Source organism: Cavia porcellus, unplaced genomic scaffold, assembly GCF_034190915.1.
Source record: "Cavia porcellus strain 051 isolate PalLab524CR breed Dunkin Hartley unplaced genomic scaffold, mCavPor4.1 scaffold_16, whole genome shotgun sequence".
Classification (NCBI taxonomy): Eukaryota; Metazoa; Chordata; class Mammalia; order Rodentia; family Caviidae; genus Cavia; species Cavia porcellus.
This window is the reverse complement of record NW_026947499.1, coordinates 5815060-6377677: the sequence shown is the minus strand read 5'-3', so window position 1 is coordinate 6377677 and position 562618 is coordinate 5815060. Positions and strand designations below refer to the sequence as shown.

General features: G+C 54.5%; 7 protein-coding genes, 2 long non-coding RNA genes and 6 other non-coding genes across 51 annotated transcripts; 5 read left to right on the top strand and 10 right to left on the bottom strand.

Annotated features, from left to right (window-relative positions):
• Nucleotides 1-29550: 29550 nt before the first annotated feature.
• Nucleotides 29551-64387, bottom strand: Scarb1 (scavenger receptor class B member 1). 6 transcript variants are annotated; one of them, XM_003461625.5, is made up of 13 exons: nt 64123-64386; nt 49719-49876; nt 49401-49542; nt 47686-47889; nt 46692-46787; nt 45707-45822; nt 43858-44024; nt 39677-39795; nt 37739-37812; nt 36127-36178; nt 35084-35230; nt 32522-32650; nt 30009-30198 (listed from the first exon to the last, which is right to left on the bottom strand). In XM_003461625.5, exons 1-12 carry the CDS (start codon nt 64246-64248, stop codon nt 32522-32524), a joined length of 1530 nt encoding a protein of 509 aa, XP_003461673.1. In that variant the 5' UTR covers nt 64249-64386; the 3' UTR covers nt 30009-30198. The 6 variants fall into 6 exon arrangements, 4 of the variants coding, with proteins under 4 accessions (XP_004999821.1, XP_063081556.1, XP_003461673.1 ...); XM_013154546.3 differs by having other exon boundaries at nt 30034-30198; nt 32511-32650; nt 64123-64383; XM_004999764.4 differs by lacking the exon at nt 32522-32650 and having other exon boundaries at nt 29551-30198; nt 64123-64383.
• A 19159-nt stretch (nt 64388-83546) lies between these two features.
• On the bottom strand, nt 83547-84730 carry LOC100718808 (high mobility group protein B1-like). Its single transcript, XM_063225485.1, has one exon. The coding sequence runs from the start codon at nt 84644-84646 to the stop codon at nt 84005-84007; it is 642 nt and encodes a 213-aa protein (XP_063081555.1). The 5' UTR covers nt 84647-84730; the 3' UTR covers nt 83547-84004.
• Nucleotides 84731-104847: 20117 nt separating this feature from the next.
• On the bottom strand, nt 104848-106778 carry Ubc (ubiquitin C). The gene is made up of 2 exons (NM_001173065.1): nt 106736-106778; nt 104848-105832 (listed from the first exon to the last, which is right to left on the bottom strand). The coding sequence occupies exon 2, from the start codon at nt 105827-105829 to the stop codon at nt 104894-104896; it is 936 nt and encodes a 311-aa protein (NP_001166536.1). The 5' UTR covers nt 105830-105832; nt 106736-106778; the 3' UTR covers nt 104848-104893.
• Nucleotides 106779-111833: 5055 nt separating this feature from the next.
• On the bottom strand, nt 111834-111905 carry Trnaa-ugc (transfer RNA alanine (anticodon UGC)). The gene has a single exon. It is a non-coding gene; the product is annotated as a tRNA-Ala (tRNA).
• Nucleotides 111906-112800: 895 nt separating this feature from the next.
• On the bottom strand, nt 112801-112872 carry Trnad-guc (transfer RNA aspartic acid (anticodon GUC)). Its single transcript has one exon. It is a non-coding gene; the product is annotated as a tRNA-Asp (tRNA).
• A 535-nt stretch (nt 112873-113407) lies between these two features.
• Trnaf-gaa (transfer RNA phenylalanine (anticodon GAA)) lies at nt 113408-113480 on the bottom strand. Its single transcript has one exon. It is a non-coding gene; the product is annotated as a tRNA-Phe (tRNA).
• Nucleotides 113481-115115: 1635 nt separating this feature from the next.
• On the bottom strand, nt 115116-115187 carry Trnad-guc (transfer RNA aspartic acid (anticodon GUC)). The gene has a single exon. It is a non-coding gene; the product is annotated as a tRNA-Asp (tRNA).
• A 198-nt stretch (nt 115188-115385) lies between these two features.
• Nucleotides 115386-115457, top strand: Trnaa-ugc (transfer RNA alanine (anticodon UGC)). Its single transcript has one exon. It is a non-coding gene; the product is annotated as a tRNA-Ala (tRNA).
• Nucleotides 115458-116769: 1312 nt separating this feature from the next.
• On the bottom strand, nt 116770-133656 carry Dhx37 (DEAH-box helicase 37). Its single transcript, XM_003461627.4, has 27 exons — nt 133453-133656; nt 132035-132204; nt 131096-131208; nt 129611-129971; nt 129003-129151; nt 127782-127874; nt 127107-127203; nt 126358-126471; nt 125864-125965; nt 125654-125765; nt 125282-125377; nt 125075-125157; nt 124691-124841; nt 123939-124015; nt 123500-123732; nt 122116-122227; nt 121697-121803; nt 121428-121616; nt 119750-119874; nt 119551-119667; nt 119304-119476; nt 118658-118772; nt 118439-118576; nt 118276-118370; nt 118123-118196; nt 117867-117964; nt 116770-117744 (listed from the first exon to the last, which is right to left on the bottom strand). Exons 1-27 carry the CDS (start codon nt 133556-133558, stop codon nt 117659-117661), a joined length of 3486 nt encoding a protein of 1161 aa, XP_003461675.2. The 5' UTR covers nt 133559-133656; the 3' UTR covers nt 116770-117658.
• Nucleotides 133657-141514: 7858 nt separating this feature from the next.
• Bri3bp (BRI3 binding protein) lies at nt 141515-155233 on the top strand. Its single transcript, XM_003461623.5, has 3 exons — nt 141515-141849; nt 148268-148370; nt 151318-155233. The coding sequence occupies exons 1-3, from the start codon at nt 141646-141648 to the stop codon at nt 151749-151751; spliced, it is 741 nt and encodes a 246-aa protein (XP_003461671.2). The 5' UTR covers nt 141515-141645; the 3' UTR covers nt 151752-155233.
• An 11101-nt stretch (nt 155234-166334) lies between these two features.
• Aacs (acetoacetyl-CoA synthetase) lies at nt 166335-192623 on the top strand. 3 transcript variants are annotated; one of them, XM_003461622.5, is made up of 18 exons: nt 166335-166737; nt 172849-172952; nt 173828-173948; nt 177099-177212; nt 177315-177412; nt 180173-180287; nt 180381-180462; nt 182812-182959; nt 184579-184659; nt 185505-185629; nt 185721-185785; nt 185861-185983; nt 187310-187423; nt 188178-188303; nt 189147-189216; nt 189595-189653; nt 190108-190310; nt 191889-192623. In XM_003461622.5, exons 1-18 carry the CDS (start codon nt 166350-166352, stop codon nt 192024-192026), a joined length of 2274 nt encoding a protein of 757 aa, XP_003461670.2. In that variant the 5' UTR covers nt 166335-166349; the 3' UTR covers nt 192027-192623. The 3 variants fall into 3 exon arrangements, with proteins under 3 accessions (XP_003461670.2, XP_063081554.1, XP_063081553.1); XM_063225483.1 differs by lacking the exons at nt 166335-166737; nt 172849-172952; nt 173828-173948 and adding an exon at nt 175443-175620; XM_063225484.1 differs by lacking the exons at nt 185505-185629; nt 185721-185785; nt 185861-185983; nt 190108-190310.
• Nucleotides 192624-202253: 9630 nt separating this feature from the next.
• On the top strand, nt 202254-481368 carry Tmem132b (transmembrane protein 132B). Of its 4 annotated transcripts, XM_063225481.1 has the most exons (10): nt 202285-202455; nt 203285-203405; nt 279018-279906; nt 307868-308014; nt 380460-380646; nt 433786-433929; nt 460434-460639; nt 473397-473667; nt 475100-475291; nt 476140-481368. In XM_063225481.1, the coding sequence occupies exons 2-10, from the start codon at nt 203342-203344 to the stop codon at nt 477286-477288; spliced, it is 3249 nt and encodes a 1082-aa protein (XP_063081551.1). In that variant the 5' UTR covers nt 202285-202455; nt 203285-203341; the 3' UTR covers nt 477289-481368. The 4 variants fall into 4 exon arrangements, with proteins under 4 accessions (XP_063081550.1, XP_063081551.1, XP_013009945.2 ...); XM_063225480.1 differs by lacking the exon at nt 203285-203405 and having other exon boundaries at nt 202254-202455; XM_013154491.3 differs by lacking the exons at nt 202285-202455; nt 203285-203405; nt 279018-279906; nt 307868-308014 and adding an exon at nt 372835-373020.
• Nucleotides 385304-391431, top strand: LOC134470606 (uncharacterized). Its single transcript, XR_010039598.1, has 2 exons — nt 385304-388526; nt 388936-391431. It is a non-coding gene; the product is annotated as an uncharacterized LOC134470606 (long non-coding RNA).
• On the bottom strand, nt 455546-455671 carry LOC111757312 (U6atac minor spliceosomal RNA). The gene has a single exon (XR_002791693.1). It is a non-coding gene; the product is annotated as a U6atac minor spliceosomal RNA (small nuclear RNA).
• A 14291-nt stretch (nt 481369-495659) lies between the features above and the next one.
• Nucleotides 495660-557205, bottom strand: LOC101788242 (uncharacterized). 27 transcript variants are annotated; one of them, XR_010039579.1, is made up of 18 exons: nt 556935-557205; nt 555328-555479; nt 553859-553928; nt 522351-522532; nt 521429-521875; nt 517998-519910; nt 517063-517177; nt 506814-506996; nt 505625-505857; nt 504239-505489; nt 502094-502755; nt 500863-501182; nt 500574-500691; nt 500224-500253; nt 499821-500039; nt 499235-499424; nt 498669-498789; nt 495660-496232 (listed from the first exon to the last, which is right to left on the bottom strand). It is a non-coding gene; the product is annotated as an uncharacterized LOC101788242 (long non-coding RNA). The 27 variants fall into 27 exon arrangements; XR_010039580.1 differs by having other exon boundaries at nt 499821-500253; nt 502094-502272; nt 502617-502755; XR_010039585.1 differs by having other exon boundaries at nt 499821-500253; nt 502094-502269; nt 502617-502755.
• Nucleotides 557206-562618: the final 5413 nt, after the last annotated feature.

Genomic DNA, 562618 nt, shown 5'->3' with positions numbered 1-562618 from the left:
CTACCCCCACCCCGGCACCTCCCGCCCAGAGCTGCTTCCGCACAGCTGAGCTGCGGGGACTTGACACTGTCCTGGGTCCCCACAGGACCTCAGAGTCCCATCCTGTGTCCCACCTAAACTCCAGCCCTGTGCTTCCGTGGGGCCCACTGCTGGGCTTGGTGAAACTGTACCTCACACGATGGGGAGGCCTCCCCCAGTGGGGACACGGGACACATATCCACGTGTGCATCCCACTCATGGGACACAGGCGCCTGTGGGTCTCTAGGTGTCACCTCTGCTCCCTGTGCAGAAGGGACAGCTCCTGGATCTCTCCAGGTCACTTGTCCTTCCCAACACGATTTCTTTATTGAGCACTTATTTGGCGCCAGGCAGCTGGATACGGTTGACAGGTTTCTGCCCTCTTGGATAAAGCTAGAAGTCAAGGAGGAAAAAAGCACAGCCAGCGAGCTGCGGGGGTGGCAAACCCCTGAGCACCCAGACAGAAGCCGTCAGGACCAGGGCAGGCGGCATCCACGGAGGGGCCACAGGTAGGCGGGGAGCAGCTGGGGCGAGAGACATGGAGAAACTTCCAGCAGGAAGGGCAGACCGTACCCAGACCCCAAAGCCGGAAGGAGCACAGTGATTCCGGAGGCCCCTGTGGGGCTGGCTTCCCCACCCCCGCCCCCCTTTCCCAGTCTCTCCTGATGGCAGAGGCTAGAAACCCGGGAGTGCGGGTTCTCCAGTGCCCGTGGAGCTCAGACCCTTATGAGGAGTGGCCGGGGCCTCTGATGGGGCTTCTACGCAGAAGCCTGACAGATAGGACAGGTGTTGCTGGTTGTCCCAGGTAGGGTCCCTCAGAACCAGCTCTGAGGAGGGAGGTTTCCTGGAAAGCTGGTCTCAGGAACAGTAATAGAGCGGGAAATGACACAAGGAAGAAAGTCAGGAAGAGGGAACTCCCGCCGGCAGGTGGGGCAGCCGGTAACCCATAACCCGGGAGGCCGCGGCAGGAGGATCAGGAGTTTGAGTCCGACCTCAGCTACACAGTGAGGCCCCATCACAAAACAAGAACAAAAAGACAAAAGAAAGGAAAAAAGAGCCAGAAGCGAGGCAGGGAGGGAGTTCAGGGGTGTCACCTGGAGATCAGCTCTGGGGAGCCCCAACAGGCCCTGTGGAGGACCTCAGCTTTTATCCACCCGACCCCCAGCTAAGATGGTGGGCCGAGAGTCGGGGCTCCTGCCGGACTAGGTGAGTGCCCACAGCATGGACGCAGCTGCCACCCACACCCAGGAGTTGCCTCTGTGTCACGGGAGCCCCCCAGCTTCTCACCACCCAGGAGCAGGGCCAGGGCCCCGTGAGGCCGACGCAGGCCATCGGATCACATGTTTTTTGTTCTTTGCCAAAATGCAGAAGAGCACTGGGCTTCCGTGTATTCACCGTGTATCCTGTGACCCTGCCATGCCCGCTTACCCCATCAGGGATTCTGAGAGACTTCTGTTGTGTTTTCTTTCTCTTTCTCTTGTTATTGTTTTTGGTATTCTTTTTGTCTCTGCTGTGAACCGTTTGGAATTTTCTATGATAAGAATCACGTCATTGTCATAAAGTGCGACAGACCAGGTGGCTTCAGTAACAGAGGTGTCCTCTCTCACGGAAGGCAGAGATCAAGGCGGGCAGGGCCAGCCCCTTCTGGGGAAATCTGTACCAGCACCTCCTGCTTTCTGGGGCTCATGGGTCAGCAATGGTGCCCCGAGGCTTGGAGGCGTCTGCTCCAACCACTGTGTCCGTGCAGGCACAGGGCTTGCCTCGCAGGTGGGACCTGGACAGAAGGATGTGGGGTGTGGGTCAGGCCCTGCTCCTCCAGCGTGAGGCTCCATTCCGGGTCAAATCATAGTCTGAAGCAGCAGGATTAGACGTGGACCTGTGCGCAGGGCAGGGTCACCAGCAGGGCACAGACATCGGGAGGGGGACATTTTTCTTTGCTGGGATGGACAGCATGATGGGTTAGGGTGGCTGCAGCCACACAGGACCCGGTGCGTGCTCCGGTGAGGACCCACGGCGTAGGCTGTTCACAGCAGTTCTTCCAGAGTGGCCTGAACTGTGCTGGGTGTGTGTGTATCCATCCGTCCGCCAAGGATGGCGAGCTCAGTCTCCCTACCAACTGCTGGCCCGAGCCCTGTCCACACCTCCATCATCCAAGAGGGTGCCAAGCACTGGCCCCCACCGACACAGGGTGAGCCCCGTGCAGCAGCTCGGGGACAGAGGAGGGTGAACAGGTGCTGCAAAAATGTTTCATAATCAGACGTTTTGTTCACGGGAGAGAATTCAGTCAGTAACCTTATCTGTCCCATCAACGCCATTGCAGGTGGCCTCCCTTACAACAAGATGACAGCTACTGAAATGTTAAAAGGGGCTAACGAGACCACCTGTGGGTCCATCAGATGGAGAGCAGGTCAGGAATGTGCCCTCCGGGAACCCCTTCCTGCTGTGGACAGCAGCAGAGGACCAGGTCGCAGGGGAAGGGTGAGGTGGGGTGGGGTGGGGTGGGGTGGGATGTGGTGAGATCCCAGGGCTTTCATAGGGAGCCACAGCCTCTATCTCTTTTTTAATGTATTTTTTTACAACAGTCTGGCCAAGTCACTAAATTGACCGGTGGTACACACCTGTAATTCCAGCTAATGGGGAGGCTGAGGCAGGAAGAGTAAAGGTTGAAACCAGCCTGGGCAACTTATGTTAGTGATGACCATGTCAAATTTTTTGAAAAAAGGTCTAGGGCTGTAACTCATTGTGAAGCCCCTCCTCCCCATGTCCCAATATCACAGGAAAAAAATTTAAAATTTTCCCAGGCTGGGCTCTAACTTGTGATCCTCCTGCTTCAGCCTTCCCATTAGTGGAACACAACTGTAGTTTCCATCTGCATTTTTTTATATGAAGGCAAAGCTGAAATGCCTCTTAGTTACTTTCTCTCATTGCTGAGACAGAATACCTGACAGCCAAAGCTAAAGGAGGAAAGGTTTATTTGGCTCACAGTTTGTGGAGGTTTCAGTCCATAACTGGCTGGCCCCAAGGCAGGGCGGCATTGCAGAGGAGAAACAACAGCCCATGGTGGACAGAAGGTAGGAAAGCAAACCAAGGGAGGAGACAGGCCTCTTTCCGACCCTTAAATTGTATCCAGGTGGCTGGGATTAGGGCAGCGCCAGACCAACGGGGGGACAGATTTAGTAATCACCCATACTTAATCCCAGCACCCTTAACCCTTGCTTTGTGCCATGAATCAATCCCACACTCTAGATCCCGCCACCTCTGAAAAAGCCTTGTCTGTGATGGCATGAGGGGATGCTTAAACTCTGCTATAGCCACTTCTCTTGAGCCGCTGTGACCTGGGCCCCTGCTCTCAGGGCCTGCTTGGCCTGGCTGCCCATGGCCAGGAAGTCCCTTTTGAGAAGCACCAGGCCACAGGCCACAGGCGACACAGCCCTCCAGCGGGCTCCGGGGAGACCGGTGAGCTCATAGGATGGGCACGCTGCTGTGGATCTGGGCCCAGGCACTGGGTAGGACTGGGGAAACGACAGGTGACAGAGAACGCGGCGTCCAGTCTTGAGTAGGGCTGGGTTCAGATTCCTTCTTTGGCTTCTGTAAGGGTGAGGAGTCCAGCTGCCCTAGAAAGCCCCAGTTCAAACTGGCTTGAGCTCTGAAGAAAAGTAACCGGCTCTTGTCAGAACAAACCCCACGGGGAGGCAGGTCCAGTCTCAGGCGTGGCTGGATCCAGGGGCTGGAGCAATGTCCCCAAAACTCGTGTCTGGGCTATCTTGGCTGCTTGCGACTCTGCTGACTTCATTCTTGGGCAGGTCCCGCCCTCAACATGGAAAAGACGGACAGACTGGACCAATCAGATCATCTGATGAGCCCTACCCAATTGCTGAGGCCGGCCGAGGCTTGGAAAATTCTGATTGGCCAGGCGCCAGTCACATGTCCACCTCTAGACCAATGGATGGAGCCCGCCCCTTACCAGAACCAGGAAGTTGAAGGTGAGGGAAGGAGTCTAGCAGCTGTGACTGAACAGTCATCACATCGAGGTCCACTGGGCAGCTGGGCTCCCCGGGGCCGTCAGAGGACAGGTTTTTTTTTTTTTTTTTAAATCGGTACCAGGGATCGAACTGCCGCCTGCTTGCAAGGCAGGTGCTTATGCCGCTGAGCTAAATCCTCAGCCCCTCAGAGGACAGTTTTGATGCATAGGTGTCATGAGGAAGCCAGACCACATGTGGAGTCCTCGCCCTGTGGAAGTTCCAGCTGACACAGGTCACAGTCGCTCCAGGCATAGTGACCCTGTGACCATGTGCGTGACCGCTCTGCCCCAGAGCCCGACAGCCAACTCCTGCGGCACGGACACCTGGAAAGGGGGCAGCGACTCGTGGCCAGGTCACACTCCAGAGACTGACCCAGAGCTCACTGGCTCACATGTCCGGAGGGGAAGAGGCCAGGCTGTGCTGTGTCCCCACGTCCCCAGCCCTGCTGACCAGCCTCACTGTCCCTTCCTGCTGTGATCAGCTGGAGGTCCCTGCGGAGCTCCTGCCAGGCCCATCTCAGGGAACTTGCCATCTTTGAAGGTGGCTCTTGCCTGGCTCCTGGCCTTCTGTCCCAAGCCACCTGTCCCAACCCCGCGGCCAGCTGCCCGGTGCCCAGTGGGGATCTCACTTGGTGGCGTCTATGCAGATCAGCAGAGGCTCCTGTTAATGGACTCCTTTGAAGTACATCCCGGTGCCTGTCTGCACCGAAGTTGGGGTCTTGCCCAGCACCAGACACTCAGGAGGGAAGGATTCAGGAACCCTGTCCTGCCACCTCTGCGGCCACCCAGGAGAGGAGGTGACAGCTGCAAGTTACAGTGACAGCAGAGGCCTACTGGGTTCCAGGATGATGCCAAGGCCCCACAGGCACCAGCTCATTCATCTCCGGGCAGCCTGTGAGGGCCCAGAGAGGGCAGACAGCTCCTTGAGGTCACACAGCTGGTCAGCCATGATGCAGGGATTTGCTGTGGGAGCCTGGACAGTGTGACTTGGGGATACCCAGGGGGCCCACACTGCCAGGTCTGGCAACTGCCCAGTCCTCCAACGGGAGTCAATAGTGCCCCCCAACAAATCTGAATCCTGTGGGTACCTGTGTGTGTAGCCTTTGGAGTCAAGTCCAGGGGACAGGAGATGGCCTAGGTGGCCCTGACCCTGGGGAGGGAAATTTGGGTTCAGAGTCACACACAGGAATGGCTGTGTGAGGACAGAGGCAGAAGGCAGAGCACTGCAGCCATGAGCCCAGGGATGCCAGGGACCCAGATTACCAGCAGGAGCTGGGGAGAGACAGATCATTCTAGAACCTTCCAGAACCTTCTGGGAAGACATGGCTGCTGACACTGCTGATATGAGCTTTGGCCTCCAGAGCTGTGTTGAAGGTGCTGAGCACTGTCATGGCAGTGACGAGAGGAAGGCCTTGGCCTGTGTCGGGGAGGTGTCCCCTCCCCTGAGGAGGTGACCTGGCGTTGGCCTTGGCTCCCTCCTCGCTTACATGGCTGCCTCTCCTTTTGGGCTGTGTGACTCCAGGAAGGTGACCTCCCCTCTCTGTGCCCGCAATTTTCATAGTGAGTAGCAGTTCTACCCCGGAGCCCACGCCTCTTTGCCAAGTCGGGGCCATGTGACTGGGCTGGTGCTGGTCGATGGGTTCCCTGTGGGGACGTGTGGCCGCTGAGGACCACTTGGTCCTCATGGCTGTGGCCACCCTCACTGGTGTCCTGTTGCTAAGACCTCGGTGCCAGGTCCAGGGTCAGTGCACTCCTGCGCCTGGGTCCACCTCCCACCTACCAGGGCATCCAGGCGCCTGCAGCCAGCTGGGCCATCTTGCACACACAGCCCTGGGTGTGCACGCATGGACACAGCACAGGGCACATGCACACATACACGCGCGTCCTCACAGGCACAGGCACAGGCACAGTGCCCTCCCGGACTGAGGTGTGGACAGAGCCCCAGGCCCCGGGGCCACAGCTGGTGATCAGGAGGGGCAGGGCCTGGGAAGGGACGAGGGTGGGGAAGGGACAGAGTAACCTGGGGACAGGAAGCGCCAGACCCCAACCTGCTTCCCTTCCTCCTGGGACTCCAGGGCTCAGCTCTGTCTGCAGGGTCCCGGCGGCACAAGGCTGAGGCTGAGGTCGCCTCCTGGGCCTGCGCTGTCCCCGCGTCCCCAGCCGACCCAACAGGCTGCTGCTGCCTGGAGCTGTCAGCCGTGATTCCTGGCGGGCTTAGTCACACAAGTGACATTTATTTATGCCCTTGCCGGGAACGTGGTGGGAATTAATTATTTAGCACTGAGGAAGCACTTTGAACATGAAAAGTGCCAGGAGGAACTGACATTCTGAGGGTGATGTCACCCACCACCCGTGGCTCCCAGTGGCCGCACTATGGCCTGGGGTCCCAGCCTGCAATGGGGGACAAGGTGGGGACAAGGTGGGGAGGGGAGGGAGGGCAGGGAAGGGGAGGGCGAGGGGGGGATGGGGGAAGGGGAGGGAGAGGACGGGAGGTACATGGGGGAGGGGGAGGGAAGGTAGGGGAGGGGAGGGGAGGGGAGGGCGAGGGGGGATAGGGAAGGGGAAACACACAAAGGGTCGCACTGTCACCCTGTGCTGGGGCCAGCCAGGGAGGGCACAGCGGGAGTTGGGGGGACAGCTGTCAGTTCTAAAGCATCTTCCCTGTTGTGTCCCAGGCTCCTCAGGACAGGGGACCATCAGAGGGGACCCCAATTTACAGGTGAGGAGACTGAGGCTCCGAGAGGAACGGTGTCCCCTGTGTGTGTTACTGTGCACGTGTGTCTGCTGATGAGCACACGTGTGGTGTGTGTTCATACATGTGTGAGCAGATCTGTATGTGTACCTTGGGCTGCCCCGGGGGCCGCAGCCCGTGGTCTCCTCTCCCGGGCAGGGTCCTGGTGCCAGGTGCAGGGCTGGGGGGCAGCAGAGGGCCCGGCAGCTGTGAGTTGGCCCTGAAGTTGTCCTACGGACTAGTGGCCTCCACAGGGGGCCTGGGGCCAGCTGTGAGCCGCAGTGAAAACCCAGTGGAATCAGCCTCCACCCCAGCCGCGCAGGGCCCGGGACCTGGCAGAGGAGGGACGGGATCTTACTAAGTCATCACTAAATGGCTCAGGCCGGGCTGGAGCTTGAGGTCCCTGCTTCAGCCCCCAGGCCTGGGATGACAGCCATGTGGCACCCCCAGCCCCATCCCTCCTCTTCACCACACAAAGCTGCCCCCCGAGAGGTGAACCACCAGGCCCAAGGCCACCCAGCTAGAATACAGACACAGAGACAGATGGCACAGGGCGGAGGTGTCCCCGATGGCTGGGGCTGGCGGCTGACCGGGCCGGGGCTCCCAGCGTGACCCCCCATCACCCCCGCCTGCCGTGTGCTGTGACCCAGAAGCAGCGCTGGCTGTGAATCAGGCTGCCCTTGGCGGCTTGGGGACAGCTTGCAGGCCCCTGGAGGCTGTTGCCATGGTGACGTGCCAGCCACCCTTGTCCTGGGCACTGCGTGGGCTGGGGCTGAGTGCCAGCCTCCCTTCCTCCTTCTCGGGGTCACGGCGGGGTCCCGGCAGCTCCCCACCAACGCATAGCCCTGAGACACCCGGCTCTTCCAACTCAGCTTCCCCCACAGGAAGGGGGGTGCCCAGGCAATGCCCAGGGCCAGCCCCTCTCCCAACCCCCAAGGTGCAGGGCATGGCCTGCCTGGGCCTCATCCTGCCCCTGGGCCGGGGCCACACCCAGCCTCCCTGTGTGGTCCTCTAGGGCTGTCCCACAGGGCGACATCCAGAGCCACAGAGCAGGCGACAGCCGGACAGCTGCTCTGGTGTGTACCCGCTGTGTCATGTATCTGTGCACACCTGTACCCTGCACGCGTCCCAGCCCAGCCCCCGAGGCAGAAGTGCCTTGCTCTCCCCTCAGAGCCAGGCCAGGCTCCCAGGCCCCGGTCAGAGCAGGAAGCCAGATGCTGCAGGATTCTCCGTAAGACTCCAGACCAGGCTCAGGCCAGGAGAAGCCAGTGCTGAGTCCGGCAGGGGCCTAGACACAACCCCGAGGCTCCGGGCACCTGGAGCAGGTGGGACTGGTCAGGGTGCTTCGGGAACAAGGGAGAGAGAACCCTAATCCCACAGCCTGAGTGTGAGGATCTGGGGATCACTGTGGCGAGCAGTTCCAAGGCAGAGGAGCCCCGGCTGGTCTGACTCAGCGGCTCACAGCGCTTTGAGTGGCCGGTTCTTTCCTTTTCTCATCCCTGACACTCTGAGTGTTGGAAATCCCCTGGAGGTCCCAAGATGGCTGCAACAGATCCGGTCATCACATCCCCTCAGGACAAAGGGTAGCCTTATCTTCCTTGTTTCTCTTTTAAGAAGAGGCAGAACATTCTCCAAGTTCCTCCAGAGCTCCCTCACAGGTGGGGCCTAGGCCACATGAATAGCTGGTAGCAGACTACTGCTCAGGAGCCAGAGGGTCCCAAACCTGGCTTTGGAAACACAGATTATTGGGAGCTTGGTATAGTGGCACACACCTGTCATCCCAGGGGAACATGACAGTCCCCAGTGAGGGGGCAGCAGACAGGAAGGAAGTCTGTCTCTGAGGTCACACCAATGCATTCCTCTGCCCTCTGCAGTGGCCTCAGGGCCTTTGCACCCACTGCCTGCTGCTGGAAGTCTCTGCCACAGACACACAAGGGTGGCTCCCTCCTCTTGCCAGGTTTCTATGTGAGGTCACTGCTCAGGGCCAGAACCCTACCTGCACCCCACCTTGCCCCACTCACACTGGCATTGATTTACTGTCCCAGCCCAGAGCTATCAAAGCTGCCATACGGCAGGACAGGAGCTGTGGACCAGCAGCCTGGTGCCCCAAGGGTAGCTTCTGTGGAACTAATGTGCCTTTCTCCTCGAGTGGCCCCACCTGCTGGCTGGAGAATTCCCAGGCCACTAGCAGGTGGCGGGAGAGGCCCCAGCCTGGTGTGTCCCTGTCCCCCCCCCACGGATGGCACAGTGACGGGGCCAGTGCAGGCTATTCCAGGGAGGGTGACGGCGTCCCTCTCCAGTTGCCACTGTCACTGTTCCTGTCTGACAGACCACACACTGAGGCCCAGGGGACAGCGCTGCAAAGGTGTCAAGGCTCAGCCCCAGGTGGCTTTGGTCACGGTGTGGGAGATCACTCTACCACACCACCTCCCAGCAGAGCAGGGCTGCAGTTCCCCGAGAAGCCTTCGGGCTTCTACTGTGCCGTCAGTAAACTGCCACGTGACTCCTCTAACTTCACACATTTTGTCCTGGACACACACACTCACAGTGCACTACTGTGTCCCCAGCCCTCGGGCCTAGGACAGAGCTGCTGTGACATCCTGCAATGGGGGGTTCCCAGCTCTCTACTCGGTGAGCCTGAGTGAGTCACCTCCAAAAGAGGGCAGTGTGGCCGATGTCATTTTCCAGCCGAGGTGGAGAGGGGCGAGGAGGCCACTGGGGGACCCAGAGCTTCCCAGGGTCATATGAAGACCCGAGAGCTCCACCTGGGCAGCACAGATCCCCACCAGGCATGGGAGGGAGACTAAGACACAGAGTGGCTAAGAAACCCACCCGGGTCACACAATGAGAGGGGCACAGTGGCCACAGTATAATCCAGACTACTCCAGAAGCTGAGGAAGGAGGACCATAACCCAAGGCCAGCCTGGGCAACTCAGCAAGACACTGTCTCAAGCCGGGCGTGATGGCGCACACCTGTTATCCCAGCACTCAGGAGGCTGAGGCAGGAGGACAGCAGTGCATTCTGGGTCAGCCTGGGTTACATAGTGAGGTCTGTCTTAAACAAACTGTTTCAAAATAAAAGAGAAAAATTTTAAAGGGCTCAGTGGTGGCTGAATCTTCGGTAATGCACATGCACAGTGCACATTCAGACACACTGACACATCGCACAGCTAGTGAAAGGCCAATCTGGAATCTTCAGGGCTGCGAAACAACCGCGGGATGGCGGCAGGCGGTTAAATGACAGCTCGCGTGGTGCTGGGCGTGCAATAGGGAAGTGGAGAGAGGCCCCAGGCCGAGGGCCCCGGGCTCTTAAGTCCTCCCCGAGACCATTGCAGCAGATGCCAGCGTGGGACACGGAGAAGCCAGCATACAGCTGGTGCTCAATGAATTTAGTTCGGACCACGACGGGCACACGGGGGTTAAATCACCATGGCCTCGCAGTGCGGCAGGCAGCTGGACCGCTGGCTTCTTCCTTCCTCCGTCCCCACACAGCTGGGTCCTGATTGGACCAAGATGGCCACACCCCATCCAGCGATTGGTTCAGTTACGATCATGTGACACAATCCAGCCAACCACTGGCAAGCTCCTCTATGGAGCTGCCCTAGCGGCCAGGGACCAGCACAGGTGACCGCAGCCCTGCGTGGCCGTTTCCTAGGAGGATGATGCAGCCTGAGTCCACATAAGGAATCTGTGGTCTTCTGGCTGGCCCGGCTCAGGGTCTGTCCTGTGGCCTCCAGCCTGCCCGGGCTGTCCCTGCCCACTCGTGACCACCACCTGTCCCCACTAGTCATGGGGTGGGGGTGGGGGACTGCACCCCGCTGTTGGCCATGTGGGCCCCTTTTCCACTTTGGGGTCTCCCAGTTCCCCACCTGCAACATACCCTACCAGGCACCGAGTTCTCCCTTCTTACCTTCTGGATTTCCCGGTGAATCTGGGGGCTGCTGAGGGGTAGGGGCTCAGTCAAGCGCGTGTCCAAGCGAATGCGGCCACACGGAACGACCATGGGGCCCTGAGCCATGAGTCCTGCAGGGCCACAGGGCTGACAGTGTTGGGTCTGCCTCCCCTCTGGCAGCCTTCCCTCCCTCTCCTCCCATCTCTGTCTGTGCCCGCTTCACCCTCTCGGCCTCCCTCCCCCAGTGTCACCTCCTCTCGTGTGACCTCAGAGGGTCACATCCCTGTCAGGAGCCTCGGTTTCCCTATCTGCACAATAGGGCCATGAGGCCACCACAAGTCACATGAACAGGACAGGCCCTTGGGGCTGGGCACCTGTGCTGAGCACCCCTGTGTGTGCTTGCACTTTTGGGTGTGGCCTCGAAGGTCCCTGTCATGCCTGGAGGGGGCACAATGGCTGCAGGGATGGCCTGGCCCGAAGCCCCCAGCACAGAGCACTCTTGAAGGTTCTCAAGGGCCTTCCCTTCCCCCCATACTGGGGATCAAACCCAGGGCCTTTACCCTATATCCTCTGCCCTTTTTTATTTTGAGTCCGGGTCTTACAAAGTTAAGTTGCCCAGGCTGGGCTTGAACTTGAGATCCTCCTGTCTCAGCCTCCCAGAGTTCTGGGCGGACAGGCACAGGCCCCCAGCGGCTGCATAACTGACTTCTTCTCACCTCTGCTCCAGCTGCCGGGTGCCTCGGCTCCCTCCCTGCCTGTTGCAGGAGTGGCGCTTGGTAACCCCCCCACTCCCCCCAGGAAGAGCAAGAATGCGACCCACAGAGGAACGAGCAGACACAAAGGGCCGTGGCTTCCTGCATTGCGGGGACAGGCCCAGCTCCCACGCTTTGTCACACACACCACTGTCACACCGACACTTCCCAGCACCACCCTGCTTCCTCCCAGCCGTGCATTCTATTTGGGGGTGCCCAGATGTGTGGCACTGCAGAGAACCGGTCCTCCCTGACATACTGGTAAGCACTATACACCTCATGGAGGAGGGACGGGAATTCCTGTACTGTCCACCTGGAGAGGGACAGCTGGAATAAAGGGTGGCAGGGCCACTGCCATGGCCAGGCCAGTTCTGAGCGGCTTATGTAAAATCACTCAGCAAATCTTCAGGGAAGCCCTGAGGAGAAGGCATCCATTACCTTTTACCCCATTGACAGCTAGGTTACAAGGACAGCCAGGGCACAGAGAGGGGAAGTGACCTCCCTGAGGTCACACAGCCTCCAAGGGGTGTTCTGAGGAAAATTAAAAAGAAAAGATGCAAACAGATGTAAAGCATAAGAAGAACCTGACAGCCTCTGATCGCTGGAATCCTGCAGGATGCAGAGCAGAACTTTTAGGGGGGCAGCAGCCAGAGCAAAAGGCCTCAAGAGGAGGAGCAGGGGAGATAAAGCTGGACCCCAGGCCTAAGGTGCACAGACTGCACCCAGGGGGCTGAGGGCAAACTGGGGATGCCCCCCTGACAGAGATGCCACAGCTCCACAAAGTCCAGGAGCCGCACAGCCCAGCACAGGACAACCAGAAACACAGCTCACGGTTCACACATTCATGCATGCAGGGCGCCTGCGAGTTCCAGGCACTGGCCCGAGGGCCCAGGACTGAGGAGGGACAGTGGTGCCCTTGGTGGGGACAGCTCCCTGCATGGTGAACTCTGGTGCCTGGGACGCCACTGACATACAGCCAGGACTCCGTGCCTGTGTGTCACACGCCCTCGGGGCTCCCGCTCACCAGACTGTGACTCTGTGTGTGAAAGTCCCAGTCGCTGCTGGGGCTCCGCAGGTCATGATAATTCTGTGCCCAAAGAGGAGCTGGGGACGGGCAAAGGGACCTGGCCTAGATCAAGACAAATGTCCTTTCAAAGCCCAGGGGAGCTGGGAGCCCCAGCCCATGTAGTGGCCAGCCACCTTGTGCGGGTGTGATCCTGAAGGCAGACAGAACTCATGACCACAATTTCACCCACCTTATGTCCCGGCTCCAGGCCACCTCACCCTCCTGAAATGTCCTGGTTCGAGCTCCAGTAAGGGGATAACAGCGCAGGCGCGGTAATGGATTCAGCTAACCCCCTCGTTCACTGCTCTTGACAAGGTCGATAAAACTAACTTCTGGCCGAATCAGGGACTGGCAGCAGGGCCCAGACTCTCCTAGGGGTCAGGTGGGCCGTAGGCACAGTGACAGTGGGGACAGTTGTCCGAGACAAGCCAAAGCACGACACGCAGGTGAGCGCAGTGTTCTCCCCTCCTGCACATGGCCCTGGCTCTCCCAGGTCCCTTCCTCCCAACGTGAGTGAGCAGGACTTCCGTGTTCAGTGTCTTTGCCCCTCTGCTATTGAAAGGGACAGCTGTCTCTGAGCAACCCCATCTGCGTTCCAGATCGAAGGGGACACTGGGCCCCCCAAGCTCTCCCATCCCAGATGAGAGTCTGCCTTCAACCGGGACCAAACTCCACTCTAGAGGTGGGGGATGAGATGCAGGAAAAATGTCAGGATGAGAACAGTTTTGTTCCAACAACGCTCATATGACAAGGAATGAAGCGTTTCCGGCAGGACCAGGGTGGCTCCAGTACTGTCCCCAAGGTCTCCAGCATGGACGGGTCTACAGGGCCTGAGATCCACTCTGTCGTGGTTACTTTGCTGTGGCTGACACCCAGACTTAAAGGATGAGAGGCTTATTGTTAGTGAGGCTCATGTTTCAGCCAGTGATTCACTGGCCCCCAGGCAGGGCGGGGTGGCAGAGGGGCCTGGGGGAGGACGACGCTCACTTTGGGCACAGGAGGCCAAGAGAGGGAGGAACCCGAGGGAGGTGGCCACGCCCAGGCCACTCCCATTCTGACCAGACCCCCACCCCACCCCTGCCCAGTTGCAAGTCAGTTTTGAGTCCCATAACCCAGTCACCTCCAGAAGGTGCTGCCCCTAAGCACTTGAGGCCCTTGGGGGCCAACTAGGTATAAAGCATCACACACGCCACGTCCCTTTAGTTTAGCCAGCCCCACCACCTGGAGCAATGTGGATTTTAGCTGCCCGCTTAGATCTCACTAGGACTTATGCTGGCCGCGTGGGGAATCAGACACCGCGTCCAGCCCAGCACAGGGCAGCGTCAAGCTCAGTCCCCAGAACCCACCAACGCGCTGAGATTGGACACAAGAGGCCCTGCAGCTCCCCTGCGTCTGCAACAACCTGCCTTCTTGTCAATTTCCCTGGCGGGAACTACCCCTCCGCCCTCACTTGGTCACATGACCTGGACAGGCCAATCATGGCATCACATCACCCCAGACACTTATGATTGGTTCTTGCTTAGGCACGTGACTCAGACTGAGCCAATAACTGTCAGGCTCAGAGTTTTTACTATAACAGCCTGTAAACTGGATCAAGCATCTCCTGAAACTGGTCTGTGGAATATTTAGTTTCATGAGTCAGCAAATGTATTGGTCACTTTCTGTGGCTGGAACAAAATTCTTGACACCCATTACTTAACGAAATGATACTTCCAGCACTCGGGAAGCTGACACAAGAGGATCATTGTGAGTTCCAGACCAGGCCTGGGCTACAAAGTGAGCTCAAGGCCAGCCTAAACTACATAGTGAGCCCTTGTCTCAAAAAGACAGAAAAACAGGACTGGGGATTTAGTTCAGCAGCATAAGGCCCTGCCTTGCAAGCAGGCTGTAGTCAGTGCGATCCCCGGTTCCGATTTTAAAAAAAGAAGCTTTACTCACTCACGGTTTTAGAGTTCTGGCTCCAATGGCTACACCGTGTCACCCTTCTCGTCCCCTCCTCTGCCATCCTCCCCCCACACCCCGCCACCAGCCCCGCCCAGCTCATCTGCCCCCACCTATCTGCAGTACCCACGAGGCCTGCAGCCCATAGCTCTAGGTGTGTGGCCTATCACATGGCTGCTCGCCTCCCCCAGGCTGAGAACCGTTCCATGTGTGAGTGCCACGCTGCACATGTCCACCCACCCTTAGGGGTCATGCCTGTCTCTGGGGCTGGTGCCATCTGTGACATCTGCAAGTCGCTTGGTGACGAGGTTTCCGGGCCGTCCCCAGTGTCCGCCATGCCTTCCCCTCACCCTGTGCCCATCCTGCAGGGGCCTCTCTGACCTGTGGGCTGTGCATACAGTCAACACTCAATAGAAGCACACCTGCCGAGTGTGGTGGTGAACACCTGTAATTCCAGAACTCAGAAGGCTGAGGCAGGAGGATCGCCAGAAGTCTGAGAACTGGGCTACAGGACTAGGTACCAAACCCAGTCTCAAAAAAAAAAAGGAAAAACAAAAGTAAACAGATAAATGCACACCCTAGGAGGGGCTTTCTGAAGAGGACCAGGGCGATGCAGGCTCTCCCGGCCTCCTGGCCTGCGGCGGCCCCAGGAAGGAGCAATATTAATATGTTTAACCCTAATCAAATCTGGGTAATTTCACTAGAAACCTTTCCATAATTTCATCAGCGTTAAAGGATTACAATAGCAACAAATTAAACCAACAGGCACGAATTCAGTTGCTCAAGAGGAAAATGTAGCTTGATTTAGAAACAGATGTTACAGTTTATTAACCAATCTAAATTAATTCGATTTCAAGCCACTGTTAAATATACATTAGGATGTATCTCCCACTAGCGTAGCTGCAGCGGGAACAGCACAGAACGAAGATGGGAGGTGAGGCTGAGGAGCATGAGGTGCCTGCCTGGCCGGTGGTTCTTTCTGGGCAGGAGATGAGACCAGGAGGGTGCAGAATCCCAAACTGCATCTGAGCAGGCTTAAACCCGAAGCTACCGTCTGGGTATCTGAGCAGGGCAGGGTCTATGCAGCTTCAGGAACAGTGGGATCCAGGCGCTCTTGGCCGGCAGAAACAGGCTCTTACTCTGCTCCTCGGTCTGCCTGCTTCCATATGGGCTCCACTCGCAGGCAGGGGCTTCCCAAGGAGGCCGGCTGACTCTGGAGGCACCTGGCTTCCTTCTGGGCTTGGCTGCCTTCTTGGAAGATGCCTCTCTGCCCAGCCCTGGTCCCACATATGCCCTGGCAGAGCTCTCAGGGTCAGGCGCCCCTCTTCTGGGCCTGCTCAGTCCTCGTGTGGAGAGCAGGGGGTGGTCAGGCCTTCCTGGCAACGGGCCTGGAGGGGATCGACTCACCTACTGAATAGGAGCCTGGGAGAGAGGTGATGGCTGAGTCCTGGCCCCAAAGCCGCTTCCGTCCCAGCCCGCAAGCTCTGGGCACACACTGCCTTGTGTGGCAGTCAGTGCCCTGCCTGTCTGAGCTCACCACACGTGTGGGTCACAATGGCCCTGGAACCACGGATTGAAAGCTCCCTGCAGGATGAGCTGCAGAGCAGCCAGGCTGAGTGTGGTCAAGATCAGCCCGGCTGTGTGTTTGCACAGTGTGCTTGTGTAGTGCACAACACACACACTGTGCAGTGCGGGCTGTGTCTCCATGTGGGGGGATTCTGGGACACTGCGCCCTGACCCCTCTTTCTGGTGGGCCCTGGATTTCCTCCCCTGCCACTCCCCACCCAGACCATCTTACCTCCCACCCACCCCACATCCACCACAGCTGTCTCACCAACTTGCTGTGTGCCCTTGGTCCAGCCCCTGCCCCTCTCTGAGCCTGGAAACCAGGAGGACAAACAGGTACCCATCCCAGCCAGGGGCCTCTGGCTCTGCCGCTCGCTGGCACCTGGCCGGCTAGAGTGGGTCTTGGCCTTGCAAGGTTGCTACATGGCCTGGACTGGGCAAAAAACTGCTATCCTCCTGCCTCACTCTCCCAGAGAGGGGGGAAACGCTGGCAGAGATGCACTAGGGAGGACCATGTGTGACCACTGTGACAGAGGTGGAGATGGAGGGACTGTCCAGAAGCCAAGGGATGTGAGGACTGCAGCCCAGCCCCAGGCCCAGAGGTGCTGGGAACGGTCCCCCTCAGGGTCCACCATTTCTTTATTTTCCAGAAGGGACCTGGAGGCCCAGAGAGGGAGAGCAGCGGGCATGAGGCTGCACAGCCACTGTGATTTCTGTTTTCCTTCTGCTGCCCAAAATGCACAACTGTTTGAAGCCAAAGGGCAAAGGTGGAGCTGGAGGCAGCTGATGTGGCCCTGGCGGCCGTCACTCCCACAATCCCCTCACAGGGAGACTAAGCCTCTGCCTGCTCCGTGAGGTCACCCTCAGGCCCCTCCCCCCGTGCTTGGGAGAGAAACAGTCATCCTCAGATGTCCTTAAGTCGCTTCGAGGTCGTGGGTGGACCCTGTGTGTGAACCAGTGCAGTCCCGTGTCCTGCAGTGGTCCTCACCACAGCCGAGTCTGGCACTGTCAATCATTCGGCTCCCACTGAGGACAGCCAATGAGAGGCCTTGATGACTGGTGGGGGCGGGCAGCCAGGGTGGGACCCCCATTCCTCAGGCATTATTCAAAATGTCAGGGTTTCAACAGGTGAATTGAAGGCTCACACATTTGACCTCTAGCACATGCATCAAAAATCCACAACCTCCAAGGCAATTCTGGCCTCCTTAGGCCCTGCAAGCTCCAGTCTGGCCACAGGGCCTTTGCACATGTGCTTCGAGGCCCTCCCGCAGTAGCCCTACTTCCTTCCCTACTGGAGTTTCTGGCTTAGAGATGGCTGGGGGTCCAGATGCTCACAGGAAGGAGGTGAGGGACAGATTGGAAAGGGGGCACCCTTTATCTTGCCTGTTATCAAAACCACTGCTGTCAGGGTGACCTCAAATCCCAGCACCCAATGGCAGGAGGGTGGCACAGCTCTGTGAGGGTCCCCCACACCTGACAGCACACTGGGAACTGGGTAAAGCAGTAGCCATGGAGCACACATGAGGAGGCGAAATCGTGTGCAGAGACCAGGCGGGGGACACAGGGACGCCCATCTCCTGTCCCCGCCTCTGCCACGTCAGGCTCTGGCTGGCCTGGTCTGAGCCACAGTTGCCCTTCGGAGCAAGCTGGAGCAGGTAGCTGGGACCCTCGGGCAGGGACACGGCCCAGCACTCTGACCTCGCAGCTGGGGCGCGGGACGAGGGTGGAGCAGTCGGGGCCTCGCAGTGCAGGGGAAGAGAGGAGGGGAGACCCAGCTGCTCTTTATTACTGCAGCGCTGGGGCTGGAACCCAGGGCCTTCCACTGCGCTGCGCCCTCAGATCTCTGAGCCAGGCTGAGCTTGAACTTGCAGTCCTCCTGCCTCAGCCTCCCAGAGTGCTGGGATGACAGGTGTCGGCCACTGCCCCCCGCAGCAGGTCTGCGCACTGCCCATGCTGCACAGCACCAGGGTGAGGAGCTGCAAGGGACATGACGGCCCCCCTGGCGTCTCGGGGCCTCCTGGTGACCGAGGGCTGGGCAGGCGCAGAGGACCTGTGGGAAGAGGCCAAGGAGACGGGGAGGTTGAAGACACCCACAGGCAGGCGGGGCAGAGTGGGGGCGCCGTCCCTGATGGGAAGCCTCCAGCTACCGCCATCACGAGGGCTGCAGTGGTGACCAAAGCCCAGAACAGGGGCCCTGCTCCCCCCAGATAGAAAAGATCACGGCAAAATCAAGAGGCCTGGCGCTTGCTTGGTGGCACCAGACCGCAGGTGCCGTCAGCAAGTCCCCAAGAGTCCTGGTGACTCTGAGAGGAACTCAAGGCGGCACCACCAGGCCCAGGGACAATGCACAGAATACCTCCTGCCACCCCATTCTGGCCCAGGCTCGCAGCACCAGGCTGTGCCACCCAGAGGCCAGGGGACCCTGCAGTGTGGCCCTGGCCCCCCAGTGACATCCTGGAGGCATCTGCCACCTTCCGTCCCTGTCCCAGGCCGCACCAGCCCTGCTGTCCCCCCGTGACTGTGACCCCCTACCACATGTGAGCTCTGTGGCAGGCGCTGGGCTGCGGCCGTGTGAGGAGGATGGGGACCCTGTCCTCCGGAGCTGGCAGCAAAGGGGTCACGCGCCGTGAATGTACATGGCGCACATGGACCCGAGCCAGGACAAAAGATAAAGCCGGGCCAGGGGCCGGATGTGGGAGGTGCAGTTTGGAACCGGCTGAGGCGCAGTTATGAGGAGCTGACAAGTGGCACACGCCGTTGGTTTGGTTGTGCTGGCCCAAGTGGCCCCGGCCAGATGACACCCTAAGTGTCAAACCCCACGCTGGCCCAGAGCCCAGCCTTAGGGACACAGGCCACAAACACTGCCATGCGGGCCGCTGTAGGAGAGCAGGCTGGCCCTAGGCACCCTGGGAGGGCAGCCCCGTGCCTTCGGGTGTCCCTGCTCCATGGAACTGAGGTGCAGGGCAGAGGGGTGGCACAGGCTAGTAGCCAGAGTGGAGCCAGCAGAGAGGACAGCAGACCCGGAACGGCGACTCCACAGTGGCTTGGATGTCAAACTGTGCCAGGCCTGGGGCAGCAGGCCACTTGTCCTCACACCAGAGAGAGGGATCCTGTGTCCTCCTCTTCAGCACTTCACAAAGCAGGGATTTCATCCCGCTGGCCTGCTTTATGAAAGGAAGGCCAGAAAGGTGCATTGATCGCTCAAGGCTCTTGGCTGCAACGATGGAAATCCCAATGCAAGCGGGCTGAAGCAATAGCGTACTTACTGACTCAAGTCAGCAAAAGACCCAGGAGGTGTACCAGTTTCAGGCACAGCTCGTTCCAGGAGCTCAACACGGCATCACCAGGACTTAGCTTCTTCATTTTCTCCTGGGTTGGTTTTGTTCTCAGGAAGATGGACTAGAAACCCAGAGCCACAACCCACCCCTTTGTCACCACCAACAAAACCAGCTGTCCTTCCGCAGTTCCCAAAATTCAGAGAGCACTTCCTAGGTCTTACGCCCACTCTGGAGTGCCATGATCTGATTGGCCAATTTTGGTCATGAGCTACACCTGACTGGCAGATACTCAAAGGTGGATGATCTGATTGGCCAGGCTGGGTCATGTGCTTCAGTGAGTGGGCGGGGCCCAGAGGAATGAGGGGCTCCTTTGCCAACAACTGGGAAGAACAGAAGTGGCGCCTTAGGCACTCACAGCTGTGCCCTCAGACTGCCGCTATAGCTCAGGGTCCTTTCCACATCTCTTGCACTTGAGCACAGCGCCGCTGAGGAGAAGCCAGTCCCTCAGGCACACTCGGCTGTCCAAGCCTGACCCGGATCGGGATCACGATGCAGCCTGAGCTAGGGACCTGCACGCAGCCGGGCCTCTAGCCACTGCCCTGCGGGACCCTACGCATCCCCAGCACACAGTAGGTGCTTCACGAAGGAACCATGTGTCTCCGAGAGGCCGGGGACTATTCACAGGAGCTCCACGGGGGAGGGCAGCGGGAATACCCGAATGAATAATTGAAACCCTGCCTAGAGCCAAGCTCACTTTACAGAGCTGTATCCTGGCTCTTTTCATTAGCTGGTTTTTTGTTTTGTTTTGTTTTTTTTAATCGGGAATCAAACTCACAGCCCCGAGCTTGCCGGGTAGATGCTGTGCCCTGAGCCATACTCGGTCCCTTTTCTTTACATTTTCAGATAAGGTTGCTAAGTTATGCGGGCTGGATTTGAATTTGCGAACCTCCTGCCTCAGCCTCCCAGATCGCAGGAACTGCAGGCTTGCATCACTACCACCCGTCTGGCTGGCCTGAGGTCCTTGACAGAGAGGCATCGCGGTTGTTTGGAGAGAGGAACAGTGGGGGAGGGACGCTGCACCCCCGCCACGGCCACCACCCTGACCTTGCCACCACACAATAGAGCCTCCATTGTGCTCCTAATTGAGTTCCGGCAGGGCCCCTCCCCGCGGGGGTGGCAGCAGCGGGAAACACAATCTGTTTTCTATTTGTCACAGATGCCCCCGAGCCGCCCTCCGCCCTCTGTGGCACCAGGCCCGCAGCACCACTGTGACGTTCCTGGCCTGGTTGGGCAAGATTTGCACCTCTGCTGAGCCAGGAGTCCAAGGCCACCGCTGGCCCTGGGGGCTGCCCTGGGAGGTGTCCCCTTCAGGGACCTGTGCTTCCTTCTGGTCTACACACAGGTGACAGGGACCAGGGTCGGCCGGAGTGCGGGACCCAGCAGGTCGTGTGGGGTCTGAGGCCTGCACAGTTCCCAGGGCTGCTGCTGTGGCCCTGAGGACCACACTTGGGGAGCCGCCCCCACAGAGCACACTGCTCTTCTGGAGTGGGGTCCAACTCCTTCTCGAGGACGCCCCTTGCATGGGTTCCCCGGGATTAGGGTCTTCAGTGTGACCTCAGTGACTGTTACCAGCAGCAGGTTAGCTTCTTAGAGCAGAAGGACCTGCCTGACCATCCGCAGCCAAAGAGAAGTGCGGCCGTATCCCCACAGGACCTGTGTGTCCCTGGTCACAACGGATTTATGCTTGCCAAGAAGTGGGAATGACCTGAATGTCTGTCCACTGACCAAAAGTGAACCAGATGGGATTTGTTCACATACTGGAATATTATGTGCCTAAAAGGGAACAGTTCTGAAAAATGCCACCAGCTGCTGGACCTTGCAAAAAGCCAGGTGCAAAGGCCCAGCTGCACTGTGGATGCAGGCAAAGGAGCCGGATGCCCACGGGGAGTAGCCTGGAGTTCTCACCAGGCTGCACAACTGGCCAGGGTAGGAGGGGACAGGGTGACCATTTGGGAAAAAAACAGAAAATGTACCTTTCCTAGGAGGCTTTCCAGAACTTTCTAGAATGTTCTTGGGAATGGGCCTCTGGAACGTTCTAGAAGAGCTGGCATCCTGTGTCACAGTCATCAGGACTTCTTCTCCAACCCCAACTCCTTCCTGCTGTGTCCAAACTCAGGCCGGCTGGGACTGACCCGTGGGGTCACAAGGTCCCCAATCAGTGGCTCCTGGGGACCAGAGCCACGTGGCCCCTTCGAGGTGACAGTCTCAGAGGACAGGGTCCCCCACCCTGTGCCAGGCCTGCTTTGCTCAGGTGCCCCCTGCACAGCACCAACCCTGTCATGTGCCAGTGGGGACCAAGGTCACAGGCCCGGCGCCAGCTGCTCCAGAGCCAGGCCTGGTCTCTGCACAGGGGACACCAGTGCCCTGCACCACGGGAGGACCCACCTGTTCCTGTCCCTGGACTGAGACCCCGGCTGTGCTGTGGTGCCACCTGCTGGCAAGGCCCATGTCCAGGGTGGCAGAACCCGAAGTCTCCTGGCTTTACCCAGCCACACTGATAGTGAAGGGGACCCCCTCTGGCTTTCATCAGGACTTCCTGTCTACCCCGGCTCTGCTGGGAGCTGCTGTGGCCATGGCCTGCCTGGGCCAGTGAGGGGCACATAGAGGTGACCTCATTTCAGCACTCTGGGAAGCTGAGGTAGGAGGGTCACAGGTCCAAGGCCAACCTGGCCAGTGGAGAGAGCCCCTCTCTCAAAACTGAAGAGCATGGGGCATAGCGCAGGGGCAGGCACTGACCTAGCGAGCTGCAGCCCCTGGGTCCGTGCAAAACACTGCAAGGAGAAAACACCCACACCAAAGGGGCACGATCTGCCTACACCAGTGATGGCCTATGTGGTGGACACTGTCCACCTGGGTCCTGGAGAGAGGGACAGGGACAAAACCAGCACAGACCCTGGCAAGTGGCGGGAGAGATGGCCCCGGGCTAGTGGCCAAGAGGTCAGGGTGGTGGGCACTGTGTGCCCTACGCGGCACCAACTTGCCGTCTCCAGTCCAGGCTGGGGAGGACGTGGACGAGCCAAGGCCCCACCCACAGACAGGCAGCCCTGATGTCAGTGCAGCTCCTCTCGCCGTCACCGGTGGGGTTCAGCTTTTTGGGCTGCAAAGGACTCTGCCCATTACAGCCCACTTCGAGGCCTCCCGGGTGCTAAGTGGCCAGGGCTGCCCTCCGTACTGGCCCGGCTCCCTGGACACTGTTTTATCAGAAGCCACGTGCGAGGTGAGCGGGCCTGCTGTGGAGCCCCGCGCAGCACAAGCCCTGGAATAAGACCCTTAATGGTGGCAGAGCCACTTGTCACTGGGTTGTCACTGCCTCCCAGGCCAATCACAGCCACTCAGAGGTGCTCAGCAAAACATGCTGACCCAGTGAATCAGCAAGCTGGAGCCAGCACAGATGGGTTCTTGTCTTGATTCTGTTCCTTAAGGTGGTCTCGTCACTGCTGTGGGTCATGGTTTTGCCTACAGAATGAGGTGGTTAATAGCACTTACCAATACCTGATTGCATCAGTCAGCCTTTGCCAGCCATGTGCTTCGTAACAAATAGCCCCCACCTTCCACAGTTCAGAACAAGAACCCTTCATGACCACATCCAGCTCTGCCTGTGACCCAGCCCAGGGACAGGGATACAGCTGAGTAATGGTTGAGGGGTGAGACGTTGCCAGTCGCACCCCATGTCCTACGAGTTCTGGGCTGGTCGGGGTGTGATGCTTATAATCCCTGGCCTCTGCCTCCCTGGTCCCTGGGATCTCTGAGGCGTGGTGTCCCTCCTGGGGCTGACTGCTATCCCTGGTTGTGTCTCTGTGTCACCCCTGTGCCTGGCCCTGTGCTCCCGAGACACACAGCTGGCAGTTTCCCCACAGCTGGCAGGGAAGGTGCGGTGTGGACCCCGTGTGGCCTGGAGGCTGCGGGGTGTGGGAGGTGCACACCTGAGACCCGACTACTCAGGAGGCTGAGGCAGGAGGATGACAGAGATGGTGCCGGGGGGCGGTGGGACCAGGTCCATGGCTGCGCCTGCCCCAAACACCGCCACCACTGCCACCATCAGAACTGCTGTCCTGGCTCAACACTCTGGGCACAGGTGTGGGGGCGAGAGAGTGGCATGAGCTCCTGAGGGCTGTGTGACGCCCTGTCCCTGCGCCCTACTCTGTGAGTAACTGTTGCAGGGCCAGGTTGACTGCCCTGGCCTGGGCTGAACCAGCCTCGGGGCTGATGTTGGCCAACAACAGCAATGGCCCCTCCCAGTTCACTGCCAGGAACCTGTGCCCCCTTCCCATGGGCCCTCCTGAGGGGGTCCCCAAGCCGCCTGCTGTTGGAGGGATGTGTGAGTGGGCCCAGGAGGCAAAGAACCACCCAGCACCACCCAGCCTCCACCCCGGCCAACGAAATTTACTGTCCAAAAGTCTGGGCTTTGGTGCGGTTTGTTACACAGCACTATCTGCAGTGGTGCCTGATGCACACTGCCACACAGGCCTGTGTCTGCGCCCACCTCTCAGCTGTCCCAGGGAGCACAGGAAACCTGGCTCCGTGGCCAGGGAAAGGGCAATCCGGGGACCTCCCTGGAGGAGAGGCTGGGACAAGGCCGCCTGTAGAGGAGGAGGAAGATGCTGGTGTGGCAGCAGTGATGTGGGGGCACTTACCATGGCCGCCCAGGTCCCTGTCACAGCAGTTGCTGGTGCTGCCTCCTGCCTCCCAGGCACAATGTGGGCGCTGAGGTCAGTCAAGGTGCTGCTGCCACCGCCGTCATTAGCCCTGCTCTCTTCTGGGGACGTGTGGTGGCAGGAGGTGGCCTCTGACAGTGCCACCCGTCCCCACAGATCAGCAGGCAGCCAGCAGCTGCTGCAGTCTCCCGCCCAGTGTGGAACCAGCCACGCTGGGCCTCTGCCATGCATGGAGGAGGATGCATGCGGGCGCCGCTGCCCGCAACAACCATCCCCGCTGTGCAAGCGGATGTCACGTCTGCCCCCGCTGTTCATTTTTGATAATGCTGCGACTCGGCCTTGACATTTCAGCGTCAGCGGGAGCCGTGCCGTGGTGACAGCGCTCGGTCCCCAGCCCTATAATCTGAGTATGGGAGAGGAGCTGTCGGCTCACGGGACGCGCAGTGCCTGCAGATGGGGGAGACACGGGGGGCCTGGGCCCGCCCTGCCTCCCAGATGACAAGGCGCGTGGGGGGAAGCAGGGAGGGGGCAGAGGGGAGGCCAGGCCTGGCCCACCCGAGCGGCTCCAAGGTGTCCAGGGCCTGGGGTCTGGACGGTCCCGCAGGCTCACTCCCGAGCAGGGTGGTGACGTCACTCAGGGATGAGCAGAGTCACTGTCAGCCATTTCCCACGCTGTGACACACGATCACAAGCCTGGTGGCTTTGAAGCAAAGGAGTACCTCGCTCTCCAGTACTGAGGAGTGGATGCTTCAGAGCTGGGGTGCAGACGGGGCTTGGGGACCCTGCCTTCCCGCAGCAGCCCTTTCTGCCACTTCAAGGTGCCTCCTGGTCTCCACAGATTTCTCACTGCCCACTCGGTGAGCCCAGGGTCACCTCCATCCTACGGGCAGGGCAGGCAGCATGGTACATCCCGGGGAGGGATGGGACATCTCTGGGAGCTGCGACTCAGCCATGTCCTTCACCCTGTCTCCACTGTCCCAACAGCAGTATAGAGTCAGGGACCTGGACAGTCAGGGTCAGACCCACCGATCTTCAGTGTGCTGTGTTGAGTGTGATGGCGTACACCTTTGATCCTAGCACTCGGGGAGGCTGAGGCAGGAGGACCCCAAGTTTGGCTCCAGCTTGGGCACCTAAATGACTTAGCGAGACCCTGTCTCAAAATAAAGCAAGAGTGAGGGATAGAGCTGAGTGTGAGGGCCCTGAGTTCATCCCCAGCATCATAAAAGAGGGACAGGGAAGAGAAGAATCTGCCGGGGCTTTGGTGTTTGTGCTCACTGGCTCCCTGCAGTGCTCCAAGAGGTACAATGCATCAGTCAACAGCTGGGGCCAGGCTGTGCTTCGTAACAAAGAGTCCCTCAGGTCCCAGCAGCTTAAGACAAGGCAATGCTCTCCGACTCAAAGGCTGAGGCCCAGAGAGGCCTTGCACAAGGTCCCACAGCTACAAACTGAACTGGGTTTCAAATCTAGTTCAGCTAACTCTGGGAGCTGGAGCGTTGCCATACGAAACCCCAAGCCCCAGACAGGAGCTGTTCACCCCGTGGGAGGGTGAGATGGACGTGCCCAGCTCCCTAGGCTGCCGGGGGACTGCACGGCTCAAGTGCTGCATGGACCCAGCCGAGCCCTGGCCCAGACGCTCGCTGCATTCTGTTTGATGACAGAGGATTCATCGGAACTCAGGGCCAGTAATTAAAATTCAGGAGATTTTAAAAACCATCTTCTCATGAGCTGGGCGTGGTGGTGGACCCCTGTAATCCCAGCACTCGGGAGGCTGAGGCAGGAGGATCATTGCAAATTCAAGACCAGCCTGAACTGCATAGGGAGACCCTGTCTCAAAAAGACCAGACAGACAGACAGACAGACAGACATAGAGACAGCGAGCATCTTCTGTATGTGAACCTGTGAAAGCAGTGAAGAGTCGCCACATTGGGAGGCAAAGAATCAGTGTCTCCACACGGCCCATCAGTCTGGCCCAGCGTTTGGACCAAGCGTGCCCTCCCCTGGCCTGGACGCAGAAAACAAGCCCGTCTACACTGCCTGCCGGGTTCCGCAAGCACCTGCACCGCCCCCACTACGCGCTCCCGCGGCGGTGCAGAGGTGAATTGGGGACACCAGCGCCTCGCGGTTCGGAGAAAAGCCCGGGGCAGCGGCACCTGCTGGCGGCGCGTGGTATTGCAGCTCAGCTCCTCGGGACCGGCGAGCCCTGGACGGAGGAGGTCACTGTTGGTTGGAGCGGACTTGAGGTCACACGTGAGGCTCCTCCCAGGCCGAGGTGACATCGCGGGGAGCCTGGTCCTGTGATGTCGCTTCTGAGTGTCCTGACTGCCCGTGGTCTGGAGCCCTGAGAGGCGCGGAGTGGCTGCGCCCAGGAACACCTGGCCCTCGCGCTCCCCGAGCCTGCTGCCCGCCCTGGGCACCGGCTGCCCATTTCCAGTCGCCTTTGTTTCCCGGGCTCCTGCCGCTCCCTGCAGCCTCTCTGGAGACCCCTCCGCTGGGGCTCTTCCGGAGTGGCTGGCACAGCTGGGCACGCGGGGCCCCTTGACCATGCTGTCAGTGGTCAGCGGTCAGCGGTCAGCGGTGGCCCCAAAGAGCAGTCTGCGAGCCCCCGCCCTAACAGCTGGGAGTCTCCATGCGGGGCCGCCTTGGTCATCGAAGCTGAGGTCCCCAACACCAGCAGATGGAGCGGGATGCAGTGGCACGCTCACTGCCACGCTGACCCTGACTGCTGGGCGACTCGGGTCCATTACCTCCTCCCTCTGTGCCTCAGTTTCCTCATCTGTAAAGTGGGGACAACAGTATGACCCTGTCTCAGTGCAAACTCCCGGCCTCCGAGGCTGGAGGCTGTCTGCATCCGCAGAAAAGCAGACATGGGGCCCACGCCGCCCCGTGGGGCCGGACACGGACAGTGTCCCCTGGGCCCTGGTTTCCCTCGGGATCGTGTGCACCCCAGGCCTGGGCTCAGCCTTGGAGACAGCCTTGACAGTCCGGTCCTGTCCGGGGCCACAGCGGCCCCTGTGGCCGTGCCCCGCACCTGCACCCCGCTCGCTCGCCGCCGCCTGGCGCCCACCCGGATCCTGGCGCACGCAGGAGCGAGGCAGACAGCGGGGATCCGGCTACGCGGGCCGTCCGAGGTCCCGGTACTGCAGGCCAGAGGCGCGCCCACGGCTCCCTAGCGTCCCACATCCTAGGGGCGCAGGGTAGGCGCGAGACGCGCAGAGCCCGCTCCTCGGGAGCAGGTGGCAGGCAGCGTGGGAAGGGGACAGAGGACTGGACATGGACGCCCCCGCATCTTCCCGCCCCTGACCGGTCCACTGACCGGTCCACTGACGGCCCTGCTGCACACGGCTGGGCCGAGGCTGTCAGGGTCCCAAGCACCCGCTTCCGCTCCTGGCCCCGGTCTCAGAAGCCTGGGACTGGCCCTTCGGGCGCCCTCCGCCCGGCTCCGGGATGAGGGTCACTGGTGGCTCCGGAGGCAGGCGAGGCTGCAGTTAGGCGAGTGGTTCCCTGCTCTCCCCAGAGAGCCAGGCTTCGGGCCGCTGTGAAGCGACGAACACTGTTCAGGGAAAGCGCCCAGAGACACACACACCATTCCTAGTGCCCACGCGCTGCCGCACGCCTGTGACCCCAGCTCTCAGGAGGCTGAGGCAGGAGGATCGCTACGAATTTGAGGTCAGCAGCTAGAGAACTCAAGGCCAGCTTGAACTGCTTCAAAAACAAAACAAAACAATAAAGACGGACAAAACAAAAATACCATCCTAGAGGGGCAGCTCCCAAGCCAAGCTGTGGATCTGGAGGCCCGATCCCCTAAATCGGACCCGAGCTACAGCGCCGGGTCACGTCGCCCCCAGCAACATGCGTGCAGCGCTCGCCCCTCAGTGGCCACTCCCGGAACTGCCCGAGCGCCGCCCTCCGGACCGAGAGGAGGGACCCCACGGGGCTTGGTCCCCAAATGCAACAGGCAAGGTTGCACCAAATCACGGGGTGGGGCGTGGCGGCCCAGGCCTGTCCCCCCAGCATTCTGGGTGGCTGAAACAGGAGGGTCGCAGGCTGCGCCTGGGCGAGTTAGTGACTCAACGAGCCCCTTCCTGTCTGAGAGGGCGGGCTGGGGATTTTGCTCAGCGGCATAAGCGCCTGCCTTGCAAGCGCGTGGTCGTGAGTTCGATCCCCGGTATCGATTAAAAAAAAAAAATAGGGTCCCGGCTGGAGCGCGATGCTGCGCCCTCCACACGGGCGCACACGCACGCGGTGCACACCCGCAGGGCACCCGGCTGCCTGGCAAGCTTTCCCCTCCCGCGAGGCGTCATGGCCGTGTGCACGCTGAGAGCCGCCAGGGCCGGGCTCCTCCACAGAGGGCTGCCCTGCCTAACCAAGAAGGCTCGAATGGGTAGGGCCGACGCCCGGGTGTCACGGATGGTATCACTGGGCGCTCTGCTGGGGCAAACCATCCGTGGGGCACTCAGACCCCACCACTCTGGTCACTGCTCGCGGACGCACATCCTGCGCGATGGCCAGGACTGGTTCTGCCATCTACGATGGCCAGGACTGCTTCTGCCATCTACGACTCCCCCTGTGGTGACACGAGGCCAAAGGCAGGACACTGGGCCAAGATATGACAGCCATTACCTCACATGCCCAGCAACCCACGTGGGAAGCTGAGGCAGGAGGATCTTTCAAGCCCAGGAATTCAAGGCCAGGGTGAATTTGAGCAAGACCTGTCTCAAGAATAAAATAAATAAATAGACACTCAGGAGGCTGAGGCAGGAGGATCACTGTGAGTTTGAGGCCAGCCTGGACTACATAGCAAGATCCTGTCTCAAAACAAAAAGCCAGGAATATAGTTCAGTGGCACAGTGCCTGCCTTGTAAGTGTGAGGTCATGAGTTTGACTCCCAGTAGAAGTGTGTGTGTGTGTGTGTGTGTGTATATATATATATATATATATATATATATATATATTCTATCTCCTTAAAAATTACAAGAAATAATAAAAATGTTCACTGAACCTTAGCTATTTAGGTTGCCAAGAAAGCAATCAGAGATTAATAAAATGCACTAAAGCACCCAATACAAATCCTTTAGCTATATCCTGGGGCGAGAAGGAAGGGGACACAGGTTAAGAGGTGACAGCTGGCTGGGCAGGGGTGTTGTGCAGATTTTCAGGGCGGGTTTCTTCTGATACATTCAGCAGGGGCAGTGTCAGCCTTTACAACTATTTGAACTTCAGGGGAAAAGAAAATTTAGACAATCCTGGAGACAGGCCCCAGGGCCTTTGCACTGAGCAGCACCCCAGTCCCCTTTTTATTTTGGAGTCAGGGTCTATCCAGTTGCTAAACTGCCCAAGCTGTGCTCAAATTTGCAGTCCTCCTGCTTCAGCCTCCAAGAGTACTGGAAATACCACATGGCCAGGTCCGTTCTCCTGACCTCCCGTCCTCTGGGAAAGGCGTCCATACAGACCCGTGCCCAGACCTCGTGGGACCAGCTCAGAGGGCCACAGCTTGAGTGACAACCCCCCTGCCCCCTACAGGCAGCTGACCCAGGAGGTGGAGGTCGGAGAACATGCCAGATGCTCTGCGCTCCGTTTTGTAAAAGGTTTATTGCTTTCCCAGTGAGCTCACTACTGTGTGGTGAAGCTCACTTCTCTTCCAGTAGAAAAGGGCCGGGCTAGTCCAGTTTCGGGAGGGTCCATATGTCCCCAGGGAGGCCAGGCCCTGAGAGCTGGTGTCCGGCCTGCTGGGTACACAGGATATCGCTGGTTTTGGTGGCCAGGGAGAAGCACTGACCAGCACGGGGTGGGGACAGGACAGTTGCCACGGGCACCCAACCCCCTCGGTCCCGAGCCCCACAGCCTGGCCCTGGGTGGTGGCCTGTCCCATGCAGGCGGGTTGCATGTGTCCTGGGGGACGGGAAGGGACCTGGGGCAGCGAGGAGAGCTGTCAAGAGCCGGTGATGCAGGCCAGGCAGGTCCCAGAGAAGGGGACTGGTGTCCAGGCCGCTGTGGTCACTTGGAGAGAAGCTTCTGGAACAGCCCAGGTCGCCAAGCCTCTTCCAGTCCCGGGTGCAGCTCCGTTCCTGAGTGGCCCGGGGCGGGCAGGCGCAGGCTCAGGCCGAGGGCCCCGCCAGCTGCTCCTGCAGCAGGGGCATGTGGGGGCTGGGTGGCTGCTCCGACCAGGGGGGCTGGTCTGGCTGGCTCGGGTCTGGCTGGCTCGGGGTGTCCGTGGGACCCTGTGTGGGGAAAGAGCCGGGTCACTGCCATCAGGGCCACCTGCCCACGTCCCTCCTGTCCCGTTGGAGCAGTGACTGGCAGCTGTCACGACAGCCTCCCCAGCTCACTAGGCATCACCTGAGCCCCTCCCCACCCCGTCTGGACACGGGGAAACTGAGGCCCAGACAGGCTCAATGACCTAGTGAGCAGAACCCAGCCAGGAGCCCAGGCTGGCGGGGAAGAGGCGTTCTGGCTCCATCAGGAAAGGACCTCAGTGTCCACAGGGAAGTGACACTTCTTGTTTTGTTTCGGTTTTTGAGACAGGGCCTCGCTATGCAGTTCAGGCTGGCTTTGAACTCACAATGGAGTCCAGGCTGGTCTGGAACTCACAGCGACCCTCCTGCCTCAGCCTCCTGAGGGCTGGGATCACAGGCTGTGCTGCCACGCCCTGCAGTGGTGTGTCCTCGGACCACAGTCAGGGAGCGGGGCAGAGCGGGGACCAATGTCCCCAGGAAAACACAGGGAGGCCCCGGGACCACTGTGCGCAGGCCAGCCACCAGCTGTGGCCATCTCCTGTCACGGGCAGGCGGCGGTGGCCCCAGAGACACAGGGAAGGATGGACGGGCTTGTAGTTTGACACTTTCAAAACTTCTCAGCTGAAAACAATGAGGAAGCAGACTGCAGGGAATGGGGCAGCTCCTGGCTCCCACCCCACGCTGTCACCAGAACCCCAAACCCAGGGAGGAGGCGGGAAACATCAGGGGACAGACCAGGGGGCTCCCCACGCTGTCACCGCCCGCCCTGCAGCCCCCACAGGAGCCCTCGTGAGAAAGTCACTCCCAAGGAAAAAGGGAAACGAATCCCCACACATGTGACAGAGCCACAACAGAGACCAATTTCTCCTCCACCCTCTTCCTCTTCTGCCTGACTGACACAGCGGGCTTGGACTAAAGGAAAACTCAGAGGACCCCTGTAGGGTCGCCCTGTATGGCTGCCCAGGCTGCTCACTGCACAAGGACAGCCAGCAGACACCTGCCTGCTAGGTGTCCTGCCCTCGGCAACCCTGCCCTGCCCAGAGGGTGCTGCCACTCTCATTCATAGAGGAATCCTGCTCTGAGCTGGCAGCAGCCTGTTCTCCCCTCCTCCCGGGCAAAGCCACCAGAGCCAGCCCCTCGAACAGGTGCAGAACAAAGGGGGGCCTCCTTGGGGCTGGACCACCTGCAGGGTCAGCTGCCAGGTGCTCGGCCCTGCCCGAGCTGAAGCTGTCTGTCAAGGACACTGTGTCCTCCCCATTCCACAGGACTAGAGCTGGGGTGACCCCTGGCCACCTCCGAACTGGACAGTCAAGAGGGGCTCTGTTCTGATTCAGGAATACAGGCCAGATCCAGTTACGTCCACGGAGGGGCAGCTGCGGCCCTGACCTCCCACCCGCAGGCTCCATCTGGAGTCAGAGCCCCACAGCCGCCATGTGCCCGGGACAGGTGCCCGGGCAGGCTGGAGCACCTCTCGCCCCAGGGCCCACGGCCCACAGACAGTACCTCGATTGTTTACGCTCAATCCAGAAACCCGGCCCCAGCCCCCGGCCTGGACCACCAGTCCGAGCTCAGCTACACCTGTGCCCTGGGCTGGACCAGCCCTCCTGGACCTCAGCTGAAGTTTCTCAAACAGTGCTCTCAGACATCTTGTTTGTTTTTCTTTCTACTTGTTTTGAGACAGAGTTTTGAATGACTGTGTGTGTGTGTGTGTGTACCAGGAATCTAACTCACGACCTCCCCCTTGCCAGAGACAGGGTAACTTGCTATGTGGTTCAGGCTGGCCTTGAACTCCCCCTGCAGCCCAGGCTGGCTCAAACTCACAGCAATCCTCCTGCCTCAGCCTCCCCATTGCTGGGATTATGTGTGCACCCCGCCATGCCCGGCTCCCTGGACCTTTTGTTCCAGAATTCCCAGGGACCCGTGAACAAGCATGCTGCTACTGGAAAGGCTGAGTCGAGAGGATTGCTGAGTTTGGAACCCAGTTTGGGCAAATTAGTGAGACCCTGCCTCAAAAGCAAAACACAGAGTGCCGGGTGGAGCTCCCTGGCAGGCCGGGTGCACCCTCAGTACTGTGCCCATCGGCCAGTCCCCAGCAGCTCCAGGGCCCCGAAGGAGTCGGGCCAGCAGCCCTGCTTCCTGCAGGGTCCACCTCGCAGGCCTGAGGTCCGACCTGACCTTGCAGGCGGACAAAGCCCGAAAGTCCTGAGTGGCCCCAGAAATCAGAGACACGGCCACGCCTTGGGAACCGAGGCCGGGGAGCCCCAGGCGCCCGGCGGACGGACGGGAGGGGCAGTTACCTGGTACCCACCTACAGCCGGGCCTCCTGCAGCACGGCGCCCTTGGGAGCCGACGTCATCAGGGACTCAGAGTGGGCCTGCATGGCCTCCTTAGCGCCTGGGCCCTTTTTATTACCTCTCCAAAATAAATAGCACTTCTCCTAGAAGACAACCAAGCCCGTCAGGGTACTGGGCGGGCACGGGGTGCAGCAGGGGCCCCATTTCCAGAGCAGAAAGGACACAGCGGGGTACAGGTCCCATAGCCCCTCGGGCCGGAGCTGCTGAGATGGGGAGCCAGGCCAGGGGACAGGACCCTCGGGCCGGGGCCCAGCCTGAGATGGCCCTGTGGCCTCGCCAGGGCTGCTGTGAGGCAGGGCCGTGGGGACAGCGGTGGACAGTGTGGAGCTGGGGACAGAGCCAGGGCGCAGTCGTGCTGGGTTTGTGCTCTACCACTGAGACCCGGCCCGCAGCGGGATCGTAACTGGGCCTGGGTGCCCCCTTAAAATACTTCTGAGTTTCCTGAAGAACTTGGAATAAAAATATCTTTGAAAAGAAACTAGTGGGAGGGCGCCTCCCAGTGGCTGGAGGACCCTGAGGTCGGGATCTGGGGGAGGTGGTGCATCTTCCACGTGTCCCCAGCCAGCTTCTGACGAGGCTGGGGCAGGAAGGAAGGAGCCACAGGCCAAGGATTTGCTTCCACTCGAGCCAGCCCTGGCTGGGAGCCTGGCCTGTTCCCTTGGTTTTAGGTCTTTCTTTTCCCCTGAGACAGGGTCTCACCAAATCACTAGGTAGCCCAGGCTGGGCTTGAACTTGTGATCCTCCTGCCTCAGCCTCCCAGAGCGCTGGATTACAGGTGTGCACCGCCACGGCTCGCTTTTGTCCTGCGTGCCCATGCCAGTCGAGACAGCCCGGAGCTGGTGGAGGTGTCACACGCCTGAAATCTTAGTTCCAGGAGGCTGAGGTAGGGCAGGTTTGAGGTGGGCCCGGGCAACACAGCACGACCTTGTCTCCAAGTAGAATTTTTACCAGGCTGGGGGCGGAGCCGAGTCGTACAGGGCACCAAAGGAGACCCCGTGGGCGCGTCCCCTGCAGCCCATGGCTCCCTGCCCAGCAGCTAAAAGCATTAGGACCAGCGCATCCGTGTTCAGAGCCATCGGCAGCGAAGTGACCAGAGCTGGGGGCCCCGCGGCAGATGCAGAGAGGTTTGCCAGCCCGCAGCAGCGCGCACGCGCACAAGCGTGCTCAGAGGGAGAGTGGGGAAAGCAGGAGAGACGGGGTCCCCAGAGCAGCGGGCAGGGGCAGCCCGGCCCAGGAAGGCCTCGGCCCCTTCCGTGGGGCCCTGTGCAGTGGCTCCCAGCACACCCTTCCAGGGTGGCCTCTCCGGACTGCGCCCTGGCATGGCGCTCCTGCCTCCTCGTCCTGGGCCCTGTGAGCACTGCCCCCTGGTCACCCTGTGACCGCAGTGACCTGCGCCATGCAGGATCCTGGTCTCGACCCCACCGCCTGCTCGTTCTGGTACTGCAGACAAACGGCCCAGAGAAAGGCAGGTCTGTGGCCGCCCCTCTGGTCCCTGCTTCTACAGCCGGAAACCCAGGGCCTGCTCACTGCACTGCCTCCTGGTGTGAGCTGCCACCCCTGTCCCCAGACATCTCCCTTGCTCCCTAAAATCCCTGCCTCCACCTCTTCCAACCCGGGTCCCAAGTGCCACACAGCGATCTAGTGACTCCTCCCTTTAAGGCCTCCTGCAGCCTCTGGTCACTGTGGAAATCGGTCCCACACTGCTTACCTTGCCTCGTGGGGCTGCACGGCTTTGCCTCCTCAGCCACCCTGATCCTCACAGCCCCAGCCCCAGGGCCTTTGCATAGGCAGGTGCCTCTCTCCTAACAACCACAGCTAAGCTGGATTCACAGAGGCCTCCATAACTTGTTTGTACTTGTCCCCAAGGTCCCTGGACAGGTGCTGTCCAGTCTGGATGCCACAGGGCCACGAAGCCCCTGACACAGCGTGAGTCTGTGTGGGCCCCGGCTGGGAGGGTAACATGCACAATTTCAAAGGCCTGATTTGAAAGAAAAACACTGCAAAAATAGTATATATTTTATATTGATTACATGCTGCAATTATAATATTTTGGATATATTTGCATTAAATAAAGTTAGTCATTAAAATTAACTTCAGGAGAATTTTTTTTGGTACCAGGGATTGAACTCACGACCTAGCGCTTGCCAGGCAGGCGCTGTGCTGCTGAGCTAAATCCCCAGGGTCACCAGAAAACTGAAGGTTCCACACTGGGCGCGCACGCAGCGCTGGCTCCAGCCCACCGAGTTTCCTACCGGCTTTACTTTGGATGAAATCACCTCCTGCCTCCGGCCCTGGATTTCGTGGCCGCCTACGCGCTCCCGCCGGCAGGGTCCTCGCGTCTGCAGCTCTGCAGCGCTACCTGATGACCTCTGGCACCCAAACCCCCTGCACATCCCGGAGTGCCCCCCCCCCCAGACCTTCCGGGACAGGCAGCCGTAGAAACGCAGATGAGACAGGTGCGAAGCTGCAGGAGGAAAGTGCGAGCCCGAGCCCGCCCGTCCCGGGCGGCCACCTACCTGCCTGCAGACCAGGTGGACGACGGCGACGAGCAGCAGCGCGCAGCCCAGCGTCAGCAGCGCATACTGCACGTAGCACAGGATGTTGGGAACCAGCACCAACTGCTTGTAGAACTTGCTGAGTGGCTCGCCCCCCATGACTCCACTCTGGGGAGGCGGAACGACAAAGAGCTGGGACCTGTACACAGCTGCCACGCCCCTCCGTACCCATCTCATCCCCGGCTCCCTCGCAGGGACTACATTTCCCAGATCCCCTTACAGTTGTACGTGGTTCTAGCCAATGAGCGGTGGACCTGGGCCACCCAACCTCCCCACGTGACCCCCGTCCATTTTTCTCAATCAATGAATGGAAGCTGAGCCTTAACTTCCGGGGGCGGGGCCAAGGAACGGCAAGCGCATAGGGCCATGAAGGATTGAGTGCAGCAGGATTCCGCCTCCCGCGAACTCTCCGACCTGACCTTAGCAGATACTGGTTTGAATCTAGGTAGAGAGCCGGGAATAGAGCTCAGCGGCACAGACCACGAGTTCGATGCCCGGTAACAAGAAAAACAAAAGGGGGTGCTGGGGATTTAGCTCAACGGTATAAGCACCTGCCTCCCAAGCAGGTGGTCGTTGAGTTCGATCCCTGGTACCAATAAAAAAAAAAAATTAAAAAAATTAAAAAATAAAAACTAAAGAAAAACAACCACATGAATCTAGGTAGACTAGAAGCAACAACATAGTCAAAGAAAATACAAAAAAATAAAAAAGTAGGCCCTGACAGGCGTAGTGGTGCATGCCTGTAATCCCAGCACTCTGGGAGGCTGAGGCAGGAAGGTGACAAGTTCAAATCCCACCCGGACAATATAGCAAGATCCAGTCTCAAACAAACAAACAAACAAACAAAAAAAAAAAGCGAGGCCAGAAGGAAAACTTCTGCAGGGGGTGGATAGGCTGGAAGGAACAATGGACTCTTGAAAACCAGCTCCCCTGGACTTTCTCTGGAAACGAAACCATTTCTGAGGGCCCTGCCTCGGTGGCACCCGTACCCATCCCGGGCTCACCTGCGCAAACCACAATAGCGGCAGGACCACCGGCTGGATCTGCCCCGTTTGCCTGCAAGTAAGCCAGACACCCTCGGTGAGAGCTGGGCCGGCCGCAGTGCATGAGCCGTTGCTGGCTCCGGGCAGCCGCGGCTCTGAAGCCGCGAGGCTGTGGGGCCAGGGGCTGGGGCCCACGGGGGTGTGCACAGGGTCAGCTCACCAAATGCCAGCAGGGCATATGTAGGACAGGCAGGGGTAAACAATGTTTCCTTTCCTGTTGTTTTTGTTTCTGGAGACAGGGTCTCCTCCTATGTAGTCCAGGCTGGTCCTAAAATTGTGGCAGCCCTCCTGCATCAGCCTCCTACATGCTGGGATTACAGGTGTGTAGCACAATGTGTAGCACTCTTTTTCTTTTCTCCTTTTCAATTGCCTGGGATGCTGATGCAATATCTGGACCTCTGGCAGCCATTTAAGCCAGAAAAGACATTCAGCATAGCAATCTTGTTGCTAGGAAAACGGGTGGACTGGGGGAACCTGGATCATAAATATCCTATGGGAGGGGCTGTGCTCCCCTGGGCCTGTCTGCCCCTAACATCCTCTCAAAGATTCAAAACCCACTTCTACTAGTGACACTTGTGAGCTGGGGTTACTGCAGGGCCTCCAGAGGGGGTGGGGGCCCCAGCCCTGATCCCCAGGCATGAATGTGGTTCAGCGGCTGTCACTGCTAAGACAGGACTGGCTGACCCACAGTCACTCTCCTCACCACAGGCAGGGAAACGAGCACCCGTGTCCACCCCAGTATGAGAAAGGCCACAACAGCACAGGTCACCATCGGAAAAAAGCAGCGCTGAACCAAATCCATCCCCAGATAAGGTGTGGTGGGCCTCCACGGCAGAGTATCACACAGCCATGAAAAATGCCCATCCCTGCTGCAACTCAGATGGTTGAAGCCAGCCGGGACACAGTGATTGGCATCAGATATAAAAGGTCAGTAGTGTGCCAGGCATCTGTATGACGTGTCCAGAATGAGCACATACCTGAGAACAGCAGGTGGACCAGAGGTCGCCTGAGCCTTAGGGGCAGGAAGAGGCCTGCTGGGGCCCAGGGTTTCATTTAGGGTAAGGAAAATATTCCTAGCTGGCTTCCCCACTCTGATGAAAGAGTATAAATCACTGAACTGTACGTTTGAAAAAGGACGAATTTCATGGTCTACGGACCGAATCTCCAGAAAGCTGAATTTTTGATTTGTTACTGAGACAGGGAGGGTCTCACTTCGTAGTCGGATGGCCTGAGCATCACTGAGCTCACGATGCAGCCCAGGCTGGCCTCAGACTCCCAGCAATTCTCGTGTCTCAGCCTCCGGAGTGCTGGGATCCCAGGCACGCACCACCATGCCTGTTTTAACCCTGTCATTTTAGAAATTAAAAAGTAGAGCAAGAGAAAACCAGGTACTTAAAAAAAAATTGTTCTAGAAAGTGAACAATTGAATTTAAGAACACATGCTTGCCCCGTCAGGCCTTAGTTCTCCCGCAGGGCAGGGCAGGGCAGGGCAGGAGAGTTTGCCTAAGCCGGGGTGGGGAGGGGCGGGCGGCCATGGGAGAGCGCCCGGGGGGGTCCGGGCCGCGCCACTCACCCGATGCCCCGGATGGCTTTCATGTAGAGGCTGAGCTGCAGCTTCACGGAGCAGTTCATGGGGATCCCGGTGACCTGCGGCAGCGGGCGGTGAGCGGCGGGCCGGCGGGGTCTGCCCGGGCTGGGCGCCGGCTCCGCGCTCTGCGGCCGGCGGTGCTGCGCTCCTCCGAGGGCGGCGGGGCGGGGATCCCGCAGCCCAAGCGGAGCCTCCCCTGCGCCCCAGGCCAGGGGTCGCGGTTCTCAGGCGCCCCCTCCTGTCCGCCGCGCCAAGCCACGCCGCGCCTACTTAAAGGCCCGGCGGAGGGGCGCGGACCTTGAGACTGAACCAAGTTACATCTCCACCTCCTCCTTTTTTTTTTTTTTTTTTTTTTTTAATTTTATTTTGAGACTAAATCTAGGTTAACTGAGTTGACCAGGCTGGTCTCGAACTCACAACGATCCTCCTGCCTCAGCCTTCCGAGTGCTGGGATTACAGGCATGAGCCACCACGCCCGGGTTAGAAATATTTTTAAATGAGAGACTTTTTCTTACTAAGTACGTAACAGAAGAAATGACGTACGTATGTCATCAGGGTTGGAAAAGACAGTGAGCAGGAGTCCAGGATGGAGGCCGCAGCGCTAGCAGGTGCACCCTGTCGGAGGAGCCCCTCCTTATCTGTAAAGTGGGGTTCACTGTGCCCAGCTCACAGGATTTTTGCAGGGCAAATGAAGGTGGATGCACCGCCACCCTCAGGGCCACGACACCCTGGGAAGGGTGGCACAAGGCCTCAGCCTGTACCCAGGAGGCATGGATTGCAGACCAGGATGGATGCAGGTGAGATGGCCTCATATTCAGAGGTCACCACGGCCCGGATCTTGGGACAGTGCCCACCAGCCCTCACCAAGGAGCAGCCAAGCCGTCTGCACCAACCACACGTGTGACGCCAGCACCTGCCCTGCTCCTGGCACCTCCTGACGAAGTGTCCATGTCCCTCTCAGCTCAGCTCACTGTCCCTGCTGGGGACAGGCCACTTCCTAGGGGCAGAGTCCTTCCCGCTCTATAGCCACCATGTCCAAATCAGGGGTGCTGGCTCCTCACAGGGAAATGGCTAGGACTGGGCATCTCCAGCACTCAGCCCTAAACACCGGGGCGCGGTGAGCTCAGCCGAGCGATTTCACAGCAAAGGCATCAGGCTGAGACCGTGTCGCATGCCATGAACACAGGTGCTTTCTACTGTGCCATTCCAAAAACTATTGTTGTTTTTACAAAGGGAGGGCACGTGGGAGCCAGCACACAGTTGTCCTCCGGCATCTGGGGGAGGCTGAGGCAGCGGATTTCAAGTCTGGGCTTGGCCTGGGCAACCCTTAGCAAGAGACACCCTGTCTCGGAATAAAAATAAACAGGACTGGACGAAAGCTCGGCGTGAAGGCCCTGGGCCCGGCGGACCAGGAAACCTGAGAAGACCAGTGTCCTGGAGAACAGAAATAGGACCCCCTAGCACGCCCATGGCCCCAAGGCCTGCTGGGGGCGCCCCGAGGCGAGCAGGGGTGTGGATGGGGGCTGAGGCCCAGGAGCTGGTCCCCCGGGAGAGAGGACTTCCCACGGGACAAATTCCTCGAGCGCCTGACTCACGGCAAGGCTGCCTGCTGCCTACTCCCCGTCTTTATAGCGTCCCGCCGAGGCCCGAAGGTGCCTGGCTAATTAGCAGGAGCCTGACAATTCCTAATTAATTTACGGCCTTATGGCCCTTTTATAGATGCTCATAAAGGGTTTATGATAAAACCCCTGGACTATGGAGTTGGGGTAAAGTGACAACCTTGGCCCACTTGATATTCCAGCAGCTGTCACTGTCCAAAGCGCCAGCTGCCACCACCAGCCCCAGGCACCACTCGGTGTGAGCAGAGCAGAGGTGGCCATCACTGCCCACCCTCCCCGGCCTCAGTGCCATCGCAGGGCTCACCGGGTGGATGTCCAGGAAGAGGGCATGCTCCTCCGCATTGGGGTGCAGGCCGAGCACCCTTTCCGCCAGGACCGGGTCCGCATTGTAGAAATGCGGGTGGGAGAGGAAGAGGGGGGCACCTGCAAGGCAGAGGGACGGGGTGTTAGGGCCGGTGGGCGCCTCGGACACCGGAGGCTCTGTGTAGCCCAAGCAGGTGCCAGGGAGGCACAGACAGGGACATGGCACAGGGTGCAGTGACACACACACACAGCTAAGAGCACGCCTGTGATCCCAGCACACGGAGGCTGAGGCAGGAGGATCACAGCGAGTTCAAAGCCAGCCTGGGCAACACAGTGAATTCATGCAGAGCAGTCACCAGTAACCAGAAAAGCCCGTGGCTCATTTCATAAAGGTCTCGGACAAAGCAAACTCGAGCTCATTCTGGTGGGAGAGGGGACAGGAAGGAAGGGAGGCCTCTGACAGCCACCAGGCAGCAAGGCCAAGGGACAGTGCTGCAGGCAGAGGGGCAGCAGAGGCTGGCACAGGGTGAGGGACCTGCATCTCAGGTGGGGACAGAAGGGTGAGCTAGGCGGCTGGAAGCTCGGGCTGAGGGGGGGTGCCCTGAGTGCCGGCCACATGGCACGGACCTGGCCACGTCCCTGACATCTTAGGTCACGTCCACGACGTCACAGGATGGTGCTGTGCTGAGGCCGGACACCAAGCCTACAGGACAGCCAGCCAGCTCAGTGACACATCTGTGACAGAAGTGGCCCCATGGCTACCAGCAGCAGCCAGGATTCCACGGATCCTGGGCCTGCCAGCCTTCCACGGTGACCGCTGCCCTTTCCCAGCGACAAACACTGACTGATGAGCCCCTGAGCCCTGAGTCCTCCCTGCACTGGCACTTGAGGTGTTGGGAAGATGGACAGAGTGGCAGCCGGGTCTGGGGGGCTGAGGCAGGAGCATCACAAGTTTGAGCCCAGCCTGGGGAATTTAGTAACTTTAGCAAGACACTATCTCACAAGTTTAAAGGGCTGGGGATGTAGCTAGTGTGAAGGCCCTGGGTTCAATCCCCAGTGCCGCCCCCAGCCCCCCAACACACACAACGAGCAGCAGACGTCTTGTGGATCACTGCCTCCTTGCATGCTGGGGGCGTCACGTCAAGCACTCTCAGGGAAAAGTCCTGTGTTTTGCACAGCCTGTCTCCCACCCTCCTGTCAGAACCGGGAGCGGGGCCCCACAGCAGGCACAGAGACCCCTTTCCACTGTGTGACACCTCAGGAAAGGCCCTGGACTGGAGACCGAGTACACGGCCCAGCCCCGCTGGCAGCTGAGCTGGGATTTGAACAGTGCCCTGCATGTTGCAAACACCCCAAAGGAGGCCGCCCAGGCAATAAGGATAATTGGTTTACAGCTGCTTGGCACATCTGAGCAGACCTAATCACCAGGGCTGCAGGCTGCCAAGGAGCCCGCCAGACAAGTCAGCACTTGGGGAGCCAGAGACCGGTGTGGGGCTTGGGCCTGGCAGGGGACTCATGTGGAGTTTTTTGTTTTGTTCTGTTTTGCTTTTTGTCTTTTTGACAAAAAAAGAGTTTCACTGCAGTTCAGGCTGGCCTTGAGCTTGCAAAAATCCTCCTGCCTCAGCCTCCTGAGTGCTAGGATTGCAGACATGCGTCACCACACCCGACCAAAGCGTGTGGAGGTTTTTAACTGGGAGATAAAACACCCTGCCCACGCACACCAGGACACCAAACAGCATGTCAGGAATGTTCCAGAAGCACCCAGGAAGAGAGGGGTGAGGGGGCTGCGGTGTGTGCCTCGCCTAACACCCAGCCACCCTCCTGTCACAAGACCAGAACTGGGCAGAGCCAGTGTCCCAGATCTGTGCGGGGAGTCAGGGGCCAAGAGGCGTCAGACACCATCACCGGCTATGGGACCTGCGGCCTGGCTAAGTGGCAGATGTGGGTCCCCTGCACTGCTGTGTGCCTGGAGATTCCGCGTAAGATAAGAAGGCTCTGCAAGGAACAGGGATGGGGAAAGGAAGGAAGGGGAAAAAAAGACTAAAGGGAAAAATGCAACGAAGCTTTTGTAACTGAGGGGAAGGGGTGGGAGGAGAGGGGATGGGGAGATGTGTCATGTGTGGGTACAAACTCCCTATGCTGAGTGTGGTCATCATGTACCTCTAAAGTGCACCAGTAAAATTAAATTTACAAGAAAATAAAGAGCTTCTAGCCATGGTGCATGCCTGTCACCTGGGAGGCCGAGGCAGGAGGATCATATGTTCAAGCCCTTTAGCGAGACCCTGTCTCAAAATAAAACATAAAGACAGGACAGGGCGTGCCTGTGACCACTTGGGAGGCTGAGGCAGAATGACGGCCTCATGTCCGAGGCCAGCCTGGGCCTGGTGAGACCTTGTCTCAAACTAACAAGCCAACAAAAAGGGGCTGCCCTGTACCCCAGGACCTCAGCGAAGAAAACTTCTTTCCAATAAACACGTCTAAAAGTATCTAACCTCCCTTGCACTTTTGAGATTCCTTGCGGCAGGTGCGCTAAGAGAAAGCAGCATGCGCCCTCTGCAGAAGTTGGGGCGTCACTCCCGCTCCTCAGCTGTACCCCACTGACCCGCTCTCCCGGACTCTGCTTTGAGCGACGCGGGCTCCATCCACTGAGGCTGAGCATGTGGCTCAGCCTGGCCAATTAGCATAGCCTAGCTTGGGCTGCACACCATGATTGGTTCAGTGCTGAGGGCGGGCCGCCGGGCAACCAATCAGAGTGAACCCTGGGACTCGCCAGGTGCACCGGAGGCTGGACCTCCACCAGCTACCTGGGGTTGGCGCTGGCCTGCGGCTGTGCTGGCTGTGCCGGCGGCTGGGAAACCGAGCTGGAGCGTGCGCGGCAAGAGGCGGCTTCCAGACCACAACTCGCGCCGGGCAAGGACCCGCCCGGGAGTTTTAGTTCCACCACCCAAGCGGTGTCCTTTAGGCCTGGCATCTGCCATTTGCCCAGAAGCTGTTCTGGCGCTGTGACCCCGCGGCTTCCGCACTGAGAGCGGACACTTCTGCAGACCCCAGTGAGGTAGAGGGGACAATGCCAGGGCCCTGACAGGCTGACACCGAAACATTCACCCTGGAGGGCCCTGTGCCTCCTGCACCGGGGTACACCATCCTGGCCCTCGAGCATCTCCCTCACGGTCCTGATTCCCCAAGACTCCAGGAGGCACGAGTGCGCTCAAGGCTGCCTGCGGAGCCGCTGTGCACAGCACAGGCCGGAAGCTGAGGGGACACACGGGAGAACACGGGCCCGGTCCATGAAGCACAGTCTCCCGGAGGAGACCGGAGACCCGTGCGCAGTGGGAAGACAGAAAGGATAAAGTAATGGGCCGCGGGTGGTGGCTGTCATCCGGGCACTCTGGGAGGCTGAGTCAAGAGGACCGCAGGTTCAAATCCAGCCCAGGCAACTTAAGAACAGTGAAACCCTGTCTCAAAAGAAAAAGTTTAAAAAACAACAAGGGCTGGGGATGTAGCTCAGTGGAAAGGCCCTGGGTTCAATCCCCAGTACCAAAAAGGAAAAGAAAAAGTTTAAAGACGATTAAGTAACAGAGGGCAACTGGCGGGGGAGCTGGGAGCACCACCAGGATGGGGTGCCCGGGGTGTCTCCAAAGAGGGGACGCAGGGGCCACGCGGAAACATCTGGTCCCTGCCATCTCCAGGGTGAGGTCACTGCACATGCGTGGCTGTCAAGCATCTGAAAGGTGTCCAGTGAGGGGACCTGGGAGTTTATGTGGCTCAGGGAGGCCAAGGCTTCGGGTCAGTGTCGCCGATCCTGTGTTACCATGCAGGCCCCCCCGCCGTATGTTCCCAGGGGTCCCCCAAACAGCGGGGACGCAGCAGGAGAGGGATGTCCTTGGAGGGACACGGTGCGCTGGCACCAGGGACAGAGACAGAGCCAAGGCCCAGGTCACTACCGGCTGGAGGAATCTGCCGGCCCCAGCTCCAGGCTCACACGGCTGCGCCTGGACCTTAGCCCAGAGCAGCGGACTCCAGACTCCAAGATAGTGGCTGATGCTCCCGGGAAGTGGGGTGTGCATCACACAGCGGGGTGTCTCCCTTGCGCCTTACCTCTGTGCCACCCTCCTTATCTTCAGCCTAATGGGATTATCAAGAGGGCAGAGGCCACAGGCCCCCGCCCCGGGTGACACATACCGAACCTGCAGGTGCTGACGTTCTGGACGCCGGACTCCAGGCATGGGCAGAAGCCCTCGTTGGGAGGGTAGACAGAGCCGTTGGCAAACAGGGTGTTGGGGGCCACGAAGCGGTAGGTGGGGATGCCCTGGAACACGCCCTGCTTCTGGTAGACCAGCTTCATGGACCTGCGGAGGGAGGCAGACAGGTGAGGGGACCCAGATGTGCCCAGCTGCCCAGTTCTGCATGCGCTGGCGTTTCCGGCTCACTATTCCCCCGAACACCAGCGGTTTCCGGCACGTGCATGCGCCCTGGGTCTGTACTGCACGTCATCTAGAAAGGAATCAATGCAGGCAGAGGGACGCGCACAGGTTATGTGAAAACACCCCTCCGCTTGATAAAGGCAAGTCAAACATCTGGGAATTTGGGCACTCATGGGGTCCTCGAACCAAACCCATGGCCTGAAGGAGCAACTGCACAGGGTTCCCTTTGGGATGTGCTGTCCTAAGCATGCATGGCCTCATCCTTGTCCACCCTTCCCCATCTCCCTGAACCCACAAACCTGCTCATTGCTGCCCCAGGACCTTTGTATATGCTGCAGCCTGGCCAGGGCCAGTGGCAAGAACACTGTCCCTTCGCAGCCTCACAAAGTAGATTCAGCTCTTCCTCTCCACCGCACTGTCCCTGAACCTGCTTTCCGACCCCAAAACGGAGACCCAGGATGTGTGGGCCTGTAGTGTCCAGGGGAGCCACAGATCATAGGTGACACTCAGAGTGTCACAGCAGAGGTGGGTGGCTAGTGTCTGACACACCTGGGTCTCTCAGAAACCGAAAACCTCTCCATAATGTTTGAAATAAGAATACTGTCACTACAGTGCATCAAATCAAATATGTCGTTTTACCACTGATACTGGAACGCTGTACAGAGCCAGGTGCAGCTGGCACACCTGCAGTCCTAGCCACTTGGGGAGGCTGAGGCAGGGGGAACTCCTGAGAAAAGCTTGGGCAACCTGGCAAGAGCCATCTTAAAAACAAAAACATACACGTGCCCTGCAATGCACTCGTGTTGACAGCAGCGAGACAGTGGTGCCGTGTCACTGTGAAACGCCCTCATTTTAACCCGTGATTGTGTAAGACAGCGCCTTCGTTCTTACACAGCACCCACAGCGGAGGGCTGGGGATGCAGCTCTGAGGTGGAGCGCCTGCTCCTATGTGCAAGGCTCTGAGTTCAATCCCCGGCGCCACACACTCGACAAAACCCGACAGCCACCCACGGAAGTAGGTAGGCATAAAGGGCGCCCTCTCTCGCAGTGGCTCTCACGGGGCCAGGAAGGTACTCCGAGGCACGCGTGGGCAGAAGGGAAGCCAGGCGACACGCTGATGCTCGGACAAGGCGTGGGTAGCGCTGGGGGTGAGTGGGTGCGGACCCTTTAAGAGGCGGGCCCGGAGGTCATAGGTCATGGGGCGTGCCCATGGGCGGGGTCTGTTGGATGGGGCACTCTGGGCTCGGAGCCCAGGAAGAGGAACCCCCACTTCTCCAGAGTGGCCCGTGCAGAGCCCGCAGGCTCCCTCTGACTCCCCTGAGCGCTGGGGGACTTTGCTCATCGCTCATCGCTGCGCCTGGCCCAGCGCAGGGCTCCCTGGGCGTGCAGGGAGGCCGAGGGTCAAGGATCACGCCGGGAGTCCCCCACAAAGGATGCTCCGAGTGGCCAGGGGGCTCCAGGAGACCCCCCTCCCGCGCCGGTGGCCAGGGCCGCCTCTGTGCCCCTCAGCACCCCACGGTGCCCCGCGGCTCGCGGTGCCCCACGGCGTAGCCAGAGCGAATCCGACGTGGCACTGACTGGCTGGGAGGCCGAGTCAGGGCGGTTACCTGCAGGCGTCCGGGCTGTAGAACTCCAGCGAGGTCTCGGGGGTCATGAAGGGCGGCCACATCTGCCCGGAGGTGCCGTTGATCATGTTGCACTGGTCAGACTGCCAGTACTTGACCTGCGGAAGGAAGCGCTGGGACTTGGAGCCGCGTGGCCCAGTCCTGGTGGGGCGGGGCGGGCCGCGGAGACACAATGCCCAGGGCAGCCCCCGCAGGAGCCCCAAGCGTGTAACTGTGACCTCGATTGTTCAGAGGGGCTGTGTCCACCCCCCGCCGCCCCCCCCCCCCATCGCCTGGCCTCTGAGGAAGTCAAGAGCCGCTGCCAAAAACCAGATACAACAGGAACTGGCAGATGGACAGGGCGCCACACGAGGAGCGCCTGCCAGGAAACCTCGGAACAGCAGGCCTGGGCTGTCCCCTGGCAGGGTGAGACCCGGATCCAGAGCACGTTTCCCTCTTCTGTATTCTGAGACAGGGTCTCACTATGGAGCCCAGGCTGGCATCCAACTTGTGGCGATCCTCCTGCCTCAGCCTCCCGAGTGCTGGAATCACAGGCAGGTGCCGCCACACGGGCTACCGAGGCTCCTTTTCTAGCTAAAGTGCACGGAGAGCTTTCTAAGCACAGGGATGCTGGCAGCTTCCCTGGAGGTGACTGTGGCTGTGGGCGGTGGCCTTGCCTGGGGGGGGACAGCACTGCGCAGTGGTGGCCACGGGTCTTGGGGACAGGCCACTGGCTGAATGGCGCATGAAATGCGATGCCCTGACACCTGGCGAAGTCCGGGTCGTCTGGGGTGTGCAGGGGAGGGACATGCCTGGGCCCGGCCCCACTTGTCCTCTAAGACCAGAGCAGGGTGGCCGGCAGGGTCAGCACACCAAGTGCCCAGATCCTGGCCCCACTGTTACTCCCATCATGGAGGACTCGGAGGAGGAAAGGGCTGTGCCCCAGGGGACAGCGGGTGAGGTCCCCAGCCGGACACCCCCTCCTCACCTGGCTCATCCCGTTCCACTTGTCCACCATGTGGATGCGGCTGAGGTTCTTCACCCCTGTGAACACCGTGAAGAGCCCGGAGTCCGAGTTGTTCAACTGGGGACGGCGGGGGATATTGGGTCTGAGTTCAGGGGCAGGAGCAGGGGACATGGATCATCTGCCCAGGGTGCCGTCACAGCGCTGCCCATCCCTGGGCACCAGGGGGCTCAGGACTACTGCCTCACTCGAGGCCTGTCCCTTCCCAACTCAAGAGAGGTGGCTGACCCCACACCCACACTTAAACCCAGCATGCTGTCAGCCCAGCTCTCCGGGAGGCTGGGGCAGGAGGTTCCAGAACACTAACAGCGAGAGCACAGCGCCCCAAAGGCCAATCTGCTGTCACACGGGGATGTGAATGACCAGAGCACAGACAGCACGCTGAACCGCGGGAGACCCTGTCCACCTCAGTGGCTGTGTCCCAGCCTCCCCTGCAGCTGGGGCAACACATGAAATCCTGCATTAGGGAGCCGAGGTTGGGGTCAGAGGTCAGGGGTCCAACCACAGGCAGACCAGATCTCGGCCTAGGCACCCATCAGGACCCTCCCAGTTACAGGTGCCAGCCTCAGCACCCCTGGGGGTGGTTTTGTGATCGGCAGCCTCCCTCTGCCCAGCCCCTTCTGAGGGGCCTGGGTCAGCTGCCCTCGCCGGTCCAGTTCTGCTGACCCAGAACTCCCATGGCCAGCTCTGATCTACAGGACCTCGGACTGAGCCAGGGCCGCGCGTGTGCCAGGCTCTAGCTCCAGCCCTGTCCGTTTTGTTTTCCTTCAGGCTCTCACTATGTCACTGTGGCCCCAAACGTGGCGATCCTCCAGCCTCAGCCTCCAGAGGAGCTGGGATTACAAGCGGGCAGCCCACGCCTGGCTTCTGATACTCTGTTTTGCTCTCAGGGCCCGGCCCACCCCCCACCAGTTCCCACGCTACTCCAACGCCAAGGAGGCGCCCCGGGGCTACTCACCTGCGAGAACAGCCCGAACTTGCCCTTGAAGGGCAACGCGCCAGGGAAGTACTTGTCCATGAGGTCCAGCAGTGGGTCATCATAACCCCACAGGACTTCGCCCACGGTGCGGTTCATGAAGGCGCGCTGACCCATGGTGGTGAACATCAAGGTCATGAGCAGCTTCAGGCTCATGGGCCGGTGCTCCATCATGGCAGAGGCAGCCTGCGGGGTGGACAGTGTCAGGGACCACTGCCCCTCCCTGACCCCGGGACCACCCTCCCACACTTGCCTGAGCAGGTGCAGGCAAGTTAGCTCTGTAACCAGAGGCAGACTTGAGGCTCTGCCCTGGCTCAGCAAAACCTGCCTCCTCGGGCCTTGGGACTGGCTGGATGTGAGCCACGGGGCCACCCAGAGACATTCTGCAGGGGCCATATGCTCTGCAGCCTGGATCAAGCCACACCTGAAGCCGACCAACCCTAGCCTGCTCAGTTACATGAACCCACAAGGTCTCTGTTCCCTGGAGGAAATTTGGGGTGCAGTGAGAGAAGAGAATTTTTTTTCTTTCAAACTCATGACCTTGTGCTTACCAGGCAAGCGCTTAAGCCACTGAGCTAAATCCCCAGCCCGACAAGAGAGTCTTAAGGGGGTCCACTTCTGTATTCTCTCTGTCCTGTCTAAACGCCGGGCTCCCCGGGTGCCTGAGATGCAGATGGGTTTACTGGGGCACCCACCTCTGGAGACACTGTCTTGACTGTTGGTTGATTTTTTTTAAGCATCCCCACAACAAAAATTTGCCACTGCCCTGTCTCCCTTATCTTCCGATACTCTTTTAAGACACTGAGTACACAGCAGGGCTGTTTTGTTTGTTTTCAGGACTACAGGTTGGGCCCAGGGACTCTGCACTGAGCTGCACCCCCAACCCTCTCTAGATTTTTTTCTGAGACAGGGTCTTGGTAAATTGCCCAGGCTGGGCTGGAACTTGTGATCCTCCTGTCTCAGCCTCCCAAGTGCTGGGATTTCAGGAGTGAGCAACCAGGCTCACCAACACAGTTTTAAGAAACCATAAAAGGACCTAAAATAAAATGTATGTCCCTCCCTATGCTGGGAGGCCAGCGGGGCAGGCTGTGGCCAGCGACACTGCTGTTTTTGCTCTGACTGAGGACAGGTTTTTGTTTTGTTGCATTTTTAAACCATCAGCCCGAGACTCTCCCGAGACACAAGGCGCCCAGCCCTAACCCCAGCCCTGCACGGGTTTATGGTGACTCAGCCATGCTGGTCACTGTGTCTGCCCTGGTGGCTCCTGGTAGGCCTAAGACAGAGGGCAGCGTGGGCAGATGTGGCCCACGACCTGGAGACGTGGACACCAGCGGGTGTGGCCGTTCCCTTCAGGGGGACACATGGCAGTGCCACCACCCGGTCCCCTCCTCTGGGCTCTTGGCACCTGTGCCCACCCCAGGGGAGCCCTGAGCACTGCTCACAGGCCTGACAGTGGCACGGCTCTGCTGGTGGACGAGGACCCTGCAGGGCCACTGGGCCTCGCTGATCTGTGCTCTCCCAGGATCCATCCTGCTGTGGGTACCACTGCCCGCACGCGGCAGCCCCACAGCGCCCGGCTGGGAGACCCCAAAGCTGTCACTGGAGACAGGGACTTTGGAGGCTGGGACCGGCCCTGGGCGGGGGACACCGGGCACCCAGGTCTGACTGCCGCTGGGGACCAGGCGGGGTCGCCTCACCATGACCAAGATGTTGGGCAGCATGACGTAGTCGCCCTCGGAGCCTTGGGACTTCTCAGGCTGGAACTGGAGGACGCACCTCTCTCGGAAGGACACCGTGTCATTGTTGTGGAAGGAGATGTTTGTCTTGACCCTGAACTGCCTGGGACGGGGGGCGACGGTCAGTGGCCGAGGACACGCAGGGCCCCCTGGCCAGCAGCCAGGCTAGTGGGTCCCAACGCCACCTGTCTTTCCGCCGCCCCCAGGCCCCTCCGCCGGCCTCCTGTCCAGCAGGGTGGTCGGGGACAGGCCAGGCCTCAGTGCCCCCAGCTGGCTCACCTGTACACGTAGGGCCCACGCTCGCGCACCTCGGGCATCCTGCCCTGCAGGACCTCGTCAGGATTGAGGACATCAAAGAAGTAGACAGACATGTAGAAGGGCACCGGGATCTCCCGCCACATGCTGAAGGACAGGCTGCTGGGGTCGATGCGCACGTTCTGCAGGGGCAGGTAAGGGTTAGGGACTGGCGCTGGGGTGGGGGATTGCGGGCACCTCTGCAACAGCGCCCCGGGAAACCAAGAAGGAAGGGGGCTGGGTGTGCGAGGCTCCAACTCTTCCTATGGAAAAACCCAAACGCAAACCCAAATAAACACACCAAGGCGAGTAATACAGTAAGGGAGTGATCCGGGAACACCTGGCCAGTGCAAAGGCCCTGTGGCAGTAGCTGCTCCAGGAGGCTGTGGGCAGGCAGTGAGAACAGTATCTTCCCCACTGTCCCCACTGTATTGCAAGGCTGGGTGACCAGGGCAGCTGGCATGACCTTCTGCTGTCACTGAACACAGCCTTCCAGGACAATGAGGTCACCCCACTGTCCCCAACCAACCAGGAGCCACAGGCTCAGGCCCCAGCGGAGATGGGAGGCTGGGGCTATGTGCCTCAGCCCCCGGCAGGCGGGGCTGGTGACGCTGCTCCACACATGAGCTGCACAACAATGTGCCGGAAGTCGGGCTCGGTGCCCCAGTGCCCCCAGCTGTCTGGTGCCAGGTCCCCTCCTGGCCCATACCTCGGCCTCCAGGGAGTGGATGGGGAAACTGAAGCATGGTGGAGACTGCTGAGAGGCGCTGAGACATCTGAGGGTGGTGAGGGGATCCAGGGCTTCCCGGAGGAGGCGCGTGAGCTGGAGCCCGACTGTCCCCCAAACCACTCCCCACCCCTGCCAACCCCAGCCACACGGAGGCTCTCCCGGGTCCCTGGACACAGCTGGCCCTTCCTGTCCCCGACGCCATGTGGAAAAACCTCCCGGCTGCCCTGCCTGAGACACCCGCCCTTCCTGACATGGTCCCTCTGCAGTGACAGCTTCCTCAGACACAAGCCAGGCCCTGAGCTGCGGACAGAACCCGGCCAGGGCTCGAGCGCTGCTGCCCTGGTGCCTGGAACAGCACGGGGCTGGGCTGTAGACAAGTGGGGTGGGGTGGGGCGGGTGGTGGCCGTGTGAACCGGTGGATATAGCTGGAGGACAGAGCTCCCCAGGGATGACCAGGAGGACAAGGGACAGGACTGATACACTGCACCCGCCCAACTCGAGCCTCCTAGGGGAGCCCACCAGCGTTTTCTGCCTCCAGGGTAGATGTGGCATCCAGCCTGGCCTCTTGCTGGCCACAAGGGTCCAGAACCAGGGCAGGCGCAAAGCCCACATAGTCTTCCCGGAGTCTCAGAGACGCTCATTGACAGGAGGCCCCAAGGTCCTGGCCTTCTGCAGACGGCCATGAGAGCGCATGAGAGATAAGCAACAGGGCTCCCCACTTGCTCTGTGGGGTCCGGCTGCATGGAAACCGCCTCTCCACACAGAGGGGGAACGCCAGGCTGGACTCTGAGCCCCAAGGCCCAGGATCGAATGCACCTATAACCGGTGTCCTCCTCACGGCCAGGGCTGACCCTCCCAGCTCAGCTGCCACAGCCGGAAGTTGAGGGCAGAGCCCGGCTGCAGGGAGGTGCACCTCTCGGGGAGGTGTGCAAGCGACACCTCACTAAAGCTGTTAAAATTCAGACAAGGGGCTGGGGATTTAGCTCAGCAGCATAAGCACCTGCCTTGCAAGCAGGCGGTCATGAGTTCGATCCCTGGTACCGATAAAAATGAAAAAGACCAAAAAAAAAAAACACAGACAAGCCAGGCGCCCATCACCCCAACTACTCTGGAGGCTGAGGCAGGAAGATCCCAAGTCCGAGCCCACCCTGGGCCCCCTAGCAAGCCTCCTGTCACACACAGGAGGCTGGGCCCCGAGACACCGTCGACCCCTGCCCTGCGCCCGCTCACCCTGGCTCTGGGGGCAAATGGGGTCAACACAGTGGGTGACAGGGAGGGGACAGGCCAGGCACCAGCCCTGCTCCATCAGAGGCCACAGCCGAGCTCAGGCAAGGACAGCAGCCCCTGCACAGGGAGGTGACCCGTGGTGGCCACCTGGCAGGAGGTGAGCCTGCCCCACCCCCAGCCGGCAGGGCAGACTCTGCCTGTCCTTGACCCAGGGGTCACCGCTGACCAGGGGCAGTGATTAGATAACAGTACCATAGGGCAGTGCGGCCTTCAGCCGCTGGAGCTGAGGCTGTGGCTGTCCCCCTCCAAGGACAGAGAGCACAGCCCGGGGATGCAGGGTGGGAGCGGGTGCTGGGCTCAGCTCTGCCAGGCAGGAGGGCAACGGCGGGCACATGGCATCCTCGGAGCCCCTCTGGCACCCCAGGCCACAAATGCACAGGTCCCCCTCATGGGACAGGGCACCTTGGGGCCTGAGGCAGCCTACACCCCCCTGGGACACCGGAGCTTTCCTCCCCAGCCCCTGCAGCCCGGGGACCTCAGCAGCAGATCAGGGTGACATCCGCCGCGGGGCACCCCCTTTCTCCCAGCAGAGGGTCCTGCAGGGCACAGATGGCCCCTGCCACCCCAGGAGGCCATGCCCAGGATGCAGCCCCACCTCTCAAATCCTGTTGTTTAGACTCAAGAAGAAACAGGACAGACCTGCAGGGAGGTGGACCCTTTGTTCCCAGCCAGTTCCTTCCTCCACCACCGCTGCCCCCTCTGACCTCCGACATGGTCCCTCCAGGCCGCATCAGGCCAGAGCAGCTCAGGCGTACAGGCCCCAAGGACAGGGCTGGGGAGCGGGGCCGCTGGCCCGGGGGACCCCTGCTTCCCAGGAAGTGCTGGTGGAGTCAGACTAGGCCACGGACACCACTGTGCCACACTCCAGCCAAGCCTGGAGCTCAGCGCCCTCACGGCTCCGTCCCCCTCTGTGTCAGACACTGGCCTGGCCACCTGATGCTGCCCTGTTCACGAGTGTGGGAAACCCTTCGGAATAAATCCCTAAAAGTCAGGCCTGGTGGTGTACGCCTGTCGTCCCAGCACGGGGAGGCTGAGGCAGGTGGATTGCCATGTGTTCGAGGCCAGTGCGGGCACCTAACAAGACCATGTCTCAAATAAAAACACTTTAAATCCCCAATGTCTCCTCCACCAGAAGGTAACCATCAGACTGGGCTTTCCCCTTTCTTCAGGTGGACGGCAGACTCCGCCACGGGCCAAGGTGGCCCCCCGATATTGACTTTGCTGACCGAGCAGTCCACCCAGCAGACAGTTCGACATCTCGTACAGGGCCGAGGGCGGCGTGCCCTCCTCCCCTCCTCTCCTTCATTCCTGTGTTCCCAGCTGCTGCTCACTGGCTCAAGTGCCAGAGAAAATCCCACGGCGGGCATAGGCTAAGCAGCCCTCACGGCCCCCAGCGTCACTGCCCACACAGGGCCATCGCTGCCCCTACTCCCACCAAGACAGCACAACTTGGTTATGAATCGGATCGGGCAGAAAGCCCTGCATTCTTCAGCGGCTTAGGATCGCGCAGGCCTTGGACCCCTGCCTGCCAATGGGAAGGAAGGCAGGTCTGCCAGCCACATCTGCGGGCGGAAAGGTCCTCTTCCAGTAAAAATGTCTCCTCGGAGCCCTCACTGCGATTCCCCTCCCTTCTGACTTTGAATGATGTTGTATGAGGGTGCGAGGATGGGAGGTGCTGTGGCAACCACCATGAGACCATGAGGAGGAGGCCAGCAGTCCCACAGAGCCAGGCCCAGTGCCCTACAAATCCAGAAGCAAACACTTCCCAGGTCATGATTAGCGCTCGGCAGGAGGCACCTGTGGGTCTTTTGTTTCCCTTGTCATTTTGTTTGTGATACTGGGCACTGAGCTCCATCCCCTAAGGCAATAAACTTCCTCCTGCCTCAGCCTCCCACAGTGATGGGGTGACAGATGTGGGACACCATGCCTGGCATAACACCTGCCTCCATGAGCTGCCTGGGAGCCGGCAGCAACAGCTCCCCACGGGGGACTGTGAAGCTGCTCCGCGGCTGAGCCCTGAGCCGCACCCCACTCCTCAGGAGGCTGCGGTGGGAGATTCGAGTTTGAGCCAAGCCTGAAGCTCAAACCTGGGTCTCACCCTAAAGCCCCGACTCTGCTCTCTGCCTGGCAGACAGGCAGCTCCCACAGCTTTGTTTTTGTTATTTATTTTCTTAGGCAAGGTCTCACGTCAGAGTTCAGCCTGGCCTCAAACTCAGCAATCCTCCTGCCTCGGCCTCCTGAGGCCTTACATCATCAAACGGTTACACTGGACACTGGGCATTTGCTGTGTCCCTTCAGGCAGTGCCAAGCTCAGGGCCTAGGGAGGGCTGTGCCTGGCCGGGCCAGCCCCCACCTGCAGCAGGGCCTTGGCCACGGGCAGGAAGCAGCGATCCCTGACCCTGGGCTGCCCTCTGGCCCATCCCTGCCACAAGGACCCTGAGACCTCCCCGTCCCCAGGCACCCCCCGAGCGCTGGGATGGTGGCAGCTGTCCCTCACCTGGCTCCTTCCCCATTTTCATGGTGGTAAAACCCCACAAACTCCCCACTCGAGGCAGCCAGGGCTTTGCAATGTCGTGCTGCCGCCGCCCCAGCCCTGCGCCCACCCTCAGGGGCTCGGGCAAGAGCATGAACAGAACTGGCGTGAGTCCCTGAGTGACAGCTGCGTCCCTCAGCGCTGGCTGGGTCCCCAGGCCTGCTTGGCAGCTGGTCTGGTTTACAGCTCACCCCTCGGGTCCGGACGCCCCAGGGCTGTGACGGCGGCCACCAGCCAGCGTGCGGTGTGCAGCGGGCCCTCTGCTTGTCCCGCCTCTGACGGTGACAGGAGTGTCCTCCGCCTGCCTGCTGCCCCACCCGCGGCTGTCCGGCCCCTCACACCGCGCCATGCCATGCCTGCGGGTCACTTCCTGCCCGCCATCCACTGCCGTGTCCGTCCCTGAACAGGACACTCTGTGCCCAGAGGGCGAGGGCAGAAGGGCCCTCAGAACAAGGCCTCCGGTCACCTGCCTGCCTGGCTGCTTCTCCTCCAGCGCCCCTGCCCTTCCATCCACCCGCTGTGAAGTGGGGGTCCCTGCCCCTGCAGGGGTGACCCGGTCATGGCTGCACACAACACGAAGCACCAGTATCACTGTGGCCTGCGGTGACAGGCCCCTCGCCCCCACGTCCATCAGTCCTGTCCAGGTGACACAGGCACCTGCAGCCTCCAAAGCTGAGCCAGACCTGTGCCACCCCATGGCCCTGACCACGGGCAGCACAGCACTGACCTGCACACACCGGACACGTGGCGTGAGCCCTGGCAAGGGGTCATACACCAGTCCCATGCCACGCAGGACCGGTGGCCATGAAGAGTCTGAAGGCCGAGCCTGTCTCAGCACTGGGCGGCTGAGGCAGGAGGACTGCCTCAACTTCAGACCAGCCTGAGCCACACAGGGGAGACTCTGTCTCCCCACCACAAAAAAGTCCCAAAGTTGACATCATGGAGGCCTGGGCTGCGGCAGAGACCCCAAGACCCCTGGGACACAACCCCGGCGCCCCAGGGCACCGGACATGGCACCTGGGTCATGAGCAGACGGGCAGGAAGTGGGTTCTGCTGTCCCTCTGTGGTCACAAACATGTTTGCCACAGGAAGGAACAGGCGCCATGAACCAGAGTCACCTTTGCCCGGGACGTTGGGGAGGGTGTCAGCCACCTTCGCCCTCCAGCCCAGTGCCCCGTGGAAGTGGACTTCCGGGAAAACCCAGCTCCCCCTGGGGAACTGGACTTGAGTGAACCCCAAGTTCTGCAGGGCCTGGTTCACAGTGTCCCCTGACTTCACAGCCATGGGGAGCTCAGTATGTGGCCTTGTTGGACAGCAGGGTCCCCATGAACGTGGCCACGGGAGGGGTCCTCAGACACCATCTGTCCGGATTCAGGGAGCCCCAAGCCCAGCGATGCACAGGGAGTAGTGGCCGTAAGCCAGGGACCCCAGCCACCCCAGAAGCAGGACAGAGGCCTGGACCGAGGCTCCCCGCGGCCACGGGCATCCCTGAATCTGGGGCTCTGCAGACCAGCCACGCGGGGCACAGTTGAAGCACGGAGGGGAGAACAGGGCAGTACCTGGTGCCAGCTGCCCCTTGGGGACCGGGCCAGGGGACCCCTCAGCTGGCCGCTGTGTACGGAGAGGACTGTGCTTGGCTGCCATCATGGCTATGAAGTCCACATCCTCGCCCCCAGGAGACGGTGACCACCAGGGCCTGAGGGACCCCAGCTTGCTGAGTGACCACTGAGTCCCCAGCCCCGCAGACCTGCACTGGCCACATCTGCTCCCCCCACAGCCCAGAGGGTCTGGACTCTCCGGCCTGGGGTCCCGCAGGGATGAACTAGCGCCCCGATACTCGAGAATGAACAAAATGGGCTGAGCATTGAAGAGCAGGCTGGGGGAGGAGCACATGCCTAGAACCCAGCACTCCCGAGGCTGAGGCAGGAGGGTCTCCAGGACTTCCAGACCAGGCTGAGTTACACAGCGACAGGCCGGCAGGGAGGACCCACATCCACGCAGCTGGTTCCCCGACACAAAGAGCAGCTATGGGCATACAGAGGGGCCCCAAGTGGGCACCGTAAAGGCAGCTGCCTGAGATGCCAGCCTGTTCCTGGGCTTCTGCCTGTGGCCTGCAGCCCCCCCACTGACCTGGGGCCCAGCCAGGCCTGGAGGCTTGGGCAACTTCCCAGGTCACACAGCTCGGGGAAGCAGGGCCGGCCCTGGCCTAAATGCTGTGCTGGGGCCAAGCGTCGGTGTCACCTCGAGCTCTGCAGGTGACAGACCTTACAGGAGCATCTGGAAGGGCAGTGCAGGCGAGGGGCTGAGGAACGTAGCGGGGGCAGGTGTCCATCCACTCTCCACCCCGCTCAGGACAGAGGGGACACAGCTCAGACCCCTGCGGCAATGTGGCTGAGCCTAAGGACACCTGAGAGGGGAGCCAGGTCATCAGGGACACAGGTGGACGTGTGTGACCATCCTCACTGTCACAGAACAGTCCACCTGGGGCAACGTGGTCCACCTGTGGCGTGGCTGTCACCAGGATGAACCAGGAAATAAAGTATGAACCAACAGTGACAGCCAGGTGTCTTCCCGCTAGGAGTCTGTGCTGCCTGGCAAAGCCCCGGACCCGCCAGCCACAGCCAGCTCTCCGGCTGACTTCAGGGCAACAGGGGCCCAATCTCGAACTCAGAGCCCGGGGTGGAGGTGCACCGGGGAGGCTGAGGCAGGAGGGTCCCACCTCGGTCCCACGTGGGCAGCTGAGAGACTCAGGAGACCCCGTGTGGGGGTAAAATGTGGAAATGTGGTGGGGATGCAGCTCCGCAGGCACAGCGGGGCCCAGTCTCGGGACCACAGAGAGAAAAACCCCATCCCCTGTGGCTCTGCTCAAGTAAACTGCAACTCAGAGCCGCGGGCCAGCCCCAGGCGGATGCAGGCGCCATGGGGACAAAGCAAGCCCAGGGCCCAGCATTTCACGTTCCACAGTGCACAGAAATCCCGTCCCCTGCAGAGGCGGGAAGCCAGGGGAGCGGCCTGGAGGTGCAGCCCCCAGCCACCAGCAGAGCCGAAGCAGGGAGCACAGCCCCCAGGTCAGGCCCTGCCAGCCTGGAGCCGCAGGCAGTGGTGGGGGACATCGGCTCTCCAAGACGGAGCCTGCTGGACCCCTGCGGCCCAGGAGCCAGCTCCTCTGGGCAGCGGGAGGAGGGCGTGCAGCCCAGGCTGGCTCCCGGCCAGGGAGGAAACCAGCCAGGGGGCAGAGGCCGCAGGACAGCAGGACACTGCCCGGTCCCCTCCCACGTGGCCTCTGTGCCAGTCTGCAGGATGGCACGTGTGTAAAGGAGGCCACCAGGGAGACAGTGACAGAGAGAGACAGAGACAGAGACAGACAGAGACAGTCAGACAGAGACAGACAGAGACAGGGAGACAGAGAGAGAGAGAGGGAGACAGAGAGAGAGAGACAGAGACAGAGAGACAGAGGGAGAGACAGAGACACAGAGACAGAGAGACAGAGATAGAGACAGAGACAGAGACAGACACAGAAAGACAGATAGAGATAGAGAGACAGAGAGGGAGAAAAGCAGCCCAGAGCCAACACCTGGCCGCGCCCCCACCCCACACCTGCCTGCAGAGCGCCCGCAGCTCTGGCCGGGAGCCACCACCCACAACCTGCCCTGCTGACATCTCCGCATGCTGTGTCCCTTCCTGCTGGTCACTCTGGCCTCAGTGGGGGCCAGAAGAGGCTGGGACAAAGCCGCAGACTGGCAGAGAAGGGGGCAGCAGCCACCGGAGCACAAAGACGGCGCTGGAGCCAGGACCCACGCGTGGGCAGGCCAGGGACCGGCTGCACGGCGGAGTGAGGGGCTCGCTGCCCTCACATAACCCGGGAGCAGCCGCACTGGAACCGGGTCACCAGGGTCCTCTCCCTGCCTCCGCGCCAGGGTGGCCCCAGCCTGGTTTCTGCCCGGGACCAGACATGAGGCCTCAGGCAGGCGGACAGCATATTTCAGGGCCTGCAGGGCTCCTGCACAGACAGCTGGGAAGTGGTCAGGAAGGGCCGCCTCCCCGAAATTACAGGGAGGGCTGGGGTGCGGCTCCATGGTGAGCACTTGCCTAGCATGCTGGGCTCCGCAGCCAGCAACCACGAAATAAAAATAAATGCATCTACCCTGAAACCCATGAGGAAGCCATCCTCAGGGTCAGGGCAGTGGTGGAGAGGTGATCATGTATATGTAAGGGCCCTGGGGCAGCCCCAGGAGCCGCCAGGAGCCTGGAGAGGAAAGGCAGGAAGGTGTGAGGAGTCAATAGTGGAGGTGGACAGGCCAGGTCCAGGGTGACAACCTGACATGACCCCCAGGTACAGGGCGGAGTCTCCACAGGCAGGTGCAGCTTACCAGGCTCCCTCTGGCTACACACTGAGTAAAGCCCACTGAGACAGCCAGGAGCCCTGGGAGGGCAGATGGCCCAAAGGAGTTTTAAGGGTCAATCATCAAACCTCCCAGTAGGTTAAGTATGGGAGGCAGAGAGATCAGCAGAGGCTGAGTCGGAGGTAGGGACAGGGACATGGCAGAGCCCAGCTGGGCAGGGAACGGTCAGCCACAGCAAGTGTGAGCTGCTCACCTGGGGTGAGACTCACAGCTGGCTGGGTGACACGTGTGACAGGCCACAGTGGCAGGGCTGAGCAAGCACAGAGGTGACCAGCCTGAGCCCCAGAAACCCACAGGGAGAGGCTGGGGAGTGAGGGGTCCCTCACAGGGAACCAAGCAGCCAGCCAGGGATGGGAGGAAACAAACCAACAGCCAAGCGTGGCAGCACATGCTGTGATCCCAGCACGCCGGAGGCTGAGGCAGGAAGATCTCTGTGAGTTCAAGGCCAGCCTGAACTGCACAGTGAGATCCTGTCTCAAAAAACAAACAAAGGTAAATAAACAAAGTGGTTCAAAAGCCCTCCTAGAAGCTTTCCGGGAAGGCAGAAGGACCTCATTCAAAATGCCAGGAAGTGAACAAGGGTCATGCAGCCCTGCCCCTCCACCCCGGTAGGGAGGGATGGTGAGTGGGGCCAGGGGAAGAGGATTTGGGGAGCTCAGGACAGGGTGGGCCAAGGACAGAGGACAGAGACAGGCCACCAGGCTGTGGCAGCAGCCTGGACCCTGAGGTTGTTTAGGCCCGGCCAGCCTGGCCGCTGCTGGGGTCAGGGGAGGCCACGCTGCAGCTGATCGGATGGAGGAGGAGACACGGAGTACATTCCTTCTTCTAAACACAGCAGGGCCTGCCCTTGTCCTCGGGCTAAGCCGGTGCCGACCCTGGCCTCTCCCCTGCCGCCACGCACACGAGAGCGCCCTGGATGCCTGGTGTCATCAGAGCAGGCGCCACCCATGCCACCCACATGGGCACCCAGATGCACCCAGGAGAGGATGGAAGGCCCCGATCCTGAGCCACTTCTGCCCCACGGGCTCGAGTCCAAGGTGGGCCGGGGGTTCCAGGTAGCTGAGCCCAGATTCTCAGCAGGGGAGCAGGGACGCAAAGCACCGCCCCCACCAGGAAGCAGGGGCCAGGCTTCCTGGAACCTGAAGATCCACGCAGGTGGCGCACAGCTCCGGCCAAGCGGCTTCAGAAGGGACGCGCACACCTGGGTCCTAACAAGCCCAGCCTGCATCAACACACACGGGACTCCTGGCATGTGCAGGCAGGCACACGCACCAACATGCATGCCCTCAGAAACTGTGTGTGCACAACCCACTGTGGAGCCCAGGCTGGCCACGGCACGTGTACACGCCCCTCTGCACACCCACGCGTGTACACACATACACACAAGCAAATCCACAGAAGCCAAGCAGGAAACCAGAAGAAACCACTCAGGGAAACTAAAAATAACCGCAGCCTGCGGAGGCCACCCAGGAGGAACAGGAAGCTGCCAGCAGGAGACGGGGGACAAGGAACAATCGGGGTACACCTGCGCCCCAGTGCCCCTGCTATGGGAAGCAGCCTGATGTTCCAACATGGTGACAAGAGGGACAGAGGTGACCCTGCCGGACACAGGGGGCTCAGGCCCCAGGTTCACGGAGTCCCCAAGCCCACAAGAGGCCGCCTCACTGAGTGTCTGGCTGCTCCCCGAGTCTGCAGCTGTGACACAGTGGAGGAGGTGGCACCTGGGCCCTGGGGCAATCACAGGAGAGGCCTGATGCAGTCACCGCCCGCTGGCCCTGGCCACAGAGACAGCTGTGTCCCTGTCCCCCCTACTCCCGATGATGACACTGAGGCCAGAGACAAGGTGGCGGGGACACGGGTGGCCGGAGCCAGCCTCGGAGTCTGCTGCCTGCAGGGGACCCTGTCCTGTCAGAGCCTTGAGGGTGCAATGTGTACTTCATGCTCGCTTCCCTCAGAGGCCGCAGTAGCTATTTAGGGTCCACATAAAATGCATAAAACCACACAAAGCACACCCTGCCATCTGTGACAGCCACAGAACACATGCGCCTGGGGGCCGTTATCCGCCAACATCCCTGGGGACTGGCCCAGGTCACAGAGCATAACTGTGCCAGGCTCCCCAGGGTCCGGCACGGCCCCCGCCCAGCCAGGAGAGGATGAAACAGAACCTGAGGTCCCAGTGCCGGGCAGAGGCAGGGAGGGACAACCTGCCCCAGTCCCTCAGCCACTGAGGCATTCGGGGGCCACTGTGAGCCCAGCCACTGGGGACACCCAGATGAACCTCCCCCAGCAGACCTGCGTTCAGAGGGAGAAGGAGAACATGGCGTTTAGGGGAGGGGGACAGCGTGGGACCAGCTTCCCAGCAGGGGGGGAAGGACTGAAGAGACGGCATGGCCAAGTGAGCAGGGGACAGTGACGGGCTGAGGGGACAGGGAGGCCTTGAAGCTTCCGATTCCAACCCTGAGTCCCACCCAGGGGAAAGCAGAGGGGGCTCGGCCTCCGAGGTGTGTGGTGGCGCACACCCGTAATCCTAGCACTCGGGAGGCTGAGGCAGGAGGATCGCCAAAACTTCAAGGCCAGTCTGGACTGCATAGCAAGACTGTTCCAAAACAAGACAGAAAAACAGCCACGCATGGGGCACACCTGTGATCCCAGCACTCGGAGGCTGAGGCAGGAGGATGGCTGTGAGTTAAAGCCCAGCCTGGCTACGAAGCGAGTTCAAGGCCAGCTGAATTAGAGTGAGACTCTGTCTCAAAAAGAACTTTAAAAAAGACAGAAAAGTAGATAAGCGAAATAAAAAGCCACAGCACAGTGGACAAGGCGTTAGCTTTGTTTTTTTTGCCAACCTCTGGTCTAGTTTCTTTCCTGTGCCTTTTGTCGTCTGGTGCACATCCCCACAGAGCTTTGTCTGAATTTTTATGTCCACGACTACGAACCTGTTGAACTAGCGTCTGATAGTTTTTGTTTTATTCAGTTCTCGATGTGCTTCTACAACCCGGCCACGCATCTCTAGCTCCTTCTTGCTGACTAACATTCGCCTAGAAATCCACTGGACAAGGAGCTCCCCCACCTTCTCCCTCGTGGAAGGGCAGGCAGGGCCTTCAGCATTCCTGATCCCTGTCTGCCCCAGCTGTGACCGTGGCCTCCAGCCGCCGACCTTGCCCCAGCCTGGATCCTTCCTCCTTAGGAAGCAGGGATTCCACCGCCGGTGTGGGAACGGATGAGACACAAACTACACGCAGGGCATTTTCACACCCTTGTAATCGCCTTTGTCTGTTTAATCCCGCTGGGAGGCCAACCGGGCCTGACCCACAGGACAGCCAAGGAGGCCTGGCTTGGAGGCTGAGGCCCCAGCCCCTCTGGTAGAGGAAGCCCGCCCCAGGGCCTTGAGGCAGGTTTCAGGGTGCATCAGGCCCCGTTCCTCTTCAATGCAACCTGAGAAACACAAATCACAGCCAGGCGAGGGACGGAAGGAGTGGGGTGCTGGTGCCAGGGAAAGTGCCAGGGGGCTCTGGGCACCCAGGTCTGGAGGATATGGTCAGTCAACAGTGACAGGGAAAGGAGAGCTCTCTCATCCCACATGCCTCAGGGCACAGAGGCAGCCGCTTAACACACTGGCAAGCCCCAAGCTGTGGTACCGGGAGACACACACACAAACACACACACACACAGATAAAAAATATACAGCCACGTTGGGGCTGGGTGCAGAGTGCTCGCCTGGCAGCATTGGGCCCTGGGCCTTGTGAGTGAGCCCCAACAACACCTGTAAGACAAACATGTGTGGGCAAGCTGTGGGCATGGTGGTTCACACCTGCCATCCCAGTACTCTGGGAGGCCGAGGCAGGAGGACTTCAAGTTTGAGCGCATCTCTACAAAGGCCGGAATGGCAAGGCATATCTAAAGAGGGAATAAAACACAAGCAACTTTCTCCTTTTCCCTCTGTTTGAATTTGTTACAAGCCAATATTCATGGCTTTTATGACCTTCTTTAAGCCAAAAGAAGCATATAAAATAAAAATCAAAGCACAAGGCCTCCATTCAGCAGCCCCCAGTACCAGCAGCCAAGGCGGGCACCAGCGGGCACCACATCCCACGCGCTCCACCCCCAGGGCGCCTCCTTGGCTTGGAAGGCGCCAGGCTAAGCATGGCTGGGTGTGACTTCCTATCTCTCACGCTCGCCCCATGCAGTCCTACAGCAACCCCCCATCTCCTGCAAAGGGTGTCACTCGGTGGAAGCCCTGAGCTCAGAGGCTCCCAGAGCCATGAGGAACTGGGTGAGGGGTGGCTGTGCGCTCCAGCCTCCGCACACCCACAGGTAACATCGCAGCTAGACAACAGCCAGGGGGAGAGGACAGCCCGTGAAAAGCCCAGGAGTGGGCGGGCCAGGTTGGCACCTCGGTGGAGCCCAGCAGACTGAGCGCTCCCTGCATGGTCATGTGCTATCCCGCGCTAGGCGGGCCTTCTGGGGAGAGGCACCCCGCGCCCGCTGGGTGCGCACTGTGTACACACGGGGTGGGGGGAGGTCAGGAGGCCCTGGAGCAGAGATAAAACTCGCACCGCTACTTGGAGAAGGATCACAGCAACCCCGGCAGCCCTGCAGGAGGAAGGGGCAGCTTGGTCCCCTCCCCTGGGCTCCTCTAGGCTGCCTCGGAGGATTTACTGGGACAAGCCTTAGACCTTCAAGACACAGAAAGGGAACAGTGGCTTTCCTGGGGACCTGCATAGGGGAAGAGGGTAAACGCGACAGAGCCAGATGGAAACCACCAGACCCTCCATTCACCACCTCTGGGTCCAGGGCAGAGGGGCAAAGGGAGGAAAAGTCCCCAATCTTAAGAAGCTCAGCTGAGGAAGAGCCATCAACTCATGACAACAGCCACATCTACACCCCAGCTCTGACCTTAGCTGGAATTTCGCCAAGGCCGACCTCAGTTTCCCTCCCGTCAGGTCCTTCCCGCGTGGTGCTCTGCGGAGCCCCAGGCTTGGAGAACCCAGGCCGGCCGCCCAGCTGCCCAGGCCACTGAGGGCAGAGTCTGGTGGCCCGAAGGCCCCGGTGCGGCTCCCCGGCTAACAGGGCGAGGGTGAGCAAGGCCAGCATGGGGACGGGGAGCAGCGCCCGCGTCTCTGGGCCAGACCGCGCCGCGAGAAAAGCGGCTTAGCCTCTCCGCCCACGCGCAGGAGGCAGAGCGGGGGTGCACGGCTGGCTGCTGCCGCCTCGGAGCAGGGCTCCCGGGCAGACCCTGGCTCGGAGGGTCCCTGCTGAGCCCCCGTTTGGGGAGGCCCCGGAGGACCCCCAGGACCCCCAGAAGCACGCTCCCAGCCTCACTGGCGCGCGGGACACGAGTCGAACACGCAGCCCTCCCGGGGCCTGCGCCGCCCCCCGCCCCAGCCTGGCACCCAGGGGTCGGCGACGGCCCGGCGTCCCCAGCCCGGCCAGACCCACCTTGGCGACCTGCTGCCGGATGAGCGAGGGCACCAGGATGATCATCACGACGCCCAGCGCCGCGCACAGCAGCCCTGCGACGCCCAGCGCCGCGGCCGCCCTGCGCCCTCGGGATCGGCCGCCCATGTCTGCGCGCCCTGGCGCACGGGGGGCTCGGCACGGCGAGCCCGGGTCGGTGGAGCGCGGAGCAGCAGCCCTGCCCGCGGCCCGCGGCTTTATGCGCCATGGCCTGCGCCGCGCGCCGCCCCCCGACAGCCGGGGCGCGGGGGCCGGAGGGCAGGGAGCGGGGATGGGGCGGGGACTGGGCGGGGCGAGGCCGGGATGGGCGGGACGAGGAGCGCGATACGGAGTGGTGATTGGTGATAGGGTATGGGGGACGGGCCAGATCATTCCCGCCCACTTCCCTCCCTAGCCCCGCCCCGGCCCGGGTTTGGGCGGGAGCCGGGTGTACAGAGCTCTCAGTGTGGCCCGCGAGCCTGCTCCCCCGGCCATCGGCAGCAACTCACCTCCTGACTCTGGAGGCGTTGGTCAGCTCCCCCCGGCCCCCAGAGCCTGGTCAGTGGCCACTACTCAGACCCCCACCTCCTTGCTTGGTGCCCACGTCCTCCACACGGGCCTACCGGACCACGGGAGCACACTCCTGCCACTCGCTCAGCCCTGGGTCCCTTATCAGAGAGGCCACCCCGGCCTCAGCCTTAACACCCAACACCACCTCGCATGTTACCTCCTTGACCCTGGGCCTTTGCACTGAGCTGCATCTCTAGGGTTGGTTTTATTTTTCTTTTTAAAACAGGGTCTCCCGGAGTTGCCATGGTGCCCAGCCTGGGCTCAACATTGCAGTTTAGCTCCGAGGCCTGGCCAACCCAGGGCCTCCACATGGCTGGGCCCTGGCGTCAGCAGGGTCAGCACAGGGAATCAAAAACCCCCCACACATACCCCAGAGCAGGACTGCCTGGAGACTCCAGGCTTAGTGGGGATTAGAAGGCTGTTTCCCGTGGCTGTGGTGAGGACTGATGTGCTGGGGACACGTGGCCAGCTCGGTACAGTGCCCGGAATGTGTTGTGCCCTGACCCTTCTCCTGGTTCACAGCAGTGCCCCCACCTTCTCCCTGCTCCTGAGACAGTTCTCACCCCACGGCCTTTGCACTTGCTGTTCTCACTTCTAAAATGCTCTCTCCCTAGGTCGTGGGTGGCTGACTCCTCTCCCAGGGGACCTCCCACCTGCTGCAAGTCACTGCCTCTGTTTATGTGCTTTCTGGAGGAAGGCACCCACTCTGTCCCTATGCTTCCATATGTAATGCTCGGCATATGCAGGGCGCATCAGTTAGTCCTGCAGGAATCCTGTGACAAAGCACTGATTAATACACCTTTACTGAATTCCCGGAGTTTTCATCAGCCTTGTGCTGGGAGGTTCCTGGAAAGGAGCCACTTAGCTGCCACCCAGCCCCTCCCTCAGTCCCTGCCCGCCCTGAGCATCTCACCCGCCGGCCTCCACCAGTGGCTCCTGAGCCACTTGGTCCTCAAGGTCCAGATGTGCGTGGTGCTGACCTAAAAGAGCTCAAGGGCAGGCCCGGCCGTGGTGCCAATGCCATGCGGTTGCCTGACGAGAGCCGTGGGCAGAGATGAAAGAAGGCTGACACACGGAACCAGCCTTGTGACCTTGAATTTGGTGCCAGGGATGGCAGCAGAGAAAGAGAGATAAAGGGTGCTGACCCCTGGGGAGAGGTGGGCGCAGGAGAAAGGACAGAGTGACCAGGCTGGGTGCCGAGGGTCCTGTGAAAACCACCGTGACAGGGGCTGGGGATTTAGCTCAGCAGCATAAGCGCCTGCCTTGCAAGCAGGCAGTCATGAGTTCGATCCCTGGTACCGATAAAAAGAAAAAAAAAAAAAAAAAAAAAAACCACCGTGACCGGTAGCTACCCAAGAGGCTGAGGCAGGAGAATTGCAAGTTGGAGGCCAGCCTGGGGAATTTAGCGAGATCTTGTCTCAAAATAAAATTTTTGAAAAAATATTGGGAGCCAGGTATGGTGGAGCACACCTGTAATCTCGGCACTCAGGAGGCTGAGGCAGGAGGATCGTTGCAAATTTGAGAGGCTGCCTGCATCAGAGTCCCTATCCCTTGGGGCTGGCAGTCGAAGCTGATCTTTGTCCCGGCCCAGGACCCGTGCTATCACCACTGGGCGCGGCCAGGACAAAGGTCCTGGCCCTGGCAAGGCCCTGGGCAGCCTCAGAGCTGCGCCTGCCTCCCCAGACGTGTCGAAGTGTCACGGGGGAGGATGGTGAGGGAGGAGCGCAGCCCCGATGTCAGCGGCCTCCTGGGGAAGCACTGCCACCACCTGCCCACCCCCTCATCCGTCCCCGGGCAAGCATCTCCTGGGCGCCTCCTGCACGCCAGGCCCACCGTGTGAGGGCGCTGCGGGGAGAGCTTGAGGGGCTCAGCAGGTCCCCTGTCCTGGCTGCCTGTGAGTGGGAAGAAATGACCCTAAGACCAAGACCAAGGCTCGCCCAGCACGGCCGAGGCCCTGGGTCCTGTCCCAGCACCGCAGGAGCAGCAGACCAGGCTTCCAGGCTGCGTCGGCACACTCGGGAGGCTGAGGCAGGAGGGTGGAAGGTTTGAGGCTGGCCTGGGAATCTCCAAAGGACACCCAGGAAGGGCAGGGCTGGGGTGTGGCTCGTGTAGAGCACCCTGGCTTCAATCCCCTGGGACACAAGAGGAGCAGGATGACAGGACTTTCCCTGCGGCTGAATTTCCTGTCTTTTCGGTGCTGGTGGTTGAACCCTTTTTATTTTGAGAGTGGGTCTCACTAAATTGCTTGCACTGGCCTGGGACATGCGGTCCTCCCAGAGAGCTGGGACACATCCCGGCCGCAGACCCCTAGCAGCCCTTCTCCCAGGATGCTCCTGCCCGGCAGCAGACACCCCAGACTGCACCCTCTGGAAATTGTGAGCCCAAACAAACCTTCGGCCTTCCAGTTAACTGTCTGGGACACCGTGTCCCATTGGTGGGCAGCGGACCACCCTGGGTCACACCGGGAAAGGCTCACTCACTGGACAAGATTCCCGGGGCACACACCATGTGCTGGGCAGGGCACGGGACAGTGCAGGCCCCACAGTGGTGAAGCAGCTAGATCTCGGCAGCCCTGGAGCTCTTGGTTCTGAAAGCCGGACCGGCCAGGAAGTCTCGGAGGTCATGGTGACGAGGGAGAAGGAGCCCAGAAGGCAGCCAGGAGGCTGAGCGTCAATCACCACCTCTGCCTTGCACCGCAGATGGCGGGTGCCACACGCCTTGGGGCCCTGCCGCTGAGCACTTGCTGCCTCTGCACTGACTGATTCTGCCAAGCACTGCGGTGGAAATAAGCCAGGCGTGGCAGCACACACCTGACACCATAGCCACTCTGGAGGCTGAGGCAGGAGGATTACAAGGCACAAGCCAAACTTAGTCTGCAAACTTAGGACCCTGTCTCGAAATAAAATAAAATAAAATAAACAAGGGGTGCAGCGCCCTGGACTCAATCCCCAGGATGGGGAGGAGGAGGAGGAAGAGACAGAGGCAGGGACGGAGCCACCGCCTGACCCTCGGTGACAGAGCCTGGGGTGCAAAGAGAAGGGGCACAGCCCTTGCCCGCCTCAGCGTGGTCACAGGAGACACAGTTCCCGGGTACCGAAGGACGGGGTCCCCAAGACAATGTTCCCCTACCTCCTCCTGCCGGGGCCCACTCATACCTGCTGTGTCCCTGCACCTGTGACAACCACCCTCTCACCTCTGGCTCCACGCCACTCCTGGGGAGCCAGCGTGTGTGGAGGGGACCTAGGAAGGGCAGCCCGCGGGAAGGGCAGCAGCGGAAATAGGGCTGACAGTGTGGCTCGGAGAGCTGGCAGTGGGCATTTACAGTGTCATCCCAGCACTCGGGAGGCTGAGGCAGGAGAATCTCTGCAGGCTCAAGGCCAGCCTGAATACCTAACTCCAAAAAAATTAAAAATAAAACAAAAATTAAAGAAAAGAAGGCAGAGGGCAGGGCGGAATGCTACCGGACTAGGTGAGGAGGAGGTGGAAGGAGGCTGGGCCCAGGGGACTGAAAGCCCACAGGGTTGGCGCTCTGGGGCAGAAGAGGCCCCTGGCCCGCCCACCAGCTGGGCTGCTGAGCACTCCCCATGAGCCCAGTGCCACGGCAAGGTGTCGGCTTCCCTGCTCCCGGGTCACGGCTGGGAAAGGGACGCCCAAGACAGCAGTCCTGAGCCCCGTCCTCGGCCTGCCTGGCCAGCGCGTGGAGAGGGGCTCGACCTCGTCTGCAGGGAAGCACAAAGCAGAGCTTTCCATGCCCTAGGACAACTGCTGAGGAACCGGAAGGGACAGGAATTTGGGAGGACGGGGAAATGTGAGCTCAGGGGAAACTTTGCTGATGAGACACCGGGCAGTGTGTGTGCCGGGGCAGCTCAGTGGCAGCTTTTCACAACCTTACTGGAATAAGCATGACACACAGAACCCCTTTCTGAGTGTGGACTGCCAAGGATCAAGAGGAGATCAGAAACAGGTATTTGTGTCCCTGATTAGTGAGGGCCCAAGGCAGAGGCAGCTCAGCGTTTCTGGACAGAGGAATATTGTACAGCCCAGAAGAGGAAGGAAGTTCTCACACCTGCTACAACATAGATGAATCCAGAGAACATTTGCGCAGGGAGATACTGAGTCACTGAAGGACAAACACTGAAAGACTCCATTTATGTGAGGTCACTGGAGTCAGATTCTTGGGGACAGGGTGGGGGGAAGCCAGGGATGGGAAACTGGGGTCTAAGGGGGTCTGTGGTTCATCTTTTGCAAGGTGAGGAGTTCTGGGATGGACAATGGTCCTGGATACACAAGACCACACTTTCTGCCCCTGAACTGTGCACTTCAAAATGGTAGATGTAAAACCCAACAACAGGACAGAGGATCCCTCTGTGGCCACAACTTCGGGAGAGGAAGCCTGGGGAAGCAGAAGCAGCTGGGTCTCTCTCAAGGACAAGAATGGACAGGCAGGAGATTTAGCAGTGGAGCTAAGGACTGAGCATCCCTAGACTGTCCCAGGCCCAAGAGAAGAACTGGCCAGAGTGACAGAGGAGCCACACGACTCAGGTTAAGAGTCTTGGTCTCCGCTGCACGGGGACCACAGAGCACACTGGCTTCCTATGTCATCAGAAATGGGGCCTAGCTTCTGCACGAGTGCTTAATTCCTTAAGGCCCTGGGCTCCGCTCCCCCAAGTCCTGGGTGTCCCTGCAGAGCCATGGAGCTCCCAGGTGGGTGCAGAGGCAGCCCCCATGGTGTGACAAGTGGGTAACTCAATGCTAAGCCCCACTTGCCATCAGTGACTCTGTGGACCTCCAGGAATCAGTGATGCCCCAAACAATATCTCTACCAGTCTAAGATCTAAAGCCAGAGTCAGCAAAACACACCCGAAGTGCTAACTGGCGCCTGGCCTGTTGTTTAAATAAAGTTTTATTGGGTTTGGTGTGATGCTGGCCACCCCTCACCTAGCATTCTAGGAAGCCCAAGCAGGAGGGTGTCTAATTCCAGGCCAGCCTGGGCTGTACAGCCAATTTCCCTGGCACACGGCCTTTAGATAGCAGAGCTGAGTGTCTGCTACAGAGACCTCACCGCCCCAAATCTTGGCACGGCAAGGAGAAAACTGTAGATACTGCCGAGTTCTGGGGATCACTTTGGCTTCACGGCACTGGATCTTGCTAACTTGCGATAAATACAACCTTTTACATGGGTGCAGCTGGGGACTGCACACGTGTGCATGTGAAAGCCTTTTTTACTGAACTTAATTAAATATCGTTGGTTTATTTCTTTTTTTTGAGACAGGGTCTTCCTGTACATAGTTCAGATTGGACTTGAACTCAAAGCAATCTCGAGCCCCAGTCTAAGTGCTGGGATTACAGGCATGAGCCACCACACCCAGCTACAAATACTTTTAAAACAGAAATGTGTTCCTCTTTTTGTTTAAATACTAGACAGGAGCTGGGGATATAGTTCAGTGGCACAGCGCCTGCCTGGAAAGCACGAGGTCTTGAGCTTGACTCTCGGTACCGAAGAAAACTCCAAACAGATCGAACTGAGCAAATAGTGATTACAAATTATCACAATTATTTTATTGCTATAAATTGTTATCTTGAAGGAGTGTTAAAAATTATCCTTGCAGGAACTAAATACTGGATTTTTGCTGATGAAAACAATGCCTTAGGGGTTTTCTCAGGAACTAATTTGGGGGGGACTGGGGATTAAACTCATCACCTCGTGCTTGCCAGGCACGCCCTTGTGCCGCTGAGCTAAATCCCCGGCCCAGAATTTTTTTTTTAAAACGTGGGGCTGCGTAATGATGGCACACAACTCTGATCCCCAATACTTGGAAGCTGACGGGGATCACTGTGAATCTGTGACCAACCTGGGCTACACAGTGAGTTCAAGGCCAGTGAGAGGCTGTCTCAAAAAAATGTTTAAGTTAAAACAAAAGGTAAATGATAAACACCATCTGCTACTTTCCCAAAATTCTTTCTTTTCTCTACATTCTTAAGAGCCAAGGACCCACCTTCCCCCAGCAGGCAGAGGCTCAAAACAGGAACGTGCAACCCAGCTTAAGGAAATTCTAGCCAGGGGTGGGGGGTGGGGGGTGGGGTGTGGGTCAGGAACACAGCACGCTGAGGGCCGAGACTGCGAAGCTTAGCTCGGCCTGTGAAGACCCAGGGCTCTGTCCCTAACAGAGACAGACAGACAGACGGACGGACACAGAGAGAGACACGAGAGACAGACAGACAGAAACACAGACAGAGACAGAGAAAGACAGAGAGGGGAGAACAAGACAGAAAAAAACGAAAGAAAAGAAGAGTCACTCCTGCCTGACCTAACCCAGTCTTGGGAACATGTTCCTCTCACCGTGATTGGCTGATGGTTGGACATGTGACTAAATTCTGACCAATTAGACATGCGAGTACTTGCAGGGGGAATTCTGGGAGAGCTTTCTGGTAATAAGATGCAGCAGGAGGCCGAGGTGCCCTGTGTTCCGGGCTGCCAGGCTCCTGCACAGGGTGTCCGTTGGAGGGCCACCGTGTGCCCAGGGGAGGCGGGAAGTGCCTGGGCCCTGAGCCATCCTGTGCCTGGAGGAGGCGGGAAGTGCCTGAGGCCTGGACCTGAGGCCCTGGAGCTGCCCCGTCAGGGGACTCCCTGGGACTTGGGATTTATAATCCTCTTCCGTGTCCGGCCCCGGGCAAGAGCATCTGAAAACAGACCCAAATCCACGTCCCCACCAGCAGCTTTACTGAGCTGTCCCAGTCCCCAGGACAGAATCCTAGGCTCTGGAGGGAGGGAGGGAGGGATCCCAGGGCTGACAGACGCAGAATGAAGCTTCCAGCCAGCTAACGCAGGATATATATATATATATATATATATATATATATTTTTTTTTTTTTTTTTTTTTTTTTTTTTTGTACCGGGAATTGAACACAACTCATGCCCTAGCACTTGGCAGGCAGGCCTTACACCCCTGAGCTAAATCCCCGGCCCAGTATGTATATATTTTTTGTTTATTTGGTGCCAGGAATTGAAACCAGGGCCCAGCACGTGCTGAACACGTGAGCCACCACGGGCCAAGACCCGCCCGCAGCAGACTGATTCCAGACACGTGGAAAGCCACAGCCCATTTGCCTCCGATCAAGGCCACTCTCCCTTCAAACCCTTTCTAGGTGACTTGCGACACAAATTCTAAGCAAGTAATTCTTCCACCCCGAAGTTTAGAGAATCAGGACAAGAAAAAAGCCTGCACATGCTCAGTACAAATGTCACTTTTTAAAAAAGAAGTGTATTTCAGCTACCATTGTGAAATCTGCAGACACAGAGCCAAAAGTAAGGCAGAACCCTGAAAAACAAACAGAGTGAGAGTGATCGAAAAGGGGGGAAGGGTGGGGCTCCCCTGGGCCCGTGACATCTGAGGACGTCTGAGAGCTGATGGACAAGGAGCTGGCCCCGGGGGACAGAGGGATCTGCAGCAGCAGGCCTGGCCTGTGCAAAGGCCCTACAGGACTTGAGCTTGCCGCAATGGAGAGGCTGCACCGCGGGTGTGACAGAGGTCTGACAGGCAGCAGCCTGGAGGGAGAGTGGACTCGCCGACGCCCTGCCCCTTTGGGCTTCTGTGTCCAGGCCGGGCTTTCTGAGCTCCGTTGCAGATGCTGACTCCACTTCCCCTCCCCACGCACACGCGATGTCTTCTCAGGCGCAAGCCACGGTCGGTGCCCCCCCTTCCCCCCAAGCTGCTGTCTGCTGGGCTGCACTTCCTCCCGCAGCGACGCCGTCCTCATGTCCCGGGCGCCCACCGTGTTACCTACGCCCTCCTGCTCTGCTGGGGACCGGGGCCAGGGACCCTGCGGGCTCAGTGCCGGATCGCCGTGCGGGGGACCCTGTGGGGGAAGGGGGAGACCTCGCGCTTTGATACACGTGACACTGGCACGGAGCCCCACTGCCCACGCCTTTCCTGTGGGGGACCCCGTGCTGGCATCCTGGCCACGTGAGCACTTCGGGGATGGGAGGAGCCTGAGTTATTCCAAAGATATTTGCTTTGATTTGATTTGATTTGGTTTGGTTTGATTTGGGGACAGGCTCTCGCTGTGTAGCCCAGGCTGGCCTTGATCTCACAGGGATCTTCCTGCCTCAGCCTCCCGAAGTGCTGGGATGACAGGTGTGTGCTACTACCATCAAAGGCAGCGGATGGTGGCCGCTTCCGAGGGGCTGTCAGGGGCCTGGCACGGTGCACACTAGCCCTGGCTCAAGATATTACTGTTACCCCAAGGTCAGGTAACCACACCTGAGGAGGACGTCCGGGGAGGGGTCACCTGGAGGCCACTGTGCTGCGTGGACCTCAGTCAGAGCCAACCGGATGAGGATCGCTTTGCCTCCGCTCCCCCCCCCCACCTTCCCCACACCTTTCCTGGCGCCCCTCCCCCTCCCAGGTCCCTGAAGCCCTGGGAGCTGAGGAACAGGGGTCTGGGGACAGAAGGATGGAGGGAGAGAGGATGCTCGCTATTTATGGCCCATCAGTGTCTCTGGTCACACAGCAGCAACGGATGCCCCCTCCTCGAGGGCACTGAGCCCCTAAAAGGAACAAGGAAGGTTTTGTTTCTTGTTTTTGAGAAATCAACATTCTGAGGTAACCCCTGAGGATACTTGTAATTCCAGCACTCAGGAAGCTGAGGCAGGAGGATCTCTGTGAGTTTGAAGCCTGCTCAGGATTCATAGTAAGACTCTGGAGAGACAGAGAAAGAGAGACAGAGAGAGAGACTATCTCAACTCATCCTCTCTGAGAAAAGAGCAAATTTCAAAACTGAAAATACTGCACAATTTCTATTGAATGTGCGTTACTTTTATAGCACCACAAAGTAGAAAATTTCAGGTCAAACCTTTGATAAAATGGATTTATTTGCTGGTATTGAAGGCAGAACCCAGGCCCTTCGCACTGAGCTGCCTCCCCTACATTTCTTAGGAAGTTTAGCTGCTAAGCATTTTATTATTCTGGTTGCTTGGAAACGGGATCTTCCCCTCCGGAGGCTAAGCAAAGTCACATGCGTACAGCTGGGACCAAAGGCTGAGGCACAGACCTGGGCTGAGCCCCTGGGGTCCTCGGCCCCCACCACCTGCAGGAACTGGGCTAGAGCTGTAAGCAGCAAGACCCCATTCCTGTTCCCAAGGAACCCTGCATCAGTAAAAACCACTGTCCAAAAGGCAAGAGATGCCGGGCCTCCCTCAGGCCTTGGGGTCCCTGGTACCCACCCTGGTGGGCAGCAGCATGGCCCTTCCTGCCACCTCCTTCCACCGCCTGTGGCATCTGTGAAAATCAAGGACTGAAAAGACAGCTTTGCCCTGCAGGGAGCTGGCAGATGAACTGGGTTCTCACTGAACTGAAACCAAGGGAGACTCTCCTGCCCCCAGGAGCAGCCCCCTGAGGCGCTCAGTGTGCTCCCTTGGGAAAGATCTTTCCTCCCGGGTGGCACAGCGTGGAGCCCGTGCTCAGCATGGGGACAGGGTGCCATCACTCCACCCACAGTGCCAAAAATAGCCATCATCTTTAAAGAGTGGTGCACACCTGCGACCCCAGCACACTGGGAGGCTGAGGCAGGAAGGTCCCAAGTTCGAGCCCACTCCAGGGAACTTGGTGACTTGGGGAGAACCTGTCTCAAAATAAAAACCAGAGAGGGCTTGAGGTACAGCTCAGTGCAAAGGCCCCGCCTGGGTTCAGTCCCCAGTATGAAAGAACAAAAAAGCAAAATAATCTTTCAGGTGCAGACGACAGACCCAAGATTGTGCAGGGAAATTCAGAATGGGGTCCGGAGAGCCTGCACTCCAAGTGCCTTGGGGGCTCCTGAGGCCCCAAGGGCCAGGCAGAGCTAAGTTTCACTTGCCAGTTCATTTTGCACAAAACAAACTGGGCGCAGTTTCTAGGCAGAGTTAAAGCCCGAGGCAGCAGGAGATGACAGTGGGAGAGGCTGCTGCACCCCGGTGGGCAAGGGTTCTGTTTCAAAAGCCTTTCATCCTCCTTCAAACCCCTGGGTTCCTCTCCGTGAGAAGGCAGAGCCTGTGCAGAAGGAGGGCCCTCGGGGCAGGAGGAAGGGGACATCATGGCCTCCCTGGGGAGGGTTAACACCCAGTGTACAAAAAGAACTCCTACAAGGAGAGAAGGGCAGCCACAAGGGGCAGGAATGTGAACCCCCAAAATGTGAAACCAGGATAGGCGGAAGCCAGGGTGCTGGCCCGGGGATGATCAGAGCTTGTTTTGTGTATAAAGGAATCTGCCAGACTGAGACCCCATTAACCTGTGTATTTACTAATTTTAAAATGGGAAGGGGACAAAATAAATGTGAAAAGAAAGCACTTCTGTCACTCAACAAAAACAAGTAACTTAGTTTTTAAAATGAGCAAAGTGCCCGCCCAGCTTGCAGGAGGCCCTGAGTTCAATCTCAGCATGGCAAACAAATAAAAATGTAAAATGGGAAGGTTTGAATACACAGTCCTTCCAGGGTGACACACAAATGCCCAAGGCAAATGAGAAGGAGCTCTGCACCCGCAACAACAACAGCAAAAAAAAACCACAAATCAAAACCGCAGGGGTGGCCACGTTAGAAAAAAAAAAAGCCAGGCAGGGGGGGCACATCCCTAATCCAGTCACCCAAAGAGGCTGAGGCAGGAGGATTGCCTGGAGCCCAAGGCCAGTCTGGGCTACACAGTGAGATCCTGTCTACCCCAAAAATAAACCAAAATGAAAAGAGGAAGCATTTGCAAAGATGGGTTCACATGATCTCATTCTTATCCCCCCTCTGGATGACTTGGGACATCTAATACAGTTTTACTGCCATCCAAATAGCTGTTGCTGCAGTGTGGTGTTTGGGGATAAGGTAAGAAAAATTCTGTAATTTTTTTTAAAAATATTTTTTGATCCAAGGACAGGGAGGGCCAGCTATGTGTCCAAAAGAACATAAAATGAAATCTCAAAATTATCCATTGGGGGCTGGAAATTTAGCTCAGTGGTGTAAGCGTCTGCCTGGCAAGCTCGAGGCTGCAAGTTTGATCCTGGTACCAAAAAAGAAAAGAAATTATCTATGCACTGATGTTCATAGCCCTGTTATTCACAAAGCCACAACTTAGAGCAGTGATGGTGAACCTCTCATGCTTCCAGCGACACAAACAGCCTGCGGCAGCCCACATGCCACAGGTTCATCACTGCTGATAGACACAGCTCAAGCATCTGCCAATGGGCAACAGATTAAGTAAGATACAGTCTTTTTGCATCATGGAAAATTATTCAGTTTTGAAAAGGAGGGAAACCCTGTGTTCAGGTAGTCCCTGAGCACAGTGGCTCTCAGGCCTCATGCGTTTGCATTGTGCATTTGTGATTGGTTTATTGTCTAGCGCTGGGACTGATGGTGTCAGTGCTACACCCACCTAGGGGTGGAGCCAGCATACAATGTAATGGGTGGAAAAAGGTCTCTCTCTCTCTCTCTCTCTCTCTCTCTCTCTCTCTTTCTCTCTCTTGCTGGTTTTCACCTTGCTGTTTGCAGCCGCCATGAACTGCGGCCCCGCCATGCCACCCTGCTGTGGAGCCAACCAAAACCCCCAAAATCTGTAAGAAATAAAACTTTCCTCTAGGGTCTGGGGATTTAGCTCAGCAGCATAAGTCCCTGCCTTGCAAGCAGGCAGTCATGAGTTCGATCCCTGGTACCGATAAAAAGGAAAAAGACCAAAAAAAAATAATAAAAAAAAAAACTTTCCTTTCTTAGCTTTGGTTATCAGGTATTTTCTCTCAGCGACGAATAAAAAGTAACTAAGACAGAATTTAGTACCAGGAGTGGGGTCGTCACTGTGACGATACCTGACCATGTTTTCGAGAAGCTTTAGAAATGGCTTATGGGCAGAGTTTGGAAAGGTTTGGACATGTCACCTGGATGCATAGAGCTGGAGCAGCTTCAGCTGTTCTGCAGAGGAGATTCTGGTCAGAGCTCAGGAGACCAGAAGGCTGATAGAAAGCTCGATGGTAAAGACCAGGCTTGGGAGGTTTCTGCTGGGAAGAAGGACTGCATTGGTTGTTGGACCTCCCATAATGTGTTATGGCTTAGCAAAAAGTTAGTCTGCATTTTTCTCATGCCCAGAAACTTTGCCTGAGACTGAGACAAAGGGCAATGGACTGATTAATCTGGCAAAGGAAATTTCAAGGCAGTCAAATGTTGAGGCTGTGGCATGGCTATTATCGGGGCTTTTAGCCAGCTTTATGTTACAAACCAAGAGCAAAGAGCCCAGCAGGATAATTTAAAATGCTAGCAGTTTGGCCAGAAGGAAAACTCCAGTAGAGCTGTGGATTGTAAAGACAGAGCTGAGACTTCGATTATTGAAAAGGAACAAAGAGACAAGAAAGAGGGAAGCAGCGAGTCTCCACCCTTTGCAGCCTCAAGGCTGCAAAAGTGAAAGGATTTGCTCAGAGGAGAAAGCTGCAGAGTGCCATGCTCCAGAATGGCAGCAGCCACAGGAAGATTTTCCTCAGGTAAGCAGAGCCCAGTGATCCACAGGCACTGGATCCCTACAGCCAAGAGAGAGAAAAGCCTGGCTACTGCTCCAGCTGGCAACAAACCTTGGTGGCATCCATATGGTGCTGATTTTAGGTGCAAGGAAATGCACAAATTTTGAGGGTAAGATGGCTTCCACCTCAACTGCAAACAGCCTGGCTGGCCAAGCAGTGTGCCCCAGGGAGGGCATTTTGTAAAGATGTAAGGGTGAAGCCAAAGGTGCAGTGGAGAACCCAGAAGTTTGAAAAAGCCAAGAACGTGGATCATCCAAGGAAAGCTGCCAAAAGTGAGCAGACAGGGTTTAAGAGAGAAGCTGTGGGAGCTGAAATCCCTGGAAGTGCCATGGGGGTGGAACCATCCAAGCCTTTTGGAGTTTGCAACCAGATTGCTTCAGATGCTGAGCATGGAACTCTAGGACTTAATGTTCATCCTGCTGGATGTTGGACTTGCTTTGTTTCCAATGCTTTATATTCCCCTGTTTGTAACTTTTGGAATGGCAAAGTGTATCTTGTGCCTTTGCATTTCAGAAATATTTAACCTTGTTTCATTTGTACAGGGGGTTACAGTTCAGAGTTGGCCATAGATATCGGAGGAGACTTAGGACTTCGACTTCTCAGCAATGCTGAAAATGTTAAGATTTTGCTAATTCTTGGAGGTGGACTAAATGTCTTTTGTATAAAGGATGTGCATAAGTCTTTGGGGGCCAGGGGTGGAATGTCATGGTTTATGTCGGTGGCCCCCAGGCCTCATGCATTTGCATTGTGCACTTGTGATTGGTTCATTGTCTAGAGCTTGGATTGGTGGTGTCAGGGCTACACCTGCCTAGGGGTGGAGCCAGCATACGGTGTAATGGCAGGAAGATGTGTCTCTCTCTCTTGCTGGTTTCCTCCTTGCTGTTTGCTGCTGCCATGAACTGTGGCCCTGCCATGCCACCCTGCCTTGGAGCCAACTAGTATGGATTGAAATCTCCAAAATCTGTAAGAAATAAACCTTTCCTTTCCTAGCTTTGAGCATCAGGTATTTTGTCTCAGTGACGAGTAAAAAGTAACTAAGACAGGTATCATATGAATAAATCTCTGACAGTATGCTATGCAAAAATAGCCAGTATAAAAGGACAAATATGGTAGGTGTAGGTAAGGTATCTGGGGCGCTTAAATTATAGAGAGTAGAAAAGTCCTCCTTACCCCCCCGGGGGGAATTAAGATATGGACATCTTTTGGGATGAGCTGTAATCCAGCCTGCCTTAGAGGGCCTCTCTGAGTAGAATCTGAGCCCACACTAAAGAACTCAATGAAGCAGGCCATGAAAGTGGAGCATTCTGGGTAGGGAAGCAGAGCATTCTGGGTAGGAAAACAGCATTCTGGGTAGGGAAGTGGCAGGTGCAAAGTAGCTTCAGTGAGGGAGCTGAACTCTATCTGAACATCAATCAGTGAGAGCCAGGAATCAAGGGATTGCTTTATTTTTTGTTGGGTTTTAGCTTTGGTTTGGGGACAAGGTCTTGCTCTGCAGACCATGCTGGCCTTGAATGCCCTGTGTGGATCCTGAACTCATAGCAATCCTCTTGGCTCAGCTTCCAAGTGCCAGGATCACAGGCGTGCAACACTACGCCCAGCTACAGCATTTTAGTACAAAATAAAGTGTCCCCGCCCCATCACAGTGAACGGGATCATGAAAGAAGGGCTGCTTAGGCATCTAAGGGAGGTTATGCACACTGCGCTACCCTGGGCAACATAGCAGGTTCCAGCTGGGTGGGGGAGGTAGTGCACACCTGTGACCCCAGCAGCCACTCAGGAGGCTGAGGCAGGAGGAGCACTGAGGAGAGTCTGAGGCCAGCCTGGGCTACATAGATGGTCTCCAAAAAAACACCAAAACCAAACACTAAGTAACTAGAAAAGAAGAACAAAGCTGCAGGGACAGGTCTTCCTGCTTCTTTCTGGGAAGGCTGGGTGGAGCCAGCCTGCTGCACCTGCTGGCGGCTGTCCCTGGAGAGACATGAGGATGGAGATACCCCAAAGCCTGGCAGTGGCCTGAGCTTCACCGGCCAGGAGGTCCTGCAGGTCACGTCCCTTGATGACTGACTCATTCCGCTCCGTTACAGTGTCCACGAGGCCCACTCATATTGCAAACATTCGGGAGGCTGAGGCAGGACGATGCCAGGGAGCTCCAGGCCAGCCTGGACACACAGGGAAACTGTCTCCAAAAGCTGAAAGAGGAGGAGGACGGAGGGGCAGGCGAAGAAGAGCCCTGTCCCTCCTGTTCCGGAACACACCACCCCAGCGAAGCTGCAGGACGTTTCCAAAGTGGCAGCTGGGGCCCTGGCAGGGCGTCACAGCGCTGGGCCATCCTCAGGCCCCTGTGGCACCTCTGCGGCCACTGCAGCCAATGACTGGTGACAGGAGTCCAGCTGGTGCGGGAGTCCCCATCGAGACCCACACCGAGGGACACGCTGTTCCCACCCCAGAGTAACCATGCTGGGAGGAACAGTCAGGAGGAGGGCATGCATGGGAGGGCACTTTAGGTCAGTTTTCACAGGACGCTGTCACGAGGGCCCACTTCCCCCTCCAGGGTAGCGAAGCCCAGAGTCCCTGGAGCCCTCAGGCTGGCGGGGATGGGACACTTTGGGGGAGAATTTCACAGTCTGTCTATATTTAAAACATACATGGCCTTCAATCCAGCCAGTTCACTGCAAAAAGTTTATCTTGCTGGGTACAGAGGTATACACCTGAGATCCCAGCACATGAGAGGCTGAGACAGGAAGATCTGAGGTTCAAGACCAGTCTGGGCTACTTATCAAAGCGCTGACTCAAGATAAAATTTACCAGGTCCTGAGAATGTGGCCTGATGTAGATATTGGTCTGTTTTGGGTTTTTTTTTTGGGGGGGGTTGGATTTTTGAGACAGAGTCTCACTGTATAAATACAGGCTGTCCTGAATTCACCGTGTAGCCCAGGCTGGTTTTGAACTCCCAGTGATCCTCCTGCCTCAGCCTCCTGAGTGCTGGAATCACAGGCGAGCACCACCACACCCATTTTCTAATTCTAATTTAAATTATAATGATATGCTGGTGAATAAGGGTCAGACAGTACAGACCTCCACATGGAATATTACAAGACAGATCTACAGGGAAGTGCAAATTATTCTCAAAACGGATTCTTTTTACTTTTTCTTTGCAGTGCTGGGGAGGGATCCCAAGGCTCGTGCTCACTAAGCAGCTGTCTGCTGTGGAGCCCCTGCCAGGCTTCCAACTCTACTCAGGCGGAGAAGGGGGCAGGAAGAATGGGCCTCCTGGGCTTCTGTTCAGGCCGGGAGAGGGACCCTGTGCACCCAACACTCAGGCCACCTAGAAGGGCACAGAGATGCTGCACATCTCCCTCTCTGGTGTGTTTCAGTTTTCACCTGTACCTGCTTTACTCTAAATGAGCTTGGTTAGCTGGGTGCGATGGAGCACCCTGGAGGCTGAGTCAGACGGATCCCCTCAAGCAGGAGCCTGTCTCAAAACAGCAGCAAGACGTACACACACGTATGGACGCGCAGATTAACTTGTCGGATACTGGGGTCTCCCATGGCATCATCATACACTCACCTCGCCCTCCTCTGGTCTAAGGGTCTCCAAGCTGGGTCTCTTACATTCTAACACGGCGGAGCTATGCATTCAGCTCCCCACATGGGACTGCATTAGAAGCCCCGGACTCACTTCCCACCCACAGCCCCAAACCAGGCGTCGGGTCCACCGTGAGCCCCTTGAGCTGGCAGTGTGAAGGCCGTGTGGTCCTGGTGTCCTGACCCTCACCAGGGGTCAGGTGAAACGGCGGGGGGCCTTGAGGGTCTCAAATTTTAACCCAAGGGTGGCGCACCCTTGTAGTCCCAGCACTCAGGAGGCTGAGGCAGGAGGACTGCCATGAGTTTGAGGCCAGCTTGCACTGCATAGACTCAAAAAAAAAAAAAAAAAAAAAAAAAAAAAAAAAAAAAAAATATATATATATATATATATATATATATATATATATATATATAAAATGTTTTAGCCCAGCATGGGCAACTCCGTGACTTAGTAAAACCTTCTCTCCAAATAAAAACTGCCAGGGATGTCACTCAGGGGGTAGGCCCTGGGTTTAATCCCCACTATTGAAAAAAATAAAAAAAGAACCCTCATGAAATAAGAGCTCCCAGGCAGCCAGGTGTGGTGGCCAACGGCTGTAATTAGAGCATTCAGGAAGCTAAAGCCAGAGGACCAAGTGTGAGGCCAGCCTGGGCTATATAAATAGACTTTGACTAAAAAAAGAAAGAAAAAAAATATATATATATATATATATATTCGGAGTTGATGTGGTTACCAATTTGTATGCTCTTTTGTTGATATTAAAATATTTAAATTCAATTCTGTAACTTTTCCATGTTGATCTGATCTCGAGTTATTCCGACAGCCTTTGAAATCACTGTGCTACACAATCCGAGATGTAAGAAGGAAGAAACATGAATCCTGCAGGGCACCGTGGTGAACACCTATTACCCCACCTACTGCTACTCGGGAGGCTGAGGCAGGAAGATCACAAGTTCAAGCCCAGCCTCTGTAACTTGGTAAAACCGTGTTTTTAAACTGAAAAAGTAATACATGCACGGGGATTGGGTACTATAAACATTAATTCACCAACAGAGCCCCGAGGTTTAGTCGCCAATGCCAAGAAACTAAATCCGATCGTGGCCAGAGGAGAAGATGAATCAGAAACACTTTTACTTTGTTTTTTAAATATTGCATTACATAAACTAAATCTGTATTGGGTATGGAACAAGGCTTTTTTAAACACGAGCACAGTTGGTGGAAGTCCGTGATGACTCTGAAAGAAACTGCTAGAAGCCAGACGATAGGCAACTGACCTCCCTGGTTTGGAACAAGGTCAAATAATAGTTGATGGCCGGCCATGGTGGCACACGCCTGTCATCCCAGCACTCTGGGAGGCTGAGGCAGGAGGATCACTGCGAGTTCGAGACCAGCCTGGGCTACAAAGTGAGCCCAAGGCCAGCCTGAACTGCATAGGGAGACAGAAAAGACACAAAAAAGAAGAACGAACGAAGGACAGCGGGGAGTAAATGGGGTAAGAGGAAAACCGGCTCTGCAGACTAAAGCTGGACCCAAAGAGGAAAGTTACGCCCTGCCACTGGGGTGCCAGGCTGGCGGGCACCCGGAGCGCCTGTCTTTTATGCCGCCCCTGTCTCGTGGGAGCCCGCGAGAAGTTCCACATCCGGGGCCCTGGGAGTTATTTGGCGCTGCTCCGGGTTCCCATGATTGACAGCCCAGCCAGCTTTACCAGGCCCTGCGCTGCTACCTCACTTCTCCCGGCGCTACCCCAGTCCTGTGCAACTTCGTGGGCAGCCGGGCGCGGAGGGCTCTGTCTTCCCTGGCTCCTTCGAGCTGGAAGGCGCTGCAGAGGCCTCCTCCCAACTGCCTGGGGCTGCTGTGGCTCCTGCCTGGTGGAAGGAATCAGAAATTCATGGCAAAAAGAAGGGGCAGGTCCAGCTTCCAGGCTTCCTGGAGACAGCCCGGTGGGTCGGTGGGTCGGATGAGCTGTCAAAACCCTGGGGCCTTGGCCTGCGCCAGGCCTGGCTTTCTTATCTGTAGCAGCCTGGAGCTTTGCAGTTTAAAGAGAAATTTCAGTCTTCGGAGGAGGCTCACGGAGTAGCCTTTTCCTTTGGATGGTTACCTTCCTCAGACAGCTCAGGTGGGGCTGGCAAGGGTCACGGAGAAGGGCCCTTTCCATTTCGGCTCTGACTGGTCAGCAGGTGTCCCCGCTCTCCAGGTTTTCAGGTTTTCACTGGGTGGACGCTAGGCAGTGGCCCTGGGCCAGGAACCTACAGGACTCTGTTGCCGTCCATTCGGATGAGGGTTGCCCTGGCCCCATATTGATGAGGTGTTGTAAGAGCCTTGTGGTCTTGGGTCTGTCATGGTATCGGAGGACACAAATGGCCTTCCATGTAATGAGCTCCAACTTGGCCAGGTTCGGGAGGTTACAAATCCTCCTTCATGCCATCAGTGGTACTCAGAACCAGGACTCAGGCATTTCTTGGCAGTTTTGCCAAAGCTCACTGAGGGCCTGGTACTTCGCAGAACACTGAGGCCGCCAGGGAGAATGAGAGTAGTACCTTATCCCCAAAGCCTTTGCCCGGGCTGCAAACTTGCAAACTCTCAAACTTAAACGATCCTCCTGCCTCAGCCTCCCAAGTCCTGGGATTACAGGGTTGTGCCTTCACGCCAGAGAACTCCCTGAATTATTTGAGAGGTAAATAAGGTCACTCTGGACAGAGGGAATGGTCCGCTCTGAGGTTGATTTCTTTTTTTTTTTTTTTTTTTTTTTTAACTAATAAAAAAAATTGTATTTACTTAGAAGCATTCAGAATGTCAACAAAACAGCTGCAACTTTTTTTTGCAATTACAGAGTGGTATTCGGTTAACAGAACAACAATTATTTCGTATAAGCTGCATCAGAGACAACTGAAGATGAAAAACTACCGTCCCCATATATAACTAATTTGTGCTGTGCACCAACAAGAACCTGCTTTAAATTTCCATGCCAATTTACAACCCCCATACTGTACCAGGCAAGGTTAGTGGCTATTGAAAATACCACCAGGACAGGGCTATCTAAAGACACATTCGGTAGTGTGTTAACTATACAAAAAAAAAGACACTGTACAGTTTAAAAACAAATCTTACACAGCCTTACATTTCAATTTTTTTTCTTCAAAAGGAGTGAGTTGTGTACAGGGGGGTTAAATGCTTTATAGACAAAGGAAAAAAAAACTGCGCTAGAACCAACTTATTCATCATCATCATCTTCTTCATCTTCATCCTCTTCATCTTCCTCCTCCTCCTCATCTTCGTCTTCCTCATCTTCCTCCTCTTCCTTCTTTTTCTTGCTTTTTTCAGCCTTGACAACTCCCTTTTTCGCTGCATCAGGCTTTCCTTTAGCTCGGTAGGCAGCGATGTCCTTTTCGTACTTCTCCTTCAGCTTAGCAGCCTTCTTCTCATAAGGCTGCTTGTCATCTGCCGCAGTGTTATTCCACATTTCTCCCAGTTTCTTTGCGACATCACCAATAGAAAGGCCAGGATGTTCTCCTTTGATTTTTGGACGATACTCAGAACAGAACAAGAAGAAGGCCGAAGGAGGCCTCTTGGGTGCATTGGGATCCTTGAACTTCTTTTTTGTTTCTCCCTTAGGAGGAATATAAGTTTTCATTTCTCTTTCATAACGAGCCTTGTCCGCCTTTGCCATGTCTTCAAATTTTCCTTTCTCTTTAGCAGACATGGTCTTCCACCTCTCTGAGCACTTCTTAGAAAACTCTGAGAAGTTAACGGAAGCATCTGGGTGCTTCTTCTTATGCTCCTCTCGGCAAGTTTGCACAAAGAATGCATATGATGACATTTTGCCTCTTGGCTTCTTAGGATCTCCTTTGCCCATGTTTACTTGTTTTCCTCAGCGAGGCACAGAGTCGCCCAGTGCCCGTCCGGCTCTCACTTGCCCCTGCGCTGTCTCTATGGGGGTTGATTTCTTTAAGCAGCACCCCAACTACCCCAGCAGCCTTTCTGAAACACGTAGGAGAGCTTCAGTCCTGCTGTAAAGGTGGCCACCAGAACCCACATCTGTTTAAGCCCCGAGTGGTGCATATGGGTAGCGTCTAACTGCCCCCCCCCCGTCTGTCCCTGTCCTCCGTACAGGTACAGGTCCTTGGAGAGGAGGAGGTTCCACAGCCTTGCACTGCGTCCCCTGGGGAAGGACCCATTTGTTTCCTAAGTGGCACCAGGGTCTCTTCAATTCCTCCTTGTGCTAAGGCCCACTTATCTTCTTGGAGGGTACAGACTGATTCTGATGGTCCCTCAGGAACTGGGGATAAAGCTAGGGGCCCTGGGGGGTTGGGCTGCCCTTCTGGTGTCCCTGTCAGCCAATTTCCCAAGGAGACTTGGGACAGGTCCCTCTGATGTCCCCTACAGTGCATGACTGCGACCTGCCTAGGAAGGCGGCCTACCTCCCGCAGATGTGGAAGAGCCTGCGGGGGTGGGGGTGGGAGTGGTTTACAGAGATTACTCAGCAGCAAGGCCCTTTCCTTCCAGGGGAAGGTGGACCTGGAGTCCGTGTGGATGTTTAAAGCTCTGTCCTTTCCTAATACTGAGGCCCAGGATGAGCAGAGGTGCCTGGGGGCAGAGGCGCAGCTTCAGCGGCCTGCTGTGAGCCCAGCTGCCTTCCCACATGCTGGAGGGAGCTCCTGCCCCGTGCACCAAGCCGCCTCGGGACCCGCAGCCCCAGGTCACCAGTGTCCCATTTGCTCACCAGGTCCAGGACAACGCTGGTTTACAGGCGTGGCCAATGCCTGGGCAGAGGAGAGGATCTCTGACCAGAGGATCCTTTGGCGCTAACTGTGGCTATGGACGCAGAGGCAAGGTTCCAGGAAGGAAGTGGAGTCTGAATTGGCCCACCCCGGACCTTCGGGGTAACCAGGCTCCTCTGATTAGACAGCAATGTCTGTGGACAGGGCCCTGCCGCTTCCCCCGGCCTCTTTAGCTCATGAAGGTCCTGGTCGGCCTCACGGCGCTCTGGGAACAGGGACAGCCAACCCTCCAGGGCTGCAAGGTGGGTGCATCAGCGGCCTCCTGTGCAGAGCACGGCCCGGTGGAAGCCCCGTCTATCTTGCACTTGGGGTCCAGTCCTCTCTCACCTGGGACAGGAGCTCATTTCCCAACTGTCCCTGGCTTTCTCTTTAAGGGACCCGGGTGAGTTTAGAGCATCACCGATTACAGCAGCTGTCTCTTCCTGTCTCCCCTCTGGGCCCCCGGTGTTGGGCACAGCAGTGGGCCACAGGTGTCTGCGAGGTTTGTGCAGCCCATGCCAAATACCTGGGACCGGAACCTAGTCAGGGACAGACTGGAAAACACAGGCTGCCCATCTTTAGAAAGCTACAAAGCTAACAAAGCTTAACATTCCAAATGCCAAATGTACAGAGGGTAAATTCTGCCTAGCAACAGATGACGAGCAAGGTGTAGCCAACCGTAACATGCCGTGTTATCGCCTTCTATGCTGCCTTTTGAAAATCTGTATCAGTAACTTCCTTATCCCAAGGCAGGGCTGGTGAGTGGGAATGAGAGTCCCCCGGTGCTCTGGTGCAATCAGCCTGAACACCTTGCAGAGCTCCTCTGGGGCTGTGTCTTCTGTCTGGTCTGCATCTGAATTCCAAAGCATTTAATTGGGGGCCTGCCTGGGGACACTGTGCTAACCGTTTTGGTCATTGTTGGAGGCCTGCACCCACTGACCTCTGAATCACAGATGAGAAGGCACATCCTCCAGCTCTTTTCTCAGAATCAACTCAGAGGTTGGTCAAGGAGCGAGAGCCCACGTGGCAGCAGTGACCGAATAGGACCCTAAGAGGAATGCAGTGAAGCCGGCCGGCCAACAGACAAGGTGGGGCTGCCGCGGGGACATCCCCCAGCTGGCCACGCATCCCCACGGGCTGGGGACAGAATGCATCTAACCTCTGAGCACCTGTGGGTAAGTGCAGAGATTGAGAGTGGGGAGCATCCGAGTAGGCAGTCCCATCCCTGAGCCCCGGGGAGGCCCCCCTGGGGAGACCTATGGAGCTCCATGGGGTCAGATCTCTGCGGTTCTGTACCTCGTATGTGGTAGGCTGAATGGGGGTTTGACTCTGTGCCACCATGCACAGGGAACTGACCTGGCACAGGAGAGCATGTGTGCCACTACTGCCTGGACAGACCAGTGTCCCTGAGAGGGGAACGGCCACAGCCAACAAGCATGTGACTTCTCGCTCTGAGAAAGTCACCCCAGCTTTTTTGTTTGTTTTTTGGTATCAGGAATCGAACCCAGGACCTTGCACTTGCCAGGCAGGCATGTGTGCTACTGAGCTGTCACCCAGGCCAGGCACCCCATCTTTCGTCTGCTGTGACTCCATGCAAGGGCACCCTACACACTATAAAGAGATGGCCAGTGTGGGTGCTAGCCAGAGCAAGCTGACCTCTGGCGTGCGTAAGGAAAACGTTCAAGAAAGGCTTTGTAGAAGACGGGGAGCCAGAAGGCCCTGCATGGTTTGCAACACTGAACGGCCACGTCTTTGTCCCGCTTGGCCGCCAGGGGGCACTCTGTAAACATCGTTAGCCGAGTTTGGAACCAGACCTGGGAAAACAGCCCCGACCAGTTCCCCTATGTTGATTGCTGGCTGAACTGTCAGAATCCACCGCTGTGGCTTCCAGCTTGTGCTGGCCAGGAGAGGGGAGCCCTTGTGGTAGTAAAAGCAGAGCACAAATCCCTTACACAGAGACCCGAAGACTGAAAGACTTATCCTGTCCTGCCTGAAAGTCCTGATGAGGACTTTTCGTCACCGTCTATGGGGACTACCGCACTCTGCCAAATCCCTGCCACGTCCTGAAGCGGCCCCCAGCAGCCACGCAGGCTCTGGGGCAGGCACCAAAGAGCCACCCCCGGCCACTCCTCCAGACTGTACAGCTCTGTCCCCGTCACCAGCACTTCTGGGGCCACACCCGCCCTGTCCCCGCTGCTGGCACCCTCTGCACAGCCGTCAGCTCCGCCTCAGCCATCTCCGCCTCCCACATCGCAGCCTCTGTGTCCCTGTCATCTCCACCCCACTCCATCTCTACAGCCTGCACCGCCCCCAGCTCAGCCCAGCCCCCCAGAGTCCCCTGAACTAAGCCTCTGCTCTGCTCAGCACATCTCAGACGCCCCTTTGAGGATGTCCCAGTGGCCAGAGGGGACTGAACCAGCAGCCTGCATCATACCACCAGCTCCACTGATCTCAGCTGCAAACATCACATCCCCTTCCTCAGAAAAGCCCAGGCCAGTGGTCCCGACTTCCACCCCTAGGACACACCAGCCCCCCTGGGGAGTCTGCCAGCGAACTCTCTCAGCACTGAAGAGTGCTCTTTTCATGAGGGGGCTGGACTCGGACAGAGACTAGGACCCCAGCCTCTGCTCCCAGTGAATCAGGACGGTGATTATCAGCTAGTGCAGAATGCCTGGCTCGTCATCGCGACCGCGAACCCACACGCTCCCCGGGACTGCTCCCCCGGCGCTGCCTGGCTCACCCTCCTGGCCTGGGGAGACGCTTCCATCTGTGCGTGGCCCCCACTGGCGAGCCTCTGTCTGCCTCTGCATGGGAGGACCCTCCCCGGGGCGAAGGGGACGGTACGTGGACTCGTTTACACAGGGCTTTACGAGTTCTCCCACGCTGTGTGGGGAAGGCAGGTTCCCCGTGGGAAACCTAACTGTGTGGTCCTGCGGGACGCAGACCAGGGTCTAAGTGCAGAACTGCTGGGTGGGAACTAAGGGTCTCCTCCGCCCCCTGCTGGCCGCCAGCTGTAAGGGTTCCTGGGGAAGGCTCCTGTGTAAACAGCCGGGCAGCGTGGTTTGACTCTGGAGCCGGGTCAGGAGGCTCCAGAGGAAAGGAGTTTCTTGCTCCATCCCGTTGCCTGATTGCAGAAGGGAACTTAAAGAACACCTTGGAGCAGGCGAGTTTGCAGGATAAGGATACCGGGATTTGCTGAAAAGACAAGGTCACTCTACAACACGCTAAAGTCACCCTCTGCAGCCAGGGCAGTAATGAAGTGGACTTCGGAAGAAACCGAAGCCTCCAAGCAGGTAGGAAGGGCTGTGGCCTCGGCCGGCCTTGGGAATCCCCGGTGACTCGTCCTCGCAGCCTGTTTACGGGAAAAGCATCGGATTGCTTCAGGAGCCCCAACACTGGTGGTGGGCCCTGGGAAGGCGACACTTACCTGATCCAGACCCCAGACTCGGGGTGAAAAGGACGGCCTCCTTGTTTGTGGGTGCTGGCTGCTGCCCCCTTCTTGGTCAGCTGACTTTTGGACAGAACCCGATGTTCTTGAGCTCAACAGGAGAGGATGCTGGTGGCTGTCAAACAGCTGCGACGCCCAGCATCAGGGACTGCTCACCAGAAACCCCTGGCTCACTTTCCAGTGAGCGCTCTGAACCCAGCCGCCCCAGAGCTCGGCCGGCCAGGCCTGGACTGCCTTACAATGACCCATGGGCTGGCCTGCTGTGCAAGCCGAACTCTGGGCACTCATACGAGCCCTCGATGGGGCAAGAGACAGAAAGGCCACGATCCCAGGTACGCATTCGCCACAATTCATGTTCACTGGACGCTGCACTGGGAGCACAGCCTTCTGACAGCTGAACAAAAGCAAATGAAGAACAGGGATCACTCTTGCAGCTTCTGGCTGTTACACGGAAACCCAAAGAGGAGGCTGTCATGCACCACAGGGGACCTCAAAAGGTAAAAGACACCATCGTCCTTGGAGACCAAAAGGCAGAGGAGACTGCCAAGCTGGCCACTGAAGGCCCAACACAGGGAGACAATGATTCGGTTCAAAACTTAGAGGCGCAATGTCAGATACCCCAAAACCATTCTCAGCCTGCACCAAAGCCGCCTCAATTACACTTTTTAGTTTAGAAATAAAATGGGCACAATAGGAAAACTGTAGATCCACATGGAGTCTGGGCTCTGCGAGGGGACTAAATGACCATAGCGAAGGAGTCAGCCTTCTGCTGGGTAAAACGACATCTTGACGTCACCCAGGGCCGAGCCTGCCGGGCCCAGCCTCGTTACAGCCCAAGACTGAGGTCCATCTGTGCAGCTGTCAGCCAAAGCTGCCAAACCTGTGCAGAGCCTGAGGCCTCCACGCACAGGACTGTCCTCTGAGCACCCGCAGGGAGACTTTGCCACACTGAGCCACACCAGGGAGACCAGTGCTTAGGGGTCTCGCCTGTACTTATGCCAGGGCCGGAAGCTCCTGATCTGCAGGGTGTTACTGAGGGCAGTTATCCCGAGATATGGGCTCCTCCGACTACCGGCAGTGACAGTGGGCCACCATTTGTAGCAGAGGTGACCCAGATGCTGGCAAAAGAACCGAAATCCAGTGGAACCTTCATATTGGCTACAGGCCGCAGAGCTCTGGCGGGGCAGAGTGAATGAGCCAAACCACTAAGACGGTACTGACTGTCATCAAGAGACTGGATTTGCCACCCCTGGGTCTCCAGAGTCAGCCAGCATCTGGGCCCCTTCTGAAGTCCTGCTTGGAAGGTGCCAGCCTTGATAAAGGGTCTGTGTGGAGACCTGCGTCAGCTGGGGAATACCGCCCCCTGGGAACAGCTTGTTCAGTGGGGGAGGCACAGAAAGGAAACAGGAAGAGCTCCTCTTCCCACTGACCACCCGCTCACACCCATAACTCAGGGGACAGGATGTGGCTAAAGACTAGACAAAGGGCCCGTTATCTCCTAGGTAGGGGCCCACAAGCCCATTATGTGACTGTCCCAAGCAGTAGAAATGGCAGAGACGGGTGCATCACTCAGGGATCAAGAAGACCCATCTTTTTGTTTTTTGTCTTTTTGAGACAGGGTTTTGCTATGTGGTTCAAGCATGGCAAAGTGGCTTTGGGCTCACTTTGTGGCCCAGACTGGGATTGAACTTGCAATGATCCTCCTGCCTCAGCCTCCCGAGTTCTAGGATTACAGGAATGTGCCACCTCGCTGGGCTCAAGAAGGCCCATTCTGATGATTGTTGGAAGGCCTAGCCCACAAGTCCACCCTCTTGGGTTTGTTGTTTCTTCCTTTTTGGTACCTGGGACTGAACTCACAACCTCGTGCTTACCAGGCAGGTGCTTATGCTGCAGCGCTAAGTCCCCAGCCCCGAGTCAGCCCTCTGGAAGAGCGAACACACCCAAAGCCCTCCCAAAGCACTCCCAGCACCCCGGGAGGCTGACATCAGTGCACAGCTGACCCCTGAGCAGACCCTGCGCCCTGAACACCTGCGCCCTGATGCTCGGCTTTGCTGTTGAGTTCTTGGTCTTTTTCCTCCAGCCAGTCTTGATGTTTGCTCCTGCAGCCTGGACCGCGTCCCAGAGGACTGGCGAGTGCCGGGAAAGGCTGCTTGTGTTCTTTTCTATCTTGCTGTAGGCACTGGTCTCAGTAACCTCGGTTGTTTAAAATGACTCTCCTTGTGAGTTCGAGACCAGCCTGGGTTACAAAGTGAGCTCAAAGCCAGCCTGAGCTGCATGGCAAGACGTTGTCCCCAAAAAGACAAAAAAAACTACATATTAAAAATCGTTCGCCTGTGGCTACGTGCCTAAACAACTAGGAATTACAACTGTAACTCAGGACAGTGCGAATTTTGGACTCCAATTTCTGTTTTAGGTTCCACCATAAACCTTTCCAGCCCAAAGCACACACCGTTGTTTGATGCACGCCCAGTGCAGCCTCACCCCCAAATTGGGGAACCATCACTACCCCTCGGGACAGGGAGGATTAAATTGGAAACCAGAATATCGCTCTAATAATGTCTGTCCAGATGGCAGCAAACCAAAAAGTCCCGTAAACCCCCTTTTCTGTGTTCTGTCCAAGATGGGACTGTGGCATGGGGGGCGGGGCACTGAAAACGGTCTCATGGGGGGCTGAGGATTTAGCTCAGCGGCATAAGCGCTTGCCTTGCCAGTGTGTAGTCGAGAATTTGATCCCTGGTACCGATAAAAAAGAAAAAGACAAAAACAAAACAAAACAAAGACAGTCTTGTGGCTCAGCTCCCCTCTAGTCTGACCTGTCTACGGGGAACCCATAACCCCTTATGTACTCTACTCCAGATCCTCCCCATCGAGCCTGGTCGTCAGGTCCCCAGATGGTGGGCCAGGACAAACCCACAGCTGTTTTAAAAATCTCAAGGCCTGGGCGCCCCCATCGCCCCACCCTGCATGGTTCCTTCCCCAAGACCTCTGCTGTCCCACAGGCCTGCGCCCGCCCGTGACCCATCAGCCTGGGCCTCCGGCTCCTGCCCTCCTATGCCTGGTCAGAGGTCCCTTCAGGTCCTCCCAGCTGTAAACCCACAGCGGGGTAATGACTGCTGGCTCCTATTCAGTCCTCCCCTACCGAGCCCTAGGCCTAGGCCTAACCCGGAAGGTTACTCCACGGGTGCCTGATCACCTCCTCCGCCCTCCCCAGGGCAGCAGGGGAAACACCTCCTGCTTCTCAGGCTCCTCCAAAGGCCCAAATGTCTCTGCGGGCTGTCACTTCAGGTTCCCTAGTGGCTCCCCAGGGAAGTTTGTTTGCTCCGATGGGGTTCGCCAGTGTGTAACAGGGCTACCCCAGCCTCTGAGCACTTTTCTGGCCCCTGACCTCTCCGTTCACTCAGGCCAGCGAAGCCCTACACACACCCACCAGTCACCCCAAAGTGTGACCCTGTTATTTGCTCATTCCAGTGGGCACAGCAGTGGCAGGGAGCTGAAGCCTCAGGATGCAGCGTGGGTGCAGGCCACCAGCAGTATTCACAGTGGGCAGCGGGAGACGCTGCCAGCATACAAGCCTCTACACGACCAGGCAGACGGTTGGCTGCAGCTGCCCTCTGAAACAGAAGGGCCCTAGACCCCCTGACAGCCCCGAAGGGAGGACCTGCCTTTTCCCGGCAGGCAGAATGATGCTGTTACCATGCCAACAAGTCAGGATAGAGAGAGGACACTCCCCTCAGCACCAGAAGCCTCTGGAGCGGCTCTCTGCGGGCGGGATAGGATGCTCTGCCTTCCTGGGCAGCAGCTTTATTTAAGCCGACAGGGTCAGGTCTTCTTTTAGGCCTCTGTGTAAATCAGTTTCTGACCCAATTTCTGTCTGAACTATTTAAAGCCACACATCAGCAGTTTCTCTTACAGGCTGCTTCCCCCATCAGCTTCGTGAAACGGGGGAAAATGAATTTTCCCTGTGAGAAACAAACAAACAAAAAAAAAAGGTGGACGGGAATGTAGAGACAATTTGAAATGGAAAGGAAATTTTAAACCTTGTATTTCTAATGCTGACATATTTCTAACACTAGTCAAGGACAGGCTGGAAAACATAGCCTGGTCCCATCTTTAGAAAGCTACAAAGTTTAAGAAAGCTTAACATTCCAAACGCCAGCTGCAGGGTATGTGGATGTCAGGCAGACAGTGCGGTTTATTCTGTTTTGCTCACTTTCAGGTTTCCAGAGGCATCACTTTCAGGATAGCTCGGCCCCGCCTCAGACAGTGACTGTTACACATGGGACGGGAGCCCCAGTTAGCTTCCAGACAGTAAATTCTGCCTAGCAACAGATGACGAGCCAGGTGTAGCCAACGTAACATGCCGTGTCATCGCCTTCTATGCTGCCTTTTGAAAACCTGCATCAATAACTGCCTTACCCCAAGGCAGGGCTGGTGAGTGGGAAAGAGAGTCCCCCCGTGCCCTGGTGCAAATGGACAGACCTGCGGAGTGAATGCAAAAAGCAGCTAGAATAAAAAACAAAAGTCTGCATTGCCTTCTGCCATTCCCCACAGCTAGAAAAGCAGCAGACAGCTCCCTGCACACTTTCCAAGACCCCTGCATTCCCTGCCTGGGGAGTGAAGGACAGGAGAGAGAAAGCCTTGTGACACTCCGGAGAGAAACACAAAGCACACCCACTCGGCCTTTCCTTGCCTCCTCAGTACCCGAGCTTTATTCTCTGGGCTGGCTACTCCAAAAATGTTACTGGGTAAATCCTTTAGAAATAGCTCACCAATTAAAAGTACTCCAGGTCCTTCTTGCCTCCAATAAAGAATTGGATGCGATGGGCCAAAACCAGGCCGAAAGTGTATTTGAAAAGTTAGGGGTAGAAGACGGGAAGGTGGTGGAACAGTAGGCAGCAGAGAACAAGCCTGTCTGAGGCACTGACCAGAGGCTGGTACAGAGCGGCATGAGGAAGACAAGAGGAGGGAAGTGGGTTCCCAGACCCAGGGAGGATCTGAAGTGCAAACTGGAGCCCACAGAGTGTGAAAAGAAACCCTCAACAAAGAAGGCGGCTCCCCCTGAGCCGGGCGCACTGCATGACAGGAGCAATTTGAACCTGGGCACTCACAGTCACGGTCACAGTGATGGCCGGCGACCCCCGAGGCCTCTGCAGAGACACACAGCAGTGAAGGAGAGGAGCGGTGGACTCCAGCACTGGCTGGCGAAGTGCAGAGGACTCAGTCCTCCTAGGAGAGAGAGCAACTGGCCAGAGCCAGTTTGGAGATGGGCCGGATCAGCCCGGAACCAGAGCTGCTGCCGGCTTCCTCTTGCGGCCCCTGGCTGGGCGCAGAGCTGTGGAAACTGCTTGGACTGCAGCGCGCTCGATGAGCCTGGTCTCTGGCAGCCCGCTGGGATTACCCAGCACTCCACCACGCAGCGACCGCTGGCCTGCTGGGATCCGTCGGCAGGATCTGGGACTCCGCCTCTGTCGGTCTACTAGAAATGAGACAATCCTGGAAGTGGACCATTTGCTTTTCATTGTTGATTGTTTTTCATTTCTTTTTTCTCTTTCTGTCTATATGAGTGTGAAAGTGGCTCCCCGCACGGTGTGGTTCTGCTCTGTCCCCCCTTTATCTCTTCCCTTCAGCCGTCTGCACCAGTTTCCCCAAGTCGGTGGGACCCATCTTTGTCCCCAGCCTTACTTATAATACCTTTCTTTTTCCCACTTCTCTATTTTCTCCTTAATCCATTTTAAATTTTAACCCCAAGGACAAAATTGACACATTATGGACTTAGATATTGCTTATAATTATCTGGTTTATCTTATGTCTTGCTATACAATCACAAATCTATTTCACAGGGTTAAAAGTTACAAATTAAGGGTTAGCTCAGCTTGTTTATTTATTTATTTATTTTGGCAGTACCAGGGATTGAACTCACAGCTTTGTGCTTGCCAGGCAGGCGCTTACGCCACTGAGCTAAATCCCCAGCCCCTCAAAGGCCAGCTTGTTATTTTATAAGCTCTGTTGGTACCACTGTAGCCAAAACTGACATAACTGTTCTAAACAGCTGTTGGTCCTGATACTCCATGAGTGAGATTGACTAAGGGTCACAGAAAATACTGTGGCACAGCCAAAGAACCAGGGACTGGGCCAAACGAGCAACAACAACTCATCTCCAACAAACTGAAGAGGTCGGATCCTCCAACAGACTCAAAACTCCAAAACCAGCTACACCTGGAAGACACCTAGGAGAAATCGTCATCACCTAAGAGCATTACATTCTACCAATAAAGCAGCCCACCCCAGGCACTTACAAACATCGCCCCAGCAATTAAACTAAAAAGAGAAAATACAATAAGAAGACACAAGCAAAATGCAGGCCCAGACATCCAGGTCACCAAAGGCAAACCCAGGGGCAGTGAGGGGACGGTCTGAAAGCCCCCGCCGGGTCTCTCTGAAGTGCAGACAACAAAGCAATTGAAGAAGGCTCTGGAAAGATGAAATCAGAAACAATCTCTCAGATAACTACAGAGATTACCAAAATATACGCCATGCTGGGCAACGTTAGACATAAAAAAGAAAATAGACGAGCTTAAGCAGTTCATGAAAGTGCATCACAGAAAAGAAAAGGAGCCCATGCAGCAGAGTCACGCAGCTATCCAGGGGAACAAGGACTCCCTGCAAATCTTCAAAGCAGATCAGGCCAGTGTGAGGGCAGGACCTCAGATAGTGAAGACAGGCTTGCAGTTAGCAACCCGGAAAAGAAAGATTTCTCAAAACTAGCAAGGGACAGGGCCAGGGATTTGGCTCAGTGGTATAAGCACCTGCCTGACAAGTGCAACATTGTGAGTTTGATCTCCAGGACCAAAAAAAATTTAAAAATAGCAAGGGCCATAAGAAATCAATCCAGCAGCTGCTAGATGAGACAAAGAATAACTTAAGATTAATTGGAGTCAATGAACAAGCAGGAAATACCAAAAATGACATTAAAAAAAAAGTTTACAGACCTCATGTCAGACAACTTTCCTGGTAGAAAAAAAAAAAGAATTTGACATACAAAAAAAAAAAAAAAAAAGAATTTGACATACAGATAAACAAGGCATAAACATTCCATTAGCAATGATCAAAAAATCTACAGCCAGGCATATCACAGTCATGATTCTGAAAATTCAACACAATAGAATCCTGAAAGCTATTAGAGAAAAAAAATCAAATCACCTATAAAGGAAAGCCCATTAGAATTACAGCTGACTTCTCAGCAAAAAAATTTCAAGTCAAAGAGAGCTTGGAGTCAAGTCCTCCAAGCTCCAAACCCAGGTTGACGTACCCCGCAAAACTATCTGATGGAGAAATAAGGTGTTTCCATGACACAGAACGTCTGAGGGAATTTATAACCACCCATTCTAGAAAGAGATGCTAAGGACTACAACTCCACAAACCTCAGCCAAAGGAATCCACCAGGGAAGGCAAACAATTAGAAAGGGGGGAGGCAGAGCCAACAGTACATATGGGTTATAACCATCAGTGTTAATGGTCTCAGTGCACCAGTCAAGAGACAGAGCACGGACTGGCAGAGTGGATCAAGAAGCATAACCCAACAATATTCTGCATTCAACAAACACATTTAACTCAAAAAGAAATTCATAGATGAAAAATCAAAGGATGAAAAACAATACTCCATGCAACAGGAACCCAGAGAAAAGCAGGGGTAGCTATTCTGTTTGCAGACTAAGAGAGAAAAAGAAGGTCATTACATCCTCATAAAAGGAACAATGCAAGAGGAAGACATAACAATCATAAATATATACGCAACAAATACCAGTACACCCAACTATAAAAGACAAATACTAATAGACATGAAAAATCAAATAAGCCCTAATACAATTGTATTGGGAGATCTCAATACCCAACTGTCCCAGAAAGACAGATCAACCAGACAAAAAATCAAAAATGAAATATTAGAACTGAACCAAACTTTGGAACAAATGCACTCAGTAGATGTCTGTAGAATGTTCCAGGCTACAACATCAGAATACACACTCTTCTCAGCTGCCCCTGGGCCTTCTCCAGAACAGACCCTGTACAGCCCACAGAACACACTTCAGTAAAAGCAAAGGGACTGAAATCATCCCATGCACACCATCAAACCACAGGGCAATGAAACTGGAAATCCATGACAAAAAAGCCACAAGAACGTCATAAACACGTGGGAATTAAATAGCACCCTGCTGAACACCAGCGGGTCACAGATGAAATTAAAGAGGAAATGAGACAGTTTTTACAGCTGAATGATAACTGCAGTACAACACACCAGAACTTAGGGGACACAGTGAGAGCAGTCTTGAGAGGGAAATTTATAGCGGTAAGCACCCACATCAGGAAAACAGCAAGAGCATACGAACCACTTAATGGTGAACCTCAAACTTGTAGAAAAAGAAGAGCAGGCTAAGCCAAAAGCTCACACTAGGGAGGAAACGATAAAGATTGGAGCAGAAATTAACACACTGGAGACTAAAAGCAATACAAAGAATCAGTTTATCAAAGAGTTGGTTCTTTGAAAGACTAAGTAAAATTGACAGGGCTGGGGATTCAGCTCAGTGGCATAAGCACCTGCCCGGCAAGCACGAGGCTGTGAGTTCGATCCCCCGTACTCAGTAAATAAATAAATAACAACAAACCCTCAGCAAACCTTATTGAAAAAGGGAAAGACTCAAATCCTCGCAATTAGGAATAAAAAAGGCAAAATCACAACAGACTCTACAGAACTCCAGAAAATTATCTCTACCTACTTTGAAAACTTGTATGGTAAAAAGGTGAAAAATTTTGATCCCTAGTACCGATAAAAAGGAAAAAAGACCAAAAAAAAAAAAAAAAAAAAAAAAAAAAGAAAGAAATCAGAATAGAGGGTCTTTACCTCAATGTGATAAAGGCCATCTACGACAACAGCCAACGTCATACTAAATGCACAAAAACTGACAGGTCTCACTCTAAAATGAGGAACAAGACAAGGATGTCCACTGTCTCCGCTCTTTTTCAACATAGTCCTGGAAAGTTAGCCCGAGCAATTAGACAAGAGAAAGAAATAAAAGGAATGAAGATAAGAAAGGAAGAAGCTAAATTGTCACTATTTTCAGATGACAAGATATTCTACTAAGAAGACCCCAAAAACCCCATCAAAAGACTTCTAGATTTAATAAGCAAATTCAGTAATGTACCTGGTTACAAAATCAATACTAAAAAATCAACAGGCTTCCTGTATAAATAACAAACTCACTGAGAGAAACATCTGGGAAGTGGTACCTTTTACAATAGCATCCAAAAAAGAAATGAAATACCTAGCAATCAGTCTAACAAACAATGTAAAAGACCTCTGCAGTGAAAACTACAGTACTCTGGAAAATGAGATTGAAGAGGATATTAGGAAATGGAGAGCTGTCCCGCGCTCTTCAGGAGGAAGAACCAATCGAGTGAAAATGGCCAACTTCCAAACTGTTACACAGACTCAGTGCCATCCCACTCAGAACTCCGATAGCTCATCTCACAGAATTAGAGAAAAGAAACCTAAAATTCATCTGGAACCAGAAGAGACCTGGAACAGCAGAGGCGATCCTGGGCCAAAAGGCAAGACGGGGCATCACAATTCCTGACCAGAAAATATGCTAGAAAGCTACTGTGACTTAAAAAAAAAACAGTGTGGCACTGGCAAAAAACAAACAGACCTAAAGATCAATGAAATAGATTAGAAGATGCAGAGACAACTTCAGACACACGCAGCCGCCTTATCTTTGACAAAGGTGCCAAACACATTCACTGGCAAATAGACAGCCTCTTTAATAAATGGTGCTGGAAAAACTGGCTCTACACATGCCCAAGATTAAAACATGTCTTTCAACATGTACCAAGCTAAAATCAGAATGGATCAAAGATCTTAGTATTAAAACAGAAACGTTAAATCTGCTGGAAGATACAGTAGGTAGAACTCTTGAAGACACTGGTGTAGGCAAAGACTTTATGAATAAAACCCAATTGCACAGAACTCTCACAAAAATCAACCACTGGGATCTCACCCTACTGAAAAGCTTTTGCACAGCAAAGAAAACCACCAACAGAGTGAAGAGACAACCCACAATGTGGGAGAAAGTGTTTGCCAGCTGTTCCTCAGCCAAAGGATTACTATCGAGAACATATAAAGAACTCAAAAAAATCAGTCCCCCAGATTTAAAGACCCAATCCAAAAATGGGCATCTGAGATAAATACTCACTTCTCAGATGAAGACACACAAACAGCAAATAAACATGAAAAATGTTCAGCAGCACTGGTCATTTTAGAGATGCCAATTAAAACAGCATTGAGATTCTACCTCACCCCAGAAAGAATGGCTACCATCAAAAATTCAAGCAGTAACACTCTGGAGGGGCTGTGGGGGAAAGGAGCCCTTCTGCACTGTTGGTGGGAGTGTAGACTGGTGCAGGCACTGTGGAAATCAGCGTGGCAATTTCTCAAAAAACTAGGACTAGAGGTCCCAGTGATGTATGTGCACCATGTTTACCCAGCACAACTTGCAACAGCCAGATCTTGGAAACAACCTAGATGCCCAACTGAGGAATGGATAAAAACATGTGGTATTTTTATCCTACTCAGTATAAAGTTCTACTCAGCGTAAAGGAGGATACACTGGAGACTTTTATAGGTAAATGGGTACATCTGAAGAACATACTTGGGCCAGGGATTTAGCACAGTGGCATAAGCACCTGCCTGGCAAGCGCGAGGTCCTGAGTTCGACCCCAGTCCCCCCCCGCAAAAAAAGAGCATAGTGAGATAAATAAGACACACATGTGTAAACATCATATCATCATACTAATGCTAGAAACGGAAAGAAACAACATGTGTATGTATATATGTAAGAATAGTGAAGGTAGTTATATCACTGATCTCTCCGAGTTCCGAAGAGAAAGATTTGTGCTGGTATTGTTCGGACAAAATGAAGGCAGCTGTCTTGTGCTCTGGGTGAAGGATTTGAAGGTGACAATGCACAACATATGTACCATTTTTGTCCCAATTGATATGTTTTGAAACTTTGTTCCATTTTAAAAAAATTTTTTATCTTTGAAAATGGATTTTGGAAAAAAGGAGGGTAGCCAAGCATGGTGGTGCATGCCAATAATCCCAGAACTTGGGAGGCTGAGGCAGGAGGATCACGGTGAGTTTGCGACCAGGCTGGGCTACACAGTTCAAGGCTGGCCTGAACTATAGCCTAGCCTGTCTTGAAAAGAAAGAAAAGAAAAAGCAAGGGGTAAAGGAGATACTGGCTCTGCAGAGCAAAGCTGAGCCAAAGAAAAGAGAGGGAAGGATAAAAGCAAAAAGTACGCCTGGTCTAGAAGACACGGAGCAGGATACCATGAAGAGTCACAGCGGCGGGCTCCTTGTGGCCTCCCATCCCCTTTATGCTGTCTACATCTTGGTGAACCTGCGAGGAGTTCCATATATGGGGCCGTGAGAATTACCTGGTGCTGTCTGGGTCTTCTTGTTTGCGTTTTGAGACAGGGTCTTACTATGTAGCTCAGGCTGGTCTCTAACTTGCAGAGATTCTCCTGCTTCAGCCTCCTGAGTACTGGAAGTACAGGTATGCACCACCATGCCTGGCCAACGGCTGTTAAATTCACCTTTTGGGGAAAAACAATTCTTATTCTGAGAAGAAAAAAAAATGTTGCAAAGGGTTTCTTCCCAAAGGAAAGGTAAAATTCCATCCTGAAGGCCTCTGGAAGAATGAAGGTAAAACCAGTGACACCGCTGCTGGCATTATTGTCACTGTGGGAGGAGTGGCATCCCAGGCGGCTCTGGGGTGCTGCGTGTTAGACCTGAGTCACCGTGGGCCCAGGAAGGCGCTGAGGAAGGGTGTCAGGCCAGAGCCAGGAGCAGCTCTCCCAGTGGAGTCCCACAGGGCGACAGGCAGCACGGCATGTCCCTGTGTCACAGTACTTGTCCCCTGCAAAATCTGGGTGTTAAGGAGGATGGCACGTGGGGTCTTCCCTGTCAAGAGGTCCTGAGCGGACTCCTGGGTCAGAGGCTGGCTGTGTGGCAAGTGTTACCATCTTCTGTGCAGTGCAGTAACGATGCTGATGCTCTGGCCTTCGAGCTTGGACAGATGAGGCCCCGAGCTGTCCACGCCCAGCAGACTCTGTGTCAGCTGTGCTCACTTCTCGATGCCTTGGTCTCCCCACGGCTTCAGGAGACACTGTCCCTGAACACCTGGCGGGAGCTAAGGTGGCTGGGAAGCAGGGGAGGGGACTGTGCCCCATCAGGCCCTTCCAAGAGGCAGCCACATGCAGCACAGAGCAGATGGCCACCCTTGGGGCTTTGCAGGGAAAGTCATGGAGACAAGGGGGGAGCCCTGTCACTCCACACCCCTGCCACCATCTGTCCCCACACTCCCCCTGCCCACTCAGCAGTGCCCGCCTGGGTCTCTGCACGACCACCTTGAGGCCAGTGTGCAACGTGTCCTCACCTTCATTTCCTGTAAGAATTTCTGTTCTACATACGAGGCTAAAAAACATAACAAACAAAACACTTAAAAAAGATTCCGGGGCCAGGGATTTGGCTCAGTGGAATAAGCGCATACCTGTCAAGCACGAGGTCATGAGTTCAATCCCTGGTACCAAACAAGTAAGTAAAAAAGGCAGATTCCGTAGTTTCAACCATAGGGAAAAGCACCGCCACGCATCCCTCCAGCCGGGAAGGCACGCCAGCCGGAGCACTGCCGCCGGGGAGTTTCCTGTTCCTAATCACAGAGAAGAGAGGTTGCTGCTTGGCATGGTGGTGCATGCCTGCAATCCCAGCCTCAGGAGGCTGAGGCAGGAGGATTGCTCAAGTTCGAGGCTAACCTGAGCTATACGGTGAGTTCCAGGCCAGCCAGGACTACAGCCAGACCCTGTCTCAGAGACAGACAAAAAAAAAGTCCCCAACAGGTCCTGTTCATGATGAAACTTTGTATTTCTTTACAAATAATCTACTCTCCCTCAAGCCAAGTATCTCCCCACTGGATGCCAGCAACTCTTTAAACCAGGGAGACAGTCTTACGGAATCTTTCCAGCTTTTTGGTACTGGGGATCAAACTCACCCCCTCAAACTTGCTGGGCAAGCAATAGCACCGCTGAGCTCCAGCCCCAGCCCACATTGTGGGGTCTTTAAACCAGGACATGCGTGTGGTCAGGATTCATTTGTTGGGGTGGGAGTAGTGGCATTTCAGAGTACCTGGTCAGCCAGCGGTAAAGGGAAGGAGGGTCTGCCGCTGGGGATTGCCCAAGCCAGGCAAGTGCTCTGCTGCTGACCTACAACGGAGCCCTTAAATTTCTGTAACCGGATCTCACTAAACTGCCAAGCCAGTCTGGAAGTTGTGATCCTCCTGCCCCAGCTTCCCCCAGTACTGAGCAGACAGGCATTTGTCCCCACACCCAGCTCCAGGGGAGCATTCTAAGGACTCTTCTGATGTGACTTAGTAGGACAGAGGATTTAGCGGTGATGGCCAAACTGAAAGCCAGAACCCACTGATCTATCGCAAAGCACCAACACTGCCACCAAGTCTGACCGTGTGTCAGGCAGCACACTGGCCGGCCACAGGAAAGCCTGGACCAGGTTTATGAATCTCAGCGTGGGAGGTCGTCATCTGGTGCCAGCAGCTACTCCCAGGACACCTGTGGCCCGCCTGTGTGGGCCACTCGGCTCACACCCCAACACAGGCCTGTGTCCCTGCCTGGCATATGCACCTAGCTTTGCCACACTGACCTAATGAGCCAAGGGCTGCTCAGGGTATCACGGAGCCTCACCCCAGCGGGGAAGGACAGCTGCAGGGCTACGAGCAGGTCACTGCAGACAGAGGAAAGGCACTCTTGAGACACTAGCACACCAATGAGCGACCAGAAGCTCTGAGTGGGTAAGAAGTCCAAGTTGCTTAGGCAGCAATGACCACTGGGGGACACTGCAGGTTTCCCTGCTAACCTGTGTCCACCTAGTACCTCCCTTTGCCGATGGAAGTGAGCACCGCACCCCAGAAGGCTGAGCTGAGAGCCTGCTAACCCTGGCAGTCTCCATGAGGATTCTGGACGCCTTCAGGAAAATAAAAAGGACGCTTTTATATAAACCACGCATTTCTCTCCCACGCAGCCACATCTACATAAGTGAACCCTTTAATGGTATCAAGCAGGAAGCTACTCTGGGGGTGTTGTGAGAACGATGACCCAGTGAGACCATCCAAGCCAAGGACCCTCAGTGGAACGCACCCTTGCTCAGCCGAGTTCTGGCTGGACATAGGGGCCCGTCTGCGGGCTGAACCACCCCACTGCCGGGGACGGAGAGAATGACCAGTCTGCCTTTGCACACAACCAGTGGTGTAGGGACTGCTACAGGCGGTTTTGACAAGACAGCTGCCCCACAGGGAGGGATACTGGCTTAATGGCAGAAAACAGCACTGATGTTTTAAAAACATACTCGGAACACAGACGTGTCATCCCCGAAACCATACTGAAATGTGAAGACCGGCATGGGTCAGGCATGTGTTGGGTGCACCAGGCCCAGGGTTTAATGCCTAGTACTGCAAAATGAGGGGCATCATCCCAAGTTACAAAGTACTACCACCAGGTATGGAAGTCACTGCAGGGGCGCCAGGGCCTATTTGTTATCTCAGGGACCACCGCCTTAAAAAAGCTATTTTCAGAGGAGATTGACCCGAAAGCCTGGTAATGTAGCTCAGGGGAGCCCTCAGTTCCATCCCTAGTACCGCAGACCTGGAGCGATTGTTTTGCAGCTGTGACCAGCACCTTCCCAATCCTCACCCCAGGATCCTCCACCTAGCTGCACAGGGCCTCCTGAGGCCAAAGTCCTGATGCCCCTACACAAGGACAGCAATCCAGCTTGTTTTCGATGTAACAGTGAAGTGTTCCCACCAAGAGCCCACAGAAACCCCTTTGTAACCCCTAACGCCCAGAGGCAACCTTGAGATAGCAGGTGGCACCTAACAGGGTGCACGCAACCTGTGCTGGTAGCAGCCTGTGGAGGTCTACAGCACCTTGGGGCAGGAGTCACCTTCAAGAGTCCGCACTGCACACACTGATGAAACCAGCGGACACCATGGGTAGGTCACAAGTCCCCAGAAATACCATGGCAACCTAATTTGTAAAACTAGGGTCAGGTTTTGTACTGGGGCTGGAACTCAACTCTGGCTTGCCAGGCAGCTGGGACCATTTTACTGTTCACTCAGCTTCGAATTAGGAAAAGCACAAACTTTGCACTCAAGATGTCATCTGAAAACAGTGCATGCAGCGTGGCAGGCGGCTTTTTGAGGAAACAATTTTGCTTCAATTTGCTTGTTTCAGACCAGCCAGCTAAGGGTCACCTTATGATCATTTAAGGTGAGACTCTCACACATCCACCTCATCCTGGTTTGACACCCAATCCCAACTCCTTACCATGACCAAGTTCTTGCTGGTCAAACATGAACTCACACACTCAACACAAGCTCATTTATCTTCCCATTTAACACAAACCCAACCATTGAGTGGTCCCCTTTTCAATCCCGAAGACATCCGTCAATAGCTTTATTTAGGCCTGTGTTCAAAGTTCTCCCACCACCTTACGATTCCAGAAACATACACCAAACACCTATTTCCGACTACATGTAAATAAATCCACTGGTTACTTCCCAACACCCTAGTACCCGTCTGCAGCCACCTACAACATGCGTCTAAAGACCTGTACAAGATATGCTAACCTCATCGACACCATAAACCACAGATACACCCAACTCTTGACACTTCACCCCCATTCTAAATCCCTTAGTACTATTACCACCACCAAAATAAAACACTCATTTTGGAATGCAAGAACTTTATTCAAAGTGCAATGGAACTTGTTGAAGGCTTAAAAGATAGGGGAAGCATAAACACCTCCCCTCAGGCGCAGGACCAGGTGCAGGGTGGACTCCTTCTGGATGTTGTAGTCGGAGAGGGTGCGCCCGTCTTCCAGCTGCTTGCCAGCGAAGATCAGCCTCTGCTGGTCAGGGGGGATGCCCTCCTTGTCTTGGATCTTGGCCTTGACATTCTCAATGGTGTCACTGGGCTCCACCTCGAGGGTGATGGTCTTGCCAGTGAGGGTCTTCACGAAGATCTGCATCCCACCTCTCAGGCGCAGCACCAGGTGCAGGGTGGACTCCTTCTGGATGTTGTAGTCAGAGAGGGTGCGCCCATCTTCCAGCTGCTTGCCAGCGAAGATCAGCCTCTGCTGGTCAGGGGGGATGCCCTCCTTGTCTTGGATCTTGGCCTTGACATTCTCAATGGTGTCACTGGGCTCCACCTCGAGGGTGATGGTCTTGCCAGTGAGGGTCTTCACGAAGATCTGCATGCCACCTCTCAGGCGCAGGACCAGGTGCAGGGTGGACTCCTTCTGGATGTTGTAGTCAGAGAGGGTGCGCCCGTCTTCCAGCTGCTTGCCAGCGAAGATCAGCCTCTGCTGGTCAGGGGGGATGCCCTCCTTGTCTTGGATCTTGGCCTTGACATTCTCAATGGTGTCACTGGGCTCTACCTCGAGGGTGATGGTCTTGCCAGTGAGGGTCTTCACGAAGATCTGCATGCCACCTCTCAGGCGCAGGACCAGGTGCAGGGTGGACTCCTTCTGGATGTTGTAGTCAGAGAGGGTGCGCCCGTCTTCCAGCTGCTTGCCAGCGAAGATCAGCCTCTGCTGGTCAGGGGGGATGCCCTCCTTGTCTTGGATCTTGGCCTTGACATTCTCAATGGTGTCACTGGGCTCTACCTCGAGGGTGATGGTCTTGCCAGTGAGGGTCTTTACGAAGATCTGCATTGTCTGTGTAACAAAAAAAAAAAAAAAAAAAAAGACTTAAAACGTTTAGTTAAATTACTAATACTAAAATTTTAAGCACTTATATTGACCCATACAATTAAACCTAAAAATCTCCCTCGAGAACAGGATACCAAAAAAAAAAAAAAAAAAAAAAAATTCAGGAAAACAAAACCCCTACTTTAGAAAAACCTGAGGCCTCACCAAGTCAAATAGAGAGCCTTGCTTTACCTTCTCCCCCTCCAGCAGTCAGGTTCTTGTCAACTGAGCCGAGTCCACCCCAGCCCCAAACCCTGTGTCCAGTAACTGAAAAGCCCAGCACTCCAAGAGGTCGGGGCCCCACCCTCCACTGTGCACTAACGGCAGGGATGACGTCACCAAAGGAGCCGTCACGTGGCCGGAAGCGCGCTCGCACCGCCCCCGCGGGAGTGGGCGCTGTAAGTGGCGTCCGCCACATTCCCAGAGGTTCCGCCAAGCTGCGGGGCTGCTGCCCGCCAACCCGCGAATGCTCGCCCCAGCCTCCGGAGCGCAGGTTTTACACGCCTGCGCCGGACGCTTTTCTGTTAATAAAAACCAAAGCGAACAAAACCCAGCGCTCGTAACAGCCAAGTTCCCCAACCCCACCGGTCTTCAGCAAACCCCTAAGCCCGCCTGAACAGCGCGGCCGCCCGTACTCCGCTAACGACCTCAGGAGCCTCGGCCCAGCGGCCCCTCATCCCCGTCCCTCCGGCTTCACCGCCCGCCCCACCACGGCCGCCATCTTGCGAGGCCTTCTTCCCCTCATGGCCGCCGCCCTTCACGGCCCCCGGGAGAGAAGCATCTCGCAGTCTCGGTGTCCCGCCACATCCGCCCCTCGCGGGTGGGCAGCCAGTGAACACCCTCGGCAGCCCAGCTACCTTCGCTCCTTACCAAGCGTCGACGGCGGCAGCACACGTACAAGAACCGAAAGTGGACAGCGACCTCGGCGGAACTAACCGCCGCCGGCCCAGCGCCACTTTATATAGTCGCCGCCGGGGCCGCGCCCCCGCAGATCCCTCCGCAGAAACGCCGAGAAGGGGACTACTTTTCTAGAATGTTCCGCCCCCCTAGATAAACGACAAGGGGCGGAGTCCCGCGACTTTCTCTGGAATGTTCTTCTGTGGTGATCCAGATGGCGGCAGGGGGAGGATGGCGGGGGGGGGGGCGGCGCAGTCCCGCCCCGCGTGGCCCGGCGGAGGGATCAGCGCGAGCGCTGCGCACGGTGACCAACCGCAGCCGCCAGGCGGGCGCGCGCGCTGGGGGAGGGGGCGGGAGCGAAAGCCCGGCGCGGATCGGCGGCCGGAGCGGAGTGGAGCTGGGCAGCCGGGGGTCCCCATGCCTCCCGCCCCGCCGAGGCCTGCGGGGTCTGCGCTGCAGGTCACGCGTAGGGCCGCGGCGGTGATCTGGCTGTGCCGAGTCCCCCTCCCGGTCCGACTTCCGCCGGCCCAGCCCCCGCCGTGCGGGCAGGGTGACAAGGAGGATGACTGCGCAAATCTCAGGCCGGGCGGGCGGGGCGGCCCCGGCGGTGCCGCCCGGTCCCGGAGCAGTGGCGCCCCCCGGGTGGGGAGGGAAGACCGTGCCGCCGCGGGGGCAGGGGCCGGCGTTCAGGGCGACCTTGGAAAAGAAAATCAAGCCGGCGTCGAAAAAGCACGGGAGCCAGGCGCGGCCTGCGGGGGATCTGCGCGGCCTTCCGGGGTGCCCAGGCCCGGCGCCCCGGGGTCACACGGGGTTGTCCCCCTCCTTGGCATTACTCAACTTGATCTTTAGCTCTGAAATCGAAGCCCTTGGAGCCTTGAGATTTGTTTTTAATTAAAAATTCGTCTCACTGATCTATGCCCAGGCCGGAAATTCAGTTTATTTTTATTTTTTTTTATTTTTTTTTTCAGTTTTTTTTTTTTTTCAGTTTATTTTTAACTGAGAAATAAAAACAGTGTCCGTGTTTGTAGGGAACCGGGAAGTGTGTACTGTGAGGCTTAAACCGTGTTAATCCTGGTTCCTCAAACAGCGTCTCTAGGGAGTGAGGTATTGGCAATCCTTTCAGAGTTTTGAATTAGAAGGGTTGAGATGTTTAAACTCGACCATCGAACCTCAGTCCTGCATATTTCTGGAAAAATGTATTTTTGGGTTTGTTTTTGTTTTTCTGAGCCGGCCTTACTCTGCCTAGGCGGGTTCCAACTCTCCTTGGCCCAGCTTCTCAGCCTCCTGAGTGCTGGGATTACAGGCTGTGCCGCCTGGTCTGCGGCCAAAACGCACTTAAAATTTACAGTGGGGAAAAAAATGTACAGTGTGGGCTCCTAATTCCCTGGTTACTTTTCCTTCTAGACTGTTCTAGAAATATCCTTAGTCTATGAGTGGGGCAGGGGTATTTGAATTTCTACCTTTAAAGCTTTCAAAGAAAAAAACTACTAAACTGAAAAATGTTCTGCCATTAGAAAGTGATTCTTCTAGCTACAAATCTTGATTAAACACTGAAAATGCCAGCCTTGGGGCTGGGGATTTAGCTCAGTGGCATAAGCACCTTCCTTGCAAGCAGGAGGTTGTGAGTTCGATCCCTGGTACCGATAAAAATGAAAAAGACAAAAAAAAAAAAAAAAAAAAAAAGTTTCCCATGAAAATGCCAGCCTTGTATGGTGTCGCCCACCTGTAATTCCAGCACTCAGGGAAGCTGAGGCAGGAAGGCAGCTGCCAGTTCAAAGCCAGTGCAGACTACATAGTGAGACCCTGTCTCAAAACAAAACCCAAACGTCATCAATTAATTCTAACTTCCATTCTCCTTTTTCAAGGAGAATGAAAGGGTTCATGTGGGCCTGGGAAATGAAAAGTCAAACTTAAATGTCTTTTTCCAGGGTGGAGAGGAGACCCCCACGATTTCTGAGACAGATCTCTGTGGTTGCCCAGAGACATTTGAAAGAAACAAGCTGGGATCTGTTTGAAGGGGTCAGCCTCAGCGGCTTGCAGGCTGCTGTGACTCCACCAGAGCCTCTCGAGTGGGGTGCCGGGCTGAGTCACAGCTCTGGGATCTGAGCTTCGGGAGTGGGGTGCCGGGCTGAGTCACAGCTCTGGGATCTGAGCTGTGGCGTCCACAAGTACTTGGAGGTGCGGCCAGGCACACACAAGCTAGCATTTCCCAAGGCCCCAAAGAAGGTGGCTGCTGCTAAGGGGAGGTGCCCCAACTTTGAGAGATTTACCCCGCCAGGGCCAGGTTTATTTTCACGTTTGGTTGGATTAAAGTTTTTGAGACGGTCTCAATCTATAGCCCAGGCTGGCTTTGTGATCCTCCTGCGTCAGCCTCCTAGTGCTGGGATTACAGCCCCCCACTGTTACTCAGGGCTCAAGGGGACTCAATTTATTTTTTATTTTTTATTTTTTATTTTTTAGGGGCTGGAGATTTAGCTCAGTGGCAAAAGTGCCTGCCTTGCAAGCAGGCAGTCTTGAGTTCAATCCCCAGTAACGATAAAAAGGAAAAAGACAAAAAAATTTATTTTTTGGTCTTTATGTCTCTTAAAGACAGCAGTTCCCTGTGCAGTTCAGGGTGGCCTTGAGCTGCTTGGTAGCCCACGCTGGCCCTGAATTTGCAGTGACCCTCCCTGATGCTGGGATGACAGGTGTGCGTCACCACATCTGGCGAAGGGGACCTTTTTATTTGTGGCTGCTGTGGGGCACAGGTGAGTAGTGGCACCAGTGACAGAGGTCTAGAGACTGAGGGTACTGCTGGATGTCCCCCAGTGCGCTGCCCCTCTCCACAAGGACTTCTGTGACCCCAGAGCTGAGGTCAGGAGCCCGCCCAGCCTTCAGGAGACTCTGATCTGTGTGACCCACTTGGCCCCAGAGACGGGGACATCAGGACTGCTCCTGAAACCTGACCCCTGACCTAGACCGTGGCTGAGGACAGCTGTATACCGTGTCACAGGCATCTGAGTCACCAGCTCCAGTGTCCTTCCTGGTGCCCAGGGCTTGCGCCTTTGCAGACGGCCCAGGTGACAGGCCGGGTTGGCTGGGGCAGTGTGTGAGGGGCCACACACACAAGAGGAGGGTGACCCTGTGCCCTGAAGTCCCCTGCCTGCTCCCTCTAAGGTCACCCTGCCTGTGGCCGGGTCCCCAAGACAAGAGGTGTGGGCAGAGAGCTGGGCCTTCCCTGTGGCTGGTTATGTGGCCATAAAAGTCACCAAGGGCATCACACAGGGAAGAGTGAAGCCCAAGAAGCTTCCTGCCCCTGTGTGTGCCGGCCCAGGCTCCCTGAGCACTGGGGGCCCCTTGCCTGGTGCTGCCAGCACCAGTTCGGGCCTGGGATTTGCCTTGTGCAGGAATTTACAATCTATCCAGGCTTCCTTTGTGTTTTTAAATTGTGTCAACTGTGACCTAACATTTTTTTGATGGTGCCAGGTTATTATTGCTGAGTAAACCAATGCTTTACCCCTGAGCTCCACCTTCAGCCCTTAGTTGTCACCGTACTTTTGTATTACTCACATTTTTCTTTGAGACAAGGAGTGTCTGTAGTTCAGGCTGGATGTGAACTCAACAGTCTTCCTGCCTCAGCCTCCCATGTGTTGGAATCACAGGCATGCGCCACCACACCTGGCTCTTTTTAAGTGTGCGTGTTAGTGGTGTTAAATTCATCTGTGTTTTTGTGCAGCAGCCACCAGCCCCACCTCCAAAACTGCATCTTGGGAAATGAAGCCGTCCCCACCTAACCTGGACCCTAACCCTGGCCCTGGCCCTAAGTCACCTGCTGGTTCTGTCTCGCTGAATTCTCCCCGCTACCTCTATAATGGACTGCTGGCCTTTGCTTTCTTTGTTGTTCTGGTTGTTTGTCTGTTGAGATTGGATCCTGCTATCCTGTCTGTGGTGCAAACTGGCTTTGGCCTCATTATGTAGCCCAGGCTGGCCTTGTGATCCTCTTGCCTCAGCCTCCATACTGCTGAGTCTACAGGCTCGGGCACCACGCCCCTTACCCACAGTGTTAAATAACAACAACAGTATTTTTTTAAAAGGACTTTTTAAAAGGATTCACAATGTTTCCAGGAAGCTGTCATCCCATCATAAGCCTTTAACCCCCAACAATGCCTCTGGTATTTTCCCGGGGCTCCCAGAGGCAGGCGTAAGGATGTGATTAAAGATATAACGCAAAACAGAAGCCAGGATCCGTTTCCCGTCGGGCTGGATTCCCTTAGCAGTGGCCCTCTGCTGTTTCCTGATCCCTGCGGTGACAGGCAGGGAGGGTCACCTTGCCTCCTCAGAAACAGGAGCTCCCCGCCTCACAAGCCAGTGAGTCAGTCAGGAGCTCAGTTTCCTGTTCTCAAAAACAAAAACTTTGCCAAGTCCCATGTCCCTGCAAGACTAGAAAAAGACCCATTTATCCTTAGAGGTGTGAGGTGGAATGACAGGGGAAGGTGGGTGAGGACAGGTGGCAAAGCTCTGGGTCCCCTCGAAGGAACAGGTGGGTAGCTGTGTGGATACAGTGTGTCCGGAGAGGGACGGGGTGTTGACGGGGACACAGTGTGTCTGGAGTGGGACCCGGTGGTGCCGGGGACACAGTGTGTCTCTGGAGAGGGACCGGGCGGTGAAGGGGACATGAGGTCCCCAGAGAGGGACCCGGTGGTGCCGGGGACACAGCGTGTCCGGAGAGGGACCGGGTTGTGCTGGGGACATGGTGTGTCTGGATTGGGACAGCTGGCGCTGGCTCTGGGAGGAGCTCCCAGCTGACAGCAGAGAATGCACCTGGAGAGTTTCAGCACCCAGCCACTGTCGAGTCCCAGGTGACCCTACTGCAATAGAAGTGTAGAGGGGGACTCCAGGTTTGGGTCTGCCTCAGTTTACCCCCCCACTCAGGTCATCGGAGTCCTCAATAGGAAGTCACAGGCCGGGGAAAACCCAGATCCCGCAGGAGGCCAAGGAGTTGCCCTGTGATGCTCACTATATCCCTAAGCCCCTCCTGCTCATAGTGACAGAGAAACAGGGACAGCAGTAAAAACTCGAGAGAAAAACCAAGTGGAGATGCCGGGGATCGAACCCGGGGCCTCATACATGCAAAGCATGCGCTCTACCACTGAGCTACATCCCCACAGTGACTGATGTATGGGCAGCCACAGGCTGCACTTGAATGCGAGTTTTCTTCCCGAATTACAAGTTTGTGGGTGTGCTTTTTAAAGGGGCCGCGGGCTCAGCAGGAGCGAAGTAAACGGATTCTCCCCCCACACCCTGTGGGCCCGGCCCTGGGAGCCCTGCGGCTGTGACCCCGGCTGGTGCAGGGACTGGGGACAGGAGGGGAATATTTCTTCGTAGTGAATAAGGCCCGATGGGGTCGCCACCCGGAAATCAGTCTCTGCCTTCAAACCGCGCCACCTGGGCGTGGGGGCGCAGGCCTGTCGGCCCAGCACTCCGGAGGCTGAGGCAGGAGGGTCCCAAATTCACGGGCAGCCAGGGCACATCAGCCATGTGGCAAGAGCCAAACTCAAAAATAAAAATAAAAGAGGGTGAGGGTGAAGTTCAGCGCGAAGGCGCTGGGCCGATCCTCCACACACGTGCACCCCAAAAAGAGAAAGGAAAGGAAACCGGCGTCCCCCCCTCAGTGTCAGGGTCCAAATGGAGACAGGAAACCACGTCATTTGCTTTCCTGGGGTCACCTCGCACAGGACACCCCGCCACCTGTCCTCATGGAGGGTCCCTGCCTCTGCAGAGGTGCGGGCCGCGACGATGGGGGGACGGCCCTGTCCCCGTCCGAGCCGCGCCTCGGCCCAGGAGAAGCCGCAGGGGGTCCGGGTCCGGGTCCGGGGGAGGCGAGGCCACCGCTGGCCCTGCCCGCGTCGCCGTGACGACCCCGCTCGCGGGCACCTGTCCCCGCCCTGCGGAGCTGCCGACGGACGGGGCTTGGGAACCGCTGCGGACTTCCAGGAAGGGGTCCTCTCACCGGAGGTCCAGCGACAGTACTTAAAAAGTCCAGCGACAAAACCTGCAGCCTCCCCGTCGGGGAATCGAACCCCGGTCTCCCGCGTGACAGGCGGGGATACTCACCACTATACTAACGAGGACCGGCGCTGGAAGAAGACCTCCGGTGGCTCCTTTAAAGCAGGTGCGCCGTCCACGTGCGCCCGGGATCCGGCGCTTTGCTGCATTTTCTTATAAAACAGGGAGGGAGAGGACGGAGGAGGAGTCCAGGTGTGCCGTGCGCCTTCCCCAGCCCCGCAGGCGGAGGGACGCGATTACGGCGCCCCGCAGAGGTGCAGCGCTAAAAAATAAATTTTAAAAAATGTACAATCTTTAAAAAACAAGTGCAATTCTATGAATAACATCAGAGGCGCCCACTTCCTGCTCGGACCCTGACTCGACCGCGACAGTTCCGAAAGCAGTCGAACAGAAAGCAGAAATCACGAGCAGACATCAACAAATACGGCAGAGCCGAGTGTGGGTTTAAGAAGAGAATCTGGTAGCGATTTGGGCTTGTTGGCAAGTTGGCTTCCAAAGAAACACTAAAGTAACAAATTTAAAAATTAAAAAGCAGGCGCCTCCTCGACAGAAAGATCGGCTTCGCTCACTTCCGCCTCTGGGTGCGGACGGAAAAGAAGCTGCCGAAACCCGGGATCGAACCAGGGACCTTTAGATCTTCAGTCTAACGCTCTCCCAACTGAGCTATTTCGGCGGCCGACTCTGGGCCGACTGCTCTCGGTCCTGCCTGTCATTTCTGCGCTCGGGCCTCCGCCCCGACCCCCCCCTTCCGTGCGTTCCCCGCCCCTGCGCGCGGCCCGTCCTTTCTCGGCGTTCAAGGCCGCGCCTCCCGCCGGGTCTCGGCGCGACGGCTCACTAGGCACTTGGCGCTTCGTCCTACGCCCCTTGACTGTGTCCACCCAGCTACAACGACGGCGCAGGAGGGACGGAGACCAGCGCCTTGACGCCTAGAGCGGTGCCTGGTGCAGAGGAGGCGCTTCATTCATGTGTGTTGAATGAACAACAGAACGAAAGAATGAGTGCCTGACGCCCGCCTGGCTCGGCGCTCGCTTTCTAAGACCCCCTTCTCTGCCTGAAGGAAGGGGGTCGACCCCGTGTGCGAGGGGTCGGGATGCTTGATCCCGGCCGGCGCGGGGGAGCTTCCACCCAACTGGGCTGATGTGTGATTCACACCCGTCTCCACGCGTGGGCGCCACACCTGTGACCTGCGCAGCTTCGCAGAGAAGTCCCAGGTGCGCGCCCAGCTGGCACTGCGCGGCCCTCCCGTCGGCGGCGGTGGGTGGGCGGGTGGGGAGGGAAGTGAGGAGTGGGGCGGGGTCTTTCCTAGTGTGAGTTTAGGGTTCACCCACACACAACCGAGTGATGGCGTGGAGTAGCCAGTGTGGGGACGGACACCGGGACGGTGAGACTCGGGCGCCAGCCACGCTGGGACTGGGGCGACGCACGGGGCGGGGGCGTGAACTCCTTGTGCAGAGGAAGGTCCTGAGGCTGGAAGATCAGAAAGTCAGCGCGGAGGAGGCCGGGGCTGGGGTGGAACCCGGGCTTCTGCTCTGGGTTTAAGATGTGAGAGCGAGTCTCACTCAATCGCCCAGGATGGGCTGCAGCTCGTGGTCCTCCTGCCTCAGCCTCCCACAGCGCTGAGCGTCCAGGCCTGCGCCACTCCGCCAGGCTCTGGTGTACTTTTTCGTTTTTTGTATTAAGATGACACCCGGCCTCACCCGCGCGGACAGTTCCGTGGGCCTGAGTGGCTTCACAGTGCGCCGACCCCTGCACTACCAGTCCGCTTCCTGCCCCCGAAGGTTCGCCCGGGACCCCCGATCCTTGCCCTGGAGTCTGCCAACCCCAGATACTCCCTGCCGTAACACGCACGCATGCACACTCGCACACGCACACGCGCACGTGCACACGGGCGCCACACGCGGCTGCTGCCCCAGGCCGGCCGCTGCAGAAGCCCCCGCCTCCGCTGGGTGGCCGCCACCTGCCGGCCGCGATCTCCCGGCATTGTGGGGCTTCTCCGCGGGATCCGGTGACGCCCACAGCGCGGACCCCATGGAGGGCGGGGACGGAGCCCGCGGCGTCTCCCACCGGCCGGGGCCGGAGCGCGACGCGGCGGCGGGAGGGGCACAGGTGGCTTTTTCAAAACCAAGCGCAGGCGCCTTTCGGGAAAACCCAATGTGGGGGGGGGAGGGGAGGAGGGAGAAGGAGGGGGAACATAAGGGGCTCGGGAATAAAAGGGCAGCGTGCGTGCAAGACGCGGGCACGCGCACCGCGGTCCTGGCTCCTCGCGGGCGCCCCGAAACCCAACCACGGGTGCAAAAGGGCACACAGCCTCCCCGTCGGGGAATCGAACCCCGGTCTCCCGCGTGACAGGCGGGGATACTTACCACTATACTAACGAGGACGAGCTACATATTGCCTCCTGCCAACTCCAACCCTAAGCACTCGGCCGCTCTGTGCCCGGAGCCCCGAGTGTCCCCGGGCGTGCCGCACCGCCTGCCCGCTCCAGGCGCAGGGCTGAGGCGGCGCGCGGGAACCCCGGGCGGAGGAACCGGGGCTGGGAAAGCCATATCAGTTCTTCTGGAACTCTTTTGGAAGACCAGGGGATGTAGCTCAGTGGTAGAGCGCATGCTTTGCATGTATGAGGCCCCGGGTTCAATCCCCGGCATCTCCACTTTTTATTAACCCTTCTCACCCCGCATCGGTCCCCGCCACCCGTTGTGCGTGCAGTCCCGGGTGGGCGTGGCAGCCTGCGATTTCATTCCTGCGCATGCGTCCCAGCTCCGTCACCCGGCAGTTTTGGAAAAACTTGATTCAATAACCACCTCACGCGTGGGGTCGGGGAGCTTTCGCTGAAGGCTCGGCAGCGGGCCTTGCGTGGAGCTGAGGCCGGGGTGTGCGCCCACCGGGTGCCCGATTGCAGGCCGAGCACCCGCGACTCCCGTGCAGTCCCGGCCCTGAGACTGGCAGTGTGAAGCGGCGGAGCGCGCGGTCGTGCCAAGGCACCTCGAGCCGCTGTCCCACCCGAAGCAACGCCAGCCTCACCGAGCTTGTCACCGACCGCCCTGGAACCCGGGCCAGGTCCCCACGGATGCGCTCGAAGCCCGCACTATGGGACCCAGGGCTGTGGGTGCTTTGGTTTTAATTTTGCTGCTTTGGGAATTGAACCCAGGGCCTCCACACCGAGCTGTGTCCCAGCCTTTTTTTTTTTTTTTTTTGAGAAGCTCTCATATCACTAAGCCGCCCAGACCGGACTCTGGTGTGCGATTCTCCTCGGGTCACGCTAAACCACTTTCTGAACAGGCGCCCAAGGCCACTGTGTGGCCCCCACACACCGCTGCCCATCCCTACATCAGCCCTGGCAAGGGTCTGGAGGCCCGGGACTTTGCACTGAACCGCACCCCAGCTTCGTGCTGGGAGCGGGGTGACCGGGTGGGGGCGCTGCTGGGAAGCTCACAGGGGGCTGGAGTGTGGCCAAGCCCTTGCCTAGCACAAGAGGCCTTGGTTCCAGCTGTGTGCATGGACACTGGCACACACGTCTGTGCATCTGCCAGGTGTGGGGATGCACGTCTGTTCATTGCAGCACTCTGGGAGGCTGAGGCAGGAGGATTTTTGAATTGGGAGCCAGCCTGGGCAACTAAGAGTCTCAATTTAGACAGGGAGGCAGGATCAGTCATGTAGAGCAGTGGGAAGGGCCTGGGGTCCTCTTCACCTTCTTACAGCTGAGAATGAAGGCCTTCTGTCCACAGGAGACGCACACGCATGCTTGCACCAGTGCAAGGGGCCCTAGACGAATGGACCAGCAGAGTGGCCCACTTCTCCACTTGTGACAGGGTCCTACCATGGGGCCCAGGCTGATCAGCTCACAGCAATCCTCCTGCCTCGGCCTCCTGCCTGATCCATGACCAGCACAGTCAGGCCCCTTTCCATTTGCAGAGTGAGCATGTGGGGTGCACCCTGAGAACCGCAGGATGTGACAGCACAGGTTACAAATCACATGACTTTATCCAAAACGTCCAGAAGGGGCAAAGATAAACAGATGGCAGGTGGGCGGGGAGGGCTCCAGCCAGGAGCTGGGGAGACGGGGTGAGGCTGTGGGCACCAGGGAGAGAGGTGCCCTGCACCGGGTGGGAGTAACAGTAAACCAGGAAGTCCACAAGCCACAGCGTCTCGGAGGGCTCGGCACACAGCTCCGGCTCAGACCGCGAGTGAGGGCCGAGAGCTGCAGGCTGAGAGCCCGGCTGGCTCCCACGGCCACCCTGAACAGCAGCACCAGGCCCAGCTCCGCTCAGGGCGAGGGCTGAGGGGTTGCTGCTCAGGCCACAGAGCAGCTGCCCCAACCTGGGCCTCTCCAGGCTCGAGAGTAGCCGGGAGGCAACAGCATCAGTGTGGCGAGGTTGCCACCGGGGTCCAGAGCTGTGGGGCGACGCTGGAGGTGTCGGCTGAGCTCTGGGGGCCGTGTGGGGTTCCCGGTGCCCTCCAGAGTCCCGGCAGAAGTCTTTGTGTGAAGCTCTGCCTCCATGGCCACTGGAGACCAGCCCCAATCCTGACTGTACAGTTGGCCTCTCAGGACACAGAACACAGGACAGGGCCCTGGTCCCCATCTCCCTGGGGACTGTCCTCTGCGTCCTCTCCACATTGGCCCCCAGAACGAGGACGGGGGCCACCCCAACTCAGAGCACACCTGGGTCCTGCTGAGCTTCCACAGAAAGCCCAGGCAGAGAGGAGCCCTGAGGTGGGGCTTGGGGCCCCCCACTAAGGGAGGCCTGCAGACCCCCACCCTCAGGTTCCAGAGGCTGATGCGGCCCAAACCACACTGGCCCGGGCCACATACTCCGGGGCAGAGCTGTCTTTCGGGGGCTCAGCCAGGGCTGGTCAGGGCTGCGAGGTGGGGGGCCAGGCTTTCTGGACTTCGGGGTGCGTGGCTTGTGGGAGCCACTCCAAGTATTCAGCCAGCAAGTCTGTGGGGGAGGCCCCAAGTTAGCTGCCCGGCCCCACTCCCCCAACCCCACCCCCCACCAGGCTGCGGCCAGCCCATAGCACCTGCCCCGCCCTGGCCCTGGCCCTCGCCAGGTCCACTCACACTCTGGATTTTGCTTCCAAGCGGCCAGCAGGGCGTCTCGGCAGTCAGCCTTCTCAGCCACCAGGGCCTTCAGCAGCGTCTCCGTCCTGGGCTGCAGCCTAGAGGGAAACGGGGTGGCAGCCAGGCATGGGGAGCTGGGGAGCTCACGGAGGGTGAGGGGACAAACGCAGATGGAAGAAGGGCATGGGAGGACAGAAACAGGCACTTGGCAGCCACAGGGAGCCGAGAGGCACAGGGTCCCAGTGGGAGGCCGTACCTGGCCCAGGTCTTAAGCATCGTGCTGGGGCTGGACAGCAGGCAGTCCCGGAAGGCAGCCAGTTTGCGGAAGACCTGCAGAGGGACCATGAGGGTGAGCCCAGCCTGCTGCCCATGGAGCCCAGGACTGGCCTTGAGGCTGCCGGCCACCTACCTGCCCTTCCAGCAGGAAGCGGGCAAAGTGCTTATAGCGGTCGATGCCTTCGGGGAAATCCACCTGGATGGCGGGCAGCGGCCAGCCCACGCGGTCTGTGGGACAGAGCTGGTGAGCGAGGCACAGGAGGGACTCGGAGGACATCGGGCAGGACGGCACTCACAGAACACGCTGGCACGGTGGCACTGCACACGGCCACGCTCGGGGCAGTAGGTAGGCGCGGGCTCCTCCAGGGGCGCCTGGAACTGGCAGAAGGTGGGCAGCAGGGCCGGGATCCACTGCTCCTCCACCTCGGAGACGCCTGGCGGGCGGGAAGCGCCGTGAGCCGGTGCCGACGGGTGGGGGTGGTGGGGGTGCTGCCCCAGGGCCCCGCCGTCCGTACCTTTCATGTACAGCTTGGTGGTCTCCACAATCTCCTGGTAGACCACAAACTCGGGGAGCTCACGGAAGAGCACGGAGCTGGGGTGGATGAAGACAGGGTCGTCCAGCAGCGGGGTCTGTGGAGGGAGGGCCGGTGGCTCGAGGCAGGAAGACCCCAGGACCCCTGAAAGGATCTGATCCCATTCCACCTTCGGGGCTGAGGACCGCGTCCACCCTGACCCCAATTCCTTGGCCACTGAGAGAGACGGGGCAGTGACCCAGGCTGCAGAACGGCAGAGTGGGAGACAGGAAGCTGACGGGGCAGGAGGGGGAACGGGTTTTTCTCTGGTGGGGGACAACATCCTGACACGGTGGTGATGGCTTTGGGCTCTGAACACACTGAGCCCGTGGAGCATGCGCTTGCAGTGCTGGCTTCACAGTAGCCAGTTACACTGCACTGAAGCCGCTATAAAGTGCATGCCTGTAATCCCAGCACGAAGGAGGCTGAGGCAGGAGGATCCCAGCAAGTCCCAGGCCAGCCAGGGCTACACAGAGTCCAAGGCTGGCTTGAACACAGGCTGAGACTGTCTTAAAAAGGCGAGAGGCATCGATTCCACCAGCCAGGTTCACCCTGCTGGGGTCCCCAGGGCTGGGAGCCTGCACCCCACCTTGTAGGCGTTTCTCCATGAGTCATCCAGGAGCTCCTCGCTCTGCACCCTGCGGGCCAGGTGGTCACCCAGGCCGGCCGTGACGATCTGCCGCAGGAAGGTCACCTGGCTCTCGCTGGGCGGGTCCATCTTGGGATCCACGAAGACCCTGGCCTCGGGGCACACGGCGTTGACTGGGGGGAAGAGGGCGAGGGTAGGCTGCTGGGCCATGGTGGCATCTGCCTCCCCTGGGCAGCTGCTCACGTACCTGAGGTGGTGAGCTGGCCACGCAGACGTCGCACCTCCAGCATGGCCTTGAGGCGTAGCCCATTGGCCTCGCAGAACTCGCGGGAGCAGCCGGAGTAGTCACAAGCCCCCACTGCACCTGCAGGACAGCAGGGCCAGGCTCACACCCCACCCGGGACCCCAGGGCACCCCACAGGACCCCACCTCCTGCCGGCACCCACCCAGCAGCACCATGACGTCGCCCAGCTTCAGACAGGCCCCCTGGCCCGCCCAGGTCCTCTTCATCTGGGCCACCCGGGCGCGCCGGCCCCTCAATGCAGTGAGCTCCTCCTCGCTGGCGGCAGGTCTGTACACAGACAGACAGAGGTAACCTGACTGCAGCCTCGGGGCAGGTCAGGCTCAGGTACTCCTGCCCACCCGCGGCTGTTGGGGCTGAGGATGTGGGTGAGGTCAGCTGCGGACGCCCACACCTGCAGTCCCAGTTACTCCAGAGGCTGAGGCAGGAGGAACACCTTCAGCTGGAGGCCAGCCTGAACGACCCTGTCTCTACATAAATAGAGACAGAGGCGAAGCGAAGCGCAAGCTGTGGGCAGAGCTGCTCGCACCAGGCCGGAGGGTGAACCCCGCCAGTGGCTCCAGGTGGGGTGCGGGGGGCTCCTTGTGGGAATTAACCCACGCAGCGCTGTCCCGGCCGCACCCCACTGGAGACACGGAGGCTGAGTGGTACGGTCACCGCTGAGGCCATGCAGGGAGATGTGCCCCGGGCCCCAGGGCTGCACAGCCCCTGCATCTCCTTAGAGGCGCACACTGGACACTCTGGGGACTACAGGAGAAAACCACAGTTCCGGTCACTGCAGCCTCTGTGGGGCTCCAGCTGCACGGGCTCGCGGCTGCTGTGGGAACAGCCCGGGGGCTGCAGGGTGACCTTAGGGAGGACTCCCAGAGGAGTCCTGGTGAGTCCCCCGACTCAAGGGCTCGGCCAAGGGACTGCACGGGACCCAGGGGGTGCTGCACATAGGCCACCAACCACACCGCTGGGACAGGTGTGCTGCCGATCAGGCGGAGACCGAAGCTATGGATGCCTCAGAAGAAGGAGGGGGCGGTGTGTTCAGTCAGGAGTTTTTTTTTTTGTGCTGGGGATCAAACTCACAGCCTTGCATTTGCCAAACAGGCACTTATGCCACTGAGCTAAACCCCCGGGCCCAGGAGTGCTTTTTCTCCCATTTTGGAAATTTTTTTTTCAACTGTCTTTTTGTTGTTTTTTGAGACAGGGTCTTATACTCCAACAGATTTTGAAGAGACAATACTCCTGCCTCAGCCTTAACCCTAACCTGACCTGGTTTTTTGTGTGTGGAAGGGCTCCTGCAATCCATCTCAGGACCCTGCACTTGCCAGGAAAGTGCTGAGCTGCTGTGTTATATCCCCGGCCCCTGGGCTGGCTTTTACTTTTGCACAACAGGAATGGCACGCAGGTCCTTCACACTGAGCTAGGTCTTCAGCCCCTCTCTAAGGTTACTTTTTTTTTTTTTGTCTTTTTTTCATTTTTATTGGTACCAGGGATCGAACTCACGACCGCCTGCTTGCAAGGCAGGTGCTTATGCCGCTGAGCTAAATCCCCAGCCCCTCTCTAAGGTTACTTTTGAGACAGGTTCACACCGAATAGCCCAGCTGGGCTTGTACTCTGGATCCTCCTGCATCAGCCTTCCAGTGTGGGGATGGTAGGTGGGTGCCACGACACCCCGCTAGGTGGCCCCAAAGTGACCCTTTCCTGGAATCAGTGGCCCTGGACACCAGGGATGCCCTCACCCCAAGCCTCAGGACACCCCAAATCTTGCAGAGGACAGAGAACTGGGGTGGTCACTGTTGCTGTGAAGCTCGGGGGCCATGCGGGCCACGCACCTGTCCAGCTCCTCGAAGAGCTCGCGTACCGTCATGGCGGCCACGATGGCGATGGCGTAGGGCAGGCAGCCGTGCTGGCGGCTAAGCGCCAGCATCTTGGCACAGCGGGGTGCCACAGGGAAGGTGGCCATGGTCCTGCCCAGGGCCGTGATAGGGCAGCTCAGCCTCGACCTCTGCAGCTGCTTGACCCTGGGGACAGAGGCCACAATGGCTGGGCACCCAGGGATGGGGCAGTGCCCGGCCCTCCCGCTCTGCCCAAGCCCTCCTACCTCTGTGTTTTTGAAGGCTCCTGCAGGGCACCCAACGCGATCAGCAGCTCCTCTGCTGCCACCAAGGCCTCCATGGAGGGTGGCGTGGGGAAGGGGAAGTTGACTACCTGGGTCCCAGGAGCGGACGAGGCTGCATGAGCACCCGGCCACCCAGCCACCGTCCCCACCCAGGCATGGGGTCGGCACCCAGAAAACAGGTGCCAGCCCTGGGTGCGCAGCAAGCCCAGGGCTTCCGGCCTGCACCCCACTGCCCACACCTGGCACTCACTGCCTGGCTGAGCAGCACGGGGGACCTCGCCGCTGTGCTGGTTCGGCTAAGCCTCCCTGACACTGAGTCATGTGGCCCACGGCCCTTCCCTCCCCCGTGCACCGGGAGCCTGGCAGAGACCCCCCCAGGAGGGGGGCCACGGGGCACCCACCTTCTCAATGTTGAGCGCCTTCATCTGCAGGATCAGGTCCTCCACAGGCCGCCGCGTGATCTCAGGAGCAGGAAACTGCTCAAAGTCCCCGAAGACGGCAGATGAGTACAGCCTGGGCAGAGGCGAGCACCCTGAGCGGGAGCGGCCAGGGCTGTACAGTGCCCCCCGGCCTGCCTCGACCTCCCCAGCTGCCTCCTGTACTCTGCTGTGCGCTACTTAAATGGCATAGAAAGAATGGCAACGGGGCTGGGGATTCAGCTCAGCGGTGTGACTGCCTGCCTGCAAGTGCGGGTCGTAAGCTCGATCTAGGTGCCAAAAAAACAAATAGCAACGAAGCCGGCAAAGAGAAAGCCGGCCCCGGGCAGGAGCGGGGACTGTGGTGGCCGCTGAAGCGGCCCTGGCGCCCGGGCAACAAGCAGCAAGGAAAAGCATCCCTCACTCTCTGGGGGCTGGGGTGAAGCCCCACCTGGGCAAGTCAGGGGACTCAGCACGACCCTGACTCAAGAAACCGCAGCGCTGCGGAGGTCGGGAACCGGATCTCCAGCACCGCTGAGGGGAGCAGTGACCACGCTGCCCGGAACCACCCTGCGGCCTGGCACCCGCTCCTGGACCCACGCCTACACGGCTGCCTGCTCGATTATGCAGCAGTGCAGAGGGGCGCCGTGGGGAACCGGAACTCGGAGCCACCTGCTCTGGGGCGCTACGCAGCCAACTACGGAGCGTAGCACAGTATAAGCTGGGATATGATGGCCTGAAAATCTGCAGTGACAGCAGCTGAACACTCGAGGACATGTGTGTCCAGATGGACTGCCCCTGATGGGGTTTTGTGGGGTGGTGAGAAGTTCTGACGCTGGTTTTAGAGGACGCACCATGACTGCGCCGTCATGCACCCCTGCCATCCCAGGGCTCTGAGAGGATAAGGCGGGAGGACTGCAGGGATGACCTCAGCATGGGCAGTGCAGGAGGCCTCAAGAGGGCAAAGTTAAAAAAGGCTGGAGATAGAACTTGGCGCCAAGGTCTCAGGGTCAACCCCAGTACCACAAAACAATTAAAAAACTTTGAAAATGAGGAAGACAGGATTGTGAACGTGGAGATGGTGGGTTAGTTTTTTGGTCTTTTTTGAGACAGGGTCTCTCTACGCAGCTCAGGCTGGCCTTGAGCTCACTTTGTAGCCCAAGCTGGTCTCAAAGTCACAACGACCTTCCTGCCTCAGCCTCCCCAGGAGTGCTGGGAGGACAGGCGTGTGTGTCCATGCCCGGCTTAAGTTAGCTCTCAATGAAGCAGCATGGGAGCCCAGGGTCTGCCTCTGAGGTACGCCATGGGCATCCACACTGCCCGAGCACACAGGCACCCTGCACCCGGGACAGGGGAGCCAGGGACCCACCTGTAGCAGTGGCCCGGCTCTGTCCGGCCTGCCCGGCCCGCCCGCTGGTCAGCAGATGCCTGAGAGACCCAGGTGACGCGGAAGGAGGACACCCCGGTGACACGGTCGTAGTAACGCTTCTTGACTTTCCCGCAGTCCACCACGTACTTGATGCCAGGGATGGTGAGGGATGTCTCGGCCACGTTGGTGGCCACGACACACAGCCTGGTCCCCTCTGGCGGAGGCCTGAAGACCTGGGGTTGGGAGAGGAAGCGACACTGAGCCAAGAGCCCACTCAGGGCTGAGCAAGGGCAGGGGAGCCCCACGGGTTGGCGATGTGGGCAGGGTGGCTCGGCTGGCACCCCCCAGCGCAGTCCCGGGCGCACACATGGACACTCCTCTACTCTGCAGATCCCAGCCCCCACCCAAGCACCGGGTCCAGCGGCACCGTGAGCTGTACCTGCGCCTGCTTCTCCGGGGCCAGCAGAGAGTAGAGCGGCAGCACGTGCATGGGCAGGGAGGCGTCCGGCTGCTCTCCTGGGGGCAGAGGGCAGGCGCTGGCACTGGAGACACCCGGGCAGGAGCTACCTCGGGCTGCCAGGGTCAGGGCACCACCCTGCTGCAGGCACCTCACTGTGCCCGAGGCAGGTGCTGTGACCACGGCCCTGTCCAGGCCCACATGCCCACACCGCACGGCCAGCTGCAGTCCCGGCCACATCTGCACAGCAGAAGCCCTGGCTGCCACACGGCTCTGGGATGGACGCAAAGATCACAGGATTCCCTTCTGCTGCTGTTCCCCACAGGGCCTCGCTATGGTCCCCAAACTGGCCTCAAATTCCTGGGCTCAAGCGCTCTTCCTGCTTCAGCCTCCTGAGCACCGAGGCTCCAGGTGCCAGCACCAGCGTGCCGGCCTCAGGTGCTGGGATTGCCCACATACACAGGTCCCCCACACCAAACTGCCTTCCTGCACAGGCAGCCCCGTAACCCTCACACAGCACCTCTGGGGTCCCCACCAGGCAGTGAGAGGGGCGAGGGGAGCCCAGTGAGAAGACAGCCAGAGCCCCCTCTGCAGCAAGGAGCTGGGCCGGGCAGTGCCCATTCTCAGGCAGGCCCTGGGCCCTCCTGCTGTCTCCAGGTGGCAGGACAACAGCAGACGCCTGGGGAAGAAGGGCCCCAGGGGCACGTGGGGCACCAGGCTGCATCCGGGCCCACCTCCAGCCAACCCGCCCTCGTCGTCCCCTAGGTCAAGGTCCAGGTCCGAGCCCAGGGCGGCCTCCTCGTCATCCATCTCCGCCTCTCTGTCCTCGTCAGCCTCGCCCGCCGGCAGCACGGAGTAGCTGTCCAGGCTGATCTGTGGCAGCGTCTGGGGGTGACAGGACAGCAACACAGGGGTCCACTCAGGGGCTGGGGACCCAGCCTTCCAGAAGCTTCCTCCAAATGCGCCGTGGGCCACAGCCCTGTCCAGGGAAGGCGTGGGCCCTGGGGTGCCTCCTGCTGTCCCCCGCAGCCCTGGTGGCCTGTCCTGACTGAGGACCTGGTTCCCATCTCGTTTCTCCCAGACGCAACTGCCACCCAAGCCCCCACCACCACCGGTACCGTGGCTCGAGCCTTCTTTGCCCTGGAGCGAGGTTTCTTAAACCTCCGCATGTCCGGGGCCGAGTCCTGCTCCTCCTCCTCTCCTGCAAAGCGAGGGGTGAAAGAAGAGTCCCGTGGGCAGTGTGGGGACTGCACCCCGATCCACGCCAGAGCCAGGCCAGAGGTGCCAACTGTCCCGGGGGGGGGGCGTGGCCAGGGAACCTTTACCTGAAGGACGTGACCTGGAGGCCGGGAAGGCCCGCCGGAGCCTGCGGCACAGTGCATGCACCTCTGCCTGGCCCGTCAGGAACACCAGGATGCCTCCTGGAGAAAGAACCACCCGGCTGTGATCCAGCAGTCACTCAGCAAACACTTAGGCAAGAGCAACTGCCAGGAGACAGGATGGCGCAGACATGGGTGTGGCAGGAGGCTCCTCCTGGCACCACGAGGAGCAGGGGACAAAGCCTCAGTGCGCCTGGCTGTGCCACCCTCCCCAAAGTGCCAGCTGGCTGCAAGTCTGTTGTGCTTGGAGCCTGGAGGCCGAGCAGGGATGGGGAAGCAGGGCCGGGCCTCGGGCAGCGGGGGCAGCTCCGGCCTCACCTGCGGGCAGCATGCGGTGGATTTTGCACACCTTCCGGAAGCACTCGCCACTGTAGTCCTCCGGCGTGCGCTTGTTGAAGTGCACAGTGACTGGGAACTGCCGAGACTCCACCTGTGGGGTGCCCCCAGTGTGGCTCAGCCCGGCCTGGTGAGCCCTCCCGGGCCCCCGACCCTCCGCTCCCCAGCGCTGAGCTCCCCACCAGGCCTCACCCTGATGACGGGCGGCGGCGAGGCGAAGAGCCGCGGGTTCTGGGTGAAGTCCTCCACACGCAGCGTGGCCGACATCACCAGCAGCTTCAGCGGCCGCTGCCTCTGGGGGAGACAGCCACACAGCCTCAGGCCTGGCCATGGAGGGGACCATCCTGCCCCACCTGACTCGGGACGCCATGTGGGGCTCAGGGGCACCCCACGAACATGGCAGGAAACCCCAGGATCAGGGGGATGGAAGCCAGGCCAGGGTCCCGTGTTACTTCCCTGGAAGCCTCCCCAGCCTGCCCTGGCTCCTCACTGTCCCCCCACGGAAGAATGGGACGCAACCCCGGGAGGATGGTGCAGGCAGGGATGTGGGGATGGACAGGCACTGGCTGGGATGTGCCAAGAGGGAGGCCCAGGACCGCCAGGGGTGATGGGGGCTCTGACAGCGTCCAGGGCCCCAGCCACAGTGCACGGGGAACCCCGGGCTCCAGCCGGCTCCCCACCCCCACCTTGGCGCGCAGGGCCACGATGCGGGACAGCAGGCCGATGAGGATGTCGGTGTAGACACTGCGCTCGTGGGCCTCGTCCACGATGATCACCTTGTACCTTAGCAGCAGGAAGTCCTGCCGGAAGGGCGCACAAGGCCTGAGCACCTGGGGGCCGCTCGAACCACCCATCCCTCCCCGAGCCTCCCTGAGGGAGCTGCACGGTGGCCTCTGCAAGCCAGTTGCAGGGTCTGGGCGGCTGAGGCCTGCAGCTGCACCATGGGAGAGGGCGCTGTGGACCTCTGGGCCCCGAGGCTCAGGCGCCTCCCGCTACGCCGTGCGGCCGGACAGCCTCCAGCCAGGCCCTGCATGCTCTGGGGACACAGGTGTACCCCACATGACCGGCTGGCCCGGCCCCAAACCCTCAGGAGCTCTGGGAGGCAGGAAGGGGGCTGACAGGGGAGGCAGGGCTTGCAGGGCAGGGCAGGGCAGGGCAGGGGGCTGAGGCCAGGACCCGGGGCCTGTCGGTGCCCGGGCAACACAGGGTGTCAGGGCTTACCCGAGGGCCACGAGAACGGCACCCAGGCGCACACTGAAGGGGCCTGCTGTGTGCCAGCGGCTCACACGCAATGCATGACGCCCGCTCCAACACGAGGGGAGGCGGGGGCACCAGGGGACACAAGCTCCGGGAGCCCTCGCCTGCCCGGGGTCACGGCGGCACCCGCTCCCACCGTGCTCCCCACTGTGCTGGCGGGTGCCGGGCTGGCACCCACCTTCTGGATTTCCTTGAGCAGCACGCCGTCCGTCATGAACTTGATCCTGGTTTCCTCGCTCACGTTGCCTTCGTAGCGGATCTGGTAGGAGACGACCCTGTGGGGACAGACGCAGGCTCAGGGCTGGGACCCTGGGCAACTCCAGGGCCCAGGGAGGAGGCCAGGCCTGGAGGGCCCTGGGGACCGAGGCACAGCCCTTCCTCCAGAGCCACGCACAACCCAGGGCAGGGCCCGAGGGTCAGGCTAGTCACACGTGACAGCCAGGGGCCCAGGCTCGTCCGCTGCTCTTTCTACTTCCCCGGGGGGAGCCTAGGGGTTTTCATTCCTGGCACCTTGTGTGCACATGAGCGCGCGCACACACACACACACACACACACACACACACAGTGTGCACATGAGCGCGCACACACACACATGCAGGCAGGTCACCCACTGGGGCTGCCTGCACCGGGCCACCTGCTCAATCCTTGTTTTGCCACAGTGTGATGTGAGCTCCTGCCCGGGGGGCCAGAGGTGTGACACACAGGAAACCCCCGCACAGGGCGCTCCTGGGCCCCCAGCCAAGAGGACAACACCAGCCTGGGACCCAGGCACAGCCTGGCCCTGCCCCTCCCACAAGCCCCAGGGGAACGGAGCCACAGGGCGGCCCGTGACCCTCCCAGTCAGGGGCCTCACCGCTGTGACAGGTTCATCTCCTTGGCCACTCGCTGGGACATGGCCACAGCGGCCACACGGCGAGGCTCGGTGACACCGATGATGCTATTGTTACTGGGGAAGAAAAGGACGTGTCAACTGCGTGGCTGTGTCTCGTGTCCTGGGCCACCTGGAGGTTCAAGTGACAGACACAGTCCACACGGGGTCGAGACAGGAAGTGGACAGCGCAAGGCAGGGTGGTCATGATAGTGGGGGGGTCACATGGGGACGACAGGGCAGCAGGGTCCAGGGAAATCCCCAAGGACTGAAGGCTGCGAGTCCACGCTCACTCAGGGACATGCCCAGTCAAATTTAAAAACCTGTGTTTCTCCGGGCCTGGTGTACAAGCCTGTGACCTCAGCACTCCGGAGGCTGAGGCAGGAGGATCACAGAGCGTTCAAGGCCAGCCTGAACCGCATAGGGAGGAACGGTCTCAAAAACTAAACCAGTGAAGTTTGAAAGCCAGTGCTGAGTGTGCCGAGACCGCACACCCCTACCCTGCAGAGCAAGAAGTGGGGTTCAGAGGGTAACACCACCCTGCAGCCTTTGGGTGGACTGGCAGCGGCCTCCCCTGGATCTCCGGGGATGGGGACTGGGTGAGTGACAGGTGGGCTGAAGGACCCGACATGCAGAACAACACAGTCCACTGCAGACAAGAGGACCTGCTGGGCGGGTGGCCACCTCAGCCTACTGTCACCTCACCCACCCTCCCATGGCCAGCTGGGTACCTCAGCCTTCCATGCCAACTGGGAGGGGGTCCTGCTTCCCTGCAGGCATCAGCGGCCACGGTTCCCCACAGGCAGGGTGAGCCCCGAGCCCCCAAAACCACTGAGTGGGGAGGACGTGGTCAAAGCCATACTAGCAGCTGGCACTGGAGGCTGGGCCTGGCCGGGTGACTGCCCGTCCCCCTGCCACCCCAGCCTCTTCCTGCAGACCACACTGTACCCTTCCACCGTGGCCCTAGGGATGGCCTTGGGAACTGTACAGGGGACACACGGTGACATCAGTAAATGTCACCCCACAGACAGTGGCCAGCCAGGGGCCTCAGCGCTGCATGCATATCTGCCTGTTGCACCGAGGTGACACTCTGGCGTGACCAGCACCACGGCCACGACGTCAAGGCCCAGAGCAGCTCCCCTGGGCTCCCGGCACTAAGCGGCTCAGCCAGGCTGTGGGCAACCTCCCAGGACGGCCACCCCTCACCTGCTGTAGCCGGCCTCATAGAGGAACTGGGGCACCTGCGTGGTCTTCCCGCTGCCCGTCTCGCCGCACACGATGACAATGGGGTGCTCAGCCACCGCCTCCATGATCACCTGCTCCTCGGACAGGATCGGGAGCTGGAGACGCTCGGCCTGGTGGGAAGGACACGGGGCTCAGGACCTGGGCTGGCCGGGCACGTGTGCGTGAGTGCGTGCGTGTGCAGAGGGCAGGGGACAGGAGGGAACTCAGACACAAAACCGTGCGTGGCATGTGGAAGGTGGCAGCCGGCATGTGGGCGGTCACCAGGTGACCACAGCTGGGGGCCACCCTGCTGCCGTCCATGAGGAGGGACAGTCACTGGGAGCCCATGGGTGGGCGAGGGGTAGCCATCCATGTCCAGGGTGTGCGTTCCTCCTGACACACCTGTTTTCTGGTGCTGGGAGGGATGCAGGGCCGCATGCGTTTTGCAGAGACGGGGTCCTGCTAAGGTGCCCCGGGTGGCCTCAACCTTGAGGTCCTCCTGCCCCAGCCTCTGCAGCGGCTGGGCTCACAGGCTCACACTACCGCCTGCAGAGCTGAGGTATGCTCTTCTCCACCCCAGAGGGACACACCTGCATCTCAGGGGTTCGGTTCACGGGGACGAACACTGCAGGCCTGGCGGGGCGCCTGGGCGGGGCAGAGGCTGCAGCTTTCCCAGGAGCTGGGCTGGAGGCTGCAGGGGGCTTTGTGCCGGCTGCTGGGCTCGTGTCCACGGTGGACCCAGGAGGTCCTGCCAGAGGCTGCTCTGTGGTTGCCGTGGCACCAGCCCCAGCCTGGTCCACAGTGGGGGCCTCATCAGGCTCGGAATCTTCAGAGGACTCGGACTGAGACTCAGACTCCTCCTCTGTAGATGGCTGGCGATGGCGCTTGCGGTGGGCTCCGCTCAGGCTGTTGACCCTCTGCTGACCTGGGGCGGACAGCTTATTGGGCCTCCTGTCAGGAAAGCAAGGCCTTGGGACGCCTGCAGTGGCTCTGGGTTGTCCCACTGCAGAGGCCAGGACCTAAAGCCACGCCCCTTCCACCCCAGGGCCTTGACACTTCCTGCCCCAGCCTCCCCACAGCTCAGTTCCCTCAAATGTTCCTGCCACAGGACTATCCCTGACCTCACAGCATGAATCCCCCCTTTCTTCCCTGAACCTGCAGGTCCTAGGAATTCAAATACATGTGCCCGTAAGGGGATGGCACGCCAGTCCCTGAGCCCGAGCTTCTAAACAGAGGGCAGTGACCAGGGCCCCACTCTGTCCCAGAACCCCACACAGCCTGGGTGTCATCTGCCTCTGCTAACAGCTGCCACAGAGACCAAAGAGGTTTCTGCTCACGTGGAAAACTTGCATTTTGTTTGCACTGTGCTCGAACCCAGGCCTTGCACTAGGCAGACAAGCACTCTACTACAGAGCTACAGCCCCAGGCATTTTTGCTTTTATCTTATGGTCCTCCTAAGACACTAAGGAGCCTAGGCTGGGCTTGAACTCACAGCCCTCCTGCTCCACCTCCGAGATGGATGGGATCACAGCCGTGTGCCTCTACATCTTGCTGAAAACTGATTTTTTATTTTTTGAGACAGGGTCTCATTATGCAGTTCAGGTTGCTCTTGAACTCACAGTGATCCTCCTGCATCAGTCTCCCAAGTGCTTGGATTAAAGGTATGTGCCACCAGGCCATCTGAAATATCCTGATTCTTAAATGCTGTCTGGCCAGGCATGGTGGCACATGCCTGTCATCCCAGCATTCAGGAGGCTGAGGTAGGAGGAATGTTGCAAGTTTGAGACCAGCCTGAGCTACAAAGTGAGCTCAAGGCCAGCCTGAATTGCATGGGGAGCTCCTGTCTCAAAAAGACAAAAGTAATTAAACAAAACACTCTCTGTCCTGGGTTAAATGGTGTCCCCACAAATGCATGCGCACCCAGAACCCCAGAAGCTGACTGGACTTGCTAATGGCCCTTGCAGCTGGAGTTCAGATGAAGTTCAGAGGTGCCCACAGCCACCTAGACCACCAGATGTCTGATCCCAACGCGCACACCCTGGTCACTGGTGGGCACTCGGACAAGCGGCACTCACTCTTTGGCCTGGTACATGCGGGTCCCGGTGCCCAGCTTGGACGTCGTATAGAACAGCCGCATCTCGGCCTCGGTCACCTGGACCTCGCCCAGCTTCTGCAGCAGCTCCGCTCTCTGGGAGAGGAAGTGGGGACATGGGCATGTGGTGCTGCGACTCTCCCACGCAGGGGCGTCACACTCGGACCCCAGGAGCCCCCTAAACACACGATCCAGTGGCAACCCCGCCGCTGTGCGTCCTGAGGCCCATGGCCCTCACAGGGCTCTGCACACCCCATGCTGGAAGAGGCTGCAGGGTGGTCCAGGGCCCTGGATTCAGGCCTGCCTGTCCTGCTTTTTTTGTTTTAAGACAGGGTATCACTATGTAGTCTAGGCTGGCCTTGAACTCATGGTGATCCTCCTGGCTCAGCCTCCCCAGTGCTGGGATTATAGGCATGCACCACCGTGCCTGGGCACCAGCTGTCCTATGGAAGTAAACAGCTGCATGTGTGCCCATGTGACTGTCCCCAAGCTATCAATGAAGGATGTAGGCCATGAGCTGGGCCACTGTCTTCTTTTCCGGGGCTACGGGTTAAACCCAGGGCCTTTGCCCTGAGCTATATCACCAGCCCTTTCTTTTCTTTTTTTCAGTTTTGAGACAGGTGCTTGCTATTGGTTCAAGCTGGCCTTGAACTCACTATGTAGCCCAGGCTGGCTTTGACCCTGCGCTGATCTTCCTGCCTCAGCCTCCAGAGTGCTGGGCTTATAAAGGTGCACCACCCCACACTACCGTTCTCATTTGAGACTGGGTCTTGCTAAATTGCTCAGCTTGGGCACAAATTTGAGATCTTTCTCTCTCAGTCTCGCAGAGGCCTGGGATTACAGGTGAGCACCAACACCCCCAGCCCCAGCTCCACCCCTGCTCCCGCTCAGGGAGCTGCACGGCCCGACAGGGACGGCCTACCTGGCTCTTTTTCTCCTTCTGTTCCAAGATCTTCTGCAGCGCCTTCCTCTCCTTCTTGGTCAGCGGCTTCTTCTCCTTCTTGGATGGGGGCGGCGCCTTGCTCTTCTTTTTCTTCTTGCCAGGCAGGACAAGCGCGTTGCTGGCATCCACCCCTTTCAGCACGTCCTCACCTGCAAAGACGCACTGCCTAGCCCTGGATCCCAAAGCCGCAGGTGGGCAGCGGGAAGCTCTCGGCCCCGGGGCCCCTGGGCCCCTGGCTCTGACCCCCTCCTGGCTGCACTCCTAGCTTGGGACCAGGAGACAGAACTATCCTCAGGGCCATCTGTGACGACCGCTGTGCAGAGAGTGTCACAGCCGGGGAGGAGGGAGCTGAGTGTGCAGAGAGAACGGTGCTACGGATCCATAGCACGGGACTTTTAAACGCAGAGGTTGGAAGGCCGGCCACCAGGTTCTGCTTCGGCTCCTCAGACAGGGCTAGCGCTGCCTCAGAGCAGACACCCTGGCCTCCTCTGCAACATTCCCGTGTGAGTGCTGTCGCTTTCTGCAGTAACTGCTCAGCTGTGTGTCATTATTTATGTTACCCACAGCAGAAGGAGCTCGGACCCTAATTAAGTTCCATGCATTTGGGAGGCTGAGGCAGGAGGATCACTGCAAGTTTGAGCCCAGCCTGGGCTACACAGTGAGTGCAAGGCCAGCCTGAACTACTCAGCAAGGCTGTCTCCAAAAAAAGAACCTGTCCATTCTCTGACTCTCAAGTAGCAACCACCAAGTAGTGGTGTAAGACAACTTTCCCCACCTCTCTGGGTCCAAGAACCCTCGGTCCCTCTGCCCTGGCAGCCCCAGTTCGTCCTCAGGGCCCCTGTTCTGAGCCGGGCTGCTGTAACCAGGGCCACTGCCCCCAAGCAGCCCCCAATCTGCTCTGCGATTTCAAGGCATTCTTGTTGGTCAGACACAGCTCCCTCCTCCCCGGCTGTGACAGCAGGCTCCTGCCATGGGTCTCACTTCATAGACGGGCACCCTGAGGCATAAGGACGAGGCGATGCGCCACATTCTCAGCCTAGGCGTGCAGCTCTAAAGGAGGGCACTGACTTCCGAATTCCCGAGCCCGGACACAACAGGTGTTCGACAGACAAGGGTCGGACACGATTGGCGGGCAGACCGGCTCGAGCAGCCAGGCCAGGGCCGAAATTGCAGATGCAGGGGTCAGGCGATGGCAGGGTCTCATCTTCTTCTCCAGATTCCACGCCAGGGGCACCCGGTCGCTGCCCAGTGCTCGGTGTCAACACTAGGCTAACACGGCCCCTCTCCCGGGCTCACCCGAAACGGGGGCGGGGGGATCCGCTCCCGGAACCCGTCCCGCCCGCTGCCAGCCCCGGGCTGCGCCTCCCCGACACTCAGTCCCATCCCGGGCGCTTTACCCTCGAGCTCCAGCCGCACGGGGGGCGGCTCGGGGCCCCCCTTGGAGGGGCCGGGGCCCGCCTGCAGGCGCCCCTTGATGTTGTACCGCCGGCGCAGCTTTCCCATGGCACCTGCGTCCCGCGGTCCCAGGGGGCAGGGCCAGCAGCGCTGCCCGAAGTTCGGCCCACGTGGGTACCCGACCACCACAAGCCGCGAGACTTCCGGGTCGAGCTCTCGCGAGAGCTGGGAATCACCGTAAACCTGGAGGCGTGGCCTAACGCTACGTGGGGGCGGGGAGAACAAGCCTGGGGGCGGGGCCTATTTCATGAAGCGGAGTCCTGCAGTGCAATCAGTTCTAACGCTTATGAATTGAGTTTCCAAATCTGACTTTTGCTGGGCTGGACGCTTGGAATAGAGTGTTTCATTTGCTTTTAAAGCCTTGGGGCTGGGGATTTAGCTCAGCGGCGTAAGCGCCTGCCTTGCAAGCAGGCGGTCGTGAGTTCGATCCCTGGTACCGATAAAAAGGAAAAAGACAAAAAAAAGAAAGAAAGAAATCTTATAAAATAAAGCCTTGCCGGGCGTGGTGGGGTGAACTACATGGCGAGACCCTGTCTCAAAGAGACTAAGTAAATAAAATAAAACCCGTGGTGGTCCATGTGGTCCATGCCTGTCATCCCAGCACTCAGGAGGCTGCTGAGGCAGGAGGGTCACTGGGCATTCAAGACCATCTTGGACTACATAGTGAGTTCTAGGCCAGTCTGAGCTACGTGGAGAGACCCTATCTCCAAATAATAATAATAATATAATAAATAACCTATAAAAATATAAAATATATATGACCCCAATACAAACTTCCCCATCCTCATTCTGATTTTCTGGTATTGCTGCAAATACGTGTTTGCATAGATACAAATGTATTAGTTGTGTGTAAAGGCACCAGAAGGCAGCTACTAGGTTAAAACTCTCATTAAGGCATTATGTTGAGAATAGAAGGGTTACATTGTAGCACATTTTCCAGCAACTGCATTAGTTAGTTGAGGGCAAACTTTTTTGGGGAGGGGGGGAGATACAGTCTCACTGTATAGCTCAAGCTAGCTCTGAACTCATGGTTATCCTCCTGCCTCAGCCTCCCAAGTACCCATGAGCCACCATAAATAAAGATTTATTTTTAAATCTTTTCCATTTTTTATTTTCTATTAATACCTGTTGCAGTACATACTGATCACATTCGTGAAGGAATCAATACATGAACGCAACACGTCTTCATTCTGTTTTTATCTCCTCTCTGGGGGGGAGGGGTGACATGCTGGGCTCATGCCTGCAATCCCAGCATTCTGGAGACTGAGGCAGGTGGATTCTCATAAGTCTAAGACCATTTTGTACTATATAGTGAGACCATTTGAAAAAAAAAAAAAAGAAAGAAAAGAAAGATTTTTGTTTCACTTTCATTTTTTGAAATAAAGTCTCACTCTGTAGTTTCGTCTGACCTTGAAGGAGCAACCCTTTGTCTCTGCCTCCAGAGTACTAGGATTACAGGTGTCCACCACCACCACACTGCACGGAAGAGCTCAGTTTATTTACTTATTTATTCTTATCAGTACCGGGGAATCGAACTCACGGCCATGCGCTTTGCAAAGCAGGCGCTTATGCCTGCTGAGCTAAATCCCCAGCCCCTACTTATTTATTTTAAGTCAGAGTCTTGCTATGTAGTTCAGCCTTGGACTCACTGTGTAGCCCAAGCTGGGCACAAACTCACGGAGATCCTCCGGCATCATCCTCCTGAGTGCTGGGATTACAGGTGTACACCACCACGCGGGCAGCTGGCCCTCCCGTCCCCTCCGTGGCTCTCAGCTGGCGGCCCTTGACCCCTCCCCACCAGCTGTCCCACTCTCCCCAGCTGACCCGCCCCACTTGCACCCATGAGCCACAGGCCCTGCAGCCCAGAGAGCAGGTCCCGCGTGAGAACTCACCTCTGAGGAGCGAAAGTCCGTAATGGCTACATTTTTGATGACAGGGTGGCTGGTGCCAAGCCACTGTGCAACACACCCGCTTCACCAGTGCTGAGCTCTGGGAGAGAGAGGAGCCCTAGTACCAGACCCTGGAGTCAGGGGTACAGCTGGGCCTCGCACCCCCTGGTGGTGGTCCACAGGCCCTCCTTGCCCGGGTCCCGGGAGACAGGAACGCTGCTGGGTCCAGGACGCCAGGACAGGCTCTTTTCCTACTCCTGGGGACCCCAGAGCTCAGTACTGGACTCACTTGCCTTTGAATGGGGGGGGGGGCAGGAGGGGTCCCCGAGCTTGCCTCTGCCATCGGTATACTTGGAGCATCTTGCCTCATAGTTTAGAGGTGTCCCCACCATGGGCCTCAGGCAACACTTGAGAGACCAGAAGCCTGAGAAGGGAGGACTGTCACAGCCCGCAGATGACCCCCATCTCAGCTCCAGGGAGGGACTATCCGACCAAAGTGCTTTTACTTTGTCATGTGTGTGTTAAGACAGGGTCTCAGTACGCAGTTCAAGCTGGCCTTGAACTCACTTTGTAGATCAGGCTGGTCTCAAACTCTCAACGATCCTCCCGCCTCAGCCTCCCACTGCTGGGAGGACAGGTGTGCACCACCACGCCTGGCCCTAAGTACTGTTAAAACTCTCGGTTGTTTAGCAAAGAGGCGTTGTGGAGTGTCCCAAGGTAAGGCCTAGATTCCTCAACAAAGGTGACCTCGCTGGGGCTCTTTCTAACATGGGGACAGAGATACCTGTTATGGCTGTGTCTAGATGGCCCCTCAAAGCCTCAGGTGGTCATAGGTGGGGCTTTCCAGAGGTGACTAGACGTGAGTGTGTACGCTGGGATTAAGGTTGTGTGATCAAGGGTGTCAGGCAAGGGGCTTCGTTCCCCAGGAGAGCACAGCTTGGGGGTCTCCCACAGTCCTGTGAGGCTCCAGGGGCACTTGTGAAGGACTGGAGAAAGGCTCCCTAAACACCAGGCCACCCGTATGGAAACCCAGACAACTCTTCTCAGGCTTCCACAGCTCTGACCCTGGCCTCTCTCCTCCCAGCTCACCGGTGGGGAGCAGAACCCTGCAAGCCCACTGCTGCCTGTGAGGGACCGGCCATTGATGGGGACGGCCAGCAGGAAGTCCGGCATAGCAGCAATTTCATAAAGGGGGGCATGGGGAGGGCAGGGTATGCCACGACTGCCCTGCCCAGGTCACTGAAGTGAGGTTCCCCCTCCCCGACTTCCCCCCAAAACATAGACTGGGTGGCCCTAGCCCAGGCTGCCGACCTGCCGGGGATAAGAAGGTCCACAGAGGAAAGAGAAACCCTCCCCCCAGCCTCGGGCTTCTCCATCACCGCTCACCGTGGGCATGCTGGCCACACGTTCCAGTGTGACCTCTCCCCTCTGGGTCTTGTCTTTTCAGGTGGGTCCCCTTGGGCAGCTCCAGGATCATGCTCAGGGAGATGATGGTCACCTCCGTGGCTGCCCTGTGGGATTCCCTGAACCCCAGCCTGGCCAGGGACTGCTGGCCATGGCTTCCCCCACTTTCCACCCCAGCTCGACTCTGAATTATTATTTTTTTTTATTGGTACCGGGGATCGAACTCACGACTGCCTGCTTGCAAGGCAGGTGCTTATACCCTGAGCTAAATCCCCAGCCCCCCAGCTCAACTTTGAACCACTGATAGGTGCCCTCCCACTGCACACGTCAAGGCTACCATCCTTGTCAATGTCCCTGACAGCTGCTGTGATCCTCCTGTCCCTGAAAAGGCCAGAACATCTGATCAGGGAGGGTTTCTTCCCTCCCAGGATCCCATCCCAGTGACACTCTGGGGTTTCTTCTGAAAGGGTTTTGGCCCAGGCCAGACACTGCAGCCGGTAAAGCCAGGGAGCTCCTATCTCCCCTCCCTTAGGAATGTACCTCTGGCGCCAAACTAAGACCAATGGGTTACCTGTGCATCCCTAATGCCCCCTTGGGTTTCACCCCAGGCCGAGGCTACTTATGTGCCTCACTCCATGTGTTCCACGGAGAGATCGCCAACCCTGGGGTGGAGATGCCACACCCCATGGGGTCGGGGTGTCTCTCCCCGCATTCTCAAAATAAAGGTCATTTATATTTCATACTTCTTATCTTTTCAGCCGCCGCCGGTCCCCCACAGTTCTATCATCTTCCACAAAGCCCCCCACTTGAAGTTCCTGGTCCTCCCAGGGTAAAGAGGACTCAAGGTGGGGCTGGCAGCTGGGGACTTAGCTCAGTGCCAAAAGCACCTGCCTGGCATGTACAAGGTTATGAGCTCCATCCCTGGTACAAAAAAATTAAAGGATAACAAGACAGGGTTGGAGTTAAGATTTGGGGACATCACAATTCCCTCTGCGAACACAGCCTCAGAATATCACCTCCAGCCAGGCAGGGTCCGGGGAGGCCGGGCCTCACCCTGCAGAGTGCTGTGGTTCCTGCCTCTGCACCCACAGCGGGGACAGTGGCCTCCAGGTGAGTTTCCGGGTCCTCAGGTGGATCACGCTCAGCTCCCCACCGGCAACTGTGTGCTGGTGCCTGGTGATGGAAACTGGAAAAGTGTTGGTGGGAACGAGAGCTCCGGAGCCTTGCACACTTGTTCTGGGCCCCTTCAGCCTCTGCGGGCAGCTGCACCGCCAGGGACTCCATCCGGCCTGGAGAATGAAACCAGTCAGCTCACCGTTTAACCCGTGGAGAATGATCTCCGCATGGAGCCTGGAGACTTTCTTCCTGCGTGGCACTGATTCCCCCTTGCCCAGCAAACCGGGCAGGAACCTGCACTCTCCTTGATCTGGCCCTGGAGATCAACCTAGCACCAAGTACCCGACTCCCTCTGGTTCCTTTAGCCACTGAGACAAGGAGCCAGCAAGCCACAGAGCTCAGTCCTCTCCTGTGGGTCTCAAGGCGCCCGAAGGGGAGGCTCACCGCTCCCTCCCCTCGGTGGCAGCAGCCTCTGAGGACCTGACAAAAGCCGGGGTGCAGGGCCCTGGGCCTCCAGACTTGCACATTTGCTGGCACGGTGGCCCTAGGAATCCCCAGGGGACTGGGACTCCAGACGCTGAAATCGGGGGCTGAGAAGAACTTGGGTTCCATGCGGAGCAGCCAGGGATGGTGAGGAGCGGGCCTGCGGGGGCTGGGTCGCCTGCTGCTCGAGCTTGGAATGGGCACCTTGGTCACGGCCCTCATGAGAGCCCCTCATAGCCTACGAGGACCACACCCTACCAAGTTAGCTTCTTCTTGTTAACGGCCATCAAACTGTAGCTGAGGATGACCCAGGCGCCCAAACCGTCTGCATCCCTGGAGCGCACCACGGAGGCCTCCCAGCAGACCAGGAGGACCAGGGCTCCGGGGTCCCCACCCCGACTCAGCAGGCAGCGGCTGGAGAAGAGGACAGGGAGGGGGCCCCTCAGCACCCCGGGGGAGTGATACAGACAGTGGAACTGAGGCTCCTGCCCCCTCCTCTCCATTCACCTGGACCTGGGCGGCGGCCCACAACCAACTCTTACCCGCAGGTTTGGTACGCAGGGGCAGAGCTAAGAAAAGCCCGCCCTGGAAAATTCCCAAACGCCAGCCCAGGACGCATGCGTGCTGGCCCTGGCGGCGTGCCCTACAGTGACCTCTCCTCACCGGAGTCGCTGAAGGTCAGGCACCCCTGCCGTCAGGGGCTTCGCGGGAAGGGACTTGGGGAGAGGAGCAGGTGGAGGAGTCCTCGGCCTTGGATCACACTGTCAATCACGCTCTAAAGCCCCGCCCCCAGGTTCCTGGAACCCGAGCCTACAGTTTAAGCCACGTAGCTTTTGCAGCTGCGAGCTGGCTCTCTCCGGCTGGCTGTCTATCGCCTTGGTAACCTTTGCTGGTTTTACCGACCTTCGTGTGCGCTGCCGCTCTCCGTTGATTGTGCACGAGAATCTAGGACCCTGTCGCCAATCCCATGATCCACGTCAAGGCCGAGCACACCTTGGTCCTAATTTAACTGTTTTTCAGTAGCAGGGATTGGTCCCAGGACCTTCACACTGAGCCTCATCTCCAGCCCTTTTTAGTTTATTTAGTTTTTTGAGACTGTGTCTGGCTAAGTCACTAAGTTATCTGGGTTGGGCTTGAACTTGGAATCCTCTTGCCTCAGCTTCCCAGTGTGTCCATGTTATGGTGCATGCCACCACGGACACGTCTGAACTTAACTTTTTTTGAGACAGGGCCTTGCTGTGCAGTGCAGGCTGGTTTAAACTCACTCTGTATCCCGGGCTGGGCTCTAATTTCAGCGATCTTCTGGCTCAGCCTCCTAAGTGCTGGGTTTCCAGGCCTGTGCCACCACACCTGGCTTGATCCTAATATTTTAAAAATGAAAACCTTGTTTTAGAGGACAGGCATGATGGCATGTGGCTGTAATTCCAACACTCCTGGAGGCTGAGGCAGGAAGATTGCAAATTCAAGTCCCACCTACACCACTTATTGAGACTTTCTCTCAGAATAAAAAATATAAAGCTGGGTATGTGGCTGAGTGTTCCCTGGGTTCCCTCCCCACGACCACACACACACACACACACACGTGCGTGTGCGCGCACACACTCATTGAAATTAATGTGTAAGTTTTTAAAACCTTCATATGTCTCCTGCTTGCATCCTGACCTGTACCATGTGCAAGTCTGTGTTTTGTGTTTGCTCCTTGGGTTTTTCTGCAGAGGAGAAAGGAGCTGATCTGAATTCATTCTCAGTCTCCCTTGGTTCATCCATTCATTATTCTAGGTTCTGCATACACTTTTTTTTTTTTTAGAGAATTGTAATGTTTTTAGGAAATTATTTATTTGAGACAGGACCTCGATGTGTAGTCCAGGCGGCCTCAACCTGATGCAATCCTCCTGCTTCAGCCTGTCGATGGCTGGGATTGCAGGCCAGCTTGGACTACACAGGAAGGCCTATCTAGCCGGGTCCCTGTCCCCAGATAATCTTTTCCATTGTTTGGAGTAGCAAAATCTAGGCTTTGTTTTGTTTGTCTGCCTTACTTGGTTTGCTTCCCGGTGTGTAGGGGAGACAAACATTTCTGGTTCCCATCCGAAGTTTCTGTCATCCGGTCTGTGGCATAAACTGACCGTGGACAGAAAGGTGTGTAATTCCTGCCTGAGCAAAGGCGTCCCACAGCGAGGGCGGGATCGCAGAGTGAAAGGTCGCCTTAGCTGTCCAGGAGGAAGGGAAGCCCGTGGCCAGGCCCAGCAGGACTGCAGAGGCCCCCCAGATAAGGAGCTTGCCCAAAGCCCTTCCCTGTCCCCCGCCCCCGTAGCGGTAATCAGCCAACCAAAGTAGCAAATTTTGGGGCGCTATTTCTGGGAGTTTCTCTGATGCAAACAAGGAACTCGCATGGGCTGCGGCCACGGGGATCTGAGGTCCCCAAAGCCGATCGCCTCCTCTTGCTCCGCCTGTGCACCGCCGGCAGGGTGCAAGCTTCCTGGGTTCGCGTTTTCCCTCCACCCCCACACGGAGTGCAAACTTGGGGCCCGCGCGGCACCAGGTGACGCTGGTCCTTCCCGACCCGGCTCCCGCCTGCTCTTCGGACTCCCCGGATCCCCCACAGGGAATGACTTTCCAACTCTCTCAGCCCCTGCCGAGTATTAGCTGAAGTTCTGTCCATTCCGTGGCTCCGAGGTGCCGTGAGCTTGAAGGGGGGCAGGAGGATGGGATGGCCGAGCTCGGGGTACCCTACTAAGTTTCGGGTATCCTACTAAGAACCCGGCAGAGTAGGCCCCCTGTGTTTCACGTCGCCCCATAAATTGCGGTTATTGACCTTGCCAAGGCTGTTGCAAGTTTTACAGGCAAGGGTTGTTTTTTGCGGTAAGGTTAAAAATAAACCTATTTTGCGAAAAACGAGGGGAGAAAGCTCCTGCGAGCCGGGGACAGCTTCCGGGGGGCGGAACGCAAGGGGCGTGCCGTGGGCGGGGCATAGACGCGCCAGGCGTGGGGCGGGAGTGGGCGGTGCGCGCCGCGAGGGGGCGGGGAAGGGGCGGGGACTACCCGAGGTACGGGGTGGAGCTCGTCCCTGCGGGGCGGTCCGGGGGCGGGGACAGGGCTGCGCGGGGCGGGGCCGGGCGCGGCGGCGGCGGCGGCGGCGAGGACAGAGGCGGGCACATCTCCGCGAGCGGTTGCAACGCGCCAACCTGGTCCCGGCCCGAGCCCTCGGCGTCCTCACCCCGCGCGGCGATCGCACCTCTGGCGAGCATGGGCGCGTGCACCTCGGGCGGGCCGGAGACCCGGGCCAGGCTCCTGCTGCTGCTCCTGCTGCTGGGGCTGCTGGCTCCGGGCGCGCGGAGCGCGCGGGGCCGCGGCGGCACGGAGAAGAACAGCTACCGCCGCGCGGCCAACACCTTCTCGCAGAGCGTCAGCAGCCTCTTCGGCGAGGACAACGTGCGCGCCGCCCAGAAGGTGGGCGCCGGGCCGCGCTCGCCCGCTGGCCCTCCTGCGGTCACCTTGCCCGGCCGCCCGCACCTGCGCCTGGGCCGGCTGGGCCGTGCGCGGCCTCGGGGCGGCGGGGACGAGCGGGGCCGATCGGGGACGGGTCCGGGCTGGGGGACGGCGGGGGGCCGCGGTGGGGGAGTCCGGGGTCCGCGGGGACTGGGGTACAGGGCCGGGTACCCGCGCGCGCGCGCGCGCTCATTCATTCTCGCGCCTGAATGGCCCACTGTGCGCCAGGCGCCCTAGGCCGCAGCGCCTGCCGGGGACGCGGGCTGCTCCGGCTGGGCTCAGGGGAGGAAAGGAGGGCCTCTCCTCCTGCGCGGTGGCCATGGACCCCGGCGCTTGCTGTGTGCGTGTCCTCGAAGCCGCAGCCAGCGGTGTACTCGGCGTGGAACTGCCGGTGGAGCGCGGAAGCCCCTGCCACCCCCACCCCCACCCTGGAGCGAAACGGGTAGGTGCGCCACTCCGGGCCAAAGCTCACGTCCAGGTCCCGATAAAGGGGAAGTAGATGGGCACAGGCAGGTTGCCAGCGGTAATTCATGCCCACGCCGTTCCAGCCCCTGTTGATTCCTTTGCTCTGCTCGCCTTGGGGTTCTGGAGTGGAGAAGTTGGGGGTCAGGTCGGGGTTCTCCCGTTGAAGCAGGGTGGCACGTGGTTTCATTTTTTTAAAGCCTCAGTTTGTTTACCTGTTAAATGGGCATGGTAGTAATGCCTCATTCATGCTGCGTTGTGATTATGACTAATTGGTCCTTCCTGTCTACAATTATGTCTAGATTGGTGTCTGCTCTTGGAATTTCCTAGCCAGGGTGCAAATTCATATGGCTTAGGCCCTGAGGGAGGACTCCAGGGGTTAAGAAGAAAAAAGTTTTTTGGCCCTTGGGATGGAGAGGGGAGAGAATGTTAAAATCCTAAATCAGGCCAGGCTTGGTGGTGCACACCTGTAATCTCAGCCACTTGGGAGGCTGAGGCAAGAGGATCAAAAGTTGGAGTCCAGCCTGGCCACTTAGAAAGGTCCTGTCTCAAAATTAAGAAGTAGAAAAAAATCGGACTGGGGATGTAGCTGGGTCTTAGAGCAGTGTACCCGGGGCCTGGGATTCAGTCCCCAGCACTGCAGAAAGACAAACCAAACCAACCTGAAAAAACCCAGAACCAATCAGATTGGCTCAATAGTTTTATTGGGATAAATAAAGACAGTAAAGTTGTCAGGAAAACCAGCTTCTGCCCACCATCTCCTGGGAGTGCGGACTGGGCCTGAGATGTCCTTCTGACATTAGGAAATGTCAGGGGAGGTCTTTGTAGGTGACCAAGGGGCCAGGACGCAGTGTGGCTTGAGGGCCCTGTGTGCCCCGACCTCAGTGTCCCCTGTCCCAGCCCTAGGAAGGAAGGAAGTGAAGTCTGCCCTTTGCACCGGGTGCCCTTGAGGGGCCCAGCTCCCCACTGTGGGCTCCAGCTGAGACCCAGGTCTAGGGCCTGAGGACAAAAGGGTCAGTCCAGGCTTTGACCTCTGGCGGTGTCAGTGCAGCTGCTGTATTCCAGGGTTTATGTCTTCAGCGGAGATCATGGTACATTGGCTGAAAAGCTGCCAAGTGTTTTGGGGTTTTTTGTTTTTTGTTTTTCTGAGACAGGATCGTTGTGTTGCCCATCCTGGCTGTACTCTTGGCAGTCCTCCTGCCTCGGCCTCCAGAGTGCTGGTATCATAGATGTGTGCCAAGAGGCCTGGATAGTTTTTTAGTAATGTAATGAAAGGGGACATGAGGCCCAGCAGCTGTGGTTTGTGTGGGTCTGGTTTCACTGAGTGGAGCTTGACAAACCTGTGGATCGTGACCTTTGAGTGTGTTTGGAGAAACCCCCAGTGTGACCCAGGGCTTGTCCAGCGCCTGCCTGTGTCTGTATGCAGCTCGGGCCTTGCAGGCTGAGGACTGGGGTCTGCCTCTCCTGAGCGCTGTGACCTTGGAGACTTCAGTGGGATTAGTGGGTGTGTGGTGCTAGGCGCCCAGAGTTTGTGCAGAGGAGGGCAGGAAATGCTTGTACCTGGAAGGCATTTTTTCGTGGAGAGTGTTTTGTTCAATCGTTGGAAAATTATTATGGGCTGGGTTGTGTGTGGCTTTGTGAGAGCAAACACCCAGCTTACTGTAGGAGTCTCTGCATTCAATCCCTCGCACCCAAAAAATAAAGTAAAAATTCTTACCCCAGCATGGTAGTGCACACTTGTGATCCGAGCACTTGGGAGGCTGAGGCAGGAGTATCTCTCCACAGAGAGTTCAAGGCCAACCTGGACTACCTAGCTAGACTGTCTCAGAAGTCAAAAAAGTAAAATAAAATAAACAAGTAGTTGGTAGAGGACTGTCCACAGCAGCACCAGAAAACAGATGGAGGAGGGAAGGGCGGAATGTGATCGCCTGAGTAATGGGACGCCATTGGAGCCTTGAACCCAGACTTCTGGTCCCCCTGGCTCAGGGCAGGCTCAGGGGTGCCTCGAGGGGCTGGCCTTGGCTGGTGAGGCCGGGAAACTGTTCCCGGGGTCAGCCCAGTGCTGTAATACTTGGCTGCATCCCTTGCCCATCTCCCTCCCTGGCCAGAGCAGGACTTGAACTTGACTCTCCTGCCTCAGCCTCCCGCAGTGCTAGGATTCCAGGCAGGTAGCACCATAGCCGGCTGAACTGTGCGCGCCTTAAAACGGTGAATTCATAAACATTGGGGTGTATTTCACAGTTAAAAACAACTGAACACACCCAGCAATAATTAAACACAAGCCAGACTGGGGCTCAGGCTCTGGAGTGGGAAATCAATTGGAAATCAAAGACGAGCTCATGTCCCGGCCCCCTGAGGGAGTGACGGTTGGTGACGTGGGCAGTTTGCTCTGTTCTGAGGCAGTGTCTTCTGCCATGCATTTCAGGCTGGCTTTGAATTCTACATAACCCAGGCTGACCTCGAACTCGCGGCGATCCTCCTGCCTCAGCCTCCTGAAGGTGGGATGGGCCTTGCTTCAGCTTAGCATACTGAATGCTGTGGTGAGAGGCTCTAGTGTTATGGTTTCCATTGCAGATGAGGAAGTTGAGGGGCAGGAAAGTTGCCTCTCTCCCCGGGGCTTGGCGGACCCCATCCAGACCACCAGGCTGAAGCACAGCCACGCTCTGCCTGTTTCTTTGGCCACACTTGTGTGGAATCCGATTCCATAATTCGGCTGTTTACAGATCTGGCCCGGTGCTGTGGTGCACGCCTGTAACCCCTGCACTTGGGAGGCTGAGGCAGGAGGATCCTTTTGAGTTTGAGGCCAGCCTGGGCTACATATGGAGATCCTATCTCAAAATAGCTAAAAAAAAAAGCAAAAAAATCTTCCCACCCCGCCCCGTCTCCCACCCACTGCCCTGGTGTAGGAACTGTCACAGCGGACGGACGCGCACCTGGGAGAGATCTGGAGCCGGGCGGGTCTGTGCCCCAGAAGTCCCTCAGGGCTCCCCAAGGTCGCTGGCACCTCAAGGTCACCCTCTGCTGACTGCTGGGCACAGGACATTGCCGGCTCCCTGGACTTGAAACCCAGCCCGGCTCCACCCATGGCAGTGCCCGCAGCTACTCCAGCGTCCCCGCCCCCTGGGGCTGCCCTGGGACCCACCCACGCAGACTCGGGTGGGGATCTTCTCTGGCTGCCCCCCTTTTGTGTCCTTGGTCATTTGTTTTTCAAAAAGCTTGCCTTTCGTGCCCCTCGCCAGAAAATGCTTTGTGCAAAATGGCTCAGCCGGACCTCTGGCCGCAACCTGTTCCCCAGGCTCCCCAGGTCTCCCGGGCACCCCAAGTTCATCCAGGGCCGACGTTGCTGCGGCAGGAGGAACCAGGCTGCTTCCTTTTTTTTTTTTTTTTTGCAAAGTTTTGAAACACCTGCAAGTTGAAAGCTTAGAACAAGAGCAGCTGCAGACCTGTCCTCCGTACTCAGAAGTGTTCTCAGCAGGCCACCAACGCTCTTAAAAAAACTTCCCTGAGCTCCTGGAAAGTCAGCGCAAAGGGTGTGTGTGCATTCCTTCGAGCCCAGCACTCTGGAGACTGAGGCAGGAGGATTGCTGGGAGTTCAAGGCCAGCCTGAACCACATCCCTCGAGGCCCTTTGCTGGGCTCAAACTCACGGTGATCCTCCTGCCTCAGCCTCCTGCTGTGATCACAGGCGTGCGCCACCTCTTCTAACAATGATCATTTCTAATATGTGTTCCGTGTTCGAATTTCAAAATCTAACACCTGACCGAAGAGAAGAGTGCAGGTTGCTTTTGGCTTTCAGTTTTTCTGTTTTCACGCTCGGCTACCTCCCCGCCCTTTCTGCTTTTTAGTTTTGAGACAGGGTCTCGGTGATTGCCCACACTGGACTTGAACTTGGCAGTCCTCCTGCCTCAGCCTCCAGACTGCTGGGGTTACAAGCCTGCACTACATGCCTGGCTGCATGCCAGCCTTTCCTGTGTTGTATTGGAGATAGGGTGTCACCAAGTTGCCTAGGTTGGCCTGGAACCTGCAGTCCTCCTGCCTCAGCCTCCCAAGGACCTGAGGTCACATTTGATTTTTATTATCTCTTTGGTGTGACAGAACCCTGCTTTGGGACGTGGGCATTTTGTGGGGCCACCCCAGGTGTTTGTCCTGAGGTTGGGGTGGCCGCTTTATTGAACGGTGATGGCTCAGGGGCCACGCAGCTCGTGGTGGCTTTTCCTATAGTCCTGCCCGGATCCAGCCAGTCCCTGTGAACTTTAGAACATTTTCCTCACCCCATGGGGAACCCTCTCCCCTTTCACCCGCATCCCAGCCTCAGGCGAGCCCCGGTTGGCATCACCGCGTGTGTGCATAGGATTGTGTAACGTGCTTCTCCGTGGCTGCCCTGTCACCTGGTGTGGAGTTTGAGGCTCATCCGTGTTGTGCATGGAGAGTTTTCTTTTTGAGACAGGGTCTCTCTATGCAGCCCAGGCTGGCCTCAAGCTCACAGCCACCCTCCGCCTCAGCCTCCCAAGACTGGGATTACAGGAGTGCACCACCAGTGGGCCTGTGGGCGCGGCCTACCTCACTGGCCTACAGTTGACACAGTCACCCCTGTGAGACCTGTCAGTTCTGGGGTGCAGGGTCCACTCTGCACTCTGGGGACGCACCCAGCCCATGTCACTCCCTGGAGTGACTGACTGCATGAGGCCAGGTGCCTGCTGCTGTGTCCAAGGGGACAGCAGATTTCCCAGTGAGCAGCTAGCAGGGCAGAGGCCGCCAGCTTGCACCAGTGTTGGAGCCCACGGGGCAGCTTAGTGACTAGTGAGACCTTGGCTCAAAAGACACGGCCTGGTGGGAAGGCCCCGGGTTCAGGGTTCAGGCCCCAGCGCTAGAATCAGAAACAGAAACCCCAGCAGGGCGTCGGGCGCTCCCTGCCGTTTTCTGGTCCTGGGCTGGGTTCACTCTGGGCCCTGTCTTCCTGCCAGGAAGACGGAGGCTGAGCTGCTGGAGCAGCTGTGTGGACGCAGCCCTGCAGTGGCCGCCTGTGTCCCCTGGGCGGTGACCTCGCTGCCCTTCCCTCTTTGGGGCCTCTGGCTCTCCTTCGCTGGCACGAAGTGTCACACTCACAGTGCAAGTGTGTGCAAGGTACACAGACATCCAGGATGCGCTGGACCTGACAGTGTGATGCACACTTGTAATCCTCGAACCCTGGGAGGCTGAGGCGGGAGGGTCCCAAATTCAAGTCCATCCTGGGCAACTTAAGCAAGATCCTGTCTTCCAACAAACAAAATAGAAGGCGCAGGGGGTGCAGCTCAGAAGCAGTACTCTTGCCTCACTGCAAAACCCTGTGTCCAATCTCCAACACTAGGGAGGAAAAAAGCAGAATCAGAACATTGGTTCCAGCCGGGCATGGTGGTGCACGCCTGTATCCCAGCACTCAGGAGGCTGAGGCAGGAGGATCACCATGAGTTCAAGGCCAGCCTGAACACTGGGAAGGCTAGGGGAACCCGCAGAGGCCCGGAATAGGGCACTTGTCCCCTAGAGGTCAGTCTCCATGGAGCTGGGAGAACCCTGGTTTTAGACCTCAGCCCTTTCCCTTAAAGGAAAGAGAGCCACCTCCAGGGGCAACTGGTTGGGGGCAGAAACTTGTTTAAAAATGTGAAGCTGGGTAGAGGAAAGCAGAGACCCTGAGCAAGAGCAGCACATGGGACGGTTTGGGAGATGGCAAGCGTCATGCAGCCACTTTGCAGGTTGTACCTGCTTGGAGATGCTGCCTGGTCTGTGGCATCCTTAGCCAAGCTCACCTTCCTCCCCTGGCCTGCTGGACCCCTCCTGTGGCCCCCAGACACACACTGCCCTTCCTCCCCCTGGAGAAGTTCGGGGACCGGGACGGGCAGGTGGCTGGTGGCTCTGGAGTGACCATCTCCTCACCCCTGCAGTTCCTGGGCAGGCTGACCGAGCGGTTCGTGCTGGGTGTGGATCTGTTCTTGGAGGCTGTGTGGAAGGTGTGGACAGAGCTCTTGGACGTCCTTGGCCTTGACGGTAGGTGCCAGACACTGGCGCGAGGAGGCGCCTCTCCTAGGCCACTCGGGATATGGGAGGGCTCGGGGTCGGGCCTGGGGACCCATGAGCTTGTCTGTTAGTTTGGTGCTGGGCATCGAACCCAGGGCCACTATATGGACCTACTTCCCCAGCCCGCTTTAAACACTTTAAAATCTTTGCTGCAGACTCTTAGCAAGACGCTCGGTTCCCCAGGCCGGGCTCACACTCCTGAGTCTCCTGCCTCGGCCTCCCGGAGTGCTGGTGTGGCAGGTGTGCGGCGCCTGTGCCCAGCTCTTTTATTCTAGTGAGTGGCTGCGGAAGCTGCTATTTCAGACCGGGCATGGCGTGTGTGCCCACAGTCCCTGCCTGGGAGGCTGAAGCAGGAGGATCACGGAGCTGGGCCCTGTGGACCATGTAGTGAGTGAGGCCCTGTCTCAAAAAAACAAAAGATGTGAATTTGTTTTGCTTATACTACCCAGCTTCCCTTTGCCACTAAAAAGAAACCGATCCTTTCACTGGCTTGTTTCTTCTTGGTGAGAGAGCGGCTCTTTTGTCCGTGATTTTGGCCCTTTTAGGACTGTGGCGCACAGGGAGTTGGTTCTGTTACACCCTAATTATCCTGGGATGAAATTTTGTTTGTGTTTCAGTTCAAAGAGGAAGAGTATTACTTGCATTTTCTGTGTTAATAACTCATATGACATTAAAATAAAAAATGTTAAAAAAGTAACCACCCCACCCGTCCCCAAACCCAGAAAAAAACTGAGCCGGGTGTGGTGGTGCACTCTGTGATCCCAGCACTCGGGAGGCTGAAGCAGGAGGATCTATGTGCGTTTGAGGCCAGCCTGGGCCACACAGCAAAACGAAAACAGGAAAAGTGGGAGGTTGGGGCACAGGGATGGAGACGCACTGTCAGGGACAGAGTTGGACCCTGGGGCCACCGAAGTAGGATGGCTGAAGGTCCCTCCTACAGTTATAAACAGCCCCGATTTATACCTGGGCCTCCAAGACTTGGGCCGCGTGCCTGTCAGAGGCTAGCCGGGGGGCTGGTTTATTTATTTGTTTCTTTGTTTTGAGGCAGGGTCCCGGTGTGTAGGTTTGTAGCCCGGGCTGGCCTGGCACTCACCACCACACCGGCAGGTGGGGTGGGTAAAGCAGACGGGAATTAGCAGAGCCCTGGTCTCGGGTCCCCTGCGGAGCAGAGGCCGGGCACGGGTGCACTTGCCTGCTGATGGCATCACTGTCACCCGGGAGCCGCGGCCTGAGGCTCAGCCCCAGGAACACCAGCCCTCAGGGACGAGGCTGAGTCAACACGCCGCCCGGATTTGCCAACTGTGTGCAGCTGAGCCCGGCAGGCCCTCCTGACCCACGAGCCCGAGGCACCGCCAGTGCCTGGGAGAACAGAGCGGCCCCGTGGGCTCCCCAGGTCCCAGCAGTCACATCCCGGACAGAGTGGGGCTGCGGATTGTGACGAGCCTGCAGCAAACGTTTATCCTTTCAGTTTTGGTCTTCCTAAGGCAGGGTCTCTATGCAGACGAGGCGGCCTTAACCTCCTTTGTAGCCCAGGCTGGTCTCGAACTCACAGCCATCCTCTTGCCTCAGCCTCCCGGGTGCTGGACTCACCCCGGCTTTCGAAGAGCACTAAGGGCCCCACGTTTCTGCTCAGCGCTCTACACGGAGCTGAGTTGGTCCCCCGAATGAGGCGATGATCTGATCCATTGATGGCTCTGGGCTGGTCCCGTCTGTCCCCAAGGGGTTGAGGTTGGGCTCACCGCAGGGCAGGGCCTTGGGGCTGTGGTGGCAGCCATTCCTGAAGCTCCAGGGTGTCCCGGCGTGACCTGCGGTGACCTGGGGCACTTTGGCCACCTGCGCCGGATGCTGAGAGCTGCTGGCCTCAGCAGGGCACACGAGGCAGTGACTCCCTGGGGACAGCCGGGCAGAGCTGGCCCTGGGAGGCTGAGGCCGGAGGGTCAAAAGTAAGAAAAAAGGCCAGGACCCAGGTCACCGTGCAGGACCTGGACTCCGGGGTGCTGGAGCCCGGGCGTTTCCTGAACAGAGACAGAAGCCATCCAAAGACAGCTCAGAGCTGCCCCTGGGTGCTGGGCACACGGACACCTCTGAGCGTGTTCCTGGACACCTGGGAATGCGGGCGATGTCCTGGACCTGGGGCGGCTGCACGGCTCCCCACAGCCTCTGCTCTGCACAGCCCCGAGATAAAATAAAGATCTAAGCATTTGTGACATAACTCGGCCCAGAAAAGCAGGTAGAGCAGTACGGGCCAGTGTGGCGGGTTTTAATCACGGTTTGGCAGCGATGGCTCCAAGGAGCTTCCCCTACCCTCCTTCGCTCTCTGCAACGTCCTTAGCTTTGTGGGTGGACACCCCTTCCCCTTCCCTCCATTTTCAGTATGGGATCCAGCTGTGGCTGAGACCTGAGGCTGAGCCAAGAGGGCCGCTAGCAGTGACAGTTCACACAGCGCTGGGGGACCCGGTAACGGCTCTGCTGCTCACTGGCCTGAGCACAGAGAACGCCCCCCCCCACACACACACACACGTAGGTGACATCCCTTCCTTCACGGCCCAAGGCGGCTGCTGCAGCTGTAGCCATTGCATCCACAGTCCAGGGGGTAAACAGAAGGAGGGAAAAGGCCATTGCCACTGCTTTTAATTTATTTTTCCCCCCACTATTTTTACAGAAAACACCTCAAAACTACTGCAGAACACTTTGGTCACCTCTACTTGGGCTTAAAGTTAGATATACAGCTGCAAGGGAGTCTGGGAAATTTTTTTCACCTACAGGGCTGTGCAGAGGCCCACCTGGAGTATTCCGATGGTGGAAATGGAGGGCAGGTGGCTCCGGGGAGGGCGTTTGACCCTGGTGACCGGCAGCTGGTCTCGCCGGGGACCTTGCATGCAGGGAGCTGACCACCGTCCTCTGCTCTGCCCCACAGTGTCCAACCTGCTGCAGTATCTGAGCCCCGCCGCGGTGTCCAGCAGCCCGGCACGGGCGCTGCTGCTGGTCGGCGTCGTCCTCCTGGCCTACTGGTTCCTGTCCCTGACCCTGGGCTTCACCTTCAGTTTCCTGCACCTGGTGTTCGGCCGCTTCTTCTGGGTGGTGCGCGTGGTGCTCTTCTCCATGTCCTGCATGTACATTCTGCACAAATACGAGGGCGAGCCGGAGAGCGCCGTGGTGCCCCTGTGCCTGGTGGTCGCCATCTACTTCATGACGGGACCCATGGGCTTCTACTGGCGCAGCAGCAGCCCCGGTGCACCCAGCAACCCTAACGTGGAGGAGAAGCTCGAGCACCTGGAGACCCAGGTCCGGCTGCTCAACATCCGCCTCAACAGGGTGCTGGAGACCTTGGACCGCCCCAAGGACAAATGAAGGTCAGCCAGCCGGCTGGAGCCACCCGCACCCACACGCGCGCCCAGAAAGCAGAAGAAAAAGAAGAAGCCGCCAACGCCAAACCCCAAGCGATCTTAATAAACAGCAGCCAGTGAGCCGGGCGCCTGGTGAGGGTGTTTCCAGCCGCGCGGGACCCGCAGCACCCACCCACCCTCCCTCGGGACTCCGCGCTGGCGGCGCAGTACCGCGCCACGCCACCAGGGGGCGGCCCTGGGCGGAATATTTTTTAAAGACTACAACTGTTTATGGGCTGTACAGTCAGAGTTTATCTGTGCATAGAACATAAAAAGTTAATTTTTCAAACATTTAAGTACACCTTTTGTAAGGTTTTTAAATAAAGGCAGATGGGGTCGGGTTGATTAGAGTTTTCCGTCGGGGACGAGCACACTGGTGGGCGCACTGAGGAAAGCCAGGTGGCGGGGTTGGGCCCGCGTGGCCAGGCTGTGGCTCGGTGGAGACTCAGTGAGTGAATGCTGGCACCGCTAGGCGTGGACGGTTGGTGCAGGGTGTGGTGGCGCAGGCCTGTGGTCCCAGCACTGGGGAGGCTGAGGCAGGAGGATCACCTGAGTTCAGGGTCAGCCCGAATGCCAGCAAGACCCTGGCTGAAAAAACAAAGGAAATTAAAAAATAAAGTGGACCGCTGGGCTTGGGAGGCGCAGCCAGTCTCTTGGACCCTAGAGTCCTCCGAGCCCTGGCCACTGTGGTTTGGTGTAGGGTTTGTTCTGGCTTGGGGCTTTGGCTCTCTTTGCTTTATTTTACCGTACTGGGGTTGAAGCCAGGCCCTTCCCACCGGGCCGCTTCCCCAGTCCCTTGGGTTTTTATTTTGAGGCAGAGTCTTGCTAGGTTGCCCAGGACTGGGCTTGAATTTGAGATACCCCCCCCCCTCAGCCTCCCAGGGTGCTGAGACTAAGGCCTTTGCCTTGCCCCTGGCTTGCTTTGGCGTATTTTAACCTTGGCATTTCCAGGAGGCACGTGCAGGGGCAGGACTGAGCTGTGTCTTGGGGTTTGGTGCCAAGAGCTGCCAGGGTCAGCCTTAGGTAGGTCACTGAGGAATTGAGCTGGGGTCCAGCTTCAGTGATTGCCAGCCAGGCCAGCCAGGGTGGGAAAGCCGGACCCTGGAGGGTTTGAGTGTGTGTTTCCTCTTGTTTGCTGGGGTTTTGAGGCAGGGTCTCACTGGGTGGCCCAGGCTGGCTTTGAGTGCTCAGCAATCCCCCTGCCTCAGCCTCCTGAGGGCTGGGATCACAGGGCTGTGCTACCAGGCCCGGCTGTTTTTTCCATTTTGTTAGTTGACCTAGGACCACAAAGCAGGCAGCTGGTCCCACCTGCAAACCCATTGCTGGGTGTGGTGGCCCATGCCCGTGACCCCGGCTTTTAGGAGGCTGAAGCAGGAAGTGCTGCTTCCACAACTGTCCTTGGGGGCAGCAAGCCGAGGAGGAGGCTGCGTGGTCGTGGGCTTTCTACAGAGGCTCCGGCGGGTGCTGGTCGTCTGATAGCGAGTCAGGGTGGGAGGGACCCGTTGGGGGGCCCAGCTTCTCCAGGGCCAGGTGCTGAGGGCTGCCGCGGTGTGCGGCCCCAGGCCACTGCCAGTCAGGACCCTGTGTGTCCCTCTGTCAGGACCAGCCGTGGGTTCCTCCTCTGCTGGCCTGGGGGGACTCTGTAGCCAGCGCCCCCGAGTGGTGTGGTTTGAAGCTGTCTTTGGCTGCAGCAGTGGGGAGCAGGGGGAGGTTGGGGGCTGCTCACTTCAGGAGCTTCCATTTTTAGGGTGTCCATGGGGGACTCTAATAAGAGATTTCCAGATTGGACCCACTGTGGGTTCTGTGTGACAGGTGAATCTTGTTTGTTTGAGTCAGGGTCTCACTATGCCATTCAGGCTGGCCGAGAACTCACTCTGTAGCCCAGGTTGGCCTCAATCTCGAAGGAATCCTCCTGTCTCAGCCTCCCAAGTGCTGGGATTGCAGGTGGGCACACCATGCCCCAGCAAGATGCCTTCATTGTAAGTAGCACTTCAGGATGGAACACTGTTTGAAGTTCTGGTGGAAATCCCAGATTCTGGGTTCAAATGTTTTTCTGAATGGTTTTTAATGTGTATGTTTCACTGAACCCTGAATAGTGAAGGATTCTGTCTTCTCTCATTCCACAGAAGCTCGTAGGTATCTGGCCTACCCCATCTCTTTCTTTGTTATTTTGTACGTGGAAAAATGTATTTTTGTACCATAGCCCACCTTGAAGAGCACCCTTTTCTGTCTTCAGGGCTGTATAATATTTCAGTGTAAATTATTTACCTCCTGAGGGTGACATTGTGACACTCGGGGCCAGCTCCTGCAACTAGTTAAGGACCAGTTTTTAACATCTCTTACTCAGTGTTAAAGTCCAGTGTTTTTGTCTCCGGGTCTACACTCCTTCCACCAACTGCCGGAAACAGCCCGAATAGGCCAGACACTTCCAGGCTGCCCATGGTGCCCTTGGCATCCAGAGGCCCCCGGGCCCTCTCTGTGGTCTGCATGGGGCTCAGGCTGCAGGGTGGGTGCTGGGGACCAGGAGGAAAGAGGAGGTGGCCGAGGGGATGGGACGGGGGTCACTGGGTCCTGCCCCCCTCCGGGACTTGTGTTCAGCTTGCACAGGGCCAGCGGGGGTCTAAGGACACAGGTGACACCGTACGCGTCCCTGCCCCAGTCCTGCCACCCCAGCTGATGGGTGACAGCTGCCTCGGGTGACACACAGGGACTTCTGGGGGGTTGGAGTCTGCTGACAACTCGGAAGCCAGCTTCTGCACCCCAGCCTCTCTCTTGCAGCCAGGGTCTCCCCGCTGAGCTCCACCCCCAGCCCTTTTTAGCTTCTCATTTTGAGACACTCGGGTCTGGCCGAGTGTCCCCGTCCCAGGCGTCGCCTGGTACCCTCCTGCCTCAGCCTCCCAAGTGCTGGGATCACCGGTGAGCACCGGCCCCGCCATCCCTTTAAGGCTGGGGTTTGAAGCCCAGAGGCGGAGCCCAGCTCTGCACCCCGTGTCCCTGCTGCCCTGCTGTGGACTAAGCGGGAGGACTCAGGCCCCAGGTGGGACCCGAGCGACACGGGCTGAGTCATGCGCAAAGCTCCCCTACGCGTGTCCGTCCCCGATACCAGCAGTGTGTCCCCGACTCGGCCCTTATTTTGTGTCTAGTTATAAATTTTATATAGCGGTAGATTTGACACAATCTAAAGCCATTGTGCGTAGTGGGGTGCGTGCGTGCGTGTGTGTGCGTGCGTGCGTGTGCGTGCACTTTAGCCCCGAGCGCCTAGGGAAACTGGTCCCACAAATACATAGATATAAATGTATCGGGCTTATTTTTTTTTGCAAAGTGATATATACATTCCTCCTATTTATTAAATCACTGGCTTTGGTGTTCTGTAGAGAAGTTTGTAGATTGACTTCAGAACAGAATTAAACTATTGTGAGATTATCGCTTAATAAATGTTTATTGTAATTTTGCTGTGTGGACTTCTTTTAATTTACTTATTTTTGTTTTATAGTCTATGAATTTCTCTAATCTAGGGATTTCCCCAAATTTAAACAGGTAATGGTGATTTCTATGATTTTGTTCCCCAACCTGAGGACCCTCTAGGGTTTGTTCTAGGGTTTTTTTTTTTTTTTTGAGACAGGGGTCTCACTCTAATTCAGGCTGGCCTTGAACTCACTGTATAGCCCAGTCTGGCCTGAAAGTCTCAGCAATCCTCCTGCCTCAGCATCCAGAGTGCTGGGATTACAGGTGTGCACTAGCATGCTGGCTGGCACCTTATTTTTAACCAATGTGGTTGCTCATTAAATACCGGCGTGCGCCACTGTACCCACAGCACTTAGGTCTGTTCTTCACCCCTATTATTTATACTTTGAGACAAGATCTCATGAAATTGCCCAGGCTGGGCTCAAAGTTGGGAGGAATATCCTGCCTCAGCCTCCTAGAAGTGCTAGGGTCTCAGGCTGGTCTGTTTCAAAAATGTGGTCACTAGAGGGCGCGCTATGCACAGAGGCTCTTGGGAGGTTCCTGCAGGGCCAGGGTCACAGCGGGGACCTCAGTCACAGTTGGTTAACTGCAGTGGCTGCGGACACTCGGTCCTGTGCTGTCCCCGGGAGGGTCGGGACCCGGGGACAAGTGACCCCTGTGGGCACTCGTTTGCTCTGAACTGTCCCCTGTGTCCCGGACCCTGCGGCCTCCAGTTCTTGGCCATGGTCCCCACGACCCCAGGCAGGAGAGGTCAGAGCCCTTCCGGTCCCTGGCTGCAGAGGGCTAGCTCGGTGGGCTAAGGGGAGAGGAAGGGAAGAGACCTGTGCTCGGAATGGCCGTATGGCTCCCCCTCGGCTCTGCCTCCCTGTCTTGATAGAGCTGCCCAATCGCTCCTGGGAAGGCACGGTCCCATGGGGCAGCAGCCAGATGCCTCGGGCTGCAGAGGTGTTGGGAAATTCACGCTCAGGGTCAGTCGTCTCCAGGGCACCCAGGCTTCCCCACGCCCCTAAAAGCCAGAACAAATGGCACCTAGCTTTGGAGGCGTACTTTTGTTTGGGACTTGGTGTTGTTGTATAGTCCAGGCTGGCTTCAAACACAGAGATATTCCTGTCTCAGCCTCCAGAGTTCATAGTTTGCCACCACATCTGGTTTAGCCCTACTTTTGTAAGCGTAAGTTAAAAAGATGAGGAATTGGAGGTTGAGAGATACTACCTGGAATCCTAGCACTCTGGAGGCTGAGGCAGGAGGATCTGGGAGTGAGGCCAGCCTGCGCTACATAGTGGGTTAAGACCAGCTATATAAAATAAAGTATGTGTAAGCCTCAGTGCTGCATGGGAGTCATGAATTGATCCTGTTTAGATAAGGGGTTTATGAAATTCAAGGCCACAGATTGGTGTCCAGAGAACACAACAGTCTCCTGTCTGGTCCGGGAGCCACCGGCACCAGCTCCTGTGGCTGCTCTGGGGACCCCTTGTGACAGCACCCAGCACGTACACCTGCACGCCTCCCTGGACTTGGCCTGTGGTTGGTGTTTTCCATGCCGCTGCTTCACGCTGCTCCCTATCGAAGGCTGTTGCAGACATTGGAGGCCGCCTGCACCGCTTCCTCCAGACCCAGGCGGGCTCTACGGTACCTACACCAGTGTTCGGGGTCTGTGCACTGTGCCGTAGGAGATGCTCCCGTTTCGCCCCTGTTTGGAGCCTGGTTATTTATTTTGTCTCCATCTTTTTACCAGAAAATTTGAGACCAACTTTACAGCCACTAAATGAACATGCATGCGTGGTTTTAGGGTCACATAGAAGCTTGGCTGTTTGTGTTTGTAGTGCTGAGGGTTGAACTCGGGCTTCACGCAGCGAGCTACATTCTCAGCCCCCCCCCCCCCCAAGACCAGGGTTTTGCTCCTGGCTGGCCTTGCACTTGATGACGCTCTGTCTTGGTTACTTTTCTCTCCTTGCTGGGACAAAACACCCGACACCCAGCCGGGCGTAGTGGCACACGTCTGTAATCCCAGCATTCGGGAGGCTGAGGCAGGAGGATCAATGCGAGTTGGAGAACAGCCTAGGTTATAAGGTGAGCTCAAAGCCAACCTCAACTGCACAGAGATCCTGTCGCAAAAAAGCCAAAACCAAACCAAAACAAAAAACAACCAAATCAAAACAAAAAAAATACCAAATAAACAAACTAACAAGACTAGGACACACTAGAGCGACACGACGCGGTGCTCCCTAGCAGGCCGCCCAATAGTGCCTGCAGGGCTCAGTCGTGCCTTGGGACCGGACCAGTCGGTCCTCATCCCTGGCCGGGAGCTGTCCGTGCGGCCTCTGATTAGGATCTCCGGGCACCTAATTTGTCTTACTGGTTTGTCCCTTCCTCCCGTTACTTCCCCTTTGACTCCCAGTGCATGGCTCAGACTGCGAGCTCCAGGAACGCGTCTAGATGCGTAAACGAAACAAGGACTAGCTTCCAAGCACTCCAGGCACAGACCCCGCCCTCTCCCCTGCACCAGGACTCGAGCCAGAGCTCAAGGTGAGCGCTTCCGGGTTCGCAGACGCCTGGTGCTGTGGGGCTGAATCGCTCTTGGGTCGTCAAGGTGACGGTGCCCAGCCCTCCGGGGAGAAAGGTGACGCTAGCCCATTGCCTCGCTCCCATTGGGCACGCCCTTCTCAGTATCGCCTTTCGGATTGGTTGAGGGGCGAAACCCATGCACCGGAACGTAATGCGATTGGTTGGCGCTTAGGCCCGCCCTCCACGGGTCTGAGGCTGGGCTGATGTGGGGCCAGCTCTCCAGCAGCCAATCACAGCGCGAGTAACGTGTGGCGCGTCCATGTGCCGCGGATCACTCCGCCGTCACCGCCCAGATGCGCGAGGTTCGAATCCCTGGTGGGACTGGCGGGATGGGGCAGGGCGGGGCTGAGCGGGGGCCGGGCGGGGCCGGGCGGGGCCACGCAGCTTCATTCAGCGGAATTTCCTCCTCCTGCTAAGGGCTCTGCACACAATTTCGACTCGTGCAACATTATAAGGAGTGAACTAAATTTACCTAAAAAAGTAAAAAACGACACTATTGCCGGGTGGGGTGGCACAGCCCGTGATCCTAGGTCTGGATAAGCTGAGGCAGGAGGATTACCAAATTCAAAACCAGCCCGGGGAATTTAGGGAGACCCAAAGACAGAAAGTAAACCCACCACTGGTGGCAGGCGCCTGTAATCCCAGCACTTGTGGAGGCCAAGGCAGGGGGACTGAAGTGTGCGATGTAGCCACTTTGTTTCCCTGGCTCAGGAGGAGACAGGGCTGAGGATGTATGAGGCTTGGTACAGACTTTCAGGTTTCAGTGCCTCGAAGAGCAAGAAATACACATAATTAAGACAGAAAAGCCTGGGGATGTGGCGCAGTGGCAGGTGTTTGCCAGTGGGCAGGAGGACCAGGTCTGACGCCTGAGGGCCGGAGAAAGGGCTGGGAACCAAAAAAACCAGCAAACCAATCATGACAAAAGGAAATTAAGGGCTTCCATTGCCCAAGATGTTAAAAGAAACACCCAGAGCAGACACTCCTCAACCTCATGGCCCACGGATGAGGACAACTGTGCCTGGCTGGGGGCCCCGGCAGGAAGTTTCCTGGGGACGGCACAGTGGGTGACCAGGGTGGTCTCCTGCCTTCCCCGGGGCCCGGGCTCTGCAGAGCAGGGGCCACCTGTTGCCTGATGAGCGCAGGCACCTAGAGATCACAACTCTTGGGGCTGGGTGCCTGACACCACAGCCCTGTGAACCTCGAGGGCCTCAAGCTTCCGGAAGGAGGGCTGGGTCTATGCTTCGGATACCAGGAGCACCCTTGTGACCCGATCACCCTTTGCTTTGCGAGTTCTTCCCCTAGATGCCTGGCCTGCACCCCCACCTCACTTGCCCAGCGTGGTGGTGGGGAGCTGGGCCACACACGGGCAAGGTGTGGCATGTGGGGGACAGCATTTGGTCCACTGCCTGCAGTGAAAGGAGTGTGTTGGGCTTCCTAGGCACCGTGACCAAGGTGATGGACACAGGACAGAGCCCGGGGGCGTGGTGGGGCCAAACCAAGGTGTGGGCAGTGCTGCACCCCGGGGCCTAGGGGAGTCCTCCCTCCTCCTCAGCCCCACTTCCCGCAGAGCGAGTCCTGTCTATCCCTACAGCTGCACACAGGAGGTGCAGCTCGCTGGTCTCCTGGTCTCCTGCCTGCAGCCTTTGGGCCCCTACTGCTTGTGACTGGGCCGCAGGGCTGCCCTGTGCTCTGTGACACTCTCTCCTCTTCACCGGTACCGGGAATCAAACTCACGACTGCCTGCTTGCAAGGCAGGCCCTTATGCCGCTGAGCTAAATCCCCAGCCCCTAGGCCCTGTTTTGATTCAGCTTTGTGCCTTGTGAACTCTCTGGGGCATTGGGGACGGAGTAGAAGAAACCTGGCGTGGTGGTGCATGCTTGGAATCCGGGGTTCTGTGAGGCTGAGACAGGAGGGTCACAATTTGAAGTCCAGTGTGGGTAATTTAGTGAGATTAAGTCACTAACTTGTCTCAGATTTAAAAAAAAAAAAAAAAAAAAAGGGCTGGGAGTATAGCTCAGTGCAGAGGTCTTGTGGGATTCAATTCCCAGTAGTGAAGTAAAACAAAACAAAACAAACCAAGCCCTAAAAGACTATGTGGATACAGCACGTGTGTGCTTACAAAACGGTACATGTGCACTGTGCACTCAGTTCCCAGCTTAATAAGCCAGGGCCAGGACTGGCCCTGAAACTACTTCTCTCCTTTTGTTTGGGACAAATCAGTGTGGAGTACACTCACTTAGCAGGTGCAAAGGTCCTGGGTTCGGTCCCAGTCCCTGAGAAGCCAAGTCCCACATGTAGCCTTTGGCGCTGCTAAGCGCTTTCCTCACCTCTCACTGGCATGTCCCTGGCGAGCACCTCGGCTGTGGCTTCTCTGTACTGGGCACTGGTACTCTCTGTACAGGACACTGCTCCTGCACCCCTGTGGCCCACTTGCTGTCATCGCTGCCTCCTCTCTTCCGTGGGGACATTACCTGTGGTCACATGGCTGCTGTTGGGGAGGAGAGGAGGCAGAACTCTGCCATACACCCAGTGCACCTGGCCGTGGGAAGCTGGCAGCCACTTGATTTCTGGGGTGCAGGGGAAAGGGCTGAGGCAACCGCACCACGGAGAAAAATCCTTTATCCTCGGCAGCTCAGGGTCCGGGGCTGAGCCTCTGGCTCCAGGGAGCCTTTGATCTTTGGTTTGAGACAAAGGTGGCCTGAAGATTGCAAAGATCCTCCTGCCTCAGCCTGCAGGGTGCTGGGATGGCAGGATGCCCCCCCCCCAGACTTTACCTGGGGAAGCTGGGAGTCCTTGGCTGCCAGCCTCTGCTCCTCGGTTGCCCCGTCTGCCCGACCCCGTGGCCTTCTCTGCTGTCCTGTCCTGTGTGTAGGGAAAGTGGGTGGGGGCTGGGACTCGACCTCCCCAGCCTGGACATGGGGACTCGACCTCCCCAGCTCCCTGTTTAGACAGTTGCATGCGTAGGGAAGTGGGTGGGAACTAGGACTGACGTCCCAAGCCTGGGTGTGGGTCCTCCCCGTTTGGACAGCTGCACAGCCACTGCCGTCGCCTGGAGCGCCCCGAGGCGGTTGCGTGGCCCAGATTCGCGCATGCGCCGGAGGCACGCAGCCCTGCAGGAGGATATAGATTCCTTCCTGCCGCACTCCCCTTCCGCTCGCCCACACCACCGTGACTCCCTACGCGGATTTATTTTATTTATTGGCAGTACTGGGGGTTGAGTCCGGAGCCATTACCCCTCCCCAGCCCACCCCTCCTTTTTTTGGTACCTGAGATCAAATTCACCACCTCATGTTTATCAGGCAGGCACTTCAGCCGCTGAGCTGAACCCCCAGCCCCCAACCCTTTTTTTTTCTGAAACAGGGCCCTGCTAAGTCACTGAGTCGCCTGTGATGTGCTGAAGCTTGTCACCGTCCTGCCTCAGCCTCCCAGAGTACCCCGATGACAGGTGTGGGCCATCCTCACCCCCAAAATCCAGCTGCATTCCACGGCTGCACAGAAGCCAGAATAATCCTTTGAAAATGTCAGATTGTGGGGTCCACGTGGACAGTGGGCTTCAGCAGGGCGGGAGCTGGAGATGTGCCTTCCACAGTGACTTGAAGGACACTGGCCTAAGTAGGTCTTGGACACCTTGGTTTAAGTTTCTGGTCAGTCTCGGGCCCTTCCGTGGCCGCACTGTTTCCTGGTCTGCAGGCTCTGGCCTCAGCCTCTACCGACCTGATGTATCTGTAAAGGGCTGAAAGGAAAGGGGGCGCCCACCCTGGCTCCTAGGGGCCCTCAGAGATGGGCTCCGTCTGGCCTGGCTGAGAGGAGGCACTGGAAAGTGTCGGCATTGGAGGTCCCGGCTCTGGCGGGAGTCCCTCTGGCTGCTTGGTGACAATCTTGTCTTAGTCTATTTACTGCTAGAGTTGAATACCTGTGCCTGTGTGGTGGGGCAGGCCTGTAGTCCCAGCACTGGAGAGGCTGAGGTAGGAGGATCCACGTGAGTTCAAGGCCAGCCTGTACTGCATAGTAAAAAATAAAAATCTCGGATGCCTGAGCCTGGGTAACTTACAAACAACAGATTTCTTTTTTATTGCAAGATGTTGTATCAGTAGGGAACTGGGATATTGTGACCTTAAGGTGGCCCATGGCAGGTTTTTATGTATGCATGACGTAATTAATCACTTCCCCAGTGACCCCGGTTTCAATGCATCTGGGTCACATTCATCCCCTTCCCTCCCTCCTTCCTGTCCAACCCTGAGGTTTATTTCTTCCAGGAAGTGGCGAGTCCCGGGAGAGCAGGTGGGTTAGGGAGCCGGCTCCTCCGTCCTCTTCCCCCACTGTCATCATGGGGAGCTTCCTTGAACTGTCGTGGAGTTTTGGGGACACATCTGAACAACAGCAAGTCTTCTGGAGGTGAAGTTAGTACAGACAGATGACCACAGTGGCCAGGACAGGGGCAGCGTCCTTCAGAGAGACAAAATGGGCCCTGAGGAGCACACTTTGTTCCTTAGTTTTTTGTAGACAGGGTCTCCCTATGTAGCTCAGGCTGGCCTCGAACTCGTGGCCATGCTCCTGCCTCAGCCTCCCGAGTGCTAGGATGACAGGTGTGTACTACCATGCCCAGGTCCCAGCTGTGTTTCCAGGCTTCAGAATAAACAAAGCTTGACCTTTAAACCGGGGCGCCTCCGGACACACAAGCACAGTTGCCGGGGTGACTGCTTGCCTGACCCCCAGCTCTGAGTCCCCTGGGAGTCCCTGTCCACGCTGAGGGAGGCCTCTTTGGAAAACCCACTAGGATGTTCACCCAGCGCACACTTACAGGGCAGAATCTCGGCTGGACCGGGAGGAGGGGTCAGGATGGTCACGGCAACCTCAGGGGGCGTGGAATCCAGTGGATCCAGCGTGGAGGCCTCATGGGTAGGGGATGTGGGGTTCATGTTGCCCAGGCCACCCAAGTCACTCTGCATCGTCTGCCCAGCCCACCTGGCCTCTGCAGGGAAAGGTTGGTAGCCGTCAAGTTTGCTGAGGGCTCCGCACCCTTCTGGACGACGCGTTCAACACACGTGGCCCACTGGGCCACTTTCTCGGCCCGCCTTCCCTGGCCCATACCCTCCTTCACAAGAGTGAAGAGGGGAGGGGGAGAGGGGAGGGGAGGAATAGAGGAAGGGATGGAGGGGGAGGAAGGAGCCCGGGGATGCACAGCACTAGTCCAGGGGTCAGGAGGCCCTGGGTGCCCGCCCAGCTGCATGCACGCATGCCCAGGAGCCCTGAAAGAGTGCTTAGTCCGAGCGGTAAACCGTTTCCCTAGCTGAACCCCGTCTGCAGTCTGCACATTACTCACAGCCTCACATTTCTTTTGTACCTGCTGTTTTTAGGAATTCAGTTTTTAAATGGGCATGGTAGCTCACACCTGCAATCCCAGCACTCCAGAGGCTGAGGCAGCAGGATCATTGCAAGCTGGAGACCAGCCTGGGCTACAAAGTGAGCTCAAGGCCAGTCTGAACTGCATAGGGAGATCCTGTTCCAAAAAGACAACAAAAAAATTGTTTTAAAATGGGCGTGGTAGCACATGCCGGGGGTCCCAGCGCTCTGGTGGAGGCTGAGGCAGGATTGGAAGTTTGACCCAGTCTTGGCACTTTATAAACTTACTGAAACCCTGTTTCAAATAAACTAAAATAAAAACTTAAAAGTGGCCAGGATGTGCTGGCTTCGGCAGCACTTATACTAAAAGGGGCAGGGATGCAGCTCAGGGTAAAGGCCTTGGGTTTATTCCCAGTACAAATGTTTGATTGCCCAGTGATAAAAAATATAGTGAATGGGGTGGCTGAGGGCTATTGGGGAAACCCTGGCTTGTAGAAACATTACAGGGTGCCCTCACCCCTCACCCACCCCCCTGGTACCTGCAGCTTCTCCTGAGGTTGGACTGACCATGAACGGGAAATGTTTTGAATCCATTCAGGACATAGAGGCAGCCAGGCAGGCGCAAATTTTTTTTTTTTTTTTCTGGCTTTTTTTTTTTTTTTTTGTCTTTTTCTTTTTTATCAATACCGGGGATCGAACTCACGAATGCCTGCTTGCAAGACAGGCTTTTTGAGAAAGGGCCTCACTATGCAGTTCAGGCTGGCCTTGAGCTCACTTTGTAGCCCAGGCGGTTTTGAACTCGCAACCATCCTCCTGCCTCAGCCTCCTGAGTGCTGAGATTACACCCAGCTTAGGCAGGCACAAATTAAAGACACTCAGGAAAGAGGACTCCAGAGTGCCGCAGAAAGTATCTGGACTGACTGGAGGAGTGTGTTTGAAGCCAGCGGGGAGCACTGTGAGGGGAATGGGAATGTGTCCTTTACTGTAAATTTTTTTTTTGAGACAGGGCCTCACTCTGTAGTTCAAGTTGGCCTTAAGCAGTATGTAGCCAGGCTGCATAGTGAATTCCAGGTATCCTCCTGCCTCAGCCTCCTGAGTGCTGAGATCACAGGCATGTGCCACTATGCCTGGCTATAATTTATTTTTGTTAATTATTCTGGCACAATAGAGAAGTAAAAGTACAAAATGAACAGATTTATTGAGTTGAGGACCTGGGAAGGAGCACACAACTCATGGGGGCTGGGCTGTCTCCTTCAACTGGAACATGGGGTATGGGACATATGTAACCCTTGACCTGGGGTGGTGCTTAGGGCAGGCATTGATGATGCTGGAGGAGCTGATTGGAATTCTCTGTGCATGCAAATAGGAAGGGGAGCTGCATTTAGGGCTGAAGAAGCAGGACATGGTAGGCGTTTCTGCTTTGGCTTTCCGCCACATTAGACCATCCATCCCATAACTGTACAGTAATGTATTCTAGGGCAAGAACCTTTCAATTTTTGTCTTTTTGAGACAAGGTCTTGCTATGCAGCTCAGATTGGCCTTGGACTCACTTTGTGGCCTGGGCTGGTCTCAAACTTGCAAGGATCCTCCTGCCTCAGCCACCCAAGTGCTGGAGGGCTGGGATTACAGGAAAGCACTACCAGGCATTTTTTTTAAACTGAAGCGTTCACCATGTTTCTGGTCACACCTCTACAAGCAAGACCAGCTAGTGGGGCACACAGAAGGCTTTGGGGGCCAGGGATACAGCTCACTGTGGTTGCAACGGTCAGCTCTTTAAGTCACGGAAGGACAGCTGACATTAGTGACACCACCCTGACCAGTTTAAACAGCAGGATGGGCTCTGGACCAAGTGTAGTACAATGCAGGGTTTCTCTTCTTTCTTGGGACATTTGTGTGCATTCTAAAGAACTCGCCTGCCTGGGTAGGGACCCAGCCCTCTAAACCAATCAAGATGCTCCTTTTTTGTCCTGGGCCAATAATTAGCCCAGAGGTGGGCATGTGACTGGGTCCTGACCAATGAGACCCCAGTATACCGTCTGGGCCTTAAGCCACTGGAAGTGGTGAGGTAAAATTTGCTGGCAGGGTCTATACCTGCAGCTGAGGTCATTCCAACTTTCCCTTGGACATCACCAGCCACATGGTGTCAAGGCCCAGGCCACATGATCTGAAGTCATGAAGCCACCACTAGGAACTAGGGACGGCCAGATCCCTATACAGGTCCCTGTCCTGGCTCCTGTGGCCCAGTCCCAGCACGCAGGGCAGAGGGGAAGCTTCCAGCGCCCAGCTTGGTGCTGAGTGGGAAAAAGAGCATAGCGCAGTTCTCAAAGCCAAACGGCTTCTCCCAGTGTCAGCTAGACGCTGCCTGTGTGAGCTCTGGCTCATGCTGTTTAAACTGTTAACGTCTTCTTAGATTTCACGTTGGAATCTGGATCCGGGGCTTTGCTTGGAAACTCAGAAGTAACAGCAACCTCAGGCATGGTCGTACCTAGCCCATGTGTGTCCTCCGGGCCACCTGACTTCCTTTGCAGCATGTGTGGTCATCTCACTGTCCAGGTCAACACCGGCAGGGCCTCCTGGATGACACGGGTGGGCGCATGGCCGCCTCCTCTTCCTGCTTCTGCTCATTCTTTTTTAATCAGTCCATGTTGGCAGTACACAATGATTACATTTGTCCGAGGCGCGGACACAGGGACACGATGCATCCTTTTTCACAGGCGCGTGCCAACTACACCCGCCTCCCGACTTTATACTTTTTTTTTAGTTTGAGGCAGGACTGTGGGGTCTGGCTGAGTGGCTGGGCTGGGCGGGACCTCTCGAGCCTCCTGCCCGAGGCTCGAGCATTTGCACGCCCGCAGGACGCTTTTCCTGGAGCTAATGAGTGACACTAATTTCCGGGCTGGGAATCCGATTTGCGCCTCACGGCGCCGAGCAAGTGCAGTCAGGGGTCACCCTGAGCTGCGGCCAGGTTTTCGCTTTGCAGTGATCACCCCTGCCTTACACGCACCGCCACGTCCCTGTTGCATGGGTACATACGCGACGTGCGTGTCACTGGGCGCCACTCCTCCCCAAACCTGACTCACAGGTCGCCGGCGTCCGCCCCGCCGCGGGTACTGGGAATCCAGAGGGAAAGCACGCACTAGCGCAAGGGAGCTGGAGGCGCTCAACCCAGTGCGCAGGCGCACGCAGGCGCATGCGGAGGGCACTCCTTTCTCCGACACCGCCGGCGGAGGGTTACATAGGGGCGTGGCTACTAGCAGGCGTGGTCTCGGGCGTGGCTTCGGATAGGGGGCGTGGCCAGAAGTATGTCAGCGGGAGGTGGGGGCGCCCTCCCAGTCTCGCGCTCTCGGCCGTCCGCGCCGCGTCCTTTCCGCCTGTGCGTCGCCCCCGTCGCCGGTCCCCTGTCCCGATCTCGGCTCGATCTCGGTCCCCAGCGCTCGCCACAGCCATGTCGGAGCGGACGCCGTCCGGACGCGAAGAGATCCTGGAGTGCCAGGTGATGTGGGAGCCGGACAGCAAGCGCGACACGCAGATGGACCGCTTCCGCGCGGCCGTGGGTGCCTCCTACGGCCTGGCGCTGGGTGAGTGCGGGTCCCAGGCCCCCGAGGCGCAGCCCCTCTCCCCGTCGCCGCTGCCGCCTCCTCGGTGCCCTCCATCCGGTTTCCGGGTACCTGGGAGGGTGAACAGGTAGGCGCCACCTCGGGGCTTCGGAGGGAGCGCCATCTCCTCCCGCTGAATCTCGGACCCGATCGAGCCTCCTACCGCCCCCGGCTTTCGGAAGCCTCCTGTTCCGCTTGTTGAGCAGGGCCTCTGGTGGGGATTCTCTCCTGCGGCGTGGCCACCTGGCATCGGTGTCCCTCCCTCATGCCCTCGGCGATTTCCCATCTCCCTTCGCCTCCTGGCCTCCTGTCACCTCCACCGGCTGCAGGGACGCCTGCGTTTCTGCTGGGGGCATCACCACTCTTGCCGGCCTCGCAGAAACTGCGCGAGGCCTCCCTCCGCCCCTCTCCTGCCTCCCTGCCCGACGTGCTTAGATCACCTGGAAGCACGGCCTCGCTCTGCGCTTCCTTGGTGGGCTCCTTGCTGGCTAGAAGTCCCGGGCTGCCCCTTGGCTGTCCGCGCACAGGCCCTTCGCCTTAAAGTCGCTCTGCTCCTCCCTCGCTGTCACCTGGAGACAGGTGACTTCTCACTTTGCCGTGTGGGGCTGGAGGAGAAAGTCGTGGACGCCCAGGAGGAGCGGGAGCCAGTATTGAGGACTTCCTTTTTCTCTCTCACCCTCCATCCGGTCTCTCTCCTCTGCTAGCCACAGGGTAATACTGATCTCTGGCACTTGTGTCGTCCTGCCGCTTTACAAAGCCATTTCTGGAACCAGAGCGACCGTTGCTGGGGAGGAGAAGGGGTCTGGACTGCTCCACACTCCGAAGGAAGAAACCACTGAGTTGCCTGAGCCTTAGTTTCCTCCTCTGGGAGAGGAGGGTGTGACTAGCCCTGAGGCAGGCTGCTGAGTTGCCCAGCCTTGGTGGCTCCCTGTGTCCTCAGTCCTGTGATGCTGGTCTGGGGCCTGCAGGTGTCTTGTGCATGGACAGCACTTTCCAATTCTATGGCCTGGGGCCTTGGATGCCAGCTGTGCCCAGCACTGGGCCCAGGTGCTCCCTGTGGTTGGACGGGGCTGAGCTCAGGTTTGCCTTTTTTCCTCTTGTGCTCTCCAGGGTGCAGTCCAGTCTGCTTCTCCCCCTCCACCTGCTGGGCCGGAGCTTTTGGGCTTCGAGTTGAGGCCTCACTCAGAGGCCACCTTTGCTTTGCATATGTTCTCCTCTGCCATTTGGGCTTTGGGCCTGGAGGGTGCTGGGAGACCCCAAGAGGGAGGGTCCACTCCTGGGTCTGTCTCGCAGGCCAGGTGGGTGGGCAGGTCTTTCCCCGCAGTCCTGGAGGCTCGGGTGCAGGAACTGCAGATTCCCTTTCTGCTGCCAGAGTCAGGGGCCCCTTTTTCTCTGCCCCTGTTTCCAAGAAGACTGCCAGGGACTTTTGAAGCCAGGCAGGCTCAGCTGGTCTCTTGTCCCCTGGGAGGGGCTGCAGGTCTCTAGTTAGAGCACAGAATCATCGATAAAGCTATGAGGACGGTGCTGAGCAGGCTTCTAAATACTGCAGGCTGGAAGAGACCTCCCTGCTGGGGCAGCTGGACAGTCTGCCCAAGTGGAAGGTGTGCTGGCTGGTGTGGCAGGGAACGGTGCTTTCAAGGCCCAACCCCTGACCCTACGCCAATGGTACTGGCAGAGGTGGTGAAGAGAAAGGGCACCAAAGCCTGGCCACTCCAGACTGGGCAGGCAGCCCCTTCCAGCTCCGGGCACTTTTGATTCCCATTCCCTTGATGCCTGCTGTCCTGTCCACCACCAAGGCAGGTGGACTGGTGCTTATCGCACAGCTGAGGGACACAGTCGCAGTGACCACTTGGCAACTACAGGTGGGGACTGTGTGTGCCCTCAGCCACGGCTCCCATCTGTCGCCTCTTGCATTTGGATGGTGACAGAGGTGGGGACAGCTGTCCCATCCTAGCTCATTGTGGGGTTGGTACTGTGTTAGTTATCTGTTGCTGACCTCAGATCACCCTGAAACCCAGCGGGGTGCTTCCAGCTCAGGCCTAGGGCTGCAGGCATTGGAAAGCTGGATGGGGTGGACAAGGCCTAGCCAGGTGGTCACTCAGGCGGCAGCAGCATAGGTCTGCGTGAGGCTGACCACTTTGCTGTCATCTCTCATGGCCCTGCAGGTGCCGTGACCACCTGACGATGAGCTGGCCACGTCTCCTCTGATCAGCTGTGCTGTTTGTGGGGGAACATCTATGGCAGCCCCAGAGGTCTTTACTGGGGGCCTGGATCAGGGCTCTGGTGTCTCGGTCTCTCTGTCTCTTTGTCTGTCTGTCTGTCTGTCTGTCTCTCTTAATCTCTTTTGTTTTGAGGTCCAGGTTGGCCTCGATTTCACTATGTCCCACAGGTTGGCTTTGAGCTGGTGGCGATCTTCCTGCCTCAGCCTCATGAATGCTGGAATTACAGGTGTGTGTCTCCATGCCTGTCTTGACCCATCTGTTACTTACTTATTTTTAAAATTTCTTTGTGGCACTGGGGATTGAGCCCATGGCCTTGTGCATGCCAGGCTAGCACTCTACCCCTGAGCTACAACCCCAGTCCTGGCCCATACTCTGTATCAGGAGGTTTGGGGCTGGAGGTAGTTTGTAGCCTGAATGCTACTATTTTTTTTTTTTTTTTTGAATGCTGCTATTTTTAAGCACCGAGATGACCCACCCCCCAAAAAAGCAAAATGCAACCAACGGTGTGTGTCTGTCATCCCAGTACTCTAGGAGGCCGAGGCAGAAGGATTGAAAGTTTGGGGATAGCCTGGGCGGTTCAGAGACAGAGTGAGACCCTGCGTGTGAGTCAGTTGGTGTTTGCTGGGGAAGCAGACGTGAAGAACCACATAGACGATCAGGAATTGCAAGATCATCTTACAGAGGCCGCACAGAGCCGGTGGAGGCACGTGCAGAGGGTCTGCGCACTGTGGGTGGCAGGATCTGGTCACAGGCCTGGAGCTTCTCGGGAGATCAGAAGTGGCCCTGTCTTTCCTCGTTTGCCCAGGGGCGTGCAGTCTCTGAGCCGGTTCAGCTGGGCCTCTCATACTCACGTTGATTTCTCGGTCAAGCCAGGCCCTGTCTCCCCTGCCCCCAGAGCAGCTCATTATGAGGTCCCCGGTTCAAACCCAGCACCAGAGGGAAGGAAGCTGCCCTCACCAGCTGCCAGCTCTGGGGCCTGCTGGTCCAGCGCTGTTCCCTACAGGTGCAGGTGCCAGCTGTCCCAGACTCGCTGCTCCCCTGGGTGCCCACCCGGCTGGCCTCCTCTGCTGTTTATCCTTCCCTTGCTGGCCTGTGCTGTTGTTGGTGATCTGTGGATGGCGAGGGCTGACACTGCGGCCTAGGCAGTCCTCAGCTGATCCTTGGTATGTCCCTGCTACACACACACACACACACACACACACACACACAGGGAGAAGCTGGAGTATGGGGAGAGATCGAGTCTGAGGTCACCCCAACAGTACTGGGCTACAGCCAGGGACCGGTGTTCTTCCTGAGAAGCTTAAGTTGTAGAATTCCACTGAAAACCAAATTTTTAAGAGTCAGCCACTAGGTGGCTCAGAGTGGCAGGGCTGGGGTGCAAAAGCTGAACTGAGGGCCCCTGCTCTTAGGCAGTGGTGGCCCACGGTCACCACCCCTGTTTGTTTTGGTTATTTTTTTTTTTTTGTACCAGGGATTGAACTCATGACCTTGTGCTTGCCAGACAGGTGTTTGTGCTACCGAGCTAAATCCCTGACCCAGTTGTTTTTTTGAGACATGGTCTAACTACGTAGCCCAGGGCAGCCTGGAACTTGCAGTGATCCTCCTGTCTCAGCCTCTGGAGTGCTGGGTTTGCGAGTGTGGACTGCCACACCCACTGGTTTAGAGGACCCGTCCTGGGTGGAGGCCTTGTGTGCCTGGTGCTCCACGCTGCACTCGAGGAGGTGTGGGCCTCCTTGCTCAGAATCAGATCCCTTCCTGCACGACTCAGATCTTCCCAGAGCTTCGGCACCCTCCAGCGTTAGAGGAGTGTTATGGATTAAAAACTGGTGGTCAACTTAGCACCAGCTGAATTAAATCAGCAGGGTGCTGAGCGTAAAGGTTCCACCTGAGGGATGTTGGCAGCATAAATAGAGACTTGGAGAAGGAGAAGGTAGACGTGGGTTTCTCTGCGTGTTGCTGTTTGAGCCGTTGGTTCTCCTGGAGGAGCTCCTCATGCTGGCTTCCCCAGTATAGTTTCGACTATTGTGGAGAGGAGCTCGGGACCTTGTTGGTGAGAGTGTCTGTGGTTCACTTTGCGGGGGCTCTGGTTGAGCGTTGCTTCCTGGCTCCGGAGGGGAGGACGTGTACTGTTTAATCTCCATGACAAACTGGTCATGCTGGCTTTCTGGCATGTACCCGAATGTGCTTCTTGTTGGAGGAGCTCATCGGGGCCTCCATCTCGCTGAGGCTGGCTGTGGTACTTTTCAGGGAGCCCTGGTCCTTATTTTGAGCATTGCCTCCTGGCTCCAGTGCAGAACCCTCAGCCTGCTGGCACAGCTCCTTCACCCCGCTGGCACAGACTTTCTAGCTTCTACTGCTGACCTCTGGGCCTTCCCAATGCAGATCTGTGAAACAGACTGGCGTGGGGCCTCGTGGGCTGTAGACCTCCAGTTGGGCTCGTGGGAAGCATTGTCTTGAGCTCTGGGTCTTCATCTGGACTCATGCAGGACATTGCTGTGGGATCCATGCCCTTGGCTGAATATCCTATGTTTTTAGCATTACGGACAGATTTCCTGCACTTTCTTGGGTTAACTCTGGGTGACCATCATAAATATTAGTACAAGTTCTGTGTCCTGAGCCTAATTGTTCTCCTTACAACCTTGACTACAACAAGGGACCCTCCTGGCCGCTCTGGCTTACCACCCCTGGGCTCCTGGCATTTCTGCAGCCCTTAGGGCTGAGGGCCCACACTGCCTGGTGGTGACTGTTCTCTAGATCCAGTGTGACAGAAGACCGTGCCCAGACACTGCTGCAGGGCTGGGCCCAGGCCCCTCTGTGCTGCACTCAGGCCTGGAGCTAGGGCTGGGGCCCCTGCCGCTGTCTGTGAGGGTGCTGGCAGCTGCTGTGTGGTGCTAGGGTCCCTCATCCTCCGGCTGTCACCGTGTCCCTTCGGTGCCTGCCTGTGGCAGCATCAGGCTGTGCATTGGGACAAGCCTTGAGCTCCACTGGACCACCTTGACCTCTGAAGCTGTTTTTGTGATCATCAGCTGATCTCGTCCTCTTTAAAATTCTGCAAATTGGTCTCAGAAGACTGTATCACCCTCAGTGGGTGCCTCAAACAATAGTGCTGGGCTGAGGTGTGCGCAGTCCCCAGGGGGCTGGACTAGGCAGACATTACCCGGGCCACTCAGCTGCTTATGCAAGACCTCAAAGCACCTCTGCATCTGCCTACCATCCATCATCCATCCACCCATGCATCCATCCACCCATCTATCCATCCATCCACCCACCCACCCATCTATCTATCACCCGTCCTTCCATCTGTCCACCCACCTATCCAGCCAGCCACCCATCTGTCCACCTACCCATGCATCCACCCATCCATCACCCACCTACCCACCCACCCATCCATCCATTCATCCATCCATCCATCCATCCATTCATCCACCCATCCACCCACCCATCCATCCATCCATCCATCCACCCATCCACTCACCCATCCACTCACCCATCCATCCACCCACCCATGCATCCATGGATCCATCCACCCATTCAGCCATCCATCCAGCCTTCCTTGTCTTTGTGGTAGTAAGGACTGAACCCAGGGACCCAGAGCCCGCCCTGTGAGCCACATCCCCAGCCCTCTTTTTAGTTTTTTTCAAGATGGAGGTCTTACTGTGTCACTGAGGGTTGGCTCCAGCTTGTGATCCTCCTGCCTCAGCCTCCCAGGTTACTGGAATTGAAGGCTTGTTCTACCACATGTGGCTTGGATCGCTGCCCCTGTCCCTCTCAGGAGGGTTGGTGACCGAGCTCCACCTTAGGCCCCCTCCCTGGGTGGCGGGGACCTCATGCTGAACCTGCTCTGAGCCTGCGCTCTGCTTTCTGTTTTCAGAGAACTACAATGACTTGTACCACTGGTCGGTGGCGTCCTACTCGGACTTCTGGGCCGAGTTCTGGAGGTTCAGCGGACTCATCTTCTCACGCATGTATGACGAGGTGAGCGGGGGCTGCCTTGCACCTGCTGTGCTGTGTCTGAGTGCAGTATGAGTCTTGGGGTGCAGTGGGCCCCATCTTTTTTGAAGGCCTCTTATTGGTGGGAAAATCCCTCGTCCTGACACCTGGCTGGAGTTAGCACGGCCCAGGACTCTGCCAGCCGCAGACGCCCCATCACAGGGGACCAGGCCCTGCCTGGGGTCCTGAGCCAGCCCGAGCCAGCCAGCAGGCATTGGGGTTCTCTTTCTTTACGTTCACTAAAACATTTTAATGGTTGTGCAGTGCATGCATTTGAAAGGCACATCTTTCCCAGTGTGCAGGCTGAAGATGTTAAGTGCACACAATCTGTAGTTCTGTTCTTTTTGCAACCTGGGTTTTAGAGAATTTAACCCCTTGCCCTCTGTATCAGGAAACATCTGGAGAAGGGGTCTGTGCTGGGGGCAGACCATTGTAGAAGGTTGCTGTGTCGGCTGTTTAGGAGGAAACCAAGCCTGGTGTGGTGGCGCACGCCTGTCCTCCCATCCCTGAGGAGGCTGAGGCAGGAGGAGCACCAGGGGTTCAGGCCAGCCTGCACTACCTAGTGGACCTTATGTGAAAATACCCCCAAACCGAGAGACAAAACAAAATTAAAAAAGCAAACCAACGTCACCACATCCCGAGGAAGCACGCAAAAGGCCGTGTGGGCTTCAGAGAGCGGTGGGGGCAGCAGGTCTGGGGCTTCTGTGTCTGGGTGAAGGTTGAGTTGGTTCCTGGAGAGCTGATCCCAGCGTCCTGTGCCAGCCCACAGGTGGCTCAGGCTGGGTGTCTGAGGCCCATTCATGGGCAGCGGGGGCCCGGCTGCTCCTCTTCAGGCAGGTGCTGTCCACCCTGCCCAGCAGGTGGTGGACACTTCCAAAGGGATCGCGGACGTCCCCGAGTGGTTCCGCGGCAGCCGGCTGAACTTCGCGGAGAACCTGCTGAGGCACCGGGAGAATGACAAGGTGGCCCTGTATGTCGCAAGTGAGTCCAGAGGGGCACGGTGCGGCGACAGCCAGGTCAGTGCTGGACTCTGCTTTCCCTGCGGAGGGCAGGACCGGCCGTGTGGCCTTTGCAGGAGAAAAGGAGATGCCTCACACTGAGTGACCAGCATGGGGCACCAGGGAACCAGGGACAGGACCATGGCTGGGGTTCCTGCTCCCCACTGAGGTACTGGGGATGGGGTACAGGGCCATCCCAGGAAGCTGCACCCCCAGCCCTTTTTAATTTTAATTTTCAGTCTCCCTAAGTCACTAAGTTGCCCTTGAAGCTTGAACTTGTGATCCTCCTGCCTCAGCCTCCCAGAGTGCTGAGATTATAGATGTGTACCCCATGCCCGGGTAGCTTCTCTTCTTAAAAATGAAGTTTAAAAAATATTCCCAAGTTATGTGCTAAAAAGCAGCCTCAAGAAGCACTGGAATGAAGGAATTTTGTGGGGTTTTTAGGCAGGGTCTTGTGTATTCTTGGCCTGGGTCTTACAGTGATCCTCCTGCCTCGGCCTCCTGAGTGCTGGGATCACAGCTGTGCCCTGGTGTGCCCAGGCTGGAGCCCCTTCAGTTAGTGAGCACCCCTTCATTGTGCTCGGGCCCAAGCCAGAGATCACATTTAGTTTATTTATGTGTTTTGGAATCAGAAAGTGAACTCAGGATCTTGTGCTTGCCAGGCAGGTGCTGGGCTGCCAAGCTCTATCCCCGCCCCATTTCCCACTTCGGTTTATGCAGAAGGTCTTGTTTTTCCTGTTCCCTGATGGGGCGGAACTTTGGGACCCACGTGTGCTAAGCCGGGGGAGGGGGAGACTGCACCCCTGGGCCACGCCTCAGCCCCACACCACATATCTTTTGTGTGTCCCTGTGTGGTGCTGGGTGTGGAACTGGGGCCTGGCAGGTGGTACCCAGGGGCTCCTTCGGACCTGCCCCCGGCCTGACTTAACCACTGGTTGCGTTGCTGGGATGAAGTGTATGAGCACTGTGTCAGGAGCTGAGGATGTGAGCTCCCAGTGTGCGAGCTTCCCTCGCAGTGGGCTGGGCCCCAAGCAGGCTGCAGTGCAACGGCAGGGGTCAGCGGAGATCAAGGGTGGGGACCCACCTCCTCTGAGCAGGCTGGTGTTCCAGAGGACTAAGCCACAGAGTACTGAGCCCCACAGCCCAGTCACCTCCCCAAAACCCTGCCTGTGAGCACGTGAGGCTTTGGGGGGCCTCCGGATACAAATTCTGTCACAGCCCCAGTCAGAGGTCCTGCTTAAGCCGGGCGTACTGGCTCACACCTGTAATCCCAGCACTCCGGAGGCTGAGGGAGGAGGTATGTTGAGAGTTCGAGACCAGCCTGGGCCACAAAGTGAGCTCAAGGCTAGTTTGAACTGCATAGTGAGACCCTGTCTCAAAAAGACAAACAAAACAAAAAAAACCATGCTTAAGGGTCCGGAACTGGCCAGTGCCCAGGCCTCTGCACACCAGACTGAGGGCACGTGACTCCTTGCAGGCACCAGAGGGCACGCAGGCCACACAGGCCGTCCCAGCACCTGCATGGAGCTCGCCTGCATGGAGCTCCGTTCTCCGCCTCCTCCACCAGCCCAGGGTGCAAACAGTGGAGATTGGCTTTCAAGGGTGGATCCGGTTACCTGGACAGGAAACCTGGACAGGAAAGGAAGTCACCATCTGTGAGCTTGGAGGCGGGGTCCCTGCTGGGAACATCGAGGGGTGTGTGGTTGCCTTGGAAAGAGATGCTTCAGGTTCCAGGACTGCAAAGCAGACTGTGATGGGCAGTTAAATACCTCAAGGGAGAGCTGAGCCCCGTGGGAGCGGCGCTCCTCCCCAAGTTCAAAAGTAATGTTCAGCCAGGTGGTGCAGGCCTGTAATCCCAGCGTTCAGGAGGCTGAAGCAGGATGACTGCTGTAAATTTGAGGCCAACCTGAGCTACTTGGTGAGACACTGTCTCAAAAAACTAGGCCCCGGGCTGGGAATTTAGCTCAGTGGCATAAACACCTGCCTGGCGTGGTGCTTATGCCACTGAGCTAAATCACTGAGCTAAAACGTGAGGTCGTGAGTTCAGTCCCCGGTATCAAAACAAAACAAAACTAGGCCCTCCCACAAAAAAAACAAGCCTACAAAAAAACATGACGGTTAAAGACTTAACATGTTTTTTCTACAAAATTGTTCTGTGTTTTCAGTTTGTTCTCTTGCTGCAGGACCAATTAGCTGGAAGCCGCTGAGGTTTCTCTGGGTGACACCAGGAGCACTGGCTGCTGCCCCCGGGGAGGTGCAGAACTGCCCCTCTGCCCGAACCTCAAGGCAGGCGCAGCAAGCTGTAGGGAGGCTCTGGGGTGTCTGAGGTGACCCTGTGGTTCCACCCGGCCCAAGGCTCACCTGGCTGGACCTGATCTGTGTGGCGGTGCCCCTGAGAAGGCACAGGCCAGGGCTGTGTTGTTGGGGTCTGGATCTCCACCTCCCACTGTCCTGTCCGTTAGCTCACTGGTGTGTGTTGGTTCATTTGTTTGAGATAAGGCCTCAAACTGGCCCTGAACTCAAAATGTGGCTCAGGCTTGCCTTGAACGCACAGAGATCCTCCTGCCTCAGCTTCTTGAGTACTGAGATTGCAGGCACACACTACCTTTTCCAAACCAGTGATAGCCCTGGCTCGGGGATGGAGTTGGCACTGCCCAGGGTTCTGGTGGCAGCCTGGGGGTGTGGCTAAGAAGAAAGGGGAAGCACAGCAGGTGGTGCTGCCCAGTGCTGGGCTGAGGAAGCGCTGCAGGCTGAGGGCTGCACCCCCGGCCTGGCCGGGCCTGTGTGGTTTCCTGGCTTCCTGTGGCACTGTCCTCAGGGAAAATGTCACCGCCTGGCAATCGGAGTGGGGCCGAGGGGACTGGACCTCCCCATCTGACCCCGTGGTTCTCTCTGGTGGTGGCAGTGGCGGGTGGTCTGTGCCATAGGCCCCAGAGGTCCCAGCTGATGCCCGCAGCCCGGGAATCTGGTCACCTGCCTGTCACCTCACGTTCCCCCTCTGCACGGTGTTCTGGGGCATGAATTGGCGACCACGGCTGCTCAGGCGAGGTTTCTCCCTCTGTGCCCGCGACGTGGCCCTGTCCCTGCGTGATGGCTGGAACCGGGTTTGGGTTTTTCCTCCTCCTCCTCCCAGGGGAAGGCAGAGAGGAGATCGTGAAGGTGACCTTTGAGGAGCTGCGGCAGCAGGTGGCTCTGTTCGCAGCAGCCATGCGGAAGATGGGCGTGCAGAAGGGGGACCGCGTGGTAGGTGAGTGCTCCCCTCAGAGGTCTCTGCGGTGGGGTCCCGGGAACTGTGTGAGTCTGCTGCCTCAGTTTACCTGAGTTTATGGCTTCTCCCGTCCCCCGCCAGGTTATCTGCCCAACGGCGTGCACGCTGTGGAGGCCATGCTGGCCACAGCGAGCATTGGCGCCATCTGGAGCGCCACGTCCCCGGACTTCGGCGTGAACGTGAGTTGGGGCCTGGGCAGTGGGTGGGTTCCTGGGCGCTTTGTGGTGGTCATCTCCAATGCCCCTGCGGCCTGGTCCTCTTGGTCGGGGCTGTGGATCCAGCTGAGCCAGGAGCTTGGGAAAGTGCCACCCGGCAGCCCCTGAGCCATGTGGGGAGGTGTGGGGAGCCAGGCTTTGATTTCCTGCTGGCGGCTGACCTATGGCCTTGGCAGAGTTGCATGCTTGCGGCCGGCGGAGTCGCTCGGACCCCTGTGCGATCGCCATCCTCTGGCCTGTGATTTTGGGTCATCACAGGGCCTCCTGGCCGGGCAGGGGGTGTCTCCCGCTGTGCTCCCTGCTGTAGGGGTGTGGGCTGCCCTGTCTGGCCTCCTGGCTGCAGTGCTCCCCGCAGGACGAGACAGGCACAGTCAGTGTGTCCCTCTGTCCCTGCCCATCCCCCTGTGTCTTTTTGTCCCTGAGCTGGGGACAGTGGTCGGAGACAGGGATGGGGTTTGTGCACACTGAGCACTCAGGCCCTTTGGAGCTTGGGGACCCACAGGCACCCGAGAAGCTGCTGATACCCTTGGAGCTCAGCACGGGGACCCTGGGCCTGGTGTCCCTGCAGCTCTGGGGGTGTGCACAGGAGCTCCTGTGCTTGGAGGCGGCCTCTTGGGTAAAGCATGTCCTCTTTTTCCTGTTTTTTGTCATTTTTGTAGTCCGGGGGATTGGGCCAGGGCCTTTGCAGGGACGTGTGTGTGTGTGTGTGTGTGTGTGTGTGTGTGTGTGTGTTTTCCCCAAATCTATTTTATTTCAAGGAGAAAAAGAAGGAAAAAAGGAAAAAAGAACTAAAAGTTACTCTTTTCTTTTATTTTTTGGTACTGGGGAATGAACTCACGACCTTGCACTTGCGAGGCAGGTGCTAGTGCCACTGAGCTAAATCCCTGGCCCTCATTTTTTGAGACAAGGTCTTACTAGGCTGCTAAATCACCCATTCTGGGCTTGGATTTGGGACCCTCCTGCCTCAGCCTCCCAGAGTGCAAGGATTTTTAATCCTTGGTGTGCCTGGTAAAGGCTTTAGGGTGGCTGTGCCGTCCTGACCCCAAAGGCCTGGCGGAGTGAGGGGCTGCCCAGGGCCCACTCCACAGGAGTCTGCGGCTGCTGGGCTAGGTTCACCCCACTCCCCTCAGGTGGCTGCTTGGGGCTGGCACGGTCCTGGGGGTGGCCTAGCAGGGCACACAGAGCAGTGATGAGTCACGGGGTGCAAAGCTGGGGAGCTGGGAACTGGAAGCATTCGAGTCCTTCGGAGCTTTTTACCTGGGAGAACCAGAGGCAGGGACCGAGGCCCAGGTAGCACTGACTCAACTGGAGGCCTTGCCGAAAGGGAGCCCTGTAGTCTCCTCGGTGGGGTTGGGGCCTGGGGTGGAGCGGGGCAGGGTTCTGCTCCCCAGCTCCAGAAAGTTCTGGTCAGCTTGGGCCCCAAGCAGGGACTGCGGGGCAGGCAGGGCTGTGGGTGACTGTGTCAAGCTCTGTGCATGGCGAGGGGCCCAGGAAGATGCTCTGAGCCGCTGGACTGCAGGCTCAGGACCAGGCAGGAGCTGTCCCTGGAGGGCGTTGGACACGGGGTGCTCTGGAGACAGGCAGAACCTGCCGGACTGGAGACCAGTGACTCTGGTGGTGAGGCTGCAGGGTGGTGGCTTCGGGGGCTCAGTGGGGCTGGCATGGCTATAACTGACACTCATCCTCCTCGGTTCCTGCCCCCTCCGGGTCCTGCCCCTGCTGACAGATCCCTGATGCCCTTGGTCTGAGGGAGGAGAAATTTCTTCTGCTTATGTTTAGAAGTTCCAGGCCTTATGTGGCTCCTGGCAGAAGTGTTGTGGAGGAAGGGCCTGCCAGGGGCCAGCTGCTCACCACACGGTGGCCAGGAAGCCCAGAGAGGGGGCAGAGCGGGGAGGGAGGTGTTCACTTCTGGTCAGCGCCATAGTGACCGCCTCTTCTGACCGGGCTCCACCTCCTAACATCACATCAGCCAGAGTCCCCCCAGTCCCGGAAGTCCCTTTTGTGAGCACATAGGCTTTGGGGGACTCCACCCTTCCTAATTCCTGCAGGGTCCCTCCCTGCTGGGGTCACCTGGGCAGCTCTGTAAATACAGCCTGGCTTCACTGGCCCGTGGCTGGTCAGTCCGCCCAGCCACAGTAGCCAGACAGTCCCTCTGCAGATGGCACCGAGGTCCATCCAGGTGCAGCCCTGCTCTCCTGGAGCAGCCCCGGTGGGTCTGGAGCCCAGGAAGGCCTCTGTTCCAGGCAGGGACAGCAGAGTAACCGGGTACTTCCTGCTCTTCGGGTGGCTGGGGTGGGGACAGCAGGCGGGGTTGCCCAGGGCACTTTGACCTGTGGCCCTGGGGACCTGCAGGCTGGGGGCCGGGGTCATGGTGAGGCATGCTTAACAGTTGAGCCCGTCCTGGACGCAGCCCTGATCCCTGAGAGGTCGCTGTGAGGGACCCAGATGGTACACGTGGCAAACACGCGTGGCACAGTCAGTGTTGGGCAGTGGGTTCCTCTTCAGCTGAGGGTCAGGGCTGTGGGAGCAGGCGCCTCGGCACAGGTGGTGCAGGCTGTGCTGAGCTAGACTCTTCTGGCCGGGCAGCAGGACTCGGGGTGCAGGCCCTCTCAGATGTGAGCTGTGTCTCCATCGCTTCCGGTGTCAGCCACAGGTGCCGGGCATGGGAGTGTGGCTGCTGTACCCTGGCTTCAGGTGACCCCGGCACTGTCCCCTCCCGCGCAGGGTGTCCTGGACCGCTTCTCACAGATCCAGCCGAAGCTGCTGTTCTCGGTGGAGGCCGTGGTGTACAACAGCAAGGAGCACAGCCACATGGAGAAGCTGCAGCAGGTGACGAAAGGTGCGTGGGTGCAGAGGCCCTGGCCACGCTGCACTGCTGCAGAGACCTGCCCACAGCCCCGGCCCGTGACCTGGTGTTCTCTCTCTCCTCCAGGACTCCCGGACCTGAGGAAGGTGGTGGTGATCCCCTACATCAACTCCAGGGACAAGATAGACCTCACCAAGATCCCCAACAGGTGACAGCGCTGCCTTCCGGTCCCCGGGCCGGGGGTCCTGTGCGCCACCCCTTCAGGCAGGTGCCCTTCGGGGTCTCTCCACGGGCACTTGGTCATAGCCCTTCAGAAGGCAGGAGGGTTTAGTACTCTAGAGCCAGCCAGGGGGTGCAGGCCGGCCTCACACTCGAGGTGATCCTCCCGCCTCAGCCTCCTGAGTGCTGGCTAGTGTGACAGGAGGGCACCCCCACGCTGGCACTGTTCATGGTGCCGTTTCATTGAAGGCACTTGACTGATTGCAGATCGGGTGCCCGTGGGTATCCTGGTCCTGCCCCAGGGAGCCCCTGGTGCTCGGCTCCCTTTAGAGCCTGGGTGGGTCCTTGTCACTGACCTTCCCGCCATCTGCCTTCTGACATGTGTAAACCCGCAGAGGTCCCGTCCCAAGTCCCTGGCAGAAGAGCAGGGGCCTGGATTTTGAGCAGAGAGGAAGCGAGTGGGTGTGGCTTGGTCCCCGCCCTCTCTGGGGACCCAGGGCGGGCTTAGGAGAGGGCAGTCCTCCTCACGGGGCCCTGTCCCCTGGCCACCAGCTCAGGCCATGCCCTAGGAGGACAGCAGCGTGGCGGGGCCTCCTCCTTCCTGTGGACAGATGCTCGGCTCTGTGGTGTGGAGCCCGTGTCTGTCCTGAGCTCAGAGCCCTGTGGGAGATTGCTCGTGGGCTTGTGTCCCGGCTGGGTACCCTGGGCAAGTGTCTGGCTTCCTTGTGCCTTGGTTCTCCGTCCACAGTGGGGCCATCCCTGCCACGGAGGGAGGAGGGCAGCCAGCCAGGCTCTGCCAGTGCCGGCACCTGGCTTGGGGTTGTGACGTGTTTGTGCTGATCTGTCAAAAGCAGCAGCCGGCAACCAGGGCCTTTAGCGCCCATGAAGCCCCATCCAAGCTGCCTGTGGCTGTGCCCCTTTGACCTCTGGATGACAAGGATTGCCCGTCTCAGGGAGCCCAGGGAAGATATCCCCTGCCCTCCAGGATGTTCTGTTTTTAGAAGGGCAAGGGAAGTCCTCACTGTTGATGGTTCCCCTGTGTGCAGCATCCAGTGAGGTCGGCACTTTCCATGGTTGGGGTCCCAGAAGAAGGGACCAGAACTGGCCGGAAGGTACCTCTGCAGCTTTCCCCACCCGAGGGAGCAGGCAGTGTCTGTCCCCGCTCAGGGGGTGCCAGGCCTGAGGAGTCCCTCATCTGCCGGTGCTGCCTCAGTGCCTTTGCCCAAGACGATCGTCCTTAGTGTGGTGGTTTCTGTCCCCTTATGGGAGGGAGGCCGTGCCAGGTGTCCGGGAGCAGGGCTTCTCAACTGCCACGATGGGAAATAGAAGGCCACCTACCAAGGCTGCTGTGCGCCAGCCCAGGCCTCTCCTTGGTGGCTCCCGGACACCCACCTCTGGTGCTTTCTCTTGGCCAGCGTTGGGCTGGCAGGCTTCTTAGGGTCAGTAGCGCAGATTGCCCTCGATCCGCTTTGGCATTTTTGTTTTGCTGTGAGACAGGATCTCACTGCGTGGTTCAGGCTGGCCTTGAATTTTCTGTAGCCCTGGCTGGTCTCAACCTCTTAAACCCTCTTGTGATCCTCCCACTGCTCAGCCTCCCAGTGCTGTGATTACTGTGTGTGTCACCCTCAGAGTACATAAATGACCTTGCCATTGACACCTTGGCCACCTGTGTGTGGGTGGGAAAGGCTCTTAAACTGCTCCCCACCACCACCACTACTGTGTCCCCCACCGCAGGGCTCAGTGCGTAATCAGGCCATTGCTGCACAGAGGAAGTGAAGCCTTAGCTGCTTTCTGAGTTTGCATACAAACAGCGCTGTGCTAATTGGGAGTTCCCTGGCGGCAGTGGGTCTCTAAAGAGGCACAGACAGCCCCATTTGCAGTTAAGAAACCAACTTGAAGCCAGGCATGGCAGGGGGGTGGCTCTGTGGTCCTGGTGCTGGGGGAGGCTGAGGCAGGAGGATCTCCATGAGTCTGTGGCCAGCTGGGCTACGTAATGGTACAAGGCCATCCTGAACTGTAAAGTGTGGCTCCGTCTGTCTCAAAAACAAGTGAAGGAACCAACTTGGAACCCTCTCTGTCACTCGCCCTCCATGTAGGTAGAATTGGTAGGTTCGGTTTATCCTGTCCCTGAAAGCAGCGGGGCTGAGCCTGTGGTGCAGCCCGCTGTGTGACTGAAAGCTCTGAGAGGTCCCTGTCACTGTCCAGATGCTCCCAAGCCAGGGCCCGGCCCTTGGGAACCGGCTTTCCAGTGCTAGAGTGGAGGGGAGGGGAGGGGTGCAGCAGGGGCCCGAGCTGGGCTGCACCCCTTGTCCTGTGTTCACCGAGCGCCTCTTCGCAGTGTGTTCCTGGAGGACTTCCTGGCCGGCGGCCCTGGCGAGCACCCCCCGCAGCTGGAGTTTGAGCAGCTGCCTTTCAACCACCCGCTCTTCATCATGTTCTCCTCGGGCACCACCGGGGCTCCCAAGTGCATGGTGCACTCCGCCGGGGTAGGTCCCTGCCTGTCCCCATCCCTGTCCCTTACCTGGTTGGCCACGGCAGCAGCACTGTAGTGGTGCCCTGGAACCCCAGGTGAGCTGCTTCTCTGTGAGTGGCTGTGGCCAGGATCCGATGTGTCCTGAGCTACAGTGACACCCTTGGGGTCCCCAGCCTGGCGGGCACTGTGTGTGAGCTGTGGGGATGCAGGGGCTGGGGGGGCCCCAGGGGATCGGGCACTGCGGGGGACGGTGGTGGTGCTGGCAGCCCTCGTGAAAGCCAGACTCATCCAAGAGGGGGAGCAGAGGTCCTCAGTGAGCAGGAAGAGCCGTGGCATTGTTCTGAGACATCCTTGTGTGTCCACGGCTGTGTGCAGGGCCGGGGCACCGCACAGCGTAGCTCACAGCTGAGCACGTGAAGCCACCCCTCTGGTGTTCAGAACCGGGGCTGGGCGAGGGCTCATGGGCCGGAGCTGTTTTCTTTTGTGCGTGTGTGTGTGCGTGTGTGTGTGTCTTTTTGAGACAGTCTCACTATGCAGTTCAGGCTGGCCTGGAACTTGTAACAATCCTCCTGCCTCAGCCTCCTGAGTGCCGGGATCACAGATGTGTGCCTGGCTCAGAGCCGTTTTCTCAATTCTGGAGGCTGAAGTCCGAGATCTGGCTGTGGCGGGGCAGGACCGCTTCCTGCCGGGTCCTCCTGAGGCTTCTCATCCCGTCTTGGTTTCGCTGGGGAGTTTAGAGATAAAGGCTCCCCCATTCACAGTCCCTGGGGGTGGGGTGCAGGTCCAGGCTGAGGGGCCGAGGGGATTTTGCTGCTGGGGCCCCTCCACAGAGTCCCAGCCAGGGGTGGGGTCTCTCACAAAGCCGTGACTGCTTCCTGATGTGCAGCCCCAGCTGGTTCTGAGCCAGCGCCCCGCCCCGAACACCCATGACTGTGGGGATGAGGGTTCTTTGGCCCTTGGAGGGGGCACAGTAGACTTGGCACCCCTGGTGCTGCTCTGTGTGCCCACTTTTCTTCTAAGGTTGCCTCACATAGCTGGGTGTGGTGGTGCACACCTGTGACCCCAGCACTGGGGAGGCTGAGGCAGGAGGATACCTGGAAGTTGAAGGCCAGCCTGGGCTGCATAGTGAGATTGGCTCAGAAACCAAACAGCAACAGGAAGCCTGGCAGCCTGGTGAGAGGGTGTCCAATCAGAAGCGGGCGCCCTGCCTCCCCTGAAAGGGAAAGGCTGTATAAGAAAAGCTGTTCTTTTTTTTTATTTTTTTATTTTTGTCTTTTTCCTTTTTATCGGTACTGGGGATCGAACTCATGACTGCCTGCTTGCGAGGCATAACGCTGAGCTAAATCCCCAGCCCCAATTTTAAAACTGCTCCTTTTGAAACCGCCTAGCTCCGAAACTGCTTCCGGGCTCCGTAGTTCCTTCGCCCCTGTAACCCGGGCTGAGACCCAGCGCGCAGGCTGCCTGACTGCCCCTGTCCTCCAGCAGGGAGCGCCCTGGGCTGGGCGCCTGGCCCGTAGCTGTGAGGTGTGGGCTTCAGGAGTTCTGGGTCCTCCGGGCAGGCGGGGCACCAGGGCAGTGATCAGGGAGGTCGCCGCCCCTACCACGGCCTAGCTGAACCCCTGTGCCCCACAGGGCACCCTCATCCAGCATCTGAAGGAGCACATGCTGCACGGGAACCTGACCTCCAGCGACGTCCTGCTGTACTATACCACGGTGAGGCTGGGCCCTCGTGCTTCCCCTATCCTGTGGGCAGGGGTCGAGTCATACCGCCTCGAGCTGGGGGGGGGCCTGGGAGGGGGCGAGGGCTGGGCAGGGGCCTGTGTCTCACCACCCCGTAGCCCAGGCTGGCTTCGAACTGTCGATCCTCCTGCCTCAGCCTCCTGCGCCTCCATGCCCAGCTCCTCATGGGCCCTGTCTGAGCACACGCAGCTGTCCAGGGGTTCTGGAACCATTCGGCTCCATTTCCCGGGTTGCAGTGCTGTGCTGAGGTTTTAATGGATCAGTGCTGGAGGCAGATTCTTGCCCACAGGCTTGGCACCAGGAATCCCTCTGTGGCCTTGTGACAGGCCCTGGGTCCGTGCTGACCCCGGGGTTCCTGTGGGGTGAGCACGGGTTGTCACATGGCTGGGTTTTTCCTGCCCTGTAACTTGATTCCCAGTGCTCGGCTGCAGAGCAGCTTCCCAGAGCACAGGCTCTTGCTTCCCTGTCCCCTCTCAGCCCTGCGGGGCAGTTGGGGAGCCCAGCACCCCGAGGAGGGCACTAGGGTTTCACAGAGGCCCTGGTGAGAGCGATACAGCATTGAGATGGATCGCTGTGTGCTGGGGGCTCCCAGGAGCGGATCTTCACAGGTCCACCTTCCGGAGCAGGGTCCCCCCACGGAGCCCCTCTTATGCCACCTCAGTGGTAGCAGCAGCCTGTGGGGCGGTGGTGGTGGGATCCTGGCCTTGGTGGCCCAACTCATCGTCCTTTCTGGATCTCGGGGGCCTTTGGTCAGTGCGTGGCAGTTTTCTGGGGACCCCACCTGGACCCCCACAGAGCCAGCTTCTTGCCCCACGCAGGTCGGCTGGATGATGTGGAACTGGATGGTGTCCGCGCTGGCCACCGGGGCGTCCCTGGTCCTGTACGACGGCTCCCCGCTGGTGCCCACGCCCAACGTGCTGTGGGACCTGGTGGACAGGGTCGGGTAGGCGCTTGGGGTGCCGGGCAGCGGGCCCCATCTGGGCAGGTGAGGGGGCCACAGCGCTGAGGCCTCTGGTTTTCTCCCCCGCCCGTAGCATCACCGTGCTGGGGACGGGTGCCAAGTGGCTGGCAGTGCTGGAGGAGAAAGGCCTGAAGCCGGGTGAGTTCGCAGGGACCCCGAGCCCTGTGTCCAGAGGGCGGGCCTGGTGCTGAGCGCCCGGCTCGTCCTCTGCAGTGGAGACCCACAGCCTGCAGACGCTGCACACCATCCTGTCCACCGGCTCCCCGCTGAAAGCCCAGAGCTACGAGTACGTGTACCAATGTGTGAAGAGCAACGTGCTGCTGGCTTCCATCTCAGGTGCGCCCACCCCGCCCCGCCCCACCCCCTCGAACTCAGCCCCCAACCTTGCCAAACCCCGCCCCCGTGTCCTCCTCCCTCTGAGCACCCAGGAGACTGAGCTAGCAAATGCCGCCCCCTGAGGGCGGTCCTGGGGAAATGCACAGGAAACTCAGGTGCCTTGTCGTCCACACCTGCTGCAGCTCTGTGCTCAGGGGTAGGGTGGGACGTGGTAGGGTGGGACGTGGGCGGTACACACAGCCAGGTGGCTCGCATGGCGTATGCGTGTCCCGGACAATGACTTAAAGTTACAGACGAGCAGCTAAGTTGTAGCAAGTTCCTGAATTCACTGGCACTGGCTCTGTACAGGAGGCCTGCAGCAGGCGAGAAGGAGCCATATAAGGTTACATTAGTGGGAAAGGCTGTCACGGTGGCAGTGAGGAGCTACACTGACACTGAATAACGTGGCACTGCTCAGTTTAAGCAGCCAGCAGATTGCCTCTTCCTGCCTCAGCCTCCTGAGTAGCTGGGATTTCGGCGGGCACCACGGCTCCAGCTTTGGTCTGTCTTCCTAAAGAGGGCCACTCTCCTTGCCCGTGTCCCTGAAGCCCGTCACAGGGTGCCCACCTCTTGGGGTCTGGGGGGAGGAGACCTTGGTGGTGGCTGAGATCTTGACCTGAGCTTTTCTGGGGAGCCAGAGAGTAGAAGGCACAGGTGGATTCTCACAAATCCTGCTGACTTCTGAAGACAGAGTCTTTTTATACAGGTCTTAAAATCATGCAGTCACTCCCTAGTTTGTATACGCAGAACAGGGTTAAGGAAAACACTGCTCTAATGAGAAATCCGTTTTCTCAGGTATCCAGACAAGTGGAAGCATGCCAGGCGGTGCACACCTGTCATCCCAGCCCTCCAGGAGGCTGAGGCAGGAAGGTTGCAGGATGGAACCCAGCCTGGGCACCTTAGACCCTGTCTCAGAAAAATTTTAAAAAAATTTTAAAAGAGGCTGGGAATGTAGGTCAGTATCAGATGGGCTGAGGTTCAATTTCCAGTATATTTTGTTTGCTTTGAGACAAGGTCTCAATCTATAGTTCAGGTCTTGAGTCCGTGGCCACCTGCCTGACTCAGCCTCCTGAGGGCTAGGATCACAGGTGTGGGCCACCGCGCCCAGCAATCCCAGTGTTTAGGAAGAAAGTCCATCTCAGGGCTCAGTCCAGCTCCTGAGTCTCCCGGCCTGAGAAGCCGGCTGCTGCATCTGTCTGCAGAGCTGTCATGCTGTCCCCTGGGCTGCGCTGTGCCTGACTTGGGGAAGCAGGCACCATCTGGGTCCTGAGCATGCGTTCCCTGCAGGGGGCACCGACATCATCTCCTGCTTCGTGGGCCACAACACGTCGGTCCCAGTGTACAAGGGCGAGGTCCAGGCCCGGAACCTGGCCATGGCCGTGGAGGCCTGGGACGAGGACGGTAACAGCTCCTGTGGCTTCCAGGGGTGGTGGGGGACGCTGACCGCCTGAAGCGCAGGGCCCCTCCCCGACCTGGCCTGGTGCTCCCAGGGGCCCCTGAGCAGGTGTGGGCTGGCCTAGGACTAGAGGCTGCCCAAGGTGGGGTCCCCTGCTTCCCTGGGAGGGCTCTGCAGTGGGGGGTGGGGTGGGTGTGGACGATGCAGTCTCCCAAGCCTCTGCTCTGTGTCCCCATAGGCCACTTGCTAGGAAGAGCAAAGCCTAAGCTGGTCGTGGTGGCACACGCCTGTCATCCCAGCACTTGGGAGGCTGAGGCAGGAGAGTCTTAAGAGTTTGAGACCAGCCTGGGCTACAAAGTGAGCTCAAGGCCAGTCTAAACTGCATAGTCAGACCCTGTGTCAAAAAGACAAGAAAAAAGCAAAGCCTGTTTGCGCCCTTAGCACCAGACAGGGACTGGGGCATGCACTGAACAAATTCAGAGACCACAGTTGCCCCAGCCGTTTGTGACCCCTGGGGAAGTACACACAGGGTGTGTTGGGGTGTCCCGGGCGGAGTCCCACCTGCGCCCAAGGTCCTCCTTCGCTCCCTCCCCGTCTCTCCAGGTCTCTTAGACCTGAGTCTGGTGTCGGACTTGGGGCTCGGGGGGCAGCTTCCCGGTGCTCTCTCGGTCCGGACTCCCACCGGGCGGTGAGCGGGGCATCACCCGCCCCTCGTGTCCTGTCCCTGCCCGCGCCCTGACCGCTTCCTCTCCTGGCCAGGCCAGGCCGTGTGGGGCGAGAGCGGGGAGCTGGTGTGCACGCGGCCGGTCCCCTGCCAGCCCACGCACTTCTGGAACGACGAGACCGGCAGCAAGTACCGGAAGGCGTATTTCTCCAAGTTCCCCGGTAGGCGGCGCCCGAGGCCCGGCTGGTGTGGGCGCGGGGCTCCCGCGGGTCGGAGGCGGCCGCTGGGGGTGGGGCGGGGAGCGGCGGTGGCCAGGGCCTGGCTCAGCCGTCCCTTTCTGTGCCCTGCATACTGTCCAGTCCCCTAGAGGACGGTTCGCAGCCGGGTCCCCCTCGGGCTGCACCGCCTGAGCCTGCGGCCTGGCCGTCTCCGTGCAGAGCTGTGGTTCCCGGTCCCCTCCCCCACCGCTGTCACGTGGTTCAGGAGCCTTCAGTCCCGCAGTGACTTGCACGAGGTCCTGCTGCCCTGGGGGTGATGCACTTTTGCACGGACCACGTGTGCAGAGTCGGGAAGCGCGGGGGGGGGGGGGCAGCGTAGGGTCACACCCACACGCTGTTGTGCCCTCGGGTGGGCAGGCGTCTTGGAGCCGGAGTCAGAGTCTCCCAGCCAGGTAGGGCGGCCCCAGGAGGCCCTCGTGGCCCTGCTGAGGCTGCAGCAGCAGAGATCAGTGCCAGGCCTGGACTGGCACTGGCGCCGCCCCCAGCTGGGTGGATGGGTCGCCCCGGGTCACCTGCTGGCGGCTGTGTGTCCCTGTGCTGAGGCTTCTGCTGGGCCTGGCGCTGCTTTTGTCCTGGTCCAGCACCTGGTTCTGGTCCCCACCCCAGCCGCCTCGCCACACCCATCCCACTCCTTCCCGAGACCTGGTGTCCCCTTCTGTGGGAGCCCTGCCATCATCCTATGACATCTGCTGGCCGTGTCCCGTGGCTGTCTGGCCTGTCTGTAGGTTGTCAGGCAGCCCATCCCCACCGAACCTCAGGGGTAACAGTATCCGGGCCTCTTGGTAGGAATCTGGACGCACGGTGACTACTGCAAGATCAACCCCAAGACGGGCGGCATCATCATGCTGGGCCGCAGGTGAGGCCGGGGCACTGCCTGTCCTCCGGGGCACCTGCCTGCCACTGCTGGGCTCCCCAGTTCCTGCCCTGCTGGGCTCCCCAGGACCTGCTTCCTGGCCCATGCCAGCCCTGTGTCCACGCTCTCCCCACTGTGCCTTGGGCTCTGTCTGAAGACCCCGCCTGGCGCTGTCCCCTCTCCTGGGTGGGAACAGCTGTGTCTGTCCCTGTGCACGGCCTCGTCTCCAGCAGGGAGGCCTGGGAGTGGGCGTGGGGGCCCTGTGTGGGGCAGCAGGTGACCACGGGGGGACCTGGATGTCAGGGCTGGGCTGGAGTTGGGCAGGTGTGGTCCCCGTGGGGAAGGGACCTGGACTCAGTGCTCCCAACTCTGTCCCCACAGCGATGGCACCCTCAACCCCAACGGGGTGCGCTTCGGCAGCTCAGAGATCTACAACATTGGTAGGCGCCCCTCCCCTCGAGGCCCCCACACCCCATGGTGAGCTCTTTCCCAGAAGGCACCTGAGGGCCGCCCCGGGGTTCTTGCACCGCCCTTCCTGCCAGCTCACTGGGTCTGGGTTCCGGATGAGGAAGAAAAGCAGGGAGAGGCGGCACCGTGCCGAGGGGCCCCAGTGCCATGCAGGCGTGGGTGTGGGATGCAGGCCTGTGGTCTTGGCTGCCTGGCCGTCACCGGGCTCCCTGGGGCCTGCCCTGTCCTCCGTCCACTCTTTCCTTGTCACTGAGTCCAGCCTGCAGGTGGCCTCGGTTCCAGGCCGGCAGGTGCTCTTGCAGTGCCCAGCACAGGACGGGGCTTCCCTGTTCAGCCCAGTGCCCCTACGCTGGGCCCTGTCCCACTGACTGAGCACTGCCAGCTCCGGGGCCTCCTGTGACCCAGCGCATCCTCCTGTCCCTGCAGTGGAGGCCTTCGAGGAGGTGGAGGACAGCTTGTGCGTGCCCCAGTACAACAGGGACGGCGCGGAGCGGGTGGTCCTTTTCCTGAAGATGGCTTCTGGCCACAGCTTCCGGCCAGACCTGGTCAAGCGGATCCGCGATGCCATCCGTCTGGGGTTGTCTGCACGCCATGTGCCCAGCGTTATCCTGGAGACTCGGGGCATCCCGGTACGCCGGGCGCTGTGCGGGTGGGGCCTGTGCTCCGAGAGTCCCCTTTCTATGTCCACGTTGCTTAGTGATGCTGCTGTCACCTCCCCTTCCACGGGTGCTGGCTGTGGGCCGGGCTGCAGGGCCACCTGCCTCACCTGAGTGTCTGTGTCCTCCAGGCTCGGGTGGAGAAAGGGTTTCTGGGGCCCCATGGCAGCAGCAAGGGGTTTGTCAGGCTTCCTGCCCAGCTGGGCCTCCGAGGGCCCCGGTGTCTGTCTTCTGCAGCCTTTAGAAGCCCCTGTGGCCTGCTGTGTGAGCAGGGCCCTCCTCACATCCTGTGTGTAATGTGGTGAAGGACCCAAACCCCTGCCATGCCCAGGAGGGAATGGGGCGCAGGCAAAATGAGGGGACCCTGGAGGAGCCAGGCAGCACACAGCGGTGACCCCACCCTCAGGTGGCTGAGGCAGGAGGATCTCCCTGAGCTCAAGGCCAGCCTGGGTGACCCAGCAAGACACTGGCTCCGAGGCCTGCTGTGCCCGCAAAGCGTCGCCCCCTCAGTCTCTGGACTCTGAGAGGGCAGAGGCCGCGCTGGCTGCAGTGCAGTGCACGGAGCACCTGGGCTCCCCTGCGGGGCTGGAACTACAGGGCTCCACTCTCACCACGGTGTGGGGTGGGGTGTCCTGGACCCCTTACTGCTCCCCCGTCCCTGGGCACCTGCAGGGTCCCTGGGGCGCTTCGAGCTCTCAGGCCACCCTCAGGAGCTGGGAGGTACACGGCGATGATGCTGGGGACATCTGTGTCCCGGGGAGGGCACCAGTGACAAGCACCAAGGATGACAGGCTGTCCCTGGAAGCCGGTGCTTAGAACCTTAATTAGCTCACACGTCAACTGAATTTCTCAAATGAGTGAATTTAATTACCTCTCAGGTAAAAAAAGAAGCCACTGTGTGAGGAGCGCCCAGGGAAGGGCAGGTGCCGGAGAGGACCCCTGGCTGGGGGAGCCGGGGTGGGGACTCTGACTCGGGGTCCCATCCCCAGGGAGCCCCACGGAGTTGCTGGGGCTCTGGGCCTGGCTGCTTCTGCAGGGGCTCACCCGCAGCCCTGTCTATGGTTCAGGAAATAAACACAGAAGTGAGGCTGCAGCCGCAGGAGCAGGGGCTGGCCCGCTGGCCCTGTGAGGGACTCCCCCGCCCCGGGCATGGTGGCAGGTGGACCCACCTCTAGGGGATCCTACCTTGGGGTTCCTGTGGGCTCAGGCCTGCACCCTGAGGAGGCACCGAGCTCTTGTCCTGCGGTCAGGGCCTGAGGGACCTCGATGACTCTGCAGCTGGCCTCAGGCGAGTGGAACCACTCATCTGCTCGCTCGGTCACACCGTGCGGGGCCCCGGTGGTGGGTGCTGGGGTGTCCAGGCTGCGGCCCCCAGTGTGAGGCGGGCTGCTGTCCATCCGGGCCCTGCCCCGCGGTGCCTGCCCATCACCAGGTTCAGCTCGTGGACCGGGGTCCTCTGAGGGTGCGGGGCAGGGTGTGGGCCGGGGTGTGGGTGTCGCTCTCTGTGGGGGACCGGTCTGAACCACACTTGCCCCCTCCTTCCCCCCGCAGTACACACTCAACGGCAAGAAGGTGGAGGTGGCGGTGAAGGAGATCCTGTCGGGGAAGGCGGTGGAGCACCGCGGGGCCTTCTCCAACCCCGAGACGCTGGACCTCTACCGGGACCTCCCCGAGCTGCAGGGCTTCTGAGGCCGCTCCGGAGAAGAGGAGAGAAGACAGGAGAGGAGAGGAGAGGAGAGGCTCGGAGCCTTCCCCGGGCAGCGCTGGTGGAGCAGGTCCCTGCCTGCTGGAGGATGGGGCGCTCCTGGACACAGCCCCTGAGGGGCACTCGGCCTGGCCGGCCCCAGTCTGTTTGGCTTCCCGACGCAGTGCCTGGCCCCTCCCTCCAGCCCCCACCCCACCTTGCACTGTTGGGGCTCCGCTGGCACTGCGGCTGCCGGGCTGACTTCATCACTCGGGGTTCTGGACAGCTGGTGTCGCACCCCTCCTGTGCCCGCCTGGCCATGGGTCACGGCTGGGAGCCTCTGAAGCACTCCATGACCGTCATGTCACTCGCTCTCGGGGTGAGGGGACCCTGGGGGCCAGCAGGCAGCACTTTCTGGGTCACGGCGGTGATCGTCCTCAGCCCAGTTTGTTCAAGGCTCCGATATCCGGGTTCATTTCTATGTTCCCCAGGACTCAGCCCAGCGAGTCACCTCCTGAATTGTTTCCTGGGTTCTGCTTACGCGGGAAAAGTGCTGAGAAGCATTTCATGCAATAAATGTGTGTCGTGTGCACACGTGTGCAGGCGCCGTGTGCTCGCCAGTGTTGTGGGTGGAGGTGGCCGGGCCGCTACGCCCGCCCCGTGTCCCTGCTGCGCGTCTTCCCTGCGTGGGGTGGGCGCATCGTCCCTGAGGCCCCGGCCTGAGGCCGGCTTTGCTGAGCTGGAATCGGGGTCCGCTGTGGGGAGACGCCTGCCCTTGCTTTGTTGTTCTCACTGTGTCGCCAGAGGGGCCGTGGAGCCCCTCACACTGCAGCCCGGACCCTGCTGTTCCCAGGAGGGCCCCAGGTTCCCCTGAGCCCTCCCCCGATACCAGCCCACTGCCCCAGCCAGTCCCCTCACCCCCTCCTTCCGCTCTGCGAATGCCCAGCCTACCGTCTGGCCCAGGGCCCCTTGTGCCCCTGATACTGGCACCAGCCTTCAGGGGAGTCACCCACAGATCTGGGGTGCAGCTGGTGGCTGTGACGGGCACCCCATCGGATTCCAAGGGTGTTTGCAGAGCAGGGGTCTGGGCGGGGCCTCCCTGGGGACCTGGCTTTCTCTGCCCCACGTGGTCTTGGCCTTGGGTCCGAGCACAGAGGGCCTGCTCACAGAGGACACAGCTGTCACACAGCAGCACTCAGCCATGTGGGCGCTGGGAGGTGGGTCTAGCAGGGTGGCTGGTGCCCTCCCTGGCCCTGGCAGTGGGTGGGCAGGGTCTGAGGTGGTCACAGGCTCCTGGAGTGGGGATCCTTTCCACAGGCTGGCCCTGTGCTGGAGGGTCACCTGTGCACGGGGTGTTTGTGTGTGTACATGAGAATGTTCCTGTGTGTTTTTTGAACGTGAATGCACGTATGAGTGGGCATTTGCGTGTGTTTTGCCCACACGTCTTGGAGGAGAGGCTGAGTGGCTCTGGTTTTGGGGAATTCTGGTTTGCTGGTGGTCAGCATGGCAGAATACCCAGTGGGAAGAGCAGCTTACCTCCTGACAACCAGGAAGCAGAAAGGGAGAGCCTGGGAGGGTACCCCAGGGGTGGTCCTGCCCCGGGGTCACCTCCGGCCGGGCCCTGACCCTTGACAGCACAGTTGGGCAAGAATTCATCCCTCACTTAACCCACCGTTGAGTGAGCCCATGGCTGAGGCCGGCGGGAGCCAGGTATCACCCAGAAGGGTGCTTCATATCCCTAGCTTCTTCCCTCCTCCACCGTGCCTGCCACCCTGCTGTTCCCACCTGGGCACACGCAGGCCACCCATGGACAGCACCCTGTGAAGCCAGGAGCAGGGTAAACCTCTGCTCAGTCAACGTGTTCTTAGAATTTTATCAGTGACAAAAAGCTGGCCACACAGAGGGACAGAGGTCCCAAGAAGGGGGCAGAGTGGCCTGGAGGAGCAACACAAAGGCTGTTTGGAGTCCCTGAGGACAGGAGAGGCGGGCACTGCCAGGGGAGAGCTGTGGTCCAGGTCTTTGGAGCTAGACAGGGGCAGTGGGACCGCCAAGATCTGATGGTGCGGGCTGCCGGGTGTGGCCTGGCCCGGCCTGCAGCTGTCCTGCCTCCCCTCAGTCCCCCTCAGCTTGTCCCCAAGGTGGACTGGGACAACTTGGTTTGTGTCTCCTGGTTATGCGGTGACCGTCCACCTCCAGGACTCAGGACTGCAAGCCCCTGGTTTAGTCCCTGCCAGTGGAAAAGACATCAAACACAGGACACGTCGCCTGGAAGCCGCCAGCCTGGGGGAGCTAGGTGGGACAGTCCCTCAACTCCCCACAGCCTGGTCCTGCCGGGCCCAGGTCCCTCTTGGGCCTGTTTTCAGTGGTCCTCTCCCTGGGCAGTTTCTGAATGTCCCGACTGACTTTAAAAAAATCCCTTCCCAGAGTGGGGTGTGGTGGCTCATGCCTGTAATCCCAGCACTCGGGAGGCTGAGGCAGGAGGATCGTTGGGAGTTCGAGACCAGCCTGGGCTACAAAGTGAGCTCAAGGCCAGCCTGAACTGCATAGGGAGATCCTGTCTCAAAAAGACAAAAAAAAAAAAAAAAAAAAAAAAAAAAAAATCCCATCCCAGCGAACCAGACCGATGTCCACCCATCATTACCAGCAGGTCGAATCAGGCTTCGTGTCCTGAAAATTTAAGCCAGTATCGGTGGGGCTCAGCCTGGTACTGCAGCCCCCCGCAAAGGCGGAGCTCAGAGGTGCTGTTTACACCCCATCCCACTCTGCATCTTCACACTGGACTCCCCAGAGGTGGGAATTTTTACATTTTCCTGGTGAATGGATCTCAGTGACCCCTGGAACGTCTCATGGGCAGGAGAGGAGGTCTCACGATGTAACTCAGGTTGGACTCAGACTCGTGGCGGTCCTTCTGTCTCAGCTTCCTGAGTGCTGGGGTCACAGGTCCCTGCCACTGCTTCCCTCTTTTATTTAAATTAGCCCACTGGGCTGTGCCTCCCTCCCCTCGATGAAGACTGCAGGAACTTGTAAAGTCCGTGTCACATAATTGCTTTCATGTTTGAGCTGGCGAGGGCGTATTGTAAGTGACCACAATGCACTGTGACAGTTCCATTAGCCTGGTGCGCTTCCTGGCCGCCCCTGCAGATTGGGTTCAGGGAGGTCGGTCCTCTGCCTGGCCGCTACGTTCTGTGTTTGCAGTTTGGGGTAAGGCTCAGACAGAAAATGTCAGGGTCCCTTGCATGGGGGGCTGGTCCAGCTCACCCCACACTCCTTCCTCCCGGCTGGGGTCTCTGCTCCCGTGGTCCACGGCTTCTGGGCCACAGTGGCCGCTCCATCAAGGTGACGGTGCCATTTTTAACCTTCCGTCTGCAGACCCGAGGAATATTTAGGTTGTGACTGGCCTCCTCCGAGGTGGGACCACGGGAAGCTGCGGCCCAGGTGCCTGGGCAGTTAACACTCTAGGCAGACTCCTGGGCTGCAGGAAAGGATGCTGCTTTTTCCGTGCTTCGGTTCCTTGAGTTTGTATGGAGAACAGTGGGCTCTGCTGGGACAGTGGAGGGACTGGGACGGAAAATGTGCCAGCTGCCATGGAGTGGTACAGTGGCTCCCCCAAAGGTAGATATGAAAGATTGTGGGTGGTCTGATGCCAGGAGGCGGGGTGGCAGCCACGGCGGGGGCGGGGAGCTGTCACCTGGACAGCCTCCGTTCTCTTGGAGGGAGCTCTCAGCAATCCTCCTGCCTCAGCCTCCGGAGTGCTGGCTGCACCACCACGCCCAGCTATGTGTGTATTTCAACGAACTGGCCAGATCCCAGCATTCGGGAGGCTGAGGCAGGGGAGTCCCCATGGGTTTAAGACCAGTTTGGACTACATAGTGAGCCCTGTCTCAAAAGAAAAAAAGTAAATAACCCGCTTTTGCCTTTGAAAGCCTTCGTGGCAGGCGTGAGGGGCACAGAGGGGAGGGTCGCTGTGTTGAGGACTCACACTGTCCCCAGCGGGATCGCTGCTGTCTCTCGCTCACTGGAATCTCTCTCTCTCCTGTAATTTTTAGCAGGAACTCTCCCAGCAACCCTGGCTTTGGCCTCCTCTCAGGACGTCCGGAATGTGACACACATTGTCATTAAACAGATGCAGCCTTGCTGGGGTGATTTTCTACCAAGTTTCACAGCATGTCCCGCAGTTTACACACCGTGCTGGGGCCTGTGCGGTGAGGGTTCCTCTGTGACCTCTCGGTGTCGGAGTGAGAGGCACAGGGTGACCATGACCACACCACCCACTGCGGGCCGCCCTCCTTTGTGCTTCTGAGAAACATCGCTGGCCGGGGCTTCAGCTCGGCAGCATGGCACCTGCCTGGCAAGCACAAGGTCCTGAGTGTGGCTCCTGGTTACAAAGAAATAAAAAATAAAAGGTAGAAAGGTTTGCTGGCTCCCTGTCTGTCTACGGGCACCACCGGTGTGCGCCAAGTGTGCCCACCCTCGGTCCCTCGTGATGATGGCCAGGCCCCCGCCTCACTCTCCACTTGCCCTCCCTAGTGCCCACCACCCCACACTGTACGCACCCCACCTGGGCCCTGCCCTGGAGGTGCCAGCGGCCCACAGCTGATGGGCGGACTGGAGCCGGTTCCCTGCGGTGCTGGGTCCCAGTGCTGATGAAGTGCAGTCGGCACTCATCTGAGCTGAGTGGGCTGGTGGTGCGGGCCTGAGATCCACGCGCTGGAAGGCTGATGCAGGAGGATCTAGAGTTTGAGCCAACCTGGGTTTATATCATGAGATCCTGCCTCAAACGAAAACACAAACAAAAGCAAAGACAAAACCAAAAACAACCTCCCCGAAGCTAAAGCCCCACCTGGGTCGGTCCAAGCTTCTCGGCTGGCTGGTGCTCTGTGCTGGTCACTGTGCTCAGTGCCCCGCGCAGGTGCAGATGTGGAGAGCCGGGAGCCCCACTCAGCCTCAGCGCGCAGCCTCTGGGCCCAGGCCGGCATCTTTACAGGGTGTGGCCACAAATCTGGGGCTCGATGCTGCCGGTGCCACCCAGCGGAAGGGCAGCTCACAAGGCCAAGGCGCCGGAGCCCAGTCCACCTCCGGCACTGGACCTGGCACTGTGTGACTGCTGGGTCCTCCAACCTCAGTGACCCCGAGGGAGACTCTTTGAATCCATCTGGACCCGGGGCAGCAAAGGGCGCTCTCCGGGGACCGGTGAAGTCTACCTGTGCCACCCCCGCCCTCGAGCCTCCAATTTCAGAGCACCCAGATCCCACAGCCAAGACAAACCTTCTGTCATTCTGACCCAGAGGCCCCAGGCATTTTGTGACAGTCACAGGAAGCTGCCGGATACCTCGGCAGGGATGCGCAGTGTAAAGGGTGCTCCTGCTGTCCTGTGGCTTTGTGGGGTCAGCCCTGCCTGCTGTTGATGCAGCCTGACCCGTATACACAGGGCTCAAGACACGCTGGACTGTGTAGCAAGCCCCTGTCTTGAAACACTTTTGAAAATTAGCTATCTATCTATCTAATCTACCTACCTGGTTTTTTGAGACACAGGCTGGCCTTGAACTCATAGTGATCCTCCTGCCTCAGCCTTGGCCTCTGGACTGCTCAGATGACAAGTGTGGTGCTCTTCCACGCTTGGCTTTATCAGGAGTTACTGCTTCTCTCTTTTCTCTGTACGGTGGAGCGGGAGTTGGGACCTGCAGGTTTTGGTGGTAAATTCCACTGCCCGGGCTGTGTCACTTAACCTTTCTGCCTTGTCAGTAACAAACATCCTTGCTTTCAGACAACAGGATACCTCACCACTGTGACTAAAAAGGCTTTCTTTTTATGTTTCAAGAATCCTAGAACTGGTTATCCTTCAGTGGTGATGGGAGGGTCTGAAAAATCTTCATGGGGCTCTTGGCCTCCTCATGTTCACAGGACGACTGCTGCAAGTCCAGCCATCAAGATTATGCTCAAAGCAAGAAATGATAGATCTGGTCAGACACCTGTGCTCTTTGCTCCTGTAGACAAAGAGCTGCCGGAGTGACCTCAGGACCTCTTCCACCGAGTCTCACAGGACAGAAGTGGGTCTGCAGAAGGGTGTCGAGCTTTCTCGCTCCAGAGAAGAGGCAGGGGAGAAGGGTGCTGGGAATGGGTGTCAGGCCACCGGTGCTGGGGCTGGGGACTCCTGAAGGGCCTGACCCCCCCTCCTCACGCCCCAGCTTCCGGGCCCTGGCTGCATTTGCATAGCGAACGCCTCCCTTCGGAGGTGGAATGGTATTAAGAGTCAGATGTTTGTCATTATGCAAATGCGTGCCCGCTCTTGCTGGATTTCCATTTTTCTCTGAATTATTCCCGCTCACCGCTTTGATTCCCCGCCCCGGCGGGTCGGATCCGGGGAATTTTCCAATCATCCTGTCATGGTTATGGATCGAGCTGTGTCTCTGGGCTGAGAGCCACAGAGGCGAGGTTGTGGGGTGCAGGGCCCTGGCCCAGGCACTGGTCAGAGACAGCCAGTCCTAGTGGCCATCGAAGCTCCAGAGGAGGCCACGTCCCTGGGGGACCCCTGGTGAAGGTGTCAGGCGAGGGGAGCACGTGGCCTCCTTAACCTGCTGCTCTCCCCACCCCATCTCCTCCTTGGACCGAGAGCCACACGGCGCGGGAAAGAGTGGCCCAGGAGGATGCACGCTGTGGAATCACTTCACTACACAGTGTGGCGCCTGCCTGCGATGACGGTGCTCTGGGAGGCTGAGGCAGGAAGGTTGCAAGTTCAAATCCAGCCTGGGGGACTTAGGGAGAGCGTTTGCCAAATTAAAAAATGAAGAAGGCGCTGGGGTGCAGCTCAGTGCGAAGGCCCTGGCTCAAGGGTCTAGTGTCCGGGAGGCCAACGAGGGGGTTCTTTGGGGACATGGAGGGTTCAGACCTAAGCAGACCCTCCGGGGACGTGGGGCCCACTAGTGCCCTCACCAGTCAAATGGGGACAGCACACCCCGCCCAGACTGGCTGTCCTGGGCAGGCCGCAGGACACGCTGGCACTGCGGGCCTGTAGCAGAGGGGACAGCGCTCGAGTGACCGCCTCTCCCGGCACCTGGGGCCCAAAGGGCTTCCCGCTAATTAGCATATGACAGCCCCATGCGCGTGGTGATTGGTCCGGGGACAGACACGTGATCTCACCTTGGCCAATGATATCTCTTTCCTGCTGAGAGACCCGCCTGCCAAGCCTGTAGCCCTGTGCTGGGATTGTGTGAGCCCCTAAATCCTTTTTTGGTTTTGTTTTTCAGTCCTGGAGATGGAATGTAGGGCATTGCAAATGCTCGGCAGAGCTACCCGCCAGGCCTTTTAATGGGATTTTGAAACAGTGGCAAAAGTTGCCCTAAACTGCCCTGATTGCCCTAGGTTGGCTTCAAACCTTGTCATCCTACTGCCTCAGCCTCCTGAGCGGCTGGGATTAGGCATGCCTGGACGAGAAGCCCTCGGTGGCCGCAGTGCAGTGTCCGGGGTTCTGACCCCAGCACTTCTGAGCCCTGCGGCTCTGCTCTCTGTGCTAAAAGGGGTGCTAAAAGAGGCTGAGGTAGGAGGATCTCAAGTTCACACCCAGCCTAGGCATCAGGGCGACTTACTGAACTCGTCTCAAAATTTAAAAAAAAGAAATAAAACAAATACAAAGGGCCGGGGATGCAGCGAGTGTGAGGGCCTGAGGTTCAGTCCAGTTCTGAGAAAAATTTTGAGAACGAGCCACAATAAGTCTGCAAATCCAGCGATTGCACTGTTTCTTTTGTCCTTTTTTCAGGGCTGCTGGGGATCGCACCCCGGGTCTGGTTCCTGCAAGGTAAGGTCTCCACGCTGAGCCCATCTCGTCTCCACACTGTGGTTTTCTTTTGGCGACAGGGTCTGGCTTTATAGTTTGGCCTGGCCTCCAACTCACTGTGGATCCCATGGCCTCGAATTCTCCGAGAGCCTTCCGCCTCAGCCTCCCGGGGCAGCGCGGGCCACCGCGGCCTTCTTGTGCCGGGGCTCCCCTCCCCCATCGGCTCTGAGTCAGCGCTGGGCTCCAGGAGGCGACACCGCGCGGAGCATCAGGTTTGCATTGGAAAACAAAGTCCCGGTTTTTGCAAAGAACCTGGCATCCGATGGCCGAGACGCGGACAGCTGCCTGCTGTCGCCCAATGCTGGCAATGCAAAGGCTGAGGGGTTCCTTAAGGTCGCCGTGAGGTAGTGGCCGGGTCCCCGGTGCACAGCTGCAGGCCCACCGAGGCCTCGGCAAGGCGGCGCGGCCCGCCTGCAATACCGCTCGTGGCCACTTGATGGCAATGTGGCTCTTCAGTACAAGCAGTGGCCGCGCTGTTGCCCCTCCCCCACTTACAGAACCCGGAGAGCGGAAGCACGCCCGGCCTCGGTTTCCCCAGCCGCACACCAGGTTGGGGGGCGGGCAGATCTCGGGCTTTGCACAGGTTGGGTGACAGTCTGGGCTTTCGGGGCGGGGTTTCTAGGGGCAGCTGCTGCACCCCCCTTCCCGGATCCCCAGAGCAAACTCAGAGGACCCCAGCGGGGCGCAGGGCCCTGGAGCCCGGAGAGGGCACCGAGAGCCACACGGCGCGGGAAAGAGTGGCCCTCTGCCGCCTCTCCAGTGTCACCGCTCCGGCCCAGCCAGCGGGGAAGGAGGGCTGAGGCCGCCGGGGCCTGGGACACCCCTGGCACCCATGTCCAGGGCTGTGGGCTCAGGAATGTCACGGTCCCCTCCCAGGTCAGGGCGGACCTGGCCCCCGTCAGAAGGGCTGCCCTGTGGCCCGGTGCAGAGCGCTGGCCTCACGCCTGCCCGGCTTTCCCCACACCGGCCGCCTTGGAATCCGCAAACACTGACCGTGGGGAGCTGGGCAGCCGGGGGCCAGGCCTGGATCCCAGGAGAGACAGGGCCGCGGTCACAGAGCCGCTGGGAGGCCCCATTGTCCAGTCACCGAGGACCCTGCCAGGGACCCCAGAGAGGCTACAGGAAGGCCCGCGCGGTCCTGGAACCAACCTGGGTGAGCGACACCACCTGCTTGGCGCTCTGTCCCTCTCTCCCTGGCAGGGCTGAGCCTCGGGGCTGCACTGAGAAGCCGACCTGGTGGTGGCTGCCCTGAAGCCAGGGTGGTCACGCCTCCCGGTGAGCCCCTGGCCCAGGGAGGAGCCAGTGTGCCCCTGGGGGACAGTGTGCCCCGTGGACAACTCCAGATTGACTCGTGTGTCTTAGGCCAGGGGCTTTGGGGCTTTGTGGGTGGCTGCACAGAGGCTTCCATTTCTCAGGTGGGGAAACTGAGGCAAGACAGCAGGTGGAGCAGCGGGCAGGACTCTGGAGTCCTCCTAGCCTGGTGCGCAGTTCCCGGGCTGTCTGTTTTGAAGTCTGACCCACTTTTTCGTGGGGGACCGGGGCACAGTTGAGAGGCTGGGGTGAGGGGAGCCTCAGGCCGCTGTGGGCGCACCGGCGTTCAGGCCTGGTCCCTCATCTGTGGCCACCACGGGGCACAAGCTCGGGAGGCCAAGGGTCTCTGACTCTCTCCGCGCCCCACTGATTCGGGCCAGGATCTCGTCCGTGGACCTCGGGCTGGATCCCAGGAGAAAGAACTCGGGGCCTCGGCCTCCAGGGCCTGCGGGAACCGGAAGGTGCGTTCTGCGCGGGGGGTCCCTGAGGCTCCCCGCCTCGCACCCTGTAAACATTTCCAAGATGCCCTTTCTTGCCTCAGCCTCCTGGCCGCACCCAGCCGGGCTCTGGGGCTTGGATTCCCTTGGCTTGGAGCCCGGGTCATGGGGGCGCCCCCTCCCCGAGCAGTGCCAGCTGTGTCACGGGACCGCGCTCTGCGCCCCACGTCCCTGGCAGACGCCTTCTCTCCAGACCTCGCCCACCCGCGCTGGGCACCATGTCCTGGGCCCTCACCCCTCGACCTTGGGGACACCACCCCCTCGCGTGCCCGACCTCCTCGGGACCCCGTCTCGCAGCCCGCGCCCCGCGCGCCCCCGGCCGGGCGCCTCCTCGCAGCCGAGTGGCTCGTCCCGCGCGCCGCCCCCGCGCCCCTCCTCCTTGCCTCCGTCCCCGCCCCGCGCCCGGCGCCCCGCGCTCAGTCTCCGCTCCGCTCCGCTCGAGGAGCGGCCGCACGGCGCGCGCCGGGACCGGGATGGGCCGGGCGCCGGGGCGCGGGGGCCGCGGCGGAGGGCGCGGGGGCGGCGCGGCGCGGGCGGAGCGCGGGGCAGCGGGCGAGGGCGCGCGGCGCTGAGCCGGCCCGGCCGCCCCACTCCCGGCCGCGCACGCCGAGCCGGAGCGCGCAGAGGCGCCGCCGAGGAGGCGCCGCCGGCCCCGGCGCTGCGTCTGGAGCTGCGGGGAGCGAGCCATGCCCGGCGCACGGCCGTAGCCGCCTGGGCTCTCGAGGACCATGCGGGCCCCGGGCCGGGCGCCGCCGCTCCGGCTCCTGTTGGCTCTGACTGCACTGCGATGCTCAGGTAACGCGTCCCGGACCCAGACCCTGTCCCCATCCCCGTCCCCGTCCCCGTCCCTGACCCCGATCCCGACCCCGTCCCCGTCCCCGTCCCCGACCCTGACCCCGCCGCCACCGCGCGCAAAGTTGGCTCCGCGGCCGGGCGGCCGCCTCCTCCTGGAGTCCTGGGCGGCTTCCATCTCGGGGACTTAGGCGGAGCTGGGGCGACCCCGGGACGCTGGAGACCAATGGCGCGGTCCCTCCCTCACCCCATCCCCAGATTCCCCGCGGATCCTTCCTGGGCGCGCGGGGGCAGCAGGCGGGGAGGTGCGTGTGGCCTCGGGGGTGGGCGGCGGGGGCGCCCCGGAGCCTCGTCCCCTCCTCGCCCTGCTGGGGCGGCCGCCGCCTCAGGTTGCGGTCCTGGGGTGCGAGCTCAGGACACCTGCGGGGACTGGGGTTGCTCCAGCAGCGCTGCCCCTCCTCGCGCCCCTGTGTTGCTGCCATCCGCAAAGGGACCCCTCCCCAAGTGGACCCTTCTCAAACCCTTTGCTTGCCTCCTGGAAATGGGGCAGCTGGGCACGGGGACCCTAAGACGGGCGAGACAGGGCAGAATGGCCAGGCAGCTGGGGCGCGCGGGGGCCGCGTATAACGCGGGGTCCAGAGCCATCGCCCGGGGCTGGGGAGTGGGCTCTCCACCGGCTGCCTGCCGCCGTCCCCAGCGCCTGGCTTGCAGGGCCCGCACAGTCAGGTATTTTCCGCCTCAGCTGCGGGAGTTGGGGAACCTTGGGGCGGCTCCTGTTGGTTCCAGGGCAGCTCAGCCCCAGCGCTGGCGGAGCCGCCCCTTCCCCCACCAGGAGCCGGGCGCACATCTTGGCGCCGCGAGGAACCCGGAGTCGTCACGAGCAGCGCTCATGTGCATTGGCGAGCTCGGCGCTCCAGATCTTGCAAAACGGGGATCCAGCATTTGGGGAGCAGGTAGTTTCGGCTTGCGCAAACCTTTCTCCGCGTGCCTAACCAACAGACCACCCGGAGGCGCAGGATGCGGCCGAGAAACACAAACTTTTACTTCGCAGCTTGCCGGGCTCCCAAGACTGCGGCTCGCGCATCTGTGTGTCGGCTCCCCGGGAGAGGAGACCGCGTCGTCCCTGGAGACGCCCCACCCCGGGAGGACCCCGGCCGTGTGCGCTAGGTGCCCGCCAGCGCCTGGCCGTGGCCGGGCCCAGAGGGTGGCTCGGAGGGCTTGGAGACTCCCCAGCCTCCGGGCGAGGGAGCAGGCTGGGAGCTGTTTCGCGCCAGGCTGCTCGGGCTGGGGCCGCTTTCTCGAGCCGAAGCTCACGGACCGGTTTCCCCTCGAGAAGACGCGCGGCCCCTCCGACTTGCGGATTGTTGCTGCTTTGCTGGTTCCCGGGCTCGGCGATGGCTGGGCGGCGCTGAGAGGCCGCTCCAGCTCTCCGGGAGAAGCTTGCCTGCCGGCGGCTTTGTGCCAAACTTGGCCAATGTTCCCTTCTGTCCCCAGCCCGTGGGCAGTGGCAGGTGGCTCTGGGGGCCTGGTCTGCAGAGGGAAGAAGACGGCCACCTGCCGGGGCTCGGCTGGATCGGTGCCCCGGCCCCGCGGTGGAGGTGCGGGGCTGCGCGGCCGCTGTGTGTGTGTCGCGCCAGTCCCCGCCGCCGCCGCGGGAGCACGGAGACGCGGCGGTTTGATAACTATATATAGCACCGCTCCGAAGCAGCCCGAGACTGCTGGAGGCTTGGCTGCCTACACTTGGGAGGAGAGATGGGGCTCCGCGCGAGGCGTCCTTCGGCACTGGGGGGATTTGCTGGGTAACCGCGGGTGCCCCTCCTTCGGTCCCAGGGCTCTGGGCAGGGACCGCGACTTCAGGGGCGGGGGTGTGCGCGCCCGCCGCACCCAGGCGCTGCCGTCTTTGCCCCCTTCCTGCGTGGGCAGCGTGCGCGGCGCCGTGCGGTGGGTGGACCCCTCCCGGCCTCGCCAGCGCAGAGAATCTGGAAGCGAACTTGGCGAGAGCGCACGAATCGCTCAGGCGGTGACGGGGCCGGCGGTCGCCCCAGCCCCCCTCGTGCCCGTGAGGTTTTGCAGCGAGCGCCGCGGTTCCCAGCTCGCAGGGAGACCGGACCTGCCCTTGGCGCCCGGGGTCAGCGGCTCGGCTCGGCGGGCTGAGCGCGTCCCGAGCTCGCAGGCGGGGGCGCCGTCTCGGAGCAGCGGCCCCCAGCCCTGCCTGGCGCGCAGCTCCCTTCTCCCGGCAGCCGCGATCTGGGAGGGGCCTCGCCGGGTGCTGCTGCTCCCCGGAGAGGGGGCCGCCGGTATGCAAATGCTGTCGCCGCCCTGTGATTTAATGGTGGCCCAGTGGAGGTTCCCAGAGTAAATCACTCCCCGCCCGGCCTCCTGCCGGATGCGAGCGCAAGGAGGCGTGAGCCCGGGCCTGGGCTCGCCCGCCGGCTCCAGGAGACACAAAGAGCCCCCCTGGCCGGCTGGAAGTCAGGGAACGGGAGGGGAGCGTGGTCTCCGGGACGCCACCCCCGTGTGGTGCGGCCCGGTGGCTCCTTTCACTGGGACAGAGGGGTCTGAGAGTGGCCTCCCCTGCGTGGACAGTGAGGACATCCGGAGAGGAGCCCCTCACGGATGGGAAGGGGAGATGCGGCCTTCTAGCCAGGGCGACACCATGGCGACATCATAGCCTGATGGCAGGTGGGGGCTGTCTGGCCAGCTCCTGGTGCTGGACCTTCTCACCCCGGGTCCGGGGTCTTGGGGAGCCCAAGGTTCAAGAGAGTGTGGATGAACCACGCAGGTGTCACCCAGAAATAGGAGGAAATTGCCAGACAGCTGGTGATGACCTGCCTAACCGGGGCTCAGGCTGGGGTGTCCTCTGGCTGTGTGCCTTGGGCCACCCCACCTAACCCAGTCCAGTTCCCAATGGTGAGGGCAGGTGGCTCTGTGGGTGCGAGGGGCCTGGCCCTGCCCCGTCCACCACGGTGACAAAGGCCAGCATGGCAGGAATCTGCCTGGAGGCCTCTGTACCAGCAGGTGGGGAGGAGTCCTTTCCTGTGCCCTCGAGGGACGAGGTGGTTCCTGAGACAGCGAGGTGTTAAGGGGCAGTGTGTCCTTGTCTCTGTTTCCGCCTCATCTCTCACTCTGGCCCATATTTTTTCTTTTTCTTTTTGGTGGCCCTGGGGCTTGAGGGCAAGGCCTTCACACTGAGCTACATCTCAGCTCTTTGTTATTTTGAGAACAGGTCTCAGTTAAATTGCTAAATGGCCCAGGCTAGGCTTGCACTTGGGATCCTCCTGTCTCAGCCTCCCTGAGTGCTGGGATGACAGGCGTGCACCACCGCCACCAGCCTGGCTGTTGGGACACTGAATTTTGGGTTTGATTTATTTGATTTTGCGACTTATTTGGATTCCACAGATGAAGGCGTACTTTTCAAGTGGAGCAGAGATTTGTGCCGTGTGTGGAAAACCTGTTTGGGGGAGACTTCCTCGTCCTGACCCTGGCCCACTGACCTGAAGGGCTTGTGGGGACATCGGGCCTGCAGAGGTTCCTTGATAGCTGCCAGCAACTGGGGGACTCAGTATCGTAATCGAGGTTCCAGCTTCTCTTAGGAAATTGCCCCCCGACCACTCTGGACTCAGTTCTCCTGCCTGTAAAGTGGGCCCTGAAACTCTCCTGTGGGCGGGTACTGTGCACACACGGGGGCAGGGCTGCCACCGGGGTGACTGCCCAGGGTAGAAGAGGGGCACGGAGGGTGGGCAGGGAGACTTCTTCCAGGAGGTGGATCCTTTCTTACCCGGCCCTCGGTGACCAGAACGAGCCCCAGGGAGACGGAGCCTGAACCCTCACCAGCTTCTGTGCACGGCGCCCGGCAGCTGCAAGCTCTCAGGAGCCGCCAGCCTTTGCTTCCATTTATTACGATCATACTAATGCACACCAAGCCCTTAATCGTGATCCGGAATAAAGAAGCTGCATGCTCTGGGTCCAGACGACCATGATGGCAGATCCATGCCCCTGTCCCAGCCGGGGGCACCAAGCCGGGCAGGGAGCCGGCTGTCACCTTGTGTCCCCCCACCTCGCACCACCCAACATCTTCCCTGCCAAATGGCCTGGTTCCGCAGCCGCCGGGGTGCTGTGTGCCTCGTCCTTCCTCGGGCCTGATCGATACCGATCCTCGCATTCCAGCCCCAAAATAGTTACTTAGAAAAATCAATGGCACCCAAATGGATTCTCTGTGTTTTATTACTGAGGGTGATGGAGCGTCTGCCCGGCTCCAGGTGTTAACCCGAGCTCACTCAGGGGGGCTCCTGACCCAGGACTGGGGGTGCCCAGGGCACAGCGGGCTCCAGCACCTGTCCTGGCTCTGAGTGTCGCAGCTGATGACCCGTGGCAGCCACATCTCTGGCTTGGCGAGGCTCTGCGTGCAGGGCCCGGTGGCCGAGGTGGCCGAGCTGGTCCCAGGCCCAGAGCGCTGCCATCTGCTGGGGTCTCTGGGCTGTGCACGTGCTGGTGCTGTGACGGAGCTCAGGTCCTCGCTGGCTTCCTCTCTGCCCTTCTGAGGTTCATTGGCTGCTGTGGGGCGGGGTCAGTGGGCTTGGGGACACTGGACCGAGGACACCAGAGCCCAGCGATGAGGCTGTGGTGCAGTGGGGAGGGGCAGCCTGGGCTGAGGCTGCAGGCTTGGACCCCGGTGGGCAGCGTGAGGGGTGAGGGAGGCGCAGTGTAGACGGGCAGTGTTGTTCTGCCCAAGGTGTTTTCTTGGTGGCAGCGAATCGAGACTTTCTCTGGCCAGCTGGGGGCTGTGTGCTGCTCTGTGTAAATACTGGGAGCTGTCAGGATCACAGCCAGTGTTGGGTTCTCTTGGCAAAGTGGGAGACCTGAGAAGTGCTGGTCTGGCTCCTCCACTTCACTGACTCAGTTTCCCCACTTGGACAGCGGGTACTGGTCCTCCTTGTCTTCCTTGGCACCTTCCCTGGCTCACCCTGTTCCTTGTGAATAGCACCACCTTGTTACTGTGTGTGGCTGTTTGAGGGAGGGGCCTGGTGTCTGTCCTGGGGAAGAGCCGGCCAGGCAGAAACAAGTGCAAAGGCCCTGTGGTTGCAGTGTGATTGGCAGGGACAAAAGCCAGAAAAGATGCTGACAGGGCTGGTCCTTTGGGGGAGGGGACAGTGGGGAGGGGGAAGGGAGGCTGCAGAGGTGACAGGGCTCAGACCCTGTGTAGATTGGGAACTTGCTTCGGAAGCTGCATTCCAGGTGTGCTGGCAGTGGGGGCCTTTCTTCCGTTGAATCCTGAGACCCTACTGTGTGTTGGCTGTGGTCCTGAGTGTGGGGGCTGCATGGGACGGATCAACATGTGAACTTTGCCTGTGAGTCAAGGCAGGAGTTTTTCTGAGATCTTCTCCGAGCCCTGAGGCTGGGGCGAGGCCTGGTATTGGAAGCTCAGTCCGCAGAGGACAGCTCGGGGCTGGGGGCGGGGGTGGGGGACAGGCACAGAAAGGTCAGCAGCTCAGCACAGAGCCTGGCTCACGCCCCTGCTCGGGGTTTAGAACCCTGTCCTCACCATTGCTGTGGGGACCAGGCCTGGCAGTGCCAGTTGCCCCAGGGTCAACACAGCTGCTCCGGAGCACAGCTGCGACCTGTCAGCCTCGGTGGCCAGCTTCTGGCCTGTGCGTGTGTCATCTGACCGGGCTGGCCCTGGCTCCTGATGTTCCGCTTGTATTTTCTGCAACCTTTAAACTGTGGCTTCTGGAGGACACTTGGCCCTCAACTTCTTTTTATCAATAAAGTTTTATTGGCACACGGCCATGGCTATTTGTTGACATCACTGCGGTCGCTTGACACAGTAACCACAAAGTCAGTGGTGACAGAGATTATGGGTGTGACCTGTGAAGTCCAAGAGAACCACCTGCTCTTTGGCCTTTTCTGCCTTTTCTTTCCTTCGGTGGGGCTGAGGATTGAACCCAGGGCCGCACAGGGTAGGCACCTGCTCTACGGCTGAGCTACCCCCCAGCCGGCTCCCCACTCTTTGAGACACAAAGTCCGCCTTGAATGATCACGGCGGGTGTGCTCTGTGAATGTGTTTACAGCCCTTTCACTGTGCTCAGGAAGAAGGCAGCCTTTCTAATGTCAAAAACAAACGAACAAACAAACAATAAACTGTCCAGGTCTTCAGGATGGGGAGAATATCGAATTGTGAATTTTTTGGTTAAAAAAGCAAAACATATTGATTGAAAGTCATAATTTCAGCAGTGCTTTTGAAGTGTGGGCTTGGTAGTTACAGTAGCATTTATGTAACATTTTAAAAATAGTAGCACATGTGTGTGCAGAGCTATTTCGGCTCTGCAGGATGGCTCCGAGCTTGAGGACCCCGGGCAGGGCTGCATTGCAGCGAGCTGGTACGGGAGGGTCCCGCTGCCCGGTGGTTTTTCCTCCGAGTGACTCCGACCGGCACATCTCCCGTGTAACCTCGTGCCCTGTTCTCAGAGAGCCGCTTTAAAGATGAATGCAGCTTTCTCCGGGTTTGTCTGAGACACCCAAGTCTATGATATTTTAAATTTCCTGAGCTGAAATTTTGGGTGCCTCACAGAGCTGGCGTGCCAAGTGTGAGAGTATGTCGCTGCTAGAGTCTGGAGTCTTCTATGTGCAAGGGGCTGTGATGGGAGTTTACAGGTCCCCAGAGCTGGGAAGTCCAAGGGGGGTTGGCATCAGGTACGGCTGGACCCAGGGGTTGAACGTGACCCCTTCTCTCTGGTGTCACCTCCGGCCACAGTCAGCCCAGGCTTGTCCTCCGGAGTCAGATGTCTCCTTCTTGATTGACCAGTAAGAGCTCCATCATGGACTCATAGTGAACCCACTGGGATTGTACACTGACAACACCCGGGTTTTCTTCTGGCGAACTGCTTCGCCCCTGCTCTGAAGCCCTATGGTCTGACATTGACTAATTTACCCCTGGTCCCACGGGCAGGGTATAATTTGCATCTGACCAATCAGAGTAGCTCCTGTGTTGGTGCTTAGTGATTGGATCAGGGATGGGCATGTGACTCCAGCTGGGCCAATGAGGGCCCTCCTCTCCCTTGGACCGATGTAAGGCCCCCCCAGTGGGAGGAGCCACTGGAAACTTGGCTTCCCAGGATCCACTGGGCAACAGCTGTGCGATTCTGTGGCTTCCGGGTGTCGCCAGGCTGCAGGCGAGGCTTGGGTTTCATGAGAAACTTCGGCCAGGAAGCCCGGTGTCCACGCTCATCTCCATCCTGGGCTGTTGCACCTGGTGCCTCACTGCCTACTGAGCGATGGCCGCAGCCTCTTAGGCCACAGCGCCCTGCAGGTGGCTGCTGCCTCCTTGAGCCGGAAAGTGGCCGGCTGGTTGGCCAGGCGGGAGGGCGGTACCCAGGGAGGGGCCTGTGGGGTTGTCAGGGCCACCAGGCGGGGCCATGGGTTTAGAAGCTGCCTGCAAGGGCTGTGTGTACACCTGTAATCCCTGCATGCGGGAGGCTGAGGCAGGAGGATTGCTGCGAATTTGAGGCCAATTTGGGTTACATAGTGAGTTCAAGGCCAGCCTCAATTACACAGCGAGACCCTGCCTCCAACAGTGATCACAACCACCATCACCACCACAGCCAAGAAGCTGTCTTCAAAGCTGGGAGTGGCACTGCCTGCCAAGGCAGGAGGGTCCAAGTTTAAATCCCACCCAGGCAGTTTAGCAACTTAATATGACCCTGTCTCAACACCAAAATAAAAGAGGGCCGGGAATGTAGCACAGGGCAAAGGCTCTGGGTTTGATACCCAGTAACAGGGTAGGTGGGGGGAGCTACATTCCAAAACTGCCCGAAGCACCTTGGGGACAGACCAGACAGGGCCCCTGAGGGCAAAGCCGTGTGAATCCTCTTGGGTCGCCTTACCAGCTCTCCTTCCCCGGAGGGTTAATTGGGAGCTGCCAGTAATTGCGGCTGTCTCCTCCCCTGGCCAATCAGAAGTCTTGGAAAATCTGTCACCTGGGCTACCCTGGTTGGAGTCCTGAATGCTGATGTCACCGCTAGGGGCAGTGCACAGCTGCACCGGAAATCTCAAGGAGCGGGCGTTTTGGCTCCCGGAGCATCTTCCAGAGGGCACAGGTTGCAAGTAGCAGGACTGACCTTTAACTAACTCCCGAAACAGTTTAAATGCTTGTTGATTATTTCTACGCTATTTGGCCATCCACAAACATGTAGCCAATACTAGCAGATTTTTAGTGAGATGATTTAATAATTGTTTCTGGGTTAGAGTTTTATTGCAGAATTGAGACTTCCTGTCCATGCTGTTATATGCAAAATATGATTTCACCATCCGCGCTCAGAACGCTTTTCACTAGGGCACGGGCGGGAGGAGGCCTTCCTTCCCGGCTTCTGTGTGAGCTCTGAGCCTGCGCCTCTCCAGGGCGCTGTTGCCAGGTTCGGCAGGAAGGCAGAACTGCGAAGTGATTCCACCGGGAAACTTTGTATCAGGAATTAACCGTGACAGGTGCTGGAGTGATGTGGCTTTGACTGTGAGAAGAAGAGGACTTGAAGTTGCAAATAAGTAACAGATTCAAGGTTCATCGGTTTCCAGGGTCAAGGCTGGGCAGCTGGCTCAGGAGCTGGGGGGGGGGGGAGCACCAAATGGCAGCCGTCACAGGGCAGCTTGTGCACAGCAGGTGACCTAGGACGTGAGCTTGGGAATCCTCCCCGGGCCTCGTGACAGAGGTCAGCTGTCACCAGGGGCCCAGACTCTGTTCCCTTTTCCTGAACAGGGCCTCGAGGGAAGCTCTGGACACAAAATGCAGCAGGTGGGGCCTCGGCCAGCGCACATGCTGATCCCTGACCTTTTGTGGCCCCTCGTCTGCTCCAGGGTGGGGCAGGTGAGGGCGGAGCCTCGGCATCTCTGCATGTGCCCTGGAGGGCTCAGACTTGGTTCCCGTGTCCTTTCTGCTGTGACAAGGATCTCCTCATTTGGGGTGCTCCTCCTTTGGGGTGGGGCTTGCCTGCTGTGGTCTGAGCATGGTCCTCTGGGGTGGGGGCCTGGGTGCTGGGTGGCAGGGCTGGTCTCCTCCGTGTGGCGCCCTGGAGTAGCTCTGGGAGCCACTGGCCTCGGCCTGGTGGCCTTGGAGCTCATCCTGGTTCTGTTTCCTGCTGGCCATGTCTTAGGTTCCCGGAGCCACCTCCTCCCTGGGCCCCCTTGTGAGTCCTCTGTGCCCGCTGCTGGGATGCGCTCCCATAGTGGCCTCCCCCAGGACGTAGACTGAGAATCTGCGTTTCTGCTGGGCTGAGCTGTGCGTGGTGCTGAGCACACAGTCAAAGGCAGGAGAAGGAGATTGGTTCATTCCCCCGTGCTGTTTCCGGAGCCCGGGAGAGGGGACAGGGCATGTGGCGGCCTCTGTGACCTGCCTGGCTCGCTGAGCGCTGCCTCTGTGCCCGTGGGGAGGGGGCCTGTCACCCAGCATCTGATTCAGAGGCTATACACGGGCGTCTTGTGGCAGGTCCAGCCCAGGGGCTTTAGCTGTTGGGCCAGGCTGGTGTCTAATAATTCTGAGCCAATATCTGATAGCTGGGAGGTTTAATATGAAAATCTGGATTTTCTGTTTCTCCCGGAAGAGAGGCCGGGCTCAGAGCTCTGGGTCCTGTGTCCAGGCACAGTGTCCGGCTCATGGGATGGGTGTCCACTGAACCCCTCCCTACTAAGTGCGCGCTCCGTCGGAGGTGCTGGGTTCACAGTGCTACTGTTGAGGAGTTGTCATTTGATGCAGAATGTGTCACTCCTCCCTGTCCCCAGTGGGAGCCCTGCCAGTGTCACATTCTACAAAGACAGAGATGCCCTGTGTCTGCAGCCCAGTGTGGTGCCCGCCAGCTGCGCCTCGGTGGTGAGCAGTGAACCCTCGGCCACTGGGGCCGAGGAACTGGATTTTTTTGTTCTAGTGAAATGTGCATAACATAACAATGACATTTTAGCTGGGCATCTCGGCAAACTTGATAATCCCAGTGCTGAGGAAGCTGAGGCAGGAGGATCGCCATGAGTTCAAGGTCAGCCTGAATTACCTGTCTCAAAAAAGAAAAAAAATTGCAGTGAGAATCGTATTACATAAACCGAGCATTTTGAAGCATTCTCAGCATGGTGTAACCATCACCCTTTCTGGTTACACAGGGTTCCTCCCATTTCTCATAAAAAATTGGGGACCCACTCTCTGCCCCTTTCCTCCCAGCCCCTGGTCACCCCCAGCATGCTTCCTGTCACTGTGGGCTGACAGGTCCTTGATGTTTCTGTAGTCTGTGGCCACCTGTGTGGCTTCTTTCTCACCACTGTGTGCTCTGACCTCCTGGCAATCTGTTCTTTTTCATGGCTAAATAGTATTTCACACAGATAAGGGATTTGCATTATATCTAAGAGCAGAGGGGAGCCACTGTGGGGCTTTCTCAGACATTGTTTATTCTGGGGCTGACCTGGCCCCACAGGGTGCCCCCTGAGGTGCAGTAACCGGCCTGTGTATTAGCTCAGGCCGGAAGGAAGGGGCTGTGCACATGGGTCCCCTCCAAGTACCTCGGTCCCCTGATGCCAGTCCAGGCCTGGGTCATCCATTTGCATGAGGCAGATCATGTGGGCCTGATCACAAACATGGTGACTGTTTAAATAAAATAATTGATGAGTGTAAAAGCCACGTCGCCACGTATCCCCATCAGAAGACTCTTCCCGTGAGCGCACTCATCCCGCTGACCTCGCCTCTTTCTGGAGTCCTCTTTCCTGAGGGTCTCTGGTGGTGCTGTGGTGGCTGCTGTGATGTCCCGAAGCATTCCAAACGTCGACCTTTGGTGAAGAGCCTTGGGGAAGAGCCCGCGTCATGGGTGCCAGAGCCTGGGAGTGTTCCAGGACAGGGTGATGTCTCTGCCTTTCCGCTGGGTGGCGCTCGGCAGCGCCGGTCGCTGGACGGTGGGTCAGGCCTGGCAAAGGCTCTCAGGAAAGGGGCTCCGGAGCGAGAGCCCCAGGGCAAGTGCAAAGAAGACGAGGGGGAGCTGCCTCAGCGCTCGGAGGGGATTCACTGCCGGGGGGGGGGGGGCGTGCAGTGTAAAAGAGAGCCAGGGCTTAGCTCAGTGACATAAGCGCCTGCCTGGCAAGCGTGAGGTTGTGAGTATGATCCCCGATACCAAAAAAAAAAAAAAAAAAAAAGTTTTTAAGGAGTTCAAGCGGACACTGCATTTGCTGATCAGCCCTGAGTATCTGCGGACTGGGGTCCTCAAGCACCCGCCCAGGGACGTTGGGGTCCCCTTTGTCTTCTCAGTGACTTCCGTTCCCAGCAGCCCCTTCTCTTCCTAACTCTTGAGCCCCTGCAAGCCACGGTGTCCCCGTGGCCAGCGGCTGTGTCTCAGACCCTCCCATCCTTCAGAGCCCTGAGAGCAGGCCCTGTTCCCTGCCAGTGCCCTGAGCGTGCAGGGGCCTTTGGCTGTTGTAGTTGTTATCCAGTTGCTGTGACTCCTGGGAGGCTGGGCTGCCGGGGTCTGGGGGAGGTCGTGGGGGTCCCACTGGACCAGGACCTGGCTGGATGCATCGCCTGGCTCTAGATCAGTACACACCTCTGGCCAGGCTGTGGGGACAGCAGGTGACAGCGGGGGACAGTGTGGTGGGGACAGTGGTGCGGGGTTGCTGGCTGTGATTTTGGCATTTCCAAGCTGGAGCCATCAGGCCCGTGGACGTTGCAGCTTCTCCTAAAGATGCAGTCTGGTGTCATGATGGGGCTGAGCTGGTCAGCACGCACTGTCCTCGGTGTGGGTCAGCATCGAAGGGTGGCCATGAGTTCAGCTGCAGCTCTGGTGACCAAGGCGCACATCAGGGAAAGCCTCGGCAGCGCCTCGGGCAAAGCCACTGGCCACGTTGGGTGGGTCCTGGAGCTAGGAGCCGCGAAGAGGTCACCCAGGACCGATCCAAGCATCCGAGGGTTAAGCAGGGTGCTGGGGAGGCCGAGGGGGCCTGTGTTTGAGCAAAACCCGCTCCTAGGGCTCAACAGAGCCAAGTGCGGAGGAGCTGGGTAGTCAGGGGACGTGGGTGGTTGGGTCGGTAGGCATCCAGGATGGGCCCCCACACGGAAATCCTTTTTTTAATTTTTATTTTTGAGCCAGGGTCTCACTGTGCAGTGCAGGCTGACCTTGACTTCATTTTGTAGCTCAGGCTGGCCTTGAACTCTCAGCAATCCTCCTGCCTCAGCCCCCTGAATGCTGGGATGACAGCCGTGCGCCATCACGCCCGGCTAAGAAGGCAGTTTTGAGTTACATTTTATGAAACTGCATACAGGGGCCTATTGGCTTAATTTTGAGTTTTTAAGATCATCTTAGTAATAATCAATTCTGTCTTTTTTGGGTAGTGAAATTCACATAACAAATTTATGTGGAGCGGCCCGCAGTGTGGTTCTGTGTGTTCAGAATCCAGGCGGTGTTACTTGGCCACTGCCAGTGATGGCACTCACCCCAGAATAGAACCGTACCCAGCTGCAATGACCCCTCGGCCCTGGGCCTGCACAAGTCCACTTTTGTCTCTCTGGTTCTGTTGGTTCGAGATATTTGGAGGAAATGAGGTCACATGTCTTCTGTGTCTGGCTTCTGGCACTGAGTGTCCTGTTGTGAGATTCCTCCTTGAGGTAGCTTGTGTTAGGGCCATGGTCCTCTTCAGGGCTGAGTAGTTTTCCACTCCATGGGCGCCCCCCTCCATGTTGTCCATCCACTTGAGCACGGAATATGGAGCTCTGGGTTAATGAGAGTTTGGGTTATTCTATTTTTTGTCTGTTTTGAGCTTTGCTGCCAGGAACATCCTGTACTTGTGTTGTTTGAACACCTGTTTTCATTTCCCTTGGGGGGGTACCTAGGAAAGAAATCAGTGAGGTTCTGTGATAGTCCTAGGTTCAGGTCCTGCCATTTTTTCCTTTTGATGCTGGGGATTAAACCTTGTCCCCTATCCTCTTTTAACGCTGAAACAATCTTGCGAAATCACTAAGTTGCTCAGGCTGGATTCAAACTTGCAACACTCCTGTCTAGCCTCCCACAGTGTTGGGATTGACCAGTGCCTCTGAATCCGTCATTGCACCTGGTGCAGGAGGTGGGCCCAGCTGCAGAGCTGAGTCCTGATTGGTGTAGGGCAGTGTGTCGTTCAACACCTTTTTTGTCAGTGATTGGTGGGGAGGTGGCCATGTGACCAGGCTCCGACCAATGAGATAGAAGAGCAAGTGTGCGGCGCTGATGAGGGCTAAGTGTGGGCGGACCTGGAGCTCCGCTCTGTCTCTTCCTCCACGGTGACATCTGAGGCCCTGGCAGCGGGGAGGCAGCAGCCGGAGCTGGAGCAGAGCCTGGGTCTGGTGATGCAGTCGGGCCTCGCGGGCGGCCTCGCCCTCTGCTTGTTAAGTAAACAACACCTGTCGCGGGCTTGAGCTGCTGTTAGTTGGGTTTCTGTTACCACGGCTCCCAGGGGAGGCTGAGGCAGGAGGAGCCTCCTGCTGTGCTCACCCGCCCAGGGCTCTGGATGTGGCCGGGACAGGGGGCTCCCTGCGTCCTGGCCTGGAAGCGGCCTGGTGTCCTTGGGTCTGCTGTCCTCAGCCCCAAGACAATTGGGCTTCTTGGGCTGGATCGGGAATCCTGGGACCACCATGGAAAAGCAGCCCACACTCGCTAAATTTTTAATTATCTAAGTCAAGCTACATCTCCTTACATCTCTGTGTCTGTTTTACTGCAAATGACAAACTTTTGCTCCTTTTGCTGGCCGAGTAGCACTCCACAGTGTACAGGTCCCACGGTCCCGTTTTCCACTCCTCGGCTGGCAGGCCCGGAGGCCGGCTTGCGGCCTGGCTGTTGGGACTGTGCTGCGGTAGACGTGGCTGTGCAGAGGTGGAGGCTCTTGGGTGCTGTGGGGACGGCTCCTGTGTACCCTCTCTTTCTCTGGGACCCCTGGCTTCCCAGGACCATCATGATGAGCAAACCGCGCTAGGTCGGGTGGCTTAAAGCGGGAGGAAGTTGGCCTTGTACCTTCCTGGAGGCCGGGAGGCTGCAGGCATGGGGACGACGAGGCTGTGGGCAGGGCCTGGGGGGGTTTCCGTCCCCCACTTCCGGCTGCTGGTGACTCCTGGGGTCCCCGGCGTGGCTGCACCGCTCCTCTCTCTGCCTCTGTCCTACGAGGCCTCCCTGTGCGCCTCCTCCATTTCAGATTCACTTAGGGCTCTCCTAGGACCTCAGGCTGGTCTCAGATTCACCCTGATCCTCCTGCCTCAGCCTCCAAGTTCGGGAATTACAGGGTTGTGCCACCGTGCCCAGATGAAGTGTGGCCGCCAAGGTGAGAGCCAGGCAGAGGCACATTATTTCAGTTCTAGGAGTTAGCGGAGCAAAAATAAAAATAAAAAACAAAGATCTATGAGCCTCGTATCAATGCATAGTAAAATACGTGTACTTGGCATGACGGTTCCAACAGTAAAGTACACAATGAGACAACTTTTCTGTTTCCCCACCAACAATCAGTCTCTCCCTCTACAGATCCCACTGAGCTTTCGATGTCCTCCTGCCTCAGCCTCCTGAGTGCTGCGGTTACAGGCATGTGCCACCATGGCTGTGCAGGCAGCAGGTTTCTTAAATTTCCTCTTCTGACAATTTTCTTTTTGCAAAAAAAGTATAGTATACAGGCATGGCGGTGCACGCCTGTAATCCTGGCACTCAGGAGGCTGAGGCAGGAGGGTTGCTGTGAGTTCAAGGCCAGCCTGCACTGCATAGCAAAACCGTATGCGGGGGTGGGGGTGGGGGGGGAGGAAAAGAAAAAGAAAAGAGAAAAAGAAAAAAGATAGCCTTTTGGCTTTCCTAACTTTTCACCTTAGTTCCCCCATGCTGACAAATGGCTGCAAGAGACAGACCCGATCATGGAATTTTCCTGATGAATTCCCGGCCAATAAACACCTCCTGATTAGATGGGTTAGAAATTGGCATAATGGGGAGTTTTGGGCACAAATATAGAACTGACACCTGCTCACCGAGACAGACAGGGGCGCGCCGAGCGGCACTCTGTGTGCGGCCTCCCTGAGGGTGTTCACAGCCCCCTGCCGTCCTGCACCCGCCCCGGCTGCTCCGGGCAGCTAACGAATTGGAGGCCTCGGTGAGACGGCTCTGTTGTTCTTTTCTACTTTTAGACCTGGCAGCCACGGTGCTGTGGAGCCGTCTCGTCAGCAGGCGGGCTTTTCTGATGAAAGTTACCCTGGAATAAAAGCTCCAGCGTGGCCTGTCGTGCAGACCACTTTCTCAGGCACTGGATCCGTGGCCTGGTGGGCACAGCAGAGTCTTTTGGGCCCAGCCGGTGCAGGGTTTATTTTATTATTTTTGTTTTGTTTTATTTTGCTTTTGAGATGGAGTCTCACTACGCAGTTCAGACTTGAACTCACTATGGAGCCCAGGCTGGCCTTGAACTCATGGTGACCCTCCTGCCTCAGCCTCCTGAGTGCTGGGATGACAGGGGTGCGCCACCACAATGTCCCTGATGCAGTTTTGAGGGTCGGATCGTCCCACTGTAGGTGGGACTGTCCCTGCCTTTGGGCGCTGTTTGCCATTGATGTGTTAGCCTTGGGGAAGGAGATTTATTCACGCTGGACCCTGGCTCGGCTAACCTGGCACTCTAGAAAAAAGTGACTGCTAGGCCTAGGCATGTGTTCAGGGTTATGTTTGGGTGAACATACAGAAAAAAAGCCAAAATGGTAGGAGTTTAAACAAGGGAAAGGTGACTTCCTGTGGTGTGGTGATCCCATGATGTCAAAGATTCTTCCATTTTCTGTTCTCCACTAACTCAGCTTGTGACTGGCCGGTTACCTCATGGTCCAGGGGAGCTCCCACAGCTCCAGCTGTCGTCTCTGTCTTCCAGGCAGCTCTGGCATTCTGCTACTCTAGCTGTCCTTAAGCAGTCTTCTCAGAAGTCCTGCAGGATGCTATTCCTTACACCTGTTGTCTTTTTTATCTCTTTGCTCTGCTCTCTGTTGCCTCCTCCCAGGCCTGCTGGTTATGACAGGATGGCTGCCAGTCGGTCATCACTGGCTCAGCGGGACAGCACACCTTTCCCCACTGGCCCTGGGGCTCCGGTTTTCCGGCGGCTGTGTTAGCGAGGCTATTCGTGCTTCTAGCTTTGTGGGGGATGAGAGGTGACCCCCCCCCGGGAGGGGCGGTGACAGACACTGGTGGCAGCCTGGACGCTGTGGCTTCCAGACAGTAGTGTGGTTGGAGCAGCTGTGGCTTCCTGGTCATATGAGCGCTTGTGTGTGGCCTGGGTCGCCCCTGGAGTGGTCACCCCCAGGACAACTCTCAGCCCCTATCCCTGGAGTCCCCAGAGTGGCTTCTGTCCGGCTGGCCTGTCTGGCTGGGCCTGCAGGAGTCCTTCCCGGCCACTGCCTGGTGACACCAGCAGACCCGAGGTCTCCCTGGGCCTGCTCTCCTGTGTGAGGGTGGCCATACCCGGGGACACTGTGAAAGCTTCCCCAGGGACGAACCTGGTGGCCTTAGGTGGCCCAGAGCTGGGGCAGGGTGGACATGTGTCCCTGAGACCTTGGTGCTGACCTCCGGGGCCAGGCAGTTCCCTGAGAGGGACGTGTGCCAGGCCCAGAGGGAGCCCCTGGCTGGACACCAGGTGTAAATCTGCACAGCTCAGCACTGTTCCCAGCCCGGCCGGGTGGCCCCATGCCACCTTCCTTGGCCTGGGGCTCAGTGTTCATGGTGCCCGCAGCAGCTGGGAGACTGACTGCACCTGTGCGTCCCACATCTGCTGGGCACCGCACACAGCCAGGCCCCAGGGCCGCCTGGCCCCAGAGCCAGGCCAGGTGAAGGGGGCGGAGGGTGCGGGCCCTGGAGCTCGGGAGTGGCACAGGCCGCCTGCTGGAGGGGGCGTCTTGTGCCATGGCCCCTGTGCTGGGCGATGAAGCTTTCTCCGAAAGACACCTGCAGGTGCACACACAGGCCAGAGTGGGCAGGAAGCCAGTTTGACTGAAATCCAGATACCACAATGCAAGACGGAAGTTCCTGCCCTGAGGATCTGCTGCTTCAACAGGTGACAAACAGGAAGGTCTGGCTGGACATGGTGGCACATGCATGGAACCCAGGCACTCAGGAGGCTGAGGCAGGAGGGTTGCTCTGAATTTGAGGTCAGCCTAGGCTACATGGTGGGGTCAAGGCCAGCCTGGACTATAGATCGAGATCTTGTGTCAGAAAAACACACTAAAAGAAAAATAGGACAGATGGTGGGGTGACACCACAGATTCTGATTCACCAGAGCACACACAGTCGCTTTGGACGAGACCAGTGCAGCTGCCTGGCTGCTGCCCAGGGGCGACTCGAGGCCAGGCTGTCTCTGCATCCAGGGACCTGCAGCTCAGCCCCCACCCCTGGGGTCTGGATGGCGTCTGTCTAAGGACTGTCCTCCGGAGTCATCAGGAGGTGACCAGTGACAAGTCCCTCTCTCCATGTCCATCCTTCCTTGGCCTGACAGGGGACGCCTGGTATCACAAAGTGCCTAGGCTCTGAAGGGAGCAGGGATGTGGGGACGCCTTGGTGTTGGCTCCTGAGGTGGCCCCCGTCTCTGGGGTCCGATACACGATGGTGACCAGGGCAGCAAATGTGGCCTTCCCCGTCCTTCCTGCTGTTAGGGTGTGCCAAGCAGCTGGGTGGTGGGTGTGTGTGTGACTCCTCAGGGTGTGGCCCAGTACCAGCATCCCTGGCTCCTTCCTGCACGTGGGACAGGATAGGACAGGAGGGGACAGGAGAGGACAGGACAGCAGACAGCCTCGGGCCAGGCGAGCACATGAGCTCTGGCTGAAGCTGCTTCACCACAGAGCAATGTGGCTATGCCCCGGCTGTTCCCTGTGTGCTGGGGCAGTCAGGCTGCTGTCTAGGTCCAGGTGCTGTGTCAGCCTGTCCTGCCACCGTCCCCGAGTCACCCTAGGGGAGCTACCTGTGTGTGTGTGTGTGTGTGTTGGGGGATGGTGGCTTTTTTAGATGGGCAGGCTGGCGGCAGCACACTGGCCGTGGAGTGGTCCCAGGGAGCTGGCCAGCGCCCTGCACAGGGACAGCACATCCCCAGGGCCACCTCTGCACTCGGCCACTTCCCTCCCCGGCTCCTGCCTCAGTTTCCTCCTCTGTGCAGGGAAGAGATGGCTCCGGATTCCTGTTTCCAGAATACCGGGCGGCACCAGTGCTGCTGTGGCTGTGTCAGTCCTTGAGGCCCCCCAGGCCGGGGTTGCAGGGAGCATCGCAGGCGCCCCCAGGAGCTGGCCGTCCATTTCCTCCTGACTTCACTGGTTTCCCTGCAGAAATCGTCTATAAAACAGGAGCAGCATGCAGACCCCAGAAACGCCGCCTCTCCCCGGCCAGGTCGCAGGTGCTGGGAGGAGCTGTGGGCATTGCTGGTGACGGGCCGGTCACTCTGCTAGGCCAGTCACTCCACGGGGCTGGGCAGGACCACAGAGGCCCTGTAGCTGGGACCCGTGGGCTCGATGGGCCGGGGGCTGCTCCCTGTGGGGCGAGCAGCAGGGCACTGGTTGCCCTGGGCACGGGGACCTTTTGTGTTTCACGATGTTGTTGGTGCTGGAGCCCAGGTCTGTGGTCCCTGAGCTTTGCTGTTTCCGCTGTGTCCGTGCCACTGGCCCTGCCCCTGGGGAATGAGGATTCTGCACTGGGACCCACCTTGGTGCTGTGGCCTTTCTGCCCAGTGGCAGGAGTGTTGCCCTTTGGTGTGGGGACCGCAGGTGCCACAGACCTGATGGGTGTCTGGTTTGTTACATGTCTATGCTGGTGCTACATGGCTGCCTCACTGCCCCAGTCCCAGCTCAAGTCCAGGCCCTGATGCAGAAACAGAACCTGGCCTCCATCGCCCCTGAGCAGCAGCCGGGCAGCTGCATTGTGACACATGTCACCTGAGTGGCTCAGGATGTCTATAAACTGGGTACGGGGACCCCAGCCAGGGAGGCCGGCTCCTTGGGGACAGGGCAGGCCCCCTTGCTGTAGTCATGATCCTGCTTTATGACGCAGATAGCCCGCCAGCCCTCTCCCACAGGGAGCAGGGACCGGGGAGAGGTGGAGGCGGCCCTGGCTCTCCGAAGTCCATGGGGTCGCCAGTCCTGTGCCATCGACACTGAGGCCATCGGGAGCCGTTGCTGTCACAAAGAAGGAAGACAAGCACAGCATAGCAGGGACACGCTGGTCACCACCAGGGTTTCAGGGTCACCTCATCCCGTTTCCCACCACGGTGCGGGGAGTGGGGTTGGAGAGAGGCAGAGGCCATAGCAGGAGGGAAAATGGCTTGTCACCATCCTGAGCTCGAGCTGTGGAGTTTTAGGAGACATTAAAACCCAGTGAAAGGTATTTGAGAGGGACTCTCTCCCTACATGGGGGTGTTCCTTTCATAGGCTACTTGATTGCTCCCAGGGATGAGGCACTCACTACCTATGAGGTAGCTCATCTCATCAAAGCTCTGGCTGTTCCAGTATGTTGGTTTTGTTCTTTTTTTGTTTGTATCCAAAATCACCCACCCCTTTGAGCTCCCAGAGTTCTTGAGAAGTCTAAAACCTGTGTTATTTGCACATCTCATCTTTAGGCCAGAAGGTCTCCATCCTGTCTGATTTTAGTTTGATACCAACTTGCCAGGGCAACTTCCAAAAAAAAAAAAAAAAACCAAAACAAAAAAACAACCAAACTTGTGTCTAGTCTGAAGCCCTACAGGAAGTAGGTTTTGGGTGACTTGGGGGATTGCCCAAATTGTCAGTCTCTTATCTCTCTGCAAGCCCCCTCTTGCCTGCACCCTGTAGAGAGCCATTTCCAGTAGACTTTTCCTCTCAGCTGCTGCCTAGTCCTGTTACCCCATTACCCTCTCAAGATCATATTTGGTTCACCAATGGATGCATCTCAACTCTCAGGTGACATGTGACCTATTAGATATAACACCCCAGCCAATCAGAACGTAGCCTCCCTGCTGACCAATCCCAAGATAGGCTGCCCCTGGCCAATCAGAACATAGCCTTCTTGCTGACCAATCATGGAATAGCTTTGGCCAATCAGAACATAGCCTCTTTGCTGGCCAATCAGAACATAGCAGGCCCTACCCAATCAGAACACAGCATCTTCCATAGTCACAGTCTAGGTGCAGGGGTGGGCCTGACCTGGGCCTGACCTGGCAGACCGAATCCTGGGGCTTTTGGGGACAACGTGGGGATTGTTGGAGTCTTCTTCTTCCCTCTTAGCCAGCCGACTTGCTTTTTCACTTGGACCGTTTTGAGTTGGTTTTGTGTGGTTTGCAGCCAGGACGCCTCTGGCTGGAGACACTCGCTGGCCAGGTTGGAGCGTTACCTTGGGTCAGCATTGCTCTGCAGCGAGATACAAGGCGGAGGACTTAAACCCACCCCAGCGGGCGGGAGCCTCATGCCTGGGAGTGCATCTTGGAGGTGGCACCCAGAAAGTCTGAAAAGCCCAGCAGAACCGGCAGCCCCAGGCGGGCCTGTGACTGGAAGCTGACGCTGTAGCTCTGCGGTTTTGGGGTCCTGGGTCTCGTCCTCCTTAGGGGGACAGAGAAGCTGGTGGGGGCCGCGGCCAAGGAGGCGGAACCTCAGCGGCTCGGGGAGCTGTGTGCTTCCAGGGGAGCCGGATCAGTGGAATCAGCCTTCCGCAGGCTTCTGCCTCGGGCTGGGGTGGTTTTTTGCCGTTGTGTCCCCTGCCTGCCTGGGAAGGCGCTGGGGAGGGTGCGGGAAGCTGTTCGTGTTGGGCGTGTACCTCAGTTTCCCTTCCTCCTCTGCTGTACCCCTGTTTTTCCTGCAGATACCACGTGCTGCCTCCCGTCTGGTTTTCTGCTAGCACCCAGACTGCAGCCTTCCCGTTGCTGCCCACCGGCCTGGCCTCCGAGAGGCCACCGTTTCAGGGTTAGGGCTCACTGAGTCCGAGCTGGCTGCGATTGGAGTCGCGTCCCCTCTCTGAGCTTGGTTTTCTGACGGTGACACGGGGGTCAGTGATCATACCTGTTGTACCTTTTTGCCAGCCCCACGCCATAGGTCAGAAAGGCCTCTGTGGCAGGTGACGGGGAGGTTTTCTGGGGTAAGGTCCTCCCCGTGTGTGAGCACCTGGCGCTCAGAGCGTTGGCGGGAACACGGCCACTGCCAGCCCCCGGGGTTTCACATGCAGCGGGGGCTGGGGTTGAAGCCCAGGGACTTTGCTCTGGGGACCCTGAGGGAGCAGAAGGAAAATCCACGCCAGAGGTGTTGGTGGTGTGTTGTAGTCAGGGGTTGTACACAGAGAACAACTAGGATCAGGACATGGAGTTTATAATATTTTTATAATGGTCACCGCAAGTTAACACAGGAAAATGCAGGAAATCTATCCACAACACCAAAGACATAGATTATTTAGTCAAGAGCCTAAACACCACGACTATGTCCCACGTGAGTCCAGATAACAACCCAGAGCTCAGGACAACACCTCACACGAGTCCAACTGGAGGTCCAGAGCCCACAAGAAGGACTCACGCCAGTCTCTTTTATGGATCCATGCCAGGAAGACCCATGAGTCAGCGGTGGAAGCCAGAAAGTCTCTGCCAGCAGGATGAAGGAGCTGTGCTGGTGGGATGAGGGTTCTACACTGGAGCCAAGAAGTCACACAACAAAGACCAGGGCTGTCCTGAAGGCACTACAGCTGTCCTCAGTGACACGGAGGCCCAGAGCTCCTCCTCTCACAAGCACAGTCGGATACATGCCAGAAAGCAGCGTGAGGAGTTCACCCTGGAGACCAGGCAGCACATGTCTTCCCCTCCGGAGCCAGGAAGCAATGCTCGATGTGAAGACCAAAACTTCTCCAGGAGAACCAACAGCTCAGACAGCAACTTGTAGGTCTACGAGAACCCACAGTGCCTCCTTAACGCCTCAGCCCTCTACCCCTCCCTCCTTCTCCCCCTGTTTATCCTGGCAGCTTTCCCCAGGTGGAGCATCTTTGCTCAATGCCATGCTGATGTAATCCAGCTGGTGTTAAGTTGACCCCCAGTTCCCAATCCATAACATGGTGTTTCCATGAACCCCTTTGGCGAGGAGCTGTCTAGAAAGTGTGTCTTGGGGATGTGACCAGCTAGGGGTGGGACATGGGGTTCACTCCCATGCACACCCGCCAGGTGTCCCAGAAGTTACTTTATTCTGCGGTCACCAGGATGGGGAAGATGACATTGTAGTTTCTGTGTCACCCAGCGTGGCTTTTACTGGAGAGGGAGGGAGGCCAATCAGGAAGGTCACACCGTGGCGTCGGCCCGGGCTGTGGTTACAGAAGTGAGTTCAAAGATTTCATCAGCAGCATGGACTGACTGGATTGGGGTTCAGTAAGACCTTTTGGGGTCCCTGGTCTGAAACATGAAGGGGAGACAGGTGTCTTTGATTCTTGTGTTGCTCTTACAAAAAGGAGCCTGAGTTCTCCCTGGGACTCCCACAGCCTGTCAGGGGCTCAGCGGCACCAAGCCCTGGGCTGTGCCTGGAAAAGTGGGTGTCCCGTGGGAGGATCTTGCAAGGGGGATGCACAGGGTTGGGGCCCCAGGAGAGTGACCAAGGCTGTGGTTGGGGTGCAGCTTGCTGATTGGTGAAGTCCCCTGCTGAGCAGCGATGCCTGGGCCTTCGTCACTGGCCTGGGGAGCGGCCAGGACCTTGGACATGTTGGTGGCAGCTCGGGCTGGTGGGGAAAGGAGGCCCTCCCTGAGGGGCACAGGAATACCGTGGGGGCACAGATGGGCACCCGGGGCCAGACTGTCATCTGGGCACCTGTGGGAAGGTGGCTCACTTCCCCGAGATGGTCCACGCGGCATAAAGAAGAGGGCGAGTACTTGGATTGGGGCAGACGGTCGCATCGCTGTTCTGTCTTGGGGCTGCTGACTTCTCCGGCTTCTCTGATGCTCTGCTCCTGGGGTCTCCAGACCTGCAGGGCTCAGCCAGCCCCTGCTCTCGTCTGTCCCCTCAGTGTGGGGTCACGTGGAGCCACTGTGACCTGTTCTGTGAAGCCTCTGTTCACCTGCAGGGTCGCCTCGGGACCCCCAGCGCACAGGCCAGCGTGCAGTGTGCTTTCTTGGCTCCCCTGGGCGCTGGGAATGACAAGAGGGGGTGACCCATGGACTCCACCCATCCCACCCTGTCCCTGCTCTTGGCTTCTAAGGTGACCTTGTGGCAGCCCCTGGGCTTTAGGGCCCTGGTCTCCGTATTTGACGTCATGGCGACATTAATGAAGCATTTCATTGTGGGAGCAGAGGACGTGATTTCCCAGTGTGTCAGCTCAGTGCTGAGTGCAAAGCTGGACAGGGGGTGCTGCCCCCCACTTCCATTTCTGCATCTCCAGACCGCCCATGGGAACGTCCTCCCTGGGGCTCTGGTGGGTCGCAGGCCGGCCGTGCAGCCTCAGGACGGACCAGCACAGACAGGGCTCGGAAAGAGAGATCAGTTTGAAACCATTGAGAATCACCTTTGATTTGGGCTGTGTGGAGCTAGTTTTTAAAATTCAGGAATAAACCAGAAGGAAGAGCGAGGTGAGAAATTGTTTTGTTTTTTGACCTGAGATTATTTTGGTCAAGGGTGGGGCTCAAGATTCGATCAACCCAGGTCACGCTGGACATGGAGTGTTTGAGGCTTGAAGCACGGCTGCAAACTGAGACGCCCGAGGGGCTCGGACAGGTGCCCAGGGTGGGGGGCAGCTGAGTGTGAGGACCTCGCTGTCCTCTGACTTCTGACTCCTTCCAGGGCGCTGAGCACAGAGTACACCTTCCCTCCTGGGGAGAAAGCCCCGCCCTCAGCGCAGGGAGGCGATGATTCCCAGACCCGGGCTGCTGGGGCGATGGAGAACCGAGGGGACCCTGGCAACCGGGGACCGCCTGGCTTTGTGGATGGGAACAGTGACAGTTTATCGCTGGCTTATCCACGCCACGCGGGATCCAGATCCCGTGTCACCAGGGCTGATTCTCCCAGAAAGTCCGATCCAGGAGGATTTTCATGAGAAGTCTCCTGATTTCTAGTATCAACAACTAGTTATAGTTTAATGAGGACTGGCCGGGCATGGTGGCACACATCTGTAGTCCTAGCACTCAGGAGGCTGAGGCAGGAGGATCACCGTGAGTTTGTTGAGGCCATCTTGAGCTACATAAATGAGTTCAAGGTCAGCCTGAACTGCATAGCAAGACCCTCAAAACAGACAAACATGCACACTGGGTCCCCCCAAACAGGGACTGGCCGTGTCTGTTTCAGTTGCAGACTGGCAGAGTTAGGAGGAGAGGAGGTTTGCGTGGACCGTTTTGGACATTAGAGGTCTCAGGGCCACCTCTGGCATGCCTCGGGTGGCACAGGCCATCGTGCCATGGGGAGAGAGTGTCTCTTCTGGTCTGTCTGCTTTTCTTGTAAAGCCACCAGGCATCAACCTCAGGACTCCCCTGGAATGACCTCATCAGCCATCGTCACCACCTGGGCACCCCACCTGTAGATGCCACTGTCTGGTCGTGCTGCCACCATAGACCTCCCACTGGGGGTGTAACTCCCATGTGGGAGCCTGGGGACACACACGAGGCACATCTACACCAGAGTGGTGGTCACAGCAGGCAGAGTGGTGGCAGCCACTGGGGCTGGAGTTGGGGGCTGGAAGGGTTTCTAGGGTGTGGCAGCTTTAACTTCCTGCTGATGGGGAAGGCTTACGTGCAGCCTTTCTGCAGAGAGCTGTCCCTCCTCTGGGATACCGCAGTGGCTGGTGGCCCACTCCCACTGAGGTGGAGGGTCTATTGCTTCCTGGCCAGGCTGTGAAGAGACCGGGAGGGCCTGGGGTGGGAAATGGTCCCTGTGAAGAAGGCAGTGCCTTTCGGCCTCTTCCTGTGGGGGGCTGCCTGTCCTGCATGCCCCCCCCCATCTGATTGGCTGGCCTGGAGTGAGTGTCCAGCCCTGGACCAGTCAGCGGTGGCACACGAAGAAGGCTTTGAAACCAACATGGTTTGCATCGTGGGTGGGGTTGCTCTTACTCCCAGAATGGCAGAAGCCCTCCGACACATCTGTGGGGTGTCATGGCTGCCGCTGGACTGGGTGTTGGGAGGGGCAGTGAACCCTCGGATCCTCAGTCATCCTCCTGCAGACTCACCCAGACAGGACGGTGCTCCTTCTGCACGACTGAGGACTGGTCATCTGGCCATCTACCCATGCTTCCATCCACCCATCTGCCTGTCCATGCAACCACCCACGCATCCATCCACCCACACACCCACCCACTCATCCACCCACTCATCCACCCATCCAGTCATCCATCATCTCCTGGTCATTTGTGTTTAGCTCCCAAAAGACTGGGCTCCCAAGTCCTCCGCTGTCCAGGGCATTCCCATAGGGAGAGCTTTAACTGGTTGAAATTTTCTCAGAAAACTATGTCTGATCTCTTGCTGGCCCATTAGGACAGTGGAGAGAATAAGGACATCCCTGTCCTGTAGACGGAAGAGACTTCAATCCCGAGAGCTCTGTCTTCTGGAGCCCTCCGAGCAGGGGTGATGCGGGGGTGACTCGAGCTGTCTGATTCAGAGGACTCTGTCTGTCATCTCCGTGGTGCTGACCCCAGAGGAAATGACCCCATGGAGCCGCCTCTGACCCCATCGAGGACAGAGCCCAGCGCTGTGAGCTGGATCCTCCCTGTGGTTGCGAGAGCTCTGCAGTGGTGTCCCTGGCACAGAGTACCCAACATGGATGATTTTAGGGAGCGGTGATTGTGACTCAGGATTTGAGTCCGTGAATGCTGGCTCCAAGGCAGAAGTGATGTGGTGGGGCACCCAGCAGAGGGGAGCTGCTTGTTCCACGGCTGCCAGGAGGTGGGAACCTGTGCTTCTGGCAAGGTCTCCAGCGGCTAGGTCTCCTGTGGCGCGGTGAGCTGTGACCTCCTCCACGGTGACCCACGGATGAGCTTGGCCCCCGAGATCTGAGATCCCTGAGATGTCTCATGTGGGGACGTTTCAGATCTAAATCAAAAGAAGGAGCAAAGAAGCAAAAATAACCCAGAAGGAGGACAACGTGCAGGAGAAAGAACCGGGGACTCGGCGGGCCAGCTGCCTGTGCCATCAGCCAGGGAGACAGCAGGTCGGGGGCGGCAGGGGCGGCTTTGCCTCTAAGTTTGCTGGCTTTGTGGGCAGAGCACTGTAGGTCTCAGCCTCATTCCCGTCGGTGTCTGAGGACCGGGCAGAGATGGTCCTTTGCTGCCCACCCCGGGACACTCGGACAGGAGCTGGAGTTGCCCTCCGGTCAGAGCTTCTCCCCTTGTGCAGGTCTGTGGGCCTCCCTCTCGTGTTGCCTGGGGCTGGGCAGAGCTGGGGCGGGAGGGCGCCATCACGTGTGTCGGTGGGGCTGGCAAAATTCCTGGTGACTCAGCCCACCCTGCCGCCCACCGTGCGCAGCTCGGATCCAAGGCAGGGCCCAGAGTGGGCAGGGGAGGCGGGCGGCTCGCAGAGCATAGACTTCGGTGTAAATGTGTGAGTGTGTGTGCGCCCCCACATGCACGAGGGTTGTCGAGCGACAGTAGCCCACGGGGCAGGCGTGGCTGTGCTGTATGCTTTGGGCTGTGCCCAGCTCGCTGTCTTTCTCCTTCTGTTCAAGGTGACTGTCAGGAGCCTGCAGGAGATGGGACGGAAAGTGCCCCCTCCTCCTGCATGCCGGTGACTCTCCCTTCTCTCCTGATAATTGCTCCCGTGGGTTTTTCTGGCTCAACCCTGAGTCATGACTGCCCATCCTAGGTGTCACCTCGAGGCTGAGGGGCTGGGACCTCGGAGGGCGTCTCCCCCTCAGTCCTCCTTCCAAGTATTATTTCCCTGTGCATCTGTGTCTCATCAAAAAAAGTTTTTTTTTGAGGCGGGGGCTCACTGTGTGGGTCAGGCTGGGATCCTCATACTTGCCGGGATCCTCCTGCCTCAGCCTCCCGAGTTCTGGGATTATAGGCCTGTGCCACCATGACCATGCCCGGCTCGGGATGTTCTGAGCTGGATATGTCTGAGGGAGATGACAGCTGACATCTCTCGACAAGTGAGCGTGAAACCACGGCTTCAGAAGGACTTGCTGCCGCTGAAGTTGTCACGGTGAGCCAATGAGAAGTGTCTAATGCCAAGAACGGTCGTGATGTCCCCAGGGCCACGCTCTGTGCTCCCGTGTGTAACACAGCCCCACAAGGGAAAGGCAGATGCCTGGCCAGTGGGGCGGGCAGTCAGATTCCTGCGGGGTTTGATTGGAGGTTGTGCTGGGAGTCATGGGCTGCAGCAGAGATCAGCGGATGGGCTCCCAGCCTGTTTGTGTCGATAAAGTTTTATTGGCACGTGGCCACGCCCACCCACTGACAGAGCACCTGGGAGCTGGGCAGAGGGAAGAGACTGGCCCTGCAAAGCCCTGTGTGGAAAACCCCTGCCGGCTGGAAGGCTCTGAGGTGGACATTGGAGACTGGTCACATCATCGGGCCTGGGATTTATTTGAAAGTGCGATGAAAACCTGGTCACAGAGTAGCGATGTCACCCGATACAGCCTGTGATGGTGTTTCCTGCCGGGAGGCTCCGGGATCTGCAGGCCATGAGCAGGGATGGTCAGTGTCCATGCAGTCTCGGTATCTGGGCCCTGGACACGCAGGCGGGTTCTGTGTCTCTGGGTCTGGCTTCTCCCCAGGAGCAGGGACTGTGGACTTCAGGATTGCAGAATGAAGAGCCCACACACGTGTTGTTTTAAGCCTCCAGGTTCTTCCCGCAGCTGCAGGACACGCATGCCGTGGGTTCAAACTGCGCAGGTTTCTCCTTGTTTTCCTCTTTGGTTGAGCAGGAGGTAGTTACGGGGTGCACTGGGAGCGCTGTGTGTGGCACAGGCCGAGGTCCTGCCTTGCGGGATGGGCTGTCATGGAATGCTGGGTGCCGTGGCCCAGGTCCTGTTGCCCCATAAGAAATCACCCCAAGCCCCGTGCCCTCCCACACCTGGGTGTCATGCTCAGGATCCGGGGTCTCGGGGGTTTGCACAGGGCGTCAGCAGCAGGCTCCACAGCTTTGGAGGTCGGGGAGCCCGAGGTGATGAAGGGGACCTGGCTGGACGGTGGCTGGACGCAGGGCTGCTTCGGAGTGGGCGGCTGGCAGAGCCCTGGCTGAAAGAGGGCTTGACCTGAATGGGGAGAAGGAGCCGGGCTCACAGGAGACCGGAGGGGATGGCATGGGGCAGGGGGAAGCTGTGTCCCCCAGAGTCTGGGGCAGCGTGGGCCAGTCACCTGGGGTGGACACCCACCGGGGGAGCCAGGACACAGCGATGGGTGATGGGGTCCCTGGAAGAAGAGGGGCCAAGGACAGAGTCCTGGTGGGGCTGGGGCCACGCTCAGCTTCCGGATCCCCGGTCTGGTCCCTGCCGCCTGGCTGGGCCGTCTTCCTCCTACTGGCCACTTTGTCCCTCCCACCGTGCAGAAGCTCTGTGATACGGATTCTCAGCGCCTGACTGGAGCCCCCAACACCACAGGCCCCCCGAGAAACATCTGTCAAATGAGCGATGAGTCCTTTCTGTGTTCGGTTCTGGGGTTCGCACCTGGGCCCTCACACAGAGCTACCTGCACGTCCCCTTTTCATTCTATCCTGTTTGTCCTTCGAGACAGGGTCTTGCTAAGCCGTGCGGTTGCCCAGGTGGGCTCTTCTTGCGATCCTCCTGCCTCAGCCTCCCTCAGTCCTGACAGACACTGCTGAATGCTGCATTTCTGAAAGTCTTGTTTTCTGGCTCCGGGGCTGCCCGGCGGACAGTCTCTCTCGGGTTTGGATGCCTGTAGCTGCGGTGACTGTGGTCAGATTAAGTCGTGAGAAGGTAGCCCGAGAACATCATCGCCCTCCCCCCATGCTTGCACTCTGTCACTGGGTCTCATGTTGGTGCCCAGAAGTGACACCGCTTATATGGACCCTGCTGCCGGTCTTTTACATGAAATTCACTTTCCCTGCTTTGAAAAATATCCTGCGAATCTGGAGAGCTGGGATCTGAGGAACCTTTGCAAATGGCCTCTGTCATTAATCTCCTGGGGCTGTCGGGTGGTGACGTCCTGCCAGTCACTGATGCAGGCACGGAAATAAAGATAAACGTGCCGGGTAACGGGCTGGGGAAAGGTCAGCCCGCCTCACTGATGGGCAGAGGCGGCCGGGAGGCCAGCTGTGGGGTTAGGGTCTGGGCCCGTTCTCACCAGGGCTGGTCGCACAGTCAGGGCTGGAGGGGCGGAACGATGTGTCCGGCTGTCTGTCCTCAGGCTTTGGGCTGAGCCTGCCCTGGAGGCTTCTGGTTGGCCTGATGACCTCAAGCTGGGGCTTTGTTTGGGCAGCTGCAGGGCAGGGAGGCCACACTGTGGACATCTTGTGCCCCAAGGACACTGTGCAGCCAGGCCACCCCGGCAGTTCTCAGGACCCGGTTCCCTTGGTCACGTGGACGGAATTCTGTGTGGCCCACGTTTCCGGGTCACGGAGCTCCTGCTGGAATTTGCAGCTTGGCAGAGGGTGACTACCCGGGTGGGGCCCCGTGTCTGCCACTCTGTCTCCGTGTCCTGGCCTTGGTGACTTTACTGTTCACCTACACATTTACCATTCTGTGTCCAGTGCCATCATCCAGTGCGGTTGCCAGGGCCTGCTGGATTCCTCTGGCCCCTGCACTCATCCTGTTTCCTCCTGAGTCACCCTGAAAGGGACACACAGACTGTGCACCCCTGCTGTGGCCGACCACCGGTTTGTGTCTCCACGACTTCGGCCCCTTTGCTTCCCGGAGAAGGAGTTTCCAGCGCCTATGTTCCCGGCAGGAGCAGATCCCACCTTAAGTTCCGTGACTGTGGTCATCGCCCATTTTTTTTGCCCTTGCAAAATGTTATAAAGGACAAAAATGACTTGCTCAGGGCCTCACTTCCTGACCTCTGGAAAGTTTAAAGTGAGTCTCCTTGAGGACTGGGCTGCTTCTCCTCGTTTCTGTCTGGGCACTGGTGGCTCTGTTGCTGTCTGAGTTAAATAAAGATCCAGTGGCACTGCGGGAGGCTGAGTCAGGAGGACTGCAAGTCTGAGCAACTGAGCGACTTTGCAAGACTCTATCTCAAAGTAAAAACAAAGGGCTGAGCATGTAGCTCAGTGCAAAGGCCCTGGGTTCGTTTTCCAGTTCTACAAAACAAGAAAGAAAGAAGAAAAGCAGGTTTGGTGGGGTAGGCTTTACATCTCTCAACGGACAGACGGGGAGCGAAACCCTGGGGAGGTGAACTCATGGGTACCACGGCTGTGCGTCCTGGACCCGGATCTGGGTGCTCTGTCTGAGTTTATTAACGTGCAGGGCGCCCCGAGCGTGGGTGCTTGTGTGGCCCTTGGCTCTGTGGTCCCCGTGGCTTTGATGGAGAGAGCGGGCTCCACCACGGTGGGAGAGATCTGCAGGCTGGAAGGAGGAGCTTTCTCAAGCCTGAGAGGCCCAGGAAGGGCCTGGACCCTGGACCCTGGTGCGTGGTCCTGTAACCACGGCCCTTATTTCTCCCGAGTAAGAGTCACAGTGATGCTATTTATTTATTAACGTTTTGAGGCGGGGTCTCTCTATGCAGTTCTGGCTGGCCTCCAGCTCACTTTGTAGCCCAGGCTGGTCTCCCAACAATCCTCCCGCCTCAGCCTCCCAAGTCCTGGAATAATAGGCATGAGCCACCAGGCCCGGCTGCTGCTGCCCTGTAGACGGAGCCTGGCCATCATGTGTATTTAATTTTGCCTAAGGGTGTCTGAAAACTAAAACAGTTCACCATAAAAAGAACTGGGCCATCGTTCGCCCGGAGTTTTGCTCTGTCTGGAGACGGGGGCGGCTGTGGCAGTGAGCCCCTCGCCCCTTAGGCCACTGGTGCACGTGGGTGAGGCCTGGAGTCTCCCTTTGCCAAAGTTCCCACCTCGCACCGCCCGCCGACCAGCTGGGTTCTGTTCCCAGCCTCTGTCAGATGCGGGGACATTTCCAGCCCATGAGGTCTGGGAGGAGCGTCAACGTTTTGGCAGGGTGGCTTGAAGGCTGGCGTAGGCCTTGTCTAAATCCCATTATGGAGGAAAAGCTGGCAGGTTTCTGCTGGTCATTTCCCGATTTTTTCCACGTGTTTGGTAGTTGGAATTTATTTCAGTGTTCAGGGGACCAGGACCCCTCTCCCAAACCCCGCAGCCCGGGTGAGCCATTGACAAGTTATTGACAATGGAGATGTCACTTGGTGCTCGGGACCCGCGGCTGGTGTTTGGACCTGAAATGTCCCTCCAGAGCCAGTGGCTCAGCACCAGGGAAGTGCGGAATCTTCAGAAGGTGGAACCTTCAGTGGGAGGTCTTCGGGTCACTGGGGACACGCCCCGGCAGGGGACATGGACCCCAGTCTCTCCCTGTCTCTCTCCCTTGCTTCCTGGCCGGGAGGTGAGTGGGTTTGCTTGGCCACAAGCTTTCATCATGATATGTAAAGGGGCCGTCTCATCATGGACTGGAGCCTCCAGAACAGTGATCTGCTGCTGTAAACCTTTCCTCTTTATAAGTCTGTCAGCTCTGGAATTTGTTACAGTGACAGGAAACCGACAGACACACTGGGCTACTAGCAAACACTGCAGTTAGCAAGCAAGCAGCACACGGCTCTGGAAGGTGGCCTCCGTCACCCTCTAGCCGGTGCCTCAGCCTCGGGCCACACACAGGCAGGGTGCTGGAGACCCTGGACAATGTCCTTGTTTGCAAAGAAACGTGCTTCCTCTCAGTCTCTGGAAACAGGGCGGGATGCTATACACAGAGCAGCATCTAGGACAAGGTAGAAATTATCTTTCTTTTCCAGTAACTATCTCAACGTAGGCATCTCCAGGATCGTCCTGGGACCCTGGCTGTGCCCCCTTTGGCCCGTCACCACCCGGACTGGTGCCTGCCTGTCATGGCTGAGTTGTGTGTTCCGGGCTGGAGGGGAAGAGAGACAGGCAGTGAAGGGAAGGGCGTTTCCTGTCTGAAGGGTTCGACCTGGGAACTGCACAGGTCCCTACAGCTCACGTCCGGAGCCTGGAAGGGACTCGTGTGCACAGGTGGCTGCAAAGGAGCTGGGGAGGATGATCGTGGGCCTTGTGTACAGTGCAGGCTGGGGGATTCTGTTAGGAGGGGAAGCGAGGAAACGGGGGGGGGGGCTGTTTCCTGTGATGTCACATGGTCAGCTACAGGAAGCATTTCTCCACCTAGGAGAGGGGATGGTGACAGGTGACCTTGTGGTTGGGGAGCGAGATGAGTGGGGGGCACTCTGGCTTCTTGGGAGATGAGTTGGGGGTCATGGGGTACGGGGTGCTTCCTTAGAGCCAGCAGCGTCATCAGGGGGGAAATTGGGGTGGCACTGAGATGGACAGGGTTGGTCACTTCTCCAGAAGACGAATTGCCGCTGTCGCTCTGAGTTACACACACACTTTTCAGCCTAGTGGTTCAACACGTCTGAGACTTACCGAGGTGGGGAGGTACGCAGAGCGGCGACCTGGGGGTCCTTCAGGAGGGGACTGTTAGGAACAAGCCCGGTCACTCTTATCGTCCACCGGCAGCAGTACTTTCCTTAGGTGGAGAAACGCTCCCTTGGAATGATGCAGGGCCATCAGTAAGAGGCGTGGCCATTTAAATGGCAATAAATTAAATGCATGACGGCAAAAGACAGGTCACCATGAGCCCGCCCCATAATACCAGGCGTGCTAAAAATTACAGTGAACTCGGCTGCTGAGTGTCATCCGATGCAAAGGATCTCAGAAAAACACGACGCCGTGTCCTCACCCACCCTGGTCACTGGGTCTGGCATCCTGTGACATCCGGCTCCTCCCCAAAGTCGAAATGACCAGGGAAAAAGAGATGGACAGCGTAGCTAACGACCCCCAGGGAAGTGGCGAGGATGGCGGGTGAGCGTTTCTAAAGCGAGGGGAGCATTCTGAGGGGTTCGGGGCAGCGTGCCTATTGCTGTAATATAAGTTTGAAATGTCAGCGCTGGCTGTGGAGTCTGATCCTGGCTCTTGAGTGCATGCTGTATATCACCGTGGATTGGCTGTCACCGTCTCCAGGATGTTGCTAAGTGAAAAACAAAGCGGGGTACAGAACAATGGCCGTGTGAGCAACTATTTATGTTGAGGAGCAGAAAAAGAACACAAGGTGTATGTGCGCTTTTTTTAAATAGGAAAAATATTCCTGGAGGCTTCCTCAGACCCTGCTAGCGCCCTACTTCTCTGGAGCTCAGTGGCTGGAATCCGTCTTTCGCTGCTGAGCGTTTGACCTGTTGAAAACGTAAATAAAATTAGGATGGAGAGACCAAAAAGGAGAGTGTGGCTCAGGGAAGGCGAGGGCTCCCCGGCGTTCTGCTGTTCTGTGGCCCGGAGGAGTGTGCTTGGTTTCCCTGGCAATCTCCCGCTCCCTGAGGCTGTTCGGAAGAACCGCTCTCTGCCTCTCGGCTGGTGAGTTTGGAATAGTCTCACCAGCTGGCATAGCTAAGCTGGCTCCTGGTCATACGCTGTGTCCCTTTGCCTCAGTGACGCAGCCTGGCCACGTGACCTCGGATCATCTGTGTGATCCCTGGGTCCAGGGTCCCCTCTGACCCAGCGCTTCCTGCAGGGGACCTGGCCACTGTCCCTCAGGGAGGCCGCACCACCGGAGCGCAGTGACTTGGCGGCTGCTGGGGTTGGGGAGGAGATCACGGGTGCTTCATGGGGTGTCGCTGGGTCCTGGGCGCTCTGAGGGACTCCAGGCTCAATCATGGTCTCCTGGCTGCCGGAATCAGGGTGATGGGACAGGCGGCCTCCCTGGGTCCCCAGCAGAGACGCCCTTGAGATGACATTTTCCTTGAAGGTCAGTGGACTGGGAGCCATGTGGAGACCGAGGCCCAGTCATTAGCTGCTCACCTGTGTCCTGGCCTCCTCAGCACCGTTGCTGGCAGGAGGAGGAAGAGGAGGAGGAGGAAGGCAGCCTACAGGTCCCAGCCCGGCTCGGGTGCGATCTCTCCTTCCTGAGATGCGAGACGTCCCCTGTCCAGCGATTGAGTGTCACATCTGTGTCTGTGTCCTTCAGGGTGAGCTGCAGCCGAGGTCAGCTGAGATGCTTCTCTGTGGTCTCAGGAGACCGGAGGAAGGGTCACTCAGCCTCCCCTCCACCTCCAGGCTGCAGAACAGGGGACACCGGGTTCACGTCCACTCCTCACAGCCGCTCCTGAAAAGCTGTAGGCAGTCCCCTCCCCCACACTGAGGCCCCACTTCCTGTCACTCTGTCCCCTCAAAGCTAAGGAGGCAGGGAGAAGGACCCTGAGGCAGCAGCCTGTGGGTCCCATCAGCACAGGGACGGGTGAAGAGAACACAGTATTCATGTACTGTGGAGCACTACACTGTAAGGAAAAGGACAACCAGAGCCGTTCAAATGAAGACGGAACTGCCTCGCTAGCTGGCGGTCCTCACATGGTTTGGACCGCGGCCTGGCAGTCATTGGCCTGGCTCCTCCTACCAGCCCTGGTTTCCAGCTCTGCTGAGCCTGGTCTGTGTCTCCCTCTGTGGGCTCCTTGGGACTTTGATTCCCACCGTGTGCTTCCTGGGCAGCTGTGCTGGAGCCCAGGCTGAAGACCAGAGCAGGGCCCGTGCTGTTGCCTGTGTCTCAGGGCTTGGCACACCCAGGCTTGCTGGTGGGTGGTGGGGGTGCACCCGCTCCCGTGTCCAATGTGTGTCCCAGTTTCTGGGCGGGGGCAGTGCCGAGCCTCCTCCCCCGCTGGGCTCAGCTCAGAGCCTGCCCTGTCGCTGGACAGAAGGGTGGCTTTGCTGTGGTCACTTTCCCATGCCTGGTGACTCCAAGATCGGGAGAAAGAGGGGTTCAGGGGACGGGATGATCCCAGGGGCTACTGGGATTGAACCCAAGGCCCCCACACTGAGCTACATCCCCGGCCCTTTTAAACATTTTTTGTTGTGGGATGGGTTCTCACTGTGTGTTCCAGGCTGGGTTTGAACTTTGGATCCTCCTGCCTCAGCCTCCCAGAGTTCTGGGATGACAAGCACGCACCACCCCGCCAGGCTTACATCTTTACCTTCAACTAAAAATATCCGTAAACCAAAGCTGTTTCCTTCCAGTGTAAAGGGAGTTCAGTGGACATTAGAAACATCCTTGTCCTCCTGAAAGTTCTTACCTAGAAAGCTTTCCTTCTCTCCACTTTGACTTTAAGAACAATATGGTAAATTTGTAGAACACAGAAAAAGATAAAAGAACAAAAATAAAAGAACATACAGAAAAACTCCCTCAATTTTGGACATAAGCCGTCTAGTCTGTATACTGGAGGTATTAGAGATGCCATGCATTACAGTTCTAAGGTGATTCTTCAACGTGAGGATCACAGCTTGTTTTTATATCTTACAAGAGACTTTCAGTGTGTTTTTTTATGGTTTTGAAGGCTGTATAGTACTTCGCCAAAAGGCCCTGCTTTATTTCATCATCTCCTGGTTTGAGCAGTTAGGGTCCTGCTAACTCTTCACTGCCGAGAATTTTCCTGTACCTCTGATTATTTCTTGCAAATTCTGAGGAGTGCAGTTCCTAGGTGACAGGTGTGAGCATTTGGTGGCGTTGTGATGTGAGTTCCCAGATTACTTCTTAGCTGGCCTGCTGACATCCCGTCAGCAGGAAATCATGGTGATTCACAGAAGTCGGGGTGGCGGTCCCCGAGAGCCTTCTTGTCTTGCTTGCTGCTGGCGGAGTTGCCGTGAGAGCCAGGCAGCCTCTCCTCCGTCCCTTGGTGTGCCACTGTTTCCAGAAGGGTGTATAATGCAGGAGACCCCTGCCGGAGTCCCCACCTCGGTCCACTCTTGACCTGGGGTTAGAGCTTCTCCACCTGCCTTGGGCTGGGCTTGGGCGGGCTCCTGAGTTATCCACGAGGCCTCTTCTCCTGGGATGTGACACTCAGTTCCGTCCTGGAGCTGCTGGAGGGGCTGTGCCTCCTGCCCTTCAGTCTGGGTTCCTGGTGGTGTCCCGGAGCTCGGCCCTTCCAGCTCAGGTGCCCGGCCCGTGCTGCCACCACTCTCCAATGGCACTGAGTTTACTATGTCGCCACAGTAACTGCGACAAGGTCGGAGGCCAGCGGTGGCTCGGCGCTCCTGGGCCCGGATTGCTCACCCGGGGTAGCACCCGTCTTTCATGGTCTATTTCACATGAGATCAGCTCGGGGTGGGGGCTGAGGGCCTCGGCCTCCGATTAACTCTGCTACTGTTGGGGCCCTCCCTGGCACTTTCCCTCAGGGCTGTTTCTAGGAGCGTAGCGCACAGTCATTCTCACCGAGGGATGCGGATTTCCGAAGCAGAGGCGCAGAGGGGCTACCGCAGTCACAGAGCCCTGCCGGCCTCGCAGAGCCAGAAACCCTCCGGATGGGAACCAGCAGCGCCGGCTCCCCAGGGACGCACAGACGGGTGTGACAGTGTCTCCCGGCCCACAAGGCCGTCGGCCAATGCTGGAGGCTCCTTAGTGGCCCGGCTGCTGCTCCTGATGAGGCCGGCGGAGGACTGGGATGGCAGTCACGTTCCCAGAGGTTGGGGCTCTGGAAGCCGCCTTGAGACCGGTCTCCCACGTTCGGGGCAACAAGGGCTAACTTGGCCGGGGGCCGAGTCTGAGGGCTCATCGTACGCTGGCAGGAAATCTCTGGCACTTTCGAGGTTGCTTGGGGGGCAGCGGCTCCCACAGAGGGCAGGTCGCTGAGTGGTGCCTCCTTGTCCCCCGGGATCTTCTCTTTCACGGAAACAGCTCCCACTTTGGCCTCGAGCTGGGGACAGTAGATCAAGCGGGCATCTGACCCCGAGGGCTCCTGGTGGCACCGGTCCTGAGGGGGTGTCCTGCGGGGCTGGAGCGCTTGGAGCGGCACTGGGCGTGGGCTGTGCGGCCGGGTGTTTTTATTTATGACAGCTGATGTCAGATCGTCTCCATGGCGATGGGGCAGCTGGAGGGGGGGGAGGAAGGCGCTCGGGATCCCATGACCCAGGGGAGGGTTAATTCCAGGTGGCGGCCCTGCCTGGCGGGATGTCACCGCTGGCCTGCGACACGTTGGCCCCTCCGCTTGTGTTTGGGTGCTGTTCCGAGTGTGTGCCAGGGGCGAACACAGGGGAGGGGAGCAGTCACACGACCAAGGCCCAGCTCCTCCTCCTCCTTTATAGGAAAATAAAAAATGTCATTTTACTTCACAGGGGCTAAAATGGGGTGTCCATCGCCCCGATGTCCCTGGGCTGTCCCCTCGTCATCTTGGCGAAAGCCTGGGCAGTGTCCACTGTCCCAGTGAGCCCCAGGTGGGTGACGAGGGTTTCTCTGCTTCGAACCCCCTTGTCACCTGCCTGGCCTCCCTGTCCTGTCCCGGAAAGCGCCCGGTCTGTGTCTGGTCCTGAATCACACCTCGTCCTTTCCGGCCACCTCGTGAGCTGTGGGGAGGAGAGACTGTCCTCTCAGGGCTGTGACCGTCCGGGTCTGCAGCTATGTCCTGCACCCTGGCGGGGACAGCTCCATGTGTCCATGTCAGAGCCCAGGCTGCAGGGGGGTTTGTTTCTGCGCCCTCCCACACAGGTACCCCGATTCTCCAGTTCCGGGGTCCCTGCGTCTTCAGCCTTCCAGATGGCGCCGGCCTGCGTTCCACTGTGGTTGGTGACTCTGTCCCCACACTGCACAGGGGCAGGGGTCACTCTGCCCCCTTGCCCACACTCGTGGTCAGCTGAGGCTTCGGGCTGGGATTTAGCTCTCTGGTGAGGACTGGGCCCATTGCTAGCTGCTCAGTGGGGGGGGGGGGTCGGTTGGGAGACACTGTCCTGAGACCCCCTGACCTGGACAGCCAGTCTATCCCCACCCCTCCCTGGGTGCTGAGGATCCACCGTGGGGTCCTACGTAGGCTGGGCAGGCTGAGCAGGTGCTGTACCACTGAGCTACACCCCAGCCCGTCTTTGATAGACAGATTGATGGGTTTTGATTTTTTGGAGATAGGATCTTGCTATGTAACTCAAGCTGGCCTTGGACTCACTTTGTGGCCCAAACTGGCCTTCACCTCGCTGAGATCCTCCTGCCTCAGCCTCCTGAGTGCTGGGATCACAGGCATGAGCCACCACACCTGGCTCCATCTCTGTTTTCATTAGTTAACTTGACTGGGAAAGACAGATAGATGTCACTTAAACCTGTCCTAAAGACACCCCCCCACCTTATAATGTGGACTTATAAATAGCTCCAGGTCTCTAGAGCTGGACAGCCCTAGCAGCCACATGACCTGACACATCATGAACTCCAGACTCCGGGCTCTTAGGGTCTGTGGTTTCTTCCTATTAAATCATGTTTGAGATCTTGGTGGGTGGAAATCTTGCTTCTTCATATTGCAGTCTTCTGAAGCTTTTTTGTCGTTTCATTTCCCTGTGGGATTAGTGCCGTTTTGCTTAAATTCATTCTTCCCGGAAGTGTGTGGGAGGGCCCTGGAGGGCCCTGACTGAGGATGGCATAGCTCCGGGAGTCAAAGATAAAGAACCCGAGTCCTTACTGCACTTTTACAGGGAAAGGAAGGAGTGAAGGAGAGTGACACGATGCCACTTAGACAGCAGGGGGGATATCTGGGTTAAAAGGAGATTTTCTTTGCCTGAAGATGCTGGGTAAAGTTTCCCAGAAGAAAGGTAACTCTGCAGTAGGTTTTGAAGGATGAGTAGGAGTTGAACAGACATGAGGCATGTTCTGCCTGCCTAGCTTTAGGGATTACTGTGGTTTGGTGTTATTACAAGCTTGGAAACTTTTCTCTAAAAGAATTCTGAAGGTAAATATCGGTGAAAACTGATGCCATCCTTTCAGTACTTATAGGGTTTACTGGTAGTTACGGCCTTGGAAGTGGAGAGATGCCTGCTGCCTTTGGCTCTTCTGCGTTTGTTCCCTTGTGGTACCAGCTGCACCTGTTGGCTGTTTGTACAAAGGATAAAGGAAAATAGAACAAACCAGGTCTGCAGGCCGCGCGTGCCTCTCCCGACCTCCTGTCAAGGATTGGATTGGTCAGGCCGCCTGTCAATCCAGCAAAGCCTGCCCTGTAGGATTCCGGCAGCCGCTGGATTATGGCGGCGGCTCAGGGCTGCCTCGCCCTTAGGAGGTGGGGCCTGGCTGGAAGGGGTGGTGCCCGGGGGGCGTGGCTGGCCGAGAGGGGCGGTTCACGGGAGCGTGGTCTGGCCGGAAGGGGCGTTCCCCGGGCCGTGGCCTGTATGGATGGGCCTGGGGCGTGGCTTGAAGGGGGCGTTCCCGGGGGCGTGGCCTGGAAGGGCTCATCTCGGTCTCAGCCTCCTCCCCTCGCTCTCTGCTTCCTGTCCACTGTGTCCTGGGCAGCTTCTCTCCGCCAGGTCCTTGTGCCATGCTGCCCAATTTTGGAGCCGGGATGTGGAGCCACAGGGCGCCTCTCCTCCTTTAAGTTACAGGTGTTGGGCATTTTGGCCCAGTATCCAGGAAAGTGACTCGGGCAGGATGTGAGCTAAGATGAGATCACTCAGGAGCCCCCGGTCTGATAGGACCAGTGTCCTTCTGTGCGGTCTGATAGGACCAGTGACCTTCTGTGTGGAGGGCCAGACGCATACGCAGGAGAGCAGTCTGAAGGGGAGGCAGAGGTTGGAGTCACGCATCCACCAGCCAAGGAAGGCCCAGGACATCCACGCCCCCAGGAGGGAACAGAAGGGCACTGGACAGCTCCTCCTGTAGTCTCAGGCCCAGCACTGGGGAGGCTGAGGCGGGAGGGTCACTGTGAGTTTGAGACCAGCCTGGGTAACATAGAAAGACCCTCTCTCAAAAAAAGCCCTGCAAAATCAGATTAATAGTTCGCACTTAAGGCCAGAGATCTTGTATAGAAGTCAGAGTTTCTAAGATCTTTAGAAATGGAAGATCTGTTCCCACAAGGCTGCCATTCATTCTCTGGCGGGAGTTTGGAGCGCTCTCTCTCCCTCTCTCCCTCAGTTTCCCCATTTCCAGCACCCTCAGCTGCCTCTGCCTGCTGTGCTCCCCGCAGGCCCCTCCAGAGGTGCGGTGAGTTTGGGAAGGAAGGGCTGGGAGAGGGCTCCTCTCTGGCTTCCCGCCTTCTCCAGCAGAGATTCACAAACTACAGCCCTAAGCTCACATCCGGCCTGTGATGTGTCTGGATCAATAAAATTTTACTGAAAATCAGCCTTTGTCTTCACAAATTGCCCGCGGTTACCATCTCAGCAAGGAGAGGGCTGAGTCCCTCAGCAGAGCTCCCCTGGCAGAACCAGAAGTTCTCTCCAGCCTCTGAGAAGAGGGCTTTGCTGACCGCCCCTGTTCAGAGCCAGGATGTCCACAGCTTTGTGTAATGCTCTGGTGTAAATGAGGGCAATGACTTAAGAAACCCTGACGTGACCGAGAACAGCTTCCACGCCAGTTCACTCGAAGCTCCATCACGTAAGAAAAACCTGGAGTAACATGATTTCTTTAATCGATTCTTAATGAATGCATACTTAGGCAGGTGTGGTTTAAATTTATATAAACGAATCCAGATGATTGCATGGTTGAGCTGTTTTTTGGAGGTGGGAGTTGGGGGTGTGACCGTGCGTGGAGGCATAGGCAGCGCCAATCCTCTGGCCGGTGTCCACATCTGGTGCTTAAGGGCTGGGTGCCAAACTTTGGCTGTCGCCGGGCACAGTGGATCCTGTTGGGGAACACGAAGGTCATAGCAGAGCAGGCATTTGGGGTGCTGTGGGGGTGGGTGGACATTGCTGCTCTGGGTGGTGACCCTGGGGGAATCTCTCAGAAGTCCCCCTTGAAGCCCTCAGAAGTGACAGCTCTGTCCATGCTGGAGATGACTGAGGGGGCGGCGGCGACCAGTGTCCTGGTGCTGGGCATGCTCTGTGTCCCTCTTGGCTACTGGCAAAAGAGCTGCACTGGCTAGAGATGAGGCCGTTGGTGTGGGGTGTCTGGGCACTTGACAATGACTCATGCAAATCTGTTTCACCGATCTGCACTGGGAAGGCCCCAAGGTCAGCGGTGGAGGCTAGGACATCTGTGCCAGTGGGGTGAAGGAGCTGTTCCAGCAGGCTGAGGGATCTGCACTGGAGCCAGGAAGTGACGCTCACAGCAAGGACCAGGGCTCCCCTGAAGTGAGCCAAGGCCATTCTCAGCAACAAGGTCCCGAGGTCCTCTGATGATAACAGCCGAGTTCATACCAGGAAAGAGGCTCAGCGAGCTCCTCCAGGAGAACCAAGTGTACGTCCTCCTCTGGGACTGCCGCCTCTGTCCACGCAAGACCCCTGCCTCGCCCAAGGGCTTGCACCTGCCAGGGGTGCACAGGGGCGTGGATGCTGCATTGAAGACCTGATGCTCGGGTGGAGACTGTGTCCTCAGACGCTGCTGCCACAGACGCTGCTGCCAGGGTGGCTGCAGCTGGCATCCAAGGACCTGGTGCTGGAGCTGCTCCCTGAATGCTAAGCTCATCCTGCAGGTCACAGGCTGTGTGTGGAACCAAACCAGCAATGTGTTTGCGCCGTGCACCTGCCTTCCTCCTGGTACTGCCAGACAGGGGCTCTGTGAGCGTCCCCCAGGAAGGGCCCTGAGTCCTGAGTCCCCGCTGGGCCTGTGTGTTGCTGTGTGTGGCCCTGGGGTGCAGGGGAGAAGGACGCTGGTGCCTGTGCCTCTCCCTTGCCGATCCTGTCCTGTAGCTTTTGCTGTGGTGACCTTAGCCCCAAGTACAGCTATCTGGGGTGGTCGCGGGACACCCCCAGACAAGGATGGTTCATGGGGCATGAACTCCAGCGTTGAGGAAATTCTCAGTGTGTGGCTTGATGCAGAAACTGCTGTAAAGTTCAAAGTTCGGCTGTGACTGGACCAGCAGGGAGCACTTCTGGAAGGCCTGCACTAATTTGGTCCTCGCAAGCACCCTTAGAGGCAAGTGGTGTGGCTCCCCGTTTATAGATCCAGCGACCTGTCCTTTCATCACTCAGGTGGAAAGGAGTGCTTGTGTGCATGGAGGACCCTTGGGCTCATCTCAAACCCAGGGCAGCCTTAGCCTACAGGGGCTGTGTGGCCTTCACAGGCCTTTCCTCCTCTCCTTCTCCCTCTCCTTCCCCCTCCCCTCTTCCCTTTCTTTCCCTTTTTTTGTTGTTTCTCTTTATCCCCATTGGAGGGTGTGAGCTGCTGAATTATCATTCTCACGGTGGAAGCCAACTGTGGTGGTGCACATCTGTAATCCCAGCTACTCGGGAGACTGAGGCAGGAGGATACAAGTGTGAGTCCTGTCTGGGCAACCCAGCAACCCTGTCTTAACCTTAAAAGGGCTGGGGACACAGCTCCGGGTAAAGGCCCTGGGTTGGGTCCCCAGTGCCCGTGCTGCTCCGTGTCACCCCATCCAGGGGCAGAGGGCTGGGGCAGCCCCCCTCCACCTGCGCGGCAACTCCAGGACACAGCTCCCACCTCATTGCCAGCGGTCATGTGACCCCCCACCACAGGGCACCGAGGGGGGAGGACTAGGAGGAGGCGGGGTCTCCCAGGGGCAGGGCTGCAGGAGGGAGAGGCTGAGAGCAGAGCGTGGAGGGAGCTGATTACTCACAAAGAAAGGAGCCAGGAAACAACAGGAACAGGGCTGGAGAGTGAAGTCCTTTCAGAGCTCAGGAAACTGATTTCCATGACAACAATTCAATTAGAACAGACCGTACTCCTGTGGGAGCCTCCAGGAGAACGTTTGGGCCCGGGGGGTAGCGAGGGGGAGAAGGTGCTGCCCATGGGGTGTGGGCGAGGCTGGCGGGGAGCTCGTGGGCTGCAGAGCAGGTGCCGAGATGCTTACTTCCCCAGAGAGTTACGGTTGGGACCTGGGGCAGAAGAGGAGGAGGCCCCGCAAGTGGAGGCCAGAGCCAGGCCTGAGGATCGCCCCCTCCTGGCGGCTTTATCCTTCATGTGGTGCTTCTGGGCCTCCCGAGCCCTGATTTTCCTGACCATAAAAACCTGCATGTGTGACAGCAGCAGGGCCTGGGCAAGCGTTGCACACAGGGTGTAGTTGGGGTGCACAGTGGAACCTTGTTCTAGAGCATCAGGGACCATGCCTGTGTCCCCCTACGCCCAGGCCCCTCCCTGGGGGGGCTGCTTCGGGACTGCCAGGGGACCCTCATGCTGCCGGCCAGGGCTGTGTGCCCTGAGATCAGCCCCTGACCTCTGGGAGCCCCAGACCCCTCTTCTAATAACGGGACAATCGCGGGAGCACCGTGGGGTGCAGGAGTGGGGAGCTTTCTCGGCCTTGCACACACAGTAGGTGCTTGCTTGACAACCGGTAGTGGCAGGTGTTACCTCCCTTCTCTGTCTCCTCCTTTTCTTCGGTGCCCTGGTTCTAGGATGGCAATCCCAGTGGAGTCTCACCACCCTTCTTTGGGTGTACTCACTTTGTAGCCCAAGCCGGCCTTGGACTTGCTGAGATCTTCCTGCCTCAGCCTCCTGAGTGCCGGGATGACAGGTATGCGCTGTGGTACCTGGCTTTCCCTGTTTCTGTAAAGTGGCCCTACAAACACTTGTGAGGGGGCAGTGATTTCACCCTGGGAGCCGCAGAGGGCATGGGAGGATGGGAGTATTTTCTTCGCTTGTGGAAAAATCCCAAGTCCAGGGGCCCGGGCCTGGCAGCCCCCCACTTTGGGCTGTGGCTGTGGTCTTGAATGAGTAGTATGCATTCAGTTTGATCACTGTTAACAGAAGCCCCCTTTCCGGGGCACCAGGGGACTTAGCCACGAGTGGCCTGTGATGCTGGACTCGGATGGACTCGGGGTTTGTGAAGCAGGCTGATCCTCCGGGCGCATCCTCCGGTCTAATCCCCACGAGCTCTGAGCATCGAGTCAAACTTGGTGTTACTTCAACCCGGCAAATTCGTATTGTGTTCTGGGAAGAGATTTTTGAGTCAGGAAAACCTCGGGGTGGATTGCTGGCCCCCCACCCGGTGCCCTCACTTGCTGGACAGTGGTCAAGCTCCCGGCTGACCTTGATTGGGGACAGGAGTGAGGAGACGCAGGAATCTGTTGGGAATGGACAAGGGGATTCGGGAGATGCATCTGGGGGCCCCCACGCCCTCCTGAATGCAGGGTGCTGCCCGGACTCCTCGGCTTTTAGGACAGACCTTGGCATGAGGCCTCTTTCACAGAGAAGGAGACTGAGGCACCAGGAGAGGCGTGAGGTGCAGCAGGTGGAGCTGCAGGTGGAGGGGCACCAGCCTCCGGGTCCTCCGTGCCACCGTCTCTCTGAGTCCACGCACCCGATCCCGTTTCTCATACCCCTTACCCCCATCTTCACCTCATTCTCATTTGAGAAAGATGTCTCCCTGCTCCCACGTCTGTCTTTTATTTTGGATTCTCGTAGATGGGAGTTCGTGGGACACTGAGCCTCGCGGCTCTGATTTGTTTAACACGGCGAGGGGCATCCGTCTTCCTGCAGACGACTTGTTTATCCTTCTTTATGGCAGAGTAGTACTCCAGGTGTGCAGATCCCACATTTTCTCCGTCCATTCGTCTGTCGATGCACAGGTGGCCGCTTTTCAGGTGGGGCCAGCGTGGGCGGGGCTGCTGTGACGGTTGGCTTCAGCTCTCCCAGAAGACACCTGGGAGGGGAAGCGCTGGGTGTGTGCTGTTACCACACCTCAGCCTTGGAGCTGAGAATTCTGCTGACCCTGGCTCTTCCTTGCATTTTTCTCGGGGCTGGGCCTGGAACCAGGGTCTCCCTGGTGCTAGGCAAGGGCACCCCCAGCCCTGCCCACCCCCCCAATATCGCGGCTGGGGCCGTGCCCTTGTGTGCCTCTGCGGAGCTTTGCCAGGCAGGATCTTTAGGGTCCCTGTGACAGTGGCAGGCCACGTGCTCACAGCGTCTTCGGGGAGGCCTCTGCTTCTGTCAAAGCCTCTGTGCGATCATTGAAATCATGTTCTTCTCTTGCACCTCTGTGACTATTTTTAAACATTCCGCACTCTCTAGGCTTTTCAAACCTCTTAGATCAATGCTCAGAAAGAACCCCAAAAATGCCTTCATCTCCCGGCCCGGTGACCTCAGGGCCTCCCATTTTGACATTTAAACAGAAAGCGAGTCTTACAGGAGACGGATAAAGAAGCAAAAAGACACAGAGACGCACGGCGAGGCGTGGAAGCCTCCTGTCCCCCGCCCGCCCGCTCTGCCGCTCCGGAAGGTGACTGCTTTGCGGTTTTAGATTCCTTCCAGAAAAAGCCAACGCAGGAACCAGAATAAAGGTGGCTATTTATACCCCTTCCGAGCAGACGCCGCCTCCCTCCCAGCCCCGCGGGTCCCTTCAGGCCTCCCTGCGTGCACGTGCAGACCTGGCCTCTCCACGGAGCCGAGCGTGTGACGGCAGGACCAGGTGTCACTTAGGTGCTGATTTTTGTCCCCTGCCGTCGGTCACTTTGGGTTTTCCCCATCTTGCTGAGGGCGTGCTGCGTGAGAATCCTCGGACTTCACGTCCAGTTTATGACAATCCGAGTGCCCGGATGGGGGAGCAGAATCCCCCTGTGCTATGTTCTGGGGGGCTTTACTCCCAGGGAGTGGGGGATGCCAGCTTGCTGGAGCAGTGAGCAGCTGAGGGCAAGGCTGGGCAGCCCTGGGAAGCTTCAGGGGGCAGAGGTGGGCACAGAGAGCCAGCAGTGACCTGCAAAGGGGCCCCAGGCCTGGGCTTGGCAGGTGTTCCCTAGCGTGGGCGCGGGGGGGTTAAAGTGTTACAGGTGTTGCCTGTTCCCGGGAGAATCTGTCGGAGCCTTGTCAGCCAGAGCTGGGCCCTGCACACCTTCCGCCCGCCTAAACCCTCCCTCTCTGCCCAGTGAGCCTAAGGTAGATGCTCACATACTGTATTAATCACGTTCCTGTCATGACAGAATACCTGACACCCGGGGATTATGGAGGGGAGGGTTATTTGGTCCACGGTTTCGGTGGGTTCAGTCCATGGCCGAGGCTCCAAGGCCAAGGCAGGAGCAGAAGGGCGGAAGGGCCCTGGGGGAAGCCAGCTAACCAGGAGCCAGGCAGGAGAGTCCACCCTGCACCCCTGCACCCCTCCCCCCAGGGCCTGCTCCCGACCCCACATCCAGCCCTGAACTCACCCATGGGCGAATCCCCTGAGGGGCACAGCACCCCTGACACCATCGCCTTCCGCACACAGGGGCCTCGGGGCCCTTCGGGATCTGAACCACATCCGGCTCTGTATCAGGAGGTCAGTGCCAGGCAGGGGTGAAGGGTACTGACTTTTGAGTCTCTGCACAGAGACCCGAGTAACTCCACCTGGTTGATACATTGTGTCAGCTTGAGGAGTTTAGGAATTTAACTCAGAGATCCTTACTTTGTGAATGTCTTGGTCCTGTGCAAGAGGGCACAGAGGTGGTGTAAGTGTTGCACCCACCCTGGGTGTGGGGTGGCCTGTGCACAGTGTAAGGAGGAGAAGAGGGTTGCTCTTCCTTTTTGCTCTGGCTGCTTTTGCTGTCTTTGGCCACCTTGAAGCGTTGCCCCTGTGCCACCACACCCTGCCTCAGAGCCAGCGGATTATGGACTGAAACCTCCACAAACTGAGCTAAATAAACCTTCCTGCATTTTGGGTGTTGGTTATTTTGTCCCAGCAATGAGATAAGAGTAACCAGGACACCAACCAAGGACACACAGCTCGGGAAGGACCTGGTCTGGACCCACCCCTGTGCACCTGGCTCCAGCCTCAGCCGGTGACCCCAGTGCCCTTGCACGTGTGTCCCTTGCCTTCAATTCTCCATCCTCACCCCCAGGCATGATGAATCCTGCTTTCTGCCCGCTTCCGTCACAGCCACCACGAAGCCCACACAAGCAGCCATGTGTTTCTGGCCACTGGCTGTTTCTTCTTTAGGGGCCCACAATGTGGGTGAAAATCTGAACAAAAGTGGAGGTGGCCGGAGAACCCCAAGCAGCCACTGTGGGGTGGCAGGCGGCTCCGAGCTTTGGGCCCCACTTCCCGTGGGTGCTGATTGGTGAAAGCATGCAGACATTGCCTGCCGGGTGTGAAGTGTTGCAGGTGTGCGGAGAGGTCCCGGGGATGTCGTCGTGAGTGCCATGCTCCCGGCCCCCTGAGATGAAACAGGACAGTGGAAGCTGCGTCCTTGGGGGCCGCCTTCCTCGTTCTGCCCAGGAGTGAGCTCGGGGGCTCAGCCTGGTTCCTTGGAGTTGCCATCTGTACTGGGGTCGTGACTGACGTCAGGTGCCCCTCGTGGTCAAAGGCTTTGCGGAGCGAGTATCCTGCTAAGCACTTCCTCCTGCGGGGCGCCTGCCTTGCCGTGGTCGGGTCATCTGTGCTGGCTTATGGCACTGTCCTTTGTTCTCTGCTGTGTGGTATTCCACCGGAAGCACCCAGGGTGTGCAGTGCACAGGATTGGAGGTGGCCCAGTTCTCCTGGTTCCGGCCTGAGACTAAAGCACCAGCAGCCCAGAAACTAGGCGTCTGGGTGGCTCCATCTCAGCCTCCAGCCCTGGGCAGCAGGGACTGAAGCTCTGGTGCTTTGAGGGAGACCGGGGCACGTGTGCAGGCACCCTGCAGCCCCCAGGCTCTGTGTGTGAAGGGAGGTGACACAGGGGTGCTCTTGCTGCTGGGCTTTGAGGATGCAGGGCCCTGGGACCAGGAGCACTGGGGCGGGGCTGACAGCCAGCTGGGGAGTGGGGCCTTCGCCCGAGGCCACAGGAAACTGCAGACCTGAGCACACCGGTCACCTTTGCTCTGTCCGCGGGAAGACCCGGAAGTGACCTGCTGGGCTTCTGAGCCAGGGGACTGAGATAAAGTGACATCACCCAGAAAAACGGTGGCATGGCCTTCATACTGTAAAATACTCCAATTTCACATTTTTATTTATTTACTTTTTTTTTCGAGATAGGGCCTGATTACATAGTTCAAGCTGGCCTTGAATTCACTATGTAACCCAGGTTGGCCTCAAATTCACTGAGATCTTCCTGCTTCAGCTTCCTGCATGCTGGGATTACAGGTGCTCAGCACTGATTTTACTGTTTTTTTCCCTGTCTTTTTGAGACAGGCTCTCCCTGTGCAGTTCAGGCTGGCCTTGAGCTCACTTTGTAGCTCAGGCTGGTCTTGAACTTGTACCGATCCTCCTGCCTCAGCCTCCCGAGTGCTGGGAATACAGGCGTGAGCCACCACGCCCGGCTACTATTTATTTTTAAATGTTCGGGGGCATTAACTGCACATCGTCACCGCGTGGCCTAGAACTGAGGTCTTCCCGGGCCGAATCTCTGTGCCCCTCAAGGTTTGCATGGGCTGAAGTTGCCACTATTTACAGACAGCGTCGGGAGATGAACCCTCACCAGCCCACGATGTGTGCTGGGTCATGGGCTCCCCAGAGCCGCCCCGCTGGCTGCCATGCTTGGTCCCCCTGTTTCCGGTTGCGCAAATCAGCAGAGAATGGAGGGGAACTGGCTGGAGGTCTCCGTTTTCCAGTTACCTCTGCCTCCTCCCCTCCCCTCCCCCTCCCTTCCCCCTCCCCTCCCCTCCCTCACCACATGTGCAATTTGTTGCTTGGGAACTCTTTTATTTCCCATTTTATTTTTAAAATTGCAATGACAGAACCAGAGGGAAGCGTCAGCTCGAAAGGTTTTATGAGCCAGAACAAATGTGAAGTGTTTCTGTCCTCTGGAGCTTGTGGCTTCCACCTGGGGGAGATAGAATTTTTTTTTTTTTTTAATTTGGACCACATTGGTTGGTGTTTACTGCAACCTCCAGGTCTAAAGGTGACTCTGTTGGGGATCTCAATGCAGCAAGTGACAGACGCTCAACTCAAAAGAGACTTAAGGGAAGTGGGAGGTCGATTTGAAAGAGTGTAATATGAGAAAGGGACGGCTTCAGGCATGGCTGGATCAAGGGGCACTCATGAAGACCTCAGGACTCAGTCTTTCTCTGCCCCTCACCTCTGTTGCCCTCTCCTTCAGGCAGCACAAACTGGTGTCATTCTTATGTACAGGGAGGCAAAGAGGGCTTCTCGTTTAGCATAGAGTCTCACTGGATCTTTCTTTCTTTCATACTGAGGATTGAATCTGGGGTCTCTACTTTGAGCTACATCCCCAACTCTTTTAAATGATCAGTTTTTGAAACTCTGAGACAGACTGTTCCTAAGTCACTGTGTAGCTCAGTTTCTGAGCCTCCTGCCTCAGCTTCCCAGAGGACTGTGTGCGTGGCTGTTCTTCCGGTTAGGGATCTGTGGTTGTGGGTCCTCCCTGTGCCCAGGAGTTTGGGCAGCGCTGATTGGCCAAGACTGGGTCACTTGTCCGCCCAAACCAGTGGCTTCTCAGAGACAACTGAAGTGTCGTCACCGGGCCCACGGGCCAGCGAGGGCCAAGGGTTGAAGGGAGCCAGGACTCGATCAGCCAGGGCACGGGCTTGGCCCCGTGGAGGCTGGTGGCTCTGCGCTGTGTCACCCAGGTCGTGGGGACCTGGGGAGGAGATGAGTGCTGCGGTCTTTGGGTCTTTATTCCCCACCTTGGGCTCAGCCCGCAGACTTCTCGTTCTGCCCGCTGCCCCAGGGCCTGCCGTCAGCTCTGCTAAAAGGTACCACAGCGCTGCAAAGCGGGTCCCGTTCTGTGGAGCCTCCCTGGCCCTCTGCAGCCCAGATCTCCGGGGAGCCAGGGAGCTTGGCGGTCGCTCTGAGCCCCGAGTCCCGGAGCAGCATGCATGGCTGGCAGGGGTGACACGGCCCGGCTCACCGAGGGGCACAGGACAGCGCGTGGTGGGCACCGACTAAGTTGGGGAGGCCGCTGCGGCTGACGTCGGTGCAAGAGTCTCCCAGGGCATAATTCAAATTAATTTGAAGCGTGTATTTTGCTTAAGGCCGTATATTCAGAATGTTATTTTCACAGCATGAGCTCGGCAGACCTGCATAGATCATTACTCAGGTGTTTTTCATTCATTTCATTTGTGTTGGGGATGCTTGGGCTCTGTTTAGAAAAACTAGACCCAAGCTGGGCGTGGTGGTGCACACCTGTAATCCCAGCGCTCGGGAGGCTGAGGCAGGAGGATCGTCCTGAGTTCAAGGCCAGCCTGAAATAAGACTCTGCCTCAAAGAAAAAAAAATCCACTTATCCGAGTTGTTCTAGTAGGCAAATTGAGTATTGGTTTGTCAATTTAAATTTAAATTAAGTAAATGAAATAAAATTAAACGTTCAGTTTTTTAGTCAAAGGAGCTGTTTGAGGTCTCCGCAGTCCTGGGTGGCCACAATGACCGAGTCAGGCCTGCAGGGTTGGAGACTGTCTGTGGGTCCCAAGGCCAGGCCATCAGAGTTTGTGAACGGGGTGACCGTGCAGCATCTGCAGGGCAGGTGTGAGGGTGAGGGTGAGCCTCAAGCGGGTGCGGGGGCAAATGCTGGGGTCCTCCCGCGTGTGCTGCGTCCATGGGGCTGTATGGGAAATTCTAGGAGCCAAGTCTCTGCGACCTTCTGTCTGCCTCAGAGCCAGAGGAGCCCACCCGCCTGTCTGGAGTTAGTGATTTCAGGGTCCCCACGTGGAGTCAGACCTTGAGTGAGATTCTGCAGTCTTGGGCTGTTAATTCTGTGTTAGGTTTTCCTATACCCGAGCTAAGAGTCGTTTTATCTTTCTTAAGGTTTGTATCAGCGCGTCGCTGCATTGTATAGCTGTGTTGGTCTTCGTTTGCCCAGCCTGGGGCAGGAAATGGAAATGTCCGTGGGGACGTTGTCCCGGGCCAGGCTCATCTGCTGGTGCTGTCTCCGTGGGGATCAGGCCGCGTGGCCGAGGCCGAGTCTGGACTCGGGCAGGTGGGAGCCCGATGGGCCCTGGTGCTGTTCCCGGTCGGCGGTGCTGGGTTTCCGGGCTCCCCGTCACCCTATGTGTTACCCTCTCTGTCCTCTGTGCCGGTCAGCACCGGTCTGAGAGCCGGATGAGGCCTCGGCCTGGAGAGGCACAGCAGAGGTCGCCGTGGAGCCCGTTTGCTGGGCTTGGCTGCCATGTGCCGCCCTGCCTTGGAGCCAGCAGATTATGGCCTGAAACCTCCACAAACTGTGAGTTAATAAACCTTTGCTTGCTTCATTTTGGGCATCGATTATTTTGTCTCAGGAACAAGAGAAAAGTATCCAAGGCAGCATGGGAGATAAATCCAGAGGTACAAACTCTTTGCAGCCTGATGCCACCAGCCACAGGCTGCGTGAGCCTTGGGACCTTGGCTTTTGATAAGTGGCAGGTAACACTTGTGCATTGTCCCCTGCTAGGACATTTTTCCAGAGCCCTGGAGGCTTCTGTCTGGCTGTGTGACATGGCCCGAGGGTGTCTCATGGAGGTCATCTCTTTTGGCTCCCAAAAGGAACTTTCTGTCTCTGTCCTGTGTCCGTCCCCTGCCATCTAGCCGAGGCAACTCCATCTTTCCGTCTACTTAGGTGGAAACACCCCAGATTCCTCTCCTCCAGCACCCAGGCTGATAGCAAACTGCATGGTTCCACCTTCTGAACAATCTCTGTGACCCCTGGGCCAGGGTCCAGCCACAGGGCATTTGCATGTGTCATCACTCCTCTGTGGAGTCCTCACCTCTGAGCCTCTGTGGTAGTGACCCTTGCTCGGAGCAGTCCTGCCTGCCCTGGCTGACCCATGAGCTTGCTGCCTGTCCGCCTCTGTTCTTCATCCTCTCCTCTTCTCTCTTTTTTTCCTGCGGATCTTGCAGCTGCCAAACACAGGGTGGGTTTTATTTATTTATTCCCTGGTGCACCTGAGATCCCAGCTCCGTGGTGTTGGGGACAGTTCTGTGCGGGACTCGCGTTTCTCTTTGAACAGAAAGGTGCCAACCTGGGGCGGCTCAGTGCGGTGGCGTCGGAGTCATGGATTTGTCTGCGGTTAGTGTTTCGGTTTATTAATTCGGTTATTTATTACGGTAGTTACGTTTTCTGATTTCAACCCATTTCTGCGCCTCTGTGTATCTGGGGACCCTTCCCATGGAGTAGGGGCAGTGATGTCCGCAGCCTCGCAGGCGGTCACTTGCCAGTGAAGCGAGTGAACTCTGGGAAGCCCTGGCAGCAGCGCCCACCGACGAGGCCAGCGGTCAGGGGAAAGCCCTGGCACCGATCGGCACCGCTCCGGTGAGCAGCTCCTCTTGCCTGGGTCCCAGGACACTGAGAGGCGAGCACCCGGGCCAAAATCAGAAGTTACTGGGCCCGCCTTGATTCCAGACCTGTCCTCTGCACGCAGACGGCACCCTGTGCACCCTAAGGAGGTCTCCACAGCTTCTTTATCCAGTCACCCGTTGATGGGCATCTGGGCTGTCTCCAGGGTTTGGCTGTTACAGACTGTCCTGCTGTAAACATAGGTGTGCATATATTGCTGTGGTGGGAGGCTTTTAATTCTTTGGGGAAGAACCCAGGAACATTTTTCTTTAAACACTATATTGACCATCGTATTCTGCAGCTTGCTTTTCTCAGCCAATGGTGTATTTTCGTGGACTTACCCACTTTGGTCCAGCCTTCTGCTTTCAACTGCTGCATAGTATTCCACGGTGCTGTGACCACACCTGACCGTGTGACTCAGAAGCCTTTGGTACTGGCTTGCAGGAGGAGTTTGGAAAGATTTGGAGATGCCAGCTGGAGATGCCCTGGAATGCCATAAGTGGAGCTCGATGGCAGATTCTTGTCAAAGCTCAGAAGATCGAATGCAGACAGAAAGGCAGACACTAAGGGATAAGCTCCAAAGATTTTAGGTAGGGATAAGGACTCCATTGGCAGTTGGACACAGTGCCATGTGCTTTCTGCTTTAGCAGAACATTTATCTACATTTTGTCCATACCCTGCGACTTTGTACTAGATTGAGATTAGGGCAGAGGAAATTTTAAGGCAGCCCAATGCTTAGGCTGTGGCACGGGTATTGCTGGATTTATAGAGCTAAATAATTTGAAAAGCTTTCAGTTTCTCCAGAAAGGAAGAATGCAGAGTTGGGGCAAAAGAAAAAATGGCCCCTGAAAAGAAGCCAAAAGTTGACATCTGGACAGTACGAAAGATGGCTTGAGAGCATCTGAGGAATCAACAGGACTCCATCCTTCACTGGCTCAGAGGTGTAAAGGGATAGAGGCAAACCCCGATGTGAGATTTTGGTTTGAGACGAGAGCCCCAGGACACTGTGGTGGTGGAGGGCTGCTCAGGGAGTTGATTTCCTGCAATTTTGCTTCACAGTACTTAGCCGTTCAGATTCTCAGAGGCCTCCATAGCCACAATCCAAAGGGGCCCGGCTACTGCTCAACTTGGTGGCAGGCCTTGGCGTTACCCATGTGGCTTTGGTTTTATGGGCAAGAGCTGTGAGGTCAAAGAAGTTTCCATTTAGATTTAAGGCGAAGGTCTGGGGACCAGGCAGTGTGTCTCTGGGAGAGCAGTGTAGGAAACTGTGACAGTAAAACCGAAAATACAGTTGAGATGCCAGGAAGTTGGAGAAGCCAGAGATGTGGAAGTTTACCTAGAAAGCCACAGATACTGAAGAGAGAGGTCATGAGGTCTGCAACCGGCAGTGGGCAGGAGCCCTTTGGAGCTCCCGTCTCACCACAGGTCACGCCTGGGTGCTGGTACCGGCACTACCTGACTTAATGTGTTGCAGTTTTGGGTTTGCAAGGAAAACAGTTACATACAAGACACATCATTTATAGTGTTACTTACAGTGGTCACCTACGGAGTCAAATACAAAGAAAGGGCAGGAAATCTGGCCACACAATGAAGACCTAGAGAATACAGCGGGCCTGGATCCTACAGCAATATCCTAAATGAGTTCAGTTGAAAACTTAGAGCCCGTGACGCTGCCTCCCACAAGTCCAGCTGGAGGCCCAGAGCCCACGGCAATGACTCATGCAAGTCTGTTTCATGGATCTGCGCCGGGAGGGCCCAAAGGTCAGCAGTGGAAGCTAGAAAGTCTGTGTCAGTAGAATGAAGGATCTGGGTCAGTAGGTTGAGGGTTCTGCACTGGAGCCAGGTAAGGACCAGGGCTCCCCCAAAAGTATCACAGCCATCCTCAGGGACAGTGAGGTCCAGAGCTCCTCCGATGGTGAGAACAGCCAAATTTGTATCAGGAAGGAAGCTCAGCAAGCTCCTCCAGGAGGACCCAGGGCAACAGAGAACCAACAGCACCAAAGAGCAACACACTCCTCCTCTCCGGGTCTCCTTCTTTGCTGGGAAAAATCCTCACGTGGGCCGTCTACACACGCACCACGCTGACTCAAGTTGACCATTAGTTTTCAGTCCACCACAATCCATCGCTGGTGAACCTGATAACCACACACGCTTCCCCAAATCGTGGTCTCTAGTGGCAGCTTTGGGAAAAGTTAACGTGTCTTAGTTTATTGAGGTTTACATTATTATAACAATTAATGCATATAGTTCTTACCGCACACATTCCTGTACCAAAAGCAAACTGTTCAAAGGGTGACCAAAATTCAAGGTTAAAACCACATATTTGATTAATTAACCTGACTACAAACATATCTAAAAAGGACATTAGAATCATATTACAGGAAATATTACAATCAGTCCTTGCTTCAGAGCGGGCCTGAGAGAGAATCTCTGGGAGCTACAGCCACCAGAGGAGCCATCGGGGCAGAGTCATGCAAGCCTTTTGGAACTCACAGCCTGTTGCAGATTGCTGTGGATGTTCCGTGTGGAACCGCAGGACTTCATGTTTGGCCTGCTGGATTCTGGACTTGCGTTGGTCCCGTGCTTTTGTATCCCCTGTTTGTACCCTTTGGAATGGAAATGTTTATGTTGTGCCGTTGGATGTTGGGAGTGTTTCAATTTCTTTTGATTCATACAGAGGCTCACAGCTAAGAGTTTGCCTTCTGTCTCTGAGGAGATTTGGGACTTGGACTTTTCAGCAGTGCCGGAACTGTCAGGATTTTGGCACCTTTTAGAGATGGGCTAAAATGGCTTTTACATAAAGGGATGTGCATGAATCTTTGGGGGGCCAAGGGCAGAATGTTATGGTTTGTGTCTGGATGTCCCTGCAAAGCCTCATGGGGTCATGGGGGCAGGCTTCTAGAGCTTGTGACTGGTTCATGGTCCAGTGCTGGGATTGTGGGTGCTGCACCCAAGTGGGTGTGTTCTACATACACTCTGAAGGACTGAGTCTTGTCTCTCTGCTCCTCCCCGTTTGCCCTTAGTTGCTTTTGCTGGTTCTTGCCGCCATGAACTGTCGCCCTCTGCCACACTCCACCCTGCCTGGCAGCCAGCAGATTATGGACTGAAACCTCCACAAACTGCAGTAAACAAACCTGTCCTTCTTTGATTTTGGGGCATCAGGAATTTTGTCTCAGCCATGAGAGAAAAGTAACCAAGATGACGGACTAAATGCACTTTGTAGAAAGAGATGCACACAAATCTTTGGGGGACCAGGGATAGAGAGCTGTGGATTAGATCAGAAATGGTGCCCCAAACTCTCATGCACTCAGGGTCAGGGCTTTTGGAAGGTGATTTGATCACGGGGGCGCTGAAGTCATCGGTGGTTAATCCACAGCGGATCCGCAGCCAGGCGTGCTGTGAGGAGGGGGACCTGGCTCAGAAGCAGGGTGTGACCCGGAAGGGTCTCTTTCTTCCCTTAGCTTGCTGATTCCCAGCCGCCAGGACTTGAGCAGCTTCCCCTGCCAGGACCTTCCTGCCTCGGAGCCAGCGGGCTCTGAGCTGAGTCCTCTACAGCAAGCCTCTCCTCTTCTAAGCTGTGGGCGCTGGGCATTGTGTCCAGGGACGGGAAGGGGACTGAGATTCAGGGAAGAAGCTGCCGCTCTCCAGCCTCAGACCTAACGCACGCAGCGTGGTCAGAGTGGCTGTGTGGCTGTCTGCGGGAGCTTCTGCTGCTGGAGCCCTGGGGAGGAACCGTCACTCCTGGTGTCCCTGCTCGTGAGTCATCGGTGGGAATCCAGGTCACCCTTGTAAAAGCAGAACTGTTTCACCACTGGGTTAGCAGCGGGGGCAGATGCTGCTTGTGAGCCGTGGTTTGAAACCCACAGGCGCCTGGGTTTTAATCAGTTGGAATAGATGCAAAATCTCACGCTCGCAAAGGGAAAAGCCATCCTGCTTTGTTCCCTCGCAGCCCTGGGGGCCTGTCAGGTTTCGCTCCTCTTTTCCTGTCCCTTCTCCGAGCAGGCCAGGCCGAGTGCTGGTCAGACACGGCTCATCCTGCCTCCTGCCCCCCACCAGGCGTCAGCATGGGGTGAGGGGGCGACGTGGCTGTCTCCCAGCTTTTCCAGCCTCGAGGCCCCGCTGTGTTGTCCTGGAGTTTTACCGAGAGCTCGGGCCTGATGGTCACCAGCTGCCCGTAGACATCGATGTCCTGTATCATCCGTCGGTGGCTGTGGCCGGGAAGCCCTCCTTCAGGGGGCCACTGGGTCCTGTCATCCTGGATAGCTTCCTGCTCCTGGCACAGGACGCTGTGGCTCATCTGGTTTCTTCCTCCCTGCGTGTGGGACTGGCCACCTTGTCGATGCCGTCCTGAGCTCCTTGCTCTGAAAGGTTAAGAGTCCCCCTGAGGCCAGGCAGGGCCGCTGTCACCAGATCCGCTGCTGGTGGCCCTCTGGGGTCCTGTGGGTGTTTGGGCACCATCCAGAGCCCCGGGGCTGAGTGCTGCCGGCTCCGGGAGGCTCCTCTGCTTCCGAGCTGCAGGGCAGTGCCCCAGCTGCTGCCGGCTGGGCGCGTCCAGCCCCTCACAGAGGGCACTAGGCACGGTGGGCGCTGTGCACCTGGTCCGTGTCCCTCCCACTGTCCCGTCCACCCTTGGAGGGTCGGGAGCTGGATGAGAGAGGGGACCAGGAGTCTGCTATGTGCGTACCCAAAACTGACCGGGGAGCCTTTAGCGACCCTCCTGTCCTTCGTGGGGCTGCTGGCCTGTGTGGGCCTTGTGCTGGACAGGGACAGTTCCTGTGGTCTTTATCGGTGAGCTCACTGCCTGCTTAGACTCCCGGCTTGGCGGGGCACCCGGGCTGGAATCCGGGAGGGCTCCCTGAACTCTGCCCCGCAGCTTCCGAATCTGAAGGAGGCTGTGGAATTACTCACCTTGAGGACCGAGGATCACTAGGTGGCTAGAGAGAGGTGCACATGTCTGCAGAACCCTTGGAAACGAGGTGGATGCCCCGGGAGGCTCGGCGAGCACTGGCTCGGAGGGCGGCTGGAAGCCCTGTGTGTCGGGTGCAAAGGGTCCCGACCGGTGGTGTTGGGACCCAGGACCCTGTGCTCCCACTGGCAGCGCCTACCCTAACGCAGGATCCAGGGCCTGGCCTTCCTCTCCTTTCTGTTTTTTCTTCCTCCTTTTTTGCAGTCCTGGGCCCTGAGCCCAGGGCCTTTGCACTGAGCCACACTCCCTGCTCTTGTATTTTAATTCTGAGATGCGGCCTTGCCAAGTTGTTAAAGTGCACAGGGTGGAGTCAGACTTGCAGCTGTCCTGCCTCAGCCTCCCAGCAGTGCTGGGCCGACAGGCGTGTTGCACGGCACTCAGCTCCTTCTTCTGTGAATTCTGCTGTCCTTCCCCTCTCCCTCCTGCTTTTCCCTCCTCCCGCCACGGGGCATCCAGGAGGCTTCCGGGATGCAGAGCCCACGTGGTCCTAGAGGGCGCCACACTCCGGAGGTCGCCAAGCTGTTGCCCTCTTGAGACTTAATCATTTTCACCTGGGGCCCTGCACCGTCACTTAGCACCAGACCCTGCGTGCCACCAGCCGGTCCTCCGTTGTCACTGTGGCCCCTGAGCAGACCCCCACGGGCTGGAGCTCACATTCGCTGGCGCCCCTCACCTGCCTGCCGTGGAGAGCAGAGCTCTGGGCACCGAGCACAGGGACCACAGCGGGTGCGTCTGTGAGCGGTTTGCAGCCCCTGGGGTCTGGCCTGCAGGGACCCTGGGAGTTGCTCCTGCTGTGGGGGTTACGGTGGGTACACTCAGCACTGCGGAGAGGAGATGCTGAGGGACCAGATGCCCAAGGCATACAGGTTCGGGGGAGCCCTGCAGGGGTGCAGGCTGGGGCAGGCAGCGCTCCGGAGGGCGAGGTTCCTCTCGGGGCCTGTGACTCCAGGCTGTTGGGGCTGAGGGGCAGTGACATCTGGGGGTGCCGAGGTGGGGGTGCTCACCCAGCTGGAGAGGACTCCCTGGTCCCGTGGGAAGCCAGCCGGCTGTCCAGGCCACCGTGGGAAGCGGCAGTGGCAGTGATGGGACGGTCTGTTCCTCCTGTCGCCCTGTTCCTTCTCTTTCAATGTGGGGTGTTGTGCCCTGGCAGGTGAAATCCTATTTTTCCAGCCCCCTGAAGAGTCAACATGGGGCTTATTTAACAGCAGGATTGGCTGTCTACGAAATGTAAGAAGTGATTGCATCAGTGATGGCATTTTTAGTTTCAAGAAACAGAAGATACCAAACAGGGAAGGCGGGAATGCATTTGTCACATGATTGAAGAGATGGAGACAGACAGCTTCAGGTGTGGGTTGATCCAGCAGTCCCTAGCAGCTGTCCTTGTATTTCCTGTGAGGAATGGCTTACTTCTGAACAGGGCTTCTTAGGCAAGCCCCGAGGGGCCATGGAATTGCTGGTGAGTGTTTCAAATGGGAATCCTGCACCTCGAGATTGTTGGTTTGCACTGGGTCTCTGCAGGGCCCCACTGGGTTAGGTACCTGTACTGGGAAGGGCAGTGGAGTCTGTGCCCCTGGAGGCAGGAGAGGAGGGGAGGGGAAGGGAGAGGGAGGGAGGAGGGTGAAGGGCTCCCAAAGGGAAACGGGTCCAGTTCCAGGCGGGGGTGGCTGCCGGGGGCTCAGTGATCACCGGGAGGTGGGGACATGGCGAGCGGTCCTGGTCCCCCACCATCTGCGTCCTCTGTGCCCCGCACGAGGCCTCCTGTCCCCGAGGGCCCGCCCGGTTGCTGTCTCTTTGTGGCCCAGCTGGTGAGGGAGGCTGGAGAGAGAAGAAGAGCAAATCGATGGCTGGCCCGCGTTAAATTTAGATTTATTCTGATGCCGCTAATTGTGATCTTTATTTGGTCCCAAATGATTCATTCTTATCGTTCTTATTATAGCTGAGAAAATTAATTTTTATTCTGCCATAAAGGTGGCTGTAATAATCCGGGCTCGGGGAGGGGATTGTTTTAATAAGATCCGCCGGCGGGCGTGGAGGCGGGCGGCTCTCATTAGGAAGGGGGGGCAGCCTGTCTTGGCCGGGATGCCAGGCGGTCCGGTGGGATCTCGGGTGAGCCCAGCCAGAGGGGCCGGGCTTGCTCTGGAAAGAACCCAGCCCGGTTCCTTTCCCACCTCTCAGGACCGGAAGGGGAGGGTGCCCAGGGGCGTCCAGCAGGGCCCCCACCGGGCTAACGCCAACGGAGAGGAATGCATTGCATAGAGGCCCGAACCAGTCTGCCTGCTGGAGCCAGGTGGTCATGTTCCTGGGGCCCCCGGGATGGGGGCAGCGCTCGCCTGTTTCAGTAGGAGCAGATGCATGGACCCATCATTTATCTGCAATTCCAAATCCTCCAAGCTCTGAAAATCAGTGTTTTTTGGTAAAATTTCAGCAGACTCATTGGGTTGCTAGACACTGGTCTGAACTCACGCACGGCAGGGTTTAGGCCACTTAGGGTGACTCTCGTGCCTCGGATTGCTGACCACTGGGGGCAGATTAGAGGACACTGCCCCGGGCCTTGCTTGCCGGAGGAGCCCCCATAGTCCACGCACGTGCGGGATTGCTTTCCACAAGGGAAGGGGAGGCTGGGTCTGAATGCACGGAATGCAGACCAGCGCGCCACACCGTCTGATGTTGGGGGTAAGAAACCAGAGCCCTGATTTTTATATGCTTTTGCTCAGTTTCTGGTGGTCCCTCCTTCAGACCTCACTACGTGGTCCAGGCTGGCCTTGAACTCACTATGCAGCCCAGGCTGGTCTCAAGCTCATGGTGATCCTCCTGCCTCAGCCTCCCTGTGCTGGCATGACAGGCTCCGTGCCACCATGCCCGGATCAGATTTGATTTAATTTAATTTAAAAGTTTGATTCGGATATTTAAATGTAATTTTTGGAAGACAGAAAAGATCCTCCACGCCTTTAGTCACGAGGGAAATACAGGCAAAACCATAAGGAGACACCGCTGCAAAACTCACATGGCCTCGTGCAGAAGAAACCACGATGTCCAGGGTTGAGAAGGAGGCGGAGACACCAGGCTCCGCTCCTGTGGTCAGTGGGAAGGTCATGGGGCAGCTTCTGCACGGCCCAGCCATGCCCCCCAGCCATGGAGGGAGGTTTGCTGAGTTCCCTGGGCTTCCTGTGCTGCCCCACCCGGGAGCAACGCAAAGCCCCCGGCTCCGGACCTGGGCAGCAGCCGCACGGTGGACAGCAAAGAGATGGTGCCTGGCCTCACACGCAGCTTCGGCCCGGGGAAGAAGCTGCCGCCCAGCGCGTGCGCTGGGCGTGACCCATGGGTGCGGGACTTCACCCCGCCCCAGGGCTCCAGCCCCCTGGATGTCGGGGAAGGGGCACCTCCCCGACACAGGGCTCTCCCTCACCCCGGGGAGCGTGCTGTCCTGCCCTAACCCTGACCATGGGACTGAAGCTCGGATGCGCAGCCTGGCCTTGGTGGCAGTGGGGCAGGGAGGTGCCAAGCAGTGGGCACGTGGAGAGACACGCAGGAGGCCTCTGGCCGGGAAAGGGGTGCCTCTGCAGGCGGTGAGGAGGAGTTTACCAGTCCCGTTCTGCCCAGGCCCCTGCGTGTCTGTGTGTGAGGAACTTTCTGGGTCCCCCCCCCCAACTTTTCAGCTGGAGTGTCCAGGCCTACGCTTTCCCTTGGGGTCTCTTTTCTTTCCTTACAAGTCGGGGAACCCCTCGGGAAGCTGGGGAGCCTTCGAGGGCCTCAGGGACGAGGTGAGGATTCTGCTGGACAGAATAGGTTGCTGGGTCAGCAGACACGCGTGCTTCCGGCTCCCACCCGTGTTCCCGCCCGAGAATTCCCTTAACGGCCCCACTCGGGTCACGTGTCCGTTTATGGCCAAGTCACAGAGCAAAGGCAGAGAAGTTGAGTTGGTGAAACAACTAACAGGTGCGTGGTGTGAAGAAAAAGAGTTTTTTTTAGTCCTTTTGGGACAGGGTCTCACTGTGCAGTTCAGGCTGGACTTGGGCTCACTTTGTAGCCAGGCTGGTCTCGAACTTGCAACGATTCTCCTGCCTCAGCCTCCCGAGTGCTGGGGTGACAGGTGTGCACACCACGCCTGGCTAAGACGGATTCCTGTGCGCCCGGGCCTGCCTCTTTCCGCCCCTCGGAGCTTCAGCAGCGCTGATGTCGGGCTGCCCACGGCTCTGGGAAAGGCCTCCTCCTGCCCAGCGCGCTGGGCTTGGGCTCGGTGCTCTGTATCAATATTTCTGACTCTGCTGAAGTGGCCACGCCCTCCTTGTTGACCTGTTTTCAGCAGAGACTGTGTGAGCGCGGAGCCGAGCGCACGCTGACATCCGTCGTCCTGGCAACCCGTGTGGTACCTGCCAGCTGACGGCTGCGGGTGGAGGCAGAGCTGGGCATTTGGAGGATTCGGTGACGCCGCGGCCTCGCCGCCCGAGGGTCAGCCCGGCCGTGCGGGGAGCCTCAGTGCCCCGTTCGGGGAGGACACCACCCCTGCTCCAGCTGGGACACCAGGAGCGACCGGCCAAGGGGACAGTAGTCTCCGGGCCCCCCACATGTCTCTCCGTGCTCCCCGCTCCTTGGCAGACTGACCGTCCATACCTCCCTCTCCGGGGTCCCCACGATGCCTCACTGCCCCCCACTGCCATGGGGCTGCCACCCAGGCCAGGCTGCTTCACTCCTCTCCTGGGGGAGGCGAGGATGGGGGCCCTCCTTCCCAGGAACCTCTGGATTCCCTCCGCACCCCAACGCCCTGTGCGCTGGGCACCTGCCGCCCCTCCCGGGAAGGCCTCTCCCTTCCCCCTCTTCCCTCGCTCTGGGCTTCTGTCTCCCGACCGTTTACCCCGAGCTCCCCTCCTTCCTGCAGACACCCGGCTCTCCCTCCTCCCTGTCTCTTCTTCCTGTCCACCCCTAACCTTGGACCTCAAAGATACGTCCACTCCGGGGCTCAAGGTGGGCAAAACCTCTCGTCTTAGTGACTGAGAACAAGGTTCTTTAGTTCAGTCCGAGGCTCTCGGCACCCTGACCCCGCTCCCCACCACGGCTCCCTGGTGTCCAGCCCCTGAAAGTCCCCTGCGTGTCCTCCCCATGCTGGTGGCCTTTTGGCAGTTTGCTGCTGTGAATTTGAGGATTTCGGCGTCGATCCAGTGAAACCACGCAAGATGCCAGCGCGGCAGCCTTATTTGGGCAGTGCCAGGGGGGAGACGGCCCTCCGTAGGGGAGGTCCTCAGGGCGCTGCCCGGGTCACCACTCGGTGGGATGGAGCACCCAAGGGGCGGAGGCTGCAGGTGCAGGGGGGTCCGTCTGCCTGGTGGCGGCTGGGGTTTTGGGGCCACTGATGCTGCTGGTGCTGCGGGGGCTTTGAGGTCTCCTCCCTGGGTGGCAGGTCCTGGGTCCAGTTATTTCGGGTATAAAAAGCATGCGTGTCCCTGCTGCAGCTAACTGACTTACTGGCCCTAGCGGGATGAAAAGCACAGGCCCTGTAAACCCTGACCATGCAGCCGAGGCCTTTAAACTAACGGTCCCCCCCAACCCCACTGAACAGGTGGCCCGTGGTGCGCACCACAAGGGGGCGCGTGCACCCCAGCCTGTCCTGCTAACCGCGCCTCGGTGTGAACAGCGCCCCTGTGACCCCAGCACCTGGGTGGCTTCCCAAGGCCTCGGATGAAGCCCAGGCACCGGCGCTGGCCTCTGCCCAGCGGGCGGGCCGTCTCTGCGCCTCCCTGGACGCTCCCACCAGGCTGCCAGGCCTGCATCTCCTCTGCAGAAGCTTCCCTCACAACTAACCCTAAGCCCGGCGGGGAGGGTGCCCTGCAGGGCATCAAGGCTGCAGGGCGCGGCTGGACACCTGCTGTCCACAGCCGGGGTGCTCAGTGCCAGCAGCGCCCCCTTCGATGTCCCTGAGCCGACCATGGTGCCCTCGAACAGGAGCTCCCTGGTTCCCGGGCTTGGGGGGTTCGGTGGGGGCACAGAGGGCGCGGAGTGGCCTTGCTGAAGGGAGGGAGGCAGGGGTCTCCGCCCTGCTCTGCTCCAGGATGCCCGGGTCCCTGGCCCTCACCTCCTGGGGCTGGCATTACAAGCTCTGTGCCCCGCGCCCCTCAGACCGGGCGACCTTGGAAAGGGAGACAGGGCCGGCCTGGCGTGCGGCCTGGGGAGACTCGGGGGTGGGGGAGAACGCAGCTGCGCTCAGAGTGCAGCGCTGGCAGTCCCCGGGCTTGCCCGGAACGTGACAGACCCAGGCCGAGAGTTCTGCTCCGCTTTTGTGCTTCCCGTAGCGCGCAGAGGGGAGCGGAGGGAAGAGCCGCGCGGGGTTTCTAGCGCAGTGCGCAACCCGACCGCGCGGACGCCGCGTGCCCGGGGGAAGCTCGGGGCTCCCGCGCTCAGGGCTGGGTGAGGCCTGAATAGGGTCCGGGTAGGGACCCCGTATCGCCCTCCTCCCCGCACTTCCTTCCCCCTGCCCCGAAGTCCCGTGCGGATCCGCCCCTTCTCAGACCCCGCTGCCGCACGGCGCGGACTGCGTGGCCGCCAGGTGGCGGTGTCGCTGCGCGGAGCCCCAGTGCGCCCTGCGCGACTCTCAGCGTCCCGGCCGGGCTCTCACGAGGGTGTCGGGCGCGCTGTGCTTTGTCCCCGGGCCGCTGGACCACGCAGGTGTCCTGTTGTCCCTTGTGTCCCCTGGGATCATTCTAGATTTGCAGCTGGGGGTTCGCGGCACCCAAGAGAGGCTGTAGGGGCTCAGGGGTCGGTGACAGGGCTGCGACCCGCCTGGGAAGTGGGATGGCCCCCCTATTGGGAACGGCCAGAACCAGGACTCTGGATCCGGGGTGGGGACCGCACGGTATGCTGTGTGACCTCAGACTAGTTTCTTGGTATCTCTGTGCTTGCACTCTTCACGCACAAAAGAGCTCTAATAACAGTCTCATACATCTGTTCCCGTAGTGATCGTCTGTGAGGATTAGTTTAATAATACCCTGCTTCACAGGATGTGTGAAGGGCAAATGTGGAGTGCGTGTGAACAGACTTGGAGTGTGTCAGACATGTCCACCGGGTGGATCGCTGTGAGGGCCACACGGGAGTCACTGCTGTTATTATTTTGGGGGCTGGGGAAGGTTCGAGACAAGGTCTGACCATGTGGTTCAGGCTGGTGTTGAACTCACCATGTAGCCCAGCTGACCTCAAACTTGCAGAGATCCTCCTGCCTCAGCCTCCTGAGGGCTGGGATTGCAGCCCTGCATCGCCACACCCAGCTCCTGCTGTGACCAGCACTGTTATTCACTGGGCTCCCCAGAACAGCCGCTAACAATTACCCAGAGAGGGCACAGACCCTCCTGTGCTGAGACCCGCCCACCGGGCCTCAGAGAAGGGGAAAGCACTTTACCTCCTTCTGTTGCTCTGCAGTTTTCTCAGGGCGTTTGTCCTCTCTCCCCAGCTTGGGGGGGGTCCCCAAAAGCAGGCCAGCCCCCTCTGGCCTCTTCTCTGTGTGTCTGGTGTCAAAGGCGAGCACTCTGCGGCTGTTCAGAGGCTTCACTGGTGAGGGGCTGGCACCCAGGGTGGGGTGCTGGATCAGAGCGGGGGGCTGTGGCTGTGTGGTTCAAATTCCATCCTCAAGAAAAGCGCCCCCCCCAGTGGCTCCCAAGGTCCTGCGGCAAAGCCCCCGAGTTGGGCTCCTTCCCGTGGTCACTGGGCGCATGGGAGAGCATGGACTCGGGCGCAGGTACTGAGGGGCTCCGTGAGGGATGTGACCGGGGCCGCACCGGCCTGGGTTTGCGGGGTTTCAGCCGATGGTGTGAACTGGGGTCCCGTGGCTGGTGGGGCCGTGCTCCCCCAGTCTAGCAGTTTACTTTGACCTGTTCCGGAGGCCGTGGCTGGTGCCAGAGAGGAGCCATGGGGTCTCCCCTGTCCTGGTGGACGCAGTTCTCTGTGCCTGCCTTGGTCTTCACTCAGGCTCCCGTGTGTCCCCCGTGTGTCCCCCTTGTGTCCCCGTGTGTCCTGGCCTCCATCTCCCGAGGACTTCCCTGCACCATGTGCCCAGTAACTGTTACCTGCTGTCTGCATGGGGTCGTGCTGGGAGCTGCTGCCCGCTGAGGCTGGCGTGTCCCTGCGCTCAGCCCCGAGAGAGGAGCCTGTCTCGCAGGACGACCAGGTCCCAGGGCTGTGCCTGTGAGAACACAGCTCTGCAGGGCGGTGGCGGGGACCGGGGCAGTCTGCGGCCGGCTTCCGAGTGTGACCGTGACGGTGTCTGTGACGCCAGGCCACGTCCAGCCGGCAGCGCCTGCTTTGTTCTTAAAGTCAGATGTCTGGGTTTTCATGTCACTGGTTGATTCTCAGAAAATAGAGAGTCGATCAAATAAACGATTCTGGGACCCACACAGAATCCCTGGGCCCTGCGTTTACCCCGTGGGCCCGGAGTCGGGCACCAGGAGGGGCTGGGGGCGGATCGTGACTCTGTCACACGGCGTTGTCCTCGGGGCTTGCCTCGGACTGGGGACAGAGTGAAAACCCAGTTCCCGGCCCAAAACACAGAGCAAAAGGGCCACCAAAAGCCTTCCCTTTCCTGCTGGGCTCTCTCTTTCCACGTGTCATCCTGTTTCTATTTACTTTTTATTTATTTAATCAGATTTTATTGGTATGTTTTAGATACACAGTGATCACATTCATCATTTGCACCCGCACATGATACAGGTTCTTTCCCTTCCCTTCCGTCCCTTCCTCTTTGCTATTTAGTGTCAGCTGAAAGAAGAAAAGTGGAAACTCGGAAATGACAGCGTGACTCGCCCTCTTTGGTGTTAATGCGAGAGATCACAAGCTCGGTTCAGCCAGTATCAAAGGCTGCACAGGTCACTCTTGGGTCCCCGGACCCCTCTCCCTCCTCCCCGGCCAGCCTGGAAGGACCGGATAGAGGAGCAGGAGGAGGAGCGGGAGGAGGAGGAGGAGGAGCAGGAGGAGGAGGAGGAGGTCTCTGTCGCCCTTGCACGGGGTCATTTCCTGCAAGGCGGCTGTTGACTCCGGGAAGCAGCAGGTGATGGCGAGCTGGGCTCCTGGTCAGCCCTGCTGCTGTGGAATCTCCAGCTCGCTCTGGGGACTCGGTGTGCGGGGCTGCGAAGGCCGTGGTCTCTGTGGGTGCCGCTACGCGGTCTGTTGTGGCCGGCATGCCCCTCCTGTCCGCCCTCTGCATCCCTGCTGTTGAGAGTGGTGCCCGGTGGGGAGGTCAGCTGTGCACTCGGGACTCACTGTGCGTCATTTGGAAACGGTGTGCCGCCTCCTACTCAGAACCTCTTTGCTCTTCTTGTTGAAAGGCTCCTTGAGCTGCCTGTATTCTCAGTACTCTGGGAGGCCGAGACAGGAGGACTGCAGGTTTGAGTCCAGTCTGCGCAGCTTAGTAACTTAGCTAGACTGCCTGAAAAGGGCCGGAGATGTAGCTGGAAGCACAGGCCTGATTCCTGTCCCTGTGCAGGGCAGAGTGGGGCTCTGGAAACAGCTGCTTCGCATATCAGCTCAGGCCGCCTCCATCTCCAGCTTCCAGGGCTTGGCACCATGATCGAGGCCGAGCCAATCAGAAGAGGCCATTCGTTCCCTGAATACAGTGGTTGGTTCAGGGATGAGCACTTGACCAAAGTCGAGCCAATCAGCGGAGACCATTCCTTTGTCCATAGCGATTGGTCCAGGAGCTGGTGCGTGGCCATCAGTGATGCTGAGACGCATCCCAGGCTGTTTCCTTGGCAACGCTGGGAAACAGAGCCTTGATTGGTCTTGTTAGACTTGAAGGGGAGGCTTGAGGATGTGGGTTTCACCCTGCCGTGGAAATGGGTGGTGGGTGAATCCAGCTTCACAGAGGATGGAGCAGAGCGACGGGTGAGACCACATCTTAAAAATCTTCTGGATCACTTGTCACCTGCATTCACTCTTTCTGGTATGCGGGGCTCATGTGTCCTCAGTTTCTGTGGCCCGATGTGCCTGCCTCCTCATCTTAGGGGATAAGCGCTCTATTTCCACCCCTCCAGTTTGGATCCTTCTGGACCCACACCTGGGGAACTTTCAGAGGTCTCCTGGCTCCATCCATCCGTGTAACGTCCACTAACCCGATTCCCGTCTCCTCGTGTGTCCACATGGTTCCTCTGCTCTGTGGCCTTACAGTACACTCGCTGGCCGTCCACAGCTTGTGTGCCTGTCGCCCATCGAGGGACACTTGTGAGCGTGCATAGCAACGCCAGGCCAGCCACCGGCCTCCACTGTCCTTTAATTCCACCCGAAGGTGTGGACCTTCAGGTTTCTGTGAGTTGAAGGATCATCGATCCCAGGAACCGGCGAGGGGAAGCCGTGGGACTCGGTGCGTGTGGCTGTATGACCAGGCGTCTATTGCGCCTCGTGGGGAGGCCGTGATGGTGGCAGAGGGGAATGGACCTCAGAGGCGGGCGTGTGTGACCTGACCTGTCACGGCGCACAAACCGGCTGATGTCAGGCCTGGGCTCAGGGCCAGGTGTCTCCCTGCCTCCCAGTCGGACGAGCGGGTGCTGTCAGGTTTATTTAGTGCCTTCCCCCTCTTACTGAAACCCTCTTCGCGGTGTGCGATTTAGAGTAAATACGAATGGAGATCAGAACAAGGTCACCAGAATTTCCTACTGGTTAGCAGCTGCTGGTGCCGCTAGGTGGTCAAAGTTACTGTCACTTAGGATCCTCTGTCATCCGTCTGATCGTGCTCCTCCTGTGTCTGGCGCACGCGGAAAGCCTTCCTTCGAGCTGGCTTGGCAGCTCCCTTCCTGGCGCTGTCTGTGTCCTCCTGGCTAATGGGAGCAGTTTGCATAGAGGAAGAGCAATTCCCTTTGGCTTTTCTGCAGGATGCCGGCCAGGCCGGTGTCCGCTGCAGTAAGGCCAGGTGAGCTCCGGGGCAGCGCTGCCCAAGCCCGGTGCCTCCTAGTCCTCCCCGTGCCAGGCAGGAGCTGCCCATTTTGGCTTCAAAGTGAAGCTCAGCACTTAGCTTCTTCCCCACCCCGCTGCACCAGGCCTGAGGCCACTCGGGGTCCAGGGTGGCTGGGAAATTCCTGCGTGGGCAGCTGCACATGGTACCGCACTGGGGAGGGTGTCCCCACTTTTTGGTGTTGCCCCCCAAAGGTGGGAGGCCTCCTCACTGTCCAGAGGCAAAGCCCCCACCCCCACCTCCAGCGCCCCCCGTGCTGCGGAAGCTTTTCTGCCTGTGTGGCTGCTTGTGGGTTCATGCTGGGTGTGGCCTGTTCATCTTCTTGTTTTGTCCTTTTGAGACGGGGTCTCCCTATGCAGTCCAGGCTGGCCTTGAGCTCACCTTGTAGCCCAGGCTGGCCTTGAACTCCCAGCGATCCTCCTGCCTCAGCCTCCCGAGTGCTGGGATTACAGGCGTACACCTCACGCCTGGCTGCAGCCTGCTCATCTTCAAAGCCAACTTCCCCAGGGAGGTCAGATGCCAGAGCAGGACACTGTGTCCTTGAGCTCCCTCTCCAGGTCAGCCACGCTGAGCCACTCCTGGTTTTGTGATCACTTCTCTAATTCTATTCTCCTGCCTTGAGCACTGAGCTAAATGCTGTGGTTAAAAAATGCAGATAGAGTGCGCTATGGTAAAAGATGAGGATTTGGCTGGTTAACATATTCTCTTACTTGCTTTTCTAGGCTGGAACTTGGCCACAGGAACAAAAGGCTTGACCAGGGTCCTGCAGGCAAGTGGGGTTTGCTCTGGCTTCTCTTTTGTCTTGTGCCAGAGCCAGCTCCTCTGGCTTCCTGTACTGGGTCCTCAGAGTATAACTTTGGTCCTCACGGTCGCATAGTGGCTGCTCGACCTTCATCCTGCTTAGGTTGTAGCAGCATCCCCCACTCATGGTTGCCTGACGTTTTTCTAATTCAGTGTTCTTAGAGGAAAGTTGATTCTTTTGGGTGGAGAAAGTGATGGAGTATGAAGCCAAGCATCGTGTCCTTTACTTGGAATGGGGACACTGGAAGGGTGGGAGTCCCATTGGCAGAGTTTGGCCAGTGTCCTGAATACCTAGTGGCCGGTGTGGCCCTGCACTCTCCCCCCACGCCCGCGGCCATCAAGCACGTCGTTGCGGTGCTTTACCTGTGGGTGCCCCTGGTCCTTTCCCACGCTGGTCTGTTTCTTCCTTTTCGTGATTTCCGCTTTTATCTGAGGGCTCTGGGGGATGCGTGTCCGCAGGCTGCCCCTTAAACTGCAGCTCTGTGTCCTTCTTTTTAAAGGAAACATGACTGTGTTTCCCTCAGACTGAGCAGGTGGCACATGTGTATTCTGGAAGACTTTCCAAGACTACAGGAAGGAGAGCATTTCCTAACAGTCCGGGGTGGAGGTTCGAGGTCTGGTTTGGGTTCTTCCCAGGCTGCTTCTTGGATGCAGGTGGCTGGCCGCTTGCTCTGGCTCTTTGCTGTGTATGTCCGACTGCCTCTATTTTTGGAAGTACAGCTTGTGTTGGGTTAAGCCTTGCTCTGGTGACCTCATTTTAACCTGTTTACCTCTTTGAAGGCTGCAGCCTGACATCCTCTGTCAGGCTGGTCGCATCCTGTGAATTCTAGGGTGGAGACAGCCTGCAACACCCTAACATAGTAGGCTTCATTGGAAACCCACATTGGCTCTGACCACCTATACTGGCATGAACACAGCTGCAGAGCAGAGGCGGCTTGGTCAGCACTGGAAACATTGTAATCAGAGGGTGGGGAAGTGGGGGAGCTGGAGACCACAGCTGGAGTGAAATACACAGACAGGGCCTGGGGATTTAGCTCAGCGGCATAAGCACCTGCCTTGCAAGCAGGCAGTCGTGAGTTCGATCCCTGGTACCGATAAAAACGAAAAAGACAAAAAAAAAAAAAAAAAAAAAAAAAAGAAATACACAGACAGCAGGCTTCAGTATGCATGGTGTCTCTTAGGTGAGAAACTCACGGCATAAATAAGGGCCGAAGGAAAGACAGATGAGAGACAGGGGGATGGAAGGGGACCCCGAGATGGAGGGAGAGGAGGGAAGGGGAGGACACACCCACTCCAGGGAGGATGGGAAACACCCCCCTCAGGCAGCTGCAGCCTGAAGCTCCTGGGAGTGGGTGGCTGGTACACAGAGGGTGTGGAGAAGGAAGCCAAGCACCAGCTCTGTGACCAAGGCCGAGGGTGGGCCAGCGAGGTGTCAGCGTGGGGAGCAGCAGGGAGCGGGACTCGGCCCAGGCACAGCGTTCGGATTCAGCGGGCAGCCGCACTGGCCAGGTGAACGCCTTCCAGGGGCCGAGTTTAGTGCTTGTGGGTTTTCAGTTTCCGTTAGATGCTTACTTCACCTTAGGCACCCGGAGAAACGCAGGTGGATCTGAGAATCAAATACAAGCTTGACGCGGACCCACACACCCCGGGCGCCGGGGCGGGAAGCTGTGCTGGGTCTTGGTGCCTGTGTCTCTGTGGGCTCAGTGTGAGGTGGCCGTGGGGATCCTAAAGGAGGAATCTGCCGCCCTGGGTGTCACTCTGGACCGCGTGTGCCCGCCTGGGCCCGTGTGGAGCACCGGCAGCCCGGGCTCTGATCTCAGTGCTCTGCTAAGCCAAAGTTCTCCTGAGACCTCAGCTGCTTGGGGAGACATGGGCCAGAGGCCAGTGCGGGGCGCACGGGTGTCCAGAGTCCCCCACGCTGTGATCTTTTCATGAACCGGCCACCCGGAAGGTGGCAGCTGCCTTGGCTCGCTCTGCGGAATTGCTTGGCTAGGCTATCCTTTGCTGGACAGCCCTGCTTATGTTGGGGACAATCAGGCTTATCGGCCTGATACGGTCCCAGGCTGTGCGTGTTCCCGCGGACCTGCCCAGAGTTCCCCTCCGAGGAGTTTCTCTTGGAGCCAGAAACAACTTTGCGAAAACACACACAGTGTGCTTGGAGTGCAAGCTGATTCTGTTCCTGTTTCCCTTCAGCCTTGTCTTGGTTACTTTTTTCTAGTTACTGATACAAAATATCCAACATCCAAAATGAAGGAAGGAAAGGTTAATTTAGCTCTCAGTTTGTGGAGGTTTCAGTCCATAATCAGCTGCTCAGAGGCGGGGTGGCATGGCACAGGGGCAGCACAAAACGTGGTACACAGGACACCTCCTCACCCCAGGACGGGGGCAGCACTCAGACCACCTCCCTGCCCTTCTCTTGCCCAGGCTGAGGATGTTTACAAAGGAAGACCCTGGCTCCCTGCGAGTTTCTTAGTTAAACTTCTAAACTCCAGTTGATACAATGTATCAACTGTAACAGGCCTTGTTTGTCCATATTTTAATCTTCTTGCTCTTGTTGGTGCTGTGACTGTCCCTCATCTCCAGTCCTCCAGGGCTTGGTACCTGATCCAAGACTCACCCTGCAGCCCGGCTCTTCCCTTCACAGACTCTTGGTTTTTATGAGTAGAGTGTGGTTTTATGAGTTAAGTTAATTTGCTCCACAGTTCTGGCACGACAGCCCATCTGTGTTCGCGTAGTGCAGACAGCGGGCAGCCCGGTTTGTTCTGCGGTGCAGAGTTTGCAGAAACAAAAGTTTTCCAAATGCTTCTGTTTGCGAACCTAATTATTTGCAGACCAGAGCACGCTGCCCAGCAGGCGTGCAGAGCCCTCACTGCAGGCCCACAGTGACCTTCAGCTTGCTGCTGTTCACTCTAAGCGTCTCAGAGCTTAGGGAAACCTGGGGTTCAGTCCAGAGCACTGGGGTCCTCCGGGAGGGGAGGGTGAGAGCGGGCATGAGCGGTCTCGACTTTGTGGGCGGAGGAAGGAGGAGCCTCCCTCTGCTGCCTCCCCTGGGCCAAGCTGCTGCCTTCCTGGCTTCTGAGGATGCGATGCATCTCGGGGTACTAGAAGTAATTCTCCCCTGTCCCAGCTTCTTTCCTGGGGTGGTGGTGGTGGCTGAAGTGTGTATTGTGGGGCCAGTTGGCCGGGATCCCTCTCCTGGAACCATCACCTATGCCATGTATTCCTGAACCCCTCCTGCCTCAGTTTCCCCTTCTGTAAAATGGGACGTGCCGGCTATTAAGGTACTGGCTCCAGCTTCCAAATGGGCCCTTTTCCCCTTGGCATGCGATGCTAGGCCAGGGACTCTGCAAACCGTATTTCACTTGACCATTTGTTCCCCATTAGGTTCTTTGCCAGTGCAGGGAAAGAGAGACCTGCAGGGGTGGCTTTGGGAGGCCAAACATAACATATGCCTGTAATCTCAGCACTTGGGAGGCTGAGGCAGGAGGATCACCACAAGTTTGAGGCCAGTCTGGGCTACATCATGAGTTCAAGGCCAGCATGAACTGCATAGCAAGACCCCATGTCTCAAACAAACAAACATACAAACAAGCTGGATCTGGGCAGGGCCCTGCTCCTTCTTTTTTGACTCCTGTGCCCTGATGACTTCCTGTCTACTTCCTGTTACTCTTGACCTGCTTCCTGTCCGCTCTTGACCTACTTCCTGTTCCTGGGTGTTGGTCACACAGTGCTTGAGAGGACTCTTGGGCAAAACGAGCATCACTCTTGTCCAGTGACCAGCTGGCACTGGCGGCTTCCCCCCGTCTTCTTTGTGTGGTTTCATCTTCTTTCTCGGCCCTTGCTGTTTTTTACCTGGCTGGAAAAGGCACAAACTCAGCTGGTTTTTCCCATTTGACTTTTTTACCCTGTGGTTAAATATTTATTGTTTTTGTTTCTCTAACGAGTGACTCAGTTTTCAAATGCTGAGCACCTGTTTGCCACCGTACAGTGAGGGCACCACTGGTGGCAGGAACAGCCTGCGTGGGAATTCATTGCTGCCCTCCTGTAACTGCTCAGGAATGAATGAATGGTCACGGGCCTCTGTCATCCAGGGGCAAATTCCGGGATGGCAGGAGGGGCCCCAAGAGCACGGGGGGGGGGGGACAGTTTAGTGAAGCGGGGTGGGGGGGAGACTTCCTGTCCTCTCTGCCCACCGTGTGAACCACAACGAGGATTTGGCTCAGAGAGGGCACAAGGAGCTGATGCTGAGACCGAAGGGCAAGGTGGACGCCCCCCAGGGTGCCCCAGAGAGCGCGGGGAGGGGGTGACATGGAGGAGGGGCACAGCTTGTGGTGTCCTGGGGATGCTCGCAGGTACCCAACGAGTGTCCGGATGGCTGCGAAGCTCTTGGTGCACACTAGGTTCCCAGACACCGGCCTTGGCCGGGGCTCCCGGGGACCCTGTAGCCTGGGACTCTGAGCTGCTCGGCACAGATCACCAGCCCTGGCTGGAATCTGACCACCCGAGGGGAAGCCCTCCAGGGAACCCGCAGCCCCAGGGGGACCCCATTTCTGTCCAGCGTGGCTGCTCCATCCGGCTGCTCGGTCCACCTGCCGAGGGCAGCAGAGTGGTGGCTGTCACCTGGGAATGAGGGACAGTGTTAGCCTCTGGGCCTCGGGGTGACCATTTCTGAGACCACAGTCTCAGGGGTCGCTGACGGCTGCTGGATGAAGACCTCATGTTTTGTTGCAAGCTGGTTCCAGGGCAGAGTGGGCCTGGCAGCTGAGGTTTATGGCTCCCTGCATAAAGCTTTCTGACAGCATCTGTATTGCATTTCGCTTGAGTTACAGTGGGGCAGGGACGTAAACCTCAGGCTGCCGCTTCGGATGAAACACGGGCTTTGCCTACAATAAAGAGAGGAGGCTCGGCCTTAAATTTCCCGGAGATCGATTTTTGAGAGGCGTGAAATAGCTAAGAAATGACAGAGGAAAAGGGAGGGGCGGCCACTGCAACCCAGAGCAGCCCGAATTCAGTCTGCGTGTATTTCTGGGTCTTTTTCTGCGTCTGCAAATCCGGGTTTAAACCTCACTTGGACCTCACCTCCATTTTAAGAGAAGGTAACAGCTGAACCTCTTAACTGCAAACTTGGGGAGCTGGGTGTCCCCCGAGTCCTCCGGGAGAGCCCATCTGGAGTTTGATTTCCTGTTTGGAGAGGAATAAAGAAACCACCAGCACAAAAACCGGTTCCAGTGTATCTGGAGGTTTCTGCCTTGCGTGACGATACCCAGATGCAGATGGCCCCGTGGTGGCAGCCACCATAGCTCTCCTGCTGGTGAGGCGGATTCCTCCAAGTCCTATTTTGTCTTTCTCAGTTCATGAACCCTCATCTGGCCCGGTTTACATGGCTGCATTTTAGAGGAAACTCAGAGGTGTGTGATAGGAGGAGGGATCTTCCTCAGGTCCATGTGGGAGCAGATTGGAAATAATTCAGACAGTGCTTTGATGTATCCTTTTTCCGTGAACGTGCTGTAAAGTCGAGGTGTTGGTGGCGGTTTAATTCTGTACACATGAATGGCTTAGTGATGTATTTAACGATTTACTGAATTTTTAAATTCTTATTTATTTTTCGCTGTTACTGGTAATCGAACCCCAGATTTTGCGCTCAGCTGCATCTCTAGCCCTATTTTCTTTGTTTGAGACAGAGTCATACTAAGTTACTAGGTTTCTCGGCTTAGAAACTTAGTAACTTTGTAAGAGCCTGTGACTCTCTTGCCTCAGCCTCCCGGAGTGGTGGGAGTACAGCCGTGCACCACCGTGCTGGTCTAATCCTGGTCTTCAGTTTGTACCCAGCGTGTCGAGGATGGAAATCACGCTTGTGATGAACGCAGTTGCAGGCAGATCTCCATTCTGCTCGTCTGATGGTTTCCTGGACAAATCCTGGGGTGGAGGCTTGCCGGGAGGGACATCTTAAAGGGTCCTGATGCTCAGCTCCCTGGTTGCTTTGTGACGGTGACCTGTGTCCTTCTGCGAAGTTTGCTGGCTCCTCGGGCAGAAATCGAGTCTACTTTGTTGCTGTGAGCTTCTTCCAGGCCGCTGTGCTGGCTGGGCATGCAGTAAGCAGGCAGCCGCGATGGTTAGATAAATGGAGGAGGGAGCGGAGGAGTCTCAGCCTCCTCTAATCCTTCACCCAACAAGGTGTGGTCGGTCCAAGGGCAGCGCTGTAGGGCGCCTGCTGCCGAAGCTCTGCCTGGAGCCTTAGCAGCGGCCGGGGGCTGTGGGGAACAGCCAGAGGCCGTGGGGAACAGCCAGGGGCCGTGGGGCTCGTTTATTTCTCTCACCAGCCCCCAGTGAGGCATCACGGTGCCCCCCTGTATATTACAACCTTCATTAACAAGGAATACTTTATTATTGTAGACAATAAATGGTCCACAAAGCAAGTATCTTTTTCTTTGGGGCTTCATAGGTACGCAAACAAACATTCATGTACATTTAAATGCATCTATAGAATCTTGACATTTTACCCAGATAGGATCATTACCACTGTCTTGTTTGCTGTCGCTGTAACAGATTATGGGAGACGAAGAGGGTTATAAGGAATAGAGGCTCATCGGGCTCACGGTTCTGGAGAGCACGGTGCAGTCCTTGGCAGAGCCTGTTCTCCAGGGCTCCACAGCCCCTGTCAGGTGCTCCTGAGTGCCCCACCTCGCAGTGGCAGCACTGAGAATTGAGGTTCCCATCCATGGGCTTCCGGGGGACACAACTGAACCGCAGCAGCGACACACTGATAATTTGTGGTTTAGATTTGGTGACGTATCGTGGGCTCCTTCACGGCTGTGAAAGCACACCCATGTTTCAGCATCTCCCCGTAGCTCTTTTTTAATAGCTCTCTATTGTTCTGCTGTGCAGATGCATACCTTAAGCCTCCTCTGGTCCACTTTTAGCTTGGATTAAAATAATACCTGCTGATGATAGGATCAGGTAAACACTGAACATTTTCATAGGCCCCTATTACACATATTCGGAGTATTTCCTATTTATTAACCCCTTAGTCTTTATAGCACCCCAATAAGTAGCATTTTTACATTTATTTCTGCTTCCTCGGAGGCCACTGGAGACACAGGGGGTTCAGTAGCTGGGATGCGGCAGGCCAGGGTTGGAAGCCAGGTGTCGGGTCCCCGGGTCCCTGGGTGTGTGCTGCCCTGTGTTTGTGGCTTTGAGTGGAGCTGTGGTGAAGGCTGCAGTCACTGCTCTGTGGTCTCCCTGGGACTTTGGGAGAGGCGCACCCTGGAAACCGGGGTACCCAGCCAAAGCTTCCCACTTGTTCAGTAATCACGGAGATGTTTAAATTCCAAGCAGACGTCACATGGGGGAGGGCAGAAATAGCAAAACTGGAACATGTCTCCTGCTGTGGGGTACAGCCCCTCAGTGGGGATCGGGAACCTCTGAGCTTGGAGGTTTTGCAAGAACAAGAGGGAGCAGGTGATGTTTTCCATCCAGCCAGGCAGCTGTTCAGCCCCAGGACCGGCAGGGAGCTCCTTTGCCCTGGCTCTGGGGTTTAGTTTTAGTTTGTTTTCATTTGGGGCTTGTGGCAGGGTCTCACTGTGTGGCTCAGGCTGGCTTGAGCTTGCAGAGATCCTCCTGCCTCAGTCTTCCGAGTGCTGGGGTTGCAGGTGTGTGCCATCGCGCCTGCACACTGGTGATTTGAAGATCCTGCTGGCTTCCACAATTGGACTTTGGCCACTGGAGACAGGAGGGCAGGGTGGGGTCGGGCCGGTGGTTTGCTGCAGGGTGGGTGCAGACTGCACTGGGTTTCTTTTATTGCCCACCACAACGGGCTTTTATTCTTCCTCTGCTTCCCTCCCTGCGCAGTGACGGAGAGCCGAGGTGGGGATAGCGTGCAGAGGTTCTCCTCGCTGCCTGCGTACCTGCCTGCTGATCTCCACGTCATGGACGTGGACGAGGCCTTCTTCCTGAAAGAAGCCAACCAGGACCTCATGCGCAACTCCAGCCTGCAGGCGCGGACCGAGGCCCTCTTCATCTACCGAGCCCGGGCTCCCCCGACCGTCAACGCCAGCTACGGCCCGTTTTGGGCGGAGAAAGTGGTCCCCGCCGAGCTCCTGGTGACATCCACGCCGTTCGGGAGCCTGGAGAAATTTCCCTTCAACTGGAAGCTGAAGTCTCACATCCTGGACAGCTCTATCTACTCCAACAGGCCCAAGGTGCAGACCCTGTTCTACGTCAGCGGCATGGGCTGGGATGACGGCGACCCCGGGGAGCAGCTCCCCTGCGTCAAGATGTTCGCCTTCCCGGAGGCCAGGGAGGTGGCGGCCAGCTGCCGGCTGCAGGGTGCCCCAGGCCTGTGCGTGGCCGAGCTGGAGCTGCTGCCCGAGTGGTTCAGCTCGGGGCTGGACCTGGAGCCGGAGGAGGAGATCCCGGCCCAGCTGGGGGGCACGGCCATGGAGCTGTTCTTTTCCCTCTACCCTGCCGACGAGGCCGGCGGATGCCCGCTGGAGGACCAGGGCAAGTGGGAGAACAATATCCACTCGGGCCACGAGGGGCCCCCGCTTGCATCCCCGGCTCGTGAGCGCATCGGCAGCGTGGTGGTCTACCCCACGCAGGATGACCTGCGCTGGTCCCTGCTGAGCCTGGACGACAACCTCGCCCTCTCCGTCCCCCTGAACCTCATCCGAGAGGGGGACGCGGCCACTTTCCTGGTCTCCCTCTCCAGCAGCTCCACGGCAGACCAGTTCACTCTTCGGTAAGAGGCGTTGCTGGGTCCGAGGGGGCAGTGACGGGTGAGCTATGGAGCCAGCATATTGGTGTTGATCATTTGCTGAGCACTGGCCAGAGAGCAGTGCAATGGGCGCTGGACAGAGCGGGCAGGACTGATTTTACCCAGCAGGGCACAGAGCTGAGCTCCATGCATGCCCAGGTGGCTCCGGTGACTTACAGAGATGGTGGCAGAAGGGGGTAGGGGGACTCAGTAGAGGCAGACAGGTGGGGACATGGACGCCTTGTCCTTCCTGATGGTTCTGGCCACTTCCCAACCTTTCTGATGCAGTGTGAGTGCTGGTGCCGTGAGTGTGTGCAGCTGTGTCCCAATAAAGCTTTATTTATAAAAGCAGGAGAGCGCTGGCCCTGGCTGTGGGCCGTAGTCTGCCCATCTCTGGGCTGGCAGATCCAGCTCAGTCCTGAGCTGTAGCTCAGACCGAGAGCTGTGTTGTGTCAGGGTGGAGGCGGTGGCATCTTGAATAGGATCGCAAGGGGCAGTGTGATTTGGGGATGGAGGGAGGAATGGTTCAAAAGCCCGGGGCCACCCAAGCAGGGGCCAGAGAGCGCAGGCTTGTTCAGAGCAGGATTAGCACCCAGAGCGCCAGGTACTAGGGGACTGTGGACAGAAGGCACCTCTGCAGGGTCAGGGAGCAGTGGCTGCTGGAAGCGGTGGTTTCTCTCGGGTGGGCATCAGGGATGAGGCCGATGTGGTAAAACCCCTGAGCCTGGCATGGGTCGGTGCCACCGTTACACATCACAGCAGCCCCTGTCCCTGCTGTGGTCAGTGTCTAGAGAGTCCTGAGAGTCCTGGGCACCTGGCTGGCGAATTCCCATTCCCAGCCTCAGAGGGCACTCAGGAACAGTGTCTCCCTCCTCAGCGAGTCCTTGGCTAAAGGGACTTAGAAGCCCTCCCTGTATGACAGAGGCTGTGTGCTGGGAGTCCGCCTGTCTTTGTCTTACGCAGCTCAGTGTGGCTGGGTAGCAGGAGGAGGTGGTGGTGACAGACACCAGCTGTGTGGCCCCGGCAGGCTTTACACTCCATAGCAAGGGGACCATGGGCAGCCCGTGGTGTTTGTGGACATTCAGCTGCTGCCACAGTGGAAGTGCAAACCCAGCATGCGTGGGCTTGCTCTGGGGGTGCTGTCAGAAGTGGGGGCTCCCCACGAGTCCAGCATGGTCCTCATGTTGTGTGGGCAATGGGCTGGCCTTGCCACAGGGACACAGAGGCTCTGGCAGCCCACGGTGGGTTCTGTGTCCTGCAAGAAGCCTGGATCCTCTTGCAGCCTTCAAGTTAGACTTGGGATTGTTGATTCAGAGCCTGGCATGGTCCTTGCTCTGTGAGGTCATTGTTTGAGCAGAGGAGCTGGACACTTGGAGAAAGAGGGAGCCTGAGTCTAACCCCAAAGGGATTCTTTAAGATAAGGCAGTGCCACATGTCACATGCTTACCCACACCTGCCACCCAGCAGGTCCTCTGCCATGGCAGGCATTACCAATTGACTGCAGCATTCCGACATTGCTCCTGCCAAGGCAGGCGTGACTGATCAACTGTAGTACACCAGCACTTCCTCTGCCATGGTAGGTATTACTAATCAATTGCAGTACTGCAGTGGCCCCTCTGCCACATGGCAGGCATTACTAAATGACTGCAGCACTCCAGAGCTCTGTGCTTTGGTTACCTATAGCCTGCCCCTCCAGACATGATTGACACATAGAGTAAACTGTTTTCCATCTTGGTGTAGAGAAAGACTGCTGCATGAGACATTAGAGGAAAGGGAGGGAAGCCAGCCAGCCTGGTGGACAGGGAAGCCAGCCGTGGAGCCCAGATGGAAAAGTGTTTGAGGCCAGGCAATGACACATAGAGCAGAGTTGTCTTTCCTTGAGGAATCAGAATGATCCTTTCCTCATTGCAAATTCTTTGCAGGAAATAGCTCACAAAACTCTCAATAAACAACTCACGGGCAAGTGCTATTATTATTCGCATTTTCCTGAGGCTCAGAAAAGTCCTGGGCCACACAGCTGGGAATGGTGGTGAACCCTACAGCCCATAGCCTCAGGCAGACATCAGGGGCTCCAGCTGCACCGCTGACTGTGGGGGTCCCTGTTGGGCTGAGCCAACCCTAAGAGGGTTGCTGCAGGGGTGAACATCAAGAGGATGCAGCACCCTCATCTCGCTGGACAACACAGCACCCCTTGGTGTTTCATTTTTCCCCACAGAAGTGGATTCAGAACTGGTGTGGATCCTAAGACTGACTTGGCCCGGAGAAGTCAGCATGGGCTGTCAGTTCCTGGGGGGCCGTGGCCTAGCCTCGCGCAGGTTTTGGGTTGCAGCCTCTTCTCCTGGATCCTTCCTCGGCTTTGGAGCTCAGGGCAGGGCAGGCATGGGACAGGGAAGGCAGCAGCCCAGCCAAAGGCAGCCCTGCACGTTGGTGTAACCGTGCACGTCTGTGTCACTGAGGGGCTGGGCCTCCGTGTGCCCCAGAGGAGAGAGCGTCTAGCTGCTGTTTGTAAACCGGTGTCCGTGGCCAGCCCCCAGAAGTGACTTCTTTAACCCCCGGGGCACTCTTTAAAACACTGAAAAGAGCTGCCAGCAGCAGAGAGAGGTCGCACACTGTTTTCTTGGAAAGATGTGACGACCCAGCATGGTGATGGCAAACCTTTTAGAGTCGGTGCCAAGCTGCCATCCCAAGCCTGCTTATGTATTGTGAAATGCCAACACTGCAATTAACCAGAAGTTTTAGTTCAGGAAAAAAAAATACCCTCATACGTTGACATCTTTTGTCTTAAAAACAAAAAGCAGAAAAATACATGAGCATTGATCTAGCAACCTGGCAACAGCTGGCTGTAGGCAGCTGTGTCCTGCACCCATGTCCTCCACCCCTGGCCTGCCTGACCCGCCCTCCTGCTGCACCCCCAGCCCACTGCCCACATCCCCATTACTTCTCTGACTCTCGTGGGCACTTGCATGTTCTGGACACAGAATTGGGAATAAAGGTGTGGAATGAAGGCCGAGCCCCAAGTTGGGGGACCAGGCCACCGGCTGTGCCTGGGTGAGGCCCGGGTGACCCGGAAGGGCTGTAGGCCAGAAGCCGCCCCTCGGTCACCTCGAGTCCTGGGGCAGAGCTCGCGAGGGCGTGCACGCCACAGGAAGGGGTTCGGGATGCCTTCCGGGGCGCCGTCGTGCGGTGACTGGTCCCACCATTCTTTTAAAGTATCCCACGCTCATGTTGCCCTCGTGTTCTCCTTCCTGAGTCTCGGCCCTGTACATGGTGAGTGTCATTTATGCCCATTTTCTGGACTCAGGGAGAAGAGGGGTTCCCCGTCTGAGGCCATGGACGGGGAAGGGGGGTGCTGGCAGGAGTGGGGTGTGGGCCTGCAGGTGAGTGGATAGCCCCCACTTAACCCCTCGTGGGGTGCTGTGCCGGTCAGGGTGAGCCTCACTGTCACAGGTCTGCTCAGCTCCTAGGTGCTTTGCTTTGCTTTTATTTCGTGGATAGAGAAAAACGCGCGGAGGTGACTGAGAACAAGTGGCAGCTGCTGTTCCGGGCATCGCCTCTTTCTTTTGGCCCGGCAGAGATTCCTAGGCGGACAGGGCAGGGCGAGCTCAGGGCCAGGAAAGGAGGAACTTGGGTGCCTGGCCTGGAGGCGCTCGGGGCCTGGCCAGCGCGGAGGCCGGAGCCGCCAGGGGGGCGCCAGAGACAGGCCGGCGCTCAGGAAGCCACGGGTCGCGCGCGAGTCCCTGCCTCGGGGACCCACTGACCCAGGGCCGGGGGGTGCGGCCTGGTCGGGCTGCAGCGAGGCACCCAGTTACTCCGTTGTCCTGATATTGTGCTTAGCTGTTGTGCTTCTGTGTGCTCGAACCCTCAACATAAAACCACTTCCGGCCTAGGGAAATGTGTTACTTCCGCTCATGAGGGAGCTGTCTGCTTTCATCCTGTCCTTAGGAATGAAATGTGACATATTTCACGCTGGAGCCGAGGAGGCCCCGGATCAGAATGCGCATGCGCACAGGATCAGAATGCGCACGCGCACAGTGCTCGCAGAGACCTAGTCTCAGCCTGCAGGTGGCCGGGTGGGCACAGATGGGCTCCGTGCCACGCATCGCCTTGCTATTTCAGACTGGACTGTAGAGGACCGGTTTGAACTCGAAGTGACTAGTTGACTAGTTACTCCCTGATTCTGAAATAGAGTCCGTGGAACGTGAGCTTGTAAACCTCAGGAGCTCCAGCAGCTTGGGAGGGAGCGGGGCTGGCTCAGGGCAGTCAGGCCAGAGGCAGGCGAGGCCTCCCCCATGCGTGTGCCCTAGGAGGTTTGGGGAACTGTGAGATTCTTCCTCACCTAATGAATACCTCCGTGGCTCGGGAGTTAGAGACCAGGACTCCGAGGGCTGAGTGTGAACCCTGGCTCTGCACTCAGCAGCTGTGTGACCTTGGGGAAGTTACTAATGTCTGCACTTCGGGGTTCCGTCTGTCAGTGGGGAAAACTTACCTCGGTGTGGTGTGCAGCTCGCGGTGATGGAATCAGGGCAGTCAGCACACCCCTCAGCCCGAACAGTCTGTCTTTGTGTTGAGCATATTTAAATCTTCCTCAGGAGCCATTAAAAAATATACGGTCAGTTGTCAACCACAGACACGCCACCATGCGGTAGAATATTCCGAGCTCTTCCCATCCGTTTGCAGCCGGCACCCACTAACCAGCCTCTTCCCTCCCCAGCTCCTGGCCTCTGGTACCATGCTTCTTTTCTCTACTTCTGTGAGACCCATTATTTAGCTTCCTAATGTGATATTTGTCTCTCTGTGCCTGGCTCTGTGTCACTTAATATAATGCCTCCCGACCTTATCCATGTTGCCTCAGATGACGATTCCATTATTTTTTGAGTAATACTCAGTTTCATGCGTACCACACCTTCTTTATCCATCCACCCACCCACGATCTCCGTCCCCATCCATCCCATCCATCCACGCACCCATATGTGCACACTGCACAAATTGAAACAGTCGGTCTAGTGAAGGCTCGTCCATCCACCCGTGGGCCCATCCCTGCCCCATGCATCCAGCAGCCCACCTAGCACGCACCCCCCACATACATTCCTTGCCTTGCTTATTGTGAAAATTGAAACAAACAGCCTACCTGCTGAATGTCTGTCTATCCATCTACCCACCCACCACCTACTTGACAGTCTATGCATCCATCCACCCATGCACGCTCCGTACCTTTGTTGAATGCTTCTCAAATAGCACCAGAAGCCCAGGATTTAGTAACCTTTATTCTCAGATAAAAGTCCTATTTCTTGTGAGGAGATGGGCCTAGGCACAGCTGCCTAGAAATCTGCAGTCTTGGAACCCGGATGCAGCCTAGAGCTCAGGAGAGCACAGAGATGAAGGCAGGTGGTTATTTTTTGGATGAACTGTAACCTGCACGACTGCTTAGCTACCGTGAGTGCCCAGTGTTTCCATAATTAAATGTGGTGCTAACCCTCAGCTTGTGTTTTTTCCTCTCTGGAGGTGTTGGAATCCGAGTCCTGTGGTGGTTGGTAAGGAGCTCGGTCCATTTCAAGGCTTGCGTGTACACAGGGGGCTTTGCTCTGCTCTGATGGCTTTGTCTGGCACACTGCTTTGGAAAGCTGGAGTACATCAAGGTCATGGTGGTGGCAGGGGGTCATCTAGTGAAGACCCAGCTGACCCCAGGCCACGAGTAAGTGAGTTACCACTTTCACCTCGAAGTCCTCCTAGGAGCTGGTGCAGTGCTCTGCAAGGGGGTTTACGGGGGCACAGGTGAGCCAGGTCCCTGTCCTGGGCAGTGCCAGGCAGAGTGGGCTGCGGGTGCCCACAGCTGTGGGAGACCTGTGGCACCTGTCTGCAGGGCGCTGATGCATGACCTTGGCTGACCTTGGGCACACACTTGTTACCTCTCCTGCCCCTGGGGGCAGTAGCTGTGGGAAGGGCCATGCCCCATTGCCCCAGGCCTTAGGCAGCAATGCAGGGCGCCTGCTGCCTGGAGTACAGGTGTGGCCAGCAGGGAGGCTTGGAGCTCAGGGCTGGAGCCCACCTGCAAGTTCAGGTCCTCGCCTTGCCACGCTTAGCCTATGGGCCGGACCCTGGGCCAGCCCGCGCCTTTCTGTGCCTCAGTTTCCCACAGGTATAGGGAAGGTACTGTGCCTCCCTCGGAGGGTCATGAGAATCACACAGGTGGACACACGTGTGATGTTTGGAACTGCGTCCACCCAGCTCTCTGCCTGCAGCAGCCACTGTCATGGTTTCTCGGTGGCTGCTGTTGTCATCACCCTGAGAGCTGGGGCTGCCGTGGACCACGCTGCCTCCTCCTGGGTCTTGCTGGCAGATGCAGAACTTTCCATATGACACAAATAACTGAAGGCACGGAAAAGAGATGATGAGAGCTCAGGGACCAGTCTTGGAGAGCTCTGCCATCAGACAGGGTGATGCATGACCACGCTGAATTCTTAAAACAATAACCGGAGAAGTAGCAGAAAAATCAGGAGACTCTGGCATCACATGACGAGAGAAGGGACTCGGATGGGAATGGTGGCCAGGGTGGGGGACCGGGCTTGGGAAATGAGAGCTACCCTTTGCCTTTCATGTTTGGAAGCAGCTGGCACCTTGGTTACCTGTGTCATGACAGACAAAATTTCTGACACCCAAAGTTAAAGAAAGAAAAGTTCACTTCACCTCACGGTCCCTGGAGGCCTCAGTCCACAGCTGGCTGGCTCCACGGCCGGGGGCAGGGCAGGGGCATCACAGAGGAGCAGCAGTCCATGGCAGGGCAGATGGGGCAGGAGCATCACTGGCCGCCCTGACCCTTTTATCCCGTCCAGCTGGAGGCCTTTGTTCCTGCCACACCCAGGGCGGGCCTTCCCATTATCCGTACTCTGAACTGTGCCGAAACAGTCAGTGGGCTGATTGACTTATCACACAACCTGAATTCTGACGTCACACACTTTAGATTCAGCCACCTTTGAAAAGCCCTGCCCGTGAGCACACCAGGCTCTGGGGGAGCATCTAGATACAAGCTGTAGCAGCTGGTGACTTTAATAAGATCGTCAGTGGACTCCTGGGGATAAAACTGGATTGGGGGGCTGAGAGCTAGTGATCCATGAGGTTGGTTCTTACAGGAGTTAAGGACAGCTGCATGTGGTAGGGACCCCAGTGGGCACTGACCTCATGGGGACAGGGGTGCGTTAAGGACAGGCGGGAGTGCTCATGGGCAGGTGTTGGTGTGGTGGACCAAGGGGTCAGAGCATCAAGGATTTTACGACTCTCTTGGGCCTCTCTTCATTGTGACAAGGTAGCTGCTGTCATTGTCATCACATCTGTGTTTCACTCGGAAGAAAGGAAGGAAGGAAGAACAGGGGACGGGAGAAACAGCGGGACCCGAGGCTGCTTGTCTTTAAGCAGGGCTGCAGAGTTCCAGGCCCCGTGCTCCATGGCTGGTCTGTTCTCACACTCAGACCCAGGAACACAGGGAACTGTGGGTAGTCATCCTGCAGTAACTGTGGGGAGTTGGTTCTGGGACCCCCTCAGATATCAGCGTCCAAGCACACTGTCCCCTCTGTGAAACGAGCTATGCAACCCTCCGTCCACTGTAGTCACCCCCGGTTCCTTCCCATGCCTAACGCGCTGTGAGCAGCTGTCCCATTGTTTAGGAGACAGTGACCGGGAGTGGTCTACGCTTTCAGTACAGATGCAGATTTTTCTGAACGTCTTCAGCCTTAGTTCATTGAATCCTTGCACTGGAAATGTTCAGTGTGTTTCCAGCTCCCATCCCCCCTGGCCAGAGTTTCTTGGAGGGCAGGGAACGGAGGGTGGACATGGCATTGGAGATGACCGGAGTTGGCCGCATGTGAATTATGGACATGGGAAGCCGATCCTGTGGGGTTTTTTGAGACAGAGTCTTGCTCTGTGGTACAGGCTGGCCTCGATCTCGTCATGATCCTTCTGCCTCGGCCTCCTGAGTGCTGGAATTATATGTGTGTGCCTCCACGCATGGCAAAGCCAGTGCTTCCCTGTGTGATCTGCTTTGGGCTGGGGGAAGAGGGAAGAGCAGAGTACTCGGGGTGCCCAAGCCATCGGGGGTTCTTTCCCGGAGGGGGTGGCTTGTGTGCAGTTAAGGCTGAAGTGAAGCTGGGCCCTGAGACCCTGCTCCGTGCCCCTCGTGGATTTCCAAACACACCGGGCCGCCTTCTTGTCTTTACTGCTCATCCCAGAGCAGCGCGGAATTTACTGAAAAGATAAAGGGGTGATGGGGGGAAGGTCAGCTGCTTTTCCTGGTCACCTGCGGGGAGTTGGGGGCGATGTGCTGGTCAGGAAGGCAGGCTCCACCTTCCGGTCCCTTTGTCTGGAGCTCTGTTTGGTGGCAGTCTTGTGAGATTCCCTGAAAAAGTGGGAGCAGCATCCATCTCTCTGTCAGTGCTGCTAAAAATAAAATGCGGCCGCTCCCTCCGTTGTGTTTAGATCGGCTATCACTTTCTGTATTTAGGAAAAAGGGTCCACAGAGAGAAATCGCTTAAAACTGAGAAGGAAGACGATGGGGACTGGTGGAATATAAAATTTTAAAGTTAGATATAATTTTTAATTACATTTCTTCCTGTCTGGGTGGTCTAAATCCTCAGAAAAATATGTAATTTTTTTTTTTGCAAGAAATTTAACGTACACGCCTCTTTGTTTTTGGAGAATTCTGCAGTCTCTCCGTCCAGCGCTCATCCCAGCACATTCTAATGAACCGAATCCGTGTCAGCCGCTCCGGTTATGAGCCTGGTGCAGGCAGGGCTTGCTGACTTGGCAGAGTCTGGGTCCCCGCCTAGCACTGGCAGCCGGTGAGAGCTCGTGAAGTGTCCCCGGAGTCGAATTAAATTTGAAGTCGGGATCAGGAAACTTGGCACTTTGCTCCAGGGCCTAAGTAATGATTTTTCTTCGCATACAGCACTGCATTTACACCTGCTACTTAAGAGCTAGTGTGCACTTTCCTTCTGAACGGGAAATCAGAGTCTTTTCCAGGACGGTGCCCTGCTGGGTTTTGTGGAGGGAGTTCTCGGTCTGCCCTGGGGTGGGATGTCGGGATCAGTAGCAGGGAATTTTCCCGGGAAGGAAGTGGAGATGAAGCCGCCCCTCTGTACTGGTTACGAATGCCCTCATGGGACATTACGGACAGCATTTGGGGGGCTGACTGGGTCAGAAGCAGAAAGGCAGGGGAGGAATAAGAATGCTTTTCCTCTGTGGGTTCCAGGGAGGCCAGGGCAGCGCCGCTCAGGCACCAGCTGGGGGCTCTGCATTCTGAGCCGCCTGGCTCAGCCCTGTCTTGCTGTTTCCTCGCTCTCTCTGTCTCAAGCTCTCCTCGCACCTCCCCTCTTTCGAGAGGCCCCACATGTCCCTAAGTGGTCGTGGAGGCTACCTCTCTAAGTGTCCCTTAGATAGTAGGTGGTGGCAGCTGGCTATGGCCACTGGAGAAAGCCACGCAGGACCCTGAAGTCAAAAGCAATGAAAGAGCATTTAATGGCAGCGTTTGTGAATCCGGAGATTTCTAAAACACCCCGGGCCTCGTCCTGGGGTTCACTGTGTTCTGCCATCAGTTGGAGGCTTTGAGGCATGTGGGGTTTTGATTTGGGAATGGCCTGATTTGTTGGTGCCACTGCTTAGCGGGTATGCAGTACACAGGGGTCTCGCTTGGGCTTTGGGGTCCCCTTAGGGTCTTCCTCTGGGGTTGGAGGTCGGGGCAGTCACCATTAGCATGGAAGGGGCAGTATCGCCGAGACAGGGCTCCCCAGACTCTCTCAAGAGGCTCATCCTCGTTGGAGTGGAGGTGAGCGGGCCACCGAAGCTCTCCGGACACAGGGAATCCTTCAGCACATCTGGCTTCTCAGGAGAGTGCACACCTCCTTCCTTGTTTAGGTGTGGGAGGTGGTGGTTTGATCTTCTGTGACGCTTAAACTTAATTGTCAACTTGGTTGGCTGGGGAGCTTCCTGCCTGGGAATTAGTGGAACACGCTGCCCCGCGTGGCTTGTCCAGCTGGGTCAGGGAGGTGTGGCCGTGGCTACTGTGTCTTCCCTCCCACCCCTTCCTCTCTGGAGCCGTGGTCCTCTGCTTCCCAGTCACCGTGAACTAGGTGGCTTTGCCCAGCCATTCCCCTCCATCACGATGGTTCTGGTTGTGAACCACACAACTATGCACTGAGCCCTCTGAAGTCATGAGCCGTAGAAACCTCTCCTCCTTAAACTGTAGGCGTCAGGTATTTGCCCCAGTGATGGGGAGGCTGGCACGGCTAGTGATCAGCCAGTCTTTAAGCCTGGATGTTTCCTGCCGAGGCTCAGGTCCCCCAGGGAGGACGGCAGGACGAGATCTCGGCTTCCTCTGGGGTTTCAGCCAGGTCCTCCCAAAGCACCTGCTTTTGCAGAGCCCGCCCCTTGCTTTCTTGAGCAAACGCACTCCCCTTGGCAGCCTGTGCCTTCAGCCATTTGTGCCCCTTGGTGCCTATGGCTAATTGCAGTTACGTGCTGTTAAAGAAAATGGGTAAAAGGGGCCGAGACCCTGTGTGACTTGAATGAGAAATGAGAAAGGGGGGCTGTTTTCAGTGCTGCTAGAGAAGAAACTTGGTTTTGGTAGCTCCGCGCTGTAGAAAAACGTCGAGAGTTAAATTTCATTTTGTAGCAGGGCTAGACGGTGCAGCTGAAATCCAGACGCTCAGATAGGACATTTTTATCCTTGAGCAGGTTAATAAAGTCCCTAATAGGATTTGCTGACCGTGGGGACTACAGACCGAGCCACAAAAAGGTTTTATTTATTTGCCATCTGTATGTAGATTTTGCTATTATGGAAATTGTGTCAGGAATAATACTGCAACTAGACAGCACCCTATGTACTGTAATATCTGAGCTAACATAAAAAGAAAAGAAAAAAGAAAAACTGGTGTATCAGTGCGAGCGAACGGACACAAATTACCCGGGCTATTGCTGCCTTCGGTGAGCTCAGACTTGGATCTGACCCACGTCATTTGAATGGGTGACACTCAGTGCCGGGGGACAGAAGCACCACACTTATTAGCTTTTAGGGTTTAGTGCCAGTCAGTCCTCTGGTGGCTTCTCAGGTGACAAAGAGCTACATTTTCTTATTAAAGGCTACAGAGTTTTGGAGTTAAAATGACAGCCGATCACGGCTGAGAGGAGTGCTGCCTGCTGCTTTTTATCTGAAGGAGGGTGGCTGGTGTGGAGAAATCCAGCCAGCCAGTATGCGTGTGCGTGCGTGTGCATGTGTGTGCATGTGCATGTGTGAGGTGTAGTTCTGTTACATAATCCGCGTCTCGGCTCAGCGAGTGATTGGCTGGTTCTGGAGCCCGATAGAAAGTTGGGCTTGCCAAGGCCCTGTGTCTCCATAGCAACGCACCAGGAGCCCAGCGGAAGTGGTTAGACATGGCATCAGTGAGGCTGGCACACACGCGGGCCCCCTCTGCTCCCCAGAGCGGTTAATTTTGTGCTGCTGGCTTCTCTCCTGAAGTCACCAGGATCTGGAGCAACTTCGGCCCTCGAATCACCTGAGAGCCCACCCCGGCCCAGTCCATGCTCACAGAGGGAGATTTCAGGTGCTGCTTGAGGAAAGTGTGCTCAGATGCCAGGCGCTCAGGACGTGCTGGTGACCTGGCGGAGGCCAAAGTGGGGTCCTTCCACCCCGGTCCTGGCAGGGGCCGCCTCTCTCTGAAGCCCCCTAACCCTGCTAATCTTATCTGTCACTCTGCCTTGTCTTTTGGAGACAGGGTCTTGCTCTGCAGTTCATCTGACCTTGAGCTCACTTTGTAGCCCAGGCTGGTCTTGAACTCACAAACGATCCTCCTGCCTCAGCCTCCCGAGTGCTGGGATTACAGCGTACACCACCACACCCGGCTCTGTTTTGTTTTCAGCCAGAGCCCTGAATTTGGGAGCATCTGCCTGGCATTCGATAACACCATCTTGTTTTTATCGTGCTTTTTCTGCATGTTCCCCCTCCCTTTCTGGAAAGTGAAAATGCCTTAATTTCCTCTCCAGCACTGATCTATTGCTTCCTCTTCAGGTAAATTAATGTAAACCCAGCCGGCAGGTTTCAGAGAAATTATTATTATTACTATTATTTTTTTTATCGGTACCAGGGATCGAACTCACGACTATGTGCTTGCAAGGCAGGTGCTTTTGCCACTGAGCTAAATCCCCAGCCCCTGAGAGAAATTATTAATTTCTTAATGCATGGTGCCTGGGGTGAAGCCGAGAGGGGGTACGGTAGTGGGATGCTGACGGTGGGGTGCTGTCCCGTAAGCGGGGTGAGGACCAGGCTGGGCAGGGACTATGTCCCTCACTCAGCAGCTGTTCATGGTGCCGAGGGATCTGTGTTAGGGGCCGCTAATGTCTGTCTGTCTGTCCCTTTTTGCGTCTGGCATGATGTGTAGGGCTGGCACTCCAGGTCCAGGGGGCTCCTGAAGGGGGCAGTTTGCACCCTGCCTGGCCCGGGCCAGCGGCCTCTGTGTCCCCAGTGCTGTGTGTGCTTGTGTCCACCAGCTGCCCCGGCCTCTGAGGTTTGGGGTGCCTGTGCAGGCATGTGGGGGACTCCTGGGCTGTTGTGCTAAGGGTTTGTGTACCCTGGTCTGATGCAGAGCCGGTCTCCTGGGCCTCATAGAGGGGGAGAGTTCTGAGCGCTGGCTGAGGCGGGAGGACACCGCCTGGCACACAGATCTGTGCTGGCACCTGTACATCAGGCAGCGCACAGTGAAGGATCACGTTGCCCTGATGGAGCTGAGCCAGGTGCTCAGATCACCACTCTTCCTGCAGCCGCTTTCCTCTCCTCCCTGAGCCCTCTGCATCTCCTGGTCCCCGTGCTCTTTGCTTTTTTTTTTTGGTGCCAGGGATCGAACTCCCGACCTTATGCTTGCCAGGCAGGCGCTTATGCTGCTGAGCTAAATCCCTAGACCCTCCTTGCTTTTTGCAAAAGTTCCATCTCCCTGTTCCATATTATATATCTTTTATTTTGCTCTTCTATTTATTTATACTTCAGGTTTTCATACAAGAGAAATCGTGCAATATTGAAGCTCACGTGTCTGACTGATCTCACCGAACACGTTCCCTTGGGTGCGTCTGTTTTTCTACAAATGTCTGTTATCCTCTCTCGCTGTGCACTAAACTAAAATCAAAATGGATCAAAGATCTACATGTTAGAAACTCTTAACTTGCTTGGAGGCAAAAGTAGGTAAAACTCTTGAAGTCGTAGGTGCAGGCAAAGACTTTGAACACAAGAAATAACATCAGGAATCAATGCACGGGATCCCATCAGATCAAAAAGCTTCTGCGCAGCCTCGGAGGCCATCGACAGAGCGAAGGGACCCCTGCAGGACGGGAAACGTTTTGCCAGCTATGCCTCAGACAAGGGCTGAGGTCTGGAGTGACTAAAGACTGTGCCTACTCTTCCTCATTTACTGACCAGTCAACCTACCGACGCAGTCTCGGGGACAGAACTTGGTCGTTAAATGAGGAATGTCTGTACTCAGAAAATTAGCCCCCAATAAAAGACCCAATCAAAAAAATGAGTAACTGAAATGAACAGCACTTCTCAGGAGAAGAGTATGGATGGCTAGTTATCTGGAGGGTGAGGACCAGCTGCCCACAGTGACCGCACGGAGGCCAGGAGCGTTGGATTGTCGTTCAGCTGGGGGCTGGAGGGCTGGGCAGGGCTTCGTGGAGAACCAAAGGCCATCAGGTGGGTTGCGCTCAGGGTTGCTGAACCCTGGGCAGCTCTTGTATGTGCTCCTGGCCTCAGTCTCCCTTATGTAAAGTGGGAATTGCTGGGCATGGTGGCACATGCCTGTAATCCCAGCACTCTGGAGGCTGAGGCAGGAGGATCGCTGCAAGTTTGAGACCAGCCTGGGCTACAAAGTGAGCTCAAGGCCAGCCTGTACTATCGAGAACCTGGCCAAGAGTCCAGATAGTCAATATTTGGAACCCGATCAAGAATCCCAATTATCTGTCTCTAGAATGCCGTGAGAAAAATAAAAAACAGAGACAAGCCTCGTATTCTAACAATGGCTGGGAAGTCAGAGTCTCTGGGCGTGGTGAACCCCCAGCTCCCAAAGCGGTCACTGTGTATTAGCAGTATCCAGTCACAGGCGGGACTGGCGGAAGGGAACCGCTCATCCAAAGCCTTCTGCTCCGAGTGCCTAGATGATTTAAGAAGGCGTAGATGATCTTACGCTTGGAAGAGTCAGTGGGAAGTCCCAGCTGGGTGGTGTCAGCAATCCCAGCCTTTCCTTTCATCCCACAGGGAAATACGCAAACCAGTCACCGTGAGCTTGTGGTCCCCAGCTCTGTACTACATAGTGAGACCCTGTCTCAGAAAGACAAAAACAAAACAAACGAAGGAACTGTGGGGACAGTGAGACACTTGCTTTAACGGGAAATCCAGACGGGCCCAGGGTCCTTACTGGGAGAAGGAGGCGTTGGATTCGGCTCTGCAGGCTTAGAGGGTTCCCAGGTGGCTGAAGAAGGCAGGGCATGACTCCCTGCCCCCGCTGAAGCTCACAGCCCCGCTCACACCCTGATCTTAGCCTGTCTTGAACTATGTTTCTGCCATTTCAGACCACTAACCACGCAGCAGTTTGTTGTGGCAGCTACTGGAGGCGAACACAGTTAATTTTCCAGTTCCTTTAGGAAATGGGTGGGGGGTTTGTCTGCCCCCACCGCGGGGCGGGGGTGACTGCCGCTGAGCTCGAACCCGGGGCTCTTGTTCACCACTGGAAGGACAGGCTCCTGGCCGTGGGGAGATCTTGTGCAGGGAGCGTGGACATTTCTGGGTGGCGCCGATCGGGGAGGCAGGTGTGGAACGGAGGGTTCTGAGAGGTGAGGGCTTCTTAGGGCCCTAGGCCTCAGTCGACTTTAAAGGCAGAGTGTTTGAACCCTCGGTGTGCTCCTGCCCTCCTGGCTGAGGATTTATCTTCCCCTTGGAAAGGAGCTGCTGTGACATGTGATCACAACCGGACCCTGTCTCCAGGAATCTGTAGTCTGGGTGTGGGCGCAGGTGGCTCCTTCTGCAGGCTCTGGGGTGAGGGGGGACCCCGTGTCTCGCCCTTCTTCCTGCCATGTCTGTGTGAGCCCGGCTCCGCCTCCGTCTCCGCGTGGTCTCCTTTCCTGTGTGTGCCAGCCCACTGCTCACTGAGCTTAGGGCCCAGGCGGTCCTAGGCACAGCAGCGGGAGTGCAGTGTGTGCCAGTGCCCTGCGGTCACCTGCAGAACCACGTGCTCCTCTTCCTCTACTACGTCTGCACCAGACGAGGCCAGCCCAGCCGTCCATGGCTCCCGGGTCCCTCTGCCTCAGGTGATCCAGCGGGTGGCACTGGCAGAAGCCTGGAGGGCAGAGGAAGGGGACAGCCAGGGTGTCCCTTACCCCCGGGCAGCCGCCACACTCGTCCTGCCTGATGAGCCCTCTGTGACTCTGCCATTCTTCCCGTGTTCCTGTCCCTGGCTCTGAGAACCTGGCTTCCTCCATCCTCTGGCCTGGACTTCTAGCAGCTTCCTGCTGCACCGGTTGAAACTGGGCGTCATCTCAGGTGTGTGTAGCTGTGCAACGCCTTCAGGGCTCAGCTTTGCTTCTGTTCTGCTCAGACTCCCGGGGGTTCCCGAGGTGCCGAGACAGCAAGGGGTGCCTGGTGCTGTGCGTCACCTCACTCCTAGCTCACTGCGCACTCATGTTTAAGACCGGATCTGCCGGAACCCCTGGAACCCTGTCCTGGCTTGGGGGTGGAAGCTGTGCTCCGTCCGGCCTTCTCTGTTGGGCTTTTATATCACATACATCTTCCCGTCTATTTGGGGTCCAGGCCTCACCCCACTGTGCACTGCACCGTGCACAAGTGTGTGCAAGCTGCATGTACAGACCCAGGAGGTGATGTGTGCGTTGTTTACCTGAGAGATCACCAGAAAGCGGGTGACAGGCAGAGGAAGTGAAACAGAGAACGGGGGTCCCTGAATGTACCCCACCCCTCAGTCCTGCCCTGAGAGGTGCCTTAGAATCATTTCCTGGGTGACACACAACAGAAATGCCATCCTGGAGAGGTGGAGAGGCTGAACACTTACCCGCTGACCTGCATCCCAGTTGAGATGGCCCTGGTGGTGGGGGGAGACCCAGTATGGGGTCGGGTCTGGCCCTGTCTTTGAGACCCTGCCTATGTCACACCAGTGTTCTTAGTGATGGAACTGTGGGTCCACTGAGACAGAACCACATACAGAAACCCTGAGTTCACAAGTCTGTGCCCGGGGAGTGGTTGGTCACTGCAGCCTGCGGCCAGGAATTCCATCACACTAGTCCAATGGCGTTCTCAGAATGTGTTTAGGGTTGAACAGCTCACTGAGGTGTCACGGGTTGGTTGTGATGCTGTTTTTAAAAGATCTACTTTCTTCAAAAGGCCTTGCTCTTTAAGGTCCCCCTTCCTTTGCTCTGCAAGTTGCTGTCCAAGGCAGGTGCAGGGTGCACAGGTGACAGTGCGGGCTGTGGATCAATCCACAGCTGCATGTTTTTGACAACTGCAGACGAACCCCGAGTTCTTCTGTAGCAGCACGAGTCTCCCTGCAGAGGTGTTTCCCTCTTTTATCTGAGCTGTTGAACAAATCCAACCTGCTGTCGTCTTGGCTGTGCTGAACTGGACAATGAAACGGCCTCTTGTGGGAGGAAATCGCCTGTCTCATTTGCAGCGTGAAGCCCCAGGGATGCAGCTGCAGGGCTGTGCCGGTGGAGGGGCAGCTGGCCATGCAGGCCAGGACGGTCCTCGGGTCACTGATATTGGTGCTTTCCAGTGCTCGGGGCTCGTGGATCATGTCTGTGATTTCTGCCCACGCCTGCACTCCACACAGACGCTCTTCCCTTATGACTTCCATTTCAATGGATACACATTTTTGGTCAATGAATGTATCTTACAATCACGGACTATGCCCTAAGGAGAAAGATCAGTCTCTCAGTTATATTTTTTCCCTGGCATGCCTTGAAATAAACACGTGGAGCTGGCACTGTAGTTCCACAGTGGAGCATTTGCTTGGCATGCGCCAGGCCCTGGGTTCAACCCCCAGCTGTGCAAAAGGAAATAAATAAATGAAGTAAGTGTGACTGTTGCAGTAGTGGGTTTGGCGGTATTATGGTTTGTGTCTAGATGTCCCCCCAAGGCCTCATGCGGTCACAGGAGGGACTCGCTCAGGGGTGGCTGAATCCAGATCTGAGACTGATTCGTGGTGCCATGCCAGGGTTACGTGTGCCAGGATTTACAGTGTGTGATGCCAGCATTAAAGGTGGTGACTGCTAACGCAGTCCACGGACTGTTTTAACACCACCCTGATCTCAGTAACCTGGATAGAATATGAAAGGGGCAGAAAAAGTCTGTGGAGGCCCTTGCTTGCTCTGCTGTCTTCTGACTGCCTACAGCTCTTTCTCCACTGTGCTGCAGCTCTGCCAGGCCGCCCTGCTTTGGAGCCTCTACAAACTGTGAACTAAACAAGCCTTCCATCCCTTAACTTTGGGTGATGTGCGTTTTGTCTCAGCAATGAGAAAAGTAACTAAGACAATTTGGTACCAGAAGTGGGGAGGAGCCAAACCTGTCATTGGCCTCTCCTGTCGTTCTAACACTTCTTCACTCCAGAAAACGAGCAGCGAGCCTTTCTCCTGCCCACAAGTGCACATCACTAACACCACTGTTTAATGTTTCTATTGTGTTGTTTTATACTTTTTTACTGTAGCAAATTTATCAAAACCAGGCTTCATTGCTTTTGAAAAATGGAAAACCAGTATCACTTGCAGTGAATACAAAGCAACTACTAAGCATATGCAAGATAAATGATAAATCTACACAAAAACCAGGCAGGGCCGTTTACATTTAGGCTTGACAGGTGAAGGCTGCACAGTTCCTGGGTTTTGCGGCTCATTAGCTCTTTCTATGGAAAGTGGGTATTTGCAAGTGCCAGAGGAGTTCAAGCTGCAAGCTCTCAATCACAGCTTTCCATCTGATCTAATCAAAACGTTGGAAAAGATTAGAAACTCTCTCTTTCTAACTTGACATTATTTAACGCTATATCCTTGCATAGCGCCTCCAAATTTTCTCCTGTACCCCGAGGATATGTTTCCCACATCCTGAAGACACTGCTTTTCCCCACTTCAAACATTTTCCCTTACTTGTAAAATTTCCTATTTCAAACTCTTATTTTAATTGATAGACAATAACTGTATGTTTATGAAGCACGATAGGAAGTTTTGATATATATGTACAACGTGGAATGTTTAAATCAGCTAATTAACAAGTCTGTCATCTCACAGACTTTCATATTTGTTCTGTGTGGTGAAAACATCTGAAATCTGCTCTTTTAGTGAATTTGTCATTGCATTTCTATTTATTGTCATCACCATGCTGCATAATAGACCCCCGGGGAACTTTTCCCTCCTGCTGAAGACGCTCTGTTCCCTTTGGCCTGAGTCTCTCTGGCCCTGCACACTCTTTCCTGGACCTAGAAACCACCATTCAGCTCTCAGCTGGGTGAGCTCAGCCACTTTAGATGCCACATGTGACAGACCTGGTGGTATTTATCTTTCTCCTTACCTTATTTTGTATTTTATATTTTAACTTTTAAAGAAAAACCTCTGCTTCCTCCTGACAACATCTGATGGGTGGAGATGACAGGTGTGGGCTCTTAGAGTGACGTGTCTGGAGGAGGGGCCTGTCCCTGCTGTTGACTCGTTTGGTCCTTCTGTGCGGCCTGAGCAGATCTCCTGAGCCTGTTTGTTTTGTGTCACATCCAGGAGCTTGGGATGTGGAGGCACTTTGTGGGCCATTGCTGAGCTGATCCACGCACCATGGACTTGCTGGCCAGAGGAAGCCTTTTTATGGGTGTAAGAATGTCAGTAGGTCTTAGGTCATGGGAGAACACCTGCTGGTGAAGTTTGTGTTGGATCTTCTATAACCGTCAGGTTAGGATTTCCTAGAGAATGGTGGCCTTATTACTGTGACTTCTGGTCCTTTATAATAGAATCGGCAGCAAAATATAGGACCAGTTGGTCTCCATGTGGTTCTGATAAATGCAATATCATAATCGCATATTTTGAATTTAAACCCTGGGGGGAAAATCAGCAACATACACTGTTGCATTTATGGAAGATTCATTAACTTACTAATTTGACAAATGTTTGCATATCTTGCTTTGTCAGGCATTGCTTTGGGAAAGGATGTGGTTCTCTGATCTCGGGAAACTTGCATTCTAGCCGCAGAGATACAGTGCCTTCACCCATGTCTTGGGGTTTGCAGTGTGCTTCTCTTCTGAACCAGATGGTGCCGAGGTATTTGCTGATCTCGAGTGGAGCAGAGTCCAGGTGAACCCACGGTGGGAGGGGGGCGAGGCCAGTGGCCACTGCGGAGGAAGAAGCCAGGCCAAAGACGATCTGCACAGGGTGGGGGGGGGACCCTGCTGGGACCCTTGTGTTTCGGATCAGGAAGTGAGAGGATGCTGCAGCCGCGCTGGCTGGTGAAAAACTGCCCAGCACATGTGTGAAAATTAGCAGATTCCGCTTCGTCTGTACCAAGAAGTGTGAGGGCCTGGCTGGGGTTAGCCGTGTCTGAAATCAGTCGAGAGCTGGGGCCTATGGCTTCCTTGGCATCTGCTCCTCTGGATTGGTGGTATCTGTAACTCTAGTGGCTGTTTCAGAAGTGATGGCTACACGTGAGGGGTCTGAGGTTCAGTGAAGAATCCTCTAAGGAAGACAGTCTGAAGACTCGGGTGTGAGTGACCAGAGAGAAGTCTTTTCTCTCCAGATGATTTCCTCTGTGGGAATGATTCTCGCCCAACATGTGGGAAATTGCTCTGTTTAATGGAGGGCTAGGGAGTTTGTTTTTCTTCTCTGCTGTTTATGTGTGATCTGGAAGCTGCCCCTTGGAGCCACCCCTGGCCGGAGGAGAAGGGCTCTCGGCAGCTGGACCCTCTGTTCTCCGCTGTGCCCAGGCTTCAGTGCCCCGTCCTGTTCCTCGGGGGCAGAAGCTCTTATGCCCTGGGGCTCCTCCTTGGGAGATCCCTTCCCAGGAGCTGCTGCTCCTTCCTTTCCTAGCAACCCCCGCCGCTCAAGACAGCGTTTCTCCAGGAGTGCAGCCTCCCAAGACCGATGTGACACAGGACACTAATTTTTGGTAGTGAGAAACACATGCATACACAGGCACCAGCACACGTGTGGTTCCTTAGTAAGCTTCTGTTTTAATCCTGCTGTGGAAAATGACTTAGTGAAGCTCTCACAACTGAAAGGAGCAAGAATAATGCATTAGTTAGCTACTGCTGCATAATGAACCACTGCAAAACTTAGCTACCCCAGAACGACATTTGTTACGGTTTGTGTCTAGTTGTGCCCCAAAGCCTCATGCAGTCGTGGTGGGGCTTTTTCAGAAGTGGCTGGACCTAGAGTGTGTGACTGCTCACGGTGCAATGCTGGGATTGAGTGCTAAGATTAAGTCAGTTCCCTGAGTGGTTTGCACTGCCCAGTCCTGGGAGCTCGGAATCAGTATGAGGGACATAGGGAGGCTTGGCTTGTGTCTTGCCTGATTTGCTGCCTTGCCTGCCATGAACAGTTTCTCTTCTGTGATGCCTGTCTCCTCTGGTCCCCTACCTCGGAGCCAGCTGATTATAGACTGAAACCGCGACAAACCTTCTGCTAAATTAAATCTTTGCTCCTTTCCCTTTGGTGTCAGGCATTTTGACTCAGCAACGAGAGAGCGAGAGAGCGATCAACTTACCGCATTCCTACCTGCCTGACCCCTGGGGTACTTGTTTTTGCTCCCAGAAGTCTGAGTGGAAGGGACACAGACACAGGTCACCCTCAAGGTCTCCTCTCCCCAAGCTGGGAGAGAAGTAGCAGAGCCCAATCCTGCTTCCACTGCTGACCCAGAGGGGCCACCAAAGCCACCGTGATGGGACAGCGTGTCCTGTGTGGGTGGACGATGGATGCTCTGTCTGTCTGCCAGGGTCCTGGTTATTGACCGGTCCTGTGGTCTCCCATGGTCAGGAAATAGCCTGACCCTCGGCATGAGCGCATCTAAGGGGGAGATAAGTGAGAATTCATGGAGGCTCACAAAGTGCTTTCAAGTGCGGCAGTGAACGATTCTTTATTAGACATTCGAGAGTTTATATTCTCCAGATGTTCTACAAATAGCAAGGTTGACAGAAAATACATGTAATTCCATAAAAGGTCAGGCTGCTCCCGAGTTATGAATGGAGTTTTTAAACCTGAGCCTCGTTTATTACTGTTTATTACCGAGGGAGGGGTGTGATGGTGGGAAGACCTGTTTCCATAGATTCCTTTTATTTCATGTTTGTTCTCCTTTCTCGCAAGGATGCCTGAGACACTAAAGCGGCTTTCATCATCTGTCTGCTTGCCCTTGAGTGATAAGGGTTAAGCTTCCTGTGTGAGACCACCGTGTGGCTGGGAGGATTTTTACCTGGGTGTCTGAGCAGCTGAAATGGCAGAGCCTGGCTTTTGGTCAGAGAACTTGCCGTTGCAAATAAAAGATACCCAATTAAAGGTGGCTTAAGGGAATTTCCGGCTTATATAATTGAAAGTTCAAGGACAGACTCAGGTCTGGCTGGACCAAGATGATCAACACATGTAGCCCGAACCAATCTCTCTCCACCCCTGTGTTCTGTTGCTTTCATTCTCAGGCAGGTGCTGAGTGCCTGTGTGCTTATTATTTTGCAGAAAGAGACCTGGGGACCTCAGTGATCTGGCACATCCTGGTCCCATTCCGATGGTGAGCCAATCACGGGGTGGCTAGCTGATGGAGAATTCTGATTGGCTTGGGTGGATCACATGGTTTATTCTTGGCCCAATCACTGTCTGGGAGGACACAGGGCTTTGATTAGTCACACATGCCTGGATCCTAGAAGCCTTGGCCACTGGGCTGAGTGCCTGGCTCCTGGGAGGATGTGTGTCCCTGGTCCATGGGTGAGGTGACCGAGGCTGAGGTGACCCTCACAGTGGCTTCTCTTCAGTTCTCAGCCTGTCCTGCAGACACTGTGGTAACACAGTTTGGGGCTTTGGGGTGTCAGCACTGGAGGCAGGGCTGGCTTTGGAAGGTTGTAGCACCACGTAGCGATGCTCCCATGCCAGGCTCCAAACACTCTCTGTGTCCTAGCAGTGATACGGGGAGCCAGCTGCAGCTATTAATGCTCCCCGTGTTACAGATGGGGAAACTTAGGCACCAGGCAGTGAGGCTGCATCTCCAAGCTTACACGGCCGCAGTCCAGAGCTTGAGCCAGGCACGAAGCTTGGAGCCTGTGGTCTTCACGCCACCCTCCTGCCTGTGGTCTCCCCGGGTGGTGCATTTCTCCCGCACACAGTAGGTGCGTTTGTGCCTTTTAATTACTCCACACCTACGAGTCCCCGGTTCCCATGAGACAGTATCACCGCTGCTTGGCGTCTGGAGCAGCCCCTTATCGGGCTCTGAGAAAAGAGGCTGGCTCCCTGCTTCCTGCAGTGCTGGTCACGGTGTGTGTGTGTGTGTGTGTGTACACGTGCGTGTGTTTGGAGTTGAGACTGGAAGCTTGATCACAGAGGATAAGAAGGCCACACCCCGCTGGAGCGTGCCCTGCCGGAGGATGCATGTTCATGACTGCAGCCAGCCCTCTGCAGAGAAGTGAAGTGGACAGGCAGCCCTGTCTGGGTGTAGGTCCTTCTGTTGGGCTCTGAGTTCCCCACACTTGGGCCTTGGGACTCCAGGGCCTTACCCACCCCCTACCCCCTGCCCTCCACCATTTTGGTAATGTTTCATAGTGGACATCCTCGGCCCTCCAAGTTCCACATTCATGAAGCCCCAGAGACAGATGGCGCCCTAGACCCTGCCCCTGCCTGCCCCTGCCTGCCCCTGTCTGTGTTTACTAAGCCCCTCCTGTTTGCCAGGCAGGGTTCTTAGCAGCACAGCTAAGGCAGGAACAAAAGCACGCAGACCCCACAGACCCCATATCCTTGGTGTTTCCATCTGGAGGGGAGCTGCGGGTGTTGGGGGGTATAAATGCTAAGGAGAAGATAAGTGGGGAGCTGGACAGTGGAGAGTAAGGGGTTCGCCAGCTCAGATCGGGGTCACAGGAGAGGCTGCGGGAGCATCATGGGACCAGATGCATCTGGGACCCCACGGGGCAGCTCACTGGGGACTGTGTGGTGGGGGCAGCGTCCTGGGGAAGTGGAACTCTTCCCAGAACCCCACCCCATCACAGACAAGGTCAAAGCTTCTGGTCTCTCTGATGCCCCGGGAGCCTGGGGGTGGTGGCTGCAGGGGGGAGGAACCACTGAGCATGTTCAGGGCGCATCTGTCCCACACACCCTGACCCCTGCCACCAAGCCAGGTGGCAGTGAGGCTGCCTTATCCCCCAGCCCTGACGAGCAGCCCTGGCACCCCCACGAGGTCGTGTTCTCCATGGTCTCCAGAACCCACGGCCACCGTGGCTAGGAAGCGCGGTGGGGAGAACTCCGGAGGCTCAAAGCTCCATAGCTGGACTTTGCTGCTGTCCTGTGCCCGTGTCCTGTACCCCGAGTATTCAGGCTGTCAGTGCCATCTTCCAGTTATCAGGGCCACTGTCACCCCACCACCGTGCCTGTGCCCACACAGCCCTGCTCTCCTTACAAGTGGCCCTAGACTTCAGAGCATCTCAGCGCCCAGGGCTCGGTGGGCTCTGTCTATCTCCACCTGCCATGGGGGGTGGGCACCATGCCCGCTGCTGCCTCCTCACCTCCCTCAGCCTCCTGGGCTTGCAGGCACTTGGGGCATATTGTCCGGTGTCCGGTTTCTTCTCGGGACCCTGTCTAGCGGGCCTGGTGTTGTTCTGAGTGGTGACCTGGGGCTCACCCTCTGTCTCTCTCTACGTCCCTTCCTCTGGGGTTCTGTAACCCATCAGCTCAGCTGCAGGTGAGCACCAGGGTCCAGATGTCTGGGCATCTCCAGATTCAGTAGAGATCCTGCCGCCCAGGTGACTGGGTCTATACAACCAAACAGCATCGCGGAGAGACTGTGCCACATGCCGCTCAGCCTGGCAGTGCGTGGGGATTCTAGTTGCTCCATGTTCATGCCAGCATTTGCTTTTATCTGTTTTTGCATTTTAACCGCTGTGTCAGGTGTCTGGTGTTTGTACTGCACCAAGGGGGTTTGCTGGGTGGACCATTAGAAACAATGTTGATGAAGGTGACAGTGTGATTGAGACATTTGGACTGAGGGCACCAGTGCTGCACTGGCTTCAGTCCTCAGGGAGGCTGTGAACTGGTGACTGTGTGCTAAGCACCCCTTCCTGCAGGTTTTGAGGGTGTTTTTTTTCCCCGTCTGCTGCTTGGGAAGGGCTGGCCCTGCAGTATGCACAGAAACCAGCCACAGGGAAGAGGGTCTGGTTTCTGGAGACTTCCTCGTTGCCAGGAAATGAACCCCATGGAAGTTTCTGGCTCCCTTCACAAGGCAGGGAACCCCAGGAAGCTTCGGGAGCCAGGGCAGCGGGACCTGCAGGGCGGCCCAGGACAGAGGCTCACAGTGCATGATGACCTGGGGGGTCCCGACAGCCCCGGGTGATGATAGAGGTGTGAAGCCAGGGAGAAAAGGCCCTTGTCCAGCATCTCAGTGCCAAGCAGGGTGCTGGGTTGGAGAGCAGGGCTCGGAGCCTGGGAGAAGAGACTTAGTCAGGGGAAGCGGAGGCCTGGCTGGCCACGCCTGCATGGCTGCTGGGGCCTCCAGGTGGCAGCTGGGGTGGACTCTGCCTGCGCTCAGGGACCAGGCATGGAAGGCCAGCTGCTGCCCAGGAGCAGGTAGCGTGTGGCCAGGAAGTGTGGGTCCAGGGCCCTCCGGCCACCAGGGCCCGGCTCTGCTTCTGTTCACGTTCAGTGGCTTCACTGGGGTGGCTTCGGTGCAACCCCAAGATGCTGACCTGGTTATACCAGTTGCTGAAATCCTGGTGCTCTGCTTACTTCTCTGTCCTTGCTAAGACAAAACACCTGGTGGCCAAAATCAGAGAAGGAAAGGTTTGTTTAGCTCACAGTTTGTGGAGGTTTCCGTCCATTGCTAGCTGGCTCCAAGGCAGGGTGGCACCGGGGCAGCATTCAGCCTCTCTCCTCTCACACGGTACACAGGCTCCCAGCCCCCAGCCCACGGCAGATGCAGCACTCACACACCTCCCTGCCCTCCTTTTGCACAGGCTGAGGATGGTTACAAAGGCTCTCTGCTGAGTCTCTCAGGTAAACTTGTAAACTCCTCAAGTTGACACAATGTGTCCACCGTGACACCTGGCAAACCTTGGCATCTGGGGCTTAGGGTTGCTGTCCCCTCTGCTTCCCCCCATCTCTGGGACCCCAGGACCTCTAGGCCAGTGAAGGACACTGAGCTTATTCGTGGATGAGGATGGGAGAAGGAGGGATCACACACACGCTTGAGACTCCTTGGGGTGTCCTCGAGTCTGTGCCCAGGGCCAAGTGGTGAGCAGGGAGCAGGTGGCACAGGAGCCACGGGAGGGAAAGACGGGTGTTCGTCGGGCTTTGAGCGGTGCAGTGTGGGCCGGGGGAGCCGGGGTACCCGGGTCTGGTCCGGGGGCAGCTCTGCGGCCGCCGGGGTCCAGACTGCCGGCCGGGACGCAGGCCCTGCCACCGGGGCTGGGTCAGAGCTGGGTTTGCTGTGGCAGTGAGCTCTGCGTGGGGAGCGGCTGTGCCCATGTAGACGCAGTCAGGGACGGGACCGGAGGGTCTCCCGAGTTGCTCCTTTGACAGTGAGCTGGGCCCTGGACACAGGCACGGACAGAACAGGGCGCCTCTGTTCGTGGTTTGCATAAATTAACTCCCGGGACATCATGATGGCAAGAAGGACAGCTTTGTAAAGGGGGATTCAGCCCCCAGGGAGGCAGCTCCAGGCGGCACGGGGAGGCACTGGGGTCCGGGCCGTGGGCCCTGCGCCAGCAGACCTCAGAGTTGGTGCTGGAAGGGGCATCGGTGGGGGGCTGTGCAGTCCACGGGGCTCCATCCCAAGCCCTTCAGGAAGCCACAGGGGACAGATACAGAGGGCAGCGATGCCTAAAGACAGTGCACAGCGCAGCTGCCCGGCTCCTTGGGACATGGGGAGGGCAGGAACGAAGGTGAAGCACAGGAGGGACCCTGTGCACCAGGCTCGTGCGGCCCGGTCCCCAGCAGCCAAGATCCGGGCCCGGCTGGTGCTGCCCATCAACAGAGGGATGGATAAAGAAAATACTGGTGACAGACACAGCGGAGTATTACATGGATGTCAAGAAGAACACAAATTCGTCATTTGCAGGAAAATGCACAGAACTGGGGACCACGTGGTGTGGAATTAGCCAGATTCAAAAAGATGGGTGTCACCTGTTCTCTCAAAGGGCACCGTGACCCCTGCAGGGAGACTTACTACACAGGAGGGGGGCAAAGGGGTGCAGAGGGGAGCGTGACGTGGGATCCCTGGGCACGGCAGGCTCGGAATGTGTGAGAGGCACAGCAGTGAAGGGCTGGAGAGCAAACGGGAGACGGGCTGGGAAGACCTGGGGGGGTCACTTCCTGTTTACCCGGCAGGCGTGAGGTCCTGGTCCTTCTCCCAGGACGCCTTCAGGGGCGGCGGACTCGGCTGCTCTCCTGCCCCTTCCTCGCTGGGACCCCAGCCGGGTTTTGATCCTGGTCACCCTTTATCTCTCACTGTTCCCACAGGACTCCTTTCCTTCCCCCACTTTCTTAGCATCTTCTCCGTGAGGAGCCCCCACCTCTGTGTAGTTCAGAAATGCCCTCATTGCCCGCCCCCCCAAAGCCCAGCACTGTTAGGCTGAACCATCACTCCCCATGTTCCCCAGAAACTCCCAGTCTGTTTTCTGTCTGCCTTCTGCAGATTTTATGTCAGTGGGCTTTCTCGGAGTGCTGTTTCTGAGATACATCATTGTAGCTTGTGTCTTTACTTCCCTTTTCATGCCCAAGTAATATTCCACCACAGGATCGACCACCTTTTATTTTTAGACTTAGTGGTTGGTGGGCATGCGATTGTCTCCACCCTTCCATACCGTAAATAGCACTGCTGTGCTTGTTATGCATTTGTTTCAGTCCCCATCTTCAGTTCTTTGGAGCATAAACCTCAGAGTGGACTTGCCAGGTCCTGCTGGATTCTAGGTCTGGCTTCTGAGAAATCGGCAGCCCCATCACCGGCCAAGTACTCGAGGGCCCGCTTGTCCGGCCCTTGTCATCTGTCTCTGGTCTTGGCCATTGTAGTGGCAGCGAGGTGGCTGCTTACCGTGGTTTCCACATCCGTCTCCCTGAGGGTGTAGGGTGCCGTGTGTGGATCAGCCCTGTGGAGACATGTCTGTGCTGTGGTTGTTTTCAAAGGCTGGGTCACTGGTCTCCTTGCTGTTGAGCTGCAGGCGTGTTTTGTGGACTCTGGGGGACAGGCGATGGGGTGCACCCCTCAACCCCAGCCGTCCTCACCCGCAGGCGCCTGCGCTGTGGTCTCAATGCCCGCCGGTGCCGCCACCCCACTCTGCCTCCTCCCTGTGCCGTGTTCCTGCCATGCTGCTCTGCCCGTTTCTTGGGAGGAGCGGAGCCCAGAGCCTGGCCGCTCTGCCCCTGGGGTCCCTGGGCTGCCACCTCAGGTCCCCGGTGGTGTTTGGCTGGTTAGGACTCTGCGGCCCCAGCCTCCTCCGTCCCTGGCATGGCTGACTCTTGGGATTCCTGGGCCCTCAGTCCAAGTGAGGGTCCTTCCCGCCCCAGACTCCCCTACAGATCATGCCTCTCAGGGCAGCCAGAGCCACGCTGTGAAACGGGACCCCGGGGAGTGTGGCCAGCTGTGCTCTGATGTTCACGCTGCCTGGAGGAGAGGGTGGTGTCGGGGTGCTCTCCCCGGTACCCGCTGGGCTCCCCACATGGCCACCTGTGCGGCCACGGCATTGTTCTGATGGCCTCTGTTTTGCTTTTTTCCCAGAATCAAGGCCGCGGCTGGCGTGAAGATAACGGCCGTGAGGGTCAGCAGCGAGGACCAGTGGGCGGTGCAGGAGGAGATCGACCACAGCGACACGCAGACGACGGCCGCCCTGGCCTGCGTGGGCCACCACCCCGACACCCAGAGCAGGTGAGGGGGCCGGGCTCTGCCGCGGGGAGATGTGTGCCGGGAGCCCCGAGAGCCCCACTGCCTCTGCGTGTGTCTTTGGACGGCTGCGCCTTTGTGCTCGACCCCCAAGGGGCCCTGGGTCCCCGAGGTGACGGCGGTTTGCATCTGTCACAGGGCAGCTCCAGAGCCACGTTTCAGGTCCTCAGCGTTCTCAGTCCTGTTCCTGTCTGCAGCGCAGAGTTGGAGAATGAAATGGGAAAACAGAGGAATTACTTCAGAGGCGAGGGTGGGCACGGGGCGGGGGCGGGGTGGCCGCGGTCCTGGGTCTGAAGTTGGGTGAACCAGAGCCGCTGGCCCAGGGCAGCTACTGGTGACCGTGTCGGGACCTAGGGGATCAGGCGTGCACCCCGTGCACCCCCAAAGTCCTTTCTCTGCCTTGTCCAGTGGAGAGCCCCTGGTGGACCTGTCCCTGCCCCTACCTGCGTGGTCTGTTGTTGTGGTCTTTGGTCTCCAGTCTTTAAAGCCTTGAGACCCCCAAGAGGCAGATGGGGGTGGGGCAGGGTGGTCGCAGAGGGCCTGGGGTTCCCCTGTGGGGCTCTGTAGTGTGGGGTTCCTTGCAGGGGCCTCAGCCAACCTCAGCTGGCGCTGTCCTCTGCCTGCCCGAGGTCTCCTTCGGGTCGGAGGTGCCTGGACTGGGTGTTTCTCTGCAGACTCATCCTTCACTGCCATGACAGTGTCTGGTCAGCGGCCTCCCCTGGCCCGGGTTTCCCTGATCCCTGTCTGCCTGCCCCCCACCCCCCATCTCCAGTGGTTTGTATTTGCTCAGCTGCTGACAGTCACAAGAAGGGATTCTCTGCCTCAAAACGGCAGCTTCCAAAGGGTTTTCCTGAGTCCTTCAGAGAGGTGGGTGGCTCTGCGGTTGGCTAACACAGCAGCTCAGCTGTGTCTCCAAGGTGTTTTCTCTCTGCCCCACCAGGGCCACTATAGCTACCTCAAGCACGCTCCAGTTTGCTTCCTCATGGTCACAAGGTGGCTGCATCTTTCCTGACCTCACACAGTCTTCCAGTAACACTCAAAGCCTGGCAGGGAATGGGGTTTCTCCTCATGTGACCCTTCTGACCAGCGAAGAAAACCTTTTCAACAGTCTCCACGGAGGTCTTTTCTTCAGACTTGGTTCATGCAGGTGTGGGCGCCACATCTTTGCCTAAGATTCAGGGCGGTTTTGGGGAGTGCAAGTCTGAGGTTGATTTTGAGCTGTGGAGCAGGAGACAGAATGGGGACAGGAAGAGGGGCAGCTGGCAAGCTGGCGATGTCCGCTGTGTCCCTCCCCTAAGTGGTGTCTGCCGCGCTGTGCTGGAGTCTGTTTCTGGAGTCCCTGTGCCTTCCTGTCCCAGGAGAAGACTTCCCTTTGTGCTGGTTTATCAGGGTCTTTCCTGATTGCCGCCCTCAGGTCCTGTCTTGGGCATCTCCTGTCACCCAATACCCTGCTCCCACAGCTCAAGGCCGAGAGGCTGCTTTGGTTCAGGGTGTGGTCCTGACTGCAGGCAGGAACAGCCCGGTGGAGGGCCTGGCGGAGGAGAACGGCTCAGCTCATGGGGATGGGAAGCAGAGGGAGCCGGGAGGAGGCGCGGGGAGAGAAAGCCTCCCAGGCCCCGTCCCTGGGATGCCCCGTCCCTGGGATGCCCCGTCCCTGGGATGCCCCGTCCCTGGGATGCCCCGCCCCTGGGATGCCCCGCCCCTGAGATGCCCCGCCCCTGGGATGCCCCGCCCCTGGGATGCCCCGCCCCCGGGATGCCCCGCCCCTGGGATGCCCCGCCCCCGGGACGCCCCGCCCCCCGGGACGCCCCGCCCCCGGGACGCCCCGCCCCCGGAGTGCCTAGTGGTCACTTGAGGGAAGCCACTCTTCCCATACAGGCCTGGCACCAGCCCCAGGGGCCATGGTCACTGACCCTGCCGGGCACAGTTTGGATGTTGTGCTGGCCTGGACTCAGTGTCCTGGCTGGGGCAGGGATCAGCGGAGGGGCTCCGCCAGGGCCATGGGTGCTGATGGGGACATGAATTAGACGTGGGGTGTGCACCGGTGTCGCCAGCCCTGGGCCCGAGTCAGAGGCTGGGAGGGCCCCCTGGCCCTGTGGCCCAGCGGGTGGTTCCGTGGTGCCTGTGGTCTGGCGCGGTTTGGACGGAGTGGTAATGTGTCTGACTGAAAGAGCCACACACGCTCTCAAAAGCAGTCTCCTTTGGTTTTGTGAAAACCATTTTTTTTGCATTTTCTTTAGAAGAGATTTTTAAAAAGGCTGCATGAGAGAAAAATCCAGGTAGTTATGTAAGCGGAGTTAGGTAATTCCGGGACAGCCGACCTCCCGCGTCTCTCTCTCTCTCTTCCTCCTCCTCCTGCACATTTAGAATTTGACCTCCGCGGGGCTGTAACAAGGGCAGGCAGGGACTGTTACGCTGGCGTGACAATTTATGCTTATCTAATATCCTCTAAAATCCATTCCATAATCTAAATAAGTAATTGCTTCTTTTTATACTTTTGGTTGCATTGTGATATCAAATGAGGTGTGAAATACAGGCTCATGGACTGGGTTTGTTGCTCACAAAGTGAATATATGAATATATCCCTAACAAAACATCCGCAGAAAGCTGTAGTCTCTGAATTGTGACAACCTGGAGTGGAATGGAGCTTTTAATAGAATATAATGTACAAACTGCCTGAAATTCTGCGATAAGAATTCAAAGCGTGTCGCGTGGAAAGACCCAGCATGCTTGGTTGGGAGGGCAGAAAAGGTCTCAATTTAAAATGTTTTAATGAAGACTCGTTGTAAAGAAACGTGAGTTGGAGAGATGGAAACCACAGATAAGGGGTAGCATTGCTACACCGGGGAGAAGCCATTAGGGAAAGTGAGCAAACTTGAAAGTGTTCTGCACAGATAACAGGGACGGGAGGCAGGAGGGTGGGCCTGGGCGTGGAGACCATGTACAGATGGGGAGTCAGGGGTGAGGAGCTGGCCCTGTGGTTTCTGTCTGACTGCTGGGACCCAGCCTCAGAGAACGGGCTGCCCCTGCCAGGCGGTCAGGAAGCGTGGTACAGTCGCTTCTCCCTAGAGATGGACTCATGCAGAGGAGAGCTCTGCAAGGATGGAAAAGCCCAAGCCCTGAGATGCATTGCTCTGAAGGACCAGGCCCACCCAACTTGGAACCCCACTCAAGGTGAAACCAAGGTCAAATCCAGTTGCATTCCCCTGAGGCTCGACCCTATTTGCAATCCCAGAGACAATCTCGTGGGAATTTTTCTTTGCCAACTTGGATCCAGAAAACAGTATAATTGTGTTTGTCAGCTTTTTGTGACTGTTACAAAAGCCTGACGTTATCTATCGGTTAGACAGCAGAGAGGTTGAACTTGGCTCACGGCTCTGCAGGTGTCAGTCAGTTGGGCTTACTTCCTTCAGGCCTGGACTTGGTAGTGTGTCACAGCAGGGGTGTGTGGGGGTGTAACGGCCCGATCACACTCCAGGGCCGGAATGAAAGAGGAGCAGAAGGTGGCTGGGGTAGGACGCACCCCAGTGATCCCACACCTCCTGCCAGGCTCTGCCCTTTGAAGGTTCCACCACCTCCTGATGGAACTGAACTGGGGCCAGGCCTGTGGCACCGGGGCCCTGGAGGACGATTGGGTTCCAGACGTGGCACTGCCGGCTGGGCAGGGCAGGGGTTGCCTCTCCCCCAGCCTGGTGAACCTCTGCTCTCTGTGCCGTTCCATCCCTGACCGTGAGGCAAAGCAGCAGCATCCATGTGAGACAGCGGTGTGAGTTTGTGGCGGGACCCAGCTCAGGCTTTCCGGGCGCCTGCGGAATCATATTCAGGTTTAAAAACAAAACAGAGGAAGGCACATTCGGTGACGGGAACAGGCTCCCTGTTTCTAAGAAGCAGAAGTTGTTTTTCCTCTTTGGCTCAGTTTATGTTAGTTCCTTCCCTTCTGGAAAAGAAAAAGAACACATGTTTTAGTGCATTTCTCAGGATATTTGTATGATTCTGTCGTCCGTTCCTTATTTTACTTAAAACTTTATAGAAAAATCACATAATGCTTCCTGGGGCCAGACATTATTTTAAGCCATTAAGAATAATTGTTTGAAAATCAGAAATGCTAGGACCCTGTGAAGTTGATGACTATTTCTGTGCCCAGTGAACAGATGACTAAACAGAGGCACAAATGACCCAAGTCTTAGGTTACTTTTTCTTTGCTGAGACACAAACCCGACACCCATAGCTTAAAGGGGGAGAGGTTTATTTTTTGCTCACGTTTTGGCCCAGACTTATCAGGCTGGAGCACAGGATGGTGTGGTGGAAGGGGCCAGTGGAGGAGAGCTGCTCACCCCATGGTGGACAGGGTGCAGAATGAGCGGGGCCTTGGAGGGAGATAGGGACCCTCCTTAGGACCTGGTCCCGGGACTGGGCAGTGCAGTCCAGGCAATCTGCACTGTGTGTCTCTCTGCATGATCTAGTCACCTTCCCAATGCATGAGAATTGGGTGGCCACTTCAGATCTCAGCATGACCCCCCAAGGTCTCGGAGCCAGCATGCGGTCCAAGCAGCTGGACCTCAGGCTCCATGCGCAATGCTGGCCAGGGCTCTGCAGAGGTGTGACAAGGTTTCCTGTCCAGCACGTCTTAGCACCCTCCTCCCCTGGTCCTGCCAGGCTGGCCTTGCAGCAGTGTCCCAGTGCTAGCTGGCTGTGTGGTGTTTGGGTGTCAGGCTGCTGTGGGTTGAGCGTGTTTGCTCCATGCGGTGTCCACGCTTTGATCTCTAGGACCATCTTCTGGGATTTGCAGTGGTGGTTATGTTAAGGATCCTGAGAGATGAGGACTGTCCTGGGCACTCAGGTGGCCGCACAGTTGGTGACCACAGTTGGTTCTTCTAGTGGAGACATCCAGGGGCAGGACACACAGAGGGGACGTGGAGACAGAGGCGGAGGCCACAGGGAGCAGCCACAGCCAGAGACCACTGGAGTCATCTCGAGTTGGGAGAGGGGCACACAATTGTCCCCTGGAGACCTTGGAGGGCACGGCCCTGTGGCCTTCTTGATTCTAGATCTCTGGCTTCCGGAGCTGTGGAGGCATAAATGTATGTGGGTAAAAGCCATCGGGTGGAGCCTGTTGGTACCACGGCTTCGGGTGCCTGACACGTGGGCAGATGGACCCTTGGGGGGCTGACGAGGAGGCCACCCAGTCCTGGGTGCACAGCAGGGTCCAGGGAGCCCTGGGCGGGCCCCCAGTGGTCACCAGTGGGCCCTGTCAAGCTCCCTGTGCATCTGGGGCTGGGAGGGACTGATCTCAAATAAATCAACGAAAGATGACTCACACTGGAAGCTGCTAAGGGCAGTTTGATTTCAGACAGTTTTAGGATTTGAAAGGAGTGGATTCGGAAGCACCACACTTCTCGGTGACAGTGGCATTTGCCATGGGAACACACAGGAGCCTCTGAGCAGAAGCCACCACCAGGGTCCTGGACCTGGATTCTGAAGTGGAGATGCTTTACACCTGTGTGAACCTGCAGAGGCGGCCGCGTCCTGGTTTGTTTCATTTCCCACTGAAATGGCTGCAGAGCCCTCCTCAGAGAGAAGGAGGGCCCCTCCCATACTCCCCAAAAGCATCAGACTTCAGGAGAAGAAAAAGATTGTTTAAACCCCCACCTCTTATTTCTAGCCAGTGGGAAGCTCTCTGCTGAATCAATGCCCCTGGCCAGTTTCAGCAAAAGATTTTGTTCTTTCTTTCCTTATTTATTTAAAATTTTATTTTAGAGAGAATAAAACCAAGCAAAATAAATCAGAATAAAGCCAATCAAAACAAGACAGTGTAAGTGACACAGGACTTCAAAATGAACCGTGGTTGCCATAATGCCTCTTGTTGTCTTCAAAAGACTGCAGATACCTTCAGACATAGTAAAAGTGAAACAAAACAGAACAGAACCAATAAAAACAAGACTGTGATGGACCAGGGATTTAGCTCAGTGGCATAAGTGCCTGCCTGGTAAGCATGAGGCCATGAGTTCAACCCCAGTACCAAAGAAAGAAAGAAAGAAAACAAAAGACCAATTTTCAAACAAACAACCAAAAAAACAAACAAACAAACAAACAAAAAAACCCCCAAGCAAACAATGAAAGCAATGCTGGATTTCAAAACAAGACAATAGTAAATCCAAATGGCTACCATAATGTATCTTGTTATCTTAAAAATAGCAGATACAACAAAATCACCCAAAACGAGACGGAGTAAAACCCAACCCAACAAAACCGTGAGAATGACATGGGATTTCAAAACAGATAATAGGGACTTAACCGTGGCCTCCACCCCCAGAAGGAGATCCTGTGGGTGTGACATTGCCTGGTGTTATGCTCTGGATAGGGGATCAGACCCCCAGCTTTAGGCCTGCAAAGTCCGCGGAACCCTAACACTGCAGGTGTTAAATTGTGTTTGACCTGTCAGCATCATCCCAGCCTGTTTACCCTGGTCAGCCTGTTGCTCTGGGGCCGGATTGGGGTGCAGGGCGTTGGCTCTTATTGTCTCCCTGTCCGCGTGCTGGAAGGGGCTGGCGTGACTCACAGGAGGCCTTAGCTTCATGGTGACTTCTTGTTCTCCTCCCCCACAGTCTGCAAATGGCACTGACTCCCAGGAGAGTACTGGCGTCTGGCTGTCCGCTGGTCAGCCTGCACATGGCACCAAGATTTCATTCTTTAAATGTAGAAAATTTAGCAAAGACAGCTGAGCAAAATGGGGAGGACCCAGGCCACCCCAGATTCACCATTCCAAGGTAGCCACGGTCAGTGTCTTGGAGAGTATATTTGTATAGACATACTCACACATAGCTGCCGCGATGTGTTGGTTTGGGGGTCAATATCAGACTCATGTGCTTCCCTTCAAAAGCTGGGGTTTTATGTAACAGTGCAGAATAAATTACATGATCACATCTTATATTCTCTGAGAGAGAAGCAGGTGCAGGAAAGGAGGAGTGCTGGCCAAAGCTCTGACCTTGGGTGGGGTCACAGTGACCTCACCGAGTTCCCTCAGTGAGCGCTGTCTGTGGCTGCAGCAGGGGGAGCCCTGACCATCGCCAGGGGCGTGCAGGGCCCAGGTCCTTGGGTGAAGTGGACTCGTAAACAATATAGGAATCCAAGCAGCCCAGTTGATAGATTTGGAATTTTATTAGCTGGGCTCAGTGACCACACGTGGACTCCTGTTTCACAGTCAGACTGAGTGGCCCTGGACTGGAAAGTGACAGAGCTTTTAAAACAGAGAACCACAAAAAGACATCCTGTTGGAAACAGCTTAGCTAGAATCTTGCATTAGTTTTGGTTGACACCTGAATCCTGCTTCTTTGTTGGGCAGGTTAATTCTTCTCTTGTGGGTGCAGCTCATTCTGCTTCTCTTATGGCATGTGTACCCTGAGTAATTTTTCACTCTTCTGGGTCAAATACAGGACGCAAAATGATGTTGGTTACACCGAGCTGCAACATGAGGTGGAAAGGGAGGAAGACGTCCTTGGGTTCTCATGGCGCGCAGATTTGTTTCTACCATGAGGTCTCCCTTTCTGGCTCCCTTATGAGCCACTGAGCCTCTTCCCCACGGCTCCCAGCCCGGTGCTGCCTGAGCAAAGCCCTGCGGGCTGCGGCTGTGCAGGCGAAGCCAGGGTGCCGTGCAAAGCCCAGGTGACTCGGAAGAGCCCGCGCTGTCCTTGTGCGTTGTGTCTGTTTGCTGGAAGCCTTGGCCTGGCCGCGACCTCGTTTTAGCATCTCGGCATCACTTTGGGTCTCCAGATGGGACCGTCCAGTGCCCCCATGTCACGTGGTGTATGAGGCCGTGATGGCGAGCGTCACGAACGAAGCTGTCGCCAAAGCCACGAGCCTCCCTCAGAGCCTGCGCAGGGATTGGACCAAGGCAGTGCTGGAGCGACGTCCTCTCCCTGGCTCTGCAGCAACCCTTTCGCACTTGAAAGCCTTCATGTAAGTCAGCAGCCGCCTCTGAGCATCGATCTCTGCACGGCGCCTTTAAGCCAAGATGAAAGGTGAGCGCCGTGTCTGTCCCTGCTGGGGAGACCCGTAGGGAGACCCATGTCCGGGAAGGACGCTTTGAGCCCCGCACTCGGAGGGTGGACGGGAGTTCAGCCCCTTCCTCACGCCCCGTCTCCAGGTGTTGTGCGGTTGTTGAGGCTCCAGGTTAACTCTCCGTGCTGACTGCAGAGGGCCCACACCCAGGAAGGCTGCAGGATGCTCTGTGTTCCTTGTGGCACTGCAGAGCAGCCTGTGTCTCTGGGGCTGGGCGATGGTGGGGTGTGGCGCTGAGAGCGACTGCACCCAGGATGCTGCATGTGAAAATGTTGTCGGCACAAAGACTGAGGATTGGGGTTAGTCAGGCTCGTGAGGTCTGGGAGCAACGATTGAGGCAGGGAGCGAGCATGTATAAAGGCCCTGGGGTAGGTGGTCCTGGAGAGGTGAGGGGCTGGGTAACCTACCTGGAGCCCCAGGCTATGGCCCTGATCTTGAGAGGTTCATAGAGAGGCTGGGGTTACAGGGGTTCTGGGGGAAGGGTCTGGCCAGCAGCTCCAGAGCTTCAGGGGCTGTGTGGTATAGAGCTGTGCATTTTGAAGACTTTGGGTTTCATTTTGAATGGAGAGGGCAGCTACTGAGGGCTTGGAGGATGAAGGGGTCACCTTACAATGTATGTACCTTTATTTTCTACTTTTAAAAATTTAGTTATTTTTTGCTGAACTGGGGATTGAACCCAGGGCCTCAGCACTGAACTAAAATCCCAGCACTTAAAACATTTTTTTTTATATTGACTCAGGCTCTTACTTAGTTGCTGAGTTACCCAGGCTGGGCTTGAATTTGTGATCCTCCTGCCTCCGCCTCCCAGGATGCTACTGTGACCTGATGCTTTTGGTGGAGGAGGGACCTGGGAACATAGGTGAAGCCCGGGGGAGGAATGGGGGAGCCAGTGGGGCTCCTGTATCATCCAGGGTCCTTAACTGAGGCCGAGAAGGCCTTTATCTCTGTTGCCTTGGTAACAAGAATCCCTTGTGCAAATGATTTTACAACGCAAGGACCCGAAATGTAAAAACACAGCAAACAGGCAGAGAGGTAAGTGGCCTGTCGGATGCCACTTGGGTGGAAGGATCCCAGTGCACTGAAAAGGATTCTGGAAAGGCCCGGGACGCGGGCAGAGTCTGGGACAGAGACCGAAGGTTTGCGCAGAGCCGAGTGTCAGAAACGCCCTGGCTGCCGTGAGCAGCTTCAGTACAGCTGGCTGCGTCTTCTTGTGTCCTTGTCTGCCTGCCCCCATGGCCGCGGGACAGGGCTCCTGGGGTGGTGGCTTTGGGGGTGGCAGCTGCTTTTGTGCCCTGGCTGTGTGGAGAGGGTCATGCCAGAGGGAGAAGGGAGTCGGTGACCAGCCCGTGGGACAGTGAGTTGAGACACGTGAGCGGGCGGAGATGTCCAAGGTCGTGGATTCCGAGAGCTTGGAGCCTGATGGCTCCACTGTGGCATCTGCTTCCTGGTCCCGGGCCTTGGTTGTGCCCTGTGTGACAGGGAGTGTCTTGGCGATCTGTTCAGTGCTGCCCAAGGCGGCTGTGGGCGTGGGGAGAGGCTTCATGCATGTTATTTGGGAAAGGGCTTCACCGGTCCTGGAAGTGAGCGTGAGAGGCAGTCTCCACACTGGCCACTGCAGCCCGGGAAATCCCTGGGTGACCACTGTAATGCAGGATTAGGGGCACCACTGGAGAAAGCATCTGTGAGCTTTTACCTTTCCTTGGTTGGTGCATTTAAAGTACACACAATAGCAACCTCCAGCTCTGACCCTTTGCCGGCAGCCCATCCCCTGGTGGGCATCTGGGGTGTGCAGGTGCGAGGCTGTGCGCCAGCGAAGTGCACAGGCCACGGTGCTAACCTGGCTGCGCTGGGTCTTCCCCATCCCAGCTCGTGCTCCTCCACGCCTGTACCTGGCTCACAGTTCACGTAGTTGGCCTGGAACCAGTTTAACAAGCATTCCGGGTAGGAAGAGGTTTCTGCTGGAGGCAGACACTGCCACCTAAAGAAAGCAGCAGGGCCCCAGAGAGGCCTGCCTGGTCGTTCCCAAACCTGCGTGCCCTGCCTGCTTCTTTGGAACATGTTTGATTTTTAAGTTTTTGGAATTGCAAATTTACCCTGAAAGCAAATGTCTCCTGCACTGGTTGTAAGGCCTGAGAGCCCTCGAGGGCCTTTGCCAGGAGCTCTCGCGCTGTGGGGCAGCTGGTGAACCTGTGCACCATGGCAGGCTGTTTGCACCATGGACAGCTCTGAACGGTTCTCTGCACTGCTGTAGGCGGAGGACCCCACCTCGAACTTCAGTCAATGTGTTTCTGTAATGACCTTTCCAGCCCCCCATTTCAAATGCTCTGGGGCTCCCCTGGGACTTCTACACCCTGTCTTAGCCAGCAGCGCTCCCCAAACGAGGCTGGATGACACCGTTTTGTCTCCCGCCCGTGCTGCAGCTGGCCTCCCCGAAAGTTCACGAGGTAATCTGTGTCATTACCTCCTTCCTTCCCCACGTGTCTCTGTGCTTTGGAAGGGGCGTCCCTGGGCTGAGGACCAAGGATGCGATATCAGTGGGTGGGTGTGAGTGTCCTGTGACAGATCACTGCAGACTTAGTGGCTTTGAACAACACCAATTTATTTTTTCGTGGTTCTGGAAGTCAGCCATCCCAAGTCAGCTGTGTCTGGCTGGAGCCAAGGTGGTTTGCAGTTTTTGTGGCTTTAGAGGGCGGGGGGCAATCTGTGTCCTTGTCTTTCCCCGGCCCTAGAGGTGGCCCCAGGACACCCTGACCTGTGTCCAGCAGGAGCCCTCTTCTCTCCTTGACCCTCCTGCCGCCCTCTGGCAAGGATGGATGTGAGTCCATCCAGCTCACCCACCGGGGAGTCTGGGACGAGCTCCCCTTCCCCAAGCCTGTCTGCCACACCTGTCTTGCACATACAGCGACGTGGTCAGAGGTTCTGGGGTCCCCGGGCCTGCAGACCCCAGCATAGCACATGGCCACTGTCTAGGCCCAAACCCAAGGGACTTCGGGGTTGTTCTCCCTCTTTAGGCTGCGAGGAACTTGGCGGTGCAAGATTTTGCTTCACCCAGTTGTCCGTTCTTGAACATGGTTGCTTGGTTGTGCGTCGCCTCTGTGTTGACCTTGCTGAGCTGGCCCCGCGCTGTCCCAGGGCGGTCCCAGTGTCACACTCCCATCAGCAGGTGGCACCCTTGGGTGGTTAAGTATCTGTCAAACGGCATGAAGCTCTAGCGTGGGCTGCCGTGTGGGAGAGGCTTGGAAACACCATCCGAGAGGGCTGATACACAGCACCCCGGGGCGTGCGGTTCTGTTGTGCGTGAGGGTTTTCCGTGTTGGTGGAGAGCAGGGCAGCTATTGCCAGAGGCATTGGGGCTGGGGTTCCCCCTCAGAGGGGCGCCCCTTCCCTTTGGGAGTGACCAGAGTGTTCAGGGCATAGAGAGCAGGGATGGCTGCATGTCACCAAGTTCCCTCACTGCCCGGAATTACACAGCAGAAAAAATGGTAAACGTGGCGTAATGCATGGTTTCCTACAATAAGAACAACACAGAAGAGACTTTTTTCTTCTTGAAAGTCACCCTTTAAAGCCTTTCTCCTCCAAAATGATCTGGGCCTGCTTATTAACAAGGATAAGACGAACCTTCCACGTGGCCGTGGGCATCAGCCCCTCTCCTGCCTTTTCCTGAGCCGCCCGGGAGGGCACACGCCCTGAGGAAGCCAAGCTCCCAAGCCCGCCTTTCCGTGTGGAGGTCACTTCGCAGGGAAGGACCCTGCCCGCTGTTCGGTGGAGACGAACAGTCCACATTCTGTTGGATGTCTTCTTTTTCTAAAAGGACGTGATCGCTTTCTTTGCTTTTCTTCTTAAAACTCACTATCTATTTATTTCATGCATCTTTAAGAATACAGAGGCGACTGTAACACACATCCATCTACCACGCCGCCTTGGCGCTTTTTACTGTCTTCCCAGATTTGCTGCAGAGCTAGAAGGTAAAAGCAAAACCAGAACTCTTCCTCCACCTCCTCCTTCCTCTCTCCTTAAAGCTAATCGCGATGCTGAATTGTATGTTTGTTGCTGGATGAATATTTATGTCATGTTACCGCATAAATACCTTTCCATGGGCGGTGCATTTGGCGTGCTTTCAAACTTTGTATAAATAGATTGTGCTGGAAGAATCATTCTGCAAGTTTCCCCTTTTGCTCAGTGTAGCACTTCCCAAATTAATCCCTGCTGATCCGCGTGGCTCTAATTCTCTGCCCCGCCACGGACCCATGTTCCACAACGCGGGTTTTCTGTCCTTAACGCATTCACTCATCATGGATAAATGCTACTTGACATTTTTGCTCTTACAGATTTCAGTGCCTTTTTGTACATGGAGTCTTAATTAAGACGAGGGCTGTAGCTCATTAATCAGTGGCAGGAAAGCATAAATAGAGAAATTGGGTAGATGAGCGCAGAATCGAAAAGCGGCCACCCACAGACAGTGTCCGTACACCCGGACAGTCCAGGGCACACGGGAAGAAGTTTATGTCGTGAGACTTCAGCGTCTGGTCTGGGCCCAAGCTTTCTGGCCAACCTGCCTGGTATCCTTCTTCCTGCTGGGCCAGGGACGCCCCCGTGAGGTGCTGCAGCTGTGTGGCCTGTCCGGAGCAGGGAGGAGCTTAGTCCTGGGTTTGTCATCCTCAGCTTTCTCTGTCTTCCCAGAGTGCCCCCCAAAAGGGTGGTAGCAGTTGGCAAGTTGCATCTGAGGTTAAAAGGTCTGGAGATGAACGGCTGTTTTCGTCACTTTCTTGTCACCAGGACACAGCACCTGGCCCTGGCTGTGTAAAGGAGCAGAAGTTTATTTGGGGTGACACCTGTGGTGGTGGGAGGGCCTGGCGGAGGGCAGCTGGTCACCTCTGGCGGCCCGGAAGCAGAGGGAGCGGGAAGGAGCCGGGAGGGACGGGGGACAGGGCCCCTTCCCGGCCTCACCTGTAGGGACGGCCTCTTCCAGCCAGGCCACCCTCCTAACTAACGGCCAGTCTGCTACACGTCCCCGTAATGCAGTCACCTTCCCGAGCCCGGATTACGCTGCCTGAGCCTCCGCGGGGCCCTCTGCGTGTGAACCTTGGTGCAGGTTTCTCCAGAGGACGGTCCTCCTGTGCCTCCAGGCGGGCCTCCTCCATCTTGATTTTATGGATTTTCCATTGTTTCGTTGGAGGAACTCCTGCCACTTAATTTCTCGTCTGTCAAGAGGCAGAATTAAGTTATTCCTCTTCATGAAAGAATGATTCGAGCTGGAGAATAACGAATGCAAAACACCGTGCTTAAACACGGGCCGGGAAGCTGATGGATCGGCTGTCACCTGGGTCGCACCGTGAAGAGGAGGGAAGCGATCCTCCATCACTTCCAAAAACTGGAGCAGGAGGATGGATGTGGTGCGTGGGTGCCGAGTACTCGTGACGGCCACCGTTACTCTCCAGCAGTAAATCCACCGGCGTCCTGCAACTCCCCTGGGCCGAGCAGTGCTGAAGGGGGTGCGCCTGCTTGGGAGAGCAGCCGGTCCCCGCAGCCTTGTGAGCCCCAGCCTGAGGCCACTCAGCGTTGGCTCCCTTGTGGCAGGTGACCGGGGCAGCCGGAACCTGCTTTGTTTGGTTTGCTGAGCTTTCTTGTTTCCCTTCACTCCGGGCCAAGTTGTCAGGGTATCAGGTGGGACTGTTCCCGGAGGGACGGGGAACGCGTGACCCCTGGAGGGGACCCTGGCTGCTGTGTTTGGAAGAGGCCTGGGCTGAGCTGGGGGCACACGACTCTCATCTCAGCGCTTTGGGAAGCTGAGGCAGGAGGATCTCAAGCTCAAGCCCAGCCTGGGCAACTGAACAACTTACTGAGCCCACATGACAAAATAAAAAGCAAAATAAAATGAGCTGGGGATGTAGGTCTGCACGAAGGTCCTGGTTCAGTCCCCAGCAGGGGAAAATACAGAGGGACCCAGGCTGTGTCCACTGCAGTCCGTTCTGCTCCTCCCCTCCCCATCTGGGATGGACAGACACACAGCCATGCCTGGGGTTGTGTGTGGATTTTTCATGACTGTGACAAAGTATCAGGTACAAACAAGGTAAAGGAGGATTTTATTTGGCATAGAGATTTAGTCCATGTCACCTGGCTCCATGGGTTTGAGGCCTGTGGGAAAGCAGAGACACCATGGTGGCCAGGAAGAGAGAGAGAGAGAGAGACAAAGAGAGAGAGAGAGAGAGAGAGAGAGAGAGAGAGAGAGAGAGAGAGAAGGAGAGAGAGGGCTGGCCTTGACTATGTGGGGGTCCTCCTGCCTCAGCCTCCTGAGTGCTGGGTTGCAGGCGTGGCCACCACGCCTGGTTCTCACCCTTCCCATAGTGGTGATTGAACTTGGGGCCTTTGTACTGAGTTTTACACTCCCAACTCTTTCTCTTTTTCTTTTTCTTTTTTTTTTTTTTTTGTCTTTTTCCTTTTATCGGTACCGGGGATCGAACTCATGACTGCCTGCTTGCAAGGCAGGCGCTTATACCGCTGAGCTAAATCCCCAGCCCTCACTCCCAACTCTTTTAATTTTATTTATTTATTTTTATTTTCAGACAGTTTTGCTAAGTCACTGATTTTCTTCCTGAAACTCAGGAGCTATTTATTTCAGACATATTTAGAAATGCAGACTTGGGCTCGAGCTCGCCATCCTCCCGTCTCAGCCTCCTACGGTACTGAGACTGCGGGGTGGTCAGGGGCCCCGATGGAAGGTTTTTCTTGCTGTCTCTGTGTCGTGGTCATGTGACCTACAAGGTATGGCAACTCCTTTTGCCTTCCCTTCCTCTGCTTTAAAGTGGGGGGACTTTTGTATTTACTGGACAGAGTCGGGGTGACTTTGTGATCTGGGTAAAATGCCGAGGCCCAGCGCCGTAGGATGGGGCTGCCCTGTGTCCTGCTGTCCACAGTGTCTCCAGAGCATGGGACTGACCAGGGGAGAGGCGGCTCCCGGCCGGGGTGGTGGCCTCTTTCTCTGCCGCTCTGAGACCCCCTGAGACTGATGCACGTTTAGAAGTTTAACTGCCAGACTCAGCAGGAAGCCGGGATCCTCACTTTGTAAATGTCCTGAGCCTGTGCAAGGGAGAGCCAGGACATTTTGTGAGTGCTGCACTGGCCCCGGACGGGGGTGCCTGTGTGCAGTATGAGAGGGAGAAGAGGCTTGCTTTTCCCCATTTTGCTCTGGCTGCTTTTGCTCTCTTCTGCCGCCCTGTCTTAGAGCAGCTGATTATGGACTGAAACCTCCATAAACCGTGAGCAAACCTTGGCTTCCGTCATTTTGAGTGTCTAGTATTTTGTCCCAGCAAGGAGAGAACAGTAACCCAGACAGTGCCTGTTGGCAAATGACCTTCTGAAAAAGGTGAGAGAAGAGGTTCCCTTCAGGATGTGGACCACGTGTTTGTGACCACCACTGTCGGTGTCGGATAACGTCTGTCTGCTGCAGGGTTGAGTTTCGGATGCACGGCTGTGCCTGTCATCAGTGACATCGCCAGAGATTAATTCCGGTCTTAGCAAGTGCCGAGCAGGTGGGCTGAAGCAGATCTGGAGTTAGGGTACCCCACCCCGACTTGGGTCACAATCGCCCTCCCTCTGCTTGGTGAGAAAGTGGGCCAAGGGGCGGGGATGGCTGCAGCTCCTCCTGGCAGGACATCCTGGTCCCCGTTCTCCCACCTGTGGGTCAGTGCCTTGTTTCTCGGGGACCTTTTCTGCTAGGGGCGTCGCCTGAGAGCAAGCCCCCCCCCCCGCCCCAGCAGCCCTGATGCTCTGTCGGTTTTCTTCTTGAAGGAGGGGGGCTTCAGTGGGGACCCGAGTGTCCTGTGGAAGGCTGTCCTTGGAGGTCCAAGGGAAGTCCGCACTTGGCAAAGTCTCGGGCATCCTGGCCCAGCTGAACCTCCAGGCCTGTGAGCCAGCCTTTGGGGCTCTGGCCGTGGCTGCGAATCCCATTTGGCACAGGGAGGAGTGGCAGGGTGGCCTCCTGGTCACTTCCGGATGGTGAGATTTGGATGCAATGTCTTCCGTGAGCACTTTTGGGTCCCTCGAGGTCCCCCGTGCCAATGCTGGGCTCCCTGCTCGGTGTGGGCTGCAGGGAGCCGGGCAGCAGTCCGCGCTGCGGGGCTGGGCCTCAGTCTGTTCTGCTGCTCCCAGAGTCTTCTTCCAACGGACACCAAGTCTCTCTTCTGTTGGAGTGGAAACATCACAATCAAACATTTATAAGCGAGGAAAGATTTATAGCCACGGTGGTTAGATTTTTTTTCAGATGCCACAGAAGCCAAGAGAACCTGGGAAACTACGAATTTTTTTAAAACTCTGTTAACAATGGTCGGCTTTATTCTATTTGTTTTCTCTGGTGCTTTAGTGACAGAGAGATACAAGGCAGCCGCGCACCGTGAAATTGCAGTGTCGGGAAGGGCAGGGCTGACAGAAGTGAGTGTTTTCCCCGTGGTAATTTATTAAGGCTGCCCGCCCTGCCTTGGGAAATGCAGTGTCTATTTGGGGCGTCTGCAGGTGATGGGAGCAGCGTTTATTCATCAGTCTCCCGCATCCTCCCTTCTCTTGAGGTGGGCGCTCTTCTGCGTACCGAAGGCTCGGGTGTAACTGGAGAAGGCACCTGATAAATTCCTGCTCCTTACTTTGTGCGGAATATTCTTACTCATTTTCCTCTGTGTAATTTAGAAATAACCCCAGGTCCTCGGGGGCAGATTTGGAAAAGAGGAAGCAATGAAAAGCCACTGTTGACATTTTTTTCCCACTGTCACTCAGCGCTTGGATTCTCTGCAGTTTTTACATTCTGTATAAGTGGCTTTGTCTCCTGCCTTTTCAGGGGCTTATTGTCTGCCCCACGCATTTACACGTATAATCGCAAAGTTTTATAAGCTTTTTCACTGTGTTCCACTATTTCTTCCTATGCGATGGTGAGTTTGTTTCTAAACGGTTTGCTGTTCTAATCTCTCGCGAATCTCTGCCCTCTAGACTGCTCCCCAAGGCACATTCCCGATGTGGTGGCCCTGTGTGTTGGTATTTCGGAGGCTTCATTGTGCTGTACTTTAGAACATTGCTTTCCTGAAAGCACGGGTTGGTGCTGGTGATGTGGGTCTGATTCATTAACGAGGTCACCCCTCCACAACCCCCTGGGATGTGACCCCCCGCTGCTGCCGCTGCCACTGCCAGGAGGCGGTGTGGATGCTCTCATGTCGCTGAGACCAGAGGACTCTGAAGAGAGGAGAGGAGGCTCTGTGAGCTGCGAGCTGGATGCAAACCCTGGAAAAACTAAGTACAGCTGCGTCCTGGGGAAGAGCCGCTCTGCTCCTGCACGCCAGCCTGCCACTGCACTGTGGATGCAGGACTTGCCCGTCCACTTCACAGTCATAGCGGCCCCTTAGCCCGTCTCCCCCTGGGTCTGTTTCCTGACTGCAGGAACCCCAACCCCGGCTACATGGCAGCAGATGTGCATCCACTCCTCATGGCTCCTCCCTGCCTGAGCACCGCCTCGTGTGAGGTCAGCAGTGCCCTTCCATCCTCACAGGAGCACAGGCTGGACGGTGACCTGCACAGGGGTGAGCGATCTAGGTGGTGCTCCCAGTGGAACTCCCACACCTGCTGATCTCTGGTGGAGCTGAGGCTGTGATGCTAGCACCGAGGAGTATATTTATTATGTATCACACACATCTACTGAAGAAAGAGAGAGAAACTAATGAATAAATCTCCCCCACTCCTATCCGTGGAAAAATTTGCTTCCATGAACCAGATCTGGTGCCAGGTGCTGGAGGGATACCCTCCCCTTCATTCCCCTGGGGCTCTGGGCTCCCGTTTTAGCCACCCCACTGCAGCTCTGGGTGTGTAACTCTGTGACAAACTCAGGATCCTGGCCAGGCCTGGGGATCGTCCTCCTGGAGCCTCCCAGCATGGCCACCATGCATGCCTTGTCTGGGTGCTGCCTGCTGGTTGGTGACTCCTGGTACCTTCTGCACGCCCCTGCTGGCCTGGGCTCTGCCCCGGGAGTGTGGCCCCTGAGCCCTGATGGAGATGCCGCACACCCAGGACCTGCTTCCCTGCTGTTTGGGGTGGGGGTCTGGACACTGACTCAGCTCTGCCCACCCTGGTTTTCATACTCTGTGCCCAGAATGCCGTTCCTCACTTGCCTGGCCATGGGGCCAGCTCTGGGCAGGCCTCCCAGTGAGCTGTACAGCCCAAGGGGCTTTAACCTTTCTTCCTCAGCAGAGTCTGAATCCCTGGTGGTAGGAAAGCCTGTCTAGCCTGGCTGAAGTGTTCATTTATTAAGGCTTATTAAGGTACTGTGTATCTGTTCCAGCTACTTTGTATCAGCTCCATTCTGTCTTTTGTGTTCTCTTTTTACCTTGATAATCTCTTTCCCCTTAAAGCTAATAATTATTTGTATTAAACTCCTCTGTTCAAATTATTAATTGAACCCCGAGTGATACCCCACCTCACTGAATCGTGAATGTTATGTGAGACAGCTCGTAGGATGCACGTGCGTCCCTGTCCTGTGATAGGAATTGCTCAGTGAGGGTTAGTTATTATGACCTTTGGCATCTTAGTATTTCTTACTGATCTTTTTAAAATTTTATTTTAAAGAGAACAAAAACAAAACAAAACAGAATAAAGCTGATCAAAACAAAACAGTGAAAGTGACACAGAACTCAAGGTACTAGAAAATCAGCAATTGCTACAATAATGCCTCATTATTTTCAAAATTGCCACCTATATCATCAAACATGATAAAATCAAACACAACGGAGCAGAAGAAAGCCAGTCAAAGCACAACACTGAATAAAACACAACAATAAAATAGCACAAAACAAAACAGAACAATATCAGATTTCAAAGACAAGACCGAAGGAAATCCCCCACAGTTTCTGTTTTGCATATTGTTGTCTTCTCAATAGATTTCAGTTGCTTTTGTGCCTCAGTTGCTAACAACTCAGCCTTTGTTCCTCTGAACCAGCCAGTTGCTGACAGAGAGGGCCTGGGGTGGGTGGGTGTGGCGACAGTGGCGGTGGGGTCTGGTCTCCCAGCCTGCGCACTGGCTGGCTCACGGGAAGGGCGAATTGGCTTCTTGTTCCTCCTCCTGAGACCCACATGGCTTCCACCAGCTCATGTGGAGCTTTCTTACTGATTTTTCTGAGCTTGTGTATGTTAAGAATGTGATCTTTAGAAACTTAGAAAAGCAGTATAATGTAAGGGCCTACAGCACGTCTAGCTAGAAGACCTGACTAGTGTTCGTCAGTAAGTAACCAGGCTGAGCACAGCTTAGAGTAAAAGAAGGTTGGGTCTGTGTTAGGGTCCCAAGATGCACTAACCTGGGGAAAGAGTTTTACCTCTTTTAACCTCATGTTTCTCATTCATAAAAAAGTGATAACATCCTAACTGTCTTTTAGAGTTGCTGGGGAGATTACAAGAGCCAGTTTTGCTCCAATAGTGTACATTTCATAAATATCATTTCTTCCCTCCTTAATGGAGTCTTTGGCTTTCATGACAAGTAGGTTAAGGAAGCACCAAGTGTGACCTTCACAGAGACCTTTGGAAGCTACCAAGGCAGGCATTGTTCTCTGTGGTTTTTCAGAGAAGAAGAACCAAAGCACAAACTCAACGAACTGTTGAGCACCACGCAGCTGGTTACCAGCAAAGGCAGGACCGGCGTTGCCTGTGGTGTGATTTGGTTGTATTCACAGGTCAGTGTAGGGTTCTGTGTTGCACAGCTCCCTGGCAAATCATGTCTGGTGTTCCTTTGGAGGAGACCTCTTTGTTTCAATTTGTGCATTTTGCGTTAGAATGTACCTTGATTTACTATTTTATATCAGTTAACTATTTACCTGGTGCATAGTTTCTCAAACTTTTAACTTAAATCTGTATATCAGATGCTTGGACTGTCTCTTTTGTACTTTTATTTTTGCCAATCTGTCAATCTTTGCCTATTAACTGGCATATTTTGTCCATTTACATTTAGTGTAATGACTGATATTTTACCTGTGCTCTCACTGTGTGTTCTGCCTTGCTTGTTCCTGTATAATTTCTTGCTTTCTTTTCAGTTGAGGGAGAGCGGGAAAGAATGGGATAAACAGTTCTCAGCTTCACAGTTGTACATTTTTGCATCATTGTTTTAGTGTCTGCTCTGTAGCGCTCAATGCCACTTCTCTTTATCAATATCTAAGATTATTTGATAACATTCCCGTATTTCCAGAGAACTCCTTATAATATATTGGTTCCGTTTATTGTACTTCTCAGTTACATGCCACTTTTCTCCTGTAGGTTCGTACCCTTTTCTATTGACAGTGACATGTTACAGGGTTAATATTCTGTCATATCATCCATGTGTTTCTCATTTTCTGTCTCTTTTTTCCTACCTGCTTATGTTGTCTATCTGAGCTCACTTTCTTCTGTTCCCTTAGAATTCTACTTAGTGGTGTTGCCACAGGTAACAGTATCAATTTTTGTTTATCTGAAAGTGCCTTTGTTTCATTTTTATTCTGGGGGACTCTTTCTCTGGATAGTAGGAATCTTAAGTTGGCAGTTACTGTCTTTCAACATTTGGAATATATCATTATGTTGTCTTCTGGCTTGCATTGTTTCTTTTGAGGGGGTACTGTCATTCGCACTATTTTTACTTTCAAGGTAATTTTTGTTCAGTGGCTGCTTTTTTAGAAAAAATAAAATGAGAAAATTCTGAGGTGTAATTTGGATACAATAAAACACATCCATTTTGAACGTATCTCCTGATGAGTTTTGACAGGTGTATTCACCAGCTAATCACCACTGCACGGCAGGAGGCTGCCAGGATGCCTGCCGGCTTCTGATGCTTCATCCCAGCCAGGCTTGGCCCACCCTGTTCCCAGGCAACCCCTGGCACGCTCTGTCTCTAGACTGGGTTCTTCTCTGGAGTTTCACTGGTGTGAAAAGATACATCTGGAGTCTTTCGCTCTGCACGTGCTGTGAGACTGTGCATGGGGCTGTGGGTGTCAGTGCCCAGCCCCACACCCTGCTGCACCCCAGTGGCATCCCTTTGTAGGGACACCATGGAGCACTTACTCACCCGTCCCTGTTCCCATCTGTGAGCTGTTCTGAGTGAAGCTCCCTGAACGTTGGTGTGCAAATGTTCCTGTGGGTGTGTGCTCACATGTTATTGGAGTAGCTATCCAGCAGTGAGTTGTAGTTCAGTGTGTATGTAACCTTCTGAGAAGTGGCTACATTGTTTTTCAAAGTGATAGCATGGTTTTCTGAGCGATTAGTTCACTCTGTGCCCTTGTCAACATTTGATATTGTCAGTCTAATTTTACCCATTCTGGTAAATACACAGAATTAGCTCTCTGTAATTTTATTTACCTAATGGCTAAGTATAGCTAAATATTTTGGGCGTTTTTCCTGTGATTATTTGGCCTTCAGGTATTTTTTTAATTTGGTTGGAGAATAGCTATTTAAATATTTTGCCCATTAAAAATCAGGTTTATTATTTTCTAATTATTAAGTTGTAAGAGTTGTTTTCATACTCTGGAATACCAGCCATTTATTAAATATATATTTTATAATCATTTCTCCCTAGTTTGTGGCTTTCCTTTGTATTTGTGTTATCAGTGCCTGTAAGAGCAAAGTTTTATATTTTGACAGAGTTCAGTTGTTAGTCTTATAATATTGTATCTTAATCTTGACCCTGTTTCATATCACAAGGATTTTGTGTTGTTTCCTTGTAGGTTTTTTATGGTTTTCACTCTAGTGTTTGGGTTTGTAATTTGTTATAGTTTGTTTTGTATGTGGTGTGAGCTAAGGATGCAGGTTCTTTCTTCTCATCCTTTCTGTCTTTTTCCAGCTGTCCTCTCCTCTCATTCCTGTCATGATTTATGTTTTGCAAAATCCCAGTAACATTTGTTAGCAACAAGAGCAACGGCAGCCTCCCTTTCCCATGGAACTGCTCTTGGAACTGTTCAGCGAACTGTGTGTTTTGAGTCTGTTCCGAGATCCTGTCCCTCCTCCACAGCTGTGTGTCCGTTTGTCCCTGCTGTCTTGGTGGTGTTGAAAATAAGTAAAGGCTCCAAATTTCTGTCTCAGCCCTGTTCTGCTTTTCTTTTCTTTTTTTTTTTTTTTTAAATTTTTTTGTCTTTTTCATTTTTACCGGTACCAGGGATCGAACTCATGACCGCCTGCTTACAAGGCAGGTGCTTATGCCGCTGAGCTAAATCCCCAGCCCCTGTTCTGCTTTTCTAAATCTTTCGATTTCCCCGTAAAAAGACGTCCAGCAATTTCTACAAAAAAGATTGCTGGGAGTTTGACTGTGACTACATTGAATCTATAGATCATTTTTGGGGAGAATTAATGTAAATTTTGACAATATTGACTTATGACCTATGAATGTCATACTTACATTAGTTGTTAGGTCTTTTAAAATTTGCTTAGCAATGCTTTGTAGCTTTTCATGTGCAGATTTTGCAAATACTTTGCTGAACTTACCTCTAAGTTTCCTATTTCTTGATGCTGTTGCATGTACAGGGTGCTGTTCCTTCAAATTTTGGTTTTAATTGTTAATTTGGAAATAGAATTGATTTTTAACATTGATCTTGTATTCTGTGATTTACTGGTCTCGTATCTAGTACTTCTTAAAAAGATTCTTTTAGGACTTTCTATGTAGATGATGAATGATGGTGTTCTGTGCAAGAAAGTTAATTTATTTCTTCATGCTTTGTCTTTGAGAGCTCCAGGCCAGTGGTGTTTAGAAGCGATGAGGCTGGAAAACCTTGTTTTTCCTGATCTTTTCAAGAAGCCCCCAGTCTTCTCCCCTAGACACATTACTGGTGCAGCTTGTGTACATGCGTGTTTTATAAAATTGAAGGTTTCTTTTTTTTCTGCTGTCTTTTTTAAAATTTTATTTTAAACAGGATAAAACAATAAAACCAATCAAAACAAAGCAGTGTAAGAGGTACAGGACTTCAAAACATTACGAAATCAACAGTAGTTACCATAATGCCTTCTGATGTCTTCAAAATAGCTGCAGATATAAGCCCAAACCAGGTCCCAACGCCTGGTGGTGCACCCTAGCAGTGAAGCATTCAGTAGGTTGACCTGGAGGGACAGGCCCAGCAGAGGCTGCCCAGGTCTGTGTCTCCCTAGTACACTGCAGTGGGCGGGAACAGCTAGCCGGCAGATTCAAACAAACGGTAACAGACAAACAGAAAAAAAAAATTGGGCCTCCTACATACACTTGTATGGAAGGAGCAAAAAGTATGGGAAAAGGGAGCAACAAGAAAGGGTCCTCAGTCCCCAATCCTGAGAACACTGATTCAGGAAAGGTAAATGCAAAAGAGAATGAAGACAGAAAACATGCAATATCAGACACGGCACCTATAGACATAAAGCGGTATCTCCGGAGCCTCATAGACGAGTTCAAAAATGAACTATTTAATGAAATAAAGCAAGAAATAAGTAGAATAGTTAGAGAAATGCTAAGCACCGCCCAAGAAAAAACAGATGGTGGAATGGAAGAACAGAAAAAAAGGGGAGAATTATTTGATGGAGAAAATAGAGAAAACATAGAATACCTGAAGCAGGTTCAAAGAGATTACCAGGAAACTAAAAACTCTATCGAAAGCTGGCATAACAGCTTGAAAGAAATTAAGGATAGATTATCAGAACTGGAGGACAGATTTGTAATGTGGGAGCATGAAATGAAAAACTTCTTAAAAATAACAAGAAAACAAACAGCAATAGTACAAAGACTAGAAGATGACAAGAGGATCTATAACTTAAGAATTAAGAACATAAAAGAAGAAGTAGGGACACAAACAAATGGACTACAAAAGCTATTCACAGAAATAATCCAGGAGAATTTCCCTAATTTAGCAAAAGGTAAAGATACTCAGATGTATGAGGCATACAGGACCCCAGCCACCTACAACCCAAACAGAGCTACACCCAGGCATATAATAATAAAAATTCCAGAAATCCAATATAAGCAAAGAATATTAAAAGCGTCAAAGACAAGAAACAGATCACTTACAAGGGAACACCCATCAGAATTACAGCAGACTTCTACAAACCATCAAATCATGAAGAGCATGGGGGGAAATAATTCAAGCTTTGAAAGATAATAACCTCCAGCCAAGATTGATATATCCTGCACAACTGTCCCTAGAAATTGATGGAAAAACAAGGTGCTTCCAGGATAAAGAGGAACTAGGGGAATTTGCAACCACCAATTCAACTCTACAGAGAATACTGCAGGATATTCTAAAAATGAAAAATACCAAGATTCCAGAAACAGTGGCAGAGAGGCCACAATGAATGGAGTGGAAAGCGAAATGAAGACAAACTGACAACTAATGACAGAAAAAGAGCTCAACAGAAATGAGGCAGAGAAGGTTGGATGGTATGAACAGCCATTTTGGAGAAAACAAGACATCATAATAGGTAGTGCTGATTTAATATCCTCTTGTTTTGAAGTCCCATCAAGCTTTTGTTCTTCTGTCTCCATCGGTTTTAACATGTTGTATCTTATTAGATTTTATTATATGTGATAATATAAACAAAAACTTTTATAGACAAGGAGATTATACAGAAACCGTTGTTCATTTTCTGTTAGTTGATTCTAAATACCCTGTAATACTGTCATTCTCTTCAATGGTTTTACATTGTCTTGATACGTTTGATGCTACAGTATACAAAGTTATACCCAAATATTTTAAGGGAAGAGACATTATGGTAACTACTATTATGTCGAGATTATCTTGTGGTGAAACACTATTTTGCTTAAATGGCTATGTTTTGACCTGCGCTGTTTTGTTGTTATGTCCTCTTTTTTTTATCTCAATCTCCTTTTTATTATCTACTTTTTCATTTTTATCCTTTTAATTAAGGGAAAAATAAATAAAAAATAGCAGGATATATTATAGTAACCCACTTTGATTTCCTATTAACTTGATTTTAAACTCTGTATTGCTCTCACCATCTTGTTTTGACTGATTTTCCTCTATTCTGTTATGCTAGATAGTAACAAGTTTGAAAGTCTAGGCAACAGCTATGAAGACAATAAGATCCATTGTGATGCCCATTCTGGTTGACTATTATCTTCTTTTGAAGTCCTCTAATGTCTCCAATGTTTTGGTTTTATTGGTCTTATTCTTTACTGTTTTGTTCAATTTTATTATAACTGATGATATAGGCAATTCTTTTTAAGATAACAAGAGGCATTATGGTAACCATTGTTGATCACCTTGTGTTTTGTTTTTACATTATGTAGTATGTCCATCCTTTTGATTTGACTGACTCTGTCCTGGTATGTCACATTTGGTTTTACTTTCTTCAAAAAAAAAAGTACTAAGAACTGTGGGAGTAATAAAACCCAAAATGTGTAATTGTCATTGTACAAAAGAAAGGAAAAGAAAGTTCTCTAAAAGATATAACTGCATATATATTTAAGTGTATAAGATAGATAACCACATTACTGAGTTTTGTTGGATCATTGAACAAAACTGTTTGCAGTCTCACTGTTTGAAAGTCCCCTCTATATGCTTTAATTTTGTAACTTCAACAACTATTTCTAAGATGACAATATGTAATTAACTAGTGATTTCCTACTGTTTATTTTTTCTGAAAGTCTGTATAACTTGTACCCTTTTTCTTTTTTCTCCTTAAATAAAATTAAAAAAAAATAAAAACAATTAAAAAAACAGCTGCAGATAACTTGGGACATAGTAAAAATCAAACAGAACAGAATAGAATAGAAACAATAAAAACAAAACAATGAATGTGATAAAGGACTTCAAGCCTATGGTAGATCCAAAGTTGTTTCCATAATATGTCTTGCTGTCTTCGAAGTAGCTGCTTCTGTCTTCATATTTAACATGATCAAACAAAACAAGAGAGAGTAAAACCCAACCCAACAAAACAATAGAAATGATATAGGACTTCAAAGCGAGACCACAGGGAATCAGCAATGGCTGCAACCCTGAGAAGGAGATCCCCTAGATGCCACAGTGCATACCGCTGCCCTCGGAGCCCCTGGTCAGCCCGCTGGCCCTAGACCTGCCGTGCTAGTGAGACACCCGAGCACACAGGCGTCCAGCTGCCTTTCACCTCCATGGCCATCATCACAGCTGTGATTCTCCAGATAAGCCGGGCGCTGGCAGGAAGGTGGGGATCAGTCCTTCTTCTTTGCCAGCCCGAGTGCCAGAAGGGGCTGGAGTCTGGCTGTTCCTGGTCCGGCAGTGGCCCACGCATGGTGCTGGTTCCCAGACTGGGGTTTCTTCCCGGAGTGAAGGTTTCTTCAATGAAAGGTTTTATGATTATGTTTCATTGTGTCAAATTTTTCCTTTTCATGTTTTAAATTGATCCTTTTGAAATTTTTAATTTTGTTGTTATGGGGCAGTTCATGGGGGTTTCAAGTGTTTAGCCAACCTGGAGTTCCTGTGACGAATTCTACGTGGCTGTGATGTATGACCATTTAAATTCATCCCTAGACTCCAATTGTTAGCATTTTGTTAAGTTTTGTGCACTTCTGTGAGTGACAGCTTTCACGTGTTTGTGTGGCTTTGTTACCAAGACAGTGTGGAGGTGGAGCATAGGTAAGCAATGCAGTGTTAGCTGCCCCCAGAACAACTGCCAAGGATTGCTTTTAATATTTTCCATAGATGCTTGATAAAATTGGCCACTGAGTCATCTTGGAATTTTCTTACTAGGAACATTTTAACTATCAATTCAATGTTACTCATAGGTTAACAGCAAATTATGTTACTTCGCATGTATGGGGTTTTATAGGTTGCTTTGCAAGGCATTTTCTCATTTCTGAGTTGTTGAATTTATTTACAGAAGGTTGCTTGTAATAGCCCCTTATTGCCCTTTAACACGAGCAGAATTTGCAGTGATGCCTAAATAGTCCTCCTGATAGTCACACGTTTTTGTGGCACTGGGGGGTTGAACTCAGGGTCTTCACACTAAACTATATGTGTATGTCCCCGGCCCCCTTTTAAAAATAAATTAATTTTGAGAGAAGATCTTGCTAAGCTGCTAAACTGTCCAGGTCGGGCTCACATTTGTGATCCTCCTGCCTCGGCCTCTCACGTGCTGGCGTTACAGGTGTGTGACTGTCCCTTTACCTGGTTCTTCTTTGTTTTCTTACTGATTTGTCTGGCTAGAGGCTAACTGATCTTCTCAGTCTTTTCAGAGAACTAGCTTTTGCTTTTATTTTCCGTTTCACTGTTTTGGCTTCTACCTTTACTGTTTCCTCCTTTCTGCTTACTTGCATTTAGGTCTAGTTGTTGATTTTTTTCTGCATCCTTGGCAGGCTGGTGTGGCTGGAAAGCGTCTGGATGTCCCCCGAAGCCTCATGGGGTCCTGGGTGCAGGCGTCTAGAGTCTGTGACTGATTCATGGTCCAGTGTGGGGATTGTGGGTGTGAGCAGCCTGCACACAGTGAGGGGCAGAAGGAGTCTTCTCTTGCACGTCTCCCTCTTGGTTTTTATTGCCTTTGCTGTCTTCTGCCACCCTGAGCTGTTGCCCTCTGCCATGAGCCGCCCTGTGTTGGAGCCAGCCAGGTGTGGGCTGAAACCTCCACAAACCGTAGCTAAATAAACCCCTCCTTCATTCTGGGTGTCTGGTATTTTGTCTTGGCAATGAGGGAAAAGTAACCAAAGCATTACCAAAGCATAGTCGTCTCCGTCCCGTAGGCGTGTCTTATGTAATGGTGTAGACAGAAGAATTCAGAAACCATGTCAGGGCTTTGCCAGGGTGAGAAACTGAGGGACTGTGAGGCCAGAAGAGAGGAAGAGCTTCTCACAGATGAGTTGCATTTGGAGGTTGCATTTGGAGGTAGTGGCTCACGATTCTAAAACTGTGCATTTGTGAGTGCTCATGTGTACATGAACGGTGCATACATTTAAACATGTGGATTTGCACAGTATTGATGTGTAGGTATTCCTATTTAAGGTTATAGGTTTATACGTGCTCAGGTATGCATGTTTAAGTGTGGATTTGAATGTGTGGTGCTTATTTATATGTGATTGCTCTCTGTCTGTCTCTGTCTCTCTCTGCTGTGTGCAGTTAGAGGGCTAAGAATCAGTGGCCTTTCAGTGGTCAGGGTGGTACCTAGCAGCCAGCCTTTGCTCCTTTATGCCCTTCTGTTCTAAGTGTGGAGGGTTGGTTCCATGTCTGCATGGACTAGTGCAAGATGAACCCATCACAACTCTGTGCAAGAAAAGTTGGTGGTTGCCCATCTTGAGGACACAGGACAGAGTCGAAGGGGATTCCCACTGGTTAATGTGGGACAGTTTGAACACTAGATAAAGGTGACTTTGATAAAGCAGGAACTCAACTATTAACACAATACATAAGTAAATAATTACCTAAATGGTGGGGGAAGTAGGTGTCTTGCACACAGTAGGCTGCCAACTCCTCACCCTGTAGGAAGGGAGACTGGCAGGGGGAAAAGTCAGTATAGTGTCGTGGTAAGTAAAGACTGTGCCCGCACAGAGCCTCAGCCCATGCAAGATCAGGAATGTTGATAGCCGGCGGGTCACTGGCTTGACCTCAGCAGCTCCCCAAAGGCTGCTGACTGGTTCCTGGGGACACGCAGTCATCCCACAGTGGTGAGCCCGGCTGTGCCCTGACTGGGAGATTGAAATCAGCATCATCAGCGAGGGTGGTTGAACGCTGTGTGTCCCCAGATTTGGTTCTCTGAAAGGACGCCCCCCCTTGTCGCGGTATGTAACATGGGCACACATCTGATCACCAGTGAACATCAGACAAGCCCACAATGAAGAGAGGCCGATTTGTACAAAGGAAGTGGTAAGACAGACAGACAGACAGACACACATACACCCAGACACAGAGTTGTGTATTCTTTGGGAGCAGTAATTTAATGATTGAAAGGGTGGACAGTCTCGGGTTGGTTGGTAAAAACTGGAACAGGAGGCATCGCGTAGATTTAAAGATCGTATAAGCATTAAATGTACTAATGTGACAACCGTGCTGTGCTCATGTTCTAGAATATTCCTCCCCTTGGAAATTCTCACCAAGAGCTTGGGGGAAGGACCGTAGCCTGGGTGAAGGCCTCCTGAGGGCTGATGGGGATAGAAAATGAGTGCTGCTGTGCACACGTGTGCCTGTGTGGGTTGCGTGTGGGGATGTAGGTGCACTAGAGTGAATCAAGCAGCCTCACGCGCCGTAGAGCACAGGAGTGACCGGCGGCGAATCCGAGTGGAGGCCGAGTGAGCCGGGTGCCCGTTTGGAGCAGAGAGGCAGCTGCCTCGTGGGGAGCACCTGCACCGTCCCACCACTCTGCCTGGCACGGGTGTTCTCGACTCCCACGCGCTGCTTGGTTGGCTTTGCAGAGTCGTGCACGGAGCCAGTGTGGGGGCGGCAGGGGCACCTCCCTTTGGCTCTGATTTCCGCCGTGGGCACAGTTAGCCAAGGTGGGTGGACTCTGCATGCAGCTCCTCGTCTGTGAAATTCTTTTTCATATCATTTGCTGATTAGTTGATTCCTTTTTATTGATTTATAAATGTTGGCCATGATTTTGGGTATCCATCATTTTTTTAAAATTTAGGCATCCAATACTGCCTCTGGTTTGTCACTTACCTTCATTTTTTTATGGAGTCTTCTGCTGTATATGTTAGAAATTTTGCCACGATCGAATTATCAATCTTATATTCTGTGACTTCGCTTTTTGTCTCCTATGATAAATCTCAAACCTTGTCTCCCATTTTAAAAATGTGATCTTATTTATTTTGTGCATCTCAGTGACTTGGGTATGTGTGGGTTTGTATACGGTCCTGTACCCCGTAATGACAGTTCCGTCAGCGATGACCCACACAGAGGGCGGGGTGCAGTGTCCAGCCCTGGTGTGAAGTAGGCTGACCCCCCAGGCGTGTGAAGGGTACCCGAATCTCACACAAGCCTCGTGTGTGTCCACATGTTTGCCATGCTGCTCATTGCTAAATGATGCGTGGTGTAACCGCACACCCATGCTATGTTTTGTATTCACTCACAGAGCGTTGTGAGTTTGTTTCTTACTTTGAAATTTTGTATAGTGGGAGCAGTTGTGACTTCCATGGACCACAGACGCAGTTGCCAGGGCCTGTCGTGTCTGCAGGGGACCTCAGGGGAGCAGGAGGGGAAATGGCCAGGGCTCCTGGCTGCCACCCGCCAGCTGTCTGTGTCTGTCTGTCCGCAGACACTGTTTCTTCTGGCCTTCACTTCCTGGGCGTCAAAACGAGGGCGTTAATTTACAATCTCTAAATTCCCTTAAATTCTTGTTTTCATGAGGTTGCCGTGTTGAAATCTCATCTCTGGAAAGATTTAACATCAGCGCAGTTGAAGACCTTTGACTGGAAAGTAGATTATTGAAAACATTATTATTGAAAGTAGATGCCGAAAATCAGGGACAGAATAGACCATGGCAGACCTTTTCTGGCACTGGCGTTTCCTGGGCCTGGATGATGGTCCGTGACAGTCCTTCTCAGGGAGGCTGCCCCTTGCTGGTGCAGGTAACCGAGGAGGCCGGAGGAGACTGGCCACTCTGTCCTCCTCTTGAGATTCCCAGTGCACCCTGGCTCACTCAACTCCGCAGTTCCGAGGTGGCTGTCACTGAAGCCCAGAGGACGCAGGAATCAGCCTGGTGTGTGCCCCTGTGCTGTCACCATGCCATGGCCGTCACGGTGCCCTTTGGGATTGTTCCCGCCTTGTTAATTACTGTTTGGGCAGCTGGTCCTAATCCCTTAGCCCAGGCACAGGGCCAGGCCCGGCCGAAGACGGCTCTTGTCTTTGCTGAATTTGCCATTGTTTTGCCCCTGCACATGGCTCTGGAGCCCTGAATGGAGCTTTCAAGTAGGGCTCGTCCCACAGGGATCGGGGTGGGGTGTGGGGGTGCTGGCTCCTAGGCAGGCGCTGCCCCCTAATGAACGCCACGCTTCTGAGGCAGGAACAGGCGCCCTCTCTCTCCGGCTCTGTTCTCCGCTGTGCTGCCTCTGTAGACCAGTTACGCCAGCAGGAGACAAAGGGTACCTGTGTACGCTGGGCGCGGTGGCCTCCCCGGCCCCATCTGAAGGTGACAGAGTGAGCGGTCCCTCTCTGCTGACCCCGAGCGCCAGTCCTCAGCACCGTTTAGATCCTCCATGCCAGGCTTCTGCAGAGACGGGCTGCCACTGAAAACATTTTGCTTCGAGCATGAAAGTGAAAACATTTCTGTCATCCAGAAATCTGCTTATTTATCTCTCAGGAAAACATTTATAAATACAGTTTGGAGGAGATGGGAGGCGTCATGTTCTGGCGATGTTGTTCAGCTCCTGGGCACCTGGGCTTTGCATCCGGGGTGGGGTGGGGTGTAGGTGGGGTGGGGGAGCTGCCTTTCCCTCCCCGGAGTCCACGCGGTGCCTTGATGGAGGCTCATTTTCAATTGCGGGAGAAACCGTGAAATAAATAGCTCTGGGTGAAGACCTTGAGTGTTACGTGGTGATCTATCTCCTCCTCTCTGTGAAGCTAATAAGAGACTCTTACTAAACCTGAAATGAATCTACAGGAATTGGACTCATTAAAGACTTAAAATACACCTCACCATCCAAGCCCTCAGGCAATTCCAGCAGAAGGCTCCTTGAGTATGAAAAGAAGAAATAAGTACTCAGAGTCCAACGCACGACAGCAGGCCGCCCCGATGGCTGGGGGGGGGGGGGTCTGGAGCGATTCCTAGTTGGGGGCCGGGGCCGGGAGTGCTGGGGGACACTGGTGCATTTTCAGCCCTGTGGGGCGGGGGAGAGCTGGGCGGTGGGGGCAGCAGCAGCGACCTGACTAGACTGAGGGAGGAGAGGGGGGACCGTGGACTAACGTGGTAAATGCCATTTGGGGAACAGAGGGGCTCAGTTCAGAGGCAGAGATGAAGTGCTGGCAGGGACAAGCCAGTGGCTGGGGACATTTGTAGGAATCACAGTTTGCCTGTGCTAAAGTAAATCAGATCTGAAATTCTGCCCAGCCACGAGGGTACAGGCAGCTCCCCAAAATGGACTGACGGCAGCTTAGCAGGATGTGCCGGAGACAGGCGTTTGGGTAAGGAATGTATTAGTCAAAGAGAGGAAGTGTGTGATCTCTCTCTCTCTCTTTTTTTTTTTTTTGTGTGTGTATTTTTTACTTTGCTTTCTAAATTTTCTGAAAATCTCCTTGGATCTGATCGTTTCACATTGTTCTCCCAGAAAGGAATATTTTCAAGGGTTGTAGGATTCCTGAAAACAGACGCAGGGGCTTGTCCACGTCTCTGATTTGCAGGAGGAAAGATTTGTTTTGGCTCCTGGTTGGGAAGTCCCCATTGGAGTTCAGCAGGGTAAACACGGAAGCGTCACTGTGGGAAGGTCTGGGGGAGCAGAGCGCTCCCCTCATGGAGCACAGCGAGTGGAGATGGGGGCGGGGCTGGGAAGAGACACAAACCCGCCATCTCTTCCCACCAGGCCCCGCCTCCCAGCATGATGTGGCTACCAGTCCTGTTGTCCAGTCGTCCTTCTGAAGCCCTGCCTGCCAGCCCAGGAGGCTTTCAGGGGACCTCCAGGTGTAAAGCACCGCAGGTCGGAGTGTGACTGTGTCCCCAGGCCCTGGGGTCGGGGTGACGCAAGGATCATTTTCAATCCTAAGAGGATGTCGCGTGTGTTTTTCCGTATCAGACTGTTTATGTTTTGCTCTGGAACTTTCCAGAGCTCCTTGGCAGGGTGTATGGTGCTGGTGTGGAGAGACGCAGCCAGCCCGACGTCAGTAGGCTTTTCCTAGAAAGGACGGGGCAGAAGTGCTCCTGGTGGTGCGAGCTGTCACCTGTGGCTGCTGTCTGTTACCTCGTTGCAGTAGGCGAGGGAGCAGGACTGTGTTCAGGGGCAGTTTAGTGCCAGACCTGGTGCCGGGCTGATGCCCGCCCGAGGACAGCGGCTCACGGCCCTGGACGAGGAATGCGGACGTGAGAAGTAAACGTGGGTGTTAAATCCACTGTGCGCTGTGAGGCTGCTCGCTGCCTCAGTGCACACCGCCTCGTGAGGCCGAGTGAGGTGAAAAGGAGCCACAGGTGCTTCTGGCTTGAAGCACGAAGCCATTTTCTTGGGCAGGCGGCCGGCAAGGGTCCCCGACCTGATGGCCAGCTGTGTGCATCCTCTTAGCTGTGCGCTTTCCTGATGCTCCCACCGCAGTTCCCAGGGCACAGTCTAAGACTGTCTCCTGCAGAAGGACCAGGGGGAGCAGCTGCAGAGGACCCTGGGCCTCGGGGCCTGGTCCCTGGCTCAGGCTGACCCTCCTCTGCAGGGCGCTGCCTGCTGCTGAGCCTTGAGCCCTAGAGGAAGCCGGGGCGAAGGTTTTGCTTGGGCCTCAGTCTCCCCTCAGCCCTGTGTCCTGCAGACCCCTTCGTGCAGTCTCAGTCCTGCCAGGCTGCTGAACCCCACTCATCCACTAGGGCTCCCAGGAGGCAGAGCTGGGGGACACTGGTGCCTCCTTTGTGGCTGGCACAGGCCAGAGGCATCAGCAGTGCCTGTGCCCTGCAAACTCAAGTGAGAAATTGTGACTTGGATTTATGATTTTTTGCAGCAAAATACATTTTCTGATTGTTATACTCTGACGCTCACCTGTCCCGTGTCCTCTGTGGGCATGTGTTCACCAGTCCCAGGGGCACAGCTGCACCCAGGACTGGGGCCTGTGCTGCCCACCTGCAGTGGGGAGTGGGCTGGGCTGTCTCGGGTCGGCGTGAGGCCTGGGCGCAGCTGCCCTTCTGAGGTCCCTGCTTGGAATTTGGAGCCTCAGAGCTGACAGGAGAGAGGGTGGGGGGAGTGGCCACACAGCTCTGCTCTCTGCTCTTCTCAGGGACTCCTCAGTGTCCCCCCAAGAGTCCTCTTCCTCCTGATCCTGCTTAGCTTGAAGCTTTCCTATCCAAGTCCTGCCTCCCAGTGTCATCCAACATTTTGGGTTCTAACTGGGGTAAAGATTGAATGGGTCTCTTGTGCCCAGTGTTTGAATAGGAGTCTGCATTCTGGTGACCTGGGTCTCTTGATTTCTGTTTTTTAGCACTAGGGATGGAACCTCGGGCCTCATGCGTGCTTGGCACATGCCGTGTCTCCGAGCCACGCATCCAGCCTCAGATTCCTTTATGACTCAGAGCTGGCTTTTGTTGCTCCCTGGGGCAACATTCATGTCAGCTGAAAGTGAGCATTTCGTTAGTCTGGTGCAAGAGCCGCGGGCAGGAGGGTGGGGGGCAGGAGCTCTCCAGGTGGGAGGATTCCCAGTGCTCCCTGCAGCTGCCTGCGGGGCGGGACAGGACCCCTGGCTTCAACTCTGGGTGGCCCCCGGTGTGGTCAGCACTGCAGTGACTCTCCCATCCGTGTGGGTCCCAGCTCTTCCCGACCCAGTGACTCTTGCTGAGGCTGCAGCCAGGACTCCGAGGGCTCCTGGCTGACATCGCCTTCCACGTGGCCATCCTCGAGGATCGTGGGCACCAAAGGAGCAAGACCGGGGGGCACCTGGCAGCTGCCTCCTTCCGGGGAGGGGCTCCACCCCACTGGAAGATGTGCCCTGGGCTCTGGTCACTGGGAGGAAGTGGGGTGGACACTGCAGCTGTCTGCCCGTCCCAGGATCTCTAGGACCACCACGCACTTCCTGAAGCTACGGAGAACATAGCTGTATTTTCTTTTTGTCTTTTTGAGATAAGATCTCACTATGCAGTTCAGGCTGGCCTGGAGCTCCCTTTGTAGCACAGGCTGGTCTCGAACTCACAGCGATCCCCCTGCCTCAGCCTCCCGAGTGCTGGGATTACACCTGCATTTTCATCATACAGCAAAGCCAGTCTCCCCGTGATTCCACCTCTGTCAGTCCTGATGGCTTTCGCTCAGGCATGCGCGCCAGCCTTTCTGGGTCAGGGAGGGGGAAATGAGCAGATTGGACATGGCGGGGCTCCCGTGTCCTCTGGGCCCGGCAGAGGCACACTGCCGGGCACTGATGGGAAGCCGTGACTTCTGAGGACCAGCTCCGGGCTTCTAGCCCATGGGGGAAGTCGCTGGAAAATTCTCACCCAAACCGAACTTGGCCTTTCTTTGTAATCTTTTAATGCTGCCCTTTTGAAGGTGGTAAAGCAAAGTGTTTGTCATTTTCAGCTGGAAGGTTCTGAAAAGCTCCTCAGTACCCCGCTCCTCTGACGGAGCTGTATTCCTGCCCCGGCTCTCCTGTCTCCTGTACTCTGCAGAGGAGAGGGGTGCACATGCTCCCCCAGGACTGATCTAAGTGTGGAGATCTCGGGGCTCCCTGCAGGTGTGAGCGAGGGGAGCCTGGTGAGGACCGATGTCACAGCTGCCCCAGCAGGGGACGGCTTGCGGCTGGAGCTGCTGGGCACAGTGACCTCCCTGTGGGCTGCGGGTCCCTGGATTCAGGGGTGGCTTTGGAGCCTGGAAGCCTGAAGGGATCGGACTTCCCTCTCCACTGCGGTGGGACTCCCAGACACATGCTGCGGCCAGGCTGATGACCAGAAGGCAGGGAGTGGCCATGTCAGGGCAGGGGCAGCAGTGGCCACGATGAGCCCAGAGCCCCTTCCTGTCTCTCTGGACTGCTCAGCTTCCACAGTGGTCACTGCAGAGAGTTACGGGACAGAGCTGGCACCTAAACCTGGTTGTTTTGAGAGAAGCAAAATATCAGTTTTGAGGAAGCACCTCTCCATTTTAAATGTGGATGTAGCTCAGGGGCATAGTGTCTGCCTAACAAACACAAGGTCCTGAGTTCGATTCCTAGAACCAAAAAAAATTTTAAATGTGGACACTTTAAAATCCCTGAAAAGCACAGGAAAATGCATCTGCCCACCAGTTTGCCCGCTCTACCTGAGAGCTATTTCAGGCGATGCCCCCGCCGTCGGGGACCCCACGTTGCACTAGGTTACTCTCTTCTCTTCTGAGCCTCAGATCTCTCCTCAGCCAGTCTGATCCCTAAATAAATGTTAATTCATCTTTTCATTCACATAAATGAAGCATGGAGAACTCTAGCAAGCGTTTAAATTTAAAACATTTTATTATAATAAAAGATGCCTTGCGGTGAATCCGAGCCTCCTCCTCACTCCAAAGTCCCCTCTTGAGAGGCGCAGCCATCGGTGGCAGTGTGCTGTGTCTGAGCGCCACGCGTGTCAGATCAGATGCCCCCTCCCTGCACCCCTAGGCCTCATTTGCAGATCGCTTTCCTCTTCTGGCCGATAACCTCTCCTGGTTTGAATTATAAAATCAGTTTCATTTGCACTGTGTTTTCTCTGTTCTGACTGTGACACTCCCCCCCCTCCCCCCCCTCCGGGCTGCTCGTCCTTGGCAATCCATGGCTGGGACTGGGGAAAGATGAAGTTGGGAACTGTCTGGTTGCTTGGCCAGGTCCTTGGAATCTCCTGCTGCTCCTGGCTGAGCTGGGATCCTGGGGTCACAGCTCCCTCCAGCTCTCCGCTGGGAGGAATGGGGTTGGAGGGACCTGAGTGAGAGGCGGTTTATCCCTTTGCTCCTGTTCCAGGAGAGGACCCCCTGAACCCACCCATCTCAAAGGTCGCCCCAAAGCCGAGGGACCATCTGGTCTCTAATAAGCCGGGTCACCCCTGCTCTGAGCAGTTCTGCTGTGAGCCTGGAGTGGCTCGAGACACAGGTGGCTGGCTGTACTCTGGCCTTCCTCTGCCTGAGCTGAGAAGGTCAGATGTCCGAGTGGCCAGGCAGCCTCTCTCCTTAGCTTTGGTTGGGGGTGCGCAGGCAGGAGCCATGGCCGCCCCTGTGTGTGCAGGTCTGGGCCGACAGAAGCTCTTTCGGGTTCTCACTGACATAGGCTGTGGCCCCGCCACTGCCCCGCAGACTCTGAGCCTCCTGGCAGCTGTTCTCAAAGCTAAGGAGAGAGGCTGCCTGTAGACTTGACTGTGTAAAAATCTCGGGCTCTTTGTGTGTCTCCAGATTATCTGCCTGTGGTTTAATCCCACCACCAAGAATCTTGAGGCTCAGGAGTCTCCCCCGAAGGCCAACCCCCCCGGCAGTCAATACTGGGGTTCTGGGTCTGTGGCCAGTGCTATGGCTCATATCTAGGTGTGCTGTGAAGCCTCACACGTGTGTAGACAGGGCTTAGGGAGTGACCGGGTCACCTGTGTGTGATACTGGGTTAGCTCACTGGTTGGTGTAGCATAGTTCTGTGCCTGGGTGATGATGTACTGGAGAGGGAGCCTCATGTTGGGTGTGGGTGGCATCGACCCATAGGCTTACAGCTTGGGTGAAGTGAAAGAGGAGAAGAAGCAAGTCAGGTACCCGCTACCTGCCCTGGCATGGTCCATTCCTCCTCCGCCATGTCACTCACCTAGAAGCCAGTGGACTACGGGCTGAAACCTCTACAAACTTTGAGCCAGATAAACCTCTCCTCTTTTAGGTGCTGGGTGTTTTGTTCCGTTGATGAGAACATAACTAAGATAGCTAAGGAGCTGGGCAGCCTGGAACAAGGTGTTGCACATCCCTACATGTCTGGGCCTCCGCTTATTCTGTAAATGATAGATTGATTGATTGATTGATACATTTTGTCCTGGGGCCTTTTGCACTGAACTACATCCCCAGCTCATTTTATCTGAGACAGCATATTTTTAAGTCACTAACTTGCCCAAGCTGGGCTCAAATTTATAATCCTCCTGCCTCAGCCTCCCAGAGTGCTGGGGTTATAGGCATACTCCATCATGACAGGCTTAGTGTGTTTATTTTTTCTGCCAGGGACTATCACTACTACTAGAAATAGAGTAAAAAGTAGAATGAGACAGGATTGTGCATGGCCAGGAGTTTATGTTTGAGTAGAAGGGCCAAACAGTGAGCACGGAGGTGCATAACGAGGTCGTCTCAATGTGAGATGATGCCGTGGTGCAGGTGGATGTGCAGTCGGGTGAGCTGAGGCAGCTGCTGGACGGAGGCCCAGGACAGCCCTGTGCGGAGGGGCCTGACGGGAAGCCTTGCAGGGCAGGGTCCGGGTCTGCAGGCTGGAGCAGAGCCAGCAGGCTGTGGAGAGCGGGTGTGCAGCTGGGCAGCTGGGAGCCCCTGGTCCTTACCGCGTGGCTGGCTGGAGAACTCCGGGTTTGCGTCCTGGGGATCACACCGTGTCCTGCGGGTCTTTGCGGGGAGCTCGTATCATCTCATGGGGGCTCCGCTTTTCTCCCGAGCTCCTCACTGTTGGTTAGATGCCGTCCATGCACCCTTGTCCTCCCGGACTGTGTTTCTGCCGTGTGAAATTCAGTGTGGAAGTCGCCCTTCCCGGCCCTGCAGCTGCCGTGTGGCTCCTGGCAGGGAGGTAGGGATGTGGCAGAGGAGCACCCGCAGACCCCCTGCTGACCCCTTGCCGATCCCTGTTCCAATTCCAGTGAGAAGTTTCTTGAGAACTACGCGCCTTTTGGGATTGCGGTTCACCTGCGACGTTCACCAAGCTCTGAGGACTCAAAGGGCAGGCGCTTCTGACGAGGGCGATCTGACTCTGACTGATGAGGCTGATTAGGAGAACCAGGGAGCCGCTAATAACTAGCACCTGCAGCAGTTAGGGCATCGATCCTGCTGACGGTCACATCGTGTCCTGCGTGACTGCCTGACATCTGGAGAGAGCTGCGTCCTGTCCAGTTGAAGCCAACACTGAAGCCTTGGCAGCTGCATTCCTGCAGGAAGGGCTAGAGCTGGTGGCCCATCACCTATGGCGTCACACCTGATGGACAGCCCCATCGCTAATGACCGTTACCTTCCTGGTGTTATTCTTATCTTCCTGGCCAATTACTCCAGGAATGTTGCGGCCACCACAGCCTTCGGGAAAGCCATCTGGTCAACCCACTCAGCAGGCTACTGGTCGACCCGTTTTGCAAACTGTATTTTAGTGATCAAGTTTTCTTGACACTCCCAAGTTTTATGCTACAAGCGTGGTCCTGCCTAAAGGCCACAGTGCTAGCTGGGGAATTCCTTCTCCCTGATGGCCATGGGGCATGGAATTTGTTGGCGTCACCACGGCCACTCTGTTGCCTCAGTTTACTTGGTATCAGCCCAGTGACATCATCAGTTTTGGCCGTAGCAGATCTGAGGTTTCAGTAAGGTCTCCGTGCATGTAGTTGGGCAGGAATCAGGGGTTCGGAAGAGAGGTGTGACCCGGAGACAGACCTCTGAGACTGCGGTGCACAGCGCGGATGGAAAGCAGGGTCATTTCCAGGCTCCTTAGGTTTTTCTCAGCATCTCCCGAACCTGCCTTTCCTTACCCTGCCTGGGCCGCTGACCACCCCTTCATTCCCGTTCTCCGCACTGTCAGGAGATGGTAGGTGGGTTCTGTTGACCGGCATTAAAAACAGATTCTCCAGGAAGTGCGGGGTTTATGTGGAGACGGCGCTGCAGTACAGTGTGAGCCTGTTCAGAGAGGCGGAGGCCGGGGAGGTCTGCAAAGCAAAAGCAAGGAGGATTCCGAAGAGTATTTTGAAACAGGAATCCTCTGCCACATGACAGATAACGGGGCGGTGCTGGTCCAGGTCTGGGCAGACGGTAGCTGGGCCATGTCCCGTGGGTGCTGTGTGTCTCCGAGGTCACGGTGGCCTCTGTGTGGCTGTCGCCATCAGGCCGCGATGCCTCGGAGCCCTCCCTCATCAACCCCAGGCTTTCCTGGCTGTAGCTCGGGTCAGGGTTACACAAGTGACTCCATGTTGGTTCCAGCCCCTGCGCACAGGCGAGCCGGCTGAGCGGGTGCGTGGCCCCTGAGATGTGGAGCCAGAGGCTGTGGTGGGCAGCTCAGCGAGGGGCGGAAATGGCTCGGTTCCTTGCTACCAGTGGTGAAGGGGACAAGAATCCCAGGCCTTCCCAGGCAGTTGTTACTGGGCCCGGGGCACTGAAGCCAGGCCAGGCCAGGGAGCCAGCTTCCTGTGGCTCCCTCCGTGTCGCTGCTCTCTGAGGAACCCGGAGATCCCCACAGTGTAGCCGGCTCCCCCCCACCCGGCCCTGTGCACTGGAGAGTGGCACACACCTCAGCCCGGAGGGTTCTTACAACTTGGCTAAATTTATTCACGAATTCTAATTTTTTTTAGCAGGGGTTTTCCCCAACTCCGTGATCAGGTCACCTGTGAGCAGAGATAGTTCTGCGTCTTCCTTTCCCACGTGGATCCCTTTGACTGTGTTCCTCTCCTGACTGCTTCTTCCAGGGCTCCCAGTGCTGAGTTGAAGTGGGGAGGGGAGGGGCCCCGCCCTGCCCGGCCCTGCTTCAGCTTCTCTGTGTTGAGCACAGTGGTAGCCGGCGGCCTCTCCTGTGTGGCCCATGTGATTCCATCCAGGTGATTTCCTTCTTCTCCTGGTCCCTTTAATTTTTTTTTTTTTTTTTTTGTACCAGGGATCGAACTCACGACCTCATGCTTGCCAGGCAGACACTTAGCTAAACCCCTTAAAATGTTTAAAACCCTTTCTTTAGTATCCGTCTGCAGTGCCTAGCACTGCTGCGTGTGCACAGCACATCTTAGCTCCCTCTCCTCCTCTTCCTCCCCCTCCCTCCTCTCACCCCTCCATCTCTTGACGCTTCCCTTCTGTGAAACATCTGTCTCCATGTTTCCTACTGTCTGCCTCTTATCCTGTGCTCTTTATCTGTATTTTGGGTTTCTCTTATGTGACACTCAAGCCTCTCTGTCTGATTTATTTCACTTAACATCAGGGTCTCAGGGTGGTGCATCCATTTTCCTAAAATGAGTCCTGGCTATCAAGGCTCGTTAAGTTGGGGTTTTGCCCTTGGAATGGGGAATGCTCTTTATAAAGGTTCGATGGTTCATAGTTACAGAGGATGTTGTTCCTCCTGCCCTGAGGAACTCACTCTTGTTCACTGGCTTGGTCAGCAGATATTTAGGACCTAGTGTCTGCCGCTAACCGATGATTATTGGATAAATCTCTCTGTTCTAGTTACTTTCTCATTTCCCAAACAGAGTGCTCGACCCTGTAAGTTAAAGCATGGAGGGGTTATTTTGGCTCACTGTGTGTAGGGTTTCAGTCCACAGTAGTCATCAGGCACCAGGGGAGCAGGTGAGGAGCAGCAGGCAGGAAGCAGCCGCCTTCTTTCTTTCCCTTTTTATGCTATCCGGGCTTCAAGCCTATTGGCTGCTGCCACCCACACCCGGGTGGGTCTTCCCTTGTCAGTAGATCACTCGGCCATGCCGACAACTGTGCTAAACCAGTCACTTAACTAGGCTGGTGTCACACACCCATGGTCCAGTGTCACACGTTCACGACCCAGTATCACAGACTCACGATCCAGCATATGGCTTTGGGGGACTTCTAGATGTAAACCACAACACTCTCCCCTGAGAGATGCTTAAATCTTCCTGGCACTGAGGCCTTGTGAGTGGAGTAGGTGCCTGGGTCCTGATGAATGAGGCCTATAGGGTCCTGTGAGTCCGATAGGGTCCTACGGGGCCGGGCAGAGTCTCCACTAGGATTCAAGTCCCCAGCTCTAGTGGTTTGCACTTCATTTCGTGCTGGGGAGCACACGGCCTGCAGCTGAGGCTGCCTGTTGGAACATTTGCTTGGTGGTTTCGTGCACTGAGCTGTAAACTGCAAACACGCCTCCCCTTGTTTCTGCCAGAGCTGTGTGCATTGTGCCAGAGTGGGAGTGGGGAGCCCCGTTTTCGAGACCTGGAGCTGCAGCCTCCTCTGGGCTCCCCAGCAGTTGTCTGCTCTGGGGGTGCCGCTCAGAGCTGGGGAGGAGCCAAGCATCAGTACAGGAGTGTAGTTCAAGGTGTCATTCTCAAGAGGTGCATTCAGTTCAGCGGTGGCTTTGCTGGTTGTAGCTGGAGACCCCGTGCACCAGTGGCTTCTGTGTCACTGTCTCTGCTGCTGCATGGTGGCCCACACTCTTTGGCAGCCCCAGCCTGTGACTGCGGTCACCAGGGACCCTGGCTCTTGCACACCTTTGCCCCAGCTCCACGCCCGGGTGGGGAGACAGTGGTGGCTCTGCACTGAGGTCTGAGTGTCTCCCTGATGATGACAGACAGCATTATCAGATAATTTTTAAAAAAGACACGAAGATTGAGCACCGTCTTTTTATCACCATTTTGCTTGCTAATTGCTAGTGTTTCTGCCTGGATATTTTGGAAGCTTTAGAAGGCTAAGTCTCCCAGTACGGTCAGGAGTGACTGACCGCTGTCTGCTCCTGCAGGAGAGGGTGAGCTGCAGGCACGGCTAGATCCAGGGGCCCCCAGGGCTGCTCTCAGGACCTTGTCTGTTGACTGCTGGGCACTGTGGATCCTGGGCTGGTGCTGCCTCGAGGTGGGCTCTGCCCTGGCCTGGCAGAGGGCTGCCCTCTGCTTCCAGGTCACCTCCCAGCCTTGATAGCCCCTGGGAAATGTGCCTGCTCCCCTGAGCCCTGGGTGGGCTTCAGGGGCGGGATCAGGCCTGATGTTGGCCTGTCGGGAGCCATGAGAAGATGAGAAGTGGTGACGGGAAGGCTGGGGTGATGGCAGGGGATGTCACCTCCGGGAGTCATGTCCAGCGTAAGGTTGGGGTGAAGGAGGAAATGCGGTATGAGGAGGGCTGTGGAGTCTCTCAGCGCATCTCAGGGAACAGCGGCGGGCAGTTGATGGGTGCTGTCGCTTAGGCGAAATAATTTACCTGACCAAAAATGTATCCAAATTTACCGAAGCGACGTGGGGGAAGTGGGCGGCTCTTCCTGTCCCTTGCCGGGTGCTGGGTGGAGGGTCCTGTCTGCTCCGTCTCCGGGACACCGTGATGCCGGGAACCTGACTACCTTTCTCTGCGTCCCTGATCTGCATCCTGGCCGTAAAGGGGAATTCAGCAGAGCTGGAGCTGCCAGTCAGAGTCCTCGGGACCTGAGGCCCCCTCACCTGCTCTCCACAGGGCCCCTGCCGGGGTAAAGTCTGAGGGCAAACCAGAGGAGCTCAGGAGGCCTTCGCGTTGGTGGTAGGAGCCTGTGCGTTATAAAATTAGAGAGACTGACTTTTATAGTAAGGAGAATTGTTTTTAATGCGGTGAAATTTACTTCAGGTAAAATCAACCCTGCTGAGTTCTGTGCAGTCCAGCGACGTTTGGTAAGGGCCAGTCTGCGTCTGCTGTGTTTTGAGAGGATGTCACTGCATATTCCAAGCTGGCCTTGAACTTACTCTGTAGCCCAGGCTGGCCTCCAACTCATGGCGATGCTCCTGCCTCAGGGACAGAGTTGGTGTTGAGGTCCTTGACGGGGGTCAGAGCAGGACCTGAGCTTGGTTCTCGTGGCTGAAGCTCCGACATCATGATCCCCAAAGCTCTTCCCAAGCTGGACCTGCAGTCACCGCAGGACGCAGCCTCGGTGCGTGGAGGGCTGGGTGCACTTCATGGAGGACGGGACGTGGGTGCTTCTCGCCAGGCTCCGGCTGCACCGCCCAGGCTGTGATTTAACGCAGCTCCCATGGAGCCAGGTGCTTGTCAGGCTCTGCAAATGACAATTTATGTCTTCATCAGCTGGCGTTTAAATTCAGCCTCAATATATATCCCCTTTTAGAGAGTAAAATATATTTCACTTCCACTTAAAAGTGCCGGAATGGGTTATGAAAAGCCTTAAACGCAGGCCAGGACTTCCTGTGATTTAGAAAATTTATCGGGAGGCGGCCAGGCCATGCAGCCAGGTTTTGCAGTTATCTTGATCTACGGCCCCCATCCCCTCTGTCCACCTGGAGCCTCCCCTTTCCTCGCGGGGGAAAGTTCCGGAGAACTGAGGGTTCCGTCATCTTTAATCCCCCTTTCCCTCTCCAGGAGCCTAAATCTCTCTTTCCATTCTGAGGCAGAATTGCTATTTTTGATGTTGGACCTAATGTTGATTAACTTTTAAGATCTTGGGGGGTGAGGTTCAAACACACGTCTCTGGGCATTTTTGAATTTTTAAATTGGCTTCCGTTTAAAGTGTGGATCAAAGACTTTCTGTCCTGCTAATTGGACGAATTGTGTTTCCGAAGTGAGAAGCCGCAGATCATGTGGTATTTCTTCCTGTTTGCTGGGGTCCGGGTGAGGTTTTGATCTTGGAGCAGATGAGGATTCTCTCTTGGTGAATAGAGACCTAGGATCTAGTGTGGAGGGTCGCTGGGTTGATTGTGAGATTCAGGAGTCCTGAGGATGACTGGGCCTTGGGGGACCATGACCGAGGGTCTTCTGCAGGAGGGACCCTTGGAAACTCCCTGTGGGGTTCGCCCTGGATATGGACTCATTTCTCAGACTTTCTGTGTCTCTGGTGGGCTCTGTCGGCTCATGAGCTGGCCGACCGTGGCTCAGAAGTTGCTTGGTCCAATGAGTTTCAGCCACGTGTGGGAGGGAGGAAACATCGCCTAACACAGACACGATGGCTGTGGGCCACACCTACGAGGACTTGCGCTCCAGGAAGCCAGCTTCGAGGACCCCAAGTGTCCTCTGCCCCCCACCCAAGTCCTCTCTATGTTATGTGAGAATAGACCATTTGATGAGGACCTTGTGAGCTTCAGGCCTCTCTGCATGCATATGCAAGCCTCTCTGGTAGCAGCTCTTTAATTTGAAAAACTTATTCATGGAAGTGTAATTGTGTGTGCAGAGTGCGGTGGGCGATTTGTTACATGTGGCATGCGGTGATCAAATCAGGGTCGTTCACGTTTCTGTCTGATATGTTTGTCATTTCTTTGTGTCTGGAGTCTCTGAACTCTCTTTTAGGTCTCTATAAATCATAAATTGTTCGTGGTCCATGCTGCCGACCACCGGGACTTCCTCTTCCTGTCTGGCTCTGTTCGTTTCCTCCCCCGCCCTCTGTGATCCCCGGTCCCTCCTCTCTGCCACTGTTCCTATCACAAAGCGGTGACCGCTCTAGTCTTTCAGATCCGCGTATGAGGGAGGACGTGCAGGCTTTGTCTCCGTGATTTTCCACTGGGGCATCTTGTCCTTGGTCAGAAGCATCCAGGTGGGGCTTTAGGTCAGTGCGTCCCAGTTCATACTAACCAAGGTGTTTTTCTTTTCTCATTGCTGAGACAAAATATGGGACATGCAGAGTTAAAGGAAGACAGGTTCATTAGCTCACAGTCTGTAGAGGTTTCAGTCCAAAATCGGCTGGCTCCAAGGCAGAGGGTTGCAGTTCACGGCATCTGCAAGATAGTGAACGCAGTGGAGGGACCTTAGCAGCGTTTTCTGCCCCCTTTATACTCTGTCTGTGCTGGTGGGATGACTTAGTAATGACACACCCTAACCCCCGCGTGGCACCATGGATCCAGCCTGGCACACTCTAGATCCAGCCGCCTGCCTCTGAAAAAGCCCACCTGTGACTGCACGAGGCTTTGGGGGGACGTCCAGACACAGGCCGCAACAGAAGGGGCGGGACCTCTCACCGGACTCTGACTCAGGCTCTGTGAGTGTCTGTTTCCATGCAGGGCTATATTTTTGCCTGCTGTGAAGGAGATAGAGTTGTCCCTCCGTGGCGGCGTCCACCACGCATCCTCTGCCCCCGTGCTTCCTCTCTCTGCCTTCTGTCCTCCTCCTGCTCCTCTTCCTCCTCCTCTTCTCTCTCTGTCTCCATCTCCCTTTCTTTAGCAGTGTCTCCTGTCGTCCAGGCTGGTCTGGAGCTCCTGAGCTCCAGCGGTCCCACCCCAGCACAAAAATCTCTGAGCTTTGTGTGCTGCCTGCACATCATTAGCTCGAACCCTCTGTGGTGTAATCAGCTGGGACGAGCCCGCCCCTTCTTTGAGACCTTTGTGTGTGCCAGAACTCGGTCCAGTTCCTCTTTACCGAGTGTGCCACGCCCAGGGGTTGGTCCTCGGTGCCACTCTGTACGCCGTTGTCATGTTGAATGGCCATAGAGCTGCCCAGAACTCACCTGAGATCTTGTTTTGGAGCCCCTCGAAAGGACTGCAGTTTGATCCGACAAGTTAACAGCTCTGGGAGTGTTCCCTGGAAGTTCGGAGACCTGAGCTGTGAGTGTTGACTCTGATAGGGTTGGGCAGGTTGGGCCAGAGGTGAAGACCCCACAGCTGCCAGCCGCTCCAGTGCCCACTTACGGGGAGGGGTCACCCTGCGCCGCCAGCCCACCCTGACCTTGAGCCTTGCAGCCTTCGTCTCTTCCCTCCCCTCCCCTTCCCTCCTCTCTGCTTCCCTTCCCTTATCTTCCTTGTCTTCCCTCCCCTCCCCTCCCCTCCCTTCCCCTTTCTTCCCTTCCCCTCCCCTCTCCTCCCCTGCCTTCCCCTTCCCTTTCCTCCCCTCCCCTCCCCTGCCCTGCCCTGCTCTCCCCTCCCCTTCCCTCCCCTTCCTTCCCTTCCCCTCCCCTCCCCTGCCCTCCCCTTCTCTTTCCTCCCCTCCCCTGCCCTGCACTGTCCTTCCCTTCCCTCCCCTCCCCTCCTCTCCCCTGCCCTCCTCTGCCCTCCTCTCCCCTCCCCTCTCCTTCCCTTCCCCTTCTCTCTTTCTCCTCCTTTCCTTTCCCCCTTTTCTTTTACACCTTGTGTTTCAACTACAGAATATACTTGTCATGTGTTTTAAGCATTGGAAAGAATGTCAGAATTGCCTGAACAAAGCTTGCTTTCCCTCTCTCTCTCTCTCTCTCTCTCTCTCTCTGTGCATGCACACGCATGTGTGTACATTACCAGTGTGCAGGGATTCCTAAGGGTTATCACCTGATATGTGCTATGCTTCAGTGCTCAGGTCTTGAGTCCTGCCCAGATAAAATAAGTACAGACGAGCGAGGGGAGCCTGGGAAAAAGGCGGGTGGGCGGGTTTTGGTGCAGAGGCCGCGGGCGGAGAGCCAGGCACCCTGCCTGCCTGCTCTGGTGTGTCTCCCCTTTCCCACACTCGGTGCGCTGTGGGCGGGCGCCGTGTGCTCAGCGCGTCCCGTGTCGGGTGGTTGGGAGCCAGGCTGTGGCACTGAGCTGCCAGGGGCTCAGGCTTGGCTCTGCCACTTACTGGCTGGGTGGCCTTGCTGAGTCAGGGTAGTTTGGACTGTGAAATGTATTTTTGAGATTTTAGGAGAACAAGGTGCTTAGCCTTAGGCAATCTTACATCTGTCTGCTTCTAATGTGGAAAATTCTGGGTCAGAAGCCTGCTATGTAATTGTGTTCGTAGGCTGTGAGCCTGGGTACCAGGGGCTCAAGGGCTCCCCACAATCGCTCCTGAACTCTCAGCCCCTGGGGCAGTGACGTTTTAGAGATGAGGGCCAGCCCCAAACCATGTGTGGATAGCAGTTCTGCCTGGATACTGAGGTGTTAGTGCAGGAAAATCAAGTCATCCTGTTGTCTTAAATTCAAATCATGCCTGTGCCGTAGGTTCCCCTAGAATCTGACGCTTGCAGGTGCTGCAGGCTCCTGAGGGCTCAGACCCTGCCACATTTCTCTTTCTGTCACTGTCACTGGGAGACGAGTGTGCCTAACTTCTGGCTTCCCTGAATTAGTTTTGACCGACTCCATGTCTACGCCGGGTTCAGCCCCCTCTCCAGCTCTGCGTGGACCACGGCTGGTGTGCGTGGCGGCCCTGTTGCGCTCCCAGCTAAAGCCGAGGGGAAGGCAGGTGTGGTCTCAAGCGGCACCGCTCTCTGTGCTGCAGTTCTTAATTCTGCGCGGGCGCCGTGGGCGGCATCCTGTGATGGCAGCGGAAGGTCTCTTTTCCTCTCACCCAGCAGCTCCGTGCAGTCCGTTCTTCAGGCCCTGCTGGTAGCAGTCGTGGTGGATGTTGGTATTTTACAGTCACAGGAAAAGCACCAAGTCTCTTTCCCAAGGGCCCTCGAGGAAGGCTGTCTTTGAAAGCGGGCAGCGAAGGCCGGAACTCCAGGCCAGCGGGGGAAGCCCCGCGGGTCTCATTACTAATTGGTCCCCAGGATGTCGCCGCAGTCTTTGAAGTCTGCTCCCTACAGCTCTTTGTCCTACTCAGGGCTTTGGTGTTAGCACCCTCTGTCTCGGAGGCTGAGCACGGTCTAATGAGGCTTGGATGGGTTTCCTGGGCTCCGTCCAAGTAGGTGTCCACAGCCCAAGTGGTAATGAGGGACCCTGGCCACTTCTGTCATCGGGAGGCCAGCCTGTTGCCGGCTCTTCTCGGGTTTCCATGGGAACCTGGAAGCCAAGTGCTTGCAGGCCAGCGCAGGCCTCTCCAAAGGCCGGACTGGAAGTGGCTCGTGTCCCCTCCCCCACCTCACTGACCAGCACCCAGGGACAGGGCCTCCAGGGGGGCCGGGAGCTGGAGGGGGCGCTCGGTGTCACTGGCCACCCTGCCGGGCACGAGTGCCCAGTCCTCCTCTTTTGAAGCCGGCCTGGTGCTCCCCTGGCTCCTGCTTGACCCTGGCTGCTGTGTTGCTTGCTTCTCCCTCCTCCCAGTCCTGAAGCTCCCATTCGCCTGGAGAGCGCTGCTCAGGGCTTCCGGCATGCAAAGACTCTATTTTAGCTCTTAATTTATGTAAAAACTCTTCTCAAAGCATAAATAGAGAGGAACTTTCTTGACTTGATAGACGACATCATCCGGAGCCCTAAAATAAGCATTGCACCAAGGTTGGGGAAAGACACAGAGGCCTCGTGTTGGTGGGTGCCGTGACACTGGGGGAGAGGCAGGCCTGGGCAGGGGCCAGGGAACGGAGGTGACTGCTGAGGGCTCTCTCAGCTCTGGCCGTGTCCGATGACCTCCAGTCCCTCGACGTGTGATGACCGTGTTCGGGCTGAACCCAGCCGAGCAGTCTTTTTCTGGACTTGAGCCCCTTCCCCTTGTCTGGAGAACTGCCGGACACTGGGGTGCAGACTCACACCAGCAGGTGTCGGGGTGCTTCACTGTGTGGGGAGAGCTCACTGATACGGGGAGAAGAGAAGCACCTGAACCGCCCCCATCTGTCACCGAGGTTCTGGGCTCTTCTGAAGCAAGCACTCGGGCTAAGAGCCAGCCGACCTGAGGCTGCTGTTTCTCCCAGCACGCAGAGAGCGGTGTTAGGCCGATGGGCACCTCCCTTGGCCCAGCCGACCCTTTCATTGTCCCCAGGTTTCTTGTCACTCAGCCGACTGACAGATGACTGCAGAGCGGTCGGATGGTTAGAGCCCAGACCACTGACAGATGACTGCAGAGCGGTCGGATGGTTAGAGCCCAGACGGAACTGGGGACATCATCCCGCCGGCCCCTTGGTTGATGGCTGAGGCGCAGAGAGGTTGGGTGCCTGGCCCAAGGTCACACAGCTGGCATGCGGCACAGCACGTGTGTTTTTATCACATGGGGGTGGGGCAGCTGCCATGGCCAGCCTGCCTGTGCCCTGCCCTCTCTCAGGGCCAAAGGACAGAAGTGATGCAGTGGGTCACCGTCCCTTGGAAAACACGTGACTTCAGGCACGCTGCTGGCTTCCTGAACTCGTTCCCATCAGTCCTGAGAACAAGTTGAATCTGTGTCCACTATGACACCCCAGGCCCCCTCCCCTGTGCCAGGGCTGTGGGACGGACAGGGCGTGGACCAGAGCCTCAGCTCCTGGCCTCTGAGGATGCCAGTCACGGGAGGTGGACCAGGACCTGTGGAGATGATTGCACCTGCAGAGCGGTGTGTGTGGGGGACACCAGAGGGGGGAACACCCAGCCGAGGGACCCCTGCCTTCTCTTGCCTGTAAAGATCCTGTACCTGCAGGGCCATTCTATGTCTCGCTTGGCCTTCGAGCTCAGGGGTGGGGATGGGTCTTTGCCTGTGCTCCTCCAGGTCCTCCAGGGTCCCTGTGGCTCCTGGTGCCTCCCAGGCGCCCCCTTCCGGTTCAGCTCCTTGAAGCCCGTGTGGGCTGCATCCTGCTCTGGAGTGGTGGGACCCGGCGACAGTGTGATGGCACAGACGTCATTGAAGCAGTGGGCAGGGTGCCTGGGCCCCTCCTCTCTCTCCTGGCACCAGCATACTGCCAGGGACACTGGTGGGAAGGACAGATGTCCCTGGGACGCCCCCCATGCTGGCGTTGGGTGTTGCTATGATGTCATGCAAGGACGGGCGCTCTCTTTTGTTGGCCGTTCCTCCCTGTGCTGGGCCTTTCCGGGTATAAAGTCCTTTTCAGTCTCAGGACTTAACAGGTGGCAGACTGGAGGCCACTGCACAGGCGACGCCCAGGAAGGCTGAGGCCGCTTGGGTGCTGGAGGCCATGGTGGGCGCCTCCTGGGCCCCGAGTGTGGCTGAGCCAGGGCTGGGGTCTCTGCAGCCGAGATTCCTGGGTTTCTCTGTGAGCTGGGGGCAGGGCGGGGAGGAGCGCAGCCTTTCCAGGGGCAGGCTGGCATTTGGGTCCATCTTTTAGAAGATTGTGGCTGCCGTGGAGAAGGGAAGTTTGCCTGCACCTGATGGAGATTTGCGGCTCTCCCCGTCTCTCGGATGAAATACGGTCCAGTGCCAGGGCCAGCCGCCACCATGAAGTTACAAGACAGGGAAAGTCATGCTGCCTGTGCGTCGTGAAATACTGCGTCTCGGCTCACGATAGGCTTTAATGTGTCGTGTTAGTGTGTCACCCCCTCCCAGTAGTAGGAGCTTAAATCAGGTCAACAAAATACCAGCGCTGGAGGACTTGGCTCCTGCACTGGGCCTCGGGCTGTGAGCTGGGCTGTCTGTGCTGTGACACGCCCCACCTTCCTCCCTGCCCATTGCTTGGCCTTCTCCTCTCCTGTGGCAGCAGTCAAACCTTCAGTGTCCCCTGCACCCCTCTTCTCCGCCAGCTCAGCACAGACTCAGCACGCCCTTGCCTGGGCTGGGAACAGCACCCCGACTCCATTTTAGCTGTGCCCCAAGCGTATTCAGGTCCCGCCTCCCAGCTTAGCCGGGGCGGGGGGGGTGGTGCTGACCAGCCTTCTTAGCATTCGGTCAGGCCATTACAATCCCTGATGCAGTGGACGCAGTGCACAGACCCGTGCATAGTCTCCTGGGCATCCTCTCGAAGACCAGTTCGCCTCGTTACCCCACTGGGGCAGCTCAGAGCCTGCTCTCCCCACACCGTCCACCTCCGTGGACCACTGAACTAAGCTGTCCTTTGAATGTCTGTCTTGGTGGCAAGCACTGCAGAGTGGGGCTTGGACGTGCTGCCCAGATGGACCGGAGAGGCAGACTCTCAGAGTTCCTTCCTCCCCTCTCTCCTGTCCCTCCTCCCTTCCTTCCCCCTTTTTCTCCCCGCTCCTTTCTCTTTTCTGAGCCATTGAACCCTGGACCCCATGCGTGCCAGGCCAGCCCCACCACTGAGCCAGAGCCCCAGCCCTGACCTGCCTGGAGGCTGCTCTTTGACTCAGGACCTCATGGGAGCCCAGAGTTTTTTATCCTGGCATTGGCTGGCAGCTGGCAGAACGGTTCTGGCTGATTCCAGTTAGCCCTCGAGACAAGGTCTGAGGCCTCTGGCCGATTCCCCCGGCCCCTGCATGTGTCCCAGGCGCCTCTGTCCTGGGATTTAGGAGACCCTGGGACCGAGCACTGTGCTGGGCCGTGGGTGCCTGCAGTTCCTGCTGGACCTGGGGGACGGTAGTCTTCTCACCAGTGGCCCGATGGCCTGTGTGCTGCTTCGGGGTCTGTTCCTTATGAAGTTGTCCCGCCATCTGCTTTTGAGCCAGGCCCTCCTCCTCCTCTTTACCCAAAGCGGCTTTAGCTGGTCTCCTTTAATTGATTTCCGAAGAGCTGCTGATCTGGTCGGGAGGAGTCTGACTTCCCTAGAAGAACTATGACCTATCGAGGCTGTACGTTGTCTCTGGCCAGGGCTCCCTCCTTCAGAGGGATTCCGGACTGGGCCAGAAGACAGGCAGCTGGCAGGCCGTGGTGAGGCTGGTGTCGCCGTGCTGAACAGGTGACTCCTTCCTTTGCTTCCTCATGAGCTGGCAGAGGGTCTCCCAGGTGAGTTTGGAGGAAGCAGGTGCCATTCTGATTCCTGTCTCTCACCCTGCCAGACGGGACAGAGAGCTCTGGGATTCTGCTGCTAGAAGCTGCTGGTGGGGGCAGAAGGAAATCGACCTGTGCTCATAATGAAATGCTCCTGCTCCAAAAACCTGTGTGTCACACTCTGTGTGGGATGGTCCTCGCTTCACAGGTCTGCTTCCCATTAGGAGCTCTCACATCTCAGGCCCTGTGATCTCCTCCGAGCTCGACAAGCGTGGCCCCGACCTTGTGGGCTCAGATCTGAGTGAGGACCCACGAGCTGCCAGAGGTCAGGCTTGAGCGTGACCTGCCCGGGGCAGCTGTGTGTGGTCTTCCGGCTGCTCAGCAACCCCCCTGGCTGGTGGCCGCCTGACAAGCTTGCAGTGTCACGGTCGGGCCGGCCACGTGGCCGTCACACAGCCGCAGAGCCCTCATTAGTACAGCCGGGCGCAGCCACCAGAGCAGGTGGCACCTGTCGTTCCATCGTTTCAGGCCAATTAGTGGTCTTTCTCCTCCGAGCAGCTGACCTGGCGCTGACTCACATCTCCTCATTATCTGGAACCGGCTTTGTTCCTTGGGGACGCACACTGTGGGCCTGCTCGGGAAGGGTGCCTGATGTCGGGTGAGCCCTGGGAAAACCCATGGGCCGGTCCGCATCCTGCATGAGCTCCACGCACCCCATCCCGGAGCCTAGTGCAGCAGACCCTCAATGCTGTACCCCAGTCCCTTTCCTTCCCTTCCGGAAACTTCTTCCTGAAGCCTATAATTGGGAACCCAAGCAGCCCCAGGGGACCCCAGAGAAGGATGCAGCTGGCTCCTGCGTCTGCTGTTACTTCAGGCAAGTCCGGCTCACACTGGCTGCTCGGGAACAAGTTCCTCTCTGCATCTCAGGGTGGCAGGGGAGAAGCGCACCCCACTTTACCTAAAGCATTTCAGGAGTGCTGGAGCAGATATCATCAACGGAGAAGTCAGAGAATTACACGCACTAATCCCTCCCGATTGTGGTTGACTTAAGATGTAATTACCGCAGAGTAACAGGCCTGTTAGGAAGATTTGGAGGCTGCTGTCATGACTACAATAGGCCAATAGAAAACTAGAAGGCGCTGCTGGGTTTTAATGAATGGGTGACAGGGGACTCCCTGTCTCCCAAGGGCGCTCCTCAGTGGGGTCTTCTGCTCCTGGGGTCTGCAGGAGTCTGCCAGTGCTGCCTTGGACTCTTGGTCTGGCTGACTGGTATCGAAGAGCTGCCAGGGACGTGGAAGATTACAAGGACAGGAATTCGATTTTTGACCCAAATGGCGTTCAGAATGTCATTCTGCTTATAGGACTCCTCTTAACACTGCCGAATTTCAAGGTTAATGAGGTTAGAGGTTCCGTCTGGGTCTGTCTCTGAGTATCCGAGAGTGTTGTATGTCTGTTTGCAAACCCCCTCTTGGCTTTTTTCCCTTGCTTGGGACGTGACGAACCAAGCTTCAAATTTGGAGGAACCACAAACTGGAAGAGTGCTGGAACCCAGGGAGATGCTTGGAGGAAGCTGACCATCACGCCACTAGTGGGCCCCCTGGGAAAGTTGCTGGTATTCTGATTCATTCCTGGCTCTGCGACCCCAGCTTTGTTGGTGATTTCTAGGACAGCAGTGGCCGAGGAGCTGCTGTCCTGTTAACACTGGGGTGGACGCTGACCGTGAGCCCTGGAGAGAATGCACAGAACAGCTGCTCACGGGGCACAGAGGGGGCCTGAAGCAGCAGACACTCGGAAATAGGGAACAGCAAGGTATGATTTCCCTGTTTCCTGAATTAGACGGAGAGAAGGCTCCGTGCGGGGAAGCCAAAACTCAGAAAATTCAGTCTTACTGACTTCCTGACTTACTAACTTCCAGGGGCAAAGCTGGGGTAACCACAACTATTGGAAAGTGAGAAGAGGTCCCGGAAAAGACGTATTTAGAGATGGGGAGCCCTGTGCTCTGTGTGTGACTTCTCCCAGATCTCTGGCTGACCCTGGAGTCACACACGTGTTACTGTGACTTCAAGAATCTCCGCTTAGCCGCCTGTTTAATAGAAAAGCAGCAACATGATTCTGGGTCTTCAGAGACCACAAAACAACCCGTGGCCTCGGCCGTGCCTCCCTGTGGTGTCTGGAATATGACCCGAATTACCTGATGAAACAGGAACAAGAGAATGAGACACGTACACCAGAGAAAAAAGTGATCATTGGAGACGGATAGAATTTCCAGACTAAGGCGGTCTTGACATCAAGGAAAATACGCCTGCTACTCTATCCCCCAAGGGTTATGCGTTAGAGGTTCTGACCCCAGTGTGATGTTGTGAGCTACTGGGCCTTTAAGAGGCGGAGCCTAGACAAAGACTTTAGGCCTTTGGGGGCGTGGCCCTGGGAAGAGATTAAGGTGGTTCTCATGGGAACTGGTTGGGTCCTGCAGGGCTTATTACACAGAGCCCCCTGACCCCAGACTTGCTCTTGGCTTCCTGCCTCCCACGTGTTCTCTCTCATACATGGGGCCACTGTTGTGAAAGCATCTGGCATGAGGTCAAACCATGGGGACTGCCACACCGTGGACCCGAAGCCTGGAAAACTTTGAGCTGCGTGAACCTCTTTTCCTCAGCCAGCTTCACCTGCCTTGTTATAGTGACAGAAAACAAATGAATAGGACACGATGGATAGGAACAGGAAAGGGACAGAAACTCCAAAGGCTGGAGCTCGCGAGCTTGCAGTGAGCTATATAATCCCAAGTAAATTTTCATCAAATGGCTTATCAGAAGGTTGGAGAGGATGTGAGAAGCAGCCAGTGAACTTAAAGATGGATCGATGCACTTAACCCACCTGAAGAATAGAGAGGAGAAATACTGCAAACAGATTTAACAGAGCCTGGGGCTGTGTGACACCAGCGAGTCTTCTGTGTGGAACTGGAGTTGAAGGATAGGAGGAAGAGAAGGAGACAGGAAAAATATGTCAAGAAACAGCAGCCAGAAAGATGTGCGCTTCCCGCTGGACCCTGCCAGCCCACTTCCATTGGAAACAAATATTAACCCAAAGATTAATATGCAAACAGGCAGGCCAGCAGTATAAAAAGGACCCAGATATTCATTAACCCGTTAATGGGGAGCAAACTGAGCTGTAACCATACAATGAAGTGCTCCCCAGTTAGAAAAGCTTGTTACTGCACCAAAGTGCAAGTTAACAACCAAAGCTTTAGGTTAAGTAACAGAAGTCAGATACAAACTACTATATATGAACATGACGCCTGTTCAGGTCAAATTCTAGAGCTGGTGAATCCAGAGTGACTTGAGCAGATGACCAGGGGCCGGAGGCTGAGGATCGCAGCACACGGGACGGCTACCAAGAGGCTGCAGGTGCTGCAGAAGGCAGAGAGTTTTGTATCTTGGTTGTTGTGATAATCACACGACTCTACATTTGTCAAAACCCATCCTCAAAACAGGTGAATTTAGCCTGGGATGGTGGTGCGCGCCTGTAATCCCAGCACTCAGCAGGCTGAGGCAGGAGAATCACCATAAGTTCCAAGCCAGCCCTGGTTACACAGCTCATTTGAGCCAGCCCGAATTGCCTGTCTCAAGGAAAGAAAACAAAAGAAAAAACCAAAAAAAAAAAAAAAATTGGCTAACTTTATTATATGTAAATTGTGTGTCACTGTGACTTAGGTTTTTGGCTGTGTAATTTTCTTAATTGGACCTCCAGTTCTGAAATGAAAAACCCTTATTAAACATGAGTCAGCTGTTCACACAAGAGACTGAGAGGTGAATGAGGAGTCATCACAGGCTTCCCCAGGCTGACACCACGGAGTCCGCAGGCTTCTGCAGTCCACGTCAGCCTGAACCTCAGCCCCGCGGGGGCCTCTTCAGGGCCGGGTTGGGGGCTCCCCCTTCTCCCGTGTCAAGAGCACTGTGTTGCCACAGAGCACTGAGTGCCAGTACATTGGGATTCAGGTCATTCTTTTTCTGGCTCTGGGATTGAATGCAGGGCTTCTCTACCGCTGAGCCGTACCCCTGGCCCTTTTAATTTTAATTTTTATCTCCAGTCACAAGTTGCTCAGGGGGGACCTGCACTTGGGACCCTCCTACCTGGCACGCTCTCCGTGCTGGGATTACAGGCTCCTTTGGATCCTGGCACGTAGTTGCCTGGCCTTTTCAGACTTCTCACAGGTGAGGGGAACTCTGCAGTTTTCCCAAGCGGTTGGGGAGGCTGACGCAGACCCACAGATGAGTCTGTGTGTTGGAAGAGCAGGAGGTGGGTGGTGTGTGGGAGCAGTTTGGCTGGGAGCGAGGTCTGTGGCATCCTCTGAGGACAGAGAGGTGGCTGGCTCCTGGCTCTTCTCTGCCCTGCTCCTCCTTTCCCCTCACGCTGTATTAGAGCTCACTGTCTGGGGGACAGAAGTGGCATAAAAGGTAAAGAAGTAAAACTCATTGGGTTCCATGGTGTTAAGGGCTACGGAGACAGAGCAGCAGAGTGAGGAGGGATCACAGGGTAGTGAATGGTTCAGACACTGTAGGAAAGAGTGGCCCAGTGGAGGTGTGTGTTAGTGCAAAGGCCCTGAGGCCACGTGTGCCTGGGCCCAAAGAGACAATAAGGGGCCAGTGTGGGGAGAGCAGCAGCAGATCTGTTCAGGAGGACGACAGGCCATGGGGCCTGGGCCTGGGGTGTGCAGGGCCTTGTAGGTCTTTGTCAGGATGTTTATTGACTTTTATGTGAGTGAGGTGAGGGCTCCTCCAGGGCTTGGAGTGGAGCCTGAAAACTGACTGATGTTCTCCTGGCTGCCATGCAGAGAGAATGCAGTGGAAGGTGGCGGGGAGGGAGCCGCAGGGAGACGGTGTGGGACCCAGGAAAGGGGTAGTGAGCTGGACTGGGGCAGAGGTGAGAGCAAAGGTATTTGTAAAAACAAAAGCCAAAACACCACATTTCCAAAGCAGGACAGACGGATTGGGCTCTGAGCAAAGAGAGTAGTGAAGGGTGACCGAGATTTTGACCTGGGTGACGACAGGGATGTGTGGCGCTGAGTTTAATGACCACGGGGCAGACTGCAGACTGCTTCCCCCTCAGCCCTGGGCCCCAGAGCACCGTGCCTCCTGGGGACGCTCTGGGGTCTGCGGTCGCCCCAGCACACCCGGGCCGGTCTGACCTGTGCTGCAGGCCTGATGTCGGGTGTGAACACCGCCCTGCTCCCCTAGTGGCTCGGTCTCCTCGGTCTCCTCGGGGACTCAGCCCACGCCACTTCTGCTGCTCCTCAGCAGGGACGTTGTGGGACTGAGGAAACGTCAGCCCTGACTGCAGTGCAGCTACCCAGTGTGACCAGGGACAGTGTGGCCTTTTCTGCGCCCAGTTGCAGAGGCCTAGGTAACTGGCAGGCCCAGGGTGCAGCTCCGGGTGCCCAGTCCTGTTAGCAGCTGCCCTTCCATGGAGGAGCCTAGCAGCTGAGTGCGGTGCAGGAAACGCCCCCCTCCACGGGGGCCTTCCCAGTGCAGGAGGATGCTGTGTGCGATGTGGGACCATGGGGGGGGGTTAGTATTGTTCCCTGTGTGGCGCTGTGCCCACCTTCCTGTCTGTGTGCGGACCCGGCCCAGGCTGGGGGTGACGGACCCTCCATGAATGCACCTGCACCAAGCAGTGGACGAGGGCCACGCTCAGTGCCTGTCTGGTGCGCACACCTGGGAGGCCTGGGTGCCCCCCTCGTAGCTGTGTGGCAGGCTTCTTCCAGGGCCTCCTGGGCCCTGGCCGCGAGTGCAGCTGACCACTTCCCTCCTGGACCCACACAGGAGTCCCCCTGCTGCAGCTGGGACCACAGGGCTGCGGTGACAAAGCCTCCAAGCCACAACCTCCCCGAGGCCGCGGTTCCCAGTGGCAGCCAGGAGGAGCCGAGTTGGGGGAAAGGAGCCTTTTGCTGTTGTCTTCCCTGTACGTTTTGCATCTTGAGATTCTGCAAATGCATTTATTAAAAACGAATGCGATGTTGTAGATCAAAATCGGGTTCCCAGCTCCACGCTGAGCACGGTTAACGAGCCCCAAAGGTTCCCCGCCATGCTGTGTGCTGAGCCGTCACTCAGCGCAGGTGCTCACGGGGGTCCTGCATGGAGACGGGGACCCTGCTGCAGGCCGGTCTCGGGGAGCCTCAGAGGCAGGACAGCTGTCTTGGGGACTCGTGTAAGACGATTCTGAGCCGTCTTTTGCCGGCAGAGTTCAGGCTGTTGTCAGACACATAGTGGCAGAGAGGAAAAGGAAATTATAATTGTGGCAGTTGTCTGCGCTGTCTCCGGGCCTGTCACCAGGCGCTGATGGGATCAGATCGCTGGCAGCGAGGCTGAGCTGTCAGCGCGGGGGCCCGCGTGGGGTTGGCAGCGGAGGCCGCGCAGGTGCCCTGTTTGCTCATTACCGAGACGGATGGCTTCCAGCACCCGGAGAGTGCTGGGAAGCAAATAAGGCCGCTCACCCGGCCTGCTCGGTACTTAGAGGTTTTTTAAAATGGGGAAAATAACAAAAAACACCCCACATTGTCTTCCTGTGGTAGGAAAGGGGGTGGCTTGACTTCTTGGAGGCAGATGGAGCGTTTCGGGGAGCGTTTATGCTATAAAAATGCTTTTTAGGTTCAAGCCCAGCAGAATAAATCAAATAAGAGAGCAGGGGAGAGCTGCGGATGGGAACTCGGCTGTCCTTCAGGAGAATACGTCTTGATGAGAGAAAAGTTAAGAAAATAGTATTATGTAAAGTGTTTATCTGCCCGCCTCCAGCCGCGTTGGACCTCATTATTTGGGTTCATTTTCTTACGTTCTAAGAGAGCTGCGTACCGTGGATGTTGCTGGAGCTTTTCTGTGCCTTGCTGATTGCGGTGCTCCCCCCCTTAGCAGGGCTGGGCGTCGTTACCTTGCGTGTGTTAAACAGCCTTCCGTAGAAACTGTACCAAAACAGTTGCACATGGACTTACCACTTATACAAAAAGAATTACACTGTGTGCACTTTTTGACAATTTCATTTTCCCCCCTCTCGGTTTTGTTGCCTGTTTTTTTTTTTTTTTTGTACCGGGGATCGAACTCAGGACCTCGTGCTTGCCAGGCAGGCGCTGTGCTGCTGGGCTGGATCCCCAGCCTCAATCCCAGTTTCCTACCCTGAAAAATTGGGACGGCACTACTGCACCTTTTAAAGTATGGTTCGGTCCTGGCAAGCACAAGGTCGTGAGTTCGATCCCCGTACTTAAATAAAAAGGAGAATTCGAGGGGTTTTTGCACGTTGGTGAAGTTGCAGAATCCTGCAGTTGTTGATGGTAATTAGAATCGTCCCGTGTAACGTTACACATCCTCCTCGTCCCCCAGAGAACCTTTCTGTTAGAGGCCCATTTCCACGCCCCCTTCACAGGCCTTGGCACCTGCCAGTCTGTGTCTCACCCGCATGGTTTTACCTGTACCCGAGGTGTCTTTCCAGCGGACATACATGTCACACAGACTTCCAGGACTGAAGTCTCTTGTTTAGTATCATATTTTCATCCACGTGGGGCATCTCTCAGCACTTCATGTTCTTTTTAAATCTTTTTGAGACCAAGTCTTGCTATGCAGTGCAGGCTGGCCTTGGGCTCACTTTGTAGCCCAGGCTGGTCTCGAATTTGCAACGATCCTCCTCAGCCTCCCGAGTGCTGGGATTACAGGTGTGCTGGCATCTCATTCTTTATATGGCCAAATAACATTCTGCTGTATAAAAATACCACATTTTGTGCACTTTCTCCCCTTTAGATGGAAACTTAACCTTTTTTTCCTTTGGCTAGGATGAATAACGTCACTGTGAGCATTCGTGTGCAAGTGTTTTGATTTTACTTGTAGAGATGAAAGGCATTTGCTGAGTGATATGGCGATGCGTTTAAGTTTTTAAGGAATTGCTAGACGCTTCTCGCAAGCCACTGCTCTGTGTGACCTTCCCATTGGCGAGGCATGCGGGTCCCAGTTCCTGCCCACCCTGTCCGTGGTTCTTCTGCCCTGTTTGTGATCCCAGATACCACAGTGGGGGCTGTGACTGCGATTTGGATTTACGTTTCCTTGGTGATCAATGATGGGAGACACCTTTTTGTCTATTTATTATCCAGCTGTGTGTCCTCTTGAGAGAGAAGTCTGTGTAAATACTCTGCCCAAGTGTAACTTGCTTATTTTTCCTTTCTATTGTGGAGTTTAAAAAACTTTTGTATCTTGGATACTGTTCCTCTATCAGATGTACACATTGCAAATATTTTGTTTTGATTCATTTGCTATCTTTCCCCTGTACCTAATGCTTGTGATTCCCTATGTAAGAAACCATTGCCTAAACTAAGGACACAGAAGTGGTTGCCGATGTCTCTTTCTGGTAGTTTTAAAATCTTACTTTTACAGATAGAATTGTGATCTGCCTTCTGTTAGTTTCTGTGTGTGGTGTAATATAGGGATCCAGTGTTGCACTATTTAGACACTGTTTGTTGAAAAGATGGTCTTTCACCCCTTCAGCAGCTGATCGCAAGTGTGAGGGTTTATGTCTGGACCGTAAGCTCAGACCTTTTGATTTTGTGTCTGTCTTTATGCTGGTAGCACACTGTTTTTTGAATACTGTAGCCTTGAGGTAAAATTTGAAGTCAGGAGATGTGTATCTTCTTCCAGCTTGTGTTCAGAGATTTTTTGGCTATTCTGGGCTCTTGGCTAATCATCGGGATTTGGGGATCAACTGGTTAATTTATGCATGAGGAACCTGAAGGTTGTGTCAGACTTGTGGAGCAGTTTGGAGGTGTCACCACCTTGACGCTATTAGGCTGTCTGATCCATGAACACAGAATGTCTTTTCATCATTTAGCTCTTAAAAATTCTTGCGGGCTCTTCTGTAGTTTAGACACACACGTTCAGTGTATTCCCAGGTGTTTTTTCTTGGCAATGGTGCAGTAAATGGGATTTTCTTCATTCCATTTTGCGATTGCTGGCTGTGAATTTCTGTCTGTAATCTTGTGTCTCACAACCTTGCTGAGCTCACTGTTTGGCTTTCACGGTGTGGTTTGTTGGTTGGAGGTGCGGGCTTCGGGTTCCCCTTGGATCCGTGTCATCTGTGACTGGTCTGAGATGGCGCTGCTTTCTCTTTTCCAACCTTGAGGCCTCTCGTTGCCGTCTTCTCACCCGATCGCCCTGCTGGGAACCTGGTGAAAGGCGGGCTGGAGATGGGAGGCGATGGCTCTGCGTGCGCCCAGCCTCAGGAGGATGCTGGCCGTCTTCCACGCTCACGTGGGTTCGTCCTGGGTTTTTCTAGATGCTCTTCTGAAGCCAGGGGTGCTCCCTTCTCTTGTATTTAGCTGAATATTTTTAACATGGCGTTAGGGTAGTCAAATGCATTTTCTGTTTCAATTAAAATGACCAGGTGGGTGCAGCGTAATCCCAGCCCTCTGGGAGGCCGAGGCGGACGGATTGCTTGTTGGAGTCACACCTGCGCAGTTTAGCGAGGCCGTCTCAGAAGAACTGCAAAGGGCTGGGAACTGCTCAGTGCTCGTACGTGGGTTCAGTGCCAGCACCACCTCCCAAACAAGACGAAACCACGTTTTTCCTCTTTACTGGAACAATATGGCACATTGCACGGAATTATTTTCATATATTGAACGCTGGAGAGAGAATGGGTGGAACTCTTGACACACAGGTGCAGGTGAAGATTTCATGAACAAACGCTGATTGCTTGGAAAATACTACAAAGAATCAACAACTGGATTATTAAAAATCCCCTCCTATTAAAAAGCTTTTGCATAGCAAAAGAAATCAAAAGTAGAGTGAGAAGACAACCTACATAGTTGGAAAAAGTTTTAGCCAGTTGTCCTCAGACAATGAACTAATGTCTAGGATTGAAAAAAAACAGAACTGGAAAAAATCAGACCCCCCATTCAAGGATCCAACCCAAAAATGGGCATCTGAGATGAATACACACTTCTCAGAGAAAGAAATGTGAACAGAAAATAAATATATGAAAAGATGTTCATCATCACTGGTCATTCGAGAGGTGAAAATTAAAACAAACGGGGATTTCATCTCACTCTAGAAAGAATGGCTGTTACCAAGAAATTAACCAACAACCGATGCTGGCAGGGCTGTGGGAGAGAAGAACCCTTCTCCGCGGTCGGTGGGAGCGTCGACTGGTGCAGCCACCGTGGAAATCAGTGTGGGGATTCCTCAGAAACCTAGGATTACAGGTCCCATTTGACCCAGCCATTCCCCTTCTTGGTATCTTCCTGGAAGAATTAAAAACATACTACCACAATATATGTGCACCTGTGTTTATAGCAGTGTGGTTTGTAATACGTAAATCTTGGAAACAACCCAAATGCCTATCGGTTGATGAATGGATACAAAGGATGTGTTTTTTTTTTAATGGAATACTACTCGGTCAAAAAGAGGGATAAACCCGAGAGATTTCTAGGTAAACGGATGGACTTTGAACCATACTTTTAGGTGAAGTAAATCACACCCACGTGTAAATATCACATTGTCTCCTGGCTGTGAGAAACTGAAGTGTAAATAAGGACCAAAGTGTAATTTAGAGATTATGAAATAGGAAGAATATTTTCAAAAGGAAAGAGAACTACAAAAGAAGGGTAAAATGGAAACAGCTTTTGTAAATGAGGAGGGAGAGGAGGGGACCAGAAGAAAGGAATCCGGACATACCACACGTACGGGCACACGTTCCCTGTGATTGAGTGGCCATGATGTACATCTAAGTGGTACGATAAGCTTAATAAAAGATACATGAAATAATAAAGGAGAAATTCCTGCCCAGAAACGAATCAGGGTTGTGTCTGGAATAAACCACGCTTGATCCTGGTGTATAAGCGTTTTGGGTGCTGATGGATTCACCTGGCTGGTGTCGTTGGGGATTTTGCATCTGTATTCTCCAGGAGCCCTGGTGTGTGGTTTTCCTGTTTTTGATGTCTCTGTAGGGTTTTCCTCCTTGGTGATGTTTTCTGTCAGAGGAATTTTGGGCTCCTGTGGATCGGGACGCACTCCCTGCTTTTTGGTGAGGAGGAGGAGTTTGGGAAGTGTACGCTTTGTAAACGTTAGGTAGAGTTAATCAGCAAAGCCGTCTGTTCCGGGTTTTCTTCCTGGATGGTTTTGAACGCTGATTTATTTCTTGCATCATTGCGGATTACCTATTTTTTAAAAAAATTATTTTGGTAGGTCTCGTCTTCGGAGGACCTTTCCTGCTCCATCTGGTTACCTAATTTGTGGCCTCCTGGTTATTCCTATTCCCTTATGACTCCTCAAAATGTTGGTGATGTTGTGCTGGGGTCTCCTTGTAGTTCTCATTAGTAATCTCCCTTTTTCTTGGTCGGTTTAGTGAGAGACGTTTGCTAACTTCCTTGATCTGTCAAGAACGAGGCTGTCGGTTTGGGTGATTTGCTCAGTTCTCTGTCACGTACTTGTGCTGCAGTCTGACGTCTGACGTCTGCCTTCTGATTCCACTTTGTCCCGGTGGCAGGAGGCTGAGCTTCTGATCTGAGAGCAGCGCCCTCCTCTCTGTCACGCAGTGTGGACACACGTGGTTAGCAACACCGTTCCCACACTGCAGCCCGGGAATCCCGTCCGGCTGTGCTCTTTCATTTGTGGGAAGGATTCCCCGACGTCCCTGTGCCTCATCTTTGGTGCACTGTTATTTAGGAGCACTGTTTGATGTTCACACGCCTACGAGATTCTCAGTGTTTTGGTTGTTGATTGCCTGCTTGGCTCTGCTGTGTGTGGGGGGCGCGATTTCACCCCTGTTCAGCTGGGGAGGCTGGTGTATGGTTTCTGCTGAGTCCTGGGGCCATCTCCTGTGTGTGAGGAGCAGAGGGGTCCCTCTGCCAGCTGACGTCTGTCAGGGCCCGGCCTGTCGGCTCCTGTGGTTTCTGCTTTGACTCCGGTCTGTGTTGAGAGTCTCCCTCACTGAGCTGAGCATCCTTCATGATGGTGTAGTGAGGTCTCCAGCTGTTACTGTTGAATCTTCTGTTTCTTCCCGCTTCTGGTTCATGTGTTTCGGAGTTTATAGTAGAAGATAATGGCATAATAATAATATGATTATCATGTGTTATAAAATATCCTTTGCTGATAGTAATAATTTTCATCTAGAACTTACCTGCACTTTTGTACTGTACAGCTACCCAGCTGTCCTGTATTAGTTGAGTTAGTATATTTTTGTCCACTGTCTTCTAGCTATCCGTGTCTTTTGATCTAAAGTGTAAATCCAATTACATGCTGGCTTATGAGTTTTTAAAAAATCCGTTTTGCCAGTATCTGTATTTTGATGGGAATGTTTAATCCATTTACATTTAATGTAATTACTGATGGGACTTAGGTCTTAATTTGGCTATTGTTTTCTACATTTCTTATTTTGCTCTGTTTCTCTATTACTGCCTTATATTGTGGTAAGTGTTTTCTACTGTATAAATTTTATTCTATAGTGGTTTTTACTTTTTAAACTTTTTACAAAGTATTTATCCTGAGGACGAAACAATTTGCTAGTGTAACTGTAACTTAATGCAGTAGTATACAAAACTGTTCTCCTGTACGGTTGTAATTTCCTCCCTGCGTTTGGTGCTGTTACCACACAAATTCTTTCTACAGTGTGTCCCCGTCAACACAGATTTACAATCATAGATTTATGCATTTGTCGTCTACATCAGATAGTAGAAAGGGCTCCAGTAAAGTTTTATACTGTCTTTTTATTAACCCTTGAGGTCACCTTTGCTGGTGCTTCTTACTTCCCTGTGTGGACTGGATTTGCTGCCTGGGTCTTCTCAATTCCGCCAGAAGGGACACCTTTGGTGTTTCCCGCAGGGCACGCCTGAGAGGAGCGATTTGTCTCTTTTTAGGAACTCTGGCGCTGGCCTGATTCCCCTCACTCTGGAAGGGGAGCTTCGTGGAATTCTCTTTCTCTCCTCCCTCCTTCCCCGCCCGCCCTCTCCTGGCTGTCCTTTCAGCCTTGTGAAGATGACGCACAGTCTCTGTGGCTCTGGCCCCTGGTTTCTGGTGACAGATCCGCTGTCCGCCGTCCTGAGCCGCCGTCTGTGTGCCTCACCTTCCCCTGGCTCTTTATGTTCTGTCTCTAGCTTGGGCTTTTGTCGGTCTGAAATGACGTGGCGAGATGTGCATCTCTGAATTTATCCTGCATGGAGTTACTGGATGCCAAGGTCAGTGCTTTCCATCAGCTTGGGAAGATTTTCCTGCCTTCCTCCGTATTCTAGTGCTTCGGGCCTCAGCTGTGTGGATATTTGTATGCCGTCCTCAGGCTCCCGTTTATTTCGTGGATTTTCTTTCTCTTAGTCCTGACTACAGTTAATTCACCAGTCTTCAGATTTTCTGCTTCTTGTGCCTGTTGAGCTCTTCTCAATTTGAAACCTGTTATTTTTCTTTCCAGCTCCAGATTTTATGTGAGGCTCTTTTTTACAAAATTTCTGCCCCAATGATATTTTCTATCTATTGCAACATACTTGCCAAATGTTCTTTAGAAAATTTCTGCCTCAATGATATTTTCTATCTATTGCAACATACTTGCCAAATAGTTCTTTAGTTTTTTAGACTAAGTTTCTTTTGGTTATTGTTGCAAATTTGAAACACCTGATTTAGAGTCTGTAAGAAAAGCACCTGCCATTCCTAAGGGACAGTTCCTATTACCTGCCTTCTCCCCTTCATGTTTGGGCCATATTTCTGTTTGTTTGAACATCTTTTCAATTTTTGTCAGAAATGTGGCATTTTAAATAAAATAATGTACAACTGTGAAAATCAGATCCCTTTTCTTTTTTAAGAGTTTGTTGTTAATGACATTTTTTATTCTTGTGCTTGCTGGATTTTTTTTTAAATTTAAACTTTCTTCGCCACTAATTTCTTTTTATTCTTTTTTGAGACAGAGTCTCGCTATGCAATCCAGGCTGGCCTTGAGCTCACTTTGTAGCGTAGGCTGGTCTCCAACTCACAGCGATCCTCCTGCCTCAGCCTCCCGAGTGCTGGGATTGTAGGTGGGCGTCCCCATGCCCAGCCCCTGCCACTGATTTCTTGAACTAGCTCTGCAGTGTCGGTGTTTCCTGCCCACTGAAATCTCTGCTGGGTGAGCTCATGATTGGCTAAAGTGCTCAGCTAACCTCGGGATCTGTGACCTGGGGCTTTTCTTGAGAGCTGTGTTTTGCTTTGGAGCTGAACCAGCTGCCCCTGGGGCAGTGCTGGTCCTCCTCTTTCTGCCCCAGCGGGCGGATTCTTCCCTCTCCCCTTCTCCCCATCAGCCCAGCCGCTCCCCCTCGGGTTCCCCCACTCAGGAGCCTGGAGCCCGGTGGTGGCAGGGGTGTCAGGCTGTCGGGTGTTGGTTCCTTGGTCGCTCCTCCCTCCACCATGAGCTGGCTGTGCCCTTGCAGCGGGGTGCGGCCCTTGTTGGGTGACCGTCCCAGCTGTGGGGCTCACAGGTCTCCCGGGCCTCCCTTTCTGGTCTCCTGGGCCCGGCCGATGGTGCTGTGCTGCTGTTGCTTACTCCTTGGGCGTCACCACCCATTGTCACCACGACTGTGTCCCATTTCTCTGCAGAGCTGACTTTACGTCATGTAGTCAGCTGTTGAGAGGCCCTGGTGTCCAGTTCCGGTGTCTCTCTGACTGGTGCCTTAGGGTTCTCCCTGTAGCGTCCCGCTGCTCTCCAGTTCCCTCTGCGCCTCTCTCTGACCCCACATCAGGGAACTGATGTTCTTAAGATTGTGAGGTTCCGGTGACATCTTCCCTACATGAGTAAACCATTATTTATGGTCACTGCGCTGTGGATTTAGTTACATAAGCCCACGGGTAGGTGTTAGAGAGGCAGGTTGACATGCAGGGTTACATTTGATGTGGGAACCCCTTGTAATTAAACCTGGCTTTTTTTTTTTTCGAGACAGTGTCTCACGTGCACTTCAGAATAGCCTTGAACTCATGCGATTTTCCTGTCTCAGCCTCCCAAGAGCTGGGGTCACAGGGTGAGCCACCATGTCTAGAGACCTGTGTTTTAAAAGAGAAGAATTAACTAGAATATAGAGCTGCTGTGTGCGGCTTAGGAAAGGTGGTGTAGCGGATTCTAGCGGCTGGAACCTGATGAGGGACCCGTCAGAGGTTCTGGGAATCGTTGTTATCCGGCCCTCTCCCTTTCACTCACCTGTATCTTTCAGGCTTTAGTTGGCCTGGCGGACGAGGTCCTTACGTAGCTGCTTAGGGTGCCCGTTTCTATTTAAGAAGCCTCCCAGGCCGGGTGGGAGTTTCCTGGTCCCCACTTGGCACTCCGGGGAGGGGTCTCGTGCTCATTTGAGGTTGGTGTTCGGTGCTGAGCTGAGCCCCATAGCACAGACTGGGTCCCAGATGCATCCCTGCCCTGTGCTGCCCTGCGGCGGGGCAGTGCGGGGACACAGGAGACGGGGCTCAGGCCAGGGAGATGGCATCGTGAGCTGGGGACGCAGGGCCGAGCTGTCTGCTGGGGTGCGGATCCAGGGTGCGGTTTCTCAGGGGTGACAGAGGTGTGCGGGGCCTTGTGGGATTTTACCTGTGTGCAGAGGGGCCTTGGCTTGTCCCAGGGTCTCAGCCCCATCATTGGGGTAGCTGGCTGTCGCCATGTGGGAATGTGAGACGGTGACGTCTGAGCTTCCATGTTTTCCAGGGGAGCCAGAAGTCCATTGGTCATGTTGGGGTCGTGTTGCATGTGTATATGGGGACATTACCCATTTTCAAAAGTATCCACTACTCCCTGGGCACTCTGGGAGGCTGAGGTGGGCAGATCCTAAGTTGAAGGCCAGCCCGGGCAGCTTGGTGACTTAGTGAGACCCTGTCTCAAAATAAAAGGTAGAGAAGGGGTGAGGTATCTCAGCGTGAGGGCCCTGGGTTCAACCCCTAGGAGCACACGCATGCACACTTGCACACATGCATACCCGCACACACGCACACACGCATGCTCAAATTTTTCAGAAACGCAGCGGAGGGGAGGTTAAGTAAAGCCCAGCTCTGGCTCTCCCAGTCCGCCAGCAATGCCATAACGGGGGGCCCACTGCCTGGGCCACTCCCGGTGGCCTGGTTCTAGGGTTTTTTTTAAAAAAAGACTTCAGTACAGCAGCCGGCCACGGCACAGCAGGAGATGGTCACGTGGGTGAGGAGGGGATGTGTGAAAGCCTGCAGGCCCCTGAGGGATGCTTGGCAGCTCTTGAGTGGTGCTAGACCCTGGCTGTGGACCGGCCCTGATTCGTCAACCAGAGCCACACAGCGAGGAAACAACGCCAGGCCTGCACAGCGCGGGTCTGATGAAAGCATGGCAGGCGGGCCTCTGTCCTGCAGGGCTCAGAGCCGCTGTGGCCCTGAGTAAAATGCAAGGCCAGCGGGGCCAGCAACTTGGGGCCGTGTGCCTCCCTGGGACACCGCGGGTGTGGTCTGGATTCTAGCGGTGGTGGTGGTGGCGAAGGTGTCAGGAGAGGACAGAGAGGTGACCCGGGACCACAAGCCCTGGGCTGTGGGGCTGCCTGTCGCCCACATGCACCCTCCGATTCCCAGCCCTGCCAGCTCCTCCAGGAAGCCCTCCGGGCTGCAGGCCCAGGAGCCTCTGCTTCCTCCCGGCACTGCACCAGTCCTCCTGGGCCTCCGGGCACCTGTGTGTGTCCTAGGTGTCTGTGTGTCCGTGGCCCTGTTCTGGGGACTCATGAGCATGCAAAGTGGGCTTCTGGTCCTGCCTCCTTTGCATGTGTGAGTGTCGCGTGGCGATTGATGCGAGGCGCTGGGGGCCGTGGCGCAGCCGGAGCAGGGCGGGCAGAGCTGCAGGGTGGGGACCCGTTGAGGGTGTTGGGTGAGGGGTGGCTCTGAACGGGGACCTGAAGGGCGTCCTTTTGGATGTTGCTCTGTGTTCCTCCTGATGGTCTGGAACACGTTTTCCCTTATAATTTTTTTTGGGCTTAAAATAGATTTTCTCATTTTTTTGACAAATATTTGCCGAGCCTCTGCTTGCTCTCACCCACCCCGGAGGGCTCGGCTCAAATGTCAGCTCTCGGCCGAGGTGCTGGTTTCCTGATACCTTTCTGTTGCCTTCTGTTGCGATTCACCTATTTTAACTCAAAAAGTAGCTACTTAGAAATGGTCATGTTTTAAAATTGTTTTTAAAAGTTAAAGAGATTAACTTTTAAAAGCAAACCGATTCCTCCCCTTTCGCGGTGGCTGTGGTGTGTACCCTGACGCAGACTGGACTGTCCTGTGCCTTTCCCTGCCGGATGGCACAGGGACCTGGTGTGTTTGTTTGCCCTGGTGAATCGCAGAGCCCCACCCATCTCAAGCGCCACACACACGGAGCTTAGGATGCAGACACTGTGGTGACCATGGCGGCGTCACGGGCTCTGCCCTTCGAAGGACACACATCCCAGCAGTTGAGGCATCTGTGTCTGTTGTGAGCGGTGGGTGGAGATGCACTTCCCAGCTGGGCAGGAGGACGAGGTATGGGCTTCCCTGCCTATGGGGAGCGCCGTGCCCCCCAGGGTGTGGAGGGAATCACCCCAGTTCCCCAGGGCATCTCCCTGGGCCTCTTGGGCACCTGTGATGCCTGGGTTAAGCAAACCCGTCCCGAAGATCTCCACGTCTCCAGGCACCGGGCCAGCTCTGCCATCAGAGCAGCGAGCACTGGGTACACTTTTGTCCTCAGGTGTCACCTGCCAGCCCTGCTCTGGAGCTTGCATTCCACGTGTCCGCTGTCCACCTTGCGTTTTGGTCATTTTTCATATTCATACCCTAATAAAACAAACCCAAGACCAGAGATGTCCCCTCTTGTCCCGCATGCAGGAAATCCCTTGGGGAGAGGAGGTGCTGCCATCTCCGCTTGGTGGCCCAGAACTACCCGGGAAGGTGCAGGGAGAGAAGCGGTCTGTATGACTGGCGCGGCCTGGAGGAGACAGTGTCAGCTGGCAGACTCTGTCCCGCCCCTCTGTCTCTCTTCCTCCTGTAAAAGGACCCACGTTGCCCTCATGAGTGACACGCTCGGAACATGACTGGATGGGTCCCTGGGGACAAGCTGCTGGACTGGGTCCCCGTCTCTCTCCCTGAAGGTTTATCTAGAGTAGACCAGGAGCAGATAAAATTAATAGCTGTGAGCCCTTTCCATAGAAATCACAGATTAGTGACCGGCGCAGCCCCCCAATGAGACAGGAAACGCTCTTGTGGGTAACAGTTAACTGCCGCTGTATTGAGGCGGGTTCTGGCTTATATATCTGACTGTGGCCAATCACAAGCTGCCTATCTGACTGTGGCCAATCACAAGCTGCCACGGAGTAAACATCACTAGTTGCGGCAGAGAAGTTTATTTGGAGAGGGACATAACGCATTGCGGAAGCTGAGGTGGCTCTTGGTCCTGCGCGGAGTATGTTGAGCGCCTGCGCCCGACAAATTAGCAGGCATCTGGCTGCCCAGAGTAAGAGGTTTCCCTCCTGTGCTTGGAGGAAAGTCACAAACAGCAACAATGAACCTTCGTACACAGACATGACTCTGGGTAACTAGTTGCTGTGCCAGGCATTGCCTGACCTGGGCACCTCCTGAGCTTGGTCTAACTCATAGGCTGGAAAGTCAGAGTGGGGAGGAAGTGCCCATGGGTCAGACTCGGACGCTCCTCTCCCCCAGAGTCGGGCCACTCCGGTGTACTGCGGGACTGGGGTGCAGGTTTAGCAGCACTAAACAGTGGGTACCAGACAGGGTTCACCTTCATTCTCCTCACTGGATCTTCTCCTTCAGCATTCGCTTCTCCAGGGCCTTCTGAAGGCTGAGAACCCAGGTGGTATTAGAATGAGCCCCTTCGTTTTGGTTAGAGCACCCAAAGAACAGCTGCAGGTCTGATCGGACAGGGTGGAGCATCCCAGGTAGGAGGAGAGGAGCAGGTGGATGGATGGGCGTGGCCAGGACGAGAGGAGGCGTGGCCTCAGGTGGGGCTGGGGGATGCAGGTGTCTGAAGTGAGCCCGGAGCAGCTGGTCCTCATCCTGCTTTGGCACCTCTGACCCAGCCCTTAACCTCTCCTGTCTTTTCCTGATCTGTGAGGTTGCCGAGGTGCACAAGGGTCCCCCACGGGAGGCTCCCGTGTGCCATTCAGTCCTACCCAGGGCCACCAAGCTGTAGGCGACACATGTTTTCTTTCCTGTGCAAAATGACTTGCACAAGTCTGTATCTGAGTATTTATCGCGCTCCTGAACTCTCACACCCAGCTTGGTGAGGTTCAGCCAGGGTAGCCCGGCCTGTTTGTGCGTGGGAGTCCTGGGATTATTCCAGAACCCTGTCTCTGTTGGTTTTGGGATCACATGATGAAGTCCATAGTACAGTATCTGAGAGTTCTCAAAACTTTCCCAGCAAAATGCCTAGCGTGAGGTCGTGAGTTCATTCTCCAGTACCAAAAAGCAAAACAAAACAAAACAAAACAAAACAAAGCAAACCAAACCAAAAAGCATTCCCAGATGGGGAAAAGCACTAGGAACATCCAGTTGCTCATGGAGGTTGATGTCCGATTTAGGATACAATTTCTCTTACGTCAAATCACTGCAATTTAGCATTGTCAGCACTGTTATTACACCTGGGTGTTGCCCGATAGCTCCTGGCACGTCAGGGCAGCGTACAGTTTTTGGTCCCCCACTTCCGTCACACATGGCAGGCAGGAGGAGCTGTCCGAGGTAGGAGATTCTGGGACAGGCTCCGCAGCAGACAGCATGTGCTGCCTCAAAGAACTCTTTCCAGAGCGCGAGCCCTGCCCAGCAGGAATGAAAGGCCACTGTTGTCTAGAGAGCCTCGTGGTGCAGGACAGAACGAGCTGTCTGTGTGACTCAGGACTTGGGCCTCGAGACCCAGTTTCTCCGCGGTCACGTTCCTGGCTGGAGGCCTGGAGATGGACGCCAGCTGACGGGCAGGATTGCTGGGTGCTGTGTGCTCACCTGCTCCAGCTCTCTCTTGAGTTATTTCCTCGTCAGTGTGGTGGTCAGCTTGCAACTCACAAGAGCCTTCCCGCGTGCTAAAATACGGGAAACGACATCTTCGCCCCCGTGTGCCCTGCCGCCTTCCTTTCCTCTCCTCCAAGCGCACACAGGGAGGGAAGGCATGAAGTAGGGCCCACGGGATTTCCTCACCTACACCTCATCCCCTCCAGGGCTGACGAGGTGCAGACGCCAGTGTGGCCCCCTCTGCCACTCACAGTGTGTGCCGCGGACCTCGGAGTTCCCCAAGTCCCTTCTACAGCTGAGAACAAACGGGAACGGCTGCAATCCAGGATGGGCCTTGAGATCGGGGCGGTGCTGGGCTGGCTGGAAGGGCCCCCACGCTGTGTGTGGCACTGGATTGCAGTGTGGGTTGTGTGAGCCGGGAGGGGTCCCCGTGTGCCATGTGCCTGGAGACACGGTGCGCTGTGGGATCCTCATGCAGAGCAGCACAGGCTGTTTCCACGGAGGAGGAGAGGGCGATGTGAGCACAGAGGGGCAGCCGTGAGCTCGGCTCTCTGCAGGCAGCGGGGGCTGGGTTCCAGCTGGCAGTCACCCCCTTGGCTGACGAGTAGGAACGTGGTGATTTATGCATTTTTGACTTTCTGCTGTGTTATGTGCTTTAAGTTGAACTTTTACGTGTTTGCTTTTCCAGACCCAACGGCTCCTTCTATGAGATCTTGCAAGTGGACTTCGGGATCGACAACAGCAGTGAGCTGGCTGGGGCCCAGCAGATCACCTGGCAGGTAGAGTACCCCGTCGAGGACTCGATGAGCGAGCTGGTGGTCTCCGAGATCTTCGTCAGCCAGACGACCTTCGTGGGCATCGTCCCTCTCGCCATGGTGAGAAGCCGGGGCTCCAGAAAAGTGTGTCATGGAGAGCTTTGCTTTGAATGCTTTTATTTCTCAAAGAAACATGAAACATTGTATAATCTGTTATTTTTCCATGCATTTGATACACCCTGTTTAGCCGCTGAAAATAGACTTACATGACATCCCAAAAAAATTACATCTCACTTGTGCTTTCCATGATGGCTCCCTGGGAACTATTTAGAGTAACATGTGACTCTCTTCTCATGTGTGGGATCCACTGAATGGTTCCCGAGGGCCCTGTTCTTTACTGTCCCCATCTGTGTGCATATCAGGACTGAGCTCCGTGCTCTGGGGAGGGGGTTTCACTGAAATGTCTCAGGACCCGTGGTGAGAACAGCAGCTGTCTACACCCAGGACCTGCCCCTCATCATAGGCTTTGCCTTGAGAGTCCTCAGGTGGCCCCGGAATTGGCAAACCTTCAAATGCAGATGGATGGACCAAAAGAGCCTCGGGGGCTGACCAGCCTGGATGGGCTCCCGGAGCCCATTAATCCGCCTGCGTTTTGCTCCCCTGACCCGGGCCGGTTGGATCCCTGAGCTCGGCTGAAACTCTGCCCACAACCAGATGCAGAGAACCAGGTGGGGGTGGATGCAGAACCTCGAGGAGGAGGGGAGCTCTGCATTCCGGGGGGACCTCGAGGCACTCCATACCCCTTTCCACGCTGGACACCCTCACTGTTCTGCACTGCTCTGACTTCCTGCCTGGGACCCAGACGTGGGTTGGACCCCGACAGCCTCGGCCTCCCCTGATGTGTGTGTCACTGGTCACAAAGCCGGGTGCTAGCGATAGTTGAGCCCCTTGAAGATGAAAACCGGATACCAGAATCAGTTCTGCCGTCTCCTCTGTGAGCGTCCATGGTGGCTTCTTTGCCTGTGTCCTTGCCTGTCCCTCTGTCTGCCCACCCCGCTCCCCCCACTTCCCCGGTGACACTGTCCCCCCCGTGCCGGTCATCACCAGCACCTCTTGGCTGTGTCTTCTCCGTGGCCGGCCGCTGTCACTGGCGGCTCTTTGGAGTTCCTGCTTTCCCATCCTCTTCCCCAGAGGAGAAAGCCCTGAGGGTCGGGCTCTGGTCAGACCCGTCCCCGACTGTGTCCCCAGCCCTTTCCCGAGTGTGGGGCTCAGTGGACAGGTAAGTGAAGCCTGTGCTTTATCCCAGGCATCCGGGGCCACCTGTGATTTGAAGATCGGGTGGAGGGAACGAGCGTCCCCATCAGGAGTGACCCTCGTTTCGGTTTGGTGGTGGTGACAGCCACCTGTGAGATGGAGACGGAGATGGATGGCTGGGGCTGTGTGTGTTGGGGAGATGGGGCTCTCCTGCAGTGTTGGCTGCAGCCGAGGCGAGGCGGAGGGGGCAACCTCGTCCCTTAGAGTCGGGGCCACTTGGCTCCGTGTTTAATCCCGGGCAGCCACCGACGAGTTCTGTGATTGTTTAGTCATGTCTGGCAGGAGTGTGGCAGGAGGGGGCAGCATGCGTGTGATGGCCCAGCTGGCCCACGTTTTGGGGGTGTGTTGCTGTGGCAAAAGGCACATCGACTGAGAAAGACGTGAACTGAACAGAAGCGATGTGCTGGTGAGTACCAGCTCTGTCTCTGTGCCCCTGAGGTCTTTCCAATTTCTGGAACATGGTTTGAAATCTTAACTCAGGGCCCTTGGGGGTGCCCCCAGGGATTTGGCCAATGTTTCTTAAACTTCAGATATTAAGACATTAATGGAGCTTCCCCCCCATAACCTTATTTTACATATGCTTATTAAATATTCTTCTAACTTTCAAGTTTATTTATATTTTTAGTAAAGTTTTCTATTAATAGTTTAGACAGGAAACCAGTCTCATGGAGTATAAATATGAAGATAAATTTACATATGTCCCCAATGCAGTGCAAGCAAAACAGTGCTCTTAAATGTTGGCTGGTTGTTCCCATCTCCTGAAGACACGTGGTCTGAATCTAAAACGTTTCCCTAAAGTCTCCTGGGCTTGGAGACAGGGCCTTGGAAGGTGTTGGGATTGTGGGGTGCGATGCTCCCCGGTGGATCTGTTTGCGGGGGTCTGGGTGCAGGAGGTGGGTCACCAGGCGGTGCCTCTGGAGGGCGCGTCTCTCACCCCAGCCTGCCCCTGTCCCTCCTCTTCCGGCCACCGTGAGGTGAGTAGCTTTTCTCCTCCGTGCCTCTCTGCCTGGGAGCCGGCCAGGCGCGCCCGAAACAAACCTCTCCTCTGTTAAGTGTGGCGACCTGCTGCAGGGCTAGGTGTCCCCAGTGAGGATGAGAAAGTAAAGAAGCGCAAAACTGGGCTCCGGGGAGCCTCACCCTCCTGACGGGAGGGAAGGGGCTGCTCCCCACTGCAGTGTGTTATTTACACACTCAGGAGGAGGAGGTCAGTTCCAGCCCCGCTGCCCAGCAACCTGTCTGCCTGGCTGGCCTGGGCCCCCTGGCCTTCCTGGAGCTTGTTCTGGGCTCCCCGTGTTTTCAGGGCTGGCCTTGCTTTGGCCCCACTGTGGGCTCCCTGTGAAGTTGCAGTATGTCGGCTGCTTCACCGCAGTGACGGAGAGATGGCTAACACAAGACTGCCCTCGGGTCTCCCCCTGTCTCGTTACTGGGACGGAGCGGGAGTTTTGAAAAGTGCTATGCAAGTACTGGCCGAGTCCTCTGAACACCTGGGGTGGACGCAGGAGGAGGAAGGGAGGCTGAAACGCAGGCTCCGTCTGGGTGGGTGACGCCAGGCCCCCGTGGCCTCTGCAGTCCACATCATCCTCGGAGGGTCCCACAGAAGCACGCAAGACGCGTGCTGAGAAGCCAGGGAAACTGGCGGCTGCTGTGGATCCACTCCTCCCCTCCCAGCTGGCTCTGTGGGCAGTGAGGCGCCTGGGCCCTCCCCTAGCTTCTGGCCAGTCCTGCGTCCTGCTCCCTCCCCAGCAGCCCTGCTAATAGGACCTTGGAGACATGGACTTTTCCTTCTGCATGGCCACCTCTGTCTTTCTGCTGGGAAATGGGGCCACTCTGTGGCCCAGGCTGGTGTTACCCTCTGTGATGGTGCCGTCGTCCTGCCTGGTGATCATTGTAGGGATGGCAGACTGTGTGTCCTTCTGGTCCATGAAACCCAAGGGGAGGGATCTGGGGCTGGGGAAGAATTTCTGACAGTTGACCAGATGAGCAGCTCCAGGGCAGGTATTCCCGATTCCTGTCCTCTGCATGGTGTGGAAGGAGACGGAGGAGCCGCTGTCCCCATAGGAGGAGCTATGGGCCTCCCAGGATGACAGGGATGTCTTCAGTGACTTCCCGGCTGCCGAGCTAACCTGCTGGGCACCTCCTGGCTCCTGACTTCTTCCTTGTGAAGCACAGACTTCCCTTCTCACACCGGCTCCCGTGGGCCATGAGCTGGGGCTGGGCACTGCACAAGGCTCTTCCCATCTCACTGGCCATCCCGGCCTCACCTCTCACGGGGTCATCACACAGGGAGGAGCAGCAGTGGTGATCTTGAACCTCCCCTCACCAGAGAGGGAACTTGGACCTCCATACTCCTGATTGGTTGGAACTGGGTTATGTGCTCCAGTGCAGAGAGGCTGGGGACTGTGGAGCTGGCGTTTATGGCTTCACCTGTGACAGTGTGGAGAGCCAGTGGCTCCCTGAATACTCCCACAGCCCTTGGGGAAGTTTCTGTTCTTTTGGGGTTCAGACCAGGCTTATAGCTGAGAGCGTTGTTGCCACAGTTCTGGGGTCCTGCCTTGTGTTAGATGCTTGACACCTTGATTTCATGAACGCAAATCTGTAGCTTTGGGGGAGCTTGGCCTGAGAGGGGTGAGGAGAGACCCCAGGCTTGGAAGCCTGGGTGAGGTGGATGAGTCCATGCAGGCAGGCAGGCTTGTAAAGGGCAGTAGCTATGGTGATTTACACATTTATCTGTCCATCCATCCTCCATCCATCCATCCATCCATCCATCCATCCACCCATCCATCCACCCATCCATCCATCTAACCATCCATCCATCCATCCATCCATCCATCCATCCATCCATCCATCCATCTAACCATCCATCTATCCATCCACCTAACCATCCATCCATCCATCCATTCATCCATTCATCTAACCGTCCATCTATTCACCCATCTAACCATCCATCTATCCATCTATCCATCCATCCATCCATCCACCCAACCATCCATCCATCCATCCATCCATCCATCCATCCATCCATCTATCTACCCATTCATCCATCTGTCCATCCATCCGTCCATCTGTTCATCCATCCAATTTATCCATCCATCCATCCATCCATCCATCCATCCATCCATCCATCCACTCACCGATGTATGCATCCATGTATCTACCCACTGATCCACTGATTCATACATCCATCTGTGCATCCATTTATCCATCTACCCACTTAATCCCTCCATTCGTGAATCCATGAACCCATCTATGCATCTGCCCACTCATCCATCCATCCATCCATCCATCCATCTGCGCACCCCCATGTCCATTCACCCATGCATGTATCCATCTACTCACTAATGCACTTACCCATGTATCCTTCATGCATTCATTTGTACATTCCCCCACTTATCCATCCACTCATGAATCCATGGGCCCATCCATCCATACACCCATCCACCAGTCTACCCACCCACCAATCCATCCACCCACCAATCCATCCATCCATCCATCCACCCGTCTACTCATTCATTGGTGAATACAGCCACCCATCCATCCATCTCTGCACCCATCGATTCACACACCCACACACCCATGCACCCATCATCCATCCATCCATCCATCCATCCATCCATCCATCCACCCATCCAGTCTGTCACTTTCTGTTGCACAGAGACAGTGGAGTGGATGAAAATTTTGAAAGTGAAATCAGTAGGCCTTGGAGGCTGTTTGTGTGTGATATTTGATTTCCAGAAGAGCTGCCCTCTTGGTCAGAAGCTGGGGCAGCCTCTCCTTAGCAGGGCGGTCTGCAGAGAGGCCGCGGTCCAGTGGTGGCACTGCTCACTGTGTCGTCTTTGGAGTCTTTGTGGCCTGTCTGCAGTGCTCTCCGTGGCTGGGCAAGCTCACTATGTGCCCGTGTCTTTTCTGTCTCCCTCTGAGAGTGCATGTTTTCTTTTTTTCCCTCTGCAGTGTTCCTTTTCTTGGGTTTTCTGTCCAATTACTGAGCTTTGAGTGCAGAGATTTGTTCCCGTGGGTGGCTTGGAGTTTAGGACTGCAGCCCACCATTCAACTTCAGTCCTTAAACTAAAAAGCCCAGCTCTGCACATGTAGATAAAACACATTATCTTTCAAAAAGATTGGAATAAAAAAACCCCACGAATGCACGGGGCGAGTATCTAGGCAACTGGGAACCCGGCTCGGCATAGGCTGGAGACGGAGATAATCAGATTCCTTTTTAGTGGTGCTGGCCTGGAACCTGGCGGCACGGCCCGGGCACAAACGCTCCTTTATTCCGGGCAGTGTTTGTGTGCTGACCGTGCCAACGTCGTTCTAGTGGACCGCGGTGGATGGGGCGGCGGGGTCCCAGCGCCTCTGCTCGCGCCAGGGAGCAGACTGAGAACGCCAGAGCCACACAGAAGCCTCTTGTCAGATGGGCGCCATGAGGCGGAGACGGGGAGCCCCTGCAGGGTGCGGGCAGTGGCAGAGTGACCAGCAGCGCGTCCTTCCCAGGACCTGGCAGCCTCCAAGCCCAGTGAAGCCGGGCGAGGGAGAAGGGCAGGCAGGCAGCTGGAGGATGGGGAAGGGGCCCAGGAGCAGGAGCCAGCGAGAAGCTGGAGGGGAAGGGGGGTCCTGAGCAGTGCAGTGAAGGTCCTGAGGGGCGCGTTTCCTGGGGCTCGGGTTCTGGTTCATGGGGTGCTGCTGTGACAGATCCAGTGTGTCCTGTAAGTGTGGAAGTCGGAGAATCTTGCAGGGCTGAGACGGGTGTCGGGAGGGCTGCGGGGCGCTTTCCAGTTCCAGAAGCCGTCCGCATCCCTCGGCTCACGGCCCTATCTGTGGCTGCACTGCTGCAACCTCGGTCCCCTCCACCCTCCTCTGAGCCTGACGTCCTGCCTGCTGCACGTACCCTGTGGTCACCCTGGACCTGGTCACTTCTCTGTCTCTCTCAAGGATGCGAACTTCTCGACACCGGCGAAGCCCCTTTCTCTGCCTCAGGCAGCCCAGGCCCAGGTTCTGAGATGGGGATGCAGATGCCGGGGGTGGTGTGCATCGTTCTGCGAACCGCTGGGTCTCACAGGGGTTAACGCCTCTGACACCCACAGGAGCTGATGGGGCTCGTCCCAGGGCCCAGGTCTGCAGAGAGAATAAAAAATGTTTGCAGGTCTTTGATGCCAGGGAGTGGCAGGGCCAGTGTTCACAGAGCGCACCTGTGACCGGGAGTGCTGGTAGGGCCAGGGGCACCAGATGCCCAGGAATGCAGGGCGGGGTCTGCCACAGGCATCCCAGCGAGGTGACGTCCCTGTCCTGGCCGCGCGAGTGCCGTTGTGAGGTCCCTGCAGCGACTCTGATGCGACACACAAGCCTCTGCTGTGGGGACTACGGCCACTGCGGATGCCGCTGCAGGATTCGGGGCACATTAATCATCAGAAGAAATGCTTAGCTTAGGAGGAGGCAAACAGGAATAGAGAGAGGGGTGTGTAAGTGTGCGTACGTGCAGCGGGGCCCTGTGGCCCTGTGGCCTGGCTCACTTTCAGGAGACACCAGTGCAGTCAGCGCAGACCCTCACCTACCCATCCGTGGTAGCTCAGGACAGCACGCTGCTCCAAGCACCCTCAGCTCTGTTAGGCCCGAGGTCCCCCAGTGGCTGCTCTATCCTCTGAGCAAACTCCCCCTCTGCACTGTGACACAAAGCATCCAGCTTCTCTCCTCCTCAGGCCTCTTCTCTCTCCTTCCACACTCTACTACCCCAGGATCTTTGCACCTGCTGCCCTTTGTATGGGCTTGTTCTTGAAGGGAACAGTAGATTGTCATCCCAAAGAGGCCCGACTCTCGTGACCCTGGAATAGACTCCCTAGCTCAGTGCCCATGTTGCACAGGGATGTGGAGGAGGTCAGTGACCCTCGGCGTCGGGGCAGGGAGTGTCCACCACCTCCTCCTATTCACTAGCAAACAGCAGAGTTTGACCTGACCCATGGCGCTCAGTACAGGGCAGTGCGCTGTTTGGGACAGACGCTGGAGCAGAATTCAAATCCTGACACCAGTGCTCAGGAGCCGGACATAGTGTCTTGGGACTCTTGTTTCCCTGCTTGTGGTGATTGTGTGGGGGTTGCCTGGCCTGGACGACAGCACGGAGCTGGCCATGGTCTCACTGTCTCCCTCTCTCCTTCCTGCTGCCTCTGTGTGTCCTGACCTCCTCTGCTGGTTTTCTTTGCAAGTTGCTGGGACCTGGGATGCACTGCCTCTGTCCCCACAGCCTGCACCCCTAAACCCGGACAGTGGCGGGAGGACCTTTGCTGGGGAGAACAGTGCGGGTGTCAGCGTGCCCCTGGGGTCGTCTTCAGGAGGAGCCGTTCAGACGGCTTTGAAGGCTTGTGATTGAGCGTTTCTTCTTTGACTTGTTTTGTTTAAAACTTAAAAAACCAAACACCAACACCTAACCAAACCGTGCCTGCTTGCTTTTCTGGAGTGGCACAGGTGAGGCTTCCGTGCCCGTCGGCCGCCGGCCCCTCTGTGGCACCGTGTTCGAGGGGCAGCTGGGTGCGACCCTGTCGGTTACCCTCGGTGCTGGGCCTGAGCCTGTGTGCCCCGCTCTGGCGGTGGTGAGGCTGGGGGCCTCTCGGTGCCCATGAGGATAGAGAGAGCCACCCTGCTGGCCACCTGTGACCATCTCATGGCTGGACACAGTACCCAGCACCTGCAGCTGAGGGGAGGTGAGGCTTACTTGGATTTTCGCGGGTGGTCTGCGGGCTCCAAGGCAGGAGGGCGTGGTGGAGGCCGTGGGGGAGGGGAGGAACAGGGCGAGCAGGGGGATGGGGAGGGAGACGCGCCCCTCCAGCCCCGCCAGGGGGTCCCCAGGCTCCCCCTCCCAGCTCCAAGCACCCCCGTGGCACCCTGTAATCTGGTCACCCCCCATGAGCTGGCCGCAGAGGACAGGACACGGGCCCCCATGTAAGCTGCCGCAGCCCGTCCCGCTGGTCAGGAGTCGGTCCCCGCTGTGTCCCCCACCCTCCCGTCCCTCTGTCCTTCCCTGCCTCACACCCTGCTTTCTTGTTTTCTCCTCTCCTGTCCTCCTGTCTCTCCCCTGTCCCTCTGTCCCACTCCTCCTGTGACACATCCCAGAAGGCCCAGCTGGTTTGGGGTGGCCAGTGGCTCTGCCACCCCGTCTTCTCAGGGAGCCGAGTCAGCTTCCTCGAGCTGCTGCAGGAAGTTGCCACAAGACGCGGGGAGTCGGGGACTGAGATGTCAGAGGGACCTCCGCCCCCTGAGACGCAGGGGGCTCCTTCCTGCTCTTCCAGCGTCCAGCGGGGCCAGGGGCTCCTTAGCTTGTGGTTACCTCGAAACCATCTCTACACCATGCTCTGCTGCAGACCGTGGCACTCAGGACTGGTGACCGGGCATGGTGACCGGGACGCTGTCCAGCTTGGCTGCCCTTGGAAGTTATTTTGGTGGAGCCCTGACTTCAGACTCGGGAGACCCACACACATCTCCCTCACTCAAATAAATTTGTCATTATGACTCCTGGCAGACACCACACAAGGCAAGCCACACACAGCAAGCCCGGAGAGTCCAGAATGAGCCAAATTTGCATCTGTCTTGTGGTGTCTGCAGACGAGGACGCTCCCCTCCACACACATGGTGTCGCCTGTCACCAGGAGCCCACCTTGCTCCCGGCTGAAAGGAGCAATCAAACTGTCAAGGACAGCGTTTGTATGTGCGTGTACTTTACAGATGGCCAGAAATAACCACTTTGTCGGTGGAGATACATCGTGCCCTCATCAAGGCCACTGGGGGTACTAATGGCAGAGCCGGGACCCGACCCTCACCTGGCCGCTGCCGGGCCTCCCAGCGCGTGGTGCCAGGGGCACGGTTAGCAAACCTGTAACTGGGTTTGGATGTTTCGCTGCTTCCTAGTGGACATTCAGAAAAACAACAGTCCAGCAGGGCTGCTTTGTGCAAGGTGGACCGAGGCCAGCTAGGTGGGAAGGGAGGGGAGGCCATTAGGAGTGTGGCTCGGTGGGCCTGCGTCTCCCTGGGGCGACCCCGGTGACATCTGATTTCCGCAGGGGAAAAGGAAGCACAGACCCCGCTAAGCAGGTTCGGGGAGGAGACTGTGGTCCTCAGCCGGAGGCGCAGAGTGGGCAAATGTGGGCACCACTGTGGCAGGGATGAGACCTGACAGCCTTTTAAAGGCTCTGTCAACGCCATTAATATTTATGGCCTCGCTGCAAAGACAGCTGCTGGGCGGCGCCTCCACCCACGGCTGCTGCTCTGGGGTTGTTCGGCTCCGCTGGGTGACGGCATGAGAGGGACGATGGGAAAGGATTCGTGGCTGTGTTTTGCACCTCCTTAAAGGTGGTTAGATAACTAGGACGTGTTTTCCAGATGGTCATTTTCTTAAGAAAACAAAACAGAGAATCCCTGGCTGTTGACAGCTGAGCCAGGATGATGTTCACTGCCACTCAGAGCAGTGAATATGGAAGCTGTGCCTGGATGTCTGCACTTCCAGCTGCCTAGCCAAAGCCAGTGTTACAAATGGGGACCAACAAATGGCCTGGCCAGCCCGTGACCGTCCAGGGAGGAAAGGCCCACCCTGTAGAATGGGTAGAGACGTGTGCCTGTGGGAAAACTCAGTCTGCTTCACCCTTTACTTAACCTGGGTGCCCTTCAGCAGGCCCTGCCTCAGTTTTCCCATCTGTACAAAGGGTTTTCTTGCATCCTACTGTATAGCCGTATCCATCATTGTCAAGATGAAATAAAGCAATAAACACACAGTGCTTGCTACAGAAATATGCATTGCACACTGACCATTTGCTTCCATTTAATTTTTTCTCAAAAAAAGGTAATAGTTAAGAGTCGCAGTAAAAATCAAAGTATTTAATAACGGGGTGGCATGTCCACTAACCAGCTGGAGTAGATACAGCTGGTGAATGGTGATTACATCCTCAGCTGTGTGTCAGCCCACAAGGAAATACTCCGATTGGCTGTTTTTACTTGGCTTGGTGCAGAGCCCAGCAAACCGTTTTCTAAATGGCTTTGATCTCACAAATGATCAAGATGGCATTTTTCTGAGGGCCTTTTAAGGATTCTTTTCCAAGGGCGAGCATCGTGGAAGCAGTCCCAGCCATGCCCACTAGATGGCGCTGGGAGACCGGTTTATGGCATCCTTCGCCCTGCCCGCGGGCTTCCTGAACGCGTGCCCTGCCCTTTTTTCTGCCAATTAACTGATCGCTGCATGGGGCGCTTTGAGTCCAGGAATTCCCGGCTTCCCCCTGAGCTGGAGGAGAGCAAGGCTCCTCCCGCAGCCTCCGCAGGGCCCCGACGGTACCTGGAGAGGTGTGGCCTCCCTCAGTGGGGTCAGCGCCTGCAGCTAGATGGAATTGTGCCTGGAAATTTTTAATGCTTCTATTTACAATGATGGATGCCCACTCGAGGGTTTTAAAAGAGCCGAGGGATAAATTGCAGAACCATCACCCACACATCTGACTAGGTCCATGCAGTGTCCAGAGCAGGTGGACGTCACACTGCATAGCCGTGAGGTCCTACTCTACGTGTCAATTTTTTTTAAAGGTTCGCACTTAATTATATTTAATAAAAGACAAAGGATCCGATGTGAAATTCCTGAGCTTCAAAAAACATTAACCACTTCAACAAATACATCTTTTGTTTTGCTTTGAGAAATACTTTGCTACAATTAGGGGAGAAAATTATGGAACCAACAAGTCAATGATTGGAGCCACTGTGTTATTTTTATTATTGCTGTTGTTCTGTGGCTGTGTTCAGGCTTTTGACGCTATCATTCAGTCTTAGTGCGGAAGCCAGACTCTCCAATATAGTAGCCAGGAGTAACCTGTGGCTGGTAAAATTAATATTCATAAAATTAGAAAAACAGTCAGCTCCTCAGTGGCAAGGCAGGCGGGTTGCAAGCGCCAGCGGTTGTCCCCGTGCAGCTGCGCAGCGCAGCCCTGCTGCAGGAGCTGGTCTGTGGGATGCTGGCCATCGACTGGTGGAGTCTGGCACAGGCAAAGCCCCGTCCCACTAATCAGACCTCGAGGGTGGGCGCTATGACAGTGGTCAGCCCTGGGGTTGAGTCGCAGACCCAGGGGCGGGATAGAGGTGCGGTCAGCCCTCCCAGATCAGGTAGTAGGAGGCCCAAGCGAGCAGAGCCCAGGCTGCTGTCGGCGCTGAGGGTGGGGCCTTTCCGCGATTGGACAACCCTCTTCTGCAGGGCGGGGCCTCGGTTGCGATTGGGCAGCTCCATTCCACTGGGTGGGGCCTCAGTTGCTTTTGGACAGCTGCCTCTGGGCGGGGCCTCGGTTGCGATTGGACAGTCTCCCACTGGGCGGGGCTGCCTGGTTTCCATGGCGCCACTGGGCTGCCCTGACTTCCCAGCGCTGTGAAGGACCTTGTCTCTTGTATTTTGTGGTGTGGCCGAGTCTTGCTCACCTGTGACAGCAGCCGAGCCAGAGCTGACGGCCGCTGGCATTAAGGGGCGCACTCTCACCATGCGTGGTGGAGTAGCCTGGAATTCCAGCCCTCTGGGGGCTGAGGCAGGAGGGTCGTGAGTTCGAGCCCAGGCCACATGGCAAGACCCAGTCTCCTAACCCAGCGACTCCCTCTGCTTGGCTCCGGAGGTGCGGATGGGGTGACCACGGGAACCCCAGACCTGAGCGGGGCCGGATCGTGGGGCTGGATACTGGGGCTGCCTACCTCGTGTGGACCTCGGCACCAGCTCGCGGTGCAGTGCCCTCTCTGATGGAGCCGGCTCAGGAACGCTTACAAAACGTGTCCATTTATTCATAGGAGCCCGCCTTCGCGTGCGACCTGGCGCACGGACACGGGCACGAGGCCTCTTTGTTCTTACGCTCCCCCCCTTCCCACTCCCTTCTCTCCATCTCTTGGTCCCCTCCCACTTGCGAGAGAGCCCCCCCCCCATTTCCAACTTTCTGTAGTCTCAGTGACTTTTAGAAACAAAAACCCTTTGAACTGTGACGCAGGCACCTTGTGTTCCTCTCAGTGTGCAGTACACAGCCCTGCGGGTTTCCTGTAATTACACAGCAGTGCTGCCGCCGCTGCAGTGAAGTGTTTCATCCCCGCAGGGAGCTCTCTGTTCTGTAGCAGTACTCCGGATTTCTCCAGCCCGCCTCTCCCTGGACAGAAACCAGTCTACTTCTTATAAACGTGCCTATTCCGAAGACTTCATAGGGGTGGAATCATGATGCCTGCTCCTCCATGTTTGGCTTTTTTCACATAGCACAATGCTTTTAGGGCTCACCCATGTTGTCCTGAATATTAGAACCTCATTCTTTTTCATTGCTGAGTAATATTTCACGGTACACATGTGTGCCATTTTGCTTACCCGCACCTCAGCTGCAGTCAGCATTTGGGTGGTTTCTAATTTTTGGCTGTCATAAATAATGTTGCTACTAACATTCACGCACAAGATTTCTCATGGTTGTGTGTTTTCCTGTGGTGTTAATCTGTATAAGGGAATGAACCAGAGCAGTGAATTCTTGCAGACATGCTCTTACTTCTTACGGAAGTGGCTGTAGTTTCTGTGGGGCTTTGGGAGCCATCTTTATGTTCTTTTTTTTTTTTTTTTTTTTTTTTTTTTTTGTCTTTTTCCTTTTTATTGGTACCGGAGATCGAACTCACAACTGCCTGATTACAAGGCAGGTGCTTATGTTGCTGAGCTAAATCCCCAGTCCCTTTTGGGAGCCGTCTTGACTATTTTCCCTGTCTTCAGAATGAATCGCTGTGTTGGGAATTTCTACCGCAAATGCACACGGGAACCAGGCATGAGGAGTAAACCACAGGGGGTACCGGGCGGGGTGGGAGCCCCGTGGTCAGTATGGGTTGAGCATTGCAGAGTTTTTTCTTTTTCTAGAGGAAACAAAAGATTGTGAATTTTACAGTGAGCCATCGTTTTCTCTTTAATTCGGTTGCACTGGACTTCCAGCGAACACATCTTGTTCTGTGCTGGGCCGTGCCGTGTCCAGGGAGGCCGTGACCCTGTGAGGACGTAGACCACGGCCCATAGACCACAGACTCCGCCTCAGACCACTCAGCTCCAAGTCTGGCAGGGCCACTGCCGGCCTCTTGGCCCCGGGCCGCCTGCTTGATTCCCGTTGGCCCAGCTGCCATCCGGAGTCGGGCACGGTGCCTCTCGTGCTGGTGTGAGGACTAAACGGGCAGGGAGACTCTGGCATTATCATCAGCTGCCCGGTGTCTAAGGCCACCCCGCGGTGGGCAGGGCAGCGACTGCCCGGTCCACATCCGCATCCCTGGAACTCGTGGCTGTTTTTCCCCACGTGGCACCAGGATGTGAGCCTGGAGATGGGAAGGAAGATCAGGAGCATGAAACGCATGCCCCCCAGACCCGGCTGATGAAACCCCGGCGTCACCAAGGTGGACGTTTATTCTGTGGTCTTTGAATGTTTTTAGCAAGTGCCTGGGTTGCTGTTCAAAAATATTTTAAGCGTTAAGGAAAATCCTCCTAAGGACACCACCGTGGTAAAAAGATTTCTAACAGAACCAGCCAACTCGCAGGGCTGCAGTGCTGCCTGAGACACCAGGTTAGAAAGGACAGACCCGCTCGCCTCCTGGCCTCATCTGCTGTGTTCCTGCGGCCCCACTTGCCTTCTCCCAAAACTCGAGGGGCTTATTCTTGGCCTGTGTGGCCCCCCATGCCACCTGCGTGGACATCCCGTCCTGGACGTTGGCCTCAGGGACGGGCGATTGTCATCGCTGAGAGAGGAAGTGACAGCTCGTCCCGGCCGGGACAAAGGTGAAATGGGGAACAGGAGGAAACTGAGTCAGCCTCTTCCGGGAGGCGCACGTCTGGTCACGTGGCCTGGGCGGGAGGTCCGGGGGTGTGTATCAGAGACAGCGGGCAGCAAAGCGCTAAAACACAGCACCTGCCGGACTTCAAATCCGGCTTCCCCCTCCTGTCCCTGCGGCCGGGGCACCTCTGTCCCTGAGCCGCGGGGGCAGGACTTTGTGCCAGGCCTCGTCTCTCCGGGGTCCTTACCCAGCTCACTGTCTTCCCCGTTTACCGTGGCCCTTGGTGCCCTGGGGTTTGTATCCCAGACTCGGCACTTCTGTTTCCACACAGGAAGTTCACGGTTCAGTTTGACTTCAGTGAGCCATTGGGGGTTATCTAAGGAAGGCGAGGCTCTGAGGGAAACCGAGGCACAGGAAGGTGACTTTTCCTGTGTCTTGTTTTGATCTGGTTCGAGCATATTTGTTTATGACCCTTGGCCAGGTGGGAACTGGGCTGGTTTCCTGTGATGGGGCATCTGGGTGGACAGCCTCCGGGGACAGCCACAGCCTCTGAGCGGTGGGGTCCTGCCTGCCCCGCTGTCTCCATCTTGGCAGGACACACTGGCCTCCGTTGGTGGCCACCCTGCAGTCGCATCTCGTGGCGGAGGAGTGTTGTGCTTGTGCCTTGTTACCTGCCGCCAGGGTGTTGGCTTCCCACCTGGGTCCCAGGAGGACCACAGCAAGAATCCTCCTGCCAGCCTCGCCTCTCCCAGCGCGTGGCACTGCAGCCACCCACCTGCCTGGGGTGGGGTGGAGAGCCCTCCCGATGCCTCCCTCGTGCCCGGGCCACCGGCAGCACCTGGTGGCCCTGACCCCCAAAACCCCAAACCCGCTGTGCCTTTCTGTCACAGCTCCAGTCACCTCTTGCCAGGACGACCCCAGGACCCGCTGGCCCTGTGTCCCCTCCTGTAAGGCAGTCCTTTCCTTCCACAAACCATCGCGTGTGTGCTGAGGGTGTCCGGGTCACGGCTCTCTGCACTGGGCATCGCTGCAGCTCAGCCACTGCTGTCCCCAGCCGGCCTCCCCGCGGCCGTGCGTGTCCTCCGTCCTCTCCAGCATCCATATCCCTACTCGGGAGTGGGAGCCCGCGAGGGCAGGCGCTGTGCCTGCCTCTGTCCTTAATGAGGGGCCACGAGGCGTCCACTTCCTCTTGCGTGACCTCTGCCCCAGCCCATCCACGATGCCCCGTGGGGCGCTTGGGAGGCGTCTGGAGCCCACGGCGGTGTCAGTGCTCCCGCCCCTGGCATCAGTCGTTCGTGTCCCCGTGGCCTTGGGTCGGGCTGCCTGTTTACTGCCTTGTCAATCTTAAGCGTCATCGTGAAGAACGGACTCCTGGTTCACAGCGTCCTCCCCCCACGGGTGTTGTTTCTGTTCCTCGGCCTGCGGCCTGCGTGGGTCCCACGGTCACCTCTGGGCGGGGTCTGGGTGTCTCCTCCCTGCAGCAGGCGGCGGGTGCTGAGCCCCCTTCAGTTCCCACACGCGGAGCTTCATTTCCTTTCGGTGCGCAGCGCTCCCTGATGTGGATTTTTCTCTTTGATCCATGTAGTACTTAGAAGAGTGTTACATATTTTCCAGTATTTGGGGACAGGTTCCATATATCTTCCTGTTACTGAGTTCTAATATTTATTCCCTTGGTAGGAGAAGATACTTTGTGTGGCTTGATTGCTTCTGTATTTATCAAAGTCCGCTTCATGGTATAGAAAATTGTAGAGAGCCGTTGACCCTGGAGATGGACCACACGTGTGGGGCTACAGCAAGGCCAGCCCTGAAGACACAGAGAGCCCAAAACGAGCCACATAAACCAGCTGCTCCAGCTCCAGGAAGGCCAGGGGCCAGGCCAGGTAGGCAGACAGGCTGCTGGGCAGCGGGGCTGGAACTGACCTCTCCTCCTGAGTGTGTAAATACACTGCTGCGTGGCTGAGCAGCCCCTTTCCTCCTGTCAGGAGGGGAAGCTCCCGCTGAGCCCGGCTTTGCCTCTTCTTGATTTTCTCATCATCTCCCCATCCTTCCCCTGGCACACCTAGAGCTGCGTGGGTTGCTGCCGAAAGTGGTTTCTCCTGTCCTGCATTGTGTGCGCACAGAGCAATGTGTTCCTTCGCTGATGGCCGGAATGTCTCATCCATGTCCGTCGGCGAGGTAGGCCAAAAATCTTGTTCAAGTCCACTACGTTCTTGCTGATTTTCTGCCTGATCGTTTTACTGATTATTGAGAGACAGGGTTTTAAATATCCTACCCTGAAGCTGGGCACATTGGCATGTGCTGGAATCCCAGCAGGAGGCTGAGGCAGGAGGACCCACGTGTGAGCACAGCCCGGGTAGTTCAGTGTCTTAGAAGGACCTTGTCAGAATAAAACAGATGACTAAACGGGATGGAAACGGGGCTCAGTGTGAGGTCCTGCATTCAGTCACCTGCTCTGCCCCGGGCGTCCTGCTACGACTGGAGATTTGTCTGCTTTTCTTTGTAGTCTGCTGGGTTTTGCTTGATGCATTTGAGGTTCAGGTGTGACACATATAAAACATAAGATGATTATATCATCTTGAGGAGTTGGCCTTTTTATGTGTGTCCCTCTTTTATGTTTCTGTATACACTTGTGTCTTTTTTATTTTATGAAAAAATAAAAACAAAATTTCATAACAAATAATAAGAGAATCACAGTAGCGGACACACTGGGTATCATCATCGTCAGAGCATTAGAGTTGCTGTGGTCCGCATTAGTTGGGTCTTTTCTGTTTGTCTCTTTTGCACGACAGCCCGGTAACTGCTTTTAGTCAGAGTGCTTCGGTGTCTGCCCGTCTCTGCGGGGAGGCTGAGCCCTCACTGGGGTGCTTGCTCTTCACCTGTCCCTTCTGCTCTCCCTTCTCTCTCCCTTCGTGTTCTCGCTTCCTTTGAATTAACATTTTGGTCACTTCTGTCAGCACACCGGCTCCAACTCGCGCTGTCTGGAATTTGGCCCAGAGCCCACCACACATCTGAGCAGGTCCCAGCGGCCTCCGGGTCGGGCTGTCACCTCGCAGGCAGCGGGGACCCTGCGGGGCACCACACCGCCTCCCTCTCCAGCTGGGTCTCCTGCTCCGGGCTCCTAGGTGTGCTGCAAGCGCCCGATGGTTATGCCATCTTACTGTAATTACATTGTTTGTTTAAACAGTGGATACGCATTTGAACGTTAACTTTAACTTTAATAATAACTATTTTATATTTACTACTACATGGTTGCAGTACGTGCAGATTGCACGCATGTACATACTTGTCTTGTTTCTTGTGTTTACGCTGCTTCCCTCCCTTTCCCCGTCCACACCCCTTCCCCTTGGTGGTGTTCATCCTGGCGCGCGCTCATGGCCTACAGTGCTGGCACGCACGGGGGTTACTGTTCCCTGACGTGGCTCTGGAAGCTCCCGCTCTCGCGTCGCCTCCGTGGCCTTGTGGCTCCTTCCTTGGTGCGGCCCTGCGTCTGCCTCGGGCACTCTTTCCCTCCGAAGGGCGCCCGCACAGCCCCAGTGATGTGCTCTGCTGGTGACGCGTCCCTGCCGTTCCGACGCGTCTTTAAACGCCCTTGTTTACCCTTTTCTTTGCTGGAAAAATATTTTCCCTGGCATAGAACTGGGCACCGCTGTATTTTTCCTTTCGTTACTGTAACTGTGCTGGGCAGGGGCTTCCTGCGGGGATTGTTTCCGAGGAGCCGCTTGGACCTTGTCACTCTGGCTTTGTGTTCCTCTGTGCTTACGATGTCTTTACTGCCTGGTATTCTACACGTAAAATTTATTTTTAGATGATTTAGACGTTGTTAGTTGGTTTGTAGGTTTCCTTTTCAGGTGTGATTCTGAACAGTTTTGACTGTGATGTTTGGTTTTGTGTTTTCCCCGTTACCCCCCTTCGGGGGTCTGTTCGACTTACTGTATTTGAGATGCACACTTTGCCCCTGAGGTCCCCCTTCATATGCACACGCGTGCGTGTGTGTATCTACTTTTTCTGTGCTCATCTCTTCTGTGGCGACTGAATTACGGCTGTTCTGCTCGCTCAGGCTACCACCGAGCTCAGAGACACCCCGATCGCGTTCCCAGGAATTCTGCCCTCAGCGCAGCGCTGGATTTCACACGCTCGCTCTGCTTCTCCACAGCTTCATGCGCTTCCGTTTCATGAGCGGCATTACCAGTGTCACCTTTGTGGCTTTTCAGGCCCCCCGGCTCTGTCTTGTTTTGGACAGTCTTGTTTCCATGCAGCTGTCACACCAGGGCAGAGAGGCCCCACGTCCCCACGACCTTCCACACCGGTGACCTCTTCCGAAGCTGCAGAGCGACACCAGTCACTGAACTAACACGGCCCTGTCCCGCCACGGGCCGACCCGGCTTCAGCTGGACCCCCGCCCAGGTTTGGGTCCACGCGGTGTCCCCGCTCGTGTGTGCCCAGGTGGTTGCCGTGTACTCAGCTGCTGCCAGGCTCCGCGGGGCGCTTGCATTTTGGCCCCCACAGTCCCACCGGGCCGCCCATCCGGGACCCACCACCTGGTGACCACTCATCTGCTCTCCATCTCTGTGAGTTTGTTATTTTGAGATGTTGCGCAAATGGAACCCTAGTACCTGGAACCCTTTTGGGGACTGTCTTACCCTGTCACTGTGGCCCCTCTGAAACCCATCCAGGCCGCTAAATGACTTTCCTGGTCCTCCCCGCTCCCCCAGCCCCATTTCTACAGTATTCCTGGAGCAGGTGGAATGTTTATCCACTGAATAACTAACCGCTGTAAAGCTTTTATACTGCCTTACGGAGGTAAAAAGCTGTGCTTATTTATTGTGCTTGGACCTAGAGACACACACCGAGACACCAGCAGCAAAACCTGGACTTACGTTTACTCTGATAAAAAAAGTTTGCCAAGCTATTTGCAGGATCACTGTGTGTCTTTCCCGTCCCCAGTAGCAAGGCTGGTGGTCTGTATCTCCACATCCGCACCAGGATTTTGGTTCTGCCAGTATTTCGTATTTTAGTCTTTCCGGTAAGTGTGTAGAGAAATATCAACGTGGCTTTAATGTTTACTTCTCTGATGGCTGCTGGTGAATATCTTTTCATGACCTTTTTCTCCGTCTATGTAATTATCAATGAAATGTCTGTTCATGATGGTTTCTCATTTCCTAATTGTGTAGTTTGATTTTTTTTTACTGTTGAGGTTTGGAAGTTGTGTATATTTTTAAATGTAAGCCCTTTGTTGGATATTATATTCTCAATTATTTTCTCCCAGCCCGTAACTTATCTTTCCGTCTTCATTGGGCTTTTTTAAAAAAATGTTTTTAATTTTTATGAGGTCCAATTTATCATCTTTCTGTTACTTTTTAGTAGCGAATATAAATGGTGGCGTGTCTTAAATTTTGGTTGCCCTGGTATTTGGGAGCATGCTTGAGTTTTGTATTTTTCTTGTCCGTGGGGCAGAGCAGTGTTTAGGTTAGGGCTGATTACTCCTACTAGGGGGAGTCTTTTGAGGTCTCTAACTAGCTCCGCTGTCCCCAGTCTAGCCCTAAGTCACAGGTGCTATCCCAGCCCCTGGCAGCTCTGAGTCCTGTCTGCCTGATCCTTCTGGAGAGGTTTCCTAGGCAGGATGCTCCTCAGAGGCGTGGGGTTCTTGCTCAGTGCAGTTCCTCTGCAGACTCTGCTGCCGTGGTGTCCCTGGATTCTCATCTGCATCTCAGCACAAGGCACCCACGGGTGACCCCGCCTCACCGGGCTGCAGAGGAAGTGCTCCCGACGCAGTGAGCCATGGCGGTCACAGGGCCCACGTGTGGCTTTGCCGTGGCCCTGGCGGCTCTTTTCCACGGCCCGGTACGCAGCATACTCAGATCGTCCTTTCGTCCCTTTGGGTTGATTTAGATGAGAGGATCTGGTCCTCCTCCCTGGCTGGCCTCAGTTGCCCTGAGAAGTTTATCTGGCTGCTTTTCTCTGGTTTTCCAGCTCGCCCCGGCCCCTCACGCATCTGTGGGTGAGGACTGGTAACCTGCAGCGAAGCTTCGTCCCCAGAGGGGTGAGGGCCTGGGACTGTGATGTTGTGTTCTGTTTACCTTCATTCTGGAGAGTTCCATCCCATGTTGCAGCTTGGTAATGTTTTATTACAGTGCCCACCGGGCTTCGGTCTCCAGTGGGAGCCCCAGACACTGACACGATGATGACGGCATCGTCATAAGCACCAGAGAAGTGGCTGCCGCTGCTTTCCTGCCTTCAAGGCAGAGAGGGGGAAATTATGATTCTTGGGGCTGGCAGACTCATGGCCCCCCAAAGTCCTCCTTGTCCTGACCATTGGTACCTGTTAATGTGGCCCCTCACACGGTGGAAGGACTTGGGAGATGTAACTAGGTCCGGGACTTCGGGAAGAGCACTTTTTCTAGAGTCCTTCTGGACTCTTAGAACCAGAACCTTTCCCAGTTGGAGTCAGAAGAAAGAGCTGTGAGCAGTTCCAGAGCCACTCGGGCTGAGGCCTTGATCTGTCCCTGCTGGCTCTGAGGATGGCAGTGGCCACCAGCCAGGAAGCTGAGACACCCCCAGAGGGGTACCCCCACCCCACAGACCTCCAGGAAGGATCCGGGTCTGTAGCCCAGGGAGGCAAATTCGAGGCTCCCGCAGAGTCCAGGTGATGGGTTCACATTGTTATCAGGCACAGCTCGTGGTGCAGACTGTTACAGCTGCAGCAGGAGACACACAGAGGCCTGCTGTCCCTGTACACGCGTGACCCAGGGGTCCGCAGTGAGGACACCTTTCTCCTTGCCTTTTCTCTCCCCCCAGCCCTTCCGTGAGTGTGGCTAGCGCCCCATCTTCCTCAGGACCTCTGAATGTTGGGGGACTCAAGAGGGCTTGGTCCTGAGGCATCTCCCCCGCTGTGACCTCATCCGGGCTGGTAAACGTCACCTGAAGACTCCCAGTGTTTCTGTGCAGCCCCAGGGTCTCGTCCCCTGGGCTTCCTCCTCATCTCCTGGTCTGTGACAGCTGCCACCGAGCTCCACCTCCCCTCTCCACGCTTCACACCTTCCCCCTGCCTCCAGTGTCTCTGCCTCAGACAATGTCAGTCTGTCCTTCCGGCTCCGGTGGAGGCCGCAGCCCTCCAGAACTCACTCTGAGAACAATGCCCAGCCCTTGGTCTGCAGCTGTTGTGGAAAGCGGAGCCGGCCAGCTGGCGCCCCTGACCGCGACCTTGACCTTGACCTTGGCAGGATGGTGGGGCGGCCCTTCATGCCCGGTGCTTGTCATCGTTTTCCTGGAGCCAAGAGTTGGGTGTGGCATAGCCTTGTCCTAGCCGCCTGCACAAGCAGAAATGCCAGCAGCAGCCTCTTGCGGGCCAGGCTGGAGGTCCCTTCTGTTTTTCTGCCACAAGAGGGCAATGGTGTCTTCCCCTGTCTTGCTTCCGGCCGCCTCCCTGCCAGGAGGAAAGAGCCTCTGGGTTTCTCCTGAATGTCTACTGCGGTGCTTTTACGTGACTACTCTAGCTTGTTGAAAGCACCATCTGATAAAATAACCTGTATAATTTCCTCACAGATGAGTATTAGGAAAAATAATGATTATGCTATTAGATTATGGCATTGCACATGTAGCTGGCTCAAGGATCCCCATGAAAACGTTGCCGGCTTTGGCTCCCTGCAGGACTGCGAATGAGGCAGAGAACCAGCCCCGGCTCCCCGCCAGGGACAGCAGGCTCCTGGGTCCCTGAAGGTCCCTGTCAGTGCGGAGAACTGGAGGCTTGGTTAGCAGAGGTGGAGGTGGGGCAGCTGGGGGAGCACCGTCCTCGGCCGCAGACTTGTGTGTGATGCAGTTCTGCTGGCGGAACGGGCGAGTCACCCTCCAAGGGCGCTTCACCCCACTGTCCAGCCTCCCTCACCCACACTCTGCAGGCAGGGCCGCTCCTTGGTCCAGCTTCCCGCCACCAGAACGCTGCTGTTTCCGGCTCTGAGATGAGCGGCACCTGCTTCTTGGGTGATGGTGATTCAGCTTTGTGGTGGGGATGCATCGCTGGCTCAGTAGTTTTGTCTCATGTTTTTATGTGAAATCCCACTTCACAGTTTTAGATTCTGCGGCACTGGTAGGTGAGCCCTCTGAACTGCACGGGGACTGACCAGCAGGGGGTGGTACAGGGGGCGAGGCGAGGGCACAGGGGCTTCCAGCCAGCAGCAGGGCCTGCTCTGCTCCCCAGCGTAAACCCGTCTGAACACTCTGAAGGCTGCCGGGTAAGGCTGTGCAGGTTGTACACTGTGTATGTGCCTGACTAAGGCAAAGTCCAGGGTAGACATCGTGGAGTTGAGGACTTGGAAGGACAGGTGCACCGCAGATGGCAAGCAAGTGCTCTTATTTTACAGCATATTGTGGCAATTTTCTGAGGGATGGAAGAGGCAGCATTTTCTCATCGCATGGGCCCTTCAGGGACTAGCTGTGCCGCAGTGACTGTCTTCTAGGGAATGCACGGTTTCCTGCATGGCCCGCAGTTACGGCCTGGAGTGCTAACTCCTTCAGCAGTCTTTAACAAGAGCTGAATGACCATCCACTAGACACCAGCTCCAGGGCTGGGCCAGTGGGGGCCGGGGGGACAGAAGGGGCAGACAGCTTTGTCCCCACAGCCCAGCGAAGGACACTCGTGATGGGCGGTCACACCGGGCAGCTGTGGGTGTCGGGAGCGGCCCCTGGGGCGGCCAGGGCTGCTGGGACCCAGAGGCTGGGTAGTTTGGGGTGGAGTTTGCAGGTGGGGAGCAGTGGAGGCTGAGGGTGTTCAGAATGGAGGAGGAGATGCCTCCGGGGTTCTGTCCCGAGCTCACATCCTCCGGGACTCAGTTACGGCAGGTGGCCAGGGGATGGCCAAGGCTCTCCATCCTCTGCCCACCTTCCCGAGTAGGTCAAGGCTGGAGTCGCTCTTGAATTGCACTGCACCAAGCCACTTCCCTGTGTTTATTAATCTCCGTGGTTAGCAGAGGAGCTTAAGCCCTTTGCCAAAGCCCTTTGCCCAGTGCCGCTTATCAATATCCCTACATTTTGGTTGCAGGTGCTGCTTGGCATGGTCACGTGGGACCTGAACGTGACCTCACAAGCTGTGACCCTCCATCCTAGTACACACGGGGAAAGGGTGGTTGCCTGGTGGCCTCTGAAGTTTGGCCAGAACGTAAGGACTCTCCTAGGATGATCACAAATGTACGGGGAAATGGAAAGTATCAGAAGTAATATTTATTGTATGTTGGGATTGAAAATTAGTAACATGGAGGATTAAAGCGCTGTAGTTCTCTGTGCAGAACTTGCTCCTGGGAGCGGAGCAGGGCTGCTGTGTGTCTCTGCGTCCCTCACAGCCTGGAGGGAGCGGTGGCCACGCGTGCACACACCTGCGGCTGACTGTCACCCTTGTCTCCCATGGAACCACTTTCCGGCATTCCCTGCTGCACGCGGGAGCTGCTCCGCGGTCTCGCTGACAGTCCCTTCAGTGTGAGGCGCTCTGTTTGTGTGAGTACCGGGATCCACCCGAGCCATGTCTCCACTTCTTTGTTCTGAGAGGGTCTCATAGGTCCTTAAGTTGTCCCGGCTGGGGCTCTAACTTGCAACCTCCTGCCTCAGCCTTCCAGGGTGCTGGGAGGAAAGAGCGCACCGCCGTGCCCAGGGTGAAAGCTTTCTGAGCAGGGTCACTTTGCCCGAGCCGCTTTCATGCTGGTTACCTCCGCTCTCCGCCCTCCTTAGCGTGCTCTGAGCACACGCGTGGCCCTTTGAGCAGTGGTGGGGTCAGCGCTTCCGTGTCGGCTCTTCCTGCCGTGACCCATTCACGTCTTTAGCTCACGCCCGCCATCCTCACCCTGAACTGCAGGAGAGGCCAGCTGGTCTCATTACTGGGAGATGAGGGGACAGCAGGGCACACAGCTGGCTCTCTGGGTGTCCACTAGTGACACTTGCGTGCCGGCCCGTCCCCCACAGTGTGTGACAGCTGGTGTCCCTGGTCACTCGCGGGCTGCCTCGGCTGCCCATGTGTGGTTGCTTGCTTTTGTAAAAAGTGATCTTATTGGTGCATTTCAGATACACATAATCACCCCTTCAGCGTAGGGAGTTTGATTTCTCTCGTTTCCCCTTCCCCTCCCCTCCCCCCAGCCCCTCTTCCTCTCCTTATTTACAAAAGCTTTTTTCCATTTTTCCCCTCTTTTTTCACATTTTCCTTTTCCCTTCTGTCCTGGTTTGTGTGGGTGGCCCCCAGGCTCATGCATTTGCATTGTGCATTTGTGACTGGATCACAGTCCAGTGCTTGGACTGGGGGTGTCAGTGCTACACTGGCCTGGGGTGGAGCCAGGATGTGATGTAATGGCTGGAAGAAGGCCTGTCTCTCTCTCTTGCCGGTTTCTGTCTTGCTGTTTGCAGCCGACATGAGCTGCGGCCCTGCCATGCCCACCTGCCTTGGAGCCAACTGAGTGTGGACTGAAACCTCCAAAAACTGTAAGAAATAAACGGTTTCTTTCCCAACTTTGGGCGTCAGGTATTTTGTCTCAGTGACCAGTAAAAAGTAACTAAGGCACCTTCCTCCCTTTCCCCCGCCCTGTCCTTGTTCCCCTTTCTGTTTAAATCATGTCTTTATTTCACCATATCTAGTGTACATTTTGGTCCTTATTTACACTTTCAGTTTCTCACACTAGAGAGACAATGTATTTACACGTGTGTCTGAGTTGTTTAACTTAAGAGGATGGTGTCAAGGTGCATCCGTTTACCTAGAAATGTCTCAGATTTTATCCTTCATTATGGCTGAATAATACTCCATTCTATATAATGGTCTTCATTATCCAGTCATTAATTGATGAGAATTTGTTCTATTTCTAAGATTTAGCTCTTACAAACTGTGCTGCTGTAAACATGGTTACGTATATGTATATCACTGTGGTATGATGCTTTTAATTTTTTCAGGAAGATACCAAGAAGGGGAATAGCTGGGCTAATGGGACATCTCATTTTATGTTTTTGAGAAATCTCCGTACTGATTTCCATGGTGGCTGCACCAGTCCACATCCCACCAACAGTGGAGAAGATTCCTTTTCTCCCACAGCCTCTCCAGTATTCGTTACTGGTTGATTTCTTGATAATAGTCATTCTTTCTGGGGTGAGATGGAATCTCAGTGTGATTTTAATTTGCATGTCCTGAATGACAAGTGATGCTGAGTACTTTATCATGCATTCACTTTCCATTTCTGTTTCTTCTTCCGAGAAGTGTGCATTCATCTCGGATGCCTATTTTGCATTGGGTCTTTAAATCTGGAGGGGTCTAATGTTTTTCAGTTCTTTATATGTTCTAAGTATTAATCTTTTGTCTGAGGAACAGCTGGCAAAATCATTTTCTCCCTTGGTAGCTGTTACACTGAATTGTTCAGGGAATACCGGTGAGGGGAACAAGGTCAGTTCATGCTCAGCAACAAGGCGGTTAAAACCTTTTCAGTCCAAATCAGCTGGGTACATAGATGTGACACCCACTGGGACAAAGCTGTGACTGTCCAGTATTGAGCTGTCTCCGTGGTTACCTGTGGGTGTGTACTTTCCAACAGAGCACCACACCCATGTGATCGTAAAACAGGCCCCTTTTATCGCCCACACGTGCACCCGTAAAGCTGGGAGGGGATGAGTGGTGGGACTGGGTGAGAGCAGGGTGTTAACAGAGTCCTAGCTGGACGGCAGGGGAGGTTCTCAAGACTGTGCTGAGCGGGACAGGACAGTGCAGGGTCACTGTGGAAACGCTGTGCTTTCCGTCCTAGAGAAAGCAAAGAAAACCTGTCCCCGCGGTGTGGAGGGCAGGAGTGAGCCAGCTGAGGCCTCGAGCCAGAGCAGGTGGCGGCTCCGTCCCCAGCTGGAGGGCGTGTGGGGTTCGTGCGGGGGTAACAGGGTGAAGGGCGGAAGGGAGCAGCTTCCCCTTCCATGTTTACTTCTCCAACAGAAGGGAAGCCGGGAGGACGGCGCTGTGACGGGGTTCACACTGCTGAGGGGCCCAAGCCTGGCTAGGCTGTCACAAAACTTCGAAAATCTGAGATCTGCAAAATCAAGAGCCTGCTGCCCTGATGTGTGCTGTCAAATGCACCCACGTCTTCGGAGGGAAGATGTCCAAGACATATCTCTGGTTCACTGAGGAAGTTCTTTATTTTAATTTTAAAGAGAAAAAAAAAAAAACACAGAAAAGAAAAGCAAAACAACCCCCCAAACCCACCAAGTGACAAACAATAACTACCACAACAAAAAACCAATAGCATGTAGGCGTTCAAAACAGGAATTTAACGATGGCTGTCATATTGCATGTTGTTATCTTCAAAAGAGTTGCTTAGATTACCAGATACAGACATGCAAAACTGACTGAACCATGTGAGTATTAACTGTTTCTTTCCATAAACTAAGAAGGAGTCATTGTCTCAGGCATCTTATGTGCACACACACATTCATGTCTTTTCTCCTCCCTCCTCCGTCCCGCCTTCCCCCATCCCACTGTGTTTTTCCCTTTGAGTGGTTTCCTGCCCTTTCTCAATATCTATTTTGGATCTTATTTACTCTTCCAGATTCTAACACTAGGGAGACAATACAGTATTTACACCTGTCGTTCTGATTTATTTCCCTTATGAGTATTGTCTCAAGTCGCGTCCATTTACCTATAAGAGCCTTGAGCTGACCTTTCTTTATAGCTGAGTAGTATTCTATTGTATAAAAATACCGCATCTTTTTGTCCGTCCCTCCGTTGATGGGCATTTGGGTTGTTTCCGAGATCTATTACAAACCATGGTGCTATAAACATGGGTGCTCATGCATCATTGTGGTGAGATGTTTTCAAGTCTTCTGGGAAAATGCCCAGAAGTGGAATAGCTGGGTCAAATGAGACCTCCAATTCTAGTTTTTCGAGGAACCCCCAGACTGATTTCCACAGTGACTGCACCAGTCTGCGTTCCCTTCAACAGTGGAGAAGGGTTCTTTTTACCCCACACCTCCTCCAGCATTTGTTGTTGGTTGGTCTTGACCATTCTTTATGGAGTGAGATGGAATCTCAGTGTTGTTTTAATTTGCATTCTCTAATGACCAATAATGCTGAACATTTTTTCATATGTTTATTTGCCGTTTGCATTTCTTCATGTGAGAACTGTGTATTCATCTCAGATGCCCACTTTTGGGTCTTTGACTTTGGGAAGCCTGAGTTTTTTCTGTTCTTTATATGTTCTAGATAGAAATCTTTTGTCTGAGAGACTGTTGGCAAAAATTTTTTCCCAGTCTGTGGGATGTTTTTTTCACTTTGTTAGTGATTTCTTTTGATGTACAGAAATTTTTAGTAAGGTGAGATCCCAGTTACGGATTCTTTGGAATACTTCCCATGCGATTTGGTGATTAGTTCATCCATTCTTTGCCTACCCCCATGTCTTTGAGATTTCTACCTACTTTGTCTTCCAGTAGATTTAGTGTTTCCGTTTTAATGTTTAGATACTTGATTCATTTTGACTTTGGTTTAGTGCATGCTGGAAGACATGGGACTAGTTTAAGTCTTCAGCCTGTGGAGAGCCAGTTTTTCTAGCATCATTAATGAAAGAGGCTGTCTTTCTTCCAGTGAACATGTTTGGCTCTTTTGTCAAAGATAAGGCGGCTGAGTATCTTTGTAGTTGTATCTGTATCTTCTGTTCTGTTCCATTGATCCTCAGGTCTGGTTTTTTTTTTTTGCAAACTGATTTTGTTACAGTAACTTTGTAGTATAATTTCATGTCAGAGGATGCCTCCAGCCTTGCCTTTGTTGCCCAGCATTGCCTTTGCTATTCTAGATGTCTTCTGGTTCCCAATGAGTTTTATTTATTTAATTTCCATGTATTTATAGAGTTTTTGCAGGTTATTTTGCCATTAATTTCCAATTTTTGCAGTATGGTCAGGTAATATGCATGGGACAATTTCAATTCTTTTGTACTTAAGCATGTTCTGTGGGTTAGTAAGTGGTCTGTTTTAGAAAACGACCCATGTACCACTGAGAAGAATGTGTATTCTGTTGTTGTTGGGTGGAACACTTTGTAAATATCCACTGAGTCCATTTGCTCACTTATGTGATTCAGTTCTGTTATTTGCTGATTTTCTGTCTAGCTAACCTGTTTCGTTGTGACAGTGGGGTATTAAGATCCCCCTTTAGCATTATCTGGAATATCTTTCAGTACTTTTTGTAGGGTTGCTTTTGTGCTCATGGTTTTCATCAATTGTTCTTTGTCATGGAAGTATCTCATTCCTCTATTAAATTTAAAAGATGGTTCTGAAAGGAACATCAGTCTAGACTGGAAGTTGTTTTCTTCCAGGGCTTGAAATATTTCACTCCAAACTCTTCTGATGTGAGGGTTTGTGTGGAGAAGTCATCTATGATTCTAATGGGTTTTCCTTTACAGGTGATCTGTTTGTTTTTCTCTAGCAGCTTTTAATATTCTGTTTCTGTGCTGAATGTTGGGATCTTGGTTATTATATGTCTGGGTATAAATTAATTTTGGTTGTTACTGTTTGGAGTCTGTAAGTCTCACTTACCTGCTTGTCAGATTCTGTTCCCATGCTTGGGAAATTTTCTGCTATTTATTACTTCTGCAAATGGCTCTTTAATGTCACTTGTGTTGACTCCTGCTTCTTCACTGACACCCATAAGGCTTGTATTATTTTTCTTCACATCGTCTTGGAGCTGTTCCGTCGTTATTTCACAGTCCCTTGCTCTTTTTAAGAGATGTTTTCTGTCATGGTCACTAGCCTCAATCCTGTCTTCAAGGTCTGAAAGTGTATCTTCAGCTTCATTCCAAGGATTTTTCCAACTTTTGGTGGAATTTTCAATTTCCTGGCTGTGTAAATCGGTTTCATGTATTCTAATCCTTTCCTATATTGTTCATTCAAGGTTTCCATCATTTTCCTGTGTGTCTTAGTTACTTTATGCTCATCGCTGAGACAAAATACCTGATGCCCAAGGTGGGAAAGGAAAGGTTTATTTCTTACAGTTTTTGGAGGTTTCAGTCCACACTCAGTTGGCTCCAAGGCAGGCAGGCATGGCTGGGCCACAGTTCATGGTGGCTGGAAACAGCAAAGGAGCAAGACACACCTCCTTCCTGCCTCGTTACATCACATCCTGGCCCCACCCCTATGTGGGTGGAGCACTGACACCATCAATCCAAGCACTAGACAATGAACCATCACAAATACACAGTACAAACCCATGAGGCCTGGGGGACAGACATAAACCATGACACTGTGCTTTCTGTTTTTTTGTCTGTGTCTTTTCTAGCTATGTTGAACAATTCTTTCATTATGGTTGCCTTTTATCTTTTTTTTTCTGAGAGATTATTTCTGGTCTGATTTCCTCTACAGCCTCATGGATTTGTTACCTTACTTCCCTTGTTATCTTTTCAGAGATTTCGGGTGTCTCTTCCAATTTCTTCTATGTCAGTGTCTCCCGTACTTGTTCTGGGAGGGCTGGAGGGCTGAGATTGCATTTTGCTTTTCTGTTTTATCATTTTCTCCTGTTGGTTTGTATTTCTGTCTTTTCAGTCTCGCTAGTTTTGCCTGTGCCTCGTGTGCACCCTTGTTGGGGTCCTGCTGTGTGGCTGACTTTCTCCCAGCTGCCAGTCCTGCGTGGAAGGCGGCATCACCAGCGTGGTCACGGCCTGCCACAGTCTTCTGAGTCTCATCAAGGAAATTTTGTTTTATAGTGGAAGAAGTGGCCAACTTGGAAGTTTTATGCAGGCTGTGCAAACTGGTTTATGTGTCACATTAGTTTCACTGTTTTCTGACAGTGCTCACCCGTACCCTCTTTTCTGTCCCTTGTCCCACCTACTAATGTATTTTTGACATTTTTTGTCTTTTGTCCCATCTCATAGAATGCTAGTGCCTGCTGGCCCCAGGTTCTTTCCCTGCCTTGACATGAGCTTCATGGAGCTGATAATTGGCACCTATCATTTATGTACTTTTGGCTGCAAGTAACGGAGTATGCAGTGGGTACCAGCTCAAGTCATTGCAGGGCTTGTCCCGGGGTGGCAGCCATGGTGCTGCTCCAGGGCAGGTCCTCCGGGGTTCTCTTGGTCTCATATCATGAAGTGGCTAAAGACTGTAGAGGAACTACATCTCTGTTCCTCACTGGAAGAGCGTGAAGGAGTAAGGACCCCTCTTTACTGAGATCCACTTCGATGTGGCATGGTCTTAGAAGAGCGGCCAAACACAGTACTTTATGTTGCCACACGCAGCCACGCAGTGACTTTCATATGTAGACATGTTTCTATATGTGCACACGTGTGCGTCTGTATTTACATTCATATATTTTCATTCCTGTACCTTAGAAGAACTTCTAGGTCCTCTTCCCATATCTTGTTATTCCCTACCTTTGGGTGAATCGTTTGCCTAGGGGACTAAAGTCTCTGATTTAGACAGATCATGATTCATTCCCTGTAGAGGGTTTAGGGCAGCAATGTGAACCATTTCAAGCTTTTAATGATACAGTCAGCCCTCTGCAGCACACAGGCCAAGGGTTTGCTACCACTCAGGTAGGGTAAACCTTTCCTCTGGTCAAGACTTCTACTGTTTGAACAAAATGAGCTTTTAAAAAATTTTTATTTTGTTTTAAAGAGATTAAGACAAAATAGGACATAACAAAGCAGATCAGAACAGAACAATGTAAGCAACACAGTATTTCACCAGAAGACAACCTGTAATTAACAGTAACTACCATAATGTCTCTTTCTTTGAAATAGTTGAGTATAACTTCATATGCAATAGTATCAAACATAACAAAATAGTATAAAACCATTGAAGAGAATGAAAGCATTACAGGGCTTTCAGAACCAAATAACAGAAAACGAACAATGGGCTACTCTATTATCTCATTTTCCATAGAAAATTTGTTTATATTATCACATAATACAGTCCAATAAGATACAACATGATAGAACCAATGGAAACAGAAGAGCAAAAACGTGGTAGGACTTCAGAGTAAGATGATATTAAATCAGCACTGTCTATTATAATGTTTTCTTCAAAACAGCTGTTCAGAACAAAATGAGCTTTAATGGCATGAAAAGGAGGTGAGGGATATTGAATAGGCAAAGACTAAAATCTGTTACCTGTCTCCGAGGTCAGCTCTGTCTGTCTCACTGTCTGTCCTGTCTGTCTGTCTATTGGTCTGTCCATCCGTCCACCCACCCACATGAGATGCTATTGCAACAGCTTTTCTTTTTCTTTAGTGGGATGCATTTAGAGAAAGACAAGGCACTTTGCTTGAGGCTTGATTTAAATTTATTCATTTATTCAGTGAGTGTTTACCGAGTACTTGCTAGATGCCAAGAACGAAGGACACAGCTGAGATAACAAACAGACAGACAGATCATTTCAGATCCTTCTCATGAGCACCGTGAGGGGAAGACGGCAGCGGTGTAGGCTGCTTGGCTGTCTGCATGGCTTCTTTCAAGTTTTGTCAAAGGAAGGTGCTTTCTGTTTAGGGACATTTTTTCCGTGGTACCAGGGATTGAACTCTGGACCTTGTGCTTGCCAGGCAGGCATGTGGGCTGCTGAGTTATGTCCTCGGCCCTGGGGATGTTTGAGGAGTGTGGGAAAAGGTGTGGCTACAGGAGGGGCTGGCCAGAGGGAGCAGAGAGCCTTTTGGGAGCAGCCTGCAGAGCGGCTGCTGTTCACAGCCATGGCCCCGGTAGAAAGGGTGAGAAACTACTCAGAGTCACTGTCCAGTTTAGAGTCCAAGAGGACCCAGAGTGGCTCCCTTCACTGAAACCCCTTAGCATGAGAGGGTCTTGGGAAATAAAAGCCCCAAACTGAAGCTTGGTGGCTTTTTATGGATAGAAGCAGGAAGCAAGGGTAAAGGAAAAAGCAGGGAGTTCTGTGGGTGCCAGGGAGGGACAGGGGAGGACAGTGTGGACAGCTGCACCACTGACCTAGGGCTAACATGATAAGTCATAAAGCAGAGGACGAGAGCCAGAGCATCCAGTCTTCAAGGTGACGTGATTAGAGCCTACGTGGACTGTGGCCCTGCAGGCTCTCTCTGACTGTCACCGTGAGGGCCAGGAGGACCCCTCATCTCCACACTGGCATCTCCTGCTCACCTCTGGCCATGCCCTCGCAGCTGATGTGCTCTGTGCCCTCCGGTGTACATAATCCAGGTGCTTGTGGACGCGTGGTTTTCAGACAAGTGGGTCTCTGCCCGATGCTCTACCCTCTCCAGGAGGCCGAGAGGCAGAGCACCCGGCCTGCTTCCTGGCCTTTCACACTTCTCTGGAGGCGGCGCAGGGTGTGTGGCTTTGCTGGGTAACACAGGGAGTGTCCTTGAGGCCTCTGTTTCTGTTCTGCCCTCTGGGGCTCACTGGTCAGTGCGGTGCTCTTCTCCTGCTTGGGGGTGGGGATGGGAAATTATACTTTTGGAAACTCACAGTTTCTTGTAAGAAATCCATATTGTGGAAGGACAAAAATAGAAAACTTAACTTGAGGAACGGTGGAAATTCACACAGCAGTATGATGTGGATTTTTATAGAGGGTGTGAACAAGTGGAATGGAGACTTATTTGGGGAAGACTGGGGTGTCACGATCTGGGGACTTCTCTAAGAGCTCAAGGCTCATTCACGATCTGAGTTGAGTTCCTTAAATGTAGGCTTTTACAGACAGAACAATGGGAGCCACATATATTCAATAACAAAGAAAACCTTTATGCTGTCTTGTAATGCACACCTTATTCACGGATTTGACAAAGAGCTTTGAAAATCGCCTGGCTCACATAGAGGAACAGTACTTAGGAGAGCCATTAGCGCATTTTTATACCAGAGGATGAGAGTGTTAGAACTAAATGTCCCTAGTTTCAAGGTGATACATCAAGATGTGCCTAATCAATGGAGCTATTAATCGGCCTGTCAATTGATCCACACATTCATCCACCAGGGTTTTTTCAGCATTTATTGTTTCTGCCCACATTCTAAAGCGGAGTGCAAATGAACTAGACAGAATAAGGTTCCTTCCAGTTCAAGAGGGGCTAAGACAGTAAGTAAACCAGCAGGTTAACTTCAGAGGGTGATAAAGGGAAGAAAAACCAGGGCGATGTGGGAGAGAATGTTAGATTGTTGGAGAGGATGTTGAGAATGTAAGTAGAGTTAACCCATTTTTACACTTTAAAGTCGAGTCCTTGAGACAACAAGTCCCTTACTCCACTCTGCTTGGTTAATGGAAAGCCCAGAACTCAAGATTGGCCAAGAGGGACCCCAGATCTTCCCTTTACCGTGATGTCACCCTGCTCCAAGTGTGACATTTGAATACAAAGTATACCCAACCTTTTATCAGAGTAAGCAGTCAGGAAAATGCCCCAGCAGAAATACTGATTTTAGAAGACAGACGTGTACAATGTTTCCTTGGAAGATTCTGAAACTGTTCTGGGCCCCCGGCGAGCCCGAGGCCTCTTCGAAGCTCCATTTCTTTCCCTGTGTGATGGGAATGCCAGTACCGTCCCTGCCCTCCTCCCGGGGTGCTGCAGATCTGCTGACACAGAACATTACCGTTCATTCAGGGCAGGGAGAAGAGCTCCGAGTTGGCGGGGCTCAGTAGGAAGGGAGTCCTTAGCGTGGGCTGTGCTAACACTGCGGTGGTTCTGGAACTCTGGTATGCACCAAGACATTCGGGTGCCTCCAGTTGAGACTGACACCCTTTATCAGCCTTCTGGAGGAGGCTGAAAAACAGATTTATTTCTGGAAGGTTGAGAAGACCAAGACCAAGGAGGCAGGCCTCCTTGTGAGGAGTCTTCTCTTGGCTCCCACTTTGCTGTGTGTTCCCAGGAGCTCTTGGTACTGGAGCCGTGCAGGGGAATGAGCTGTCTGGTGTCTTTTCCAGAGAGAACCCTAATCCCACCCAGGGGCCCTCATGTCATGTAGTTTTCAGGGCTCCCGGCTCTAAAGGTAACTTCTTCAGGGAATGTGATCTGATTGGACTAGCTGAGGTCACATGCTGGACTTTCAGCCAATCACTGGGGCCCAAGGAAGGCTTCATGCTGATTGGCTGTTAGCCTATGTTCCCTGAATGAACTTCTGCCCCTGTCCAATAGGGTCAGCAGAGCCAGAAGAACAGGGAGGGTGAGGGGCGTGTTCTTAGGGCGGAAGAGGATCCCCGCAGAGTTGACGCCCGTCTTAGCTGACCTTGGGCACTTGGGTACTGTAGCCAGTATCCAAATATTGTCAGTTTTACCTGCACCATTTTTGGCATCTTTATGACCCTTCAAACATAATTTTCAGAGTCTGATGACAAACCAGTGTAGGACTTAGATAAACTCTGCCCCAGTGGCCAGTTCACTCTAAATTACCGCGTGGGTGACTGCCTCTTTGCTGGGGCCATGGGCCACCTGCTTTCCCAGTATCCCGCCCAAGTCCTTCATTGAAGTACTGTGTGGACATAGCTTTTTTCCTTTGTCTGGTAACAGGATTAGCACAAATCACATATGCTTGTGTGTCCTTCCTGCTTGAAGGAGGTTTAGAGGAGTTTGTTTTCAGGAAGCTGAAAACCAGAAAACCGTCATTTTCCTTTGGGGTGGGGGTCGACAGAACCCGCAGCCACCTCCTGCCCATGCACAGCCTTTGCAGGGAGTCATAAAACAGCTCTCCTAGTCTTACGTTCATTCGGATTCCAGGTGCCACCCAGGGACCCCTGGGGAATAGCGAGATTCCCCCTCCTCTCCTGGAAGGCCAATTAGGTTTCCTGGGTTGATTCTTTGGAAGCAAAAGTGAAGCCTCTACAATCGTCCAGTGTGTACAGATGAACGTGTATTATTCCTCCACATAAATAAGGAGGTGCAGGCTACAGGTGATTGCTTTGTTTTGCAAGTTGAATTTTGCATGTGTTATGAAAATGTGAAAATACTGTATTTCCCCTAAAATAGGAATTTATTTTTTTAGAGAAGGAGAAAGGCTGAACTTTCAGTGAGAGCCAAAATTTGTTGTTGTATTTCCAGTGACATAAAGGTAAAGACTTGCTGTTTTGTGCCTTAGTTCATATATTCTTGAAAAACAAACTTTAATGGTGAAAGGTTCTTGCCCCAGTATAAATTACCGTACAGTTATGGCGGTGGTCTAACGCGGCGGAAGGCCAAAGCAGGAACGCCTACCACTTCCTGCTTCTCCGTCAGCCCTAATTGCAGCCCCCCTTCCTGTTTGCACCCACAGAGGATTCCAATCGGTCCTTACACGTCACCAAATCCGCCCCATGCGCCACTTCAATTGGAGGTCATAGAACCTGCTGCCTCTCTATCCTGTCGAAGGAGACAGCCCAGCTGCCATGGGATGTGTGCTTCTTTCCACGTCCTCAATAAACCTGCTCATTTTGTACTTTTTGCTTCTCTATTGTGCCAGAAAACTGTAACAAATGGTGTCTCTCAAAAAGATATGTCCAAGTTCTATCTATTGCTGTGACTCCACTGAGCAATAAAGGGTTAAAGCCTGGCGTGGTGGTGCATGCCTATAATCCAAGCACTTGGGAGGCCGAGGCAGGAGGATCTTTGTGAGTTTGCTACTAGCCTGGGCTATAAAGTGAGCCCAAGGTCAGGCTGAACTGCATAGTGAGACCCTGTCTCAAAAAGACCAAAAAAAAAAAAAAAAAGGTCAGCTTAGTAATTCAGATTCATGAAGACATCTTACTACACGTATAGCTGTGCTTGAATTCAATAATTTCCCCTTTACAGAAAGGGGAAGTTGAAGACACACTGAAGAAAAGCTCTGAGCAGAAGCTGTGTGAAGGAGGAGGTGGAGATTACAGTGACCTTCCATAAGCCAAGGAGCCCCCGCAGCCCTGATTCCACACAAAGCAAGAAGAGCCTTTCCCTGGAGTCCTGCGAGGCAGAGTAGCCTGGCTGAGCCTGATTTCAGACTTGGCCTCCGAAACTGTGGAGGACTGTTTCTGTTTTTTTTTTTAAGCCACCAAATCCATAGTAAGGTATTATGGCGGCCCCTGGAAACCAGTGCAAGTCCAGCCGTGTGCGGCAGGACTCGGTCGGGCAAGGAGGAATTTGATACAAGACAGCTGTGAAGACAAAAATCGATTTGCAGCCAGCAGTTCCATTAATTTGAGTCCTGAAACAGTTTTCACAAGTGCTCCGGCAACACCACAGAGTTACTCTGCGTTACACTGCAGCAAACTGCTTACTCTCTAGATTAATATTTAGTAAGAAAAAGATGCTGAGTAATTTGGCAAATGGATGAGAAGAACGGCTTCCATGCTGACGTTACCTATCTGGTCTGGCAGGTTCAGTGTTAAGAGCTGTGCTTCTTGGTAGCTTCTTTCAGCTTTTCTCAAGATAGAAGTTTTTTTTATTTACTTATTTTTTACTGGGATTCAAATTTAGGGCCTTGCACTTACCAGGCAGGTGCTGTGCTGCTGAGCTACATCCAGCCCTCAAAATAGAAATCCTAAAATGCTTTGAGGGGGAGAAAAGGGGGCAGCTTTCTGTTGGGCATGCCCATAAAGAGATGCAGCCTTCTTTTCTTGACAGATTTTTTTTTTTAAAAATAAAAGTTTCTTAAGTAGACAGGCTCTTCTGAAGTGACTCAGTTTTTGAAAGGAGTGTGATGGGGCAGGATCACAGAGCCCGGGGAACCATCTGCATCTTGTGTTTTCAGGAGGTAATAGCCTGCTTTCTTTCCCTCCCCGATTTGTCTGCATCTCATGCTTTTCTGGATAGTCTCTGAATTCTCTGGATTTTTGGTGTGTATGAACGGGTTCAGTTTCTAGTCCTTCCCTTCCTGGGTGGATGGGCTCTGGAGCACACCCTCTCCTCTCTCTGCTTTCTGCTCCAGCTTTCTCTCACTTTCCTGTCTTTTCCTGCTGACAGGTAGGTACTAGGGGCATACAGGTAGGTACATAGGGAACAGCCAGGGAACAGAGTCTAATGTTTTATTATGTTTCCTAAGGAATCAGTGACATATAGTAAAATTCACCCATTGTATTTATTTATATCTGATTTTAAAGAGAAAAAAGAAACAGTCGATAAGTCAAGAAGCCAACAAACCTAAAAAACAACAGTAAAAGCATAATGACCAAACCGAGCAGAAACCTCCTGGCTATATGTAGGTTTTTAAAATAAGATGATAGGAATCTAACCATGGCTGTGATAGTGCACGTTGCTGTTTTTAAACAGTTGCTCAGGCCACTGGACACAGGAATAAAACAAAACAGTAAAACGGAACAAAATATTGGATTTCAAAAACAGGACAGGAGGAAATCCCCCACAGGTGCCACAGCGCACACTGCCGTCCTCCAGGTCGATGCCCAGAGCGCCAGCCCCAGGCCTGCGGGGTCAACCAAACACCACCAGCTTCCAGCTCTTCCCTTCCCCCAGGTGCCGTCATCTCACCGAGTCCCCCGTCACCGATTGCTTACTTTGGTGGGGGAGGGGATGCTCTTCTGGTTTCCCGGCCCTGCACGGTGGGCTGCAGGAAGGTGCGGTTTGTCTTCTTGCTGAGTCTCTTACTGAGCCGCATGGCGGAGCCTGCTTCACGGGAAGCTGTGGTTCTGCTTCCTCAACTCACCCATTTTACAGGTCAGCATGTTTTATGGCGAGTGGACCCATTCTGGCATCAGCCCAGGGGTGGCAGGAAGAGTCTAAGGGTTGGTTTAGTGGATAAAAGGTCTTAGTTTCCAGACGATGGCAAGTCCTGTTATCGTAAGCAGGGCAATATGGAGAATGAACGCAGAATAGCGAGGACTGGAGAAAGAGCCTGTGTCTGAGGACCGGTGGCCATTGGCCTCAGCGCTCATCATCAGCTCCTGAGGTTGTAGTACTCCTAATAAGCAAAAGAGCACCGTGGTTAAGAGCGCCCGCCCTGGAGCAAGGCGCTCTGGGTTTTGGTACGAGCTCCACCACTTGGTAATGTCATCCCGGGAAGATTTTCCTGACTCTGCAGCCTCCCCTGTAAGTTGGGAATGACGCATACACGTGCCTATAAAGTTTCCCACCAGTGTGTCCTGGTTTTTGTTGCTTTCCACGTGTCCACAGCTGCACCTGAGCGTTCCCCAGTCAGGTCTTAGAGGGTGTGGGGTGTCCCACCAGGAGGACCTAGGGGACAAGGACGTTGCTGGGAATCCTGGGGGTGCTCCTGTGACCTGGCATCAGTCACAGCCCAACAGTGACAGGGTGCTGAGGTCAGTGGGGCTGCAGGGGACAGGCGCGTCCCACTGGGACGCACAGAGGCTCTCTGCCTTTCACGGCAGGAGCCCCGCGATGCCACCCCGGCATCTCTGTGCTCCCTGCCTTGTGTGGCCGTGTCTTCCCGCCTGGCGGTACTGACGCTGCATTCTGTCTGTCTCTCTCCACTTTTCTGTGCTCCTGTCCTTTTCCTGCTCCTCCCCTCCCTGTCTGTCCTCCCCGGCCTTCTGTCCATCCCTGGAGGACTGGCCTGGGCGCAGCCCCCACTGGGACTCACTGCTGGGGCACCTGCGTGCTCACAGGAGCCCCACGAGGGTGGCCTCCTGTTTAAATAAAGCCATCAGGATGGGCTTGGGGCTCAGGGCCGCTAGGGGTCCCCTCAGCAGCGCTGTCAACCCACGTTTTCCACTTTAGCTGAGTGCAGGTTGTTCACTTGCTAGTTCTGTGGCACCTGGAAGTTGTTAAATTTTAATTTAGCTCCAACCGGATGAGATGTTCCTCGAACAACAATTAAACATTCTCAACAGGTTACAGTGATAATTAAAGGCTTGCTAATAGGTAAAGTGAAGCAGGACAGAAAGCACAGTCACCACGCAGCCCTAGAGCTGCCCTGCTAGACGAGGCCCACCGGGAGAGGCTGAGGCCAAGGGAGCCGGGGCACAGCGCCAGCCCGGAGGCTGGCCTTCGCAGGCTCTGCTGGCACGGCCTCCTGTGCATGGTGTCTGCGGCGTCATGTTTCCCTCAGTCTCAGCGTCCACTTTCTCTCTACCCAGCTTAGTTCAAGTCTCTGTGCTTTCTTTGTCCCCGTCCCCTTTGCCTGTGTTATTATGAGCTGTATCTGTCCGTCTCTCCCCCTCCCTCCTGTACCCTCCCCTCCCCTTCATCTCCCTAACTCTAACCTGCAGTGCCCCGGCCCTCTGGTCCTCAGCTCCTCCCCTGACCTGCGGTGAGGACTCCTCCTTTTTTTTTTTTTCTTAATTTTTTTTTATTTAAAGAGAAAGAAAAAAACAACAAAGCAGTAAAAAGGTATAAGTAATATAGAATTTCAAGGAAAAAAATATGCAGTAAGAAATCACTAGTTAATAGATTACATATTGTCATCTTAGAAACAGTTGTCCAAATTACAAAATTAAGGCATACAAAGTGAACATTCATACAGTGAGATTGCAGACAGTTCTGTTCAAAGATCCAACAAAAACTCAGTAATATGGTTTTAAGTGTGTATCCTACACACTTAAATATACATGCAGTTATATCTTTTAGATCACTTTCTTTTCCTCTCTTTTTTACAGTAACAATTACACTTTTTGGGTTTTATTACTCCCACAGTTCTTTTAACTTTTTTTTTGAAGAGAAAAAAAAAAAAAAACCAACCAAATGTGACAAAGCAAAACAGAGTCAGTTAAAACAGAAGGATGGACATAGTACATGATGCAAAAACAGAATATCAGGTGATCAAAAATGGTTACCAGTATGCCTCTTGCTATCTTAAAAATTGAGTTGCCTATATCATCAGGTATAATAGAATTGAACAAAACAGTACAGAACAAGACCAATAAAACCTACACTGGAGACCTTACAGGACTTCAAAAGAAGATAATAGTCAAACCATCCTGGGCATCATAGTAAATCTTATTGCCTTCAAACTGGTTGCCTATACCCTCAAACTTGATACTATTAAACAAAACAGAATATAGTAAAATCAGTCAGAACAAGATGGGGAGAGCAATACTGGGGTTCAAATCAGGTTGATAGGAAAACAAAAAAGTTACTATAATATATCCTACTATTTTTAAATTTAGTTTTCCCTTAATTAAAAAAATAAGAAAAAAATAATTAAAGAAAAGGAAAAAAAAGGGGAGATTGAGATAAAAGAGGACATAGTAACAGAACAACATAAGTCAGAACCGAACAATTTAAGCACGATTGTGTTTCACCACCAGATAACCTGATGTAATATTAGTCACCATAGTGTCTCTTTCCTTGAATTATATTTGAGTATAACTTCGTACACTGTAGCATCAAACATATCAAGACAGTGTGAAGCCATTCAAGAAAATGAAAGAATTACAGGATATTTACAACCAGCTAACAAAATGAACAACGGTTTCTATAATATCTTTGCCTATAAAAATTTTTGTTTATACTGTCGCATATAGGGAAATATAGTAAGATACCACATGTTAAAACCAAGGGAAACAGATGAACAACAGCTTGATAGGACTTCAAAACAAGATGATATTAAATCAGCACTAGCTATTATGATGTCTTGTTTTCTTTAAAATAGCTATTTGTACTATCACAGACAATAAAACTGAACAACCCAGGTTAAAACCATTGCAATTAATGAGTGAAAACATTATATGGCTTCAAACCAATATGAATGGGAATCATGATTACTATATGCTTTTATGTATTCTTATCATTTCTTATACTAGGAAAACTATTCGGTATTTATACATGTGAGTTTGATTTATTTCACTTATGAGTATGGTCTCAAGCTGCATCCATTTATTTATAAATGTCTCAATGTGATCATTCTTTATAGCTGAGCAACACTCATTGTATAAAAGTACCACAACTTTTTTATCCATTCCTCAGTTGATGGACACTTGGGTTGTTTCCAAGATCTGGCTATTACAAATTGTGCTGCTATAAACATGGGCGCACATATATCACTGTGGAATGATGCTTTCAGTTCTTCTGGGAATATGCCTAGAAGTGGAATAGCTGGGGCAAATGGGGCTTCCAATCCAAGCTTTTAGAGAAATCTCCAGACTGACCTCCACAATGGTTGCACCCGTCTACACTCCCACCAACAGTGCATGACAGTTCCTTTTTCCCCCACAGCCTCTCCAACATTTATTGTTGGTGGTTTTCTTGATCCTGGCCATTCTTTCAGGAGTGAGATGAAATCTTAGTGTGGTTTTAATTTGCATTTCTCTAATGACTAATGATGATGAACATTTTTTCATGTATTTATTTGCCATTTGTATGTTTTCATCTGAGAATTGTGTATTTATCTCAGATGTCCATTTTTGTATAGGGTCTTTGAATTTTGGGGGTCTAATTTTTTTTAATTCTTCATATGTTGTAGACAGAAGTCCTTTGTCTGAGGGGCAGTTCACTAAGATATTTTTACCAGTTTGTGGGTTTTCTTTTCACTATGCTGGAGATATCTTTTGATGTGCAGAAACTTTTTAATAAGAGGTGATCCCAGTTATTGATTCTGGAAAGTATTTCCCGTGTGGTTTGAGTCCTGTTCATGAATTCTCTACCTACTCCTATGTCTTCAAGGTTTACCCAATTTGTCTTCCAGTAGATTTAGTGTTTCTGTTTTAATATTTAGATCTTTGATCCATTTAGATTTTATTTTAGTACATGGTGATAGGCATGGGTCTAGTTTTAGTTTTTGGCATATGGAGAACCAGTTTTTCCAACACCATTTATTAAACAGCCTGTCATGTTTGGCTCCTTTATCAAAGATAAGGTGGTTGGGTGTGTTTGTAGTTGTGGTTGTATCGTCTAATCTATTCCACTGATCTTCGGCTCTGTTTTGGTTCCAGTACCATGTTGATTTTACTACGGTTGCTTTGCAATGTAACTTCAAGTCAGGGATTGTGGTACCTCCTGCCTTGCCTTTGCTGCTTAGAACTGTCCTTGCTATTCTAGGTCTCATCTCACTCCACATGAATTTTAGGAGTGATTTCTCGAGATCTATGGGGTATGTTGATGGTATTTTTATTGGGATTGCATTGAATCTGTATAACAGTTTTGGGAGAATGGCCATTTTCACAATATTTATTTTTCCTATCCATGAGCAAGGGATGTCTTTCCATTTTGTGAGATCATCTTCAATTTCAGTTTTCAGTGTATTATAATTTTCCCTGTATAGGTCTTTCACTTCTTTCGTAAGAGTAATTCCTAAATATTTCATTTTTTTGGTTGCTAGTGTGAAGGGTGTAGATTATCTTATTTCTCTGTGATTTTGTTGTTAGTGTATAGGAATGTTATTGATTTCTGAGTATTGGTTTTATATCCAGCTACATTATTGAATTTATTTATTATATCTAGGAGTCTTTCAATGGAGTTTTGGGGATCTTCTATATAGAGTATCATGTCATTTGCAAATAATGATAATTTAACTACTTCTTTTCCTATCTTTATGCCTTCTATTTCTTTCTCTTGTCTAATTGCTCTGGCTAGTATTTCCAGTACTATATTAAATAGGAGCGGTGACAGGGGACATCCTTGTCTTGTGCCTGTTTTTAAAAAAGGCCTTCAATTTTGGGCCATTTAGTATGATACTGACTGTTGGTTTGTCATAGACGGCCTTTATTATATTGAGGTAAAGACCATCTATTCCAATTTTCTGCAAGATTCTTATCATAAATGAATGTTGGACCTTATCAAAAGCTTTTCCTGCATCTATAGGAATGATCATGTGATTCTTCCTTTGGCTCTATTGATACGATGGGTTACATTTAGCTCCTCCTTGCAGTGCCTGAAGACTCTGCTTGCAGCTCTCGGCCCTGATCCGCAGCTTCAGGTGGAGCTTGGGCTCTGAGCAAGCTGCATCCTGCCTGTTTTCTCTCTCAGATGTGGAGATGGAGCCTCGGGTAGAATCCACTCATTTCCGTACTCTCTGTTTTCAGATTGTTGTGATTGGCCCGTGTTGGCAGCACGTCATGCTTACGTGCCTCGTGGGGCTTGCTGCGTGGGGCTTGCTGCGTGGACACAATGCGTCCCCCTTCCTTTCTGCATCCTTTGCCCGCCCCCCATCTCTCGCTCCCCTTCCCATCTCCCTCCTTCCTGTTCCCATGCTCCTAGTCAGTGAGGCCTGGCAGGGCACCCGCAAGTGACTCTGGTGTCAGCCCCTGGGGCAGCGGCCTCCTGTGGGCGTGGGATTCCCTCCAGGTGCCCTGGAGCCCTAGGGAGAGCAGGAGGGGGCCGGGCAGGTGACTGGGGAGGATGTAAGCAGTGGCGTCCTACCTCTGTGCCTTAGTTTCCTCTGAAGATGGAGGTGTGCTGGTACCTCCTCCAGGGTCCCCTTCAGTTGCCCTTCCATGTCCCTGTCCCTCCGATCTGCTCTGCTTGTGTCCACCACCTACCTGCCTGGCCCTGTGGCCATTTGTGCGTCGACCCCAGGTCTATGGAGGCTCCCTGGTCGCTGTCTCTCCCTTCCCTTGTTACTTAGAAATATTGTGATGCTTTTCTTCACTGCTTGTGTCTTTGAAAAGCACCTTCTGATCCCTGGCAAGCTGACAGGTGCTGTGGCTGGACTTCGGGGAAGAAATTATTGCTGCCTGAGGGTCAGCTAGGCCGCTGGTGGCCTCAGCCAGGGCTCCGGCTCTTAGCTCAGGAGCCTCTGTGTCCTTCCCGCCTTGCTTTTGGGAGTGGGATCCTCCGGGGAAGGGTCCAGATCTGGGTCCCACCCTTGTGATACAGTGAGATGTTTGAGCAGCTGAGAGTGCCTGCTACTCTGGTGTTACTTTGAAAAGTGTAGTCCCTTTGGGTTGGTGTCTCCCCTGTCTTCCCTGTGGGACTCAAGCGGAGGAGAGTGGCATCTTCAGAACTCTTTGGGTTGGGGCTTCTCTGGTGAGAGCACCAGCAGAGGGGGCTGGCTGAACACAGAGGGGTTCCTATCAGAACATGGTGTCTCCTGGAATCCAAGCGTGAGGAAGGGGCAGCATGTAAGGAGTAACCGGGACCCAGCCCTGGGGCTCCGGGATTTCTGATCGACCCCATCTCTGCCTCTTCCTGTGTGCCACGCTGCTGGCAGAAGACACCCGGCAGCTGCTCCTTGGTTCATGCGTCTTCCTTTCTGGCAGGAAGTCAACAGGGCCTGGAGTCTCTCGATCCCACTGCGTTACTGTTAGAGGAGAGCATGGGCTCCGAGGGGGTTCTGCTCAGACCTGAAGCCATCGATGATGACGGGGAGGGGACAAGTTTGTTCTGTAGAAAATGGTGACCTGGCACCTTGTCACTGTTACCCTGGTGATGGAGGGGATGGTCTTTACGTCACTGTTAGATGGCTTTCCCCACTTTCCCATTTCAGATCTCTCCGCACCCAGGCAGTGTGTGGGAGGCCATGAGAGGAAAGCAGAAATATGGTCCCCGCTCCATGGGGTTCACAGCCTGGGGCTTCCCAGGGCTCAGTTTCCAGTTCCTGGAGAATCCCAGATCCTGCGGAGAGCAGTGGGCACCCCCCTGGGCACCTGTTGTGTGACAGCAGCTGGAGACCTCTAAGGGCACTGTTAGCATCTCCCCCCCAGGGCTGATGGGGGAGAGCCTTCCTGGGGGCGCTGTGGAGACTGGGGGAGACCCCCCTCTCCTTAGCTGTGCCAAGGAGGCATCAAACCAGCTATTCTACTGGCCCGCATCTTGACTCTTAGTGCCGTGCTGTTCGAAATAACGCTGTTATTCAGGAACGCATAAAGAGCTGGTTTTGAAATCTCTTCGTGCTTTGTGGGCAATAAATGATGGGTCTAAAAATAGCCCTCAAGCATGGGGAGGGAGCTGGCTGGTGTCGGAGTTACGTAATGCACAGCGGGGAGCCTGAAAATCATTATTTAAATTGGAACAAATGTCCTCACCCGTCTCTGTGTGAGCTCACACCTGTCCTGTAGCTTCGAAAAGGAGAAGCCAAAGTGTGTGACAGCAGAATGTGGTTGGAATTAGGTCCTCACGCAGTGGTCTAGAGCAGTGTTGGTGAACCTGTGGCACGTGTGCCACGGTGGCCTGCTTCCGGCACTGGAAAGCTCTGAAAGGTTCGCTGTCACTGGTCTGGAGGAGGTAGGAGTTCAGCTGGGAGCTGTGGTCCAGAGCCTCCCTGGCTGGAGAGGAAGCTGAGAGGGCACAGACCAGAGGCCACGTGTGGCCATGGCTTGGGGCTTTGAGGCTGCCTGGCGGATTCTTCTAAAAATTGAAATTCATATTTATCTAACATCTTCCTAAAGGTTTTTAAACCTGGAGTCTCTCCTAAGCTACATCTGATCCTCAATACTTTATTCTGAGTCAGGAAAAGGAAGGGGCCAGTGAGGAACAGTTCCCTGGTGTGGAACTGAAAGGCCAGCGGGGCTCCGGGAGGCTGGGCTGGCCCAGTGACGCAGTGCCTCTGTCCCCATCCCGCCTCGGTTGCTCAGCAGCAGTGTGATCCGGGCCAAGCTATCAAATCCTCTTCAGCCTCCGGTCTCTCCCTCACTGGATGGGAATAAAAGCAGTCACCTGTCAGCAGATGCCTGTGAGGATGAAAGAGGACAGCAGTGAGCCAGGGTCACGCCTGTCACGCACTGGAACCTCCCACATGAGTGCTGTCCTCAGCTGCTTTGCTGGTCCTCGGGTCTTAAAGCTTATCGTGCTGTATGTTATTACGAATATGCACCGTTGTGAGCACAGCTGCCTGTAAACCGCTTGACACCAGGCCCATCACTTAGCTACCACTAAGTGTTTAAGAAAAGCTGTGATTTAATCCTGTTTGGTTAGCCTGTCCTGTATCTTTCTGTACGATCATTGGTGTTTGTTCTTTGTGTCTTTTTGATTTCATCTGCAGTCTGAATAAATGCATTTCCCACATATCTTCACTAAAGTAGCCCAAATGTTAATATTGCTTCTCTCAACACAAACTCATTTGATGGATGGATAGAGGGATGGAGGGATGGATGGATGGATGGAGGAGTGGAGGGATGGGTGGATGGGACCCAGGGGTGCTTTGGTTCTGAGTCACATCTCCAGTACCTTTATTGTTTGGGACAGTGTCTCACTGACTTGCCCAGGCTGGCCCCGCTGGTGTGTGTCATCGTGCCTGACACTGTTAGTATTTTAATGAAACATTACAGAGTAGCTTACACATACGAGGGTCCTCTGTAGCTGCTTTACTGTGAATTTTCAAAGCTGTTATATAACTAGAGTGAAATTTCCAAATCCAGAAATCAGTGTCAGTACAAAGAATTATCCTGAGGATTTGTTTAAATTTTATGTTGTGCCACTAATATCCACTATAGCAAAAAAGAAAAAAAGTTTTTTTCCAGTTTGAAAATACAGTCCAGATCACATATTTATTGACTTTTTTTGGGTAGCACTATGGATTGAACCCAGGGCCTTTGTACTGAGCTGCATCTCCATCCTTAGTAATTTTTTTAAAGTTAATTTTGAGACAGGGTCTTGCCAAGTGGCTAAGTTGCCTATGCTGGGTTTAAACTTGGGGTCCTCCTGCCTCAGCCTCCCAGCTGGGTTCCAGGTGTGTGCCATGATCCTAGCCCTGTCTTTTGATATGAAAGTTTCCCAGTCTTCCCAGTGGTGCATTTGAAATGTACAGACCAGTTCCTTTGTGTTATGCCTCGTAGTTCAGATGTGTTTGTGTGGAATCACTACAGAGTCCACGCATGGTGGTGTCTGCTGGCCAGGACGTCACGGCCACTTATCCCACCACCAGTGACGCTGTCTTTGATCACTCAGATAAGCCGGTGCTTGCTAGGTCTGGGCGCTGTGAAGTTGCTGTCGTTTATTTCTGAAATTAATGTGTCTGTCACACAGAGATACTTGGACACCATACAAACGTCCCATTTCTTATCACACTGTCAGCCTTAGTGGAATCCAGCAAGATTCATGCCTGAAGCGGTGATGATAAAAACATGCTGGGCCAGGTGTCGCGATGCTGATTTCACCGCAGTCCCCGTGCTTTTGTCAGCTGGCGTTAAGTCTTCCTTTCTCCCCACCTCTTTGTAGCGCTGTGGACTCAGAGGCTTATCTTACTCTGTAGATTGAACCTGGCTGCTGGGATTGTTTACTGTGATGCTGACCTGTCCCCATCAGCCCAGCTATCTCTTTGCGCCAGCCATCCTTGTGTCCCTTTCCTGACCTTGTGCTTTCTTCGGGTCATCCTCTAAATCAGACTTTGTCTTTCACTGAAACATGATTTTAGAAATGAAATCCGAGCACTAGGTTGCTTGCTGAAGGACTGGTATTGTTTCTACCTGAGGCCTCTTGGGACAGACGCAGGAAAGCCCCAGCCAGATGCGCACACCCTCACCCCGTGAGTTCCCGCTGGCCCTGCCCATTTTGGTTCGGGCTCAGAGAACTCTCTGGAACTCTTTGTCCTCTCCGTTTGTCTGGCAGCCGGCACCCTGGATCTCATGCCCCGGCACACAGTGCTTGCTCAGGCCTAGGGTACTGAGCTTCTGGAGTAGCTAGCCCGGATGGCTGCAGAAAACAGACCTCACTAACACTCAGTGCACACCTACAGCTGCTCTGCTCCGGGAGCAGGCAGGCAGAGTGACATGCCAGGGAGGTCCTGCAACGCTGAGGTTTTTATTCTCGCTCACACTGGACGTGTGCAGCACAGGTCACGGTGGGTTGTGCTCTGCCCTGTTCTGCCCAGGGTGACACAGCAGCCACCATCGCTGTGACAGAGAAGCGGAACAATGCCTGGGGTCCTCTGTGCTTGCAGCTCCTGGCCTGCTGGGAGCACATGGTTCCGCTCACGTCCGTGGGCCAAGTGTGGTCATGTGGCCACCTCTGAATTCAAGTGGGTGTCGAAGTCCACACACGCTAGTGCTCAACTAGCAGGCGAGTCCTGTTTATCTGATGTCATCTTTTCAGAACTTCGGCTGCTCAGATTAGCTGGTGTTTGAAAGATTCCTGCTTTCTAGTTATGGAAGCCAGAGCACGTGGCCTGTCCTGCACCCGCACACGGCCCCCTCCATCTCAGTGTCACACTTGGTCCTATGTGGGCCTGCCGGGTCTCTGGGCTGTCGCTGGCTGGTGACATTCGACAGATTCATTCATTCATTCATTCATTCATTCAGTCAGTCACTCAGTCATTATTTCTTTCTTTCTTTTTCTCTTTCTCTCTTTTTTCAAGAGCAGAATATATTTGCAGAGAGAAAGAAAGCCTCTGTCTGATGGACAGACAGAAGAGTGGGTTGCCGAAGACTTTTGTCTTTTGTAGGGATTTTTCTAGAGTAAAATTATCAGGTTAGACGGGTCCAAGATGGGGAAAACTGGGAACTCACAAGGCAGGCTCTGAAATCGAGGTTCTGGTGTGTTCCGGGCTCTCCACCCACTCCCAGAGGGCTTCACATCCCACCGTGGAAGGAGCCGCTGTCACTCTCCCTGTCTTGAAGGAAGGTGCTGAGGCTGGTGCATCCCCGCCCAGCTCTTCCCACTAAGTTCTGCAGACCACAGCCGAGTCAGAGTCTGCAGACCAGACCCCACAGAGCTGTTCTGTGCGAAATCCCCACCCCCTGAGCAGGGAGAGGAGGGAGCAGAGTGGGCGCAGAGCAGAGGCTGCTTCCTGTTGCCAGAGGAGGAAGTTGTTGCTCACCCTGGAGACGCCGAGCTGGGCGTGGAGCCCACCGAGGGTGCTGTGCTGTATCTGCCGACTTCTCCGCGCTCTGTCCTGCCAAACCTTTCTCGTGGGTTGTGTCGTGTTGGCCCTGAGTCCACCCCAGACTCGGAGGTGCTGCCCAAGCCTGCGTCTCTCTGCATTCACATCCCGAAGCACGAAGTGCAGGGACACAGGTCAGCCCTATGCCTGGGCGATGCAGTCTTCTGCTTGTGGCAGTTGTCAGTTTATTCACAAAGGGCTTCAGCCAGCTCTGGTGGTTCTAGAGCATGGCATCTCTTCCCTAGCAGCACCCCGTGTGCACCGGCAGTGATCCCCATCCTCCCACACCCTCCAATCTCCTCACGACTGTGAGTCTGCCTTCTAGCTCTGGGGATTTGCCTGTTCTGGGCATTTCCTACAACTGGAACCATCTGTATGTGTGCTTTGAGTCTAGCTTCTTTCCCTAGGCGTGTTTTCAAGGCTCATCTGTGTTGCTGTGGGTACCAATCCATGGCTTTTTGTGAGTCAGTAATACTCACTGGGTGTCTTAGCTTGGTGAGCTGCCAGGGGCTGTAAGTGCCTGGAATCTGCCTTAGCTTTCACTGCCTGCTTTCTCGGGGCCTCGAGGTCAGCCAGAGTGAGAGCTTTGGGCCTTCTCTCACGTTTCCTGGGCGCAGGTGCAGCTGTGGGCACGCACACAGGGCTGTGTCCCAGTCTTTGAAATCCCAGAGGACATTGGTCACTGCCTTTTCCTTTTCATCCTTTTGATCAAGTTGGTATCTGTGCCTGCGACGGGGAGGAAGTCAAACAGTGGTCTGGAGTCGCTCTTGACAGCTGTCTCTAAGGGCAAGGCTGTGCCCGCACTGAGCCCAGGGGCAGGGCAGATATGGCCCAGCAGCAGCTGGGGTCTTCCGGCTGGGGCCACCAGGGAGCTGCGTTCTCATAGTTACGTGGCAGTGAGGTGCGGGAAGACCGCTGGCCCCCTGTTCCCTCGCCAGTGGCTTCCCCACTACTGGTTTTAACGTGAAGTGGGTTATTTTTCAAAGCTCTCACAAGCTGGGGAGTCAGAGGGGAGTTTGTCAGGTTAAAATGTCAGTGTTCCCGGTTTTTAAGCCAGGATTCAGCCGTGTTTCTTGGATGAGTGTTGTCCCTGTTGCACAAGCAGCTGTTTATTTCTGGAGTTCTGAGAAAGTTGACTTTGACAATGCTTGCTTGTCTTCCCGTGGCTTCACGGAGGGGAGACTTTTCTGGCGTCTTAGTTGATGTCACTGTAATGGCCCATGTTAATGGATGCGCAGCTCCTCAGAGGATGGTAAATGCACTTTCAAGGCGTTTCACCTCGTGCTCCACAGACAGGAGCAGAGAAGACGTGCCTTTTGATAGATGATGATGTTTGAACTATCACGGGTCCCCGGGGGTAATTTCCATGTAATGCTTTCCTTGGTGATTGCTTTTTTCAGATGCCAAGGCTTGGGGTGGGGTTGCTTTTGGGACGGTCGAGTGGTTGTTGATGGACACTAGGGAAGAAAAGTGCAAAACCTCAACTATGCATGAGAATGCCAAGTAAGGAAAGATGGTTTTAACAAAAGCACAGGCTTGGAGAAGTTGGGGTAGGTCGTTCTAAAAATTGAAGTCACCTCCCTTGAAACTCGTCCTGGGAAACCTCTTGTAGCATCTCTTTTGAAGCTTGCAAGCTTCCACAGGGAAGAGATTAGTGCTGAGTGTCTTCTCCTTTCCTGGTGTCTGTTCTAGGCCGGGCTTGTATAAATAGGACATAGACGTTCAGATACTCCCCCAGCTTACACATTGCATTGTTTTAAAATACTGTAATGCATGTGTTAATTGGTCTCATTATACTACTAGTTTATCTTGGCTCATTGGAAAGAAAGGTTTGTGTTATTCTGTGTTTTTTTTTTTTTTGAATGACTCTTTTTGGTTTATGTCTTGTACTCTACTCCGAAGATAACATTACACAGGGTAATCACTTTTATTATTCTCTTATTTGATTGTGAACTTCTGTTTAATTTTTTCATAAAATAATAAAAAAGGAATTTCACTTGTGACAGAAAAAGTAAACTCAAAAATGACTTTAGTGAAATAGCTTATTTTGTATGTCTGAATTTCCAAAGATAACAGACTTGGTTAGAACTGGAGGCAGGAACCCAAAATTATTTCCCCAGAATCTGTCTTTCTCCTGCTTTGGCCTCTGATTTGCTGTGTTTGGCTTTATACAAATGCGACTTTGTGATCGGAGGGTTGACTATTTTGATGGGCGGTTTTGATGAGCGTCTTGGGGTCGGGCACCCTCTGGGAAGCCTGGGATCATTCACCCAATGTGTGAGTGAGGAGACCGTCAAAGGGGGACAATGAAACGTCACCATTAAGAAGCGAGGGGCGGGGGCTGGACCTGAACAGCCGTGACCAGGGTCCGGTGTGGCACACGGAAAGCACGCGTGTTCTCTCTTCCTGGTTCATTATGCAGTTGAGTTTAGCAATACACCTCGCAACGCGATCGCCCCTGGTTTTGTGCATGTTGTGGTGATCCCCACTTCCACACCATTGTCCCGCCCCAGGAAGTTGTCATCCAAGCACACAGTGTTTCCTGTCCTCACTGCTAATAGATGAGGCGAGCCGGGTCTGCACCCCGTCTCTCTGTGGGAGTGAGGTACGCAGGCACATGAGCTGAGCTGACATTCTCTTGGAATTAGCTCCTCAGGATTCATCCAGAGCAGACGCACATGTGGAAAAGAAAAAGACTGGCTTTTCCATGTCTCCCAGATCGAGTCGCCGTCACTCCCCATGTAGCCATTGATGTCCACTCAGGACAGCTGACGCTTTCTCTTGAAACATAGTTCTGCTTTGCACGTGCGCCAGCACTGAGGATCGAGTTATCTATAAAATGGTGCTAATAGCAGTTGCTGCCTTGGGAGGGTTGCTGAGAAAGGAATGAATAATTATTCATGAACCATGTAGCATGGGCACCTCATGACAGCTGTCTCGGCTGCCGTCATTTATTCCCATCGTCATCGTCGTCAGCATCGTCATCATGACTGAGGCTGGCCCCGCCTCACCCCTTTCCGGGGGAACAGTGGGGAGCTGGCTTGGAAAGCTGAATGCGCGCAGAGGCCTGGATGCTGTGAGGAACCGTGGTCGTGGCCTGCCGGGTGGATCTCGGGGAGCTGGCGGTGGGAGGAGGGCTCTGGGTGTGTGTCCGCCACTGACCTGTGTTGCCCCTGCTGCTGTGTCTCTGGTTGGCCCTTTGTCTCCAGGCGAGTGTGGAATTGGCTTCTGCACCAGACCCTGCTGTGGTGCTGTGGGAGGGTTCAACGTGTTCCCTGCTCTGCTCCCGCCGTGTCTGTGCTCCCTGGACTCCCTGGATCCTGAGATCTGAGCACACGGTGACCTGGTAAATACTGTGAGGTAGCCACATGAACAGCAGCTGCCTCTCTTACCCAGTTTCCAGGTCAGGGCAGCCCGTGAGGGGAAGAGCTTCTGGCAGGTGCCATCAGTAGATGGAAAAGCTGGAGGAGTGAGGCAGAGAGAACAGAGCAAGATGAGGAGACGGCAGGGCCGGAGCACTCCTGCCGGGGAGTCTGGATTTTTACGCTAAGAACAGCGCTCCGTGTGCACCCATGTCCACAGCAGCGCCCCTCCTGGCAGCTCCACTGAGAAGGGCCAGTTATGTCCACAACAGGTGAATGGATGAAGAAAGCATGGTATTTAGACCTCATGGAGCGCTGCTCGGCCACAAAGAAGGGTCAGCTCGAGTCATTGGTAGGCAGATGCCTGCACCTCGAGACCATAATGTTAGATAAATCAGATGCCCAATACTGGATGCCCAAAATAGAGAGCCAAATAAAAGACAGATAACAGGAAGTCGGGAGAGAGATCTTCAGCAGATGGGAGAGGGACTGAGGATGGGGCAGGAGGGAGAGAGGGCAGGGGCGGGACGTAAAGAGAGTCAGTGTGCTGCATCCGTGTGCCAGCCCGTATTCGGGCCCTGCGAGGAACATGACCATTGCGAACGGTGAACACCCACCACTAAAAAATACAAGTCAGAAACATAAAGAGAATGGCAGGAGCTTCCCAAGTCTCAGGCTAGGAGAGAAGTCATGTGAGTCAGGTGGCCTTGGCTGTGAGCCAGGGAGGCCAGGAGGGGCCTCCTGGTTGCCCACACTGAGATGTGGCCTTGGGCAGGGGCGGCAGCAGGGTCGAGGACCGAGCTTGGCTCTGGAGAGCGACCTCAGAGAGCCCCAGGGGAGGCAGGGAGGAGCGAGCCTCCTGCGGGGCCTGGAAGGAAGTCTGGGGGAGGCAGCGGGAGGGGACGGGGGTCCTGCGGTTGGCTCAGGTATGGAAGGCTTGTCATGGTCCTCACACTGTTCCCCTCTGCTCTCTGTGCTGCGGTCCTCTCTGCTTGGAGACCGCAAGGCAGCCTTGGGTGAGGACGCACAGGAAGGCAGGCAGTGATGTGCCAGAGGTGCCTGGAAAGCGCTTGTGCTGGGTGTGCCTGTGAGGTGGAGGGAGGGGAGGCCGGGGAGTGGTCCCTGTCCTGCCCCGGACCCCACAGGCTTGAGGAGCTTGGTCGTCCCCTCCTTGCAATCCTGCCTTTCCTGCAGGCCGGGGGCTCCGGGCATTGCTGGGGTACAGCAGCCCCTCATCAGCACCCCGCCTCTGACTCACTTGGCCCCTGAGTGCTGACCAGCACCCCTTGTCTCCTGCGCAGGACACGGAGGTTCTGAACACCGCCATCCTCACCGGGAAGCCCGTGTCCGTCCCTGTCAAGGTCGTCGGGGTCCAAGAGGACGGCTCCGTGGTGCACGTGTCGGGGTCCGTGGAGTGCAGGTCGGCGGACGAGGACGTCGTGAAGGTAGGGGCTGTGCTGCTGTCCCCTGCGCGGTGGCCTGGCCGCTTCTGCCTTTGTCCCCAGCGTCCGTTCTGCTCCAGGGGGCAGGAAACCAGGATGACCGCACCGAGGATGGGACAGGGAGGGGACCCGGGTGAGCAGAGCCAAGCTGAGCGAGCTGAGCGAGAGCTGTAGTAGCAGGAGGGAAGCCCGGCCCCCAGTCTCCTCTCTCTTGGTCCCCTCCCCTCCCTTCCTCCCCTGCCTCCCTCCTCTCCCCTCCCCTCTCCTTTCTTCCCTCTCTGCCCTGTTCCTTTCTGAGGGATAAAGGGAATTACCAGGCCGAATTTTAAAAGTACTCAAAGGAAGAGTGTGGGCTCTCAAAAAGGCGAGAGATGCATTGTAGTCCAGAGCTGAGAATATTTACGCATTTTTGGTGGTAGAAATGTGTGGAATTGGCGAATCTTTAGAAAGCTTGGGTCGGTTTATGGGGGAAGCAGTGGAAAGAGGATGGGCCTTTTCACAGGAGAAAGGCCTGTGTGTGGGGTTTGTTTCTGATGAGTGATTTATTTTCCTCCAAAACATTTTATTTGAAACCTTGGTGTCTATTCCTGTGTTTGAAGGTCACACTTCTGCCCTTTACCACATCAAATGAGCTAGGTTACGGACTTGTCTGTAGGACCCAACCTTAAGGGCCCTGGGGGTGACGCTTCAGCACACACAGATCTCAGTACCCTCAGGCCTGGGAACCTGGGCAGCTTTGCCTGGAGGCCCTCTCAGGTGCAGCTCCACGGTGATGATAGCCCTTGTCCCTTTCTCCCCAGCGTGACGTGTCCCTAATGTTAACCGTCCCCGTACCATCCTAATCTTTGCAGCTGTCTGTGCCCAACAATGCCATTAACTAAATCTATTTTCTTCCAATGCCTTGCTTTTTTGAGCAGCTGGTTGGATCGGCTGGGGAGCGTGTGGTGCTAATAAATGTCTCCCTTTTCAAGCTTTGAAGCTAATTTAGCCTCATTATCAGATAATAAAATCCATGAGCTTGATATACTAAAGTTTTGTTAATATTCATTAGAATAAATTAGTGTTAAAATTAGGAAGAGAGCTCATCATGTACCACCAAACTTAATTTGGGTGTAACCCGAGGGACACAGACCTCGGTAGGGGAGATCTGGCCGGGGGACATTTCTGCTGGATTCAGCGTGCTAATTAGCCACATTCCTGATTCTAGATCCTGCCAAGAACCAGTCTGTGTTTTCACAGGCTCTTTGTGGGGTTCTGCTAGAAGCACAAAATTTAGTGTTTCTGCCTATTTTTTTCTTAGTACACTGGTTGCGATTTGCTTTTGCCAAGGCCGCTTTGGGGAAAGAGGACACATTTTCAGAATCGTCCTCCTCCTGTAAGTCACTCATGCCTGTCACTGGAAAATGTGATGATACTAAGTTCTGTTCTTGCTTACAACCCTGCCTAAAAGTGAGACATGACTGTCATGGTCCCGAGAACTTCATGGTGCCCTTAAAAGACATGAGGGGTTCCCCATGGCAGAGAAGGCCTCTAGAGGTCTCAAGGCCTCTGTAGGTCTCAGTGTGACCTACACCAGGCCATGTCTCACTCCACAGACAGCTCATAAAGAAGAAATGATAGATTTGGGAGCTATAATTTAAAAAATAGTGAAACCTGGAAACGCTGGTGTGGCATAGCTTGTTTCCTGGTAATGAAATATTAATTCTCTCTAGACAGGAAGGAAGCCCAGCTTGAACCTGGAGGACACAGCCCTGCCCTGGGGCTCTTGCAGATCCTTGGATTCTGTGTATAGATTGAATTAAACACACACAGGTCCCTAAATGAGTCACATTATTGGAGGTTTATTAGTCTCTCCCCATCCCTGAGACAAAACACCTGATGCCTGTAATTTAAAGAAGAGAGCTTTGTTTTAGCTCATGGTTTCAGGGGGTTCAGGCCACAGTAAGCTGCCTCCAAGGCAGAGACGGCCTGGCAGAAGGGCCTGGAGGAAACTCGCCCGCTCATGCCAGCCAGGAAGCTGAGCGGGCGGGAGGAGCCAAGGGCCAGAATACACCTCCAGGGCCACGGCCGCAGCTCGCCCCCAGCCAGGCCTCGGCTCCTGACAGCTTGTGGAGCCACTGAGTTTAGTAATGGGTGAATCCACTGCTGAGCACGGCTCTTCCATGATCCAGTCGCCTGCCACAATGTGGGACTTCTGGGGACATCTTAGATGTAAACCGTGCAGAGATGATTTGGAAAAATACCGCGACGTGTTGCCTGTCTCAGGCACAGTTTTCATCATTTCCTCGTCGCTACAAAGGAGACACAGGCGGGGATGTCGTCTGCATGCTTACGCCACTGGGAACTCAAACTAGCGGCTCCTGGTGCAGTTCCCAAGCTCTTCCCTCCCGAGAGCCTGTGCGGAGCCCTCAGTGGACCCCTCAGTCACCTGCTGTGGAGGAGGCTGCCATAGAAAGGAAGGGTGAGGTTCACGGACCCCATTTTGGCTCCGTGCTTGGTTGGCTCTGCTGCAGAGATGTGCTAAACGTGTCCTTGCATCACGGTGTGCACAGTGTTCTGGAAGGTGATAGATTTTTTAGTCAGTTGTCACTGCTGTGGCTTCTTAAAGAAGAGACCGTCTTCAGCAGGTGACTGTCCACTCCTCAGGGGAGGCGGATGGAGTCCGCAGAGCGCTGCACCCGGACTGTGATAAGAGGGGCTGTGCCGATGCCTGGGTCCACGGCCTGGGTCCAGGCGGCGGTGGGAGAGGAGTACAACGCCTGGGCTGCCTTTGCTGCGGTTTCACACCGGTGCCTCCAACCAGCCTCACCGTGACTCCAAGATGAATGGCGTTGTCTACAGAGCTGTGCGCTGGCCCTGGTGGCACCCAGGCACATCCCCGAGACATGGCCCCAGTGGTTAGTGCTCTCTGGAGTCGCCCCTCCTTCTGGGAGCTGTCACTGAGCTGCTCTCACAGGACTGAAAACACCGTGGGGTCCCCGGGGGAAGTGTGAGGGTCGCTGAAGATGGTCCGGGATTGGACGCTCTGCACCCTGGGTGTGGGACTCAGACACACGAGAAGTGGAGGATGGAGTCGCCTTGTGCTTTTTATGTTCCGAAAGTGACAGTTAAAAGCGACCATATTTAGTTCAGTGGGAGGGAACAGGCTGCAGGGGTGGCACCCTGGCTCCACCCACTCGCTGCTGGACCAGCTCAGCTGAAGCTGGGGTGCAGGGTCCTTGTCTGTTAGGTGATGCGGTGGGAAGGGGCCTTCGACAGAGCCCGGATCCTCAGCCACTGTAGAAGGCAGCACTAAAAATAGGATAATTCAAAAACACCTGGGCTTTCAGGTGTTCAAAATACAGTTGATTAAAAAAATACTTTCCTTGCATTTGAGCAGTGGGCAAATTTCCTGGAACGGGAAAGAACAAGGGTTTGGTTTCTGAGGCACTTCTAGGAGAGGTCTTGAGAAGCTAGGTTTGGGGTGACTGCCTCGTACCCTTCTCCTTTGTGTCCCGTCGGGTGGCAGCCTGGTTATTCTAAATGCACAGAATTGAATGGCTGTCGTTAAATCTGTGTGGGATAAAAATCCAAGGCGGAAATTTGGGGTACTAAGTAAGAGTATACATCTAAGGAGGTGACACAGTGCATGGCCTGCGACAGCCCAGCGTTCCATTGATATGTCTACATATTTCTACCCGTTCTCCGCGTTCACATTCACGTTCATTTCTGTCAACCTTAACCTCCCTTGGGTTTCCAGGTCGGCAGCATCTGTGACTATGAATTTTCTAACTTCTCTCCTCCCGGGCCCACACAGTGTCTGCGACACAGTAAATAGTTGGCGAATACACAAATAAATGCATAAATAAATGCTGGAGATCCCCAGAGACTGACACGGATATTACACACGAGGAACTGTCTCGAGGTTCCAGGACCCTGTCCTTTGGGATCTCAGGCGCTGAGAATCTTCAGGGGCAGGCAGAGGGTTTGCTAATCACAGGGACTTGGCATTGGTGGAGACACGGCCTGATGCCTGGTGTTCTCACGAGGGTGTTTTGTTCCCCAAACACGTAGGAATCCCCTTTCTCGTGGAGGGCAGCGGGGAGGGGCTTTGGGGGCTGCCCGTGGGCTGCGTGTGAAGTCTGCCCTTGGGTGTTTCCCACAGCTCATGAGCGTTAGGAGGGGATGTTGGCTGGATGCTTGTGAAGTGCCAGATACACTCGCTCATAACTCAGGCCTGAGCTGTGTGGACCTGTCTAAGGCGGCTGATTCCACTGCCTCAAGCTCCTATGTGGGGACCAGGATGGCAGGGAGAAGGATGGAGCCAGAGGCTGGGTCCTGGCCGTGGCCTTGCCTCAGGCCGTCCTGAAGGCTCACTGTACAGGTCCCCTGGGGCACTGGGAAGGTCACAGGGCCTCGAGCAGCAGGGAACCAGCTAGCAGCGGGCTTGCTCTGAATCTGCAAGGACCTTTGTTTTCATCTACAGCACCCACATGTCCTGGGCATTCATCTATTAACGCTGCTGTGGCAAATGACCTCAGAATTCAGCAGCTTGGAACGTGCGTTTGTTACAGTTCTGGGGGTCAGGTCTAAGAGGGGGTCAGGCCTAAGAGGGGGACAGGACTGGGTCCCTCCTGGGGGCTCAGGGAGGCTCTGTTCTTTCCCTTTTCCAGCGTCTGCCCATGCTGCTTGCTCCTCCCCACCCTTCATCCTGGGCTGGCCGTGTGGCATCTTCCTTTGTCGCCTTGTCTGACCTCTGCCTCCCTCGCCACGCTTGCTCTCTGGTCCGGTCCCTCTGCCTCCTGTTGTAAAGGCCCCTGTGCCTGGACCAGGCCACACAGATGATCTTCCCCGGAGCCTGGGTGGCATGGGGAATGTCCTTTTCCACCCTTGATGGCATCGGTGATGCCCCTTTGCCACATCTGTTAAGTTTTCCGGAGTGGCTGTGTCAAGCCACCACAGTGGAAGGCAACTTAAAGCAATAGACACCAATTTCTCTGCAGCTCTGGAGGCCACACATCTGAAATCACAGTTTTGCGAGGGCCCCATGTCCCTCGAGGTTCTAGGGAAGGACCCTGCCCTGCTCTTCCAGCTCCTGGTAGGTCCCCGTGACCTTTGGCTCCTGGCTGTGTTGCTCTGATCTCAGCCTCCACTGTTCTGGCCTTATCCTGTGTCTGGCAAGGACACTCGTCACTGGACTTAGGGGCCACCCTCATTTTGCATGATCATTTCTTGAGATCCTCAAGATTATACCCATACAACCCCTTTATCTAAGCCAGGTCACCTGGCCAGTCCTGGAGGTTAGGATGTGGACATGTCTCGTGGGGGCCACCATTCATCCCCTAGGCCATGGAAGGCAGGGTTTATGCGGGTCCTAAGGGTTGAGACAGACAGGGAGTCCTGGGAGGGGTGTCTTTATGTTGTCTTCCCGAGGTGCTTTTTATCTTTTCTTTGCCAAGTGTGTCTTTGGAGAAAGGGCGAGACACAGTTTCCTTCCAATGTCTGTCTTGTGGAGTGACGGCTTCATGTTTTTATGCATTTGTGGTTGTATCTCGTGTCAGTGAATTTGGCTCCAGAAGCCCCGGAGCCAGTCACCGTCATCAGCAGGGCACGGACGCCTGCGCAGAGGCAGAGGGATGAAGGTAAACGCATGCACAGCTTGAAGATGGTGCCCTCCCACTCAGGATCATAATAATTAAGTTTCCAGCCCTCCCGGGCCAGCTGGGCTCCTGTAATGAGGATGTTAAAGGGTCGGCAGGAGGGCGGTAGCACTTACAGCCTGCCCCCGCAGAGGGTCTGGGTCTCCTTTCCAAAGAGGAGTGAGGCGGGGTGTCAGACATAGTACCAGGTTTCTCCTGCGTGGGGAGCGGCTCGGTGGGAACACCGTGGAGACTCTGTGTTCCGGTTCACAGGCAGCTGTCAGCCCCCCAAAGGGAGAGGTGGGGGCGGGTGGGCTGTGCAGGCGGCCTGGGACAGCAGCTCTGGGGACACCGCCCTGCAGGTGGTCAGCCCTGCCCGGCTAAGCTGAGTTCCTGCACCGGCCAAAGTTTCCATCAGCCGGCAACTGAAATCCCAGTCCAATGGCTTCCAGCTAATGCTGATGTTGCTTGGAAGAACACAGAAGAACTCAAAAGAGATTTAAAGCTATTTCTTTCTCCTCTAACAATATTTCACAAACTTTTCTGCAGAGACCGGCTGGTAGGCTATTTCTGGGCTCGAGTTTCCTTTCTTCACCCCTTGCCAGGGGCCGTGCGGCTAAGAATAAGCTGTCAGGCAGCTTGGGTGTTATCGCCTAATTCTGTCCTGCTTTATGCTGGTAATTTGGACTTTTATTGTCCCGTTCTAATTGGAGATGTGTCATCACATACTTCCCGGTGGCCAGGGATAGAGCCTGCTGTCTTCTCAGCCTTGGTTCCCGCCGGCTTCATTATGATGGCAATATTAATTAGATCACTTGTTCATGTCTGCCTTTGGCATCTCTAATGAGGAACTAAGGCTCTGGAATTGTTTCTGCATAATTTAGGGAAAGCTCGGAATGAGCCAGCAGGAACCCGCACCCCTCCTGCCTCACTTGTCCTGGACGTCACCCCTGCGTCTCTGTCCCTGCTCTTTCTGGGGCTCCCTGCCTGCCAGGCTCCAGCCAGGCCTGCTGTGGTTCAAGGCTGGAGACTTTCCTAGAGACCTGGACTTGGGACTAGGTGCTTTGTGTCTCCTGGAGACTGTGGGGTGGGATCCTAAAGCACAGTGAATGTTTAAAACGTGCTAGAGTGAAAGACACATTGCTGTGGACCCCTCCAGGTCCTCCCCCTCACTGGAGCGGGTTTATGGCTCTTGCTGCTTTTTGGAGTCCTCTTTCCTGAGGATCTTTAGCTGTGCTCTTATGGCGGCCTCAGTGTTCTGAATTGATTCTAAATGTTGACCTTTCACGGTCACTTGGGCTTTGGGGAAGAGCTGGAAGTTACAGGGGCCAGATCCCATGGGTCAGTGCATGAGGACGCGGCACCCTGTTCTCACAAGCCTGCCTTTCGGTGGGATGGTGCTCAATAATGGCATTCACCATATTTTTGATCACACCTCTCAAAGACACTCAGGAAAGAAGACATCCAGAACTGCTCCCCAGAATGGCAGGAGTGGTGGGATCAGGGTGTTGGAAGTGAGGGAGAGGTCATCAGTGACGTCTATGTTCAGTCTGTGGGAAGGGACCCCTCGTGGGTATTTTGGTCCCCGGTCCACAGCTGGACCTCCTTCCAGGCGGGTTCGGTGGTGCCTGGGACGTGTCAGCTTCCAGCTCCAGTTCCTTGGCTTCCTGAGGAGACGCATCTGAGCTTAGGGATCAGGCAGACTCAGGACTGGACGTAAGACCCAGATGCAGGGGTGCAGCAGGGCCCGGGGGCAAAGGCGGGGCCTGGAGGTCGCTGTCACCCTCCACCACCATGGTTCCTTCCAGCGGCTGGCTCTGCCTTGTGGCAAACGGCACATGTTGAATGGACAGCTGGAGACCTTTCCAGGGCTCCAGGGAGTGACGTCCCTGGAAAATCTCTAATAGATGCCAAGTGGAAGTGGTGAGGATAGACTTCATCCTCTTGTCCTGCGTCCTGGGAGGAAGTGCTTGCTTTTCTCCATTTGTACCGCTAACTTTATTTCGAGCCTGTCTGTTACCAGGTGGAGGAATTTCCTTTACAGTCCCCATTTGTAGGATGTTATCAGTTGTGGATCTGTCAGTTGTTTTCTGTGTCTGTGGGGGCCATCATGTATTTTTTGTCTTTTGTTCTATTGATGACCATTTCTACAGGAAAAAGAAAGTTCTGGAATATTCTGGAATATGTTTGATAGATTGGGACAGAACATCATTCTGTGCCTCCTGGCTTTGGCTTCTCATTTTAAAATCTGAGCTTGTACATTGAAATTTCTGTACAATTGTTCTCCAACGCAGAGGTGCAGCTGAAAAGCTTCACCTTAGCCCCAAAGCATGGAGTTCGCCGTTCTGTTAAAGTTTTCTCGTGGATGTTTTATTATTTTAGATGCTGTCTTGAAAGGTCGCTGCATCATGTGGTAGGAATCTCCCTCTGCCTCCATCTCAGACACCGATTGGTGACTTCTGTGCCTCAAGAATTCAGGGAAAGCCCCGTGGCGAAGCAGGAGGTGGGCTTCTAGCTTGGAAGCTTCTTTTTCACACATGGGAGCTGTTAATCCCCAGCCAGGCTGGGCAGTGAGCTTCCTGCAGTGCTGGACGTCTAGGGACAGATCTCCTAACCAGGGCGTGAGACTCGATTTGGCCTTGCACATTCGGATGAGGATTCGGCCCCGCTGACACGGAGCTTCATTTCAGAAGCAGAAGCCCTGATGGTTCGGAAATGAATGTGCGCACACTGATTCTCTAAGTGTGTCCTCAGTGGCAGAGCGGGCCTCGCAGGTCAAAGTGCTTTTTTTCTGGTGCGGCGAGAGATGAGGGTTGATGGATGCCTTGTTTCCCCTTTTTTTGGTGTCTGCACACAGTCTGGGGACATCGCAGGGAAGAGAGGGGTTGAGGTGTGATGCCTCTTGTCCTGCCCTTGTGGCAGGCGGCACCGATAAATCCACAGGGCCTCACCCAGCCTTCCGTCCCTCCTTGCTGTAAACACAGGCGGTAAGCAAGTTCCAAGAGGGAAAACCCAGAAGTCGGGTGGCCAGCCAGGGGCAGCACCTGGGTGACCTGGATGACGGACCCTGCGCAGGCCAGGCTGGGTTTCAGTCTCTGGATCGGCTGCTGCAGGCCAGGGTTTTGTTTCATCCAGTGTGATCCCCCACCCTTAGAACAGCATCTATTGATTGAATGTGTGAACTCCAAAAGTGATACGTGAGAGTAGCAAAGCCCAGCCTGGTGCTCCCTCCTTGAACCTCTTCTTATTTCGTGGAGAGGGGAAGCAATTGCTGGAATCCCGGTGGCATGTCTAGAGACCACATCAGAGTGACCAAAGCATATTCGGGGATGTGGCCATCTCTCGGAGCCTTTAACTGTTAGTCTGAGGCTGGGCTTCCTCGGGGGAGTGCTGTGGGGATAGCTGTGTTCATGAGCTTATCCTTAGGGTGCTGTGGGGTGTCTGTTTCATGGCTTCCCATTGCACACTGCTAGCCTGGCTGTCAGCCGAGGCTGAGTTTGAACAGACTCTGGTTATGTAGAGCATCAGCGGCAAGTCCATCTGTTTGATGGTTACTTGGAGTGACAGCTGAGCTCTCCAGGCCAGCGGATGGGTCTAGTTGTCACTATCCGGCTCCAGCACCTCCCGCAGTACCTGGTGAGCTCAGAGTTCTCAGTAGATATCAGAGGGATGAAAACGCAGGTGACCTCTCCGTAGCCCAAAGAAAGGCCGTACCAGAGCTCGGTGTGGCTCTGTCTTCTGTTGGATTCAGCGTCTTCCTGCTCAGTTCTTTTCCACATGTGTGCATGCTTCGGGCAGTGGCTATGGCAAAGCCCTGTTTTGACCTGTGGAGGCTGTTACAGAAGCTCTTTCCCTTAAGCTGGCAGCTCTGTGGTGGGCAGAGGTCTTGTCCATCTTGCTATTCAGATTGTCCTAGGCCTAGGACTGAGCACCTGAGGACCTGGGTATGGCCCTGTGGTAGAGGTCTTGGCACCAAAAGAGGGTGCAGCTGCTTGTGGGGAGGGGTCCTGAGCTGCAGTGCTGCAGGCTCCTGCCCTGTGCAGGTAGCGCTCTCTAGCAGGGACTCGGAGAACCTGCTTTTCACAACAAGCCCGGAGGCTACCTTTGTGTGTGATGGTGATGGGAGCTGGGGGCTACCAGACACTCACGTCCCCCGGGCCCATGGGTTCAGGCAGCCTTCAGAATCCCTGGAGGCCTGGTTGCTAGCCTGCGTGTTTCATGAGCCAGTCAGCTGCACGGGGTGGATAATCACCACCTCCTGAGTGGAGGGCAGTCCTGGGATTTGAACCCATAACTTCACTCAGCCTGGTCTCTTGACCTCTGCATTCAACTGCGGAGTTTAGGGGCACAGTGTCCCCTCTTCTTGGAAAGTCCCCGAACTGACTTATTCCAAGCATCCCAAGAGGTTAGAAATATTATGTTCCATGGGTAAGAAATGTTTTCTCTGAAATATCTCCAATGTCTACAGAGAAATTTACTCGCATTAGGAACTAGTGAATGAAAAAGAGAGAGAAACGAGAACTCCTTCTGCTGCCCAGTGACTTGTGCCCGTCGGGATGGGACGGCGTAGATGAGCAATTGTGGACGCTCTCGCTCTCCCCAGGTGCTCGGGGGCCCAGCTCGAGCGGCTCATTAGTGCTTTATTGATGCATCGCTAGGCTGATGTGCATTTTAGAGACAGAGGCAGCCTTGTGCAGCTGTGGAAATAGAGATTCTGTGTGAGCTGAAAACGTGGGGCGAGGCTCCTCAGGGAGCAGGGAGCCGACTGCAGCCTCCTTGGGCTTCATTTCTCCTACTGTGTTGTCAAGAGCGATCGCTTCCGGCAGCCGAAGATTGTTTTAACTCTGGCCTAAAATTTATTTGTTCTTTTATTACGTTTCTAAATTGCTTTCAGATTTATTTGCTCTACTGCCTGCACTTTTTTTGTGGTTGTTACTGAAATGAAAGGCCTGAGGGTGAGTAACTTCATAAAGAAAGGAGGTCTGTTGGGGTGCATGGCTCGGAGGTCCAAGGTCAGGGGATCATGGGCGGTGATGGCTTTGCTGGCAGAGTCCTGAGGTGGCACTGGAATCATCACAGGGCGGGAGACAAAGACGCGGCTGTGTCCTCTGCTGTCTCCTTCCAAGGAGACAAGCTTCAGCCATGGCTTGTCTCATCCCCACTGCCCCCTATAGGCTGCACCTCTGAACGCCTCTGGGGTTTGACTTCCACCTCTTAGTGTTGCACGGTGGCCATCATTCTCCAGCACAGGACACCTTCGTGGGTGGTGCACAGAAACTATATCCAAACCACAGGGTGCAAGATTTTACTTAAAAGGCTAAGAGGAAGTCTCAGATGTCTAAGTACTTTAAGTTTTCCATTCCTTTGCAGTAGTGGGTTAGCTTTAGAGAACCCCCTGAAGAATATATCTGTCTTAGTTACTTTTCTCTCTTTGCTGGGACAAAATATCATACCAAAACCAAGGAAGGAAAGGTTAATTTAGCTTGCAGTTTGTGGAGGTTTCAGTCCATAATCAGCTGCTCCGAGGCCGGTTGGCATGGCACAGGGCCACACTTCAGGGCAGCAGGCAGCAAAAGCAGCCACAACTAAAGGGGGAGAACAGGCCTCTTCCTCTCCCTTGTATTGTACACAGGCCACACCCTCCCCTGCATGGCAGGTGCAGCACTCACAAAATGTCCTTGCCCTCCTCTTGCCCAGGCTGAGGATGTTTACAAAGTAAGGATCCTGGCTCCCTCCTGAGTCTCTCAGTTAAGCTTCTAAATTTCTCAGGTTGACAATGTGTCAACCCTAACAGAATCACCTGTTTACGCCCCCTTGGAAGATCCAGCCAGTTTTCCAGAAAAGCAAAGGCTCGGCTGAGTGGTTGCTGTGATAAAGTCACCTTTTGGAGGTCTGAATATCTGAGCGCTTCCTGTTCTCAGTGTTTCTTACCGTGTCACTCCCCTGGGATGGGCTCCTAAACATGGAGAGATAAATACACATATCAGTGACTTCTGGGCATCCTTGTGTCTCGCAGGAATGAAATACTTTTGTCACAATCTGACTTTTTTCCCAGTATGCACACAGCTGTAGGAAGAGTCCTGGACGACCATGCACGGAGATGTCCTTGTGTCTGAAGGCAACATGAGGTACATTGGGGCCCCATGTGCCTTCCCTGAACTGCACTGAGGCTCCCACGGATTTCAGGCTTTTCTCTGACCATAGAGCTTGCACCACGGCTCTGGCCAAGCCCAGGAGTAAAAGCATTTTGGCTTCATGGAAAGCATAAATCATACAGAACAAAGAAAACCATATTTTAAATGGCCAGTAGAACTCTGACACAGACTAGCCATTAATTATTGTTAATCCTCACTTTTGTGATTGCTACTTGGCTTAAACTCTCTTCTGATTGTTTTCATGTTAAATATATTACGTGTCTAACACCAGAGTGAAGAATCCCAGTGTGGGTGTCCTTTGGCTGCTTCTCCACCCGCAGCACCCCTGCCCTGCTGTGCAATACCGGTGACCTCTATGCACGCGTGGCCTCAGTTCCCTCGGCTCTCAGCGAGGCGTGGGGGTGCCTAGCCGCCCTGTGTACGTGACTGTCATAGTTTCTAACCATCCCAGTGCTTGATTCGGCAGCTCACGTCCTCCTTTGTAACTCTCTGAGTGCAGCAGCAAGCAGGTGTCCTCTTTAGACCAGTTAGCATGAGTCACATGACCACAGCTCAGCACCACCCAGCAGCCAGTGTGCTCCTCCGGCCCGGTTCCCCTTTACTGAGACACTGGGCTCATTATGTCGAAGTAAAAATCACTTATTAATTTCGTGCATGCTTTTCTGGTTTTCCCCTAACAGATGGTCTGAGGGGAGCCCTCAGAGTCATGCCAGCTGTTCTTTGCTTTAGGCAGTTTAGTAGGAGATGGGGTGGGGAATTTGCCGGTGCTCACCGGGGCTGGGTAACCCTGTGACTTGTTATTTCAGATCACCTGTTATTTCAGATCGGGGTCACAGTGAGCTGTTTGGACAGCAGGAACAGCACCTCCACTGCGGAGGAAGACACAGGTTCAGGGGGTTAAGTGTCCAGGGCCAGGCAGGTGGGAAGCAAGCACACAGACCCGAGTCCAGGCTCACCCTGCTCCTGAAGCTGTGTTTGACTGACTGTGCTGCCCCCACTTTTTGTAGAAATCAAGAAATGTTTAATGAATCCTGGAATTGGGAGGGGCTGTGACAGGGTCCTAGGAATTAACATCAGGAGGTCAGGGAAGGCTAGGGGGCCATTGACGGAGGGTGCTCTGACCTCTAGAAACATTTATAGCACCAAGGGAGTAGACCAGAAACCTTGTCTTAGAGCACCACTCACATGCTGTTCTGTCACCGAAGATGAAATGAACATGCAGAGTGACAGGAGGAAGACCCTTGGGAATGGAGGGTGCTCACTTCCAGCAAAGGTATCCCCTTGGAGTAAGTCTAAGAGGTGACCCAGCATCACTGAAACAAAGCATGTGGGTTGATTGAAGCACTGATGAGTTGCCCTGAGTCGAAGGACCATGGTTTATCAGACCATGGGGGCAGCTAATCACAGCAGCTTGGCATGGTGATGGAAAGAGGAACTGTGAGGTAAACTAGGGACCTAGTCCTACAGCTGGCCTAAAACACAGGCTCTTCACGGAGTCATCTCAGTGAGCCAGGGCTGAGTGCAGAGTTAGCCCAGAGTTAACCTCAAAGATGGGCCTGGGGCGCCTAGAAGAACAGAAACAAAATGGCATAGAGAGGGTGCCAGTGAAAACCAGCGTGCACAAGGGGGCTGAGGGCTGAGGGCAGCAAAGCAGCCTCTCCAAGATCTCCAGATGCTGGACTAGAGCAATATGCGGAGAAGAGGGAGGAGAAAGGGGGGCCTGGGGCCAGCAAAGGCCTGAAGCAAACACTGGAGTCAACTGGAGAGAGGGACCTCAATTGGAAGAGGGCGCTTCCTCCCTGAGTCCCGGCTTCTGGCGAGGGAGCAGCTGCTTGAACCTTCCTGCACAGGCCCAGGGACTGCTGTGGACTCCAGAGGGCTCTACGGAGCCGTCGGTGGAACAGTGCAGTAGATGTGGAGGACTGCAGTGGCTGTGAGATATCCTGGTTCAGAAGCTCCCCAGGAGGGGGAGATGGGCTGGTTGTCATTATGGAAAGAGACTGACTGCACTTGGCACTCATAGCAGCAGTGGGTTGGCTTCCTTTCTGGGATCCCAGGGTCAGGGTGAGGCACAGCCATGGGAGACACCCAGGGTCAGGCAGGGAGCTGAGTTCAAGCTGCAGGATTGTGGACTGAGCAGCTTGGGTCCCAGCCTCACAGCCAAGAAACCAGGATCAGCCTGAACTTCTGCAGAGTGAGAATGAAGGCTGGCTGGGCTTATCCACTAGCCTGCTGTAATTCTCCTGTAGGCTCAGTGGGATCAACTAACAAGGGTCTGGGTCCTGTCTGTCCCTTTGTCTACCAGGGCCAGCAGAGACATGCTCTGAAGTGGACATATTTTTTAATGTTTTTTCTTTGTCTTGATTGTTTGTTCTTGTTTTTATGAGTGTGAGCATTGTTTCTAGTTTGTTGTTGTTTAGTTCTGTCCTTGTTTCTGTTTCTTCTTTCTTCCTTTCCATCCTGTCCTCACCAGCTTCCCAACCCTTACATAATCTTCCTTTGTCCTTCAGCCTTGCTTCTGATCTCACTCTTGGTCTGTTTCTCTATTTTTATTCCCTAACCGTTTGCAGTTTTCATATTGAGGGAGTGTTTACTGTATTTGATTTTCTGGCTTGTTTTAGATTTTATTTTATAACAACAAATCTTGTTAACATGGTTAAAGGTAGCAATTAATAGTTACCAGTTTGTCTTTTTCCAGGCTGACCTTGAGCTATTGTGATTACTGATTGCGTTGCGTGAGCCAGGGTGACATAGCTGTTCAAATAGGTTGTTCTTCCTTGTATGCCAAGACAGAAATTGCCTGAGGGTCATAAACAATACTATAGTCCAGTACCAGTGAGCCAGGGGCTAGGCCAAATGGGCAGCCACTAACCATCTCCCATAAATTGAAGAGGTGGGACCTCATAACAGACTCAAACCTCAAAAGTCAGCTGTACCTAGAAGACATCTCTGAAAGCAGCCATTTCCTAAGGACTCTTGACACTACCAATAAAGATATGTATCATAAACAGTTTACAAGCATCAATGCAAAAACTAAACTAAAAAATCCCAGAAAATGAGAAGAATGTAAGCAAGATGCACCCCACACCTCTAGCTCACCAAAGGCAAACACTGGGGGGAAATGAGGTGGAGCAGTTTGAAAGCTACCAACAAACTGTCTGAAATGGTTCCAGTGGAAGTAACAAAGCATATCAGTGAAGGTCTTGAAAATATCCAATTAGAATTCTCAGATCAATAAGGAGATGATGACCATAATGAAGGACATGGGTAGTGAACCTAGAGTACATACAGGTACAAAATTAAGGAAATTAGGACATGGAATCCATGAAAAAGATATACAGGAGATTTAAAATGCTATTGAGAGTGTACACAACAGAATCAAGAAGACAGGATTATGTCTTGAAATCATGAAAATAAAGATTTCTTTAAAAAATAACAAGAGATCACAAAAAAATCAGTTCAACAGCTGCTAGATGATGTAAAGAAGAATAACATAAAATTGATTGGAATCAATAAAAAAGCAAGAGCTGGAACAAGCAACATAAAAAACATGTTCACAGAAGTAATACCAGAAGACTTCCCAAGCACGGGAAAGGAACTTGACATACACATAAGTGAGGCATACAGAACTCCAGTTATCCGGACCAATGAAAATGTACTCCAAGCCATGTAATAGTCAAGATTCTGAAATTTAATGCAAATACTGAATATTGAAAGCTGTTAGAGGAAAGAAACAAATAACCTATAAAAGAAAGCACGTTAGAATCACAGAAAGTTCAACACAAATATTTGAGTCAAGGAGATCTTGAAGTAAAGTATTTTGGGTGCTAAAAGAAAACAACCTCCAGCCCAGCTGATGGATCCCACAAAATAGTCTTTCAAAATTGATGGAGAAATAAGATACTTGCATGACAAAGAACACCTGAAGAAATTTATGACCACATATCAGCACTCTAAAATGTTTTGAAGAATATTCTAGAAAGAGATAATGAAGACAACAACTCCATAATCCCAACAAAATGAATCCATCAGTCAAGGTAAGCAATTAAATAGAAGGTAAAGAGAGGAACAAACAACAGGAAAATGACAAGGATGTCAATATGCCTCAATTATAATCATCAGTGTTAATGGCATCAACTCACCAATCCAAAGAAACAAACTTGCAGAATGGATCAAGAAACAAGATCCAACAATATGCTGCATACAGGAAACACATTTGATTCAAAAAGAAATTCATAGACTGAAAATCAAGGATGGAAAACAGTACTCCACATAACAAGAATCCACAGAAAAGCAAGGATAGCTATTGTTTCTGCAGACCAAATGAATTTCAAGCCAAAACTGATCAAGAGACATAGGAAGGTCACTACACCCTTGAAAAGGAAACAATCCAAGAGGAAGAGATAACAATCATAAATATATATGCACCAAATACATCTCACCCAACTATACAAAACAAATATTAATGGACAGGAAAAATCAAGTAAGTCCTTTCCAGGCAGGAGAAGCCAGTGAATTAGGGGCTGAGATTTACACCGGACACACGCACAGACTGAGGAGAGATGGATGACGTGCTCAGCTCTCACATTCCTCCCCTTCTCACAAGCCTGGCTCTCTGCCTCCTGCTCAGCCGGCTTCCCACAAGGTGTCCAAAGGAGGTGGCAGCCCTGCAGACTAAGCTTCTGGAAGCCTTGAGGGAGCCCTCAGCAGAAGTCTTCACACCTCCCTGCCTGAGCCGACCCTCCCTCAGCCAGCCACAGGTCGGCCGGGTCACTGTGGGGAGAGGAGACGTCTTCCTTTCTTGCTGACTCAGGACAGCGATGTGAGGTGGAGCAGATCCACTGCTCAGCCTGAGGTCCCTGTGGTGATGATGCAGTTGGATTTATCTTTTCTGTCTACTTTTCCTTTCCTGTGTCTCATATCAGCTTTGTTCCTCTATTACTGTTTTACCTATTTCTTTTGTGTTAGCCGAGTGTTTTCTCATGTATCATTTTAATTTCTTTGTGATATTTTCATTGATTTATGTCTTCAGAGTTGTGATGTGGTTAACCATGCACATCTTTGTTCACCAGGTCCTGTCCCGATTTTATAATAGCGCTGTGTGCTGTAGGACGGCTTCTGTGTGACTTGGTTTCCTCTTAACCCTTTGGTGATATTATTATGCATGTTACAGGTACGCATAATGGTCATAATGATGTGTTATTATAACTTTATATAATTCTACATCTCTTAAAGAAGCTTGGAGAAGGAGAGCTGGAGCATACTTAGGTAATTTGGTTATTTCCTTGTTTCCCATTTCTTGCTTTTTTATTTTATTTGGTTCTCTGGATTTCATTCTTATTTGGTTTTTACTTCCATATAGCTTTGCTCCAGCCTAACTCCTTTTTGCTGCTATTGTTAAATGTGTTACACTTCTACATGTTATGGGACCAATAATATAGTATATACCGATAGGTGTTTTTTAATATTTTTTTCTTTGTTTGGTACTGGGGACTGAACTCTCAACCTCGCACTTGCCAGGCAGGTACTTATGCCGCTGAGCTAAATCCCCAGCACCTTTTAAAAATCTTTTTTGAGACAGGGTCTCCCTATGCAGTTCAGACGGGCCTTGGGCGCACTCTGTAGCCCAGGCTGGTCTGGAACTTGCAACGATCCTCCAGTCTCAGCCTCCTGGGTGCTGGGATTATGTATACCTACATTTTTATATAATTACTTTGAAAGTCATTTAAAGAACAAAGGAAGATAGATATGCATTTATCATCTTTTATAATCATATAATTACCCCTAATAGTACTTTTTAATAAAAATATAGAATCACATTACTTTAAAAGTAATGTGCTCTCAGCTGGCAGAAGTTCCTTTAATATTTCTTATAGGGAGGGTCTGCTGGTAACATTCTTATTTATCAGGCATGTATTCATTTTGCCTTCACTTTGAAATATGATTCGCTAGACAGGATTCTGACCCACAGGTATTTTTTGAGTCTTGGCCACCTTGCCCTCCGGTTCCATTATTTCTGATAGTGAGTTTCCTTGCATGGGATGAGTAACTTCTTTTTTGCTAGTAATTTTTCCATCTCTGTCTTTCATAAAAATTTACTGTGCAGTGTCTGAGTGTGCATATTTCTGTCTTTATCCTACTTTAAGGTTGTAAAATTTAGACATATAGATTGTTTCAGCTAGTTTGAGCTATTTTCAATCATTTTTTTAAATAATTTTTTTACTTTCTGAATTTCCATTATACACATGGTACACTGTTGTGCTTAATTGAAACCCACATTTCTCTTAAACTGTGTTTTACTTTTATTGATTATTTATTTTGGGGGTGCACAATCCTTATCAGTATCCTCAATTTTGCTGTTTCTTGTCATCTCATCTCTACTTTTGAACTTTTCTCATAAATTTTTCATTTCAATTCTCACACTTTTCACCTCTGGAATTTTCCTTTGATTTAAAAACTTATTTCCCCTTCTAGTATTTTCTGTTACAAAGTTTTTTTTTTTTTTTTTTTTTTTTTTTTTTTTTTTTTTAGACAAGTCTTCCTGTGCAGTTCAGGCAGCCTTGAGCTCACTGTGTAGCCCAAGCTGGTCTCGAACTCACAACAGTCCTCCTGCCTCAGCCTAGCAAGTGCTGGGATTATACTACGCCCAGCTTACTAAGGCATTTTAATGCCTTCTTAGTTGTTTAAACTGCTCTGAACACATCTGCATGTCTAAATGTATTTGTACACTGCTTGCACATAATTAGAATAGCTGCTGCTTTCAGATAAACCCAGCACATGAGCCTCCAACAGGAGCTTTCTGCGACCTGCTCTTTTCCCTGGTGGGTGGACAGCACTTTTCTTTCTGTTACTGACTGAGTGTGTCTTTCTACCAGCTTCCCATTCAAAGCTGTAACCGGCAACATGAAGGTATTTGAAGGTGGGGATTTCGGGAGGTGAGGTGATTAGGTGCAGATTAGGTCATGAAGGTGAGGACCTCAGGATGCTCGCTGTCTCTGTCCCTCTCTTTGTCTCTGTCTCTCCCTCATTCTGTCCACCGAGCAGCAGCCATGTGATCACACTGAGAGGAGCCCGGAAGCAGGTCCTCACCAGTAACTGTGTCTGTCAGCTCCTTCTCATCCTCCAGAACTATTGGGAATACATTGCTGTCATTTAAGCCACCCAGAATACAGCATTCTGCTGTACCAGCCTGCGCTGACTGAGACACTTTCCTCATCTACTTGTTCTGTTCTTGTTGAAACCTTGCGGTTTTAACACTTTGCACACTGATCCCTGCTCCCAGGGTTGTGTTGTTTGCTTTGTTCTTTCAGTGTCTTGACCTGATAAAGTAATTCTCTTCCCTCTGGTGTGAGCCTCAGCTGCTTCTTTTCAGAGGGTGAAGTCTTAACAGAACTCTCAGTCACCTTGTGGGGACGCTGGTTTTAGGATGCTCTCATTGGCAGTTACCAGAAATCTCCGTTAAGCTGTCTGGAAACCCATATTTTGGCTCTGTGAATCAATTCATGGTTCAAGGTTTCTTCCAACGTGGCCCTGGTGCTACTGGTGGTCTATAAAACGAGGGTTGGTAGAAGGCAGACATACTTTTATGATTTTTAATATCTACATGTTTTGATGCAACTGACTTAGTACGCAGCCCATGGTTTACAGATTTTCTTGCTGATGGCTGAGCCAGGTTGGCAGAGCCCAGTGGCTGCTGGCCCTGCCCCAGCCCTGTGAACTGGGAGGATGGGGGCCAATTACACGGGTGAATTTGCTAACCCTGCAGCAAGAGACGTCTTCCTGTGACTGGATGAAAGGATGGAGCCATCAGAGGAGACTGATCACCAGCCAGGTTTCTCCTGGCCTCGTCTTAAAGTGCCCACTGGGCTGTCTTCCTGTAGGGACAAATCAAAGTTGTTTATGACAGAGACCTGGGAAAGCCACACAGAATGTTGGGCTTTGGGAGACTCGGCTGAAGGTACTATTGGCTCAAGCCTTCCGGCTGGTGAAGTCTCCTCAGATCCCGTTGTTTTATAAACACAGGTCATGTTCCAGGCAGCAGCTGTGGTGGGTACCTAAAGGACAGGAGCCTGGCCCTTGCCCTCCACCTCGGATGTCTCACATTTAAACATTGCCCCTTCTGACTCGGGTGCACAGTGACATGGGGGCCACGGGACAGCAAGGACGGGGTCTGCAAGAGCAGAGCAGGAACAGGGTGGCAGTTGGAGAGGTCATTAAAGGACAAGGCTCACAGCGGCGGGGTGGTCTCTTCCTGTGAGGAGCACCCACCTCTGCAGGCTGCAGCCAGTTCCTCCAAGCAGAGCTCCCCAGGGCAACAGCTGTGAAAGGTTTGCCTGAGCCGGGCTGGAGGAGCCTGTTTCCCCATTGCCTGTGAGGTTTACGGAGTCACCAGATGTCTTTCATAAGGGCTGGAGGGCAGGGCCCTCAGATCTACCAGAGAGAAATGGAAACTCTCCTTTCTTTCTCCTCCTCCCCAGCCTTCATCATCCGGATCAGATCAGGAAATGACAGGCCCAGGGCAGACGCCTCCCCAAGGTGTGCTCTGTGTGGTCAGCAAAAAACCACAAACACATACTCAGGTGCTGATACTATTTGGATTTCTGGTTTCTCTTGACAAGGCAGAAGACTTCTGAGCATCGCCCAGCCCTGTGTTCCCGGGTGCCAGCGCCATGCCCAGCTGAGCCTCAGTGGTCCCCTAGGGCAGAGCTTAGGCCGCACTCCCTGAGTTTGCAGTGGCCAGGGCCTGCCCTGCACAGCAGCCTGGCAGTTCTCCTTCACATTGGATTGATGAGTCACCAGCATCTCTGTAAACCCTGCTGGAGAAGATAATTTAGTCATATGCTTAAACTGAAATCTATGATAAGCTTATTTATTTTTTAATTTTATTTAAAGAAAGATTAAACAAAACAAAATGGGTAGAAATAATATATACTTTCAAAGAAAAAATAGTAAGAAATCACTAGTTGATGATTACAGATTATCCTCTTGCAAATAGTTATTCAGAATACTAAAGTGGAGCATATCAAGTGGGGATTCAAACAGTGAGACTGCAACCAGTTCTGTTCAACTATCCAACAAAAACTTAGAAATATGGTTATCAATCCTATAGACTTAAACATACATGCAGTTATCCATATCTTCAATTATGTTGAGATTGAACAAACCCAAGCGGGCTAATATCACTCTGAACAAAGAATAATACTATTGCTGGGTTTCACATTATGACACTCCAGGATCAGTACTGGATACATAAGTGTCTCTTTTTCTTCATAGTATCTGTTCATTTCATCATGTGTCATAAGATCAGTTCTCATAAACTGTTTATAGGTTCTACACATGCATGAGTCTTCAAATTTATTTCTGTCCTTTGTATATTAGAGGGAGAAACAAAACAAAGCAAGACAAAACAAAACATATTCCTGTAAACACATGAAATGAAATAAACATATAAGACCATTGTACAGAGAATTCTACCATGGTTCCTGTGTTGTCTCTTGTTATGTCCAATAGAATTGGCTATATCATCAGACATAGTATAATTGAATGTATCAGAACATAACAGTATTAATAAAAACACAACTTTGTATATAGTATAAAACTTCAAAAACAGGCAGTTATCAAACCAGAATGTGTATCATAGTGAATCTTGTCATCTTCAGTGTAGTTGCCTATACTCTCAGAGTTGATACTATCAATCATATCAGTAGTGAATAAAATCTGTCTATACCAAACAGCAACCAAATAAACCAGATTTAACTAAGATCAGTCATGATAAAAAAGAATAAGTCATATAGGGCTCCCAATTAGGTTAATAGGAAATTAAAGATGATTGCTGTGCTGTATCCTGAAAATCAGTGGTTAGATGCCACGAAGTAGGTGGCAATGCCTTAACCGCATGTGTGTTGTTAGTCCCAAGGGCCTCTTCTATCTTTGTCAAGGGGAGTGCTAACCTTCTCTCCTTTCATACAACATGATAAACTTATTTAAGTCAGGTCAGTTTGGTGTGGTGGTGCCCACCTGTAATCCCTGCAGTCTGATAGGCTGAGGCAGGAGGGCTTCATGTTCCAGCCCACCCTGGGCAACCTACAGAGCTGCTGTCTGGAAATAAAAAATAAAAAGGGATGGGGACATGGCTGGGTGCAGAGGCCCTAGTCAACCCTCAGTACTATAAGAAAAGTAAGAAAAATCAGCTGCGTTAAATATGAGGTAAGGTAATGTAGGTTGTACATAAAATATATTAGGATGATATATTAGATGCAGTTATGCTAATTACTGCCATTGTAAAGGTTTTCCCAAAGTGCAGTCAATGAAAGTGAGGTCCACTGTAATTTCTCCATGAGGGCTCCTTCTCAGGCTGCCAGGAGCTGGCAGCCTGATGGTCGGATCCCAACTGGCACTTGCTAGAAAGGACTCGAAGTCTGTGGAGGGCTGGGCTTGGCAGTGGTGCCTCTGAAACTGCTTGGGTAGCCAGCCCTGCCTGCGGATCAAGCTGCCCTGCTGGGTTCTGGCTTCTGGGCTCTCCCTGGCACACTTGGCTGTCAGGGTGAGTGTGGGCGCCAGCCCCGTCTGGGCAGTGCTGAGCCAGGGCCTCTGCCGGGTCCTCCGGGAACAGGGGCCGGGAGCTTCGTGTTCCTGTCTGCTTCAACCTCTCTCCACCGTGTCAGGCCCTTGGTTTCTTACACTCCCTCTAAAAGTAGAGTCCAGCCTTGCTGAATGGAGAAAAAGCCTCACCATGGCCCAGCAGCGGTGGGCAGCCGAGCTCTGCTGGAGGGAACCTGCCTAGCGCCCCCATGGGCCCCTGAGCCAGCAGCCGTCTCTGTGCTGGGTGCATTGTTTGTGTGGACTGAAGGAGCTGCGAGCCGTGGGCTTCTCCTGTGCACTGGGTAAACCTTGCTGTCCTGCCTCTTGGCCACCGCACTGTCAGTTTGTCATCTCCACTCACTTGGGCTCCTCAAGCCCCAGGTGCTCAGGTTTACCCTCTGACCATGAGGTCCTGCTCGGACCCTGCCTGGTGACACGGCCTCCACTGAGTTAAGGAACATCAGGGAGAAAACATAAACAGTGACGAGAACAGAGAGATGCGAGACAGGGATTCTCTCTGGAGTGCAATGGAGGCGACCAAAGCCGAGGAGGAGAAAACAGGAGAACATTGCCCCTGGGAAGCAGCTCACACTCTGAATGCAAGGGACCGCTAGAGGGCTTGGAAACAGGAGGGAAGAGAGGGTGAGGAGAAGGCCAGCCAACCTGCACCCCAGCCGCACAGGAGCAGATTGACTGGCAGCCTGGCGCTGACGCCCTCAAAGGACACACGCGCACCTCTAACCTTAAAAAGGTTTCATCGCGGTGTCTCAGGGCACACATACTGTATGTCCACCGTTAAATAAATAAAAAGCCCGTGGGGTCAAGACAAACTCTCAAAGAGGAAAAGTGCGAATAGCCAGACTCGGAGTAGGTGAGACGCAGCCATTGGACCTGTTAGACAGGGACTGTAAGGTAATTATGTGACATCTATAATGGAAATGGTAGACACCACACAGGGGTGGACGGGTAATTTCATCAGAGGTGATAGCTGTAAGAATGAGAGAAATAGGAATGCTGCATACATAGGTGCGCAGAACCAAGATCTTGGTGTACTGATGGACTGACCAGTAGACTAGTCAGTGCCCTTTCCACACGGCCAAAGAAATAAATGCAAAAGCAAAACCCAGTATCCAGGAACTGACCCTGAATGATCTAAGGCACTTGTAACCAGAATTCCAAGAGAGAATGAGAGAGCAGGGTTGGAGGAAGACATAGGCAAGATTTTTCCAGAATTACTAACAGATGCCAGACCATAGATCAAAGCAGGTCATAGGGCAGCCAAGAGGATAAACACAAAACAACAGACACCTGGGCGCGTGATCCTCAAACTCAGGCAGCCAGGAAGACAAGATGTCAGCTACGGGGAACTCGGATTACAGTGACGGAGACTTTAATCTTTTTTTTTTTTTGGAAACTTTAATCTTGATGTGGGCTATTTTTCCGCTTTCACGAACCATACTCTGCTGTGGGATCTAAAATCAAGTCCACCTTGGAGACCGTCCCCTGGGCACTTGCATAGACTGAGATACTGTATTCCTGTGACTGTCCCCTAGGTCACGCTGGTGGACGGTGTTGGTGACATCCTCTGCTATCTTTATGAGTTTCGGCTTCTTCTGCCGCTGCCTTTAGCTTCCTTGCTTTTGTTTCCCCTCAAGCTTGTCTAACTGCACGGTCACACGGTGTGCACGGTCCTTCGCCTCCCCTCCTTTCCCCCACCGGACCGTCAGCTCCGGACAGGCGCTGCTGTCCTTCCCGCTCAATCCCCAGCACCTAGGATTGTTCCTGAGTCTCTGTCGCCATTAAATAAGTATTTCTTGCATATCAAAACACTTAATTCTTATTCTACAGATGAAGGACTCAGGCCACAGGAAGACTAAGCTGTGACAAAATACCCTGGGGCTGCGGGCTCGGTTTCTAAATTCTCCAGATGATGGAGTGGTGAACCTCGGAGCTGGCAAGTCTGGCATCTTCGGGTTCCAGCGTAGCGTCTGAGCCCGGAGACGGGGCAGCAACTCACTCCGGGCAGCAAAGGGAAGAAGCGAGATGGACACTCGAGTCTGTGGGTCTCAGTTCGGGCTGCCGAGCTTCTGTGCCTCTCTTTGGGTGACTTCAAAGCATGCAGAGCTTCCATGGAAGTATGATCGCATGTTTTCTATTTTGTCACGGAGGAATAAACTCCAAGAATAAATAGTGCCTCCTGGGTTATTACTATGAACTCAGTACAAATGATTAGAAACAGTGAACAAAGCCAGCAATCAGACTTGAGGAAATGACCAGTGAAGGTTATTTTCCTGTCCTGGTGGCCTTCGGCCTGAGGACAGCTAAGTTTACAGTAGTAAGAAGTCAGATTAAACTGCTGGTGAAACTCCTGCCTCATTCTGCTGGGGGGAGACAGGAAAGAGCCAGGGGCTGGAGCTAGGCAACAGCAGAGGTGAATTTCAGGTTAAAGAAGCTGGGCACGAAGAGTGCACATTATGAGTCCATCTCGATACCGTTACAGCTGGGGCAGGTGGCTGTCCGGTGCAGGAAGCCTGCCAGAGGTTGCCTGGCTCCAGGGCGCCAGGACTGATGTGTGAAAGAGGCAGAAACATCTTTTGCAGCAACAGGAATGTTCTTTCTCTGAATGTGCGGTGGCTTCATGTATGTACACATGTTAAAACTGGTGCATTACTTGGATGATGTGTTTGTTATGGGGTAGCCCTCAGTAGAGCCACCCAAGGTCCCCACGTGTGCATGGAGTCCTTCGGGCATCCTTGGGTCTGCTAGAGGTAGGACCGGATCTTCCGTGCAAGGGACACTCCCAGGCAGTGACATAGTTCTGTGGGCCCGAATGCCAGTCCACACCTGCCTTCACCTGTGGTCATCCCGGGACAAGCAGTCTCCAGTGGGCCGCAGTTTCCCCATTCTTAACCCACAGACTAAACGCCTAGTGGTGGGGTTGTTGTTGGGGCTGAATAACTAGGATTCCCTGTAAATTTAAAAAGCAGCACAGCGTCTATCATCCTCGAATGCCTGAGAGCTATTATTATTTCTTTGATGGAATTTGATAAACGCCAAGGTAAAATGAAAACTGCGTGAGATTTATTGTGCGCTGGCACGGTGCCCTTTGCTAGGCGGGCAGCACACGCGGGTGCTCAGTTAGGGTGACGGTGAATTGGGTTTTACTTTGCGCCTCTTTTAGTGCAGAACCCTGATGCTTCCTGCGGACTGTGTGCGTGCTCATCCTGTGACCCTGCAGCCTGTGTGTCTCCTGACGTGGGGTCCTGTTTCCTGGGCAGGAGCGAGTCACAGGGCTGTCCCGTGCCCTGGCCTCAGTTTCTTCATCTGTGTCACGAGGTGCTAAGCCTGCAGAGCCGAGGGCTTCTGCTGAGGGTCGATAGTTTATTTTGTGTCTTCCGCACCTGTGTCGGTCCTGCCTCCCTCCATGCCCTGCTCTCACACAGCAAAGCCCCCTTCCCCAGTGGTCCAGGAGGGAAAGTCAGCACCCATTTCTTCATTAATCCAGAGGATGTGGTGTGAAATTGGGGCTCAAATTGTTGAGCCCTCGATCTGTGAACAGATGAATTAAAGGTGGGGCCTCCAGGGGCTGAGTCGAAGGACGGCAGTGCCAGGTGGCTTCCTCATCTGCATTCTATGGAATTAGGATTGAGCAGGGCAGAAACACCTGCACATAACTTTCCAGTGCGTTTCAGGAGTGTTTTACCCACCAGAGTTTCCATTTAGGACAAAGCTCTCTTGATTATTTTTCCCCCAGAAGATTTTCTTTATGGGTCGAATAAACTGTTATTTTTAGTACCACAGGAACCTCTTAGGGGTCTTAAACATGGTGAAAGAGTGAAATAACACACCTGGGTTTGATTGGTGGTAGTTTCAGTACGGAAAAAACAATAAAGAATAAAAAGTGCTTGCGAACAGCAGCAGAGGTTGTGTAACTCCGTTAGATCCTGTTTATGTTTTTACCTGTCAGCAATTTGCAGCACAAAATTTTCCTGGAGTCTGTTTATCAGTGTCTGGCACTAATTAGTAGCAACAAATTGCCTCTTGTACGCTCCATTGTGCACCCAGAGCTGCCCGGGTGTCCAATCCGTCAGTGCCGCGGGGTCCGGAGCTGCGGCTGCACCTCAGGGCTCTCTGTCTGTCCCCCACCCCGCAGGTCTCTGACAGCTGCGACTCCATTTTTGTGAATGGGAAGGAGATGAAGAGCAGAGTGGGCACCATCGTGAACTTCACGCACCAGCACTTCACCTCCCAGGTGGAGGTCACCGTGTGGGTGCCCCGGCTGCCCCTGCAGATCGAAATCTCGGACACGGAGCTGAGTCAGATCAAGGGCTGGAGGATCCCCGTGGCCGCCAACAGAAGGTGAGGAGCAGGCAGCGGCCGTGCAGCTGAGGCTGTGGGGCCCGGGCTCTGCAGGAGTCACATTGGTCCATGGAGCTGTGCCCCAGTGGCTCACAAGGCTCTGTGGTTGGGGCTCCCGTGGTTGCCCCGGGCATGTGTTAGCTCACTGCTGTGAGGGGATGAGAGTGGGGAAAGTCCCCACGAGATAGGGACACAGAATCCTCCTAGAGGGGTCCCGAGGATGCAAGAGAGGATGCAGTAATGCAAGAAGCGCTGAGCACAAGACCCGGCATCTGGGGTAGAGCTGCTTCCTCCCCGTCTGCCATCGTCCATCCCCGTGTGGCTTCTTCTCGTTGCCTGCCCGTTAGTGCTGAGCTCCGATAAATTCCAGAGCTGAGGCAGGGAGCGCTGGGGTGCAGCTGCCTGGCTCAGCCTTCGTCTTCCCGTTCGTTGTGTGACTTTGTCACTTAACCCACCTACTCCTCGGTTGCCTCATCTACAGATTTGAGACAGTGCTGTGACTGAGAGTTTGTCCCAGTGACTCAGGGACAGGATGCACACTGCAGTAGACAGAATTCCCAACCAGCCCGAGAGTCCCATCTCCTGCTTAGCCAATCACACACCAGCCTGGAGGTGACCTGAGGGGCCTTTGCAGTCCTAAGCACTGCTGGCTGGTGGGTCCTGAACTACGGACATGATCTGGGCAGACCAGCCACACCAGACAGACTCTTCCAAAGTAGACCAGTCCCTCTCACAGGCAGCGTCTGGGGAAGCTGAATTTGAGGTTGAGAACCACTAGGTTGGTGCTGGCTTCGATAGTGGGTTGAGCCACATGCAAAAGAAAGCAGGTGACAGCTTTAGGAGCTGGGATCAGCCTCTGTGAGACCACCAGCTGGGACACAGAGCCCTCAGTCCTTTGGTTGTGGGATCCAAATAACCTGCTGTGACCCCACTGCTCCTGTAGAGGCACCTGCCGCCTCATCCTTGGCCTTGTGTCCTGGGCAGGAACTGGGTTGAGACTGCCTGGACATAGGAGTGTCAGCAGATACCTGGGTGTCATCTTCAACTGGGAAATCGGTTTTACCTCTGTAGAAAAAGTGACATAGAGACCGATACCTCGAGGTGGTGTGCAGCTGTGACATCCCACTCCCAGCATGAGTGCGCTGTGTCCTAGGAGAGTCAGGCCTTGGGCGGATGTGGGAGACCTGTTGAGGAAGGTGATGGGAAAGGCCCATTTGCCAGGAGCAGACCATTCGCAGAAATGGGTGGGGAATCGCCCCACACATGGCATCCTCAGGAGCACTGAGAGAAATCCTCCTCCATCACCTTACACAACACGGAAACCACCGTGAAAAGATGGGATCCCCCAGGGAGGGTTCAGCAGGAATCCAGGCGTGTGTATCCTTGTTAGGAAGCCGAAGCAGGCTTAGCCAAAGTGTCCTGCCCTGGTGCGGAAAGCAAGTGTGGTCCCCTGTGCCCTGGAGGTTTCCAGGCTGCCGTGGATTCCTCTTGCTGCTGACAGTGAAGTGCAAGAGGAGAGGTAAGTGGAGGGACGGACACGCAAAAAGGAACAAGGACACGCATGCGTTGGAATTGTCAGCATCCCTTGATGTGGAGAAGCTGAGGCTCAGTGCTGGCAGCATGGGCTGTGCCACAGAGGCCAAGCATGGAGCTCTCAGAGCTCGCTGAGAGTGGGTAAGCAGGCCCAGGGTCGGGCAGCAGTGACACGCAGACATCTGCCATCTTCCACCCCATGGAGAGAGGTCCTCGAAATCCTTTGGGCAAAAAAGCACTGAGGATGGAGTGTGTGTGTGTGTGTGTGTGTGTGTGTGTGTGTGTCAGAGAAGTGAAGCTGACCAGTCCTACCTGGCTCTGAGCCCAAATGCTCTGTAGAGCTACAGCCCACAAAAGTGGACCAGGACATGTAATGAAAATTATTTTGGTGGGACCCAGTGATTTCTGTCTTATATCTAAGATGTGGAGGACAGAACTGATAATCACCAGGAAAACAAAAAGCTTTCAGTCAGCAATTATACACAGCTGGGAGTCAGTGAAAAAGTTCCTTAGCAAGGAAATACAACTTACAAAAGAGAACAGGATGGGAAGGGTGAGCTAAAAAGTACGGCAGCGGGAAACCCCCAGTGCATGGAGGAGACACACAGTTGGAAAAGCCCCCAGTGCATGGACGAGGTGCACAGTGGGGTGACACGAGAAAAACAGTGAAGTTGGGGGCAGATAGTAGAATTTACCCAATATGAATAATAGAAAATAGAGCAGGGAAAAATGGAGGATCAGGGACTTTGGGGACAATGCTAAAAACCTAAGATACCTATAACTACAATCTGAGAACAGGAGAAAGTGTGTAAAGGTGGAGGAGTATTTGAAGAAATAATAGCTAAAGCACCCCAAATTTGGCAAAAGATATAAGCTTACAGATTCAGAAAGCTGGTGAGATGTTAAAAGATGATAAACCCAAAAAAGTGACATCATAGTTAAGTTCTGAAATTTAAAGACAGAGGAGGAATCTTTAAAGCATCCAGAGTGAAGAGGGGTTTGTGTCTTAGTCATGTCTCGCTGGGAGGAAAAACCCCTGACACCCACAGTCTACATGGGAGGGGTTTATTTTGGCTCACAGTTTTCAGTCTGTGGTCAGCTGACTCCAGACAGAGACAGCGGGCAGAAGGGTCTTGGCAGCGGAGTGCAGCTCACATCATGGAGGTCAGGAAGCAGAGACTGGAGGAGGGAGAGAGATGGACCCTTGCAGGTCACGCCTCTGGTGACCCACTGTTTCAAGCAGCCCCTGTCACCTAGAGACAAGTCAGGTCTAACACACCTATAACCCAATCGCCTTCCAAACACTTGAGGTTTGGGGGGGCATTTTATCTTGCTAGTTTTAAGAATTAATTTTATTGGTACAGTTTAGATATACACAATTATCCCATTCATTGCGACTTTGTACCTGAACATAGTATAGCTTGAGTCATCTCTTCTCCCCCAATCCCCTCCCCTCCATTCAGCATCTCTTCCCCTCTTTTGCTTTGCTTCCATTTATTTCCTTTTATTCTCTTTTTTCTCTTCCCTTCCATCTTCTCCTCCTCCTCCCTCCCTTGTTCACGTTCCCATTTGAATATTTTCTGTTTCCCAATATGTATTGTACATTTTTGTCCTTATTTACTCTTTCATTTTCTCACACCAGAGAAACAGTGCAATATTTAAACATGTCTGTCTGGGTTATGTCCCTGAAAAGTAAGTTCTCGAGATACATCCATTTAGCTATAACTGTCCAAGCTTATGCTTCTTTATGTCAGGGTAGTACTCCATCATGTTAAAGAAACCCACAGTTCTTTATCCATTCATTGATTGATGGGCATTCGGGTCATTGTCAAGATTAGCAATTACAAATTATAAACACGGATACATATATATCACTGTAGCATGATGCTTTTAATTGTTTTGGGAAAATACTCAGAAGAGAAAAAGCGGGGTTGAATGGAACCTTCAGTTTTGGTTTTCTGAGGAATTTCCATGCTGATTCCCACAGTGGCTGCACCAGTCTACATTCCCACCGAAGGTGGAGAAGGGTTCGTTTTTTTCCTCACAGCCCTGGAGGCATTTGTTATTGGTTGTTTTCTTGGTAACAGCCATTCTTTCTGGAGTGAGATGGAATCTCAGTGCTGTTTTAATTTGCATCTCTCAAGTGACCCAACAGTGCTAAGCCTTTTTTCATATACTTATTCTGGGGGTCGTTTTGGATCCAAACCATCACATATAGGAATTGGGAGGAGGGTGGTTTTCTCACCTGAACCCATGAGGCCAGAAGAATGCAGTGCACTGTTCAAGTTCTGAGAGGAAAGAAGTGTCGAATCTCTGTCTGGCAGACATATTCTTCTGGAATAGAGGGAAAGAAAGACATTAAGACATTCACGATGGAGACAAACCTAACGGAATTCATTTCCTTAAAAGAGTGGTTAATGGGCCTTGACTGTGCATGCCGGTGAATTCCAGTGCACAGGGAAGCCTTAGAACTTTGCTCCCAGGCAGTAAGACCACGCCCTTTGTCGGAAACCACCAGAGGTCACATGGGTTCCTGCAGCCCAACGGGCCTACACCCAGCGAGCTCCAAGTGGCAAGCAGTTGCCAGCAGTCTGCCCCAGAAGCCAAGTGGCCAGATGATTCCCAGTGCACAGAGGAAGCTTTGAAACTCAAAACCCGGAAATAGGCGCGACTCCAGCCTTCACTGAGGAATGCCACGCTGCCCTGGGACCGTGACCCGTGCCCAGCAGATGCCTGAACTCAGGACATCTGCTGGCCTCTCAAGGACACTCCCTACTGGACCTAATACTGTTGTTGATTTTCAGCTCCCACCCTTTGTCCCAGAACCTTGGACTACAGCGGATTAACTGTGCTAGCTTGAAGGGAGATCAGTAACTGCCTCACCCAAATGGAAGATCTCAGCAGGCTCCAGTCTGTGTGGTGTGTATGCCCCTAAAATAGAAGTTTACAGTGGGTAAATAGGGCCAGTAATAAAGCTCCCTCCAACTAACTGTGAGACCTTGGTGAGTCAGGAAAGAGTGTGGGTGACCCCTTGCTGCACACCGAAAACATCGGGCAGGATGAGGAGTGTGTCAATAAGGACTCCCCCAACTTGGAGAAAATAAAAAAGGCTTATGAGACACACAGGCACACAATAGGGACACAGTAGGGCCTCAGCCGAAACAAACACTATAGACAGGGAGATTTGGTGACCTGGAATAACCTGAAGATAAAGTAACAGCAGGAACTAAGAGTTGACCTACATCAATATTACTAGGCTTGTCAGCCCAGGAAGAATATATAACTCAGCCAACAGGCCCTGCAGTTGGAAGTCAAGTGACTGGCCTACCTGGTCATTGTGGACCCAGAAACTGGACAAAAATCATCCTTACATTAGGACACCAAGACAGTTGACACTAGTGGGATTGAAGGACCAAATATTAACTTCAAAGGGGAAAATGCCAAAAAAAAAAAAAAAAAAAAAGGAAAATGCAATCTCAAACATCTAGTCCACCAGGAGCAAGTACAGGAGACATTGAAATAGAGGACATCAAAAGTAACACACTGGAAATCTCTGAAAAGATAGCGAGTGAAATAAAAAAAATCCCAACTCCATGAGGCTACAGAGGAAATCAGAAGTACTCTCCCATGTAAAGATAGAAATAACAACCTTAGTAAAGGGGTTGCTGAGCACAGCAAAGAAGAAAGAAAAAAGTACAGGAGCATGGGAAACTGACTGAAATCTTGAATGAACAATATAGAAAACAAGCAGAATTGGTGAAACAAACTCAAAGAGACATTCAAGAAACAAAAAATTCTATTCAAAGCTGGCAAAACCATTTAAATGAAACTGAGGACAGGATTTCGGACCTTGAGTACAGGATCACAATTAGTGATCATGAAAGGATAGAACTTTTAAAAATAACAAAGCATCATGAAATGACAATCCAGCAGCTTCAAGATGATGCCAAGAGCAACAATATAAGATTAATAGGCATCAGTGAAGATGCAGGAGTCAATGCAAATGACATAACTAAAATATTCACAGAAGCAATAGAAAATTTCCCAAACATTGGGGGAAAAATCTGATATGCAGATAAGTGAGGCATATAGAATGCCAAACAATCACAACCAACATAAATCTGCACCCAGCCATATAATAATTAAGATCCCAGACATGCAGCATAACAACAGAATACTAAAAGCTGTTAGAGAAAACACACAACTCACCTATCAAGGAAAGCCTATTAGAATCACAGCAGAGTTTTCAGTACAAACCCTCAAGTCAAGTCAGGCTTGGAGTGAAGTATTACAAGCCCTGAAGGAAAACAACTTTCAACCCAGACTGATGTACCCAGAAAAACTTTCATTCACATTTAATGGAGAAACAAGATACTTCCATGGCAAGGAACAGCTGAAGAAATTCATGTCCACCAAACCAACCCTAGAATCAGTTATTGAAAGACATACTAGATAGAGATAAAAATGACCACAATCCCCAGAACAACAGAAAGAAACAACCAGGTAGGACAAACAGTTAAACAAGGGGGAAAAGCAGAAGGCAAACAACTGGACATAACATGGTGAAGTTGAGTAGTACATATCAGTGATATCCATAAATGTAAATGGCCTCAATTCACCTATCAAAAGAAATAGGTTGACAGACTGGATCAAGAAACATGATCCCACAATAGGATGTGTACAAGAAACACATCTGACCCAAAGGAAACTCATAGATTAAAACTCAAAGGATGGAAAACAGTATTCCATGCAACAGGAACTTAGAAAAAATCAGGAATAGCTATTCTATTTGCAGACAATGTGAACTTCAAACTTAAAATGATTAAAAGAGATAAAGAAGGTCACTCCATACTCATTAGTGAAAAAATTCAAGAGGATGAACTAATAATTATAAATATATATGCATCAAATACAGGAACACCCAATTAATGGACTAATGGACATGAAAAACCAAATACACAAGAACACAATTATTAAAAAAAAGAACACAATTATAACAGGGACCTAAACAACCCATCGTCACAAAGAGATAGATCAACTATACAAAAAGTCAGCAAAGAAATCATAGAACTGAATCATACCTGTGCACAATTGGACTTAGTAGATGTTCTAGAGTGTTCTAAACCCAACCACATCAGAATACACATTCCTCTCAGCTGTGCATGGGAAATTCTCCAAAATAGACCATATATTATTATCCCATAAAGCATTCTTAAGTAACTGCAAAGCTATTGAAATTATCCCATGCATAATATCTGACCATAGCGCACTGAAACTGGAAATTAATGGCAAAAGAAATTGCGAAACCTGCAGTAATACATGTAAATTAAATAACAACCTTTTGAAAAACCAGTGGGCTACAGATGAAATTAAAGAAATAAATCAATGCCTACAATTCAGTAAAAATGCAGAAACAATATACTGTAATCTGTGGGATGCAGTGAAAGCAGCCTTAAGAGGGAAATATATGTCAATAAATTGTCATATCAAGAAAACAGAACTAGCACAAATAAACAACCTAATGCTTCATCTCGAGCTTCTAAAAAAGAACAAGTTAAACTCAAAGCTCACAGAAGAGAGGAAATTGTAAAGATCAGAGCAGAAATCAATGCAATTGAAACTAAAAAAAAACAATACAAATAATTAATGAATCAAAAAGCTGGCTATTTGAGAGAATAAACTAAATTGACAAACCTCTAATTAACCTTATTAAGAGAAAGAAAGAAAAAACCCAAATTCATGCAATAAAAATTGAAAAGAGAAATCCCATGAAAATTCAAAAGATCATGACTATCTACTTTGATCCCTACTCACATAGAATGGAAAACACAGAGGAAATGCACAGATTTTTAGAAATATATGAACTACCAATGCTCAACCAAGAAGATATAGCAATTTTGAATAACACAATATCAGCTATTAAAATTGAAACATAATTAAAAACTTACCAACAAAGAAAACCCAAGTCCTGATGGATTCACAGCTGAATTCTTCAAGAACTTTAGAGAAGATTTGATGCAAGTACCCCTTAAACTCTTCAATGAAACTGAAAAGGAAGCAATCCTCCCTAAATCATTCCTGGAGGCAAGTATTACTCTCATACCAAAACCAGAGAAAGACCCAACCAGAAAGGAGAACTATAGGCCAATTTCACTAATGAACATTGATGCAAAGATTCTCAACAAAATACTAGCAAATAGAATGCAGCAAATCATCAAGAAGATTATATACATCATGACCAAGTGGGATTCATTCCAGGAATGCAAGGATGGTTTAACATACACAAATCAATAAATGTAATATACCACATCAAGAGAGCCAAAAACAAAAACCACATGGTCATCTCAATATGATACAGAAAAAGGTTTTGATAAAGTCCAACACATGTTCATGATAAAAATCCTTCAGAAACTTGGAATACATGGTGTCTACCTCATCCCCATAAAGGCCATCTATGACAAACCAATAGCCAACATTATACTAAATGGACAAAAACTGAAAAGCTTTTGCTTTAAAATCAGAAACAAGACAAGGATGTTCACTATCACCACTCCTATTCAATATAGTTCTGGAAACACTAGCCAGGGCAATCAGACAAGAGAGAGAAATAAAAGGAATAAAGATAGGAAAGGAAGAAATTAAATTATCACTGTTTGCAGATGACATGATACTCTACATAGAAGACCCCCAAAACTCCATTAAAAGACTACTAGAAGTAATAAACAAAATCAGCAGTGTATCTGGATACAAAGTCAATGCTCAAAAATCAATAGCATTCCTGTACACAAAAAACTCACTTAAGAGAGAAAATATGGAAATACCATCCTTCACAATAGCATCTAAAAAATGAAATACTTAGGAATCAACCTAAGAAAGAAAAAGACCTATATGATGAAAATTGTGCTATGTTAAAAAAGGTGATTAAAGAGGATATTAGAAAATGGAAGGATATTTCTTGCTCTTAGCTAAGAACCAACATTGTGAAAATGGCCATACTCCCAAAACTGTTATACAGATTTAATGCAATCCCAATCAAAATACCATTAACATATGTCACAGATCTAGGGAAAGCACCTCTAAAATTCATTTGGAAACAGAAGAAACCTAGAATATCAAAGGCAATTCTGGGCAACAAAGGCAAGGCAAGAGGCATCTCAATTCCTGACTTGAAACTATACTACAAAGCCATGGTGATAAAATCAGCATGGTACTGGCAAAGAAATAGACCTGAGGATCAATGGATCAGATTAGAAGATACAAGCAGAATGACAGACACTCACCCCCCTGATATTTGACAAAGGGCCTAAACATGTTCACTTGAAAAGAATAGCCTCTTTAATAAATGGTGCTGGAAAAATTAGCTTTCCACATGCCGAGACTGAAACTAGATCCATGCCTATCACCATGCAAACTAAAGTCTAAATTGATCAAAGACCTAAATATTAAAACATAAACACTAAATCTACTGGAAGACAAGGTAGGTAGAAGTCTTAGAGACATAGGGGTAGGCAGAGAATTCATGAACAAACATGAAGGGTAAACACTTGAAAGAATCAACAACTGGAATCTCATATTATTGCAAAGTTTCTGCACTTCAAAAGAAATCACCAACAAAATGAAAAGAAAACCCACAGAATAGGTAAGAATTTTAACCTATATCCCCTCAGACAAAGGACTTATATCCAGAACATATAAAGAATTGAAAAACATCAAGGATCCCAAATTCAATGACCCTCTCAAAAAATGGGCAACTGAAATGAAGATATACAAATACAGATGAAGATGTACAAATGGAAAATAAATACATGAAGAAATGACCATCACTGGTCATTCAAGAAATGCAAATTCAATTGCATTTGCATTGCAATTTCATCTCACTCCAGAAAGCATAGCTGCCGTCATGAAATCAACTAATAACAAATGTTGGCGAGGCTGCTGGGAAAAAAGAGCACTGCTCCACACGTTGGTGGGAATGTAGACTGGTGCAGCTACTATGGCAGTCAGTATGGAGAATTCTCAGAAGACTAGGTTTGCACATTCCAATCAATCCAGCTAGTCCCCTCCTGGGTATTTTCCCAGTAAAACTGAAAAGGTCATATCACAGTGATATATGTGCACCCATGTTCATAGCATCACAATTTGCAATAGCCAAATCTTGGAAACAACCAAGACGCCCATCATCTGCAGAGTGGATGAAAAGGATGTGGTATTTTTATACAATGGAATATTATCAGCTATAGAAAAGGATGATCTTGAGGTCTTCATAGGCAAATGGAGACAAGTTGAGGCTATCCTCATTAGTGAAATAAATAAGAATCATATTTATAAATACCACATTGTGTCTCTAGTGTAAAAAGTAATAAGAACTGTAGAAGTTATAAAACCCAAAATGTGTAATTGCTATTGTGAAAAAGAGAGGAAAAGAAAGTGCTCTAAAGGATATAACTTCAGGTATGTTTATGTGTGTAGGATTGATAACCATATTACTAATTTTTTGTTGGATAGTTGAACAGAACTGCTTGCAGTCTCGCTGTTTAAATGTCCACTTTGTATGCTCTACTTTTCTAACTTGAAAAACTGTTTGTAAGGGGGCAATATGTAATTTATTAACTAGTGATTTCTTTCTTTTTTTGAAATTATGTATTATTTCTACCCTTTTTTGTTTTATTTTCTTTAAAGAAAATAAGTGGTTAATGGAGTTTCTCCTTACAAAGTGGTGATGGAAAGAGACCTGGGAACTTCAGAAAGGAAGACACGTGTAGAATGGATAACAATAGTGTGAAAGGGGAGAATCACTGCCTGCATTCATGATGCATTACGTCCCAATGAATTTCTTAAATCATGTTTGGATGCTGAAGCAGAAATGTAACATCACCTGACATTACACCTGACACTATGACATTACAGTAGACAGAGGAAATCCTTAATTACATTTGTTAAAGTGAGGAGGGGTATACAGGAGCCTTAGTGGAGCTAATGTGTCTGCATGTGAGGTGGTGAAACCTTGCCATCCTGGGCCACCGTGAGCTGTGCGTGTATGGGTGTAAAATCACGAGACGCTTGCACACACAGTTCCTTGTAAAATGGTGAAATCTGAAAGCTCTGTACACCAGTATTGATTTAGCACTGTGCTGATACAGTCCGGGAGTCACAGAGATGCTGACATGGAGTATAGGGTTCTCTGTGTGCTTTTTCTTCTTTTAACTTTCAATGAATTTGCAATTATTTTTTTTTAATTTTTAAAAAATTTTTAACATTTTCTTCCTATGGTTTTTAATTTTTAAAAAGCAAAACAAGAAGAGTAGAAATAATATAGAATTTCAAAAAAAATAACAGTAAGAAATCAACACTAGTTGATATATATTGTTATCTTAGAAGTAGTTCAAGTTACAGAGTCTAAGCATAAACAATGAATAGATAATCAAACAATGACAGTGCAAACTATTCTTTTTGATAACCTAACAATTAGTAGTATGGTTATGTGTCTTGCAATGCAATTATTTCAAAATTAAAAGTTTAAAAATGTACTGGACAGAGTCTGCCTTAAGTGAACAGAATTGCTTTGTTATGATAGTAGAGTACCAAGTTTCCCAGACTCACAGACAACCTTTATGAAGTGGAAATTTTAAATGAAAGCACTAAATATACTTTATAATATCTTTCAATTTTACCTATTTAATTAAAGGGAACTCACAGTACTACAAATGCAGATGCAGTAGCATTTATTATAGGATAAACTCAGTCTGAACTTAATGTAAAGACAAGAAGACTGTGTTATTAGATTCTGAGTGACACTGTTGTCTGTCTGTGTGTTCTTCTTCATTAGCTATTGGAGATGGGGCACTCTGATATCTGACAGAGATGGCTGCTGTGATATATGCTGGAAGCCTATAAGAAATAAAAAGGGAATGGCTTCCCAGTATGTCATGCAGTATTTTTTAATACTATCTCCTTTGCTACCTAGTTATCTGTCTTACTCAATGGCGTTTGCTTCTTGGAAACAGATCGTTTTGTTACAGTGCTGGTGAGAAGTTTCTGGGTGGTTTTCTGCTCCAAAAGGGAGATAGAATAGAACACGAGAAGAAAGGTGGGCTTCAGAAAGTGCATGGAGCCAGATATATGTCCATAGTAGCAGCTGTTGGGGCCACATGGCCACTGTGGAGCTTGGTCTTAGTGGGCACACACACAGTGGGCAATCTGCTTGGCATGGGTCCATCCTGTATGTCTTAATTACTTTCTTATTGCTGGGACAAAATATCTGACATCCACAAGTTAAAGGGTGAGTTATTTTGGCTCACAGTTAGTAGAGGTTTCTGTCCATAGTCAGCTCTTGCCAACGCAGAGCTGCGTGGCAGACGACACAGCAGAGGAGAAACAGCACACAGCAGGGCAGGCAGGAGCCATGGGGCATCAAGGAAGGAGGAGGGAGATGGACCCTTCCGGGCCACACCCAGGATGATCCATCTCCTCCCACCAGGCTCCACCTCTGAACACTGCAACCAGCTGTAAACTCATTAGTGGCCTCATCTGCCGATAAGTGTCACACACCCACACAGCTCTCATCTGCCTGAAGCCCTGTCTATGAGTGTGTGAAGGACACTTTAGACATAAACTGTAACACTGCCTCTGTCTGTCACAGTCTGTCTTCTGTCTTATCTCTTTCATCATCGGTAAGATCAGGATCCGTAGTGTTTTTAAGTGCCTATGGCAATGGTGACTTGGTTGTCATGGTTACAGAGTCCTGGCTCATGGTAGGTCTTCCTCAGTACCCAGAAGTCCTTGTTCCTTCATCCCGTGCTAGTCCAGAATGTTCTAAATTATAGTGCCAGAGAGGATTTCTCGGGGTCAGGTGGGGGTGGGCAAGGGGGGATCAGAGGACTCGTGCTGGAAAACAGGACGTAGTGGGGCCCTGAGGGAGGGAGGAAAAGCCAGGCCTGCTGGAAGGGAGAAACGTTTGAGATGTTTCAGCAGGAATAGTGGCGCCTCACTGCCAGCATGTGGGTTTGGTTGGGCCAGACCTGTGGTGGGAGTGGGCGCTGTGGTGCTTTTTGGGGTGCGGGCTCAGAGGAGGCCCCAGCCAGCAGGCAGGAGGGCGCTGGAGGCCCCCAGCAGCCCTCTGGCTCAGCCTGTCTCCCTGTGTTTCCGCACATGGAATCTGTACACGCAGGGCCTGGGCTGCCCTTGGCCTCAGGGAGCTCACCCCACTTTGGTCTCTGTGCTCCAGGCCGACCCGGGAGAGCGAGGACGAGGACGACGAGGAGAGGAAGGGCCGGGGCTGCTCCCTGCAGTACCAGCATGCCCTGGTGCGTGTCCTCACCCAGTTTGTGGCGGAGGCACCCGACGTGGGCCAGCTCACCTTCATGCTGGGCCCCGACTGGCAGTTCGACATCACCGACCTGGTCACTGAGTTCATGAAGGTGGAGGAGCCGAAGATCGCGGAGCTGCAGGATGGAAGGACACTGGCCGGACGGGAGCCGGGAATCACCACCGTGCAGGTATGGTTACCTCCGACTGTGGTCACCCGGGACGTGCCTGTGGATGACAGTGTGCATGCACACCCGTATGAATGTGTGTCAGTGTGCCTGGGTTGAGGGCCTGTGTGCATTAGAGAATCATTAGAAGCAGGAGAGTTTTAAGTGCAAAGTTTATATCTGGCATTTCTGGCCAGGGCAAACAGTTGACAGGACTACTGATTATCTTTTACCACAGAAAGCTAAAGAAGACGCATAGTGCACGATGTTTTCCTTACTATTACACTGTACTTCTCCAAACGTGCTCTCTTTGGCGTGCTGGGGATTGAATTCATGCCAGGCTGATGCTCTACGCCCGAGGAACATCCTAGGCCTTTCTGAAACTTTCTTTAGAGACAGGGTCTCGCTAAGTTGCCCAGGGCAGCCTGGACCTTGCCAGCCTCTTGGCCTGGCCCCTGCTGCTTTACCTTGGTACAGTGGGTTGCCAGCAGAAGGCAGCCAGAGCTCCGAAAGCTGGAGCCTTGAAGCACAGCCACGTGGCTACACTCGGGTGGCTACACTCTGTAGTTTGCACTTGAAGTTCACATGTTAGCTGTGTTTCCAGCAGTAGACAGAGGTTTTTAAAAGCATGTGATCACTCTAATACAGAATCCATAGTTACAAGCTCTCTGTCTCAGTAAAGCAGTCTCTGGCTGGCTTGAGGCAGGAACATGGCGCAGTAGGTTTTCTGTCTGCAGGCTGATAATGCTGCTGCTTCTGTATTCATATTTAAGTTCTGGCAAAGTTGGGCCAGCATGCTGCTGTGCCCTGTGTGTGTGTCCTCTTTCTGGGTAACAGGTTACCACAGTTAGCATCTTACAGCAGCACTGACTTATGAAGCCACTGTCTGTAAGCCAGGAGGCCCGGGGCACAGAAGGGTCTTTTACTCCAGGGGCCCCAGGCTGAGTCCAGGAAGTCGCCCAGACAGGGCCCTCACCCGGGAGTTAGGAGGGACGACCGGCTTTCAAGCTGTTGCAGAGAACTTTGCTCTCCATACTGGTAGCACTGAGGTCCCTGTTCTTGCTGTCCTCTGGGGCCACTCTGCTTGAAGACTCCATGGCAGCATTGGCAGCATCCGCAGGATTTAGACCCGGTCCCTCTGACACTCTAGGCTCTCCGGCTCCCCCTGCTGCCCTCAGCCAGGGCATAGCACTCTACTTTTAAGGGCGTTTCCCATTGTTTCCAGCACAGCTGTGCAGGTCAAAGCGGTCACCTTTTCCTTCAGGCCGGCTGTGCCACAGAACATAGCACGTGGGAGAGTGCTTTCTTCTCGTGTTGCAGGTACAGGGATGACAGCAGGGCATCTTTTCTGGTGACCATTCTAGAAACAGCATGGCAGCACGAGTGTTGTTCAGAGGCCCAGCAGCACAGGTGCTTGGCTTGCGGCTGAGACTGAGGATCTGCTTTGACTTCTCAGGTCCTCTCGCCGCTCTCAGACTCCATCCTGGCTGAGAAGACAGTGATCGTCCTGGATGACCGGGTCACCATTGCTGAGTTGGGCGTGCAGCTGGTGGCTGGCTTGTCTCTTTCCCTGCAGCCTCACAGAGCAGACAAGAGGGCCATCGTCTCCACAGTGGCTGCCCAGGATGTCCTCCAAGCCCCACAGCAGGTGAGACCCCCAGAGTCCCAGGCCCCGGTCCGTGAAGTCACTGCCTCTCTTGGTGATGGCATGCAGCAGAGCATGCTGGGAAAGCTCTCATGGGAGCTGTTGACTCTCCAAGGCCTTCCCCCTGCCTGGCCTCCCTGGATCTGAGAGAAACACTCAGAGCCTGGGTCTCCTTGCCATTTGTTTCCAAGTGCACACTACATGCTAGGCACAGTCTGCCCCAGACTGTGAACCAAAGACCATGTGTTCACCTGTGCCAAGGAAACAGGTGATTTCTGGTGTTCAGAAATTCCATTTCAGTTTCTTGAACAGGCATGGCTAATAGGCTCCGCATTGCTGTAGCTTATTGAAGTTATTATGGCCTTTTAAAAACTCTCCTCCACATTGAAAAGTTTTCAAATCATTTACAAAGACACAGGGGCCCCAGGTGATTGAGGCTGGCTGGCTTGAGTCCATCCTGGCTGAGAACTTCCAATGTGGCAGTGTTTGGCTTCCTGGTGAAGAAGGTGCAGAGTGATGTGGTCCTGAGCAGGAGCCTGGTCAGCTGCACCTCAAGTCCATTCCGATGGACTTCCTGATCTGTCTAAATGTTTTTAGGAATATCAAAGTCAAACTCTACAGTATGGTTTGCAATAAACAAGCGTACACTTCAGTGCGTGCATTAAAGTGTGGTGTTTGTTCCTCATGTCAGCTGAGCTACAGCACTTTGTTGGTTCCGGCTCAGGGAATAACAGGGACACTGAAGGTTAGAAAGTTTCTCTGTGTGTTAAATAATTGATGTAGGAAATCATATCTCTGTAAATTCGAAGGAACCAGAATTTAACAGTGTCCTTTGGTTTCATTTTCTTTAGGAAGCTATAGTCAGTTCTTGGCTTTTGTTCAGTGATGGTGCGGTGACGCCGTTAGACATTTATGACCCCAAGGATTTCTCTGTCACCGTGTCATCGTTGGATGAAATGGTGGTGTCCGTCCAGCCAAACCTTCAGTCCCGGTGGCCCATTGTGGCTGCAGAGGGGGAAGGACAAGGGCCCCTGATTAAGTTGGAAATGATGATCAGCGAACCTTGTCAGAAGACCAAGAGGAAAAGCGTGCTCGCTGTAGGAAAAGGAAGCGTCCGGGTCAAGTTTGAACCGAGCATCGATGGGCACCAAGGAGGCAGCAACGACATTGTAGGCATGAACCGGGAGTACAGAGACCACCTCAGCAACTCCATAGAGCGGGAAGGCAACCAGGAGCGGGCTGTGCAGGAGTGGTTCCAGCACGGTGCCTCCATTGGCCAGGAGGAAAGGACAAACAGAAGTCCAACCCCGCAGGCACCTGTGGGAGGAAAGGACGAGAGGGTGCTCAAAAGTGCCGGTGCCGATGCCTTCACGAGCTTCCCCACTCAAGGGAGGTCGCCGGAAGCCAGTAACCCTGGCGACCTCGCAGTGAGCGCCAGGGGCCTCACGGACCTGGAGATCGGCATGTATGCCCTACTCTGTGTCTTCTGCCTGGCCATCCTGGTCTTCCTCATCAACTGTGTGGCGTTCGCATGGAAATACAGACACAAAAGGTTTGCGGTGAGCGAGCAAGGCAACATCCCCCACTCGCATGACTGGGTCTGGCTGGGGAATGAGGTGGAGCTCCTGGAGAACCCAGTGGATGTGACACTGCCCTCCGAAGAGTGCACCACCGTGATGGACAGGGGGCTGCAGTTTGAAGAGAGGAACTTCCTGTTGAATGGTGGTTCCCAGAAGGCCTTCCACAGCCAGCTGCTCAGGCCTGCGGACTATGGCTATGAGAAGGAGATGAAAAGCGAGCCCATGGGTTCTGTAGGCCCGAAGCGGAAGCGGGTCAAGTTCACCTCCTACACCACCATCCTGCCCGAGGACGGTGGCCCCTACACCAACTCCGTGCTGTTCGACAGTGATGACAGCATCAAGTGGGTCTGCCCAGACATGGGGCTGGGGGACACGCAGGACCTCAGGGACTACATGGAGAGGCTGCAGGACCGGATGTGAGCTCCTTTTTTACGTTTGTATTCACCTTTATGCCTTCTGTTTCCGGGATGGTGGAGCAGTGACTCCCATCAGCAATAGAGAGACTTAACCAAGCTTGCTCAGCAAATGTCTGCTGGGGTCTGTCCACCTGGGCGGGCCTCAGAGCCAGAGAGCGGCGGCCGCTGGGTTCTACCTGGGAAATCTACTCCAACAGCTGCACCTCGGCCTGGAAGATTCCAGGACCAGGGTCTGTCTCCTGCCTGGTCCGCCTCGGTGCGAGTCTGACAAACTCGACTCCATGGTATTTGTTTCATGGTCCACAGCCGAGCGGGGGGTAGTGAGGAAGGGTTCGGGGGTGACTTTCCTATACTTAGACCTTTTAAAGCACAGTGGACACTCAGAAGCCTCGGCCTGAGTTAGTCATAGGCGAGAGATGATGAATGTAGTGTCCTTGTCTGTCAGGAGCGCTGCTCGTCATTTTTATACACATCTGCACCCGCACACATCCCTTGTCTTCTGGAACTTTTTGTGAAATGTCCGAGAGACCCTTCCATCTCTCCTGTGCCGTCTGTCTGGTTTACGTTCGTGTTTTACCCCTGGGGCTCTCTGCCCTGTCACTTCCTGGTGGACATCAGGTTTGTCCAGCTTTCCATACTGTGAAACAGTAGCATCTGAGTAGTTTACTCTCATTCTGGGTTTTTCTTTTTCTTTTCTCCTTTCTGATGTTCAGCTTTCCTGAATAAGACTGTGATGAGTTTTGCTCAAAATGTTACTGTCCAGCCAAGGAGGGCCATTTCTTTACAGTTTTATACACAAAGCTTAAAATATTCAGAGAAAAGTTGTGAGTCATAGACATTTGTCCTTGTCATCTGCCTGTTGAGAATTCTGGGGAGCTCCTGGGGTGTGTTTCTGAGGATGGAGAGACCCCACCATAGTTGTATGTACAGCTGTATTCTTGGTGGCTGACACAATGTATTATCCAGGCTGGCATCTAAAAGTGAGATTGATCCTACATAGGAGGAAAAATGCCTGGGAAATAGCTTCAGGCTGAACTTCCCATTTTACCAGAACAATAACAACAAACAATGTTTTCATGGTGTTTAAAGTTAGCAATGTGTAGAAATCCATCTGTATGATGACCATGAAAAACAAGTCCCAATCGTGACCCTGATAGCATTAAAACTTTTGAAGGTGTGCTTTGGTGGAGGCGAACAGTAGTTTCCCCCCAAATTCATGAAAATAAGTGACTGCTCACAGCCTAAGAAGCTGCCCTTATGAGCAAATTACAGCTGTGACAAAGTCAAGGTGGGCAGAGAATAAAAAATTCCTGCATAATCTTAAAATAAAAACTATATTGAAAAACATTGTGCATGGCCTCAGGCAGAGCAAGATTTTCAAACAAGCAAAATGTGAGTTTTTATTTGCTGAGATGGCTGGGTGGGAAGGCAAACTGGCTCGCCCCAGCAGGAGTCAACCGAGCCTTTTGCATGTGTGAAAGTGGAATTCTAAAGGTCTAAAGTGAAAAGGACATTCAGGTCACCTGCATCATTTCCTGGCGCCAAAAAGTGGGTGGCCAAGCTTTTCAGAAGACAGCTGGTCTGGTTCAGTTGTTCTCTTTAGATTCCCATGGGTGGGAACATGACAGTCAAGCTCTTTGAGCTATGATGTGGCAGACAGAAAGTCCATCATGTATCTTGCATGCAGTGTGTTTGCAGACAGGGCTGGGCTGCAGGGGACCTTGGCTTGAGCTCTGGAGGAGGCTGGTGTTCTGTGGGTTCTGTAAGTGCTTAAAGTGTGGCCAAAGCTGGTGGGGTTCTGACAACTTTAGTTTGACTGAAGAGTGGAGCCAGTGTATCCAGGCAGTGTGGCCCAGGAGTTTGCAAACAGACGTCTGGCACCCCTTAGGAAGAGTCCCCAGTTAGCAAGCAGCTTTCAAAGAGATTGCAGGGGAGGTGACCCCAATACTGGCTCAAGAAAAGCTCAGGCACGACTTGACCCAAGAGTCCAGCTCCTCTTATGGGGCATTTTCATGTGGTCTCCCCTTAGGCCTTCAGCATTAAGGAGTTCGTGGCAGGGGCTCATTCCCCAAAGTGAGGTGCCTCACCTGAAGGGGCTCTCACAATCACACCTGGCTGCATCCCACGGGCCCGGGAGACTGTGGGACATAGGCGGTGTAGTTTAGAAGGAAATGGCTGTCTCGATGTGGGGTAACGTTAAGGAATAGGTACATTGGAGCATTTCCCATGAGGGGTAGTGTCTGATGGGGGTAGAGTCAGGGAGCAAAAGGTGGGGGGGGGGGTCCTCCTGGAGCTGGCCAGGGTCCTGAAGGGGCCCTCATATCAGCCTCTGTTTGTGTTAGAACAGAGTGAGTTCAAAAGAAAAGTCAAATGGAAGATTGGGAGGGAGGCTCTCATCATGCAAATTCACATGTACACAGATGCTCACACACGTGTGTACATAGGAGTCCTGAGGAGTCGGAGATATTGATGGGAATCCCGCGTGGCCACTCTTGTCCTCAGTTTGGCATGGATGTTATTCAGCCAGGGTAAGACAGTTTCACAGAGGCATTTTGTCCTGTAAGTATTGCCTGAGATCATAAACCATGGCTTGGGCTTGTATCACCTTGTTTTCTAGCTAGTCAGTTCCAAGTATTAATTACTATACTCAAAGATATCTAAACTAAAATAGAAGAATATGAGACACTAAGCCTAGAAGCCCCACTTCCCATAGGGTGTGCAGTTGGTCTGAATTCTCTAGGTTTTTGTGGTGGAGGTTTCCAGATTATGGGTCTCGGTAAATAACTGGAACCAAACAGGGGCTGAGTCCCTTCCTTTCCCACAAGAACAGCACGCATAGAGGAAGGAAAAAGGAAGCCTATCCAAGGAGGGCGCCAGCCGGGGAACACTGTGGTCACACGGAGCAAGGTCAAGGTACAAAATCCTGATGGTGAGACCTGGAGCAGTTGGAGGTGTGCGGTCACAGTCCCCAGAGATCCAGGAACAGCCACTGCACTCCACAACTCGAGTTTCAACAGAAGGGGTGTAGTGTCTGAGAGCATGAGAAAAAGACAATAGTTTTCTTTGCAAGATCAGCAACTATCACAATGCGGAATACTCTGTATGTCCCGACAAAGAGAGGTCAGCTTCCTAAGTGCTTCCGTTGCACAGTGGCCAGGGTGATAAAGTCGCAGATGCCAATAATCCTTGATGTCCGAGCAGGGAATTTCTGTTTGTAAACGTGAAGAGAATGAACACACGGGTTGATTTTTGTCCATGACCATTATCTGTAGAGTCATTGGGACCTCGTTAATTTTACGTTTTAGGAAAGCCCATCTTTGTACATTTGGTCAATGGTCTTATTTCCTTTTGCTAGGAAAGGGGTCTCTCCGATGTTGGAGTGTTAAAAACACAGTAAACATTGTGTTGCTCACTGAAGAACTACTTACAGTCGGTGGCAAGGATCACAGACGGTAGCTTCATCTGAAATGTACGTGTCACGGGCACCATGGGGGATTCTGCTCTGATCCCCTGAAAAGTGGTCTCAAGTCTCTGTCCTCTTCTCTGTAAATGACACCACAGATGTTCTATAAACTCAGTACCCTTTCCTCCAATAAACAAACATGGTACATGTGTAATGTAATTCTGATCACCTATTTTGTAAATGGACAGAGTGGGTGATGGGAAAGTTAACGCTGAAATATGGATAGCAGCTATTTTTGTATGTAATATAGGAGTCTACTGAAGCTCTGAGAGTTGTGTTGGAATACATACCCTTTAACATAAAAGCATGCAAAACTGTAGCTTTTAAATGTATAGACAACCGGCTCAAAAAATATCTAAACTGATGGCAGGAAAAACATTGAAACCTGGCATCCTGAAACTGGGAATTCTATCCTGGAAGGTCCATGGCTCCTGTTGGGATTGTTGGTGGAATTTTCCAGAACACTTTGATCTTACTCTTCACTACTTTTGGATTTTTCTTTTCATTCCCCCTGGAAATCTTTCAGAAATAAAGTGACTTCATTTTCCAGTATAAACGTATATTCTAACCACAGGGTAATCATCATTTTTAACATGAAAATAAACATTTAAATATCCTCCAGTTGGTTTCATTATTTATCCACATATTTCTAGCTTAGTTTCAAAATCAGTGTGATTGGTTTGTATACATATATGTATGTATATATTTTTTTTCCTTTTCAGCCAAAGATTTTAGCACCTTTGATGCAGCAATAAATGTGTACCAAAAGAAACCGGTTCCCAGAGTTGCAAACGTTTCATGTTGACAGCTGCCAATTGGCTCCTCAGGGGGCCAGGTGTCTCCTGAATGTGGACCCACGTTCCTGTCAGTGTCTCTGGGCTCCCTCTTGAAATGCAGCTCAAATGCGCTGACCACATGGCAGTCTTTGGCCTCCATCGCCCTTTTGATCTTTCCTTGCTGGTGGCTCAGTTGTGCATCTGTTTATGGGCAGGGACTTTGCATGGGGACAGGGGTTAAGGGCCCTGTGGACCCAGTCAAGGAAGCTCTGGGCACAGACACAAACCTGTAGATGTGGGTGGCTGGGAAGATGGTGCTGCTGAGGTGTTGGTGCTGGTGCTGGCCAGGTCCTTGTGGGTTTTTGTTGGTCCGAGTGCCTTTCTCAACACTGCCAGCACCATCTGTGGTGTTTTAGCAAATGTCAGCCCTCACTTTCTGGAAGAATTAGGACATTTCATAGCACAAGAATGTCCACCCTGCACCTGGTCTTTCTCCAGGCCCTACAGACACTGTAAGGGCCAGCTGAGGAATCTGAAGCTGTGTAGTAACAGGTTTTCTTACTTTTCAAATATCATCAGCCAGTGAACCAAAAAGCTGCCTGGGTGTGCAGCCCCCCTCCATCAGAACTTGGGTGACTGCACCCCACTAAGTGCTTTCTTGGGACACAGTGCCAAGTCACGGGATCTCAGGTGTAGGTACATGGTGTAGTAAAACCTATCTCAAAGAGACAAGGGGAAAAAGAAAGTCAGAAATGAGTTTGGCAATAGAATGAAGCCTCATGTTTAGATTTTTTGTGTATGAGTGAAAAACATTCAACTCTTGCATTTCAAAAAAACTTCTGTTTGACACTGAAATTCTTGAGGTCTATTGGCTCCACTATGGCTTTGTACAATTTAAAGAGGTGACAGAGTGTTTCTGCTGTTTGCTTTCAGAGATTTCTAAGAGAACAGAAGTACAGACATATCCTAACCTGGCCTGATGTGTCGGTGCACTGTATTGTGATTCAAGCAGGTCACTGTCATTTGCCAGATGGGAAATAATGTCGCACATCCATTAGGGAAATTATGCCCCCGGCTCACAGAAGCAGTAACATTTACCCACTCCCAGCACTGGATACTCCCTGTGTTCTGTGAAATGAATTTAAAGTCTCTTTGGTTTAATGGCGGCTCTGGGTCAGCGTGCATGTGAAGCTCTGTAATTCTAGGGACTGAAATCTCCTCTGATGCTGCCAAGACAGAGAGCTGACCTTTCTGTGCCCTGCCCAGCCCACCAGAATAAAGCACCTTACAGACAGAGGGATGGGGCTGCTTTGGCGTTGGGGTCTGTGGCACCCATTGGAAATGCTGTGGTCACCCCTTATCTGTTAAGACTTGGTTTCAGCACCCCCCCCCCCAGTTTACCAAACCCGAGGATTCTCAGGTCTCTCACACAAAAGGGTACAGTACCAGCTTGTCACCCCACACACCCTCCTGCGCGTACAGGGTTACTGATGACGTCTCATACCTCACAAACTCTAAATGCCTATAAATCCTCGTTCCGTGGCAGAGTTTAGAGATGTTTACAAGAGAAGTCTCTGTGTGTTCAGTCGGATTTGGCTGTTTTGAGCAGCTTAGATCTGTGGCTGGCGAGGTCCTGGATTCTGAGGCCGGTGGCTGTGCCTCACGCATGCACAGCCTCAGTCACCCGGCCCGACACTTCTGTTTCCGCTTCCGGGGTCAAAGGGCACAGAGCACTTCCTGTTCCCCACTGCGCCTGTACAGCTCAGTCGCCTTCTGCTCAGTTGTTAGCTCCTCTGCAGGAATCTGATCCAGTGAAGGCGATAACAGACACGGCGTGTGCGCTGCAGTCCCTGCGCCCGCTCCCTTTGAACCTGGGCCCCTCGTCTTGGAGGCTGAGGAGAAGAACAGGCCTCCAGCTCTTCCCAGTCCCGTGTCGTGTTTCTCGTCAGTCCCTGCCAGTCTCCCTTGGGCGCATCTGTACACAGGCGGGAGGGCACCGCTGCCTTCACAGCTGTCCTAGGGCAGGCGCTGCCCGCAGCAGCCCCTGCACACCCAGGCCAGGCCCGCCAGGTGGAGGACTCGGTACTTCCTCGCAGCGCGGGCCCAGGGATCCTTCCTGCAGCTGCCGCCCTCTGAGCCTCGCTTTAGCATCAGTGTGTCTTCCAAGAACAGACCCGCTGCCCACCCCCTCTGCCACGTCAGTGGGCATTTAACTGACTGCTGACACTGTGGCAGGCAGCAACCAGGAGTAAAGAACTAAAGATCCAACCCGGGGGTGGAGGAGTGGCTGGAGAGTACCACGGGCACCGGCTCACCCACAGATCCGTGATGGAGGGGCTCTCATGTGTTTTTATGACCAGTGATATTTAAACTACAGTGTGACCGAGGAGCACGGTGTCACCTCGGCGTTTCCACGCTCCTGGCTGTGGGTCCCGGCCTCAGACGCATCTCACCAGGGGGATCTGATTTGGGTGGGGAGCAGAGCAAGCAGCCAAACCCACACACCAGGCTGGGTGTGCGCTTTTGAGTGGCTTCAAGACAGCAAAGATGAGGAGCAAATATTGTTAGGAATTTGGAGGGCGGGAGGAAGAAGGTGTTGTCTGTCACGTTTTACTTTTCTCACTTGGATTCTTATTTTCAGCAGTGATTTTTTTTTTAAGAGAAAAAAAGCAAAACAGAAAAAAGGGTAGAAATAATAAAGAATTAAAAAAAACAGAAATCATTAGTTGATAAACTACATATTGTTACCTTAGAAGTTGTTGTTCAAGTTACACATTAATGCCCCAAATTCAAAGACCCTCTCCAAATATTGGCATCTGTGAGGAACACACAGTTCTTAGATGAAGATATACAAATGGCAATAAATACATGAAGAAATGTCCACCGTTACTGGTCATTCAAGAGATGCAGGTTAAAAAACATTGAGATTTCATCTCACCCTGGAAAGAATGTCTGCCATCAAGAAATCAATGGATAACAAATGTTGCCGAGGCTGTGGGGAAAAAGGAGCCCTTCACTGTTGGTGGGAGTGCAGAGTGGTGCAGCCGCTGTGGAAATAAGTGTGGAGATTCCTCAAAAAATAGGATTGGAATATCCATTCAGTTCAGCTCTCCATCTCCTGAGTATTTTCCCACAAAAATAGAAAAGGTCATGCTCAGTGATATATGTGCTCCCATGTTTATAGCAGCACGATTTGTAATAGCTCACTTGGATTCTTGTTCCTGGAGAACACCAGGTGTGATGAACAGGGCATGCAGTCACAATGTGATTTTACATGCTGTTTGGTGGTAGACTGCAACTGCATTCTATCCCATGGCTTTCAGTAAGATGTATTGCACACGTGCCATGGTTACAGGTATGTATCTGTACACAGACACTTTACAAACAGCTTGAAAAGTGGAGAAATAAAGCATCTTGGATGGTTCCTGATGATAGGCAGTTGATTGGTAGGCTGTAGGCACCAATCACTTCTTCAGACAGACACTGGAAGGAGCCAGTGAGAAGCCTGCGGGTCCAGGATGGAGGCGGCTGTGTCTCCACAGTCACTGTCTGAGATCTTGAGGATCAGAGACAAGAACAACAGGCAGAGGTGTAAAGACAGAGTGGTGAGAGAAATAACCTTGCTCTGAGCCCCAAGGGCTACTCTGGGGGGAGCACATTATGTGGAGCCCATGTCTTGCCATGGACTTTCCCCAGCTGCCAGAAAAGAGACCCTCATGGCAAATGAGGTAGCTGAGACTGCAGACCCAGTTCTTGGAGAAGGCCAAGAATGGTCTGTTTGTCCCTAAATCTTCCAGAGTTGAAGTCCTTTCTCCCTTCTCTCCTTCTTTCCTTGCTTCCTTCTTTCTCTCTCTTGCTCTCTATTACTCTCTCTCTCTCTTTTTCTTTCCTTTTTTTTTTTTTTTTTTTTTTTTTTGTCTTTTTGAGGCAAGGTCTTGCTGTGCAGTTCAGTCTGGCCTTGAGCTGACTTTGTAGCCCAGGCTGGTCTCCTGCCTGAGCCTTCTGAGTGCTGGCTCAGAGTTGAATTTCAGAGAGAGAAACATCTTTATTCAAGATGCCAGCCAGGGGAAGTCGTTTCTATCTGTAAAATTCGAGTAGCAGGAAAGCTCATACAGGCTCCAGCGATTCCAGTTCCTCACCACGGCCTTGGTGTGTGTCACAACACCAGAGTAACCGAGATGTCTTAGGAACTGGGTCCCCACTGCATCCCAGAGTGACCACCCCCTCACTGCCAGGGTCACACTCCTGCCCTCTCGGGACAGCTGCTCCCTGGCTCTGGTGCCTGAGCCACAGTCAGCACAGCTGATGAGCTCTGCTCAAGCTCAGCTTTGGAAAAACAAACAAGCTCCCGAGAGCATCAGTTTGGCCATATCGAGGGGTTGTGGCAAGAGGGAGCCAACATCCCGCTCCCGGCTGGATACTGTAGTTAGGTGTCCACAGTCTCCTCTTGGCCAGCACTAATCACACTGCTCTAGGGATGGAGAGGTCCAGTAGGACCCCCCGCCTCATGCTCAGGAAGATAACTTTATGACTAGCGAATGGCCAAGCTGTGAGCATCTGTCATGCAGCTCCACTGTCCTTCACCCAAGCAGAGAAACAGGACTCCAGAAGGACCCTTTACTGCCACTCAGGAGCAAGGCAAACGCAGATGAACTCCCATGATGGGCTGGACTCGGACCTGGCCCGAACTGCCCGTGGAGGAGACCTGGGCGTGTTGCCACAGTTCATTATGGGTCAGAGCTGCTTGCAGCCACATTGTACCTAAATATGTTACAGGTGCAGCTGTGTAATGCATTCGTGTGTAATGGTGTGTAACGCAGGAACTCTGCAAATCAGTTAAGCAAGGAGATGAGGTGTGCGTTGTTCTGTGTTCTATGACTGCATAGTTACTTTTACCCCAGTGATTTGAGTATGTGGATTGGAATTACTCTCGGGATCACCCACTGTCACCTTGAATGGCTTCCTTTAGCATTTATTACAGGGAAGTCTGCCAGTGACGGATTCTCTCAGGGGTAGTTTAACCTGCAGTTAGTGTTTCTTTCTTAAATATATATATATATATATAACATCCAGTTCCCTTCTGGGCTCCAGCATTTCAGGTGCAAAAGCAGCTGTGAATTTCACTGTGGTTTTTTGTGTCTTCTTCTAGGTTTTTCTCCCTCCTTGTCTTTGCTCTTATCTGTGACTGTGGATTTCTGTATTTATTCCACATGGAGTGTGCCCGACTCCTTGAATGTATGGATTAATGTTTTCTATGAAATTTGGAGAGTATTTAACAATTGTTCTTTTAAAACTTGCTCCATTCCCATCTTTTTTCCTGGCCCTCTTTTGTGCAGATGTTTTCACATGTGTTTCTGAGGCTTTGCTTATTTTTAATATTCTTTTTTCCCTATGTTCTTTATTTTTCTCTGGATTACATCATCTCAACCTTTCTTGTTCACCAATTAGATTATTTATTTCCGCTGATTCTCTTAATTTATCCCAAAAGTAATAGAGAATTAGACACACACACACACACACACACACACACACACACACACGTAATTTTGTTTTGGTTCACAAACTTAATTCTTTCTATGATTCTGTTTGCAAACTGAATTGGATAAGAAATGAATCAAAATGTAGTGATTAGGTTCAGTGCTGACCTTAGGGTAATTTTTGATTTGATTTTGTCCAATTTCATTTATGACCAGAAGTGTAGAAAGAATTAAGTTCATGAACCAAGGTTAACTGTCTTTCTATTTTCTAGACCTATCTATCAGTCATCTAGCATCTGAATAATCTATATTTCCATTAATCTATTTATATAGATTATATATATCTAATATCTATACATTCTAATAATCTATATTTCCTCATATTGATAGCACATGAGGGGTTAAATAAAGGGAGCCACACAACTAAGGATTTACATTAGACACAAAGTGACACAGATTTGTGGAAAAATATAATAAATAGTTTCCTCATGTGAGATTAAAAATGTGAAGAGGCACAACTAATAAGGAAACACTACACTCAACAACTGGGCGCGTTTCCTAAGCATCCATGATGATTATGATGTAACTACTCTCAAACTCTGAAGGGTTGGATTCCTCTGGAATATGTTCTTTGATCTCAAAAAATTAACCTAGCAATCCATGAAAAAAGAAAGCTACCTAGAAAACTTCCAAATAGCCAGGAATTAAGCCTCAGAATTCTATGGGACTCATGGGTCAAAGAAGAAAATCACAAGACTAGAAAACTTGAACTGGGTGACAGGGAACAGAGCACATCACACTGTGAGCTGCTTAAACCCTCACGGGTTATCTGTGTTCTCTGTAAATGAAGAACTTGTTAAACCAGTCATTTTATGTAGGGACAAATGGACTGCATGCCCATAAGCCAGATCTCACCGATGCCTGCTTTTGTAAATAAGGTTTTATTGTCACGGGGCCTTGTTCACTCAGCCCATGGTGCACACAGCAGCTGCCATGTGGCAGTGGCGGAGTTTGGTGACTCTGACACAGGCTGTGCTGCCCGTGATGTCTGAAGTGTGCACTGTCCAGCGTTTTTCAGAAAAAGTCTGCAATTCTTCAGTCCAACGCATCTCCCGGAGGATAAACTAGAGAAGAAGAGATTAAAGCTGGCGTGTAAAAGGAAGCATTATTAATGGGTGGAAATGTACGAAACAGCAAACAACCAGGAACATCAAGGAAACCAGAAGTTGTTTTCTTGAAAGAAGCAATGAAGTTGATAAATTTCTAGGAAGACTAATGAGATAAAATTTGGAATTCCAGTGTCAGTTACACACATGAAAATAAGCCACTAAGCTTTAGAGACAGTAATAAGACTGTGTTGTAAATAACTGTGTAGCAGTAAATCCGATACAGTAGACAGAGGAACAGACTACTTAAAAAGCACCAGCTAACAAAACCGAGACAAGAGGAATCAGTGTGTGCGCGGGCTTGTGTCAGTTCAATGCATTGAACGTCTCAGGTCTTGGTGGCTTCACTCATGAGTGATATCAAACACATAAGGAAGGAATCAGGTCATTCTCAGGGGTGGGGACACAGCTCAGTGTAAAGTGCTTGCCCAACACGTGACAGGCCCAGAGCTCCATCCGCAGCACTGAGGAAAAGCTGATATTATTCTTTAAAAACTGCGTCAAAATTCGCGGGGAGAGAAAATAGTTCCCTGTGATTATAAAGTTTGCCTTAACACTAATGCCAAAAAAAGATGCCGACACTGTAAACAAAGTTGGTTAGCTGGGTTGAGGTTGATAGGTAAATGTGTTTCTGTGTCCTAGAAATAGAGATCTGTAGAATACAATTGATCAATACAATTTATAGGATCACTAAAAAGTAAAAAACCCTTGAAAATAAATATAAGAAGATGTTTGCAGGTCATCTATCCTGAAAAGTACAAAATATTATTGCAAGAAATGAATGACAACCCAAATACATGGGAAGAACACACAGCACAGTTCTGACATGAGAGCCTCTGTGTTGGCACTCTGAGGGGTTGGATTTCCCACACTGCTCTACGGCGGTGAGGCAATGCACAGGTCCTCCTTCCTCCTCACGGAAACCGAAACACTGGTTCTAAAGCTTAAAGGAAAGTCAGAATATGTCAAGCAGCCAAAGCAGTGTTGAAAGGAGAAGCAGACGTTGAGAGCCCGAGCTGACCAGCTCCAAGGTGGACTGAAGACCGCGGTGATCACGATGGCTTCGCACTGGTGAGAGGTCCACAGATACCCCAGCAGAGCCGCTAGTCTCCTGAGATGGGGCCGCCCTTGCACAGTTACTTGATCTTGAATACAGGAATTCAAAGAATTCATGGAGTCACGGAAGCCGTTCATGAGACAGGCTGGAGACAGCTGAGATTCACACGGAGAAAAAAGAGACTCAAGCCGTGTCTGACTCTGTACAGAAAGTCAAGGTGCGGTAGTCATAGCTCTGGACAAATGATGTCACAACTTGTTGAAGAACACATGAGGGAATCTTTTTGTTTTACTCTTTAGATAAAAGATTTCTGAATTAAGACAAAAATTACTTAGCAGGAACAAAATAGATTTCATAAGCATTAGAATCTGTGATTTCAAATAGCGTCATTATGAAAACTAAAGGTAATCCACGGAGAGGAGGAGAAAGTGGTCTTAATTCAAGGTTTAATTCGAGAATTCATGAGCCATCAGATCACAATAAAAAACACAAACAGCAAAATTGAGAACGGGAAGCAAATTTGCATAGAAATTTCCCCCAGGAAAGTGTATGATTAGTAAAGAAAAGAGCCTCCTGTGTGGTTACAGAAACCCAGATTCAGAGCCTCGGGGACATCAGCTCGCACCATGTACCCAGGGTCACAGGATGCGGAGGAAGCACGAGGTCATGAAGACTGCGGTCAGGAGCGTGGGATCCCGCTGCTGTTAAAGCTTCGCTCTTGGATATTTACCTGAAAGGAACACGGACAGGATCCACAGGACAGAAACAAGATCTGTCACAGTCCCCTCTTCTTCAGGAACACCCACGGAAGCCACCCTGGGCCGCAGCAGGAAAACGGCCACGCCACGCTCTGGCTCCCCTGCCCTGGGTGCCTTCAGCACGGAAAAGGGGGGGACTGCTGGGGTGCACGGCCTCCTGGACTGGAGGCGGAAATGCAGGTGAGCGCACCCTTCCAGTTTCATCTGTGAGCCTCAGCAGCAGGCCGGGAGGACAGGAGGACAGGAGGACAGGAGGACAGAAGGACAGGAGGAGAGGAGGACAGGAGGAGAGGAGGGCAGCAGGCCGGGAGGACAGGAGGACAGGAGGACAGGAGGACAGGAGGACAGGAGGAGAGGTGCCAGGTGCCGCGGCCAGCGCGGGGAAGGAGTCAGGCGAGAGACTGAAGACACAGGGAGACCAGTTGCTCAGGAGGCAAAAGGCGATTTATTGAAGGACTACAGAGTTTTTATAATGTTTCAAAACAAAGAGCAGTACAAGTCACTTCAGGACACTTTCTTGTGCACACAGCAAAGGTAAACATGCTCCTGGGCCCGTGAGAAACTTCTATGTTGTGCAGCCCAGGAGGTAAACATGTTCTTGGGCCCATGAGAAACTTCTATTGTTTATGTTATGAAGCTTTTCCCAGGTTAATATCAGCGCGATGCTTTGTCTAGAAGGCTGAGGTCACTGCAGGATGAGGAACTGATTGAGGTCCAGCTTCAGTGCGTGGTTTCCCACACCCGTTCACCGCCGGACCCCTGGCTCCTGCTCCCAACAGAGAGGAGGGCAGGAGGACAGGAGGACAGGAGGACAGAAGGACAGGAGGACAGGAGGGCAGGAGGGCAGGAGGACAGGAGGACAGGAGGACAGGAGGACAGGAGGGCAGGAGGACAGGAGGACAGGAGGACAGGAGGACAGGAAGGCAGGAGGACAGGAGGGCAGGAGGGCAGGAGGACAGGAGGACAGGAGGACAGGAGGACAGGAGACCAGGAGGCTGAGCAGCTTTCCTTTCCCAGGAGCTCGCATGGAGCGGTGGTGGACAGGGCGGAGGAGGTGTCCTGTGTCACATCGATGAAGACGTGGCTTTCAGTTCTCAGAGCTCTGCGCCCCACAACTGTCCATCCACTGCCAGTAAATTATGCTTCCCATACGCCATGAGAAAGGGTGATTATCTTCAAAAATGAACAAAGGAGACAAAGCCCCAATATGGCTGGAAAGATGCTTCCTGCTTCTGTCCCACGCCTTTGGCCACACTTCTTGTCCCTCTGGGGCCCCCTGACCCTAATATGGGAAGAAGCTAAGCAGGAGGACTGGGAGGGGGACCCCGGAGGCATTCTTAGCAGGGGAAGGGCCTGGCTGGACCAGCAGGGGCAGCAACAGGTGACAAGGACATGCGTGCTTCTTCCCCACAGAGGCCCTGGCCTCAGTGCCCTCGACCACATCTGCAGAGCAGGGGTGCCCGGGTTGACTTTGACCCTCTTAGTATTTTACGGGGGTCCTGCTGGGGTCTGGGGTGGCCAGCGCCACCTGGTCATGCCATTCTAGTCAAATATTCTCATCATCTTGTGTTTCTTGACAGGGAAGGTCTGGACAGCACTTCCTTACTGAACTTGGCCTCCCACCCGGCCCCACTGCTGTCCCTCAGGTTCTGGTCCCTTAGGAACCAGGTAGAATGATGCCTAGGACTCCAGGGAGCTGGGTGTGATGGCTGCAGTGACAACCACGAAGGGGCCACTCTGTGGGAGCCCTTAGTGCTGACCACTGCCCCACCACTTCCTGCTCCTCTGAGGCTGGCCGGGGCCTGGTGGTGGCATCTGAACCCTGAGACGCAGCCCAGGTTGTTGAGGGTTGGGCACAGGTGGCAAGGACACAGGGATGGCTTCAACTTACAGGCAGGAGGCCCGGACTCTGCGGGAGTTAAGGAGCTCACGATGCTGAAGAGCAGCTCAGCACAGTTACAGAGCTTACAGCTTCCACCACATCGGCCACTGTATCTGGAAGCAAGCAGTAAAAACCCAGCCAGTTCATCTCATTGACCAGGGAGAAGACGGTCCCAGAGAATGAGAGGAAGCCCCAGCCTTTCATTCTAGAACATTCTCAGTTCAGGTTCAAAGAGGCTGCTGTGGAAGGTCCCAGTTCTGGGAGGTCCAAGCCAAGTATTCTCTGAATCTCTTAGATGAACTGGGACAACTTCAGCGGCCACCCAAGGGCAGCTGGGGCAACACACTCATCTCCAGCAGTCGGTGGGGAAGGAAGGTGGGCGTCTTGGTAGAACACCTTCTATGCATCTGGGAATAAAGCCTGCAGAGGTGTCCCCTCAGCTTCCAGGGGACCTGCTGAGGATGGATTTGCCTGCTGGCCTTTGAGAGAGTATCAGAGGGTGACAATGGGGACTTAGATATAAAGAGAATCCAACAAAGGCACTCCCCTGGGAATCAGCAAAAGCACTTTGCAGGGTTGGAGTCACCCAGTGAGGGAAGCAGAGGAGCTTAGCATGCACAAGGCACCCAAGGAAAACTAAATAAAAGAAATGCTAGGGGTCCCAGTGGCCTGAACCGAGCTAGCAGCCTCCCTGCTATCGGAAATGCATCCTGGAAATCTAAAATAGGTGTAGGAACAAAGCCACACCCTCTCAGAGAAAAGGGGCTCCTGTGACCCGCTGTCGCCCAGGAGTCTCGGTGTTTCTGGAAAGCCAGTGTGCACGCTGGTCATGGACGAGCCCCGGCAGCTTCCATCTGAGCTCGGTCCTGTCTCAGTCTGGCCTCAGAGACGCCTGGGCATGGGGTGGGAGTGGGGTGGGGCATCGGGACCTCAGGATTATCAGGTGTGGAGGGCACTTGGGGGAGCCGAGTGTCTGTTTGTTGCCCTGTCTGTGTGCAGTAGGAAGATGCCATCTTCGGTGGAAAGAATTTGTCAACGCTCAGTTTTATTTCTGTTAAAAAGAATCGACATTGGGGTTGAGCACAGCGAGGGGTAACGTTCGGGAACACAGCACGTGCCCATGATTGTACACTGCATGTGCACGCTGGAGCCCTCACCACACACAGGACTCAAGTCCCGATCGTGTCCAGGGTCACGATGGTGGCAGGATTAATATTTCTGAGGGCCTGAGGGCCCATCATCTGGGTTTGGGGGCTCTAAGAAGCAGAGGCCAGGGAGCACCTGGTACAGAAGAGGGTTCACTAAAATTTGTAATTATTTTTGTTGACGAGAACAAAAATCCACCAAATAAGCAGAAAACCACATATTTGTGGTTGTAAGTGAGGTCACGGCTATGAATTCAGTCTGAACTTGATCTGGCTGTTTTATCAATACTCTGTGAATTTTCCCTTTCTGCCCGTGCTCTATTGCTGTCTGAGTGCACTGAATTCCCTCCAGAGAACTGTTGTTCCTGTGCTCCTGTGAAGGACTCAGACTGACATAAACTCCTAAGCTACCAGTTCAGATTCCAGAGGCGTGGACGAGGAAGTTTGTGAGGTGCTGGCAGCCACTTTGTGATCACGAGGGATCACAGAGCAGAGGCTCAGAAGCTCTGAGGTCCCTGGAAAACGGCTGCAGGAAGCTGCTCTGAGGCACATTGTGTGCCATTATGTGAAGCCATCAGTTGCCTTTATTTTCCTAAAGCTGGTCTGAGCCCACCTTCCTCCCACTTGCACCAGAGAGGTCTCCAGCCTAGAGCAATGAGGGCCTGTTTCTGTGTAGAGAGGTGCTTGAAAGGACTTTCAGGAGTGCGTTTATTTGTGAGGAAGAAAAGTGCAGGCCACTCTCATAGTTATTTCAATCAATTAGTGGAAACGCCCACTCCCGCCTCTGGTTCTAAAGTCTAATTTGAAACAGCACACACTTGATCTCCTGCTAATGGGCTCCATCCCATATTGGGTTGAGGGGGCTGCAGCTGGGGGTACATTGCCACCTTTCCCTCTGCAGGGAGGAATCATTAAAACAGGGCCCCACGGCAGGTGGGATGCAGTGGGCAGAGCCAGCTACAGAATTTTCAGGGCCTGGCACAAAAGGAAAACGGGGGCCTCTTCTTCAAAAGACAGGGTAAAGTGGGGATAAAATACCGCAGAGTTAAAGTAAAAAGTGTGTTCCTGCCTTCCTTCTGGGGTGCTTCTTTCAATGTTTTTTCTTGGCTCTTCCGTGTTCCGAGTGGAGACAGCTGGAAGGTTTCAGTCCTCAGTGTGACCTGCACCATCACTCTTTCTTTATATGGTCCCTGCCAGTTTAAGATGCAAATACCAGCACGTTTGACTCATGGGTAGAATCCCTGGACCTGAGAAATCCTGATCCAATGGCTGTGAGTTCCTGTGTAACTGGCCCTTGAAGGAGCAGTGGGCGTCCTGCAAAGCAACCCTGGACCCAGCGTCTGTGTTCCGGAGCTCGCTGTGCACTTCTCCTGCTGTCTGTCTCCAGGCTTACCGATGAGGGAGGAGGGCTGTGGGGCACAGGGACTGCAGGTTATTCTGCTGGCTCCGCTTCCCTATTTCACTCTGGTGTGAGTATCTGACTAAGATGAGAGAGGAATCAGAGGGAGGAAACCCCGTGGCCTGCTCCCTGGGCATTCACTTTTATGCTGTTGCTTTCTTTCTGCTCGCAAAGCAAACTAGCTCAGAGGCAAGCGTGACCTGCTGGGTGTCCAGGTCCAGTCTCAGACACACCTGGCCCTCTGCACCATCTGTGGGTCCCTCTGCACATCCATGTATCACACACACACCACAGCATCTGCATTCACAGAGTGTCACAGGTGGGATCTGCGTGTGGGATACTGAGAAAAGGCAGACACACCTGTGGCACTTCCAGGGCCTCTTGCCCTGCCAGACATCACTTACAAAACCCAGGTTCAGTGATAAAATAATCAAGAATTTCCAGATGGTGACAATGTGTGGCCCTTGAGCATGGGGTCTTGGTGGCTGCTCAGGTCTCAGACCTCCAGGGCCTCAGAGGGACGGAGGGATCCAGGCTCATTAAAATGTTGCCTTTGACACATGAATAAAGGGCGAATTAGGTGGGAGGTTATTTGGGGGAACTGAATAGGCCAAGATGCTACTCGGGGGATCAGTCCAACGTCATGGGGTCTTCTGAATCCCCTGGAGGAAAAGGCCCGAGAGGTATCTCTGAGGTTCCATGGACATGGATCAGGAACTCATTAGTTATGAGTGTCAGATGAGTGACCTGACTCCTTGGGCCTGTGACCCCATTGATACAAGAATGGAATGACCCCTCCTTTGCAGGGTGTGGGTGAGAACTCATAGAAAGGGCACGGTGGTTGATACTGGCTGGTGTGCGAGCATCCTGTGTGCTGTATCTTGTCAATGGTTGAATCCCAAGCACATCTATTGCATGAGTAGGTTAAGCCCATTTCATCCTTGGTGGCATCTGGGATGAATGTGTACTTGGGGTCCGCGACATCAGTGCTGCGTGTTGTTGGGGCCATGTCAAGACACCAAGATGTCCTTCACCATCAAGGTCACCCACTGAGCCAGCTGCCTCCCCAGGGAGGAGGGTTCAGGGTTTGTCTGTGCCTCTGAAGGGAGGGGAGAAGTTCAGAGTTAGGGTGTTAACTGATCACACTAAGAGCTTCCAGGAGCACTGGGGTAATTCAAGCCTCCCTAGCAGGTTAGGTCGTTGTCTTAGTTACTTTTTGCTTGTTGCTGAGACAAAATACCTAAAGCCCAAGTTGAGAAAGGAAAGGTTTATTTCTTATAGTTTTTGGAGGTTTCAGTCCATACTCAGTTGGCTCCAAGGCAGGCTGCCATGACGGGACCACAGTTCATGGCGGCTGGAAACAGCAAGGTGAAAACCAGCTAAAGAGCAAGACACACCTTCTTCCTGCCATTACATCACATCCTGGCTCCACCCCTATGTGGGTGTAGCACTGACATCATCAATCCAAGCACTAGAGAATGAACCAATCACAAACGCACAATGCAATCACATGAGGCCTGGGGGCCACAGACATAAACCATAATAGTCGTGTTTCTTCCTCATTTTGCACTTGAGTAAATTGAAGCATAGACTCTAATACAAAGTGTCAGAGTCCAAAATGTCAGGACAGAGTTGGCCAAATTTGATGCAGCCCACCTCCTGAACCTGTCACCACGTCACTGCTCCACCCCCAAGAAGCCCACGTGTCACAGATGGTATTGGAGAGCAGAGTGACACCGTGACCACCATTGCTCCATCGAATCCCTTCCTGGAGACTGGACAGCTTCCCAAAAGCCAGAATGAAGAGATGCCTTGTTCACTGATTCTGCCAAGGAGAGGCCAAGGAGAAATGTAAGAAATCAGTTTGACATGAAAATGCTGTCTCCTCAAAAAGTGGCCCATTTTTGAAGCCCCTGCAGCAGCCTGCTTGCAGAAACCTTGGTTTCAGTGAGTCTGGGTCTGCATTGGGGTCCAGGTTTAAACTATGCTGGATCCTGCAGGGAGCCTGGCTGCACCGCAGTGCATTCCCCGTGGCCGCCGTTAGAGGGTGCACACCGACCGAGATTAGCCTAGTTGTTCATTCTCCAGGAGGGGCCAGCAGAGGGCGCTCCGAATTGGGAGGGCGTGGCGGCCTACAGGGAGGTTTTCCCCATGTGCAGGAGGTAGAGCCTCACCTCTACAGATCCGGACCAAGTTCCCTGCACTGGGGAGGGGGTCTTTGCAAAAGCATCTCTCAAAATGACCTAGAGTCAAGCACGCGAGAGTTCCAGCTCTTCCCCTCGCTGTGTGGTAGCTCGGTGAACCTCAATCTCCTCCACCCCTAAAATAGGGGTGATGAGCACCCCTAATTGATGCAGGGACCGCAGGAGGCCGCACCTGCAGGTACCACCTGCGCACATGTGCCCAGGCTCCCACGCAGCACCCCGCGTGCAGGCTCCATCCGTGGAGAGAACTGTGCTCTTTTATTAAAGCAAATAATTGCACTGCACAGCTAATCAGCCTGAGCAGCTTTCTGTTACTTGCTGACAATTACAGCCGGCTGTGGATCCAATTATCCAGTATTTGAATTTGACTCTAACCTTGAGCTAGAGGCACAGTCTGTTCTCGGCTGCTCCAACAGCCAGCCTGGTGCCAGCAGACACCTTGTGTAACCCTGAGATTTCTCCCATCAGGCTCAAAGACACCTGGAGCTGGAGCCACAGGTCACAAAGGAAGTCTAATTTCTCCCTAGCCCTCCCTCATCACGGAATGTCACCACACTCTGATGAATATTTACCCAACAGAGCGAGACAATGTGCTGATTCCTGATCCAGCGGCAAACATAACCACCATTTAAATAGGGTTTGATGTTTAAAATCTTAATTTCATTATCTTCTAGCATCTTATAATTGTAACACTGAAGTGCCACTCAGAATATATTTGCGTGTGTAAAGAAGACTTCCTTATTGTTTTTTGGTGACCCAAATGGCTGTAGTTTGACTGCTGAACTCCAGATGAGATTTGCGTTGTTGGGAAAGTGTCATTGGTGTGGTGTGCTTCCACAGCACAGCCTACTCCCTGCAGGAGAGAGAATGGGTGCTGGGCCCACAGGAACCCCAGCTCCCTCACAGGAAGGTGCTGCATCTCAGGAAAACACTCCTCCCCCTGAGTCAGTCTGTAGACCAAGAGTTCCTGCAGAATTCCCCCACTTCCACACCTGCCACAGAGAACCCACTGCAGAATTCTAAGCCTCCATTATTTCTCTGGGGTGGTGACCTGCAGGGAGTTTTCCTCAGGAAGTGCTGGTGCACACATCAGCTAAGAGCAGTCATTTCAGGTGTGGCTGATCCTGCCTGCTGCAGATTTCCAGGTGACTCCTCCTCTGGCAGGAATGTGGCAGGACTGTCACTGTGCACCCTTTAGTCCCAGTGGGTCAGAGGACTGACCCTGGGTGAAGAGGGCACGTGCTGTGCATACAAGAAATCCATGGCAGGCAGACCTGTGTCAACCAAGTTCCTGAAGCACAGCACAAGCTACCATGCCTGCCATCCCTGTGTGCCTTGGAGCCCTGTGATGTCCCTGACTGTGTCCTGCAGCTGCCCTTTGGCCAGTCACTGTCCACTGCATGCCCTTGTGGGGCTGTGCCATCTCCCTCTCTCTGGAGCATTTCCTTCCCCTGGTAACCTGTATCTGCTCACCCCTTCGACTGACACCTGTGACTTGGAGGAGCAGAGGTTTAATTGGCTCCCTCTTTCAGTTCATGGCCAACTGGATCCACAGCAGAAACATCATGGCAGAAGGGCCTGGTGAGCAAAGCTGCTCGGCTCACAGTGGCCAGGAAGCAGAGCAGAGGGGCAGCACCAAAGAGGAAGGGGTGAGAGACCACACAAATCCCCAAGGCTGTGATCCCCCAGACTCACCCACAAGTGTGTTCCGCCAGACTCGAAGCCAATCAAGCAGACACTCCACCCTAAATGCCACAGAGTGGAGGAGTTTGGCTAGACCTGGAGGTCCCCCGTAGACTAGTAATTTAAACACTTTCCCTCGGGCCAAACTGCACCCAGGCTGGACAGCAGCTCCTTGGAAAACACCTGTGAGCCAGGAGGGCTGGGGCTGGCATCGTGGCGGGAGAGCCTGGCTGACCATGGGAACACATGGCGGAAACCACAGGACAAAGTCACAGATAAACTACGTGCTGATCAGCCATGCAGGTGGCTGGACGTACAGCCTGCTCCTCCCTGCGTACTTCAGCTACATAAAGTGTCACTGTATGTGCTGTTACCTGTGTGTGATTGGATTTTCTGTATCTTGCAAAGGTATGAAACCAAATTGATGAATTTCATAATCCTGCGACCACGGGTTCCAATGTTTGGTCTTTATACTTTATAGAGTAGCATCTCACACTGAAGGGAGGGAGAGGAACAGAGGACCAGGCATTACATTGAAAGTTCTAGTGGCGGGGGCTGGGGATTTAGCTCAGCAGCATAAGCGCCTGCCTTGCAAGCAGGCAGTCGTGAGTTCGATCCCTGGTACCGGTAAAAAGGGAAAAGGAAAAAGACAAAAAAAAAAAAAAAAAAAAAAAAAAAAAAAAAAAAAAGAAAGTTCTAGTGGGCAGTAAACCTGAGCCAGGAAGGTACAACGTGATGGATTTCTCATCTGCACAAAAAGTCACTTCCCATGTGGGATTGCCCATGAAATAAAACCGTCTGTTAGGTTTATCTGTCTCTCCCATAGGTGCTTTATAATTAAATAACCACCTTCTAAAGTCTCTGTCTTAGTTACTTTATGCTCGTTGCTGAGACAAAATACCTGAAGCCCAAGTTGGGAAAGGAAAGGTTTATTTCTTACAGTTTTTGGAGTTTTCAGTCCACACTCAGATGGCTCCAAGGCAGGCGGGCAAGGCTGGGCCGCAATTCATGGAGGTTGCAAATAGCAAACAGGAACCAGCAAAGGGCAAGACACACCTTCTTCCTGCCATTACATCACATCCTGGCTCCACCTCTTTGTGGGTGGAGCACTGACACCATCAATCCAAGCACTAGAAAATGAACCAATAACAAATGCACAATGCAAACTCATGAGGCCTGGGGGACAGACATAAACCATAACAGTCTCGCTATTTTAAAAGAAAGTAATTTAAGGAATTTCAGTTGGATGGTGAATTACACGGGCCAGTGGTCTTTGATAAACAAGCCAGCCCTAAACTGATCTACTCGAAAGACCATTTCTAAAGCAATTAGTGCTGAACTGGATTTCCACATGTGAGACCTCATTGGAGGTCCAGAGGACAGCAACTTTGCCCAGGAGGGCTGTCCCCACTTGTAGGAAATTGGCCCCAAAACAAGGTTCATGGCTTCAAAGGACCCTGAGACCTGGACTTTCTGAGGATGAGGGGGTCCAGAAGAGATGCATCGGGGAGACTGCAGGATCCCACCTTCCTTGGGGAGGTGTAGTTGCTTCTAGTGTGGCAGCAGGCGAGGGAGAGAATCACAACGACAGTGGCTCAGCCCAAAACTTGAGGTCTTCCATGTCCGTGAGGAAACCCAGGCCACAGAAATGTCGATCAGTCTCAGAACCCGGACACCGCTCCCATCTGGCACATGGGAAACAGTAGGGCAGACTTCGTGGCACAGAAGACAAAAGTGTTTTTGATCTGAAAGGTTTAAGCATTCTTTGCTTTTGAAAAGACTCATATTCAGAAACACAGACAAGACAATGAGCTGAAAGAAGCATTTCCCAAATGCTAGTGATATTCCGCTTCCTATTAAAGTTAAAAACAAGCAAAGCAAACATCATCCTCAAAAGCCCGTTCTCAGTTTCCACCAAGCCTCACTCACAAAGGTTTGCAGATGGGGGCGGTGTGGCCGCTGTGGAGAGAAACACGGAAATTCCTCAGAAAGTTAACAGTAAAAGCACCGTGTGACCCAGTTGTTCCACATCTGTGTATACACACACTGTACATAGCTCATACACATGTGTGTACATACATATACATGCAAATGACGTATATGTGTATACCACAAAATATATACATCAAGAACAGTAAAATATGTATAAATATTTTAATACTAGATTTATTGAGACATCATGATATTATGTGAGTTGCCTTTGGTCTCTACAATTATAAGAGCACCTCACAGTGAACCTCCAGACATTTATCACCATGGTGAACTGTCATTTGGGTCACCTTGGGCACTGAGACGGCTGCACGTGCATTTTCAGCTTCTTCTCTAGGGCCCGCAGTGCAGTGGGTTTCCTGTGATATGTGACATCCTCTAGGGTCCCCCATACATGGGTCTTAAATCCTAAAGGGACAAGCAGGAAAGATAATGACTACTGGACTAGGGTTCACCCTACCTTAAAATGACCTTATACCCACCCACCCCTATAAGGACCCTGTCTGAGTTACTTTTGTCATTGTCAAGACAAAATACCCGGCACCCATCCTTAAAGGAGGAAAGGTTTATTTGGCTCACAGTTTGTGGAGGTTTCAGTCCACAGTCTGCTGGTTTCAAGGCAGGGTGGTGAGGCCAGCAAGCAGGAGACAGAGGAGCAGCAGCAGCAGCCTGTATTCTTCCTGTCCTTTTGTGTCACATCCAGGCTGCAGTCCTGTTGCTCGGTGCCACCCACAGCCAGGACGTGGCTCTCTCAGTCCCAGCACCAGGCTCTTCATCCCACATTCACACACATTAGTCCATCAGCCACCTTCAAAACTCCACACATAAGGGTGCAGGATGGGGGGACATCCAGAGGACCCCAACAGGCTCTTTCCCTTCTTCCAGTCCTGCTGCCTTGTCTGTGGGGCGAGAGGACACAGTATTAAAGAAGAGAGACCGGGGAACCCAGGCTGCACTCTGGGCAGATGGCAGCGGTTATTAACCCGCCTGGTGGCTACTTTAGAACACCCACAGCTCCTGCTTAGACGGAAGTACTTTTTGCGCCAGGTTGAAATTGGTCTCAGCTCAGAGATCTTTCAAATTGAGATTTCTATGTGAGGTCCTGGAGCTTTGTGAGGATGCCGAACCTTATGAGAACTGCCGATGGTGGCCCTCCAGGGTCTGGCACGTGGAGACCAGGGCTGCTTCCACCCTCAGCCACCCAGTGAGCACTGTGCTGCCCTGTCATCGCCTCCTGTGACCACCATCTCAACACTGCACGCATAGGGTGGCATGAAACAACAGACATGTCTTCCTCCCTGCACTGGAGGGTACACAGCTGGAGCTGAGGGGACCAGGCTGAGCCTTCCCGAACCGGAAGGTGCTCCTTCGGGGTCCTCCCAGCTTCTGGTAGCTGCCAATCATCTGCAGTTTCCTAGCTTGCAGATATTTAACTTCAACCTGCAGCCTTTGTCACTGCATGATTCTCTCTCTCTCTCTCTCTCTCTCTCTCTCTCTCTCTCTCTCTCCCTCTCTCTCTCTCTCTCTGTGTGTCTGTCTGTCTGTCTCCACCTGGTCATCTCCTTATAAGGACACCAGTCACACCACATAGCCTCATCTTAACTGATGGCATCCACGCAGGACCTGTTTCCAGAAGTTTCTTTTCTGGGGTGTTAGGGGACAGAATGTCCACACATCTTTCAGGTAAGGATGCGATGCAATCCACAGATGTTTACCCTGTGGCCTTCTAAAGGGTGCATTCTTCCATCACCGAGCAGCACACCCCAAGGTCCCCTCAAAGTGCTGACCACTCCATGGTCAGACAGCTCACCCAAGCCACCTTTGAAGGAGATGTGGGCACAGTTCGCCCAGGGCAAGACTCCTCTCCATCCGTGACCTGAGAAATCCAGGACACGAGCCACCTGCTGAGACACGGGGTCAAGGCCTGTGCACCCCACCCCCTGGTGGTTCTGCCACCTCAGAAGCCTCGTCCTTCTCTGCACAGACCTGCTGAGGAGCAACAGGAGGAAATGGAAGAGGATGTGTCACCCGGGAGGCAGCACATGCCACTTCTGCTCTGGTTCAGGCACAGCTGCGGTGCCGATGTGTCACAAGAGGAAAGCAGCAGGGAGGAGGAGGGAGGAGACACACAGTGGTGGGCACTGGCAGCTTCTGCCACAGGATCGGGTGCCCAGCAGAACCACCCCCTGCACCGGACTGGAGCTCTCTGCCAGAGCCCGGCCCATGTTCTAAGACCTCAGATGATAGCAGAGCCACAAGAGGGGAGGGGTCTGGGTCTCTGAGCAGCCGCCTTCTGCCCGCCTGATCCCTAGCACCTGATGGGCTGGACTTACATGAGAAATGAGTCCAGTCCACTTTTTCTTTTGGCTCCAGCCACCAAGGCTTAGGGCTGCCTGTTGTTCAAGCTGACATTCGCTGAACAACACAGGGCAGCACTGGCAATACCGCGTCCATGCAGAGCTCAGCTGCAGGCTACAAAGAAAAGAAAAAAGAAAAAACTCCAAGCATCACTTAGGAGCTAATTCTATTATCTCCAGTTTCAAGTCATTAAGGGATTTAAAAGCTCCCGAGGGCTCATCCTAACCACGCCATCCTCTAATGCCTATAATATTGTTACTAACCGAGTGAGAGTTATCAGACACACTGGGGACAGAGATAAAACAAATCAAAATATTGAACACAGGTTTAGTAATGGACCTTTTTTACAAAAGCCTTGTAACCTTCAACCAAGATATGCATCGAACTGATTTATGACCTGCTTCACTAAGTGTCAAAATGTTTGCACACTTACACCCTTTCTTGTTAAAGAAAATCTTTTGTGGTCTTCTTTATGGGTCATTAATGTATATTAAGCCAACAAAGGGAAAATTGTTCTGACCTTTATTCTGATATGTGACTTAACATAAATAGGGATGAGTCTTGGATGTATATTTTCTTACAGCTGCAAACCAACCTGTCTCTCTCCTAGAGGCTGGTAGGAAGGTTAGTGAAATAGCTTCATAATCAATGCTTCCCTGGGAATGAAATTTTTAATTCAATTTTCCTCATTAAAGTCTGCTATTCATCTGTCCCCAGAGAAATTATTGAAAGGAATTTTTTCAGCTACCAAAATAAATATATTGAAAGACTGAAGAACTAGCTCTAATCGCCCATGTAATTAATATTAATGTTTATGAGAATGGAATGTGTCTAACCTAGACAGCTATTCTATTTCATCTCCTTTGTCTTCCTGCCCACTCATCCTCTTTGCTGAGGGAGGTGGCAGCTTAAGCTGCTCTACACGGCTGAAAATATGTTCGCTGTGGTTTAGGTCTAAAATGTCTCCAGAAATCTCATGCATTCAGAGGCGATGCTTCTGGAAGGCGGCAGGGACCCTGGAGCCCTTTGCTCCTCCTGATTGATGAGGTCACAGCTGAATGTGACACTCACAGGCGGGGCCTGATCAGAGGAGGTGGGTCCCCGCCATGCCCTTCCACCATGATGTTCCTGGCTCGGATACAGTCAGCCACGGACTGATCCCCAGAACCAAGAGCCGGACTGCACCTCTCCTTTTATAAACTGTGAGTGTCAGGTGTTGTGCCCCAGGGATGGGAAAGCTAAGGAACGTGATACACATGTAAACCGCATCCTACGATTTCTTGACATTAGTACAATACTAACAATACTGTTCAGGATGGAGAAAGCCTACCTCCCTGAGGGACTAGCAAATTCTCAGGGAAGGTAAAGGGCTTGGCTAGGAGCCCATAAAACAAACAACCCTGGGGTAACTTCCTTCCTCTGGACACCCTGGAACCCTTATGGAAACTCTGCCATCCTGTAGGACTCAGCTCCCCTCACCCTGTGGTCCTGCCACTCTTTATGCCTCAGAGACTAAGCCTTGATTCTCTTCCTCTGGCCAGGAGATTAAGGAACAGAGGGTGTAAAAAAGGGCCAGTGACAGACTGAAAACACGCACCTTGCACCAGTGATGGAGACTCAGTCTATGGAAGCTGAGGGCGCCAGTGAACCAGACTTGGAGAACACAGTGGCCAAGCTTCATGACCCAGCAGCCAGTGTTCTCCAGCGCATCCTTACCCATGCCTGGGAGGAGACGCCGTGAGGGCAGCTCTCGCCGCTGTGTCTAGCTGGTGATTTATCGGACACCAGCTGTTTCCCTCCTGGTGTGTAAATTAGATCTGAACACACTCATCAGACATACACTGTGATTACTGCTCCTCTCACGAGTTTGGAGAACTCAAGTGTGAGTCAATATCTGTAAAGCCTGAAGCCAAAATCAGATCAGATAACTCCTGCAAAAGAAAAGTGGAAACAAAATTATTTGGTATTATTTTTTGGAGATGCATGGATAAGAAATCATGTTATGTGAAATCACAGTTCCCTCTGAATGTGCAATGGAGCTTTCTGAACCCGCAAACCTTGAAACCACTCCCGTGGGAACAGCTAAAAGCAGCCTTGTCTATGGAGGCAAAAAGAATTAACTTCAGAAGTGGCAGAGACCATGGAGGTGACAGAGCCGTCCTCCCTTGGCTCTCACAGGAGGAGAAGGCAGTCAAAATGGTCACAAATGTCCAGAGCCATTGGCAGAAATGGGTTTCTAAAAAGTTTTCATTCATCAGCTTTGATCTGAAATCTTTATTATGGCAAATGGTGGGTGTTAGATAAAGACACCTCGCGTCCCTCCATGAAGCACCAGTGATGCTTTCAGCCCATTTAGTTGGTTAAGTGTTCATGGATTAAAAGCCTTTTAATAATATCTGATGAGAAGCCTTTCTCTTCCAGAGCAGTGTGGTAGCAAAAAAAAAAAAAAAAAAAAAAACAACAACAACAAAAAACCAAACCCCCCCCCAAAAAAACAAAAACAAAAACAAACAAACAAACAAACAAAAAACAGAAAGAAAAAAGAAAAAAAATAAAAGAGAAATCATGGTGCAAACCATTATCTGAAGTCTGATCTGGAAAAATAAGGGCCTTGGCTTTATAATGTTAGGGGTAGGCAGGTGGGCTCGGCCCCAAACCACTCAGAGTACAGTTTCATTTGGGAAGAAACAAGGGCTCAGATGTTTACCTGGAGTTCAAGATCAACGGAACACGCTTCTGCCCCACTCACCAAGGGGCAGTTTTAACTCTTCAGACACCAAGCAGCAGCGATCAGGTTGCCAGGAGCCATTGGCAGACGGCTTGGAGGGGTCAGAGAGGAGGTGGGGAGCTCCCGGTTGGGCAGACACGAGATGCGATCAGAAAATGCAGCATGTATTTAAATTGTTAAAATGGATACAGTAAAAGGCAAACTCTCTCAAACCCTCCCGAGTCGCCCCTCCCACCCTGCTCTGGACAAACTCACCCCCATTCCTGCCACTCCGAGGTGGGTGTGGAAGCTCTCGCTCAGGTCTTCCGCTGCCTTGTGGGCACCGCTGCCTCCACAGCTCACTTCTGCAGTTATCCTTTCTTTGGGGAAGAGCCGGACCCGGAGAATAAGGTGGATGATGACCCACATCGTGTTTCTCGGTGTCCACCTCTCTTCCAGGTGGCACCTAGTAGGGGCATTCACCGTGTGTGATCTCATCTCGCAGATACCTGTGAAAGAGTATTTCCAGAGCTGCTCTGGCAGAGATGAGAGCAGCACATGAGTGAGTTCACAGTGAGGAGGAGAGGAGACTTGAAGGGAACTCATGGCAATGGGTCTTCCACTGGAATAATGATTTTTTGTACCAGGGATCGAGCTCAGGACCTTGCACTTGCCAGGCAGGTGCTCATGCCGCTGAGCTGTATCCCTGGCCTGTAATAAGTATTTTAAATATAAACACCATATTTCTCATTATCTCTCATAGTTAAGAGGCCACAGTGGGGACCTAAAGGTGTTCTGCTTCCAGATGCAAAAGAGCCACCGCCTCCACCAACACCTCACAACTCCCCCTCATGGGGCTCCCAGGACAGCCACGACCCCACAAGGGGTGAGTGACTGTCCTCGGGGGTCTCCGTGTGAGCCGCCCGCCCCTCCTGAGCTCAGGCGCTCAGAGTGCCTGAGTCTCTGCTGAGGGCCTAATGGGGACCCAGCTCTCCTCTGATGGAAGTAGCATCGCCCCATTCACTGACATGACTCCTCTCAGATGCATGTGAAATCTCCCTCTCCTCCCTCCCCACATTTCCTGGCCTCCCTCCTTCCTCTCCTTTCCCCTCTCCTCCTCCTTCAGCATTGACTTCTCCTCTATGTCTGTTTGCAGGTAACCACACTCTGACTTCGAAGTCTTCTAAACCTTTTCCTGAAAGGTCGCCTAAGGGTGTGCCCTTTCCTGGGGTCGGGAAACCAGATCCTGTACCCTTTCTCATCACCGTTTCCTCTCCAAATCAGAAGCCACCCAGATCCATCTAGAATAATAAGTAAAACTCAAAGCTAGATACTGAACACAGACCAAGACTCGCTGGCACCAACACACATCCAAGTACACACATGCACACAGGTGCACACACCACAGGCCTGAACCTGAGAAGAGCATTTCCAGCCCAGTGCCTGAGCTCCTTTCAATATTTACCTAAAAACAGTGCAAGGCGTTCGGGATGCAATGTAAGAAGCTTTAAGCTGACTGACTTCCTGGAAGCTTTCTCCTTAAGACTGTTTCTGTGCATGCTCTGTAGAAGTCCTGAGGTTTCCCCCTTCTGGAACTAAATGTCCCCTGCTTTCACAGTGGTGCTCCTGACGCACATGGGAGATGAGCCTGAGGACGGGAAAATACACCTGTTCATTCTCCACTTTCTTTCCCGGGTCAGGATTGTGGACCCAGGACTAAACCGTGACGCCGCAGTGGAAGCCTGACTTTCAGTCTGGCACGAAATAAAAGAATATCACTTAGCTAATCTGAACTCACAGAGGTAGCAACCCTCGAGTCACATTTCTCCCAATTTCACCGACCTTTGACTCTGGGACTTGGGTCTCAGGAGCCCCTGCCCATGAGTCAGGATGCCTGAAGCTGGGACTGCTCTTGTCCTGGCCATGGTGACACTGCTTTCTGCTTCAAGAACAGAGGCGGCTCTCTGTGTGAGGGATACATTCCTGCAACCAGCAAAAGCAGCCCAGTTCTCCAGAGTGACACTTGCCTAGTGAAGCCCCATGGGAGTACACGGGTATGACAGGAAGCCGTCACGCCTGTCACATGGAGGTCACCACTGCACAGGCTAGTGAGACTGAGGGAGGGGCAGCGCTGCGAGAGCACTCCTGGCCTTCCCCAATTTCCGAGGTGCTGGCTGCTGAAACCCAAGTGCGCCTTCACTCTCCTTTGCATGAGATGAGCATCTCTTCCTGCAGGTGTTCATCTTAGTTCAGCTGACTCAGGGCAATTTCTGTAGGACTTCCGTGGATGGGCAGGGGTACTAAAAGGAGGTCAAAGTAGACAGTGAAACCAGTGCCAGCTGACAGTGGTCCTGCCCTGAGCTGTGGATCCCAGAGGCTGACATCTTAAAGGATTGGTCCTGTGGAAGGCAGAGAAGCCAGGAGTCCAGAGAGGACCAAGAAGACTTCCAAGGCCAACACTGGGAATAATCAGGACCCTGCCAGCCTCACTGTTAGCAGGAGGAGCTCAGCCTTCTGCAACCCCAGACCTAATGCTCCCCACAGGATCCACCACTGAGCCCTTGATGAAAACTGCCTTCCATGGAGAGAGAAGGCCCCAAGTCCTCCTTAACTGTGCAAAAGCAGGCTGTGTCAGGAGCGCCAACTCCACGGTCCAGGCTGCATCCTCTTCTTCCTTGCCCACGGGGGCTGCCTCCCACCAGCTCTCCCACTGCCCCTCCCAGGGCTACGGCAAGTTCCCAGAGCATGGCTCTCCTGCTGCCTTTCCCAAGAGCTGACAGGGGAAGGGGCTGCCCATCCTGGGGACAGGGTTAGAATTTACACGTGGAGATCTCGGAGGGTGATGTCTGAGTGTCAGGGCTGTCGTGAGTGATGACCAGAGCCAGGGTCCACAGCAACTCACGGTGACCCCAGGGCCCTGCCTTTGGCAGGTGGCAGTGAACCAAGGTCAGCCTGCTAAGTCCAGCCTGCATCCCCTGTGAAGACTTGGTCTCATCTGGTGACGTCCTAAGAGATATAAAAGTTCGTCCGGGAAAGCTGGAAGCCTCACTGCAGTCGCCGAGCTGCAGGTTTTTAGGCCCCTCTGCGCCTCCATTTGTGGCCGATTCTAAGATGAAAGTGCATCCGTGTCCTTGGGCTCGGTAGCTACCTGCGACGGAAGCCCACAGTCTCACCATCTAGAGGTCAGCAGCCCAGAATCGAGGCACTGGCAGGGTCCCCGCAGCCCCACTTCAGGTGCTACAACCCTTGATGTCCCTGAGCTGCAGTCTGTCCCTGCCATCTCTGCATCTGTCCTCACCTGGCCTTCTCTGGGTTCCTCTGGGGACACTGAGCACTGGATTCCAGATTCACCCTAAGCCAGCGTGAGCGCATGCGCACAGGCATGAACACAGCTCAGCCCACAGTGTCCCCTGCAGGAATCCAGGTACAGCGTGGGGGTCCTCATTCCTGCTCCTCAGGGAACTGCACACAGAGACCACGTCATCTAATTTCGGGGGGGGGGAGGGGGAGGTGTGGAGAAAAAGCAAACAGAATCCTCCCAGCCAGGATCTGCCCAGTGTGGGTCCAGTCCTGAGTGTTCAGCTCAGCCTGCCCCGCCCCAGCCGCCCACCTCCTCTCAGAGAACTCAGGTTTCCAAGTCTACAGCTTTGGGGCCTTCTTCAATGCTGGGGATCAGACCGGGGGAGAAGGGCAGACTCCATCCTCCCTGCTGTCCCCTGGCATTGAACCCCCGCCTTCTCCCACAGGACCTCGAGGTGCACTGAATCTCACATTTCTGGACGTGCCCACGTCCCCTCCTGTGCAGGTACAAATGCCCCGGCCAGGGAGTTTGATGCTTTGTCTAGTGTGTATGTGAAGCCCTGACTTTATGTCTGCAAATCTAGACTGAGCGTCTGCAGAGGTGACGCCCTCCAGGCCAGCAGCCTCCTGCCAGGCGACTGCGTGGTTCCAAGTGCCCTCGGCCACCGCACTTCCGTCTGGCTGCAGGGGTGTCCAGGCAGCGGGGGAGGAACTGTCCGAAGGGTGTGTCTGTGCTTTGTTCCACACTTACAGCAGTTTCTTTCTGTCTTATGAAAATTCTGGATCAAGCCAGGAGAATGCTTGCAGGGGGCCTAATGCTGAAATCCAGATTTCCTCATTTGATGTTGTGCTGGAATCAAATCTCACAGCTCATATTTGCCTCTGTCACATCTCAGTTGTTAATCTCGGTGTAACAGGCTTTCTTTTTCAGTGCTGGGTTGAGCCATGGACTTGACCATTCTAGGCAAATACCCTCTCTCCTGAGCTACACCCCCAGCACCCACATTTCTAGTCCATTCTCTTTGTTACAGGGAGGAACAAAGGAAGGAAGGGAGGGGGGAGGGGAGGAAGAGGAAGAAACGGAAGCAACCTAAATACTGACCAAGAGGAAACTGCTAGAAAAACACCCCTGAGACAGCGCCCTGCAGAGTATTGCCAGCAGTTCTGAGCAAACGTTCGTGGGCCCACATCACTGCGACCCGGTTCTCTCATCACCTGCCCCTCTCTCCAGTCCCCACTCTGCCCCTCCATAGAGACCCCTGCATTTATCCTGAGCCACTTGGATGGTCCAGAGCCACCTCCTCGTCTCAATCCTTAGGCTCAAAAATTCCGGGACCACTTCCAGAGCAATATTCTGCCCACCCCAGGCGCTGCCCAGCCCCGTGGCTGCAGCAGCCATGAAGAACCTGGCAGAGAGGCTCGCAGTGCCTGCGGGACAGTCAGGGAGACCCCGGCCACTGCTCCCTCTTTCCACTTAACCTGCTCCAGCACGGTGACACCCTTCTTGCTGCTCATTAAAAGCCTGCGTGGGAAGACCCAAAGTGACATCACTGCTCGTGTGCCCCGAGAACAGGCTGCCCACGCCCTCTGGGGCAGCTCTGGCCACACAGGCATTGGAAGATGCTCAGATCGTGTTGGTGTCCATAGTGTCAAGTGGGCCCCACAAGTCCAGTGTGTGTGCTTCTTTGAACAACACAGAATTTCAGACTGCTAAAAATGATTTTCTCCAGTAACTGTCTTCTGATAGCTTGACCTGAAAATGACTTCCACAGAGGTGAGCCAAGGCAGCGGCTCCTGCTGGGTGTCCCTCAAAGCTGGGCACACAGACCTGAGCCATCTTCGAGCTTGGTGACCAGCGGGGGAGCCGCGGGGACTATGAACACTCACTCATACCTGGCCGGGAATGCAGGGCCTGTAAATGGAATGTGTTTGTATAGACTTCTGCCATTTCCATGAAATGGCAAAGCTTCCACGCCTGTGATTTCCCAGACCGGGTCTTCACCAGGTGACCCTCTCAGTAACTGGTGCCACCATTTACGGATTAGGAATCGTCTTCCTTTTCCTGTTTTTCACAGCCAAGCCAACTACAAGTCATGGTCCCAGCATACAATGCAGTCCATCTCCTCTGCCCTAGCCAGGCAGTGGCCCCTCCAGGCCATCCCCTCTGCTCCCAGCCCCGCCTCACTGCACCCCCCTGCAGCAGCTGGTGGAGCCTGCACCCCCCTCCCCCCGCCCGCCCATTCACACACTCTGCTCCAGAGCTGGCCCTGTGTCCTTCAGCTCCCTCCTCCTACACCGCACCCTTAATCCCTTGCTCTTCCCCAAACCCAGCAGGCCAGGCCCTGACAGCCCCACAGCCCAGCAGGTGTCCTTTGTGCTGGCCTGTGTGTTTGTTAGGTAAATGCCCAGAGAGGAGAGACTTCTAGCCTTAAACCTGGACAGGCTCTGTCACAACCACTCATCTCCGGTCTTGTCACATGGACACAGTCACGGGTGATAAGGATGCTGATGACAGGTGCGGTGTGGCCACACAGCTTTACTGGGGACTGGAATTTGGCACCCAGTCATGGTTCAGGACATGACGCTATTATTTCCCTCGTAACAATGGAAGAACACCTTGGCTCACAGGTTGTGATTTTCCCTTCCGGTCAGTGACCTGCCAAGGCTGCCCATGGACCTGCTCAGGGACCAGGGCCCTGCCGAGGGTATCAGCATGGCCTCCTTGAGACAGGAGCCCTCTCAGCATCGCCACCTTGCGTCACCTCCTGCATTGCAATACTGAGCGCCCACCACCTGGAGATGCTGATTATCTGTCTCAGGGCTGAGCACCTAACCTTCCTGTGCCTTTTTTCCATCAGCCATGCTCTGAAGACAAAGATGAGCAGAGTCCCTGCCTCTTAGAATAGCGGGAGAACTTGAAAAGTGGATTCATTTGAAAAGCCCTAGGGAAAGGGCCATGGCATGCAGGAACCCTGTGGCCTCTTCCTGTTAGTGACCCACGCCTTCCTCCTCCTCTGCCCTGTGGTCCTCGGGGGACAGAGCCATGTCTGGTTTAGTCACCACTGTGTGATCAGCACTGGCAGGTGCACCCTGAGGAAGATGCTGGATTCCTGCTGGTCAGGTGAGTCCTGGACTCCCTGCGTGAGCTCGGCATTTGCCGAGATGCAAATACATTTGTCAGAAATGGTGACCAAGGCTGTGGGCTCCTTCCCGGGACACAGCTTTCTTAAAACTGAACTTCTCATTGACTTTGTGAATTTTCCGAGGGTCCAGCAACCTCGGTGTCTGGTTTGCTTTACTTCTCTCCTTATTTGGCCTCTAACTTGCAAAACAAATGTCGCCTATTGGGCTAACGAACATTTACAAAAGAGGAGTGAACAGATGCGGCCTGTTAGCTGGAGACAGCTCGGATCCTTCACACAGCTGTAATTTCATTTTCCTGCTTCACGCTCACAGACACATCCCGAGGGATAGACTTCGGGCAGAGAAGAGCACTGACAGTTTCCCCTGGAGAAGCCTGGTGGAGTTTAGTGGGGGACACGGGCTGCCCCCAGCGGCTTCCTCTGATGGTGGGAGGAGGCCGGCTTCATGGGGACGAGGTGGGTCGTGGGAGCAGTTCCCTGCTCACCTACTGTTCCTTAATGCACTCGCCCCAGTGTCGCTTCCTGATGCTGAAGGCACAGAGAATGTGCCTTTAAGCTCATGGCCTGTTCCTGTGGGTTCCTTCTCCCCCTCTCCAGCCAAGTCTGTGTTTACTGGAGCAACCGGCCTGCAGGGCCGAGTCTCTCAGGGGACCTCGATGGCAGATACAGTTATGTCCCTTGACTGTGCTGGTCCCACAAAGCTGAACGCAGCTCTGAGGCAGGTCGCACCCACATGCACACAGTCAGCCACGTGCACAAGTGCATGCACACACAAGGGTACACACACAGGTGTACAAGGGCCTTTCCAGACCTGTGGACGGCTGGGGACATCCGAATGAACTCTGCAAGCTGCGAGCGAGGACACTGCCTTCCTGCTTTCCATGAGATTCTAACTCAAGGGGAACCAGAGTCAAGGGGCCACAGGCACCCTGTGTGTGATTTTGTGACTCTCAAGGTATCTGCACGTATCTCAAATCGCATATTCTGAGTGACCAGTCGGGGTGTAGAGTGACCAATCAGGGCGCAGCCGGCAGAGGGGTCCTGGGGAGGGGCCCGCTGTGGCTCTAAGCTGCGCTGGAGCCTGCAGAAATCTCCTCCCCCAAGAGCCAGCCACACGCAGCACTTCCACTGCCATCCATCAAAATTCACAAACAAGTCTGGGACCTGCGCAGGGAACCCGAGAGCCCAGCATCGGGGCCCTGCTGCTGTCCGCACTCCGAGGTCAGCCGCGCTATCCGAAGCTTTGTATCCCGAGAGCGAAGGTCCAGGCCCTCGCTTCACTCCAGACCCGTGAGTTTCCGGGGTGAGGGTTAAATCTCACTGCATATCCAGGACACGGAATAAAGGGCGTCTCCTGGTGCTGCCCCGGGACCTCAGCACAGAGCAGAGCCTGCAGGCCCAGAGGACAGAGCCAGCTTCCATCACTCAGCTTCCAGCTTCCAGCACCCTGGCATGTGCCCTGTGCACCCGGCCTGCATGACTTTTACTCCGGATTTGTTCCTCACTGTTGTTTTTCTCCCCAATTCTGTGCGTCATAAATCTTTTAAGATGAGAAACGTATTGCAAAGTCCCAGTGTGGGGTGAGAACCTTGCTCATTGTCATTCAAATACAAACCTCCACGGCAAGCAGGTGACTGAACAGGAGCACCTGAGCCCAGTGTGTGTGTCCACAAAACAACACTCCGGAAATACCCGAGGCAGGCTCTTCACAAAGGGCTGAAAGATGCTCATGCCCCAGGGATCTGGGTGCACCCAGGTCTGCTGCAGCACATTTGTAAGAACTGCATCTTGGAGCAACAACCACGGAATGGACAAAAAAAATTGGTTTGTTCATACAGTGGAGTATTACTCAGCTATAAAGAAGGAAAAAGTTGAGGCTTTTGTAGGTAAATGGATGCAACTTGAGACCGTACTCCTGAGTGGAACAAAACTTGCATATGTAAACATCATATTGTTCCCCAGTGCAAAAAAATGAAAGATTAATAAGGTCCAAAATGTACAATAGATATTGTGAAAGTGAAAGTGAACCAAAATGTTCAAAAGGAAAGAACAGCTGGGATGGAGGAAAAGTGGAAAGAACGAAGGGAAAGGTCACATATGCACAGGTCACATAGATGTGTGTGTGTGTGTGTGTGTGTGTGTGTGTGTGTGTGTGTACAAGACAGGAGACGGCAGCTCAGCTCTGTTAGGCCATCAAAGAGCAGTTTGTGCTTTCACTGTGTGACTGCCTGATCATTTTTTTCATGCTTAAATTACCATCAAAGCCCACCTCCAGCACCAAGGTCAGACCAAGACTCCAGGCTGGAGACCACCCTCCTGTGTGGCCTTGGGGAGACGGATCACATTCAGATTTCGGGGTTCCATGCTAATTCACAGTAGGCCGTGACACCCAGGAAAGTCTGCCAGGAGGCCACACTTTCCTTCTGGTCACTGCTGACCCATGACTGCCTGCTCCAGAGCCTTCTTGGCTACCTTGGGACGACTGGAGTCCAACCTCCTGGGAAGGGGCAGGGGCATAGCTGACGGACAGGGATAGAGAAGACCGAGGGGTCCACTTTCTTCCCTCCAGGGTCTCACAGACGCCAAGACCCCATTCAGCAGAATCGGCACTTTGCATTTAAAGGGTACAAAGGAAAAGCCTGCACATCTCCTAACCCAGAAGAAGAAAACAACACCTTTAGGCAGGGAGGGGCCACTGGTACCCCCCACCAATAGCAAGGCGCTGATCAGCTGATCATTAAACCACTGGCAGATAAATACAAGAAGCAGAAGTAGAGGGGAAAGTCTTTTATGATCATCTTCTGCTCTCTTGGGTCCTAACGTAGGTTTTAATTCTTTCATCCATTCCAACCACCTCCCAGATGGTTACCCCCTAAAAGTTCACCCCAGTCCCCAGGGTCTGGGGACTGGGAGTAAGGAGGCTCTGGAGAAGCCCAGATGTCAAGGACAGGACAGGCACGGGCTGGCTGGGATTGGGTGAGGGAAAGCTAGAGGTGGAGGATAGCTGTGGCCTAAACAGGAGTGAAAGGGTAAAGGGTAAATACAAGGGACATATTCAGTCATTAGCAACAGAGAGCTCCTCAATAATGTCTTAAAAGGGTGTTATTTATGATGCACTGAAGTTCATGCAGAATTGTTTAATAATGCAGCAACGTTATCAGAGCTCCTAATTTGTCTATCCCTCTGCTCCTCCTCACTCAGCAGATGGCTTTTCTCTCCAGACTTACACCTCATGGTCACAAGATAGGTGCCACACATGGAGACATCACATCCTCATAGTACAGTCCTTAAAAGTTGGATGACAGGGGAAAGGATAAGGGTCAGCTTCCTGCTACTTTGCTTCTATTTTTCTCAGAAGATGCTGAGTTTGCTTTGTACATCTCACTTGGTCAGCAACATGTTCAAACACCAATTACAGGAAGAGAGGACTAGAAGCATAATAATTGATTCAAATCAATCATGATCAACACTCCCACCTAAGGGTGAGAAAAATGCTGCCACCAAGTCCTGAGCAAAACTAGAGGTGGCTATTGGACCAAAATCCAATGTCAGACACAAAAGTCACATACACAGGGTGGCAGAGACAGAATTCCAGGGGCAGAGTCAGAGTGTTTCCAATGCTAACTATGAGAACTAAGTTAGCAGCAACCAGAACAGCACACACCTGAGGATGTTCTAATACTTCCTGGTGAGGTTTTCTACCAGCACCTTTAACTCCTGTGCCACCACCTAAGCCACTCAGTCTCCCTCTCTAAGGAAGGGGAAGCGGACCTGGGGTCGTCCCTGGAGTAAGATTCCATTGAGTCTGTTTGCATAATTCTCTCCACTTACAGCAGGTGACAGTGGATTTCCATGGCCCCTGCACCCACGGTTTCCAGGTCAGACATGTACATTTAAGCAAGATACTTTAAAAGAAAAGAACTGAACAACTAACAATGTAAATGATTCAGCAAATACACTGAGAAAAATCGCAAGGCTATTGCACGAAAGACTGAGAATTCAGAGACTCTGAGCCCTGAAAGAGAAGCTCTGGGGCCATTTGAAACCATCAAGACAGCTAAGTGCCTACTGGGGAAAACTGAGCAATGTGTCTTCGTTAACTTAAGGTGCAATCAACAGAAACTCCAGCTCACGTCAGCTTATTTCAAAGAAAGACGCCGCGCTGATTCTGTAAGAAAACCCAGCTCATGTCCCTCTGAGGCCACCCTGCCACTGCAAATACGTCCCCACACGGCACCACATTGGTGCAGATTTATACAGATGGGGGCCGGCGGATCATCTGCAGATGCCATACTGGCGTTTCCCACCCTGGCGCTGTCACAGCTGCTATTGTTTCTGAAAACGAGGTGAAGTGTGCAGTCCTGATTCAAACCGCATCAATTTCCTGTCCTGGAATTTGAAAGTATAATGGCAGAGAAGGCCCTGAGCTAATACATCCGTGTTGGTGGCGTGTGATTCATCTTCAGATGTTTGTTAAAGCACAGCAATAAGTCGAGCTAAGGGAAAATGTTAACTCGTCAGAAGTTGAAACAGGATGAGATAAGACGACTTCTAAAAGTCATTCAGGGCTGGGGGTGATTCAAACAAAACTGGCTTTTCTGGGCAGACTTATATCTTGTGTCACAAGATAGCTGCTGTATATCAGGTATCACACCCTCATAGCACAGCCCTTATGGATGAGAGGAAACAAGGATCGGGAGAGGAGCAGGGCGGTGGTGGAGGCTCCAGACCCTGTCTGCACAGAATCCCAAAGGCTGTGCCCACCCTCCCCCACTCTCTGTCTCCACACAGAAGCCCATCTGTCCTTCAAAGATGGTGGAAACTTTCTTGGTCTTTGGAGGCTGCTGTGGTCTGAATATTTGTTTTCCTCCCAAAACTAAAGTGTTAAAATCCTAACCCCTAAAATGATGGTATTAGGAGGTAGCCTTGCAGGGGAGGTCTAGATCTAAAGGGGGGAACCCCTAGGCTTGGGGTTGGTGCCCTATAAGAAAGAGCCCAGGGAGCTTGCCCAGCCCCTCCCACAGGTGAGGACACAGCGGAAGGCGACCTTGAAGGCCAGCAGATGGCCTCACCTGACAGCAAATCCACAGGGGCTTTGTCCCTTGGATTTTCAGATGCCAGACTGGGAATGGTCATTATTGTGGCCAGCAACCGCCCAGCCTAGGGGTTGTCAGAGCAGCCTGAAGAGGTACAAGCCAGAGTCCTTGGTGTGGCACCATCCACATGAGGGTGAAACCGGAAAAGGGCATTGATGGTGTTTATCAGACTGACCTGGACAGTTTTCCTTGGCTCACCAAATATTTTCTTCACGAGTGGTCATCTTGCTGGTTCTCAACTGTAATGACTTTCAGGTTGGAGATTCTGAACCACCGGGGTTGGTGGAGCTCTACATTAACAGAAAATCACAGAAAAAATTATTTTCCAAGTTATCCTTTAAGAGACTCAGTGAGATCACCAGCTGCCATCGAGAACCAAGCCCCAGCTCTGCTCAGGGCTCAGTGCTTTGCCACCATAACTCTGGGTCACCACAGCTGTGAGGTGGACACAATGCAGGTCCCCTCTTCAGGACCGAGTCATCCTGCCTAGGGGACACCCAGGCTTCTTGGCCAGAACTTAGACTCAGGAGATGAGAGACTCAGGAGGTGTGATAGGGATCCTGATTGGGCAGCTCACGCTGGACCACTGACCAATCAATGCCCAGGGTTCTGCCCTGATGGCTGTGGCTCCCTCTTGGGAGTAACAAACCATGATAGTCTGGATCAAGAATGTTCCCAAAGTCCAGTGTGTTGTAGGCTTGGGATTGGGGTTTATGTGTAGTTTCCCCAAGAATCCCACTGCCTCCAGAGGAAAACTGGATCAAGGGTGCTTAGTGATGACTTCCTGGTAGAGGTGACATTCAGTAGGAAGAGGTGAATCACCAGGGGCGTGGCCTCCAAGGATCCACCTCTCCTCCCAGCTCCTCCCCTCACTCTTGCTGCTTCCTGCCCATGTGGTGAGGTCATGGTCTCCCTCCATGATCCTCTGCCTTGCTTCCCGCCTTAGAGCCTGCTGCCTATGGACTGAACTGTGAGCCAAAATAAACCTCTCTTCCTTTAAACTGCAGCAGGTGGGCAGTACGGCCCAGTGACAAGAAAAGTGGCTAAGATACTTGGTCCCCAGACGATGATGCTATTGGGAGGTGGTGGAACCCTTGGTGGGGGACCTACCTGAGACAAAGTAGGTCATTGAGGGTGTGGCCTGAAGGGGGACAGTAGGACAAATATCCCTTGCTCTCTTCTCTCCTTTCTGGTTACCAAGAGGTGAGCATTTTTCCTCTCCATGTGTCTCCCACCATGAGGTGGCCCAAAGACAAAAGAGTCAAGTTACCAGGGACTGAAACCTCTGAAATCATGAACCCAGACAAATTTTTCCTCCTTCTAAATTGATTGTCCAGCGTATTTTGTCATAGCAACAGAAAGGTTACTGACATCCAAAGTTCTTCTAAATTCCTTTTGTGTCTGGAGTGTCACCAGCCCTGACATCCTGCCTATTAACTGGGAGAAGTTCATCTTCAAGGACTACAAAACCTCAGGATCCAGTCTTTCTATGTAACTTAGGAAATAGCTAAGTTGTCACTACATCTCGGTATCCTTGTCTGTGTAGTGGGGATCCTGGCAGACATAACTGATTGTTGTGCCAATAACTATTGTTTATTCTTCCAGAACAGCAAAACCTTAGTTTTTCATAAGGTGAAAGTTTGGAGGAAGTATGTAGATGCACCACAGTCCCCCAGCAGCTATGGCTGGGCACATTCTGCAGTCCCAGGCATTGACAAGCAGACTGAGGTCTCTGGGTGTGTCCTAAGTGAGATCACAGAAATGCAGGAATCATTTGACATTTGTTTTTTTTATTTTTGGCCCCTTCCTCATCCCTTCTTTCTGATAAAATAGAGCTAGACTATTGTCATGGGCTAATGATGACACAACAGATAGGTAAATCTACTGCAGGGGTGCACCATCTTGAAGTGATAACTTATTGATGTCATGTTATACAGGGAAACAAACTCATGCCTGACTAAGACCCATAACACTCCCAAGTGTGCCTTTGGATGTGAATGGGTGAGGATGCAATGCTAAGAGCTCTGGCAGTCATTTTATGATAACGAGGGGACAAGGACAAGAACCAATCAGCATGAGAAGGAGGATGCAGCAATAAGACAGAAACCACATGGGTCTCTGATACCTGGAAGGACTCCTGAGCCAACCCACAAGCTGTATGTTGCTTGTTGTAGGCAATAGTAGCTCCGCTTGTTTAAAGTCTTACAGCTGAATACTCTGTCACTGGACCTAAATATAAGGTAGTATTAGGGATCCAAAGAACATTGGGTCCTGGTCATGAAGCTGTGAAACCCGTGATAACTGCACGGACATGTTTTGAACTGAGTGTCTGCTTCCCCAAATCCCTAAACCTATAAAATACAGAGCACGGTGTATGTCACTGAAGTGTGAAATTGATCTCAGCGCAGCAGCCATGTCGTCTTGCGCCACTCTCAAGGCTATTTCCTGCCTGCCTGCCTGCCTGTGTCTCTGCAGACATTGGTGTGCTCGGGATAGAGGCCTGCAGGATAGCCAACACCACGGACACATCTGCTCACAGTCCAGAGCTCGGGCCTGGACCCGGGCGATGCACCCTTTTAGTGAAGAAAGCCTCGCAGCTGGGTCGGCGACCGTGGGTGTGGAGAACTTAATTCGAGGCTGTGGGATCAGGTGAGCTGCTTTCAGTCCTGTCAGGAGCCATCCTTCTCTGCTGCTGCCTGCAGAAGTTCATCAGGAAAATCCACACGCAAAGCTTCCTCTGCTGAGCCTGCCTGGTGAACACACACAGGGCCAAATCCCACACCCATAAGTGAATATAAACAATCGTTTTCCAGTTCAGAGATACCCATCCTTTCTTAGAACCCAGGATGACTCCAGGTAGTGAATTCAAACTCCCCTCCCCAGCTGAGTCTCTCCTGCACTCCTGTGGTGCTGCCGTCTTGGTTTCTGGCTGAGTCTCTTCTGTGCTGTCACTGGGCCACCATCTTTGTTTCTGGCTAAATCCCTCCTGTGCCCTTGCAGTGCCGCCATCTTGGTTTCTTTACCTGACAAAAGTTGAGTTACATCAGAGATCCACTCCATGACAGACTGGGGTCATACACTTTGGAGGGATTGGCAGGACCAAGTTTTGGACCCTGCAATGTTCTAAGTGATGGTCAGTGTCAAAATAAACAAACAGTGATACAAAAAATGAGACAGGCCATTTCTCAAGGAGCAGTTGGCAACACCCCTACAATGCTCCAAATGTGAGAGGCTCCTCCAATTACAGGAGATACAGATAAGGTTCTCTGCCTCCTCCTGGGATGAGGAGCAGCAGGTCCCTGCCACCACGCCTTCTGCAGGAGGGAGCCTTGCTACTTATCTCAAAGAGGCTCTGTAATAAAATAGACAGTGTGTGATCATTATTCACGTGAAACTGTAACTAGTCAGAACTTGCTCCCAAACCTTGCAGGCCAGCATGTGATAATGAATCTCTGGGCCTCCTTGTTCAGGCTTGTGATGCTGCCCGGTGGACTGCAGCTAACAAGGCCAGCGGAATGGGAATTCCTGATGGCTGGGCTGTGGCTGACTGTGGCTTGCAGGCCTGCGGACCTCACTGTCCTCCCTCCCAGACCCTGAGCCACTTGTCTTCCGTCTTGCTGGGGGTGAGGTGACAAAGTTGGTGACATTTACGGGAGCTTTCCAAGCTCAGCAAGGTTCAAGGCTTTCTCTGATTAGCACACCTGAAGGCAGAGCCAGCTCTCACTTTACCAAAGCGCTGCAGAAGGGGCATTACAGATGACACTGCACCGTCCCTTGTCCTTAAACCACAGCACCACAGCCTCATTCCCTGGCACCAATGTCCCCGTAAGTGCTGGAGGATGCAACCTGCCTGGGGTTGGGTGCAGGACTTGGTCCCAGGTAACCCACAGACACACCGTCTACTTGCTTGACTTGCCCACTTGGCCAGGGAAGGTGAGGCCCCAGGCACTCTGCAGCCTCACAGAGAGCAACCTGGAGGGGGTCTGCAGAAGTGCTGTGGGTGGCCAGAGGCACCCTGCACTGTGAGTCCACCTCTCCATCCTCCTTGGCCCTCAACGTGGCCGTGACCATGGTGATGGAGAAGGAGGAGCTCAGCACGGCACTGCCACAACCTCATGGAGGGACACTGGGGTCTGGTGGGGTGTGATTGTGCTTTGTCCATGACACACTGTCTGACTGACCTCCCGATAACACAGGCGTGTGTCACACCCTGGTAGCAGGGTTCAAGCATGATGTCATGCTGTCTCCTGCTTGCTTCAGACTCATGCAGCAGGTCCTCCCCGCCATCCCTGCATGAAAGTCCCAGCAGAGCTACCACTCCAGCCTGCTGGTAAACCCCGGATTGTCCCATGGCTGAGTGAGGCCATAAGCACCATCTCGATTCTGTCACCCAGATGTCCCCTCTCAGGAGAGACCCTTTCCCCCCACAGCCCCACTCCCCTCCCTTCCCAGCCCCGCCTCCTGCCGGGTCCTCCCCAGCCAGGAGCCCTGGTCAACCCGTACCAGAGCCCCACCTGTGACTCACTGTTGTCCTATTTTACCTGCTCCTTGGCGGCACTGGCATTTGAAGTCTCTCTCAGCCCTGTCCCTGCTCCCAGCCCCGTGGTCTCCTCCTGTCACCACCTTCCCCAGGGCAGGAGACACCTCCAGTTCCTGTCCTCCCTCATCTTCCTGGATCTCAGCCAGTGGCAACTCCTGTGTCACAATTAAAGGGACTCAATCTGGAAGGCAGAGATGCAAACCCAGAACTGCCCAGTAGGTGGGAGTCTGCCAGCAGCATCTAAGCACCCACAGGAAGGACTAGAAACATAGCTCACACCCAGCACAGTGGTGCGCACGGCACTCTGGGAGGCTGAGGCAGGAGAATGGCAAGTTTGAACCCAGCCTGGGAAGCTTAGCAACTTAGAGAGACTCTGTCTCAAAAAACTAAAATAAAAAAGGGCTGGGCATGTAGCTGAATTTGAAGGCCCCAGGTTCAGTCACTAGTACTGGAGAGAGAGACAGAGACAGAGACAGCGACAGAGACAGACACATAGAGACACAGAGACAGAGAAACAGAGTGGTTTGTGCATGAAGGTGTGAGAAAGAAGTTTCGCTTACATCTTTCCCTGATGGCAGAAAGGCACCTGGCTGCCAGGCACCCAGCACACCGAGCCCTCACCCACAGAAAACCAGAGGTCCCAGCAAACACCAGGGACCCCTGAGCTTCCCCTGCCAACCCAGAAGTCACCCAGCTGGTGATCCGATTTGGTTGTTGCCCTTGGCTGCAGGTGAAATGTTTGTGTCCCCAAGCCCCAGGTTGCAATCCCAGGCCCCGGTGAGGCGGTGTTTGTAGTGCAGCCTTAGGAGCCCATGACGCTGAGGCAAGGTTAAAGAGCATGAGGGCTGGGAGCCAGGGAAGACCCTGCTGCCTCTGCCGGGGGTAGAGCCCAGTTCCAGGAGCAGGAGTGCAGAGGGGCTTACCTGAAGACATCCGGTGGGCAGCTCTCACTGTAGTGGCTCTGGCTCAGAGGATGCTGTTGGAGGTCCTGAGTGGAAGACCAGGCTGCGGGGAGTCAGACTTGGCCAGCTGAGACCTATTCCAGAAATCCAGAAGCCGTCCAGCATCAGAAAATGCACTGGAGGGAATTACCATCCTAAAAGAGCTGGGGAGAAAAGCTGGGCGGTCATCACCACAGACTCACTGCATTTGACAAAATTTTACATGCTTTTGTCCCTACAGATGTATGGATCAGTGCATAGATCTGTGCGTAAATCTACATCACCTGTATCTACCCCCACACTTACACCTACCTCTATATCTACACCCACGGCTCCATCCTCATCTGTGTCCATCTGTATGGTCCACAGCCACCTCTAGCCACACCCCTCTGACTCCCCACGTCTGCCTGCAAAGGCCAGCACCCACACCAGGGAAATCCGAGCCACTTGCCTCTGTCCTCCGTGTTTGATGTGAGGCTGTGCTGGAGGTCGGTGCTACTCAGAGTGAAAAGAAAATTGGGAAATAATCATTGGAAAGGAAGAGATGGTATTACTGCATCTGCCTCCAGGGTAAACAGCAAATAAAAGGCAGTGTGTGCAGAGGACGAGGTTTTAGTTCTAGAGACACTCCCTCCACACAATGCAGGAGTGCTGTAGCCATGGAGGAAGTGTGGGGAAATAGCGCGTGAAGTGACAAAAAAAGCAAAAACTCAGTATATAACTAGGAGTGAGTCTGATGATACAAGAGTAGACTAATTCACGATAGATAACAGAGCATCTCAGTGAAACACAGGAAGTTGTCCTCCGTTACATGAAGTGAACTCCCAGGCAGCCCTGGGAACAGCGGGGCAGACCTGAAGAAGGTGGGAAATGACGGAGCTCCTGGGTGGAGAAGCGCAGCGTGGTAAAGAGGCCCTGTGCTCCTAACTGGATTTAAAGAGGAGCAGGGTTTCCATCAGAACAAGGTAGCTCTTTTCCTAGAAATCAAGAGACAGGTTTGTGAAGTTTGGCTGGGCAGAGTCAGCAAGCAGGATTACCCAGAGGGTGGGCAAGGCAGAGGTGACAGCAAGGGCCACGGCTGGCAGTCCACTGTGAGCAGCTGGTCACACGGAAGAAAACCTGGAGACCTTCCCTACCCAGTTCCAGAAAAACGAGACAAATAAGGAAAAGTAAATCAACCTGGATCCACACTGCAGGATGAAGTCCAGGTAAATAGGATGCTTCCAGAACAAAGAGCAGAAGGTCAGGAAGGGAGGAAACAGCAGAGAGGGCACCACAGCCGGGCATGGAGCTGGGCACAGCGGGGGGCACCTGCAGCCCCGGTCACGCAGGGAGGCTGAGGCAGGAGGATCACAAGGTCAAGGCCAGCCTGGGCGACATAGTGATTAGCTGGTGCATGTCTCAAAATTCAAAGAAAGTAAAATTAGCAGAGCTGGAGCTACAGCTCAATTTGAAAGCGCTGGGCTTGATCCTCAGTACTGGAAAAGAAAAGTGAATTCCTCCATAACATAGAAACACTGAGCATGTCCTCATTTGACTCACACCCAAAAGCACTGAGGGGAGAAGACCGAGAAAGCTAACTACGTAAAATGTGTTCAGAGAAACTCAACAAAGTAAACAGAAGGCAAACTGAGAAAAGACACACTCCCAGCGAAGCAGGGCTCCGGCCTCAACCACAGTTTCTGAAAGGAGAGAAAGAAGGCACCAGGCTGCGTAGGAAGCTGAGCAGGAGGTATGCGCCAGGATCTCATCAAGAACAAACGCTAGTGGATGGTAAGCGTTCAGATCTTTGTGCTCACCTGCATTAACATGACGTTAAAAACTGCACCAGACTGAGTTTGATTCCTGGTACAAGAAAGAAAAAAAACTGCACTGAGCTCTCACTGCCTGCTTATTTGATTGGAAAACTCGAGGAGCTTCCCAGCATGCTCGGGGGTCAGGCTGGCCTGGGGCAGGTGCTGGCAGGGTCTCAAGGGCCGTGAAGCACTTCACTCCTTAGCACTGTGCTGAGAAACGTCTGCTCATTCCAGTCGCTCAGGTGTCATTGGGACTTTTTATTCTGGGAAGTCTAATTTTTGTTTAGGTTCCTTCTATGCCCTGAAAAACAGTCTGAGGAATAGCTGGCAAATATTTTTCCTGTCCTACAAGGTTGTCTGTTAGATACCGACTCCCCAGGAGAAAGGCACAGCTGGGTCCTACAAACCTGCTCCAGGGGAAACATGAAATAAAACTTAACATGCATGGATTAAAGGTTGCTCTAGCTGATGAGTCACGGGTCTGCAGGCCTGATCACCTCCAGTCTCTGCAGGCTATGGAACACAGTTCCAAGAGAAGCAGCACCTGTCCAGCGTCACACAGCAGAATCAGTAGCATGGTCTGGACGCATCCTGTAGAGCTTGAGGCTGCCGTCTGGAGCCCCTGGTCAGAGCTGGGCACATTTTCACAGTCACAGCTGACCCCGGGACCCACGGAATAAAATCTCATTATCATTATTCTGGTTGTTCGCTGACAGATGCTGCAGTCACAGAAAAACCCTTGGATGGTATCGTACTTGCCGCTAAACGGCTCGTTCCGGAGAAGGCTCCTGGCTGGTGCTGAGGCTGAGCGACAGTACCCATGGCCTGCAGCCTTGTGAGCCAGAGGGCTTGGTGGGACTGGAATTCAGCAAAAAGAAATCTCTTTTTCTTCTCTTGCCAAACTGCAATTTTAAACGGGAAACTGGAGGGGGAAATGTCCCCCAAGGCAACCATCAGATGGAAGCACTTCCGTCTCAGGACGCACTGGCCATGCAGGAGTGACCTGCAGAGATGAGGGCCATGTGGGGCTCTGTCCCCACCCCTGGGCTTCCCTGGCTCATGCCCTGCCAAGGGGCCTCAGGTCCTGTGTTTGCCTCCCTCTCCCCAGCTGATCACTGGCCTTTCACTGCCCTTGTGTGGTGCCAGCTGCCCCTGGGGGGCAGAGATGCTGCTACTCTGCTCCTTCCCGGGTGAACCCAGGACAGAGTCATGGGCTAATGACCCCCAAGTGTCACACCAGCCCCCCGGGCCCTATCAAGCTGCCTGGGGCAGACAGGAAAAATTGCTCTGCGAGTAGGACATGGTTCATTTTTCAGGAACTGGTAGGAGCACCAGTGACCCCAAGAACGACACTCAAGCTGTGCTCCTGGGCCGAGGAGTCCAGGAGAATTCTCTCCAGGGCCGCTGGTCTCTCTGCCGCTTCCTGTCCTGCTGGCTCTCAATGGGTCTGAAGGTCCCAAGGTCCAGCCCTGGATCTGCTTCCTTCCCCCAGCTCAGTGCCTCTGTCCCCCAAGTGTGGCTCTGCCACAAGAAGACATCCCCACTCCCACCATCTTCCTGGGCTGTCTGGGGCACGCTGTCACCCAGCAGCTGCCGCCCTCTGGCTCACACTGACCCTCCTGGAGTCCTCTCCTCTTACATCTGTCAGGGTCCCTACAGGTGGGCATGGAAGGGGGTGCGGGGCGCAGCCGCCAGGTGATGGATCTGACTGTACCCTGCAACTCCTGCATGGATTCGATGCTTCTCTCCTGCACCGGGTGCTCCGGGGCCACCTCGCTTTGTAACTTGGTGCCTTCAGCAGAAGCCAGCAGGTGACAAAGCAACCCACAGGCATCATCACTGCCCACTTGTGCCCACCTGAGCCAAGCTTTGGGTGGGTGTTAGGGCTCAATGGCACACAGGAAGCTGTTTCTCAAAAGACACTGAATTCTCCATTGCAATCACCTGGCCCTTCCCAGGGTGTCCCCTCCCCACAGGGACAGGAGGACGTGCGGAGACAATGAGTGTGACACTCACGGCCGGAGGCTTAGTGCACTGGACCATGGCTGGGACCAGGACACCGGGGTTCAGGGCTGGGGCAGGTGGAAGGGGATCACCCAGGAAGGCACCCGGGTCCCTGGCATGGGATCTCCCAGGAACAAAGTGCACATTGGAGAGGAGCAGGGAGGAGGGGCACGGCCAGAGGGGCTCAAGCGAGTTCCCACAGCTTCTCCGCTAGGGAGACGGCTCTCCTGTCTCAGGCTTCCCACTCTGGTATCCACTTAGTCCGTGATTTATGACAGAAATTAATAGAAACCAATCAGGCATGGTGATGCCTACAGGGCTGTGTTCAACAGCAGATGTTTCCCGCAGTGATTATGTTCAAATAATAACAACACAGAGAAGGTGCCAGGTCATCAGCCCTGGGTCACCAGCACTAAGGAGGCAGGCGGTTCTACCTACAAAACAGCTGGCAGAGGAGGCAGGGGAGGGGGAAGGCGCAGGGCCTACAGAGGCCTCCCCTCCTGAGTGTCCTGCAGTCCCTCATTCCAACTCCCAGCACCCTGATTTCCTCCCAGGGAAGCAGAGGAATCCTCCAGTTTGCCATTTCAGTGGCTGCTACGTGACACCTAGCATATGGCCTGGGGTGGGAGCAGCTCACACTGCAGACAGACCATGTTCCTCCACAGTGCTCACCGCACAGTGTGGTCTTTCTGGGCTGTTATTTAATGCTGTCCCAGTCCATTTTCACAGCCACTGGCCACAGGAAGGGCAGTTCCTCTTCTTCAGCATCCAGTTAAGTCCACGTGTTCAATGGCTTCTCTTACAAGCCTCTGCAACTCCAAGCCATTTTCCACCTGCACATTCAGAAGCCCAACAGCGCATGCAGGACAGCTCTAGAGCCTGAGAAAATGTTTAAATTGCCAGTCTACAGGGGACCTCCACGTCTAGCCAAACTCCTCCACTCTGAGGCATTTAGGGTGGAGTATCTGCTTGATCGGCTTTGGGTTTGGAGGAACACATTTGTGGGTGAGTCTGGGGAATCACAGCCTTGGGGATTTGTCTGGTCACTCACTCCTTCCTCTTTGGTGCTGCCTCTCTGCTCTGCTTACTGGCCACCATGAGCCGAGCAGTTTTGCTCCACCAGGCCCTTCTGCCGTGATGTTTCTGCCGTGGATCCAGTTGACAGTGAACTGAAACCATGAGCCAGTTAAACCTCTGCTCCTCCAAGTCACAGGTGTCAGGTGCAAGTCAAAGGAGTGAGCAGGTATAGGCTACCAGGGGAAGAAAATGCTCCGGAGAGAGGGAGATGAGGCTGGTACAGCCCCACAATGGTGGGCAGTGGACAGTGACTGGCCAATGGGGCGGCCACAGGAAATAAAGTCAGGAAGATCACAGGGCTCCAAGCCACACAGGGATGGTAGGCATGGTGGCTTGGGCTGTGCTGCAGGGACTTGGTTGACACAGGTCTCCTGCCATGGATTTCTTGTATGCACAGCACATGCCCTCTTTACTCAGGGTCAGTCCTCTGACCCACTGGGACTAAGGGGTGGACAGTGACAGTCCTGCCACATTCCTGCCAGAGGAGGAGTCACCTGAAAATCTGCAGCAGGCAGGACCAGCCACCCCTGAAATGACTACTCTTAGTAGATGTGTGCACCAGCACTTCCTGAGGAAAACTCCCTGCACATCACCACCCAGGAGAGATAATGGAGCCTGAAAATCCTGCAGTGGATTTTCCCTGGTGGGTATTGAACTGTGGGGAATTCTGGAGGAACTCTTAGTCTAGGGGTGAAGCTGAGCAGTCAGTCGAGACTGACTCAGGGTGAGGAGCATTTTCCTGAGATGCAGCACCTTCCCGTGAGAGAGCTGGGGTTCTTGTGGGCTCAGCATCCATTATATGTCTTGCAAGGAGCAGGATGCTGGCAGAAACACACCACACCAATGACATTTTCCCAACAACGTGAATCTCAGCTGGAGTTCAGCAGTCAAACTACAGCCCTTTGGGTCACGAAAAAACAATAAGGAAGTCTTCTTTACACACGCAAATATATTCTGAGTGACACTTTAGTGTTACAATTATAAGATGCTAGAAGATAATGAAATTAAGATTTTAAACATCACACCCTATTTAAATGGCAGTGAAGTTTGAGGCTGGATCAGGACTCAGCACACTGTCTCGCTCTATTGGGTAAATATTCATCAGAGTGTGGTGACATTCCATGATGAGGGAGGGCAAGGGGAAATTAGACTTCCTTTCCAACCTGTGACTCCAGCTCGCGGTGTCTTTGAGGTTGATGGGAGAAATCTCAGGGTTACACAAGGTGTCCGCTGGCACCAGGCTGGCTGTTGGAGCAGCGGAGAACAGGCTGTGCCTCTAGCTCAAGGTTAGACTCAAATTCAAATATTGGATAATTGGATCCACAGCCTGCTGTAATTGTCAGCAAATAACAGAAAGCTGCTCAGGCTGATTAGCTGTGCAGTGCAATTATTTGCTTTAATGAAAGAGCACAGCTCTCTCCACGGGCGGAGCCTGCACGCGGGGTGCCAGGGAGCCTGGGCACATCTGCGCAGGTGGTAACTGCAGGTGCGGCCTCCTGCTGTACCCTGCACCAATTAGGGGTGCTCATCACCCCCATTTTAGGGGTGGGGAAATTGAGGTCCACTGAGCTGCCACACAGCGAAGGACAGAGCTGGAATTCTCGTGTGCCTGACTCTAGGTCATTTTGAGAGATGATATTGCAAAGACCCCTCCCCGGTGCAGCCAGCGTGGTCCAGATCTGTAGAGGTGAGGCTCTGACTTCTGCACTTGGGGAAAACCTCCCTGTAGGCCGCCACGCCCTCCCAATTTAAAGCGCCTTCCACTGGCCCTCCTGAAGGATGAACATCTAGGGAAATCTCCGCCGGTGTCTGCCCTCTAGCGGCGGCCACGGGAAACGCACTGCGGTGCAGCCAGGCGCACGCAGGATCCAGCATGGTTTAAACCTGGACCCAAAAGCAGACCGAGACCCACTAAAATCGAGATGTTCTGCCAGCAGGCTGCTGGAGAGGTTTCCAAAATGGGCCACTTTTTGAGGAGACAGCATTTTCATTTCAAGTTGATTTCTTACATTTCTCCTTGGCCTCTCTTTGGCAGAATCATTGAACAAGGCCACCTAGCATCTCTTCTCTCTAGCTTTTGGGAAGCTGTCCAATCCCCAGGGAGGGATTCCATGCGGCAACGGTGGTCCACGTGTCACTCCACTCTCCAATACCATCTGTGACACGTGGGCTTCTTGGGGGTGGAACAGTGACGTGGTGACAGGTTCAGGAGGTGGGCTGCATCAAGCTTGGCCCACTCTGTGCTGACATTTTGGCCTTTGACACTTTGCTTTAGAGTCTATGCTTCAATTTACTCAAGTGCAAAGTGAGAAAGAAACATGACTGTCATGGCTTATGTCTGTGGCCCCCAAGCCACATGTGTGTGCATTGTGCGTTTGTGATTGGTTCATTCTCTGGTGGTTGGATTGATGATGTCAGTGCTACACCCTCATAGGGGAGGAGCCAGGATGTGATGTAATGGCAGGAAGAAGGTGTGTCTTGCTCTTTTGCTGGTGTTCACCTTGCTGTTTGCAGCTGCCACGAACTGTGGTCCCGCCATGCCAGCCTGCCTTGGAGTCAACTGAACATGGACTGAATCCTCCAAAAACTGTAAGAAATAAACCTTTCCTTTCTCAAATTGAGCTTCAGGTATTTTGTCTCAGCAATAAGTAAAAGGTAATTTAGACAACGACCTAACCTGCTAGCTAGGCTTGAATTGCCCCAGTGCTCCTGGAAGATCTTAGTGTGATCAGTTAACACCCTAACTCTGAGCTTCTCCCCTCCCTTCAGATGCGCAGACAAACCCTGAACTGTCTTCCCTGGGGAGGGAGCTGTCTCAATGGGTGACCTTGATGGTGAAGGATATCTTGGTGTCTTGACGTGGCCGCAATAACACACAGCACTCACAGACTCCAAGCACACGCTCATCCCAGGTGCTTCCAATGACAGAATGGGCTTAACCTGCTCATGCAATAGATGTGTGTCAGATTCAACCACTGGCAAGACACAGCACACAGGACGCTTGCACACCAGCCAGTATCAACCACTGAGCCCTGTCTCATGGGTTCTCACCCACATCCTGCAAAAGAGGGGTCGTTCCCTTCTTGTACCGTTGGGGCCACAGGCCCAAGGACTCAGGTCACTCATCTGACACTCAGAACCAGTAAGCTCCTGATCTGTGTCCATGGAACCTCAGAGATACCTCTGGATTTTCCCTTTAGGGAATTCAAAAGAGCCCGTGACATTGGACTGATTCCCCATGTAGCATCTTGGCCCATTCAGTTCCCCCCAAATAACCTCCACCTAATTTTCCCTCTGTCCATGTGTCAAAAGCAACAATTTCATGAGCCTGCATCCCTCAACCCTCTGAGACCCTGGAGGTCTGAGACCTGAGCAGCCACCAAGACCCCATGCTCAAGGGCCACACATCGTCACCATCTGGAAATTCTTGATAATTTTGTCATTGAACCTGGGTTTTACAAGTGATGTCTGGCAAGACAGCAGGCCCTGGAAGTGCCACAGGTGTGTCTGCCTCTCCTCAGTATCCCACACACAGATCCCACCTGTGACACTCTGTAAATGCAGATGCTGTGGTGTGTGTGTGATGCATGGATGTGCAGAGGGACCCACAGATGGTGCAGAGGGCCAGGTGTGTCTGAGACTGGACCTGGACACCCGGCAGGTCACGCTTACCTCTGAGCTACAGTTTGCTTTCGAGCAGAAAGTAAGCAACAGCATAAAAGTGAATGCCCAGGGAGCAGGACACGGGGTTTCCTCCCTCTGATTCCTCTCTCATCTTGGCCAAGTACTCACACCAGAGTGAAACAGGGAAGCAGAGCCAGCAGAATATCCTGCAGTCTCTGTGCCCTACAGCCCTCCTCCTTCCTCATCGGTAAGCCTGGAGACAGACATCAGGAGAAGTGCACAGCGAGCTCCGGAACACAGAGGCTGGGTCCAGGGTTGCTTTGCAGGACGCCCACTGCTCCTTCAAGGGCCAGTTACACAGGGACTCACCGCCATGAGATCAGGATTTCCCGGGTCCGGGGACTCTACCTGCGAGTCAAACGTGCTGGTATTTGCATCTTAAACTGGCACGGACCATATAAAGAAAGAGTGATGGTGCAGGTCACACTGAGGAGTGAAAACGCTCCAGCTGTCTTCACTCGGAACACGGAAGAGCCAAGAGAAACCATTGAAAGAGGCGCCCCGGAAGCCAGAACACCCCTTTCCCTTTAACTGTACGTGTTTTACTCCACTTTACCCTGCCTTCTGAACAAGGGGCTCCTCGTTTTCCTTTTGTGCTAGTCCCTGAAAATTCTTAGCTGGCTCTGCCCACTGCACCCCACCTGCACAATGGGGGGGCTGTTTTAATGATGCCCCCTCCAGAGGAAAAGGTGGCAATGTACCCCCAGCTGCAGCCCCCTCAACCCAATATGGGACGCAGCCCATTTGGAGTTCAAGTGTTTGCTGTTTCAAATTAGACTTTAGAACCAGAGGCAGGAGTGGGTGTTTTCACCAATGGATTGGAAACTGAGGACGTTAAGCAGGAAATTAATCCTGCTGTGCATGAAAATAACTATGAGACTGGCCTGCACTTTTTCCTCCTCACAAATAAACGCGCTCCTGAAACTCCTTTCAAACACCTCTCAGCTACACACAGAAACAGGCCCTCATTGCTCTAGGCTGGAGACCTCTCTGGTGCAAGTGGGAGAAAACTGGCCTCAGACCAGCTTTAGGGAAATAAAGGCAACTGATCGCTTCACACAAAGGCGGACAATGTGCCTCAGAGCAGCTTCCTGCAGCCGTTCTCCAGGGACCTGATGTTCAGCTTCTGAGCCTCTGCTCTGCGGGGCCTCCTCGTGATCTCAAAGTGGCTGCCAGCACCTCACAAACTTCCTAGTTCACGCCTCTAGAATCTGAACTGGTAGCTTAGGAGTTCACGTCAGTGTGCGTCCTTCACAGGAGCACAGGAACAACAGTTCTCTGGAGGGAATTCAGTGCACACAGACAGCATACAGAAAGGGAAAAATTTCAGCGTATTAACGAAACAGCTGGATCCAGTTCACAGTGAACTCGCAGCCCCAACTTCACATACTACCAGTAATAAATCCTTTGGTTTTCTGCTTATTTGGTGGATTTTAGTTATCATCAACCAAGATAATTACAATTTTTTGAAAACCCTCTTCTGTACCAGGTGCTCCCTGGTCTCTGCTCCTTGGAGTCCCCAACCCCAGAGGAAGGGCACTCAGGCCTTCGTAAGTATTAATGCTGTGTACACGACCCGGACCTGAGTCCTGGGTGTGGAGAGGGCTCCAGTGCGCATGCGCAGGGTACAAACACGGACGTGTGCCGTGTTCCCGAACGTCACACCTCCCTGTGCTCAACCTCAATGTCCGTTCTTTTTAATAGAAATAAAACTGAACGTTGTCAATATCTTTCCCCCGAAGATGGCATCATCTTACTGCAAAAGGGCAGCAAAAAGACAGTCGGTTGGTTCTCCCCACTGCCTATCCCCCTGCCCATCTGAAAATCCTGTGGTCCTGATGCCCCTGCCCCACTCCCACCCCATGCCCAGGCATCTCTGAGGCCAGGCTGGGACAGGAACGCGCTCACAGTGAAGCTGCTCCCTGGCTTTCCGGAGACACTGAGACTCAGGGGCCACAGCAGTCACAAGGAGCCCCTTTTCTCTGAGAGGGTATGGCTTCGTTCCTACACCTATTTTAGATTTCCAGGATGCATTTCTGTTGGCAGCGAGGCTGCTAGCTGGGTTCAGACCACTGGGAGCCCGGAGCGCTTCTTTTATTTGGTTTTCTCTGGGTGCCTTGTGCAGGCTAAGCTCTCCTTGTTCCTTGCTCCCCTCACTTTGACTCCACCCCTGCAGAGTGCTTTTGCATGATTCCTAGGGGAGTGCCTTTGTTGGATTCACTTTCTGTCTAAGTCCCCATTGTCACCCTCTGATAAACTCAAAGGTCCTGGAGGAGGCTGAGCTGACACCCTGCAGGATTTATTCCCAGATGCATAGAATGTGTCCTACCCAGACACCCCTCCTTTCTTCCACACCAACACCTGGAGATGAGTGTGTTGCCCCAACTGCCCTTGGGTGGCGGCTGAAGTTGTCCCAGTTCATCTAAGAGACTCAGACGTACTTGGCTTGGACCCCAGGAACTGGGACCTTCCACGGCAGCCTCTTTGAACCTGAGCTGAGAAGGCTGTAGAGTGAAAGGCTGGGGCTTCCTCTCATTCTCTGGGGACCGTCTTCTCCATGGTTAATGAGATGAACTGGCTGGGTTTTTACTGCTTGCTTCCAGATACAATAGCCAGGTCTGTAACTGTGCTGAGCTGGTCTTCAGCATCCGGAGCTCTTTTAACTCCCGCAGAGTCCAGGCCTCCTGCCCGTAAACTGAAGCTGTCACATTGCACCTGCCTCCTGTACCCAGGAAACCTTCAACAACTTGGACCTCGTCTCAGGGTTCAGATGCCATCGCCGGGCCCAGGCCAGCCTCCAGTGAACAGGAAGTGGTGAGGCGGTGGTCAACACTAAGGGATCCCACAGAGTGGCCCCTTCGTGGTTGTCACTGCAGCCATCACAACCAGCTGCACGAAGCCCTGGGCATCATTCTGCCCACTACCCAAGCAAGGGACCAGAAACCAAGGGACAGCATAGGGGCCTGGGAGGGAGGCCAAGTTCAGTAAGGAAGTGCTGTCCAGACTTTCGCTGTCAAGGAACACAAGATGATGAGAATATTTAAATAGAATGGCATGCTCAGGTGGCGCTGGCCACCCCAGACCCTGGCAAGTCCCCTGTAAAATACTAAGAGGGTAAAAGTCAAGCCAGGTACACCTGCTTTGCATGTGTGGTCCGGCACCCTAAGGCCAGGCCTCTGTGGGGAAGAAGCATGCATGTCCTTGTCACCTGTTGCTGCCCCTGCTGGTCCTGCCAGGGCTTTTCCCTGCTACGAAGGCCTCCAGGGTCTCCCTCGTAGTCCTCCTGCTTAGCTTCTTCCCATGTTAGGGTCAGGGGGTTCCAGAGGGACAAGATATGGGGCCAAAGGCAAGAGACAGGAGTAGGAAACATCTTTCCAGCCATACTGGGGCTTTGTCTCCTTGGTTTGTTTTTGAAGATAATCACCCTTCCTCATGGTGTATGGGAAGCATAATTTACCAGCAGTGGTGGACAGCCATGGGGCACAGAGCTCTGAGAACTGAAAGCCACATCTTCATCAGTGTGACACAGAACAACTCCTCCACCTTGTCCACCACTGCTCCATGTGAGCTCCTTGGAAAGGGAAGCTGCTCAGTCTCCTGGCCTCTTGGCCTCCTGTCTTCCTGGCCCCCTGGCCTCCCAGCATGCTGCTGAGGCTCGCAGATGAAACTGGAAGGGTGCATTCATCTGCCTTTCCGCCTTCCATCCAGGAGGCCCTGCACCCCAGCAGTCCGCCCCTTTTCTGTGCTGAAGACACCCAGGGGAACAGAGCGTGGCATGGCCGTTCTGCTGTGGCCCAGGGTGGCTTCCATGAGTGTCTGTGAAGAACAGGGGACTGTGACTGGTCTTGTTTCTGTCCCTGTGGATCCTGTCCATGTTCCTCATGGGTAAATACCGAAGAGCAAAGCTTTAACGAAGCCACAGAACTGCAGCCGGATCCCATGCTCCTGACCGAGGTCTTTAAGACCTTGTGCTTCCTCTGCAGCTCCGCGTTGCTCCCTTGGGCACCCGGGCGTTTTAATGCCACCTGTGGTACATGGTGGGAGCTGGTGTCCCTGAAGCTCTGAATCTGGGTTTCCATAACCACATGGGGAGTAAGGCTCCTTTCTGTACTATTCATAGATTTTCCTGGGGGAAATTTCTATGCAAATTTGCTTCCTATTCTCAATTTTGCTGTTTGTGTTTTTTATTGAGACCCGATGGCTCATGAATTCTCCAATTAAACTTTGAATTAAGACCACTTTCTCCTCCTCTCCGTGGATTTCCTTTAGTTTTCATAATGCTGCTATTTGAAAACAGAGGTTCTAATGCTTATGAAGTCTATTTTGTTCCTGCTAAGTGATTTTTGTCCTGATTAAGAAATCTTTTATCTAAAGAATAAAATAAAAAGATTCCCTGGTGTTTTCTTCAAAAAGATGTGACATCCATTTGTTTAGTGCTATGACTACAGCACCTGACTTTATCTACAGTCAGACATGGCTTGAGTTTCCTTTTCCTCCGTGTGAATCTTTTCTCCAGCCTGTCTCATGAACGGCTTCCATGAGTCTATGAATTCTTTGAATTCCTGTATTCAAGATCAAGTAATTGTGCAAGGGCAGCCCCATTTCAGGAGACTAGCGGCTCTGCTGGGGTATCTGTGGACCTCTCACCAGTGCGAAGCCACCGTGATCACCGCGGTCTTCAGTCCACCTTGGAGCTGGTCAGCTCGGGCTCTCAATGTCTGCTTCTCCTCTCAACATCACTTTGGCTGCTTGATGTATTCATTCCTTTAAACTTCAGAATCAGTGTTTCAGTTTCCGTGAGGAGGAAGGAGGACCTGTGCATTGTCTCATCTCTATAGATCAGATTTGGGAAATCGAACCCCTCACAACACCAGCACGGAGGCTCTCATTTCAGAACTATGCTATGTGCATTTTCCTGTTTATTTGGGTTGTCATTCATTTCTTGCAATAATATTTTGCAGTTTTCAGGATAGATGATCTGTAAGTACCTTCTTATATTTATTTTCAAGGTTTTTTTTTTTTTTTTTTTTTTTTTTTACATTTTAGTGTTAGTATAAATTGTATTGATCAATTTTATCCTGGAAATCTCTATTTCTAGGACACAGAAACACATTTACCTATCATGTGCTGACCTCAAACCTGCTGACCAAGTTTGTTTATAGCACTGGCATCTTTTTCTGGTATCAGTGTTAAGGCAGACTTTGTAATCATGGGGAACCATTTTCTCTTCCCCTGAATTTTGACACATTTCTTAAAGAATAATATAAACTTTTCCTCAGTGCTGCAGATGGAGCTCTGGGCCTGTTGCATGCTGGGCCTACACTTTACACTGAGCTGCATCCCAGGCCCTGAAAATAACCTGATTCCTTCCTTACCTGTTTGACAGCACTCACAAGTGAAGCCACAAGACCTGAGATGTTCAGTGCATTGAACTGACACAAGCCCGCGCACACACTGATTCCCGTTGTCTCAGTTTTGCTAGCTGGTGGTTTTCTAGGAGTCTGTTCGCTCTGTCTATTGTGTCTGCTTTACTGCTATACAGTTATTTACAACACCGTCTTATTACCGTCTCTAGAGTTGTAGTGACTTATTTTCATGCGTGTAACTGACACTGGTAATTCCAACTTTTATCTCATTAGTTTTCCTAGAAAATTTTCAACTTCATTGCTTCTTTCAAAAACACAGCTTCTGGTTTCCTTGATTTTTCTGGTTTTGTTTGCTATTTCATGCATTTCTGCCCAATATCAATGGTTCCTTTTAACACGCCAGGTATTAATGATTTCTTCCCTAGTTTATCCAATGGGTGATGCATTGGACTAAGGAATCGCAGACATTTTCTTTGATAGGCTGCACAGTGCACACTCCAGACCTCACAGACAGCGCAGCCTGCGTCAGAGTCACCCACTCTGCTACCACTGCATGGCAGCCACTGGGTGCGCCACGGGCTGAGTGAACAAGGTCCTGTGACAATAAAACTTTATACACAAAAGTAGGCACCGGGTGAGATCTGGCTTATGGGCATGCAGTCCATTTGTCCCTAGATAAAATGACTGGGTTTAACAAGTTCTTCATTTACAGAGCACACAGATAACCCGTGAGTGTTTAAGCAGCTCACAGTGTGATGCGCTCTGTTCTCTGTCACTCAGTTCAGGTTTTCCAACCTTGTGATTTTCTTCTGTGACCCATGAGTCCCATAGAATTCTGAGGCTTAATTCCGGGTTATTTGGATGTTTTCTAGGTAGCTTTCTTTTTTCATTGATTGCTAGGTTAAATTTTTGAGATCAAGGAACATATTCCAGGGGAATCCAAACCTCAGAGTTTGGGAGTAGTTAAATCGTGACAAATGCACTGTGGATGTTTAGGAAATACATCCAGTTGTTGATTGTAGTGTGTCCTTATTACCTGTGCCTCTTCGCATTTTTCATCTCAGAAGAGGAAATTATTATCTTTTCCCACAAATCTATGTCACTTTGTGTCTAATGTAAAACTTTAGTTGCGTGGCTCCCTTTATTTAACTCCTCATGAGCTATAAACATCACTTATTTTATAAGGAAATATAGGTTATTCAGATCCTAGATGACTGATAGGTAGAGGTCGATAGACACTTAACCTTGGTTCATGAAGTTAATTCTTTCTGCACTTCTGGTCACAAATGAAATTGGACAAACCCGAATCAAAAATTGCCCTAAGGTCAGCACTGAACCTAATCGCTGTATTTGATTCATTTCTTCTCCAATTCAATATGTTAACAGAATCATGGAAAAGTTAAGTTTGTGAACCAAAACATAATTACACATGTGTGCATGTGTGTTTAATTCTCTACTACTTTTGTTATAAATTAGAAGAATTAGCAGAAATAAATAATCTAATCAGTGAAAAAGAAAGGTTAGATGATGTAATCCATAGAAAATAAAGAACATAGGGAAAAAAGAATATTAAAAATAAGCGAAGCCTCAGAAACACATGTGAAAGCATCTGCACAAAAGAAGGGCAGGAAAAAAGATAAGAATGGAGCAAATTTTAAAAGAACAATTGTTAAATACTTTCCAAATTTCATAGAAAACATTAATGCCTACATTCAAGGAGTCCAGCACATTCCATGTGGAATAAGTGCAGGAATCCATAGTCGCAGATAACAGCAAAAATGTGGAGGGAGAAAAACCTTGAAGGTGGCCAGGAAGAAGATTCACCATACACAAGAAACCACAGGGAAATTCACAGCTGCTTTGTACTGAAATGCTGGATCCCAGAAGGGAACCGGATGTCATATTCCAAGTGACAAAAATAACAACTGCCAGTCAAATATCCCTTTTCTGCGGAAGGGATGGGGGAATATATATATATATATATATACATATATATATATATATATATGACAGAAAGAAACACTAAATGCAGGTTAAACTACCCATTCCTTTCCTTTCCTAGAGTAATTCCAATCCACACACTCAAGCCACCTTGGTAAAAGTAACTATGCAGTCATAGACCATGGAACAATGCATACCTCATCTCCATGCTAAACTGATTTGCAGAGTCCCTGTATTACACACGAATGCATTTACATGGCTGCGCCTGTAGCATATTTAGGTGCAATGTGTCTGAAAGCAGCCCTGGCACATAATGAACCGCGGCACTATGCCAGGGTCTCCGCCATGGGCAATTTGGGCCAGGTCTGACTCCAATCCACCATGGGAGCTCTCTTGCATTTGCCTTGCTCCTGAGTGGCACTAAAGTGTCCTTCTGGAGTCCATGAAGTACAGTGGAGTTGTTTGAAAGATGCTCGCAGCTTGACCATTTCCTAGTCATAAAGTTATTGCCCTGAGTGTGAGGTGGGGGTCCAACTGGACCTCGCCATGCCTAGCGCAGTGTGATCAGTGATGGCCAAGAGGAAGCTGTGGACACCTCACTACAACATCCAGACAGGAGCAGGATGTTGGCTCCCTCTTGCCACAACCCCTCGAGATGGTAAAGCTGATACTCTCAGGAGCCTGTTTGCTTTTCCAAAGCTGAGCTTGAGCAGAGCTCATCAGCTGTGCTGACTGTGGCTCAGGCATCAGAACCAGGGAGCAGCTTTCCCGGGAGGGCAGGAGTGTGACCCTGGCAGTGAGGAGGCAGTCACTCTGGGATGCAGTGAGGACCCAGTTCCTAAGACATCTCGGTTACTCTGGTGTTGTGTGTGACACAACCCAAGACCGTGCTGAGGAACCGGAATCATTGGTGCTTGTATGAGCTTTCCTGCCACTATGATTTTACAGATAGAAATGACTTCCCCTGGCTGGCAGGGACACACTTGAATAAAGATGTTTCTCTCACTGAAATTCAGGTATGAGCCAGCACTCAGAAAGGTCAGGCAGGAGACCAGCCTGGGCTACAAAGTCAGCTGAAGGTCAGACTGAACTGCACAGCAAGACCCTGCCTCAAAAAGACAAAAAAAAAAAAAAAAAAAAAAAAAGCAAAGGAAAGGAAAGGAAAGAAAAAGAGAGAGAGAAGGAAGGAAGGAAGGAAGGAAGGAAGGAAGGAAGAAATAAGGAGAGAAGAAAGAAAGGACTTCAACTTTGGAAGATTTAGGGACAAACAGACCATTCTTGGCCTTCTCCAAGAACCGGGTCTGCCATCTCAGCTACCTCGTTCACCATGACAGTGTCCTTTCCAACAGCTGGGGAAACTCCATGGCAAGACGTGGACTCCACATGATGTGCTCCCCCCAGAGTAGCCCTTGGGGCTCAGACCAAGGTTATTTCTCTCATTCTGTCTTTACATCTCTGCCTGTTGTTTTTGTCTCTGATCCTCAAGATCTCAGACAGTGACTGTGGAGACACAGCCGCCTCCATCCTGGACCCACAGGCTTCTTGCTGGCTTCTTTCAGTGTGTGTCTGAAGAAGTGATCCGTGCCTACAGCCTACCAATCAACTGCCTATCACCAGGAACCATCCAGCATATTTTATTTGTCCATTTTTTAATACTGTTTGGAAGCATCTTTACAGACACGTTACCTGTAACCGTGGCATGTGACCGTCTTACTGAAAGCCACGGGGATACAATGCAGTAGAATCCCAGTGAGCTATGGCAAATCACACTGCTATGAACACGGGTGCACCTATATCACTGAGACATGAACTTTTCAATGTTTCTGGGAAAATATCCAGCAGGGGAATACTGGATTGAATGGAACTTCCAATCCTAGTTTTTTGAGGAATCTCTGTGCTGATTTCCACAGTGGATGCACCAGTCTACACTCCCACCAACAGTAGAGCAGTGTTCCTTTTTCCCCACAGCCTCACCAACATTTGCTATTGATTGATTTCTTGATGGCAGCTATTCTCTCCAGAGTGAAATAAAATCTCAATGTTGTTTTAATTTGCATTTCTTGAATGACTAGTGATGGTGAACATTTCTTCATATATTTATTAGCTATTTGTATATCTTCATCTGAGAAGTGTGTGTTCATCTCAGATGCCTATTTTTGGAGGTCTTTGAATTTGGGGGTTTTGATGTGTGATTAGAACAATTACTTCTAAGATAACATGTAATTTATCAACTAGTGATTTCTTACTGTTTTATTTTGAATTTCTGTATTATTTCTACCCTTTTTTGTTTTGCTTTTTTTCTGTAAATTGAAAAAAAAAAAAGCTTAAAAAAAAAAAAAAGAATCCAAGTGAGAAGAGTGAAACCTTATAGAGGACACTATGCCCCCTCCAAATTCCTAACAAAAATTTCTCCTCCTCTTTGCTGTCTTGAAGCCACTCAAAAGCGCACACCCAGCCTGCTGTGTGGGTTTGGCCGCCTGCTCTGCTCCACCACCCAAATCAGATCCCCTCAGTGAGACGCTTCTGAGGCCCAGACAGACAGCCGTGAGCCTGGAAACGCTGAGGTGACAGCGTGCTCCTCAGTCACACTGTAGTTTAAACATCATTGGTCATAAAAACACAAGAGAGCCCCTCCATCACGGATCTGTGGGTGAGCCGGTGCCGTGGTACTCTCCAGCCACTCCTCCAAACCGGGTTGGGCCTTTATTCAGTTCTATACTCCTGGCTGATGCCTGCCACAGCGTCAGCCTTCACTTAAATGCCCACTGACGTGGCAGAGGGGGTGGGCAGCGGGTCTGTTCTTGGAAGGCACACTGATGCTAAAGTGAAGCTCAGAGGGCGGCAGCTGCAGGAAGGGTCCCTGGGCCCGCGACGAGAGGAAGAGCAGCGTGCTCCACCTGGCGGGCCTGGCCTGGGTGTGCAGGGGCAGCTGCGGGCAGCGCCTGCCCTAGGACAGCTGTGATGGCAGCGGTGCCCTCCCTCGTGTGTACAGATGTGCCCAGTGGAGACTGGCGGGAACAGACGAGAAACACGACACGGGGATGGGGAGATGCTGAAGACCTGTTCTTCCCCTCAGCCTCCAAGTCTAGGGGGCCAGGTTCAAAGAGAGCGGGATAAGGGACTGAGGTGGGGGACAGAGTCTCCCCGCAGAAACTGCAGAGCACACGCTGTGTCTGTTATCGCCTTCACTGGTTCAGATTCCGGCAGAGGAGCTAACAACAGAGCAAAAGGCCACTGAGCTCTACAGGGGAAGAGGAGAACAGGAAGTGCTCTGTGCCCTTTGACCCCGGAAGTGGAAACAGAAGTGTCAGACCGGGTGACTGAGGTTTTGCGCAGGAGAGGCAGCCATCTGCCTCCATGTCCACCACTTCGCCAGCCACAGATCTAAGCTCCTGAAAACAACCAAATCTGACTGAACACACAGAGACTTCTCTTGTAATCACTTCTAAACTCTGCAACAGAACAAGGACTTACAGGATATTTACAGCCTTCCAGGTTAACAGAAGTCATGGGAGGACACCCCATATGCGCAGGAGAGTATGTGTGGGTGACAAGCGGGTACTGTGCTGTTTTGTGTGAGAGGCCTGAGAATCCTTAGGTTTGGCAAACTTGGAGGTGGGAGGGGCTGAAACCAAGCCCTCACAGATGTGGGGTGACCACAGCATTTCCAATGGGTGCCACAGACCCCAGAGCCAAGGCAGCCCCATCCCTCTGTCCGTAAGGTTCTTTATTCCAGTGGGCAGCGCAGGGGACAGAAAGGTCAGCTCTCTGTCTTGGCAGCATCCGAGGAGATTTCAATCCTTAGAATTACAGCGCTTCATGTGGAGGCCGACCCGGAGCCGCCATTAAACCAAAGAGACTTTAAATTCATTTCACAGAACACATGGATTGTCCGGAGCTGGGAGTGGGTTAATGTTACTGCTTCTGTGAGCCGGGGGCATAATTTCCCTAATGGATGTGTGACATTATTTTCCATCTGGCAAATGACGGTGTCCTGCTTGAATCACAGAACAGTGCACTGACACGTCAGGCCAGGTTAGGATGTGTCTGTACTTCCGTTCTTTTAGAAATTTCTGAAAGCAAACAGCAAAAACACTCTGTCACCTCTTTAAATTATACAAAGCCATAGTGGAGCCAATAGGCATCATGAATTTCAATGTCAAAGCTGGGGATTTAGCTCAGCAGCATAAGTGCCTGCCTTGCAAGCAGGCGGTCATGAGTTCAATCCCCAGTACCGATAAAAAAAGAAGAAGAAGAAAAAAAAAAAGAATTTCAATGTCAAAAAGAAGGTTTTTTGAAATGCAAGAGTTGCATGTTTTTCACTCATAAACAAAAATCTAAACATGAGGCTTCGTTCTATTGCCAAACTCATTTCTGACTTTCTTTTTCCTCTTGTCTCTTTGAGATAGGTTTTACTACACCGTGTACCTACACCTGAGATCCCGTGGCTTGGCACTGTGTCCCAAGGAGAAAGAAGACAGAGCGCTTAGTGGGGTGCAGTCACCCAAGTTCTGATGGGGGGGGGCTGCACACCCAGGCAGCTTTTTGGTTCACTGGCTGATTATATTTGAAAAATAAGAAAATATGTTACTTCACAGCCTCAGGTTCCTCAGATGGCCCCTTACAGTGTCTTTAGGCCCTAGTGAAAGACCAGGTGCAGTGTGGACATTCCTATGGCATGAGATGTCCTAATTCTTCCAGACAGGGCTGACGTTTGCTAAAACACCAAAAATGGTTCTGGCATTGTCCAGAAAGGCACTCGGACCAATAAAAACTCAGGAGGACCTGGCCAGCACCAGCACCAACAGCTCAGCGGCACCATCTTCCCAGCCTCCCACATCTACAGGTTTGTGTCTGTGCCCACAGCTTCCTTGACTGGGTTCACAGGACCCTTATCCCCTGACCCCACAAAAAGTCCCTGCCCATAAACAGACGCACAACTGAGCCACTGGCAAGGAAAGATCAAAAGGGCGATGGAGGCCAAAGACTGCCATGTGGTCAGTGCATTTGAGCTGCATTTCAAGAGGGAGCCCAGTGACACTGACAGGAATGCAGATCCACATTCAGGAGACACCCGGCCCCCTGAGGATCCAATTGGCAGCTGTCAACATGAAACCTATGCAACTCTGGGAACCAGTTTCTTTTGGTACACATTTATTGCTGCATCAGCTAAAATCTTTGGCTGAATAGGAAGAAAAAAATATACATATATATGTGTATACAAACCAATCACACTGATTTTGAAACTAAGCTAGAAATATGTGGATAAAATAATGAAACCAACTGAAGGATATTTAAATGTTTATTTTCATGTTAAAATGATGATTACCCTGTGGTTAGAATATATGTTTATATTGGAAAATGAAGTTACTCTTTTTCTGAAAGATTTCCAGGGGGAATGAAAAGAAAAGTCCAAAAGTACTTCCAAAAGTAGTGAAGGATAAGATCAAAGTGTTCTGGAAAGTTCCACCAACAATACCAACAGGAGCCATGGACCTTCCAGGATAGAATTCCCAGTTTCAGGTTTCAATGTTTTTCCCGCCATCACTTTAGACATTTTTTGAGCCCGTTGCCTGTACATTTCAAAGTTACAGTTTTGCATGTTTTTATGTTAAAGGGTATGTATTAAATCACAACTCTTAGAGCTTCAGTAGACTCCTATATTACATCAAAAATAGCTGCTATCCATATTTCAGCATTAACTTTCCCATCACCCACTCTGTCCATTTATAAAACAGGTGATCAGAATTACATTACACATGTACCAAGCTTATTTATTGGAGGAAGGGTTACTGAATTTATAAAACATCTGTGATTTACAGAGAAGAGGACAGAGACTTGAGACAACTTTTCAGGGGATAGGAGCAGAATCCCCCTGGGTGCCCGTGACAGGTACGATTCAGATGAAGCTATCCTCTGTGACCCTTGCCGCCAGACTGTAAGTTCTTCATTGAGCAACACAATATTTACTGGGTTTTCAACACTCCAACATCGGAGAGACCCCTTTCCTAACAAAAAGTAACAAGACCATTGACCAAATGTACAAAGATAGGCTTTCCTATAACTTAAAATTAATGAGATCCCAATGACTCTACAGATAATGGCCATGGACAAAATTCAACCGGTATGTTCACTCCCTTCATGTTTACAAACAGAAATTCCCTGCTCAGACATCAAAGATTATTGTCATCTGTGATTTATCACCCTGGCAGTGCACAAGGGAAGCACTTAGGAACGCTGACCTTTCTTGGGGCACACACAGAGTATTCCGCATTGTGATAGTTGCTGATCTTGCAACAGTAGCGGCCATGCGGGATTGCCCTCTATATGTCCCACACTTCAGGACTCCTACGCACACACGTGTGTGAGCATCTGTGTACATGTGAATCTGCATGATGAGAGCCTCCCCCCCAACCTTCCATTTGACTTTTGTTTCGAACTCACTCAGTTCTAACACAAACACAGAGGCTGATTTGAGGGCCCCTTCAGGACCCTGGCCAGCTCCAGGAGGAGCCCCTACCTTTTGCTCCATGACCCTCCCCCATCAGATGCTACCCCTCATGGGAAATGCTCCAATGTACCTGTTCCTTAATGTCACCCCACACAGAGATGGCAATTTCCTTCTAAACTACACCGCCTATGTCCCACAGTCTCCCGGGCCCGTGGTATGCAGCCAGGTGTGATTGTGAGAGCCCCTTCAGGTGAGGCACCTCACTTTTGCGAATGAGCCCCCACCACGAACTCCTTAATGCTGAAGGCCCAAGCGGAGACCAGATGAGAACACCCCATAAAAGGAGCTGGACTCGTGGGTCAAGTTGTGCCTGAGATTTTCTTCAGCCAGTCTTGGGGTCACCTCCCCTGTAATCTCTTTGAAAGCTGCTTGCTAACTGGGGACTCTTCCTAAGTGGTGCCAGACGTCTGTTTGCAAACTCCTGGGCCACACTGCCTGGATACCCTGGCTCCAGTCTTCAGTCAAACTGAAGTTGTCAGAACCCCACCAGCTTTGGACACACTTTAAGCACTTACAGAACCCACAGAACACCAGCCTCCTCCAGAGCTCAAGCCAAGGTCCCCTGCAGCCCAGCCCTGTCTGCAAACACACTGCATGCAAGACACATGACGGACTTTCTGTCTGCCGTGTCATAGCTCAAAGAGCTTGACTGTCATGTTCCCACCCATGGGAATCTAAAGAGAACAACTGAACCAGACCAGCTCTCTTCTGAAAAGCTTGGCCACCCACTTTTTGGAGCCAGGAAATGATGCAGGTGACCTCCTGAATGTCCTTTTCACTTTAGACCTTTAGAATTCCACTTTCACACATGCAAAAGGCTTGGTTGACTCCTGCTGGGGCGAGCCAGTTTGCCTTCCCACCCAGCCATCTCAGCAAATAAAAACTCACATTTTGCTTGTTTGAAAATCTTGCTCTGCCTGAGGCCATGCACAATGTTTTTCAATATAGTTTTTATTTTAAGATTATGCAGGAAATTTTTTTATTCTCTGACCGCCTTGACTTTTCCACAGCTGTGATTTGCTCATACGAGCAGCTTCTTAGGCTGTGAGCAGTCACTTATTTTCATGAATTTGGGGGGGAAATTACTGTTCTCCACCAATGCACACCTGTGAAAGTTTAACGCTATCAGCGTCACGATTGAGACTTGTTTTTCATGGTCATTATACAGATGGATTTCTACACATGGCTAACTTTAAACACCATGAAAACATTGTTTGTTTTTGTTCTGGTAAAATGGGTAGTTCAGCCTGAAGCTATTTCCCAGGCAATTTTCCTCCTGTGTAGGGTCAATCCCCCTTTTAGACGCTGCTCTGGCTGAATCCCACAGGACCTGGCTCTGGTTCTCAGCCTTCTGTCCCAGCACTGGTAGATATGACCAGAAACACCTTCTGGTGCTGGTGGGCAGGAGTTATTTTGTTTTGTTTTTTAGACTCAGATCCTGTAAGATTCTAAGGGAAACTCCCTGGGTATAAGGCTTTGTTTTACTTTAAAGCATACGTGTTTACCCTGGATCTGAGTGAGTCCTTTTGAGACTCCAAGCACCACGGGGCCTTGCTGAGCCAGTGTTTAATTCAACAGAAAAACCACGCTCAGCCATCCAGCCGGTGGAAGAACATCCAGTTAGGACTCTGTCTCTCCGTCAGACCCTGGGCTCAGAGGCTCCGGAAATATGGCCCCCTTACCCTGCACCTCTTCACCGTGCTGATACCGTGTGTGTGGCCCTGCTGCCATGCATCATCCTGGTTCAAGGGCAGGACCCCCATGATTTTATTCAGCTGTGGTTCCTGGGATCAGAATTCCATTTGCTGGAGCGTGTGTGGGCTGCACTGGGCCCCTGAGTTCTGTGTTGGATGGGAACAGCTTCCAGGGTCCCCAGAAGAAACCAGGTGCTGGTGCCAGAGGAAGGAGCCCAAGCAAGTGGACGCCTCTCTCCTTTCACACCCTGGACTCCAGCACCTCTGGAGACGGGAGATGTCTCTGACTTCATTCCCAGGAGACCTGTTTCACCTTGGATTGTGGACATTTCTAAAGGATAAAAATGGTGGCTGCAATGTTTAGGGAAAAATTCAGGGTACGTGGGTCTCAAGTTAAGAGACAGAGAGAGAGGGTGAGGGGAGTCAGGGAGGAAGGAGAGATGGAGGAGCTTTCTTTAATCACTTGCCCCAGTCTAATGAGACGCAACCCACATCCCCAGAAGTTACTAATTCCGCAGGCTTCGTCTCCTGCTGCGGGTTGTGGTAAGTGTTATTTTTCTGGGGTGAGTTTTCCTTGACATAGAATCAGTTCACTTTGCTGCACTGTCCTCACTACAGTGAGCTGTGAGGCCAAGCTCACCTCTCCCCGGAAATCTCTCCTTTTCCCCCTTTCTGTTTGTGTTTGCAGTGACACATGTGGTCTGGCTGCAGGCACCTCCTGTGTGGTGCCACTAGCACCCCCTTTTGCTGTTTGAGGGCGTGGCTGGTGGTGTGACTGGCTGTGTCCCGATGTGTAAGGTTCATCCTCTTCTTCCTGTGCATTTGCCTGTCCTTGAGCATCACTGGAAGTCTGGTTGACAGCAACACATCCTGACAATGAAGGTGTCAAAGTACAAGGGAGAGAGTTTCAGGAGTGTTTCCCAGAACTCAGGTCCCTCCACAGCCCACGTGGCTGGAAATTCTAGGCTCTGCCTCCATAGCTGGGTGCATTCGGGCACCATGACCCATGATGATGCACAAATATGGCCTAGAAGCCATGGCAGCACGAGAGGAAGCATGGCCATGCTTGGCAGCAGCCCTCCTGGTTCATGACCCCATTTCTGAAAAGCAAACTCAGCCATTTCTTTTGCCTTTGTTCCTTAGTTTTGATTAAAAACTGAGGGAGAAGGTGGCCTTCAGTGGCAGAACAGGCTGATACATGGAGATTTGCTCTCCTGGTGAAATACTACTCAGCCACAGAAAACAGCAGGCCTTCTGCACAAAACCACTTGGGAGACTCCAAGAATGCGCCGACCTCAAAACCTCACACACCGCGTGATCCCTTTATTTTGAGTTTGAATATGCATGGCTTCAGTTGGTGATGGCAGGGCACTGGACACCAGAATAGGGCCTGGGGCGAGGGGCTGTGACCACCTGGTGTTAAGGGAGGGTTGGTCCAGAGGATTTCCCTTCTGATGACTGGTGATGGACAGAGCCCTGTGGCCTCCCTCTTGGGTGGCAGGAAGCCAGCATGTGGCTCCCCTCGAGGGACACAGTGTGTCTGTGCAATGACCCTGGTACTGGCTCAACTGCACACTTCAAGACCTTGGCATCGGGAGGCAGAGGAGCGGCCAGGGACCCAGCCTCCTGCACTGGGAAGGTGGTACTCTGTCTCTCGTAGGTGGCTTTTCTGGGAAAGCCAGGCTGTGTGTTGTGAGGGAGCTCCAGTCCTGTGAAGAAGCCCCGCCAAGTGTCCAGGGATAGACAGGGCCCCGAAGATGTGCAAGCCTTGAGCTTCCCAGTGACTTGAACTCCCACCCCGCACCACCCTGGAGGGCAGACAAGGTGCACTGGCCAAGCCCTCATGAACAGCAGAGCAGAGAGCAGAGCCGAGTCAGTGCTGGAGCCAGGAATCTCTGGACAGGCTTGTCACACAGCAGGAAATAACTGGGATGAGATTCCTTCCAAGTCCTCCATGCTGCAGGAAGAGGAAATTTCTGGATAGCAGGCTGATGCCCAGCATACAGCTCCTGCAGGGGGTCAGAATCTGTGGTTTGGACTCTCCCTCACCTGTCAGTTGTAGGATCTCACCTTGGGACTCCGGGCAGGGATCTGAGACACCAGAACCAGGAGCTGTCCCAGAAGACTCCTGCAAGCTTCTAGGGGGTGATACTTATTCAGTGTTCAGGGCACCAGGGATGTCTAACCTTCAGGTAGTCCTGACCAAGCACTGTTTTCTCTAAGGTTTCTTGACTTTCACATAAACTGCTTCACCAGGGAGCCCCATGCATATGGAAGAGACACCTTGGGAAGGCTGGATGTGTGGTATTGTCATGCAGAACAGGCAGGGCAATCTCCTGCCCCGGACCAGCAGTTGCCTCTCTAAGGGGGCAGCCAGGTCCTGCCTTCGAGGTTCTCCTGTCCTAGGGGAGGAGAGGGCACTGAAGGGGCACAAGCACATCAGCTGGTGTCAGCTTTGGGGTGAAACCCCAAGAAAACATCAGAACACTGCAGACAATGTGTCAGCTCCATTGGAGCTCCTTGAGGCCCTGGCTCCATACTCGGAGATGAAGGAGAGTGGAGAGGGCCATCTATTGAAAGCAACTAGGTTTTCTGAGTCTGGGCCAGCTGGAGATGTGGAAGGCAGACTGTTCATCAGCCTAGGGCTGGCCCCAAGCCACTGTCCCAGGGTAAGGCCTGGCCCACTGGGGAGAGGGAGGGGTGTGACAAGGCGGGGATTCCAGCTTCAGCATAGTGTTGTAGTGCTACATATTTTGCTGCATCCGACTTAGTACGCAGCCCATGGTTTACAGATTTTCTTGCTGGCAGCTGAGCCAGGTTGGCAGAGCCCAGTGGCTGCTGGCCCTGCCCCAACCATGTGAACTGGGGGGACAGGGGTCAATTATGCAGGGGAAATTGCTAACCCTGCAGCAAGCGATGTCTTCCTGTGACTGGATGAAAGGGCGGAGCCATCAGAGGAGACAGGTCCCCACCAAGGTTGGTCTTGTCTTAAAGCGCCCCACTGGGCTGTCTTCTCGCAGTGACAGATGAAAGCTGTTCATGACAGGAAGTCTGGCAGAGACCTGGGAAAGCCAGTCAGAATGCTGGGCCTTAGTAGACTCAGCCCCAGATGCCACTGGATCAAGCCTTGGGGCAGGTGAAGGCTCCTCAGATCCCGCTGGTTTATAAACACGGGTCCTGTTGCTGGGCAGCAGCTATAGCGGGTACCTAAATGACAGGAGCCGGCCCTCGCCCTCCACCTCGCATGTCTCACATTTAAATATTGCCCCTTCCGACTCGGGTATGGAATGAAGTGTGGGCATGAGAGAGCTAGGACAGGTTCCACAAGAGCGGAGCAGGAACAGGGTGGCAGTTGGAGAAGTCATCAAAGGACAAGGGTCACAGCGGCGGGGTGGTCTCTTCCTGCGAGGGCAGGGTTGTATGTTAGGGGTGGGTGTGGGGGACGGGAGCCCTGTCCTCAGCCAGGATACTGGGGCTAAGAACCTGCTCCCCAGCATGCACCCTCGGCTGTTGGGGTGAGTGTGAGCTCCAGCCCAGTTTGGGCAATGCCAAGCCACGGCCTCTGCCAGGTCCTCCGGGAGCAGGGGTTGGGGTCGAGCATTCTTGTCTGCTTCTCCCCCTCCCCACAGTGTCAGGCACTGGGTTTCTTACACTTGCCTCAAAAAGTATAGTCCAGCCTAGCTGAATGGAGACAAGGCCTAGCTGTGGCCCAGCAGAGGCGGGGTGGCTGAGCTCTGCTGGGAGGGAAACTGCAGAGCGCTCCCATGGGGCTGTGAGCCAGCAGCCTTCCTGGGTGCATTGCGTGCATGGAATGAAGGAGCCAGAGAGGCGTTGGCTTCTCCCTTTCACCGTGTAAACCTCGCTGTCCTGCCTCTCAGCCGCTGTGCTGTCTTCCAGGTTGTCACCTCCGCTCTCTTGGACTACTCAAGGCCCAGGCACTCAGGTTTACCCTCCATCAAGTACAGGTAGGAGACAGGAGGCAGGGGACTGTGACACACAGAGGACGAGAGGTCATGAGAGGGACAGACGGAACCCCAGCAGAGCTGTCCTGTACATCCCCACTGACTGGACACTCTGGGGTGCCTGCAGTTACACCAGGTTGTTAAGATGGCCCAGAGCAGCTGAGGCAGAAGACAGCACAGCTGGCCAGGATCTGGAGAGGGGCAGGGAGTGGTTCAGGGGACTCTCGGCTGCTTGTCCCTGAGCTGTGCTTAGCACTGAAAGTGTGACAGTTCTGGTCTCTGGCTGCAGAGCAGGATTCGTGTGGGGATCTCCTCCTACCCCTCCTTCTCCTCTTCCTCTTACCCTCTTCTTCTCCTTCCCTGTTTTTTCCTGCTGTTTCTTTCTTTCTGCCGGTGAGCTCCTCCCAGAGGGCCCTGGAACACACCTGGCTGTTTCTGAGGGAAGCTAAGATGTCACCACGGGGCAAGAGCACACCAGAAGATGTGGCCTTGGATATCAGGAGCTGCAGCTGGTCACAACCATTGTCCAGGTGACTGCAAATGTGGCTCTTTCCTCATCCGTCACATAGGAACCTGGCTCTGGAGTCCATCTGTGGCTCAGAACGAATGATTGGTGAAGGCATCTGTGGTATTTGTGCTCAGGGTATTTTGTGCTCACAATAAGCATAGGTTCTCCAAGTGCAAGGTGGGAGGTGGGAGGCAGAGGCACCCAGTGCAAATCACCTGACCGTCACTGCCGCGTCGCCATGGACTGTTTCTGCGTGGGCACTTCTGCCAGCCTCAGAATTGTTTCTCTGCAGCCTTTACCTCTCTCCCACATGCACATTGAATCCTCTTGTTCTTGCACCCTGAGGATTTAGAAGTTGCTGTTTCAAGGAGAGGAGGAAAGTGAGGTGCAGCCCTGCCAGCGTGTGAGTTAGCAGGATTTCCACAAGGATGAGTGCTAGTGATCCCCCAGTGAGACCAACTACTCTTCTTCTGCAGATTATGCTTTCTTTTCTCTGGTTAAGATTGTTCCTTGTGGATGTGAGGACCATTAAGTTCACCCTTGCAATGGGCGGTGCCCAGAAGCCACCAAAGATGTGGCCTAGATACTCTTGACTGCTCTGGGGGTATCAATTTCTTTCTCCTCTTCTGTGCTCTTTGTGTGTGCTCAGCACCATGGCTGAGGTTTTACTTATGCACTAATTAGTGAGTAGCCGCCACCCTGCACGATTAGAAGCTTAATTTGGAGCATCTTTCCTGCCACTTCTTGGAAGCTATTCTCAGAAATGGTTGGTGGTGAGCAGCAGAAATACCCTAGGACCACACTAAGAAAAAATAATCCTAAGGAATTAGAAGACACTGATTCTTCAGAAGGCTGGGGCTGCGGTTTTCTGGAAAAGGAAATGGCCTGCTCCCTGGACCTGTGGTTGTCCTTGATGATTGCTTTCCTCGGGGCAGGCAGGGCATCTGGCCATTGTATTTGTTTTTGTCTCAGTGTTCAGATTTGAGATTTCAGGGAGTATGCATGTAAAACAGTGCTTCAAAGACAGGGAGCACAAGTCGGGAGAATGGGAAGTGAAAAATGGGCAAAGCCACAACTTCTTGGAGATTTCCAATCCCTGCTCTCAGTGAGCTAACAGAACAGACAGTTAACAGGGATGTAGAGACCTGACCAACACTGTAGGCATCAAGAAACTCTTTTGATCGTGCCTTAGGCAAAGATCACACAGATGCCGAAAGGCACAAACAGGAAAACGAAGTGTTAATAATCTCCACTTCATTATAATTAAAATATTTGCTTTTCCAAAGACACTTGCTGGGAGAAAATTGGGAAACCTGGTCTGAGAAAGGACCTGCACCTATAATATATAAAGTGGTCTCAAAGATCAATAATAAAGAAACAAACAGCCATTAAAACATGGGCACAGTGCTGGAAAAGACATTTCAACTAAGAAGCCACGTAGGTGGAAATTAAACACAAGGGGGATCTGCAGCAGGGTCATGAGGGTAGAGCACGGAACTCAGGGAAGTTCTCCTGCTGCCTGGCAGAAGGGCTAAGCCAAGCCCGCAACATAAAAGGGGAACACGGAGTGCTGCAGGGGACACAACACATCTCAGACACGCAGGCAGGAGGCAGAGCCAGAACCAGGCTGTAAAGGAGTCTGCAGTGCAGCTATATAAACAGCACCTCCATGAGAAATGCATGGGTGTGCGCAGGAAAGCCCGTCTGGGAGGATTACAGCCTCTCCTTCCCTGGGCACCTCTCTGTGTCCTCGTACTGGGAAGACAAACTGCAGTACATCCATGCTGTGGAATAGGGTTCAGGTCAAAGAGGAGCAAAGGATGGTGCAAAGTGACCATCAGAGCCACGTCACAAATGCACAGGCAGCCAACTGGAAGGCTACAGCCTGCACAGGCCCACGTCCAGGACACAGTGCAAATGGCCAAAGTCCAGAGTCAAAGGCCACATCGGCGCTGCTTGGGGTTGAGGCAGAGGAAGCAGGTGGCCAAGGGGCACGGAGGAGGTGTTGATACTTTCTGTGTGTGATGTTTCCCCGACCTCGTGCCTGTGTCACCACTTAGAACCATACACTTGCAAAGGGTGAATTTCACTGCATGAAATCGGGCCATCAGAAGCCCAACTTTGGAACAAGACAAGTTTCTGTAAAATTCCATCCACCTGACATTGCATTTACTCAATTAATTCAGTAATATTCCTCCTCACTCCAATTCACACATGGGAAAGACACTTTTATTAGCCTTGTTCTTCATGACAACAAGCATATGAGGTTTCCAAGATGCCCAGGGGTTCGCTTCTCCCTCCAAGCATGAAGAGCTCCCCACCTCAGATCCCAGGGTTCCCAGTGGCCCCTCCCTTGTGATAAGCACTGAGAGGGGTGAAAGAAGGGAGAAAGGGAAGAGGAAAAGCTCAAACGGCATGGGCTGGGTTGTGCTGGGCCAGGAGGTAGCCCAGGGAGAAGAGCCGAATAGGCACCCTCTCCAGAGGGTTGCAGCTGCTCAGCATGGGCACAAAAGGCAGCTGTGTGGAGTGCCCAGCTCTCGGCCAGGGGAGGCAATGCCCTGTCTTGAATTGCAGTTAGACCCTGATTATTTTTGCCAGATAAAGAAGGTCACTTGTCTGAACATCCCTGTGGACCTAGCATTGTGTCTGATAAAATTCTACTTGTCTCCCATCAAACTGGGAACAGAATCTTAAAAAACAAAATCAACACATGAGATCCGTGAGTGTGACAGAAGAGAGCACGACATTTTGACACATGCACACGTGTGGAGGTTCAGTGTCCTCCCCCTGCAAACACAGAGCTGAGCATTTTCGTTTTGTTTCCCTTTGCTTTTTGGAAACACCATGGGCATAAAACAATCCCTGCCTGCAGGTGGTGCTTTTCGCAAACACCAGCTGGAAGGTTGGGGTGAAAGCGAAATCTACAAGCCAGAGCTCAACAGCTTACCTGAGAGGCTTCCAAGAAGCACAAATGTCCCTTAGAAGAGGAAACCAGGCAGGTGATTCCACTTGAGGGTCTGGAGGGGACAGAACAGGAGAAAGTGCATGGAGATGTTTGTACATGTGTGTGCATTTGTGTGCATGTGTGTACATGCATGTGCATGCATGTGCATGTGTACATGTGTGGCTATGTATAGGTTTGTGGTGGTTTGTGCAGGGCATGGTGGCCAGCATGTTGGTGCAGGGCAGAGAGGTCAGGGCACAGCCGACCTGAAAGACCTTTCTTCCCTAAAACCTGCACCTCTTCCTCCTCCTCCTCTGCAGCACAGCCTCCCAACCCTCACGAGAAGCTCAGATTTCTGAGGCACTGAAAGCCAAATGTTTGTTTGACTGTTTGAATTTAATTCAATGGATGGCCAAGCCTGGCCTGGAATGAGGGAAGGCTGTACTGGGCCCTCACCCTCCTTCTCCCTGTGAAAACACCTGCGTTTCAGACAAAACCACCAACACGCACAATGGACAGTGTGGTGGACGGGACACGGGTGTGAACACTGTGAGTGTGTGACCAGACAAAATATGACCTCCCTGCTGCACCTTACAAAGATCTCAGTCATTCCAGACCTGCAAACCATTTCATGAGGAGTACAGATCTTGGTCCTGTACAGCGTGGTCCCACCAGTGATGACACCACTCCCAGTGCATCCAGGCTCCACACCCCTGCTCCACGGCCTCACATGGCCCAGTTCATCAGCCCCTGACACGAGGAGACCTTGCTTCTGCTATTTCAATCTTAAATCCTAGTAGAAGATGCTCTCCTTTCAATGCTCTTTCCTATTTATGGAAACTCCCAAGAACAATTATGTATTTTCCACACCCTGGCAAAATTGCAAAATGTCTAGATCCACAGTCAAATATGAACATACAGTTGGTATTAAAAGTAGGCCAGAGGCCTCATGATTCCAGCAACTGGCATTGATTCTTGCAATGGAGAAGTCAGAGATGGTCTTACAAATTGTTAAGACATTACAGGGTCGAGCAAGGCTCAGAGCATGTTCCTTTTAGTAGATATCTCAGGGGCTGACATTTTACCTGTTGAGGAATCAGAGCTGGAAGGGAACTGTTCTTTTGGGTGATGAGAAATAAACAGCCAAAAATCATTTTGCAGATGCGTTACAGACCCTTGGACACTCAAACTGGGGGATCGGCACCCACAGCAATCACAGGAGAAAAGCACACTTCATCCAGGTGGCTCTGAGCCTGGTTGGGGTGGCCTTGGACAGGCAGGAGTCCTGTATCCCATCACCTCCATCTTCCCACCTCCTCCTCCATGATCCAGTGGGTCTCAGGTCCACTAAACTGCTATCCCTGCCCCTCGTTGTGGATATCTACTATGAATAAAAACTGCACACACACAATCTGAGCTTTCACTAAGGAAAGTCCACAGCTTGCTTTAAAAGGCACATTCAGCCTCCTCACCTGATTGTTACATCCCCTGAGGACGCTAGGACCCCAGCAAGAGCTGTCCCCAAAGCAGTTTTCTAGTCACTAGGTTTGGCATCAGAGGGAGGTATACTGGGAAGGGATTTCCAATGGTCACTTTATATGCACAGAAGAGGAGCCTGGAAAACCTGATCAAGAGCAAACAGCAGATTTCAGCACAAGCTCCAGGATGTTTGGGTTTGAAACACAACAGCAGCCCCCCCCCCCACTAGGGGCTCACAGCACCTCACTCTTGCCAAGTTGGAGCTGGGAAGCCATTCTCTCAAGGGAAGCAGATTTCCCCACAATATCAGATGGTGCATAATGACTTCTGAAAAGCAAGCCTTACTTTTTAACATCAATTGATAAGTTGTCTCTCCTGATGCATTTCCAGCCTAGCCTGGAGCTCTAAGGGGGAAGGAGCTCGCGGTTTGTGTCGGGGTGGATCTGAGGTTTCTCTGTGCACTCAGAGCCCCAGGCCGTGCCCAGCCCGCTCTGCTGCCTGAAGGCTCGGGACACATGTGCGCACCTGGCCTTCAGTGGGACCAAGACCTCAGCCAGCGCGCAGTGGCAGCAGCAGTGGCTGCTTTCTCGGCTGCCAGACCGCGCCCAGGGACTTGGGCAGCTGCTGGGGCCCAGCTACAGAATTCGCTGGGAGGGTACCCAGAGCCAGCTGCTCTTGCAGCTTGGTGGAGACCGCCGGTCCCGCCCCATCCCCAGGCGCAGCATCAGTGAGGTCTTGGTGATCACAACAGGATCTTTGGGGGGCTCTCTGGGCGCCCTAATTCAGCTCCCGCAAGGCAAACCCCAAACCTAAGGCAGAGTCATCCTTATGGTTTAGACTAGGTGACCAAGAGGAAAAACCTCCGGAGATACAGCTGAGGGAAGCCTTCTCTGGACACAAGACCCAAACACGCCTCCCTCTTGCGCCCAGAAACACAGCGTCCCTCATTCTGGGTACCTGAGAGAGACCTGATTTCCTGGCAACCAACCCTGGGGGCTCGACCTGGGGTGTGATGACCCAGCGTGGGTTCTCCAATCCCAGGTTGCTAAAAGGAGGTGTCAAGGGCCAGGGCTGCATCCTAGGTCCTAGGCCACTCAGTCTGAGCTGGGGACAGGACACGCCCAGCGGTCGGAAAGGGATGTAGGATCGCGCTACGCAGCTCCTAGATTGAAGGTGCTGGGTGGGGGGGCGCCTGGCACTGGGGTCCGGACTACAACCAGCGCCCAGCCACGCCCCCTCCTCGCCCAAGGCAGTCCTGATCATGGTGCTCTGGGGTTGGGTATGAGGATCCAAACCTAATTTCCCAAGCGCCAGGTGCCGGTCGTGCCTTCCCGGAAGGGGCTGACAGCTTTGCGGAGGCGGGCAGAATGGACACGGCCTCGCCGCCATCCCCCTCTCGCTCGGCCATGCAGTCCTCACGCACCGGACACGGGAGCCCACTCCTAGCTGAGTGTGGGGTCGTCTCTGTGCCTGGTTTTGGGGTGCCCTTTGTCCCTAGTTTTGGGGACCTATCCTCTGGATGTAGGGTTCCTTCCGCGCCGCTGTGGATCTCTCTCGTGCCCAGTTTTGGGGTCCCACCCGAGGCCGCGCCCCGTCTCACCTCTGCCCAGCAGCGCGCCCAGCACCAGGCTCAGCACCCCGCACAGCGGCGCCACCGGCCCGGGGGCCGCGCCCTCGGAGCGCATCCTGCCGCCGTCACGCCGCCCGCCGCCGTCCCGGGCTGCCCCGCCCGACCGCAGCTCCCGCCGGCCGCCCCATGCCCGGCCCCGGCCGCGAACAGGCCGCTGCGTCTCCGCGTCCGCGCCCTAGTCAGCGCTGCCCTGCCGCTCACGCAGCGCCACTGACAACTTTTCTCCGGCTCCGCCTTTGCCGCCGGCCCCGCCCACCGACAAACCACGCCCACCCCGAGGCCCTGCCCCGGCGTCCTGGTCTGTTGGCCCCGCCCCGTCCCCGCCTCCCGCAAGCCCGGCCCCGCCCCCGAGCCTGGAAAAGGGCGGAGTGCTGTTGGGCTGTCCCGATGTCCTCAATGACCTGGAAAACGTCCACGTTTGCTGGTCGTTTTCACTTTGAAAAGAACCCGAATTCGCACAGTGCCAGGTCTACTGAGAGGAGGATGGAGACTGCGTCTCGATGTTTTCAGTTTGCGGAGTTTTATGGCAGTGTTTTGAATGTGTTCAGGAGCTGGAGGCAGCCACAGAAGGAGGCTGACGAGGGGGCTTCCTGAGCTGCGTGGGAAAGCGGCGCAGAGGTGCGGTGAGGTCAAGGGGAGGGGAGGAGTTGGTTGTAACTTTTCCTCCCGACCTTCGCCTCATCTCTGGATCTCACCTTCTACACTGTAGCGGGGACTAAGTTGGTTCAGCCACTGTGGAAAACCACAGGGGGACCTTCGGGGACAGAGAGATGGAAGCACCCTGAGGTCCGCGGTCCCAGGATTGGGTGGGCACCCAAAGGGAGGAAACAGGCATTTCAAAGGGACGTCTGGGCTCTGTGTTCACTGAAAGTTGATACCACAGCGAAGACAAAGAATCGACCATCATGTTCACCAGAAGATAAGTGGGCAGTGAATATGTGGACTACTGTCCATCCTTTAAGATGGACATCCTGCCATTTGTCACAACGTGGATGAACTCAGAAGAAATCATTCTAAGTAAAACTTGTCAGCTGTGGAGAGATAAATTCTGATGATCTCAAAAGACACAAACTCACAGAAGCAGAGTAACACAGCAGTGCCCAGGGGTCAGGCTGGGAGTGGGGCTGGGGATACACTGGTCATGGGACACAAGGTTTCAGTTAGGAGGAAAGAGTCCAGGAGGGCCCTTATGCAACATGGTGACCACGGGTGATAAACGTGCATTGAGTCTTTAAAAACTGCTGAGAGTCGATTTGAAATATTCTAACCTCCCAACACACACACACATGTGGGATAATGTTATGATAATTAGTTTATTCAGTCATTCTACAATATCCACACATATGAAAACACCATACTCTGCACTATACACATATTCAACTTTTGTTAAATACATTTTAAGGACAAGCAGAATGAGAGGTAAAAAGTAAACGTAAGGCAAAGAGTAATTACAGGGTGCTTTGTAAGCTTCCAACAAAAAGCATAACCAGGTGCCCAACGCTGTCACATCTAATCACCTCAAGTGTCAATAAAATAGCATTACAAACAGTGTATATGTACTTAACAGAAGTCAAATTGCACCAAGCAAAAATGGGTCAAAATTAAGGGGTGATACTGATACAGAGAGAATTGTTCCAACGAAAGCATTCCTTCAGTAGCAACTGAAAAAGACAACTGTCTGTGCATGTATCAGATAACCTATTATCAATTTATCAGCTGTCTCCATATCTATCATCTCCCTGTGTGTGACCTAATCTGCTATCCTTTTATTATCCAGCATTTATCCCTGTGTAGACCACCCACCTACCATCTATCGGCATGTCTCTCATCTGTGTGACTATTATTTGTCTCCTCATCAGCAGGTCCAGGTGATCTGACCATTATCAATAGCCTTGGCCCGACTGGTGCATATAAAACTGTACACATGTAGTTTTCTAGGATACACAATGTGCCCTCCACCATAGACCATTCTGTGAACAATATACCAGGTGCAAATAAATTTAAAGGATTAATACCATCTGAGGAACTGACCACAAATGGAAAAGATTAGAAGTCAGCGGGCGATAACATGCCTAGAGAAACCCAAATACTTAGAAATTAATCAAGGTCCCACTAACACATGAGTGAAGAGACTCACAGGGAAGATGGGAAATTATTTCTAGTTGAATGATAATGAAACCACAAGATAAGTAAATAAAACCATAAACCCCCTGTGGATTGTGGCTAAGAAAAGGGTCAAGGGTGAAATTACAGCTTTAATATTTGTAGAACAGTGGAGCCCAAATCGTGTTTTAAAGCTAAGCTTTAAGCAGATGATGGGAGGCCTGGTGTGGCAGTGCATGCCCACAGTCTCAGCACTTGGGAGGCTGAGGCAGGAGAACTGTTGCCATCCCACACCTGCCCAGGACTGCTCTTCCCGTGGGGAGAAACAGCTGCTCCTGCCACTTGGGAGTGGGAGGGACCCGAGGCCCAGGCCCTCTCCACGGAATCCAAGGAGGCCTGATAGTTCCCTTCTCTGCCTCACTCATCACCATCTTTGTGAACAAAGCACATGGCCTGGGGACTCAGAAGCTTCTCTGGGTCGAGCCGAAATTCGCACACCATGGAATTTACTATCATGGAGTGCAGAGTGAGGTGGCTGCCAGTTTATTCTCAAAGACGCACACAACCATCACCACTGTCCAATGCAGAACTTTCTTCAGGTCCACAGCACCCTCCTCATGCCCACCTAGGCCTGGCAGCTGGTCCTTGCTTCCATCTCCATGACTGGCCCCTTTGGGCCCTCGGGAAACAGTGCCCAACCTGGACCTGGACTCCGACCCAGGGCACCCTGTGACTGAGTGGCTCGCTTCATGCTGTGCTCTAAGGCTCGCCCGGGGTGCAGTGATGTGGGTGACGCGGTCCTCATCACAGTGAGATGTGGCTCTGTCAGTGATCGCCATGTGCCTGCTCTTCCCTGAGGTGCTTCACACTCTCACCCTCTGGCCAGAAAGGCCCCGAGGCGGCACTGACCCAGTGCTCCATTCCAAAGGCCTATGTGGATCAGGGTTCTCTCTACAACTAAAGGGGACCAGGGGCCTGCATTCCAGGTGCTTGGTCCACCAGAGCTGTCCCAGGACGAGGACTCTATACTTCTGCTTTCCCAGGACCCCCCAGGCTGTTCATGCAAAGGTTGAACAGCACGGGCAGGCAGTGCATAAGTTGCTCATCAGAGGTGGGTGAACAACAGCCTCCAAAACTCCACAATACGGTAGCCATGCAAGGCTGTCTGCCTGTGGACGTCCAGGGCCTCAGAACCATCAGTGTGGTTTATGGTGGGAAGCCATCGTGTCACAAGGGCAGGGAGGGGACCCCCAGCGAGTCGCAGCCCCAAGATGCCAGCTCAGGTGCAGCCCTGCATTGCATCTCATGAAGGGCTCTGCAAGTGTCCAGCACTCTGAGGATTAAAGGTAACACCAGGTGGACGCCAAAGCTCCCTGGGTTTCTTTCCTTCAGTGCAACCTGTGGGCGGAGACTGCGAGCACTGATTTGCTCGACTTGTGAGCCATACCAGAATGCGAAACACATTCAATTTCCCAGGAAAACGAAAACCTGAATCCTTTTCATCTTAAATACATTGGAAATGATTTTAAAGTGACTTCATACAGATTGTTACTCCTGTAAATCAAATATACTCTAAACTGCAATGAAATGGGAAATAGCTCTGGATATGAAGTAATAGCCCTTAGGCCCTGCAAATAAATCATGGAATTATACAGCTAAAATATATCATCAGCAGCAAACACTGGCACATGGGGAAGAAACTTCACAAGTGGTCTGGTAACGGCTTCTCACACCTCGAGAGTTTTACAGGTAGAGCAGGGCCTGGTCTGTAGGGCGGGCAGTGCCGGGACCAACGAGCCACAGTGTGCGGTAAACGAAGGTAGAATGAGCTCTTGTTCTCTGCTTGCAGGCAAAGCAAATCAAGCAACAATAATAACAACAAAACCCCATACGTCTGACTGATTTCCACCCTGCTTGCCACAGTCCATGTAGTGAAATCAGTATTTCAGTAAAAAGCAATAAACACACACAGAGGGGAGAATAATGCACCAAGCACACTCGAGCATGCAGTAAAAACAAATGTTACCCCGACTATTGGTGGAATAATAAACAGCAAGGAAAGAAATGTTAAAAAGAGCTCTAATCTAAGCAAGTGTGCTTTCCTGTTCCAGAGTGGCTGTGAATCTCATTCCTCATTGAGCTCGGGTTGTGGAAATGCACACTTTTACACACACAGGAGTCTGAGCAAAGACTTGCTCTAGAGAACCAAACACACTCCAGACTCTGACCCTCTCTGGGCAGCCTTTTATTCAGCGGCTCCTTGCTACTTGGTGCCTTACTGTCTGTCCTCTGATACTTCTGTCTTTTTTCTGTCCTCTCCCTGTTTCTGAGATGCCTGCAAATCATTACAAATCAGTCAGGAAAGATTTCCTCCAATCTCCCGAATAGAGGGACGCCTCTCCCAGAATGCTAAGCAAGCCCCTCTGACACCAGCTTTCCAACTGGGATCTTAGGATGGGTGACATTTATTGGCAGGCGCTAATTAGTCTGCAGGAGCTGACTCTGCAGGGCCTGACTCCTCTCCCCATCACTCACAGGGAGACAAACTCTTCTCCCAACACCGCGCTCACTTCTGGCCCACTGCCAGGATGGTGTTTGCTCTGCCTTGTGTTGCCTCCTCGATTGTGAGAAGACCAGCATTGGTGACTCAGTGGACAATGTCATTGGCATTAAGGGCTGGATTCTTGGGAAAGCCCGGTTGTATTTCAGTGCCCGTGGTTAGGTTTGGGAAATTAGGTTCCTTCTGGTCTCCTGGTCTCCTCGGTACAGGTGCTTTCTTGGTTTAGAATGTATAGCAACCCAGATCTGAGAGGCAGAATAGGAGCTGTCAGCACACAGGCTGTGCAGGGAGACACACACAGGGTACCCCTGGATAAGCAGGTGATGCAGACCGCCCATTCCCACCTCCACGTGTGGCCCCATTTGGAAGATCCGTCTTGCCTTTGCTGTCCCACTTTGCTCACTGTTACCTGCTCCACGGAGCACTCCGAGGTGTAGCCCAGGTTCAGTGCTTTCTTTCTCTCTCTGACTTACGAGGTTTTATCAGTTTTTTTTGGCTGCAAGAGACACCAAACTCAGCTTGCCTTAAATCACAGGATAACGTGGGCGTCTTGAGCCACGTGGTGGCAGAATAACAAATGTCTGTGAGTCCTCACTCTCATCCTGGAATCTGAGAATATGTCACCAGCAAGGCAGGGGGGACTAAGATGGCATTAAGTTATGTGTCAATGAAGGGGAAACAGCCTGGATTATCTGGGGGTGGGGACAGCATACTCACAGCAATCCTCAAGAGAGGGATGCGGGAAAGAAAGAAAATGTCACAATGCCAGCAGACATTGCAGTGTTGTGCTTTGGGACGGGGAGGGGCCATAAGCCAGGGACTGCAGGCAGCTTTAGGAAGCTGGGGAAAGGCGAGGAAATGGATTTTCCACTTTTCCCTCCTGAAGGGTAGGTGCCACCACCATCATAGCTTTAACCTAGTTAGGTAGATTCAGGCATCTGATCTCCAAACAATTGGACAACACATTTGTGTTGATTTATGCCATTGGGTT

Excerpts from the sequence above, each read along its gene's own strand:
- Scarb1 (XM_063225486.1), bottom strand. The coding sequence starts at position 64,248 with ATGGGCGGCCGATCCCGAGGGCGCAGGGCGGCCGCGGCGCTGGGCGTC. Across the intron at positions 46,788-47,685 it reads AGTTCGGGCTGTTCTCGCAG|TTGAACAACTCGGACTCCGG; the intron begins GTGAGTAGCCCC and ends CGCCGTCCCCAG. Across the intron at positions 30,199-35,083 it reads TCCACCTGGTCTGCAGGCAG|GGTCCCACGGACACCCCGAG; the intron begins GTAGGTGGCCGC and ends TTCCCCACACAG.
- LOC100718808 (XM_063225485.1), bottom strand. The coding sequence starts at position 84,646 with ATGGGCAAAGGAGATCCTAAGAAGCCAAGAGGCAAAATGTCATCATAT.
- Ubc (NM_001173065.1), bottom strand. The coding sequence starts at position 105,829 with ATGCAGATCTTCGTAAAGACCCTCACTGGCAAGACCATCACCCTCGAG.
- Dhx37 (XM_003461627.4), bottom strand. The coding sequence starts at position 133,558 with ATGGGAAAGCTGCGCCGGCGGTACAACATCAAGGGGCGCCTGCAGGCG. Across the intron at positions 125,766-125,863 it reads CGCCGCCGCCCGTCATCAGG|GTGGAGTCTCGGCAGTTCCC; the intron begins GTGAGGCCTGGT and ends GGCACCCCACAG. Across the intron at positions 121,804-122,115 it reads AGGCGCTCAACATTGAGAAG|GTAGTCAACTTCCCCTTCCC; the intron begins GTGGGTGCCCCG and ends CCTGGGACCCAG.
- Bri3bp (XM_003461623.5), top strand. The coding sequence starts at position 141,646 with ATGGGCGCGTGCACCTCGGGCGGGCCGGAGACCCGGGCCAGGCTCCTG. Across the intron at positions 141,850-148,267 it reads ACGTGCGCGCCGCCCAGAAG|TTCCTGGGCAGGCTGACCGA; the intron begins GTGGGCGCCGGG and ends TCACCCCTGCAG. Across the intron at positions 148,371-151,317 it reads GGACGTCCTTGGCCTTGACG|TGTCCAACCTGCTGCAGTAT; the intron begins GTAGGTGCCAGA and ends TCTGCCCCACAG.
- Aacs (XM_003461622.5), top strand. The coding sequence starts at position 166,350 with ATGCGGAGGGCACTCCTTTCTCCGACACCGCCGGCGGAGGGTTACATA. Across the intron at positions 172,953-173,827 it reads TCTCACGCATGTATGACGAG|GTGGTGGACACTTCCAAAGG; the intron begins GTGAGCGGGGGC and ends CCTGCCCAGCAG. Across the intron at positions 180,288-180,380 it reads GCTGCAGCAGGTGACGAAAG|GACTCCCGGACCTGAGGAAG; the intron begins GTGCGTGGGTGC and ends TCTCTCCTCCAG.
- Tmem132b (XM_063225480.1), top strand. The coding sequence starts at position 202,389 with ATGCGGGCCCCGGGCCGGGCGCCGCCGCTCCGGCTCCTGTTGGCTCTG. Across the intron at positions 279,907-307,867 it reads GCAGACCAGTTCACTCTTCG|AATCAAGGCCGCGGCTGGCG; the intron begins GTAAGAGGCGTT and ends CTTTTTTCCCAG. Across the intron at positions 433,930-460,433 it reads CGGACGAGGACGTCGTGAAG|GTCTCTGACAGCTGCGACTC; the intron begins GTAGGGGCTGTG and ends CCCACCCCGCAG.